The sequence below is a fragment of the Panthera tigris genome, chromosome B1 (assembly GCF_018350195.1).
Source record: "Panthera tigris isolate Pti1 chromosome B1, P.tigris_Pti1_mat1.1, whole genome shotgun sequence".
Classification (NCBI taxonomy): domain Eukaryota; kingdom Metazoa; phylum Chordata; class Mammalia; order Carnivora; family Felidae; genus Panthera; species Panthera tigris.
The window spans coordinates 178572427-179149142 of NC_056663.1; the positions used below are offsets into that span (position 1 = coordinate 178572427).

Below are 576716 nucleotides of genomic sequence, written 5' to 3' on the forward strand. Positions count from 1 at the left end.
ATCTGAAATTAAAAAGTCTGACCATACCGAATGCTGGCAGGATGTGGAGCAAATGGAAAACTCCTATATTAGTGCCAGGGCCGTAGAGTGGCACACTTTGGAGCCCAGTTCTGATAATGTTATCAATTCCTGAAAAAGGTAAATAAATATCTCCCCTAACTGGGCAACAGAGAAAGGATATACGGTTTTGTCTTATAATCATGAGATACCATTAGTAATAAACATTTTGTTGACTGGAAGAACTCAAAAATCGCTTCTTGGAGAATGGGAATTGACTCTAGATGCACAAAAAGCTTTGGAAATGATGATGAAAAGGTTTTGTATCTTGCTCTGCATGGTGGTTGCATTGCCATATAAATTTCACGAACTCAGTCAAATGAACACTTAAAACAGGTGCATTTTGTTTTTATGTAAAGCATACTTCAATGGACAAAACAAAGTAAAAGTAAAATTGCAACCAATCTAATCAACAAGCATGACTATCACATAGTGTAGTACAGAACTTTTGGGAAAGTGTGCTAGAGATTCTACTGTGAAACAAATTCCCACAGGCAGTGAGCGAAAAACTTCCATGACCAGCAAAGAGTTTGAAATGAGTATTAAAAAATACTTTGATTCCATCTTTAAAAATTATGCTTACGTTTGCCTTGGCGAAGGAGAGTAAGTATGCGGAAGACTTCATGAAAAATAGAATATTGTTGACATGTAAAGCATGTAAATATTTAAAATAGATCTAAACTGTAGAAAACATTTGCTTCCTGGCTAGTATATAAGAGTCTGAACCAGCATTTATCAACTCTATGTTTATGGGATTAATCTTAGAAAAATGAGCACAGTTTCTAAAGAGTCATTGCAACACAGTTTCCAACACTGCATTGTTAGCATGGGAAGTTAGCCAATATTTAAAAAATCCCCTTGGCTCTAAATTTATCATTATGTAATCGTAACTGAAAAGAAAGTAAGAGGTCATCTAACCTTTTTTTCTAAGCAGGACCGGTGGGGTAGTATTCAAAATAAGTAGATAATTCTTTGGATTTTTGTTCCAAATCCTCCTTTTGCTGGGAGTAACAGTCACCTGTTGTGATACCCTCCAGGCTAATGTCCTTGTATTGTAATAAGTACATTTATTTAGCTTTTGCAAACATTAAGTAAAAACAGGTGATGCATAGCATTGGCAAGCAGAACATGGTTGTTTAATTAAAGAAAAATTCTTTGCTTTGCTTCATCTAAAGGCTTATGATCTGATTGTAGCAATGTTCCTTTTCAGAGAAAATAAAAATAATATGGGACAACTGTTGGCATCAGTCAGAAGGTATAAACCTCATAATCCCTGGGTACTCATTCAACAAATATGCACACAGTGCCTATTTTTCCTAATATGGTGCTTGGCACTATGGAGGAAGCCTACAAAATAATACAGTGTCTGTAATCTCAAGGAACTCAATGTGAAGGATCCCGATGCCTGTTGGAGTTTGGAGATGTCCGTTAGTTACTCTCTTTCTCTGCAGGTTCTCCAAAGCAGATCCTGGGCAAAAGGGAGTTAGAAGAGAATAAAAATATCAAGTTTATTTATACTACTCAAAATGCAGATGCCCCAGTAAAGGTGGACGAAAGGACAGCACTGTGATGTATAAACAAAGAAAGGTGGACACTATTTACTACTCTTCTAGCTTTTCCTGTGTCCCCTATCCCTCCCCCAATAATTCACCACTGATTTCTCTCCACTTGCCCACATTTAGGCTGACTCTGACAAAACAGATCCTTATCCAATACAACAGGAAAGACGGTTTTATCCTTAGGGATTAATATGCATTTTATCTCCGTGTCTGAATGTCTCAAGATAAACCTAGTGTTACACAGCAGCTTCTCCCACTGTGACAGGCTCTTAGTGGCCCTAAATAGTCCTGGAATCCATCAGCAATCTGACACCTACAATCTCTTTCATTAACATGTCGAAGCCCTTGGGTCCTGCTAGTGGCATCTATTGTGTTATTTTGCAGTCACTGAAATTTACAGCCAAATTCTCAATCAAATGAGTAGAAAGATTTTAGGGGGTGCCCAACACCTCATTTGGTATGACTTTCTTAATTTGTATCTAGTTAGAAAAAGAACAGAAATTATGACACAGAGCTCCAGAGAAACCTTTAAAGTGTGAATTAAAAAGTTTCTTTGAAACCCTGGACACATGAAATGGAAATGAATTAAACTGATATCATTTTATTTCATTAATGAACAAATATTTAAAGAGCTTGGTTTGTCATCTGAAAGGCTGACGATTTGAGAGCTCCTTCAATAAAGAGTTGTGATCCACCTGCTTATGGAATTATATTTTAAGCATATCGGTTCTTTTGCAGGATCCTGGTGAAAATCACAAGTACATTAAAATAAGGTCAGAGGTCAAACAACTTTAAAATATTTTAGGTTACCTTACGGGCATATGGATTAATTAGATTAACATAAATATTGAAGCCCACGTTAATATGTGGAGGGAAGATGACCTAGGAAAAAGGAAGCTGAAATTTTCTAAATACTTCACAGACATGATTATGCAATCACACAGGTTCTAGTAAGTGAGAGAACCAACAGACCTAGATAATAATTCCCTCACTTGTAGCAAGATGCCCTTTGCTTCTAGTATTATCATTGCCAACTCTTAACCAAAACACAGAATTTGATGGTAAATGTATAAACTTTCGTAGACACACCAACACAAACACACACACGCGCAATAGGAATTACTGTTTTTGGCAATCATTCATCTTGCATTTTATATTCTGTGATTAATGTCTATGGAAAGAAGAGATACTTGTAAACCGTGTATACTTAGGACTTCCAAAAAAGAAGAAGAAAGGGTATCAAAGGTTAAGAAACAAGTGTTAAAATGAAGTCACGCTTTTCGATTCCAGGGGTTAAGCTATTTTGGTCAAATAGAGTAGTTACTACAAAGAGCAGACACATCGTGGCTTCCCTGTTAGCAATGGCTAAATATTATTACTTTGCTATTTCAATAGCAAACTGCAGGACTTTGGAGCCAGCAGGCTCTCCTCAAGGACTTGCTGATGTGTAGCAAAAATATTTTAGTGTGAAAAAAAAAAAAACTACTCCCTAGTGCTCTTGTTTGCAAACTGCTGAATTTCTAGATAACTCTGTGTTCGAGGACTATTTTTGATAGTGCAGATCTGGTGCTGAAATGCCTCTTAAGAATCAATGTTTCTTTTATTTTCTTTCTTTTTCTTTTTCTTTCTTTTTTACTCACAGCATGACAGACCCAGTGGAAACCCAAAGCTGCTTGAGTAGCAATTTTTTATTTTGTACAGTAATTTGTTGTGTTGAACCCAGACCTCTCTGTTTCATGCTTACACAACAGTAAAAAGCAGTCAAGTGAAATGCAAATTATTATGAAACTCAAATACTCTGCTTAACAGCTTTCAACTTAGTAGACCCAATTGCCAAAAGAATGTAAAGCAAAGCTTTAACACTGCTGTTAATTACGCTTCCTTGCCAGAAACACTTTTGCCATTACCTAGAAACTGTAAAGAATTGTTTTATTTCATCCAGAAATTTCTGTGTGATTTAATTAATGTGTATTTGTGTTTTATCTTCATCCTCTTTAACTTCACATAAAATCTAGCAATGAATCAAATCCTTTTCTTTAATGTTTCTGTTGAGATGTACACAAAACTGAAGTCCATTTAATTTCCATGATAAAGTCTAGTTAAAGTAAAACTGAATTTATTTTTCAATTGTTGTAATTTATATAGATTAAATGAACGTTTATTTTTGTGTTCCCTACTCCTGGGAATATGCTCTTGCATATCTAATTTAATCTATTTATGCTAATAAACTTCTAACACACCAGAATGTAAATACATTTCCGAAAGTAAAATTAATATTATGGATAATTGAGACTGTTATACAATCTTGTGCTTACCCTATGGCCTTACAAAAACTTTCACTATTTATGGATGGGGTGCCATATTTCATCTTATGTTCTAGTATTGAAAAGATGAACAAGACATTTTGTTTCCTTTGTGGAATTCAATATCTACTAAAGGAATACACATTTAAGCAAATAATTACAATACAAATACTAAGTATTATGAGCGGTTTTCATGAAATCAATATATTTTGTTCTACCATCGTGTACATAAGACTCACCCACCATGTGACTGTTTTTATTTCTCTGGGTAACAGGCCCAAGGAAGTCAGGAGTCTGGTGAATGAACTTTTGTTTAGCTATTTTCCTATCCTGTTAAGTGAAGCATTTAATTACTCCATTCACCACCATTCTACCACTCCATTATTGTCACATGGAAAGCCAGAGTATCTCTTTCCTCACCAAAGACATTAAGATTGAGACCTCTGGAGCTGTCCTGCCTTTAGTAAATCACACAGACCCTCATGTTGACCGTATAAACAAAACTCCATTGGAATTCTAGCTGAAATACTCAATTACAATTGGATAACTGAAAAATTTCCACTTCACTTTTCAATATGAGAACACATGTCACCCTTCATACGCTAACGTGACATCACTGACCTGCCATCTGCCTTGAGAATTTTTCCTAGTGGTGAGAGTAGACTTTCTCTGACCCATATACACCTGGTCTCTTTTTGACAAAGAGCACACATTTGGAGACAGCTGGCCAAAGTTAGGGGCATGCTGTGTGCCTATGAAACAGAGCACAGTTAACTGGCCCACATGGGGACTGAACCTTGGCCTCATTAGTAATATACTGTAATCAGTTGAACTCAATAGTCACTAACAACTCTATTGAAAATCAACAATATGGTCAGCTATCCACTATGACCATGGTCTTTCTTAAGTGTGTTGGACCAGACACTCTTTATACAAATATTAAATTTTCTCTTCTGTTCTCTCTCATTTCTTGTGAGAGAAAGTCTTGCTGCTTACCTTTTCCTCTAATAATGTTTTTCTCCTTCAGCTTGCTTTATGATGCCCATACTTCTCTGGGACCTTCTCTATTGCAACCACACATACTGTGTAGGAGCAATCAGTAGTCATGACCTGAAGTACGCTAATGTCACATAGTTTCAAAGAATGGGTCTTAGGCGATATAAATCATTCAAAGAGAGGTAGACTTTGAAACGAAAATTTTCTTACCAAGGAATACTTGGACAATTATTTCACTAAATTAATTTGACCCTTCAGGTATTGTGAGGCTGAGGTGGTTGTGGTGAGAAATACCAATGATTTTCTACAATTGCATAGCCACTTACTTACAACTTTAGATTCATGGACTTCAGAGCTGGACAAAAATCTCCAGAGTACATGTAGCCCACTGAAATGCAAAGAGACTAAATAATTTCTCAATATTACCAAAGCTGGGTAATGACAGAGTTGAGTTTTTAGTTAAAGCATGACCGAAGCTATTGTAACAGAAGACCAATAGAGTTGAGTTTGTTTTTCTCTTCCAAAACAGACTAGGAAAACAATGGATATTATTGGACAAGTAGCAGTTTCTGGTACAGTAGAATTCTAATGGGTTGATTAAAAGTTAGGAATCCGTATAGGATCATAGCCTAACAATTTGGGCAACATGTCGGATTGTTAAAAATACTACATTACTAAAATTTCATATCAGAAAACCACCTTTGTGGTCCCCTTAGATGACCTTTTCTCATATCTTTTGTGATCTCTTCATAATACTCTTTATATGAAAAAAGTGAAAATTTTAATGTATACCTAGTATACTAAAGATAGAGTAAGTATTCAAGAGTCTAATGCCTAATTGAGAAAATTAAATGGTGATAAAGACTCATTGACATGATTCTTAAACCTTTATTGAATCAAAATTACGGTATTATGACATTTAATCCACGGAAAGGAATTTGCATATTTATTTCAAAATTAACTTATACCACTGAATAGCATTCAAAAGGACTTTATATGTTTTATTGGACAAGATCTAGTGCCTTGAATATTTGAAACAATTTACTCAAGTAAATTTTTAAATAAATGGTTGAATAAAAAACAAGTGAATGAATGAACCATTTCCCCAAGAACAATTTTGATTATGTCATAACCATAATGGTCTGTACAGATTAAATATTTTAAAACTGCTTGATGAATTAAATTTGTAAGCTCTTCATGAGATGATTACTGATTGATTTTTGTCTCTTAGATAATTAAAAACATCATTCATCCTCTTTGACTTTAAGGATTAAGAATTTGGCAATCAGAATATGTGTGAACCTACACTAGGTTCAAAGCTTGCCTGGTCTCTTTAAATGCCCCTATTTTTCATATCAGAACATTAGAAGGTGAGTGATATAAATGTCCTTCTAAACATATCAGTGAAATATCCTAAGACACCTGCTATCTTTACATTCAGGAATATCAGAAGGATCCAGTAGCTTTTTTGTCCTCTGGTTCTATACTTACATAACACAATGTCATACATTTGCTGCGTTTTCTCAAGTGTCCCCAAGCCATCTCTTTCCCTTCCCTTCCCTTCCTTTATGTTTCCTTTTGTCCCCCTTGAGTTTCCTGTCATCTGCCTCCCCGGCTTATAAAAACATATCTCAAAGATTTTCCAATAATATGCTCTAAGAGGTCTTTTGAAGGGTTCTCACACTCTTTCTTAGTTCTTGGTTGGGAGTTGAAAAATTAAAAAAGGCCACTAGAAAGAGTGGGATGTACTGTACGGTTGGCCTGACTATAAACTGGAGTACTCTCTGTTTCCTTTTCTCTTTGGAAAGTTCTGGCTTAGAGCCACCACCCATTCTTTTGCTTCATGCTTCCAGACCAGCTGACTAGCTGGTACCACACCCTTAGGGACAAGGAATTCTTCCCTTTGTAGGGGTTAGCTGCCGCTGCTTGGTCATTTCATCCAGTATGATAACTTCTCTGCTTCCCATAAATACAATCTACTTTTAGAAGAACTGTGCTTAGTGTGTTCAAGCTGGTGACAACCATTTGACATCATATGCAGAGGTTTCAAAATACAGAATTGATTTTTGAAAACGCATACCATGTCACATAGTGGCAGAAAATACGAAGATATAGAACAGATGATTTTATTGTAATATTTTGACATCTAATAACTTATTCCCTCTCCTTTACCAATTCAATTTTAAGAGCATTTCCAACGTCTGGTTATAATAAAGTACCTTTTCATTAGTGTTTGTTTCTACTAGCTATAAGCTAATGACATCAGTACTTCTGTCTCTTGAGTTTATATTTTAAAGCAATTTTAGAACTCTAGGGTTATTTTGCTTTCTATTTTGTTAACTGGCTGCAAATTTCAGCATCTAAGTGAATAAACTAGAGAGTGATGGCACTTTTATGGGTCTGTTCTTTGACGTATATTTAAAGCATACGAATTGAAATTCAGTTTATTAGGAAGGCATGCATAATAGCATCAACATTTTTTTCATATTAAGCAATTTTTCAAGGCTCTATGAAATGTCTATATGAGTTTTCTCTGAAGCCAGATTAGCCAAGATAGAACCAATCAAATTCCACAAGTTAAATTTAAGAATATAGAGACTCAGAAATTTGCAAAAAATAGTGAAACTCACTTTTCTGAAATGTAAAGGAACAAGAAAAGGAAAACAGAGGAAAAAAAAGAAGGACAGGATACCAGTTCCTTGAAATATTTGAAAAGCTTTGCTGTGGAGAGATGTCTTATTTTGAAGGCCAAAGAGTAGACCAAGGAGTATTAAACAAAAATCATGGGAAAATTGATTATATTTTATTACATGGGCTTTCAATAAGACTTGCTGAGCAAGGAATCACTGCCTTGTGAGGTTGTGAGAATCCCATCAGGGCCAGTCCTGAGACTAACTGACAGAATGCCATTGCATCGAGGGTTATGGTGAACAAGGTTAACTGTATGCTCCTCCCCCCGCCCCCAAAAAGCAGTGGCCACATAAAGAAGTTTAATTTGACATTCATCCCAAGATTATATCTGCTGTTTATTAAATTCTCTTCCCATCTGGTTTGAAATCCTCCTTTTTAGTAATCTCTTTAAAAAAAAGCTAGAATATAAGGATATTGTGTCCCCCAAACCCTCATCAAAATAAACGTAAATAACCTAGGTATGCCCTTCTAGACCTATCCTGTTATCATATCAGAATATGTTAGGTTATCAGAGCAACTTGTTGACATAGATACAGGCGATTTTCAATGGGGATTCTGCTGAGTACACAGCAGCAAGCACTAGGAATAAGAAATAAACCCCATGGATGAGAACATAGACCTGGAGAGATGTTGTTAACAGAAAGAGGAGAAGATTGACTAAAAAGGAAACAGACATTCTCGTTTGCCTGTTTTCCCCAGGACATCAAAGGGTCCTTGTTTATTAACTCCCACATGAATTCATTCTTTTATCAAGTGTATGTTAAGCCCCTAGAATGTGCCAGATACTCTTCCAGGAAATGTATGAGCATGATAGGAAATGCTTCTGCCCATGAGGTGCTCATAGTCTACTAGGGAATTCCTAAGAATGTAATCTAAAGGGAAACAATGAAGTGTTATCCAGAGAATCCAAAGAAAAAGTGTCTCATCAAACTCTTACAAAAGGACAAAGACAAAAAACAAAACTATAGAAATATAATATATTTACTGAAGTGTGTCTTATCTTGCTTTACCAAAAAACTTGGCAAGACAGATAACAATTTTCAGTATTAAACTATATTGATTGATCTTAGCAAATAGTATCTGAAACAGCATTATCTTTCCATACTATTTGAATAGGTAATTTATTCTGAGTCGATAAATTTTGAAAACTACATAAAATAATTAGTGTAGAATTAAAAGTATCTCTCATCTCTGTCCCATGTTCACTCATTTCCTTGCTACCTCTCCTAAAAGTACAGTGACCATTATTAACAATTCTTGTGTTTATGCAGACTATTAGTATAAAATTCTATATATTTATGCAAAATATAGAGTAATCATGCTATTCTGTATTTAGTTTTTCCCCACATAATGTTTCTAGTAATCCTTCTATATTAGCACATAAAGAGCTTTCTGATTCATTTTTATAGTTGTATAGTATTCCATTCTGTGACTGAACCACATTTATCTAAATAGTCCTAATTTGGTAGACATCTATTTTCTTTTCTTTTTTTTTTAATTTTTTTGTAATGTTTATTTATTTTTGAGAGAGACAGAGATAAAGTGCAAGTAGGGGAGGGCAGAGAGAAAGGAAGACACAGAATCTGAGGCAGGCTCCAGGATCTGAGCTGTTAGCACAGAGCCCGACCCCGACGTGGGGCTGGAACTCACAGACCGTGAGATCATGACCTGAGCCGAAGTCGGGCACTTAACCAACTGAGCCACCCAGGCACCCCCTACATCTATTTTATTTTCCATCATTAGTTATGACAAACATTGTTCAATAAATAACATTTCCATGCATCATTTCTCTGGTGCAATGCTATCTGTAGAATGTATTCTTAAAAATAGAATTGTTTGATTAAAGTGGATATGTAAAGGCAGTTTTGATTAATTTTGCTAATATGACCTCCACAAAATTTGTACCATTTATCCTCCTATATTTAGCATATAAAAATTATCTCTTTATTTAACAGATTATATTGATACACTTTTGGATTTTTGCCAATATAAAAGGGAAAAATGTTATCTAGATGTGATTTAGTTTGGATTCTTACATAGTCAAAACAGTTTTCAGAGTCTTTATTCCAGAAAGGTGTTTTGGTATAAACAAAATCTGGGTTCACAGTTGTCTCCACTATCATGGAGGTTGCTTCTGTCTTCATTGTTTGAAGTTTGCTCTAGGAAAATAAGGCTAACCTCAGCTTTTCCCCTTGAAGAGATTCTGCCTTTAAATTCCTTTATTTTATTCTGATGCATCTTGATGTTGACCATTTCTGGACAATTTTTTGTCACACTTGACCTAAAAACATAGTTTTTATACTCTGACTATATAGTCTTAAATTTTTATTTTATTTTTCTTGAAATGTATTGTTTTACCTTCAAATAGACTTTTATACTTTAAATACTCTTAATGAAACAGTATTTTTTCTGGCTTTCTTCACTGGGTACCACACATGTGTTTGTATGTTGGGCCTCCTGTGTTCATCTCCTATAGTTACTATCTTTTTTAAAAATGTTTAATGTTTATTTATTTTTGAGAGACAGAGATAGAGTGCGAGTGGGGGAAGGGCAGAGAGAGAAGGAGACACAGAACCCCAAGCAGGCTCCAGGCTCTGAGCTGTCAGCACAAAGCCTGCCGTGGTGCCCAAACCCACTGACCACAAGATCATGACCTGAGCTGAAGTCAGACGCTTAACCGACTGAGCCGCCCAGTCACCCCATAAATGTTTGTTTTTTTATTTTGAGAGAGTTGGGGGAAGGGCAGACAGAAAGAGGGAGACAGAGAATCCCAAGTGACACTGGGCTTGATCCCACTACCAAGAGATCATGACCTGAGATGAAATCAAGAGTTGGAGGCTTAACCGACTGAGCCACCCACATACCCCTTCTCTGATGATTTTCTTCTCTCTCTTTCTTACCACTTTTCTTGTTTCTACTCTTTTTACCTATATTGTGATTGTCCTTCCTGCTTCTAAATCCTTCTGCATTTTATTTTGATAATGATGTTGTTTATTTCTTCTCTTCCATTCTGATTTCAGCATTTTTGTTCCATCTCATTACCTCTCATCACTTTCCTGAGGCTTTTCATCTCTGCTGCTTGGTTTTCCTTCAAAGAGATGATCAAGGAGGCTTCATTCTTTTCTTAAAAGTTCCTGGTATAATGTTAGTTTATAATTTCCATCTGCTTTCTCAAAATAAGAAATTCTGGGTGCACTTGTTTTGTCTTTTTAAAAATTCTGCATCTATTTTTCGAACTGCTTATTATATCTTGGCTTTGATGCTGTGCTTGCTACTTTTCTTATCACCCCTCATTGAACAGTTTGCCTTTTCTGTGACTGGCCCCCTTTCAGAAGGATTACATGGGGTTTATGGTAAGTAGGACACCAGGGTCACCTTGCAGGCTTCACAAAACAAAGCTCTTTTCCCTTTGATTTGCGACGGAATCATCTTGCAAATGCAACTTTGTTAAACTCTGTGTAGCTCTCTGCATCCTCTTTTCCTATTATTTAGCGCCCAGAAGCTTCTTCCTGTTGGCCCTCCTCACCCCAATTTCCACTTCTCTTATTGTCTACAAGAGATCCCGTTTTTTCACTTCATGATGATCCCCTTGCTTTCAGGAAATGTGTTTTACTGGTCTTGTCTGAGATCAGTCACCAATTGGCCCTTTCCCTACTCTTTATTTTTTTTAGTTCACTTTACTTCCTCCAGTTCCATTTTTTTTGCCCTATTTTAGATGTTTTTAGTAGGACTGGTTCTTATTTTAAAGCCTGTGAATTGTATCTTTCTTCTAGTTTTTCTTAAAATGATTTTTTTCTTGTTCTTTTGAGTTCCTGGAAGGGAAGGAAATAGATGATAATTTACACAGTTACACTCTTTCTGGTGGTTATTCCGTTTCAAAAAGAAATAACTCTGGAATATTGGGAAGAGGGAAGAAATGGATTTTGTCTACTGGATCTTAAGTCTTCAAAGTGGTAGTAAGCACTGATTCAGATACCAGACTTTTTTTTTCTTTTTTCAACTTTGTTATAACCAAATATAGAGGAACCTAGTTCTTGAGGAGTTACGAGCGTTTTTTGACAGAGACATTAAATGAAAACCCTATAGTTTTCCTCAATAAAGTGTTTGCTTTTCTTTGTCACCATAAAATAGACAGATGCTATTAAAGCCAAATGTTAGCAAGTTTAATTGTTGACACTTTTAACTTGATTGCAATGTATTTTGAAAACTCATACAACTTGAAATTAAGTTTTCAACAAGATTCCACCATCCTTCTTTTTTTCTGTTTCACTAATTGCACCTGCAATCAACCAATTGCTTGCTCAAGAGGTTAATTATTTACACCTGCATTTTTGCACCTGCAATTTTGGTGACCTTTTGAAGTTAATACGCATGCCTTTATTCACATTTCTAACTTGCTAAGCTAAGTAGTAATTTTTTGCTTTAACTGCTCAAAGACATTTTCAGTGCTTCCAAGGTAAATATGGAGGCAAGCAATAGATAAGCTGACAGCGATTTAATAAAAAAGTTTTTTTTTATTGCAATATGAACAAATAATGATATTTTCCAAGGAAACAAGACTTACAAATAAATAAAAGAAACAAAAGAAACTTAGGGATCAAGTTTTAAGTGTTAGATACACTATAATGTGAAAATAAAGCTCTTTTGAAAAACAATAGCATAACTCATAAGTCTTATACATTGTCTGTTTTTTTGTCTTTACATGTGTTGTGGAAGGTTCAAAAGTTACACTGAAAAGATGCTCTTTATGCAGCCTGAATGGTCACCTCCATAAGAGAAATTAATTATTGGGGCTCCTGGACCCTTGAGATTTTTATCTTTTGCCAAATGATGTCTAAGTTCAGGTCCTGGTAATTTGAAATTAAGTCAAACAGACAAACCACTTAACCTGAGATGAAAATTAATGGTTGGAAATGAATTAACTCCTTAAATATTTAATTACTTATAGATATAAAAGTCAGTGGTCAGGATCAAAGGTAAACTTTTGACACACTATTGCTCAGCAGAGTTTTTCATGGCTAAAATCTTTGATTTATCTTTAGGAAATATTTATAAGAAAGTAAATTAAAAAAATAAGTGAAATGGTTTGTACTGAGACTGCTTGAAGCTTTCAGTCTCTGTTCTATATCAAAAATTTTTAATGTGCTGTTTAATAGATGATAAAATCCAACCAACACAAACCCAAGAAAACTATTAGCTTGTTGAGACCTTGAGAACTTTAGAAATAATAAACCTACTCAAACTGACCACAGTTATATTGCCAACTGTGAGGCCGGATAGATTTGTTTGTACATTTCCTGTCCTGTTACTCTCATTTATGAAGATGAATTTGCAAAGGAGAGAGGGGAAGACGGATTTTTTTACACGTTGTTCTATTATCCTTCCTGTTCCAGGATTTGCCAGGTCTATGGCCCCTGACCAAGAATTGTGTTTACTAAATTACACTTAGGTGGTTTGCTATTGTTCAAGTTGAAGGGACTCATAAGAAATTGCGCCTGAGAAATGCAGCCCTGTGTTTGCTGTAAGGATGTTAGTGAAACCACGATTCACTGGGTTATACATTATTCTTTTTATCAGAACCTTGGGGAAATGCCTTTGGATGTTTCCAGAGTATCTGGGTTTCCTGTGAATCAGGAGTTCATGTTTGTCTTCTGGAGAATATGAATGTCTTGACTTGATAGATTTTCCTTTTCCTGTTGGTTGCCAAGAAGCTTAAAGCCAATATCGTGATCAACCTTTAAGAGATTGGTATGCTTGACGTGTATTTTGTATTCATCATCTAGTTCCCTGTGTGTATTTTTCCTTTTTGCTCTTTATTTTCCTTATTTGTTTATGGGAAGTGGAGGGATATAACAATTACCTCAAGAAACCAGGTATGTATTCAAAATTGAATATGCAAAGCCTTCATCTCCAATAGAACCTGTTTTAGAAGAACTTGGATTAAAGAAGTATTAACTGTAATTTATTACCACTCTAATATTTATTAACAATTTCTAACATTTTCAGAGCCAAATGAAAAAATAAGAATTAGGAAGTTAGTGTGAAGGGAGATGATATTTCTTTGTAAACATTATGCTATGTTGTATAGAGTTAAATTGTGTGTTGTGTGTATGTGTGTGTGTGTGTGTGTGTGTGTGTGTGTTGTGTGTGTGTGTAGCCCTATGTGACAGGCATAATATTTGCTCACACACCACTTGCCTGCTAACAGAGACCTGATTTTCTTAAGGCATCTGGAGAAATCCCTTGATCTTGGAGACAGTAGGCCTAAAACCTCTTGTTTAGGGAGTGGTTACCACCCTTTATCAAGAAAGGGATGAAGGAAAATTCTGCTAAGGGTCTTTGTGCAAAAGTAATTTCACCAAGAGGAAAATCGCATGAGAAATTGACTTATTGCACTCTTCTTTAGAACTAGGTCTTGATATCTGGAGCTTCAGCATCCTTCTTGTAACCATGAAGGAATAAATTTAAAACTAAAAGACCAAAAATATGAGAACCATAGAGAGTAGAAAGAAGGAAAAATCCTAGGTTCTGTTTGATATGACTGCAGAGTTGAACCGGCACTATCAACTTTTTACTTCTAAACTTGGGTAGACAAAGGTTAGGAAATGTTTGTAAGTCTAGCCAATTTCTCCTAGTGATAACAGAGAGAAGGATAATCTCATCTACAGTCACGATGCGGAAGCTTAATCAAACTTCCTGTATGGTTAGTAGTCGGACAACTTTCTTTCTATGACTTTATTGTTAATGATCACAGAAGGTATCTGATTATCAGAAAACTTAAGCCAACAGGTAGTTTTACTTTCCTAAATGTGTTTACATTTAAGTTTTTGAATTGAATATATATATATAAAATGAATATACATATAAATTTTAGCTGTCAGTAATGAACTGCATTGGCTATCTTCCCAAAATTGGGGGGTTTTGTTTGTTTTTTTAGAGAGAGCACATGCAAGAGAGAGGGGCAGAGAGGGAGAGAGAGAGAAAGAGAGAGAGAGAGAGAGAGAGAGAGAGACTCAAGCAGGCTCGAGCGCAGAGACTGACATGGGGTTCAATTCCACAGCTCTAGTATCCTGACTGGAGCCAAAATCAAGAGTCAGATGCTCAACCACCTGAGCCACCCAGGCACCCCTCAAAATTGATGTTTTTATTGAAATATGACTGACATACAATATCCTATTACTTTTATGTGAACATCATTGTGCTGTGCACACATTGTATAATGTGTACAATATTTGTACACATTAAAAAATGATCCCCAAGATCAGTCTTGTTATCATGTGTCCCAAATTTAATATTTTGGATGTGGATATCCTTTGTGTTTTGAGGTAGAGTTATCCAATTTAAACTGGTGTGAAATCCAGAAACAGTGCAAACAGCGAAAGCTATTAGTGGAAGGAATATGAAATAAAATGCAGATTTGTGAACACAAATATGACCTTAAGGGATGAAACAGAAAAAGAAGTCAGAGAAGTGATATACCATAGATAATATTTAGGAAACATTTATCATTTGTCTAACATTATGCCAAAAAACTTGCATTTATAATTACATTTAAGACTTGCAACCACCCTACTGAGTAAATTATATTAATATACCATTTTACAAGCAGGAAGACTGAGCCTTGGAGGAAGACAGTAATTTACAATTACTCAGCTACCAATTAAGGCTAGGATTGACTCACGTCTCAGCATAATTATAAAGTCTATAGTACCAATAATATTACAGTCCCTCCCAGTTAAATATATTAGTACAGCAATGTATATTCTGTATAGATCACACCTGTGTTTTTGTCTAGCCTACATTTGTATATTCATCTATGCCCTAAATTCTATTCTCCCACTAATGCTTCAGAGATTTTAGAACTAAAGTCAAATGTTATAATTTGAGTATTCATGCAATACAAAATTTTACCATTGTACATATCATCCAAACTGCTTTCGGCAACCATTTTCATTTCTGTTCCTCAATTAATGTTAATCACAGTGATTATGCTAATCTAGGTTGTATACAGTATACAAGAAATAACAAGGGGAACCATTTTAGACTAAACAGCCAAAACAAGATCCACAGTAGACACAAATACTTGAATTGTAAATAATTTGAATTAGGTCATATGCTGAATAAACAGCAAACTTATTTAAATATTGAAGAACAGACAGAATTTTCTATTTAGAATGGTACCCCATAGTATTTACCTCTTGGTATTTGTGCTTTCCCATTATTTCTGTTCTCGGATACTTTCACATTATTCTGAAACAATATGTCTACCTAAAAAAACCACAATAAACTGCCACTAAACTGGCATTTGAGTTGATTTCTACCAAAATTACTCTGTGGACTCTTCATAATATAACAGGATGATGGTGCACACCATACACATAACCTTTGGGAAGCTAAAATGTTATCCCTCTAGCAGTGCTTGTTAGCAAGAGGCAGCTGTGAAAAAATTTGGAATGTGAGGAAAACATGTTTCCTTGTATACACATATCAAAATATTCTCCTGTGTTTAGAACCAATTGGAAAAAGCTAATGAAACTTCTACAATAATTAAAAAAAAAGATGTTACTATATATCAGAGTTGATATTATCCAATCTGTTCCCACACAGACATGTTAACCTTCATAAAACCATCCAGCTAAAACGTAACATGTACATAGACCAGGAACTTTAGGTTGATTATAAAGGAGTATTTCCTTGTGCAATATGATAGTGTGACAAAACAAATAAATAAGCCAATGTTTATTTAAAGATTTGAAAATGTGTACATTATTGGCTTTTTTCATTAAATTTGATTTAACAATTTGCTTAAAATATTATATGATAAAATTCAAATAGAGATTTATAAATTTATAAGATACAAATACATAATATACACTTATAAAATATAAATGTTGTCATATTTATTTTTATATATTATAGCTATAATGCATAAATATTATTTATCTTGGTTACCAAATGTTTTGAACTCCTTAAATTTTGTGCCCAAAGTAAGTGCCCCACTCACTTAAACTACTCCCAGTCCTACTTTTTATGAAACTGTTCTGATTTTATAGTCCAAGATTCAAAGAAAAATAAGAGCATACCCTGTGTACATTCTCTATAAAGCTGATACATGAGGACATATTGTGGTCTTTCTTTTGGAGAATTGCAGAAGACGAAACCATAATAAGGTGCCTGGGTGGCTCAGTCCGTTAAGTGTTTGACTTTTTGGGTTCAGCTCAGGTCATGATCTCACGGTTTGTGAGTTTGAGCCCCACGTCAGGCTCTGTGCTGACAACTTGGAGCCTCCTTGGGATTCTCTTTCTCTGTCTCTCTCTCTCTCTCTCTCTCTGCCCTTCCCCCATTCATGCTCACTTTCTCTCAAAATAGATAAACTTAAAATATTGAAAAAAATGAAAATCAATCATAAGAAACAATTACCTGCACGAAAGTTTTTCTTAAATGGAATAGGAGTGAGGGGGAAAGTTTTTCTTAGATGGAACAGGATTGAGGTGGGGAGGAAAATTGCCTTAATTTCGTGAGTTTAGAAACATCATGCAGATGAAGGTGTATAGCTATTTCATACTGCTCATTTACAAAAAGCTAAGATATATTTTTTTAAATAAAGTAGAAGGTATTTGGCTACCAGAGAGTGAAGATTTAAGCAAATGTATTAGAACTATTACGTCCAATATGTGTTGTCTTCTTTACAACGGTCGTGATATTTATTGACTAATTCCAGCGAAGGACCCATCAGCACTTTGAAATTTATTCCTGTGACTTGTTCTCAGAACTAGATTATGAGCCATAAGAATGAAGCAAGTCTTGTTAATTTAGAGGCACCACACATTTTGTCTTAAAATAATTTTGTCAATTTTAAGTGCCTAACACTTACATGAGACGAATTTCTACTATTACTAGAAACCAAGCCTACTTGCTAAGAATGGCCGCCTGCCAAGATTAATTGAATTTAAATGATTTGAGCAAGCTTCATAGGATATTCCGAAAAGAGAAATTAGAAAATATCTTAATATATATAGATTTTGAGATAAGAAAACAAGTGCTAATTCACACTTGTTTATCAATAGGTTTGGCCAAAACTAAGTTGAATTATTTTATCATCATACCTTGCATATTATTTATAGCTGATATCCATCAGCGGGCTATAGATTAGTAGTTATGCTGGTTTGCTACAGTAAAATCATAAAGTCAAATACACACACATATTATATATAATATAAATATACAATTATATATACAATTTATATATATACATATATATATATTATATAATGTGTGTGTGAGAAAGAGAGTCAATAATAGCCTTGAAAGCCCCAAACATTTCCTCTCGTTAAGTTCAAATCAGCATGAAGTTGTAGATACATTTTCCATCTTATTCCTTAGAATAAGTTGCAGTTTCTTCAAGTTGAACACTAAAGGAAGTAGTTGGATTATATTCAGGAGCCATATCTTCAAAAATACATATATCTAAATACTAGAAACCCACTCAGTATGGTGATTAGTTCACACTGTGGGACATATGTAGGAACCGAGGCCAAGTAATGGAAAAGCAATTTTCCATTCTAGTTCTTCACAATTCTTAGACATTTATTTATTGAGTCGAATGTTGGGGAATATATCCTACACCATTTAAAAGGATATTTTTCTCTGGGACACATGGGTGGCTCAGTTGGTTGAACATCCAACTCTTGACTTCGGTTCCAGTCATGATCTCACAGTTCCTGGGTTCTAGCCCTGCTATGGGCTCTGCACTGATGTGCAGAGTCTGCTTGGGATTCTCTCTGTCTCCCTCTCTCTGACCCTCCCCTGCTTGCTCTCTCTCTCTCTCTCTCTCAAAATAAATAAATAATCTTTAAAATAAATAAATACATAATGAATAAAATAATTTTTGTCTCTATCTCTTGTGTTTGTTAGTGTGTTCCATTTATAATTTAATTTTGTAAGTAAAAGGCAACTGTGATGCAACTTGACTGTATTTAATTGAAGACAGATGACTTTTTTTAGAGATACCTGATAATTATACTAGAATTTATTCCTTTTTAAAGAAGAAAAATGGTTGTTTTGTTTGAATCGTTATTTTTGTTTAGAAATAGTGTTCTAGGCCCATTCTACTGGGAGAAAAGTTAAGTTGAGCTAGGATTAGTTACATATTTGTATGTTAGAAAACCTGGCTTAAAACAGTTGGTCTACCCACAAGTTTGAAGACCTAGGTGAAATGGGCCAATCCCTAAAAAAAACATAATTTGCCAAAGAAGATACAGATAATTGAAACAGGCACATACCTATTAAAGAAATTGAATCAACAATTAATAACCTTATGAAAATAGAAAGAACAAGGCCAGGTGGGTTCACTGGTGAATACTACCAAGCATTAAAGGATGAAATTTTGCCAATTCTCCACAATTTCTTTCAGAGGATAAAAGCAGAAGACATGCCTCCTAACTCCTTCTGAGGCCAACATTACCCTGCTGCAAAAACCGTGCAATCAGAAAAAAACTACAGCTCTCTCATGAACATAGATGCAGAATCTTTAGTGAAATATTAAACAATTGAAACCCACCATGTATAAAAATAATTACATACTAAGACCAAGTGGAATGTCCACCAGGCACACAAAGCTTGTTCGGCATTCAAAATCAGTTAATGTTATTTGTCACATCAACAGCTAGAAGAGAAAAATTGCATGGTCAAAGCACTAGATGCAAAAAAAAAAAAAAAAAAAAAAAGGATTTGATGAAATCTAGTACCCATTCATGATAAATATTCTCAGTAAGCTAGAAAAAGGGGGGATTTCCCTGAACTTGGTAAAGAATATCTAGTGCTCGCTTCTGCAGCGCATATACTAAAATTGGAATGATTCACATGGCCCCTGCACAAAGGTGATACGCAAATTTGTGAAGAGTTTCATATTTTTTTTGGCTAACAGACCCATGAAAAAATGCTCAGCATCACTCATTATCAGGGAAATACAACTCAAAACCCCAGTGAGATACCATCTCACACCTGTCAGAATGGCTAAAAGGATCAACTCAGGAAACAATAGATGTCAGTGACAATGCAGAGAAAGGGGAACACTTTTGCACTGTTGGTGGGAATGCAAATTGATGCAGTCACTCTGAAAAACAGTATGGAGGGTCTTCAAAACATCCAAAAGAGAGCTACCCTATGACCCAGCACTTGCACTACTAGATATTTATCCAAAGGATGTAAAAATGCTGATTCAAAAGGGTACATGCACCTCAATGTTTATAGCAATGCTATCAATAACAGCCAAATTATGGAAAGAGCCCAAATGCCCATAGACTGATGAATGTATAAAGAAGTGGTACGTGTGTGTGTGTATATATATATATATATATATATATATATATATGTATCAGCCATCAAGCAAAATGAAATTGTGCCATTTGCAATAATGTGGATGGAACTAGAGTATATTATGCTAAGTGAAATAAGTCAGTCAGAGAAAGACATATGCCATATGATTTCTCTCATATACAGAGTTTAAGAAACAAAATAGATGAACATAGGGGAAGGGAAGGAAAACTAAAATAAGATAAAAACAGAGGGGGGCACACCATAAGAGACTCTTAACTATAGAGAACAAACTGAGGGCTACTGGAGGTAGGTGGGGGGATGGGCTACATAGGGGATGGGCATTAAGGAGGGCACTTGTTGTGATGAGCACTGGGTGTTATAGGTAAGTGATAAATCACTAAATTCTACTCCTGAAACCAGTACTACACTCTAATTTAAGTAAAATATTGTGGGGGGGAAAAACCCCAAAAACAAAGAATATCTAAAGATACTTACAGCTACCATAATACTTAATGATGAAAACCTTAAAGTTTTCCCACAAGATGAGGTAGAAGACAAAGATGTGCCCTCTCATCACTCCTTGTAAATATCATACTAGATATTCTAGTCAATGCAATAAAACAAGAAAAAGAAATAAAAGGTGTCTTGAATAGGAAGGAAAAATATAAACTGGCTTAGTGTGAAGATGATATGTGATCATCTATGTAGAAAATCTGAGAAACACACAAAACTCCTGAAACTAGTAAGCAATTATTAGCAAGTTTACAGAAGAAAAATTCATATACTAAAGTCAATCACATTTCTAGATACCAGCAAGAAATGAGTAGAATTTAAAATAAAAGCATAATAGCATTTAAATTAGATTTGAAAATATGAAATACTGAGGTGTAAATCTAACAAAACGGGTACAAGACCTTTATGAACAAAAGTACAAAAATCAATGATAAATGAAGCCAAAGAAAACCTAACTAAATGGAGAGATATTCCACGTTTATAGATGGGAAAACTCAATAGTTTCAAGATGTCACTTCCTCCCTAATTGGTCTATACATTCAATGCAATCCCAATCAAATCCTGGAAGGTTATTTTGTGGATATTGACAAACTGATTCTAACGTTTACATGAAGAGGCTAAAGACCCAAATTAGACAACACAATACTGAAGGAGAAGAACGAAATTGAAAGATTGACATTACCCACCTGCGAGGCTTGTAAAGCTATAGAAATCAAAACAGTGAGGTACTGGTGAAAGATTAGGCAAATGGTTCAATGCAAAAGAATAGCAGCTCAGAAATAGACCATCGTTAATATAGTCAAATAATCACTGACAAAGGAGAAAGGGCAATGACATTGAACAAACACTGGAACAAATGGACATCTATACACAAAAATTAATCTACACACGGACCTTATACCTTTCACAAAAGGTAACTCAAAGTGGATCACAGACCTAAATGTAAAACATAAAACTATGCAACTTCTAGAAAATAACATAGGAGTAAACCTAGATGACCTTGAGTAATGCAATGACTTTTTAGATACAGCACTGAAGATACAAACCATGAAAGAAATAATGGGTAAGCGGAACGTCATTAAAATTAAAAGCAGTTCTGAGAAAGACAAAGTCAAGAGGGCTGTGAACCTAAAACTGCTCTATTTTTTTTTAATCAAAGGCTCAGGAAGCAGAATGAAAATTCTTAATAAAAAATGAAAAAAATATGAATGCACAATAAATAAAAGAAGAAAAGAAACCCTTGTTCTACCACTTTTTAGTTGAGACACTCAGTAATTAGATAACATTCTAAATTTTTGCATACTCGTCTGGTAAATAAAACAGTGTAAAATTAAAATGAAATTAGTATGTATTTGTTAGAGTGCATTTTTGAACCATTAAAGTCACTATTTTCATTTAAAATCAATAATGGATAAAGAAATTGTGGTTTATATACACAATGGAATACTATGTGGCAATGAGAAAGAACGAAATATGGCCCTTTGTAGCAACGTGGATGGAACTGGAGAGTGTGATGCTAAGTGAAATAAGCCATACAGAGAAAGACAGATACCATATGGTTTCACTCTTATGTGGATCCTGAGAAACGTAACAGAAACCCATGGGGGAGGGGAAGAAAAAAAAAAAAAAAAAGAGGTTAGAGTGGGAGAGAGCCAAAGCATAAGAGACTGTTAAAAACTGAGAACAAACTGAGGGTTGATGGGGGGTGGGAGGGAGGGGAGGGTGGGTGATGGGTATTGAGGAGGGCACCTTTTGGGATGAGCACTGGGTGTTGTATGGAAACCAATTTGACAATAAAATTCATATATTGAAAAAAAAATCAATATACATACAATATGTTGTATATATATATATATATATATATATATTTAAAAAGTCTTTAAACGTTCTTTGTAAATAATTTGTTGTAATATAAGAAAAACACATATATGTGTAATTTTTAAAGTTTATTTTTAAGTTTGGGCGCCTGGGTGCCTCAGTCGGTTAAGCGTCTGACATCAGCTCGGGTCATGATCTCACCCTTTGTGAGTTTGAGCCCTGCGTTGCGCTCTATGCTGACAGCTCGGAGCCTGGAGCCTGCTTCAGATTCCATGTCTCCCTCTCTCTCTGTCTCTCCCCTGCTCCCGCTCTGTGTCTCTATCTCAAGAAAATAAATAAACATTAAAAAAAAGTTTAAAGTTTTTTTTTTTAAGTTTATTTATTTATTTATTTATTTAGAGAGACAGTGTGTGTCAGAGTATGCATGTGTGGAAAAGGGACAGAGAGAGGGACAGAGAGAATCCCAAGCAGGCTCTACAATGACAGCATGGAGCCCCATGCAGGCTCAATCCCACAAACCATGAGATCATGACCTGAGCTAAAATCCAAAGCCAGACACTTAATTGGCTGAACTGCCCACGTGTCCCTTATATGTGTAATTTTTCATCCTTCAAAAATTTCACTGGATACGTGGAATGTATCTGCATTGTAGGTAGCATATAATCCGAGGTACATGAACACCAACACACAAAAATGAAGTCAGGAAATCTAGCATGCATTTCGCCTTACAAATTACTTTCTCCCTGATATTTTTATTTTTATTTTTCTTCCTCTCTTCCTTTCCACATATATTCTGTCCTGTGCAATATTTTATGGAGCTGAATCCAGAACTGAAGAGCTACAATTTATTAGTAATTATTGATTGTTTTAATGGTAGACAAAAGCCTACGTCTGCCACAAGTTCCAGTTCTGACTACTCACTTTGGCAATTTGGGCATTGTTTACCAGTTGTATTTACAAGTAAAGGATATAATACAATTATTCAACGTTCAAGGGCTCTGCCAGCTTATCAGTCAATTAAGCACTAGTAAGTTCCATACTCACCACACACTCACGTGGACGCTGTGAGGAAAGATAAAGTCTCTGTTGATGATAGTCTCTATTTTCAGGTGCTTTTAATATTTCTTGCGTAAAAGGGTCCTTTCTGACCTACAGTTTTCCCGTATTTAATACCTGTAAATGCTTTTAATTCCCACTCCAAATACCTAGAATTGTTTCTATGATCTGGTGAAATTCTGACTCTCCAGATTGGTCCCTAGAAGTCAAGTCTGTACTTGAGGACTTGACCTCTGGGGTAGCAGGCACATGACGCAAGTGGAGCCCATCAGAAGCCCTTTCTCTGGGATTTAGAATTGAGAATAGGAGACCCCAGTCTCAGCGGGAGTTAGTCTCTTAAACAGAAGACATGTTAAGACACACTATGAGCCACATGGCTCCCTACGGACTAAGCAGCAGAAAAGCTAATGTACCTTGACTGCAAGGAAAGAAGGAAACATGTGTCTAGGAAGGAAAGAAAGAGGGGTTATGGGGGAGAGACAGGGAGGGACAGAGGGAATTTCCCAATTTCAGAAGGCTCCAATTTTCTTTTGCAGTACCTACCCTGCCTTCCCTTGAGTTCTAAAATACATACCTATGACCTTGGAACAAATCCTCCTTTGTGGTTGAATCTAGCTCAAGTACATTTTTACTATTTGCAACAAAAATATTCTAACTTATGTGAATAGCTATCTTTGAGTTTATCATTTTTATCAAGTAAGTGAATGTGTCCAAAATATGGAAGACACTTAAGTAAATGATTAAAAACATGTGTCTACTCATATATCAGCTCTCATCAATATCCAGATATGTCTGGGATTAAGGGGCACATTCCAGTCCATAACCCTTGGGGAGCATGGCACATTCTCCAAACTGATTCTGGGTTAGAGATATCAGGGTCAGGAGGCTTCTTGGGGCTATAGATATGCTGGGTGATTTTTATAAAACTCAAGATTATTGGTCTGTTTATAAGCATTTCTTGAACTTTCTTGCCCCTTCAGGGTATGTCTAATATAATAAATCAAAAACAATCCCTTGTTCCATGAACAGAGTTGGGGGAATGTCTTTTTATTAAATTCCAATCCTGGGTGAGCTAAGAAAAAACTTCAGATCAAAATTAAAAGCTGAATAAGTTTCATAAGCTTTGTTATTAGCTATTTTATCAATTGGAAATCTAAAAAATGCTGCATTCCTGACATACCCCATGCACATCTGGTCTCTAATAATCAGAGAGATCGACAGTAGTGTTAAGATATTTTGAAGGATGCCTGACAAAAAGGCAAAGTTAAATTGACGTCTGGTTGCTCAACCTAAGTAGCTAAATCTAGAGAGGAAAATAAATTCCTCTAGGAAATGCCACGTATTTGAAGGCAGAGCACTTCAAAAGTCCTGAGGAAAGGATAGGGGTTTTTAATATAGAGGTTGATTGAAAATGTAAGAACTCATAAGTGTTTCTCAGAGGGGTAAGAATGAATAAATTTACACAGAAATCATTTGTAATCAGGGTAGAGGCCTCGTGAATGGAGTGCTGGCTCACCCAGAAGCCTTGGAGATTCTAGCCATTAGTTTGAAACTAGGGATCACCTGTCCGGCCTTTATGGTGACTTCATCTCAAACATGTCAGTATCAAGAGAGGAAAGAACAAAGTGGCTTCACCAAAGTGATGATAGAGGAAGGAGATTGGATTCTGAACCTTCATTATGGCTTCCATTCACCCTTTCTGGAAGAATCAGGAGCAGGAAGCAAAGAATCGGTATTCTATGAACTTGTAAACCTCTTTGTTAATTTTGTTATTACCTTTATTTTTCTCATGTGAAGAATATTTGTGGCTTCTTCAGAGAAAAAGGTCTCCATGGTTGTGTTCAAGCATGGGTGCTGTGGCTCGGGAGGTTGAATTCTTCAATGAGGGAATTCAGCTAAAATTCAAAGGACGACATATCTAGATGGGAGGAGAGAAGAACAAGGTGAATCCCTACAACTGAAAGATAAGAGTTTGGAGACTGTACTAATCAAAGAGCAACCATAATTAAGAGAAACCCATGTGTACTGAAGGAAAGTGGATATTAAGACCAGAAAACTGTAATATGTGCCCTTCTATTCCTTTAAATCAACACCTAGCATAGTCTCTGAAACTTACTGGCATCTGGCCAATTTGGTTGAACAAATGCAGGAAGATATGTACTAATTATCAAGGTAATACCAATCTGAAGTGACAAATTATGCTTGGAAATTCAGGAAAGATTTTATAAAATCATAACGAGTAATTTACCAGAGGAATTGTTATGAGTAACGTATACTCCAGAAAGAGTAGAGAACATAATAAAACCATGCATATTCTTTATCTCTTCCCATTTTAAAATGGCATCATGGCACGTTAACAGTTAACTCTCTCACTTTGTCTCAAACTTAACCATTTGCTATTACTATGGTCCAGACATAATGGTCCTCAACAAAATGTGTTTCTTTTCTTAATTTTTTTTTTTTTACCATTTATTTATTTTTAAGAGGGCGAGGGGCAGAGAGAGGGAGACACAGAATTTGAAGCAGGCTCCAGGCTCTGAGCTGTCAGCACAGAGCCCAATGCGGGGCTCGAACTCAGGAGCCATGAGATCATGACCCGAGCCGAAGACGGACGCTTAATCGAATGAGCCACCCAGGAGCCCCCTAAATTTGTTAAATTTAACAAATGGACCAATTCCTTTCTTGCTTCAAGATCTCAAGCCATTATATCCCCCATTTCCTTCCTTTTCCCCTCTCACCCTTACCTGATCAGATTAATCTCTGATTGACTGCCATTGTGTTTCCCTGCCTTCTTAAAGCAGGCTAGGTTTTTACTGTTGTTGTTTGACTGTTGTACATCACCCTCTATTTTCTTTCTCGCTCTATCTCTTAACATTATTGCAAAAACACCCCCACCTACACACACACATTTGATGGCTGCATATTTTACAAAAACAGGGATTACATTAGCTTTGTTCACCTTTGTATCTCCTGTGCATCTAGCATGACACATGGGACACGGGAGGACGCAATATACACGTGTTATATGAGTTAATGAATGAAAAATGTTATTAACTGAACACAAATTGAAAGTTTTAAAATTTTTGGAGAAATGGCAGACAAATGAGTATCAACTCAGCTCCTGTACAACCCCCAAAAGCATCACATTCCTCATCAATAGTCCTTTCCTTAACTCTTTTCCTGCCTTTTTACTGTAACTTCAGATCTTCCTGTCATTCAGTGTACTCCAAATTAACGTACCCTTGCAATAGCTTCCTGGTCATACCTTTCTCTATATAATGTGCTATCGGTCCTTAAGTTGTTTAATATAAGAAAGTTATTACAGGGTACATGTGATAATCCTTTATGTGAACTAGAAATCACATACACAAAGAAGGAAATACAAAGGAAATATTCTCTACTCACCTTGCAGACTACTTCAAATTTATTTCGATTTAAGGGACTCCATGAAACATAAAAGCTGTGTTTTTCAGCTCTATGTGGATAGACTGCAGTGTATGAAATATTTGGCTTAGTTCAGTGTCTGAATCCAAAAATATCTCCTTATGTTATGGCTGCTGCCATCTCTTACAAAATTAGCCGAGCCATGGAGATAAGAATGTTCTCATGTTTCACACAAGACGTGCACGCCATATATACATACACATGGGGGAATCAGGGGAGAGAGGAGCAGACAAAAACAGAGGCTTTCCTAACATGGAGCACAAAAGTAATTCTACTCGTAAATATTCCACTGTTGATCTTCAGAGCAGTGGGACCCAGTCACAGGATCCTATAGAAATTTACCCAGTGTGGGCCACCTGGGTGGCTCAGTCAAGCGATCAACTCTAGGTTTCGCCTCAGGTCATGATCTCCTGGTTTGTGAGTTGATGTCCTGCATCGGGTTCTGCAATGACAGTGTGGAGCCTGTTTAGGATTCTCTCTCTCTCCCTCTCTCTCTGCCCCTCCTCACCTCTCTTCCCCCCCCCCCCCAAAATAAATAAATAAACCTCAAACACTTGTTTTCAAAAAGAAATCTACCCAGTGCTAATTAAATTGATTTATCCTTAGGAAAAGTATTTTTAAAAAAGTGCCTCTATCAAATATCCAAGTTGAGACTATGTATTAACATTTTTGGCTTTTTTAATCATTAAAATATCAAACATTTCACTTTGCATACTATCTTTATTTCTGTGAGAAAATAGGGTTTGGGAAATTCAGTTTTTGAAGGCATCAAGAGAGGAGATATATATATATATATATATATATATATATATATACACCATGTAGTTAGAGACCCCCTTCAATTTAATCTAATTGCCTCAGCTATTAAGAAGGGCTTGTGTACTCTTAGGAGTAATCCTATAGAACATTAAAAAGCCCCTAAAATCAGATATGTTTAGTTTATTTACAACTCAAGGGCTGCTAGAAAAATGCCAACAACCTGTGGTTTTACCTGGAAAAGTAACTCAGGGAAGAGACCAGAGGACATCTGGGAAACTGTCTTCTCTGTTTCCCAGATATTAATAAATACTCATTCTGCAACTAAGAGAGAAATTAAGACAACAGACTTTAGTTCAGGAATTTGAATTAAATAGCTCTATTTGCATGCATAATATATTGGACTATTTAAGGTGGCAAAAGATTAGAGAACAGGAAGATATGTAAATACAATGAGCTTACAATTTCATCCTAGTAAAATAATTCTTAAATCCCTAATTCATGCCAATCTATGAAATCCTGGATAAATTTTCACTTGTTGCAAAATGTTCCACAAAGGTTGCTTATAGAATTGTATTCTGAGAACAGGTTACATATCAATTTTTAAGAGAAACAAGACATCTATTTCTATAATGTCAACGAGACAAATATTCTAGGCTGGATATCCTCCTGGGACAGGAAAAGAAAAAAAAAAAAAACACCTACCTATAGGAAATTAAATCTTATAAGGCAGACACGTGTATCCAATCACCAAAATGTAATGCAATTTCAGTATTTTAACAAAAAATATGTATACTGTAATATAGGAACTCAGATAAAAGAGCAATTAATTCTTCACCACCAAGGCTAGTTTCAGAGAGATGCCTCTTGAATTGGGCCGTGAGAAAAAGGAAAGATACTTTTAAAAAGTAGTTTGTAAAATACATAATGTTTATTCCCAGAAGATGTCCAGAGTTTATTTAGGCCCTTCAAATCATATTCTTGTCAATTCCTTGTATACAAGGGAATTCATTCATTCATTCATTCATTCATTCGTTTACTTATTTATTTATTGGATATAAGTGACATATAACAGAGATTAGAGGTTGAGCCAATTGAAATACATACAACAGAAAGAAGACAAAGAGAAATAAATGGTTGTAGAGCCACGGTGATAAAATGATAGTGACTACAATTTAATCGGTACTCATCTGATGCCAGATGCCTCTACATTCTCTACAACCTGCAATGCATCCGCAAAGTAGATACAATCTGCATTTTGTGGAGGAGAAAAGTGACTTTTCAGTGGGTTGAATAACTTGTCTCAGGTCCCCCTGCCGGTGAGTAGAAGAGCTGAAGAGCTGGACTTCACACCGGTGTTTGTCACCTCCTGTCGTTACCCTCAGGTAGAAGACGGCGTCTGCTGTGTGTACTGCCATGTTGTCAGGGCTTTAACGTCCATGGAAAGAAACCAAGGGTTATGAGCAGTATCACAGAAAATTTTAGTAGGTTGAGTCCAATGAGAAATATGTGACAGCTCCACAATTAGGATATGTTCAAGACATTCTGAAAACTGCAGTGTCTAGAAGGTCCAATTTCTGATGGTTAAAGATATTTCTCCTAGCCCCATGTCCTAATTTTATAGTTAAATGCATACATAGTGACAGAGAAGAGAGGATCAGATGTATTCCAGTGGCATGACATGATACTGTTCCTCATTTCATCTCATATAAAACACACACACACACACACACACATTCACACACAGAGTTAGACTTTCATATTAAATTTAAGAAGCGAGATAGCAAAGTAGGCTCTAATTCAAGGCTTCGGTATTAACTCTTCCTTTGTCGTGTTAGAAAACTGCACTACACTTAACAAGTTGTGGCTTGACTTCATTACTTCATACACTTCATTAGCTTAGAGAAATTTAAGAGGAAATAATCTGTGCATGTATTATAGTTCGACGGAAAAGATCTCAATCTCTTGAGCTGAAAATCTATTCATAAGATTTTACTGCCCTTATATTTAATGAGGAAGAAATCAAATTACTTTTATTTCTGAGAGGAAAAATCTCAGATGATGTATTTGGATATCTAATTAAAATGCTTATGTACCTTGCCTAATTAAAACTAGATACTTATTCAAAATAACAGGACATCTAATGTGTCTATTTATAAATTACTCAAATGAAATGCCTGGAAACGAGGAGAAGCAGAGTAACTGAACTCTGTTCATGTATTAACCTTCTAGCCTCTCCACCCACTGCCTTTTCACAGGAAAACACTGTGTGAAACAAGCCCTGTTCTGAGCAAGCCTTTAAAAGGATCTGCAATGGTGGTATAGCATAAAGCAAAAATATCTAAAACTAAGAATTTGATTTTCCCCCCAATGTTGTGACCACAACACAGAAATACATCGGTCATGCTGGGATTAGAAGATGGCTTTTTTTTTCTTTCCTTTCTTTCTTTCTTTCTTTCTTTCTTTCTTTCTTTTTTTTTTTTTTGTAAGGACTTGAAGGATCTCATGAATGCAAAATGGACCCAAAGAGCCTGTTTATTCTCTATTTGCTTAAATGTCTTTAATCATAGAAAGAGCCTCTATCTTAGGAGACAGAAACTATTTGTAAAAACCCTGAACAAATCTTGGATGAGCATCTGGGGCATGCTATAACATTTCTGAATAGTTAAATGAATGGGTTAGGATAATGGAATTTTGCCTGGAATATATAAGAACTCAAACTTGGTTTTATGACTGTTAACAAGAACTTTCCCAGAGCTTAGATCAAAATCCATTAAGTTGCAATCTGCTGTATTCATTGTCTTTACAAACTCTCAGAGATGATTCATGTTTATCTCCTCTTTTTTTTTAAATATTAAAAGTTACACTTTTAGAGCCAATCAAAAAAGAGAGAAGGTATTGTACTTAACTGCAATAATTTTGTATGTCTCCCACAGATATTATAGATGTCTATAGATGTTTGTGAGAAAATTGTATTCTCTACAAAATAATAGGACAAAGTTTAAAATAGAGAAGTTATTTTGTGAATTTGCTCTTCTAAAACAAGCTAAAATTTCTGAACATATTCACAGGGAAAATTTGAAGACCATTCCTTAGGATGAAGATTTCATTAGAGAATAGACTATTAAGAATATTTCCAATAATGTTTTCTGTAAGTTACTTAAAAGGCTGTCTTCCTCCATTTCTCCTTTACTCCCTCCCATTCTCCCTCCTTCCCTCTCTGTCTACCTTTCTTCCTTTATTTGTTACATATGATTGGGCATCAACTATGTTCCATGAACTGGGTTAGTTTCCAGTGACATTTTCCTAAATAGTATAGACAAGTTATCTATCCTCTGGGAACTTGAACTCAAGGTGAGAAGTCTGTCCATTTTGTTGGTCTGAATGGCCAACTGAATCCATCTTGGAGACTACAGAAATAAAAATTACACCTCCCTCTTCAAATTAGTGAACATTTTGGTTAGTAAGTGAACATCACCCATGACCAAATTCCATTTATAAATCATGACATCATTTCTATTTCACCTCAAAGATCGTTTATCCACAAGTAGGCCAATACCAGATTCCCTCCCGGGTTTTCTTTAGGAGTCAGAAAAAAGAAGAAGAAGAAGAAGAAGAAGAAGAAGAAGAAGAAGAAGAAGAAGAAGAAGAAGAAGAAAGAAGAAGAAGAAGAAGAAGAAGAAGAAGAAGAAGAGCCTTTGAAAGAACATAACAACAATTTAATTAGCTTAAATTTGCTTCAGATTTTCTTATGTTTAAGTGGGATCCTTATAATTCCAAAGTTGACCATCTGACATACATATCTAACATCTGAACATTCATATTGATTGACTTGGGCTTATTTTCTTGCAAACCCTATATCTTGAATCCTTTTTAATCTCAGCTCTGAAGTTTGAGCTATGTCAATTATAAACAAACAGACATAGAAATTATAGTTCACAGAAATTCAATGGTCTTAAGTAGGCCAAGAACTGTGCTTACAGAATCTCCAGAATTATTTAAGTCTCCTTGCAAAGATTCCATGAAGCTGTGCACTCTATTCACCTGGGACACCTTCTGAAGTTACTTTCTCTCTAGCCCTCGAAGTGTTACTAGATTATTCAAGATACTGAGATGTCTCAGATTTATAGAAGACATTTTCTGAAGGAGACATTCATCCAGAACATTAGAAAGCCTCTACTCCACTTTCTGAGAGGGTATGTACAAATAGCCAACTATTCTATATCTGAAGGACTAGAATAAATGTGACTTCATTTGTCAATGAGGTGATTGAGCATAGTGGTGATGGGCATAGACTCTAAATCCCATGGCCTTATTTTGAATTTGTAATTCACTGTTGGGTGACCTTGGGTAACTTGCTGAAACTTTCTTTGTCTTGGTTTCTCTACCTGAAAAGATGATGATCATTACTTTTCTCATAGAGTTGTTGTCAAGGTGAAATAACTTAAAGTTAGTAAAGCTCTTGAAACAGAGTCAGACATACAGTAAGTTGTGTGTATGTGCATGTGTGTGTATACCTGTATGTGTATGTATGTATACACTCAATTACTTTATGCTAATTTTAAAATTAGCAATCATTGAATCGAACGGAAAGATCCATGAATAATCAAATGATCACATGTCTAAACCTCGGCTTTCTTTTATTACAGACAGATATACCTTCTGAATAAATGGAAACTTTAAGAAAAACAGCCTAAATATAATGATGAAAGCAATGTGCCAGTGGCACAAAAATAGATACAAAGATCAATGGAACAGAATAGAGAGCCCAGAAATAAACCAATGTTTACATAGTCGATTAATCGACAAAAAAGGAGGTAAGAATATAAATGGGGAAGAGAGAGTTTCTTCTGGTGCTGGAAGCCGAGCTATCCCAGGCTGATGGCAAGGCCCAGGCTGTGGATGGATTGGTGACTATAAGGCGGCCTACCGACAGGGAAGCTTCTTGTACTCCTGCTTTTAGGTAATTTGGCGTTAATAAAACTACCTGGGGTATTGGCTGTTGGGGAATGGCCCTCGACAGGCCCCCTGGGAAAAGAACCATTAGGGAAGAAAATAAGTTTCCGCAAGAAATTGTGCAGCCCTACATTTAGCCCTTGGCATCCCCTATGGAGACTCCTTTACTTGCAGGAAGGATAGTCTCATACGTTTGCCAGCAAAGGAGGCCAACTAAGGAGAGGCATGGATTTGAGAGCCCCGCTCCGGCAACTAAGGAGTGTATCTCTGGGCACAGGTGACTTCAACCCCTAGGCCCACTTGGCCCCCCGGAGGCATTCCAGATAATGACTGAACCTAGTCGGTTTCAGTACAGAATGGTTCATTAATTCCTAGGTGCATTGTCTCTCTGAGAATGTGTGAGGCATGTGTTTCTAAGGTCCTTTCGGCCCCTTCCTGGCACCTTGGAATGAGGCAAACACATTGTTCTTCTGGCCTCATGTGGTTAGGAGGTCATGTCCCTGTAACTGTTCCACTTGAGGTGTTGAGAAATGGAGGGCCTTTCATGAGAACAGCAAAGCAAATGCTTTATAGACTATAGATAATTATAGATAAAGGCAGGTGCATAATGGAATAATGTAAGAAATTAATCAATAATCAAAGGGTATGCAGGAACATTACGAGAAAATCGCCATGTTACTTCTTAAAGGTTGATTACACATAGGAACATTTTCAAAATTAGGTAATGTTATGGGGTGCCTGGGTGGCTCAGTCGGTTGAGCGCCCGACTTCGGCTCAGGTCATGATCTCACAGTTCGTGAGTTCGAGCTCCGCGCCGGGCTCTATGCTGACAGCTAAAACCTGGAGCCTGCTTCGGATTCTGCATCTCCCTCTCTCTCTGCCCCTTCCCCGCTCATGCTCTGCCTCTCTCTGTCTCTCAAAAATGAATAAACATTAAAAAAATTATAAAAAAAATTAAGTAATGTTAGAAAAACTTAGATGACATATGCTACTAGGAAATCATTAGCATATGTAATGCTACGTTTGCTACAATAAAGCGGCCAGATCAACGCACTCCTGTTGTCTGTGTCCATTTTTTGTTTGTTTCAGTTTTTTTTAGTTTTTTATTTTAGATTTTTTTTATCATAGTTTTGTATGTTAGTTGTTTTATTTTAATTTTGTTTCATTTTCACTTTTTCGCCGACACCAATCATCCTTCGGGAACCCCTGGACCTGCTGGAGCTGGACTCCAGCATTCTGGTACAGAATTCTGGTACAGAATTTCCGGCATTCTGTCAAGAAAACTGGACAGCTATATGCAAAAGAATAAAACTGGGACACTTCCTTATACCGTATACAAAGAATAAATTCAAAATGGACTAAAGACCTAAATGTGAGAAATGAGGGGCACTAGGGTGGCTCAGTCATTTAAGTGTCTGACTTGAGCTCAGATCATGATCTTGTGGTCCTTGAGTTCGAGCCCCACATCCAGCTTTGTGCTGACAGTTCAGAGCCTGGAGCCTGCTTCAAATTCTGTGTCTACCTCTCTCTCTACCCCTTCCCTGCTCATGCTCTGTCTCTCTCTCAAAAATAAATAAACATTTTAAAAAATTTTAAATGTGAGAACCGAATCATAAAACTCCTAGAAGAAACCATAGGCGGTAGTCTTCTGCACATTGGCCTTTGCAACATTTTCTAGATATGTCTTCCGAGGCAAGGAAAAGAAAAGAAAAATATACATTATCAGGACTACATCAAAGTACAAAGCTTTTGCACAGTGAACAAAGCCATCAACAAAATGAAAAGACAACCTATTGAATGGGAGGAAATATTTGTAAATCCGATAAGGGATTCATATACAAAATATGTAAAGAACTGACACAACTTAACACCAAACCAAACCAAGAAAATAGTCTGATTAAAAATGGGCAGATGAAAAGAAAATGGACAGAGGACCTGAATAAACAGATTTCCCAAAGAAGACATACAAATGGCCAACAGATATATGAGAAGATGCCCACTATCCCCAACTAATTATCAAGGAAATTCAAATCAAAACCACAATGACATGTCACCTTACACCTGTCAGAATGACTAGACTGAAAAAGACAAGAAATATAACAAGTATCAATGAGGATATGGAGAAAAAGGAACCCTCATGAACGGTTGGTGGGTATGTAAATTGGTGCACCCACCTTGAAAAACTGTATGGAGTTTCCTCAAAATATTAAAAGTAGAAATACCATATGATGCAATAATTTTGACTACCGAATATTTACCAAAGAAAACAAAACACTATTTCAAAAAGATATATGTTTCCTTATATTTACCACAGCATTCTTTACAATACCTCAGATAGGAAAGCAACACGTGTCCATTAATAAACGAATAGAAAACCATGTGGTATCTATGCAGTGGAATATTACTCAGGCATAAAAAAGAACAAAATGTTGTCATTTGCAACAACACGGATAAGCCTAGAGGGTATTAGCACATGCTAAGTGAAAAAAGTCAGACAGAGGGTGACAAACACCATGGGATTTCACTTATAGGTGGAATCTAAAAACTAAAACAAATGAACAAACAAAAAATCAGAAACAGACCCATCAATACAGACAACGGACTGATGTTTACCAGAGCAGAGGAGGGTGAGGAGATGAAAAAAAATGGGTGAAGGGAAGTGGGAGATACAGGCTTCCAGTTATCCAATGAATAAGACACAGGAATAAAAGCTACAGCATAGGAAATATCATTGGTATTGGGATAGTGTTTGTATGGTGAAATTTGGTAGCTACACTTGGGTGAACATAGTGCAATGTATAGCGTTGTCTGATCACTATGTTGTGCACCTGAAACCAATGTAAAATTGTGTGTCATCTATACTTCAATAATAAAAAATAATAATAAAATAAGTTGAAGACGTTTAGCACTAAGTGCAAATAGCCAAGAACAACAGATAAGCCGTATGAGAACTCCAGTGGAAAAGTAATGAAAAACTCTCCTTTGCAGATCACTTATTGTATTGGCAATAATTGACAGTTCCCACCATGTATCTCTTCCTGGAAAAACATTTTGAGGATAAAAATTGCTTCTGTTTTATTTTTTTTCCAAATGCAGATCAGAGGTGTATTATTCGCTTAGCTATTATCCTAGTTAGCTCTATGTGGAGAAAATCTTTACAAATGTCATCTCTTTACTGGACACTTTTATGACATAGAAGCAGCTAAGCAAAATTCACACACAAAAAATGGGGGCTTCTGGGTGGTTGGTTGGGTGTCTGACTCTTGATTTCGGCTCAGATCATGATCTCATGGTTTCATGAGTTCAAGACCCACGTCGGGCTCTGCACTGACAATGTGGAGCTTGGTTGGGATTCTCTCTCACCCTCTCTCTGCCCTTCCCCTTCTCTCTCTTTCAAAATAAATAAATAAACTTAAAAAAAAAAAACTTAAAAAAGTTCAAGAGGAGACTACTAGAATAAGGATTTATCTCTGCTTCTCCCCCAGCTCTGAGATGTAAGTAAAATTACCTCTAAACCTAACTTCATTAAAAGATGTAAGAAAGGTAGATTCAAAAAGAATAGAGCTATGTGGTCTTTTTACATGTTTATAAGCAATGTTGGCTTTTTTCCCTTTCAATAACTTGCTAAGAGTTCAAATTATTTCAGGGGATAGAATTGTTTACTAGAATCTATTCATGGATTTTATTACCAGATAGTCACATCTATAGGATTTTTAATAGACTAGGTAAGTAGCTAATGTGATCAAAGTGAACAAAATATCCTCTGACTTTAAATTCTGTCATGTTTGTTGCCTAGGCAGTGTAGTTTGTTGCTCTTTGATTTACTTGTATTTCTTGTGCATGGATTTACCATTTAAAATGATAAATCATTTAAAATTCTTCAGTTTGGGGGCACCTGGGTGCTCAGTTGGTTAAGTATCTGACTCTCAATTTCTACTCAGGTCAGGATCTCACGGTTGTGAGATCAAGCTCAGAGTAGGGCTCTGTGCTGAGTGTGGAGCCTGCTTGGGATTCTCTCCCCCCGCTCTCTTTGCCCCACCCCAGGTCTCACGTGTGCTCTTTCTCTCTCTGTATCAAAACAAAAAAAAAAATGAAACAAAACAAAACAAAACAAAATCTTAGTTTCTTCATCAAATAAGAAAAGATAGCAAAATGTGAAAGAAAGTAACATTTCCTCTCATCATAACTATCTGATGCTCCCATTGACTCAAAGGAATACAGAAAGAAGAGAATGACTTTTTAAAACAGGTAGTAAATGGTTCCAAATGTCCTTGATTTATTGTGTTTAATAAGTGTCATTTAAATTGTTGGACCTAGCACTCTCTGTTGAATTAAAAAAAAAACAGTAAAATATTATCTATACAAAATTATCAGCAGTACAGATAGTGTTTTTAAATACAAGCATCATTTGTAGCAACTAGCATTTTTACCTCAATGGCTGTATGTCATTTCCTCTTAAAATAAAATATATTTCCAAACTATTTGTAGAAAATGTAATATAAGTAATTCTGGAGTCTAAAGTTTCACACAAACTCACAACTTCTCAAATATTTTGCTTTTTGTTAATTACCAAAATTGACTAGAACATTCAAGACTAAATTAAAAGCATGTACTGATACAAAGTGTTTTTTTTTTTTTAACCTGCCTCAGCAAGGGAAGGATAAAGGAAGGAATGAGAGAGGGAACACAGGGAGAGGAGCAAGAGTAAGAGTGGAAGGAGGAAAGAAGAAATAAAATGATGAAAGAAAGAAGGAAAGAGGGAGAGAGAGATCACAATGGAGGGAAGGACGAAAGTAGGAAGGCAGGAAGGAAAAAAAGAAGGGTGTGGAGGGCTCAGAGAGGGGGGATCCAGGGAAGAAGAAAACAGAAAGAAAGGGAGATGGGGAGAGAGAGAAGTTCTAAGAATTCTCTTAAATGTATGCATATAAAATTGACTCTGGATAAATTGACTCTGGATCAGAACACAAATAACCTCCTGCATTATTTTTGTTCTTAAATGGCATACTGGATTAGGAAAAAGGTCTCTATATTTTCACACAAAAATTCTACATTGTTGTATACCATGCCAGATGCCACAAAACATGTGTTTCTCAATATCAACACTCCAGCCTAGAATTTTTTCATATTAAAAAGCAAATGAACCTCTAGAGAAGTAGTCTTCAATGAGGGGCAACTTTGACCCCCCTACTCTGCAGGGTGGACATGGGGGCATTTTGCTATGTCTGGAGACATTTATTTTTTTTTATTAAATGACTGAGGAGGAGGTGCCCCTGGCATTTAGTGAGTAGAAGCCAAGGATGGACCCAAACACCCTAAAATGCTGAGGGCAGCCCCTCACAACACAAATTTATCTAGGCCAAAGTGTTAATAGTGTCACTGTTGAGAAATTTTGCTGAGAAACTCTTGTCCTGTCCTCGATGTGTATGCTAGCTTAATTAAGGAAAATGCTCTCTGCACAAGACACAATTATTGAAACAGATTTGAAAGTCTGCATTGGAAAATGATGCAGGATGATGGTTAAGCATATAAAATATGGACTTGGAAGTCATTCTGATATGGTTTAGGAGTCCTAGATCTTCCACTTAATAGCCAATTTAACGTGCCTGAGACTCAGTTTCCCCATCTGAAAATGGAGGCTCATAAAAGCTAATTTTTATATTTACTTAGATGTAATTACTGGATGATATGATATTCAGGGCCTGGAATATGGATAGTTGATATATTATCATGGCCTGTATTGTTGTTGTTCTTATTGTTACCAATGTGAAAGCATGAAATTAAGCACACATTAAGAAATTTCTAGGCTTCCCACCAGTTTCCCTCCCATCCACCAAGTTAACTAAAATTAAGATCACTTACATCACAGCTAATGAAATGGAAAGCTAAACAGATTTATTTTTCATCACAAGCACAAGGACCTGCCATCATCTCACTCCTTCCGAGTTCTTCACATATTTATAGACTTCTATTGTTTGACTAACACAGGTTCTTCTTTACTATAAACTTCTTAGTCATTGCCTAGGTTTTAAAAAATAGTATAGCTAAGCATGCAGGTGGCTATTTATCTTGAGCAACTCACAACACTGTTAATGTCATCTTATATATGTAGAAACTGAGATGCATAGAAACAGTAAAAAGAGCAGGCAGAGGGTGTGTGTGTTTGTGTGTTACGAATTGTTATATATAAAACTCAGAACATAGAATTCAGTAATGGTTCTAAAGAAAGGTATTATGATCCCCCCCCCTTTTTTTTCTGGCTCTTTGCATTACTACAAATCGTAGTACCTTTTCAGAAACAATGAATAAAGAGCTCTATTAATCAGCAACCAGTCACTCAAAACTAGTTCATTAGGGAATGTTGAGACTGTTGAAATAAGCTGAATGATTTGGCAAAAAATGTGTTGTTACTTCCAAGAATATTATTCCATAATGACATGTAATGTCACTCTTGAAAACCTTTATATTATTGGAACATAATTTTCCCTATTAAAAGAAGACTTCAAAAACAAAGACCAGACATTAAGATAAGTGTTTTCCAAATATGGGGAGTGTTGGGATTTTATCAGTCTTGGGAATCTTAAGTGGCACCATTCTCTCAGCATTTGTGTGACAAGAAATCTCGAGAATTTGCCTAAAAACCTTTAAATTCTCTATCTCTATCTCTATCTCTATCATCTCTATCTCTATCTCTATCTCTGTGTAACAAGATCTTTGGGATGGGATGTAAATAAATGCAAGAAGTAAATATTCCAGCAAGGTAGTGAAACAGAAAGATAATCCCTGTGGTCAAATAATTCCTTGTGGGCTTTTATTTCTTTATAAAGAAGAAAGAAGAAGAAGAAGAAGAAGAAGAAGAAGAAGAAGAAGAAGAAGAAGAAATCGTCTCTGGATTCAAGAAAGAAAATGGGCAAATGGGCAAATATATCTCATCCACAAATCAGTTCATTCTGCTGTGATGAAGAGTGGGATGTGGGGCAAGAAGCCAGGAGTATTTTTGTGAAACTCTCTTCTGTAGGAAATGACAAATGAAGAAATGCTATTTATCTTTCAGGTTAAAGTTTCAAGGAACAGAGAGATGATTCTGAGATGGATAATCGGAGAAAGTGGTCAGGAATCTAAGCTTAATCTACATATGGTACCATGGGCAGGATTCGGACAGGGTTTGGGGAAACACACTTTTGGGGATGGGGGAAAATGACCTAGATGCTGAAATATACAAGGCAAGTTTGGAAATATTGAATACACCTAACTAGGGCACAAAGTAGATGTGAAGAGATCAGGGTTGATACAACTGGAGCGGTAGAAAGATAAAACAGTCTGAAGAGAACATTGAGAATATGCATCTGTTTTCTGTGTTTTCAAGTATTTGATTTTTTTTTTTTTTCAATCGATGTCATTAGGCACATAGTACAGGTGTTAGGATTAAAGTGTTCAATAAAAGGCAGGTGGTAAGTAAACTCTTATAGGGCTCTTTGGAAACAACTCTGGTATTCTAGAATGCAGACATGGAATAAACTTTAGGGCACCATAATCAGAATCAATAAGTCGAAACCATTTTCTGACCTTGGGTCCTCCTCTCACTTGGAAAGAGAATCAAATTGGCCCAACATGAGTCATCTGCCCAACATGTGACCACAAGAAAATGAAGACCTTTAGCTGTAGGCAACTGGCAAAGAAATATTGAAGTTATTTTAGTAAAATAAGATAGAAGGGATGCTTGATTGATGAGAAGAGCAGATATCCACCATTGTTGACGTATCAAAACAATGTTAAAAAAGACTAAATCATATACAATGTGGATGTTAAAAAAAAAAAAAAAAGGAAGACGTAGGGAACTTACAAGACTGCCCCTCCTCATTGTACCCTGGGAATACTGAATGGTGGTAGGAACAGCCCCTGATTTCTGTTTTCTACCGTTAGCCTTTAGTATTGCTATTTCCTATGCTTGGAATATTTATTTTCCTCTTATTGTCTGTGTAACTACTCTTCATCCTTCCATGTTAACCTTTATAAACCTTCTTTATAAGTCTCACCATTTGCCCCAGCCAGAGAAATTTATTATTATTTTTTTATATCCTAAGAACCATATGCATTTTTCTACTGTGGTATTTATAATCGCATTTAGTGTTACCAATGTTCCCAGTAACAGTCTTCTTGAATTCATGGGGTATATCTTATTCAACTCTGTATTCAGCATTAAGCGTAGTTGAAAATATTTCTTGGAATATATGATATATGACATGATGTCTGTAGCCTCCTTCTGCCACTAAAAGCAGCAGATTTAGAGATTCCCTCATGGTTAGGTTATCACGTTTTGTTTCATCTCTTACTGGACTCAACAGACTGCGGCAAGATGACCTGAAAGCAGCCAATAAGATGACCATCACCCTATGAACTTAATCATTTTGTCTAACTGAGTCAGACCATAAAAGAACTGAGACCAAAGAATGTTAATTGAATTAAATTCATGTTTAAACATGCACGTGTGGGCACACCTGGGTGGCTCAGTCAGCTGAGCATCAGACTCCAGGATCGTGGGATCGAGTCCCACATCGGGCTCCATGCTGAGCGTGGGACCTACTTGAGATTCTCTCTCTTCCTCTGCCCATCTCCCTGGCTTGCTGTCTCTCTGTCTCTAAAATAAATTTTAAGAAAAGAAAAGGAAAGAAAAGGAAAGAAAAGGAAAGAAAAGGAAAGGAAAGGAAAGGAAAGAAAAGAAAAGAAAAGAAAAGAAAAGAAAAGAAAAGAAAAGAAAAAAGAAAATACCCACATGTGGCTAGTGGCTACCATATTGGGAAAAGCCTGTCTAATAACAGCTAACTATTGATCACAACAGCAGGAATGACAGTGGAGGCAGAGATGGGCCAAGTCACAGCTGTAGCTAGGAAGAGATGAAGAGATTCATGGAAGTCAGGATATGAACAGACTGTTGAAACTAGATGATATAGTGAATAACCTTTCAGTTCCTTGAGGGGCAGTGTTTCAGCTGCTGAGAAAGACCCCGAACATTTTTCTCACAACTACTGAAACAATGTTCAAATGCCTCATTCTTTGAAACATAAAAACAATACAAAATGCAATTAATTAATAATAAAATACTCTGGGGGGTGCCTGGGTGGCTCAGTCAGTTAAGCATCCAACTCCTGGTTTCAACTCAAGTCATGATCTCATGGTTCTTTGGATAGAGGCCCTCACTGCGCTCTGTGCTAACAGCACAGAGCCTGCTTAGGATTTTCTCTCTCCCTCTCCCTCTGTCCCTCCCCTGTTCGTTCTATGTCCCTCTCTTTCAATATAAATAAACATTTAAAAAATAATGAACATAAAATACTCAGGGTTGTGTGTGTGTGTGTGTGTGTGTGTGTGTGTGTTGTTTTCTTTTGTTGTGTGGTGGTTTTGTTGTTTTTAAGGAAGGGAGACAGAGAGCAACATTTTGGGGATTCATCCCCTTCTTACCACCATCCCCATTACACTTGCCTCTTACCCTTTCACTAGCCACTCCAAAAGCCTGCATATCTATTCCTTTCTATTTCCCCATCTTGATCCTCTTTGAATTATTCAAATCTTCCTGCTGTCTCAGACCCCCTGGTCTTCAGACACAGTTAACTTTGCCTAAAACCTCCGTCCTCATTCCTAATCTTGGATGCCTTTTTAACTGGCTATTCCTACCACTTAAAGTCCATAATTATCTAAACACTTCTATTTTCCCATCATTAAATACACCAAGCACCCAGTACTGTGTGGTTCTTTCTGTCACAATGTGTTTTTCCTCTGGGTGCCTCCCACCTATATTATATAACTCTATAAGAGAAGGAACCAGCCATATCTTGCCAATCACTATTCCCCAGATATCTAGCATATCTCTGTTTGATATATGCTATGTTTGATATATCTCATATACCTCTGTTAAGTAATTATATCCACATTTCCTGGAGGAAATGCACAGTGTTAAAAAGGTTAGAGGGGAAAAGAATGTGTGAGCAACTTTTCTCAAGAACATGATACATTTTAAGAAATTTCACTCCGAATTAAAGTATCTTTATGCATTTGAAAAAAAGGAGAAACACCTTTGAAAGCCAGAATGGCAATGACCATTTTAACAGGCAACTTTTTCAGAAGTTGTTTACCTGCCCGACTGGAGAAGACTGAGAAGTGGCATCACATCTTTGAGAAGATGTGATTGAGATACACTTTCTGATTTGAATCTTAGCCTAGAAATTACCACTGTGCCAGATATGATTATGACCACGACTTGCATACTGGTTAAAATTGAATCAGGTTACAGCTTAAAAAAAAAAAAAAAAAAAAAAAAAAAAAAAAAAGAGAGAGAGACCTAATGGGAACATCTAGACATCCCTGGATTGAAGTTGACCATGGTGTGAGTGAAATAAGTATGTTCCATCTGATTTCTCTATGCTGGTTATTTTAAATCTTTTTTTTTTAAATGTTTATTTATTTATTTTGAGAGAGACAGACAGCGTGCAAGCAGGGAAGTGGCAGAGAGAGAGGGAGAGAGAGAGTCCCAAGCAGGCTCCAAGCTGTCAATGCAGATCCCAACATGGGTCTTGATCTGAGGAACTGCAAGATCATGACCTGAGCCAAAATCAAAAGTGGGATGCTTAACCAACTGAGCCACCTGTGTCCCCTATGCTGGTTATTTTAAATCTTTGTGAAAGGAGTGATACTCTGGGAGTTCTTTGTCATGGAACTGTGGGAGAGTCAGTAGGCAGAGATCAAGGCCTTCTATTCATGAGTCCAATGAAAACATGGAATGCAAATGCCATTTCCAATTTACTTCTAATAATTTGGCTCCAGCCCACTACACTGAATCATTTTTTTAAATATCTGTGACACAGGTTGAAACTAAACCCCAGTATATCCTTCTGTTGACATCTCTTCCTGCCCTTCTCGAAAAGTTAAAATATAAACTGGTGCCTTCATCTCCAATGAAACACCAAAGCGATGTACGATTCTTTGTCAGTGTTGGATCTGATTACAATAGAGTGAAGGTTATTTTTCTACCTGTGACACTGTCATTATAATCGTCTGACTTACATTTATAGTCAAGTGGGAGTGTTTCTCTGATGACTTAGAGCCTTTAAACCCGAGGATAACAAAATGCTGGCTGTGAAGTACATATAAATCCTAAACAGAGAGAAAAAATCAAATCATCTGTTACACTATTTGTTTTCATCCAATAAAAGATGGAGAAAAATAGAAAAAAAAAAATGAGCCTGGAGTATGCCAGGCAATTTAAGGAAAGATGTCAACAGGCAGGATACTAAACATCTCTCTGAATCCCGGTAATTGACATGGCAGGAGCATAGCTCAAGTATTACAAAACAAGATGACTCAGTGAAGGATGAGTTTCTTTGGTAAGAGCTATAATACTGGTCCTGTTCATCCTCTTTGCCAATAACATCTATAGCCTTGAAGCAAGTGTTCCAATATCGTAGCATTCTCAATTGCCCTTTGTATTTCTTAAGCCATCTATGGACTGATAGCCCCTGTCCATGTGGCTGAGAATTTATCACTTCTCTTCTTTAGTTATGTTCCCAAATTATTTTTTAGTCAATGAGAATGTCCAGTATTTCTTAGATTGGCAACTATTTTTATAGCAGTTTTTTCAATAGCTTCATTTCAAGAGGTTTAACAAAATCAACTACCCTTGACGACCGTAGTCAAAATTTACCGTAATTCCCAGATGGATGGTCACAGACAGTCATATTGGAGAACTCACATTGAAATAATCTAATTTGCACACTGAAGCATCCATCCATGTTTTCTCTGGTGATGAAATACTGAATAATAGGTTCACTGTAGTTGTCAGTTTTTTTTTTTTTTTTCTGTGTGGTTATATATTATTCTCTTCAAAATCTAAACTTCACATTTAATTTACAGGCTTAGCAGAGTTAATATTTAGACTTTACATGAAGATTATTTCCTTTGCATTGTAACAATAATCTCTGAAGTTATGTAGCATATCATATTTACTTTACTGTCATAAGAAATACCTAATGTCAAATATCACACTGGACCGATTATATACATTTTTTACATACAATTTTCTTTGAGAGCATTATCAGGTGAAAAGTGTCCAATGTTTTACTGTTAAATTGTTTCATTTATTACTTTTAAGTTTCTTCACTCAACTGCCCGTAATTTTAGAATATTTCAAAATATTCTCTTTTTTTATATTGTTAAATTGTAAAAAGAAGTCACCCATTTCATGAATTCTATGACATTCATCACAGTATTTCTTCTTTTTATTTCATGTATATTTGGCTCTAAATGTGACATTTTATACTACTTTTTACTGAACGTAATATAATGAGCTCTTATTTGCGGCATTTAAGTGGAAGTATGTTTAAAGTTTTTGATCCAAAGAAAAAAACAAATCTCCTAAATTTAAACCAAACTGGGACCTTCCAGAAAAAGACACACTGTAAAATTTTTTTTAATGAAGTGGATGATGATGATTCCTGCATCGAGAAGATTATGAGCTCTTTTCAAGTTGCCTGAGGACTTTATGCGCATTGACCTGCATCTCTTACAAAGTCCACCTTTTGTGATCTAGGGGTGAGATTTTTACATTGCTGGTCAGGAATATCCCTGATAACTAGGGTAACCACATAATCTAATATTGAGGGTAATTGTTAGTGACTTTACTGGACAAAGACGTAAACCAGCACTGTCCTGGTCAAACAGGGACATACTGAAGTAAGGTATAAGAAGAAGAATTTTAGTAATGGACTCTCAAATTGGTATCAATTGAGGTAGTTTTTGATATATAACAAGGTCAGCAAACTATAACTCACTGGTCATGTCCAGCCTACTGTTTGCTTCTGTATGTCTGCTCGGCTAATTAACAATGGTATTTACGCATTTAAATAACTGAAAAAAGTCTGGGATGCCTGGCTCAGTTGGCTGAGCATTCAACTTTGACTCAGGTCATGATCTCCCTGTTTGTGGGTTTGAGTGCCATGTCGGGCTCTGGGCTCACAGCCCAGAGCCTGGAGCCTGCTTTCCATTCTGTGTCTCCCTCTCTCTGCTCCTCCCCCATTCATGCTCTCTCTGTCTCTCAAAAATAAATAAACATGAAAAAAATTTTAATAAATAAATACTTGAAAAAATCCGGAAATGTGTTTTCTTTTTCATCATATAAATACCTACACAATATCTTTGATTTTGCTTCTTGAATTGCAAAACCTAAAATAGTTGCCATCTAGCCCTCTACAGAAAAAGTTTGCCAACCTTTGTATATGCTTATATCTTTTAGTCTAATCATTTATATTGTTTAATACGTTGCTTCTTATCCAAATCTGTTTTGATGTTTCTCCCAACTGAATAAAATATAGTCTCCCGTAAAGAAAAAAGACAAAAAGATCCCTCTGAACTCCAGAGAATGCAATTGTCCCCACAAACATGGATAAATATTGATTTACATGGTAAATATTTTATTCTATTAAATTCCTCTTAAACTAAGAATTATCACTGAAAACTATACTGAAAGATAACTTTGATCCTCATTTGGTAATACTCAAATCTGTAAAAATTATCATAGAATACTTGGATCTCTAAAACTCTATAGTCTCTCAGTGAATCATAAACTCCAGCTTAAGAAATACTAATCTAGTATATTCCAGTTGTACTGTAGCTTCTGGACATGTATTCGAATAGTTGTTTCTATCTTAAAGTTGGGTTTAAAACAAAGCAAATGACCTGGCCATCTTATAATCTTATTTCTTTATTTTTTCCAGTTATTATTTTTTTTGCCCTCCTTTCCTTTCCATAAAGGTATTATAAATGGTTTAAATACACAGTCAAATTTTTATAACAATCCATAAAAACTGTAATAAAAACGGTCTGTGTAATATTCTATAAAACACACTTAGAAGAAAACCTGACATTATCTAATCAAGTTACTACTAATTTACCAAGTCTGAGATATGGTAATGTAATTTCAATTAAATTACCAAAATAAAACATCTTGTTTTTGTCTTTTCCTTTAGATTGTTTATTCAGGTGTTTCTTTAGTGAACTCTTTTTTTTTCCTTTTTTTTAATTAGGCATATTGATTAACATTTTTATTTTTCAAAGCCCATATTAATTTCTAAGATCATATCTGACATTTATTTGTTGACCTCATACATCTTTCTTATGACCTTTCTGGTAATGGATTACTTGAATCATAACTTTTAATGGAAAAAATAAAACTGAACATCACAAGTGAACTATAATTTTTGTTCAGCATCACCTGAGAGGGTTGGGGGCAAATTTTACATTTATGAATGATTAAGCATCTTCTACATCCTCCCACAGGAGTTTCATTAAATAGGCAAAATTATTTCTGTGCAGGTCACACTTATTAAATTCAACCAATGAATAAAATTTCCATTTAGCAGCCGCACAACAGGAAAAAATAAAGTTAGTGTTAAAGGAGAGCATAAATGTTTAGCATTCCACATTTTACATTCATATCTTTTCCTCACTCCCTGCAGCTTGGAAAATTTATATTATCTTTGTTAATCACCTTCCTCCATGCAGTTTATAAACAAGTATTAGAGTAGGGATGAAGATAAGAGAAAGTAAACAAATGGAAGTTCAGTCTCTATTCACTCTACCTTCTAAGAGCTCAAGTAGTGATATTGTAAATTTCCATTAAAATAAAGCCGATTGGGTTGCAAATCCTCTAGTCCTTTGTGAGCAACCTGCCACCCTACCACCTCCAGGGAAAATTAGGTTTACTTTTGAGAGGAGAAAAACACAAAGCAAATAACTTAAAGTATGGCAAAGAGCTTTAAGGTGGGGACACACACACACACACACCCCAAGGTAACGTATAAAAAGAGAAAAGGGAGAAGACAAAAACTAATAAATAAATTTCTTTGTGAAATCAGCCTGTTTATTTTTAAAAAAAAATTTTTTTTAACATTTATTTATTTTTGAGACAGAGAGAGGACAGAGTATTCATGGGGGAGGGTCAGAGAGAGGGAGACACAGAATCGGAAGCAGGCTCCAGGCTCTGAGCTGTCAGCACAGAGCCCGACGCGGGGCTCGAACTCACGGACCGCGAGATCATGACCTGAGCCGAAGTGGCCGCTTAACCGACTGAGCCACCCAGGCGCCCCAGGAATCAGCCTGTTTAAAACCAAAGTAAATCTGAGAATTCTACAATTCTCTGATTGCTTTTGATAAGGCTGACTGTCGGTTGTGATCATTCATATCCTCACACCTAGGCTATTTATCCAGCCAGTGTCCATCAAAACCTCTTGGCCTGATACATTAGGCCAGGGGTATTCAGCAGGAAGAAATTAGGCTATGCTGTTTTTAAGATTTACAATTTGCTGTCAGAAATCCCATACAAATTACAGTTACTGCTGGGTATGTTGTGCAATGTCAAGTGAAGATAATTACCTGCCAATCTACATAATTAGCGCCCCCATCCCCCAAATTCCCACTTTACAAATGCCTATTTTATTCAGGTAAATGAGGAGAATTCTTTTCTTTGTCATCCTTCTAACTCATGCAAAATGTTTTGATTGGTACCTAAGCAAGCAGGGGGAAAATGTTAGTCTCCGCAGAACTTTACGTTGAAACTTTTTTCAACCTGAGAACAATTGTTAAAGAGTAAAATCCTTCATATATGGCTCATCTAATAGCTTTCTTTCACCTTATATTGCAGGTGTTACGGGAATTTTGAGATGAATCCTATAAAGCATTTGTAAACCATAATGTGTTCTATAAATGCAAGATAATGTTGTGCTAAGTCAAGCTTCTAGGTAACCAGATGAAACTCTTCCAAAGAGCCAGAGATAGTAGAATAATGAGAATTAAGCCTTGGAAGCAATGCACATAACTTTCGTTGGCCTGCTTCTCGGGTCTACCTTCTTTCTAGATGTATCACTGTATTTTTACATTTTTGAGATTTTAAAAAGAATATATTTTTAACCTAAGAATGCAGTTTTAGGGCAAAGAGAAATACATATTGGTCAAATCTAAATAGAAAATGTTAAGCAGGAAAACACGGTGATTTCATTTTATTACTGTTCCACTGACTTCTGCACTGATGTTTGGTTCTCACCATTAGGAATGCAGAAAGCCCAATGAATGCATATATCATCGGGTCACCTCATTACAACTCGCAGCAGACTTTCTCAACATGCTTCACTCTCAATTCCTTCTTCAGAGAAGGAAGGCTGCCAGCCACAATCAATTTACAAAGATATCTTTGACTAAAGAAAGAATATGCCATTCTATATAAAGTATGTTGGATTTTCATCCAAGCAAGGGGGAAAAAAAATGGTAGAGAAACTTCCATGCAAGGATCTTGAGAATGACTATTTTCCCACACAGGTAGGTGTTGGCAGTGCGGTGGTGAGATGGGACAAAAATACCATGGAATCTATTAGCATACGTAGAAAGTATTTTCTTTCCCTTTTAAGTCTCTGAGCTGGATTAGAGAAGAGAATTTGCCTGTTTGAATAGACACCAACTAAATCAAGAAGATAACCATTATAGTTAGGGGTATAATCTGATCGCAAAAAGTAAACATAAGAGTTAGATAGATAGATAGATAGATAGATAGATATAGTAGTTGATTGAAAAAAATATACAAAGCTGAGGAAGCTTAACTAAAGAAAAAAATGAGTAAGATAAAAATTCTATTTTTTGCTTCCAGTTTTTTCTCTACATATCACATAAGGTAAGACTCTTTAAGTCTCTCATGTATTTGTACTCACCACTGTTTTAGATTAAAACCAAACATTTCCTGAACGGATACATTTGACTTAGAATGTTTTACCTTAAATGTGAAATTTCTCTAGATAACGCCTGAAAAGATCAATCTTCATATTAATGATGAGTTCTTCTACTGTCCACTTAACGTGTAAAAAGCTAGCTAGGTAACTGTCTTAGGGATTATTTTGATGAAACTGAAGAATCCAAGTTCTATTCCGTTATAAAGTGAAGTGATATGACAGCTACGCATGGTGTCCTCTAAATCAACAATTACTGCAGCATTATCTTCTTTACTCCATCTTAATTTAGCAGAACTCAAACCATTTTAAATCAACCTGGTACACGCATCCATTCACTTCTCGTCCAATCAAACTGGAATTACCTGTCAACAGAGAAGTACACTTACGAGTGTGAAACCATTTGACCATGTTATATTTTAATTTGCAGAGACAAAAATGACAAGCAATTTATTTACATAAAACTGTACAAAAGCAAATTAAATTATGTAAAGTATTTCATAAATAGTTGGACGAGTGTTTAATACATTTCGTCATGTTTAGCATAGTTGCGTGCATAGTGACTTATAATAAACGATGATAAATTGTTCTCTGCTTCACTATCAACATCCAAGTAGCAGAACAATAGTCAATGATTAACATTACAAACAGATCGTACCACACTGAATGCAAGTGCTTTAAAATGTAGGAAAAGTTGTCTGAAAGTAAACCCTAGGTAGCTGAAAAAAACGATGCCTCCCTCCAGATGTTACTTATACCTCTGCCTGGGTCCCAACTAACCAGCTTTAGAATATTCAGGATCATCCTCACTTTTTTTTCCCTCCTAAGGACACATTGTATATTCATCATTGATACAATATACCTAAAATTACTTGGTCTTTGGATTTCTCGGTCCTGTTTTTAGGATAGCTTGACTCTTGGCGGCTTCTTTGGGTCTCTGTGTTATTTTATTTTCTTATAAGACAGCTTCCTAGGGTAGCCTTTCAGCCAGACCTCTTCAGTACCTTCTTAGTTTTTCTTTCCATAAAAATAATGCCTCCCTTGTTTTCTGAAACTCAGGCAGCAGGCCAGTCAGAAACCATACGGAAATGATATCTGGAGGTTCAGAATGAGCATTAGATTTGAGACTGAAGCTATGGACATACACTTAAATTTTAATATACATAAATCTATAGAGTTACTCATTAATTTATAAATGTGTCCTAATGTATAATGCATGCAAAGTTCACTTGAGATTCTTGTGTACAGAAAACAAGTATGGTTGATATACTGTCCAACCGAAATGAAACAGCAGCTAAAAGAAAAATAACAACGAAAAGGAAATAAAGAACAGAAATTCGAAATCAATATTTGACCTTGCAGAATGGACTGATTTCACCCCTGATAATATCTCTCTGTGTTACTATTACAACAAATGCTTTAGCCTTCTAGTCAGAATTAAGCAGCCCATATTAATTAATGCCTTAGTTTTGTTTTATGAATGAACGGTATTTAAGACTGGTCCATTATCTGAGTTTGTCAGAAGGCAAATTTTTAATATATTATTTATTATGTTCAGAAAATAAACATGGATAAATATACAAGATCAAAAAAGTCGGGAATAGCCCATTTTCCCTCATTGTCCAAACCCAACAACCGTTTTTTTACCATAACGACAGGTATAAAAGGCACAGTTGCTTATTTTGCATTCACTCATTTATTTTTTTTTGTGTCTTTTTATTGATTTTTTTCAAAAGCACTCTATATATGGAGTGGCACCAGATTTAACCTATTCAAAATAAAAGTCATACAAACACAAAATATATTTCTGTGTCATGCCAGCTCATTATATAATAAACATGTTATGAGAGCTAATTCTACTAGAATTACTGCGAATACTTACAGTACACGGAATTTTATTCTTTCACACCCATTTTAGTTCTAAAGAGAGGATCACGAGTTAAATGACAGTGACATGGCTGTCTTGAGCATGGTGCAAATGTCATTGGGGGATGTGGATCCAATTAATCCGAAGGTCCAGTATGACCCGTATTAGCTTTATAGACAACAGAAGGGTTTCAAAATAGAGTGAAATGAGCTATCTAATGGTTTCAAGTGTCTCATGAAAGAAAGAAAAAAATGCATTAAAAAAAGTTTGTTGAACACCTGTGTTATGCAATTGAGTATTTGCTTTGTAACGTGCAAGAAAAAATATGTATACATTTCATAAGTATCTTTAGAAGTATTTTGTCTTAATAGGTACTTACAGATTATACAAGGCAGAACTGCTTTAATGCAGTTTCCTAACAAAGTACTAGAATTGCATCTTTCCATCATGTAAATAATAATCAAACATAAACATGTTCAATTATTGATATTTTAGTCCAACGTTTTTGTTTCAATTACATATCTTCTTTCATCCTAACTATTATACATAAACTAACATCCAAATGAAAACTCCATTTAAGAAAGAGCAGAAGGAAATGACCCCCCAAAAGTAGCCCACCAAACAGAGAAGTGGTTTTTAAAGATAAACGTTTTGATGACTTAATAGTGAGTTCACAACCTCTAGTCCAGGCTGCTTCACCTTATAGTCTAAGAAATTCTGTAAAGAATAAAACTATCCAAAGCTACACTATTTCTACAGTTTGCTAGAGAGCCATCAGCCTATGTCTTAACCAGGTTGCAAACATTCAGTTTTGGGAACATTTGCTCTCTTCACCTGTTATCCCCTATTCCGTCCCTGGATTGTCACTTTTGTCTGAATGTCCCAGCTCAGTCTCCAATTATGTTAAATCATCTTCTATAGAACAAATGACTCAAAATCTATATATTCTGGTTTGGATTTTTTTTTTTTTACACTGAAAAAAACTGCATATTTTCCCACATTGAGATGTACGTACAAGGAAACATATCATTGCCCAGAACTCCTTTCTTTCGTGTTCAGTCTGGATTTGTTTTAACTCATATTAAATAATGTCCAAAATCACACCTGTGACAAATCAATTAGGGTGTCACCTTGTTTCAATGTTGTGAGTCTTAAAAGAGTGCCATATTGCACAGGATCCAGAATTAATGCACTTGTGTTGTCTGAAAGAGTGTGTTAAACACATGAAAAACTACAATTGGTATTTTGAAATGTAAAGAATAAGACCAGGAAGCACAACCTGGATTCTAAAATGGTTAACAGTGAGTTTAACTTAAAAGACTGTATGCCCACATATCCTTCTTTCTCTACCTTCCCACAAATATGATTTTTAAAAGTGGACTCTTCCCTGCTAATATTCTTTTTTGAAACTAAACTTGAACCTAAACTAATCACCTACTCTAATACCAAAAATACATCACTTTAGTTTTTCATTTTCTGAGCTTTCAAAGAAAATCCATTTTACAAGAGAATGCCTGTTTCTCGGGTATGGAGACAACATAAAATAAGCTAGTGTTGGAGTATTTCTGTGGGCGCATGGGTTCGGTTGCTTTTGTTTCTTAATGAATTTCCATGTTGAGACCAAATCTACCTCATGATTTCCCTGATTTGCCGTGTGATCTTTGGCCTTTTAATGACAATTAATGACAATTGTTCCAGTTCGTTGGTAATAGTGGTGCCGTTCGGGAAAAAAAAAAAAATATATATATATATATATAATTTTTACAAGTTATAATTAGTGTAATTGACTTGTAATTGGCCAAGATTGTGTCCATACAAAAAATATTCAATGGACGTATGGGGTTGAAGTTGATACTCCTGACTTGAAAAGAACAACCTATGCCAATTTGGGACTGCAATCTCCAGCGGGGTATTGTCTAGTTGTCAGTCTCTGTTATTAGAATATGACACCTGTGAGATTCTCAATATGCCTCTTACGGAGTCCCCCTTTATAAGAACTGTACCTCTACAGGGACTCTATCATTTTGGGGGGATTGCCTTTCATGGTGATTAATCATATCCTGATGGTATGTCTGAAATACATCTTACCTGATCTGTTTTTGGTTTTGGTGGTGTTGTTGTCGTCCTTGTCGTTATTATTAGTATTATTTTATTTTCATGTTTATTTTTTTGACCAGCCGGATGGCATTCGAACTAAATCAAAGTGACAAAATCATGCTTCAGCTTAGGGATAATGAGAGTGTGTTGTGTTCTGCTAATCAGGCTTGTTACCATGAAAGAAAACTTGCAACCATCTTTTTTTTTTTTTTTTTTTTCCTCCTTGGAGGGGGATGGGGAAGAGGGATAGCAGGTGTTGGGAATAATCGGTGAAGGGGTTAGACATGCAAGTAACAAGGATGGTTTCTACATTGTACATTACAATCAGGCTAACAGTATCACTAAAGGCCTGATCTGGAGGCAGAAGTGGCAGGCAAAGCTTTGTCTCTTTGGTAGCCCCCTCTTTTTGATTAAACGGTTTTTCTTTGTAAGGTTTTTTTTTGCCCCTTATTCTCCTTCTCATACATGAAAAGAACTTTGTCATTCTCCTTTCGAGCCTACAGGTAAACTTCTCTTCTAGTGAGAGTATTGACAGGAGATGGCTTGTATTCCCCTGTTTTTGTAAGGGGAATATCCTCGGGGTTGGCTTCCTCATTTTTGCTGAAACTAGCTGCACTGAAGGTCTCATAGGACGAGGTCAACTTTTTGTTCAGGAGGTTTCTGTTGCGGTCACCCATGATGGCGGCCTCGCCATTGGCCAGCTTTTCCTGGCTTCCTCGTTCATCAACAGGCATGAAAGTGGAGAGTTTGGGCTGGCTCTTCTTCCTCTCTGGAGAAGTACGGACTGGCATCCAGCAGGAGTCTGAGTGGCCATATTCGTCACACTCACGGGTACACTTCCCAGTCAGGGCTACATCTGGAAGAGGTCTTGAATCTGAAATTCAAGGAGAAGAAAATGTTAAAGTTGGCCACCCTGCAACTGGCTTTCCTGATATGTATGAAATTGGAAGGGGGGGACATATATATATATATATATATATATATGTATATATAGATGTATATATATAATGTATATATATACATCTATATATACACACATATATATATAATATATATAATTTTTCATATTATTTTCCTTTTTTCAACACCCCGTACTTCATCATTACCATAGAGCCGTTTTGATTTCATATCCATTAAAGATAAGGTTTTGCGAAAAGAACAAATACTATGGAAAGAAAGGCATGAACAAACTAATACATTTAAGTCTGTAGGATAGATAGGTACACATGCATTTGTTACAGAACAGGGACATGTGTATATTCTCAAGTAGAAATAAAGTGCATATGTGTATTTGTATGGGTATAAATGTTTCCACACGCATAAGAAACGTTATTAAACCTAAATAGATAATTTGCTCTATTTATAAATTATCCCAGAAATCGTGTACTTTTGCCAATTGGATATTATCCTGCTAATACATTATTCATGGAATGCAAATAGGCAAAACCTTATATTTAAAATACATTCTAAAACATCAGGGTGACTCAGAAAGCAGAAGCTAAATTGACAGCACATTATTTGGTAAAAAGTAAAAAAAAAAAAAAAAAAAAAAAAGCAAAGTACAAGTAGGTTATGGATGTGAACATATTAGCAACATCATCACCTACCCCGCCCTAGCCCACACCCACCTCCCACCCACCATGTTACATGACCTAATATGTGCTGTAGGATAATCCCGTAAGTGTTCACAGAAGAAAACATTTGCCAGTGTGTTTGCTGAATAGAAATATTAGGTGAAATGCAGCGTATTGGGTAAATGCAGTCAAGCTCCTAAAGTTTTGATGAAATAGCATGTATACCTAATGAATGTTAATGCCTCGTAGAACTGGAAATGTCTTCTAGTACTGTAAAGCAAAGTCATATCTAGAGAGTTCTTAGGGATCAGGATTAGAGATGGAAATTGAGAATTATCTGAATATGTAAGCAAAATCATTAATATGTGTCTGTCTTTGGAGAATAGGTATGCATTTTCTTACTCTTGACATTTTTTAACAGACTATTTTTCTTTGAAAAAGAGAGAGAGAGAGAGAAACTGCTCTACCTCAACAGATTCTAAATGAATTGCTTCTAGGGTATTATTTAGTATAAATTTTAGTTTATTTTATTGTCAAACAAAAGAACATAATATGACTGTGCTCCAATTTATATCATACGGCATCATGTTTTCTTTCTTTCTTTCCTTCTTTCTGTCTTTCAACAAGGCTTTGCACTTAAAAGACTGACAAATCTCAACCTCTGCAAATACATTCACATCAATGGAATCAGTGAAATTTGCTTCTACATAACCTTGCGTAGATTTGGTTTAAAATAGACAAAGGGGTTATTTACACTATCCCCGATATATTTATACTGTCTGCTTCTGTCTCCACACACCATCCTCTATAATTTAACATTACATTCCTATCTGGGCTATCATTTGTATAGGCTATTTCAGAAGTTTTACCCTGCCAAATCTCCTAAATCAAAGCAGTCCAATGCATGCCATTTTTTTCCCCTGCAGTGATGGATAACTGAAATATTGACATTTGTCAGCCCATTGATTTTTGAGCCACTATGGCCTGAGATTTTTATGCTGTGTGCTGAGAGTTCAATGAGGAAATGCCAGTGCTTTTCCCAGAAAATCTACAGTGACTTTAATCTTTCCAAAAGGTAAAATGCAAAGATAATTATTTATTGTAGTTGCACATGCTGTGCTATTTGACTTCTAAGGGGGAAGACCCTACTAATTGTATCATCAAAAGATAAAGCACTTTCTTATTCATTTTCTTATGCCAAAAATTCCCTTTGTGTCTCTCAAACACATATTTTAGATGCATTTAGAAAATCAAACTATTGGCAATTTTAGGAATGATTTTTGTAATGTAGTTAGTTTAAATGAACAAAATGTGAGGTCTTTGGGAATATTTTCCATCTTGGGATGTTTTGTTTATTTGAAGCTGACTTAAATGCCTTAAGCAGTAAAAATCCTTATAAAAACGACAAGATAAGATCAGACCTATTTTATTCTAAATATTCCTTTTTTTTTTTTTTTGTCATCGCTTTAACAAGTTTAAATTTTTCTTTTTCTTGTATGATAGTGCCTCTCAAAAAAACAAGAAAGTGATCAGGAATAAAGCTACTAAAATAGGAAAAATCTCTTTGAATGTGGTCATCATTCCCTGTAAAAATGACCCAGAATGCTCTCCAAACATCTAAGTTTACTTAAGTCTCACACAACGTGTCAGTTTACTTGCACAGTGACTTAGACGTCCTCTGCTTTTGGGGGATTAATTCGTGTTTTCAGTTTTAAATTTGTGGCACTTTTTCTTTTGCTTGAGATACATTTAGAGACAGCTCGGAGTGCTGTGTAATATGCAAACAATTCTTCTTACCTGTTGTTTTACACATGTACCTGAATGCCCTGTAGTTGATAAGAAATTATATTTATTTAGATTGACTCAATTTCTCATCAAGTAGAAACGAGATACTCTTCAATTTCTTCCCTCAGCCTTTACTTCATAGTCTGGATTATTTCCTGTGAAAATCGATTTCCTCTTATTGCTTTTACCAAAGGCAACTTGTCTTCTCTGCCATCAGCCGCCTGTGGGCTGTCACGTCTCTATCCAAGAGGCATGACTTTTAATAAGGATCTCCCGTCACTTCCAAAGTCAGACACTTGATTGGGGACCACAGTGGAAGTTGACAAGCCTAATTGGCTGAGACATGTTGCAGTGTTTGTCATCACATTCAGAAAATAATCGAGAGAGGCTATAAGAGATTCATCACAAGCAATCAAAACTTCCAATCTTGATGAGTCAAATGAATCCTCAAAAGCAATGCCAATGGTTAACAAATGCAATTTGTCTTATGATGCTATTTATTAAGGGAAGGCATGAGTGGAATCGTGTTTTCCTGTGTCTCTATATTTTCTTATTTTCATTATGCAAGTCTACTTTTTTTTTTAACACAAAAGTTATATAGGGTCTTCAAGAATCATTGAAGGTACTTCTTCTCCCTTTCATAAAACGTACACTCTTAAAATGTCCTGCTTTGTGGAGTTACAGAGGCACACCTTACACAGCCAGTAACCATCTTTCAGTCTTTCATCGAAGGATGTGGTTTTGATATCTAAGAACATTATTTCACTCTTTGGTTTAGTACTACGTCTTTTAATTTGAACCTGAGTGAAGACGGGAAGTAGTTTATCACAACTCTTGTCAGTTGGCATTGAGTAAATCAATAAAAAGTAAAATATTCTGTATCAAATTAAATGGTATTCACTATCAGCATTTTCCACCACAAAATCGGTTCCTTAGAGCCCCCCTCCACACCCCTGCTTAATCATATCAAATCTTGCAAAGAGTGGATGTAGGAATGATATTCATCAGATCCTATGGCTGCTTTAGCATTGCCTGTGGCATTCCAGTTATGCTATTTACTAGAACCATCACATCGGCTTGGAGAGTTAACGGCCTTTCTTAGGCATTACGTTCATTTGCTTCTTGCAAGTCCAGCTTTAAGCCATCCTAATAGCTGACAATTTATAGCATAGAAAGTACTTTCCCACGCCCACTCTTTTTACTTATCACCTCAGCCCAAGAGCAAGGAGGGTGGCAGCAGTGAGGGGCCCAGTCTCGGGAACAGCGAAGGCCAAAGAATAAGTGTTTTGACTTTCACTTTAGTGTCGCTCATAACACCATAATGCTCCTTCTTAAAATGTAACAGCTGGGTCGTTAGAGGTCAACTGCGGCTACCCATGGCCATAAGGAAAAGCTAGAGTCTCCAAAGGAAGAGGAAAAAAAAAAAAAGTGTCTGGGCAGCTCAGGACATAGGTTCCACAAAGTCCCCAATCTTACTACTTCATGACAAAAATGGTGAGACCTCCCTAAAACCATACATCTCTTAAAGTAGAGGAAATCATAATGAATTTAAGGACTCGAGCTGTTTCTCAGAAAAGAAGTGCAGGCGTCCTTACTGGGCTCGGTAGATGAGCCGGCATGGGAAAATGCTGGTACAGTGATCTCAACGATAAGTGACCGACAGACGGTATGTGGAATCATCAGAAAGAGCAAGGAAACCCCAGATTTATGCAGGCATTTCATGTTTTCTGACGCTGTCCTATACAGTTCAGAAACCATTACAGGCATCTTTATTACTGAAGAGAACTGTGTTGTTCAGACTTCTTGAAGACAGATCTGCACCAGTAGGGATTTTCGTATGCTGAGTTATACATTCTGTCAGAATCCTGGGCACCCCCTTTACTTCAGGCCCTTGGCTTGGGGCTGAAGATACAAGGATATTTTCTGCTCCTAAGAGAAGGCATGAACATGTTGCATTTATAGTTTTAAAATATTTCCAATGAGGTTTTCTTTTAAGCTCAGTTATTTAAAGCTATCTGCATCGTTTGCTTATTTGTTCGATACACAAATTACTTAACTCTCTGATCCTGTGATAAATGAGCTGTTAGTCAAGGTGTTGATGTTCATACCATTCCTACAATTTTTTTTAACTCAAATACTAGAATATTATTAAAATTACTTGAGAAAATTCTGCAAATGAAAAATTGTGTCATTCTCTCCTTTTGGGGAGGGGAAAAACACATAGAGGCACATTTTGCTTTTCTTTCTTCTTAAAGTGTTTTCTTTTTATACTTCCTGATTTCCTGTTATACAAAGACTTCTTTTTCTAGAGTCACATCTAAATTCTGGTGGAGTTTACTGGACAATGAAAAGGTTTTACCAAAGGATGAACAACAAAAAGTAAGACAATTGGTAATGGTTTTCCAACAAATATTTTAACATTACCTTTATTTTTGTAATCCAAAAGAAAGTGTCTCTTTTACTCAAATGATTGAACAAAGGGCTTTATTTTAAAATAGTTGTAAGAAAATGATTCACTTTTGTTTTATATAATACAACTGAGTACATAATTAAATAAACCCTTTACTGGAAAATTATTACTGCAGTCAACCAAGAATACGTGTCAAGGGATGAAATCCACAAAGCTCACATGGACTTTGACTTGGCTTTTTAATGTAAATAAACTAAAGATCCCTACCTTTTATCTGTTTGGGGAATTTGGGAAAACTGAAAAGGTAAGCACATAAATAGATAATGGAGAGGGTAGGAACCATTGATGCGGGCAAGCAGTTTGTAATCCTTTAAATGTCTGAATGCTGTCTGGAAGAAGGGGAGATTTACAGTTACCTAAGTGTCACCTAGGGGTACAAAAAAGGGCTTAAGACTTTTAAATAGTGTTCCAATTTGTCACAAAATCACTTGATCCAAGCAAATTAGAAGAGGATATAAGGATGGCCCATCCACCCAACCTTAACTTCAGTCTTACCTATGGACTCCTAAGCATATCCCGATTGGGACAACGAGTTTGTGAAAAGAACAAATTTTTTTTGTCTCAGCATTGTTGAGTGCGATTCTGGGTACAGCAGGCAGAAGCTGTATGACTTTGGATGTAATTTCTCTGAGCCTCAAGATCCTTGTATTTGAGTTAATAATACCTACTCCCTTACCTATTGCAGGGATAAAAGAATTAATGTAGAGAATGCCTATGGTCTCTGGTGCAGTGTAGATGTTCAGTAAACAGTGGGTCATAGCCCCTTTAGATAATTAAGGAGGTGTATATATATATATATATATATACACATAAGGAGGTATATATATATATATATATACACACACACACACACACATACATAAGAATATATATATATATATATATATATATATATATATATAATCTCTCTAGTCTTCCATAAGTGAAAAGTATATTATTTAGGGAAATAGGAGCTAGGCTCCTTGGATTCAAAATCTTAATTTTGTCACTTTAAGGAGTATGTAATCGTGAACAAGTCACTTGATTTTTTTCTCAAGTTATTTACTTTGAGAGAGACAGAGAGAATGAGTAGGGGAGGGACGGAGAGAGTGGGGGAGAGAATCCCAAGCAGGCTCCATGCTGCCGGCACAGAGCCCGATATGGTGCTCTATCCCACAAACTGTGAGATCGTGACCTGATCCAAAAATCAAGAATAGAATGCTTAACTGACTGAGGCATCCCGACGCCCTACAAGTAACTTGATTTATTTAAATTACCTCATCTATATAACAAGTATAAGAATAAATTAACTTCTTAGGATTATGGTGAGCATTAAGTGTGTTAATATAGGTAAAATATTTGTAATAATTCTCGAACACACAATAAACCCTCAATAAATATTAGCTACTTCAGGCACACCATCCCTCATGCACAATTCTGTCCTCAAAAGAGCTTTGAAAACCAAAGTTTTGTTTTGTTTTGTTTTCCCATAAATTTACACCCCGGACATTCAATCTAAGGCTATTCTTCATCTTTATCTTATGTGGTATAAATATTTATGTTTTGCTCTAGAAATAGTGTGTTTCATTAAGAGCACTGTCTAGGTCTTAGATTTTTTTAAGTAATATATGATGCATGCATGATAATACCTTTTTTAGCATATGAAGGACTGAATTTTCAGATGTATTTGGTTAAAAGGTTTTCAGAAAACATTTTGTGGAATTAATACCAGCCATCAATCAAAAGGGCATGCATTTTGAGTTACTTTTCCTGTTGTTCTAATGTCTTTATGCTTATAGAGTCTGCAGTATACTAGACCTACCATCTGTTTAGGAAAATACACAGGTTGCCATATCCTGGATACTCTACGTCAGGTGCTTATTTATTAAGACTTTTCCAGAGAAGACGTATTCCATACGTGTCATGATGTTTGCTCCAAACGAAAAGGGAAATGCTCTATTATTTGCAGTTACCTTTCCAACCTACCCAGAACAATCTCACAATTAATACTTTTTATCTGAAAGAGATTTGCCCCTTAAGTACTGGGTTGTTACTTGCTACATTGCTTTGCCTGTATGAGTTGTAACATAAGAAGGTGCTCTGAAGAGAGGCCAAAAATTGGCAATAAACTAACCTAAGACTAAGAGGTTGAAATTTAGGAAGGACAATAAATGTAGCAGGGCAAACACCTCAGATTCAGTGCACCCTTCATACACCGGAAATAACGCAACAAAAAGCCATTCAGCAAATAAGCTCTGTAGATCTCATGATGCCTGTACATGACGGTTGTGAATTGTGGCACAAGGCCAGGAATTAATCTCCTATACACATTACTTTGGAATGTGACATCACTGATCTTATGTCAAGATCTGTACCTCTTGAAGACAGGCCAGTTTAGATGATTGGAATGTGGCAGAAGTGAAACCGTGTTATTTCCACACTAAGTTTCAAGAAGTCTAGCAACAACATCTATTGCATTTGCCCGTGGAACCCTGCCATCCCTACCCCAAGAGAACACACAATCTAGCTTCTTTGAAAATGAAACACTGTTAGAGAAAGAGACTCCCTCATAACTGAGCCATGCACAAGTAGCAGGGGAGCCACAGAAATGTGAGAAGTAATATACCTTTGTCGTTTGAAGCCCCTACATTATGCTTGTTTGTTTTTGCTTTTCTGGGAGGGGGAAGAGTTTATCAATACAGTGATGGATCACGGAGATAATGATCATGGGTGTATTTTTATAGGATCTGCTATATATAAACAACAGCGAGATCTGGAAATAACATATGCTACTTATTTTATGTCTTCTTATCATGAGTCACAAACTGACCAATATTACTGAAAGTACAACTCTTGCAAAGAACATTTTCAAAGACGTATGCACATTTTAATTAACAAGTTCAAGCTGAGGGCTACTAGAGAAAGCTCTGGAAATTCTGGGTATGCAATTATAGGATTCCACTGCACTTTCTACCTAGGAGTGTTCTAGTTCAAGCTGACATGCCAAGACAATATTAAAATGTTTAAACATGTTTGAAAGCATCAGCAACTTTTCTCTGTACCTTAGGCTAAACTCAGTTAAACAGCAATTGAATGTATCTCAAGAAGCATTTACTGCCCTGAGGCTTAGACCACTGTCATTCTGAATGTGGCATTATCATATACAGAGGAGACAGCACACACCATGTCTCAAGCAGTCTTGCTGAATCAACTCAAACAAGAATCTGCTGGTTGACACATGAAAACTGCACTACAGCAGAAAAATCTACGGTGACTGCTTGGGAGTGATCAATTTATGCGCATCAGAGATGTGATTTCACTTTGATTTCTCTCTTTATACATGAAAATTACAGGAGGTGCAGGTTACACTGAGTGGAAGGAGAAGAAGGAAAGAACTGGAAATGAGAAGATGCTCCGATATTGATCAAAAGAGTTCATAAAACTGGGGGCATTTATTTCACAAGTTAGCAATTCATTATTCCACTAAAGGCCAATTCTGGTTTTTCAACCACTCGTGCTTATTTTCTACCGCAAAAGTCCTATCTGTCATAAGTTTTTTTCTTATGTTAGAAGTTATTTGTTTTGGGTGTCAAAGTCTTTAATAATCTGATAAAAACTACAAGTATTGCCCCCCCCAGATGGAGATATATATACCACACAAAATTGCATAAGGTTTCCGTGGGGTTCAAGGTAACCAAGTTAGGATCACAATATACTTGCAGCCTCCTGGTGGATGGGAGAAAGATGGAATATTTTTTATACTTGACATTTTTTCCCCTTTGAGTTTGATTCAAAAGTTAAGAAATATTTCACAATCTGACATGCATCTTCAAAAAATAGAAATTATATGCAGTAAATAAATTATCATTCAAATACTGATGGAAAGATTTAAAACAAACAAAAACAAATTATGAAACAGATTTTGAAGAAAAAAATAACTTAGGTTTGACCATATTATTATTTGAGTTTGGTCACATAAACGTTCCAATCCGAAAGCCCCAATAATCTATAAGGCTTTATGTAAATAGGAAATTAAAGTTTGGGGATAGATTTAACAGATTGCTCATCACCAGTTGGAAAATGCATTCTTTCCTAAATGTGATATCCAACATTTGCTTCAAATCGGGGTCTTGGATTGCCAGCGACCAGATCTCCATTCACTTACTAGAAGATGGGAGGTGGATTGTTGTTATTGTGAAAACTTACACAAAAATAATGATAATCCAGATGAAGTTTTCTTTTTTTTAAAGTTAATGAAAGGTATTAGCCACTTTATAGTGGTTTTCCCGTTGCTAACACTAAAAGTGTTGCAAACATCAACTTTGAGTCACTTCCAGTAAGTCTCAAATCTTCAGTTTTCTTGTTGACCATAAAGTTGTAGAATATATACCCTACAATAAATATTAATATTACCTTTAGGAATGTATGTTTACTCTAAAACTAGTACATGAAGTCTCGATTAACCGTTAGAATATTATCTTTGGATTGTGTTCTTAAAGGCAGTGTTCAGTTTATCTTTGCCTCCCCACATAACATAATTCTGTACAAATAAAGAGGATAAAAAAATTGAAAAAAAAATCAATTAATATATATTATTTTCTCCAACTTTCTTTCCTCCAACATAAGCCACAATAAAGCATTTAAAAAAATAAGCAAGAAGTTTACGAACAGTTCCTGTACTAAGGATCTGGTATTAAATACCTATATACTGAATGCAAATGTGTTCAATAGTAAAACAATTAATTCAATATGTGGGGACGTCTTAAGTAAGAAGAACATCACTACAGTGGCTATGATGAGATAGAAGATATTTCTAAATATTGTTTTCTATGCATTATTTTGTGTGAAGTCCAGAGTAAAATAAACTATATTAAAGCTCAAATCATGTAGGAAGGAGAACTGTAATGTAATTGTGATTACTCTTTGCACGAGGGCAAATTGCAGCAATTTAGATTTATGGAAGCAATATAATTATTTTTTTTTTAATGTGGCAAAAATCACAATGTCCATGCATTTTCTTCTTCAACGTAGTGATCTTCAGAAACTATGCAATTATTCTAATGATATGGCCATTTTCAAATATACTCTCAAACTCTTTGTTTGAGATTACCTATTGAAATATTTCACAAGTTGTACAGAAAAGCTTATCTGATTGGAAGTACTTCTGTAATAACAGCTGCGTTGTAACAGAATCCCATTAGTTATTGTGATTTGGGACAAAGACGAGAAGTTCCCCCTTTGTGTTTCTTACTCTCAGGAAGTTTTCATGAAAACTTTGTTTTGCAGTGCTGTTGAGAGATGAGGTCTGGGAAGCTTTTAGTGAGTGGGAGCTGAGAAACCATTTATGGGGAGAGTTTTAAAACTGCTGGAATTCTGGCTCCTTACTCTGGTCAATAAGTTGATCAGTTGAAACTAGGCAATCACAATTAGGACTGAAAGCGTGAAGAGCGTGGGAGTGCAGGGCAGGTAAATAAAAGGAAAAGGAAGGAAAGAAATGTTCTCTGATGATTAGCAAACAGGACTCAAAGAGCAGCTAAAGTGGGGGAAATCGATGAAGTAACACTGGATCAGTCTGCTTGATTGATTTTTGCTGCTCATTGAAATGTTTTCCTTTATTTACTTCCTATTTCTTCAGAGAGTGGCAAAGTCTCACTATTGAACCTCCCTTGGAGCCTCTGATTGGCAGAGAAGCGAGCTCTGGGTATCCTCTCTTGCTTACATTACATCTTCTCATGCTGCATGGATCCAGAGGTACTTCTAATGTTCCATGTGACTCTGCAGAAGCCATCTTGCATATCCTCTCCCTTTTGGTGGTGGGCAGAACAATGGCTCCCTGCAAGGACGCTACCTCATAACCCCCAGAACCTGTGAACATGTTAGGTTACCTGGGATAGGGGGATTAAGGTTTCAGATGGTGTTGAGGTTGCCAACATACTGACCTCAAAATAGGGAGATTTTTAGGGGGTTAGGCTACAAACCAAGGAACGAGGGAAGGCTCTGGAAAAGGCAAGGCAACAGATTCTCTTCAGCCTCCATAAAGGAAAGTAGCCCTTGTGAGACTAATTTTAGCCCAGGAAGACCCATGCCAGACTTCTGACCTACAGAACTTTAAGATAATATATTTTTGTTTTTCTAAGACACTAAATTTGTAGCACTTTGTTACCATTTCGAGAGGAACTAAATACACACTCCCATCAATTTTCTGGTTAGAGTAGGGACAGCATAGACTTGATGAATTTGATCCTTTCTACCCATATTCCATCCATGAAAGGAAATAGAGTAGAACACTTTTGATTTGCAATGTTTTCATTGAGTCATGTTTATCTAATTTTTGAGCATCTGCTCAAGAATTTTTATGTTGCACTTTTGAAAATTTCACTGTATCATAGTATATCATTGTCTAAGTGATTTGTATATGACAAATCAACAAAGTGCAATTTCTTTTTTGTCCAGTAAAGTACTAACAACTCACTTTTCTGAACAATCACCTCCTCCTGCTCCCTCCCATCCCTCCAGTGATAACCCTCTCTGAGATCCTTACCAGAGAAATCACTTTAAGCCATTCTATATTTGGGAGGTGTGATTCCCAAAAATAGAAAGAGAGAAGGGCGGGGTGGGGGGGGAAGGGGGGGGAAAGAGAGAGAGATAAAGAGACAGAGAGAAGAAGAGAGAGAGAGGGAGAGAGAAAACTGGGCATTACACAACATCTAAGAAGTAGGGCCAGGAACTGGAACATGGCCCTAAAGAGAGCTTTGTCAGATATATGGGGATTTTGTGACTTCCTGGTATCTATTACTTGAGTATCATTTTTGTGTTGGTGTTTGTTTTGTTTTGTTTTAAAATGCTTTTTGTTTATTTATTTATTTATTTATTTATTTATTTTGAGAGACTGAGAGAGTGCACGCAGGAGAGGGGCAGGGGCAGAGACAGGGAGAAAGAGAGAATCCCAAGCAGGCTCTGAACTGTCGGTGTGGAGCCCGATGCTGGGCTTGAACTCACAAACCGTGAGATCATGATCTGAGCCAGAATCAAGAGTCAGTCACTTAACCAACCGAGCCACCCAGGCACCTCTGTTTTTGTTTTTATTTAGCCTGTTTTGCTCCTAGGAGTTAGCAGTAGCATGTCTACTAAGAAAACACCTGTGTCATTATTTGAAGGACATTAAGTAGAGTAGCAATTCTCTCTCTAGAAGAAAACCCCCTTCTGTAAATTTCAGTATAAATTTCAAATTCCAAGTGTTTGCACAGAAGCCCCTTCAGCTTCTCTATCCTGTCTACCTGTCATCCTTAATCTCTTTCCATTCTTACTTGCTTTCTTTGGCCACTTCAACAGACCTAATGCAGTCGTCATTTCCAGAAAGCCCGTTGCTCTTCTATTTGCTCATGATCTCAACGTGTTGCCTCTTATACTAGTCCTTGCCTTGTCCCACCAAACCCTTCAAAATCCAGTTCCAAAATATCTCCTTTGAGATTTCTTCTAACCAAACTAGTAGTGATTTCTCTTGATTTCTTCTTCATGTAATTGGCCAACCAGAAAAGGTGGTGATTTTTGTTTGTTTGGTATTTGCAGATCTGAGTAAATTTCTCAACTATTCATTTTCCTTATCCCCTTTTAGGACCTGTTTCTCCCATTGGGATTTATTTTCTAACAGAACGATGTAGTTGACTGAAATAATCCATGAATATATGTTATAGAACAAAATGCAGCCTTCACGCTCAGCTTAGGGCAGGGTGGTGGGTTTAGTGGAGACAGTAGTGGGTGCTAAGAATAAGTCTAATTGGAAAATCCTGTATTTAGTGGTCACAAGGTTATACCTATGAACAAATGTGTTAAGCTTCTTTGCTTATGGATAGTGGCTCTTTTAGAGTTGTTTAGTTTTGTTCATGACCTCTGGTTGGCAGTTATACAAATCTTCCAATAATAAACTTGGGAAATAAAATTTATTTTTGGCTTAGACACAGCTGACATCATAAATGAATATATTCAGAACAAGTCATCATGAAGGAAAGGTATTCTATGTGATAACAAAAGTGACGAGCAGAAAGTTCTCTTCTCCCATTTTTGTAACGTGGGTGTATTTTAACAGGAGCTATTGTGGGCAGTGTACCAGTTCATTTCAACTTAATAAATTTTATTTGCCTTTTCGTAGCAATGTGATGGGCACAAGTTAAAATCATGGTAATTTCGATTTTAGGTAAGTGCTCTTCAAACTGAAGACCGTAACTTACGAGTTGGTGGTTGAACTCATTTAGGGAATCATCGTCAGTGCATACCGTGTTCACTTTATTTTGTGAAGATTTTGTCGTAGTTTGTAACATGAGCACATGTATTTATATGTGTGTACTTGGTTCCTCTACAAAATGGAGTTTTTATTTTAGATCACACTGAAAAAGATTGAAAGTTTCTAATTTAAATCATATCACATGGGAATCTGTGCATTCTCACCTACTTCTGAGTCAGCTATATATTATACGATATCTAACACAAAATATAATGTTAGCATGCACACAATGTCATATGAATTTTAAATTGTACTTTTAACTGTCATTTCAGGTGATACTTCAGAGACTAAAGTTTTATCCTTATTAAAAAAGAATTCAGATAATTCAAAAAATAAGAGTTACGTCTTCAATAATCACTTCAAAAAAGTCTAATGTAAATAGTTTTTTTTTTTTTTACCTTGAGACATTCTGAATTTACAGTTAATTCCCTAGATTCCAATTTTCTAGAATTGTGTGTAATTGTGATGAGCTTTCTCGTAATCCACTTAAATCCTCTGATAGACTTTGATTTATTTCAGTCAGCAAAATGGCAACAGACCCTTTGGAAGAGGAGGACTTACTATGACTTCTTAAAGTCATATAGACATTAAGATGTAGGACACATTTAAGCTGTCTAATTGTGCGGCTGGTCTCATGCCTAAGTATTAATCTGTCACAATGTCAAATTACATACATTTAGGATTTTTTTTTAGTAAAATGTGTCTGCACTTAACAAACTCATAGTGTAAAAAATTCAAGAATGCAATTAGAATGTCATGTCTTCTGCAGATGACTTAAGAAAGGCATGAATCAGAGCTTAATAGTCCATCATAATTTCATAATTTCAGCCACTTATCCCCACCATCTGCTATGTATGCTCTTGATTTAAGTCTCTCTCTCTCTCTCTCCCTCTCTCTCTTTTTTCCCCCCAGTGTCTTCAGTGTTGCTTTGCCAGCAGTGGGCATCACTTAGGAAAGCAGGTTTCATGGTGCAAACAGATTTTCCCATGTGTTCAATGAGTTAGCTTCAGTGGCTATTCGGTAGATCTCAGGCAGAGAAGACTGGCTGGAGGGAATTAATTTTAGAAAGTCTTTGTGTACTGGCCAGTGTCTTGTACAAATGAATCTTTTTCCATAGCAAACAAAAAAGATAAAACTACAAGTATTAGAACAATAAAAATAATTACTAAAACATATGCTTTGGGAGTTTCCTTTAAATGAATCACTTAAAAATTATGTGTGCTGTTGAGAACCATGTGACTGTATTCTGTAAGTACTTAAGTGAATCATTTGATGGGAACCTTGCTAATTCATCAGCCTTCAGTGTTCTGCAAAAAGCCAAGAACTGGTGGAATTAGGACTTGTTATGGCAGGACACGGGAACTCAGTGGAAATTCCACAATGGAGAGAAAGTAAAGACGGGGTTTACTGCACAAAACTGGCGTAAAGGTTATGGGTTCATGAAGATGCTAGGTCCCACTACTGGGATAACATACCCTGCAGAAGTGTATTCATTCATTCAAAAACTATTGACACATCACACACTATTCTGAAACTTTACATATATTATTACCTCATTCAGTTCTCACAGCAACCCTGTGGAAAAGGTTGTGTATTACCCCCATGTTGCAGGTGAGGAAACTAAGGTACAGAGAAGTTAAATGCGTTACCCGAGAGTCTGCATCTAGTGAGTAATACCAGTATGATTGCAATGTGGTTGCAAACCCAGGCCGTCTGACCTCAGAGCTGTGCGCTTACCCACTGTACCATATTACCGCTCAGTAATTACACACCAATGTACTAGAAACTCATGTCATGAGTTAGAAAAAAAAATCAGCTTTGTCCAAGCTGAATTAAAACAGAAAAGCACTCTCTGTGTAGAAGAAAAGAGCGAGAAAAAGCAGTGTCCCTGGATGTCCAATTTAGCAGTAATCTCAAGAGTCTTAACTTGAATTAAGGGGAACAGTTAGTTTGGACAGGTAGAAGGGTAAAAATTTGAGAAGTGTGGGTGGGCGTAGGCTCCAGGGCCAGAATGACATTGGGACAGACTGTTTTCCTTTGGGCTTTTCTCTCACAGCTGTCCCTCAGTGGTCTTTAAGATGAAGAGTTTTATATCCAAGTCGAAACACAGAGACTAAATGACTGTGTTGGAAAAAGCCTCAAACTTCTATTATTAAAACCATATTCAGCTAAGAAAAAGTTCCATCTTCACAATATAGGTCTATTTTGAATTCTGCACCGTAGAAAGACACCTCAATTATGAGGTTTTCGATCACTGTCATTCCAGAGACAGAAAAGCCATGTTTGGAAACCACACTGTGCTGGGCTGAACTTCTGAAAACAGGAGATGGCAAACCACTCCTTGGTGAATTGAATGTGAGAGGTGGAAATAAATGCTTTCAGAATAGAAAAAAAAAAAAAAAGAAAAAAGAAGAAGAAGTGTGGACAGTTATTTCTGGCAAACAAGGCATCAAAGAGATTATATAGGCCATATTAATCACAATTGGATGGGTTAAATTGGGAAAGAGATACTGGCTGTACCAATTTCTCAAGAGAAAGTGAATACAAGGCAATACTTGAGCCATACGTATCCAACTGGATTCCTTGTACTAATCGGGGAATTGATTAATATCCACATTTTTAGTTTGCTTACGAATATATAACTGCAACTCATGAAGCTGAGATTTGATCCGTTGAAATGGGGAAAAGCCGTGTATATTAGAAAAGAATGTGGTAAAAAAGAAATGGGGACTTTAAGGACACTTCTATACCTTGTACTTTTTCTTAATTGTATGCTGAAACTGAAAAACCAAGCAATCATGCAGCGTGTAAACCTTTATTTTCATTCGGTGAAGACCTTTACTTTCACTTTTCTTCATTGAATAGAACCAATGAATCAGAGTGATTAACACATGGGATGTGAGTGAAGCAAGTCTATGCTCTGTCACTTGCCGGCAATGTGACCTTGAGCAAGTTGCTTAATTCTGAGTTTACCCATTGGGTTGTTTTGATAATTAAATTTTCTAATGCATACTGAATGCCTGGTGTAATGATCTCTATATAAAAGGACTTAATACATTTTTCTACCGTTATCGCTACTATTGGTCTAACTACTTATTCCAGTTTCTTTTCCACACATACATTTAAATGACAGAATACTCATTCTAAATTATTGAAAATTATTATTTTTCCTCAGTATCCTCTCTTCTGGGCAGAAACTAAAAATTCAAAACCTTAAATTTTTAGAATATTTACCAATTAAGTACAGGAAAACAATGGTGTTCACCCTTGAATGCTGATAGATTCATGTCTTTGTATTACAAATTATAGTGCCAAATACATGTCTTTTAAATGGAGCCCCGATAATTTTAAAAATTATTTAAGTTAATAAGTATTAAAATGTATATTATAAGAAGCTTAGAAGAAGAAATGCAAAGTAATTTAATTTCAAAGATTAGGTGTACATAAGTTAATGATTTTTTTGACAGCATTGTATTTTATAATTACTAGCTTTTCAAAGTTAACTGAAACTTAATCTATTGTGACTTGCAGATATATAATAATAAAGGCCATAAATAATAATTAGTACTCTGTCATTTACCTAACTAGCTATAATCTCTCATTTCCCCTAAAGAAACAATTTTCACGTAATTACTATTTTGTACAAAATAACATTTTTTTTAATGGCTTAAATCCTTGTTTTCATAAGGGTACATGAGAAAATGGTAAAATTGAGGAATTTAAAAAGAACATGTACCTTCCACACAATATAATATCTAGCCTATTACTTGGGTGGACTTGAAAAGCATTACAAATAATTTAATCTCAAGACTCTTTAAACAGATTAGAAAGTGTAAAAGGTGTAGAATCCCAGTTAATGTGCATTAAATTATCTTCAAAAAGAGGGGGAAAAAGTTAAGAAACAGCTTCCTGCTTTGCATGTTAACTAGCCTAAATAATGCAGAGCTTAAGTGCAAAAGCAAGAGAGTTTAAAAGGGAAAACAAATATCTTGAGACAACTTGTCTTTTAAAGTAACTGTCAAGGAGAACTTGCTTCTCTGAATAAAAGAGAGCAATGACTTAAGGGATTCATTTATCCTTTAGGGTGTATTAAGGAGTGTCATTTAACTCTTAAAAATGTTGTCCAGTCAAAATAAGGACTAATTATCAGCTCATGATATGCCTATATGGCTTCCAAAGGACACACAGGGATTTGTCATGATTAAATGCATTTCAAATTGCAGTCAGGTTGAGGATTCAGAATAAGTTGATCTGAGAAGTATGACCAGTCATACATTATTCATGAATATGGGAAACCAGTAAAATAGAAAATGCTGCTTACGGTGTGTCCAGATAGTTAGGGCTAAATATTCCAAAATAGTCAACATCAGACTGGAGTTTGCTTCCTTAAAAACAAAATAAAACAAAACAAAATAAAACAAAACAAAATGCCTTTCAGACAACTAGTGAATCAGATGTAATAATGATCATATTGATTATTTACCAACCCAGGGTTACCAACCAAGAAGGAGAAGCCCTATACACTCTTTTTTTTTTCTTCTGGGAAAGATATAATTAAATCTGCTATCATTTTGTTTTCCCTTTTTTTCTTCTACCAATGGAAGTTTTTATAGATGAATCACCAAGCTACGATCATTATGCTAGATTAGATTATTTTAAACTAAGTTGGAGTAATTTTTATGAAAGGTATGTTTTCCCCTCCCCTGACACTTGTTATAAAATATTCAATGTGTGGGGGCGCTTGGGTGGCTCAGTCGGTTGAGCGTCCGACTTCGGCTCAGGTCATGATCTCACAGCTCGTGAGTTCAAGCCCCGCGTCGGGCTCTGTGCTGACAGCTCAGAGCCTGGAGCCTGCTTCTGCTTCTGTGTCTCCCTCTCTCTCCGCCCCTAACCCACTCACATTCTGTCTCTGTCTCTCTCAAAAATAAATAAACATTAAAAAAATAAAAATAAATTAAAAAAATATTCAATGTCATTTCTATTTGGAGTTTGGAAGTGTTTTTCTCTCTATATGGAAAGCTAACAACAAACACAAATTCTCAAGTACTAATTACATGTTCTTGATTGTATTGAAAAAGATAGAGGGACACAATAAGACCAGGAGATAAAATATCTCAAATGGCTAAGCATCCACATTGCTGTTTGCTACAAACCGAGATGTCAGTATTAAATAAACTATTCCTAAATGAATTATTCTTAAATTTTTAAGCAATTGTTAAGACGACAGCCCTTCTAATTTGTTCCTTTACATTTAAGGAAGCAAGTCATAGCCACTGATATGATAGTTCCATCCCACTCTTCCTTCCTTCCTAGTGCCATTCTGGTATGTTAAAAAAATAATCTGCTAATTCATATATGCTGCCTTCTCTCCTCAAAATTTGTCTTGAATGAACATTTTATTCAACCTGAATTGAGCTTGGTTGAAAGGTGTTTTTTTAGGACACCTGCGTGGCTCAGTCGGTTCACTCGGGTCATGATCTCACGGCTTGTGAGTTCCAACCCCACGTGGTTCTCTGTGCGGACAACAGCTCAGAGCCTGGAACCTGCTTTAGATTCTGTGTTTCTTTCTTGCTCTGCCCCTCCCCCGCTCGTGCTCTGTCTTTCTCTCTCTCTCAAGAATAAATAAACAATAATTTTTTTAAAGGTCCTTTTTTCTTCTTATAGCACCTGGACATGAAAATAAAGCCAAAATGTACAAAGGACATGGCAGTCCAAAGACATCTCTTTGCTTTAACATGGTCTTGTGAGTAGTGACCATTTGTGGATTAGACTTAGCACACCAACATTCATTAAGGTAAATAGCTAATAGTAATAATAACATTATGAATGGTAGGTATTTATACATGCAGAGTAGAAGGAGAGCTGTGGGTGCGCGAAGGCCATATAAGTGTAAGCTATCGTCCTCACCATAATCATCATCATAGGAACTGATTATTTAGTTTCTGGCATATTTTAGGGCATCCTTCCTACTGAATGAGAAAAGAAAGATGTGTCCATTTCCCAGATGGTTAAAAGTAAAAACAGCTGCTAAGTGATTTGTCTGGAAAAAAAATATCTAGAAAGTGAAAGAGGTATAAAGAAATTGGTTAAACTAGGGATCATGGAATAAACATACCTGCTTCCTTGTCTTATCACTTATTCTATGAGCTTATACAAGCTAATTTACCTTGCTTAGCCATCTGCCTTCCTACTTACTTGTAGAGGCACTGAAAAATAAACAGGATTCTGTGCCTCAAATTCTTAGGTGGCTGCACATAAGAAGTTGTCAATAAATGCATGTTTAAGAAAGGAAAAATGAGGAAATAAGGGAAGAAACACTGAATCCTCATTTTGTCTTGTCATCTTTCTGTTATTCCTAACTAGTTTTCAGTGAACACATGGTAAATATAACACAGAGATTGAAAAAACACAAAGAAAGAAAAAAAATAGAATAAAAAGGAGACTGAATAAAGGAAAATCAAAGAAAAGTTAGGAAAGAAAAGACAGAAGCAATTAGAAAAGGAAAAAAAAATGACGGTACACATGGAAGGAGGGAAGAAGGGAGAAAGGAAGAAGAATAAGGGGACGGGAAGAAAGGATGAGAAAAGGAAAAAAGGAAAAGAGCAGTGTATGAGATAAGGAAGAAGGAAATGGAAGGCAGATAACAGGAAAAATAAAGATAATGAGTCTCAACCTGATGTGTGACTTGTGGAAGAATTTATATTTATCATTAACTTTATATAGATTTCCAGCTCTGTTTTAAAGTATACTGTGAATATTCATCATCAACATTGACTCATAATGGTCACCAATCTATGACAAATTAATCTAGGTTAGATACATTAGAAGCTGTGTTAGAGCCGGAACCCCCCTTCCTTCCTACGTGTATGGGCAGGCTGTAGCATAAGGCTGAAACAGAATTTTAAAAATGACTCCACAGGATATTAGTACATTGGCATGAAAAATAACAGAGAGCGAGTGAGTTGATCAATCATTTTCCATTATGAGGCAAGAAAATATACAAAAGCCTCTGAGATGAATCTAAAGCTGGAACCTGGTAGACAAGTTAATGAAAAACTATGGGCCCGGCAAGAAACCAAACAAACTAACTAAAAACAAAAAAACAAACAAACAAAACTGTTCTAGGGGGAAAAAAGTGTAGCTCAATGACGCAGAACACTTGAACATTTTGGAATTCCTACCTTCAAAAAGCTTTTAGTAGCCCTTTCACCATTCAAAACGAAGCATAAGCTAACAGGAACTGTCTGTTAAATAAGTATTGAGATTTATATATGTTTTCTTTTATTTCTCTTAGCTTGATTCTTGAGTATCCAGTCTAATGTAGTTTTTTAGATGTCTTAATTAGGTATTTTGTTTTGTTTTTTACTGTGTTAAAGAACATATACTTTAAGGTCTTTCTAATTTTAGTGTTTTAAGTATTTTACGTACATATCACTGTTGGTCAGAAGGTCTTCATGTGGTCCTTCTTTATCTTTAGTTCTTGTTCATTTGCACAATCAGTTCCAAATTATGGCTTTCAGTTGAGGGCAGAACATCCCCAAACAGATTTTAAATTAGATACTACTCAGGTTGATGATATCCTGTTGTTGTTTTTTTTTTTTTTTCTTGTCTTTTCGTTTTTAGGGGTTACTAACCATTAAACCTGTTTCAGTATAAAATCCTTTTTAAACTAGAAATATGATGGATTAGCTTCCCAGGAAGGAAAAACTTCCAAATGACTTGGCTAGGCAGAGGCATATATTTTAGAACAACATTAAAAAATGTTATTTGAGAATTGTTTAATGTTCCAAAAGAAGTACAACTAATGACCTAAAATTAGTAGAGGATTTAGAATGTTCCCAGTGGCTGATTTCAATTCCCTTTCAAAGCAAATCTGAGTGCTATAATGACAGCAGAGCTCTTATCATAATTTACACAAGCTTTGCTACTTTCTTGCAATGCTAGACATGGATTTAAAACAGAATGATGAGTTTTATAAGTTTTGAGGGGTCATCTGATGTAAATGCAGAACTTTGCAGTAATTTTTTCAACAAATAGTTACTTGGTGTTCCCTACCAATGGATTGTGGGGTTATTTTAAACATGGATCCTGTCTTCCCGGTACAGAGAATCTAGGAAAGTAAGGCAAGCGTATAAGTAACTTTCATCCTTTTAGAAAGCCATGACTTTCAAAAAGAAGTACAATAAGTGATGTGAAATGTAAAGGAAGAATAAAATTTAGCTTTTGTCGTGGAGCCTATTAGAAATGGCAATGCTGGTCCACAAAGTCCCGACCCACCCTTCCCAACGGAGGCTGACCTCCACTTCAACATCCTTCCAAACATCATTACCCAGCATTGGATGAAAGATGAAACCTTTTTTTCCATCCCTGAATATGGTTAAAGGGAATTTATTTCTTGTAAATTTCAGCCAATTATCTCCATCTGTCATTCTATTCTATAGAGAGACAGATATAGCCTCATCCAAACTGGAAAATTTGTGTTTTTAGCAATATCATAATGATGCTAATATACTAGCAGGAAAAAAAAAACATATTGGCTTGATAAATGTCCTTCCTAGAAAATCACTTGGCACATTTTAGATACACGGTGAATAATTGTGGAATAAATGAATTACTGAATGCTAAAATATTAACTATGTCTCAGCATCATAATACGTATCGCTCTGTCAAATGCTTCAAATATGTACAAGAATCTTGAATGTTATGCAATGCAAAGTTCAGTGCCTTTAATGGAACCAGAGGAAATGGGACTGGAGCTCACATCCAGCACCCATTGGTGAATTGAGTCAGAACCTGGCAGCATGTGAGTGTTCAACCCCAGTAAATTCATTTACTGAATTTTATTCAAGACAGATTCCAAAGTACCTTTAACTTTTTCCTAGTTTCTTAAGATTTTAAAACACAATTTAGTAAACATTAGGTACAAGTTAGGGATTTTTAACCAGAATGCTCTATGACTTATGGTTATCAATGGTACTCACACTTACCTTGGTTTACGTATTTTACAACTGTGTTAACGCTCATTTTCCCCCCTTTTATCCTACATAGCCTTCTCTATTCAATTTGCATTTGAAATTTATTGAGAGAAAAGAGTAACAGGCAAGGTTTTTCGAGGGATGACAAAGTCATCAAGACATGTTTGGAGTTCCTAAACCAGTCTCATAAATTGCTTCAGCAAACCATGGCGCCAATGCTGTTGAAATGCCACATAAGGGCTTAAGATGCAAACTTTGTCCCCCTCAGTCCTCTCACATGTATAGTAATGACATCAATGCAGCCTTGCTAAAGCTTTTGATATGTTAGTAGGCTTTCATGATGTTATAAATTTCTATGAAACACGAAATGCTCATAAAGTAATGTTTTGGTTATTACCTATAACAGCCACAAAAGTTTGTGGACAGTGTTTATGGAGCTTTTTATAACAAAACCCACTTTGGATAAACTAAATATGTCTCATGCTTTTCCAGAGAATTACTGTGTCAGATACAACAATGCCTGCAGGGACTCAACACAGATGGAAAGATGCAAGAGATTTTGAGCACAAGGCAGATTTTTCTAGTGTCAGAGGCCCTTACTTACAAAGAGGGTTTAGACCTCGTAAGATCATTCCTCTTTCCTCCACTGACCAGGCCTAGTCTTATACAAACCTTTTAAACTGCATTTAGAGAGGGATTTTTATATCTTCTGTAGCTCCCAGGAACAAGAAAATGAAGAGTTGTCACATCATTATTTTTTCCAGGTTCTTTATAAATAATATTATTTTGGGGAAGAGAAAGAGAGAGAAGCCATTATACCATACCTAAGGCATCTGGATACAATGGAGGTTTTTCTTATGAATTTTGCAAGAAAAGAATAAATGTGAATTCAATGGTGATAACAGACCGAATTCTCTGAGCTGGCAAAATGTATATTTTAAACTGATTTTCTGTTGTGTGAGATCCAATTACTTTTGTTAAACTGCTTTAAAATTCAATATCACTTCCTCCTATCCATGGTTATTAGAAGGAAAGAAAGCATAGAATATGTATTTCTCAAGGATTCTTTTCCTAGTTATGCAAGTCATAATAAAGAATCCATTATTTTATAGTGACGTAATCATTTATCGTAAAATTTAAGAAAACAAGAATCCTACAGTTTTCGATGCAGTGAATGAATATACCTTATATGACATGAGAAACATTTAAAAACAAAATCCATCAGATAATCGTGCTAGTCCTAGAAAACTAACAAATGAGCTGAAAATAAAGAATTAATATTAAATAGCTGCACATATTTCGCAACAAAACTGTGAAGCTATCATGTCAATCATCTTACCAAACTACTTTTTCTTTCTCAACTGAATATCTTAAAGGGAATAATAAATTAGCCATAACAATAACATAGTAAAATTTCAGAGGATTGATAATAATACTCAGCACGCTTTAAAAAATCATTAGCTACTAGAAAAGCCATCAAATTATACTGTTTGTTCATAAGCTTCTGTGTGTCCTTTGTTCAATACGATCCATTCTGTTAAATTCAAGCTAAACATGACAACTTAATTTGTGATGTGCTCTTTATTTTGTAGTGTATCATACCGTGTATGGTGTTTCTCCTATTTGTAGATTTTTCAGTAAGTGAAAGTGGGGGAGGGAAAGAAAGGGGTCAGAACTGACAGGAAAACTGAATCAGCGCATCCCCTGCCAATGAAGTCATGAAAAACCGCACTGTTCTTACAGTGGCAATAATGAATATAAATAGACAAAGGCGTTGAATAGCTACTGGGAGTAAAAGAATGAAGCCTCCATTTCAAGAAAGAACCTTTTTCTGCCATCACAGATAGCTTTGTGGACTGGCTACATTAGGATGCCATATAACAATTTCATGCTTTAAGAGAAGTCTTTGAAAGACAGCTCTCACATATTTTTATTTAAAGAATCTGATGAATAATAGGAACATTGCTTGTTGTAATAGTTGTACACGTTCAAGTCTCTCTCTCTCTCTCTCCTCCCTCTTTTTCTCCCTATTTCTTCCTCTCTCATTTTAGCCAGGGGTGAGTGTGTGTGTGTGTGTGTGTGTGTGTGTGTGTATGTGTGTGTGCATGTTGGAGGTGGTTGAATTTGAGATGAACGCTGATAAAGTCGATCCAATACTTTTATGCTTTAATTGTGAAATTTCACGGAAGGCCTAAAAACAAGCCTGATTTTGTACTATCAGAAATGGAGTGCATGTTGAATACAGATTTTGGATGATTTATAAGCCAATATCTGTATTATGATAATTTTACCTAGAAGGCAGTATCTCAGTAGATTCTGGATATTTTAAATGATAGCAATATACTGATTTACCATTTATCCACGGACGCCACACAAATATGTAATAACTCATCAATTACATGTCAGAAGTAGTAGTGTATCTGTAATTATATCAGGTAATTTCTGTTGACTAGAAACATTTTTAGTTGATAAATGAAGACAGAATAATATGAAAATGGTAGGCGTATGTCGTAAAAATTGCTTAACTTGAAAATTTCTAAAATTGTCTATAAACTAACTGACAACATATTAAGAGTATGGCATATTGTTACTAAGAGTTACTTTGTGCTGTTGCAAAATTTCTCATAGCCATGTAGTCAAACTCAACAGGTAAAATGTCCTGTTTTATTTCCCGAAACATATTAAAGATAATTCTAGAAACTACACAGATTAAACTAAACACATTATAAAATTACTTTATTAAAGTAAACCTATTATAAGCTTATTATAAATGTATTAATATGTAATATATTATATGATACCATATGCAGTATGATGCCATATGTGGATAATTTACAGGATTGGCAATATGAAATGCTTACTTTTTAGCTCCCACATGTCACAAAAAATTAAAAAGTTAATTTATGTAGAAGAGGAAGAATCAATATATAACATGTTCCTTGGGATGAGGATTTATCCTGGTGAAGTAAATTTCTAAGATATAATATGCAAGCATCACTACAGTTAAAATACAACAAAATATATTTAACCTTAATAATACAAATATTCTGATTGCCTCTTAATAGAAACTCAAATGGAAAGATTCCTTCAATTTGCCACTTGACTTTGCCGAAGTAGAGTTGATTTATTCTGAAAAATGAATATGTATTATATATATACATATTATATATATACATATATACATATTATATATATTATTATATATTATATTATATATATAATATATACATCTGTATATATAATATGTGTATGTTATACATATTATATATAAGATGTATATATGCATGTATATATATAGTTGTCAAATAGTCTATATAAAATTAGAGCTTATAGAAGTTATATCATACATTTTAGACAACAACAGACATGCTAATGAAATACCGGACCAAAAAAAGACAGTCATAATTTGAAAAAAAAATTTGATCTAAGAGAATCCAAAAATTTTCCGAAAAACCATTTTTAAATAAGGACAAAAGAAGGTTAATTTTAATATTAAATACCATTTTGCTTGCAATGCTAGACCTATTTGCTTAAAAAATAAATAAGAAGAATAAAAAGAGAGCATAAAGGAAAACCTGAACAAAATAAATCCGCTTTCATCTAAACAGGATCTGAGCAATTATACTGAAATTCATGTAGTGTAAAGAATAGCAGTCCTAGACAGTAAATCTGACTATTATCCCAAATAGCATAATTATCTTCTCTCTACTAAATACTCTATGATCTTTTCAAAAGGATGGGCAGAGGGACTAATTCTCTGTAGTTATGCAAATCCCGCCTAGAAAGAACACTATCCATAATAGCCATAGGTCAGTTTATTTCAAGATAATATACCAGGTGCCCACATTGTCAAAATACCTGCATTATAATTCCATTCCAGTTGCTGTTTTTAATTATGAGGCTCTTCTCAACAGGAAACAGTCCCACAGAGAACTGAAACAATTTATTTTAAATACTGTAAACAACAGAGAGTCTCTGCTTCATGGATTTGAGATTCCTGTTCATCCTGAGAGCTCACAGCATGGTATGCCGACTGAACATACAATATTGATAAAGATAGATTCTCATTTGAAAATGTGTTGCCTCATGAAAGACCTTAAGCAGAGATTCAGATGGCTTTTATTCTCAGTCGTAATTACTAAATATGTTTTCTTTGCTCTCCTAATAATAGTTTTTATGGAAATGCAGACCATTGTACCAATCCGATACACCAGTTCTACCTCTGTGGCACATAAAGTCCAAGGAAAATCTCTGGACATGGAAGATTTCTGGACGCAAGCCTTCAAAACCATGAGTAACTAATTTTGACAATAATGAAATGTCTAAGTTTCCCATTATCACATATTAGCACCGAAACCTATCTGCTTAGGTAAAGATATATATAAAGTCACCAAACCTAATCAGTTTAGTCAACTGGGGGTAATTTTCCATTACTGCTTGAAGGATTTAAAGAAACTTAAAACAACAACAACAACAACAACAACAACAACAACAACAAAAAACAACAACAAAAAAAACAGGGGTGCCTGTGTGACTCAGTCGGTTGAGCATCTGACTTCGCTCAGGTCATGATCTCGCGGTTCGTGGGTTTGGGCCCCGCATGGGGCTCTGTGCGGACAGCTTAGAGCGTGGAGCCTGCTTCTGATTCTGTATTTCCCTCTCTCTCTGCCCCTCCCCCACATGCGCTCTGTCTCTTTCTGCCTCTCAGAAATAAAAAAAAAAAAAAAACTAAAAAAATCAAACAAAACAAAACAAACCACCACCAACAACAAAAAAAAAAACCCAAAACTCAGTTAATTAGCATCTGTCCCCATTGTGGACTTACAGAATTTATAATCATAGTATTTACCCAATGCTTATTACGTGCCAGTCATCGTTTTAAATGTTTAATTATTAACCCCATTTAATTTTGCATCCTCATTTTAGAGATGAGTCGCTAAAAGGTTAAGTCACTCGCCCAAATCACTCGCCTAGTAAGAGCCCTACCCTGGACTTGAACTCAGTCTATCTCCTGAGACCACAGCACACAAAAACTACAGTTGAAGCCAATAGTCACAGCATAAGAGAAAAGCATAAAAACTATAACTCTTTGAGGGAATGTTGACAAGGATACAGAGAGAGGGGAACACTTTTGCCCTACTGGTGGGACAGAAAACTGGTGTAGCCACTCTGGAGAAGAGTATGGAGGTTTCTCAAAAAATTAAAAATAGAAATGCCCTATTCCCCAGCAATTGCACTGCTAGGTATTTATCCAAAGGATACAAAAGTGCTGATTTGAAAGGGCACATGCACCCCCAATGTTTATAGCAGTACTATCAACAATAGCATATATATATATATATATATATATATATATATATATGTAATTCAGTGATCAAACAAAATGAAATCTTGCCATTTGTAACAGAACTAGAATGTATTATGCTAAGTGAAATAAGTCGGTCAGAGAAAGACAAATATATGATGTAACTCTTCTGTGGAATTTAAGAAACAAAAGAGATGAACATAGGGGAAGGGAAGGAAAAATAAGATTAAAACAGAAAGGGAGGCAAACCATAAGAGACTCTTAACTACAGAGAAGAAACTGAGGGTTGCTGGAGGGGTGTTGGCTGAGGGGACGGGCTAAATGAGCATTGGACATTAGGAGGGCACTTGCTGAGATGAGCACTGGGGGTATGTCAGTGATGAATCACTAAATTCTACTCCTGAAACCATTATTACACTATATGTTAGCTAACTTCGATTTAAATAAAATTTTAAAAGTAAATAAAGAAAATAGTAAATTGCTAAAAAATATACTGCAAATTACAAATTATGCTTTAGTCCACACATAAGGTACATTGAGAATATTTGTAACCTCTAAGAATAATTTAATTTTCTAGAATAAATATAAACCATATGTTTTAGGACTGCCTTTTTATGAAATCACAAATATACTAAAACTAAACCTCAACCACAGTAGAGTAGACTTTATAGAAATTCTATGATATCTGTAATGCAAGTCTCAATATCAAATTCTGTTGATAAATGCAGACTTAAATTTAACAATGACTTTAAACATATCATGGTAACATTTCCTACGTCAATGTAAACTTGACCCTTGGATGTTATAAATTGCTTTTGGTGTTCTAAGCTTTAAGATTTGTTCTCTCATATCCAGAACTCAGAACAACAAATTTCCCTACACAATATCTGTTGTGGTATTCACTTTGTTTATACAAAGTATAGCAAGCTAGTTATACTAGCTAGTATGACAAGCTAGTTTTATATCTTTTGGCTTACTCAGTAAAACCCATTTTATATCTAACCAAGCTTTACATCTTTTAGTTTTCATAATTGAACAAATAAAAGCTTTGCAACTGCTTTTCAGGAAAAGATGAGAAAGCGTAAGGGTTTCTAGCAAGTCATTAACACAATCCAAAACTTGTAAGATACCTATCAGACATATGATTAGCCTTTTCTTCTCTTTCCACTAAATAGCTTAACTGAATAAATACCTTCTATACTCCGTATTTCTTGTTCAATTTTCCAACATGAAGCATGGTAAACTTCAGAGGCAGTAGAGAGTCACTAATTGAACTTAATCTTGGTCACACATAAATATCTGGCATCAGTTTTCTTGGCAGGGAAATACTAAGTAATTAACAGCAAACGATGGGTTTCATAAGTGGTTATTTGCATGGGGAGGCAGTATATTGTGGATTGTAGAAGTGTTTTCACTTTTGAGCCAGAGAGTCTGTGTTGGAATCATAGTTCCACCAATAGGATATGTGGCCTTGGAATATTTTTAATACTTTTGTCTCAGTTTCCTCAGCTGCAAACTGTGCTAAAAATGGTATATAGCTCCCATGGTTGCTGTAAATATTAAACAAAGTAAACAATACACAGCACAAATTTAGAACAGACCCAGGCAGCTAGGCATGTTTTGTACATTCAGTAAATAATGCTACTCTTATAGTGATTGTTCTATACATACTTTCCATTTCTAATTAATAATATTGAGACTTTGACTGGACATACCTTTTTGGCACTGGTCAGATTATCCTGAGACTAAAAATTTGAGAACGGTTATCAATGAACACAAGGTAAGAATGTAATGGAATCTGCCTGATTTATAGAGAAATGGGTTTATGGGTATCAGGTAAAACACTGAATAGACAAATGGCAGTATCTGTGTGAAATGGCAGAGTGCTCATATTTGTATTTAGTAACACATATGTAAGCAAAACAACAACCACACACTTCTTCCTTAGTTTAAACTAAGGAACTATCAATTTGGTTAGGATTGCCAGAGATAAGCCCCTGAAATTGTTATGCTGTGAAAAGCACACAAGAGTAAACCTACATTTTCCCTGTCTTCTGCATACAAAAATAAATAAATAAATAAATAAATATATATAACATCTGTTCATGATAAAAACTGTCTACAAAGTGGGAGGGAGCATTCTTCAATATAATGAAGGTCACTCGTGACCTACCCAAGCTAATATCATACTGAAGGACAAATACTAAAAACTTTTCCTTTAACATCAGTAACAAAGAAGGATATCCACTCTCACTACTTTAATTCAACAAAGTACTGGTGGTTATAGCCATAGCAATAAGACAAGAAGGAAAATAAATAAAAGACATCCAAACTGGTACAGAAGAAGTAAAACTCTCTATTTGCAGAAAACATAAAATTATATACTGAAAACACTTAAAACTCTACCAAAATACCATTAAAACCAATACATGAATTCAGTAAGGTTGGAGGATACAAAGTCAATATACAGAAACCTGTCACATTTGTATACACCAATAGCAAAGTAGCAGAAAGAGAAATTAAGAAAACAGTCCCATTTATAATTGTACCAAAAAGGATAAAATACCTAGGAATAAATTTAACAAAGAAGGTGAAAGACCTATACTCAGTAAACTATAAAACACTGATGAAAGAATTAAAGAATGCCACAAATGAAAAGATATTCCATGCTCATGAATTGGACAATTAATTACTATGCTTATAATGTCCAATTATTCAAAGCAATTTACAGATTTAATGCAATCCTTATCGAAATACCAATGGCATTTGTCAATGGCATAGAACCAATAATCCTAAAATTTGTATGGAACGACAAAAGGCACTGAATAGCCAAAGAAATACAGGAAAGAATGACAGAGCTGGAGGTATCACAATCCCAGATTTAAGTTATAGTACAAAGCTATAGTAATCAAAAGGGTATGATACTGACACAAAGATAGACACACAGATCAATGGAACATGATAGCTCAAAATTAAATACACACTCATATAGTCAAATTAGAAGAACCATGACAAAAAGAGGCAAGAATATACAGTGGGAAATAGAGTCTCTTCAATAAATGTTGGGAAAACTAGACAGTCATATGCAAAGGAATGAAACCGGACCATTTTCTTACATCATACACAAAAATAAACTCAAAATAAAGACCTTAATGTGAGCCCTGAAACCATAAAATTCCTAAAAGAAAACAGAGGCAGTAATCTCGTGGGCATTGACCTGAGCAACATAGTTATGGAAAAGTCTCCTTAGGCACAGGAAATGAAAGAAAAAATAAGCTTTTGACAATATGACAAAATAAAAAGCTGTTGCACAGCAAAGAAAATCAGCAAAACAAAAAGGCAATCCAGTGAGAGGAAGAAAATATGTGCAAATAATAGATCCAATAAAGGGTTAATATCCCAACTGGATAAAGAACATATAAAAGCCAACACCAAGAAAACAAATTATGTGATTAGAAAATGGACAGAGGAACTGAAGAAACATTTTTCCAAGGAGACATACAGATGGCCAACAGACATATATAAAAAAAAATATCTGCATTGTTAATTATTAAGGAAACGCATATCAAAACCACAGGGAGATGTCACCTTACACTTGTCAGAATGGCTAGTAACAAAAAAGACAAGAAACAAGTATGGGTGAGGATGTGGATGAAAGGGAGCCACCTGTACATTTCTGGTGGGAATGTAAATTGGTGCAAACATTGTGGGCAACAGTATGGAGGTTCCTCAAAATATTAAAAATAGAAATGTCATTCTATCCAGTAATTCCACTACTGGGTATTATCCAACGAAAACAAAACACTGATCCAAAAAGATATAGACACCCTTATGTTTATCGCGGCGTTATTTACAACAGCCAAGATGTGGAAGCAACCTGAGCTTCTACTCATAGATGAATGGATAAAGAAGAAGTGGTGTATAATGCAATGGAATATTGCTCAGCCATAAGACAGAATGAGACATCTTGCCATCTGTGACAACATGGATGGACCCAAAGGGTATTTAAGTGAAATAGTTCAAAGAAAGACAAATACCATGGGATTTCATTTATATGTGGAATGTAAAAAACAAAACAAAACAAAACAGTAGCAAAACAAAAGCACAACAGCAACAAATCAGGAAACAAAACACAGGAATGCAGAGAACAAAATGGTGATTGGCAAAGAAGAGGAGAGTAGGGAACGGGCAAAATGGGTGAAGGGGATCGGGAGGCACAGGCTTCCAGTTATGGGATGAACAAGTCCCACAATAAAAGATAGAGCCTAGGGAATATACTCAATGGGGTTATAATAGCACTGCATGGTGACAGATGGTAGCTGCACTACCATATAATGTATAGAGTTATGGAATCACTATGTTTTACACCTAAAGCTAATGTAACATTGTGTGTTAACCATACTTCGATTAACAAAAAAGATAAGGGAGGGATGCCTGGCTGGTTCAGTTGGTTGAGCATCTGAGCATCCAACTCTTGATTTCCTCTCAGGTCATGATTTCACAGTTCATGTGTTCGAGCCCCACATCAGGCTCCTTGCTGGCAGTGAGAAGCCGGCTTGAGATTCTCTCTCCCTTTCTCTCTGACCCTCCCCTGCATGTGCTCTCTCTCTCCTAAACTAAACAAACTTAAAAACAAATGCTCATAAGCATGTGAAGAAACGACAACTCTGTACCCTGTTGGTGGGAATATAAGTTGGTAGAGCAACCGAAAAACGGAATGGATGTTCACATTAAAATTATGGTCCAACAATTCCATTTCCAATATATCCAAAGGAAATGAAATCACCGTCTCAAAGAGAGATCTGCATGCCTGTGTTCATTGCAGCATTATTTACAATAGGCATACATGGAAATCACTTAAGTTCTAATTGACAGATGAATGAATAAATAAATATTTATTTCTAATATTTCAAATATTCTAATTGACAGATGAATGAATAAATAAATAATGTTATATATACACATAGAACATTATTCAGCCATTTCCAAAGAAGGAAATACTGTTATTTGCAACAACATAGATGAAACTTGAAGGCATTGTGCTATGTGAAATAAGTCTGATGGAGAAAGACAAATATTGTACGATCTCATGTGTATAAATGGAGCCTAAAAAATGAACTTATATAAATGATCCTAAAAAAAAAACAACAGAGAACAAATTGGTGGGTGCCAGAGAAGAGGGTGTTGGGGTTGGAGGAAATGGGTGAATGTGGTCAAAAGGTACAAATTTCCAGTCATAAGGTTAATAAGTTATGCGGATGTACTGTACTGTTTGGTGACTATCGTTTATAATACATTTGAAATTTGCTTAAAGAAAGATGCTAAAAGAAAAAATATATATAACTCTGCAAGGTGATGGATATTAGGTAAGCTTATTACAGTAAAAATTTCACATCATACATATATCAGTTGATTATGTTGTACACCTTGAACATATGCAACATTAATATAGCAATTATATCTCAGTAAAATTGGAAAAGAATAAATGCCAATTATGGAAATGAGAAAATTTATTTTTTTAATTTATTCATTCATTCATACATTAATTCATTCATTTAAATCTAGAGGTAGAAATCAGTTGGTATTCATTGCAGTATTTCTACCTTTAAAAAAATAAATTTCCATCAGGTAACACTTTAACAAATTTGACTTATCCTGTCATATGCTTGAACAATTTGTCTGTTTTGTGGCTCATTGTTTTTTGCATTGTTTTGTTTTATGCGGAAAAAGATTGAGACTGACAAACTTACGTCAATAAAAGTGGTTAAAGATACTTCCAAAGTAGATTTACCAATGATTCCCTTAGTATGGTCTTCATGTTAAATTACTACAGTAGCCATGATTCTCTGACCTCATCTGTTTCCATCCCTATTTTGCAACATGACTTTGCAACTTCTCCCATCACATGGTGGTCTATTTTCCCACACTTTAAATCAGGTCTGACTTTGGAACTTGCTTTGGCCAATGAACAGGGTGAGAGCAATACTCTTCTGGTGTTCCTGGATGTTCCTGCTCTTGATTTATTTTTGCATTGCCACAAAAGGAAGCCTGAGCTAGCCTGTTGGGACAGAGTTGCCCTGTTGTCCTAGCAGAAAAAAAATGAGAGTCCAGCCAAGGTCGGAAAGCAACCCCCAGACAACCCACAGTGGACCACAGGAGCAGACCAGGTCCCACCAAGAATAGATCATCATGACCCAGATGAGGAGAACCACCCAAATGCTAATCAATGCTGATTATCTTAAGCCACCGAATCTTGGGTTGGTTTGTTGTACAGCAATGGAAAATACCGACTGAGTCTTCTCCGCAGTTTATTCTTTCCCATGAAGTGACTGATGCATACAATGCCCAACATGCAATTGTGAGAAAAGTGAATGAATCAATCGGTATTTACTAATACATTATATCTACAATGTATTGCAATTATTTTGTGCCAGGAATGTTTCAAACATTTTGCATAAGCTATCTCAGTTAATTTCCTCCCCAATAAATATAGCAATTGTGAGCCCTTTCTGGCTATGAGGCAGGGGTCTATGGAATCACAAAAAAATAGGGTTTGTCTCTTCTTGTGTAATTTTCATTGTGGATGGTGGAGACACATGTGGCACAAACACTGAATCACCGAATTAGCAGTTAACCTAGTTAAGAGGATTATTCAATTACTTGGCACCCTTTCCTGCTCCTCTCTCTCATATAATTAGTGTATTTTTTTACTGGATGCCTTATGTTACAGTCTACTGTGGTTGTAGCTCCATATTTAGAACATCTGTATATATCAACTTAATTCTCTATTTTCCTCATTATTAACTTTTCTCAGAAGTCTCTATTACCCCAAATTCAATATGTAAAAAATGAAAGCATAGTTTTTAACAGTATAGGACATAGGAGTGCAGTGAATATTTACTGATTTTGTATTATAAACATGGCCATGGTCTATTTCAGCCTTTCAGATTAAGATAATTTTAAGAAATGTTTTCCTTTAGCTGTCATCAGTAATACAGAAAGTTCCTTTTTTTATAGTTTTATTTGGAAATAGACTAAAAAATGAAATAATATATATATATACTTTTTTTATGTTAGACCTTTACCTAAAGTGCTGGTTCATTTTGCTAGCATAAAAATTTGTGATTTTTTTGGTTATCCCTTAAGTGAATTTAATAGCAGCTACTAATATAAATTCTTTGTTAAGCTCTTCCATGCAAAGGCATTTTACATATATTTAATTATAAATACATATAAAATTCCTATGAGAAAGGCAATTGCATGCCCATTTTAAGGAATATAAATTCCCTATTCAAGTTAACATAGAAAAAAAAAACCTAGAAAGCCTTTAATTTTACTGACTTCAAAGACTATATTTTTCCCACTAGATTATAAACTGCTTTTATTTCTCCCAACTAAGAACTGTGAACTTTTAAAAATATATATTGATATGGAATCTATTACCCCAAAGCCCAAAGTAAAACTGAAGCAAAGAAAAAGATTAAAAACTCTAGTCCCAGACGCCTAGCTCAGTGGTACCTGACTCAGAGGAATATTATGCTGACATCTCTTATCATTTTGACTGATGTCCTGTTTCTGTCTCAGAAGAAAAGAACATTTTCCTTCCCCTGTCATCGGTGCAAGCTAAAGCAGGCAGGAGATTGCTTTTGACTCATTCTAATTATCAAAACTGCTTCCTCACTCTCATTACATGGCTTTGGTCTCTCTGCTGAACTACATTGGTTCAGCGATTTTGTACACCAGTTAGTGGGTCTCCTATCATATATATTTGTATTGCTCTTCCCCGATTCATTGTGAACTATGAAAAAAAATGCAAATGAAAAATGCATCTCTATTGCCACTTAGCCTCCAATTTACATTCTATCCCCCATGTATTCACATCATTACCTGTAGACTTTAGGGCTTCTCTATAAAACAAAAAATTGGGTTATTTTATCAGATATACAAAAACTGCTCTGAGAATATATGGAGATTTTTGGTGCAGTTAACTTTTTCAGTGAGGAATATGATAGAAGCACAGTTTGCGAACCAAAAAGAAAAAGGAACTATAGACAATAAGCACATGGTATTAGCTTTGTGTGCTATAACTAGCTATCTTAAGAAAATAATTACCCAAAAGTCCTGAGAAATTATAAGTCCAAGTAGGATGAAGAAGTTGAAGCAGCAATGGTTAGAAAACCCTAATAGATTACTAGGAAAAGGATGGAATGGACATCCTTAGCTGAACGCCTTAATCCAGTGACTGATGTCAAGGCTGAAACCCATGCTCTTTCATAAATGACACTGTGTGCCACTTCTGAAAAGGGAATACTATTCTAAGTGGAGCGTATTTCTGAATCAGTAGGATACACCTACATAAGGTCCCTTAAACACGAGGGGGCCATTTCAACCACTATTTCTCTCTCTCTCTCTCTCTCTCTCTCTCTCTCTTTCTTGTTACAAATAATTTCATGATAATGGATGTGAAACAAATAGTCAAACTCTGGCTTTCTGGGGCCAGGAAGTTTGATTAACAATGTTAAATCGGAAGGATCACAGCATTCATGTTTTAGCCCAAAGGCAGATCCACTTTTAGCACAGAACCCAATCAGGAAGTGGCTCTTCTGTCCAAAGCAGCAGAGTATAAAACCTCCTTTTCATCACCCGAGGACACAGGGAAGTCTCACTTCATCAAACTCAGAAGGCGCCATGCATACCACAAGAGCAGCTCTCTATTCTTTGTGTGACATGTACCTGGTGGCTAGGACACTGCAGAGAGTAAAGGAAGACCAGCGGATCCTTCACAGAAGCACTATAAAGGTTCTGCATTTTCCGGGAATTTTTTGCACACTCACTGACAAAAGTTCTGAACATTTCTGCAAATAATGTTAAGGGTTCAACTCCAAAAAGCCACTTGCCAGCACAGAACAAGACGGGGGAAGGTGGAACAAGAGGGGAATCGAAAGAACCTCAGGAAGAAAAGGATTCAAAAGCGGACTGGCACACGGATGAGTGCCTTAAACGTGGGCGCTCAAGTTTTTTGTTTGTTTGCTTGGAATAGTTTCTGCCTTAACATAACATTCTATACTCATATGGCTATGTATCATTTAAAGTTTTATTTTTTTAATTTTTTTTAATTTAATGTTTATTTATTTTTGAGAGAGAGAGCACAAGTGGTGGAGGGCCAGAGAGAGGGGGAGACACAGAATCTGAAGCAGGCTCCAGGCTCTGAGCTGTCGGCACACAGTCCGACGTCCGGCTCGAACCCTGAGCTGTGAGATCAGACCTGAACCAAAGTCTGGCGCTTAACCGACTGAGCCACCCAGGCACCCCAACATATCATTAAGTTTTAAAAACAGACAGCCCAGTCTTGTGCTTAAATCCATAGAATGAGCTCTATAATTCTCTGTTAATACTCTTTATAGCCCTGGGTTTAACACAAACACTCGCACGCACCTCCAGGTAGTGTTAGCAAAAGAATTCTGGAATAGTGAACCCCCCTTTGTTTTCATTGCAGTTAAGGTTGCTCTTCTACAGAATGACCAGGACTCTAAGACCAGCTCCTCCAGAGAAGAAAGTCCTAACGGGAATATTCCAGTCAGTCAGTTTCGCATTCTTCTGCCCAATTGCTCTCCTTCCTATTTGAGTGGTTTCTAGGAAATTCTGCTGGCATATCTCTGACTTACATCCAGGCAGAATTTAACATAGGCATCCTCGATTTTGTGAATCATCCACATACACTATTTTAAATACAGTATTTTTATTACAGCCATTCATACAAACCAGATCTAAGATATAACTTTGTTGTGGCAAACCTCATAATGTAATCGTTATAAAACTGGGTTGTCAGCTTTATATTAAAAGTGTCCTTTATACACAAAGCCATACATGAATTATCACAAATTACTCCGCTAGAGCACACAGTTCCATGCAAAGCTAGGTTTCGACTGGACTTCTTTTCACAAAAACTTCACTTGCCTTCTCACTTTATATTTGAAAGTAGGCACCACCCTTTGGGCCAAAGTAAGCCTCTTTTCCATTTTACTAAGTACATATAAACTGCTATCTTTGAAATATTATATACAAATTTCCATGTATCTCTCAAGGAACTCTGGTGTCTTTTTATGAAAGAGCTTGTCTCACCTTCTCACCACCTACCCCGGCCAAGTTTTACCAACCCAGCTCTGCATACAACTCTGACTTCCCTTTAAGTTGGCTCCCTTCTTGTTTGAGCTGGCACTCATCGATCAATACGCTCATACTTCAGCTGTTCGAGCAGCAGCTAACCAAGCAGCCACAACAAACACAATTCTGGCAGGCTCCTAATGTGTGTCTCTGCCTGTAATTCAGATGCTGTTTGCAAAGAGTTTACATGTAGACCACGTCGCTCTTAGAAAGCGCAGTGCTAGGATTTAAACAGAAAGCTTATTAGGCACAGTCCTGCGAATTAAATCATTATAAGCAGTTGCTCAAAATAGTTTGGGAAGGCAGAGTGCATGGTGATGTATTTTTACACATAAAGACTAACATTTTCTTGGACAAGATCACCGCCATAGCAAATGATAACGTTCTGGCGAGAAGCACTGAGTATTGATTCAATTAAATGCTGTATCCTTTACTTATAAGAACAAACTGATTTCTTCCCAACTTCGATCACGGAAGTCGAGGACATAAGATGTGTGTATGAGACAAGTAGATTTTTTTTTCACTTGCTATAAATGTATTTGGTGGAAAGTAAAATTTGGTGCGATTAGGGGTGAATGCATCTTCTGTAAACTTCATGTACAGTTCACCTTGGAGAAAACTCTCTGAGAATGTTCAGTATAGAGTCACTATTCTGGGTCTGCTGAAGGGGGTAGAAAAATACACAGAATTTGATGTTTGCATCGTAAGAGCTTACAATATACCAGATAACACAAATATTGTGAAACTATAAATGCCCAAAGCACTATGCTAGAGTAGCCCATATCTGAGAAGAATTCCACCTGAAGAGTTGACATTTAATCTGGATTTTGAAATAATTGGCTTTGCCTACTAAGGAGTGGATGAGGGATGAGGAAAGCACTCCAGTGAACGGAACAGCCAGAGTCAATGCATGCAGGCATGAAATGATATCATGCATTTGAGGTCCTTAAACCAGTCCAGAATGGATGGTCCAGATTATAGGAGGGGATAGGTTTAGCAAAGAGTAAAGGTTCTTTACTTCTATGCTAGTGTTATCACAAATGCTGCAATCAAAATGGTAAACCGTTAATGTTTCTAAATATGTGGTCTGTGGTATGATAGAATATATTTGGGAAGAACGTTCTCACTTCATAGAGAAGAGGTTGGAACCGCTAAGAGGAAACTCTAGTAACTCAGGTAAGAGAGTGTTGGCAGCACAGCTGGAAAGGAACGGGAGATTGGAAAAAAAAAAAAAAAAAAACATTTTAAAGATAGAAATTGGGAACAGAAAGAGTAAAGTAGAATAAAGAGTCAAAGAAGACTTTCAGTCAGTTTAAAAACATTTAATGTTTATTTATTTTTGAGAGAGAGAGAGACAGAGACAGAGACAGAGGCTTGAGCGGGAGAGGGGCAGAGAGAGAAAGGGAGACACAGAATCCGAAGCAGGCTCCAGGCTCTGAGCTGTCAGCACAGAGCCCAACGCGAGACTCGAACCCACAAGCTGTGAGATCTTCACCCGAGCTGAAGTCAGAGGCTTAACCGACTGAGCCACCCATGCACCCCAAACAGTGTTTTTCTTTTTAAAGTGAAGGAATGGTAACATGTTAATGGTATTTAACTGGCACAGAATTGGAAGGACTATACAAAGTTTTCTCCAAAATAAAAAGGAAAATATCCTTTCACGTTATCTAAACTTTCTAATTATAGGAGCATCATAAAATATATGAGAAAACAGATGTGTAAATAACATGATATCTTTCAAGCAGTGTAACTATCGAAATGTAAAGGACACTGATCTAGCAATTAGTCAGATGCCTACGGAGGACACCTTTATTACAGCTAATGTTAAATGTTTCGCCGTGAAGATAGTACTGTGGACCTTATATATATTTTCCCGTCTGTCACATGATGACACTAATGTAAACATCAAATTAAAAAAACAAACACAGTTCCGCAAACATTAACAACCCTTCAGTGATTATACATTATACAAATTAAATCATATTTATATCAGATAATTCTATGTAATACAGAATGGACACATAGTGTGTATTATTGAATGTGACTAATCTAGATCTCATGACGACTAAATTATGTCTCCAAAGGTAGACTGTTATTATTCCTCCTAATATATAAAATCCCCCCCCACAAAAGCACAGGAAATGGAAATCATATCTTCAAATTATGTATAAAGATACACATGTATCTTTGTGCATGATACTTGACTGTCATTCTAATATCCCTTTCACAAGCTCTTTTCAGTTTTCTTTTGATTACAAAACCTTTTCCTCAGCGTTCCACTTTTAGAATAAATCTTCAACATCATGAACACTGATGCTCCCAGGAATGCTGCCTTTTTCTGTTAATCTCAATAGCTCCAGAGAGGCTAGCAAAATAAAGCATTTCATTTCTACATTTTGCACTTGACTTGGCTTAGACTGATACCAGGTGACATTATTACTCTGGGTTTCAGATGTTGTTTAGGGAAGAGGAGAGTAAAATAAAGGATAAAATTATCATTTCAAAAGTGGCTACATTTGGGGGCTACGATACCTACCAGTTTTCATTTAAAGCAGCAACTCTTAAGAATGAGGTCTATTGCTAGAATTCTCAATGTCTTGTTCCATTTTTAAATAACTCTCTGTGACTGGCAGATATGAAAACATTAATAGGGCTTGAGAAATGCTCCACAGGGGGTAATATTTAAGTTATTAGGGTCAGAGCCAAGAGAAGTTTTTCATGCATAAAAAGATGAGTTTGTTACCACAAAGTATTCCTACCATGTCCTTTCATTTGTAATATAGAATTATGGCTGGTCCGTCCATATTTTACTGGGAGAGTGCACAGATGCGATGTGCACACACAGGGACCATCTCATATATCTTTGAATCGTTCAATATGCTTTGCAGTGCCTTGCATTTATAAAAAAGGATGCTCAATGCATTTATGTAGTATGCTCAGTTTTTTAAATATTTCACGTGAAGGTGAGATTTAAAGGTCAATGCTTACTTCTGCTAAGATTAGACTTTTCATACTTAGGAATAATAGCCCAACATGCAGAAATTCAACACTCACATATTGCTAGGAATCTAAATGATAATAAAGAGTAGTAGGCTTTCTAGAACCTCTAAATATATAAGGTCTAAGGAACCTGCACTTAAACTAACTTGACAGTTGTTAATTGCTTTTCCCAGGTATACTGACTACAAAGGGAAAGAAAAAAAATGGTTTTAGTTGTGTCACACACACACACACACACACAAACACACACACTCCCTCCAAATCTTCTTACTAAAATGCATGAATACCTAAATTATACTTACAAGTATAATTTAAAGTGATGCCTAGAATAAGTTCTCTAAAAAATCTTTTTTTAAAAAAAATACCGTGTTTTAGATATAGCAGTTCAAAACCCAGTACATAATTAAATACATATGATGGATTTTACTGAGTGCTTAATGCATGTAAAATTTCCTTTGACAATTCAAATTTAAACTCACTTTAGTTCTTATAAATCTTGCAAGAGTATAATTGACTTAACATTTTTTTTTTCCCAAACAGCTAACACATTACTTTCATTTCTATCTGGATTTTCATACAAATGAGAATAAGAAATAGAAAAAAAAAAGCTACCTGGTAATAATCAACAGAGAAGCAGCTTGGGAAAACCAAATGCATTTTTTTCGTCTCCTGTGCAGTCTTTTGTATAAGGTTTTGGTGATTTTGAATATGATTCATTACAACCAACCCAGTAAATAGGATAAAATTAATTTTAGAGTTGCAAATATTCTGATAGGAATCTGTAGAGAATGCTCCAGGCAAAAATTAACAATTTTTCTCCGGAGATTATAAAACCAATTTTCCACATGCCAAAGATATAAGTAAATGCATGCGCAGGACTATCTAGATAAAAGACCATTTTTTCTGTAACTTTACGTATAAACAATTTATATTAGGCCACGTTCTATTTCCTTGACTCATCCACTCACGACTTGTCCAGAAAATTGGAACTGAAATGAAAAGAGCAGGGTAGAGGGAACCAGGAATCTGGGATTCAGTTCTGTTACTTCTCATAAACTTGAATTAGCCCATGTTAATTTCTCTAAAACTCAGTTTCTGTCAGATGCGTGGATAAACTGAAGTATTCCTGAAGTATCCAGGAACTCTAAAATTCTGCTTCTGGCTCCCAATACCAACCATGTGAGAAAGGACCAACGTCTTGTCTAATTATAACCTGTTTTCTATCAGCATTTCCCCAGTAGTTATATTTCAGAAATAAAGAGTGAACGTATCGTATACTCAAGTAATAAGAATCATATGAGAGCACATTTCATCTGGGATTGATTATCCCATTTCAGTCTAACCGAAGTTCTTTGCCCACAGAAATCCTTAGCCTTTTATTTACATTTTTGTTTGACACTCACTTAACTCACCTTCCACTCCTTCTGTCCAAACCTGTTTCAGCCCACTGATCTCCTTATTGCACTCTATATCAGCCACACTCTTCTTCTTTGACAAATCTACCTATCCAAAACTACTTTGAACCCTCAGCTACAATTTTTATGTTCTCCTTGGGGCCTTTTTTGAACTAAAGAAATCTGAGCTATTATTTGATTAAGCTTCAAACTATGATATGTATGAATTTGTGTGGCAGTTGTGGTGGTGTTATGATACATCCACAGCAAAATGGTGAGAATCATAGGCACACATGTTTTCCTTCCTTCCTTCCTTCCTTCCTTCCTTCCTTCCTTCCTTCCTTCCTTCCTTCCTTCCTTTTACCATTGACCTTGACCTCACCATGGCATAGGCACAGCATTAAACACTGTTAGTGTAAAGAAGAATACATCGCATTCCCTTCCCATAAAAAAGACACACAAATGTACCTAAATTATCACAACACATTACTACAAATGCTAACAGAGACATGTGCCTGACCTTTTCATATTTGGGGTTATCGGTCAGTTTTGTGAGAAAAAGCATGGACTTAGGAATGTAAAAGACCCATCTACCCTACTCACTAGCTATTTAGTCTTGAAGAAGTTTCTTAGCTTCTTTTTTTTTAATTATTATTTTTAACATTTATTTTTAAGAGACGGAGAGAGACAGAGCATGAGCAAGGGAGGGGCAGAGAGAGAGGGAGACACAGAATCTGAAGCAGGCTCCAGGCTCTGAGCTCCGAGTTGTCAGCACAGAACCTGATGCGGGGCTTGAACTCACAAACCGTGCGAGTTCATGTGAGTTCATGACCTGAGCTGAAATCAGACGCTTAACCGACTGAGCCACCCCAGCATCCCAAAGTTTCTTAGCTTCTTAGGTGCTCAACCTCCCCACACATGAAATAAGGAAAATAATATACTCCTTCTCAGATTTTCATAGGAGTCAAACAGATCTTGAGGGCAAAGCCTTTCATCCATTATCAATCACTTTCCCTAACATGTACCTTGCATGTAGTAGACACCTAATAAATAATTTAAAATTTACTACTTAGGATGAGTATATGTCTGCCCAAGTTTCCTTCTGAGTGTCTGATCTGCCTATCGGACCAGGGCAAACCGCGTTAGGCAGATTCCCTCTGCAGACACGTGCTGCTTGTGAAAAAGAAATCCACTTTACCCAGAGAGCAGATTGAGTTAAACTCAGACCCAGAGTACAGGGTAATAGTAACCTCACCGTTGCCTCTTTAGGCTGCATGCCTAATGCGGTATCCTTGCCTGTAATGGAGTAGACCAGCGTTACCAAGGCTGTATCTATGGCAAATGAAATAATTACCTTTCCCTCTGTGTTACAGACTGAACTGTGTTCTCCCCCAATTCATATACTGCAGCTCTAACTCCCAATGTGACTGTACCTGGAGGTGTTTCCTTTAAAGAGATCATTAAGAGTTAAATGAGTCAAAAAGATTGGGTCTAGGGTGCCTGAGTGGCTTAGTTGGTTAAGCATCCGACTTCAGCTCAGGTCATGATCTTACAGTTCATGAGTTTGAGCCCCGCGTCGGGCTCTGTGCTGTCAGCTAGGAGCCTGGAGCCTGCTTCAAATTCTCTCTCTCTCTGCCCCTCCCCCACTCATGCCCTCTCCCTCTCAAAATTAAATAAACATTAAAAAAAAAGAATAAAAGAAAATATTTATTAAAAAAGGGTCTAATCAATAGGGCTGATATTCTTCTAAGAAGGGAAAGAGATGCCTGGAGTGTAGTGTACATGCACCAAGAAAGGTCATGTGAGGACATGGGAGAAGGCGGCCATCTGCAAGCGAAAGAAAGAGGCCTCAGGAGAAACCAAATCTTCCAATGGCTTGGTCTGGGACTTCGGGCCTCCAGAACCGTGAGAAAATAAATTTCTGTTGTTTAAGCCACTCGGTCTGCGGTATTTTGTACTGGCAGCCCCAGCAAACTAATACACTCCATTAAAATGCTAGCCAAATATGGGTCAAGTATTTTTGAGGTAGGACAGACGGCTAGAAGCGAGGTTAACTGTCAAAATAACTAAGGCAGGAGACAGAACCAATATTTATTTATTTAAAAAAAAATTTTTTAACGTTTATTTATTTTTGGGACAGAGAGAGACAGAGCATGAACGGGGGAGGGGCAGAGAGAGAGGGAGACCCAGAATCGGAAGCAGGCTCTAGGCTCTGAGCCATCAGCCCAGAGCCTGACGCGGGGCTCGAACTCACGGACCGCGAGATCGTGACCTGAGCTGAAGTCGGACGCTTAACCAACTGAGCCACCCAGGCGCCCCCAGAACCAATATTTATATTCTGTGTTTACCATCTACCTGTGCAATAACTTGGCCACAGTCGTCAAGTTAAAGGGACCAAACTGATGTGAACCTGAGTAGTCTGGTATCAGACCCCAGGCTAAGGCTACAACACCACTCCACGTACCATTTCTTGCAACGTGAGCTTTGGGGGTCTGTAAAAATTGGTTAACCGCTCTGATTCCTTGCAAACTGAGTGAAATAACATTTACACTGCACGGTTATTAGGACGATTAGAAATAATGTATATAAACTGGTAAACACGAGATGCTCCATATAGGATAATTATTATGTTGTGGTGTTTTCTATTTAAATGTTTATTTTTGAGAGAGACAGAGAGACAGAGCACGATCAGTGGAGGGGCAGAGAGAGAGACAGACAGACAGACAGAATCCGAAGCAGGCTCCAGGCTCTGAGCTGTCAGCACAGAGCTTGACGCGGGGCTTGAACTCACAAACTGTGAGATCATGACCTGAGCTGAGGTCGGACACTTAGCCAACTGAGACACCCAGGCGCCCCTGTTGTGGTGTTTTCTAAACGCTGAGGCAAGTTGTACTACAAATACATTTCACAAGCATCACCTATGATTAAGCCTGACTTTTGCCAGTGGTCAGCTATGAGAACTAGAAACTAAAACAGGGATGATAATGGAGCTTAACTATGGGAACAGGAACGCTAACTGGGATCTCTGGTCTGCCTAGGTGGGCACTGACCAAACTGTGTAGGGGAATTGGCAGCTGCTGTAAGATAAATCCAAGATCTTGATTCCATTTTTATTCACTCTGGGTGAATGGATAAAGAAAAAGCTTAGGGTTGCCTTGATAGAAGTATAGGAAGGGGTTCCTGGGTGGCTTTGTCCATTAAATGTCCAAGTCTTGATTTCAGCTCAGGTCATGATCTCATGATTTGTGGGACTGAGCCCTGCATCAGGCTCTGTGCTGACAGCATAGAGCCTGCTTGGGATTTTATCTCTCCCTCTCTCTCGCTGGCCCTCCCCTGCGTGGACTCTCTCTCTCAAAAAAGCTTTGAAAAAAAAGTATATGAAGAATTTGGGGTTACGGTGCTACTCTCACTATAGCACTGTGAGATTCTATTAGGACAATCCATGGTCTAGAAGACATTTTCCAGACAATCATTCATTTGGATTAAAAATTGTATTATCTTGAAACATAAATTTCCCTAGTAAGAAAAAAAAAATTATGGTGCCCCCCCACCTTCAGTGGAAAATTTTGTCTCCGTTTAAATGAAATCTCCTATTTCATAATTAAGAAAAGATCAGGTACTTATAGTGAGCATTTGAAAGGGAAAAAATATAAAGGTCACAGAACCTAGCCTGCATTTGAACTAGGCCAGCACTTTTTTTGGTGATACTTTTATTATATTTGTTAGATATAGTAGATAACAACTTGAATTAAAATTCGTTAAGCCTCACTAGGGAAATTATACAAAAAAGACTGCTTATATATTATTTGGGGGGGGGGGGGGAAGCCATATCCACACAATCAGCTCATAGGCATTACTTGAGAAAACAAGCTTGTTTTTTTTTGTGTTTAGTTTTTTGAAGATAGAAATATTTCACTGTGTGGTAGTCTAAAAATTTGGCAGGCACATGCCATCTATTGGTTACAATTTAGTGGATGTCAGAATAAGAGACTTAGGGAAAATTTGCTTTATCTAAAACCAAAGTTATATAATGGTGGTCTAAAATTCTCTCTCTCTCTCTCTCTCCCTCTCTCTCTCTCTCTCTCTCTTTCTCTCTTTCCCTCTGTAATGGAAAAGCACATTCATAGACACATCGACAGAAAAACCTATTGACAGAAAAAAAGATAAAGGAATGTACTTAGTGTTTTATTAATATTCTCACAGTGATTGATTGTAGACCTTTAGAGGAAATATATGAATATAATTTTTAGCAGGGAGGGCTTGCACAATAAACTCACTAACAAATTTTATGGCCCAACAGACAGCAAGGATCACAGAATCTACTTAGCTGGATTGCTCTTTTCCTCACATTGACAAATATCTGTTTGAAACAAACAACATGTCTCTGCTTATGTTTTACATTGAGAAAAGGTTTTCCTTGTCTATATGTCATTTTATGCTTGAAAGCATGAGATCTGATTACTCCCCCACCATCACCTAAACTTTTGCAGGCATGAAATGATCTGTTTTTAAGCTCTAGATAGAGATTTAGCTCACCCTCCCGAGGCTATAAATCCCACAGGTTGTTTATATGCTACAAAAAGAAATTCTAAATCTGCTACCCTTTCATTTAACTGAGAATGTCTACTGTTACCCTGCATTATGGGACAAGGTGAAAAGGAGGTTCTCCTCTAGGTCTTTTTTATATCTCTCAATTACTTCCTATTTATTTTCCTACAGAGGAAGTGACCCAACTTGCTATTTTCATTTAAGCTTGATCACATCCCTTTCTATATTTGAAAGGTGACTCAAATCTTGGAAAAAGGTAAATATAAAATGGATTTTCTTGAGTATGTAAGCTAGATATATTCTAAATACCAGAAATATTTCCATGTGCCTGCCCCAAACTTCTCATGGCAGCAGCCCAATTTTATATAATGCAAATAATTGAGAATATTTTGGGGCCTAGAAAGCATCTTTTGCATGCATGATTGGCCTGTGTTGCATGCTATGTATGTATTCTTAGAGAAGTTACATAATGTTATATTTGAGTACTTATTTGGGGTCTGAAAAGTTAGGCAGGTTATTTCCATACAATAGTCTTCTATTTACCCTAGGTCACCAGCACCACGTACAATGCAACATCCGAAAATGGGAGGCAACATGGCAAGACTGCTTCTAACTTAATGAAGTGAAGATTTAAAATATCTTGCTTAAATCTCACAGGGGTGCCTGGGTGGCTCAATAGGTTAAGCATCCAACTTTGGCTCAGGTCATGACCTTTCGGTTCGTGGGTATGGGCCCCACGTCAGGATCTGTGCTGACAGCTCAGAGCCTGGAGCCTGTTTCAGATTCTGTGTCTCCCTCTCTCTCTGACCCTCCCCCGTTCATGCTGTCTCTCCCTGTCTTAAAAATAAATAAACGTTAAAAAAAAAACGTTTAAAGCTAAGAAAGCAACGATATATTGGTAAATGATCAAGTATGAAGCAATCATTCTATAATAATCATCAGGAGAAACACCATACAGAGCAAGATTACAAACTAACAGCAAAGTTCCTAAACACTATAATAGTGTACAGACTTTCTTAATTTTTTTCTGTTTGAAACACATTATTTCTCTTGCAAAAAATCTCAGTTGACTGGTTCACTCCCAAGCCTCAATCCACCAGTACTTGGCTCTTTGTCAAGACTAGGCTTTTTTCACCTTTAGAAGAGTGAGGCATGTTTTTGTTTGTTTTTTTTTTTATATTAAAAAATAAGTGTGTTTATTTATTTGGGGGTGGGGAGCAAAGAGAGAGAGGCAGAGAGAGAATCCCAAGCAGAGTCCACATTGTCAGTGCAAGAGCCTGATGTGAGGCTTGAACCCACGAACCATGAGATCATGACCTGAGCTGAAACCAAGAGTCAGACAATCTAGTGAGTCCCCCAGGTGTCCCCTTTTTTGATATTTTTAATAAATGCGTATAGTGAAATCACTTTTAGAAATTCAGAATGAGTGACTTCTTCTAATGCTCTGTCACCTTACAGAAGCCTAGACAAAAGATACCAACAGAAGTCATTTGGAAGACAGAACAAGTATAGAACAAGGGGAGCTATTCTCATTCCCTTTGGCTCATATCCTTAATCATCCTCAGATTCAATACTCTTGGGTAAAGGTGAGGGTAGCAGGTAGGGACTCACTAGACCAAAGAAATGTAATTTAAACTGGGGACAAAATCTACCATGGGACTAATCCTTATAACCATAATTAATAGCCGAAGATAAAAGGAAAGAAAATGGCATCCAGGGATATTTAAAGCTAAGGTTTCAACCATAAAAATACCCTGCCTATTAGATCTATAATTCAGTTCTCTCATATCTTTGGCTTTCATACAGGTGAAGGTCTTTCTTGTGTCTGAAAATATGGAACCACTAGATTTGACTCTTCACCTCATAGCTACAGGTTCACTAAAAAGATCACTCGTTTGGCTGTCAATATTTAAGCCCAAGGATCTTGTTTTTCAAGTCATGGAAGAATTATACGGCACATTGATGCTTGATTCTAACCCTGAAGAACTTGTCCCTAAGGCATAATGTTTTTGGTAAAATTGATCACGAAGCTGAGCTTGACTTTTTGGAGGATTTAAAGGAAAATGTGCATTGGCTGCAGACTGTTTTGGAGGACCAGCCTTCAGCTGAACCCTACATCGGTAGTTGTTGTTGTTTACGTGTTCCCTGTAGGTGGTATTTGGATGAAGGGCCCGAATTTCGCTAATGCTCTCGGCACAGTTCCGTTTGCCTCCAACAGACTCTGTGAAACCTCCCCCAGTCCCACTGCTGGATGGGACTGGCTGATTGGCTTCTGTTTATCAGAAATGCTTTCTGTTCTCTCAGTATGCCCTGTTTGTGATTCTGCGGTAGAAAGTAAAACATTCTTACCGAGGAAAATACACGTTCCTCCTCATAATCCGGGGTGAAGATTTTTCAGTCTTTAACGCATGTTTTGCCAATTTTGTAGCCTTTCATTGATTTGTTTCAACGTGTACCTACATAATAGCTGGCGAACCGACGGTCCTGCAGCTATCTTTGTTTTCAATGCAAAATCTAAATGGACTGGTTCTTTATATCAGGATGCCTGGAAGGCTTCTATGCTAGCGATCACTGTAGCTATCTGCACAGATTCAAATATTTGGTTCTGCAGATCAGATTCGTTTTGATGACTTTATTTACCGAGAATGTTCTACGAAGTGGAACTATCGTCTCCTTTTCGCTTCAGCAACGGTAGTTTACAAATGGTTTTCACATCCAGTATTTCACGCAATCTTTTTGAGAGCATTAAAGAGGCAGGTATTATGATCACTATTTTGAGGATGTGGAAATTGTGCAGGGGGAAGTTACGAATGTCCCCCCCAAGTAGGGCAAATATAAGCCTTGAATTCATACCTTCTAAAACCATGACCACTATAAATGAGAAAAAGAGGGAAATGGGAAAATCATTTAAACTTCTAGCTATTAGGTGAAGATAGACTCAAATGACAACTAACGGAAATTTATAAACAGCTTCCCTATAATCTGATGATCTTTTGTTCACAATGGGATCTCCCATATATTGTCTCATTTAATCCTCCCAACGTTGGAAGGAAGAAGGGACTCTTTGGTTTACACTGTTGCCCTTCAAAGACTTAGAAGTGTAATTTACTCAAGACCACACAGTTATTAAGGATTACAGGAGGAGCCAAAGATGAATCACAATGGAGTGGACGTATCTGTTGCGATGCTTTTAAGAAAAGCCTATGTTTGACGTTTAGAGTAAATGATTTCTCTTCCAACTATTATATACACAGAAATGTCACTATACCTGGCAATTTCATTTCTATAACTTGCAAACAAATCTGGATAAGACAAAAATGTTTGCCATGTTGCTCAGGAAAATCCCAGCTAACATTCTACCACTTCAAGAGAGGAGCTCAGAGATGAATGATTTTAAGGAGCAGAAAGAACTGGAATGAAGCCTGTAATCATTTTCTTCACACAACATTTCACCGAGCATCTTTAAAAAAAATGAAAGTGATACAAAAAAATAGAACACACCTTTTGACTGTTACTCCCAGTAAGAGGGAAGCAAGTATTGCCATCGTGGACATGCTCATAAATTGTAATGAAATGAATATAATGAAAATGGAGCTTCCTGATATTTTTTAGTTGTCACAAAGTCCCTACTCTAGGGGGTTGAAACTAATCCCTTGTTGTTTATAACAAAAGCCCATTCCACCCTGTTTGAAAATCAGGTAATGTCTGTGGGAAATAAGAATACCGCATCCAAATGCCCATCACTGAGCAACAAATCCCCACTGTACTCTATTCTTTGGCAGAAAGATAGAGAAGCAAGCATTTAAAAGAGAAGTGGGACAGTCTGGTTCAGACAAAGCTTTGAGATGGACACGTGCATGCATGTATATGCACACACGCACACACATACACACATTTGTACAAAAGGAGGACAAGATACTTTTCCCCCTATAAAGGCAAAATTGGGTAGGGCAATTGAACTAGTCTCTGATGGAAAGAGGAAGTTGCTTCCACCCATTCCCATTTCCATTAGGTCACAGAAATAGAAAAAAAAATAGCTCGAGTGGGAATCTGGAACATTATCTGTGTAGATGGTTGGACACTTGCAGAGGTATGGAAAGATCAGCGGAATTGGAATTAAACAGTCGGGTTCCTCTCTGGGTCTCTAGTTTACTCAACTCATTTATAAAATGAAGTGTGCATAATCAGAGGCTCTTAAATTGTGTCTGTGGGCTGGCTGGATTAGCTGGAGTTCCTGGAAATGTATGCAGAATTATGTGCAAAACTGTGACTCTAGATAAACATGTACTTTTCTAGTGAGAAGGTCTTTAGCTCTCATAATATTCACAAAATGTCTCATAACTCAAATCAGTGAAGAACTATTAAACTACATGATGTGTAAGGGCCCCTTAAGTAGTGATGTTCTATGATTTTAATGTTTTAATGTTTTTTTTAATTATTTTAATGATTTAATGTTTTATGTTTTGAAGAAATAGAACCGAATCTCTCTGGAGAACAGAGATGTTACCACTGCTGACAGATTAGAATCTGATCCAAAGCATATTTTGTTGGCAGTTTTTCTAATTAATTTCTTCTGTCTTCAATGTCTATCCCTACAAAATTCTTTTAATTTCATTTATTATTACATCCTTATATCCAGCAAAGATAAAGATCTGATGTTTGCCTTCTTATATTTATTTGGAAAAGGATAATCTCATTTCTTAGAGATATAAAAATATGTATATTTTAGAATACGTGTCTATGGAAAATATTTGTACATTACTTTTTTTTTATTCATAAAGAAACCTTATTGCACATCAACATTGTACCAAGCACTTCTGAGAACATGGAATTAGGCAGTTTCTCATAATGTGAAGTATGCAGAAAATCTGAACACGTGCATGAGGAAAGAATAGTAACTCCATCAGGCAAGAGATTACTGAAACGACCACCGGAATGGAAATCATAGTACTTCAGATTGAGCCTGATTATAATTTCACAATTCAACCATTATAAATACTTCTAATTTTTCATTTCCTTTAATCATGCGAGCATTTAGCTACACTCTTTAATTATATACATCCAGAATCTCACTCTCTGTGTTGCTAAATTGTGAAATTCTTCTTGAGTTAAGTGGAAACTTTATTCACGAATGTGTAAGTGGAATTATATATATATATATATATACACATAATATAAACGTGTATGCTGTAAGTATTAGATATAATATAAATATATTATATATTATAACCTGGTTGAGTAAACTTCCCTTCAATAACTGTGAGAATAAATGGGAGTTTAACTGGGATATAAAGTTATCTTTTTCATCAAGCCCATTTTTACCTTTTCATTTTAGCAATATTTAATACTAGGATTCATGCAAAACAGACCATCAACCAATTACTGATTAATAAACGTTTGAAAAATCACTGTGAATCCACATATTAAATCACGTAACAAAAATAAACTTTTCTACATATCTTTTATCTGTTTTCAAATCTTTAATCTCATAAAGTTGAATTCAAGTTACTTTTTAATTAAAAAAATATTTTTTTGTGTTTCTTTTTCTCTGTGCTTTTCTGTATAATCCATAAATAGTTGAAATCTATGAGCATATATATGAAAGCCAGTTAGAGACTTGACTTTTTTTTTTTTTAGGTAGGTAATAAGTAAATTATGCTAAATATGCACACCTTCAATATACTTTAAGTTATGCATTTGATATTCTTTATTGATATACTTAATATGTTCAAATGCATCTATCAGTGAATGTGGCATTTCGTTATTTCCCATGGGTGGGTCATAACCCATCAGGAAGCTCAGGAAGTTGCCTTTAGACTTTAGTGACAGGATGTAACAATGGCATGTCCAGAATTTTTTTTCTAGAAAATAAAAGTTTAAAAAATGATTGACGCTAGAAATGAAAAGTTGAAAATCACTACTCATAATCTCACTGAAAATATTCATTATATTATGAGATAGACTCTAATAATGCTACTTGTCAAGTGTATTTTAAAAGATGTTTTTAACTGAACAAGCTTTGTATTCTTAAATATATTGATATGCCACAAACTTTGTGGAGGCATAAAAATGGATCTAGACAACACTTTTCATAGATACTCTGAAAAGGAGACAAAAGCTTTAAATTTTCATTTAAGCATTAATCAATGGATATGGAACAGAAAATTGCAAAGAATGAAATGTAAAAAAAAAAAAGTAGGCTTCTCATCTATTTGTCAACCTCGAAGACTACAAAACAGTCTTCTCATATTTGTATACGTTCTAGAAGAAACAAAACAAAGCTTCTTTCTTTGCATCCTGAGAGTATATATCCACTTTAGTGTGACTGTAAGTATTCTTCCTGTTTGAATTACTTATTTAACTATTTCTTAGCATTTACATTAAAGACACCTTTCAGGAATTCCTTCTTCCCCTTCCCTCATAAAGTTTTTCAGAACAATGCATACATTAAATGCTTGCACGCATCAAGGACCCTCCTCTCATTAGGCACATTTGGCATAAGTGCAATGACCTGAATCAACTGTGAACTGGCAGTTTCCTCCTCCGGGCCAGTTCTCAGCCTGCCCTTGGCGTTTAGCCACTAAAATCAAAGGAGAGAAAGGGTGATGACTCATGGTTTGCATATGTACATGACATCTGAGTCAGGTGTTTCTTAATCACATCTTTAGGGGTAATTATTAGGTCAAATGTAATTTGACAAGCAGCTCTAAAATCTCACTAAGTTATCTTGCGCCTGCAAAAGAAAATTAGCTCACTTTACTCAACAAAAAATGTATGAAAGCTAAAATGCTGAGCTCATTAACATAGCCGATTTTAGGATCTTTCCTTATTGTAAGACCCTGATAGTTCGTTGATGGTTCTCTGAATATAATGTTACTTCTCCATTAGCTAAAATTACTATTCAAAGAGCATCATTAAGTAGAATTATGGGGAAAAATGAAAATTGTTATAGGGAGCTTCTGTAAATTGCTTTAAAGAGATTCTCAAGTAAGAAAACATCTCCAAATATGTCACTATTCTAAATTTAACCTTAATATTTCCATACTGGGAGTTGAAAAATGTGAAAACACAGTTGTGATCTAAGCCGTTTTTTGCTATTTCATACACAACATTCAATAAGCACCTACCAGTACAGAGATTAATTTATAATCTTACTCAACTTCACATGCAAGTAATGCCAAGAAAAGGGAAAATTAAGAAAAAAAACTTTTCTTGGCATTTCATGTTTTGGTAAAGTAGCCAAAAAAATCCTTAAATTGTTAAAATAGCAGGGTGGCCTTTAAAAGACATGTATGTTTTTTCTGTATTTATTACAAATTCTTGTTCTGTTCCTAAAAGGCATTATAATATGTTCCAAATAAAGTATAACATTTTTACAATTTAAATTATAAACATAGCGTTTTGAGAACATAGTCCAACCATAATTACTAGCATAATTTTGCCAACTTTTGCCAACAACATGAGGTCACTATAGTGTGGTCATTTTCAGTGCAAGAGGTGATGAATGACCAGGAACTCATTTATCTAAAGCAAACAAGTGGTGCTCTTAGCGGTTTTCGGGCTGAGTCAGAATTACAAGATAACATGCCTGAAATAGTTCAAAAAATGCACCATATTAGGAAGTAAAGTTAGAACACTTAAAGTGTAAGGTATTTGGGGGTGTTCCAGGTGATAGGGTATCGTGTCACTAAAATACGTATTGGAGCATAAAACCATATTTTCATATTCTAATTGCAAACATTTAAGGCACTTGAAGCTTTCATTACACTCTACTAAGTAGGTGAAAAGAATTATGATTAATTATTTTCAAAAGTTGACTTTGTCATAAGTAGATCACATTGAAAAGATGACAGACGTGGGTACCAAGGTTCTAAGGGAGCAGATGCGCTTTTTTCTTTAACTCTCTTTCTCAAATGTGCATTTAAAGGATTCAGCGGTGGGGGCGCCTGGGTGGCTCAGTCGGTTAAGCGGCCGACTTCGGCTCAGGTCATGATCTCACGGTCTGTGAGTTCGAGCCCCGCGTCACGCTCTGTGCTGAGAGCTCAGAGCCTGGAGCCTGTTTCAGATTCTGTGTCTCCCTCTCTCTCTGCCCCTCCCCTGTTCACACTCTGTCTCTCTCTGTCTCAAAAATAAATAAACGTTAAAAAAAAATTAAAAAAAAAAAAGGATTCAGCGGTGATGTTTTATGCCAAATTGCAACGTTAAAATATTCTTTATATTGCTAATTTTGGAAATTACCCCTGATATCCTTGACTCATGTATTTTTTAAACTAGCAACAGGTGACATTATAAAGACCATTAACTAATGACTCTTGACCTCAAGACACCTAGAGAGAAAAGGTATAAACATGAAACCCAACAAAATTATGTCAAGTATGAGATAGAGAGAAAGTCTCAGGGAAAATCAAGAGAAAGCCCCTCAGCTTTCTTGAAGTGGCTGTTTTATAAATATGAACTCACCTAAATAACTACACTGCTTTTTCTGTTGCTTGTGATCTGTTGATAGAAAGGTATTAACAGAAATTCTTAAAGTCATATTCATCTCTCAAAATTACAAAGAATATGTGCTTTTCTGTTAAATCTCTTTACGTGGATAATAATAGGCCATTGCTCCAATGGATGTTCTGTCCAAGCTTGAATACAAACAACCTCATTATGAGTACATAGGAATGGCCTGCTATGGACCTAAAAGCATGTACATTATAAGGATGCCATGATTCTTTTCATGTACAATATAGCGAAGTGATTATGAACACAGGATCTGAAGAAAGAGGGATGAGTTCAAATCAATTTACTAACTGAATGACTTTGGCATTTTGCCTAAAACTTCTGCCTCAATTTCCTTAGCAGAAACAACTGGGATCCCAATGGCATCCACTCCTTAGAATTGTTATAAAAATTACATGAGTTAATAAATAAAGCGAGCTTAAAACAGTGCGTTTATTAGACCATCATTCCAGTCCCTCTATTAATTAATTATTGAGCACCTACTGTATGTTAATAATAATTGTGTCTTGGGGAGCCTGGGTGGCTCAGTTGGTTAAGCATCTGACTTCAGCTCCGGTCATGATCTCACAGTTCATGAGTTCGAGCCCCTGTCAGGCTCTGTGCTGCCAACTCAGAGCCTGGAGCCTGCTTCGGATTCTGTGTCTCCCTCTCTCTTTTCCCCTCCCCCCTCATTCTCTCTCTCTCTGTTTCAAAAATAAATAAAATATTAAATATACAATAATAATAATAATAATAATTGTGTCTTAATAGCAATTTATGATGCTCCAGGAATCTGAAGAGAAATACAGAAATTTCCAGGGTAAAAAAAAATTCATGTAATAGTTTGAATGAAAAAGAATGATAAGGAATTCTGAATTCATCAACTTTTTAGTCTCTTTCACATTGACTTTCAACTTTTCTCAATGGGTATGGTTAAGGGAATCAGGGTCCTCTCGTTAACATCTGTACATCTACAATTATTTCTCCCGCTGTGTTTGTCGCGGTTTCTATCTGCCATTCTATGATGCTACTTCTCACTACTCTAGGTCATTCGACATCAATAATTATCTATCCCTGGATGCCAGGACACTTCCCTAAAAACAGATGTAGGCTCATCCTAGAAAGGGAAACTCTTTCTATATAGAAAAATATGTGTTTTTTCTAAGAATACCATATCCAAATAAAAAGTGCAGAATTGTGTCTGAATTTTACCTTAAGGACAACTATCATTCATCGATCTTTTTTTATATAAATATTCCCATTAAATACCACACACCCATCATTCTATTGTCCTTCCAAAACATAATGACTGACAGGGAGCATGATGAATTCGGAGACAGAATAAAGGTGCAGCCACCACACGTGGTAAAAAGATTTTGATCCAGCCATGGCTAAGAGTTGACCTACTGATTTAGAAATTATCTGAACAGGGCGACTACCTACCGCACATTTATTTACAACCAGCATCGCAAACCATGCCGTGTAATTAATCACACTCTGCACTAGCAGTAAGGAAGTCTGCTCCCCACAATGCAGTGAACAGTTATTTGCTTCCCTCACGCTTGGCGTTTCTGCAACCCTATTGTGATTTTGTTTCCAGAAAGACTTCTGTCCCTGCTGTTTGGGGGAATGTATCTGTAATGTCTTGATCCAAGAATTTCATATTCAACAGATGGTATTCTTGGCTATATATTCATTGTGCTTTCTCTGAGCAGAGCTGAGTGCTTAATATTGCTTGTTTCTGCCAATCATCTCTTAGCCTACAAATAAATCTTGATCAAATATGCATTATTCCTTGTGCTTTTGCTCTGACCCTTCTGGAATTCTGATCTCTAGCATAAACTGGGAAGATAGCAAGCATATTATTGTATGGTCCTGTTAAAAGATGTGCCCAAGATTATATGTTTACATGCGCAGATAACTAAAAATATATGCATACTTACAGAGACAGAAACATGTACCTATGAATATTCCTACAAAGATTATTCTTTTTCTGAAAGTTAAATGTTCTCTACGCTATTTCTCTAGATGCACACAATACAATATACACACATACCCGTTTTCAAATCTTGAAAACCAAAGATGTTTATTTTGCATGATGATGTACTTAGGATTAAGGATCTCTTCTTAGCCTACAAATCCCTGTGTGTATACACAATATGTCCATGTATATAATGGGCTGAAGTAATGGTGCACAAAAATGCAAAGATATACACATATACATTGTAAGAGAAAAACGAACTTCTTAAAAGTACCTGTGTGAGATCACCATCTGAAAAGTCTTTTGAAATGCTCCAGGTCAAGAATGAGTGTTTTGTAGCAATTTTAGTTTTCTTACTTAAAACCAATAAAAGCGATTCTCCTCTGTATTCTTCCTACATAAGTCTGGATGTTAAGAGACAAATGGAAGGAAAAGTGATGGGGACAGTATGGGCTTCACAGAAAGCAGGAACTCAAATCTCATTCATTTTTCTGCCTCATCTAACAAACTTCCACAAGGCTACAAGAGGAAGATTCTATTTTTCCAAACAAAGCAAAACCAAGAGTGAACTAGATGAACTGATTCAAAGCCTTCAGTTTCCTGGTGCTTTCCTCTCTGCCAAAATCCACGATTTCATTTTTTTTTTCCTTTACAACTTATTTTTTTTATTTATTTTATTTTATTTTTTTACTTTCTGGCATTCTTCAAAGAGTGACTTCCTGTTAGGCATTAAATCTGCCATCAACAGATTTGACACGGTCATTTGTAGACAAACGCTTGTGATTTCTTAGGGAAGAGGAAAAGAAGGAAAAACAGAATCAGATATGTAGACTTGTCACAATACGTTTTTGATTTTATAATCAATTTTAGCAGTAGCCAAATCAAGACACTAGCTTAATACCTGTGGCCATCAATTGCATAATTAGAAAAGTTGGTGAAAACACCCTACACTTGTTGACATGAATCCCAGTGATTATACTCAACCACAGTGTTAACTGCTCTATAACAAAGCACGATGACAATATATTTAACTAATTTCACATCCCCAGCTCTTGATGCAGGGAAATTAAATCCCTGTCCCTAAATTAAATGGATCTACTATATTATTTCTCAATTTTTAAATATTTCCCAACAATCTGCCTGTTTATTCATTATTGGAAACCAAATGCAGGCTTCTTTTGTATTTAATGTTTTATGTATCCACGATATAGGCAGCTCGGCCACAGTCTTGATATATTCATGTCAGAAAGTGTAGTATTAGGTATTTCCTAATAATCTGAATCAAAACGATATATCAAATCTTTACATAGAATTCCTGGATAATTTTATTCTTTGAATATAACAAATACAATGAATAGAGTAAACGGCCAAACTATTGGCTCAGCACAGTATATGTAATAAACGATAATAGGTGTTTTGCATTTACTGTTTTTTAGTTTCCACTTAAAATTTTTATTTACAAAAATTTTAATGATTACTTACTTTTGAGAGAGAGAGAGACAGGACAGAGCGCGAGGGAGGAGCAGAGAGAGAGGGACACACAATTGGAAACAGACTCTGAGGTGTCAGCACAGACCCCGCTGGGGGCTCCAACTCAGGAACAAAAGTCGTGACCTGAGCTGAAGTCAGATGCTTAACTAACTGACCCACCCAGGCACCCCCACTTAAAATTTTTAAAGAAAAATATTTACGACATGAGACATTTCCTATTTATTATTTCAGCATCTCTGAATAAGGCTGGGGAAGACAATGTTACCAGCAAAAGATGCATGAATTCCTTCTGTCCTACTTAATAAATTAAAGGTAGTCACAGTTTGACACAGCCGACTTCCTGGATCAGGTCAAGGGCTTAGAGATTCTGCCCCGCCCTGCCCCACTGCTGAGAAATGAGCATATTGAAGACAGGTTGGAGTGCTCTTAGAGACACTGCAGTCTCTCTCCTTAATCCTGCTGGAACATTTACAGCATCGCGGGATGTCTCCTTTGAATGTCAAGATTAAGAACGTAATCCTTTAAAATTTGGCTCAGACACACACAAAAGGGAAGTTAGGTTTCTCACTTTTTAAAAAGGATGTCAAAAGGACATGCTATAGGTAAGTTTCAAGGAAAAGATAATTTTGAAAGCAAAACAATCCAGGTAGTACGTAGTAAGGATACAAATAACAACTGAAAACATCTTTCTGAATATTGATTATAACAAGTTATATAGATCATACCTATCTTGTACAAAAGATATCACAAGGTAAAGAATAATTTCTAAATACCAACAATATATTCCGATTATAATGTTCTACTGAAACTTCCCCTTAAGCTAGTGTTCATTGTTTTTACAACTCTATGATTGTTGACAATATTAATTTTTTAGCACAGGAAATTTGTTGCAAGATTGGACCATGTTCAGTCTAGAAATAATGTGGACTCATTTAAGACGGCATCTCTAGTCCAAGACTTTCAAAGGCAGTTCAGTTAGTTTTACCTACCACTCTATGTCTGTTCTCCCAGTTTCCATAAATTCATTTTCAATTAGAAATAAGAGGAAAGAAAAAAAGTAAGTTCTTAATTTTTTTTTATATAAATAAGAAGTTGGGGAATGGGAAAAATTAACCTTGGTAACATTCTTGAGATAAGCTCACATAATCTCAGCTATCTTGGCCAAAAATCATATAAGGAAACTCAAAATAATAATGTTGCAATATTGAAAGAGACAGCAATATGAGTCATGGTAGAGATGTGTCACTGGGACTTTTGGTGAGGTGTTAAGCAAAACTTAAGGGCCATAGTAAGAAAATGTTGTATAATGCTTCCAATTCTATCACATTTCCACTTATAACATAGTATACAAAAATATCAAAATGCAAATATGCATATCAATCTTTTCAGTATTAATTGGGTAGAAAATCTAAGAAAATAATATCGAGGAAAACCTAAGAAAGTCTAAAAGATAATCTAAAAAAATCTAAGAAAATAATAATTTATAAGATATAAATGCTTAATAGATTAGCTCTTTTGATATGTCGTTGATTAGAGTTTAATAATTTTATAAAGAATGTTACCTATTATGAAGTCTGTTTACTATTTAGAAACATACCAAAATGGAATTTGAAAGCTGCTTTTTCCTCTGGAAATCTGTAGTATGAATGGCTAGTTTAATATCAGAATTCCTCTTCAGGTTCTTCTTTTTTATTCCCAAATACTGCATATTATGCATCATTGTATTTCAGATTGGTACTATTGCTAAGGTCTGTGGCAAGTTTACTCTATTTTATAGCTTTCTCCACCTCTGCCAATAAACTTTGTTAAAGATGAATTTCTTTTATCTTTTATTCTTTTTTTTTTTTATTGAGATATAACTGACATACCACAGTATTAGTTTTAGGTGTACAGTATAATGAGTTGATATATGTATTCCTTGAGAAATGATCACCATAATAAGTTTAGTTAACATCCATCAGCCTGCATAGTTCCAAAGAGGTAACTTTTTAAGACAGGCATAAAAGAGGAGAGCCTGGGTGGCTCAGTTGGTTAAAGGTCAGACTTTGTCTTAGTCATGAAATCCCGGTTCACGGGTTTGAGCCCTGCGTCTGACTCTCGGCTAACAGCTCAGAGCCTGGAGCCTGCTTCAGATTTTGTGTCTCTTTCTCACTCTGCCCATCCCCCGCTCTCTCTCTCTCTCTCTCTCTCTCTCTCTCTCTCTCTCAAAAATAAACCAAAAAATTTAAAATATATATATAGGGATAAATGAAATGGAAGAAGAATTTTGCTTGTTTTCTAAAGAACAGTCTTGTTTCGATTATCAACAGCTAGCCATTTAACTCATACTGAGTCCCAGTGTCTTTAATTTAATAAAATGATTAAATAATATGACTTTTAGTAGTACATTCTGAACTCACACTGTCTTCTCACACTGTTTTTTGTAAATTACTGTAAAGATATAATGATGTCTTCATCATACAAATTGCACATACCAGTGTTTTTAAAAATCAAATTAACTAATCAAGGGTGGACCAAAGACGAAGTATTCTAGTGAGATACAACTTTCTAAGCAAGGTAAAAAATATCAGCAGATTTGTGGGAAAAAAAATGTAAAACCAGATGATACTTTACAACTCAAACATTGAATAGTATTTTTTAAAGTAGATGAGGATTGGGGCGCCTGGGTGGCTCAGTCGGTTAAGCGTCCGACTTCGGCTCAGGTCATGATCTCGCGGTCTGTGAGTTCGAGCCCCGCGTCAGGCTCTGTGCTGACAGCTCAGATCCTGGAGACTGTTTCAGATTCTGTGTCTCCCTCTCTTTCTGGCCCTCCCCCGTTCATGCTCTGTCTCTCTCTGTCTCAAAAATAAATAAACGTTAAAAAAATTAAAAAAAAATAAAGTAGACGAGGATTTATCCATTTATAAGTAAATGTTTCCACATAATTATAGGATTTTTGGAAGGTACTATGAAGGATTTAGTAGCTAAGTTAGGCCTATGTGGAAGGATGCAGCCTCTACACTATAAAGCATTGACTTACGTGGCAAGACGCAATCAGGAGGTTGATTATCTGTAGGGCAAGAAAGCACATGGCACTTCTTTTTTTCTAAATGTTTTGTTTTACTTTTGAGAAAGAGAGACACCATGCATGCGCACGAGCAGGAGAGGGGCAGAGAGAGAGGGAGACACAGGATCTGAAGCAGGCTCCACACTGTCAGCACAAATCCCTACGTGGGCCTTGAACTCAGGAACCATGATATCATGACCTGAGCTGAAGTCTGACGCTTAACTGATTGAGCCACCCAGGCGCCCCAAGGACATGGCCCTTCCTACAGTGTTTACTCTTGTAACTGATATTTTCTTTGTACCAGATTATTTCTCCCCATCATTTTGTATACTTTTTATAATTATTCTTCCAGTGTGTACCATACTCTCCTCTGTTTCTGAGTTCACTCATTTTAGCCGTAGTAGAATATCACATCGCATGAATCCACCCAAGTGCACTGATCTAAATTTCTGATGATGGACATTCATTCGGGTTGTTTCCAAAGCCGCGTTGCACCATGTCTCAATGCATTTAATGCTTAGGAGATTTGCCAGGGTCTATCTAGGATAAGAGTTAGTGTATTTTAGGTATGCATATCTTCAGTTTTACTAGCTATTGTCAAGTTTTTCTCCAATGTGAGTCTATAAACTTGTACCTCAAACTGTTGTTTGCCAGACAAATAGTACATGAGAATTTCTACTTCTCCACATCTTACTGTGCTCTTGGTATTTCCTAGATAGTAGTCTTCTTTAGAACGTGATGGTTGTGAAACGGCATTTAAATACAGTTTCAGTCAACCTTTACTTGATCGCTAGTGACACTGAGCATCTTTTCATGTTTATTGGCCATTTAGATATCTTCTCACACCAACTGCTGTTTTTTTTTTATGTTTCAAAACTTAAACATCCCAAGTTTGAACATCTCTTTTCATATTCGGTGGCATTTTTTTTTCACTTAGTTTATGGAGAAATTCAGTTGCATTGAAATTTCTAATATTAATGAAGTCAAATTTATTAAAAACTCTCTGTAGTTTGTGCTTTTAGTATCTTCCGTAGAAATATATTCTCATTCTGGGGTCATAATGTTTTCCTGTGTGATCCAGAAGTTCACGTGTTCATCTTTAAATGGTAAATCTTTAATCTACTAACAATCTATTTTGTGCATTCTATGAGGAAGAGTTCTAATTTTTTTTTCCAATTTCCCCAGGATCAATATTAATTAGAGTCAGTAGATCATTGTTTTCCACTGATATCGAATATAGACATACATCAAAAATACTGAAGTTTCGGTTCCAGACCACCGCAATAAAGTGAGTCAAATGGATTTTTTTGGTTTCTCAGTGCACACAAAAGTTATATTTATACTATACTGCAGTTTATTAAGTGTGAAATAGCATTATGTCTACAAAAACTCCAACATGCATACCTTCATTACAAAATACTTTATTGCTAAAAAATGCTAACCCTCATCTGAGCTTTCAGAGTCATAATCTCCCCCTTGGTGGAGGGTCTTGCCTTGATGTTGATGGCTGCTGACTGTTCAGGGTGATGGCTGCTGAAGGTTGGGGTTACTGTGGCAGTTTCTTAGAGCAACACAACTATGAAATCTGTCACATCAATTGGCTCTTCCTTTCATGAAAAATTTCTCTGTAGCATACTGTTTGGTAGCATTTTACCCATGGTAGAATTTTGTTCATAATTGGACTCAGTCCTCTCAAATCCTGTCCCTGATTTATCAACTAAGTTTATATAATATTCTAAATATTTTTTTTTTGGTCATTCTCACAGTCTTTACAACATCTTCATCAGGTGTAGATTCATTTCAAGAAACTACTTTCTTGGCTCATCCATAGGAAGCAACTCCTCATCCTTTCAATTTCATAATGAGATGGCAACAATTCAGTCACTTCAGCAGGCTCCACTTCTAATTCTAATTCTTTACAGATTTTTATGACATCTGCAGTTACTTCCTCCACTGAAGTCTTGAATTCCTCAAAGTCATCCGTGAGGGTTGGAATCACCTTCTTCCAAAGTCGTGTTTGATAATTTGATCTCTTTCCATGAATCATGAATGTTTTTAATGGCATCTAAAATAGTGAATTCTTTCCAGAGGGTTTTCAATTTACTTTGCCCAGATCTATCAGACACATAACTATCTATAGCAGCTAGAGCTATGACATTTGTTTCTTAAATTAGAACACTTGAAAGTTAAAATGACTCCTTGATCCATGGGTGGCAGAATGGATACCGTGTTAGTATATGAGCATGAAAACAATAATCCTATTGTACATTTCCATCAGAGTAGATGGCCAGATTCATTGTCAATGAGCAATCATATTTTGAAAGGAATCTATTTTTCCTGAGGAGTAGGTTTCAACAGTGGGCTTAAAATATGCAGTAAACTGTGATGTAACAATGTGCTGTCCTCTAGGTTGTCGTCCATTTAAAGAGCACAGGCAGGCTAGATTTAGCATCATTCTTAAGGGCCCTAGGATTTTCATAATGGTAGATGAACTTTGGCTTCAACCTAAAGTCACCAACTTAGCCCCAAAGAAGAGAGCCAGTCCGTCTTTTGAAGTTTTGAAGCCAGGCACTGACTTCTTTCTAGCTAGGAAAGTCCTAGATGGCATCTTCTAATGTATGACTGGTTTGTCCACAGCCAGTTTTTTACAGCCACTTTCCTGAATGATCTTAGCTACATCTTGTGCAGCTTCTACATAAGCACTTGCTACTTCATCTTGCACTTTTATATTATGGAAGATGGCTTCTTTCTTCAAACCTCATGAACAAATTTCTGCCAGCTTCAAACTTTTCTTCTGCAGCTTTCTCATCTTTCTCAGCTTTCATGGAATTGAAGAGAGTTAGGGCCTTGCTCTGGATTAGGCTTCGGCTTAAGAGAATGTTGGGACTGGTTTGATCTTCTATCCACTCTCTTAAAGCTTTCTCTGTATCAGTAAAAGGGCTGCTTTGCTTTGTTATCAATTGTGTGTTCACTGGGGTAGCACTTTCAATTTCCTTCAAGAACTTTTCTTTTGCATTCACAATTTGATTAACTGTTTGGTATAGAGGGCCTAGCTTTCAACTTATCTTGGTTTTTGACAGCCCTTTCTTACTAAGCTTAATCATTTCTAACTTTTGATTTAAAGCAAGAGACCTGCGACACTTTCTTTCACTTGAACACCTAGAGACCACTGTAGAGTTATTAATTGGCCTAATTTCAAAATTGTTGCATCTCAGGGAATAGGGAGGTCTAATGAGAGGGACAGAGATTGAGGAATGTCCAGTTGGTGGAAGTCAGAATACACACATAATAGATTAAGTTTGCTATCTTATATAGGTGTGGTTCCTCCTATCACTAAATTTGTCTTTAAAATTTGTCTTGGCAACTCTTGGACCTTTTAATACCAACTAAATTGTGGATTGGCTTGTTAAATTGTCTGAAAAATACATACAAGTTTTTTTTTTTATTTCTTTAAATAAAAAAAAAAATTCTCCAAGAAGAATTGGCTTGTGCATGGCAGATACTCAAAGCTGACTGTATTGTAGAATCTTTCATTAGTTCCACATAAGGTCTCTTGCTGGATCCTGTCCTTCTACAGCTACCATGACATGGGTGACACATCATTTCCCTTCTGCTTCTGTATGTGGCCTTATCCCTTAGTTTTCCAGGGTGGTACAGACTCTTACTGTAACATTCCAACATTACGAGCCTTGTTGAACAGAAGTAAAAACAGGTACAAGTCAGTTCTCTCCCCTTTATGGACCACATCTAATTCTTGGGAAATATTTACTGATAAACTCTGGGAAGCAGGAAGTTCCTACATCAGCCCCCTCATTTTCATTTTTCCATCAAAGCAGCTTTTCAGCTCTTCTCTCTTGTTCTGTAAATTTCTGTCTAGGACTCAGCCAGTGGACCAAGTGCCTTCTACCTATCAGAGTCATATATCAAATTATCCAAAGAGGATCATTAAAGGCTTTCTTTAGAGGCATCTTGGCATATAGAATATGCTTTCCTTATCAATTCCACCTTACAGGGCAGATGAGGAGCACATATGTTATCAGGTCTCACCAGAGCAAGCTTGTAACCAAGTCTTTACCACTCCACAATTCCCCTTCAACCCTTTTTCATAAACATGTCATGGCGAGGGATATTCATAGACAAGCAGTAAATCATTTGGAGTGTTTCCTTTCAAAATTTACAATTGATTTGGCTGGGGCTCTCTTTGGTATCTGATACCTGTTGTCTCTTCAACTCATTCTAAAGTTCCAATTTAACAGTCTTTGCAAAAGTTTTGTGTACTTGTCATTAGATTTATTTATATATACATGCATATATACCCAGACTATATGTTACCAGATTAATCTGTATATAGATATAGATAAACATATAGTATTTCCAATCTTTATATTTTTTCTTCTCTTTTTTTTTCTTTTTGCACTAAAGACCTCTAATAAGATTTGTTGAAGCAGTGATAATGAATAATTTTCAAGTTTTAAAAGAATTATTCTAATGTTTCATCACTAAATATAGCATTTCATAAGGATTACAGAAATTCTTTTTTATTCCAAGTTTGCTAAAACTTTGTTTGACACAAATGAGAGTTGTCTCACCATCTCTTGATATGATCATTATGTTTTTTCCTTCTCTAATCTCTTAACATGGTGAATTACATTAATAGATAATCTGTGTAATAATGTTGCATACTAGATCACCCTTAATGTTTTAGATCATCATAGAATAATAGCTCTAATATTATTAAATGTGTTGAAATGCTGATAAAGTGAAATTGAGGCTTTGTCCTTTGGCACATGACTAGTTTGAGAATATAAGAATAAAATGTACCTTTACTCAGTATTCATCTGTTTGCATAAAATGTAGGTATCTTTATAAACATAAAGATATATAAACCAATTTAGGTATAAAAATGTCAATGACAGCAATATATTTTAGATAGAGCTATTGCTTCAAATTAATGTCTTATTTATGTTTTAAGAAAGCAGAAAGAAATACGTTTCTGTCCTTAGAACATCTCTGCAAGGAAGAAGTGCATTTTTAAAAGTGTTTGTTTTAAAAAGTAATAGGCCACAAGAGGCAATTAGATAAAATATGAATTAAAAGAATCTTTTTTGATAAAGGATGCACCACAGAAGGTTAACATGTTGTACCCTGGATGTAGAATCAATTGACATAATTTAATACATATTGAGAGAGTTTGACATACACTTGTTGATGAGTGCGCCGTAGCTGGTCCCTTGGACATCCTGTGTCACAACCGATACATTCTATTCCATTCTAGGAGCTTCCCGAAGAGCATGGCTTTCAGACTTCAGCTTACACAGAAGCAAGCAAAATAACTGCCTCACTAGCATAAAATACACCTGCCAAGTATTATTTTCATGCCACTTAACCTTATGGAGATTTTGAGAGATACAAATATTCCCATGAAGTCAAAACACACACTGGAACCTGCACACCTGATTTCACACTTACACGTCGACGTCAGGACTTGCTGGAGTATGTTATACCCCTTTACGTTTAAAGCTATTTGAACTTTGCTCCTGGGATATATGGGAGTGAATTGGAAAAACAAAACAAAACAAAACAACAACAACAACAGCATCAACCAAAACTTCATAGAGAAAGTAGAATTCTGAAGCTGTAGCTAATTAAAGGAATGATTAAAGGAAGGAAGGAATGGAAGGAGGAAGGAAGAAACGAAGGGAGGAAGGAAGGATGGCAGGAAGGGAGGAAGGAAACTTTGGATTTCAAAAGCTATTGACAAGTCATATTCCTCATTGAATTTAATTTAGTTACAGACGCCACCACCCATGAGACACAATGGGGCACGTATCTGCACAGCCCAAGGCTGACCTTTGCTCACTGTTGTGAAAGACCTACCATTACCTGAAGAGGACCAGAGTTGGCCACCTGCCCTGAGATTCTCCAGGCATAATCCTGATCTCTGGTTCACAACCTTGGTGCCTAACTAAGTTGCCTTGTGAATCTTTAAAAGGGTACACATAACTCATACAAAAGGACTCAGGATCTTCATTTAGGTTATACATGTTTTTCTTTAATTTGTGAGGGAAGAATCTATCCAGGCAGAAACAAAGACTGTAAGAAACGAGAGTAAGAAACATACATGCCCAAAGTCCAAGCTGACCAGTAGCAGAAGCAGCTGTGGGATCTCAGCCACTTTCTCCTTTTATTTACTCTTAATCTCTAGCTGTTTCTATCCCAGCACATTGCTAATCTATAAACAGCACTATAGCATCACTATAATTAGTATCATACCATGTAAAAGGAGCACTTCCAGGCAAATGCAAAGGTCTTACTCATGATTATAGAACAGAACTGAGTAAATCAAACGAAGGGAACAAGAATAAAAAAAAGCTTGTTGATGGCAACGTATTGTTATAAAGGGATGTACCTAACAAATACGATGCCTTCACTTTTATCCACATCTGTCTCTGTTTGTAAGAAAGGGTGAGGTCCAAACAGTCATATAATTTCTTTTACACAGGCTCCCTTTCAAAGTCTTTTTTGGTCGAGCCTTAATAAGTACTCTGCAGATGAGAAGGACGCGGTTGATTACACGCTAGAGTAGGAGGAGAAGACGAAAGGCTACTAATGTTTCCTCCTGATTCCTGTTAATTTTCCTGGTACAAATGATGAGCAATGCATCAGTAGGAATAAATCTCATATGTAACATGGCATGGTTTAGGCTCCCCAAATAGATGAAACTTTTAACCAAACCATTTTTGCATAGTGTAGTAAGGCATAAGAATTATACGTTGGTCTTTTCAGCCACACCAAAAAGCAGTTTGCACTCATTGCCATTAATACCATTTTTAAAAATAGTGATCTAAATATATGAGGATGCTATATTTTCATTCATTCAACTCATCACCTACTGTCCTAGGCCCTCAGAAAACAATCATGGGCTAAATGGACAAGTTACTGGCTCCATATTTTGCAATCAAGTGTGGATATTGGGGAGGCAACATGGCAGAGGGTGGAATAAATGCTGAAGTAAGGAGATAAATAGAAATATTTATATAATAGGGGTGGTATGTTTGAGGATGGCTGTGACTTTGGGATTGGAGACTGGAGCTAATTTAAAATAGATAGTCTGGGTGGTGATCTTTGGGCTAGGATCTTAAAGACAAAACAGCCTTGTGCATCTTGGGGGAAAAGAATGCGGGCAGTAGGAAAAAGAAGTGCAAAGGGCCTGGGGTGTTGAGCTTAATGTGTGTGAGGAATAGATGGAAAGGCAGGTTGGATGGAATACACACAGCCCAGGCCAGGGTAAGAGAAGGTGCTCTCAGGAGTATTCAGGTAGTTGAATATTTATAAAACCTGGCTAGGAATTTAGATTTTTTTAAAATTTTTTTAGTGTTTATTTATTTTTGAAAGAGAGAGAGAGAGAGAGAGAGAGAAAGAGAGAGATAGTATGAGTGAGGGGAAAGCAGAGAGAGGAGACACAGAATCCAAAGCAGGCCCCAGGCTCCGAGCTGTCAACACAGAGCCCAGTGCGGGGCTCAAACTCACAAACCGCGAGATCATGACCTGAGCGGAAGTTGGACGCTCAACAGACTCAGCCACCCAGGCGCCCCAGGAATTCAGATTTTATTCTCAAAGAGATGGATTGGAAAATTTTATACAAAGAATTTAATACAGATGCTAAAAAAGATTACAATTTACATATAGTTACCTAAAACGAATACTATATTTTGTTTTATAAATTTATATATGCAAACGGTGACACCATCCCTTCCATGTAACTGTTGTATATCATTGGTAAGTATTGACTTTGATATGAGATGGGACAGAGGTCAGAGAAAGTATTATTTTACTATGTATAGCAGATGTGCTTTTTCTTAGGTTATCATATTCAGAGGCATCATGTAGAGCCAGCCATAATCTTGCTCTATAATCTTTCACTTGGCCATTGAGTTGCTTATCACTTATCTCTTCAAATGCTCTGTTCTCCTTGAAATTAAGAGGTTCGCTTCAGACTGAGTAAACAGTGATGAAGCTATTGGGCTAACAGTATATCGGATGAATTCTTCAGTTCTTTTTAATGATTGACACATTATATCTTTCCTTGATCCACAATATCTGTACAACGTAGAAGGTACTAGATGTCAGTGGGTCGACTATGTTACAACCCGTTTGGTTTGTCTGTGCTATAAATCAGCGCCCACCGATGGTGTTAAAATTCAACTAAGATCTTGCACTTCTCTACTCAAATATTCGCAAAGGGTGTAGGACTATCGAATAAAGCACAATCCCTTAACCACAGCACTCAGACCTTCCATCCGGACCAATTACACGCTTCTATACTTGCTTTCATTTACAAATATTTACTCTATCTGCTTTGTCAATTTTTCTTACATTCTCCCTATCCACCCTAATATTTACCTTCCTTTCAGGATCCAACCCAAATGTCGGTTTTTCTTAATTCTCTGAAGTAGATTTAGTTGATACATGCATTTTACTCCGAGTACATTCTGTGAACACTCCACCTGAACAATTTATGACATCATCTTGTAATTATCTGTTTTCACTTCCATACCCCACAGTAAAGAATTATTCCCTCCTGGACAGCTATTACATTTTCTTCACTTTTTTTTCCATTTTTTAAAGTTTATATTTAAATTATAACATACAGTATATTAGTTTCAGGTGTGCAATTTAATGAGCCAATACTTGGAACACCCAGTGCTCATCACAAGTGCACTCCTTAATCCCTATCACCTTATTAACTCATCCTCCACCCACCTCTCTTCTGGAAACCATCAGTTTGTTCTCCATAGTTAAGAGTCTGTTTCTCGCTTTGCCTCTCTCTTTCTTTCCCCCATGATCAAAATAAAAAGCTTCTGCGCAGTGACAGAAACAGTAAACAAAACTCAAAGACAACTTACAGAATGGGAGAAGATATCTGCAAATGACATATCTCCTAGCTGGTGGTATCAAAAATCAATACGTTATAAAACTCAACACCCCCCAAAAAACAAATAATCCAGATAAAAATGGGCAGAAGACATGAACAAACGTTTTTCCAAAGAAGACATTCAATTGGCCAATAGGCACATGAAAAGATGCTCAACATCACTCATCACTCATCACTCATTTCCCACTCACAGGGAAATACAAATGAAAACTACAATCAGTTACCACCCCACACTAGTCAGAATGGCTGAAATTAACAACCCAAAAAACAATAGATGTTGATGAGAATGTGAAGAAAGGGGAAACCGGTTACACTGTTGGTGGGAATGTAAACTGGTGCAGCCACTCTGGAGAATAGCATGGAGGTTCCTCAAAAAGTTAAAAATAGAACTACCCTGTGATCCAGCGATTGCATTACTGGGTATTTGCTCAAAGAATACCAAGATAGTAACTCGAAGTGATACATGGAACCCATTGTACATAGCAGCATTATCAATAGTAGCCAAATTATGGAAAGAGCCCAAATGGAAAGAGCCCAAATGTCCACCGACTGATGAATGAATAAAAAAGTTTTGGTATATCACACACACACACACACACACACACACACACATATATATATATATATATATATATATATATAATGGAGTATTACTCAACTATAAAAAAGAATGAATCTTGCCATTTGCAACGACATAGATGAAACAAGAAAGTTTCGTGCTACGTGAAATCAGTCAGAGAAATATGATTTCACTCATACATGGAATTTAAGAAACAAAACAAACATTTACTTTTTTTCTGAATGTATTGTTAGTGCTATACCAGTGAGTAACCCATTGCAGGAACGTAATGTGCTGAAAGGATGACCGAATGAACAGATGAATGCTCGCCAGCTATTATCCCCTTCTTATATTTGATTCATTCTCCTAATGTGATCCGTGTAATGCAATGAAGATAAAATGACTTGGGAAATGGCTTCAGATTTTAGGCCTTTCTGGTCTTCACTCATGCCGTTCCCTGTGTGGCCTCCTTCCACTAACAACACTACCTGTTAAATCTTACACCTCGTCCAAAACCCTTCGGCAATGATCACGCCTCCATCAAGCCTTTCCTGGCTCCCAGTTCCAGGGCCATCCCTCTCTCTTCTGTACTCCTTCACACATTGTCAGCGCTTCCTTTGTGTTTTCTTATCTTTTCCTACATTGCGTCTGTTTACGTTGAATTTTCGTTATTTGTGCACGAGTATGTATGCTTGCGTGCAATTCCAAGCTTTTTAATGAGATCATATGTAATTTTCTTTACACCGCTCTCTTCCATGCACAGAAGCACATATTTTGGGGCGGTGCAGTCGCAAAGTTCAGCAAAGAATAATCGATGTCATTACAAATTTTATCCTGTTTGCACTTTTTTCCAAATAGATTTCACATATTATTTCTGCCAGCAAAAGCCTTCACCGAATAGGGATTGTATTTGTCCAAAGGGCATTCTTTGAATTTTATACCAGTTTGTTTTTTTTTTTAATTTTTTTTCAACGTTTTTTATTTATTTTTGGGACAGAGAGAGACAGAGCATGAACGGGGGAGGGGGAGGGGCAGAGAGAGAGGGAGACACAGAATCGGAAACAGGCTCCAGGCTCCGAGCCATCAGCCCAGAGCCCGACGCGGGGCTCGAACTCACGGACCGCGAGATCGCGACCTGGCTGAAGTCAGACGCTTAACCGACTGCGCCACCCAGGCGCCCCCCAGTTTTGTTTTTAATCCAGAGGTGTGCTAATGTGCATCCATAGGCATGTCTTCCAAAGAAAAGAAGCTTTGTTACATTTCCAAACTTAGACAAACCGAGATAGTAAAAGTGAGTCACCGCTCTGACACTAGTTTAGAATGAAAAGTAGTTATTTATATGAGCTAATCTAAAAGTAATAACAACTAAAGAAAGTGTTCTTCCTCTTTTCAGAATAGACAGGACTACAGATATCCTGTTATTGGCATCCACTATTTAATTACAGAATCTGCTTAACACTGTAGGGAAAAAAAAACCTTCCTAAACTCTGCATTATTGTGTATTTTTAAAAGAACAAAGGGAAAAAAAGAACAGCTCACTTAATATTACAATCTTAAGTGAGAGGTGAGGGATTCATGCCTGGGAGGGTGATGGAAAAATGTTCTTACAAAATCGGAGCAAAGACTCTGCAGATGAACTGAAGTGGGTGAGATAAATGCAATGAATTGAGCCCTGTCTGCAGACTTACCCCATTATTTTCTCACTAATGAATTGATTTGTCAGACGTCAAAAGCCGAAAGAATAGAACTAAAATTTACCTGCATTTGCTAAAACTTCCACTCTTTTCTGTAATTCTAAACTGTCATACGGATAGTGTGCCCTAGTAAAAAGATGTGTTCAACACTCACTCACTGCTCAGTGTCTGGAAGTTTGCCTCTGAGAAAAACACAAAACACTTTCTACCATTTTGTTTTCCTGGTGAATAATTGACTTTCTCTCATATGTATACAAACGATCTTGTTTGTAAATAAACAGACACATACGTACACAGTAGGCATGGTAGAATGTAAAACGTAGCTTCAGAGAGATGATGAATTTCCAGCTTTGGGGAGGATAGCAGCCTCATCGTGAATTAATACTATGCAATTTCTCTCTATATTTTTCCTCCACCGGAGACATTTAAAAAGGAATCTATTAAAGACTATTCTACCTGTGAATGAGCTTTGAATTACCTTTGCTTCTGTCAAAGCCCATTTATCAACCTGACAGTGTGAGTCTCTAAAAGCAAATAAGGGCAAGAAGGGGCCCTGCACTCTTGCCTTGGCAGAATTAAGCTTCTTTTCCACAAGGGAAAGGCATCCTAGAGACAGCTTTAGTATTTTACACAAACTCAGCAAAATACTACATAACGTCTTCTTTTAGAGAGCTCTATATAAATTGTGTCTGATAGGATTCTGAATCGTCCTACCTTGCAAGAGTGCTTTCACAATACATATATTTGCTCATCTCTGTGAATCTAACATACTCAGTTTTAAAATGCAAAGGTCAGAAGAAAAATAAGTAAAACTTACTCTGTTTTCTACATGGTAACTTCTGATTATGATCATCAAAATATCTTTTGATATTTTTATGCATGTTCTTCTAACCTTTGTAGGGAAACTCAAAATGACATGATTTGATATCGTTCGAGAAGTATTTTCTACAGGCTATAGTGATTTTAAGTATCTGACTGGGCCAATGGAAGCCTAAGTTTAACACAGTGATCGTTTTGTTAATAAAAAATGGTTTGCTCGAGGAAATGCTTACATATAAACATTCAATATCCACACACAGATGTCTGTGTTTTATTAGCCAATGTCCTTGAGAACATATCTATGTAACTCGAGCAACTCCCTTTTCACTAATGGAGTGGAACATTGTAGAGAGAATTCTATTAAACAAAAAGTCAGTCTTATTATTGGATCTTGCTGGATCAATGATGCTAAAAACATTACCCAACCAGTTTGAAAAGTATTCGTTGTCAGATGTCTGCCTAAATAATTATGACCATGTTGTTTAAATGAAATAACTCAAAAATTATACTGTTAAATGATTTTGTGAGTTGGCCCACGGATAAATCATACTACAGGTCAAATGAACTCTTGAGAACACCCAGAGGGGAAATTGGTGGCAGATAAAAAGCATTCATTCTTACACATGTGTTCATATTTCACACTTTTCCTAGAAGTCTCTTTGTATCATTTTTGTCTTCGATGAAAAGAAAATTCACTGCAGGCTTGGGCCACCTTTGCCTTTTAAATTAAAGTCTGACTAGAGCAGCTCAGTTTCAGACTGAAAACCAGATCAGTTATGTTAAACATTTCAATAATATAGTCTGGTGTTGGGGCTGTGAAAGACTATTGTATAATGTTTCAGTTTTTAAGATGGCCAAACCTCAGAAATTCAGCTAAGGGCCGATTTGTTGAGACCACTCTCAAGGAAAATACACAAAATGGGGTACCTGGGTGGTTTAGTCAGTTAAGCTTCTGACTCTTGATTTCAGTTCAAGTCATGATCTCACGGTGTTGTGAGATCGAGCCCAACATGGGGCTCTGAGCTGTCAGCACAACTTGGGATTCTCTGTCTCTTCCTCTCTTTCTGCCCCTCCCCCAGTTGCACAAGTGCTCACACTCTCTCTTGAAATAAACAAACTTAAAAAAAAAAAGAAAATACACAAAATGGTTGAGGGAGGTCAAAAGTTGCACACTTCTAATTATAAATTAAATAACTTATGGGGGTGTAATGTACTGTATGATGACTATATTAATAATACTGTATTGCATATTTGAAAGATGTTAAGTGAGTAATCTTAAAAGTCCTCATCACAAGGAAAAAAATCTGTAACTGTGTTTGGTGATGGATGTTAATTAGCCGTATTGTGGTGATCATTTTACGATATATCCAAATATCTAATCACTGTGTTGCACACCTGAAACTCATAGGTCATTTATACATCAAAAAAGAGAAAAAAAAAATGACAGAAAAACAAATATCCAACCCCGCCAAATAACTAAGCTATCTCATTGATGAATATAAAGAGTTAACATAAATATAACCATGATAAAAATAATAGAAACAAAATTATGCTTATTTGACAGGCGGCCCAATGAGAATAATTTCCTTGCCTTTTATTCGTATAATGTTTTCAATTTTTAAGAAAACTTTGTATAATTACAACTAAATTTTATTATCATTTGCTCAGCAAACTATGCCAAAACTAAAGGTTCTTCTAAAAGAATTCAAATCTTTAAAGTATCTTCTTAAAGGATATATTTTGCAATATATATATATATATATATATATATATATATATATATATATATTTTGTTTTGTTTTGTTTTCCTTATACATTTTTAATGATATGTAAGGTGATGTACATTTCTTCTGAGATTTCTCTGCCACTTTTTGGTTTAAAAATTCTTCCAATTATCCATGAGAATACCCTAAATTCCAAGAGAAGGAAAGATGTTTTCACCAAGGAACTTGCGGCCTGAGGTACCATGGAGACTTTACTCATTTCACCACATTTAATGAATAGGGGGAAGTTTTGAAGGTCAGGTTGGACAAAAGGAAGCAAGTCCTGCATTGATAAGTGTTTCTGAGTCAGAAGGGCTCCTTTTGCAACAATTGGCAGTTGGTTGCCTTATGGTTAAAGTAAACACCTTTTTAAAAAAACTTCCATTTATCCCTAACAATTAAGACACAGAGGAGGAAACAGTAGAATATTCTAAAAAGCATTTCTATTGTCTATCAGTTCAGCATTCATCACAGCCATAACAGCTATTTCAATATGTGACAACACACTATATTAAGAAGTTACACGTATTTAACAAAGAAGTCATCTTTTCTGTTGCCCCAACATTTCTAGGACTAAGTCAAGGGAGTATCTGGCACCATATTTTAAAACAAATGTTATGCTCTGAATTATAGGCCTTATGTCTGTTCTGGAAATAGTTGCATGGCCAGTGTAATTATGGCTTATATGAGTCATGGAGGCTGCTCTAGGCACTGTTCATCCTATTTATACTCTAGCCTTGGGACATATATTCAAAAGTTAAGGAAACAATGACAAAGAACTATGTCAGGTCGAGTTCAATGGCCACAGCCTGCTTTCTTATAACTACAACTAAACTTAAGGATCCCAACAGACAGGTTAGGGAGAACTCTTGCCTCCCTGGAAGTCCTCAGTAGTTATGAAGGGACATGCAGGTAGGTCACAGATTCGTCTGAGGTATGACCTTGCTGGGCTATTATAGAGAATTGGATCCTACTGAAAAATTTGGCCATAGCAATTTTCTCTACAGCAGAATAATTCACTTCACAAGAGAAGTGTCAGATTATTGAATTCTTTGTGCTGAAATGTGCTTTGTGCCAGGCTGTATATATTGGACCCTACAAGCCAAACACAGTTTCTATACATTCTGTCTGCCTTCAGCTTATAAGTCATCTTGCTCTGTGAAAATTTTATACAGCAACAATGTGTTAGTAGAATGTCACTTAGTATTTTTTAAATTTTTTCTTCAGTTAGCAAAGGAAAGCAAGAAAGCCAAAATTATGAGAATTGTAGTTTCAAAAATAGAAAAAAAAAAATAAGTTCCATTTGCCCATAAGACAAAACTACCAATACATTTGACATGTCCTGTCTCCATATTTAACCTTTCTATAAGTAAGTGTACGTGGCCTGTACCAAACTGTAAGCTCATGGACAGAAAAGACTATTATATTTTTAACTTTTTAACTTTTTATTTTTTATAAGGTTTATTTATTCCTAAGCAGACTCAGTGCTGTCAGCAGAGAGCCCAATGCAAGCCTGCATTTCACAAATCCTGAGCTCATGACCTGAGCTGAAATCAAGAGTCAGACATTTAACCAACTGAGCCACCCAGGTGCCCAGAAGAGACTATTATTAAAACTGTCATGAACAGTTAGATCATTAAAGAGTTTATAACACATACTGAAGAGCTTTTTGGGGGCATAAGAGAGACTGTGAGCCTTAAAATATTGTTTCTTCCAGAATGGAAGAGTATTTTTGCTGTTCTTATTATTTCATTGTATGTATTATTTATTTCCAACAACTTAATATCTCTTGCTGTGGACAATCTTCTATTCTATCTTAGAATGGACTTATCAAGATTCCCTACAGATCTTAAAAGGAAGAAGCTTGTTTGTTCTATTGAATTTTTTTAAAAAAGGCATTGTAAGCTCATCAAAGAATGAATTAACCTGGTGAGGTAATGAAAGCTTAGCAAACAATATTTTACTCCACGCTCATTTCATATGCTTATATACCTTTCTGGTCCCCTGATAATGTTTCATTTGTGGTCTGGTCACTATCTTTCTGTCACTGCCCATGTCCCTCCAGCTAGTATTTGCTAACACTATGGAAAGTACTATACACCTTCAACAAGCTCATGGTGACCCTACTAACACCATCCTCATTTTTCAGAGAAAGAAATGGAGTCTCAACAATCAAAAAGTCCTGCCTCACAAGGCAGGTATACGGCAGAGCCCAGACTCAAATCCTGGTTCTTTTCATCCCAATTATGCACATTTGTATCCCAGTGATGCCCTTTCTCTGAATCAGACCCCCAGAGTCCTGTCTGTCGAACTGAAGTCGATCTTAGACATTACTGGAAAAGTGATTCTCAAACCTTGTTGTGCATCTCAATCACTGTGGAGTAAGTCAAAACCACAGATTCTTGGGCACTGGTCCTGAATTCAGATTCCTCTGGACTGCGGTGGACCTATGGTGTTTGACTCAATGCACAGTGGATTTGGAAAGCATGAATCTCCTCCAGGTCTTTATTTATAGATAATGTAACTGATACTAGTGTCTGTGATGATAAGAAAAGAGCCCAGGCTTCTATTCCTCGTATCAATCCTCTGTTCCACTGTGAGCGGCAATAGTCCCTATGCTTATTGACTGTTCTGGGGATTGCGTAGTTACTATTTTATTTCTAGTCATTTTTCTTTAGGAGATTGTGAATGAAATTAATGCATTTATTGGGAGATGCCTGCCTAAAATTTTCATACAACGCTGTGCTTTTTTTACTCTTACTTTTTAAAAAAAGAAACAGAGGGAGCGATTGAACCTTGGTGAAAAAGTGAATCCCACAGATGGTGCCCTCCATATGGGAAAGCATATTTGGGATGTTAAGTCTGGTGTCAGCGGCCTGACCAGAACATATTAAACTCCATCTTAAATCTAATTTTATGTCAAAGCACCTTGAAAGAGCAACACCATAGTCAAATTCCAAAGGGGGAGTGTACAGAACAGGTTAATAGAGGCCATTAGAAGGTGTTTGAGATGCTGTTAGATTTTGAGAGCTCAGCTTTAGTGAGTGGAAATGGCTAATAATGATACCCAAACTAGTTTCCCGCTACAATTCTCCTTCTGTTTATATTCCTATATTAAATATGAAGAGAAAAGTTAAAGGAATGTGAATTTTCTGAAGGCTCTTTAGTGTTTGGGCAAAGGAAACCAGACTGTAGGTCTTTTTCTTTGGGGGGGGGCATATATGAATACATTTTCCTTATGGAAAACATCATTAATATTACATTGTAGGACTCATCATATTAAACGACATTCAAGACAGACTGGTTCTAAGCCCTTCCTTTAACATGGAAGAAAGGGAACATGTCCTTCTAATTATTTGCAGGTGTTATCTCCTAAGTTGGATGGTGAATCTTAAGAAAAAATAGGCTTCTTTCACATTGCACTGTCGTATCACAACCCCATCAGTGGTACCTTACCTGCATTAGATGTAAATGTTCTTCGAATGAATGATGTGGCTGATGTAGAACTCGATAGTGGCCACTGGGTAGCATGATTTTTCTGGGGACAGGAGGAACACTAACATATGAGATACAGCTTCCAAAAATGCCTAAAGAAAACTGTGGCGCTGCTAACTACCTCTAAGTCTTAATTACCTTCTATCACGAATCTCCCACGTTCACCTCGATTATCAGCAGAACGCTGTTTTTAACCCTGCAATTGTGTTGCACAATTAAAAGTGTCCTGAGATAAAGTAATTTTTGTGTTCCCCGTTTCAATAGATTTAAGAGCCATAGGAGATTTCTGTTAATATTAGGATGAATCCTAGTGGGGAATAATAACTGTTAATTATACCTCGATAGAACACTTTTCAATGTTCTTAACCGTTAAAAAGCCAAAGAAACAGAAACAGAGAAGGTAAGGTAAATTGTGTGTGGTTACAATGACAGACCTTCAAAGGCCTGCTACGCTGTATCCATGGATTCATTTAATAATCATTTATTACATCCCTATTGTAGGCATGACTTTGTTTCTAATGCCGCATGCTGTCTAACGTCCTAAGCCACACATTATGTGTCACACTGTCTCTCCCACTGCTAGGCTGCTTGCTCTGTGATTGGAGATGCATGCATTTTACCTTGAATGTGATCTCTTAGCAACAGGTAAGCGAAGGGAAAGAAAGTTGGAAATTGCAGCCCTGATTCGAAACTACAAAGTGAAGACAATTTTCCGTAAAGTCCATTTAATTTAAAATCTCTTTTCTGCCTCTCAGACAGCCTTACCACTAAGCACTGCTGTTAAAGTACTGCTCATTCCACCTCACCAAGAATTGCTCTCCTGGTTGTTATAATGACTCAAAGCCAAGTACACTAGACTGAAGCTGCCACATGGATCTTATATTTATTGCCACTATGCAGGGGAAAGGATAAGAATAAGTCAGATGTCTAGCATTCATGCATCACCGGAGGAAAATAACATACCAGGTTTACACAACATCCTTCCGAGGGGTGTCCTACTTCCTCACGAAAGCACCACGGGGTGATAAAATACATGCCCGCACTATTTAACAAATGAAATTCTAAATTAAAAAATCTTTGACGACCGTATTCAAAATCAGAGTTAAGTCACCTTGAGAACTGTAATCAAAAGGTAATGATCTTAATGAATGACAATGTGAGTTCACAATATACTGGTTGGGGAAAGCTATGAAATAATATGGAAACTGACTCTAATTGTGTTAGTATCAGTGTCTGTGTGGGTTTTTTTTTTTTATGGATTTAATTGTATCCCCAAAAAACATATGGAGAAACCCTAACCACTCCTCCCCTTACAGGATGTGAATTTATTTGGAAATTAGGTCTTTGTGGATGCCCTTAAGAGGAGGTCCTACTGGAGGAGGATGGGCCTTTTGTTCTTTCAATCATTTTTTTAAGCTTATTTATTTATTTTGAGAAAGACAGAGAGAACAAGTAGCAGAAGGACAGAGAGAGGGATAGAGAGAGAATCCCAAGCAGGCTGTGCACTGTCAGTGTGGAGCCCAACATGGGGCTTGAACCCACAAACCATGAGCTCATGACCTGAACTGAAACCAAGAGTTGGACGCTTAATGGACTGAGCCACCCAGGTACCCCAGGATGAGACCTTAATCTAATATGACTGGTGTCCTTATAAGAAAAGGGAAAACAAGGCAAAGACTGGCACACAGGAGAAACATGGGAGATGTGGCTGGTGTCAGAGGCAGAGTTAAGCAGTGCATCTGTAAGCCAAAGAGGGCCAAGGATCGCCACCTTCAGTAGAAGCTACCAAGACACAAGGAAGTCTTCTACTTAGAGGATTTGGAGGTATTGGGGCCCTGCTAACACCTTGATTTTGGACTTCTAGCACCCAGAATGTGAAAGAATAAATTTCTGTTGTTTGAAGCCACCCAGTTTGTGGTACTTTATGGCAACCCTTAGAAACTAACACAGTCTTTATATGTATACACCAAGACATGTATCCTCACCACCCCCCCACCCCAGATCATCCTTAACACCCTCATACCTACAGAACAAAGGAAGACTACAAGGATATGTGTCAACATTTGAAAAGTTGGTATTTCTGTGTGGAAAGGTGACTTTTTAAACACATATTGTTTCCAAATTGTCTATACGAAATATATAATTCTGTTGTGATAAAGTAAGAAGTAACAAATAACCATAGAAGGGCTTCTCTTCTACATGGACAAGTGGATAGAAGCATGACTTCATGTGATTTTCTTCTATTGATAATTGACATTTCTTTGTTCCTAAAATTACAATTTTTCATTTTGAAAACAGTACCAATACTTACTACATGGCCTAAACTATACTGTTGGGTCTTTTTACCTGCTGTTTGATACACAGTGTACTAGAGTAGTCATGTAAAACCAAACCAAAAAAAACCACATAAATTGGTTTTATCTTTCAATACACTTTTATAGACTTTGTGTCAGTGCAGTATCAATCTTGAAAGTCATACATACTGTTCAGTTGGAACTGGGTTGAATCTTCTCCCCAATTACTACCAGCTCTTTGATTTGAGGCCAATTTCTAAGTCTTTCTGAATCTCAATTTCTTCATCTATAAAATGTAGACATTTATAAAAAATCAGACAAACAAACAAACAAACAAACAACCTTGCATTCCCTGAGATGTTATGATATATAAGAGAGATAGCATATGGGAACTACTTAGTTCAGTGTCTCACACATACATGCTCACTCAATAGTAGATATCATTATACTCTACAGACTGGGACAGACAAGTTAAATAATGAACATATTACTTTAAATAGCTATCCCCTTGTCATGAAGGAGATAGCATCATTCTTTAAAATCAGTTACCCGTCACTTGGAATGGAAGCACGGCCACGTAATTTGTCCTTTCCCTTTTAGCAGTTACTTAACCTGAGAATAAATCTGCTCTACTCTGAAATGAAAAACAAACAAACAAACAAACAAACATACCTATCTCATTTGAATAGTTTTGGAATAATATTAATAATGTTAATAGCTACTATTATATTTTGAGTCTTTATGGTGTGTTAGGCCCTAGATTAAACACGGTACGCGTAGTAGCATATTCAATTCTTGCAAAATCTTTGTGAATTGCTTTGAAGAATCGATCCTAAGGGGTTAAGTGTAGGAGAGCCACATAAATCTGGTGGAGTAATTAGTTAGTATTAGAAAACAGATAATTGTCTTCCTGCTTGTATTATACTACCTTTTAAGTGTCTAAATAAACTTTTTGAAAGAAAAGGTAAATATATATTTTTTTCCTGCCATTACAGTAATCTAAATCTATCACAGCTGTGATAGATGCTTTGAATAAGTGAATACATGAATGAGTGAGAAAACTAATAAGTGAATAATAACCTGTTTGGTGGTATTCTGAATTTTCAGTTATGTTTAAGATTTGTAGACTTAACACAGCTTTCTTTTCAAAATGCATTTTAATCTTTATTCTCTCAGTGTCGTTTTAGACATTCATTAAGGATTAATTCAACAAATATGCACATATATAATTATACACAAATATATATTCTGTATATGAACATGCTACACACAGTAGTGTGTTATAACTAACATATAAGTTATACGCACAATATATGCAGTTATGTTATTTTCTACAAAATAACAACAACAAAGCTTGATGGTTCCCTCGATGTTTTCAAAACTATGAAAACATGATTTAAAAAAAATTGTTTAAAAGCCTCTCCTGCCCTTCATACCAATCGAAAGTGCACCCACAATAAATCAGTTTTCATGGGACATACACACAGAAACACAAAATTACATTTTGTATGGGCCTGTGGCATTTTGACAAAATAGTCCTGAAAAGGATATAAAGAAAGAGTATGAGAAGAGAATCATGAATGTAGAAAGAAATTGTTTTTATTGATTTTCATTGGCAGTACAGTTCATAACATGAGGACTAAATTTATGAAATCACTTGATTTGGCAGTGAGAAGCAGGATACCTTTACACCTCTGAAGGTTGGTTCTCATATCCTTGTGATTATTAATTTCTGATATTCAGGCCTGTGTCTGATGTCCAAATGATAAGATCCAGGATAAAATAAAGGAAAATAGATATTTTAAATGAATAAGAAACTATTATTTTTAGAAACATCCTGTACCAAGATCTTAGAATCTATAGTGGGTCTTTTATATATTATGTAATTTTTTTGCACACAATGCTACCCTGTTACAAAAATAAAAATTTGACTTGGGAACACAGAGATAAAATGCAATATCCTTAGTGCATTCAGATTTATCCTATTGCTCTAGGATACACTCCATTGAAAAAAATGTTAGAAATCATACAGTTATAATAGATGGTTATCATACTGCCAATGGCTTTTGGTTTTCTGATAACTTTACAAAAGCCAAATTTCAGATACCATCTTTAATAAGGCAAATAAAACTTACACAAACTATATGAGAGTCTGAAACAATTTGTAAGGATTGTTTCTTTGGATGTTAAACAGTTGCAGAATCCACTGTTACTCTCCCTTGTGTATGGTTCTATTTCCATTTGCTTTCTGACACATTATTAAATGCAATCATAAAGCAGAGCATTTCCTGGAGCAGAAGAGAAGCAGAGGGAAATTATGTTACTCAGAATATCCTAAATTCAATAAACAAACTCTCTGTGTATATGCACAACCAATTTAACTATGTTGACTCAATTGGTCAATCAATTCTGATTTAAAGCAAAGGTCAGCTCAGTCAAACCAGCAATCAATTCAAAGATAATCAGTAAAAACTTTCACTTTCAATCTGTGTGCTTTGAATATTACAGGTGAAGCAATTACTGCAGGAAAGATGAAAAAAAAACATCAATTATGTAATGCTGAGTTTAATATTAGTGAGTTTTAGGTTTGTTTAATAAAATTTTCTTTTTACTTTCTTTCCTCAGGGTATATATATATATATATATATAATATTTATTTTTACTGTGATATTATATATATTTTACTGCAAAAGAAATAAATTAATTCAAGTGCAAGGGGATATATTTTTCCTTGAGAAAAATCTAGATAAATTTTATAATGAAAGAAAACAAGTATGATTTTATACTCTTTTTTTAAATGTTTATTTACTTTTGAGAGAGAAAAACAGAGTATGAGTGGAGGAAGGGCAGAGAGAGAGAGGAGACACAGAATCCAAAGAAGGCTCCAGGCTTTGAGCTGTCTGCACAGAGCCCACTGCGGGGCTCCAACCCATGAGCCGTGAGATCATGACCGGAGCCAAAGTCGGATGCTTAACTGACTGAGTCACCTAGGTACCCCAGGATTTTATATTTTCTAATAGTTACTATCTTGGACAAAGAAAGATAGGATCTTTTAGAGAAAAAAAAAGTAACCCACTGGAATAAAATTAAAAAAAAACTAGAATCTTTGGATTTTGCTTCATCATATCACTATCTGAACATTGTTATACATTATGATTTTAAAAATAATCAAACAAGGAAGTGAAAAAGATTTCATAGACCATGCACTGGTCAGAGACAAACCTAACGCACCTGTTCTCACCAGACAGCTTCTGCTAAAATAGATTTTAACATGAAATCACAGATATTCAATCTAGAGGACACCACAAATGTACAAAACACAAACTTGTAAGAAAACACAAAAACTGTAATTTAAAGCTTTCTTGTAAACTATGCATGTCTTAGAATTTTATATTCCATAGAAACCAACCTGACAATAAACGGATGTCAGTGGAGAGCAAACACCTGCTCTTTCAAAGAGAAGTTTGCATTGTGACATGGTTACAGCCCAGGTTCAGAAAGGTCTGGACAGAAACCAAGATTTCCTCTTATAAGTGTCATAAACTTGAGGGACATACTTAACAACCTGCTTTGTGTTTTTGAGAATCATGAAAACTTTCCCTAAATTTGTAGTGATCTTTAAGCAGAGTAATGTGCTTATTTCAGAGAAGGTTGAAAAATAAGCATTCATTGAAGGATGACTATTATTGTTATGGAGACATTATGTAAGTTAGATAAAGCAACGATCCATCAACATGATGGAGGGTCCTTGTTCTTCTATGAAAACCATAATGAAAAATTACTAATTTAAAAATATTGTAATCAGATTGCAGGAAGAAATTACACATTAACCTTCAGATACACTGAGATTGAATATTTTTAGGTTTTGGAGATGATATGACCTGCTTGGCCCTTGGGGAGTATTTAAAACTTAAGGCATATGGACAGTATTAAAAATATGCACAGAATTAGCCTAAGTAGATGGCAAGGACCTGGTAAAACGAGCTTTGGCAGATATCCAATAGCAAATCATAAAAACTGCCCTCTCAAGGGACTTTAATTAAATGTTTGGCCACTAAGGGCCACCCAAACAATATGGCATTACACAAGACAAAACCATTTAAGAGCCTAATAGTACTGGGAGCTCTTTGGAGATTCGAGAAGTACGGGTTTCTTTGAAAATTAAATGTTAGCAAAAGTATAATTAAGTGACCTTAAATAAATTAACTCTCTGTGGGTGGGCTCTTGGTTATTTACATATTAAGGGAAATCATTTGTTATCATAGGAAGATATCTAGTCCCATAACCAAGATCGGTGATTATGCATCCGCAAAAAGTCTGCATTTTATCTGTATATATGAACAAAGGTAAATTGAACTTACTACCAGATGCAGCTGACTTATTCTGGATACAATTTAGCCAAACTAGTATGAACCTTAGTGTAAAGATAAAAACTCCTCTTAATGGAAATTAATGCAATCCCTACATTGTTTTTTCCAATATGCCTGACCAAGCACATACACGGTTATGACCACAGAAAGGCAGGCTGTTTCTAGCTTTCATTGTGCCTGAAGCTTTCTTCAGGCTTTCTCACTTTCTAATTTATTTTGCCTTACTATTGTTCAATCACTTCAATTTGTAGAAGAAACCTAGTGTAGATGATCTCGAAGGTTTTATCCAGCTTGATATGTTATATATGTAAGAAAATAAGAGTTTCAAAAATGCAGAACATTTCACTTATGTGTCTATAAATCCATGAGGATTGTATTATTTTATGATATATTCAAAACTGTGTAATTTGTATTATTTGGGGGGCAAAGAAAACAGCATTAAAATGGCATGGAGCTTGATCATTAGAAGAAAAACATTTACATAAATAATAATGGAGATTATAAATAAATATGACAAGTATTCTCATTTTATACAATTCTGTCATGTTCTTAATGGGTGTCGAAATAAGGCTGAGGACAACATCCAAAATGAGTTTTGGGTAAAATGTTATTGGGTAAAAAAAGTAATTTGACTTATATTCTTTTAAGAACATGCTGCTTAAGAAGTTTTGAAAATCATACAGATGCTCATTGTCGTCAGTGAGTCATGGAACACTTGTTCTCAGAAAGAGGATTTCTATCAGAACTGACTGTCATTTCAAGTCAATTCCAATATAAATGACCATAGACTTCTAAAATAAAAACAAATGCAAGCAAATGCAAAAATGATCTGAAGGAATAATGGTATGATATATAAAATCAAGACAAATATCACAGTTTTGGAGAGTAAATTCCAAGAGAGAAATTTGAATTGTTCTTATTTTCTGTAGAAGGGGAGAAGAAGCTGCTTCCCTTTCAATCAGCTCTTGTACTAGGGCCTACGTTTTTTGCCCAGTAAAAATGGAACAAAAGTTTTCAGTCTGCAGCCAGTTATATACACATGGCAGTGACTGTAGACCGTCGGTGGTTTCACAATTCTGTGCATCACTGCCTCTGTGGATTCTTCTGCTTGGCTTTGCTTCTTCTATTGTTCCCCTTTGAAATGACTGCCTCTAGAGCCCTCTACTCAAAGACTCTATCATTATCTGAAGCACATTTGTCTATATGAGAGAGTATTTATTAGGCTTGCTGCTAGATTGCCAGCACAGTTGGTGTCAAAGCCTGCCAGGCAATTAACTTCATTCAGTAATTTTCAAAAATATGACCTAGATTATAAGAAGGTCTTTTACCTCCTTAATTAAATCACTTGTCAGATTATATTTATTGTCCTCAGGAAGGTCATTAAAATAAAAGCAATAAAAATTTAGAAAATCATCTTTGTCACTAAATGTCATATATATATCATTCACTTCTCAAGTAAATGCATCCTGCCTAACTAGATGATTATTATCCACTTATAAGTTGGATCTGTAAGTTTTTGGTTACGCTGATGGACTGGCATAGATAAATAAATGCTTGACCAAATAAAATGATATGACTTATGCAACCATCAACAATATTTAAGATGGATTCCAAAGAGCCTTACTGTTGGGAATACTCTATTCAATAGAATAGATTAGAAGAAAGAATATAGTAGTAACTCTAAGCAAGAATGTGTATTATGTAATTTCTTAGTGCAGAAAAATGTCTGTCTGGAATTAATGAGTAGAAATGTTTTATGTTTGTTTTTGTTTCCTGTATGTGTGTCAGAGGGGAGGGGGTTGCTGGCTGTCATAGCAAGTCAAAATTCCCCCTCGTGCTCCTATACCAGAATGTTCAATGCTGCAAATTCTTGTTTGCTAACAGATTCTTGTTCATAATCTTATTGCTTTCAGTTGTCAAAGGCCATTTCAACTTAATTAGGTATTTAAATCCTGAGAATCTCCTGTGAGTATCTACTAGAAGATTTCTGTCTTCTTCTTTGACTCCTATCATGCTTTCTATGATTCTTAGGACATTTAGAAAATGTAATTTTGTGGGGGCGGAGGCATATCTCCCTTTTGAGAGTGTAAACACCCTTCTGACTGTGTTCATAGAGTTCACCATTCTGATTGTGTTTTGTGTATTCAGTACGTGCTAAATAGATGCTTCCTGAATGCCTGGAGAAAGGATTGGTAGCAGTGATGGGTATATATAGAAATGAACTTACAAATGTGACTTTTTCATAAAATAATTCTTCTACACCAAGCAAAATGTTTACTTGATGGATTTTTTTTTCTGATTGTCTTAGTTCTTTCAGAGTATGTAGTGATACTTTGGTAGTTGAATTCAGTGACAGAATCCAATTCCTACAGTACTAAACGGCATGGGACCTTCGCATCAGAGGTGAAGGTGTATCATCGCCTTTGGAGCTGAACTCACAGACACATCAGCCGTTTTATTTTCTTCTCTAATCGCGAATACGGAAAAGTTAATATATGTTTATGAGTAGAAAGTCATGCAATTAACCCCTGAATGCCTGGGTTGAATCGGTACTGTAAAAAATAACAATGTTGATTAACATTTGGGTGTGTTTTTATGAATGGACTTCACTGGAGGCCAAACATTTTTTTTTTCTTTTGGAAACACGAAATTTTCTAAAGATAAGCAAATTCTTAATATATAAATAGGGAAATTGAGATTGTATTTGATAAACACATACATATCTATAAGGTTATTTAGTTAGTGGACAGAAACTTAAGAAAATGTCATAGACATTGAATAGAAAGCACCGAATGATTGTAAAAATACAGGTGACATCTGGATTCTGTGCATAAAATGCACATCTCCTCTTTATACTGGAGCTCAGCTATGTTCCAAGTGGGTAGAGCATCTCCAGAAAGAGTCCTAAATGATCAATGATATTAACAGTTAAGTGGCAATCTAATTTTCCTTTATAAACAAGATCTATAAACAGCAAAGACACTAGATGCCTGGCTTCTACTCCTGAAACAAATACTACACTGCACGTTAACTAACTTGAATTTAAATAAATAAATGTTATTTAAAATTTTTTTATGTTTATTTATGAGAGAGAGAGAGAGAGAGAGCGCACGAGCAGGGGAGGGTCAGAGAGAGAGGGAGGTACAGAATCTGAAGTAGGCTCCAGGCTCTGAGCTGTCAACACAGAGCCTGATGCGGGGCTTGAACTCACTAACCCTGATATCATGACCTGAGCCAAAGTCGGACACTTAACTGACTGAGCCACCCAGGTACCCCTAAATAAATATTTTTTTAAAAAAAATTGGATGTTCTCTCTATCTCAGATTCATATACCTTAAAAATAATGTGAAATTTGCAATTAACTGATTAAACACATCCTTTTGATTATGATTTCATTAGTTCATTTCTAAGATGCATTCTTATCTTCAAAGGAAAAACATTTTAACTACAACTGACTTAGTTCTAAATGTGAGAATTATATTACAATGCTGTGCCAGTAATTTTTATAGTGTTTCCTCTTTGACAAAGATGAGGAGGTGTCTCCTGTGAGAGTCCTTAAAGAAGATTATATTTATGTCATAAAGGCTCAACTCTAGAACCTAGTTATGGAGACTTTTGTGTACTGAGGCGAATGAAATAGTTGTCATTTGAGATTTTTTTAAAATGTGCTACTGTTCAAAGCGATTACAGCTCATAATTAGATCTTTAAAAACCTATTATCACCCAGAGATTTTTTAGGCCTCAAAATATATTACTGTACATGGGAGATCTTAAAAACTAGTATTGTAAATTTTGAATTTATTATGACCATTAGGATACATTTAATTTCTCTGAAATTCAAAAACTTTGACAAAGAAAATGCTTTATAAACCTGAAAATATTGTGATTAAAAACAAAAATAACACTTCTTTTTCAGTGGGAGGAACGTATAAAAACAATATTTTACTTGAAGATGAATCACATATAAGAAATAAAAATATCAGTTAAAGAGAGTAGCATCAAAGGTGTTTGTGATATTAAAACTAGGGGGTTTCCATGTCAAACCCAGATCTGCTACTGTGAAACATAAATGTTTTGTTATTCATAAATTCCTATGATACCTGAGGGCAAACCATGTAGAGACAATGCCACACGATAATAGTAAGAAACAAAGCCAAAATAAGACATTGACAGCAGTCAGAAAATAACATAAAATGGGTTCGACAGAACTAAAATTATGGCAGGTTGATACAAACATTTGATAAATACCCTATACTCCACATTTTAAAAAAAGAATAGAAAATTGTTAAATAATAAACCTAACAGAGAAAATATTCAAACAAATTGCCGATGTAAAGAGAAATCTGCAGTTAAATTAGCTTTATTGGAATCAACAAAAAGCACTGAGGATGTATCAGACCAGATGCACCCATCTGGTACCTTTAACCATTCTGCTTTGCCCATATAATGGCAACATGAAGAGGAAACAGAATCTTTAGTCCTGTTGATCTAATGGCATTCAGATTACTTCCTTTTTGTCAATCAAGCTTCATTTTTCAGTTACTTTCTTATCTCCTTACACAGAACAGAGGTGCTGAACACTTTCAAACTATGTTAGAAGCATTGGACCTCAGTATTTATAAAGCAGGACACTCCTTACAAAGTTGATGTAGTTTAAACTAGGGGTATCTCTCACTCTTGCAATTTTCTACCCATTTTCACCTTGCTTCTGGTAACCCTAAGATGTTAAATTTTCTGTGGCTATTTTCATTTTACATGTTGCTCCCAAGAAATTCTGTTTTGATTGTTGGATCAAAGATTGTTCTAGGGTCCAGGTGTTCTACCTGTTCCAAGTGAATACTTTGTTATTACTACTGAGAGTCATTCCAAATAACCAGGAAATTTTAGTTGAATAACTTATTATTTTTTTAAATTATAGTTTGCTTAATGGTGGTGGGGAGGAAATCAACAAAATTATAAAATGTATCTACCAACGCCTAGGAAATGGAATTTAGCTAAAGGGACAGAAATTTACCTATGGGGACACCTACACATGATAAGGTATGGAACAATAATAGTTGGTAGGTGACAAATGGCAAGTGAGTTAAAATACAGAGTGTTATAAAATTACACTAAAAAAGAGAGTGCAGTGGCATGAAAAAAAAAAACTAGGAAAATCTCACCAGAAGATGAAGAAGTCAAACTGGGTTTTGGGGTATACAAAGGATCCAAGAAGGATGATGTAGGATGGAGACACATCAGGAAGAAATGCATGGAAGCATAAGAAAAGTTACCTTTGGAGAACAGGAAAGAGTTTAGAAAGATAGGCTGGGAAAATCTGAATGACTATGTTGCGAGATGGGAATTGTACAGGACCAATGATCGAAGGTCTTTAGTAGGGTTCATGCTAGCAAAATGGCGATTGGTAAGCTGAGTTGTGGAAGAAGGAAGTGGGGAGCTAGGGAGGCTGGCTGGGGGGACTCTGAAGTAATGTGGCATTGAGGAGCATGAGGATACAATGGAACGTGTCACTTCCTTTTGGCTCTTGCAAACCATATCTAATTTTTAGCATCGATAAAGCAAACCATAAATTGCCCACAGAAAACATATCCTAGCTCTTGCCAAGAGAGAGGTTTGGAAAATGATTTCTCAAAAAAGAAAAAAAAAAGCCGTGAGAGCTCTGGTAAAAGTGCAACTCGATTCCTGAACAGTAGCAATCAAAACTAGTATTTGACTACTTAAAAGGAAAGAAAAAAAGTTGAGAAGAGGAAAAAAAGTCATTACATAAAAAAAAAAAAATTATGAAAAATAGATCTTTATTCTGAAGGGACATGGCTTCCTTATATTATTTTCATCTTGTCTTTTCTTTAGAAGAGTCTGAAATCCAATCTAACATGAGGGATTAGCCCTCATGTTAAGCCGAAGAGTCAGATGCTAGCATCAGCAGCAGCTCAGCCTGCTCGACAATGCTTAGAGTGTGTCAGAAACAAAGGTGCTATTGTAATTGCGCTGCACACGGATTGTTCAGAATCGCTCACGCTTGTGATTTTCTGGTTCCTGGTCACTTATATATTTTTGTTTCTTGAAGAGCCTTTTATATTTGAGAGAGTGATTTGAGGCAAAAAGTGGACAGTCGGGACCCTACAGCCTTCAGGAAAAAGAATATGTATATTTTAAGTGTTTCAATAACAAAATGTTTTTTAGATTGAATGCATTGCGTTGTTATCGACCATCTCTCAATGAAGGTAAAAACCAACCAACCAACCAACAAACAAGAAACCCTGCTGCGTTGTAAACCCCAAGTCAAGAGTCTGTAAGTTCTTGATGTTCAGGAGTACAGTGATAAATTCCTTTGTGTAGTCCTGAAATGTTTAGTGGTGAGGACGATATTATTACTGAAAGCCTGATGTTACCAAGAGTAGAAGGAATTCTCTATCAGTTTGACAAAAGCTCAAAACATTGGTCCTGGGGTCACGGTGAGGAAAAGACACTACTGGTAAGCCAACGTTGATAAGTGACTGGCCTGAGAGCCCTTTCCCTCCTAGACCGATTCAACATTTCTCCAATGTCTTAAACACAAAAAATGGCAGTTATATTCAATGCTAAGACACACCATTCCATTAACCTCCTATTAGGATATAAAGCAATAACCTTCACACTTAGTTTAGATACTTGCTGAATTAACAATCGTCTCTTTATAGGGAACCATAGAAAATAGTTTATTAGAATGCCACTGATAACCAAATTAATGTCATCATATTCAAATACAAGCTTCACAAAACTAGGGGTCATCTATTTTCTGTTGAAGATATATTAAACAGATGAAATTTCATGAACTAAATCCAAGCACCCCCCCCCCACACACACACCAATACTATAGTTTTAAAATGATCAAATCTGCTCCTATTTAAGACAGTGTGTAAGACTCTCCTTCAGAAGATTGTATTCCTAATGAGGTGTCAACAAAAGACTGCCGTTTTTATGCGGTGAAGGTCTATGTCCTGCAGCTGAGCAGGAAAAACATGTGATTTAGTGCTGTTTCATTGTACTTGTTGGGAATGAAATTTAAAACAAAGGGCATTATTTAAGAGCTTTAATGCCTAGATTAAGAAATGGAATCACACTCTAATGTAATTCTAGGATGGCATCTTAACAATATGAGAAAAAAATTGGGAAGAGACCACATATGTAATCCAAGGATTATTACACTATGGCTTAGAAATTAGATTACTTATCTCTAACTTCAATACGCTCCAGCAAGGCACTCTATTCATATAGCTTTGGGGCTCTGTTTTCGGTATCTATGGTTCATTCACTACCTCATCAAAGAATGATTATTTAATTCTTAGGTGCCAAACTCCTGGAGTACTAGTAACTGGGGATGCATAGACTCATGAGACGCAATCCTCAAGAAGCCCATAGTTCAGTGGGAGGGGCAGTCATGTAAACAAATCATTATAATAGAGTCAGACATGCTAACAAACAAACAAGAAACCCTGCTGCGTTGTGAACTCCAAGTCAAGAGTCTGTAAGTTCTTGATGTTCAAGAGTACAGTGATAAATTCCTTTGTGTTCACACAAAGGTGCTTGTACAATGGGGCTCTGATGATAGACAAGGCATATTTGCTTGGAGATTCAAGAAGGCCTTAAATAGAAAGTGGCGTGGGAGCCATATTTTGAAGAAAGAATTGGAGTTTCCAAGGGAGGTTCAATAAAAATCAAGGAAAGACAATGGTAAAGAGTTATGTGAACTAAGTGACGGAGATTCAGGTGCTAGTCACAAAAAAAAAATACCCAGCTTGAAATGCAATAATATGGTGGAGGAAGATGATGTGAAGGCAGAAGACTTAGCTATAAATGCAAGACAGTGAAATGGCTCTGGAAAATTCGTGTAGACCCATTTCATTCTTCATAAAATACAGGTTAAAAACACAGATTCACAGCATTCTTGAGAAAAGTGTATGAATCTGTTCCGTGTGTTCTGAAGCACCTCACAATAGTTACTTGTCTAATTATACTTAATTTTGTCTTGGGAGTGTAGATAGAAGCAGTGGTCACTTAATTATGAAGATGGGCTTCTCAGAAACAGCAAGGCCAAGAGGCAAGTTTCACAATTCCCTTTAATATAAATATTATTTCAGTAAAACACGAGGGTCACAAAGTAATGTCTCTTCATATTACATTATTGTCATTAATGTCCGTGAAGCTAATTAAATCTCGAACAAGGGCATTCATGATAAAGCATGGATCATATTTAGAAGACATCATTTACAGCCAAGTAGCACTTGAGCAGATTATGTCTCTGCAATCTCATTTGGTGCAGATATTTTCATTTCCCCAAACTTTTCTTTGATTTATGACCTCATATCATGGCAAGTACAATTATTATTATATCATATGAAAATTATTTTTCATACTTACCCCTATCCCGTGTATGACGATACAGTCAGTATAACGAATAATAATATTGTAGTCTATCTAGCAGAGAGCAAGAGTGACAGAATCAACATCGAATTCCAAAATAGAATTCTATTCCAAAATACAATTTCTATAAGGTGTATCTTGAAATTGATGTGCAACGAATCTGACACCAACCCAGCATTTGGCAAGCCTGCCCGAGGGTGCTTTTCTCTGTGTCTATGTTGCTGAAACATATTCTTGAAGCCAAACAAGAGATAGAACAAGAGAACTTCAAAAGGAAGTATTGAGTACCTACTGTCACACCAGAGGTGGTCCATAACTGTAAGTATAGACTTATTGACCTATGTAGTAGTCATTTGCTTTTCATTTTTGTTTTTATTTTTGTTTTTGCCGCCAGCAACCATTTCTCCTATTTTTGAAGGCAAATACACTGTCTTGTTTTGGAAACTATCCCCTTTCAGGGCTTAGCTCATGCTGTTTCTGTGGGGCTAGTTCCATCCCTAGTTCTAAAGCGGACACATGATTCAGGCCTAAACCACTCAGAATATCCCTTTCTGCCGTTCACGTGATTGGTAACTGTATATCCATCTGACCCTATTGGAGAGAGTGAGACTGTGGTGGGATGGCTGACAGTGACTGTATTTTAATTACAGAAGGAAAGATCTGTCTGAGGATGGAAACAGATCAAAAGATGGAGAGAGTCAAGCAGGACCCTGCTGACCGTATCTGACTTTGTGTCCAGCTGAGAGAAGTCAAATTCCAAACTTTTCAGCTACCTAAGGTGACCAAGTTCCCCGTGATTGAAGCTAATTTACGTCAAGTTTTCTGTCACTTACAATGCAATTAACAGATATAATCAATATTGACCCTTTAGGGTTTTTTCCCTGTTAGGGAGCAAGAACAAAATGCAAGCTTGTTTTTTTTTGTTTTTTTGTTTTGTTTTGTTTTGTTTTGTTTTGTTTTTGTTTTTTTGTTTTTCCTTGACTGTGGCTTCCCTGGCTACCCTTCATTATCGGAGTTCCTCTCGCATATCCACACCGGGTCCCTCCTCGCTAGAAGCCTGTTTACCACCATCTCCCAACTGCTCTGTCACATGCTGTCAGCGACCATGTAGGGAACGAGTTATGCTTATCCATAAGTAAATGGTTTTTCTTGTGACCTGACACTCATAGTTACTCCATTCTCATTTTAGCTGGCTTCTCTTGAAGCCCCTTTCAAGTGACAATAGAAAACTCGGCTTGTAAATTATACCCACGGCATGCTTTTCTATTTCTAGTTTACGGACGAATGACACCAGGTCATCATAATTGTCTTTTTTCCTCACTAGTACCTTTATTTTCAAAGGGTATTTTGTCCTTTTATATCACGGAGCTCTGTTAGGACAACATTCTGATATGACGTTTTTACTAGATCCTTTGGAAGAAAAGCTTCCACTGCACTGGGTTAAGTGCATTTCCTTTGTTGGATGTCAACAGAAGTCTTACATAAGGAAGTAAAGCTTATCCCTTTTTTCTCAACAGCACCGGTGGGATGCTTTCTTCTGAAAAACTGAGTGTCTGGCATATGAAAAAATCAACTTTGTGTAGTAAAAGCTTGAGGCCTCTGACAATTTTTGTGGGCATCCCATACAAGTTCACTGGGTTGGAATTAACAGGTCTTTTCCTTGCATAAATGAACAGAAACTCTACAAAGTAATTCTCTGCTAATCAGAGAAAATTAGTCTTAGATTCTACTGACATGGAAAGATTCTAACTGGCATCAAGCCTAAGGACTAGTAATAATTATATTACTATGGATTAAAAAGTGTCATATGTCTATCCCTTCAGAAGATGTAATCTTTATTAAAAAAAGAATAACTGTGTTTTACCCAATATTGAGACACTTTGATTATCAGTATGCTTTTGGACTTAATAAACATACACCTTCCTGTCTGGATACTGCTGACAGCCATAGTTAAAAAATCTAGAAACATCTTCCATTAATCTCCCTATTTTCAAAATTCCTGAGATATTCTTTTACCTGACACTAAATAGTGTTTAGTAATTAACAACAGTTTTTTTTATACATCTATTTTTAAAAACTATTTATGAATACCCATTACTGCACCAATATTGAACTGAATAGTACAAATACAATTATGTGAAAGGAAAAAATGGGGTCGCTTTCCTTACGGAAGGTATATTCTAACAAATGCTCACACAGATAATTGCCTGAAGTTTAGAGGCATTTAAATACTATGCAACTATATTTTTTATTGTAAAAATACACAGCCAAACCCCAAGCCACCTATTCAGGTGAACCTTGAAAATGTTAACCGGAATAGTGAAAGTCTCTTACAGGTGTGTTAATCGTATCTCAAAACACCTTAGTGGGAGGAGTTCATCTGAATGCTTTTTTAGTGAGATAAAATAAATCATGCTTCCCATCACATTAGGCATAATGGAATAGTGCTATTCAAGCATCAGAGTAAATCATCAGAGAGATGGGTAGAAGCAGAAAAAAAAAAAAAAGCCTTATTTTCCTTTCTTTCAAAGTGTTGAAGATCCCTGAGACTTTAGAAACCCTGGAAGAAAATGCAAAACAAATGTGCATTTGTGGTGTCATTTCTTTACAAGATTCTTCTAAAATATACAGACTGCTGAAATGTAAAACATGGAACAGATTCAAACACTGAAATATTCAAAATATTAAAATTAAATAAAATAATTAAAATGTTAATTGAAGAAGTCACCACACATTGAAGAAGTCAAACAGAGTTTCTATCAAATGAGAACCAACCATTTTTCTCAATCTCTCAGGCTGGCTGTGAATGCAGAAATAAATACCAGCCTCAAGGAGAGAAATAATCAAAATGGATGAAGTGTGGGAAAAGACATCTGACATACTTGCCTTTGCAAATATGAGACATTCAATTAAATAAGGCTGTTTAGAACTCGATAAAGCAACATTGTTTTCAAAATGTAGAAATGATGAACTCATAAAAGAAGGTCTGAAATCAATCAGCCATCCAATCAATCAATACATGAACTGAGCAGTCTCTCTCCTCACTTGTACGGTATTTCTCTTTCGATATGGATGAGTGCATTTTGAGAAGTAAATTTTGAGCAGGGAGAAATGACAACTGTTTGACTCGTTTGGAGCGATAGTAATTAGATAATCGGGGAAAGGCAGAGACAGTGGCTCCTATTACAGTGAGCATTGTCCGAAAGATGCAGCTGTATATGCCCTACTGTTTGTAATCCCGGGGGTGGGGGGCAGGGGGAAAGTAAGCAATGACCAAGTTTTGAGAGCACTGGCTTAAATTTCTAAGCTTATAAGTTGGCAATCATGCTAAAGGGTAGTGCACAAATGCAGGGGAAATTGGCTTTTGAACATTTGTCCTCCACAACAGCTGAGGAGAAATCCATGTGAAGTTATTCATTAGTTTAATCTTCAAGAACACTTCAAGTCCAAGTCATCTGATTTTGAAAACTACTGTGATGTAATATTTGTATAATAGAGAAAAAAAGAAAGTTTCGATGCTTTAAAAACTAAACCCATCTTTTTAATTGTACGTATTTTAGTTAACTTTAGACCATTACAATTTAACTGCCCACATACTTTCAAAATCTAGTATAGATCAGCATTGTTGTGGACAGAAAGTTACAGCAGCAGCTGTGATCCTTTCATTCCTTTTTTTATCTCTTTGTAAGAATTATTAAATAAACAATCTAGGTCTGTGCTTATAAATTTGTTGGATTTATAATGTATAAATTTATAGCTATTTCTGTGCAAAGCTAAAAGTTATGTAAGAACTTTCCCCTCTTATATACCATTTGCAGAGGAAATATTTTATTGTTTAATTAAAAAAAAATGTTATTATTTATTTATTTATTTTGAGAGAGAGCGGGGGGAGGGGCAGAGAGAAACAGAGAGAGAGAATCCCAAACAGGTTCCGTGCTGTCAGCCTAGAGCCCAATGAAGGCCTGATCCCACGAACTGCAAGATCATGACCTGAGCTGACATTCAAGACTCAGACACTGAACCGAGCCACCCAGGTGCCCCTAAAAGGAAATACTTTGATGTGATGGATACAAGTACCATCTAAACAAAAATAATTACAAAATGATTAACTTGTTTTGCCTTGGATTACTTAATTCAAAAGGGTTTGCCTCTTGAATAATTAAATCTTAGTCACTTTAGAAGATTGCCACATAAACATATGTGTGTGTGTACATATATGCGCGATTATATAGCTATAGTATATAGCGATATGTACTTCCGGAAATGTCTTCAGAACTTGAGGATGTTTAAGTGTATGCCTAACCAATTAAAAGCATTGTGTAATAGCTTGAAAAAATTAATTAAACATTTTTAATCATCAGAGACCAATTGCACTTTACACAAACTATAAGCTTGATGATCTGAGCATAGCAGGTGCAGTGGAGAACGTTTTGAAATATATAGCACTAATGAAATGAGCTTAATATTATACATATATAACTCATATAATCCTCATAACACCCAAGGATGAGGCGTCATGTGTCTATATTCATATTCTCTCAACAAGGGTGCTACTATTTAAACCCAAGAAGTCTGACTCCAGATTCTAGCATGGTATGCACACACATTATGAAAAAGTAAGTCATTTACAAGCTGTATCTTACTGGAAAAGTGAAAAAAAATCAATGTTAAGTGGGAATGGTCCAAAAGTACCTGACGAAGCAAGCCTGCTTACACTGGACTGTTTATTCTAGCAAACCCTCAAATTTCCTAACCGAAACTTAACTACTGACCTATATCAATTTTACAAATAAAATATATAAAAAAGGTGCTCAGAAACACTTTTTTGATTAGCTGACAGCTAACATTTAAATAGTCTTAGCTATCTTGATAAGTAGAACAATTTACAAAGTGTTGCTGATATAAACCAGTCAAAAGGGTGTAACTTACCAAAATACATGTCAACCTATGATATGTAATAATGGATAGATGACTGGGGTGGCTCTAGATGACAGGATTGTGTCTGGTGTAGAGACTACAACATTGCATTTCGGATAGAAATAGATTAAAATCAGTCATCAGGTATTGCAAGGGGTCCTATCAATAAAAGATACAAATTATAAACTATATAAAACAGGTGACAGTGCCCTCTTGAGGACGCTATTGAAATCTGACACCAGCTACCTATCCAAGAATTGTCCAAATAAATTGATATTCTTTTCTATATCGTGGAATCACTGCCTTTCATTTTTACAATTTTAAGATTACACAGTGCAAGGAAAGAAGTGTTCACACTGATTGTTCAAACTCTTCCCCAAAAGGCAGACTTTGTAATACTCACTATCAAATTTAATGCCAGGATACAGATGGTGAGGTTTGGTTTCCATAACTGTAGGAACCCATATTGCAATAATTGAACATATAGAGAGCATCATGCATTGGTACTGAGGATGAGGATTTCAAGCCAAACTGTTTCACTAAACATCCACACTAAACTATAGCATCAGGAATTGTACTCAACCAAAGATTCTAAACATGGCGTCATTTGCACCTGCTTGCCATTCGGCCTATCGTGCCGTGATTCCGAACAGAAAGAACGTGATAGCCAGCCGGAATGTTTTATGAAACTCTGATTTAGTTCTTTGGTCTAGATCCTCTATGTTTCCTACAGAAGTGAGGGTGCCCTCTGCTCTTCATATTATCACCTGGACCACACATACACACACACACACACACACACACACACACACACACACATACACACTCACACTACAGTTCCTCTTTAAATCTGTCAACATAAAAGATTTCCAATCAAAAATCGGAGTAATCTAAAAGAAAACTGCAAAGAAAAAAAAGAAGATAAAAGATAAAAATCAGTCTCCGTTGTATGAGAAGGACAGAGATTCAGAGATTCCACTTGGGAAAAAGTGTCGGAAATTAAGAAAGCAAGAAAACAGACTCTAGAGTTCAAATGATTTTCTTCCTTAAAATCACCGGGATTCCACTGGGTCACTTGTGCCAGAACAAATTCATAAAGTGCCTGGAAATTACAAGTCAGTCATTTGTAGGCTGGCTTACTTCCTGAAAAATCTAGATCTTTATCCAGATTTCTTCTATGGAAGATATATGAAAGAGGTGAAAGCTAAAATAATATGCTTAGGAGGGAGTCTCCAAACCTTGGTAGCTGGATATCAAACCTGAGGCAAAGAAGCAAGAGGCCAAAAAGCCACTGCATTTTCTTTGTTCATTTGAATTTCAGCTCTGGAAAACTGCTCTAAGCTCATTTAAAAAAAAAAAAGCCAATAAATTATCTTGGAGATTCTTTTATCATCACTTGTTAAAACAGCAAAATTATATTAGTAAGAACACTAACATATTTTTATTTTCACCATTTAGTGTTAGGAATTACTCAGTAGTTTACAAACATGGTAATAACTTATCATCTTGAGCACAATAATTGATTATTATCTTTTAAAATCCAAATAAAGGCATAACATTGAGAGTCTGTGGGCCCCCAGCATGAAGAAACATAGAAATATCAATCTGCGGAATAGGAAACCAGTATCTTGTTAGTTTTTGGTTTTTTTTTTTCCAGTTTGTTAAATATGTTTGGGCTGCTGCTAATTAAATTAAGAAAGAAAATGAGAAAGGAGGAAGCATGATAGATATTTCTCACAGTATTCCTATTTTTTGCGGAAATATGAGGTGTGAAATTACAGCACATTGATGTAAAAAAAAGTGCAGTTCTCAAATATTTCTCAGTAGAGTTATACCTTTTGGCTTTTCTCTGCACAACCTTGAACAAAAACTCTGGAATCCACTTTGTTAATGCTGAGAACACCTGGCCTTCTGTACAACATGCTCATTTCTTGCCACCCCTAAAATGTGGAATCTGCCATATTCCATGAAACTTCTCATTGTTTTGTCTCAATGACAGGCCCACTATTATTATTTACTTATTTATTTCTTTAAGTAGGCAGAAATTGTCGATTAACAAAACTGCTACTTTCAGGTATGGGGTTCATTTGAAACTGCCTCTTCTTTCCTTTCTAATCAGTAGATATCTGTAAAAACTGTGAACTCCATCCCACAATCGCCATTTTCCCGTGTTCCGTACACTATTTAGCCCCTTACACTTTGACCTTTGCCTTATCGTGCCAAAAATGTTCCTTTGGAATTTTACAAGGTGTACTTTACAAATTCAGTAGCCTTCTCAGGTCTCATCCACTCTTAATCTCCTGAAAACTTTGAGAGAGGTGAAAAATCCTTGGCCTTCAGGACATCGTGTTGTGTCAGGTCTTACCTCCACCCCTCCCCCATATACACTCGAAGCGTCATCCTTCTCTGTAATATTTCTTCTGCTCTCCTCTAGAAGAGTTGTTCCACGGCTTAAAACATCACTTCCATAAGGAGGGTTTGCGTACCTGTATTTCTAAAGGTATCTGTCTTAGATTTTAATTTTTTTATTCCCCATCCTCTCTCTATTCTCCTGATCATCTGCATATACTTAAAATATGCTTAAATACCTCCAATATTATAGCAAAAGTAAAATACATCAAATGCCTCCATAAATCATTCCTCTATTTTCTGTTCTTTAAATGTTTTAACGGCCATCAAATCACCAAGAATTTTCTTGGGAACTTCCCTTTAATTTGTCTTTCTTAAATTAGCTATCGTATTTCATACATTTTATTTCTTTACTACCTTTCTCATATGTAAGTTCCTCTTACATTGTTACTGCTACCTGTTTCATACTCTTCATATCTTTCTTATAGAAATATTGTGATACCTTCTACAGAGCCTTCCTCCTGTCTTTCCTCACTCCACTTTATTCTGTGTATGGCTGTCAGATTAGTCTTTCTAAAGCTGAGAAATGTACAACAACCTGCCACTGCATATAAGTTAAAGTCCAGTTGTCTTAAGCTGACATATGAGACCTTGTATAATCTGGCCCCATTTTACCTTTCCAATAGTTTGTGTGTCCTGTGATCACTCAATTGTAATATTCCTTGACAGAAGTTTGGCTGGCTTTTTTTCCCACCTTTGTCCACCTTTCCAAGCTATTCCTGCCAATTGCAATGCCCTTCTCAATGTTCATGTATCCCAATTCTGTTTTTCTTTTCCTGCATGTGAATCGCATTTACTCGATGAAAACGTGTTTAACCCTCAGCCATAAAAGACAATGCAAGTTATACTACTCTAAGCTTTGTGTGCTGTTTTCTCTCTGCATTATTTTATTGAAAGCAATCTCTTTTTATCTATTGTCCACAACTGAATGTTATCTGTGCTCTTCTTATGGTAGTTATTATACTTTGCTGAACATCACATTTATTTTTGTGTCATTTTCTCCCCCCAAAGAGTAAAATCCTTAAACTTAACAGCCATATATTTGCCTTCTGCAATGCTTAGTTTAGTGCTCCGAAGAAAATAGACTTGGGTTAATTTACAAGTGTCTGTTTACTTGAAACAAACTGCATAAACTATTCATAACTAGGATACATACATACATATATGTGTGTATATATATACATACATATACATATATATACATATATATACATACATATACACATATATATACATATATATATATGCACACCTATATATACATATATGTGATGGTTTTGATGATTTACTGAAACACTATTCACCAAAAAAAGTCAAGTACCCTCCACGTTAATGTAATTAACAATCATCAATGCAACATGCAAAGATCCAAAGGAAATTAGACACTTCTGCTGGGAAAAGTCTCTGGAATGAGAATATCTGACTTATTGCTGTTACTGTAATAATTTGATGACTACCAGGGAAAACATTACTAGGCTTTGCTATCTTCTGTTCTTACCTAACAACAGAGAAGAAAGAAATGGCAATTGCTCAAATATATGAGTATAAATGGAGACTTGAAACACTTACGTATATTCAATGATAGGAATAACTGAGTGCTCTACATTTCTACATTATTGAGAGAGGTTGCACACTCAGCTGATGGAAACCTCGGAGCCCTAACTCACTAAACACTCTGTCGGTCAGCAACACTAGTATCTAGTTGCAGCGAGAATGCTGCCTGGATGCACATGGTCACCTTTTTGATTAACTTTCCTATATTCCCATTGCTACCATTTGTCCTCTGTTGCACATAACTCTCTTGAAGGAAAAAACAAATAGTTCCGTGAAAAGAAAGCTCATTTTATTCTTGGTTTGGTTTTAGGCCCTTTAGCTAGCTTTTATTTATTTCTTAGAAATATTTAAAAAGTGCTTTCATAAAGCAGAATTACCTGTTAAAAATAGCTCAGATCTCTCCATGGCATTTCTACATCTTCAACATGAGGAACCATATTGATTGGGCTAAAAAGCCACAGAAGCAAACTGGAAGTGCTTGTTGAGGGGAAATTTTCCTGCCCTAATGAAAATGCAAGTAACTAACAAAGTAATGCCAACTGAAGCAATGGTCCGCTTGGGGGCAATTCCCTTCTTTGTAGGACTGCTCAATGCAAGACTTTAGTTGGAGAGCAATGCTACGCTTCTTCAGGGCTCTTCCTAGAATTGCATGGCTTTGCCAGCACTCAAGACTCCGTGCTTTGATTTTCATTAGTGAGGTTAAAATTTGTAGCTGTGATAATTAACGGTGACTGGATTTCAACGTGTTAAACAAGGAGCTTCCTCTTAAAATGGACTGAGCAGAAGAAAGGGTGGTGAAGAAAAATAAAGTACCAGCATCTGGATATTAAGTCAATGTTCTGCTAGAACATTTTCATCCCTCCTGGAGCATACCCAGAGGAATAACCAAACAAACCATTACAATAGTAGGTAGAGAGTACCACACACTAGATAATCCCCTTGTAAAGAAGCAAATTTCAGAAGAAAATGTATATTTCATCTTATTTCAATAGGATTTGGTTGTAGCGTTTCATCCTAACAGTCATATAAATGGATGAACAAACACAAAACAAAATCCCTATGGAGTTACTGTTCTAAACTTGTTTAGCATTACGGAATTTTAAAGTTTAATCATGAATCTTATAATGCAAGCCCTGATAAATGGAAGCTTATACTACCAAAAATCTCTTGAACTGTTCCTTTATCAGAATGTCATGAAATTTTTCCTGGCCTCTCTCCTCAACTCTATCCCAGTGTGCTTTTCTGGTCTAGGGATGTTCTTATCCCATATGTTATTTGAATGATGCCTCAGGAAAAATACTTTTTAATTTTTTTTTAACGTTTATTTATTTTTGACACAGAGAGAGACAGAGCATGAACCGGGGAGGGTCAGAGAGAGGGAGACACAGAATTGAAACAGGCTCCAGGCTCTGAGCTGTTAGCACAGAGCCCGACACGGGGCTCGAACTCACAGATCACGAGATCATGACCTGAGCCGAAGTCGGCCGCTTAACCAACTGAGCCACCCAGGCGCCCCGAAAAATACTTTTTAAAACTAAGTGACATATGATGTAGTTTTTCTTAATTTGACTTTTTGTTTCCAAACTGAAAAGTATACAAGAAGCGATTTACCTGGGCAATTTCGGTCTTTAATGACAGTATTTTAGCTTAAATGATCCAGAATATGAGAACATTACTAAATTTTGAGGATGATTGATCCTGCAGTGGTGAAACCTACCTGATGAATTGATAAAGGACTACACTTTTGCCTTGTTTTGATTTAGCCAACCTAACCTAAACTCAAGAAGCATTTCCATTTTCTGACTGATAGTGGATATGCTCTATGCACTCAAGTCCATTCTTTCAATTAATTCAATATGCCAAAGTGATTTAAGTCATGGTATATGTACAAATTTTAAGTGAATCTATTTTTATAGCAAAAAAAATTAAATGCATTCTTTCTTTTTTATGAATGTCATACACAATTACTTCAGTGAAAAAAAGAGACAAAAGTTTGCCTCCGTTTACATGAAGTTCTACAACACAATAGGTAGGTACAACTCAGGAGACAGTAATATAACTCACAACAGTGATCGCTGAGATGAGTCAGGGACCGGTGGGGTGGGAGGAAGGCTGGAGGAGAGACTGCAAAAAGGCAGTGGGAGATTTCCTGAGATGATGGAAATATTCTATAACTTGATTCGCATGGAGGTTGTAAGGGTATATGTTTATAAGAACTCACCAAAATATACAACGAAAAAAAACCTTCACTGTATGTTAGTTATACCAATTATATCTTAAAAAGGCTGATTTATTTTAAAAACAGACACCCAGCTCTGGCCATTTGTTCTCCTGACACTGAAGGCAGAACCACATAACACCAGAACACTTTGGAAGCTCTGCTTATATCAAGCCAATGATTTTTAAACTGAGTGCAGATTCTAGGTTAGGGGAGCATGACCTCAGTCTCAGCCCCTCGCAGTTCTGTCTGTTGGTTAGGCATTAATGTATGTACTTATCTTGCTTTGACAATAATCATTGGACTGTCACTTCTAATTTACTCTCCCTGCTTAAAAGGAAATGTGGCTGATTTTTTTTTTTTTTTTTTTAGCTATGAAGTGTGCTTATATACACACACACTCTGTTCCAGAGATTAGAATAAGGGTCAGAAAATGGGAGGCATTAGGAGGTAAATTTGGGTCTGTAGCGAAGACGCATCAGAGCTATAAACTGTGGACAACAGATTGTCCTCCTTTAAGACTTGTTCCTTCTTCTGGAGGAGGAAGAGTCTTCAAGAGGCCTTCAGCCTTTTGAATGGTCTTAGGTTCACATCCCCATGACAGAGGAAGTAGTCATGAAGAACACTCAAAGAGCCTCATACTTTCACAAAATATAGTGACCTCTAAAATATTAAAGGCAAATGCCAAATTGACTCTATGACTTTGCTGTTTCAAATCACAGAGTACAATAGCAAGTATCTTGTGATTTTTAGGGTCAAGGATGCACAGGGAAATGGAATCACAACTCTGAGGTGTTACTACTCATGATAGTTAACATTTCCTTTGCACTTATGAATAGGTGCTGTTCTAAGTACTCGGTGTACATTATCTTTACAAAAGCTGTATGTAGTGATTTACTATGGTCATTCCTGTGTAACACACAAGAAGTCTGTAACTCAAAAAAATTACGTAGCTTATCCTGGCTTTAGCAGTAGATCTGAGGCTGAGCTGGAATTTTAAAATGCATAGGCCCTAGAATCCTGAATAAGAGTACACACAGGGACACTGTTAGTTATAGCAAAGAAGTGGGAATAATTGTAATCTCCATCAGTAGAAGACCTGATAAGTAAACTCTCATATAGACCTTTAATGATATACTAGATACAACTGAAAATCAATTAACCACAGCTATCCATGATAACATGGATTAATCTCATAAGCAAAATTTCTGGTAAGGAAATCAAGTCACAGAAGAATATATAAAGCACATAACATCTATATGCAATTCATTAATGGAAAATGTAAAATAGTATGTTTTTTTGAGATATGTATTTGTTAAAATTATAATGAAAATAAGATGTCAACAAACTCTATTTATTTTCCATGTTATTTCTTATTGCATCTCAAATAGAGTTTCAGCTACCTTTGCGTTCATTTTGCTTATACTGATGCTTTTCATCACTAAGGAAGAAATAATATTATTTTCATCTCATATTTTGTAATTCAAATAGTATATTTTAATGAATGTTTAGGTTTATAATGAGTAATGTAAGTAGTAATTACACTAAAGTTTTAACAAACTATCAAAAATTAAGCATATAGGACCATGGTTTAAAAAGGTATGTTTCAAGTTCCTTTGCTAGTAATAAATATCTATAAAGCCCGATATAGAATGATTTACTAGACCTCAGTTTGCTCTAAATTTGTCCCCAGGGTCAAGTAGTTTGGCTAAATCCTTGAGAACACCCTTCTTTTCCATATCTTATAATTTAGTCTCGACAACTAGATCTCTGCTTCGACCAGATTTCTATAATTGCAGGCCAGGCTTGCTCTCAGAAGTCTTGGCCTGGGCCCCAACCATCTGCTCCCAGACACGATTGAATCCATTTACTTGCTTGCCTGAGTTCTGAATATAACTTGTTGCTATCTTCCTTTGTGAATGGAATCAGATCATCAGCTAGGAAACCCATGTACTCATCATCTACCTGTCTGATTGGGCCATTGTCTCCTTCCATCAATATACCACCATGATATTACCGTTCATCTGAATTTCCACCATTGAAAGTAAAATCCACACTGCACATGCTGGCCACATGGCCCAGAAGTGGTAGGAAAAGTAACGACTACCTACATATTCTCTGGAGAGCACTATTTAGCATTTCTTCCAGAAACAAAGCAATAGGTAAGAGAGAATGATTGCATTCAGTATGAGAAAGCAGAAATATTCCCAAATAATGTCAGCTATAGCTTTTTATTAAAAAAAGCATTTCTTCAGTCATTTCATTGAGCAGCATTTAGAGACTCTTGGATGTTTTAATCATTAAAAAATACAGAGATGAATAACACATGGCCCATCATGGAACTTGGCTAGAAATGCCATAGAAATATGGAACCAAAGCAGTAGGACCAGGGGAACCCAGTTCTAGGAGATCTCATGATATCTAACTTGAATCATGAATAATATCAACAGTGTCAATAAAACTAGCAAATAATTGCTGTCCCATTACTATTTGCCAATAATTCAGTGAAATTATTTCTAACTATTATTTAATTTAATTCCCAAAAGATTGTTAGGTTACCCTGTTATTCCCAATATACAGGCAAAGAAACTGAGTTTCAGAGAGATCAGGTAAGAGGTTTCAAGGATAGAGAACAGGGCATAGAATGGGGCTGAGTTGGGGTTGCGAAATGCAGAAAATGACACAAGATAATTAAGGACTAACTAAAGTTAATTCAAAATGAAAGAGATCAAAAGTAAAGATGGCCATAAATATGGAATTTTATTTTTTTAATGTTTATTTTTGAGAGAGAGAGAGAGAGAGAGAGAGAATCTGAAAGAGGTTCCAGGCTCTGAGCTTTCCTCTGAGCTGTAAGCACAGAGCCAGACGCGGGGCTTGAACCTCCAAGCACAAGATCATGATCTGAGCCAAAGCCGGACGTGTAACAAACAGAATGAGCCACGCAGGCGCCCCGAGATGGAATTTTAAAGGTTTAATTTAGAGTTGTTACTGCAGTAGAGTGTTTTGCATGTGATTCATTATGGAGAAATATTTTTAATGAAAGAATGAGTATTACAGGGTTTGCTCCCTAACTCAATTTTCTTCTTTGTAATTTAACAAATTTAATATATATTAAAATATTAGTTTCAAAGTCTTTTGGAGATGGAATCTACTATTATTGCACATTTTAAGTACTATTATTTCTCAGCTTCCATATTAAGTGAAAAAACCAAATAGTATGGAGGAAAATTCTGATTAAGCAACTGTTTTAATTAAAACTATATGATGCAAAAGGCATTTGTAATACCTTATAAATTGTCTTATCTTAGTGCTTCCTAAGGTTTTGTTCAACTTCAAGGAATGAAAAGCATATGAATCCAGAGAGCATTTTCCCTAACAGGAAAAAAAATCAAAGATGAAAGTCCACTTACAATTTTTATGCATGTATGCCAAAGAGACACTTCCCATTATCATAAACATTTTACTAAATATGTCCCAAATAGTTACACATAAACATTTTAAGATCATTCATATGCCAAAAAGAAAAACCCTTCCACATCCTGAAGGAACTTTAAAGAAAATATATTTTAAAATAATAAACTGCCTCCCATTTTCCTCTATTACATGATTATCTGATGTCAGATACTTGTCACTTAGTTGTAGACTAATTACATGGCAGCACCATCATCTGGAGAATTATATTCTAACGCCATGCTTACCTACAAGTAATTTGCATGCCACCTGCTCTTTGGCTCTGTGGATGACATCAGCCACTGCAGAAAGGGAGAGGGAAGGTGTTATTAAGAAGCGTAGATGTTCTCTGAGGTCATATTGAATTGATGCTACAGAATAAGCTAAGGACAAGCACATCTCTTACTGGAAGGGATGCCATCACCATGTTTTCTGCCACAAGAGACACGGATTCCTAAAGAACCTCATCGATCACTTAAGGAAAAGTGACTTGAATTCTAATTTTCTTCTCCAAGTATCTGCTTTGAAATATCAGAAAAGCTGCTGATTCTCTATGCCCCAGTCTCCCTGTCTGAGTTGAGGATGTGATCTCCCACACTGGAAGGGTGTAATTAATTAAGGTATAAGCATTTTTCAACCTGTGGATGAAGGTAACAGGTGCAAATTACCATTTGAAAGAGTGATTCATGTCACTAAGACTAAATGCTGACTAGGGAGGCTTAAATCAACCTTATTTGAAGTTCTATTATTTTTTAAATGCTGACAGAGAATTCACACTTACATACAGCACTGCACAGATAAGATAGGCTCTCTGCCCTCTGGGTCTGCCATTTCAGTGAAACAGATGGCGAGATTACAGAATGAATGTGGAAGCAATGGGCAGGGAAATGACGATAGATTTTTACAACCCTAAAAAAGTTCCCGAATAGCATTACCAGTAGGTAAATGAGACTTAGATAACGGCAATTTCTAAATTCAGATGTTTCTCTGAATTTCTGAAAAGGCATTGAGCAGCAAGGCTCTGGTGGTCCTCAGTCTAAAAATGTGTTTTTAAAATAAGCATCACACTCATGCTGATATTTAGAATCCAAGGTGAAAGTCAAATGTTGAAATGTTTTAATGCACACAATTGTTGTTTACATCATAATTACTGTTAACATATATTACTAATGGTGAGCAATTATTTCCCTTTTTAATTAAGCAACTTTGCTGTGTCCCTGAAGTTGATTATGAGGGGAGGTAATTTTCTGTGAAGAGAAGCATTTTAATGCAGTGCCTTTGAAGCCCAGGTCCAGTTCAGTGTGGAGTGGGGGAACAGATGGATAGGAGGGAAGGGAAGGTGATGGAACATTATGGGAAATTGGGCTAATGGGAATGTGGGGCAACTGATGAAAAAGAATGGAATATTCTCTTAAACTGTAAAGATGTCATGGACAAAAAAGGAAAGTACATGCAATAGGCTTCTAAGAGGAAGACTTGAAAACCCAACTGAAGTCAGACTTTGAAGAGAGAAAAATTGATCACGATGAATATGATCAGGGCAAGACAGTTGAGTTGAGTTTTGGCTGAATGGGATCAATCTAGATAGGTTTGGAAATAAAAGAACCAGAACTACAGAAAAGCTGACAACTGAAGAGGAGAGGGAATGTAAAAAAGGAGGTGAGAGCTTTAGGAAGCATAGGCAGTGGGAACAAAGGATTGGGTAAAAAAAAAATGTAAAAACAAACGGCAGACATTAATGCCTGCAACTGTTACACTGGCTAGGCACATAAGGGGCAATGTGTGAGTCAAAAGAATTGTAGACAGCTTAATATCTTGTACTGAGTTTTTGAAGCCGATGTGGATTCCAGCTGTGTAACCTCACGAAATTGGAGTTAGCACACAGAAGCAAATTCTACAGCAAAAATAATCCTCTCTGCCACGTCTCCCCATCCCTTGTTCCTTTTTTACTATATAGTTCTTTTCTTTTAAGTTTATTTATTTTGAGGGGGGGGAAGTACACGTGCATATGGGGGAGGAGCAGAGAGAAGGAGAGACAGATTCTCAAGAAGGGTCCATGCTGTCAGCACAGAGCCCGATGTGGGGCTTGAACTCACAAACGATGAGATCATGACCAGAGCGGAGATCAAGAGTCAGCTGCTTAAAAGACTGAACCACCCAGGTGCCCCATATATTTTTATTTTTAAACAAAATATACTGAAATACTCCTTTTATTATCAAGGTAAAGATATTTCTTTCTCAGCACTGTTGTAAAAGACATTTTATAACTGTAAGCAGTATATTATTAGGTTGCTGCAGACGGTCTGATAATGTCTGCTCAAATGCCTGCTATTTGAGTTATCGCTTGTGAGGCCCATCACCAATGGACTCATACAAACACCTTTCTATTGGCTTTACATAGCATCAAATTAAAAAAATAAATAAATAAGAGGAACTTCAAACTTAAATATCATTATTATTTCGCATTTAATGTTTACACTGCATTTTTGGGAACCCACCTTTTGAAAAAAAAAGATAATATCACTTTAAAATCATTTGTTCTGTAAACATTTTCTGAATGCCTACACACACACTAAGTATTGAATTAACCATGTTTCCTATCCAAAGGTAGCCTTCAAGAGAAGACAAGAGAGAGGAATTTCAAAGGAAAATAATAAACATTATTAACCTAAAATCTATTTGCTATTTGTTACTGTCTATTAAATAGACTCTAACATAAAACGCTATTTTACAGCAAAACTCAGATCTTTCGATCTCATATAAAAAGCAGGTTCAACATTTAAATTTTAGTTTTAAAATAATTCATGTTGACTTGACAACATGTGTAAAGATTGAATGTTCAAAATGAGAGATGTATTATTTCCTAAATCCAATCGCATTCATATGTTGCTCAAGGTTCATTTGCTTTTTGAAAGAGAATATGGGCCATTTGAGAACTCGCCAGATACATGGTATTATATATAATATACACATGCATAATTCTATAATTAGAAGCCAAGCCTTTTAAGAGGAGTGTACATCTGATAAAAAGTTTCTCTGATCTTCAGAAGTTGTTTATATTAAGTTGACACATACAGATAATCACAGAAAAATAATTTTACTGAGGCAGATACAGTACAACTTTTTTAAAACTTAATTGAGAATGAAACAAGTAACTACATTTTATCTTGACTCTTTCTGAGGTTGAGCAACAAAACTAGTTAGCCCTATACAGATACTATACTCTGCTTATGTGTAATTAAAATAATCATGAAAATGTCATAAAAATAATTAAATACTTAGTAGAAGAAAGTCATGCCACAATCATGAAAGTCTTCTAGTACGTATCTGAGGAAACAATCTCTTCTTCTTTGTAAATAATTTTGAAGGAAGCTGGAACATAATATTATGTTTCCAAGGAGATATATGACCATGTTTTCAAATGCCTTGTTAATTTCTTTACACTAAGAAAGGAAGAAATATTTCAGAAGAATGAAGCCTCTTGAATATTTGAAATAATATTTTTTAAATAATTACAGATATATTTTGTATTCTATCAGATGTGAAACGTTTTTATTAGTGGAATTGGAAGGCCAACAAGTAAGAGATTGAAATGTTGTAATCTGGCTTCAAGTTTGTTCACATCTGGTAGTAACTTATCTTTCCAGACTTCACTTACCTTACACTTATAGGCACAGTCTATACCTCAGGCAAACTAGACCTTTTGTGATATCCCAAAGATCCCAGTCCTACCATTTGGAATGTTCTTTTTTCTAGGGTTCTCAAACTTTGGATACTGAGAATTTGGGCCTGGCATTTCTTTGTTGTCGAGGGGGCTGTCTTGTGAATTACGGGAAGTTTAGTAACATTCTTGACCTGGACTCATTAAATGCCAGTTGCATTTCCCCCCAGTTGTCACAAACAAACATATCTCCAGACACTGCCAAATATCCCTTGGGGAAAGGGAGAATATGGATCAAAATTGGGCTCTAATAGGAATTACTGTTTAATCCCTTGGTACCTAACTTGGTTAAATCTTAACTATTCGCCTTCTAGATCAAGATCGAATATGATCTTCACATCCTCTTATACTAACCTTTTTCTAACAATCCCAGTCTTCCTTATATTAGAAGTACTTATGTACAAATCTTATCTATATCATTAGAACAAAACCTGGCTAAATGTTGGGATCATGCATTTTCTTCCTTGGTACCTCTAAGAAAGCTTTCTTGGAACAATGCCCTATACCTTTTAACTGCTCAGAATTTGTTGAGCATTTATTCTATAGCAGTCAATAGTACTATCACTAACATATTCTGAGCCTTTACGTCACTGTCTGTACTACAGAGTTTTGAAAAAGCAAAACATGGTTGGGGCACCCAGGTGGCTCATTAGGTTAAAATGTCTGACTTTGGCTCAGGTCATATCTCACAGTTTGTGAGATAGAGCCCCACATAGGGCTCGTTGCTGTCAGCCCGGAGCCTGCTTTGGATCCTCTGTCCCCCTTGCTCTCAGCCTCTCTCTCTCTCTCTCTCTCTCTCTCTCTCTCAAAAATAAATAAATGAAACTTTAAAAAAAGAAAAAAGAAAAACGTGATTAATATTAACCAATTTGAAGAATGGTACAAATTTTATTCCTATTTATTTATTTATTTATTTTTCCTTAAAACTGGTAAGTCATTGCTGCTGAATTCAGTAATGGTAATGCTGTCTTTTTTTCTCTGCAGATAAAGTTCATTACTAAACAAATTAGCTTTTCAATTACTGCTGCTAAGCCATAAGTAATTGGAATTCACTGAAAATTTCATAGTCTTTTTTTTCCAGTTGTTCTTTTCTAAGCACCAACAATTTAAAATAAGATGAAGTTAGGCTGCTCATGATTAAAAATACATATATGAATAAAAAAATGAAACGTGACTCTCAGCCTGAAGACAAACAATTTAGATAACAAATTTCAACTTTTTTTTCCTATTTTTCTCCCTTTTTTCTTTCTAAGTCTATGGCTAAGCCTTGTTAGTGTTTGCGTAAGATTCTTTTTTTTTAAATTTTTTAAATGTTATTTATTTTTGAGAGAGACAGAGACAGAATGCGAGTGGGTTGGGGCAGAGAGAGAGGGAGGCACAGAATCTGAAGCAGGCTCCAGGCTCTGAGCTGTCAGCACAGAGCCTGATGCAGGGCTCGAACTCACTAGCTGTGAGGTCATGACCTGAGCCAAAGTCAGATGCTCAACCGACTGAGCCACCCAGGAACCCCTTGGGTAAGATTCTTAAAGCAGAACTTTGGTTTGTTACATGTAGTAGAGCAAATAACTAAATGTCTGGCTCTATCATATGAGAGAAAGCATAATGTTTTAGGACTAAGCACTAACTAATTGCTGAAATAAGGTCTGAAAGGGAAGACAAACAGAATGAATGAGGTTTTGAATCACATGTAAAATTAATGGCTAGGGAAGTCTTTAAAAAACAAAGTGAGTGAACTGGTAGAGGGATGTCATCAGCCCCCTCCCTCTACTAACATTGACGGGTGTGAAGGATGAGTCCTCCTGGGTTCTGTAGTCCAGGTGGGGGCCCCAAGGAAGACAAAGCAATTTGAAGATACAGCGAAGAATTTCTGAGATAATGGGACAAATCTGGGGTTTAACAGAACAAGTGAGTGCGGTCAGGAGTCTTGCCCCAAAACACCCCACCACAACCACGCCCAAGGCAGACTCAGTTCATCTTCACAGTCCTAGCCTTGGGTACTAAATTCACAGTGTGCAGCCCAGTTTGGCTTCTTTGGGAGAGTTGATTCATTCATGATTAGACAGCTAGGCATTTTGTCAAGAGCTAGTAGAACCTACCTCCAATAATAGTACTTTTGTTTGCACTGTTTGGTTTGATTTGGTTTGGGAACTACTTTTGCATTAGCCTTTGTTTCTTTTTCTTTATTCTCTTAAACAAACCTGGATACCAAAGTCTGACCTACACCAAGATGTGTCCCTGAAGGACTAAGTTCTTGTGCTTGAATCCCAGCCCAGTCGTTATTTGATATCAGACCTATCTGTCTTCGTGGGGTTTCCAAATTTTGCCCAGGTTCCCCATCCCAGCACTATCTTGACTTGTTGGAATTCTGGACCACTTCATCTGGAATATAATATAAATTGAGAGTGGCATATCTGAATTCAAATTTCTCCGTAAACGTCCTTGCTAGAGCTAGGAGCCAAGGCCCACGCTACACCAAGATGCTACTCTGTTCTCCCAGGAATGCTGGAGTAGTGCGCCTGCAAGAGCCCCAGTTATGCCTGCAGATATCATGTTCGCACACACCGCTCAGCTCCGGATCCACCCTAATCAAAGGACCTTGCTATAGATTTCGTCGGCTCCTGTCTGTGGAGACTTCTCTAGATGTCTGGATACCTAGGACATTTCTGACCCTGTTTTCATATTTGAGACACGCTGTCTTCAGAAGCCTACCATTTGTACTTTATGATTAGTTAATAGCATGTTAATTAAAATAGGCATAGCATTTCCACCACCACCGCCCCCCCCCAAAAAAAAAATAGACTCACAGGCTTTTACTGTGGGTAGAGTTGTTTTTTCCTGGTCACAAAAACACCAGTGATTAAAAGCAAAATGAATTAGCCAGGCCTTCAAAATCAAAGATATATTTAATATTTGCTACATTTCAGAGGGTAGAAGATAAAATTTTGTAATCATCTATGAAAATTACTGCCACCTGTACCAAATTACAACATTTCTGCAGACTTGCTTAATTAGCTGTTCTGGGCATAGTCAATTATCAAAATAAATCAAAGCCACACAGCCAGTTTGGGGTTGCTTCTGATCACTGGGGTAGTTATGTTTTGTGACATAAGGATTTTTTCTATTTTTTCCACACCCATTACACTTCCCAAATCTTCAGATTATTCTAGAATAAGCTGCCTTAGCTTCTTTTTTGCAAGATTAGCACATTTCTCAATGTTATTCATCTCATGTCTTATTTATTACAAAGAACTATGGTTTAAATAAGGCTGACATTTAAACATGCTAGTTAATAACTCTGTTATTAATCCTAAATTTGGGGTAATTTTGAAATGAAATATTTATTTTCCTCTCTTCTGTTTTAAAGGAGATTTTCACATTTAAATAATGAAATTTGAATGCGATGTACTGCATGAGCATCGAAACAAAGAAATAAACAGGGCCTTTAAAGACTAAAACTCTTACTCTAAGAATACTCCTATGCATAACACTACATATCATATCAAGTTTTATATATTCTAATATACTCACCATGTTAGTGGACATTAGGTTAAGCTACTCCAAGTTAGTATCACGCGAAAATAATTTGGCTGGACTAAGGATATTTTCTAGAGTACTTCTCTTATACTTTTAAAGAAAAAATATTAAGACTAGAAGTTATAAAACGCATAAAGTAACCATGGCCATTAATAAATCATCTAAATATAAAAAGAGTTGCCATACCTAAAATTCAATTGGGTAATATAATTTCCACAGGAAATTCAAGCATTTCTACAGTTAAATTGAATCAAGTTGATGAAATACCAATAAAGAATAATCAGGATTGATGAAAAGCAGATTTGGTCACAATGTGAAATGTTACATACAGTAATGGAGCTTGCAGTCAGAGCTATGCTTACCTTAATAACACATTTTAATGAATGAATGAATGAATGAATATATACATATATATATATATGAATATTACCATTTATAAATGAACACATATATACATTCATACATGTAAATGTAAACCTAGGGAATTTTGGGTAGAATTTTTAAAAAGAATAATGTAGAATACAATAAAGAATGGTGTAGAATACCATTTCAACACTCAAACTACCAAGGTGTTTGATCAAGTGCAAAGCAAAATTTACTTCACACAGAATATAATGCCTATTTGTGAGACGGCTCCAAGGAAACTCAGCTGGCAATTTAAAGAGTCCTTGGGGGGATTAATTTAGTTACTTCAAGACTTAGCAAAGAGGTACTGAGAGCTGAATCTAGAAAAGATAGATGTTTCTTAATGGTCTGCAAAGCTGGGGCTGGGCGTCCATAAGGCAAATCATGCAAGTCTGTGTGACTTGAATAGAGGATTTTCCTGCAATCCTTACATTAGATCAGCCTTTTCAAAAAGCTTAGAAATAGATGTTAGCTGCTTACTCTCACTTTTATTTAATATTCAGTAATTTGAAGCTCCTGTGAGAAAGCGATCAAGCAGATTACTTTTATGAGTTAACCAAATGACAGATCAACCTAACCCAATCAGCTCTGGGGCATCACTGAATGTATTTCTTTCAGCGTTGTGGGCAAGTGATGGCGAGCCAGGAAGCGAGATCACAGATCCACAGGTGTGTGTGGATGTGTGTGTGTGTGTGTGTGTGTGTGTGTGTGTGTGCGTGCGCGTGTGTGTTCTACTTTTTATTCCCCCCAAAAAAGCCAACTAATGCAGCATATTTTTATGGTGAAAATAAGAAGGTGTTACAAGTATCAGTAATGTGTAGAAACGTTTTAATTCTGTGGGATGCCAAGGTGGCAGAATGTTGTGTCCCAAAGAAAGAAAACGAGGCAGGCAGAACGGCACGTATGCTAATACATATTTGCTCACAGACAACATACACTTACAGCTTTAAAGGGAATACATAAAAATTATGCTGCAGACAATGTCTTTATACAAATTTATCATAGCATCTGTCAGCTCCATAATATGTTCATAAAACGAGGAACACGTGTCTTAACAGCATGCTCACTTTGGTATGCCCACTGCTGTTATCTCAACTTCTCTGGCTGCTGATCTGGCTGTTGTCTCTCGGATCATAGCCTCAGGAATTCTTGGGACTGCACTTCCACATCAACATGAGAAGTTTAAATTTAAACATATCAGAGGTACAATTTGGATAAAAGTAGAGGGGAAGAAAACTGTGATGGGCAAGAGAATTCAAATAAAATGTCTACCATTGGGGGAAACTCAGGAATAATCCCCTCCCTGGCTAGACATAAAGGGAAAAGAATACGGAAGGCTAATGAGATATGAATACAAGTCTAATCCTAGCAAATATTTGGGTACGGCAAAGTCAATGCTATTTGGAGTTTCAGTAATGGCAGCGGACGGCATGTCACGGAACAGAGCTTGAGAAATTCATGTCTACTGGTTACTATACTTGTATGAAATCCTAGAAACATGTATGCCTCATAAGTGGTTGTCGAAGACTATCTGTAGCTTACCTGTTAAACACCATTACTTTTTTTTTGGTCTGTATGGCCTGGAAACTTTTAGCGTTTTTCCCAAAGATTTTAGCATATAAAAGATTTTTGGGGCCGCCTGGGCGGTTCAGTCAGTTAAGCGTCTGACTTCAGCTCAGGTCCTGATCTCGGGGCTCATGAGTTCAAGCCCCGTGTTGGGCTCTGTGCTGACAGCTCAGAGCCTAGAGCCTGCTTCAGATTCTGTGTCTCCCTCTCTCTGCCTTCCCCCACTCGTGCTCTGTTTCTCTCTGACTCTTAAAAATGAATAAATGTTAAAAAATTTTAAAAAATATTTTTGCAATATTCATATTTTCAGTGGACACCATGAAATGTGTATTGTTTTACTTTACAAAGACTGACTTTCCAGAGGCCCTTGGGTGGCTCAGTCAGTTAAGCATCCGACTTTGGCTCAGGGTTCCTGAGTCCGAGTCCTGCATCGGGCTCTTTGCTCCCAGCACAGAGCCTGCTTTGGTTCGTCTGTCTCCCTCTCTCTTTGCCCTTCCCTTGCTCGCATGCCCTCTCTCTCTCTCCCAAATAAATAAACATTAAGAAATAAAAATTAAATAAAGACAGAGCTTCCCAAAATCGAACTGTAATTAAAATTCATTGGGCTTACAATCTATGATATAATGGGGAAACTGTATCTAGGTTTACTTAGGAAAGAATGAGTTAAAAAATACAGAGAAACAAGTCACTCTCCTAATGTTGTTTATACACTGATAGTAAATTTCATTTAGCAGCTCACAGCTGAAAACTAAGGGCAGATGCTATGCAAGATGTTAAACACAATGTGTCCTGTATGTGAGGCATTTTCTCTGAAAATTCCTGTGATATTTATGTTATTCTTTTCCTTTCCTTGGTTACCTCTTGAGAGAAAAATGAGGTGGAATTGTGTATTCCATTAAGCTGCCCTCCCGAAAGGAACAAGATATTATCAGCATTATAAATAACTTTTTAGCAAAATTGTTTATTATATAGCTTGAGATTTAAAATCACAGAACGCTAAAGTAACTACTAGAATTTTCTTCTCTTTTCTTTTTTTTTTTCTTTTTTTCATTTATTTGAGAGAAACAGAGCCGGCACAAGGGAGGAAGGGGCAGAGAGAGAGGGAGAGAGAATCCCAAGTAGGCTCGAGTTCACAAAACCATGAGATTGTGACCTGAGCCGAAACCAAAAGTCAGGCCCTCATCCAACTGAGCCACCCAGGTGTCCCCTTATCAGAATTTTCTTAATAATTATTAAGTAAGGAAGAATAAATGTTCTTTCTCTGAGTAGTACTGCTATAGTGTATAGTCTCAGGACTTAAATGCTTTTAAGAGAGTCAAGAAAGTAAGAAATAAGTGCGGTAAGATGGAAAGGGTACCGATATTTTACTCAGACAGGTTTGGATTCTGGTACTGACTCTGACGTTTATTGATGTCATGATCTTGGACGATACAATTCTCCTGAGCCTCAGATTTTGTTTCTTAAATAATAAGAATAATTTAAAAAGCTACAATTTATTGAGGAGCACCTAATATGTTTCAGGCACTCTATTAGATCCTGTGTATAAAAGACTCTGAGGTTTTTTTCAATAATCCTGTTAAATAGGTATTATTATCCTATTTTTTTTTAACAGAGTTAGAAACGGAAGCTATGGCATAAAAGAAAACTATAAGATAAACTATCTACCTTTCAGGGCTTTTTTTCAAACATTAAAGGAAATTATGTTTTATTCAACGAGTAGTAGTGTTGCTCTCCCCGCAAAAAATGCATGCTCTGCCAATATTACTTTCCACAATTCTCCAACCCATTTCAATTTGCTGCAGTTTATCTTCCCTAAACCATAGAACTCTCTTCACCCATCCACATTGCAGAAATTATCATTTCAAAGTTTTAATGCTCTTCTTACTGACAAGCATCAATCCAGGCTTCTGTCCAAATGGACATCAAGGTCCACAAAGCCACCGACAGGGCTTCTCTTAAGCCATGCCTCATTACATTCTGTGACCTTGGTTTCTATGACATTATCCTTGCCGGGTTTAGAACTCTCTTTCATATGTCTCTGAGCAGTGCTTCTGTCTCTAACTCCTACTAAATCCCATATGTGATTCCTAGAGCTTTGCTCTGGATTCAGTCTTTTGTTCCTGTAATCTAAGCCAGAGAAATCCTGTAGCATGTATTTTACACATAATAATTCTTCTGTAATTCAAAAAAAAAGGAGAAGAAAAGAAGAAGAAGAAGAAGAAGAAGAAGAAGAAGAAGAAGAAGAAGAAAGAAGGAGAGAAGGATGGAAGGAAGGAGGGAAGGGAGGGAGGGAGGAAAAAATTGACCCTTATGTGAAAGCAGTCAAGCAAGAGAATGCATAATTATGCCAGAACTCCTTTGTGCTTATATTGTTTTAGTTTCTTTCTGGCACACACACATATTTCACTTACTCCAAACAATAGGTCTATAAATTAGGAATTCTCCCCAGTTTTATTTAATAGTAATCTTAGGCTGAGAAAAAGAAATGTCAAAATATATTGTTAATTTACGAGAGAGCTGGAATTTGATCCCGGTCTGACTGTCGAAGCATTATTCTTTTTGCCGGTTCCCTCACAAGTGGGAAGGTTAGACGTTAGGATAAGAATAGGGACAATGAAACATATAATACATGCAAAAGCCTCATCTGAGTACCATGGTCTGTTTTCACAACCTTCAGAGCATTTTTTTTAAACCATTTTTACTGTTTATTTATTTTTGACAGAGAGAGAGAGAGAGAGAGAGAGAGAGAGAGAGAGAGAGAATGAGCAGGGGAGGGGCAGAGAGAGAGGGAGACACAGAATCCGAAGCAGGCTCCAGGCTTTGAGGCATCAGCACAGAGCCCGATGTGGGGCTTGAACTCACAGATCTCAGGATCATGACCTGAGCTGAAGTCAGACGCTCAACTCGCTGAGCCATCCAGGCGCCCCCACAACCTTCAGAGCATTTTGAACCATGGCCAGCTTCCATGCAAACAGTGATTCTGGCCTTGGCGATAATCAAGTCTAAATATGAGAGTCAGACTCTGCTGCTTCCAGCCACATCAGCCTGTTCAGTTCATTCTCTCCTGTTAGACCTAGATCTCATCACCAAGGCCACAGTTTCCTGAAATTCAGAAGAGTCATACTAATATTTCCTAAATCTTGTGACAACATCCATTGCCAACAGTCTCCAGTTTCCTGTTTCTCGTTTGCTTCGCCTCACTAATTGCAGCTACTTGTTCTAAGCGAAGATGTTTGACATTATTTCCTTGATTATTTTACTTCCATTTCCCTGTGACCTCAGACTTACATTTTCTCTTGAATGTTTTTCCTGTCTCTTCCCAATCCCTTTCTTCTTAAATCCTGATTGAGTATCTTCTTTTTCCTTAACACATTCATCATATCTACTGTGCACTACCCCTTCCTTGTATATTATTTCTATTACGACATGTAAGCTTTTTGAAAGGCAGGGTCCAAGTTTGATTCCACACTGTATTTCTCTCACGGCGTAACATGATCGCTTATGCCTAACAGCTCGTAATCAATTCTCATCAAAAGAGATAAATTAAATATTTACAAGTGACATTCTATGGAAAAATTAAGCCTACAAACAGAGGCTTACTTACTTCCCAAGCTGATAAGCTGTAGATCAGTCTCCAGCTGAAATAACTGGGTTGAAATCACTTTAAACGGCTAGGTGGTCTACCTTTGATCAAAGACTGTGTTGTTATGAAATAAACATACAAGAAACATACAAAATATTCACTCATGCATGATTCTTAATGTATTCTTCTACTTTCCCACCATGTTTCAGAAAATGTTTTGCTTCATTACCTAAATAGATTTAATTATACAGTAAGCAAAATTATGTACAATAAAACTAAACACTAGGAATTTTAGAGCTTATAGGGTGAATTTTCAAAGTCATTACGTACTCTACCATTAGAAATAATCAGACATCAACTGTGCAAAATCACAAAATCTCTGCAGTGCCAAGAATACCTTTAACAGTAAACCTAGGAGTTATTTTCCACGTGGAATACATGAGATTTGTAAAAATTATTGTTAATATCCAAAGGGCACCTGACACAATCAGCTCTAAGAAGAGTCCGTTGCTACAGACAAGCAAAGACTCATTACTGTGAATAAGAAGCCTTCCCAATTTAAATGCGGGTTTCATAAAAGGCAACTCAAAGGGAATGTTGTGTATTTCACATCTATACACGAATAATTCCCCCCAGAACATCAATTACACAAAATAATTTGTTTCCCAATCCAAGGCACATGAACTTTAAATTTTTAAAACAACTAAAGATATATTTCACTGAAAGTTAAAGTTGTTTTGCTATTTAAATGTTGTGGGTTTTTTTGTTTTTTTTATGTTTCTTTATCTATTTTGAGAAGGGGAGGGACAGAGGAAGAAGGCACAGCGCACAGCCTGATAAGGGAGCTCAAAACCACACATCCTGAGATCATGGCCTGAGCCGACATCAAGAGCCTGAGGCTTAACCCACTGAGCCACTCAGGCGCCCCCGAAGTTGTTTCGTTTTTATTTTGTGTTTCTTTATTTCCTAAAGAAAGTGAATACCTCTCTCAGAGAATTTTCTTCTGTGATAGCAACTAGTTAGATGCTGATCCAACCTTTTTTTTTTTTTTTTTGTCTTTTTTTTTGCCCCCTCTTCCAAGGCTCCAGACTAGATGATATATCTCCGCCTCCCTTGAAATTAGTTAGACAGGGCGCATGGCTCACTGGCTAAAGCGATGCGAGGCCTAGGGATGCGTGCCATTTCTGGAACCGACCCATTCAAAACATAAGCGTAGGGGCTGCTTCTCTTCGCTTTTCTTAGCTCCTTGAAGAATAAAAAAGACTCTGAGTTCTCTGAGGAGGTGGGGACTACATGACGGAAAGAACCTTGGTCTCTAAACCCAAAGGAAAACCACTCCCAGAACATCAGCAATTATTATGTAAACAGCAACAAAAAAAATCAATCTGCATTGGGTTAAATCCTTAAATTCTGGGGCTGTTTCATCCAACAGTTAACCTATGATGACTAACAAAACATCGGAAATGCTTTTCCAAAGCATTTCCTTTTATTTGATTAGGATTTTTTTTTTTCTGAGTCCATTTTGATTAGAGATCATTCCCCTGAAGAATGTCTGGAAGGGGGTTGGGGAAATTACAGGTTTTTGGTGGAGCTGTAATGGATCTAGTGTATGTTAGTCATGCATTTCCCTGGAGGGTGCATCGGTCCACTTAGGAAAACAATTGAAAGTGTCTTAATGAATTAGAAGCTATGACAGCTAATTCTCTGGGCCTTATGCCATTGGAGACCCCTTGTTCATGCCCATCACTTGTCAGACAAAACTGGCAAATTTGCATTGAGTTTTTTTGTTTGTTTGTTTTTGTTTTAGTTTTTGTTTTCTTCAGCTTTCCCAAGCATGGTGTCGTCAGTACACCTTGATTAAATACGTTTGAAATATTTGTTGTTCCCTACATTTCTCAGAATCCTTTTCCAATGAGTGATTTTCTTTTCCCACGGAGCAAAGACAAAGCACGCTTCCAAGGAACGCAAATATCATCCTTGAATTCTATCATTCAGAACGCAAAGGGAAGGAGGGGGAGGAAAATAAAACCATTTGGATGAGAATATTTGCACCCTATCAGTGGGTGAAAACCAATACGAATCCTAGTCGAACATGGATTGCACAGTGGGAGTATATACAGCCGTGCATCACCCAAACAAATGGTTCGCGCGGCCGTGAGCGATCGTAAGGACACCTGGATTACATTTGTATGAAGGCTGACAGAATCCCACTGTTCATTTACTAAACCAAGACTGCTGGGGTCTCCTAGCTTGTGCCACTTCATAGCAAAACACTTAGCTTCTGATTCCCCACGTCTCCTGCCATCTTGAAGTATTTCTCCGCGCAATGATTGTTTTCTTTGTTCTGAAAGGTAGCACTCGATGCTGGAGAGAGCCTTAGGTGTTTTAACAACTGCAGGGCCTCCCGGGTTGACTGGGAAACTATGAAAGGGAGTTTGATTTGCCCATAAGTTTTTAGAGGCTACCTTAACATCCATAGACTTTGTGGTCCCTGAGCGGCAGGATCTGCAACAAGAGATTCCATTCATTCTGATATGTGTGTGGACCTTCTGAGGAATGTCTCTGTTTACGTTGATATGCGGTCAGCTTTTACAATGTTGAAATAAAAACGTCGATTAGAAATGAACTTGCTTCTCGTTTTCTGTCCACGGGATGCACGGTATTAAGGGGGCTTTGGGGCCATTTATAGAGTTTCTACATGTAGATAACATTTGCCTTTCTTCTTCGTAAATGAACACCAAGCTACAGTTATCTCTGATTGTAATAACAGGTTATGCCAGATTGTTCACCAAATTGTTTTCAAGATGAACAATTTCCTTCTGGTTATAAATGCGATCTGTTCTCACTATTGAAACATCAAACACCACTGGAAGTATTTTCAAAAGTGACAATTACCAGAAATCCAGCTCCCCAAAGCGAGCTACTAGTAAAATTTAGTACATAGCCTTCCAGAATTCCTCCTGAGACTCCTCTAATTTGCCTTCCCTCTTGCTGCACATCCAGCTTCTTCTTTCCTTCTCTCCCCAGAACCTCAAGCTCCCTGTTCCTAGAACATCACGCCAGGTGCTTTTCTTGCAGGCACTTATCAAAGCTTTACTCTTAACTTATGTTGTGGTATGTGTGTGTGTGTCTGTAAAATTCATGTTCCATTCAGATAACTACGCCCTCTACAAGAGCAGAAGCCCTCATTTTATCCTCTGGCACAGAACACATTGTCTTATACAAAGCAGAATTCAATAAACAGCTTTATGGACTAAATCACTGAAATGAAATTAGTCATGCTTTTAAAATATTACTTTAGGGGCTCCTGGATGGCTCAGTCGGTTAAGCGTCCGACATCAGCTCAGGTCATGAGCTCACAGTCCGTGAGTTCCAGCCTCGCATTAGGCGCTGTGCTGACAGCTCAGAGCCTGGAGCCTGTTTCAGATTCTGTGTCTCCCTCTCTCTCTGCCCCTCCTCTGCTCATGCTCTGTCTAGAGAGCATAGACATATGTGGGTTCTCACATATATAAGTAAACCTACAGTAAGCCATTTACCACAGGCTTTATTGTTCTTTTCCAGGCTTTCACCAAGTTACTGTCTGAAAAATAAATTTAAAAAGTTTTTAAAATTAAAATATTATTTTAGAGAACAAGAGAGAGCCCTAGTGGGGGAGAGGGACAGAGGGAGAGAGAGAGAGAGCCCCAAGTCATGATTTTTGAATTGTTTTAAAACTTATGTCGGGGCACCTGGGTGGCTCTGGAGGTTATGTGCTGGGCTCTTGATTTCGTCTCAGGTCATGATCTCACAGTTCTTGGGATCAAGCCCTGCATGGGACTCTGTGCTGACCGAGTGGAGCCTGCTTGGGATTCTCTCTCTCTCTCTCTCTCTCTCTCTCTCTGCCCCTACCCTAGTTGCATTCTCTCTCTTTCTCAAAATAAATAAAGTTTTAAAAAAAACCTTCTTCTTATGTCAATAAATACAATTCCATAAAATTTTATGATTGTATATTTCATTTATGGATATATTGTGATTTATTTAATAATGCTCTCCCATATATACGTATTTTTTTTTTCAGTTGCTAACACCTGGAAACCAATATCTATGCTCTTGAATACTTATCTTCTTCTTAGGATACGTGACTCAAACTGGAGTGTTGTGTTAATAGTCATATATATCTACTTGTGATACATATTTTTGAATTCACTCATTAAAGGTTGTACAGACTTAATACATTTTTACCAACTATAAATGAAAGTGCCTATTTCTCTTCAGTTTGGCCATAACTGGGTACTATATCTATATTTGTACCTTTGTTAGATAGGAAAAAAAATCAAGACTGAAGATATTCAAGTATTTTCCTACACTTTGGGGCATTTTCTGAGGCGTGTGTGTATGTATGTGTTATGGAATATATTAGCCTCAAAATATATCCTTGTCTTTTTATAAATTGGATAGGAGATATAAGAAAACCATGGAGAGACAAGTTGAGAAAACAAATCCACAAGGAAACAAGTGCCTCAACTCATGTCAGGTAATATACATGAGACACTAAGTTCTCAGTGGATCTGGAACCTTCTTGTAAGAGTACTGAGTGGTTGCACATATTGGCTCAAATTTCTAATTCTACCAAAACATACTTAACTTTTAAAACCTCTAGCTCAAATCTTATGGCCATGCAGAATACAATGGGCACAGTTTCAAGACTTTGCCTTTATATTTGTGAGACTGCAAAGCAACAGAAGAGAAAACTAGATATCATCTCTAGGTCCTAGATTGAAAGCTGCTAGGTCGAGTCATGATATGGAGACGGGTGGACAGTGAGACTGTCACTGAAAGATACGAGGTAAAATGTTGGTCGTAAGGGGGAAAAAATGTCGAGCAGAATCAAAAACGTTACCTTGAACAAACTTAGTTCACCTATACTTGTGATTTGATCTAGGTTCAGTGATCTTTGTTTTCTAAACAGAATCTTTTTTTTTTTTTTCACAAATTACATTGGCAAGTATTTTTCCTTTTATCGATTCAGCTGAACTAAAAATAAACTGAAATGACTGATGATACAGGAAGAAACCAAGTCAGGCTAAATATATCAGCATTTTGCAGAAGAAAATTTTCATTATTCTGTCAATCACCACATGCTGATAATCTTCTTTTCCAGGCTTTCACCAAGTTAATTAAGATTTCCAAATATTCACAAATGCCAAAGGTTTAAAAAACAAAGTTTCATGCTTTGATGTTACAAATCTGGGAATTATTACAACTGTCTAATTTCTAATTAAAACAAGGCTAAACTGGCTTTAAGTTACTCAGGTAAATGAAAAGTTCTATCGCTGTAACATTATTGGGGAGAAACTTCATTGTAGTTATTGTGGGTGAAAGATAAAGTCTCTAGTATTAGGAATTAAACTTTTTTACTGCCATGATTACAAGCTTCTTCTGTAGAGATGAACATTGAACCTATATTCAAGGACAAAAGGAAAGTAAATTCAACTCTAGAAGAGTTCTTATTTGTTCCCTCTTTGATCTAGGTATTACTTTAATTTTTTCTGTTCTATATTGTTTTTACCACAGCAATGAATGCAACAGATTACACTACATTTGTTGTATAATTGTTGCTTGATGGTGATGGTGGATGATGAAGATGTATGTGCATAGTGTTGTGTTTTGATGAATCCATGTGTGTGTGTGTGTGTGTGTGTGTGTGTGTACATGAGTTCACACTAGGGTGTCTGGTGACATTCATTACATAGACATCCTTCCCCACATCTAATAGAGTCAATCAATCAATCAATCAATCAATCCATGTGTGTCCATATACATAGGTATTACATGTACGTATTTGTTAAGTGAATCCTTGTACCATAAGCTTCAGAAAATCAAAGATGTTCTCCTTAATTTCTTCCATTCTGGACAACTTCATTCAGTCAATAAGTGATTCTTCATGCCTGCTATGCAGTAGGTCCTGGGAACTGTTTATATGTCCCTGTATATATGGGACCTGTGAATATATGAATGAGCACAGCTAATAAGGTCCCTACCCTCATTGAGCTTACATCATAGCCTTTACAATCCCATGTACACAATGTATTTAAATAATTTAAAAATAATAACTGTCACAATTAAAATTTTCATTAGCCACATAAATAATTTCTCATGGTAAATATAATTCAAAAGGTAGAATGAAAAGTAGAATTTTGGAGGATAGCAAGATCTAAATTATCCCTAGAAGGAGCAGGGGCACAATAACTTTTTTCTTGGTAGCTTTTACAGTTTGTTCTCCAGCTGGCCCTGCTCACTTATACTTTATGTCCACATTTCTAACCACTTTTATTAGATGGGTTCTCATATATATAAGTAAACTTACAAGCCATGTATGGTATAGAAGAGCTCCATGTTGTAAACCAAAGGAATATAAAACACACACACACACACACACACACACAGTCCCCATACACCACAAAACAAACCTTATACTCAACTATCTGCATTGAGACACTGCATTGGGATAGTTCATGTAAGAGTTTTTTCATCTAAATTATCCCATATATTGATTCCAATAATTTCTTAACATTTATTTGTATTTTTGAGAGAGACAAAGCATCAGTGGGGGAGTGGCAGAGACAGAGAGAGAGAGAGAGAGAGAGAGAGAGAGAGACTGAATCTGAAGCAGGCTCCAGGCTCTGAGCCGTCAGCACAGAGCCCAATGTGGGGCTCGAACCCACAAACCGCGAGATCATGACTTGAACCAAAGTCAGACTCTTAACTGACTGGGCCACCCAAGTGAGCCTTGATTCTAAGATTTTTTAAATTTGATTTTATAAAGAGACCACAAAGTAATAATTTCCTCTACAAATTCTCCCACCTTATACACTTCATGATAGTTGCTCACTTCCTACCCAAGCCGCTGCACTGTATGGATCGAAGGGGACCTGTAGCCTACATAAGTGGCACCCCCTGGAGTTGTTCAATGCACAACCTATAGCTGAAACCTAGGTTCAAGTGATGGCCACTGCTCTTGGGCCCCAATTCAGTAATGGTGTTCTATCCGCAAAATCTGTCTTTTCAGTTATTTGTTTCGCAAGCTCCTATAGTAAATCATATGCGTATAAAAATACCAGGGGTCAGTTTTTAGAAAGAATTATTTAAAAACACCCAAAAGAATGTTTCAAAACCCACTTCTTATTTCAAGCACTCTCACTATAAAGTGGCTTTAAAGATCCATATTACCTTTGCAACATAATATTCATGAATGTGTAGATATTGCATTACCAATTATAGATGTACAAGTATATATTTTCACTGGGTCATTTGGGAATTTAAACACGTTTTGAATATTAACTTGAAACTATAAGAAGATCTTGAACATTAGGCTCTACTAGGTGTTGCTTTAATATCCTTGGACATTTGAAAACCACTTCATTACATTTTTGTAATAATTGGTTGGAATGGGCACATGGAATGCTGGCCTGGAGTAGTTTAATTGCACAAAATATAGTGGATTGTATTACACCCACCATCCCAGATCCATTCTTTCTATTGCCATAAACTATGTATCTTGGTAACCAGAACCACACCACAGAATTAATCTAGGAAAATTAATGAATGCACATATGAACAAAATTAATATATTTTATTATACAACGCATTTAAATTAAATTTTGATGTTTTATGTAGTAACTGAAGCCTATTCCTACACATGTGATCCATAATTCTATTGACTATTTCTAAAGATCCTCCTATGGGTAAGGAATTATGCTGGGTAGCTTTAGAAGGGCAAAGATAAAACACTTTTAAGTCACTACTTTTAAGGATTTATAATATGGGGGGAGGGCTAGTTTTACAAAAATCCCATGTATTAATAGTTTTACCTTACCAGAAAAGAATGTGGTAAGTGATATAATACAGACATAGAGGAAGGTTTATGTGGGAGCTGAGAGACAGATTCTGGGCAGTGTGAGGTTTTAGAAGAATTAATGGAAGAGGGTGAAATTTATACCAGGTCTTTATGGATGCACAAGGATTTTCTACGTCAAGCTTGAAATATGTGTTGTCCTATATGCATTTCCATGACAATTCTTTTTTTTAACATTTATTTATTTTTGAGAGACAGAGGGAGACAGAACACAAGCAGGGGAGGGGTATAAAGAGAGGGAGACACAGAATCCAATGCAGGCTCTAGACTCTGAGCTGTCAGAACAGAGCCCAAGGTGGCACTCGAGTCCATGAACTTTGAGATCACGACCTGAACCAAAGTTGGATGCTTAATGGACTGAGCCACCTAGGTGCCTCCATGTCAATTCTTCATCGATAGGGACAAAGTATTGCATGGTTTGTGTTATGTGTTTCTGTTTGATAGGCAGATCACTTATTATGTCAATAAAATCTATAAAACACTTTGAACAGCATCACCTGGGTATTCACAGTACACTTCTCTAAGATTGTATCACACAACTGTCATGGATTTGGCATTTCATCATAAAGGGAAGATGTGAGTCCAGAAGAGCCAGATTGTATTTGTTTGCACAAGAAAGCAACTGGTAGTTTGCTGAGTTTATGCATTCTGATTTTCTGGCATTAGAAGACAGGGCATGAAGCAGAGCTGTTGCCGTTATGAGAAAGAACAGACAAGACACCTAAAAGAACTTTCTCCATGCACATCGGGAGAGTCAGCCATCAGTGTGTATTCAGGCACACAAAGGACCTAATGATGCCAAGGTACTGTCATCAATGACATGGCAAAATATGTCTTCATTAGAAAGGAAGTGGGTCAAATTTCAAAATATGTATTTTTTTTATTCATTCAATAAATATCAATTGCCTTAAATGGGCCATACAATACAATTTATCTCCTCTCATTTGCCTACCTGTTAGCACTGGGCACATAAAGAAACACACACAAGGGGCGCCTGGGTGGCTCAGTCTGTTGAGTGTCTGACTTCAACTCAGATCATGAGGTCATGATTTGTGGGTTCGAGCGTCACATCAGATTTTGTGCTGACAACGTGGAACCTGTTTGGGATTCTTTGTCTCCCTCTCTCTCTTCCCCTCCCCTGATCGTGGTCTCATCTTCTCTCTCTCTCTCTCTCTCTCTCTGTCTCTCTCAAAAATAGATAAATGTTAAACACACACACACACACACACACACACATACACACACACACACACACAAATAAGCAACTATTAATCACGTAGGGATAAATCCTGTGTTGGAAGTTAAAATAGGGTAACAGGATGGAAAATGAACCAGGGCCAGAGAAGCTTCTTTATAGTGGCATTTACTCACCAACTAAACCATATATCAGTTTTGTCTAATAGGACATTTTCCTGTGAGATCATTCAAGGAAAGTATATGACTGTCTTTTTAAGGAATGTGTTACATATCTCAAATTTTACAAACTTTCTGTGCATCATGGGGAAGGGATAGAAAAAAATGTATTCTCACTTAATATTTTGGCTCTAAATTTTTAAAGACAAATTGAATGTGGGATTGCAAAATAAATGTGTGATTCTTCACCTGGGTTATATGCTATTATAGCTTCCTTTCCCTTCCCTTCCCCTTCTGTCAGCTAGCGCCTCCCTACCTCTCTCCCACCCCATTTCTATTCTTTTATCTTTGGGTATATTTTTCTTTTTTTCCCATTATTTTCCTCTCTAAAACTTCACTAGGTGTAATTCAAGCGGCTTAAAATAGATTTGATATAGAAATACGAAAATTCAAAGTACATTCGTATGAAGTCTTTTTGGGAATTGGTACAGAAATGATTTCAGGTAGCTTCTGAATAAAAGTCAAGTATATACTACTAATTTTTTGAAGTTTATTTATTTATTTTGAGAGAGAGAGAGAGAGGGAGGGAGAGAATCCCAAGCAGGCTCTGCGCTGTCATCTAGGAGCCCAAGAGGGGCTCGATCTCACCAACTGTGAGATCATGACTTGAGCTAAAATCAAGCGTTGAGCTTTCCTGATTGAGCCACCCAGGCGCCTCAAGAGTCAAGTATATATCACTACTAAATGTCCCTGTTTTATGATTCACAAATTCAATTTACCTAGATGTATTTTACTCTTTAATAGTAAATCCAAACAATTTTGTAATTATGCTTTATTATTCTTTTATTTTCTTGCTGTTTCTCCCCTCGCTCCCCCACTAGATGTTTGTTCTAAAATTTAAATAGGCCACTTCCTCTTTTCTACAACAATACACGTTTCTGTGTCAAAGAGGATTTCAAATGGATTTAAACTCTATTATATATTTTAGCCCTGAAAACAAACTTACCATCCCCCAAATCATAATTTAAAGGATCCATTTTTTTTAGAATTTCTTATAAGTTTTCTTTGCTCTATTACTCCTTTACAAGTCTTGGTTTAGAGTCCTGCAATAATTTGTTGCAAATCATAGCCTAAACTGGAAAAACTCAGAAAAGAAGTTGTTCCACTTAAAAGAGTTCATAACGACATGAAAGCCGATGTAACAGAATGAAATTTTATGTGACAGGAACGTTTTTTTATTTAAATTTTATTAAAAAATATTTTTTTGTTTGTTTATTGTGAGAGAGACAGAGTGAGAGTGGGGGAGGGGCAGAGCGAGGTGAAGAATCTCAAGCTGTGAGCCCAGACCCTGATGTAGGGCTCAAAGCCATGGAACTGTGATATCATGACCTGAGCTGAAATCAAGAGTCAGACAATCAACCGACCAAGCCACACAGGTGCCCCAGGAACATTTTTCAAATCTCATTTATTCTATATGTAAATTTTTAAATTCCAAAATTATTTGATCTTTTTTCTGCAGGACAGGGTCTTCCCTTACCATATACCCATGGTAGTTATAAAAAACAAATAATCTACATGTGAAATTTATGTGCCAAATAAGCCATAATACCTTTCTGTGTATATTTTAGTGTCTTTCCCCAGTGAAAGACCATGCACAAATTAAGAGAAAGAAGAGAATTAAGAGAAAGAAGAAAGCCTGACAAAAGACTATGTTTTCCAGCTTTTAATCCACTTTTTGAAACTCCAAATAAAAACTTTGAGGTTAAAGTGTAAACTACATTTCCCACCAAGATGGTTGGGTGATGGTTGAAATTTTGCTACTTCACTTCATGCACAAATAAATTATAGGCTATTTTCAGTAAGTGTCTATATAATTAAAATATTTAACTAAAGGCCAAGGATGTCACAATAAAAATAATACTTCCTTTGTATGAATTTAAATGACAGTATCGTTGGAGAAGTGGACCTCAAGAAATAATTACATAGTAGGGATATTACCTTCAAACATTTAGAAAACATGTTCCATTTTTTCCACATATTCTTTATAAATTTCCTTCACTAGAATATTTTCAATTATTGATTTTAGGTAAACGAATCATGCTTATAATTTGAAATGTAGTTATTTGATAGCTAATTGCTTTCAAGTTGAGAGTTGACTAAACTGTACCTGATTATTCATTTTTTTTAAAGTTTCAAACAATCCATTTATGCCCTAGTCTTCTCTGTGGTTATCATTTCATGGTTCCCACCTCCATCTGCTATAGAGTTACTGATTGAAAATGTAACCCAACATTAGAAAATGTCTTTGTTGAGCAGAAGGGAGAGGAGAGGAAAGAAGAAGAGGAGGGAAAGGGTCCTAAAGCTTAGGACTCTATTAAAAGTATCAGTTATTAGCTTGTAATTCAAGACACTTCACCATACACTTTCATTTTTGGAAAGGAGCCAAATATTAGGAATAAAGGATCCCTGTTGAATTTTACAAACAGACCAAGTTCCAAGAATAGTGTCCATATTTCAACTGACATACTGAATGAAAAAGCAATTTGATACAATTTCTCATAACACAGGGTTCTTTAATACTTTCTTACAAAATGGATTAATACATTTTTATCTTCCTATTTTATTTCCTCGATGAAGAATCCATCAATATCTTCCACACTTGCTTCAAAACTGTGACCTTATGGTTGCCCTTGTCTACAGAACCTGCCATCTGCTATTTACCTTGACTTATCTTGACCCCAATGGTTAAGAGAAAGATATGATATATTTTGTAAGAACCTACAAAAAAGATAATGGGCTCAATATTCGTGTAGCCCAGGAGAGGAAAGATGTCAGCTAGATAGATATAGAGAAAAAAAAATTTTTCCATATATTTATCAGGGAAAGAGAAGGAGATCAGCATTTATTTTCTCTTGTGTCCATAATTTATTTATTTACAAATTACTCTAAAAGTTGGAATTATCATCCTAATCTTTTCATTTTTTAAATACAATGAGAAAAATGAGGCTCAGAAGTATCAAATTATTTTTGCCCCCATTTTCATTATTTTTCCTATAGATGAAAGTGTCATTAAATATGCTTCCAAGCTGCTTTGTTTTGAAACTGTTACGTCTGTTTAAAGCATGTGACAAGAGTGAAAATTAGACAAGTTCTGATATGGTCAAATTTTCTTCCAGAGTGCTTAGGAATATTGCTTTACACTTAGTGAAATACAAATATGTTTTTAATATGAAACCACAAGTTCTTAGAGCACTTCTAAAAATGTACTTTGACTTCTAACTCACTGTATCAAACAGTAGGGATAATCAAGTGAAGTTCAAATTGATTCTTATTGATAAACCTTCCATAGCCTTAAATATTCCAAATTATTTAGAGCTGTTGCAATCATTAATTGCAATATTGATTTAATTTACTTAGTTTAACTTTAAAAAATAGAGAAGAAAAGGGTAAAGATTTACAGAAAGCACAACACAAACAAATAAATTTAAAAAAAAAAAAGAAAAGAAAAACATTAGGTTGGGACAAAAGAGGGTTTGCACAAATGTTCCTTACATTTGAACCTGTGATTTTCCTGAAGTTTCTAACTCTTAATACAGTCCCATTGTAGAAATATCGGTTTGAGAAGTCAGGAAAAAATGCTTATATGGTGTTCATCCAGGCATGAATTTCAAACCCCTCACAGCTTTATAAATGTGAATGTGGATGGCTTTTGCTTTCAATACATTTTTCTCAATACAATAAGGAGGACAATATTCCAAGTTTGAGGTTTATACCACAAGGCGTTTTTGAATTTTGCAGGCAAAAGAGTCTTATGGTTCAGTAGGGAACACATTTCCCCCCTCCTCCTTTCTAGCATATAATTCAAAAATGGCAAAGCTAGCTTTATCTAAGCTCCTAAAAATATTCACCTGTGGCCTTATGTCAATAAAAAAGTTTTACCTCCTAAGAATTGCTCTCTGGAGTTTTACTGGGAAATTCATCTTTACCTCAAAAGTCAATGAATATCAACTATTCAGCTCTGCCTTTGCCATTTGCAGCAATATACTTCAGGCAAAACTAAAGGTGGGCTTTGTTTGAGCTCAGAGAACATCTTTATGGCTAGTTGTTAGGGAAGTCAGTCCAAAACAAATTTTCTGCTAATATCCTAACACATATTTGCTATGTAGACCAGGGATGGAGTTGGTGACTATACAGGAAAGCACTTCCCAATAATAATATAATTTATAACAATTAGTGACAAATCTCAAATCCTCAAAATATATCTAATGTTAGTGATGGAATTTTGCTCAATTACAAGTTGTCAAAACTCGCTACCACGTTGACAGTGGTTTTCTGCGATGTCTCCGGCCAGGGCTTTGTGCAGAATTTGTGTTTTCTTTATACTTACAAAAATATAGCGCGTGTGTGTGTGTGTGTGTGTGCGCGCACGTGTGTGTGAGTGTGCACGCACACGCGCGTGCCTGTGCGCCTTTAAACTTCATTTGAATCAGTTACTTGATTTCAACAAAAATAAAAATATTTCTCTATTGACATTGCACACAGCTGCTTCACAGTTTCTACTAATTGGAGTGAGGTTTCCAACATCAAAATTGGAAACAAGTGGAATCAATGGCCTAAAAGAAATGTTGTCTTGTTAAAGTATGGTATGTTTGACCATTTACCGCTTAAGTAAAGCTGATCTGCTATTTTATTATTTTATTTTATTTTATTTTATTTTATTTTATTTTATTTTATTTTATTTTATTTTATTTTATTTTATTTTATTTTATTATTTTATTTTATTAATTTTTAAAATGATTTTTTTAACGTTTCTTTATTTTTGAGACAGGGAGAGACAGAGCATGAACGGGGGAGGGTCAGAGAGAGGGAGACACAGAATCTGAAACAGGCTCCAGGCTCTGAGCTGTCAGCACAGAGCCCGACGCGGGGCTCGAACTCACGGACCGTGAGATCATGACCTGAGCCAAAGTCGGCCACTTAACTGACTGAGCCACCCAGGCGCCCCATTTTATTAGTTTTTAAATTTGAGAGGGTGAAAGCAAGCAGGGTAGAGGCAGACAGAGAGGGGAGAGAAAGAATCCCAAGCAAGCTCTACCGTATTAGTGCAGAGCCTGATGAGGGACTCAAACACAAACCATAAGATCATGACTTGAGCTGAAATCAAGACCTGGACGCTTAACTGAGTCACCCACGTGTCCCATGATCTGCCATTTTAAATCTATACGATATGAGACATGGCACAACATTTCAATGTAAATGCTATTTATATTTGAATTACAAGAAGGAATGTCATAGAAAACCGATTCCTTTACAATGCCTCTCACTTATATGTCAATGATTTTCTAAAATACCTCTTTATTTTGATCATTAAAGCACTAAGATGGAACTGTGTCATAAATGGAAAATAATTTCGTGTATTGCTTGATGCAATGTAAAATGTGGCACAGGAGGTAATGGCCAATAGACTTATCTAAAATTATATAACTCTCCAAACTTGAGAATGTGGTGGAAAGAAGTTAACAGCTGTCGTTGAAAATAGAAGAAATAAGAACCATGTTAGCGGAAGGGAATCTTTTTCCTTAAAATTACTTTGTGAAAGGATTTCCCTTAATAGAAACTTTACTGAACTGCAGAAAATAAAGAGAAGGATGGGCCAAATAACATGACAATCCATGGGTGTAGGAGTTACAGTAATAAAACGTCGTCCATGCGGTTGTAGGAAAGAGGACAAGTAGGTTAAATTGGAGCTTCAAAGGATATTTTACAGCTGTTATTCTTTAAGAGGAAACCCTGTAAATTAACAAGGGAAAGTCCGGAAGGAAAAGAATTTTCACATATTGCCCTGGAAATCTAGCTTACACCGTAAGAAAACCCACCCTGAGGTTTAATTTATGGATTTATAAAACAAACACTTGGACATGATTTGTGAGAATGTGACTTTTAAAAGTAAGTCATCTGGGTTAACCAAGTTAAAATCAGTCTGTGTTTTATGAAACATGAGGTCATTTCCTAAATTCATCACTTGAGTTCTACATTCTTCCCCAAAAGCTAAAATTCCAATCGCCTTCTTTGTTTAAGTAACACACTGACCCAAACAAAACAGAAGAACCCACGAATGAATATATCTCAACGTCTGAAAAAAACCTAATAGTGTGAAGAAGATGTTGGCACCTCTCTGGAATTCGATTTCATTTTTTTTTTCTTTATAATGCATTTGACTAATGCACCTTTTCTGCTCTCCAGCTGCTGTGCGGAGTGCCTGCCTTCTGTCTTAATATCTCCTTACCTGCCGTCTCCCACAGGTCATTTTCTGGCTGTTTCTGTTTATTGTCAACTTTTCATGACATTCCTCTTCCCCCGCCCCATAACGCCCCCCCTGTCACACCGCAGACGAAGTAGTGTGCCAAAGTTGCAACAGGACAAGTTTCTTTTACAATGAGGTTTCAAGGTAAAGCATGTTCAGGCAGTAAAAGAGAAGAAAGCTGATTCTGTAATTCACTTTTCAGAGAAGCTTCAAGGGTAATCATGATGAGGTTGCCTTTGAATCCTGAGGTCATATACTAAAGCTATTACAAATGATTTAATAAATACATATTTAATTATTGAATCACTTTAAGTGCACTATTTAATTTCCTTACCACAGATGGCATGCAATTACTAGATTTACTCAGGTTTCTCTAAGTAATTTCCATTAGCATATATTTTTGCTCTTTTCCTTATTCCCTGAAGTTGAAAAACTCGTTAGACAATTATGTTAAAGTGTGCCCACATATTAAAACATAGAAACAAGACAACAGCGAAAGCACATAAAAGTGTACCCTCCAGAAACCGCATCAAAACACCTGAAACACTTTATCACATTTTTAGGAAAATGCAAAAATTAAATCTGAACTTAAGTGTCTAAATTTTATATTCGAATTTCATCACGTATTCATGCGTACGGTGATCATTTTTGCAAGGCAGGCAACTGGCAAGACTGCTTCTACATCAAATTTTCAGGAGGAAAATGAAAGAAGAGAGGAATTAAGAGGTATCACCAAAATGACAAGTCAGTTGTGCAACGCTTTCGTTAATACCCAGTAATGCATGTATTGTTTTTGTACCAGCAGGTCGTCTGTTTGATAGGCACCAGATAACTTACTCTCCACAAAAGCGCATGACAGTGTTACAGTGACTATCTCCATTCCACACACACAGGAAACTGAGGCACCGAGAGAGGAAGCAGTTTTCTAAATCTCTCAGCTAGGAATGGAGGAGAGTAGAAGGACAGGAATGGGGTCCAAGCAGACTCTACTTCCAATGCTGTGACCACTCTGTTCTCCTAGTGCCCCACCTCTAAGCTAATATTTCAGACCTTCCCAAACTATGTTCTGGTAGCTTTCCCTACACGATGAGCAGGGCCTATTTATTATATCTGCTTTCAAAAGAAATCTGCAAACAATACTAGGCTACTAAAAAGCTATGTGTACTTGGGCATTTCGTACCCATTCCGTAAGGTTTTGTTACTGACGAATAAGTCAGATTCACCTTGTACACGAATGCAACTTTGAAACTATTCTTATATCTACCTGGATCTCATCTCAATTAAAAGAATAAATTAGGGGCACCTGGAAGGCTCAGTCCATTAAGCGTCCGACTTCAGCGCAGGTCATGATTTCATGGTTTGTGGGTTCCAGCCCCACATGGGACTCTGTGCTGACAGAGCTGAGCCTGCTTGGGATTCTCTCTCTCTCCCTTTCTCTCTGCCCCTCCCCTCCACTTGTTCTCTCTCAAAATAAATAAATAAACTTGTAAGAATAAAAAAAATTAAAAATTAAAAAAAAAATTAAACTAAGACCGTGCCTAAACAGCTGTCTCTCTTTTGCCCCCGCCCCCACCCCCCAGACTCAGCTAAGGTTTGTTGTTGTTCAATTACAATAGCTGCCATTAACCCCGGTCTTTCATATGATCCCGCCCTCATCACTGACACTTTTTTCTTGCTAAAATTAGGTTATTCATTTCTGTTGTATTTGTCCTTCAAAAATTTGTTAGCCTCAAGTATCTTTTGAAAATGGGCAAAAAATTCTACGAATAAATGGAGTGACATGTGTTACCACTAAACTTTACAGGGGTCTGCTATCTTATTGATCTTGATCCTAAATAAATACCAATTAATGATATTTAATGTAATGACTCTAAGCACATGACTGGTCCCTAACAATAATAACCTAACATTTATTAGGCCTTTTTTTGTGCCAGACATTGATACCTGCATACTGTACATGTCATCTAATTTAATTCTCATGACAACTATATGAGATGGGTGTCACCATTTTGCAGATTAAGAATGAGGCTCCAGATGAACTTGACCATGAAGCTTCACTAGAGCCTAGGAAATTAGATTCCAACTTGACCTGTTCACCTTTACGCTATACCAGAGCCATCCACTAGAACATTCTGCAGTGATGAATGTGTGCTACAAAATTACTGGCTAGTGGGGCTGAGGAAATGAATTTTTAATTGGATTTAATTCATTTAAAAATAATAGCAGCATGGGGGCTCGTGTTTACCATACTGAACAGTGCTGCCACACTGTTTGTTGTTTTATTTTATACAAATATATACACTGGGCCTGTTTCTGCATCTACTAGTAAACTGGTTAAAGTTCTTCATCTGATTCGCAACAAAACAATGTTAAAAAACATAGTGAGGAAAAACTTATGTCTTTGAAATCATGCTATGCTGATAACCCAACAGACTGTGTTACTAGTGAGGAAATCCTTAAAAATCATTGCTTCCCTAACTTAACTTTTTTTACATATAAAACTTATTTTGACCCTGATGTTTCCCTTCCTTTTCAAAGCGGATCCCTTCTTGAAGAAAAGGCGGAGATATAATCGTGGAGGAAGTTTCCTTATGGATTTATGGAAAGGTGGCAATCACTCTCCCGCAAAAGTGTCTTTGCTTATGACGCCTTCCTTCCTGTGCATTTTCTCTGTTCCTTCCACATCACTTTCACTGTTAAACCCTGTGACTGGGGAGAGGTTCAGAGCAAATAAACGCAAAAGAGTGTGGCTTCCAGCTTCCCCAATCTTCTCGTTATAAATAGCCCAAGCAACACTTAGTTCCTCATTAAGAAAAATTTCAACAACAGATAAAACAACTAACATCTGCAGAGCAGTTTTACTGAGTACTTTAACAAGATAAATCATCTCAGAGTCAAGAAACCCTGCAATCTGTAGGCCAAATATGAAATGGGAGTCAAACTCAGAAATCTGAGTTGCCCAATCTTCACAAAAATACCATTTCACACAGCACACCGCGAAGTTACCAGTGACGATTTCAGGGATTTTTGTTTTGTTTTGCTTTTTTGTGTTTCAGTTTGACCCCTTCTTACACTAAGTCATCCTGTGTGCTCCGAAGCTAGACTGTCTGATCTTAATTGTTTCAGCCATTTAAGGGCATGACCTTGGCCAATTAATCACTTGGAGCTTCTGTTTTTTAATCTTAAAAAAAAAAATGATACAGGCCTTAACTCAGAAAACTGCTAAAAATATTGAGTAGAAAGTATAGTAGAAAGTATATCCAACAGAGCCTTATTATAGTAAATGCTCCACAAATATTGGATATCGCTATTACTGTTATTATTCTTATTAGTTAATTTCACTCCTTGTTAACTGCCTATACCTCATAGTCTAGTTAAAAAAAAAAAAGAATATTTTGCCTTGCACTGGGAATTAGTTATCACATGCATGTATGACTTCTGTTTATTTTAGGCCAGAGTTCTGTCATTGATTATTTATTTATATACTACAAAACTTAGTATAATGCAGCACATAGGCTGTGACCAATTGCACACAGAATGAGATTAAATGTGTACAATGTGCCATTTTTTTAATTGATGGAAGAAATTTTCCCCAGCCATTAGATAATAGGAAATGTGATCTCAGTAATTCTGAAATAAATCGTTAAGGTTAAAAAAGAAGCTCTCCTTATTCAAACCATAGTAGGATTTATATATTCACCCTTCTGGGTCTTGAACGATTTTGAGGAGAATGATATTATTTTGCCTATACAACCCAAAATGCTAGTGCTGAACAAAAAAGGAGGAAAAAAAGAAAGAGATAGGGGGGTAGGGAGAGGGAGGGAGGGAGGGAGGAAGGAAGGAAGGAAGGAAGGAGAAAGAAGGAAGAGAAGGGAAGGAAAGGAAACCTACTTCATTTAATGTTAATTAAAGTGAAAAAATTGGCTTAACATAGTTTATGGCAGTAAAAAATGAAGGTGAGAATGAACAAAAAAACAATTGCAATTTCTAAAGAAAAAAATTAGCATTTTTGGTGGTGAAATGTTTATAAGTGTGGAAGCTTCTTTCAGGTACTGTTATCCCTTTAGACAAAAACGTTTCTCAGTGAGGCAGATACTACTATTTAAGATTCACTTTGCACATGTTCATTGTCCTTATAAGTAAAATCTTTCAGCTGGAAAGTTTTCCAAGAAGAAAAAGAATCTAAAAGTAACACATTTAAATGAAAGTATGCTTCTGGTGGGGAGGTCGGGAGGTGATGCAGAGGCTTAACACACGTAAATACTGGGTATGTATTGTAAAAGACATTTTAAACAAGCATGATTTATTTCTTCTAGAACCACTATGACTTTCCAAAATGTTACACGTGAATGAATAATATGAAAATAGTTATTACTTCTAAAAGGGTGCATTTATCTATGGAAGTGTTATCGTTTAAGATAAAGTCATCTACTCAGAACAAAAGTTTAGACTAATTAAAATATATAAATTACTTTTCTTGTGACCTCAAGGAGAGAGACACGGGCTGGCATCAGCACAACCTGTGGTCTCAGCAGGAGAATTATGATTATAAATGGAACAGAGCTTCAGATATTACAGGAATACTCATGTCAAAATATTTGGGGCTACAACTATAGACAGAATCAATATAACAGACACAAGCATCATTCACCCCCTTGATTTTTCTATTAAGCTGAGCTCAGAATACCTCAAGGAGTAATTATTTCATGCCAAAATTGCAATAAAATTTGCATTAATTAGCAGAACATAGTGTCATTTAAAGAAATATTCTACTTCAATAAAATTTTGTTATTGGCTTAAGTAGTGTATATTCTAGTTTTCTTGGATTGTATCTCTGTTTCTATTCCAGTCATGCATCAGAAACTATTTTTTTTTAGCATCATTGCAAACCTTGGCCTCTATCCTCAAGACCTATCTAAATAAAGCTTATTACTGGAGCAAGCTTATTTATGCCAATTTACTTAAAAAAAAACAGGTCTACATTAAATATTGGAGCATTTTCAAAGAGGCAGTGAAATTGGGTGGCTTTTAATGATATTAAACCATGCGCATTGTTTCTAGTAGGAATAATGTGTCTGATTTGGAACTGTGTGAGTATGTTTTACTGGTGAAATGCACCTGGTGCCTGGGTGCTTATCACCTTTCTTTCCTGCGACGTGAAGAAACCCCCTGCATTAAATTTAGACCCAAATTATGTCTGTTCTCTGTGCCTGTATAGATTAAATAAAGACCACCCTATTTATTTTTTCAGTTAATATATATATATTTTTAATTTAATTTAATTTTTTAAAATTTACATCCAAATTAGTGAGCATATAGTGAAACAGTGATTTCAGGAGTAGATTCTTTAATGCCCCTTGCCCATTGAGCCCATCCCCCCTCCCACACCCCCTCCAGTAACCCTCTGTTTATTCTCCATATTTAAAAATCTCTTCTGTTTTGTCCCATTCCCTGTTTTTATATTATTTTTGCTTCCCTTCCCTTGTGTTCATCTGTTCTGTGTCTTAAAGTCCTCATATGAGTGAAGTCATATGATATTTGTCTTTCTCCGACTAATTTTCAGTTAATATTTTAAAAAGTATGTGTATTTTTCAGTATGTTGGTTATTTTCTGTCAGGTGACAAAAAGTCAGATGAACAAAAGTTTCAGGAGTGGGGGAGGAGTGATTTGCTATGGTTGTTGATAATAGCAAAGCAGCGTGCTCTAAATATTACAGGAAGCTTTACTCTATCACATTGGATCAGCATACTTGATTTTTATTTTTGAAATTTATAATTACTTTAAGTAGTACAATCTAAATGATGCTTTTGTTGTTTTATTGTTGTGTACAACTGGTTAATTATACTTCAATATTACACTTGCTAAGAAAATAATTACTGTGTTGATCATAGAAGCAGGGGGAAATATTTCTGTTCCCAACATCAAATATGAACGTATTACTGGATTTTCCCCTTCACTTATGTAACTGTTCTCCACAATAAAAATACTAACAAAAAGTACTATTCTAAACAGATTTTCTACAATCAAAAGACTCACTCTTTCTTCACTTCATGATGTAGGACTGCTTTTTAACTTCCTTTAAAAATGTAAATCCAGGGGTGCCTGGGTGGCTCAGTAGTTAAGGGTCCCACTTCGGCTCAGGTCATGGTCATGATCTTGCAGTTCATGAGTTCGAGCCCCGCATCCGGCTCTGTGCTGACAACTGGAAGCCTGGAGCCTGTTTTGGATTCTGTGTCTCCCTCTCTCTCTGTCCCTCCCCCACTCGTGCTGTGTCTCCCTCTGTCTCAGGAATGAATAAACATTAAAAAATTTTTTTTTGTAAAGCTAAACTGATAAATACTGTGTTTGAATAGAAATGTGAGTACATAATATATTTGAGATATATATATATATGATGATCATCAAACACATTAGGTTGGTATCTGTATACATAAAAGCATCATACAATTTGAGGTATACATATATATATATATATATATATGTATATACATATATATATATATATATATATATGTAGGGTGCTTTCAATGAATCAGACCTAAAATAATTATATATTGACTATATGTATACATTGACTATATGTTTATGTATATATATATACATATAAGTAAAACCTTGGATTGGAAGTAACTTATTCTGTGACTGTTTTGCAAGATGAGCAAGCATTTCTAATAAACTGCAATTGACAAATGGGTGAGGTCTTGCAATGTGAGTAGGATGTGACACCAAATGTCACATGATCACAACTAAGCCAATGGCTCTTGAAATTCACTTTGATGGGGCGCCTGGGTGGCTCAGTCAGTTAAGCATCCGACTTCGGCTCAGTCATGATCTCTCAGTTCATGAGTTCAAGCCCCGCGTCGGGGTCTGTGCTGACAGCTCAGAGCCTGGAGCCTGTTTCAGATTCTGTGTCTCCCTCTCTCTCTCTGACCCTCCCCCATTCATGCTCTGTCTCTCTCTGTCTCAAAAATAAATAAACGTTTAAAAAAATTAAAAAAAAGAAATTCACTTTGATATACAAGTGCTTTGGAATACAACCATGTTTCTGGAATGAATTGTGTTTGCAAACCAAAGTTTTACTGTATATATATATATATAAAATATGTTCTTGTTAATCTTAATATGTACATACAAGTATATGTTAAATGTTTTGGTATGAAAAATTAAACTAACATTTAAACCAACTTTAAAATATATTCTAAAGAAAAGATCTATAAATATATAATATTTATCTTATTATTTCATTTTTTTAATAAAAATATATTCCTTGATGTTACTTAATTTAATATTTTTTAATGCTTATCTATTCATTTTGAGAAAGAGACAGTGAGAGACAGAGAGCATGCAAGAGCAGGAGAGAGGCAGAGAGGGGGAGAGAGAGAGAGAGAGAGAGAGAGAGAGAGAGAGAGAGAGAGAATGCCAAGCCAGTTCCATGCTGTTAGCATGAAGGCCTATATAGGACTCGAACCTATGAACGGTGACATCATGACCTGATCTGATACCAAAGTTGGATGCTCAACCAACAGAGCCACCCAGGTGTCCATTAATATTTTTCAATGAGGGCATATGAATCAAGCTGTGGGATATTTCATGGACTTTTTTTTCTACCCACAGGCTTTTTTTATAAGTGGTTTTATATCTAGTCAGCTTGTCTTTACTGTAATCCTTGCTATGGTTGTTGATAATAGTAGCTTATATTGGGTTTAACGTCATTATTAGACACACATTTTTACCATCAAAGTGCTTGTGTCCACACTACCACCGCTCACACCCCTAGCTTTACCATCAGATTACTTTCTGAAGTTTCGCCCTCTTCATAAAAGTGTGTATACGTGTGTGTACATGGGTCCCAAAATACCTAAAATCCACCATCACAGTATAAACACTAGTTAAGACCGAAGACAGTAACAGTGCTTCCATTTTGTTACCATTTTGCTGGATATAATGAAGAATCATCTTTTTATGATACACTCTTCTTACGCCAAATTCTGTTTTATGGATTTTATGTAGATGGTCCTTGTGCTGTTCCTTTTATTTTGTGTCACATGTTTTAAAAATTTTTTTAATGTTTATTTTTGAGAGAGAGACACAGAGCGTGAGCGGCGAGGGGCAGAGAAATAGGGAGACACAGAAGCCCAAGGAGGCTCCAGGCTCTGAGCTGTCAGCACAGAGCCCGACGCAGGGCTCGAACCCAGAAACCATGAGATCATGTCCTGAGTCATAGTTGAACACTTAACCAACGGAGCCACCCAGGTACCCCTCACATGTTTTATCTGGGAGGATGGGAAGAGGGAGGCGAGGGGAGTGGGAAGACAGAAAAGAATAAACATAAGGTGAAAAGTATTAGAAGAAAGCAATGAATGGCTGTATATTGCCATTTTATCTACCGCATACTTATTTTAGCCTTTTCCTCTTTTTCCCTGCAGAAACCAAAGTGAAGAATTAAGTCGTAGATGACGCTGGCCAAGTTGAAGTCTTCAGTAAATAATTTTCCAGGAGCATAGATGTTTTAACTTCCTATTTTGGTGAAATACAAACATCAACTGGTTGGTTTGATACTATCGTGTTTACGATACAAGATGTTAGGGGCATTGTAAGTGAAGGCCAGTGCAGTCAGATATGAACTAGATATCTGTCTATATTTGAGGACCCTCATAGAAAGTACCCTTGTTCCATATCGAGACTCCCCTTTCAGTATGAAAAATGCATTCCTCCAGCTTGAACACCCACGAAGCTTTATTTTCTAAGTGTTAACATTGACAGCAGAAATCTACTGCTGTCTTCTGGAATTCCATAAACTCTGTGCCCACTTCAGCCTTCTCCATTGCAAAGTGAGTCCAGATGGGACCATGAAGTTTTTGCAGCAAGCTGTACAGCACATAATTTTGTTCAATAAAGTTATTATGCCACACACAGCTGTATGCTGCCATATAAATGAGCACATGTGCAATCGAATTCTTGTATTATAAGTTTTATAAGACTAAAATTGAGATTATACAGCCAGACACAATAATTTATTTGAAACATCAACATGTGCGTTGCTCTAGGGTTACACAAATGGGGCCATTCCTTTTCCGAGAGAAAACGTTTGTCTTTTAATATTCAGTATTAACGCAAATGTTTTCCTCAGAATTATAATCTAAATTAGGTGCTTTAAAATGCATCAATATATCATTAACTTCTTACTTTAACATATTAGATCTATAGAAGAATCAATTCTCCCTAACAATGGTGAGAGAACCTAATCACTCTCTAAATTTACTTTTAATTAGCATCATCTGCATTAATTGGTGTAGCTGAGAGCAAAACATTACAGTGCTTTGCTATTTCATATTTGAAATGTAATACATCTTTTGGTCTCATGTCTCTCCAAAAGAACCTTAGCCATTTTTTCTGCAGCCCCTTAGTAAATATTTTCAGATGTATTGCTCGAGAATTTTTTTTTAGGAAACTAACTACGTGAGGCTATATTAAGGATGTACTATTCAAATAAATTACTGAGTAACGATTTGGTCTTGATTTCCTGTGCATGTTTGAGAATATCCTTAAAAACATGTTTGTCTCTCTCGTCCATCCTTTCCTCCAAATTCACGAACTCTTGGCTACATTTTGGGGTGATGCAAAGGAAATGGTATGTAATCACCAAGCAGCCAAGAAAGAAGAAAGGAACCTACCATTTAAATGTCTGCTATTGCCAGCCACTGTGCTGTTTTTGTACACATTATATTTTTACAATAATTGTGAAAGACAGGCACTATTTCCATTGTCCTGATCGGAAGAAAAATGAAAACAAAAACGAAAAACACACAAACAAAAAACAAATAAAAACTTAGAGCCCTGAGAAATTGACTTCCCAAAGGTAACAGAACTAGTGTTCACAACCAGGAAGGGTTATAGATGTTCTAGGTCACAGCCATGGTTCCGGTCCTCTGACCCCTGGTCCAAGGCTCTTTCCTCTATATCACACATTCCGTTGGTGTTCCAGCCCCCCCCCACCCCCCCATCGAGGCTCATCCTTTGTAGAGAAAAACTACAAAAAAATTAAGAACAAACTTTTTGATCCAATGAAAGACCACAAATTGGTCTAATCAAGATCAGTTATGACATTTGACCAGAGACATATATATATAATATATATATGTGTGTGTGTGTGTGTGTGTGTGTGTGTGTAGTAACAACAGCTTCCTTACCAATTAAATATTTTCAAAAGTACCCTTTTTGGTCTAGCCTAATTCTCCTCTCATATATCTGATCTCATTTAATGATACCAATTTCCACTTGGTTGCCTATAATAGAAATGTTAGCTGTTCCTAAATCCTCTATCTTCCTTATCCCCAAATCCAATCAATTCCTCGATGGGGGTTCAACTCTGGAAATACATCTTTCAGGCAGTTTTCTTCAAATATTAGGAATCCTCAGATTCCCTGGGGAACTTGTTAAAACACAAATTGCTGGATGTAATGGAGATGTTTAGTACCTTGTTTTTGGTGCTGATATCACAGGTATGTATGCATATGTCTAAGCTTAATAAGATGGATATATTGAATGTGTACAATTTTTGTGTATATCAATTATAGCTAAAAAGATAGGTTGCTGGACCCCACATCAGAAATTAGATTCAATAGATATAGGATGGGGCGCCAGAAAATTGGCATTTTTGGTAAGTTGCCAGGCAATGTCCATTCTTCTGATCTGAGCACCACATTTTGAGAAGCACTGTTCTAGAACATCCTTTCACACCCTGTCCATGGCTATCACATCATACTCTCGTCATGTCTTGGGCAGACAACCATGAAAAACCATCATCATCTTTCCCGTCCCCATCTCCTGTCTAGCCTGTACAATTTCATTTCTTTTTACCCTGTACAGTTTTAATAAGCAAAAACACGATCTGATAGTTGGCCAACTAATTTACATCTCTTTAATCTTTCCAATGGTGTGCCACTTCCCAGAAAGCAAGATTATCCCCTCATTTTATAGTTTTCATCTATCATGCTCTTCTGTTTGTCCAGGCTGTTTCCCTTGCATAAATTGCTTACCTTATTTTCAATCTGTCCAACTCCTACTTAACTTTCAAAGTCTATTTGAAAGGTCATATTTCTTGAGAAATATATCCATGCTCCCCTATAAAGTTCATAATGCTTTATTCTGATTTCCTATCGTGCTTAGTACTAGCTCAACTTAATTGCTCATTTTATTGTGTTTGATGACTACTTTTGGTCCCTGTAGTTTTTGTTTTGTTTTGTTTTGTTTTGTTTTGTTTTGTTTTTTTTAATGTGCCTAATTTTCCACTAAAAAAATAAATTTTAAATACCTTTGAGTACTTTATGATTACTTCTGTCTCTCATCACTCAATAAAAGTAAGAAGAAAATGCAGAGCATTTGTTTGGCCTGCTGACTCTCCTTATTAAGTGTTCTTTAAAAATGTCTTGATTACAAATATATCATTTAGCATATATTATCACCTCCAACACTCTGTGTTAATGCAGAACTGTACTGAGGAAAGAGTTCAACATTATCTGCGTGATTTTAGAAAAACAACTTGTGTAGGCATGTGTCTCTGTGACACAAATATCTAAATCAATAGATGGTTATTTTTGTGTAATTTAAGTCACTGTTTAAATATATACAAATTTTATCTTGATCAGTGCCTCAAGATTTGGCCTGTCTTCACCCTCAGTTTCAAGATTCTTACCTGATACATGAATATTTTGAATATACAACCGTCCACATTTATACTTTGGATAATATAGACATAGTCTGAACTCTAAATCTATTAAAATCTCTCCCACATCTCCTCTACTAAACACATTTTATTTTTTTAAACTTTTTTTAACGTTTATTTATTTTTGAGACAGAGAGAGACAGAGCATGAACAGGGGAGGAGCAGAGAGAGAGAGAGAGTCACAGAATCTGAAACAGGCTCCAGGCTCTGAGCTGTCAGCACAGAGCCCGACGTGGGGCTCGAACTCACGGACTGTGAGATCATGACCTGAGCCAAAGTCGGACGCATAACTGACCAAGCCACCCAGGCGCCCCTACTAAACGCATTTTAAAACCTAATTAAAGCTTCATCTAACCAGGGATTTAAATTATTAGGGACTAAATGTATAGGAAAAAGCATTTCTTTCTATATCACGACTTATTAATATCACTTTTATAATTTTAAAAAATATTTATAAAATGATAAAAATAATGAAATGTTACAAAGAATTACAAAATAAATTTATTTGCCTTTCTCAATCATTTAATTTTATTATATCTATCTTTAGCTGGTACGTTTTCCAATAAAAATTATCTACATGGAAATAATATATATATAAAGCTTTCAAAAATAAAGTTTCTGAAAAATTACTCCTTTAATTGCTTTGGTTTGAAGAAAAATAAAAAAAAAAGGAAGAAAGAAAATGCCCAGCATGCGTTTATATCATCATGTTTAAGGTTCACTAATTTTATTGTTATACATCTGTGGCAATTAGCAGCCATTTTAGCTATGTCCAATAGATAGGGTAAATTAAAGTTTTTAAATCCAGTTTCATTACTGAAATGATTCATTAAATCATTTTCATTACTGAAAGAAAAGAAGAAAACGATTTAAATATTGCAAGTCAGAGTATATCTTCAGAGATGGGTTTACATTAAAATAATGAATTTAAAATCTTTGAAAAAGTCTTTGTTTTGTTTAAAACTACAACCAGCCAGGGGCACCTGGGTGGCTCAGGTGGTTAAGCATCTGACTCCGACTCAGGTCATGACCTCACGGTTTGTGGGTTCATTCCCCGCGTCAGGCTCTGTGCTGACAGCTCGGAGCCTGGAGCCTGCTTGGGATTCTGTGCCTCCCTCTCTCTCTGCCCCTTCCCTGCTCATGCTCTGTCTCTCTGTGTCTCTCTGTCTCTCAAAAATAAAATAAAATAAAATAAAATAAAATTAAATTAAATTAAATTAAATTAAATTAAAATACAATACAATACAATAAAATAAAAATAAAACCGCAATCAGCCAAATTCTAACCCCTAATCACTATACTCATCACTTAGAATTAAGCTTTGTTATCCCCCAGGATTACAAAAGCAATGGTGAAAATAATCCCTTATCAACTATACTTGAAGATTGAATTTTTCCAGTATTTGACAAGGTGAAAAGACGTTACCCAATCTCTGCTGTGTTTCTGGAGGTATTCTTCAACTAACAGCAGCATGTCCCAAGATATGTCAAAAGGCCCGAGCAGGTGTGGTAAGCTAACAAAGTCTCTTGGAGAGGCAGAGAATTGCTTTTCCTCTTTCCTTTACTTGGTTTTGTTTCAAAGCCTTTTCTTTTTCATGAGAGTTCTACTCTTTCTTTCGATGCTGAAAACAATGCGGTCGCCCACTGGAATCCCATTCCTTTCTTTTTTGTATGGCTGCTGTGTCAGTTATTAATTTACAAGAAGAACAAACATAGCAGACGATTCCAAATTCTGAGGGGTTTTCTAAAACCACCAAGTTTAAATGAAAAACATTGTTTTTTCTGTGTTATCATGCATTGGCCTTTGACTATGACTATTTGGGTGAGGCAAAAACTATCTGAAGTTTTTAAAAGACTTAAGTGATAAGAAAGTGTAGGACCAAAAGGGAAACAGAGGGAAAAATCTAAAGAAATACATTGATTTTGAGTGTGTGTGTTTGTGTGACATGGAGAGGACAAAGATAGATAGGTAGATAGATTTTTATATGTTTAGATGTTACATTAAATACAAACATATGCATACACATTGTGGTAGGCAAAATAATTATTGCACCAAGACATCCAGGTCTAATTCTAGGAATCTGTGAACATTCCGGGTTAATGGCAAGAGAAGGATTAAAGTGGCAGATCATTTGCCTTTAAGATGGGGAGATTATCCTGGATTATCCAGATGAACTCAATGTAATAATAAGGTCTTAGAAGTGGAAGAAAGAGGCAGAGAGAGAATTGGAGGATGGCAGACTTAGACGTATTCGAAAACGGAGACAGGGACCATTGGCAAAGGAATGTGGGAAGTGGCCGCTAGCAGCTGCAAAAGACAAGAAAAAGGACTCTTCCTTAGGGTTTAAAGGAAGACAACTTTGTTGATACTTGAATTTTAGCCCAGTGAGATCCGCTTTGGGCTTCTGAACCCCAGGAAGTATAAAATAATACATTTTTGTTGTTTTAAGCCATTAAGTTTGTAGTAAAATTTGTTAAAGTTAACAGTGAGAAGTTGAACATACACATGCCTACCCTTGCCTCATTGTTTATCTGTAAGTCACCCATTCTTTTGCGCTTACACACTTTCTCAATGTTGACCAATGGAAATATAACGCAGATTGCATATAAAAGCCACAAACATAATTTAAAACTTCCTTGTAGCAAATTTTAAAAAGTAAAACAAGCAACGTTCATTCTAATGTTTTATTCAACCCAATATATACAATATATTATATCAACATGTAATCGTGATGGGATTATTAATGAGACATTCTACATTCTTTTTATCTGTATTAAGTTTTGAATCTGAAGTGTATGTGGTACTCACATCGCATCTAAGTTTGAACTAGCCACATTATCAATTGCTTAACTGTCAAAATTAGCTAATTGCTGCTCTATCGGACAGCACAGATATATATATTGAGATGTTTTAGCTTTCTGAACCCAATTTTGCTGATGGTTTTGAATATATCAGTATAATTAAAAACTATGATTTTAATAATGTATCCACTTTTAATGAAGAATAGTGATTTTTTTATACACTTCAAAGTATATGCACTTTGACTTTTGTCAAGATATTGACAAAATGCTAACAGGACCATCTCCAGCTATGAATTATTTTAAAATAACTAAGTAGAAATTTATGGTATTTACCTAGCTTCCATGAATTTAGGTGAGCATTTTGGAAAGCTGATCTTTGGGTTCCATACAAATTTGTTTTTCATCACTTATCTTTTCCTATTTGAATTTCTGTTTACCTACTCTATTTTTATTCTGAAATGCTAGAAATCATATTTTTGTGGCACAAAACAAACTAAAATAAGATGAACTGGCTTCTTCACATCTATTCCTGAATGAGCTGCTTACTCATGCCACAGCATAGCTGCCACAAAGCCATCATGGGTCATTGTATCTGTTCAGCTATATGACGATGAAGTGGCCAGAGTGTCACAGGTGAAAACAAAGGTACTTCAGAGCATCCTGTCCTGTGGCCAGCGAAATTCTACAGGTGCCAATTCTTACAACCTGGGATACTTTATATCAAGACTAAATGCATAGTTTATTCTTAGTGAGATTTTAAACGGATGTTTTACAAAAAGATAGTAATTACAGATTATGAGACTCGATAATCCTTCTGAAGGTTTTTATTTCAACCTATACAGGTGGTAGGACTTCATTAGGCTTGTTTTTCGAAATAGAGCCGATACTCCTCTAGCATTTGATTTTACTATTTATTTATTTATTTATATTTTGGAGAGAGAAAGAGAGAGAGTGTGAGTGGGGGAGAGGGGGAGAGGGCAGAGGGAGAGAGACAGAATCATAAGCAGGCTCCACGCTCAGGGCACTATGGGACTCTGTGAGATCATGACCTGAGCTGAAATCAAGAGTCTGGCACTTAATCGACAGAACCACCCGGATACCCCCTACCGGGATCTTAAATAACTCTACTGATATTTGAAAATATCATATAAGCCATGCAATGTTTTTCACTGACTATGTCTACATTCTGTCCCAGTATCTAACAACCTAGCATTTTCTTTGTCTAGTTTCCATACTTAAACATTTTGGGGATGTTATAAACTGTGAACATACACCCACACAGGAGCACCGTCTTCTACACATTTGGTGGGCATAGAAGCTGTTTGTTTGTTTGTTTTTGGTGTTGTTTTGTTTCAAGTTTATCTCAATCTTCTATTTAATTTACAATGAAGTAAATATGTCAACCTCAGATTTGTTTTAAGAATCCTCACTATTTGACAAAAATCTTAAAATGAGGGTATTCTTTAGAACTCTTTTTTTTTTTAAATGTTTATCTATTTTTGAGAGTGACAGACAGGCAGAATATGAGCAGGGGAGGGGCAGAGAGAGAGAGGGAGACACAGAATTGGGAACAGGCTCCAGGCTCCGAGCTGTCAGCACAGAGCCCGACGTGGGGCTCAAACCCACGAACCGTGAGATCATGAGCTGAGCCAAAGTCGGACGTTTAACCGACTGAGCCACCCAGGCGCCGCATCTTTAAAACTCTTAACATATTTTCTTCCCTCTAAAAATATTAAAATAAATACCTACATATGTTGGTTTATTTTTCCCCCTGACCTGGCTTTAATCTGTTTCTATTGTAGAGCTGTAACAGAATCTTAAGACAGTGGATCTGATCCCCAGATATGGACATTTTTTTTTTTTTGACAATTGTCTAATGAGTGTGTTAGGAGCAGGTTTTCCCTACAGTTAGCAATGTATTATACTTTATGAATGATGTCCTTCATCATCATTACCGGTCTCCATAGTATCTTGCCAATTTGATGGTTCCTTCTCTACGTATTTTAATTCGGTCTAGGTTATAGATTCATTGAACCCACTGAGCACCATGACTCACTTTGGAAAGGCAAAAACATCACAACCTGATGTCAAAGCAGATGAACACCTTATTTCTTACATTTACATACAAGCATGTCAAGTATAATTTTCCAACCATGGGAAATGTAGAAAATAGGATCAGAAGAAGCATAGGCTGGTGCACACCTCACTTCTTCCATCTTTAAGTACAGCTGAAGTGAGCTGAAGAGAACATCTTAGGAGGGTCTGAATAGCAGTTTGATGTCTGGAAATTGTTCAAAAAGAGTGGGACAACTGCCCTCATTGGCCATTGACATTAATGATAGTAGTTGGAAGACTGGGAATGGAGCACATAGTATATGTATTTTAGCGTCATTTTTTTTTCCTTTTTTCTGTTGCAGTTAGTAACATCACATCCTTCTCTTTCAACTGATGTGATTTATAAGAGTACAGACTGAAGTCCTCTCACATTACAAGGACCATTCCCTACGTTTGGCTATAATAAAGAAATTGATCCTATCTGAAAGCCAACAGGTACATGGCTCAACAATTTTACTGTTAAAAGTTAACACCAGAAGCTCAAGAGGAAGCATCATTGTATTACATTTATTTCTCTTTCTTTGGGACAGTTCTTTAAACCCTTGGAAATAGTATCATTTTCCCCAAACTGTAGAAGATTGTTATTACACTGAGGCATCCTTCAAGATCACCCCATATCTTTGTGTAGCCAGTGGAGAAGGAAATGCTAAAACCTACTGGCACTGTTTTCAGCTGGGTTAGGAATTATCCATTTTTAGCCACCTAAAAAAAAAAAATGCTCTCTTTGAGGATATGCTGTACTCATATGACCCTTTTTGTAGCATTTAGAATGAGACCAGCTAGAATTTCCAAAATAAACACTATGCTCCATGCTTTCTGTCATTAGCTCATTTAATCTCCACCACCATTCTACAATGTATAAAACATTATTATTTCTAGTAATATAAAAAATGGAGGACTTAAGAAGCTTAATTATTTGGCCAGGCTCACTCAGCTGGTCAGGAACCTAGAACTTGGTCCCATGTCTATTGGACTCCAAAGCCATGGCCTTACCCATCACACCAGAGAAATGTTAAGGACAGCTTCATGGCTAATATCACATAAAATCTTTATATATTTTTTTATCAAAATTCCCTAATAAAGAAAAAAAACTATATATATATATATATATATACATATATATATATATGTCCCCCTATATCTTTATTCCCTAATAAAGAAATATATATATATACACACACATATATATATATATACATTTATATACATATACACATTGATATATATATAAATAATTACACACATATACATGGATATAATCCTAATTTGCAAAATATATTTTAATTATGTTCTCTCAGGGAGGAGATTAAAAATACAAGAGCCAAGATAAGTCATCCGGAATCATCAGAAGGGACACTGAATCTCCAAAGGAATGATGACCAGTTTTATTCTTTGGGGGCGATTTCAAACTGACTAAATTTAAACTATTTAATCTTTGCCTTTTACAATTAAATAAGAACGTGAGTTATCTGAATCCGCACTAATATGGCATCCACTGGCCAAATGTGGCTATTTCAACTTAAATTAAGACAGAGTAAAATTTTTAAGCGTTACTTCCTCAGTCACCGAGCCCCGATCTAACTGGAACGAAGGACGAAGTAAATAATGCTTTTATCAAGGATATTCCACCCTAACCCTCTCCCCCATGTACAATCTCCGTCCTATTTCCACCTCTCACAACTATGCACTTTGGATGAAGAGAAACTGTTTGTTATTTTCACATTATGTTTAACAGGATCCAGTCACCAAGTTGCCTGTTCAAATGAAGAGGAAGGCTGAAAGAAATAGGAACTGACCTGGGGGTGGGGCCTGGGGGTGGGGCCTGGGGGTGGGGACTGGGGCTCTTGTGACATCTGCCCACAGCATATTTCAGGAGACCTCACTGAGGACATACATTTCATTGGTGACTTGAGTGCTTCCAGATTACATGGGAAGAGGAAGAGTTTCAAACCAGAATTTGAAAAGCATGACATCTGAACTGAAAGAAATAGCGTGAGGTGAGAACAAGGTGGAAAGATGAACAAAGCCCTGAGCAATCACATCTATAAAATCTCTCTTTGTAAAGTGAGATAAATAAGATGCCTTCTTTCCTTACTCCACCCAGCCCAAATTTCCATTATATATGTAAAGAATTTTAGATAATTATTTTATACCCATTATGAGACAAGTGGGTGGGGGTATTATACTTAACAATTTCTATAAATGACTTATAAAAGAATTTGCATTTCTAAAATGGGAGGTTGAAAGAGATGGTAATTTAGATTGTGAACCCATTAAGCAGAAATAGGCTCATGTTATGCTTTGTCCCATTTCTAGCTGTTGAAAATGGTTTCAGTGATAAAGACAAGTATCTGTGGCATCATTATGTTGAATAGCATTAAAGATTTTGATAATAACAATAACATTTGTCAATTCTAATAAGGCTTTTGGAATTTACAAGTGGTTTGCTCAAGTCTATGTAATACCTATTTAATAAGGCTTTTACACAAGGTGTTTGACTTAAATTCTTTAAAAACGTTGTATAGTATATAGAAAACACATTTGTAAAATAAATTTCAAAAAAAGAATTTGTGTCTATTTCAAAAAGAGAAAATTGTTTTTTTTAGAGACACTGGTTAGAATGAGTGAGAATCTTTCTTTTTCTTTTACACATGGAGGTTAAGAATATTTATATCAAAACCATAGTATTCTGGAAGAGATTCTCTGTTATTATGTTTGTTATGTTGAGAACATTTCTATAGTGTGTGTGTGTGTGTGTGTGTGTGTGTGTGTGCATGTATGTGTGTATAAACATCGCGCTGCTACTTTGAGGTTATCACTGTATACATTTTTCTTCCCTGGGTAGACAAATTGTGAATTTCCACAAGTGTAGAATAATGCCTAATGCTGGCACTTATTTAATTGACTGTGTTACATAAAAATTCTATTAAAATTATAAGCAGAACGAGCCAAATAACATTCAATATTTAATCCTTAATGTAATTAATTTTATTTATGATCTGTTAGCTTATTAATCTCTATCCATCAATATTATAGTACAATTAATCCCTGCATTACATTTTCATATACTACTGACACTTTTGAGAATCTTTTTAAAAAGTCACATAGCATTTGCATACATTCTATACTTTTTCTCTAGCCACACCTTGAGGAAACATTTTTGATGATTAGTTAAAGTAATGATTGATCGGTATCTCTCAATCTCTCTCCTCTCTTTTCACATCGAATCGTTTTTTGCAAGTCGATTGGTAATACGGTGGAAGTATGTAACATAGGCCTCATTCAAATATCAGATACTCCTCTGTTTTGCTTCCTTAACTGGGTCACGGACGTCTAACTCATTAACATTGTCAGAGGCCAGGCCTGAGGAGAGTTTGGAGCTGATGCATGAGCTGTGCCTGGCCTGTGTAAGTATTGCCCATTTTAGTACCTGCAGTTCCTTGGAATGGTGCGGCACCTGTAAAAGGTTAATGAGCATAGAGACTTTTCAGCCATAATGCGCGTTACAGACAGACACTTTACAGACACGGATAAACAGACAAGCAACATGCACGCTGCAGGCACACTACAGGTAGCAATTATTACTGCAGCTCCAGCGCTCGGCTATCTTGCAGAAAACGTATATATATTTTTTCTGACTTGAGACACCATTTCTAAGTTCTATTTTAAAAAGCGGGAGAAAATTGTTTCTCAACAGTTTTTAGGTATACATATATATATATATACTTGGCTTGAGTTGCAACCAGATATTTATATCATCCTTTTCATTACAAGTCATTAGCAATCCCCTAAACTTTATTAGATAAATAGATCAATCAATCAATCAATCTCAGTTGATTCTTTCCTTTTCAAAAAGCTTGATTTGCTTCCACCCCAAAAGCACTGATTTCACATTTCAGGCACCTTGCCTTCACTGTATTAGATAACATCTTTACTGCTAAAAATAAATCATGGTCCAAATCATCTGCAATAAATATTTTAAATAGATGCAAACTCTCTGAGCTGTTAAAAGGTAAAGTGAAGACTTTTTGATGAACTCAAGTTTAAAAAAAAAAGAAATCGGGCTGTCAGGTTTTCTAAAAATCCTAAATTATTTGCCTTCAAGATCGCATTCATTGCTCTATGAGACTCATCAAGCATTAATGTACATGCATTAATACTACCAAAATTGCAGAGGGCCTGCAGATAAAGAGTTCTTCCATTCCCAGTTTCATTTTTTAAACAACATCTTGCTATTTTTGCAGCACTCAACACTAATACAGAAGTAATCAAATTAGCATTAGTGGTTCATGTTGCAAACTTCAATTTGTATTGCTACAACATCAAAGTAAAAATATTTGCATATCATAAGTAAAAGAGGTGGGGTTTAAATTAATTTAGGGTCTCAAACAAAATTAAGTAGGCCTGGATAGTAAATTAAATGATAAATTGTTCACAAATATCAAAATTAAATATATTCATACTTTCAAAAAAATCCCAAGGCCTGTGTACTAAATGCTAATGAAATATGAATATTAGAAAAAGAATGGAATATGACAGTGCATATGGAAAATGTTGGGTTTCTCATATTCTGAGAATTCTGTTTTAATTGAATTCAGACTATTGTGTTTACAGTTATTTATAAATCAGAGTATGTAGGTGATAACTCAGAGTGTGTAGGTGATCATTTTCTTTCTATCTATCTGTCTATCTATTATCTTTTTATCTAGCATGATATTCTGAGTCTAATTATTCTCAATATTTCACCATGTAGGGAAATACAGTGACTTTGATATACTTGTCGGCATAAACATGCCAAATTAATGTGATTTCCAAAAATATACATTCCTCCTTTTATCACATGGTATTTTCATGAAGTTTCCATCTGCCTATCACAATGACTGATGTTTTAATACTCCCTTCTTATGTGGTAATTCATTATGGCCAAATTAGTAGAAACACAAAATTTTTATGTATGGGTATTTTTGTGCAACCCACATCTATATGCTTTCCAAGGAAGTAACATGTTTTCAAAGCTGCAAATCTGTCCTTTAAAAATAATTCACATTCCTGTTTTAGCTCAGTCTCACCCTGACAATGACTTAGTGAATGACCAACACTCTCAATATAATGCCTTCCCTAGAAATTAAATATTCCCTAATGTTTCCAGGAGGCATTATGTTCTTTCTTCCCTGGCACACACTCCTAAATTGCCTTAATATGAGAAGTATTCTCTAGGTCATCAATATATAACTATGCACTGATTATTTATTTTGTTGTTTCATGTTCTAACATTTAAAGCAAAACATGTTCCTGTGGTACTACTTTGCTTTGAAATATTTCTAAAAAATAAAATAATTAAATGTACTCAAATCTATTTTATCTTTTAATCTGATGTGTGTATTGGAAAAGAAAGAAAATGCTATTTTATGAGCCATTGTCATGATTTTAAACAATGTAACATAATTTGAGAAATGCTAATGACAAAAATTTCCCAGAGATACTATAAATAGTATCCACCACATTTTATAGCTACTAAATAAGGTTCATGAAGATAATTTGACATCTATACTTGGAAACATTTGAGGTGTTAGCCGGGTGTCCTTACAGAAAGGACATATAAATAAGTAAACAAGGAAAAGAAAGGATTTTCAAGTGGAAACTTGGAACAAAATATAGTTTATCATCTTCTTCTAACTTTTAACTTTCAAGCAGTCTGTAAGTTAATTGTATAATATTCCGGTGGGTAAACAAGCAAAATAATGAGTATTACGTTCAGTTATCGATGGAAGAATTTTTATCCTTGGATTGAGTTTTGTTATTGTTGCTATTGTTTTTTGTTTGTTTGTTTGCTTTTCCCTGTGAGTTGGGATAGAGGAAGATTTTGGAGTATAGTCAACAACATTGATTAGCGTTTTCCATGACAAAATCAGAAAGAAATGGACTGAAGAGTCAGTCTCTCTAATCTACAACCTATGAAACTGTATTTTCTATGTAGGTGTAAAGTATCATAATGTAGGAGTGTAGAATATTATGCCCAAAGACAAAGATATTTTCAAGGGCATTCTAATAATTTTACATTTTAGATAATAGAAATTGAATTGTTCAAAGATCACCTTTGTCATTGTTCAACCATTTCTTCATAATGACATTATAAAGTTATTTATTTGTTTGTTTATTGGCAGGGGGCAAGCGAAATAAGGATTGTCTATACACTTCTCAAAGGTTTTGATTTGCTACAATATCAATATAACAATGAATCATTTGATGATCTGAGTAGAAATAGCTTTTGTTTGTTTGTATGCTTTACCTGAGACCCTCGTAGCTACCAACCATTTTTGTGAGATAATAATAATTCTATTCTCAGAAATATGAAGACAATTAAAAAAAAGACTAAATTGACCTTTTGAGAAGACAGGATGGAGATCTGAATATTAATGTAATCAGTAGCTGTCATTTAGAAGACAAGGAGAAATCCACTGCAGGCCAAACAAAACTGAAACTTAGATGTCTACAACTCAATAGAAATTATTAATAATAGAAGGGAGAATTCAACTTTAAAGAACTCAATATGGGAATTAAATCTTCTTTGTTTTTAGAAAGATTAAAAATACCCATCTCATATCTCTTAATTATTCCAGGTGGAAATTATGAAATTTTCCAAGATGATTCTCACATAGGACTAAGCTCTTGTTTAAGCAGGTCACAATAATTAGCACATCCTTGGATGATGACATTTTGCATTGAAAACCATTGTAGTTTGTTGCAGGATAGGAAGATGGTAGTACATCGATTTGTTGTAGTTTTAAAACTACACAGGCTAGAAGAAATAAAGTGAGATGAAATGTAGTGGGCTGTTCAAGATTCGATAGCTCAAACTTTCCTTCTGCAAATGAGAACACTGCAGACAAAAGGGTTAATGCTTTGCTCAGGGTCACACATCCTGCAGCAGCGCTGGGATTCGATCTCAGGTGTACTAATTCCAAGAATTGGGAATTATGTTTATTTCAATGTGAGAACTGAGTAAGCCAAAGGATATTCAACTGAGATGGATGAAGGTCTAGTCTCTGATAGGCACTGTGTATCATACTTTATAGGCATTTGCAAGAAATGGAAGATTCAAGACCAAATCTAGAATTCCTAATCCAGCACTCCTTTTGTATGTATTCACAGTGGCAATGGCAGACAAACACTCCACTTGCAAAGATTCCTGGATGTTTGAAAGAGAGAATCCAGGAACCCAAGAATGACATTTTGAAGATTTTGTTTCGGTGTAGTCTCTAGTGATAACGCATGACTTTGTGTTAAAACTAACCTTTGCATATCGATCCCTCAAAGAATGGTCATGCAATTATTTTTTGTATTTTCTATACTTTTATTAACTGATATATTTGAACTTTTTAAAAAACAATTAACGTCTATTTATTTGAGAGAGAGAGAGAAAGTAGGGGAGGGGCAGAGAAAGAGGCAGACACAGAATCCAAAGCAGGCTCCAAGCCTACAGCACAGAGCCCAATGCGGGGCTCCACAAACTGTGAGATCATGACTTGAGTCAAAGTCGGATGTTTAACTGAGCCACTCAGGCACCCCAATGTATTTCAACTTCAAGTGTGTTTTACCGATTCCCTTAACCCTCAGCTCTGTAAACAACGAACATAATTGTTTTCTCGAGTGCGTCAATCTTAGCACAATAGATACTACTGTGAGATCACTACTTCCTACTGCAAGAACCCCCAGTCTAGGCAGTCTCATGAATTTACCATAGAGCCAGTGGAATGCTCTGTAAACCTACACAAAGACTTTCTTCGACTCAGTGGCGTGGGGCACTCCGACAGCACTGAATATCAACAGACAAACGGAAATATACTGTTACAATGCTATTATTAGCATTTATAACAGCTCCAGTGCTCTTGATAAATGAAGCCACATTAATTAGTTTCAAGATCTTATTCTCACTTTGGCATATCCAGTAGCACTTCTGAACATGCAATTAAAATATTTCAAAATGTCACTTATGTTTCCATTCTACAAGAAATGCATACTGATGATGGCCCCTTGATTTGGACTAGGTCACATAGATACATACATTTAGAAACAAAAATCTGTCAACATTCTAAGGGTTAAGAAATCTCACCTGCGTTGCTTGCGATACAAACTGATGAGACATAAAACCATCAGTGATCGTGCAAATGTACAACAGCAGTCGTTTTCTGAGTCAGAAATGTTTGCTGTTACATAATCTGGTTACAGGTTTAATCCTGGTAAGTTTGCTTTCCTGTTATTTTGGAAAATGTAAATTCAGTGAGGAGTTTTGATGGCAATCAGTGAAAACAGACCTTTTTTGACATTCCATAAGTTAGCTCTTTATGAAACAAATAGCATAGTTGATTTCTAGGTTAGATGGTAGTCCATGCAGTGACTTTAAGACAAATTATCACTGTCGCTTAAATATTTGGAGATTATTTTTCATCTTTGTCCAATGAATATGTAACATACTTTGGTTCATACTAAACATAGCTTAATTCTTTTAATGTTTATTTATTTTTGGGGGGGGGAGGGGCAGAGAGAGGGAGATACAGAATCTGAAGCAGGCTCCAGGCTCTGAGCTGTCAGCACAGAGCCCGATGTGGGGCTTGAACCTATGAACCTTGAGATTATGACCTGAGCCAAAGTTGGATGCTTAACGGACTAAGCCACCCAGATGTCCCATACTAAGCATAGTTGAAAATAAAATAGTGACTTTTTTTTTCCTTTTCCATTGAAAAGAAAGCTAAATTACAGATTAGAGGGGATGAATCTAGAGATTAGTAAACACATGCATACATATAGATATGTGTGCATATAAAATAAATGGTATAATCTTTTTTTTCCAAGTTGTCTGGCCAGTGTAGGTCCACCTTGACTTCTTGTGTAGAAGTAGTCAGGGGCCAAAGTAAAGCTACAAAAGAAGCCCCCGCAGCTACCCTCGTGATCCTAGCAAGAGCCTACAGATGGATAGCCGTAAAGGCAGGAATGTTCCAGGTGCTATGAGAACTAGACCCAAGGGTTCGTCCTATCCTGGAGATGCGAAAGACAGGAGAAGAGGTGGCGGAAGGAGAAGAACAGATGGAAACATTACTGTCAAATGTGCGTGAGGTCAGTAAAGTAGCTGGAAAAAAAGAAAAAAACAAACAGAAATTCTGACATCCTCGATGGCGTCTTAACACATAACGTAGAACAGGTCATAAAAATTACGCAAAGGGTTAGGAGTGATTTTGCTAATTAATTTGACGAGGGATTTCAGAAGTGGAAGTCTGGGTGGCAATGATAGCTTTGGTCAGAAAATCAGTCCTCGGTGTCAGGCTTTAATGGCACCAGGGTTCTGTCTCCTCTCGGCGAGAACGTACTGTGGGCTCTCCTGAGAGAAAACTCCAGAATGTAAGCAGATCTGCCAGGAAAAGGCAGGTGAAGGCGTGATGTGAGCAGAAACTGAGAGGGAAGTTGTAGGTGGGAGAATGTGCTGGAAAGGCTTGTGAAGTTCTTCTAAGGAGACATGTTCAGGAAAGCGAGAACAAACTAGAGCATGACTCAACCTTCCTCCCCCTTCTTCCTCTGCACACTGCCCTTTGCTCTGCTGCCCCTGCAGCCCTCCGTCCATGCACCACCAATAGAAACAGAACTGAGCCTGGCCCACAAAGGTGAATGGTACTCAAAAGTGTAAGAGAGATGAATTCTGACTGCCTCTATGCTGGGAAAAAAAAAAAAAAAAAAGAAGAAGAAGAAGAAGAGAGCTAACATTTGAAAGAAAGAAAACCTCGGTGACATAGAGCGCAAAGCATTTTCCGTATCAGATCGGCATTGGCATCAGAAGTCTTCATATACAGGATCAAGGTTAAGAAGGGTGAAGACCGAATCTTTTATTATTCTTGGATGCTGTATTATAATACATAAACTGATATATTCTATTAATTTAAAAGAGGATCTTCGAGGAGCCTGTACTTTATTCAGCGATAGAAGAGGGGCTTTTTATTGTCTAAAATTGATTTGATTTCTAATAAAATATTTGCTTCAACCTTGGGCAACAAGGCAGCAGATAGTTCAATGTGAGACAGTAATATTATGAAAAATTGTGATTTTTTTTCATGCAGCTCAAAGCCTCCTGTGTTATCCATCAAATTCATTCCCCTTGTAACTAAATCTGTCATAAATCTAGGCATCCAAAAATGAAATATGTTTCCTAACAATAATCTACTGTCAATAAACTTAATAAAGCCTTTAAATGATACAACACTTTCTGGTGGTTTTAAAATGCTTCACAAATAAATTATTGATCCTGGTACTTAATGGTGATATTAATAGTAATTATATTAATAGCAAATACGAAAATTAGGTATGGGCGAGGGTTAATTTGTTCCAGCCATTGGAGCTCTATTTTTCTTTTAATCTTTCATGGTTATAAGCAAACAAAATAATAGGTAAATGCATATTCTGCTAGAAATTATATTTAGTCTATGTGAAATAAACTAAAATTGATTCCATTTTTAAAAATTTAAGAATTGCTGAAAAATTTGAGGTAGCTTTTAGGAATTAAAAGAATAAACAGTTTTCAGGGGCGCCTGTGTGGCTCAGTCGGTTGAGCGTCCGACTTCAGCTCAGGCCATGATCTCACAGCTCGTGGGTTCAAGCCCCGTGCCTGCCTCGGTGCTGACAGCTCCGAGCCTGGAGCCTGCTTCGGATTCTGTGTCTCCCTCCCTCTCTGACCCTAACCCACTTACATTCTGTCTCTGTCTCTCTCAAAAATAAATAAACGTTTTTAATTTTTTTTTAAAAAGAATAAACAGTTTTAATTACAATTGCTAGAATTCCCTTATTCAACAATGAATCGATCACTTGTATCTGGGTGAGTAGGATACCCTACATTCACTTTTTCTCTATAAGCCTTGTGTTTTCTTCTTTTCAGAAAAGAGAAAACATAATATGAATATTGAAATTAGAAATAGTTCTTACTGTTCATGTTTGGCTTCATCTTATATCTTACATTATCTATTGCTTAGATAAATTGCGTTAAGCATGTAAAGAGAACCCATGTTTGTCCCTAGTAGCTGAATACACTCTCTCCAAAAAAAACAAAAAACAAACAAACAAACAAAAAACCCTACACTACTTATAACATCTCAGTTTTAATATTGATCTTGTAAGTTTCAGATTAGTGCGTTTGAATTATTGGTCTGATATTTAGGAAAATGTGTATTTTGTTACCAGAAAGCTCTCATGTAAATAGTCATGTTGAATACTTTTATGCCTAATGTTATTTTACTTGAGACTCATTAGGTGTTAAGTGAATATTAACACCCTACGTTATCTTAAAGAAAGAAGCATATTTAGCCTTTATATGAGGAAACAAAGAAATCAGAAGGTTACTTATTCCTGAAAACTATTAACACTGCTGGTCTAATAGTCCAAACAAAGGAGGTAAAGTTGTTGAAACTGTTCCTATCACTGTGGCAACAATTCTCTGTTATAGCAGTGTCTCAACCTATTCTCAGGGTGGGGGCTATGACGCCATACCTGTGTATAGGAAAATAAACATCATCAGACTGAGGGTTGTGAATAAAAACTCACTGTAAGGTAACAGATGAAACAGTCTGTGTGGAATGAACATTCACTATTGAAAACTCTGGTCCAATAAGCACTAAAGAACTAATTCATTTTATGCATGCTTGTGATCAGATACTGGAAGAGAAACAAAGGTAACAAAATAGTGCCTGGCTTCAAGGGCCCTTGCATCTAATTGGACATCAAAACATATGGAAGTGAGAAGTAACAATATTAGGCAAGGAGAATAAAATAAAGACTGGAATTACAGATCAGATGGTATTGCCTGCCTTATGTGCATGCCAGAAGAGTATTGTTTCAGAGTGAGAGAAGATTCTGGTGTGGTTTGGAAGGGAACATACTTTCTGTTTTCGTATCACCGTATATTACAAATGTCAAACCACGTTTGACCTATGAGTGAGAGTCAATCGGTACTGAAGCTTGTAACATTGATCATCTCATTGTTTATTATCAACTCTAACATTTTCTTATTTAGCAAAAGGATTAAACAAATTATCAGTCAAAGGTTAAGCTTTAATTTCGGGTCGTGCCAAAATACTTTTTAAGGGAGCATTCCTTCAAAGTATTTGATGATGCACTAATCTTTCCTCACCCATAAAAATTGTTATTAGCTAGAAGTGTCCCAAATATGATTTGTTTTGTGGTTTTGTTTAATAATGACATTATTTGGATTAATGTCCAGAGATAATAATTTCTCTTGCCATATTTAAGATGCCTGTCTATTCCTTTATTTAATTTCAGTGAAAACTGAGTATTATTTACCAAAGAGTGAAAAAAAAATCTTTAATTTTTGACAAACATTCATAGGTAGTATATTAATTATGGATGTATTTTATGATAGATATTACTAAAGCAACAAAGCATATGGACTCTTATTTAGTGCCAGATATTACTGCATAATGTAATTCGTACTTTTAACCCTCACAAAAACTTTGAACATACTATTATTCCAATTTTTATTGCAAATAATGAAATCAAAGCTCACAAAGTTTAACTTGCCTGAGATCACATAGCTAAGTAAAGATTTGTTGGGGCGCCTGGGTGGCGCAGTCGGTTAAGCGTCCGACTTCAGCCAGGTCACGATCTCGCGGTCCGTGAGTTCGAGCCCGGCGTCAGGCTCTGGGCTGATGGCTCGGAGCCTGGAGCCTGTTTCCGGTTCTGTGTCTCCCTCTCTCTCTGCCCCTCCCCCGTTCATGCTCTGTCTCTCTCTGTCCCAAAAATAAATTAAAAACGCTGAAAAAAAATTAAAAAAAAAAAAAAAAAAAAAAAAAGATTTGAACATAGGTGAATTTGAACCAAATCATAATTTCCCACTAAATCACAGCACTTTTCAATACAAAAATATTTTCATCAATGAAAGTGTTTATATCCTGCTGACGGCAGCGTTGTGTGGATTATCAAACTAATGCTAAGATTCTACTGTTGGAGGTTTGAAGTAATTCTTACCTGGAATGTAGCACAGAAACAGTATTTGGAAAATAATCAGTGATCTATAATCATTTCATTTTATAGATGAGAAAATTAAGGCTCAAAAAAGAAAAGTCTATTGCCCAAGTTCACAGGCATTCTGAAGATTGAGCCAGAATTGAAAAAACAGTTCTCCTGAGTAGTAACAGCTGCCGATAAATTTAAACGATGTTTTCTTGGGGCGTCTGGGTGTCTCAGTCAGTTAAGCGTTGGACTTTGGCTCAGGTCATGATTTCACAGTTCGTGGGTTCGAGCCCCTCATTGGACTCTGGCTGACAGTTCAGAGCCTGGAGCCTGCTTCAGATTCTCTCTCTTTCTCTCTCAAAAATAAATAAACATTAGATTTTTTTTTTAAAGATTTTTTTCTTATGTATTCGTAAGATAAGAAAGTCCGGACCTGTGAACTCAGGTTTTTAAACAAATGTCCCTAATGTAAATTGGGCCCTACATATAATGACCTTTTGGATGATGCTCATAAAATATGGCCAAGCAGCAAAGAAAATTCAGAGTACGCAAGAAAAATAAAGAGCTAGAACATTTCCGATTTATATGAAGACGTGGCACCGTGCTGACCACCATATTATTTAACTACCAAATAATATTCATTTCAAAATGGCCTACAGGGGTCTTTAAGAGGCAAAAGACAATTGTTCAAAGTTCTTCACTCATTAAAAGCACCTGATTAGGTGACTTGCCAGAGTTACCCAGGGAGCAGGGAAGGAAGAAAGGCCCAGAATTTAGGCTGTGTGATAAAGAGCCACAGGCCTCCATGGAACCTCCCGGCCTCTCACTGTCATGAGGAAAAGACAGAATGAGTAACTGGAATCCTGAAGTGGAATTTAGATAGATAACTTCTGAGAACAACACGGGGCCAGGAGATTTACCCTTGGTGATATCGCTTAATACACCACCATATTCCAAAGCTGGCTGAGATAGAAGTCATATTCTCCACAGGCATGCACCCCACCCAGATATGGGAGGCAAGGGGAGAGGGGAAAAAAAAAAAATCTTATCTTGTCTCCAGAAGTCTTCCATTGATAGATAAGGCAGGTCCTACCCTGACTTCAAAACGCCTAATTGAGGACTCCGCAGACAGAAGTGGGCCCAATTCTCTGGGGAATGAGGTAAGGGGACAGAAGAAAATGGGGAGAGGGGCTGAGAAGATTTAGGACATATGCAGAGGTGACAAAACTAAAATAATCTAGTGTTGGAAGAATCTGGATGTTAGTTCTAACTTTTACAAATATGAAAACGGACCTAAATATCGCTAGGACATTTTGTCGTATCTGTGTATACAGGAGGCTTTTAAGGAAAAATATAAGTGCCTGCTTATGTACCAATATTGTGTATTTACTACAGATAGAAGTATTTAAAATAAAAATTTATCTAGACAAGTAAAATAATCAACCACACATTTTCATTGGCAATGGCTATTTACAAATAAGCACAGCATGGATTTAAATAATTTGCTATTACTTATGAAACTAAATTTAGTAAATTAGTTTGGTTTAGTTTAGTAATTATACAGTTTCCAGATGAGCTACTGATGATTTTTAATGAAATAAAACAATTCTCACTTCCTGCCCTTGAAAATCAAGACGTATAATTGTTTTCTCTTATTAAACAGTGACTTTTGTTCTAATTCTTGGCAAGAACGAGATTAGAAATAGGCAATAAGATCTTGTCAATGGCAACCAAACATTTTCCCATAGAGTTGCATTTTCTGGCTTTTCTTTAAGCATTTTATATCGAAAGTAGAAATAAATCCTCCTGAAGGTGCTAAAAATCAGTTTGAGATTTAAGAGATTAATTTTTGGAAACTTTAGCAATGAAACCCACTGATACTGTGATTTGTAGTTGTTAACCAGAGAAATCCTAACAGTGAAGAGATGAGCATTTACGAATGACCACACTATGAGGATTGTATATTCTTTCAATGTAAGACAAATGTTCACCTGCAAAGGTAGGGATTTATCAGGGCCAAAAGGCATTGAAAGACATAATGGAAAAGCTGCAGGGGGTCTGTGGCCAGAGACCAAAGGAAGGCCTGGGAAACACTGAAATTTCTATCTGGTTTAAAAACACTCAGTGAGGTGTAGGGTGGGGCAGCTTTAACATTCACAGACCATGAGTGTCGATAAATTTTAAAATCACTGCAGTTTCTGAAAAGTCAAAAGGTGTTTTCACTATTGTAATATGAAAAAGCAAATCAACATGGATGGAACTGGAGAGTGTGATGCTAAGTGAAATAAGTCATACAGAGAAAGACAGATACCATATGTTTTCACTCTTATGTGGATCCTGAGAAACTTAACAGAAGAACATGGTGGAAGGGGAGGGAGAAAATAAAAAAAATTAGAGAGGGAGGGAGCCAAACCATAAGAGACTCTTAAAAACTAAGAATAAACTGAGGGTTGATGGGGGGTGGGAGGGCAGGGAGGGTGGGTGATGGGCATTGAGGAGGGCACCTGTTGGGATGAGCACTCGGTGTTGTATGGAAACCAATTTGACAATAAATTTCATATTAAAAAAAAAAGCAAATCAAGGCTAAGCTGCTATCAGAATATCAAAAGTGTTCAGTAGTTAAAAATGAATGAATGGATGAATGAATGAATGAAACAAATTGGGAAAACTAACATCTTGTTTTGTAAAATGCACGTACCTTAAAAACATAAGAAAACTGGGCACAGGTAATATCTCTGAAGAACGTCTGCTGATGATCATTTGAACATTTAGTGTTAGTCTTCCTGGGATACAGAAGACCATGGAGGATATCCGGTGGTTTTCATATGACTAGAAGTAGTTTAGGATGACAATGATCTTCTCTTTGTAAAGGAGGGGCATATATTTGCGGAGAAAAATGATTCTGATGATTCTGAATAGGTAGTATTACTCAATTTTTAGGACATTCCAAAGTGATATGTTCTCTCTGGGAATCTTTTTCATGGCTGTTTGGTAGGCCAACCTATGAGTGGTTTGAGGCAGTCAGCATTGAATAAAATTTAAGACTTCCCCAGTTCTCCCTTCCCATACAGGGGAGGGGAGACAGCAAGAGGGAGAGAGAGAGACAGAGACAGAGACAGAGACAGAGAGAATGAAAGGCAAAGAGCAGAAAGAATTTGAAAAGTACTGCTGGTCTCTATTTCTCTGAGGATTGTCTGAACTCGAATTAGAATTAGAACTAGAACTAGTTAGAACGAGAACAAGAACTAGAATTAGAGGTGGCGCCTGAAGACAGAACTGAATGGTTCCATCTCGTCCCAAAACTTGAACGGATGAAACTTGAGCTGCCTCGTGGGGATGAACAAAGAGAGTTGTTGAGACAGAAACTACTCTTGGTGAAGAAGATGCTGTAAAGATTACTGAAATGACAGCAAAATATTTAGAATATTACATAAACTTAGTTGATAAAGCAGGGATAGGTTTGGAGAGGACTGATTTCTCTGAGGATTGTCTGCCCCTCGAAATCTCTCTGCTGACAGAGGGCTAACGGCACCAAAGTCAGCCAGTCACAGGCTACCCAAGTGCAGTGTGGCTGCCTTCTTGAGCTGATGGTTCTTTCCAGAGACATATAATCTATGTACTGAACTTAAGTTATTTATTTATTTATTTTAAAGAGATAGTGAGCACAAACAGGGGAGGGGCAGAGGAAGAGGGAGAGAGAAAATCCCAGGCAGGCTCCACTCTCAGCGCAGAGCCTGATGCACGGCTCCATCCCACGACCCTGGGATCATGACCTGAACTGAAATCAAGAGTAGGACGGTCAACCTCGACCGACTGAGCCACCCAGGCGCCCCTGAACTTAAGCTATTAAGAGTGAGCAAGACTGTGAGAGAAATATAAGCCAACTAAATAAGGAGGCTCTTTCTTTTGTAGTTGTTACTAATTCCTCTCAGCTTACGGCCTGCCTCCCTCAACAGCTCTGCCTCCAAAGCAGCCACCATAAGATAGCTTCAAAAAAGGAGTGATACTCTAGCATTTTTGAAATATTTGCTTACCTTAAATATGGCCCAACTTTAGAGACTTCTGAGTGGGGCTATCCTTTCCAAAGGAGATTGTAAAATAGTAACTCACATTCTTAATTTGTCTTGGCACTCCTGGATATTTTGGTTAATTATCAGAAATTAGCTTGAGGGAAAGATTAATCTTTGTACCTAGCCAACACACAACTGGTAGTTTCTAGTTAGTGAAGCCCCATGACAGCTTCCACCACGTCTTATCTTTATCAAGAAAAATGGGATGCTTATGTGGTGAAAGCACCTGTAAGCCAATTTAGTTCATTAAATATCTAACTTTGGTTATGAAGTGAAGAAGTCTTGAATTAAAAAAAAAAAAATCTTTCATATTTAGTGAGAAAGGATTAAGTTTTTATGGAAAATTTCTGTGTTGTTTTCCTCCCCAGATGACCAGAAGTATTATTTCTAGTAATCAAAGAGAGAAATTCATATTTAAATAACAAAGAAAAGGGCACCTGGGTGACTCAGCCTGTTAAGCATTGGACTTGGGCTCAGGTCATGAGCTCACGGTTCATGGGTTCCAGCCCTCATCGGGCTCTGTGCTGCCAGCTCAGAGCCTGGAGCCTGCTTCCGATTCTGTGTCTCCCTCTCTGCCCCTCTCATGTTCATTCTCTGTCTTTCTCTCAAAGATACATAATAAATATTTAAAAAATAAGAAGGAAAAAGAAAGAAAGAAAGAAAGAAAGAAAGAAAGAAAGAAAGAAAGAAAAGAAGTAAGGAAGAAAGAAAGAGAGAAAGAAAGAAAGAAAAAGGAAAAGTGCAATCATCAGATTTCACCTACTGACACCAGAATTTAGGACTTGGCAAGAGAAACAGGAAGGTATCTAGGAGCACTTTTCCTTCAATGCAATTCTAGAGCACAGCTGGGCTAAGTGACAGGGGTACCCGCCCCAAGTCTGCACCTTCCACCCCCACGAACACCCCGTGCCATTGCTGTTGTGCTAGAGATTGAACGAGCCTTGCTTTTTCTAGAAGTCAGAAGGTGAATTCACATAAATGCAAGAGGCAACATTTTCCAGCAAATTTCGGGTTGTATTTTTTTTTTTTTCTTAGAAGGAAAGCAACTCAATCCATTTGGGTAATTTTTCCAAGGCAAAATTGAGAGGTATTATAATAGAAACTACTAAAATTTCTACCCTCAAGTACACTCTGGATAAAAAAGGGATCTGAACTAAGTTTAAAAAAAAAAAAAAAAAGGGAAGAGGAGGAAGAATTAGAATCTGTCCTCTAGTACCACAGTGGTGCTGGTACATCTTCTCCAGGGCCGTTTTGCTCCATACTTTCCTCCTTTCACCCACTACCCTCCTGCCCACTACCCGCCATTACCACCATCATTCTCTCTTCCTTTAGCGCGTTCAATTTTTTTGTCTCCTGCCTCAAGTCTCAATTGCTATTTTCTTTTTCTTTTGGCATGCTACTAAACCAATCCGCCTAAAAATTCCAATAAGGTATTTTTCTATCCAAGAACTGCGGGCAATCCTTCGTCATACTCAAAGTTAAACCTCAAGGGGTCTGTGTTTTAATCCTAACACATTTATCCAAATTCATCTCCCCAAATAATGCTGTCTCCAAACTAATCTCCCCTCTGATTCCAAGCATGTCGCAGAATTTCTCAAACTGTTCCTATGCTCACTCTTTGAGTGCCTACCATTTCCCCCTTTACCCATCCAAAATCCATTGAGTTTGGAGTTCCAGGCTGCTTGTGGTGTTTCCCATAATCTCTCCCTACTCTTCCCATTATTTTTAATTTTGATTTTTATCTGTACCATACCCTTGGCCACTTAAAAGCAAATTTACTATGAGTTTAATTAGAGTCCAAAAATATACTCCCGTATATCTTAGGGAATTTGTTTCTGGATGTCTTATTTCTTCAATCGTGTTATCTTTTGAGAGGTCAGCAAAGACATCTACCATTTGCTCAAATCTCTTAGTAACTCTGAGTATTCATCTCTTATCTAGTAAGTGTTCGAGAGATTTTTTTAAATTTTATTTATATATATATATATTTTAATGTTTGTTTGAGAGAAAGAGAGCGAGCGAGCGGGTGAGGGCAGAGAGGGAGACGCAGAATCCGAGGCAGACTCTAGGCTGTGAGCTGTCTGCACAGAGCCCAATGCGGGGCTCGAACACGAACCACCATGACCTGAGCCCAAGTCGGATGTTTAACTTTCTGAGTCACCCGGGAGCCCCTCAAGAAACACTTGTAAGAGTGAAACTGTCTATGCTAGTAGGAAATAAACATGATGGCAAAGAAGTTGGCGAGAGATATATTTTAGAATTTGTTCAATTTGAAGACGAGTGTGAGTTTGTGCTGACAAGTGAGTTCAAGTCTGCGGGGTGGGGTGGGTGGAGCACAGATGAGATGGACCAGGCTTGATTGTGCCTAAGTAATTATATATCATGCTGGTAGGTAGAAAGCTTTGGGCGTGGGATGATGTGGGTGAGACCAGCGATTTTACGAGCAAAATAAGATCTGTGAGGTGTAACTGAGTTTGAAAGATTATTTGTGCCGCGGAGGACAACAGCCTTAAAAATAGGTTGGGCGTTATAATAGTTTTAATGACCTCAATCTTCCTAAGAGTGATATGCTCCTTGGAAGCCCTGTGACACATACCTACATCATAAACTGAGTCCCTGAATTTTACTGTAGTAAGGGACTTTGATGGGTCACACGAAACTTCTTTATTTTCTAGATGACAGTGGCCTCCTGATGTTTCCCTCTTAGAGTCACTGCCTTCACTGTAGGAAAGACTTAGGATAGCGATAGTGTCTGTGGGAGTGGGAAACTACACACAAAGCATAAAACAACAAAACAAAACAAACAAAACGAAAAAAAAAAAACAGGCATACCTTGCTTTGTTGTGCTTTGCTTTATTGCACTTCACAGGTACTGCTTTTTTTTTTTTTTACAAATTGAGGGTTTTTAGCAACCCTGCACTAAGCTAGTTTATGGGCACCATATTTCCAAGATCGGTTGCTCCCTTTGTGTCTCTGTGCCATATTTTGGTAATTCTTGCAATATTTCAAAGTTTTTCATTATGACCAAACTTGGCATGCTGATTTTGATGTTACTACTGTAATTGTTTTGGGGGGCCATGAACCATGCCCGTATAAGATGGTGAACAGAATCCACAGATGTGTGTGGCGGGACACTTGGGTGGCTCAGTCGGTTGGGCGTCCGACTTCAGCTCTGGCCATGACCTCACGGTCCGTGAGTTCGAGCCTCGCGTCAGGCTCTGTGTGGACAGCTCAGAGCCTGGAGCCTGTTTCAGGTTGTGTGTCTCCCTCTCTTGCTGCCCCACCCCCTCTCACACTCTGTCTCTATCTCCTCAAAAATAAATAAACATTAAAAATTTTTTAAAAAATAGATGTGTGTGTTCTGACTGCTCCATCAATCAGCCGTTTCCCTCTCTCTCTCCCTCTCCTCAGGACTCCCTATTCCCTGAGAGGCAATGATATTGAAAATGGGCCATTTAAGAACCCTACAATGGCCTCTAAGTGTTCATGTGAAAGGAAGAGTCACAGGTTTCTAACTTTAAGTCAAAAGCTAGAAATGATTAAGCTTAGTGAGGAAGACACATTGAGAGCCACGACACGTCAAAACTAGGCCTCTTGTACCAGTTAGCCAAGCTGTGGAGGCAAAGGAAGAGTTCTTGAGGGAAATTAAATGTGCCACTCCAGGGAACACACAAATGATAAGAAAGGGCAACAGCCTTGTTGTTGATTTGGAGAAAGTCTGAGTGGTCTGGATAGAAGATTAAAGCAGCCATAACATTCCCTTCAGCCAAAGCCCGATCCAGAACAAGACCCTGACTCTCTTCAATTCTGTGAAGGCTGAGAAAGGTGAAGAAGCTGCAGAAGAAAAGTCTGAAGCTAACAGAGGTTGGTTCGTGAGGTTTAAGTAAAGGAGCCGTCTCTATAATACAAAAGTGCACGGTAAAGTGAGGGAACGCCAATGTAAAAACTGCAGCAAGTTATACAGAAAATCTCACTAAGATCATTAATGAAGGTGACTAAACAACAGATTTTCAATGTCGATGAAACAACCTTCTTTTAGAAGAAGGTGTCGGGGCGCCTGGGTGGCTCAGTCGGTTAAGCGGCCGACTTCGGCTCGGGTCATGATCTCGTGGTCCGTGTGTTCGAGCCCCGTGTCGGGCTCTGTGCTGACAGCTCAGAGCCTGGAGCCTGTTTCGGATTCTGTGTCTCCCTCTCTCTGACCCTCCCCTGTTCATGCTCTGTCTCTCCCTGTCTCAAAAATAAATAAAAACGTTAAAAATTAAAAAAAAAAAAAAGAAGAAGGTGTCATGTAAGACTCACATAGCTAAGGAAGAGGAATCAATGCTTGGCTTCAAAAGACAGGCTGACTCTCTTTTAGGGGCTAATGTCGCTGAGGACTTTCCGTTGAAGGCAATGTTCATTTACCATTCCAAAAATCTTAAAGCCCTTAAGAATGATGCTAAATCTACCCTGCCTGTGCTCTATAAACAGAACAACAAAGCCTGCCTGACAGCACATTTGTTTACAACATGGTTTACTGAATATTTTAAACCCACTGTTGAAATGTACTGCTCAGGAAAAAAAAAAAAAAAGATTCTTTTCTAAATATTGCTGCTCATTGACAATGCATCTGGTCACCTAAGCGCTCTGATGGAAATGGATGAGATTAACATAGTTTTCATGCCTGATAACATAAAATCCATCCTGTATCCCATGGATTGAGGAATAATTTTGAGTTTCAAGTCTTATTGTTTAAGAAATACCTTTTTTTGTAGCTACAGCTGCTGCAGATAGTGATTCGCCTGATGGATCTGGGCAAAGTAAATTGCAAACCTTCTGGAAAGAATTCATCATTTTAGATGCCATGAAGAACATTCATGATTCATGGGAAGAGATCAAAATATCAACATTCACAGGAGTTTGGAGGGAGTTGATTCCAACCCTCATGGATGCCTCTGAGGGGTTCAAGACTCCAGTGGAGGAAGTAACTGCAGATGTGGTAGAAACAGCAAGAACTAGAATGAGCAGTGGAGCCTGAAGATGGAACCGAATGGTTCCATCTCGTGATAAGACCTGAACGGATCAAACCTGAGCTGCCTCTTAGGGAGGAACAAAGAGAGTTGTTGAGACGGAAGCTACTCTCAGTGGAGACACTGTAAAGATTATTGCAATGACAACAAAATATTTAGGACACCACATAAACTGAGTTGATAAAGAAGGCAGGGACGGGGTTGGAGACGACTGATTTCAATTATGACAAAAAGTTCTACCGCGGGCAAAATGCTATCAGAAGCATCGCGTGCTACAGAGACATTTTTCATGAAAGGAAGAGTCAACGGATGTGCCAGGTTTCACAATTGTCCTCCTTTCAGAAGTTGCCACAGCCACCCCAACCTTCAGCAACTACCACCCTGATCGGTCAGTGGCCATCAACACCCATGACCCTCCAAGAGCCTCCACCAGCAAAAAGACTGACTCGCTGAAAGCTCACATAATGCTTAGCATTTATAACAGTATTTTTAAGTTAAGGTATTTACAGGGTATTTTTCTTTTTTAGTCATCGTGCTACTACACATTTAAAAGACTACAGTATGGTGTAAACATATGTACTCGGAAACCTAAAATATCCATTTAATTCACTTGACTTGCTTTATTGCAGTGGTCTGGAAAGCAAACCACACTATCTCTGAAGTCTGCCTGTAAAATTAAAAGTTAACTGTACCAAACCAGCTGACTGACTCACATCAAAAGAAACACTGTGTTAAATTACCATCATAGCCCACAGATTTTAGCCACTGCAAACGTAACATTGGTATTCAGATAAAGAAAAGTTGGCACACTTTTCATTTCCATAATAAGATTTCTGACAAAGAAAGAATGATTTTAGTTATAGAGAGATTTTTTTCTTTTGTCTTAAAATGAGTCATATGACTAACATGTATTATCACCGAGGCCGGGACTTCTTAGATTTTCCGTAAATGTTAGGCAAATGATAAATAAAGCCTCTTCAGTATTTTACTATTCAGATGAACTTTGTAGCTTACCATTTTAATCAGCATTGACTTTTTTAGGGAGAACTAATCGTTTACATGGCGGCCACCAGCCCCTCGCTGAAAGGAGATATTGACATAAAGTTTACCAGTGATTGTGCATCTTGGTCAAAAATGTTTGAAAACCACTGACAAGGATGCTGGTTTCAACAAAGAAAGGCAGAGAGAGAGAAAGAGAGACAGAGACAGAGACAGAGACAGAGACAGAGACAGAGAGATAGGGAAAGTGAGACAGAGAGAGACAAAAACAGAGATTGATTCTGATTCAAAATTGGGAGGTGGAGGGGGCAGGGATCTACAATTTTAATAAGGTGATTCTGATGCAGATGGCCTGAGGACTACATTTTAAGAAACACTGGTCAATGGGGCGCCTGGGTGGCTCAGTCGGTTGAGCGGCTGACTTCGGCTCAGGTCACGATCTCACAGTCCGTGAGTTCGAGCCCCACGTTGGGCTCTGTGCTGACAGCTCAGAGCCTGAAGCCTGTTTCGGATTCTGTGTCTCCCTCTCTCTCTGACCCTCCCCCGTTCATGCTCTGTCTCTCTCTGTCTCAAAAATAAATAAACATTAAAAAAAAAAAAAGAAAAGAAACACTGGTCAAGTTGACAGTCACCAATAAAGCTGGAATTACCGAGTCACAATTACCTGGGATTTTTTAGAGAAATAATCCTGCTTAAACTTGATTTACATAAACACACAGCAGGTGTTTAGGTTTATTTTCTTATTGCTTTGCTGCCAGAATTTGCAGTGTAATTGGAGCCTTGGTTTCAGTCTACTTGGGGATGTTGTTTTGTTTCGTTTCGATTTGTTTCCCCAGATTGAGAAACCCGAATATAACCTCTGTTAGTTCTTTCTTAAGGCTTCTCTGACTATATAGGCATTTGGTTTATACAAGAAAGTTAAGAAACTCAGAAGCAAACTTTCCTTAAGAGCTATGATGGTTTACCTTTCAACTCAACACAGCTCTACCTTCTAAATCAGCTCTCGCAGGGAATTCTTTTGAGTATTTCTAATAATGTAGATCTGATAACTTCAAAAAGTAGACGATTCTATATTTGGATTACCTGAATTTTGCTAATGAGGTGCACATAATATTCCTTCCCAGGACTTTACCCACCAAACCACGGGACCACTGACCTTAGAGGCGGAAGTGTCATTTGTGTTTGAAACTACCTTACACGTTGCAAATAAGGAGCCTGAAGCTTAGCAACATGAAGCGACTTTCACTACTTCACAAAAAAAAGCATCTGAAAACCTGGACTCTTAATACTTTATACTACAACGACGCCTTTTTATCTATTGTTCTGTAGCTGCAGAAAATATTCGAAACCCGTCTTCCACCCGACAAATCTAGTTAACAGTTGGCAATATGTTTTGTAAACCAGTATTGATTGTCTGGGGTACTTAGAATTAGTAAAGAAAACAGTGCTTTCTCTTCATCTTCTGAGAAGTAAGAGGAGAAAAAAAAAAGTGTCTGGTACTTAAAATGCATCATTCAACTCCTATAAAGTATTATTTGTGCCAGGAAGAAAGTGGAGCTACCGTTTCGTCACACTTCTGTGCTGTGTAATTTACAACAAAATGCCTGGAGCATAAGTCTATTTCAAAATTGTTATTAATAAAAGCCCATTGGTATAGCACTTACTATGTGCCTAAGTCACTTCGTGAAGGAAAGGTGTGCAACACAATGCACGGGGTTCCGACTGTGTGGTCTGACCACCTGGGTGAAAATATTTGGATGAATTTTGGAAATTTTGAAGCCATGTGGCTGAATTTTGGAAAATTCGGGGGAAGTAATGATCCTGAACCTCGATTTCCTCAGGTGTAAAATGAGGACAATATCATTGTGGTGATGATTAAGTTAACATAATTCAGAGAGCAGAGTCTAGCACACGGGAGGTGATTGATGATCAGCAGTTAGTTTTTTAATTCAGGCAAAAGCTCTGTGAAAAGAGATGCTCAGTGAGGTCACTTAAGCGTCTAATGACGCTCAGCTCGGAAGCATAATAGATGAGGTCTGAGCAGGAGTCTGTTTGAGTCTAATGTCTATAATTTTATTCCCTATGGATATTTATTTGTTTGTTTCTTTTACTTATTTAATAAAGTTTATTTTTGAGAGAGATAGAGATAGCGTGAGTGGGGAAGGGCAGAGAGAGAGAGGGAGAGAGAGAATCCCAAGCAGCCTCTGCACTGTCCGAGCAGAGCCTGATGTAGGGCTCGAACACACAGAACCATGAGATCACGACCTGAGCTGAAAAACAAGAGTCAGACGCTTAACTGACTCAGCCACCCAGGCGCCCCTTCACTATTGGTATTTAAAACCAAAGAATAAAAGACTTCGAATTTTGTTCTACACACATTGGTGAGAGATAGGATACATTAAAATCATGTATTTCAGGGCTTTTAGCTATAATATTTCCTCTCTCTCTCTCTGTCCTCCTCCCCTCCCTTACTATAACTTTCTCTCTTCTCTTTTCTTCCCAAGCAGTCTTGGATCTATGAGACTCAAAAATCACAAGTGCTCTTAAAGACAAGGCTTAGGAAATGGCTTGCAAATCTGGATGAGATTCTCCATCACTCCATTTTTCAATTTGTCGGTCTTCCCTGAATAGGTAGAGGCATCCCTCGGCTTCCTTTGGGTTTCTCCGTGTATTTCCTGAATTGCTTTTTCAAAGTGTCCTTCAGGTCCTGAAGGATTCACAGAATGGGCATTGACACTCCTCTGGGAAATCTTTGAGGGGAAAAAAAAAAAAAGACAAGAAACAAAACCAAACTTCTTTCTTCTCTAGGAATTTGCCAGGTAAGTGCTTCGGTATAGCTTCAAGGGAAGAAGCAGGAACGGTGTGTCTGAAAGTGTTCAGGTACTATTCATGCATTCCATAGCGGCGACATTCAAAATAGTTAACAAACTGGTAAAGCGAGGGCATGGGGCATTCAGAGTGGACACCGGCCGTAAATAACCAGCAAGTCTAGGCTCTGCATTCTGACCTAAAACAGCCCTGTCTGTAGAGCTGAAATGACTCTTTGTTCCTGGCACAGTGCTTTAAACAAAAGAGGCTCTCAGTAAATATTCTCTGACCGAGATGCATACCAAATGCTATAAAGAGACGGAGAGATTATCATTTTATGCAGGATCCTGGAGCTGTTACATAAGTTCATGAGAAGAGATAATATTTGTGGACATTAATGTATGACTAGGAATTGTCCAAAAGGGAAAAAAGGAGAGAGAGAGAGAGAGAGAGAGAGAAACACTGTCACAGGGCAAAGAAAACACAGAAGTATGCAGGCACATGCAGGCTTGAGAAATTTGGAGTTGTCTTGTGTCTCTGTGGACTCTTACATGCCATTTTTGGTTTTACAACATTTAAGGAAAATTATTTTAACCCAGGTGATATTCCTGTTCGCACAGAGACATAAACATGAATAATTGTTAAGCAGCTCTGTATTAAAGCTTGAACTCAAAATGACTAGTGTACAAACTTAACTATCCTTTCAAAATCCCTGATTAAAAAAAAATAAATGATTCTTTGTGGAAAAAAAAAAGTATGCACAATTCTGTGAATAGAATATTCATGGTGAGAAGCTTGGAGTTTAGGGTTATTTTAGGAGATTAAAGTAGGAAAAAAGCTAAAGGCTTCTGCTCATGTGTTCCTCCCATCAAAAAGTCTCCAGGGTGCCTGGCCAGCTCAGTCGGTTAAGCATCCGACTCTTGATTTCTGCTCAGGTCATGATCGCAGAGTTCTTGGGACCGAGCCCCGCACAGGGCTTTCTGCTGACAAGTGCGGAGCATGCTTGGGATTCTCTCTCTCCTCTCTCTGCCCTTCCCCCACTTACACTCTTTCTTCTCTCTTCTCTTCTCTCTCAAAATAAATTTAAAACAGATTAAAAAATAGTCTCCAACCCCATTGCTTTTTCACTCTGCCATAATATCCTTTCTTTACATTTATGGTCACATTTTAATTCCTATTAACAGTGTTTCTGTTCTTTCCACTGAATCCTGGGAATTTACACAAGGCAAAGGCTCTGCATAATTAATCCTTTTTTTTTTTTCCTGGAAGCTAAAAGATACTTGGAACACAGTGTCCCCTCAACAAATATTTGCAAAATAAATAAAGCCAAAGAGAAACAGTGAAGACTGTATACAGAATAGTGTTCTTTGTGTCTTACGTTTGATTTTTAAAGGCATGTTTTTAATAAAATCCAAGAAATGCGTTTATTCCTCAAAAGTATATTGAAAACTTTCGGGGCCCGCTAAGTATGAGACTGAGTTGTTTATGAAGGAGACAGGATCTCTTTACTCACAAGATTCTCATTCTAGTGCAAAAGTCAGACACACAGACCAAGGCTTTTCTGAGCTGTTCTCTGGGTTTCACGAGAACTATGTATAAAATGTAACTGTGTGGTTCAGTTTACTAGATTCCAGGACAAAAGTCTGCAATAATAGGCTTTCAGTGGTAAAGGTCCTACAGATTGGACGCTAGAGGTTTGAACTCAGAGAGTACTGATGCTTCATTTGTTGTATTCTTCGATTCTTGGGTTTAGGGAAATGCTACTCAAAACAGTTTGTTCTGAAGGCTAACATTTATTAGTATGTTTATTTTCAATGTCATTGTTAAATAGTTCAGTCTGAATACACACACACACACACACACACACACATATATATATATGAATGTTTCTAAGATCTTATGGGCTTCTATAAGACAAACTGTCGGGGCGCCTGGGTGGCGCAGTCGGTTAAGCGTCCGACTTCAGCCAGGTCACGATCTCGCGGTCCGTGAGTTCGAGCCCCGCGTCGGGCTCTGGGCTGATGGCTCAGAGCCTGGAGCCTGTTTCCGATTCTGTGTCTCCCTCTCTCTCTGCCCCTCCCCCGTTCATGCTCTGTCTCTCTCTGTCCCAAAAATAAATAAAAAAAAAAAAAAAAAAAAAAAAAAAAAAGACAAACTGTTTTCTACAGTTGAAAGTATACTTTGGTTTATACAATTGTCTGTATTTTCTGCCAGTCACAGTCGGTATATTTTTTTTTACAAAAGCATAAACTATAATTTTAAACACAGAGAGAGCAAAGTCAAAAAGACATCATATGCAGACTGTCCACTGAAAAGCATAATATAAACTATAAGAATTGTTTGATTGTAAATGTGCAGGAAATTGTATTTGGCCCAATTTTAGAAAATATCTATTGCCAGCTATTAGGCTCTTTTATGATTAGTTTTGAAAGCACAGTCTGAAATTACAATTCAAACAAAACCAAAAAAAATGCAAGACGGTAAAAACCAATTGTGTTTATGACTTAGATTTTTTTTTCTTTTTGTTATGTCAGTCATTGCTTTTTCGCAGTTCAACATCCTTCTTAGCCACAATTCTTGTATGGATTTATGACAGCTTTAAAACTATTATAATTTTATGACAAGTTGTTTCTACTTTAAATAACCACACTTTATTTAATTGGTTAATTTAAAAATATCCAGCACATAGAAAAATATCAAATTTAAAACTAGATGGCTTTTACAAGTCTTTAGCCCAATTCCATAATTTCACAATACGGAAATTGAGGCATAGAAAGGATGATAGATTGCCTGGTTTATTTCTTAAGAAGGATTAAAATCAGGTTCTTAGTTCCCATTTTGGTGCTCTTCTTACTAAATTATGTTCTCTCACAAGAATAATAGGATTTTGTCCTTGAAAGCAATTTTGATAACCTGGACTTTTATTTCAGCTTTCACAGTCATCTGATGCATGATCTCAGAAGACCTTTCGCTCCCTATTTGCAACACGGTCAAGTCCCAACGGAGGGAACTGCCCCTTCTTTTTCAGCTACTAATAATATGGAGCCTTTGGGAGAAAGTGGATGAGGATTCTATATGTGATGTCTTACTTCTAGCTTCTTTTGAAAAGTTGGAGGCAAAAAACAAAACAAAAACAAAAACAAACAAAAAACAACAAACGAAGCCTTCTTACTCAATCCACATCCAACTCTCCTCAAAAAAATAAAAACAAACAATGGACCAGACCAAACCAAAATGCGAAGTGTGTTTCTCTTCTTTTACTCTCATAGCCAAAGAGGCATCCAAGTTCCCCTGTCCTTTAAGAGTTACTGCCCTGCATTTGAGGGCTAACATTACAACAGTCATAGAACACTTTATGGATATGAAATCCTGTCACAAAAGCAATGGCAGCTATCCCCATTGAGTAACTAACCAACCCAAAAGAGTGCATTTTTTGTCCTAAACACCTTTATAAAAGGGGAAGGATGTAACATGCTTTTAATCCGGTAAAGGATGTAGGAGTCAAAGTTCAAATGACCAAGGTATAACTTCAATAGAAATTCTGACGGTGCCACTGTAGCTCTGCAATAATATATGCTGATTGAGAACAGTGCTTTACAATTACTCAGAGAGTATCTTCCAAGCTCTGACATCTAGCCAGCAGCAGTCAGGGATCTGCAATGAAAACCCTTTGATTAAAATAGCTCTTGCTTTGGAGAGTCTGATGAGTTATACTGTTGATGGTCAGAAACAGGGTACACGTTTAACACAGCCAGGTTCTCCACCTAAATCATCTGTGTGCACTGAAAATTAATTGTCTTGAAAGATTCCAAGAGAAAAAAATGCACTTCACTCCACGGAAATACTTTTGGATGAAAGCGGCCATCTTGTCGGGATATGGCTTGACGATTATTTGTAATAATTTGGCTGCGGCTGCTGCTCAACTTAGGGTAGGATCGCTTTTGTCTCTTTTAAAAATGATCTTCTGGAAGTTCCACAAAACTTCAAGGATCGTTTTGCTTCTGACGGAAGGATACAGATGAAAGAGCACAAAAGGGCAAAATATTTAACATGACTATCTCCAGCTGGCAAGTTCTGCATTTTCTTTTCTGTAATTTCCTTCAGTGCTGGTGTGACATAAGGAAGGATACCTAATCTGCATAGGAAGATTCAACAGCGTGAGGTAACATCTCTTGCGAGGGATAAATGCTTAGAATTTTAAAGATCTTGTTTTGCGGGAGTGGTGAAAGGTGACTTGATATCTTACCATGTGATCTATAGAGGTAATAGCTTCAGGAAAAAGGAGGGGATTGATAAAACCCTCAAACATACTTTAAACAAGATTGTTTTCATGGCAGCAATTCATTACCCTTTAAAAAGGCTAAAAAAATTAACTTCCATGTTTTTCCCCAAAATCAGCCCTTAATGTTAAAGATGTCATCTTATATCATTAGAATTATGGAAATGCCGATTATTGAATGTATCCATACCTCTGTGTGCTTTGGTTGATCCAAATTATTTACTTCATCTCCCAGTGTAAGTCAGGATCATCAAACATAAATTTATATTGCAGAAAATATCTATCATATTTTATTATTCTACATGTACTCATATATAATTAAAATATACATGGCTATACCTTAAAGACCACCCTACTAAATATACGACAGAAGTAAGTTGTACGAGAATACAAACCAAGAGAAACTAAGAGTGGCTGAATTTAAAATAACTGAATATAAGCTAATTAACATATACTCATTTCTTATGGATTCTAAAGAATGCCTCAAGTGCTTTGTGTGGAAAAAAAAAACATGGCATAAATATGAATTAGAAAATAAGCACTCGAGCAAAACTTAAAGCAATAACTCTATCTCCCACTTTCCCTGAAAGGGAATTTTAGGCAATGGGATGGAAAGTGCCCCTTTATGCTCCATAACTGGGAATAGCATTAAGAAACGCAAGAAACCAAAACAAACCCTCAGCAGTTCATTTAAAATGTGGAAAAGGGAAGGCTTCCCTAGTTTCTGCCTGAATTGCCTTAGTAAGTAGAAATGCAGGTGAAAGAATGCCACTTGAGTCTATTCTAGCTTGGAGTTCCCTTGTAAGGCCCCTTCCGTTGTCCAGAGCTCTCAAATGACGCTTCTTCCGCTGTTTTTTCTGCCTACCCCAGGGAGGTAAGAAAAAAAGTGCATTTGAGGTTCTCATATGCAAAGACATGAAAAGTGAAATGCAGTAAGTCCCCGAATAAATATAACGATTGCCACTGAAGGCGCTTAATACACCCTGTCATTTCCCCTATGGCAAACTAAAGCAGTGAATGAGACGTTCCCCCAAGAAAATGAACTCCGAAGTACAGAATAGACCCTGTTTTATACCATTATCGGGATCAGATAATGTGCAGACAATTTAATGTTAGTTGAAAATGGAATACTTCTTACAAAGCCAAAATACACGCATTTACTGAAGATACAACAAGGGAGCATCTAAGGCATATGTGTCTGAGATGCAAAGGTAATATGTTTGTGCCTCATATATTTCAGGAATTGTCCTGGAGTGCTTCATCCATGTAAAAACATGGCCCCTCTGATACTGTCACAATCCATAAGACTCAGAGTGATCTTCTGAATTAAGTCTGGTTTGCAGAGTTGAGAAAGGTTTTCCCTCATGTCAAAATTTCCCTAGACCTAAAAAATGACTTGGAAACGAGAAAAAGGGGTAACTTGCTTGGTTGTGCCGTTTCCTCTTTTTTCTCATTTCTGACATTCCACTCAGATTTGGCAAGTATCATACATTCTAAAATGCACTGTATATACCATTTTACCATCTATGGTCTCTGAAAAATGTCCAACCACTCCATTTGCAAGAAAGAGGAAAAAAAAAAAAAAAGGAAGGAAGGAAACAACATAAGAAATAGAGTGAATTCCAGGAATTCAGTCTAGCACCTTGCACAGATTGGACACGAAGGAGATACCTTGTACTATTATTAATTGTTTGATGAAATTAATTGCCACTGTTTTTGTAAAGGCTTATTATATTGTAACAGTGCAAATGTGGTAGTTGGTGTTAAATGATCAAGAACTGGGAAAACAGCTTCACCATTTAGGGATTTCAAATACTGATAGGTAGTTTATGTACAAAAACTGACAAAAGAAAGTAATCTTATTCAGGAAAAGAAACTCCGCAAAGTTAGAAAGGAATAGGATATCGCCGATGACTTTTAAGCCTCAAAACGTATGCTTAGTTAACATATGGCATGATATTTTATACTTGGAAGTCTTATTTTTGATTGACTAGATTTAGATCGAAAGCCAGAGGAATCTGTGAGTCAGCCCCTATCAGATTTTCTTGATTATAGCTACCATTAGCCACAGTTTGAGTTTCATATGATGGTTTCAATAGTGGACCAATGGCTGACGTCTTTTGTGTTTCTCACCCTGACAGCAGCAGTAATATATCCTACTTCCCCACTTCCCATGATTGGTAAATACCTGACATGTGGGCGGTCAGAGTACCTTTGCTGATTAGAACACTGACGATAATACAACTTGGTCTGCAGGCTTATTACCTTCAAGGTGGAAGCCCAACTAAGCTATTGTCACTTCAGCAGAAATAATGAACAGGTGGGACAGCCACTGAGAAAAATACTGATATCAAGCCAAGAGTCTCAATGCAATCTCAAGACTCTTACTCCCTCTTACAGAGAATGACTTAACCACTTTTCTACCTCAGCTGGAAACATGTACATGCATGAGTGCACAAACATGTGCATACACACACACACACACACACACACACACACACACACATCCTGTAGGTTTTTCAGTAACCTGAAGACTAATAATTTAAGAAAATGATGACTTGGGCTGTATAACCTGAACAAGTCTAGCTGATGTGCCTTGGCACACATCTTTGGTGCTATAATTAATCCAGTGTCAGAAATCTCCCCTTCATTTTGTCATACTTCTTCCATTTCTACCAATTGGAGAGACATGTGTTTACTAAACATTTATTTAAACTGCAGATATCCCTGTTTTAGAGTCCCAATAGCCTTTCATATGTAAGAAGGAACTCAAATAATTTGTTTCCTCTAAGACCAACTTGATTTGTTCATAAACCAATGTGCATTTGTTCAACTGAATTCTGTTTTCCCTGGCACTGAATAAATGAGAGTGTTGACTGAGGAAAGGAAGAAGCAGATTACCAACCCTGAAAAACAGATTACTTTGTGGGTAGAGAGGTGAGTGAGGGAGATTAGTTAGGTCAGAGGAAATGCTTTAAAGCCACTGAGACAAATTTTGCAACAGCACCCTCCAGGCATGTTCTGTTTGGCCAAAGTAGCAGCAGACATCTTACATATATCCACTACGACAGGTGAGTTGGTTTGAACCTTTCTGCAATAGAAAGATGGCAGTAAAACCAATGAGATAGTATCTTAGTATCTGCTAAGGAGACCAACAGATAAGTTTTATTTTATTTTTTTATTTTTTAATATGAAATTTATTGTCAAATTGGTTTCCATACAACACCCAGTGCTCATCCCAAAAGGTGCCCTCCTCAATACCCATCGCCCACCCTCCCCTCCCTCCTACCCCCCATCAACCCTCAGTCTGTTCTGTTTTTAAGAGTCTCTTATGCTTTGGCTCTCTCCCTCACTAACCTCTTTTTTTTTCTTCCCCTCCCCCATGGACTTCTGTTAACAGATAAGTTTTATAGACGTGCAGCACATATCAGTGGCCACACTCTTTGGCGGGGAGCAAATACCACGATGACATTTTCAAATAAGAAATATACATTGGGGGCAAAGAGGGCTGTGCTTTTGGTAGACTTAGATATGTTTAAATCATAATGAAACTATGACTAGTTGTTAAGATTGTGCAATTCTATAAGGCCCTTTAAATCATTTTTGAGTAAGAGAGAGTATGAATGAAAGCACATTAATTTAAAAGTGCTATTAAGATTATAGTAAATATTTTATAAATAGTCCCATAAAAGAAATAAGTGACTATTCAGTTGGCAAGAGAAGATCTGTTGAAAGATAAAATAGTCCACCTAGAAGACCTATAAACCCATATATTTTCATTTCAATGTCAAATCACAACTTGCCTTCTTTTTTCTTAATTCCTATATTTGAATCGCCTCTTTAATGGAATCAACTCTAGCTTTAAAAAATTTATACCTAAGGGGCGCCTGGGTGGCGCAGTCGGTTAAGCGTCCGACTTCAGCCAGGTCACGATCTCGCGGTCCGTGAGTTCGAGCCCCGCGTCAGGCTCTGGGCTGATGGCTCGGAGCCTGGAGCCTGTTTCCGATTCTGTGTCTCCCTCTCTCTCTGCCCCTCCCCCGTTCATGCTCTGTCTCTCTCTGTCCCAAAAATAAATTAAAAAAAACGTTGAAAAAAAAAATTTATACCTAAAAAGAGAGCGAACTCAGTTTACTCAGATTAATATATTTTAAACATATTTTTCCTCTTTTCCTCCACTCAGAAGAGATATTTTCAGTTTTATTTATGGTCCGACTGTGATTTTCTCATTTTATATTGTGTAAAATCACGTGAATATAACTGAGACCCCCTTAGCCGCCAAAGTTGGTTTGCGTCAAAAACATCAACAAATCCAAGGACAGAAAACGAGATGAAAGAAAGATAAATGCCATTTTGATTAATGGCTATTTGAGAATTAACTGTTCTCATCTAATTTTCTGTCTCATGCTTGCATTTTTTTCTGTTTATCTATATTTGCAAATTATTTGCAGCCCACCACTTTCTACACATGATTCATTTTCTTTTACCCAGAAATAAGCGATCATGTGTGTAAGGATTGTTCTTGTAACATTTACAATGAAATTCGTCCTCTGATTTTTTCATCTAGAGAACTCTAGATGTTCTCTAGAAGATCATCCAAAAGAGGTGGCCATGCCAAAGAAGGTCCACCTACAGTTAGCAATAGGAAGTAATGCTACAGGGCAGCAGTTTGCTTATTCATGAACTGCCTGGCTTAGAATTGTGCACAGGGCCTTGTCACGTGACCTAGCCACAGTCAATTCTCACTCTTCACGTCATTCTTAAAAGCATGTCTTCAAGCCCACCTATATAGAGATTCATTTGTTAACTGAAAAATATTCCATTATATGCATTTTCTATGCCCTTTCTACTTGATGCAGCATCTCCAAATTGCCTTGGGGGATTGACCCTTTTTGGGTCAATTTCACTAGGAAATTTTTCCCCCTTCCCCCTTCTCTTTCCTTCCCTCCCCCACCTTCCCTTTCCTTCCTTCCTTCCTTCCTTCCTTCCTTCCTCCTTCCCTTCCTTCCTCTCTTTCCCCTTCTTATCTATCCCCTCCCTCCCTCTCTTCCTTTCTATCTCAAGCCATCTGTATGATGCCCACATGAACTATTGGGAGCTTAATGTATGTTGCTAGGTTATCACTTTACAAGCAGGGAAATAGAACATGGAGAGTGACTGTCCACCAAAATTCAGTAGACGACAATTCAGTGCAAGGGTTTTGCTCTGCCCGCCACATACTCATTGATTACGTCTATGTCTCCTTTCACTGAAAACTTGCACTAAATAAAATGGAAGCTCTCAAGTATGAATTCAAAGTAAATGAGATAAATAAACACTTACTAAAATAGATGCAGGCACACACTTTTAGCACCATAAGCTATTTCAGATAAAACAAAAACAAAAACAAAAAATAAACTTTCATTTGGAGCTCAAGTGTCTAAGAGTTTCATTGTCAACAAAGTAAACCCTCAGGTGCCAGGGTCATAGGCACTAAAGTAACCCACAAACACTTGAAAATTTATTTAACGCCATCAGACTTCTGGAAGAATAAATATATACATTTTCCTTATAAATACAATATTCATACAACTACAGGACACGTGCTTTCATATAAACTATATCAATGGCATAACATAAACTCCATAACACTTAACAGTAATAAACGTATGTTTTTTTTTCTTTTCCCCAAACTTTCAGGCAGTGATCAGTTATAATATCTAGTTCAACTTTCTTTTAAAGATGTAACTCGTGCAATAAAACAAAATAATTTATATCTGTGACATTTGGACTGTATGAGAGCCCTGAAAATAGTTCATCATTTTAATTACTAATGGTGCTGTATATATCACATATTTCCTTAGAGAAAACCACTTTGAAACCTCACAGTTATTTATAATAAACCCTTTGCATAAAAAAATAACTTCATGTTACTGAATTTCTCCTCCTAGTGCCCTTCAATTTACAAGTAAAATTCAAAAACATAGCCCTTCTTATTATCAAATCTCATAAATAAACTGCAATTGGAGGTAAAAGCGAAATGTATATTAAAGCATCACTGCAATGCCTGAATAATGGCCTCTTTGGAAAATGTCAGTGATATTTATACCATATTGTGGATGACTTCTTACTTTCCCAAACTTACTGAACCATCTAACCTTCGTAATCTAGTGCTCACACTAGAGCCCTACACTCTTGAAATAATAAGCAGGCTTTTTTTTACCTCCTAAAAAGCCCTACTCAGCATTTAAATCATTGAAATCTTTTGGAAGCAGTGTTCACTCTTAAGGGTTACATTAAAATAAAATGGCCAGCAAATATAGCTATGTTTGGAAAAGTACATTGTTATATATTTAGTAAAATATTTGCATGGTTTATCTGTTCATTGTCCTTTTTTCTTTCTTAAAAATCCATTCTTAAATTGGTAGTAAGATAATTGATTATTACCTTTTGCCAGTCACTTAGTTAATGATAGCAACCATTTGTTATATAAAATTATTGTTAAACTTTCTCTTGATTAAATTAGATAAATGTAAAATTCGGGTTTAAAAAACATACAAAAATGCTATATTCTTTAAAAGTCCTATGAAATCCCGTAATCATTTATTCAGTTGTAAACGATTTCACTTCCGGATTGAACTAATTTATTGTGTTAAAATAATATTAGAACTTTAAAGTGCTTGGCCAAAAATACATGAAAATATTTTGCCTCACAGCTTATAACCAATTCTTCTGAAAACGCAAAGAAGCTTATTAAATGGAATATTACTCAGCCCTAAAAAAGAATGGCATCTTGCCATTTGCAGGGACATGAATGGAGCTAGAAACTCCTATGTGAAGCGAAGTCAGTCAGTCGGGGAAGGACAAATACCATATGATTTCACTCATATGTAGTATTTAAGAAGCAAAACAAATGAGCAAAGGAAATAAAAGAGAGAGAGGGGGACAAACAAGAAATAAACTCTTAACTAGAGAGAACAAACCGATGGTTATAAGAGAGGAGAGGGGAGAAAGGTGGGTAAAATAGGCAATGGAGATTGAGGAGTACCCTTGTGATGAGCACTGTGTGTTTTAAGAAAGCATCCAACCACTATGTTGTACATTGGAAACCACTATTACACTGTATGTTAACTAATTGGAGTTTAAATACAAATATATAAAATAAAAGAAGTTTGTTAAAAAAAGACTTTTGTTACATAAAATACATTTCCTTTTCTAAATTTTCATTACTCTTTAAATCTAAAATAATGAACTGTAGTTTTAAATATCCATGGATGTATTTCTTTTGTGATGTATACTATCCTGATACCCCTATTAAGGCGACCTGGATTGTCATAAAGATTCTATATTATATAGATATAGATGATATAGATATAGATATAGATATAGATATAGATATAGATATAGATATAGATAAAGATATAGATTGATATGATGTTATGTTCACATAACACTCACATATTCTGGAAATGTAAAAATGAGCCTATCTGCCCAGTTAACCAGGGAGCCATCAAAGAAGGCTGGCAGGTTACCAGGAGTTTCCTTCCTCCTTCACTTACGATTCTTTCCACGCACATGTAGCTTGTTCTGCTGAATTTTAATCTATTTCCTTCTCTCTTTACTTTCTATTGAAATACCTTCTACCTATCACAGCGCAGCATATGATTTCAGTATCTGAGGCATAATCACAATTTTTTTTAAGTTCTTCAAGTGTTGCAAAACACAACCAAATTATTTGATTCCTGCTTCTCTTCTCACTCCCGCTGAAGCCAAAAATATTTGGATATTCTCCCCTAACCTATTGCAACCCAGCAGACTTTGCAGAAAAGCAAATTAGTGAGCTGAAAGTTACGATTCTGATGATTTCCATGATACAATTAGAACGTGAGTCTCCTGGAAAAAAATGTCTTATGGATATCCTAAAATATACTTACTAAGCAGGACCTGTTTAATTCACAAATTTGAAGCCTTTTTGATAGCCAGTTCGGAAATAAGAAAAAAAGCCACTGATAATATGATCCTTATTGTAAATAAACATTGAATTAAATAATCCAAAACACGTCTGTAAAACCATTAGCCCTCCCAATCTCATTTTTTGCTTTCATTATAAACACAGAAATCTGTAAAACTTTAGCATAACGATTAAGGTTTCTATGACCTCACAAAATTGGCACAATTTCAAAATTAGATCTACATGGTTTTTGTTGTTTTGAAAATATTTGTCTGCATTTTCTTCATTACTCAAACACTTTTGCTTATCATGTTGCTATGCTCAACAAAGTTCGCAAAGAATTAAAATCCCGAGTAGTAGGCACTATGGCGTCTAAGGACATCCCCCTGCCCCTGCCCCTGCCAATTAGCTAATATCCTATTACGACCAGCTAATGTGCTTGTGTTAACAATTCTCTTTATAATCAGATGTTCTATTTATTTAATTGATGCCTGTTGTCCTGATTAGAGTGGACAGGCAAGCTTAAATAATGATGGTTGAGTCATTAATGCTTATGATTGGAAATCTTTGGTTAACTCGATCTGCTTTATTGACTATAAACTCTGGTGATGTTGCATACTGTGGTGTCTCCAGCCACAAAATAGTGGTGATAAGATCATATTATGCCGCTCCTGACTTTAAGCTGGAATATAGTTTTGACTGGTTTCACTTCTGGCCAAAGTTGTTAGTCGATTACAAAGAATGTTTGTAATGTCAAGCTTTACAAAAGGATGCCAACTTCCATGTCCCTCCAGGAACACAGCAGGCTACACTACCTAGTGTTTTTCTGTATCTTATAAATAAAATTGTGTGTTTGCTTTCCTATTTCATCCTGCTGATTCGAGATAAGTAGTGCATCTAAGGACACAAAAGAAAGTGTCAACTCACCAATATCTATACTTTTAAGCAAGCTACTGCAATAAATTTTGTTGCCTCCATACTGGGATTCGGGGAAATCTGGATCATAGCTCGCTCACTAACCGTATGACCTTGAGAAGTTACGCATTTTTTTTTTCTTAACCGGATTTCGAAATGAGGAATTTTCATAATCTCTTGCAGATAAAATAATTCAGGTTTCTATATGAATGCTTTATGTTCCATGCCTTAATAAAATTGAAGACAATCAATCATGAAGTTACTTTTTCTATTCGTCTTTATCACAATGGCTCTCATAGTCAGTTACATTGCAATAGAGAAAGAGCATTTGCAGTGAGGATAGAAGGTAAAGTCTCCAGATACAAAAGAAGCGATGGCTCCACAAATAAAAAATTAGTGACTTTTTCTCCAGAACAATAGCATCGGTAGGATAAAAGCACTTTAGAGCACTACAGCATTGTCTCAAAATTACAATGACTTGTATTAAAAATTCTCAATCACAAATTCCAATGAAATCTTTGAGACTTATGTTACCAAATTCCAGTCAGAATTATCACTATTATTATGTCTGACAATTACCACGTAATCACAGACCATTAGCATTGGAATTCATTTTGTCTAACTTGCTGTCTTATGAATGAGTTCCTTTAATAATGCTTTGAGAAGTTAACCATGCAACCTGAGTTTCAACATCTTTAGTGATACAGATTTCAGAACACAGACTATTCTATGAAGCAGATTTTATTAACATTTCATAAGGCAATAAATTTCACCTTTATGGAAGCAATTTTCTCCTAGTTAAGTCTACTGGCATTCTTTCTGCCCTCAATAATCACAAGATTGAGTTCAACCTTTTGTGTCTCTTTTGCATTAAAGTCCTCCAAATATCTCAGATGGCGGTCCTTTTCCTCAACCTATCTTCCTTAGAGCACCAAGCATTTTCTTGGATTCACCTTTTTTTTTTTTTTAATTTTATACAGAAAGGGAATGCGAGCAAGAGAGAGGGCAGAGGGAGATAGAGAGAGAGAGAGAGGAAGAGAATTTAAGTAGGCTCCACTCTCAGTGAGGAGCCTCACGCAGGGCTCCCCCCTATGACCCTGAGATCATGACTTGAGCCGAAATCAAGAGTTGGACGCTCAACTGACTGAGGCACCCAGGCACCTCGGATTCATCAATTTTTAAAAGCACAATTCTCAGAATCATTTTCAAGACAAAGCTCCAGAAAGAAAAGTAAGTCAACACATATTATCTCTAAAGATTATATCCCTGATATCACTGGCTGTTGTATTTTAAAGATGAGGACACTGTGTCTTGGGGAAATGAAATATAGCTTACTGGCAAATCTAGAACAAAACTCTAATTTCTAAAGTTCCCAGTCTTCCATGTTCTGTAAAAAGTTGGAAGTTACTTTTAAAATGAGCTAGTCAAATTCCACATTTTAGTGAAATACATGAGGTCTTGAGATGTTAAGTGATTAATCCAAGTATCCTGCATTTTACTCTCCTCTTTCTAAGATACTAAAAGACAGAGTGAAAGATATTAAATTGGGTATGTTGCAAATAGAACACATCTTCAATAGCAGTGAGAAACAAAGCAGATAGAGGTCATCTGTTCTTGAGAATATTGCTTAAGAACCTTACATATAATCAAATAACTGAAGGATATTGCCTTCAGAATTGAATCTAAGAAAAGCAGAATGAGGGACATATATTCACACAATTGACAAAGCAACATTTAGTATTAAAGAGAAAGAATTTATGTAGGCATTGGAGCTTTCAAGAATATAAAGTCAAACATTACAATTACCATATGGAAAATGTTCATTAAGATTATATAGGTTCATAATATATGAAGCACATTTGAAAATGGAAATCTTGGGTAGGGTCAGGGAAAAGCCATGTGGCATAAAAAAGCATTCCCTGCCAGCAAATTAATTAAATTTCCAGGTTCTAGAAAAGGCCATATATTCTATGTAGGCACTCATTGAAAGTCAGATGTGCAGGGCCTCTGAGAGAGTGCCATAATCTATTCATAAATAGAACTCACCAAGGGACATTGACAGCAATTTGGCATTAAGGAACGCTTCACATAAATGAAATTTTACTTTGCTGTAACTTTTATTAGGGAAAGTCCATATCTGACAGAGAATCCTTTAAATAACTTTCAATCTTATTTTTTTCTTTGACCTCTGTGTAACATATTATTACATGTTAGCACATATTATTAGTCATTAAAGTCAGTAATTTCATCGAGAAAAATGGGTTTTGTTTTGTCTTGATTTTGTTTTGTTTGTCTTTTACTTCCACTGATCCGCTGATATCATTATCCACTTAAGGATATTCTTTTTTAGTGCCAAATTTGTTAGAATGGTGAATGGGCTTTTAGGGAAAGATCCATCTCAGGCATCAACCAAACCAAAATAGGTATTCAATTAAAAATAAAACGTTAAGACTGAAAATTCTTTTACCTTCATCAAATGTTATTTTTTTACGTATTAATTCATTTCTTTATCTTTTTGCAGCCCTTTTATACATGGTGATATTTATGTTATTTTTTACTGTACAATATAGTATCCAAACCGCACCTTTATTAATGTAAAAATTCAGATCAAAGCCCTATGCAGTTTTAAACCTCCTGTTTTTCTCCTGAAGGTATTCAAATGGATTTTCTAAATTCTTCCAATCGACCAAATATGAGAATATAAGCTGTGGGAACCCATCCTGCATTCCTTCTTTTATAAAAGAGCATTTGTGCAGTAAATGAATGCTAAAAGGATTTACAACCAAACGGCACAAGGCAATTACAAAACTTGGGCTGTAACCTAGCAAATAATATATACAGACACACTATACATGTGGACATTATGATGGAGGGTCTGTCTGAATTTACGTCTTGGAAGTACTTTCATTTGGAAAAGGAACCGAACTTATTATGTGTTTTCCCAAGGAGAAAACCCAGGATAAATGGATTCAAGTTACAGGAAGACAGATTTTGGCTCAATATAAGAAGAAAGTCAAGAATTAAAGATGTACCAAAACAGAGTGAGTTACCTCTGGATTTTGTGTCGCCGAAATTATTCAAGCAGAAATGAGTCTTTCTTGTAATGGTGTTATGGGAGGCATGCATGATTTAAGTCTAGATTGGTTGACCATAATCTCTCTCAAAATTCCATGACTAATTCAACAAACACTGATTGTGTGTTGGGCACTCCACGAAAGAAAGAAGGAAGGAAGGAAGGAAGGAAGGAAGGAAGGAAGAACAAAAGAAAGAGAAAAAAAGAAAGTGGGAGGGAGAAAGAATGAAGGAACAAAGGAAGGAAGGAAATTATGCCTATATTCAAAGAGCTAATATATTGATTAATTCTAGAGTTATCTTGACAGATAGTATGGTGAGGAGGGATATTTTGATTTGTATTCTAATTTTTCCTTCAAGCCTTGGCTCAAGTGTATTCTCCAGGCACAATCTTTTTAGTTCTAAATACTCCAAGTTAATGCTTAAACCCTTATCTTGCTCTCAAAACACTATTCCCACAGAAAAAGTCCTAGAAATATACAGTGTTCACAAATCAACATGTCTTAACTTGTTCTTTTTCTTTCCAGCACTTTTACCTCAAAGGATTTTCTAAGAATAAAGGAAACACAAATTCATAAATAAAGTTCTTTTTTCTTCCTGCATTGATTTTGTTTTCCCTCCAAGTTTTATTTCATATATATTTTTTAAAGTCCTCTCAATGTCTGTGGTTTTCAATGATATGTTTCCTTCAATTTTTTTATTGCTTTTCCATTTTTTTCATTTTTCCAGAATCTTTTGGTTTCTTTTTTCTCAAAAAGGTTGTTGTTTTTTTGTTTTTTGTTTTTTTTTCCCTTTTTGGTTAATCCTGTTAATCTCATCTATATTTTAATCTCCACTTTTTCTTTTCTTTTCTTTTCTTTTCTTTTCTTTTCTTTTCTTTTCCTTTCTTTTCTTATAAACTGATAAGACTCTTTCCTATATGGTGTACATTTCCTTTATTTCCTATAATGTAAAAAAGAATTTCTCTGGTTAGTTTTCCTCAAAACCTTAGAATATGTTACTTGAATGTTCTTCTTTCTATATGAGATACAAGTATACCTGCACTTCTTTTCTTAACATTAGAATTGGGAAATTTTATAAAATTTAAATTAGCCTTTTTCTGCATTTGTAATTGTTTTACAATTATTTAGTTTTTAATTATAGGTCCCATATTTAGAAGAAAACAATGAATTATTTTGTATGCTGTATTACTCGTATATTGACTAATCTGTGAAGTTAGTAATGGTCAAGAAGCAAACACTAAGGGGAACAAAAAAAAAAAGTGGAGGGAAGTATGGATGTGGGGAAGGGTCCATATGCAGGTTAAAAAAAAATAGATGACTGTTTTGTAAACATTCACTCATTTGCCCGATACATTTTGGGTATCAAACACTGGGACATAGAAGAATTCTTGAAACATAAGATGAAATCATTGTCCTCCAGTAACTCAGAGGTGAGCCTAACTCAGAGTCCCAACTTTGCTTAGGAAGAATCAGGAGAAATTACAGAAGGCAAATCCCTCTTTAGCCAATTCTGAGTGACCAGTGACCCTGCCACCTTAGATTTCTCCAAGTCTCATTTTTTTTCCCCCACTGAATTTGGATGATGATAATAATGTCTAAATCTATGCTCGTTTGTATTAAGAAAATGGAGATTAAGCTCATTAATGTGGTTCCTGACACCTATTAAACTCTCATTACGTGTCTGCTATTATTGTTGGAGCTTTCCAAACAAAGCTGGGCTTGAAGGGCCCGCCAGATGGAGAGACCCAGTTATGTGAAGGCTGGTGGACATGAGAGATAACATCCATGTGCAGAAATAAGATCACAAAAGACAACCAATGATTTCAGAGTTTTGTCAGATAAGAGGCCGTATGTTCCTGAATGAAGATTAATGGTTCAGCCTTCAATGACTAATGGTTGCATCGGCGAAAATGCATGTAAATCAAAATGGTTTACTCTGTTTACTGACACAAACAAGTCTTAACTATGCTACCACTTTAAAGAATATCACAAATAAGGCTGCCACCCACATGCACACCTATAGACACACTTACTGTTTTAAAGCATCTGCCAATAATTTTCCTACCCTCGGGGTAGTGTTCTAGTCACATCCCCATAGAGTCAGGGTGTAATGCAGCACCTGACACATCCTCAAAACAAGCCCCTGCAGGAGCTAGAAGGACCAGTTCTTCCAGTGAAAAAGGAAATCAAGAAGGTGGGCGTTTTCCTGTGATGACTAAGGGTTTATGTTTTATAGGTTATGACTCTGCTGGAGTTTGAGCCCTAAGGGACCTAGCTCCTTTCAAAATGTAGCAGCCTGAACAGAGGCGATCTTGGGACTGGTGAAGGAAACAGTCCCCTTCAGCTCCCTCAAATGCCACCAGCTGAGTTGACAAAAAAAAAAAAAAAAAAAAAAAAAAGTTCTGCGGAAAGCAATGAGAATACATTTGGCTCTCACATCTGAATACCAAAGCTTGGTGGGTCATTTAGATTTGTTTCAACTAGTTTATACCTAATTTTCTAGAACCAAGTGAGTAAGCATAATCAATGTGCATACAATTTGTGCCATGCTTTTGAAAATCCAAATGTGAAAATAATTGAATTATGAGTAAAAATTCACCAAAGCATTCTCATTGTATAGTATAGTTTTCAGAGGTATGCTATATATATGTGCGTGTGTATATATATATATGTGTGTGTGTGTGTGTGTGTGTGTGTGTATATATATATATGTGTGTGTGTGTGTGTGTGTGTGTGTGTGTATATATATATATATATATATTGTTCGTGTAAGGCTGAAAGTGGCATAAACATACAAGTTCCATTTCTTTCCTACATAACGAGCTGAGGAACCCGCATCACACGTTTTTCCAACAATTGTATCATTAATTCTTCCATAGTCTTTTCATTAAAAAACGAAACAAAACAAAACCTCTAACTGCGCAGGGAATTCTGAAATGCATAGCATGCCGAAATGTGTAAATACAGAGTTAGGTCGAACAACTCTCCCACATCAGTAGACTCGGTGTGGTGTATACTTGCGTCTTCTAAATGTAAGAGAGACACTATGAATGGAGAACGCAGAGAGGGGCAGCTTCACTGCTTCATGAGAACCGCCATACCTGTTGCTTAATGGAGAGGCCTTAACAGCACTCTTCTTCCATGCGTCTTGCCATGAGGAAAGGGGAGGAAGGGAAAGGTAGTGATGGCAGCAACACCTGGGGAAGGGAGATGGGGAAATATGTAAAGGGAAAATCAGCAGTCCCTACACAATGGTGTCCATCCATAGACCTGGCCAATAAAACAATTTCCAAAAACTCTGATTTCGTTTCCTTTCTTTACTTTCTTAAAATCTAGACGAATTTCAAGAATCACTTGTGCAAATTAGGTATATTGAACGTTGTCAGTGGGCACATTCTTACGACCAAAATCTTCCAAGTCTAGGGACACGGGGAGCTACTACACATAATAGTACTATCTTATTCTCACTTTGATATTTGGGTATAGATTTTCTTTACACCAGGTTTAAGAAAAAAAAACTATATAAGATAAACAATATCAAACATATACGTATTTTTCCAACACACAGTAGGGTCATTATCATCTCCTCATTCTGCCTCTACCCAATTGGTACATAACTGGCTCCCAACCAACTTTCTTTCTTACATTCTCCTAAGGGGATGTAGTTCTGATATCAAAACAACTTCAATTTGTTAAGTTAATAAAAAAGAATTTAATAAAAAAGAATTAAACTTAGAATTCCTATGCACTGCAAGAGGTGTAACTAATAAAACTTATTAAAAAAAGGCTTACGTTCTAATTATATGTTGTAGACATGATTTAATCTTGATCATATGTACATTTTGAAAAGTAAATATATAAGTTATATAAAAAGAAGCAAAATGGAAGTGTTTAAAAACAGTTGATAATGGTAAACAAGTTGGGTTTTAATAGTGATTGTTTTCATATACCAATATATGACATCATACCACACCTGAAAACCAAACACTGCTACTCGATTTTGTTCTTCGTATTTGTTTTTAATCTTTAGTTTTGTAGGTTTGTAATTAGATACACGCTACCTATGAAAAGTAATTGTTTTATGCTATTTAGAGACATTTTTGTACAAAGTGGAAATCAACTTGTAAAAAGATATGCACAGTTTTATGAAGAAAATAAGGGGTATTCCACTGTGGTGGGGTTGTTGATAACAGAGGAAGCTGTGCATGTGTGGAGGGGGGGTGGTATCTGGGAAATCTCTGTACCTTTTTCTCAGTTTTGTGGCGAATCAAGGCTCCTCTAAAGTTTGAATTCCAAATTAAAAAAAAATAGTAAAACAGAAAAGAAAAATATTGTAGAAAATGAAAAATAGGAGGGAATTAATTTTTCGTTGTGAAAAAAAACAATTGACTCCTCACCCCAATACGTTTCTTAGTGTATTATGGACGGGTTGGGACATTCTTGAATTTTTGTTTAAAGACAGGGATTTTCATGAATACATGTCTGCACTCTGAATGTGATTCTATCCTTTAATCCTGACATTTAGGAATGCTGCTATCACAAAGATCTGAGGGGTTAGAAGCATGATAATCCTTTTGGTTTTATCTTAATCTTGTTTAGACAGGGTGTCTCCAAATTTTCCAATTTCTCAATTCCTCTGATTCTTGACACACTGCTTACTGTTAGCCATCATCTCTTTTTAAAGTAACATGACCCACCTAATGATTAGGCAACAGTATTAGTCAGCCCTTGAATTGAGAAATTTAGAAACTAATTGGTTATCATGAGAGATTAGCATCAAAGAATTCTGAAGGCATATGCAGTCTAGGCCTGTTGAAATAAAAAAAAAAAAAAGAAGAAAAGAAAACCTCAAAGTAGGCAATTTAATTTGTATCTGATAGGTTTACACATATTTTATAGCTTTGTTTTTTCTCATAATCTTCAAATTTTGTATTTAATTTTTAAAATATTGTTATTTCACATAATATTTTAAACCTTAAATTCCCTCTTAAAATTAAAACCTACATATTCCAGTAATATCAAAGTAAGGAAAAAAAAATAAACGTAATTATTCCTCTATTTAAATATTCCTGAAAGAGTATTTTGGACTCATCATTTTGTCTTTGGAAGAACCAAATGTGGGAATTTCGCAAGCCAGAAGAAAAAGGATCCACATGCTCTTAATTTGTTATAAGGTTCTCGCATGCAGCATAAAGTACAGTATTTTTTTTTTTTGTGGCTTCCTAATACCGTAAGGATTTTGTATATAGTAAATTCTTCCTTAGACCTTGGGAAGGATATGTTATTATGATGTAATAGATTTGAAAATTAGCACTATACTGTGGAAGATACAAAAATAACCAAAGATATACTTATGAGAAATTTTGGAAAATAAATACACACACATAAAATACAAAATAACACTAATAGTACAACTTTTCAAGATGTAACAAGCAATATAAAATGATTTTATAAATAGCTGAGTTTATAAATAACTGTAACCACACAGAATAGTGACTACAAAGATTAAACTGGAATTTTAAAGAGTCATGAATTCGTGGACTGGAGAAGGGAACATTATGGATTAAATAATGCAAAATTAAGAGCTATTTTTTCGTTATATGTAAGAGGTAGAAGCCAGGGGAATAAAATGATCTCTGGCACTAAAAGGGTATTTGGTAGGAATCTGCTTATGGACAACGATACAAGCTAGATTTTCACCTGAATAAAAAATGAAAATAAAAAGTGGACAGAGAGATGGTGTGTAATTATTACTGAGCAGAATTGACATTAGAGGGTTTTAATGAGACCGCTCTTCCTAAAGGACAGGGATTCTCTGTCACATACATGGAACAACAATGACATCAGAGAGAATACCATGGGTCGGCCCATTGTAAAGTCGGCCTCTCCTAATTTCTATTTTTGGAAAAATATATAATCAAGGTAGAAATACGGATATTAAGATACAAACACTCATGGGCGTGTGACTGAGTGAAGTAAGCACAGAGAGCACAATGTTGAACTGTCACACGGAAGAATAAGGCACGAGGCTTGGTTCATACACATAAGGATTCCAGTCTTCAGGTGGGGATCAAAACTAAGGGTCAAACTTTGTAGCGCTTGGAAGTTACAAGAGAAGAGGTAAGGGGAGCAAACTTTGACAAGACAGATGCTGAGCTTCTTCTCAAAGACTGAGTAGGATAAGGGTAAAGGATAGAAGAAAGAAGCAGCTTGCAGGAAGGAAAGCTGATGCAACCAAAGGCATTATGTGGAAAGGAGGGTGTTGAGTGCTGGCAGGTCTGAAGTGACTCCAACCAGAATAGACAGTGCAATGGAAGGACGCGCAGATCGCACCTTGATGGGGGCACCTGGGTGGCTCAGTTGGTTAAGTGTCTGACCCTTGAATTCAGATCAGGTCATAATCTCATGGTTAGTGACTTTGAGCCCCAAGTTGGGCTCTTCACTGGCAGTGCGGAGTCTGCTTGGAATTCTCTCTCTCCCTCTCTTTCTGCCCCTCCTGTCTCTCTCTCTCTCTCAAAATAAACAAATAAACTTAAAAAGAAGAAGAAGAAGAAGAAGACACCTTGATATGTTGAAGAGACGCATCTATCAATATAAGATTAATTTGGCCCGTGAGACTGCTGTTCTCTATTTAATGTCTTAAGCTTTTCTCAAAACCCCTGTGTGTCTGGTACAAGGACATATGAGAAAACACTATTTACCACACTGCGTAAACATTCCTGATAACACTATTGCTTTCCTTATCCTCTTTGTAAGGTCCATCTTAAAAACAATTTTTTTTTTCTAACAATTAGAAAACATATTTCAGCTCTGGGTCTAACTCTAAAACTTCCCCATAGTCTCGCACATTCCTACCCAAAGTCTCTACTGAAGATGAGCAGTCTAGTGTATTACACTGTGGAAACCATGCTCTGGGCAACGAGATGGTTCTGATTTTCTTTCATCCTCCTTCTTGCTAATAGAGGCTAAATAATGATCAAAAAGGGTATTTTAATAAATATAATGTTAGTGTCCGTAGTGTATATGGGCAGGGCTGGCGTGTGGACAGGCCAGCCCGGTTGTCTGTGCTCACTTTGGCATGACAGGATTAAGATCTCCCATGCGGGCAATGGAGAGAGGCGGAATCTGAAAACTTTTGCAGAAGGAACACTATCTGTTCTTGTAGCATTCGTAATATGGTGCTATTGCAGGGGTGTCTGGGTGGCTCCGTCGGTTAAGTATCCAACTCTTGATAATGGATCTCAGGGTTTGTGGGTTTGAGCCCCACGTACAGCTCTGCTCTGACATCATGGAGCATGCTTGGGATTCTCTCTCTCTCTCTCTCTCTCTCTCTTCCCCTCCTCCGTTCACTCACTCTCTCTCTTTCAAAATAAATACATTAAAAAAAAAAAAGCATGCTTTGCAAACATGACATCATCCAATGAACTCCTTGCAAAATGCATCTTATTTTGTACTTATTTTATAAATCCATTACTTATTATGTATATCTTATACATATAAACCTTGAATAAGGTTATTAGTCAAACTTAACTACTGAGAGCACAAGGAAGGAAAAGCCAGAAAATGCAAAGGGAGAAATAGTATTGTGTAGGCAGCACCTGATGTTTTATTTTAATCAGTAAAAATCATAACGATTTAAGATAAAAGAATAGCTGTTAATCTTTTATTCAGCTCTTATTAGTAAGTGTTAAGAATGGGTTTCTAGATTCCTGTATTATATTTTGTACTCCTAAGATTTAAAAGCATAGCCTGCATAGCTTAAGGGCAATATAAATCAGCTAAGTAAAAATGTTTGCTATTACCAGAATCCAGCTTTGGTAAATGACTGTACAATGAAGAAATTAGGAAATAGTATAAACAGCATTTAAGTGTAAACCTCAGCTACTAATACTGAATTGCATTTTAAATGAGTTTGATATATATGCATTCAAAATAGGGTGTATTAATGCTAGCATATGATGTTTAAGTTTCTTTAACTCTAAAGCAAAAACATGAAATATCCTTTTGCTCTTTTCTCTTTAACTGAAGATGCTCATTAATTTTATTTTACATTACACACCCTTTCCTAAAAATTTACTCTCATAGTGACAATGGGAGTTTTGCCATATACAGATCTGGAGTTATGATACATTTTTTGACAATTTTATTAAAATTTCAAAATTTAGTTGCATTAAAATATTATATAAAGCTTCTAGCAAATCTATGATATTTTGCTTATTTTCAAATTCCTAATGTTTTACAAATCTGCTCTCCCTATAAATTTCACCATTTATAGCTATAATAGTATTACTCACTTGGGTGCTTGGGTGGCTTAGTCATTTGGGAGTCCGATTCTTGGTTTTGGCTCGGATCATGAAATCTCATGGTCATGGGATCGAACACCACATTGGGCTCTGTGGTGAGAGTGGAGTCAACTTGGGATTCTCTCTCCCTTTCTCTCCGCTCCTCTCCCCTACCCATGCGCTCTCTCGTTCTCTCTCAAAATAACAAAATATACATAAAAAAATAGTATGGGCCTCTCTGTCCATTATGCAAACCAGCAGTCTAACTGTTAGTTGTTGATTAATGCACTGAATAATGTTCATTTACAATTTTAAATTTAATTAATGCATGATTTCACTCAATTGATATAATTAATATTTGAAGTTTACTTTAAAATGTAAAAGTATTTTAAGTCATTCAGAGAAGGACAGATATCCTATGTTTTCACTCATATGTGGCTCTTAAGAAACTTAACAGAAGACCATGGGGGAACAGAAGGGAAAAAAAATTTACAGAGAGGGAGGGAGGCAAACCACAAGAGGCTCTTAAATACAGAGAACAAACTGAGAGTGGATGGGGGTGTGGGGGGAGAGGGGAAAGTGGGTGATGGGCATTGAGGAGGGCACTTGTTGGGATGAGCACTGGGTGTTGCATGTAAGCCAGTTTGACAACAAATTATATTAAAAAGAAATAAAGAAATCAAAATAAAATGTGAAAATACATTTTAATTTTTAATTATTTTTAATGTTTATTTACTTTTAGGAGAGAGGGAAAGACAGAGAGAGGTTGACAGAGCATGAGTGGGGGAGGGGCAGAAAGAGAGAGGGCGACCCAGAATCCTAACAGGCTCCAGGCTCTGAGCTGTCAGCACAGAGCCTGATGCTAGACTCCAACTCACAAACCACGAGATCATGACCTGAGATGAAGCTGGATGCTTAAAGGACTGAGCCACCCAGGAGCCCCTGTAAAATTGCATTATAATGTGAATTTTGCTCATTCTTTTCCTAACTTATAATTGTTTGGTTCAGCTTGTAAAATTATAGAAAGCCTAAGTCCTCAGGTAAGACATTAATCATTTCTGCAAATGAATGTTGTTATATCAATTTGATAATTCAATTTTGCTCATCAAATATTTAATGAGTGTTCAATCTGTGCTAGTTACTGATTCAGTCAGAGGAACTTAAACATTTGGGTTTCAGGACTTCTCTAAACTCTTGAAAGCTGTAGAGGACCCAAAATGCTTTTGTTTTTATGTGGAATATATCATCATTGATTTTCATCATATTCAAAACTTAGACTAAGACACTTGAAAAATAATCAATTGTAAACATCTCTGAAAATAGCCACAATAGGTTCATTTCATGGTGACATAAATAAAATATTTTTATGACAAATTATTACCATATTTTTTTCAAACCAAAAAAATCACCCATGATGATTTTGTTATGGGATATATGTTTGGGATATATGTTCATATGGATATGTGACACACAAAATGCTAAGGACAAGAGCATCAACAAGGCCTCACAGAAGAGGTCATAACTGCAGTGGGCTTTGGTCAGCAGGGGAGGGATGCAGAAGAAAGAGGTTAAGACCATTTCAGTAAAAAAAAAGGGGGGGTGGGCACGATGAGACACAGCAGGTTGTAATAATTAGAAAGAACATGGTGCTTTTGTTTGACAGATTGTCTTCAAACTCCATCTCAGCCACTCATGACTCAGCCAGTCATGGCTGCATGACTTTGAGCAAATCACCTAAGATCTGTGAGCCACAATTTGCTCTCCTGTGAACAAATAAAATCTACAAATTAAGAATTTATAGCTATAATAGTATGACCCACTTGGGGCATCAGAGTGACTCAGTCAGTTGGGTGCCCAACTCTTGATATCGGCTCAGGTCATTATCTCACAATTTGTGGGTTCGAGCACCATGTCAGCTTGTGCTGCCAGTGTGGAGCCTGCTTGGGATTCTCTCTCTCCCTCTCTCTCTGCCCCTCCCCTGTTTGCTCTCTCTCTGTCTCTCAAAATAAAGAAACAGTAAAAAAAAAAAAAATGTCCCAAGGATTAAGTGAAATGAAATATGTAAAGTATATTCACGTGTGACAGTTAATTATCACATTCAGTAACATACCATTTTTGGTCACAAATGGAAGGATAATGAACTGGTTACCACGCTAAGACTATAGAGTGAGGTGAGGGAGAGAGGATAGAAGTTATAAACAAGAGTCGAAGGGGCAGTAATGAAGTAGAATTGTTACACAAGCTCAAGGTGAATATGAGTGATTAAAAAAACAGAAATACAGGGGCATCTGGGTGGCTCAGTCCATTAAGTGTCCAACGTTGGCTAGGTTATGATCTCAAAGTTCGTGAGTTTGAGCCCCACGAAAGGCTCACTGCTGTCAGCATGGAGGTTACTTCGGATATTCTGTCCCCCTCTCTCTCTACCTCTCTACCTCTTTCTCTCTCAAAAATGAATATTTAAAAAACGTAAAAAATAAAAAAATGCAATAGTATAAGTAGAACTACCTTGGAAAATTCAGAGAATCACTTCTCATGCAGACCTTAGTTAGCAAACCCATCGATCTTGATTTCCACCCAGTGTCGTTCTATCTTCTCTCAGGGGGTGGAAAGTAAATCAAACTGCCATTTTAGAAAAAAAAAAACACAACAACAACAACAACATATTCCAGGATCTTCATAAATATAGAATGAAATGTGTCAAGAATAACATAGATGGTGGAAAATTTACTTAAGACAGAAATTTAACCAGTCTCTTCCGTGGCATATAGGGGCCTCCTTGATCTGAACCTTATAATTAGTTGTCTTTGAAGTCAGATTTCAATTATATTTTAGTAGTAAATGAATGAATGAATATATAAATAAATATATAGTCAATCCCATATGGGAAATGTATGAATAATTTGAACTAGCAATTGTGATGTTCTTAACCTGTAGCTGATAATTAGTAGATTCATAAAGTCCAGTAGTCAATGCCAATTTATCTAGAAAATACTTTTATTGAGAGCATGGCATACTAAGAATATTATAATTTTTCCCTATGTTAGGTGTGTACCATCCAGATGCTATCTTTGATGTTCAAGGTCCTTGAAATAGACTGCTAAAAAGAATAATATCTCAACTACAAAAGTAAATATTTCTGTTGATACGTCTTAGTTCTATCAACTAGGACACAGGAGAAAAATATACATTGAAATACAGCATTTACTCTTCACCATGTCCCAGGTTTAGACCTTTATGAAACATGATAAATATCTCATTTCATGTATAATCATTAACTGTAGTACACACTATTGATCACCAATGTGGATTTTAAGTAAGAATGTTTGCAAGACTCTACAAAGACTTTATGATTAGCCTGTCCCTCTTCTGATGTGGTATGTTTTACACCAATCATTTTGACTAATCTCTCCACCACCGTAGTTCAACACAGACTGTTATCAGAAGAACAAGCAAAGAAAATAAAGCAAAAGAACCAAGGTAACAATGGAAATCATGGGTGGAGCTTGGCTGAGAGAAGACTGATTTACTCTTTAATTAATTCAGCATATATTTACTGAACCTCTACTCTATGCCAGGCACTGCCTTAGTAGCTGGAGATATAATAAACATGAAAACATGGTCTTTGTCTTCATGTAGCATGAAGTCTAGCAGGTAAGATATTAAATAAATAAATGAATGAATGAATAAATGCTTCTACTTTGTACACATACACATAATTCTAGAGTTTATTTTCAAGAGAATTTTCTCGTGAAAAATTACATATCATAAAAATCAAACCATGCTCTTTATAACCTCTCAAATCCTGACTGTAAATATAGACATAGCAAAACTCCATGTCTGAATGGACAGGTAACTAACTCCACCTAGCTCTAATCATCTCGGGCTTACAAATGACCGTCCTAACAGCTGAAATTAAATATTAGATGATAATTTTTACTTCCATTTTTCCTGTCACCATTTGCATGCCTGTATGGGAGGGGTTGATGTAACCAACCTTCAGTGATTACTGGGGGATAAAATCTCCTTACTCAACCATCCTTCCCTACAGCATGATTTGCTTATAGTTTCCTCATTGAAATATTTCTTTTTTTTTTACAACTTTTTTTGCTACTTCTCTCCTTTTAGTACCAACTACCATATTCTAACTTTGCCAAGTCAAACAACAGTTGTCAATTCTGAGTGAATTTAGCCACATAAATGTAATAATCTACTAACAATTGGCAACATGTTTTTGGTCAAAAATGCTTCCGTCTTGAATAAAATTAGCAGAAGCTATGCAAAGCCATTTTGAGTTTACTAATATGAAAAAGAAAAAAAATGGATGGTTTACTTTGTAAAGTTGAAATAACTCCACTCTGTACTGTTATTTATAATTTTAAACCTCAAGGAACGATTATTCATAGATATGGAAGGAAAATGGAAGGAAAATAAAACAGTCTGTTCACCCTATCCTTTATTTGAAATACTTGCACACTGCTCTTAATGTATTTTAATTTATTTTTAAAACATAAGTTGTTCTTTGACTATAAAACATTTCAGATGCTTAGAAAAAAAATTGGGTATTATTTTCTTCTCAACACATTCATGTACAACCAAAAAGATAAGACGCATGCTCTAAGTTAGTATTCAGTTAATACACAAAACCCCTTTTTTAATACTGTCATTTAAATTACATGAACAAAAATGTCAACTTTGGGCAATGCTATTCCCTCAAAGCATATATTTTATTTCATTATATATGTATGAATTCATAATGTTTTATTTCAAGCCTACAAAAATATGGTATACTCCTGAGGAATCTGACAGATGATAAAACTGCGTGAGTAGTACACGTGCACATGTTTTCATACTTCTGCAAATTTGCTGATTTCCTTTTATTTCAATCAGCTCTCTGAATTGGTTGACTAGCATCGAATTTAATAAACAGCATATGGGTCTGCTAATATATGTGAAAAAGCTGTTCTTTCACTACCACCCCCAACATATATGTTCTTTTATATTTCAGTTAAGTAATACATTTCCTGGATGGGAAGGGGACTTGAAAATAAACCATACGCCACATGGATTTTATTGTAAAAACGATAACTATATCTATTTTAAGAATATTGCATAAGGAGAAACTAAATATTTGTCTCGGTATATTCTATTTGTATAAAAAGCACAAAATATTCTTTTGTATTTAGCTGTTGTTGTTTTTTTTCTATTTATAAAAAGATAATTTCATAAACTCTTCTACTGTGTGGCTAAACCTTTTTGAGTCTTTCAAATATTCTGCTAACATTTCCGTTAATGGGGGTTTATTATAAAAAGAATCCTGAAATCCCCTTTTTCAAAGTAAAAATTTTATGGGCCAAATACACTAAATTTCTCAAGAGAGTTTCAATCAAAATCAATTCAGAAAATGTGATGATAAAAACTTTTTTTTAAGTTTATGACAAATATATATATATATATATATATATATATATATGCATATATATAAATGTTTTGGTCCACTTTTCAAAGAGGAGATATATATATCTCCTCTTTGAAAAGTGGACCAAAACATTTAAAGTAATTCCTAGGAAATGAAGAAAGTTAAAGATATTTCACTATGACAAACGTACTTCCAGGACATTCGTTATGGCCCTGAGTTCCTCTGCCTACAGGCCAATATTCCTCATTCTGGGGTGACCACTGGTCTCAAATTCTAGGCTTGTGTTCATCAACCTTGGTCTGTTTTCCCTCTAACATAAATCCAATTAACTTCCTACTCTTAACTGACCCTCCTATTCCTTGCCAATAAACGAAACAGGTAAGGGAATAGCGTACATCAAAAGAGATAAACACATGAATGCATTCCAAACTAAATGCACATCCTAAATTTCCTACATCAAATTTAGATTTGCAACGTCAGGTCGCGCAAACTTAGAAATGCTGAAGGCATACCTCTACAGCGGTTCCTGCTTTTGAGATTTCAAATTACAACGGCGTCCCATTTTTACAAGGCATTGCTAGAATATTCTCCAATGTGTATCTTCGATGTCTTTATAGAGACAGTCATGTTCCAACAAGTCATAAATTTAATAAATCACCAGATATATAACTTTCATTCTCACATTTACATTACCAAGTATTTTATGGAGCAATTTTCTTAGCCATAGCAGTGAGACTGTTCAATAATATAAATAAATAAATACTATTTCAACATAAAACCCTTAACTCTGAAAGAAAATCACTCTGCTGAGTCTCACAAGAATACAATTCACTATTAAAGAGAATTCGGTTATCGGTCGGGTCTATCTTGCATTGCCTCCATGAGGGTACATTACGAGTGGTATCAGAAGGACTTTCTTTTTTTTTTTTTTTTTTAATTTTTTTTTTCAACATTTTTTATTTATTTTTGGGACAGAGAGAGACAGAGCATGAACGGGGGAGGGGCAGAGAGAGAGGGAGACACAGAATCGGAAACAGGCTCCAGGCTCCGAGCCATCAGCCCAGAGCCTGACGCGGGGCTCGAACTCACGGACCGCGAGATCGTGACCTGGCCGAAGTCGGACGCTTAACCGACTGCGCCACCCAGGCGCCCCAGAAGGACTTTCTTATAACAAGCATTACAGAAGCAGGGGACAGTTATGGCCGTGTGCTACTGCAGAGAGAAAGAGCACGAAGGGTTTCACAGGCCACCATGCTGAAGCTGCTATTGTAAATAACTGGTACATTTACATCAGATTATCCTACATTTCCAACAGAAACTCGAAATACCAACTCCGGCAGTTTTGGTCTCAGGCACGGTTTCTTGTTGAGACCTGTTGCTGTATATTAGTAGTTCCAGGCCTAAGTGCTCCCGAGGATTTTTAGGCTGATATTAAAAAACAAAACCTCTTGTAAGGAGAACCGAGCCTTTAGGCGTCAAGGATATTTTGAAATGAGGAAACATTGGAGCAATCCTGTGAAATAACCTTGAGGCGATATTTGAGAATGCTCTAAATTAACATACAGCTGTTTTAACTTAATCACTACCGTCCAAAAATCTGTATAGTGAAAAGATAGAAATACACCTTATTCTCGAGGGAGGAAAAGCAGTAGAAGGCATTAGAAAACTCTAGGCATAAGTTAGCCTTATGGTCTTTTGGTTGCTGTTTTATTTAAAGAATTATATTGAATTCCAGGTTGGCGTGATAAAGAATGAGAGAAGATTATCCAAAGTTACAGAAACATGTGCAACCAGTTTTCTATTTGCAATTTAATAAAATTTACTTTACTAAAGAACATATTACTCATTTTAAAATATAAAGTCTCAATACTGTAGGAGGCTTTCATGTTTACAGCTGATGAAACTACTGACTGTAATCTAATAGAACATTTCCAAAAGAAAATCTTTCTGAAGACCTAATTTATTACTCAAACTTTTTCCAAGATAGGCTTCAGTCTTCTCAACCCAGCTTGTCAGGGATGGTGCGTGTATACGCACGAGTGTGTTTCTGCGTGTTTCCCAAGTGAACAAGCAGAGATTCCTTCGCTTGCTTATAAGTTTCAAAATGAAAATCTAAAATTCGCAGCAACTGCGAAGTCAAATTTTCCTCATGGTGAGCCATAAAATAAATTATTTGTCCTCAAAATTGTTTAGGAAGGTGCATCAAGTAGAAGGTAGTTCATGAAGTCCAATCAATCAGGAGACTAGCTAAATGAAGTGCGAAAAATATTATGATGGATCCTCTTGCTCTTTGAAATCAATGGCAGTAACCTTCGTTTAGAAAGAATATGTGTCTGAGCCATAATATGCAGCGATATTTCTCGACCTGCTAAAATGAAAAGAGCTCAGAGGCAGGCATCTCTCCATGTAGCTATATTACATTTCTGTTCTTGTTTTCCCCTTTCAAGGCGAGAGAACTGCCTTAATCATTTCAGAAATGCCCTGCCTTCTTCCCATAGAAGGAAATAAAGACCATGGCACTAATGTTAAAACATATATGATAATTAAAAATAAACAGCAGGGGCAGATGGGGTTTTTCACTTGCTTAAGGACTAGGTCAATCATCAGCGAATTAAATATGCCAGCTTCTACAGGTATTTTTACTTAATCTCACACTGAAATATGCACCATCTTTTGTGTCTGTATATTTCTAAATACATGAAGCGATTCCATATGTCAAATTAAAAATATATATTCTTATTTTAGCATGAAAAACAAACTACAATATTGTAAATGCTGCCACCAATCGAATCATCGATCTACCTTTGTAAGCCATTTCCTCTCGCTACTACTGAAAGATTTAGCAAGATATAATACTTGAGTGAAAGGGATTTGGAAATTCCTTTTTGTGGATGATATATATGCCCTTTAACTTGTTATGCCAGTGAATCCAAAATTCTTTTCCAATTTACCTTAATTTGTCACGTATCTAAGTAAGCTTCTTATTCTAAAGCAAGTTTAAGCAAGTTCAATAATTGAGATCAAAAGATAGGCATATTTAAGATAAATATTTCCTAGGGGGTCAGGGGCCTTGTGCTGCCGTTAAAAATATGTGTTCCCAAGTCTTTAAATAGCGAAGATATTTTCTAGTTTCATTATAAATTATAAAAATCATATTATTTAACACAATTTAATAGTTCTGAAGCTAGCAAAATGGGTATGAAAGTATTTTCCTATATTTGTCTTACAAAGAGTACATTCACAAAAACTAATAAGAGTTTATACACTTAGCCTGTTTTGAGCTTATTTTGAAATTTTCAACATTATTGAGGCAATATTAACAGTATGAAGCAAACTGTTGAAGCATCTTTTTAGTGCTTACTTTACTGAATGGTTTGCATAATTAAAAAGTTAATTGCTTTGTTTCTACAGTCTTTGGGAGTCATGGGACCAACCCCAGAAGCAGGCTTCCAATGCTGTATTTTACGACACATTTTCATTATCCCAACGAGCGAAGCACCTTCCCTACCTTGGCAGAGGGTGCAGTGAAGGGGTGTGTGTGTGTGTGTGTGTGTGTGTGTGTGTGTGTAGAATGCACTACCAATGAGATACAGGCATAAGGAATATAACTATCAAGTTTAACCAGTGAATAAAGCACCTGGTATTAATCCTTACCCTATCTTGAGTACTGTATTTCTTTAAGCAGGTCATGACATTGAGTCTATTATTCTGTTATTCTAAAGAGAAAAAAACACTCTATTAGCCTCTTCCTGATTTTTATGATATAAACACTTGACTGTGTTACTTAGGATCCCAGGTCTCAACAATTATGTCAAACCACAATTTAGAGTGATTTTTAATGATGAAATACAATATTGCTTTTACAAAATTACAAAAAAAATGCATTGTGTTTTATAAATCGCACAAATAAAAAGAAAGATTCTTTTAATGTCCCTGAAAAAATAGGTAAGGAATGGATTTACTGCCTTCCTTAAACAATGACCCAAGAAGATCAATGATTTGTTCAAAACTACATAAAAAAAAAATGAGTGCTTCTACTAAATATAAAAGAAAACGAATTTTCTACTTACAGATGTTTTTAAAATAGAAATAATTGTACTAGCTGCAATAAGTTTCATGAACTTTGAATGCAGTAATGCAAAAATAGACCTGTGGAGCTAATAGCAAAAAGCAAGAAAGATAAATAATAACAGCTACTATCTATTGAACACCTAGTGTTATCAGTTATTAACCATAATTTTACATATCTTCTGCCCAGTTTCATCATCTATAAAATGCAGATAATATTACCTTCCTCAGTGATTCTACAAAGCAAATGAATATGCAGAACAGTCAGGTTAGCACTAATGTACCATAAAAGTAGTAGTTTATTATTTCAATTTACCTTACCCTTTTTTATCATTTATTTTTAGATACTTAATAAGAATACTACTTCAGCATTCCAATAAACCTTAAAATAAGTAGATTACCCACTTTATGGCATATTGTTCTTTTCTGGTGTTTCTCTCCTTGGGTGTTAAATTGTGACAAGGAGTGAATAAGTCTATAATTCATTTGTCTCTGACATGGGAGATACTTCATGAGGACCTCCCTTTAAAATATTTTCAGCCCTGGGCACCTGGGTGTCTCAGTCAGCTGAGCGTCTGACTTTGACTCAGGTCATGATATCACAGTTCGTGCGCTCGAGCCCAGCATCAGGCTCTGTGCTGACAGCTCCGAGCGGGGAGCCTGCTTCGTATTCTGTGTCTCCCTCCCTCTCTGCCCCTCTCCTGCTCCTGCTCTGTCTCTCTCGGCCTCTCAAAAATAAAGAAACGTAATAAAATCTTTTCAGCCCTTTATGCTTGACTTGTATTGTGATTGGGATGTTTGGCATTATATTCTGAAAATAATCTCAAATACCCCATAAAAGTTGATTCCTACATTTATAAATATATTTGCCTTAATTAGCAGTTTAAGTGGAGAAGTGAATAAGCGTTACGAGTCAGTGCCTAATTAGCAGAGTCTATCCCTACTCTGTGATTGGCGATCCTCTTTACAAGGCTTTTCTTACTGCCATGAATATTTGAGAGTCGTCTGTAATCTCAGCGCTTTAAGAACTGTTCTGCTGCTGGGCACTGAATGATCTTTAATAATTATTTGATGAATATCTTTGTGAGTTACTGGTTTCTGTCATTTACTACTCTTTCACAATAAATCCAGGAAAATATATGCAGGCTTCTTAAAGAGAGAAGCCATCTAGCTGTAGAAAATAAATTTGAAACTATTAATATTTTTTTGTCTATGTTTTTTGCAGAATCATATTATAAATACTGGCACTTATTCACAGTACATAGAGAGCCATGTGCTTCTAACCTTGAAAACCAATACTGATTTCCAAAGGAACCAAGAAACAACTGATCTTTATGCCAAAATGTAAGTGAGGCCAGTGAACATTTTCTGTAGGCAAGAAAACAATCATGTACTTACTGAATATTATGAACATTACAAGTTTGATTTCATGTGAAAAAAAAGCTGTAGAAGCAGAAAAAAACTGCAAAGGTAAACTAGTGAAGATAGTAAAGTAGTAATTTGATATAATTTTATTAAATGCTAACTACCTAAAAATATGTATTCAGAACAACGACCTTTGAGGAAGACTGGACAGTAATTATTATAATTATTGTCCACATTTTATAAGTGAATGAGATATTATGTGAATTGATCCAGGTTCCTTCCCTGCAGATGTAATGGAGCTTGAACAAAGACTCAAACTCTCGAACTTCTACTCTCAAAATATACGGTAGAACATTGACGTGTTGAATTATTACACAGAAGAATTAAGTTACATTTAAGAAGGAAATTTTCAATTTGAAAATTTATAAGACAGACAGACTCTTCTAAAAACCATCCCAAAAGGAATATAGAAACTTGATAGTCTGAAAGGACTCAAAATATAATGACTTTTGGTATAGAAAATGAATTATTTGATCCTCAAAATGTTATAGATGAGGTATTGCAAGAGAGAAAATGTGCATGGAATGGTGAAGTTGGGAGAGGCAAAGAAGTAAGGTTATTAGAATGCATAAAATAATTAAAAAAATGAAACCTCAGAGTCAATCTGTAGGAAAGTCCTCTAATCCTCCTTCAGGAATGAAATGTCAGAGAAATTCAGAACTTTTCATTTGGGTAAAGAAGAGTAATGTATTTCCTTTAGTATTTTCAAAAACTTAAAAAAAAAAAAAAAGAAAAAGCAAAGGCTAAGTAATCAAGTCAAAAGTCCTATACTTTGTGCTCTGAAATAAAATGTGGTTACTTAAGAAAAACACACATGGGGACCTCTAAACCCATGGACAATTGATAGAACTAATTTAATAGCTACTTGATCCTGAGGACATAGGTAATCCTCAGACATGGGCTACAAAAGAAAAGGATATGGGTCTGATTTCACGAAAGAGGATGAAAACAGTCTGGGGCTGAAATAGGCAGGAATTAGATTTTAGATCTTCATTATTCTGGAAGAAAGAGATGAACCAATGTTGTCCGGGAAACTAGAAGTGCCTCTCAAAATTGAATTCTCAAAGAACTAGTGAAGGCTGAACACAATTGATCACACCGAATAAAGGGGAGGAAGTTTAAGGCAAAGAACTCTGATAAAACACAGTTCTGTGTGAACATGTTGCTTCCAATCACCTATTTAAAGATGATGATGTATGGTTAACATTGCCCTGACCAAAGTAAAGGGAAAAAATAAGGATTGGGTCTTAAAACTTAATTTCCTCAAGTATTTATATATTTGAAGGTTGAATTTTTTTAGGTGGAGTCATCCAAGAAATTATGACTATAGAAACAACAATTTAAAAAATTACGTATATGTCTAGAAGATATTTTTGATATACCGTTGTGAGTGTTAGATATCACACGCTCAAGAGGAACTGTTAGTAACTATGCAGGTAAACAATAGCTCTGATGAATAATTGGTTAAATGTTAATGCAAACATTAGGTAATGCAAAGACACCTTACAGAATAGACCAGAAGCAAGGAATGAAAAGAAGTCTGGTTATATAAGCATGCTTAAAGCTGATATTGAAAAAATCATTTACATATTTTAAGAAAGAATATGCAAAATCCTTAAGAGATGACCTTAAAGAGAACAGAAAGCAAGAAAACAACAAAAGCAACAAACACAAGTTAGGACACAGCATCTTGCTTGGCACCTAGTACTAAAAGATGCCCTGAATCTAGGGAGCCAATGCAATCTATTTTTCAGGAGATGATCCATTCAATGGTGGATGTGTTTCAGTAAACGTCATCTAGCCTCAGTGGGTCTGGATGACAAAGTCCCTCTTTGTCACCAGGCAATCTTTCAAGAGATAATGCTGCTGATTTTCCTTGGGTCTCTTTAGAGATAAAGGGTACTGTCTTGAAGAGGAAGCAGGGATTTTCCAATTTCTTGAATAGGATACGCTCCTCAAAATTTAATAAACTAATGCTCAAGTTCAACATCAGGATCTTGTGATATTGTTGAGAACTGGCCTTGACTTTGTACAATTCTGCGCACTGGTAAAATGTGCACTGATAAAAATTGGATTTTTAGATTAAGAAAAAAATTCCAGGTACCACCTAGAGGCCACCTGGTAATCAGACAGATAGCCTTCTCTTGGCACACCTTACATTTTCATACGATCTGTTGAAAGTTTCAGGACAACGGCGAATGCATATACCAGGCTACAAATTGATATTTCTAGAGATTTCTGATGAGCCAAGTAGACATATGTGTCATTAAATAGAGGTGGCATTTTTATTTAGAAATTATTATGCAGCAATTGGTTAGATTACCTTGGGCTGGAAGACAAGTTTTATCAATAAAGTCCCTATTCACAATTCCTACTAAGCAACAATGAACACAGAGAAAGGAGAATAAATTTATGTGACATTGATGGCTGACCTTCCTTAGATAAAAACAACATCAAAAGTGACATCTGCCCGGAAAATTGTTATTAGTAAGTCTTTGCACATAATATATTTGGAGGCATTTCTTCCTTTGCATGGTGTACTAGCTATGGTAAGCATCTTTAACATGCATTTCTGTAGTGTTGTTTACATATAAAATAGACTGAATTTGGACAGTCCTTGTACTATGTTGCTTGAATTTATTTCTCAACCAAATTCTATTTTCATTATTTTCTGTGTTGAAGCATATCTATTTGCACAGTATTACCAACAATTAATGGCACTTTTATAGTGTCAGGAATCCCATAATCACAAAATAAAATTTTTGATGATGACCAGGAAAATGTTATCAATTATTAGATCTCACAAACAATGCAATTAGTCAGGCACTATTTGAATTTCAAGCCAGTGAGATGGAAAAATGATGGCCCAGGATAAAGCAAAATATAAAAGTAAGAGGCCAAAACTCATTTAAAAGAGTAGCTAATATATTACTCAAGGAAATATAATGGAAGCTACTATACGGAAATTTCAGACTCTGTAGTACTTTCAGTAAATTTCATAAAAATTAAATAACAATTCTGAACAATGGGAGCATAAGATGATAAGAAATTAATTGAGATTACTGTCAAGGGATGCAACCCTGCCCCCACCTTTGATAATGACATTATAATTGTCTAGTTTGACCTAAAAAGAAATTCTCAAGTGTATTTTTATACTACATTTCCTGGTCTTCAGTTCTCTTAGTTGTTTCACTTCTGCTGAATCTCCATCAGAAACATTGGGCCCTTAGTCCATACAACTAAGTTCAACAATTTTTTTGGATAACTGTGTGTAGGGATTATTCCAGTTATATCTAGGCCAAGGTGAAGGTCCTGTCCTCAAACAGCTTACAGCACAGCGGAAGAGAAGAATGTAGAGAACAGTATGTCTCTCAGTTGGGTTTACTAGTTCCTTTCATTATCAAGGTCCGCATGATCACGTGTCTACTTCTTCATCTCTGCAACACTGGACATTTGATAACCACTACTTTCCTAATTCTAAATATCCCCTCAGCCTGCCATATTTTGTTTTTGCTTTTAAAAAATATCATTCTCAGGAACCTTCACTGAAACCTACTTCTCCATTACTTTTTTATATTTCATCATTTTTTTCAGATTCCATGTTGGGTATCATCTCTTCCCAGTGTCAAATGTTTAAGAGATGGTCTCGTTATTCCCAAGATTTCATAATCACCAGGGTGATACTAACTCCTAAGGCTATATTTCTATCTGTGTATACTCCCTAATTTCAGATGTACATTTCCAATGGTCTGCTAGGTATTGTCTGAATTTTGCAAAGGTACTTTAAAGTTCACATGTCTTAATCAGATGAATTCTCCTGGAAATGGGCTATTCTTCGCATTTTTGCCCGTTTGGCAAAGTAGCACCCCAGTTTTGCCACCCTCTCAGATTGGTCTCCTTGGCATCACTCACTATTCTTTATAACTTTGCCCATATTTCTACTTATCAAATCTCTACTTACCTATCCTTCAAAGCTTGGCTGTGGGTTTTCATATCCTTAACTCATATCATCCTATGGTTTGGGTAGCATGCATTTTAAAATCTGCATAGAGCCTCTCATGACTTTATTTTTAATCATCTAAGTTGGTACATGCCATTCTCCATCACAATATGCAAATGATTAGAAGTTAGAGAGCATGTCTCATTCACCTTTGGATCCCTCATGGGAATGGGCACGGAGTAAATGCTCAAGAAATGGTTATTGAAGTCGATGAATTCTCCTAATATCCTAAATTCCCTGTTTATTGTATAAAATTTTCAGCTATGACTGCTATGACCTTTTGCTACAATTGCTGAGTTGGTGAAATGCAGCCTCATACTGAATAAAAACAATGGGCATAATTCAGTCTAGGCACTATGGCTGATAGGAATGGAACCTCGGAGAAGCATACCACTTCTCAGACCACATGTGGGTCCCCTAGTGACTTCATCAATGTAGATGATGAGCATTTCAGAGTGGAAATAAAATTGTAAAACATTTATTTTGCAACAAAAATGAATGAGTCGACAGTTTTTAAGCAGCAGGACACTGCTCTACTATCTTTTATTACCAAAACACTATATAACACCCATCATAGTTTCATTTGAGCATACAGTTTCAAAAATTAGTGGGTTTTGAGATTATCATATTTTGGCGGTTGAAAATCTATTTAAAGGAAGCATTTAAATTTGCATGTGTTTAAAACATATCCTCATTTTGTAATAAACTTATAATTCTCCTTTTTGGACAGTAATGAGAAGGCATGCAAAATGATGAGACTCATGTCAAAAAAAAAATCAACCTGCATTTAAGTAAAAATGTATCCGAAATAAGATTTAGAAACAAGGCAACATTTTGTCCATATTTCAGATTGAAAGGGAATATGACATAAAGACTAACCTCCATGAACTTAGCTTGAAACTTAAGATAGCAATCACAAAAACAATATGCAACCACAGCACAAGGAATGCATTAGTTTTTAAAAAATAAAACAAATCTAATCCAATCTTTAATCTAATCATCTACTTGAGTAATATAATTGGTCTTCTGAAAAGACAATAACTTCAAAAAATTATTTACAGGCCATTATTAAGATTGAAAGAACTTTATATAAAGCACACATTTTATTATTAATTATCCATATTTATAAGTGGAGCGAGAACAGACATAAATTTAATCTGTTTTGTAGTTTAGACCTGGATTTAGTGTTCTGCCAATTTCATCCCAGATAAATTCTAGAGTTTTCTAAGTAATTACGTTTAGCAACAAGAACAAAAGGAAGATAAAGAAAGGGAAAAAAAACCAATAATTTGATTAGAAAAATTAAACAAATAATTTGACTTTTTTGGCTTCACATGAAGCCTCCAGGCCAATTTAATAATTATTTTTAAGTGATGTAGAAATGGGTAGGGAGAAAGAGAGGGTACAATGCAGATAACATTTTAAGGCCTTCTCCCAGCCCAAGAAGTTATTTATAATGTAAACATTCCAATAAGTGCATTTGAAATCATTCCATCTGTATATTTTTCCTCTCCCTTCTCTGTACTTCCCTGCTCTGAACTCCTCTAATGAGTTTCCTCCTCTCACATTATAGTGAAGTTATTGAAATCGAGGTTGTATCGCCCCAACATAAGGACTTGTACCATGAAGTCAGAGATTCTTTCTCATTCATTTCAACTTCCTCAGAGAACCTTGGTCATATTTTATTTTCAACACATTTGTTGAATCAAACGAATAACCACAGATTTGTCGGTATATAATTACCTCATTAAACAAGAGACAGGGATAATATTCCACTTTGCTTTACTTAAAAAGATAATGCTTTTCATAAATTAAAAAAAAATAGGGGCGCCTGGGTGGCTCAGTTGGTTGAGCATCCGACTTCGGCTCAGGTCATATCTCTCGATCTGTGAGTTCGAGCCCCGCGCCGGGCTCTGTGCTGACAGCTCGGAGCCTGGAGCCTGCTTCAGATTCTGTGTCTCCCTCTCTCTCTGACCCTCCCCTGATCATACTCTGTCTCTTTCTCTGTCAAAAATAAATAAACATTATTTTTTTTTAATAGCTGCAATAGAAGAGATAACAACAGAGTGTGTTTTATCCTCAAAGAAGAATACTCAAGTGAAGCAGTTTCTCAATAAGTGGACTAACTTCTGAGGTTGAGGGTTAACTACACTTTACAGACAAATTCTACCATTTCTTTGACACATAAAAGATGCTTAAGAGTGTTGTCATATGTCAGCAACATCAAATTTTTTATACATAACTCTAGAGAAAAATCAGAAAAGTCTATCTGCAAAAAAAAAGGATGCAAAAAATATGGAGATAATACCCTGACTAAATAAGGAGCTACGCGTCGAATGCATTATCTAACAAGTGTGCTGGAATTCAGATAAGCAAATTGATTTGAGAGTCTGAAGGCAACAAAGACACTAACTGACCCCTAAAGTCACTTTGAGATTTGATGAGAGCTCATTCTGTCCTCAAATGTCATAAGGGCTCAATAGAGTGATCCAGTTTTAAAGGACCAAATTAGAATAAAAAGGGTAATATGGCCACACATTTTATCAGTGTTAATTATTAATACTGAGATTAAAAAAGAAAGGGCTGAGAGTTCGGTAAGCATACTAATTGGTCACTTTTTTCAGCTTGTTTTCCCTGTCAGTGTGAATATTTTAGAGCAGTTCAAAGGGAAATACACACCTGAAGAATACGCATTCAACAGGAACCCTGAGCATAAATGTAAAAAGATTTTAAAAGTGAGAAAGGAATATAGGAAGTAATGATGACTTATCCCCACCTTGAAAGGTGAAGAGCACAGAGAGTGGGGTTGATTTGATGCCAGAGGATAGAATCCTCCCTTCCTTTCATTTCAGATCTTTGATATACTTAAACATATCTGATGCTTTCATGATTAAGCTATTGTGTTATGTAAAATCTGCCTAAAGTCAATAATCAAAATTACTTCCCGTTACTATTTGAATCATAGTAAATAATTCTATCATCAGTTCATATGGTGAAACTATTGCTACCCATTATTTAAGTATAAATTATTAGGTGCTATTACTTCATTTAGTTTCTCCCACAATAGTATGATTTACTATTGAAGGAAGCAGGGCTAAGAGAGGTCAGAAAACTGCACTGTTACTAAGAGGACAAACCAGAATTCAAACCGATGTCATCTGGTTGCAAAGCCTATTTTTTAAACCACTATATTCTACAGACAACGTTGCTTCTTGTCTAGGACAGTATCTTCTTTGGATTCTTTTGGATTGTGCTGCTCATTTACTGGAAAGCTTCCGCAGCCCACATCTTGATTGGAGACAACGTCTGTAATTACTTGCTGTCTCTAATCACCACGAAAAAGCACAACTGAGTAAAGCCCTACAAAAGTGGGGGCATGGTGGACTTGGGGATACTTGAGAGGCGCAAAGCCATTTCACAGATGACTAGAAAAGGAGAAAATGCAATCCAACTCTGGCAACAAGAGTGCCACACTGAAAAACAGAACCATGGAAATGCATCCTTTCCAGGGTATGTGAGTGTCTTCCTGAAGGGAAAAAAAAAAATAGGGGGGGCATTTGTTTTCAGAGATTACGCTCCTGCCATTAACAAGTATTTGGGCATCTTTGGAAAGATGGGAGACTGACTTGTTATTTAATTTAGTCTAAATGAAAACAGTACAAACCAACAGTGACTAGATGGGGGTACCCGAAAAGTGACCCCCATTGGGTAGGTGAATTGGAAATTGGGTAGATGGGAGAAAAGCAGAGAAGTTAGGAGGTTAGTCTCCATCCTCATTATCCTTGTTCATATAAAAATGGTACTTCATTTCCAATTGGTATTTCACATATACTGTCATTTATTTCTGAAATCAAAGGACAAGCACATAGCATATACAAAATGGCTTTGTGATGGACTGTACCATGTTCTAATCATCAAAAACAATGTATTCTAAACCCTATTGAACACATGTGGAGTGAGGGGAATGACTAAAACAATGATTAAGCCTAACATATAATTCTGAAAATGTAAGAGAGCTTGGAAGTGGGGGTACGCTCAAAAATATTAGCGTATAAATATCAAAATGATCTTTTAAAAATCTGAGAACATAAAGTGGCAGAAAATTAATTAGGCATTTAGCGTGGTCAATTTTTTTTTTTTACTTTATTTAAGTTTGTGAAATCTGCCTTACAGACCAACTGCTATTTTCCAGTTTTAATTTATGTCTATGTTATACTATTCGGAGGTCTACCTAGAAGAAAATAAATACTATTTTCTACCTTTTGTTCATTCTTACTCTGATCAAAGTACGTTGTCAAGCAAGAAAGTAAACGTGTTCATTCTATTGTGAGATCACTTAATTACAATTAATGTTTTGAAGGGCATTACACCCAGGGCCAGATCAAATCTACAGATGGCTCTTGCATGGTGTGATTTGAGGGAGGCTCTAAAATTGTCTCCCACATTGACCTGCTAGGTACCAACGTTTCTACTCACCTAGTCAGAAATCACACGATTTCATTCACTTGACTTCTTTATCTCATACATGCATTACTACTATTAAAATGCACGTTTTGTAGGTTGCAAGGAAGGCCCTAGAATTCTTCCCTGCTCACATTAGCACAAATTTTCAAATTCATTTGCCATCTCACTAAGAGACCCAAAGTACTTTTTCTGACTTGGAAAGTAAAACATAGAAGAAAAATGGGATGTAAGAAAAAATCACAGATTGTTGGATCTGACTAAGATTTTAGAGTTAATTCTGTTAACTGCCTTACAAATGATTAGTAGCAGATCCAGAAGGAGTTTGTGACCTACCCATTCATAATGGCAAAATTGGGATTGGAGGTCAAATATTTCTTATATTTGAATTGTTGAACACTATATATGGTTGCATGATATATAACAAAGCCAAATTAACTTGCAAAGGTAATTCTGGGGGCGACTGGGAAGAAAAAGATGACTATGGCATTAATTCAAAAGTCAAGATAAAGAGTGACAATAGAGCTAAAGCGAAGGTTAAATACCACTCTGTGAGAAAGTCTGACGACAACTGCCTAATGTAGAAAACGGCAAGTTCTTGCATAGTCAACGTATGCTCCTAATGTGATGATGGTTTTAAGCTTACTATTTGGGTTTCACTTGAATTATGAATTTATTGCAGTAGGTTTCCAATTGTTTTAACATGTCATTATCAAGTATTTTATCATTACTAAACTTCCTATCATGAGCTCCCTATTCTAAAATACCTTATCCCGTTAGGAATATTTTATTGAAATAATAAATAACCCATTTCCCCAATCTTACTGAAAGATCAACCTGAAATAATCATACTATTGATAATAATAAAGAGAAAAGAAAATATATTAGTGATCTTTTTCATAAATTAATGTATAATTCATAAACAATCCTTAAAATACTTTTTAATGATACCATTTTCATTACCGCTTTCCAGAGACCCATGGATATAAGTACCCTGGGTCTGAAATTATTAAAATGGTGGGACTCATTCTAATTATTAGATTCAGGTTTCACAAAATTATGTTTATTCTTACAGTGTATTCTTTTTCCTAAGCTAATAAGAGAATAAAACCTCATTCATCATTTGACAGTAAGGTGGGTTGGAATGTAGGCTAAAGCTTATTATAAAAGTTATTAATCCACAAGCCCTCTTTATAAAATTGTGTTTATTACGCTAAAGTATAGGAAGCAAATAAAAGCTTTTGTAAAACATAAGTGCATTTCACTACTTATCTACTTAAATTTTCCTTTTAGTTATTTCAGTTACTTTTAGTTATTTCCTTACTAAATCATCTGTGACAACTTATTTTTATCATTAGCTTTTCTAGCGTATACCCAGGTCACTTCGTGACATTGGAATGTTGTTTTTGCACTGGAAAATTATCTTCTAAACTTTACAATGAAAGTTAATCCAAAAATCAGTTATAACTACATTATTTCACATGGGTTAAAATTCAAGGAAAACATTTGAGGTAATAATAATTAGGAACTAGGACAGCATCCAAAATGGTATTTTCATAGAAAATCCAATACAAATCCTGATTAAAACCTAACCAAGCAAAACGTTGCAGATTACCTGGATTCCAATTAAAGGTGACAAATGAATACTTGACAGGTTTCAATTCCAATTCTATTTATGTCAGAATGATCCATTAATATTGAAGATGAAATTACCAGAATTCAAGCAATACAATTGTACTTTATGACTAGATAGTAGACTGAAAACTTGGTCCCAACAAAACTTATTCAAATGCCAACTGCTACATTTGGATCACCCAAAGTGAATCACATCTCCTTCTGTCATTACCTATAGATCAAGACTAACATGAATCACGGCTGGCAGATGACAAATGATTACATAAAACTGAATTTCAACTGTCAGTTACATACAAAATCAGAAAAATCAGTTCTATTGTGATGGTCTTTGCTGATGACAAGACTAAAAACATGGTTACAAAAAATAACTAAACACCTTATGTGGGAAATGTTTGTCAGTAAACTTTCTAGTTTCTTAACAAGCTCACCTGTTAAGTTTTCCATGACATGTATGTTTCCTAAAAAGTAACTGATAATGTGTTTGTCATATATAATTATGTTTCTTACTCATCATTTCTTTCTTATTTTAAAGGTCAAATCCCCTTAAACTCAAAAAAACAGAAAAATAACATTAAAATGTGATTATAATGCCAATGATGCAAAATCCTTTCTGTTAATATAGCTGACATCCAAAAATAAAGACTTCCTTATACATATGGTTGCTGAGAGTGAGATAAATACTTTTTTAAACACAAATAAAACGATAACATCAAAACGTAATCACAGATATAGGAATGTCCTTAAAATAAATCAATCCTTCCTTCCTTCTTAGGTGTGTGTATGTGTAATATTATTATAGTATCTTAGCTTAATTTTTACTTTTGTGCAAAGCATTTCAAACATATTTGCCTTAGAAATATATTCATCAGCAATGTAATTTATACCAAAATTTGGTAGTCATTTAAAATGATACTGAAAATAGTTAATTCTTAAAAAGCACATCAAACTCCCATCCACATAAGCATACACCCCCATACACACAGATAAGCATGCCTTTATAGCCATAAGGCAAATGCCATATAACTCTGGATTGTTCATCAAGAGGGATATCCATCAACAGATCCTGATATCATATCTTCTCACCCAGATAACAATGTAGAAAACTAATTATTTAACATGATTTAGTTTAGCCATAATTTCACTTGGGCTCACTTGTCATCTATTACGCTCTCAGGTTGGATTTTAATATTCATAGGTAAACTTCCAGAAAAAAAATCAGATCCCCCTGAATTAATATGCTCTATTTGCATACCATCACTAAAGAAACCAGTGTATAACAAAAGTTAGAATGTCTTATTTCACTTGGGGGATGGGATGGTGAAAGGCAAATCCATTTCAAGTGTTCACCAGAGATATAATGTGTGTGATCCCCCTTCCTTCACTTACATATAACCAAATCTCTTTTTACATTTGAAATAATCATAAAATTAGTATGAACTTTCCTGTTCCATCATTTGACACAAAGCTATTCCTAAGACATGTACTTATAACCTGAAATCCAAAAAATAAATCACCCGTTTGGGGGAAACATAAACAGATGTGAAAAGTTTATAAGAACTAACTGCAGTCTAACTTTATAACATAAAGAAAGTGTAGAGAAGGCCAATTGTGGTAGTTATGAGAATCATCTCACAAAAGGGTAAGAATATGGAGTCCTAAAATTTGCTTTCTTCTCTTTCCCTTGCACAAAAATGAGAAGAAAAAAAAAAAACCTTATAATTAAATGACAAGGAGTTCTAATAGTATTTACAATCTATTTTTTGAGAATAAGATATCATCGTTCTTGTTTGACTCCATTTCAGCTATCACTCAAAAGGAGAGGTTCCAAAACGCTTTACTGAATACGTCAGAAAAGAAAGAATTGAGCCAAGTGTGTTTATTGTCATTTCCTTTCACTGAGGCTGGACAATTGCAGTTGAAGAAATAGTTGCATGACAAAAATGAATAGAAGAAAACAATAACACAAGACCTTTCTCAGTTTCTATCGTTTAGGTATTATGAGTTAATTTAGTTTAGTTTTTTGTTTTTTTTTTTTCATAGAAGGTAGTAGTCTGATTTATTTGTAAATGTGTTTACTTCTGACAGGTTTTTTGAAAATGATGGTGCAAGTTTGGTGAATTTTATCTATACAGTTATGTTCCTTTATTTGGTATTTCTGGACTTTAGCAAATATTTATTTTTTTTAGGTACAATAGTTTTAGTGTCAGCTATTTTGTTTTGGATTTAGACTGAGCCTCATGAGTCTACTTCTTATGGCTCACTAGCGTGATTATGTGTGTGGATGCTGTGTTTGCCCCTACCATTTTCCATATGCTCTGCCTCACCAACACTGCCATCCGGCGTGGTCCTTTCGTAGCTGTCCTCTGGGAGTGGAAGGGCACCCAGCCTTGGCCCTGATGAACTCTTACTGCTTGGTGTCTCTGACTCCTCCAGCCCGCTGTCATAGCAACTCTGCAGTGACCCCTGATGTGGGTCCTGAGGCTGACTCACAACAGAAAACGTCACTCTACGAAATGGCTGCAAAAGAAAAGATTCTGAATGTCACTAAAGTGTAAGATTGTAAACGATCTTATTACAAAACACATAAACGACATACATCAAGGACTACTGGCGACTCATTCAATACAAAATGGTTAGAGATGTTCAAATCTATTTGGTTAACTGTGTTATCTGAGGCAGTGCCTAGAATTTCATTTTCATTGTGGAAAAAAAAAAACCCTGAAAATTCCCTTTCTGCAACAGAGATAAGAAAACAGCAATTTCACTAAAATACACATTGAACTCTATGTTAGTACCATGTATTCAACCTTCTTCTATTCTGTAGTCTTCACTTCAAATAGACTTTTCACAAATAGACTCTATCACAAGTGTCACTGATTTGGGAAGGCAATACACATTGAAATAATCATTGTAGGCATTCATTTTTAAAAACTCTGTCTGTATGATACAATGGTTTTAAAATGAGTGTTCTGGCAGTTGACTCAAACTATTAAAGGGATAACTAATAAATAGGAATTTAGGTACACTGTTAGGAGATAGGAATACATTCCTGTTTTTCTTCTTATTAAAAATATTACCTATTGACCCTGAGATTGTAAGGGTAGCATTGAACTAATAGATAAAAGTTCCTTTAACCAGGGAACAGAAAATAAACCCCCAAGCTTAATTGTATGTGCTTACAATGACCGTTTATAGTTTGTTCAAAAGTAGTTACTGCACGCACAGCCTTTACATTGTAATTTTAAAGTGTTGTAAATTTTTATCCAGTTGGATCCCACAAGTTACTATGACACCAAAGTTGGCTGCACTGAAGATTTACTATGTACAGAATTTACAGATTATTGTAACTACAAAACAAAACAAAAAAATTAGGCTCATTAAGGGAACAAACTAATGCCATGCATTGATAGTATTCTGCACATAACAGTTGAGGGAAAAAAGAAAAACAATATAAAAAGGTTCTGTGATATCTCTCTGAGATTATTCTTGGCAATAGCTGTAGCCATTGAAAACTTGTGTGTGACTCGAAAACGGCATAAATGTATTTTTTAAACTTACAGCTCAGACTGGTGCTTTTTAATATAAGGTATAAAAATAATAACGTTGCCAGAAAATAGTGAGAAAGGTCAAAAGCCTTTTTTTTTTTGCACTCTTATAACTTGAATACGAATGGTTCAAATCATGAGTCATGATTGGACCAATCTACACATGTAGGTTATTCAAGGGAAAGCTAAGAAGAATTACAGTATTTCCCCCAAATTTATAAAGTGGTTTCACTAGAGACAAATGCATGCTTCCACAAATCTTCCCTTCACTTTATCTCAGAACACTGGCCAGGAATATTGTCCATTATTAGCTTTTCTAACCCAGTACCTTGCCCTTCATATACTTATTTGGAGAGGACAGTCTTTATAAAATCCTATCTTTCATTCTAATTCAAAATCAAACGTTTAGAACTGCTGAATCCTATTATGAAGGGAAAACATTTCTCTTCTTTATAATGTTTCACCGAATTGGAACTACAGTATTTTTAAAACAATTATGAAATACTTCTAGTACAAATAGCATATATATATATATATATATATATATATATATAATGACCCAAAATTTACTGGCAATAAACTCTAAAATCATTACTCTTATTTCATTAATAATACTTCTATTTCTTCACAATAATACAATTGTGATGTTTTAACTTACATTTTAAATAAATATAGAAGTCGATATGCATTTACCAGGCTTTATCTTATGTGCACAAAGTTTTTTACTTTTTTTTTCTACTTATCACTCCCAGATGACTGCTAATTATCTGAATTTCCTCAGTCTCACCTCAGAAATAAGGCCACTTACCGTTTCCTAAAACCACACTGTTCTGCACAAAGAAAATATTCAGTAAATACTATTGAACAATAAGCTTTAAATGGCAATGTTGAATTTAGAAAAGGACAGTAATGGTCATTCAGACATATCACTTCAAGACATAGCAATGGGTCACACACACACACACACACACACACACACAGAAAGGACTGTCCAATGCTATTCTTGATTCTCAAATCTTTAAAAAAAATTTTTTATGTTTATTTATTTTTGACAGAGAAAGAGAGACAAAGCATGAGTGGAGGAGGGGCAGAGAGAGAGAGGGAGACACAGAATCTGAAACAGGCTTCAGGTTCTGAGCTGTCAGCACAGAGCCCGACGTGGGACTGGAACTCACAGATGGCAAGATCATGACCTGAGCCGAAGTCGGAAGCTCAACCGACTGAGCCACCCAGGTACCCCTCAAACCTTTTAGAAACAGTCTTCATTAACCCAAGAAGAAAGACCAAAATGAATACAGAAACACTAATACATACTAATAAATTGACAAAGGAAAGTATATCATAAATTATGAGAAATGTTATTTCATCTCTATATAAAAATAGAAAAAATGGTGATGTTTACGTGATGGGAGTAACTCAGAATCTGTAATTAAATGCTGGTTCCACCAAAGTAGTAGTAGGACAGCACAGGGGTGATAGGTTATGTTTGTAACAAAAAATGTCAAAAATAAGATAATTATTTTTCTATCATGTACCATTTAACAGGTTCTATGAATCTGTGTATTTTCTGTGACTATTTTAATTTCCATGAATTATTTTAGGTTACATATTAAATTTAATGATGAAAAGAAAGCTGTTTTAAATTTAAAATACTAAGATCTATTTATATAATAAAAAATGTCTAGATTCATGAATGCTTTTTGTATGTGTAGAAAACTAAAATAAATAAATAAATAAATAAATAACACCTAATGGTTGAAACAAAAATAGCTGACAATAAAAATCCAAAATAGAGAGTATCATACAATGAATCATGAAAAATCCCATCCATGATTTTTTCAATGCTTATTTATTTTTGAGAGAGAGAGACAGAGCACGAGCGGAGGAGGGGCAGAGGCAGAGGGAGTCACAGAATCCGAAGCTCCGAGCTGTCAGCACAGAGCCTGATGCAGGGTTCGAAATCACAGACCATGAGATTATGACCTGAGCCAAAGTTGGACGCTTAACGACTGAGCCACCCAGGCGCGCCCCGCCCCTCCATCCGTCATTTTTAACCACATTTTAAAATATTCCATTACAATTCAGCAATACCAACAATATCAGTATTACATTACTATTTCAAGGTCTATTTTGATGTTTTTTGAAAACAAAATTCTTCTGGCAAAGTATTTAAGTTGGCTATGTGAACAAATTAGTGCAGAATCCTAAATTCTGAAGGAAAACCCATTAATGCAAGGGTTAAGGTTTTGTTCCAATGGTAAATCAGACACACAGATTAGATGGATAGACAGATGATAGATAAATAGTAGATAGATACATAGATAGATAGATACAAGATAGAGATAGAGAGACAAATAAATGGGCAGATAGACAAGTATTTACATACCATCATTCATCACCAGTTTGGGTCTATTGAGAAGATAGGTTTTACAGCAGAAGCTAAGATAAAGAAATCACATTTTTTATAGATTCTCGAAATACCAACTCAATAAAAAATGGAAAGCACTGTGTTGACTGTGTGGCATGACACAGAGAATGAATTTGCATTATATATGTATGTACATATATATACATACATATACATATATGTATATATATATATATATATATATATATATATATATAACTATCACTTAGTTAATTATTGATACTCTGGAGTAGCGTGGTTTACATGGGGATTCTTGAACCTAGACATGCCTTAGAATGGCCCAGAGAACTTGTCAAAAAGCACCAAGCCAGTACAGGACTTCGACTTAAACCCAATGAATCAGTGTTCAGAGTGTGAATGGATATCAGTAGTTTATAAAGTCCCTCTGGGTAATGAAGAGGCACAGAGAGGAAGGAGAAACCCTGCAACTGAAAGCAGTCAAAAAGACAAACTGCCCAGGAAGCCAGGTGGTCCTTTAAGTATTCCTTGATAAAGTTTCTCTGGAGATTGAGTAGAACCATGGCTTCATCTTGGGGTGCAAAAGTATGGACATGAAGACATCTGGTGACCTGAAGTGTCTGAGCTTTGTATTATTCTGTCCAGAGTGGTAAATGATTTCTTGTCTTGCAAAGACAAGCTGGTCTTTCTAAAACAGGAAAAAGCACAAGAAGAGGAGAAAAAACTGTCAGCCTTCTAGCATTTTGAAATTGTGAAGATGTGTTCAAAAATTAAATAAGTAATGCAAGAAAAAGGTCTTCAAGAAAAGCATTCCAAAAATTTTGAGTGGAAAATGCGTGACAATTACACACAAGAGGGAGTGGTAATCGGAGATTTTATGGAAGCAAATGAATGCTCTAATTGAATAAGTGAGATTGAAGATGTGTTTAGACCATTTCATGCAAAGGAGTAGGAAGGAGAAATGTTGGCGGCAGAGAATTATGCCAAGAAAAAGTGAACTATGAAAAAAACATCAATGGCAATGGGCAGCAAGGCGTTAGAATGTCTGGATGCTTGGACTTACTCATTATTTCACTATACGTACATTTGCTTTATATTCATTATCTCTCAGGGTTTTAAGGATGTCCCAATATTGCTTTTACAAATTAAAAAAACTCAAAATCGTATAGGTGTGTATATAAAAACAGATCAAGTATAATATAATTAGGTTTCCAATGAAATGGAGATACAAAAAATATGCCATGAAACTTGCTTAGGATTTAGGGCAGGCATTGCAAAGGAACGGTTTGTAGGTTGAGCCTTCTAAGGAGAAATTGAGAAAGTGGGGATAGGCTATTAATTTTCAAAATAGGACATAAGAGGATTACAGTTAGAAGAAAAAGGTTTGTGCAAAGAGTTTTGTTTATTTATGCACAGTTCTATCTTTCTTCATTTTTTTCTGAAAACATTTGCTTTAAGGTCAATGTTTGAAGGCACAGCTAAAAGCCCCGTAATATAAGGTACAATAGGAATGAATGAAATCAGAGAAATAAAAAACTAAGAATTAAAAAAAGAAATTAAAAATAAAATTACAAAGGCAAGGTAAACAGTAAAACATGTTGAGTAACAGGATGTATGGTATGCGTGTGTGTAATGAGAAAAAAAAATGTTATATTGGAAATAACAGAAAAAGGAAAGGATTTTATTCCAAACACCTCTATAGTTTCACTATTGACCTCAATCAAGTTAGCTGACCTTTTGGTTCTTTTGCCTTAGGCTCAGGGTCTAAAATGGAGATAACGATACCTGTCCCTTACTAACTTAAATTCTCTGAGAAATAATCAGATGGTTTACAAAATAAAAACCTTAAGCTCCCTCAAAGAGGGAACTATAAACGGTATCATAGCTGAGGCCAAAGCTGTATAACTAGAGTGATATCTTTTCTTACGTTTTAGGTTTTTGCTTTTTTCTTTTCTTGTCTGTTTGGTTTTTTGTATTGTTTTGTTGTTGTTGTTGTTGTTGTTGTTGTTGTTGTTGTTGTTTTAATATAGAACTTGTTCAGTAATCCACAAAGTTTCTAAATAGAATTTTAAAAATTCATATGAAATTTCAAATCTAATTCTCCTGTTAATGTGGTGCTTTTATTGTTCAAACGCAAGCTGCTTATAAAATAAATATGTGCATACAAGGGTGCCATTTTTTCAAAAGGTGTTTGAATCTAATCATCTATTGGGCATGAATGTCTCTGCAGTCACTTCTTTTGGAATGTCATTTATCAACTAATTGTTCCTCCAATTATGACACAGAGGAGAGTTTCACTGGAAGACACATCCTACTACAGGGACTTTTCAGATATTTTAGAGGTCGTTGCAAATATATTCAAAGGTAACTCCAGATAACATGCAATCCCTAAGGCATTAGATGTATCTTCCTCCTCATCCCAGGCCCCAGTTGATGGAAATGCATCAGAGTTGGCATTGATTTAAAGTCCTAAAGACTTAGAAGAAGCATTCTCCATTCTTTATATAATTTTATTCACTTCATTTTCTGAAAATCTAGAGGTCCAATGGGAAATGGGCAGAAATGTAATGGAGAGGTCTTCTACCTTCTATACGCAGGCTGTGGGGAGCCCAAGGTGGTTGCCTTTTTCTTCCCTCCCCTATTTTTTGGAAATGCTCATGAGTCCTGGGGTTAGAGGTGTGTGAATGCAGTAAACATTTCCCTATAAGATTAATCTCACAGACTGGAAAGGACAAACACAGAAAATAAGGATTTAAACTCGGTGCTGTGGGGTACACAATGTAACGTATTCAATAAATGCATTTGCTCTTTAATATTTTTGATACTCTTTTTTTCCTGGAAAATGTGAACAGATGTTAGAACTGATATATCAGTAAACTTGGGATTAGGAGAAATATAACCTGCTTGATGAGGAAGGGAGTTAGACTATATTTTTATCTTTATCTTTATCTTTTTTCCTTTTTTTTTTTTTTTTTTTTTTTTTTTTTTTTTTTTTTTGAGAGGAAGGAAATTTAAGAAGGGTAGGGGCAGAAAGAGAGAGAGAATCCCAAGCAGGATCCACACCCAGTACAGAACCCAATGCAGGGCTCGATCTCACAGCCATGAGAGCATGATCTGAGCCCCAATCAGGAGTCAGAAGTTCAACCATGAGCCACCCAGGAGCCCCTAGACTGTATCTTGATTACAGAAATAAAGCTTGCATTCTAATGACATTATGGCAATGGGCATAAAGCATTCATGAAGGGAAAATGTGATGAACATTAGATTCATTATTTTTCTCTAAAATTGCATCTCTATAGCTGATAACGCAAATTGCCAAACAGTAAACCTAAATCTAGGCAATATAACAGGTTTACAGGTCACACGAGATGTTACCAGAATTTCTACTTCAAATATGAGCTGGGACCAGATATCACCCTACTCTTCTTCAGAAGGTTCAAAGGAGGTCAGGTCAATACATTTCACATTCATAAGATGATTGAAGGAATTTTCTTAAAAAAAGTTTTGTTTTGGGACACCTGGGTGGCTCAGTCAGTTAAGTGTCCGACTTCGGCTCAGGTTGTGGTCTCACAGCTCCTGAGTTCGAGCCCCACGTTGGGCTCTGTGCTGACAGCTCAGAGCCCGGAGCCTGCTTCAGATTCTGTGTCTCCTTCTCTCTGTGTCCCTCCTCTGCTCATGTTCTATCTCCTCTCTCTTTCTTAAAAATAAATAAACATTAAAAAAATTTTTTTAAGTTTTGTTTTGTTTTGTTTTTACTATCTAGAAAGCTGATGTCAAGTTTTACTAAAGGTATAACTACCACAATTTCTATTTCATCTTGCAGATTCATTAATTTTTTTTAAATTTTAGAGACTCATAAAACCACTCCCTTTTTGAAAGCACTGGCATAATAACATGTAGCATTTATAACTTGAAACATTGAGAAAATTAACTTTGAAACGAATATGCTATTTTGTTTTCAGAATTCAATAATTGCCAAATATATGTGACATTACGAGGTGCTACCCATTAAAAAAATCATGAAGTCCACTGACAGTTCCCAAGAAAAGCAATAGAGACCACATTCACAAGTAGATGGATATTTATTATTCATTCTTAATTGTTAATTGATTTAAAAAGTGACTATCATAGAATCAAAGCACATTTTATGGCCCATAATCAGACATTCTCAAAGGTATTTGCCTTCTACCTGCATTAGCAAAATCTTCTGAGTTACAGCCTGCACAGTAAAAACTTGTTTTCTTTGATAGGACAGTGGCCAATTTAGAAAATGGTAAACAACTGAGGTGAACTTCAGAAATATCCTGCTGTACACACTACTTGCAGTAAAGAGAAAACATAACCTCGGGGAAGAGTGCAGGAACGGTCCCCCTCGAAGGCCACTTCTGATAACCTAGTGACTCCATGTTTATGGGGATTTCGTTTGCAAGAGGATAAGACCCTAAGGATGCCGCGGAAAGAACTTCAGGGTAAATCTCTTTCCTTATTGAATACTGCTCTGCGTCTTACAGACAACTTTATTGAGAACTTTAAATCTGCACCTTCCTTTTTAGCTTCAATAGTTTTTCATAAATTGTCTCCTTATCTGGAACTCACATACAGCTGTCTTAGTCATATCAATTATTTCTGAATGGGCTGAAAAGGCTTTTTTATTTTTTCCAATTCACTTAGTTACGTCCATCAAACAGACTTCTAATGACTCTCTTTGTCAGTCGTAAAGCATTGAAACAGGCATGGAGCAGAACATCGCAGCATTCATAAGGAACACTACATTTTATTTTTAAAGAGGATCTAGCTAAGTCTGTGAGATCTTTCTTGCAACGGCACAGGTACTTGATTAATCTGCAAACATTTTCAACTGACGTCAATGGTCACCGCACAAACATATCTAGGATTCCATAGTGCCTTAAATGGAATACGTCTGGCAGGACCTTCAAACGAACTTTAACCAGGTCTTTTAAACTTTTTAGGGGCATCTTCTCTGGCTCACATCTCAGTATTCTTCCATACTTCAAACAGTTTTTCTTTCTTTCAAGTCAATAGCAGGTGAAAGGATATTAAAAAGTAATATGTTGAAACATTTGGACTAGTTAATTAAAATGCTCATTGGGGAAGAAATAAAATAACTGTATTTATTTCTTTTGACTTGCATGTAATTACATATTTGACATTATTGTTTATGTTTGTCCTACACAGGTTGAGGATGCAGATGATACTTTATAATTCTTAATCCAGTAGATAATAAACTACCTAATATTGCAAAGGAACAGTGATATCAATATTAAAATAGTGGCCGCTACGTACTGTAAAGGTACTATTTATTTTACTCCTGCTATCACTTCTCCTCGTTTCATCCCTACATGGGTCATATTATATTCTGATTTTGCAAATGAGAAAAAAAAGTTAGTGACTTTCAGTATTTACTCAAGAACTACTCTAATCTAAAAATACAAATGGATCTCCTATTTCCCACCCCCTCATGAAAAATGGCAGGAAACAGAATAGCCAAAGCCTAAAATTCTTAGCAAATGAATGCAAACTTTTTTTTCTAAAACTTTTAAAATAGGTATTATGCTCTCAAACACAAATTGTGGGTCCTGTACACTGTGGACACGATTGTTTGATCTATCTTTTGCTCTATTTACTGTCTATAGACACCTGGTCCAGGATTAGCAAACTTTTTCTGTTAAGAGACAGAAAGTAAATATTTTAGGCTTTGCAGGTCACAGGTCTCTGCCCCCACCACTCAATGCTGCTGTTGTTGTGCAAAAAGAGCCACTGAACATACATAAATGAATGCGTATGGCCATGTTCCAATGATACTTTATTTATGGAAATAGAAATTTGAATTTCATATAATTTCCACATTCTGTGAAGTGTTATTTTTAAATTTTTTTCAACCATATAAAAATGTAAAAACTTAAATGTAAAAAGTACAACTTTTCTGTTGTATTGACATTTTTAAATATTATCGTGAACTTTTCAAGTAGTGTGTAAAATCCTCATAAGCAATGTTTATCCATTATACCTCCGTTTCAACGATAGTGCCTTGAAAATAGTTTATATTTAATTGTCATTTATTGACATGTTTCAATATTTCTTGTCCTTTTTGGAAATAACTCTTTTTTAAAAAAATTTTTAATGTTTACTTATTTTTGAGAGATACAGAGAGACAGAGAGCAGGGGAGAGGCAGAGACAGAGAGCGAGACACAGAATCTGAAGCAGGCTCCAGGCTCTGAGCGGTCAGTACAGAGCCCGATGCAGGGCTTGAACCCACAGACCATGAGATCATGACCTGAGCCAAAGTCAGACGTTTAACCGACTAAGCCACCCAGGCGCCCCTGGAAATAACTCGTACCTGGGGAATCAGAACTGGATTAAAGTACTGGCTCTGGTATTAAGTGTGAAATATGGGGAAAAGACTAATCTTTCAACTTTAGTATGCTTGACTTTAAAATGAAGAAGTTATAGCAGAAGATATTTAATATCTTTTCCCGTTTCTTAATTCTCTGAAACTGTAGAAGCTGGGTGTGTTGGATTAGGGAATCAATGGCTGAAATCAGCGATTGTAAAGTAGACTTTGCTCACCCATTAAGAAATTCCTTAGAACACTGCCTGCAAATACGAATGCATCTTGGAACGCATTTCCTCACCAAATCAAGATCATGAACAAATATATGCATAAGAATCCAACATCTTAGTCAATTACCTTACTGAAAAGTTACAAAAATGGGAAGGTTCCTTCAGGCTTACCACTTTTCATGAAAAGGTAAAGACATTCATCTGAAATGTCAGCTCCTTGGAATATGTTTGCCTAAAATCTCACCTATCCTCTGAAACCGCCTCTTTTGTGATTCCCGTTTCACTGAACCACATGAAAATGCTGAGTCCCTACTGTGTGCTGAAAACTGTGACATCTCATTCATTTCTCAAAGGTGTGAGTCAAATAGCAGGGGTTGGCAAGGTTGGTATGGAACAGAATGGCGAAAGCATCCTGGGCCACGCTTGGGTTGCACCTCCTACTTCCTACTTTATTTGAAACTCGGCACAGTCCCTTGTAAGTTTCTATGTTTACACTCACAGAGAAGCAGGAAGGCAGGAGGGGGGAAGTCCTACTTAGAAAAAGAGAATATTGACAAGCAACTAATGAGAAAAATACTGTCTTCACAAAGACATTCAATGCAACAAAGACTTACTAAGCACTTGCTTTGTGCCCACCACTGTGCTGAAAAATCTACATACTGCAAATCCAGCCATTAGGCTCAGTTGGGCACGCGTAGATTAATCACGCAAAAGCACTCAGAATGCAAGCAGAGGTTTCTTTTCCTTTTTCGTTTTCCTTTCTTTTGCTATTGTGATAAGCATCAAAAGCTCAGTTCACATGCCGCTCGGTTGCTTTGCATGACTACTCTACACAACCCATGGGGTTCCAGAAGCAGCTGAATGAAGTCGATAAACCTATGTCTTATGCTACGCAGTTGGAGTTAGTCTGTAGCAGTTCAAGGGAGCAATGCTGAAGAACCAAGTGGAACCGCAGGAAAACTGCTCAGGTTTCCAGCTACTAAAACATAAATGAACAAATAGACAATAATAACAAAGATGAAAAATAGCCTTTCAGAAGCTACCTCCTAAAATACATAGAAGCTTAGGCGCACAGACAGAAGCCTGCCTCACGAGCGCCCGACTCAGTTCTCCCGTACTGAAGTGAATGAAAATGAAATGTTCATTTTAAGATGCACTCAAACAGATGCTCCGGAATTTTCGTCTCCTTTTTCCTTTTCCATCTTAGACACTTCATCCAAACTGCACCTGGTCAATCTGTTTAGGAGACTATATACGTTTAAAAACATTTACTTTTCCCATCCTATGGAATGAAGTTTTGTGCCCTTAAATAGCATCCCTTGGTCTGGATGGATTACAATGTCTAACAGGAATCAAGAGAGACACACGGAGTAAGGCTCTGAAGTGTTACTTAAACGTTTAATTATTAAACTCAGTTGAAACCTCATTCTTGAGCCAGAACAGTCTCTACACAGGTGAACCTTCTGCTACCCTGGTGAACTCATTTTCTCTGCCATTCCTGCCAGCTTACTTGTTTTATCTCACTTACCTGCACTTCGTTCAAAAGACAGGCTACCAGTGTCCATAAAACGTCCAAGGAAAAAATGTATTCAAAGCCCGTATGCTAATTTTGATCTCTCAGTGCAAGTCATATGACTGCAAAAAAATCAGTGGATATGGGTGTTGGTAGACAGAAAAATGGACCCTGATGATGTCCACATTCTCATCCCTGGAAACTGTGAAGAGGCAACCTGACGTGCAAAGGGGGATTTAAGATTTTAGATAGAATTAAGGTTGCTAATCAACTGACCTTAAGACAGGGAGACTATATTGAACTACCTGGGTGGGTCTGATGTAATCTCAAGGATTTTTTCAAAATAGGAAAGGCAGAAAAAGAGATCAGAACGATGCCATGTGAGAACTGTCCTCACCCTTGATAGCTTGGAACAGAGAAGAAAGGGGCACAGGCCAGGTCACACAGGTGGCCTCTAGAAGCTATTAAAGGCTGAGAAGGGAACAGATTTTCTTCTAGGGCCTCCAGAATAAACACTACCCACCAACACCCTTATTTTTGGCCCAGAGGGACCTATTTTCGATTTCTGACCTCAAAAAGTATATGACAAATTAGCATAGTTTTAAGCCACTAAATTTTAGGTAATTTGTCATAGCCCACAATAGGAAACTTAGTGGGTGAACCATGAACCTGAGGTGTAGTGGGGAGGAAATAGAAGTGAAGCATTTGGGCTTTGGTTTCACATTTATGAAAGGGGTTAGAATCATCAGTCAAATGCACATTAGTGTTGCATTCCTAGATCACCCCACCTATAGGATATTGAGAATTAGCATGCCATTCTATTTTCTTTTTTTGAATGTTTATTTACTTTCGAAGGAGAGAGAGAGAGAGGGCGTGAGCAGGGGAGGAGCAGAGAGAAAGGGAGACACAGAATCCAAAGTGGGCTCTCGGCTCTGAGCTGCCAGCACAGAGCCCGAAGCAGGGCTCGAACTCACAAACTGCGACATCATGACCAGAGCCAAAGTCGGAGGCTTAACCGACGGAGCCACCCAGGAGCTCCTCCATTCTATTTTTTTTTAAGTTTATTTATTTAGAATCAGTGAGAAAGAGGTGGGGGTGGGATGCAAGTGGGAGATGGGGAGAGAGAGAGAAAAGGAGAGGAAGAGAATCCCAAGCAGGCTCTGCATTGTCTGTGCAGAACCCAGTGCAGGGCTCAAACTCACGAACTGGGAGATCATGAGCTGAGCCGAAATCAGACATTTAACCAACTGAGCCACCCAAATGCGCCAGCATGTCATTCCAATAATTATACTTATTTTCTAAAACAGTCAAATACACTATGTTACATATATTATGTTGAAAGTGTTCAGCAAGCGTAAAAATGTTAAAATCATCTTTATAACCCTATTTTCACATTTATTATTCTTTTAATACAGTGAAAACACCAATACACAGGAAAAAAAAGGAAGCAGACTACGTCTCTGTCCACTTATACAATTGAGGAAAAAACACTTCAAATTTATATTTTGGTCCTCTCTTATTGGATAGCTAATTGGATATCATATTTGGGGAAGCCCACAGACTTTTAAAGCAGAATATCACAATTTCTTTTCCTGATTTCAACTGCAAGTTGAACAACTTTGGGCCACTGACTTAATTCTTCTGAGCCGCCATTCGTGTTTTATAAATTTATTTTTTTAACGTTTATTTATTTTTGAGACAGAGAGAGACAGAGCATGAACAGGGGAGGGGCAGAGAGAGAGGGAGACACAGAATCTGAAACAGGCTCCAGGCTCTGAGCTGTCAGCACAGAGCCTGACGCGGGGCTCGAACTCACGGACCGTGAGATCATGACCTGAGCCCAAGTCGGACGCTTAACCGACCAAGCCACCCAGGCGCCCCTAAATTTAAATGATAATCTCTCCATTTTAAAGATGCAAGCAAGATCCAAGTCCATCTCAGATATGTAATAGATAAAATCTATAAAATAGATTTTACATTGTAGAGTGTTCTATGGATGACAATTGTGACTTGAGTCCAAAATTGTGTCCATGGGCCAAAGATTTAGGGAGCTGATAAAAGTACAAAAGAAATCCATGAACTTGGAAGAAATAAATGTCTCCCACCACGCTAGCATGAAAAAACAAACAAACAAACAAACCTGATAACAAGTGTCTTGATTTTCAAGAATAGTCTAATCTACACTGGGAGAGTTAATAAATCCTAATTGGTACCAAACTGTAGTTACCATATTTGTAGACATTGCCTCTTGTCTGCTACCTTCTTTCTTGTTTCCTCTTTGGTTTATATAGGTGCACTAAAGAAACTTTTTAGGAAGATGAATTATTTGTGTAATAACTTGAGCTTTTCAAAGGAAAAAAAGAGAAATAAATTCACCAATAAATAATAAGTAAGCTTGTTGGCATTTCATGATTCCTTAGGGAAATGAGAAGCCTCACAACTTGACCCTAATGTAAAGCCTCAAAAGTAATTCATATACAGTATGACAGGTAGTCGGAAACACTGACGAGAGTTTAATTTTCGGTCATAATTTTAAAATGCAACCTAGATGTCCAATATTTGTCATATATAATTTCAATATTAAATGCCATAAGAACAACTTACTTCATTTACCACTTCCTTGAGAGAAATGATTAAATTCTTAAACTTACAGATAAGGAGCATTTTTAAGCAAGACAGAAAAACAAGCCAGGTCCATGAGAAATAATGTCGTAAGACGATCATATTTTATTACTACTACTAATTTGGCTTTCTCAGTATTTTTACATTTCACCTTTAGAAGACACTTAGTGAGTATAAAAATATTTTTATTGCTTTTTTTTTTAACTTTATGGCTTCCTCAGGGCTCTGACTTTTTTCTTCCCCCACAAGTTCATAGACATTGCCACTTGTACACATTATTTCAGTGATTTCTTAATTTTCACTTTAGAAGTGCCAAAACGATAACACTTTGGGCACTCATAGTTTGTAAAATTCATTATAGCATATTAAACCGTTCAACGTAGCGATGCTCCTGCCCCTTGGATCTCATTATATGCATCCGATGTGTTAAGAAATAACATTAATAATAAGCTATGTAATTAAGTTAACTCCTATTCTGGGGGAAGCAACATAGTTTTGACATCTCTCTCTCTTTCTCTCTCTCTCACTCTCAGTCTCTCTTTAGTGTTTAACTTCTGTTTTTTTAATGACCACTATTTATCTGCAAAGATTATGAATTACCTAGGGATGGCATATGTCATCATTGACCAGTCTGACAGAGAACCCTGAAGTAAAACACAGCTAAGCAAGAGACTAACACACTCCAACAACTGATCAATAGAAAGAGAAACACTTTAGGGGGTAATCAGTAATTGGTAGCAGACATCACCTGGAACATATTGAAAGAAGACAAAGCCTCCTTAATGATAAAGTTGACAAAGAGTCTGCACTTAAAATGCATAGTGATATTCCCTAACACTCATTGATTGCTTACTATGTGTCCATTGAAGCTTATTTAATTGTCACAATAGCACTACGGAGTAAATGAGGAAACCAATGCCCATGGAGGTAAGTGGCCCACAGTCACACAGTTGCTAAGTGATCCACAATCTGGTTCTTACTCACCAAGCAGTAGCTTGGCTTTCATTGAACCCTGAGAAATTGATAAACAGAGAATTAGACTTCCACATATATTGATAAGAGCACTGGTATAACTAAACCATAATCTAACACAGATGAGCTAAAAGAAAAGTAAACCTGGGGTGCCTGGGTGGCTCAGTCGGTTAGACTTCCGACTTCGGCTCAGGTCATGATCTCACGGTTTATTAGTTCGAGCCCCGCATCGGGCTCTGCGCTGACAACTCAGAGCCTAGAGGCTGCTTCAGATTCTGTGTCGCTGTCTCTCTCTGCCCCTCCTCCACTCATATTCTGTCTCTCTCTCTTTCAAAAATAAATACACATTAAGAAAAAAAAATTAAAAAAAGAAAGAAAAGTAAAGCTGGATTACAAAAAGCAAAAACAAAAAAAAACAAACAAAAAACAAAAAAAACCAAGTCCTTAGCAGAAAAAAGTCAATTATTTTAGCCGCTTCTGATAAGTGTATTTCATGGGTTCCTTGGGCTTAATAATTAGACATTCAGATTTGAACTCCATTGGAAATCATCTGTAGTTTATGGTTACGTTTAAGCCACTTGTAAAGAAAAAGATATGTACTTTCACCATAGGAGGTTAAGTAATTTTTAATTTTTTTTTAGAGAGACAGAGATAGCATGAGTGAGGGAGAGGCAGAGAGGCAAGGGAGAGACAGCGAATCCTGAGCAGGCTCCATGCTGCCAGGGCAGAGCCCAACATGGGGCTTGAACTCAGGAAACCGGGAGATAGTGACTTGAGCTGAAACCAAGAGTAGGCCACTTAACCGAATGAGCCACTCAGGCACCTCCCTTAAGTAATTTTTTACAAGTCCAATAAACCTTCCTGCCTTGTCCTACACAAGTCAGCTATTCTCTATTCTTGCTGCATATTTGAATTACCTGGGAAACTTAAAGAATAGTTATGCTTGGACTACATCCCACACTACTTTGTAATAGGGCTCAGTATCTATGTCAGCAAGGTTGACAATTCACTTTGATCTTAAAATAAAATGGGAAATCAACCTAATTTCAATCTACCTTGGCTACCAAGAATCTCAGCACTCAATTACCATATATTTGTAGGCCCAAGTAGGGTAGGTGTATTTTCTTATTCTCTCTATGTGGTTTTTGAGGCACTATTTCTATTTTAATAGTCTCATTATGTATTTTGTCATAAAATATCTCAAATCCTTTTGGAAGCAGATAACCTACATTTTGAAAATGATTATAGAAAAACTTAAAATGAGTGCTTCTTATCATTCACTTTATCTACTTTGGGAAAAATTGGCTTGGGTGTTATTTTTGTAAAGCCATAATATATTCTAGAGAAAGTAATTTGTAATTAAAATCAGCCATACTTGGGGTTTTATTCAGAAACAAGATGACTAATGGAGTTTATTTATTAGTTAGTATGGGAATGACCAATGTGTCATTAGAGATACAAGAAAATTCATCTTTAAGAAGTTCTCTAATATGTACCATGAGATATGTAAGACCTATTTTGCTCCTCAATTAGCAATTAGTCTTGTATGGCTGATGATAGCTCTATTTTTCATGTTTCAAATGCATATTGCTATCTCTGACTTTATTTCCATATGATTATATTTTAGTTCTTCCTTTAGGACTAGGAAATCCCCATACATAATGCCATCACATTATGAAGCATTCCTAAAACCATGGCTTTACCACCTTTTCCTTCTTTGAACATTTCTTGTACCATTTTTTTCACATTCTTTTTCTCCCATATAATCTCGAATCATTCCGCTGATATACTGCATCAGCCATCTAGAACAAATCACCCTTCCTCTGTTCTGTGATTTCCATGCACTGATTTGTGAATACCTATGTCAATGGTAACCAGACTATTTATGTGTTGCTTTATAAATGGTATGTTGCTCCCTTCAGATAACACAGTGTCTTAACCTACTTAAAATCCTTTGTGCCTTAAGAAGATCTTTTGTAAGCGGTGTAAATTTCAAGAATGGTGTATCTGAGGATTGAGAGAATTTGAGGAAGGAGATTGAATTCCTCAAATCATAATTATTTCACCTATTCTCTTAGTGGGAAAATAACCCTGGACTGGTAGTTGATACCTAAACATTCTCAATCCAATAGCAATTCAGAAACGTTTCTTGGATCTCTTCTTTGTTCACACTGGCTTTACTATTCACAAGCTTTATGATACAAGGCAAGATTCTTAATTCCTCTAAGTCTAAACTACTAATCTCTAGTGTGGGAGAAAACTGGGAACACTTACATCCTAGAACATAGCCAAGAGACTTAAGTTAGACAATCCAGTAAATCCTAATATTTGTGTGTATGTGTGACCTAACTCAATCCCATGCCTGGCACCATATTTAACAGATGAATAAACTGAGCCCCTGAGAGGGTAAGTGCCAGGCATAAATTTACAACTACCTTCAGATTCCACTGATTTTTAAATTCCCTCGCAGGTCTCAATAAAAAACCCAAACAAAACAAAACCAAAACCAAAAACCTTCTCAAATGCAATTTATGGTTCACTTCATGTAGAGTTTCTCCCATGAGGCTACTTTTATGGTTAGAAAATAGAAACATGTTAAGCCAATTTGACCGAACTCTACTTTTAATGTATATTTATCTCACCACAAATTGGGACACTTAACTTCTCAATTTTCTTATTAAGGTTGAACTACAAATGTACCTTTGGGGGGAAAGAGAGAACATTTCCAATATACTCTGGAGTTGGATCAGTAAAGGCGACCATTACAGGACTGAGGGCTGATTGTACCAAGCTGAAAAGATATTTCCCATTACGGCCTAACCAGCACATATAGTGAACTAATTGGCTAAACTTTGAAGTGATTTCTCAAATAAAAACACTTCAGGGCAGATATAGAAAATACTAGAAGTTACTGAATGACTGTTTTGATTTAGTAGGCTGTAACACAAAGTATTGGTGACTAAATGAAGCAACAAATGAGAAAAATGATTTTTCAATCACACGTTTTCCCGCCATTTAAATATTTGCAGTATCCATTAAAAAGGAGTTTAAAAGGCAAGTTAGTAGGGCAAACAAAAGGACTGGTGGAGAGCAGAAGTGGGAAGTGTTTGCGTTAACTGTTCAAAAGCATGCCGCTGTCCATGTGTGTTCAAAGAGAAGTGTGAGCTGCAAATAATTCACTTTTTTGTTTTAAAAAGTAGGATATGAACTCAGTATTGTGACACCTACTTAACTATGACTATAAGATATAGTAACTATTTTGAAGAACTAAAACTTTATTTAAAAGTTCTCTATCAAATTTTTCACATTTTCATTAAAATTATCCACACAATTAGTCTGAATTAGTGTGCTTTTACTATACGTAATTTGTTAAATTACTGTCTAAATCATTCATCTGTAAGACTAAAAAGGAAAAAAAAAATCATTCCTTGCTCCAGCGATAAGGTTTGCATGACATTCAAAGTACAAGATAGTTCATAACACTTATAAAAATAGATTTTGGGGGTGTCTGGGTGGCTCAGTCGGTGTAGCAGCTGATTTAGGCTTGGGTCATGATCTGATCATAGTCCGTGAGTTCCAGTCCCTCGTAGGGCTCTGTGCTGACAGCTCAGAACCTGAAGCCTGCTTCAGATTCTGTGTCCCTCTCTCTCTCTGCCCTTCCCTCACTCATGCTCTGTCTCAGTCTCTCTCTCTCAAGAATAAACATTTAAATTTTAAAAAAATAGAATCTTGTTATTTTTATCATTATGGTGGTTAGAGCCCAGGAGAAAAAAAAAAAAAAAAAAGAACAATTACAGAAACAAACACATTGAGAGTCAGTTCAGCATTGGAATAGCTGTCCAAATCAACAAAAGCAATTAAGTTGCGTTGGAAAAAATAAAAATTTCAACAAATAACATTGCATATTTTGTTTAGTTTCCAATTTCACAGTAGGGACTCAGTTCTTGTTTAAACCCATATAACTAAATTGTAAATTAAATGCTCTCTAGACATATCAAATTTACAGTCCAAAATGCAGATATAACTGGATATAGCCAGAAGTTGTTTATGATGTAGTGAAGGGGAAAAATGCCACTAGAATACTTAGAATTATGTCATGGAGTTCAGAAAGAAATGATAACCCTTGCAGCTCATTATCGCTTATGTAGTGAAAATTATTCTTGCTTACAAGATTGGATGGAACCCTATGAATACCTCTCACATTGAGCCAGAGATTTATGTAAGGTGCATTAGATGAAATGGGAAAAAAAAAATAAAGCATCAATAGGGTTTTTAATTATTGATATGTTCATTGCACAAAGCAGATATCTTCATTGCCCACACCCCTTTATGTGCACAGTTTGACTTTGAATGGGTTTACTGTATTTGTTCCCCATATAAAGTCAATCTGAGTGAAGTGACATCTCAATAGGTGCCAGAGCCTGTCCTTAGGGTGACTGGCATCAGTGGTCTTACATCTTTTTGTTGTTGGTGAGGGGGTTGTGTGTTCCACACCCTGGGATGGTCTACAAGGTAGCAGGATAGAAAATGACCTCCTCAAAACTTGACCACTGGTTATGTACCAAAAAAAAAAAAGTGTTGTTCTTCCTCCTCTTGGGAGCAAAATTATTAGGGAAAAATAGCATTTTGTGATGGGAAAGCAGGTGGGAGATTGGTGAGATTGACACTATTGTGAACCACAGCTATACTCTACCGTTCGTTAGAAATGCATCACATGTTCCTATAGCCAAACGGTTTCAGAGCACTATACTAAGCTTATGTTTAAAACATCACTTGCATTTTCTGATTATTTTCCCTATGACGCAGAAGTACTTCTGTTGTTGTTTACAGCTAAGATCATGTTATGGACACTATCGATCCCTGCAAAAGAAGGTATAGGAAAAAACATACACGTGGTAATGTAGTGTATGTCTTCCTGAATAGACTAAAAGAGTCTCCAGAACACAAAATTCTGTCTTCCTTCGCATCCTCCACCGCCACTGGCACAAAGTTGACATACTCATTGTTTTTGCTGAAAGTTTCATGTTCCTGTTGAAAATCTGCTCAAATGTAAAAATATACAAAGATTTAAAATTCTGTAAAGCGAATATATATCACCCTTAGTATAAGAAGATAAAATCGATGCATGACATAATACAATGATAAAAATAAAATAACAATATAATAAAAATAAGTATAATTTATTTAGCACCTGCAAACTTGCTAAGTAGAATGTTAGAGGTTTTACATATGTTGTTCATTTATTTCTCACAAGAACCATATGGCATATGAATTACTACCTCCATTTTAGAAAACGAATCTGTCTCAGAGAGGTTGAATAGTCTCCCAACACTAACACAGAAAGGGCAGAGTCAAAATGTAAAGCCAGGTTCTGGATCATTCCACTCTTGGAGTTACTCTCTAATCTAGTAGTAGTTGTGTGGTCCATACTAAGACATCTGTGTTTTTTCATCAAGTATTTCTAGTTGAGCAATGCTTACATCAGCAAGATCCTATACCTGGACTAAGCGATGATGGCCCCAAAACACAGACTATTCTTTTCCCAAGGCAACTGGTCTCTGTGTCATGGACTTGACCTCACTGATACCACACTCCAATCAATGAGGTTTCTCCGGAAGCTGAAACTTCAGGGAGACTGGTAAATATAATTCACTAGTGCATGCTTTGCCACATCGCAAGTGTTTTCTCCTGACAACTTCTCACTTGGTAGGACTTTAGCGGAGTTGCTCTTCAAGGTCAGAGTTCACTCTCCTGTGCTGTTTTCTGCTTTGATGTCACGCCAAAGCCTGGCTCAACTGGTTTGCAAAGTAAACTTCAAATATCCCACCCTTTCATTGGAGACAATGCTTTAGAATATGAGGCTCATTTTCCTGGAGGAATGATTTCTTTTACACAAAATAAAATAGTCCAGGCAGTTAATAAGTCATTATCAAGATTGAGAGACTCCAGATCTCATTCTCCCAGGGAGCATACAGACACCTAGTTGGTACCCTGCACTGTCACACAGAGAAATATGACTGGCGTTAGCCATCAGTGGCCCTCTTCTACCAGTACATTTATTACACAAATCCTTAGTTGCTGTGACCTAAAATTGACCACTCCCTGGATCCTTAATCTAGCACATTCAACCAAGGTGACTCATGCAGGTATGTGTAAGCACTGGAGTCCAGTTTTCATATGGAAGCCAATTTTTCCTATTTCTCTGCAATGAGAAATAAAATATTGAGGACCAGTTAGTGGAATAAATAGCACATTTTCTTGCTAATGAAATTCACCTCAGGTTTAATCCCCAAATGGGATTATAGTTTCTGGAAACATGGCAACAGATATCTTTGCTAGATATTCGTAATCAGCTAAATGAGCCTTATCGCCAGGAGATGAACCTTCCAGATTACACATATAGCAAGGCACATTTCTTCAGGCTATTAGCTCACATCTCTGCAAGACCAAGTATATGCTAAATTGCTAACTTTAAATTGAAAACTAGAAATAGCCATACGTGATCAAGAAATCAGAAGGCAGACATTGTTACCTCCATTGTAGCATTGTAGTCTCCTGAGTACTGATATTTGGTGGTACTCTGAAATGTAGTAGTAAATAAAGTAACTCAAATATATATATATATATATATATATATATATATATGTGTGTGTGTGTGTGTGTGTGTGTGTATGTATATATATTCCTCAGGACAGATGAATGCCAATTCATGCACATTTAACTTAGGTCATATCTTTTTTGGAAAGTAAAGATAACCCTACTTATTAAGTTACCACATACTTTGGGGAAAAAAATAACACTAGCAGCTTGGAAAATTTTAAATTAATTTTTAGACAAGTGTATTGTCTGATCCTTGTGTAATGGACAGCAATCTAGTTGAAGTTTCCAATTTTAAGATTATATAAGATGTGGCAATGAACATATAAAATGTAACAGAAAGTAATTTCTTATGAAGAACATATAAAATGTATTCAGAAATTTCTAATACTTTTTATTTGTTCAGATTCTCTAATGCTCATATTACATTTTAAACAGTGATAACCACACTTCAATAGACTAGTCAGATTTGATGAGTAGGCAGCTACCATATGGGTCAGAGTGATTACTTGTGGGAAGAAGAGTGTGTTTGTGTGTGTGTGTGTGTGTGTGTGTGTGTGTGTGTGTGTGTGCGTTTTAACTGTGGCAAGAAGAAATGGCTGAGGTAAACAAGAAATGATAAATTGGTGGGATTTATCCATGACCATACTACAGTACGGTCAGCACATACTATTTAATTGCTAACTGTCCACAGTCTTAATCTATGAAAGGGCCCATCAGATATATTTCCTTCATTTTGGGAAACAGAATACAAACAATCAATCAATTCTTTGTTATGTAATTTCCTCTATGCATTATATTCAATAGGAAGAGAGAAAACATATGAATAACATTCTAGGATGTGATTATTCATTTCACAAAATAGATTCTTCATTTAGCAATGATTCATTATTTAAATTCATGAGAGAAAAGTAGTAGTGCACTTAAAATATATAATTTCTCACAAACCAATGCGGTATAATTTATTGCATAAAAAAGTCTCCACTTCAGAGTTCTGCCTGGAGTGACTATTTTTCCCTGTTAGCATTATTTGATTTGGTTTCTAATTCACTGTGAAACATTCCAATAAGTTTTAATACCTTCTCAATTAATTTGGGAATAGTTGGGTGTGGGATCAGTCTTCTGAATTTCCTTCCCTTTTCATGCATACCACATCAATATGCAGTTCAGGGAGCCTGTCTCTCCACATAGCCTATTTTACAACCAACAGATAATACTTTCTATATTTTATCTAATAAGATGTTTAGGGTAATGTCATGTAAAAAGCCATTAACTTATTCAATATTCACACTCATTTGACAGACTCTCTCTCTTTTCCCTGTGTATTCTATGTTAAATGCATGTCAGTTCACGTAAATTCTTGAGAAAATTCTCCCAGAACGAATCAGTTGAAGGTCTGACACTGCACATAGTGCAAAAAAAAAAAAAAATTACCCGCAGTGTTTTTCTGAAGTAATTTATGTGCTGGAAACTCTAGAAAGTGTAGTTTAATTCTTAATAAAAAATGTCAATGATAAACTGGGTTGGGGGGGCAAGCGATCAACTAACTGGTTACAACACTGTAATTAAGTTAAGAGTTTCATGTTAATCGGTAAGTGACCTTTGGTCATCTTTCCCCCTTCCCTTTGTAAAGTTTGTTGCTGCTGTTGTTTTATTTGGTTAAAGTTTCAAACTCCATGGATTTGGATCACGACACTATGGTAGTTTCACTCACAGGGAGTAATCATTTCTTCATTACGGGGGAGAGGAAGTCTTCAGATGCCAAGATCCTAACCAATCATCCACTTGATCCACATGTAACTTGCTGTTTTTAATTATATAAATTATTCCACATGTTTATCTGCAGGAAATGGCTCTCCGGCTTAGGTCAAAAGCAGGCTTAATATTTCTACACCACAATGCATATTAAAAAATGAAAGACTGAAATTACAGCACCAGAATTCAGATCCTTTCACAGAGAAGCAACACTTTCAGTCCATTTAGTAAAGAGCCTGCTTCCATTTCCTGAGTGGCTCAAAGTGGTCAGTGCACCCCCCAAATGTAATCAATGTGTTCTCCTATCCCTGGTAGGATAGAGATAATTGTTTACTATAGCATGAGATTAAACTAAGTTAGAAACCCAATTAACTATTTTAATGACTGGAGAGGGGTTAATAGATGATTCAAAATGACAGTAGGTAATTGCGGGCTTCTCCCTCATTTAAATAGAGCTAGTGAAAGCAGTTTTAAAAATGCAGGCAGATAACATACCAAGTATGCCTTAGTATGGCCACCAAGCGAGCTTTCATTTTTCATCAGGCATTTGTAGAGCAACTACTGTGAGCCTATGCCCACCCGTGGGGAACTTTCCCCCCATGTTGCTTCAGCATGACTAATACCAAAAAGAGACTTCCACTTTACTGGGTTTCTACAATGATTGCAAAGAAAATAGTCCCTATTTTAGTGGTGTTGGTTACTTCACTTGGATAGGGCTAACACATTATCGTTATCATTTATTTTACTAGGTAAATATAAGGTTTTAAATCTACCTTTAGAAATGAATGACATGATTTCTTTTCAAAAAAGGTTTGGTACCATGCACTGCTACGTAAATATCTTGTGCATGCCATTTTTCCAAGAAACCTATCAGACTGTTGAGTCTTTTTTTTCTCTCTGACCTTGAAAAGCATTAAGATAAACTAGTGACTTGAACTCCATTAATGTGCATCAGAAGAGATTATCTCTTTTAGAAGATTCTCAGTGTACAGGAACAGAGTTGATCGTATATTTAGGTTTAAGTATTCAAAACGTTTGATTTTCAGCAGTCGATATTGACTACACAATGATTAAGAAAAATAACAAATGATGAAATCTAATGCAATTCCATCTTTTAGCAGACAAATAAAACAAAATGCATTATAAATCATGTAGTAGTCTAAAGTATCTATGTTAAGCATGCAATTAAAATGAAAGTATATTAAGTGTGTAGAACATTTTTTTTCTATCACCTCGGCTTCAGAATCCTTCAAATTAAATGAGTATGAATTGCATTAAATGAAAATCAGACACACTTGGCATGCAAATTATAGCTCTCTTTGACAGTGATTTTTATTTTGTATGTTTTAAAGGATATCTCTATCAATACTGGTCAATAGCAAATTTTACTCTAAAGTTTTTATTTCTGAAAGGCTGCTTGAAACGTCTCCTTAGTTTATGGCTTAAATCACCACAAAGAACTGCTGCATATATGACATAGCAAAAACAGACAACATTTTCTTTGACGTCTATACTGATGCCCAAACTGAACTGATCTTGATTCTTCTATGTTCAATACACAGCTCTATTGCTCACCTCGTCCCTTTGTCTTGCAATTATTTATTCATAATTTATTCTGCCTACCCCAACTTCTTATTTAATAAAATCAGGGCTGATTTTTTATCTGCTGCTGAATGAGAACAAAGCAGCTTTTCCACATTTTTTGTACTATAACTTTGTGAAGTTTATTAAGATACTATCTTTTAAGTTTCTGGCTATTGAGGATCATTCTGAAAGTTCTCTTAGTATTTTTGTTTTGTTTCCTTTTATTTTTAGAGAAAGAGAGGGAATGCACACATGAGCAAGAGAGGGGCAGAGGGAGAGGGACAGAAAGAATCATTTTTCTTTTTGTTTTTGCAGTTCATTTATTTTGAGAGAGAGAGGGCATGCATATTCATGCAAGACGGGGAGGGGCAGAGAGAGAGAGAGAGAAAGAGAGCATCCCAAGCAAGCAGCCTAACTGACTGTGCCACCCATGTGCCCCGTTTTTTTTATTTTAGATTCCCAAATCTTTGTAACGTGGTCTAAGATCAATTTACCATAGTTTGTACACTGTCTTTAAGTTTTTAAAATATATTTGTCTTTAAATATGTTGTCTTTATTGAACGTTAATCTATGATATTCTCAAACTCGCTTCACTATGGATAGTTTCAAACACACACAAAAATTCAGGAACACTGTAAGATATGTCCCCATGCACACATTGGCCAGTCCCTACACTGTAATCGCGAGAGGACACCTGCCTTAGCCTCTCTTCTGTGCACCTCCCTTCCTCTCAAACCACTGGAAGCAAATCTCAGATATCACTTCATTTCATCCATATTGTACTCCTAATATCTATAAAATATGCACTATTTTAACCTAACCACAACAGCATTATCACTTTTAAATAATTAATTCCTTAATACCATCAAACTTCTAGTGTTTGTATGTCCAATTGTTTAATATATATAATTATTTGCCCTATGTTTTTGAAACAGAATCTAAAAAATTCCATATGTGATAACATGGTAATTGATTGCTATGTCTCTTTTAATAATAGGAATTCTATCTCACTCTATTTTTTACCTTGCCACTTATTTTTTTAAGAGAAACAGAGATCTGTCTATCTGTCTACCTATATGTTGGTTGCTGTATTATTTCACAATCCAGATTTTGCTGATTGCATTATCACGGTCAAGTTCAACATTCACCTCCATCCTATGGATATATAGCCATATCAGATCCTGTGTGTGTTTTATAAGACTACCTCAGAGAAAGTATCTACAATATTCTCAATGTCTGATTTTTTAAATTGTGGCAGATCCATTACATAAATTCATTTAGAAAGCTTCATTGTTACTTCTATTATTAAAATTGAATGAGTGCCACATGAATGCAGACATCAATTTTATTGAATGCAAGTTAATGTTTCTACACATTCTAGCAAACAAATTTTCACGTGCAAGATGGAATTTGCACAAAAAGTGTTGAATATAAAATTAATAAAATTATTTAGGCCAAATTATAATAGCATTTTTCAATTTTTTTGTGATCAAAATGTTCCCCAAAATGGAAGAAAGGCCTCTTCTTATGTCTTTCACGAAGAACTATGGCAAAACATGTTATACTTTGGATAATGAATATGTGTCTACCTTCTGACGTAGCCGTCAGTTGCATTTAGCACTCGACAATGTTGTCCATTGTGTTAGAGACAGCACAATAACCATTCATTGATAGCCTATTAGATATTCTACTGTTCTGGGCTCTTAGGATATAAAGATGAATTAAAGAAGTATTCAGTAGAATATGAAGAGAGACACATACACTTGAATGATTGCTGCAGACTTACTATGGTATAAATGTGCCTACAACAACCTCAGCTTTGACAATTCAAGTTGAAGAGAAACAATGGTTATTTCAAGAAATCTGATATTCTTACTATCTACAGAGGATTATTATTTAATCATAACGACCTTAGCATACCACTGCTTTATTTGCCAAGAATAAGATTTTAACCATATTCACAGCTCTTAAATCTCTCTCTCCCTCTCTCTCTCTCTCTCATACACACACACACACACACACACACACACACCTCAAAAGAGGATTAAAGTTCCTTGAAAAAGACTGAGGAAATAATAACACAGTTTCATATTGCTTGTTATGGTCCATGTGCTATTTTGTTTGGCCCCTATTAACTCATCTAATTGACTCAACACAATACATAGAATAATACAAATTACTGTATATGAGAAAACAGTTTCAACAACTTGCCTAATGTCTCACACTAATAAGGGACAGAGCCAAGAGTCACATTTCAGCAATGTGACTGCAGAGTCTGTGATTTAACCACTGTGGCGCACTGCTCCTTAATCAAACCATGAAAGGGAGAAAACACAAGGGAAACGACTAATTGCATCATCTAGACCGGAATCAAATTGGTTGGCCTTGGATTGTGCCTTGTGACGTTGTGCAGTGTACGTCATGCTTCCTTCTGTCCATAAAATGTAAATGCTGACAGTGCTTGCCTCACATGAATTCTGTAAGGATTTATGAAAATGATGTGTGTAGTATTTGGCAGGTAGTGAGGTGTTCAAAAACGTTAGCTATTATATTTATCACTATATGCCCCAAACATAGGTCATGGTATTTAGAATTTGTTCTGAAAGAAGGAGGCCCCCGTATGTACTATATAATATTAAAATAAATAGAAAATGAGGTACTCATGGAGAAATATTTCTTCACCTGCCTTCCACAGAAATAAAAAGTTATAAAAGGAGAGCAAAAACGGTAAAGAAAAACAACTTGCCAAGAAAGAGTAAAGAATACTGGCACCTTTCACAGGTACCTCACTTGCTATTCAGTTCAAACTTACCACAAAACTGTTCTTATTCCCATATTACAGTCAGGGAAACTGAGTCTTGTTGGTTATTCCAAATCACACAGCCAGGAAATGGCAACACCAGGCAGATTTGAAATCGCATCACCCTGACATCACAGATTTTATTTCCTCACTACCCCCGTGCTTTTCACGACAATGTAGAGGGTCATAGAATCATTTTAACGGATTGCAACCGGGATTTAAAAAAGAATAGAAGACAGGAAAAAACATTAGTGCACATCACATGAAGTGCAAGCAATTACTGGTTGATGGAAGTGTTAATCTTATGTGCATGGGTATATCCATGGGTCTACTGAGTTGCCATGGAAATTGTATTTCTTAATGTCTGCAGCGTTCAAAAAACTTAGAAACACATAGTCCTGTGTCACATTCCTCATGTTGGTGTAACAGTCAGACAAATATTTCCTGATGCCCAGATAGTGAGGCAATCCTGTAATTGCTTAAACCTATACATTTCTGAAAGTATCTCAAGAACAAGACACATAAAAGAAAAATACATACAGATGCACACGTAGACACACACTTGCATGCCTATAGGTAGTGTGAAGCTTTCTGCCCTGTCTCACACTCCCGTGAAATACGAGGAAAATTTGGCTTGATGGTTATAACGTCACCAACAAGCTGAGTGAGTTGATACATCTATTAAATTTTATGCTCCTTGGGTTTTTCCTCTATAAAAAAGAAGATAACAATTCCTTCTCTCTAATTACCTCCGTGGGACTCTGAGCTATTTAGGCAAAAGTCGGTGCAGTGATTTAGAGAAATAGTCAAGGGAAAGGTATGAGCGTGGGCGTGTGTGTGTGCGTGTGTGTGTGCGCGTGCGTGCGCGCGTGCGCGTGTCTATGTGCGTGCTTAATAGGAAGACACCAAGGCTGACCAAAAGAATGGCAAAGTGTAAGGTAACAAGGCAAGTGTCTGTCACAGTGAAAGAGTAATCACAGCTTTGTGAGATCATAGGACATCCCTATCGTCTGGCTGGGCTTGTGGACAAGAAGAGTCACTGGTGATAAAATGGAAAATACGAAGTGCTTGAGAAATGGGGTGGTCTCCACAGATAAGGAAAATATCGGTGTGCCAGCTAAGAGCAGTGCCTAGTAACCTCTGGCATGGCTTTACTTCCCAGTAACTGCAGCTATTGCTAAGGCATTGACTTCCATAAGCAAAAGTCTTACTTTTGCCTTATTTCAGCTCTTCAAAGACTAAGATGTGCAACGAAAGATTGATTTCCCCACATGACCGAAGCTCGGAGATGGGACAGTCACCAAGTGCAATATTTTATTTATTTTACCGACTGGTACAAAGAAAAATGATTTCTTGCTAACATCTTCCGAAGCAATGGAGAATATAGGCATTCTCGATATTCTGACCTCCCATTGTGGCCTCCAGAATAAGACTTCTGTTCCCACTTGGTGGCCTGTAAGTCTGTCCTTCTTTTTGTGTGTTTTAGCGTTAAAAAGTTTTTGTCAGTTACTTTATACATGACTCGTATTTATATCTCGGGCCTGTTAAAATAAAAATAAGTAAATAAATGAGGGAAACCACCATAACTTTCGCTTCAAGACAATGCATAAAAACCCAATCCTATCAATTAAGGACTATTTCGAAGGAGCTTCAAACAACACTGCTAAAAAAAATGTGAAGGTGAAAAGTACAAGTCACATAAATGAAGATTCAATTTTAGCCAGTTTTAACTTAATATGAGAACAGCAGATGGTGTGACTTATTGAAAGCACTTTTCAATTTTCTGGGCAAAGCAATTTCTTAAATGAAAGGGCTCCTTTAGGCACACAAAAACCTCCTTCCAAAGCTGTTAAGAGACCTAACTGCAGTCACAAAGCTAAAAATGGTGGCAGAAGACAGCTAGAACTCAGAGAAATTGCCTCCTAATTTGTGCAAGAGTTCACACAAATTCTTCAATGATCTCTAGTTGTTGTAAATGCGGATGTTTATTTCTACCCAAGTGCGGATAGTTGTTCTTTTGACTTGTAACACGGCCATCCTTCTTCTTCTGTTACTAGAACTATACCACTCCTTCCCTACTCCCCGGATCTGCGGTGATGTGCTGAGCCCCCAAACAACTCCAGGGTGTATAACAGCACCTGGTCATTTTTTTTTCCCCATCCACCTTGCCACAATGATCGGTCTAGTCTGAGAAGATATTCTGTTAATCCATACTGATCCTATTCAAATACATTGATTCAGAAAAGGTATGTGATCTGAGTTGGTTCAATGAAAGCTAATCTGGTGGTCTGGGAGTTGAGAAGGTATAAGTCTGCACTTATGGAGACTACAATGGAAGAGAGACAGTGAGGCCAACACAGAAGAGAGCAAGGAGAACCAAGAAGCTGTCAAGACTTAATGGCATTGTTTGAGTCCCTCGATCTAACCATCCTTGTGGCAAGATGGCCTCCAGACGTTCACTTAAATTTGTCAATCAATTCACTTTGGTCTCCTATGTTCGTTTTAAACTGTTTCACTTCTAGGGTGCCCGGGTGGCTCAGTTGATTAAGTGTCCGACTTTGGCTCAGGTCATGATCTTGTGGTTTGTGAGTTCAAGCCCTGCATCAGGCTCTGTGCTGACAGCTTGGAGCCTGGAGCCTTCCTCAGATTCTGTATCTCTCTCTCTCTCTCTGAACCTCCCCTGCTCACATTCTGTCTCTCTTTCCCTCAACATAAATAAACATTAAAAACAAATTATATTGTTTCACTTCTCCCTGTTCTGACTGTTGTTACTCTGTAGTACCCTTTGTACTCAAAGAGGAAACTATTTGCTCCCATCTTTGCTAGAAAAGATTGGTTGGCCTATGAGGCTTCAGGGAACTTAAAGAAATAAGTAGGACAATAAGGAAAAAATACAAAACAAACTTCTCAAGAGAGAAAAGAACTCCTGTTCTTATGTTTGTTTTGTTTTGTTTGCTTCAAGTTGTATGACAAAAAGCAAATGATACCTCAGTGGATACAGAACTTTATTAGGAATTCAATGCAGAGGTGTTTATATTGAGCAATGATAATACTGATTTCACTGGTTTTCCATGAATCATAACTATGATGCCTCTGTGTCCTATAACCGTTACACAAATTCCACATATTGCTTTAAAACTGTACACGAAGATTTGGTTATTCAGACTATTTTAATTAAGCTGTTGGTATGAAAAGTCCTTTGCAATATCAACTTTCTATAGAGCAATTAAAAGCTCTTTTTTTTCTTACACAGTTGTATTTTTCTCTACTACGGAAGATAACAATTTACACATCAGAGACCCTTACAGTAAACAACATATATACCATCTGTTTTCACTACTTTACCATAGTCAGTTAAGATCTCAGCTTTCTTTAACTATGCCTAGGTATTATCTGTTGCCAAGAATTTAAAATTCATCCTCAATTGTCCTTTACCTAAAAGGCATTCAAATATTCCATGAGTCAACCTAATATACTAATGAAGAGTGAAGATTGAAAACTTTAGGTTGTGAAATAGAAATTATGAATGGAGTTTAAGCACTGAGGTTTAATGCAAAATATTTCAGAACTGTATGTCTGGTCCCCCTCCCCCCACCCCACCCTGCCAGCAAAAGCATCCCAGCTTGTTTTTATATTTTTTTTAATTTTTTTTAATGTTTATTTATTTTTGAGAGAGAGACAGAACGTGAGTGGGTTAGGGGCAGAGAGAGAGGGAGACACAGAATCTGAAGCAGGCTCCAGGCTCTGAGCTGTCAGCACACAGCCCGACATGGGGCTCGAACTCACAGACTGTGAGATCATGACCTGAGCTGAAGTTGGACACCCAACCGACTGAGCCACCCAGGCACCCCTCAGCTTGTTTTTAAACTCTCAAGGAGGTCTATAATCCCCCCAAAAAGTTATTAAATAGGAGTAAGCAGAGGAATTTTGATCTTCAAAGAGAAAATCAAGGGAAAAGGGATGATACTGTTGCAGAATTGCCATTTTCTACTTATCTTATTGAAAACCAGCTTCAGTATAATGTCAGTATCTGCAGGTGGCAGGGTTATGAATACGTAAAAATAACCATGACATAATCTGCTCAATATTGCATATCATCATGGTAATAATTGCTTTATTGTTCAGTGGTCAGGGTCCCTGCCAGGAAGCATAATCCAAATGAGAATTAAATGCAAGAAGCCTATCTCCATGATATCACAATTAAGCTCAGTATAGATAGACTCGAACTTTTAGGGCCAATTTATAAACTTTCAAGGATATCGTCACATAAATGGTAAGGATTCAGGGTTCAGGGATGAAATTTTGCAAAATACAATAGTATGACTTAGGTGATTATGGTGCCCAACTTTAAAATTACCTCATATAAAGATTTTCTTCTTTGTTAACATTCAGTTATATTAATCCTGGAAAATAATCCCTCTTGGTGTTTTTATGTCCGGAAATCAGGGTCAGATCATTTACTGAAGAACAAAAGGGAGGAACCATATAGGAAGGAAGGAAGGAAGGAAGGGAGTAAGGAAGGAAGGAAGGAAGAAGGAAGGAGAGGAAAAAGGAGGAGGAGAGGGAAGGAGGAAAAATGGAAGAGAGTATGTTTTATATTAACTGGAAATTTGCAGAAAAACCCCCATCAGCCTTTAAGTTTAGCTGTTTTAATGTTGCCCCATTCCCTAATTGTCTTATAATATTTAATATACATTTTCTCTGAATATTGTTAAGGGACATACTTCTGATGTTTCCACATCTAGCTATAGGTAGTTAGGACACTGGTGGCCAGGACACTGAAACAAAGACCAAAACAAAAACGAAAAAAACGAGCAACTTGAAATATCAAAAATCTCTTTGTTTTATATCACCTTCTGGAGGTAAGTGATCCAAGCTGGTAGGTCAGCTCTAGTTCAGCTGGTCACTGGGGTGCCCAGATTCCTTCCATCTTGTTCTACTATACTGTCTAAAAGTTTGATTTGGGCCAGGGCCACTGGCTGTCCTTCAAAATCCATTCTATCCTCTTCCTCTACACATCTACCCAGTGGAAGGTCAGAAAGACCACATTTCCTTACCTCCCTTGAAGGCAGGTATGATCATGATTAATTTGTGGGCAATAGCACATGCACAGAAGAGATACGTGAAAATCGGATCACGGCTTCTAAAGGATCCTTTGCTTTTTACGCTCTTACCACTGGTTGAAATACAGACATCAGGAAGAGCCATGAATACCGCAGCAAGCCAGTATGGGGGATGAAACATGAAAACAGGAGCCCACTACCCAACATCATAGAACCAAGCAACTGTACCAGTATGTGGCGTGCGAAAGACAAACGGCATTCTGCTTTTGTTTAAGCTGACATTATTTAGGCGTGTGTCACAACAAATGAGCCTATATCTTATCGTATCGATATAGTATTTGTGGCTCTTCCTCCAACTTTTTTCCTCCTAATGCAAACATACTTATCAGCTCCTGCCATACCTTCTTTTCGTGGTAGATTATCTTTGCTATCAGCAAAATAAAGTAAAGCATCCTAGAGATCTGAATTTCCATTTTAAAATAAGTAATCGTCTTCCAAACATGTCACATATCTAACCAACTGAATTTTCTTATCCAGGAAAGAAAGCGGTGACGCATTACCATTCCCATCTATTGATTCCTATATAAATTGTCCAGGAATGGAAAATTTCTGCCTAAGGTGGGACACATTGAGTTTTCCAATGATTTCTGTAGGACAACCAATATAAAAATAGGAAGAATTCAATCTTAAAAAAAATAGACTACGAGAAAGGTAAGAGGATAGAATTTAAAGTAATATTCCTGAGCACTGGTGTCCGAGATTTACTTTATGCGTGTGCAGCTACCGTAGAGGAGAGGGTGGGCCCTGAAGAGGCAGCGAGATCACTGATCTGTCTTCATCATTGGCTGGCTGCCTCGTTTCTTTCAGGTCAAGACTTATTTTATTTTATTTTATTTTTATTAAGCACAAGCATTGTTGCCTAAGGCATATTTTTCTTTGATGCCTACAACTTCCTCTTCTTACCACTGGTTTCTCACTAATCAATACACAATGAGGGTGCCAGAATAATTTCCTTTTTATAAGACTCTTACCTCTTCCTGACACTTTTCACATTTCTTCCCTAATTATTTTCTGATTCTGACACCAGATAGAGAGTTCTTATCCTCGCTAACAGGCATTTGCTCTCCACACATCGGTCCAACTTCTTCTGCTCAGCCTTGGCCTGTCAAGCTTTTCTTCTCCTTTCTTTACTTTTTTTTTTTTTCTTTTTTCCCCTTTTGCCTCTATTCCTGTCACCCTCCCCAAACTACATGCTCTAGTCTGTGTCCTCACAAAAAAAAATTTCTTAGACCTTTCAAATACCCATCAGTCATTACTAAGGAGATTTTATGAAGGCCATAAATTGAAAACAAGAAAACATTTATATCCATCAAGGGGGTGCAGAAACCTGTTATGAAATATGCCTCACAGGAAAATGACTTACATCTCTACCTTATGTTTTGCAAGTAAATACCTGTTCTCTGGGGTCTAAACCATTTTCAAAGTAAAGCTCTTAACAAATGTAGCTTAAAATTTACATGCGATATTATAACGCAAATGTACTGTATTATCATAAATTATCCTTCTGATTGTGTTAAGCCTAATGGGTACATCTACACTATTATCATCTACACAATCTCTAATACACGTTTGGATCTTAAATACAAAAAGGTAATAATGAGAACAGTTGTTTTGACGTCTCACATCCTATGTACATTAAGCCTGAGATAAATATACATTTAATATATCACACACCTGACATATGTTTACTGCAACTTTGCCTATAAGTGATTTCCATTCTGATGTGATTCCCTCTTATTCCCTAGATGATAAAAGATGAGCATATTAATACTACCGGTCGATGTTAATGCACATTGCAATCTGTTACCTTCTCTGACTGATAAACATGTGAATGACCAAGGATGAGGTGAAGGGAAGGTGATTTGAATTTCATATGGCAGACACTCTTCACGGACAGCACAGAAACACCTTCAGTACTTAGTAATGTTACAGACATTGTTGGTTAGAAGTCGCAAATGCCCTTTGGAGAACAATACAACCTCAGAAACTACTTACATAACTGTTCAACAGCACACTACTTAAAACCAGTGAAACTAATTTTCACCCTACCTCATATGACAGAAGAGAACATTCACAGTCCCTGTTGAAATTAACAGCCTAAAGTCTAGCCAGCACCAAGACCACTGCTTTCTTAATAAATCTCTGCCGAATGAAGACATGGTAACTATATATAGAAGGTACACAGAAAATTGGATTAATGAATTCTTCAAGTAAGAATCTTAAGCTGAGAGCCAACAAAGCAAGTATAGACTCAACGGACCCTCAATCACTTTCGCGTAAATTCAGAGTCACCTGAGTGAGTTCAATGCTGAGAAGCTTTCAGTCTATTTGGGGTAGAATAGACTGATGCATTAAGCTGTGAGAAGGCTAATAGGATACTCTGGAAAATGTGGAAAAAAATAGAAATGAAGATTCTTATTCTGACTGCCACAAACAGAATGTCTAAGTTTAGACTAGTAAATTAATTTCCCTCATCTCATCTTTAACATGAAAAAGGTAGTTCTTGAGAGAGTCTTGTTTAGGAATTGAACTATGTCTCCCTTAAATATATGTGTTCAAGTCCTAACGCCCCGCACCTCAGAACGTGACCTTACTTGGAGATAGGGTCTTTACAGGGGTAATCGAGTTGAAATGAGCTCATGAGGGTGAACTGTAATTAAATATGACTGGCATTCTTATAAAAGAGAGAAATGTGGGCACGGAGAAATAGGTATCCAGGAAGAACACAGCATGGACATGAAGATGGCCACACAAGCGAAGGAAAGAACGCTGAAATAGCCCTTCCCTCACAGCCTTCAGAAAAGAACGAACCCTTCATTTCAGACGTCCAGCCTCCAGAACTGTGAGAGAATAAATGTCTGTTGTTGAAAACACCCATTCTGGGGGCACCTGACTGGCTCAGTCAGTGGAATATGCGATTTTGGATCTTGGCATGTGGATTTGAGCCACAGGTTGGATGTAGCCATTACTTAAAAATAAAATCTTTAAAAAAAGTAGAATGTCCTGTCTATAGCACTTTGCTATAGCGGCCCTAGAAAATGAATACGCTCTCCAACTCTAAAATACTCTGGTTTAGGAGGAGCTGAGAGTTCAACAAACTCTGGGGAAAAAAAATGAATGCAGACTGGGAATAAAAAAAGAATGGATGAAGATGGGGGTATTTGTATGATATACTAAGTCTGAGAGTTAATACAAGCAATAATATATATTCAGGAGCCACAGTCAACAAGCAAGCAAATAAGCAAATGATATAAATTAATTAATATAAAGCTCCAATAACCATAACTGAAGAATAAATGTTAAGTGGCCTAATGAGGCCAAAGTACTCTCTGCTGTGATAGAAAGTGGGGAGCAGACGAAAAAATCAACGTGAGAAGATAAAGAGTCACAAAGTCTCCAAATAAGGTAAACAATAGACCTTTAGTCCAAGTTCAATATTTTAAAATTTATGTAGTACAACTGGAACAACTAGGCACTTTCTGAGCCATTAATTTACAGAAAGCTTTCAAGTATTATTAAAGCTCTTCAAACTTTTATTCCTTAAAATTAAACAAAAAAAAAGTCTGCAAATATAAACAAGTAACAAAAACACAAGACTTATTTCCATGGATATGAATTTATCCAAACCAGTGCCAGGTGGTATTTACATTATGAGCATGGGTCATATTACGTGTCATTTTCAACAAATAAAACTAGAAACACTTAATTTTAAACTGAACCTCATGACCCTATGAATACACTGTGAGATCACCAATTGAACAACAGAGAATACATCTAACAATTCCTTTCACTTTAAGGAAAGCGGGAACCTAGCTGAATGATGATCACAATTAGTTCTCTGCAGGTACTTGTCATTATTTAGAAATGCACTTAGAAAATAGTACAGAGGTAGCTCAAAAATTAAAAATAGAAATACCACACTATCCAGTAATTCCACTACTGATTACTTACCCAAAGAACACAACGTGAATATATATATATAATATATATTATATTATATTATATTATATTATATTATATTATATTATATATTATTATATAATTATATATATATAATTATATATTACATTATATATCTATATAATTACATTACACATTATATTATATTAGAGAGAGAAAAACAAATAGCAAATGATTTCACTTATCTGTGGAATTTAAAAACAAAACAAAACAAAACAAAACAAATGACCAAAGAAAGAAAAACAGAAGCAGGCCCATAAATACAGAGAACAAACTGGTGGCTACTGGAGGGGAAGGGGGTGAGGGATGGGTAAAATAGGTAAAGAGAATTAAGAAGCATATGATTTCAGTTATAAAATAGGGGCACATGGGTGGCTTAGTCGGTTAAGCGGCCAACTTTGGTTCAGATCATGATTTCATGGTTTGTGAGTTCAAGCCCCGCATTGGGCTCTGTGCTGACAGCTCAGAGCCTGGAACCCGCTTCAGATTCTGGGTCTCCCTCTCTCTCTGCACTCTGCTGCTCACGCTGTCTCTCTCTGCCTCTCAAAACTGAATAAATGTTAAATATATATACATATATATATATATATATATATATAAAATAAATCACAGGAGTGAAAATTACAGCATAGAGAATATAGTCAATCATACGGAGATAATGGTATATGGTGAACTACACTTGGCTTGATAAGCACTGTGTAATGTATAGAATTATCAAATCACTGTGCTGCACACCCGAAAACAAAGTACTATTGCATGTCAACTGTATTTCAGTACTAAAATGTTAATTAAATTAAATACAATTAAAAATATACATATCTCTATATCACATTTGTATTTTTAAGTTACTAACACCAAAAGTTTACATTTTTTATTAGCAATTTTCTGATTTACTACTCTAATTCCAATTCTAGGTTACACTCTAATTCTTCTGATAAGTCTTCATCCTTATTTGTTTCCAATAGAATGAGGCAAGTTTCTAAAGATCATTAAGTCAATGTAACCAAGGAAAGCATAGCGCCCAAGAACTTTATCTCTGCCATATATTCCTGAAAAGTTCTCAAGTATACATTAGCAAAATTTTACCTAATTTTATACATTTGTTTTGCTTGAAAGGATTTTAAAATGGCATCAAAATTCTCAGATATAATAGATAAATATTATTTTAAAAAATTTACTTAGAGCAAACTTCAATTCATTGAAGTCCATTTTCCTTTAAATCCTTATTGTAACATGAGTGAAACACTTTAGGCATAATGTAGCTGGAACACGAAGTGGTTTCCTGAACAATCGAATGCCTTTATCCTCCTTCCTTGTGCAGAAGTAGGATACAGAATAAAAGAGAAACTATTCTTTTATCCTAATATAACTGATAAATCAGAAAAAGAAATTACTTAGGCCCAAACAATCATCATGTATTCATTGAGTTCGCTCTTTGACATAAATTCAGCAAAAATAAAATTCAATAATGCATCCTATTGCTGAGTAACAAGGGAAACCAATTATAACAATGATGGCCAATATGAGTAGGTAACATTTACTGAGTGCTTATTAACTGCCAGGCACTGGTCTAATTGCTTTACATGTATTAACGAACTGAATTCTCATAAGCAAGATAAAAGATAGGCTCTATCATTATCTCCATTTTAATAATGAGAAAAATGAAGCACAGTGATATAAAAGAACCCACCCAAGATCAAACACTGAAAAGGGTCATTCTGGCTTCATCGTTCTTGCTTGCATTCATTTTGTTATGCTGCCTTTACAGCTACATATATAGACAGCTACATGTGAATGCCTCCAAAGAGCTGAGCATTATGTAGATGATTTATGTGAATTGTCCACATTTTGTTGATGAGGGATTACTATTTACCAAGGTTAAGCCATTCAAGGTCACAGCTACTCGAGGACGGCTAGAATTTGAATGTACGTGTGTCTGAATTCAAAGCTGGAATTCATATCACAGTGTTCACAACCAGGTTATAATGGACCCGAGTCTGGCAGAGGAGTCCAAACACTACTTCCCACATGCCAAATCCAGCCTATCACCATTTTTTTTTAATAAATAAAGTCTTATTGGAGCTTATATAGGCCATGCTCACTTAGCAATCTATGGCTTTCATGCTATAATGACAGAATGGAGTAATTGTGAGAGAGACACACAGAGGGAATGTCATGTAATGATGGAGGGACAGATTGGAGTAATATAGCTACAAGTCAAGGAACTCCAAGGACTTAACCACTGGAAGTTAGGAAACATCCTATCCAGAGTCTCAGAGTCACAGACTCTGAGTCGCACACACCCTGATTTCAGACTTTTGTCCCCCAGAACTGTATGATAATAAATTTCTGTTGCTTTAAGTGACCATTTTGTGGTGATTCATTATGATAGCCCTAAGAAACTAATATAAATTCCTTTCTTGATATGTAGAGACAGAGGGTAGCGCTACGTTACTTAAACAGTGCATCAGAGGATTGCCAGCTAACCATCAACAATTTGTATTTTTTAGGAGACTTATAATCAGGAGGTGACTGCCCAGCCAGAGACTACATTTGCCTACCCCAATGGTTTCATTTGGGGCCATATAACTTGTACCCGTCAATAGAGTATTAACGGGAACAATATGGCCAAAGTGGCAGGAAAGAAAGCAATCTGCTTTCTTCAGACTGCGTCCAGAAGATCTAGCCAATGGCTCAGCAGCCCGGTTGCGGGGCGGGGAGGCGGGTCACAAGATGGAAAGAGCCTGGGCCCTGAAAATGTGCCTGGACAAAACCTTACTCTCTGCCACCTGGTCTCTATGTGAGAGAAAAGCTACTTCCATTAGTTTAAGCCCCTGAAATGGTTTGTTGTTGTTGTTGTTGTTGTTGTTGTTGTTATATCAGCTAGCCTTACATCAACCACACGAGCTGTCAAACACAAAATCAAGTTTCTCACCATTTCTAGAACTCGAACACCCTATAGGTATGATATTATGATTGCCCTATAAATATTTGTAAAACAAATGAGGAAAAACATCGCCAATGTAAGTTCAGGAGCATAGCAGCCCAAATTCAAGCAACACCTGCCATCAGTATAAACTCCAAAACGAAGCCAAGTAAAATATATGGCAGGAGAATATCCAAACTGCTGCTCTGTGGTGAACAAAAAATGAGAACTCTCAGACTTTTGGCCATCGGAGAAGTTTCCCAGTAACATGAAGTACAAAATCTAGTGATAAGACTCAGTTCTGGACAACTGGGAAAGAAAAGCACCCCAAAGACTAAAGTGATGCACCACCAAGACTGCCTGAAACCATTCCCAGACAAGAGGTTAGGACAAATGAGTCACGGACAGCTTTCCCTTCTGCAAGCGATGGCCTCCAAACGATGCCACCGAAATGCGATCTTTCCACGTGCGCCACAGGGAAATGGATGGGTGCTATTTTTGTACTTCCTAGATGGAACATCACACTTAGACAGCAGTGTTTGTCAAAGATGGGTCTTTAGTCCTGCAACTCCACAGAAGCTATCCAGGATCAGAAGGAACAGTCACCCGCCTTGAATAAAGGAAGATGAGATGCCAAATGAGAACATTTCCAAATGAGATATTCTAAGTTTTGTTCTTTTTTTTGAGTAAGTCAACTTGATTCTTTCCTGAATTTGCATAGGCTAAATTACACTTTACCTACTGATTTTTGATAATATTTCCCTTGCCCTTTTTTATAAGAAGTCCTAACGAGATGGCAGATCTGTTCCTGGGGAGGTTGCTGCTACAGAATCAGTGGTTCTATCACCCTGGAACTGGCGATATATCTTTTAATATTTCTGTGCTATCTGACAGAAGGAATCCGAGATGATAATGTTTTCCGTGACTAGCTGGAGAAAAAAAAAAAGTTGGTAACATCTTCGGCTTTCGTTTGATTTGGTATATTTTTAATCCACTCTTTTTCATTTTACTAATTCTTTTTCATATGGGTGAACTATTTCTGCAGATAAAACCGAAAAAAGTAAAGAAAAACATCTTAGAGCGGAAGTCACACTATACGTGAGAGAAGCTAGAGTCACGGACAAAAACATCTGTCCACATATGGCTATGCAGATGCATTGCAACACTTTGGGGTTTGACAGCTTTACATTGGATGTGCTCATAAGTAAAAGAACAAATTGCTTTTGTCTTCCTGATTCTAAGACAACAGGCTTATGCTAGGGATCAAGAATTTTCAATATGAGATCCTGGCTTTCATCAGTCTCGCTTACATAAGCATAGAGTTTTCTTTTTTTTTTTTTTCCATCAGAGGGTTTATCATTCAGTTTTATGGTTTAAATGCACATAGGACATAAAAGAATAGGGGAAAAATTAACCACAAGGAATTCTCATTACACAAACAGAAATATTTGAATAAGCATCATAAAATGGAAGGCACTGACGGTAACTCGTCGAAGTGGCTAAATCAGAAAATCTACAGTGCCTGTTCCTAAGTGCTTAGGAAAAAGGTGGACAATTCAGCAAGAAATGTAAGTCAACAGGGCAATGGTTAAAATTGGGGTTTTGCAAACTGTAACGGTCTGTGTGATCCTAACATGCAAATGAACCTAAATCACCATTTCTTCATCTTAAAATAGCATTATAATAGATATTAAATGAGGTGATGTATGTAAAAACACTTAGCACCATGCCTGGCATATAGAATTTCCCCAGAAATGATAGTTTGAAAAAGTGAATATTCATAACAGTTGGTATCATTAACTGAAGTCTTAGTTAGTAGTGCGTGAATTTTTATTTCTGTCAGAATACATTTCTGACAGCACTACTGAAAAGTAGTGAAAATGATGGATTTTACAAGACACGTAATGATGGATAATAACTATTAATAATAACTAATGTGGCTTCAAATTTGAGCCTCTTTTAGGGAAAGATTTTGTGACATCCTCTTATAGAAACACCAGCCTGACTGACAGCCCTAAATTTTAACATATATTAAAAATACCATGCAATTTTTAAACTGTGTCCTAATCTGGGACTATACGTTACTTCCTCAAAATGAGAACTCCATCCCCGATAAAATTCAAATGGCTTTTTTCAGTAGCCCTACAATCAGACTGAAAAATGAATGTTATTTTCCCCTCAGGTGATCCATATGGGTGACAGGGAAAAATAGGCATATTCGACATCACTCGTGCATTCTGTCTTCTCCTTTCCCACAAGGAAAGTGGCAATACCAGTGAATCACCAACCCTTCTGCGTGCTCCCACCAAGTGAAAGGCATTGTGCCAGTCTCTCAGATGGATACACGGATGTATAAAACATGCCTTCCTTCCCCCACGGAGCTTAGGTGACGAGACCCAGAGAAAAACATGAAAAGTATGAATGCAAAAGTTATTGTACCATATCCACAGAGACCATTCCATTGCTCTTGATAAACAACTATTTTATTGTTAGATGCCCTAGATTGTATGACAGATGTTCCAGATAATCACAAAGCATACCACAAACCTTATATATTTTCTCCCTGCTTGGACTGTATTCTTAAAAATTGAAATGATTTACTGGGGAGGGGGGGGCGCGTTTGGGGAAAAATTAAATTGGCCCCTCACCTCCAGCCCCACCTTTTTGTACCTTAACACAAAGAGGCTAATAATACATGGGATAAGTGAATCAAATCAGAACTGAAAGTTCAAACCAGCAATAATTCTCACTCTATGGCCGTGTTTCTGGAAAGCTGCGGAGCTCTGATCTGGGACCTGCATAGATAGCCTGGGCTGACATATCAATTTGATCTCATCACCCTAGGCAAACAGAAGCTTCAACTCCATCTGAATAGTAGCAAGGGAAGGTGTTGAAAAGAAATTTCCTGTTTCTACCCCATGGATTTTAGTGTTAACTCATACTTAAGGGCAAAGCTGTATTTCATTTCTTTCTTGTTCCTCTTTTTTGTCTAGCTCTATATTCGATGGTGGGGTGGGGTGCGGTGGGGGCAGGCAAGGAACAACAGCAAGTTTGCTGCCCTATCAAATGAAGGTCGCATGCAGAAACTTCTTCACTGGCCACGGGAGGGCTTTATCTGTCTTTTTTCAAGCCCTATTTTTCTGGAAATTATTGTCTTATTCCAGTTTACCATGTAAGGATTTCAGAGAAAGGAGTTAAAACACATCAAAAGGAACAATACTTTTTTGCTCAAGATACTATTTGTGGAAAGTGTTTTCCTTTTATGGTCATGGCTAGAAAGCAAATTATTGCTTAGCAAAGCTGTGTAAGCAAAATATTCATTCGCTTCATTTCACAAAAATGCAACCTGAAAAATTGAGCAGAAATGGTAGAAACTGCAGTAAATTTGCTCTAAAGTTATAGCAATCAGCCTAAAAATGCCTCTATTAAAAATCCCTAAGTCAAATAAGGAAGGCAGGAGTTTGTAATGGAAAGCACATGGACTTTGGGATCAAACAAATCTCAGTTTTTCTTTCAATCTTAGATACACAAACTAGATAAGCATCTATTACTTTAAATTTGCAATGTTAATAATAATTGTACTTCTTTCTTGGGGAGGTTCAAAGAATTTAATGAAATTATTTAGGTTTGTTAGGTAGTAAGTAAACCTGTTATGTAATAAGTGAAATTAAATTTCTCAAACCACCCCTCATTACCAACATATAAATAGAGTTAAGCTTCCTAATATAGCCCTTTAGGTTGGAAATAGCAGCATCATTCATTTTGCCCAGTGAAGCAATGAGGCAAATGGTAGGCAAATGGTGAGGCAAACTGGAAGGAGACATGTGGTACCAAGCAGAAATAGCTCAAGAATAAGAACTAATAAGAGAACTTTTAAAAGACAAAAATGGAGGCATATCATGTTCACTTAACAAATGGGAATTTAGCTATATGAGATCAGAAAAAAAAAAGAGAGAGAGAAGAGACTGTGTCAAAGATTTTGTCCAATTTTCCACTATGTGACTATATAACCCGACACGTGAGTGAGATGATAGGAATGACTCTGCTTTTCCCTTGGTCACCTTGGTGCCAACCTTCTCCCAGCACATGAGACTCTTTCCATGACAACTGTAATTCAAGGGTCCAATAACACATAGTTTTCATGCAATGTATTCTACATGTGTGACAATTACTTCGGCTGGTACCTAACCCGAGAGTCAGTTACTCATCACCACAGAAAATAGTGACTATATTGGAAAGATAGAAGGCATATGCATTTCTATCAGTTCTTTTCTAAGGTAATTTTCCTCAAAATATAATGTCTTATAAATCATTAAGAATATTTATAAATGATGACTTGTCTTCAATTGCTGTCTCATGGCCTAAATTTCATGAGCTCTTAGAACTCTATAAGATTCCTAGTTGATGTTTAATATCATTAAAGGAATCGTTGCTTAGACGCTCAAGTCCTCTTTATGAAATTCATTGAGCCATCTACCAAATGATAGTCCAGTCTCTGATTAAAATCCCTAAGAGATAGGCACTCAGTATTTGACAGTATTCCTATTTTATTTTGGATATGTCCCATTTAAAGGTTCTAATACTGATCGGAAGGCAGTTGTCTTCTAACTTCTGTTACTATCCTAGGTACTACAAGCTAATGACTCCTGAATATGACAGATCTTCAAATATTTGAATCTAAATAAATGACACCTTATAAATATCCCAAGTCTTATATTCTCCAAGTCCAACATTATTAATATCTTCAACCTTTCTTTGCATGGCCCTTTTACCACCCTGATTTCCTACCTCTTAAAAATAATTCCAATTTTTGAGTGTATTATATAATTTGTGACATGAGATGGATAAAATTAAGCACAGTTGTTAGTCTGAAACCTTGATAACTTTCCAGCTGAAATTTGCAACTGGCCCCCATACATAAGGGCAGGAAGAGATGGAAGAAATGGAAGAAAGAGGCAGATCCCTCCCCCACCCCAAAATGGTAAGTGGTGGGTTTAATAAGCAGGGGGACTTACATATGAGTCTTGTCTTGGGCAGATGCAAGACAAGTAGACTTCTGCCCGAGACATCACAATCTTAACAGTGTATACAGAGGCCCTACTTGGGTTCAGTCCCATGTATCACCCAGATGGTCTCAAACACACATGGCTCTTGCAAGGCTACGTCCTTGAAGATGGCTTTTACTATGGGCACAGTGGGCAGAACTTGCATTCCAAGGACAGGAGAAGGGGTTATAAGCCTCATTTCCAGGGTCCAGCTTGCGGGTCAACCAGTGGTCATGCCTTCACGATGACCTCCTCTAATAACAATACAACTACTGGGGTGTGACCAGTGTGAGACCATCTATCAGCTCCTTTTTCTCATACGCTATAATCTTAATCAGGCAGACAAAAATCACATGAACTCATTTTGTTGTGAAAGCTACACTCAGTGCTAACTTATGTTAAACTTATAATCACACAAAATTCTGAAGATTTTTTTTTTATCCATGTTGCTTTCAAAGTTTATCTCCCTTAATCTGCATTTGAACATGGCCTTCTTAAACATTTCCTCTTATCTCTATCAAGTAGCATCTTGTCGGACTCCATCCCGGATCCGGCCTGCAAGGACTTTGGCACGTATTCGCTTTGGGATGTTCTGGACCAGGTCACAGGATTCAGGCAATATGGAATATGGAAAAGCATCAGGAGTTTCCTCAGCTGAACTTTGAAAATGCAAACTTTTTCATTAACAGTGTAAGACAACTTGTTTAAAGAGAATAACACAAAGGCATCTAATTTTTGTGGACTGATTGTCTTGTACAATAGATAGCCTGTCATCTGTTTTAAATTTCGTATATGTAGTCACAGATTCAGGAATAAAACAAATAAATAAATCTCACTATTTTCTCTAGTAAACTAAGCTGGTATCCTTGACAACTAAGTGATGTGATGAGTGTGTGTGTGTGTGTGTGTGTGTGTGTGTTTTCCAATAATTTGTTTTTCTAATACAGAATTAAAGGACTGCCTCAGCATAGCTGTTTATTAATTTTGAGCCTACCACTTCTTTTTTTCAAGGAAGGAAGAAAGGGAAGTAATATTGTACGTATGGGTTTGCTTACATGTCTGTCTCTCATTACGAGCCTGAAAATACTGTGAAGTGAGGGGACATGTTATATTGGTTTTTGTGTCTAGTGTAATTAATATGCTCCTAATGTAATTAACACATTCCACTGAATGAATAAGTATATAAATAAATGAATGGAAAGGTCATATAATTCAAAATCAATGTGAAAACAAAGAAATGGTCTTGGAATAATTAACCAACTTCCTCTCTGGTTGCAGAATTCCTCTGCCAGTCTTTTGTGCACTGCGTTGAGCCGATTACAGATTAAAGTAATTACAGTGAATTCTTGATTACTGGCATGCGGTCTAGCTATTTTGTGGATTACCTATCACAACTAATTCCAAACTTATCTGCTGCCACCCAGCATATGTCTGAGTTACACTCAGCCTCAGTGATAGCAGCTGCACGCTTCAGGAAAGCACATTTTATGTTGATATTTCTGTACGGAGTATATAATTATGAAATTCATTCTGGTGGGGGTTGAAGAGAACCAACAAGCATTCCAAAATAAACTGCAGAGTTTGTTTGGTTTTTTAATTCCAAAAGAATATGGGATGACTTGGATAGAAAGTTTCAAACATTTCAACTGGATCTCTCCATAATAGCTTGGAGCCGAATAAGTATCCAGTCTATTCCCACCCTAAGACTTGTGACCTACCTCTGGAATCATTGATAACCAATAATAATTGGACTATAGTAATTCTTTCTTTCACCCAACAAATATTTTTGAAGTGTTACACCGTACTGGGCAACGTGCAAAGGTCAAAACTACAGCCTCCAGAAAGAAACACGGTGCTGCCGACATCTTGATTTCAGCCCTGTGAGGCATACTTAGGATTTCTGACCTGCAGAGCGCTACAAAACAGTAAGTCTGTGTTGTTTTAAGCCACTACATTTGTAGTAATTTGATACGGCAGCTATAGGAGACTAACACAAATCTTAAATAAATAATCAATCAGATTAGACTTTAATCGAAATTGTGTCAAATAAAGACTGCAAGAAAATGATATGTGTGTGTACTGGAGAAAACTCACCTAAGTTGGGGTGTCAGGAAAAGTTTCCCTGACGTTGAAGCTGCGAGTTCAAAGAGAAGGAAGAGATTTCGAACTAAATGACATAAACGTGGAAGAGATTTGCAGAGAGGGAGGGAGAGAGGCATGTATGAATGATCTGAGGAGAAAAGAAAGCTGGTATATCTCAAAAGCTGGTATATCTCAAAAGCTGAACAAGCCAGTGGGGATGATGCCAAGTGATGATGCCCAGTGAAGAGGCCTAAGGCAATTCTAGGGAAATAGCTGGAGATCAGACTAAATATGGCATTATAGACCATTTCACACATTTTCACCTTTATCCTCTGGCAAGTGGTGCACTTGTGAGGGCTTTATATAGGACAGAGATGGAGCTAGATTTGTATTTTAAGATCATCTAGGTTCATTTTTGGTGTATGAATCGAATTGGGAAACAGCAGGTGAATATAGGAAGATCACAATGGACACTCTCAGAGCAATACAGATAAGACGTACTGGAGACTGGTACTGGGGTGGATATAGAAAAATGTAGAGAAAGGGATTCAGTCAGGATCTTTGGAGAGACGGACTGTATAGGAGTTGGTGATTATTTAACGGTAAGATGACAAGAGCCGACAGCCGTGACTCCTAGTTACTGGTGTGGACAACGACAGGGACAGTTGTCTCACACACATACTGAGATAAAAATATATATAAACATATATATTTATGTTTACATTATGTTTACATGTGTGTGTGTGTGTGTGTGTGTTGGTGAAGCAGCCTAGGGAAAAAGACCAAAGGTTCCTTTTTGGATCTGCTCTGATTGAGATGTCTATGAGAATGTCATACAGACGTGGTCAGAACGAAACAGAGACACTGGGCTTTTAGTATCCAGCGAGAAGGCACCTACGTAACATGTTTGCCTCCACTCCCTAACAAATCTGCAGCTGGCCTCAGAAATCTTTTCAACGTAGTGTTCCCCGTAACAATCACAAAGTGAGAGAAGTTGGCAATGGAAAAGAAACCTACTTTCTATGTTCTAGACTATGAGCAGTGGCAAATATTAAGCTGTTAGCGGAACTGCTAGTCAAAGGAAACATGCGAGTAGTACTCACATTACGGGAAATTTTAAAGGGCTTTTTGTGCTGCTTCCCACTTTTTTACTTGAATTTGATTTTTCTGGTTCTCATCAAAGACTCCCTCACAATGGGGAACCGATTTGTTTAAACAGACATGTGCCAACATCGCTCATTTAAAAAACAAAACAAAACAAAACAACCTCTCAGTATGTAATTCTGGGTTATTTTACCATCACCACTACCCACCCCCTACATACAGGTACACACACACACACACACACACACACACATACACACACGCTAAAACAGAAAAAATCAGTTCTGTTTCTCTTTTAGAATTTATTCTTCTGGTAACAATAAATTGTGTGTGTGTGTGTGTGTGTGTGTGTGTGTGTGTGTGTGTGTGTTTTAAACCTGAAGATGTTTCATACCTAGAATTGTGCAAGGCAGTTAAGAATGTCTGCTTATGGGGCGCCTGGGTGGTGCAGTCGGTTAAGCGTCCGACTTCAGCCAGGTCACGATCTCACGGTCCGTGAGTTCGAGCCCCGCGTCAGGCTCTGGGCTGATGGCTCGGAGGCTGGAGCCTGTTTCCGATTTGTGTCTCCCTCTCTCTCTGCCCCTCCCCCATTCATGCTCTGTCTCTCTCTGTCCCAAAAATAAATAAAAAACGTTGAAAAAAAATTAAAAAAAAAAAAAAAGAATGTCTGCTTATATGCTTCTATGTGGAAGAAAAGCATATTTCCTTTGTGGGTTTTTTCTGGCTACTGGAGATTATGGTCCCGTACATACTCTAAAAAATTTCACAATTCAATCCCTTTAATGTCATGTCCATCTTTATTTATTCATCATGTGATTCACTATTGGAAGAGCTTGTGATGGTAAGCCCAGATCCCAGAGCTCTGGTCTCAGCCCCACTACTAAGTAAGTAGCCATTTCCTTTATGGCAAACCACTTTTAATTGTCCCATGGATTTCCCGAATAAAATTAGAGTATTGTACTAATTTATTCGTAAATTTTTATGAAGCCTTAAAATTCTATAATGTTATTATAAGATTATAATGTTTTAGGTAGTCATTATGAAATTACACACTACATAGTAAACAAGACTCCCCTCCCCATGCACACATGGCTATCACATGTTATTACTATATGACTGTAGAAGCACAATGTTCAACTGGAAAAGAAAATTAACTACCATCTGAGGTGAAATAAAGATGATCTGAATAAGGAAAATAAAGAAAAAAGCAATAGTCTACACATATGGTTGACAGGCTCAAAATAAAAGGTCAGTAGGTAAATTGAGCATAGAGGCGCTGTGTGTGCTGGGGGTGGGGAGAAGTAGTTGATGTAAATCAAGCCCCTATTTAACATTAGCTGTTGTGAAATTAAGTCACAGTGACTAACTAACGTTATCAGAGCAGAATCAGAAAGGTTTAAAACAAGGGGAGCCTATGAAGATAATAAAATAAAACACAAGTCCCTTTTGCCATTAAAATTTTACCTAAGTCACTGACATTAGCGTTTTTCGGATTTCTTTTAAAATCACAAATAGCAGCAGATTTCTTGTAGACTATATCTACGCTGGAGTAGGAAAAAGGACTATTTTGCACATCTTTGACTATGATCACGTCTCCTATAGTTCAAGTTTAAGGCAATGGATAGACAACTCACAGCTAAGCTACATACAAGTAGGATGAGTCTCATAGACACGCTGTGATTTTGAACCAGAAAACAATTTTAATTTTTTCATTTTTTTAACATTTATTCATTTTTGAGAGACAGAGGGTAAGCAGGGGAGGGGCAGAGAGAGAGGGAGACATAGAATCCGAAGCAGGCTGCAGGCTCTGAGCTGTCAGCACAGCTCGAACCCACGAATTGTGCGATCATGGCCTGAGGCAAAGTCGGACACTCAACCGACTGAGCCACCCAGGCACCCTGGAAACAATTTTAAAACAGGAACACCGGCGGTGGAAATCAAGATGGCAATTACCAGTGGAGCGGAGGTAAGAAGTGGTATTTGGGAAATGTTATTTATGGGAGGATGGCCTCATTTATATGTTGGTCTGTGAAGTAGTTAGATCGATGTGCTCCTTTTCTAATGACTTATTGACCTGTACACTTAAGGCTTGTGCAATTTTTTTGCGTGCAAATGTCAATATAAAAGTATCGCAAACATCTCCAATAAGTATATGGAGAAAAAGTATTAATACATAACAATGAGTCAGACTCACCTTTGAGAGTCTCTCAGTGTTCAATATTCATGGAACGTCTATCACGCTGAGGATATCTCCAGACGCAGCCGACTACCCCTCACGCACTAAAACTCTTACAAGCCAATAGAAGTGAGACACCATATAAACAAATGGTTACAATGCAGTGCGGTAAACATTAGATGGAGGTTCTCAACCTCCACACTGCTGACATGTTGGCCTGGATAATTCTTTATTGTGGGAGTTTGGCTTGTGCATCGTAGGAGGCTGAACAGCATTCCCCTCGCTCGATGCAAATAGCACCGCCCCTGGTGGTGCCAGCTAAAAATGACTCCAGAGATTGCCCCATGTTCCCGTGTGGGTACCATAACCAGCAGTTGAGAATCATTGAATTAAAGCCACATATGACAATCTGGGGTTACCAAATAGGGAATAGCGAACTGCATAATCGGAGAATGAGGCATCATGTTCTGGGCAGAAGACCAATACAATCCCTTCTTCATTCCATAATATTTTGGAGCAAAAGGAAGTTATTCCATAACCACCAGGCAAAAGTCCAATTTCTCTTAGTGGCACTGTGATCCCAGAAAACAGAGAAACTAGAAAAAAAAAAAAGCTTTGAAACTGCAAAAGGGAGATATGTATCGATAATGCTACAGCTTTCAAGCCAAAAAAAAAAAAAATCTCCCTTAATTGGTTTTAATAAATATGGAATAATTTATTTTACTTTAGTATTTGTCTTTTGCATAAGGCCAGAAAACCATTTTTTTTTTATTTTCCTTCATTCCCTTAACTCACTTTGGACAGTAAATTCTTATGATGAGAATTATGTTTCCACAATCATGTGGTTCAGAGCTATACTAAATCAGCTTCATGGTACTATATTAAACCTTTAAAAATGTAGTGTTGCAGACACCAGGATGTCCGGGAAAACAAGTGTTTTCATTTCAAATAGGAAAGACTAAATCATGCGACGCTCCACTTGATGTCACTTATGACCCTTTTGTTGTTTAGCTGAGAAAAACAAACTACTGAGGAAAGACAGCGAAAGGCAAGATTTTTCTCAGTGATTTTGTTTAAAACCTGCAGCAACTAAAGAGTCAGCACAGGCAGCACACCCTAAAAGGATATTTGCAATTGGCATAAGTTGTTATCTTGGTAAAAACATGAGACAAAATACACTCTCAATTCGGAACTATAATTCTGTGATATCTCAATACACACACACTTGAGAACAGGCCTATTTCAGAGACAAATGTTCACAATTCACAATGGCCAAGCCATCGGGATGTAAATCTCTGCCTATATAAAAAGGAGGCCCTCGGCATGATTTTATACATTGTGATGGATAGGTTGCTAATGGCAAGGGAGTTTTCGGTGGGGGGACCAACATGATTCTGAGGGAAGTATGTTAAGCTACAGAGAATTTCACACTGTTGGCATTTCTCTCTGAAATTCTTGGAGAGCACAGAACAGCTTCTGGCTTACATCACTGCTAGGCATTTCCACAGGGTTTGTACACTAATCATAAGGAACACCTAATTATGAATTATTTTCCAATTTAAAGAAATGTATCATGGGTAAGCTGAAAAACTAAAGATTAGAATTCAGAGGACCCAGGAAGCTAACTAGCAGTACAATATTAATGCTGAAACCTCAGTTTCTCTGATCATAAAGTGAAGGGTTAAAGGCTATCTATCAATTCCATGAAACTTTTCCGTCCTACTAGCAGATAGAAGAGAGAAGACTCTACTTTTTCATGTATGCTTAATACAATTATATATTTCCATGCTTAGAATTTATACATAGTTTATCATTTAAACTAACAAGAGCAAAAGTGAATCTGAAGTTTAACTTTGAAAAAAAAAAAGAAAGATTCAAATAGAAATGAAAAAAAAAACCACACTGTATTTTCATGCTACTTACACATAACCTCTGGCTAAGCAAAATATGGTTATGTTCTACCACTTAAAATGTACCAACTGCCAATAATTGAGGAAATATTATTTTGACAAGTACATCCAAAGGTATTTATAGCATCATTTTCTAAGCAAGAACAAAATTGAAAAGTTTCTAAAAATATCAAATAATATAGTATGATACGAGAAATTGATGAGTGGAAATTAATCCATTAATTTAACTCCACTGGATTTATGAATCATAATTTTTTTTAGACCTTTAGTATAGCTGAAAATCATCTTACTTAAATCCCTCAACTGATAGGTAATTATATAAGAGCTACCCAACAGAAAATAAGGATTTGGGGGTCTTTGACATGTTACCGCTCTTTCAACATCACATGTGTATACAGCTACTTTCCTCAGTGGTTATTATAACATAATAACATACACACGTTAATTGCACAGATGCGCTGTTAGGAGAATCTAACAATCACCTGGCCAGTGATGTTATACAGCTTGCAGTGTATCACTAGGGAATCAGAACCAAGAGAGTGGTGATGAATCAGAGAACAGTAATTACCTCTACCGGAAAAACAACTCAAGATCGTGTAATGCTGATGTTGAATCATTAGAAGCATCATCCTCACATTCAAAGAACAGCACTTTAAGTATATAAGGTGAAGCTGTGGTGTAATACAACTGATTCAGTAGACAGCCCATGAATCTCTATGTCTCTCTCTTTTGCCGCTCCGCAATCACCTTTTCTTGATATCAGGAAGTCAGATCTTTTGGCCACAAACCCCAAAGGTCTATCCAAACCCAGTGTATGTAATATACTGTAAAATATGTAGATCACAAGAGATTTTATTGTAATGATTTTGATACAGAAAAGTGTTCGATTTAAACAGCATCAAAACAATTCAATTCAAAAGCAGAGGGCCACAGGCTGGATGCTAGAGAATCAAACAAGTATAAAATGTTTGCTTTCTTCCATGAGCCTAATACCTACTAATCAAAAGTGCAATTAGCCTGCATACTCTACTGTGAGTCACATGTAAAAATTTGAAAGATGAAAAGAAAAGCTAATACATCCGTATTTATTTTTACATGCAAATTTTTAATACAGTTTTAGCACCTCAAAATTTGAACATTATAAAATAGAGCGGATAATGCTGGTCTAGGGCCTGGGGTAGATTGAGCAAGAGGGCATGTACTTGGGAAGAGAAGTTTCTGAGCAGATAAGCAGAACATCCTAGCAGTTGGTGTTTGTTCACATAGACGCCAAAATATGTAAAGGATGAGGCATGATCTGAAAGTTACAATGAACAGACAAGCCGTATTTGGGGAATTTAGCCTGACACCTTCCAATTTGAAGTGCAGGTGATATTTTACAAGTAAATGCTAGGTAACCATTTGTTTATACCTATCAGTGTCCCCTCTGCTCTATTTCCTGGGAGTATCCTGAAGAGATTTTTTTTTCCTGTTCAATAGTATGTGCTTTAACAATCAGAGAATTCACCAACCATTTTTCCCCTGGGAAATTTTGTTCTTTCCAAGACCCTCACTGGAGACAGAAAGGTCATGCTTTTGAAACCAGAGAAGCCTGGTGTTCCACTATTAACTAAACACATTGCAAAGTATTTGACCTCCTTGACCTCAGATTTGACCTCAGATTTCCCCATCTGCAAAATGGAGTTAGTGAGAGCCACCTTTTAAAACTCTGAGAATCTAATCCCTGATTTATGTTTGTGCTTGAAAAGAACCTAATACATGTTAGATGCTACAACCAATGCTACTTCTCATGTTGTTTACTAATTTTCGTCTTTACCATCCCAGAAAACATCAAAGATTCCCAGCTTCAAGCATATCTTCATAAAAAGGTCACTTTTAGTCTTTCTTCTGAACTAACGTCCAAAGTACCAACGCATGGAGAAGACTTCTTTCTCTTTTCCATGAGCTTTACGCAATCTTTACACTTTTCTGTATCAGGTAGAAACAAAATCTGGCTGGCTTTTACTTTCCTTTCCATCAACTACACTCTTTGCTTCCCTCACCAGAAATGATTTTGCCCTCTAACGAACCCTCTCCCCTGCATATACAGGGGAACAAAATTAACAGTTATTGTTTTTGAAATACGGTGCACTGAAAGGGCAGTTGACAAGTACTAAAACACATTTACTGGCTTAGTCAGATGTCACTGCGATCTACTCATTGTAACCAAAAGGTTGATGAAATCTTTAAATGCTGAATCGTTATTACACATTGACCCTTCGTGTCTTTGTTACCTAGCATTCAACTTTATATCACTGGTATTGGAAGGAGCCCAGGATGAAAACAACGTTTTGGATAGGCAAATAGAACGTTCTTAAAAAAAAAAAAAAAAAAAAAAGAATTCACTGTAATAAAAACAAAATGAACAGCTTCATTACAACAAGAGTAGCAATAATAAAGAACAAAAGAGGGGCGCCTGGGTGGCTCAGTCGGTTGAGCCCAGATCCTGCTTCGGATTCTGTGTCTCCCTCGCTCTCTGCCCCTCCCCCGCTCATGCTCTGTCTCTCTCACTCTCAGAAATGAATCAATGTTGAAAAAAATTGTTTTAAAAGAACAAAAGAGAAAAGGAGAAAAACGATTTGTAGGAAGCAACATGGCTGTAAGATGTAGGGTTTAGTGTGAAAGGTACAGAGCGTTAACACTGTTGATCAAACACATTTGCGTAACCATCCTTCAGACCAGGCAAAATTCCTCTGGGCGAATGATGTTTCTTCCAGTCTTCAATGATAAAATTGCACATAGTAAGTTGAAAGAATTCAAGACAGGAATTTAATATATTCAGCTCAGAAATTACTCTCACATAGGACAGCTTAAAGTAAAAAACAAAACAAAACAAAAGCTTTATGTGGCGTAGCAGCACAATAACAAGATAAAGAACTAAATGCCCAAGGGATCCAAACCCAGTGGTAAGAAATCAGTAAACAGCTAATTAGCGTGGTTACAGATACTAGGGCATTTGCCACTCTTGCCTAATAAAAGACCCTCTCCTTCTTACACGGATATTAGCAATATTACTTACTTATGCAGATATTTTAAAAATAATTTATGGTATCATTTACTATTAACCTATTTATCCATAGGCCTACCTTTGAATATAATTCCAGGAATTAGTTACTTGCATGGTTTAGAACACTAAGTGTCTTCTCACTGGAAAGGAAAACTTACAACAGCAGCAAAACGACAAAAATAGAAGACCAAAAAAAAAAAAAAAAAAAAAAAAGCAGAAGATGTAACTGGTTGGAGTGTTTCATAAAAAAAAATAAGAAAAATATCTGCAAAATATCACATATGGAAAGTAAATAGCCTAACAAATGAGAGATCTGGCAAATCAATAATGACTAAAATCAGGACAGGTTTGTGCCAATAAAAATAAGAACAAACGACATGAAGAGGGGATTTAAAGGCTTCTGCTGAGGTAGAATTCAAAAATACATTCATATGTATGTTATATGTATATATATATATATATATATATATTATGTGGATCAGAATGGTTAAATTTTTAAATATTGACAAAAATCTATATTAGCCACGTTAAAGGGAAAGGCTACCTCAGGCATTATTGGCACTATATTATGGTATGAACCAATGCAGGGAAAATTTCATATGTACAGGCATAAATAAACCTCTGCTCAGAGATGTGACTGACAGTATGTTTGCCAAAATACTAACCGTGGGTTGGGGTGGCTGGTGTAAATTTCTACTTCTTTTTTAGAATTTTCTTCATTTAATTTTGTAACATTTAAAACCTATCCCCAAGTATGCATCATTTTCACAAAAGCAATAATGCTACTTTGTGGTGAAATGCAATTGCTCTTGTTAAGAGTTCAGCCCAAAGGAATCAGGGCACAAAGCAGAAGGCGGAGATCTCTGCTGTGATTCAACATAAACAAAGGAACAATGGTCCAAGGACAAAAGGGCTAACGTGTGACCTGGTTTTCCGGGGTCTCAAAATATAGTTCTAACGAAGCTAAGGCTGGTGCAAAGGGGCAGGTTGTGGGAGAGGCGAAGCACCACATGAAGTGTCAAGATATTCATAACAGACCTTGTTATGTTGATGGTCCTCAGCAGGACCCGTGTGAATTTCAGTTCCTGCATCTCTAAAGCGAGGAGTCTGGGCTCCAGTTCTGATGTGCTAAGGAGCTAAGGTCCCAAGAACAGCTATTCATACCCCAGCCATGCTTTACTGATGCGAAAAAAGCCTTGTAAGTTTTGCAGGAAGCACTGCAGACAGAAATAAACTGAAATTATGGTGGAAAACAGTTAGCTCCGCATAAAAAGTTAACTTGGTGAAACCACATCCTTCATAAAGGTTAAGAGGTTGTGGTCTTTAACAAATAAGACGTTCTGAGTGAGGGGAGATAACTTCCCTGTGTCACCCTCAATAATAACGTTAATGACTTGATGAAAACAGCATCCAGACGGTCTAAAATGGTTAGGTTGCCACAGCATCGCAGCACTGAAGCAGACAGCGAAATTAGATTTCTAAAATATGCCTATTAAATGAAAGGCATTCAGAAAACACACCCCAGAAGGGAAGTCACTGTGAAAGGTAACAAGGTTGCCAGGAGATTCAAACAAAAGGGGAAAAGAAGTTGTGTTTTGACAGTGGGTTTGAAAAGGTTTCATTCAAACATCACCATTAAACTTGTTTTCTAATTTCAGAAAGTATTTCATTACCTCTCCATTTCAACCTTCACGTTGACTCACCTCCACCACCGCTGTTCTTTGGTATTTGGAATATCTGACATCAGGGAGGCATTTGAAAATTAAAAAAAAAAAAGCTTCCAAAATTATTCTAAGAGTTAGATATACAATTCCACCGTCAAATCTTGCAGGATTTTGTGTTTAGAATTTAAATCGAATTACCTTTCTTCTTAGCGGCAAAAATATGGGTTTTGAGGGTCATTAAGCTCGTATTTTCAGTAATTCACATATATATCAGCCTCTGTTTATTCTTATTATGTGAACAAATCATAGTCCTGGTTTACACTGATTTAAAACATACAAGTCAGAATATAGTAAGGAGTCGTAAAATGACCTAAAATTCATTTCAGTTACTTTCTTAAGCATTAACAGAATTCATATACATATATGTCAAGTTGTGATTTTATATTTTATAAATATAAAAATGTGTTATCTACTTTCTACTGGTCTATGGCAACTGCAGAATATGGTTTCTGTTTTTAATATCTGACTTCCAAGCTTTAGTAACATCTTGTAATCTTGAATTATTTACGAAGCTCAAAGTTTAATCTATATCTCTTCTTTTACCTGCCTAAATTCTCAGCCTAAAAAGAAAAGAGAACATATTCTATTATGAAGAGTTGCTCCAAGCAATACCCAGGATTAATACAACTGCTCTCCATCCATGGAAGGGGAAGATCTCTGCTCTGTTCAAAAACAAAATGTAAAGACTCCAGAGGATTACTCTAAAATAGTGACTTACCAAAAAACAGAAAAATAGAGTGCTTTAAATCTCGTAAAATTACTTTCTTCTTTTTTTTCTTTTTGCAATCTATTAATTTTTCTTGGCATAACTTCTTAGATGAACTAAATTTAGGTGTTAAGAGTGAGGAACACTTTGTTCAGAACTAACAAAGAAGTCACTGTATTTCCTAAAAATGTCCTCATTCCATCAAAAGTAAGAAAATGGGTTCAAGCAAAAAAAAAAAAAATCAAGAGGGTTAAGTTTGTACCTGGTCCTTCCATAAAATTACTGTCACCGCATTCAGCTGATGATTACCCAGAGAGTGCCCCTTGCATTAACAATGCCGACAGATCCGACATTTTACTGATGGCAATGGCCATCCGGCAGATTAAAGCACAATGTAGATTTAATCTCCCCAATGACTTGATAGCCTCAAATGAAGGATTCTCAAATTTCATGGTTCTGACCTATTCAGGGTGAATAAGTGAATAATAAATTACCTGTCCCTAGCTCTGTAACAAGACAAAGAGCCGGATTAGGCCAGCCCTGTGCTAACTCTCATGTATTACTAAGTTTACCAACATAATCTGCATGCCACCGAGCAAAAGATCATCCTACTTAACAGATTTCAAGAAATTAACTTGCACTGATATATGACCCTATCTGATGCCAATCCAGTAAGGTGGTAGCAGCAGGTTACAGAGAAGCCAGATTTCAAGAGAGGCTCATTTGACTGGTGATTAAGGATAACTTCCAGCGAAAGTGATTTCTCATCAGGGAGGCAGGATGTGTTTGCTGCAAAGAGCAAAAGTGCCCACCGGCCAGCCAGACCGTTAGTCACAGCCACACCAAATGTGCGGGTCATGGCCATGCTGGAGAGTCTGGCTAAACAGACAATAGACAAGTGATGTCTTGGGAAAAAGACAAAAGCCGAGAAACACATACACAAAGCACAACCGTAAAAGAAAAAGCAGCAGGTGTAGCCACCTTGATGTTGTGTTCCGAGTATGACAAACTAAGTGTCTTTAGAAAGCTTTAAGGTATGTTGTGCTTTCCCTAACTCACTCCAACCACAGTGCTGCCGACACATAGGCACCTGACCAACGTGCAGCTTCCGGTCTGTGTGGGCAGACCCACAAGTCACCCAGCAGCAGATCTGGTGGACACTGAAAATTAGCAATGAGCCTTCTGGCTGCTTGAAGAGAAGAAAAGAAGCCCGAAACACGGTAATGGCTAGATCGTGATGGTAGGTGAGTCACTTACCTCAGAACCACAAAGCTCCTAATCAGAAAGGCATAGATAATAGCGCTTGCTTTGCCTGAAAATAGGTATAAACATTATAAACACTACATAAAAGGTAATTCTTGTTTTTCTTGAATGCTCCTAGAAGTTTATTATTGCCCTCCCCCTCCGAAACCTCCCACCCTCCCCTTGTACTTTTTCAGAGGCCTTCAAACAGAGTTTCATGGTAAATAAGAACTATAAAAATTCAGACTTCTGGGGTGCCTGGGTGGCTCAGTCAGTTAAGCGTCCAACTTTGGCTCGGGTCATGACATTGCAGTTCGTGGGTTTGAATCTCGTGTCCGGCTCTGTGCTGGCAGTTCAGAGCCTGGAGCCTGCTTCAGATTCTGTGCCGCTCTCTCTCTCTCTGCCCCTCCCCGGTTTGCTCCCTCTCTCAAAAATAAATACAGATTTAGAACACAATTCAGACTCCTGGGTGACACCATAAAAACCCTGCATGGCTCCAGTCGTTTTGCTGTTCCTTACCAAAGTTGCTTCATAATCTTTTCTGCGTAACCCCCAAGGACTTTCTGCCTCTGGAACATTGTCCTTTTCACGTAAGAAAGTGGCAGGAGGTTCGAACTAGTGAATTTTAGAACTGGATAAGAAATTCAAAACCCTCACTTATTTCAGTTGAAATCTGGCCCAGAGAGAATAGGTAACCACAAAAAAATTATACAGTTAGTAGGTGTTAAAGCTACTGAGTGGTAACAGTTCTCTTAATTTCTAACAGTGCTCGGTATCCGGAGACATTTTTGGGAAGAGAGAGCAAGTTCTTCCCGGCATCTAGTGCACAGAGTCCAGGAATGCTGTTAAACATCCTATATGCCCCACAAGAAAGAAATACACAGTCAAAAATGTCAAGATTGAGAAACTTTTATCTAGAGCATGAGGTGGGGAAATTGAGATTTTTTTTTTAAATAGAAATTGTAATCAAGTTTAAATTGTATCTTGAAATGTCAAAGCTGGTGTGTTAATAATGGTTTTCCTTTCAAATTTCCATTCTCTGCCCAAATACACCATGAAACAGAATATGTTTCCAATTCTGCATAGAACTGGTATTTACTATCATCACATTTCATTTACCTTGAAATGTTAATTGCAGTACAGCAGGGCTCCATGGTTGATTTAAATTTACATTTGCTTTTAAATTTGATTAATCTAGTCTCTTAGGAGTCCATTCTTCCATAGCTACTCAGAGGGAAAATAGGCTTTTGAGTACACAACAATGTAAAAAAAAAAAAAAAAAAAAAAAAATCCTGGCTGATTTGGTGGTTACATTTCACATCTAAAGTGACTTTAAGTAGAAAAAAAAAATAAGGGTTTCTTGCTAACAGAAGAATAAAATGTATCATCATTTATACTGGATATCTGTCCTGAATATCTTGGGCATGCCTTGACACAGTAGTAAATATCAGAGAAAATATAGCTTCAACTTACTTTCCATATTTCAGAAAATGTGCCACCTCTTATGAGTATCCATGTTTGATTAAAAAACAAATGTAAATATATGAAACTTGAGCTAGTCCTCTTAGGAGCCAATATGGCGGCTTACATAGCACCAGTTCCTATGTCTAGCCTCTGGCTCAATTTTCGACTATGCCTTCTGAGACTCACAGCTTGGACACTGCTGAATATGGGTCAGCTGCCTGCCGTGAGAAGGTTCTCATGGCTATGCCCACAAGAGGTGGTCAATGATAAATGGAAGAGATGTTTTAAATATGTTTTAAATATCTAATACGTACAAAGTATTCTCTGAGACGTTGTATTCCTAACCCAGAAATGGCAAATACCAGAAGGACCTTTCCCCTCCCAAGTTTCTCTAATCAATAATGTCAATTTCCCAATAATATGGGTCCATCATAAAGTTTTTCCCAATTTAGTACTCCAAGAAGCCATGATGAATCAATCCTTATGAAGGAAGAGTGTGAATGAATCCCATTTGCCATCCCTGATAAACATTAAGAGCATAAGTAAGAAACACTTTGCTGTTAAGGGAGGCTGAATCCACATTTTTAAACAGATTTTTTTTTTTTTCCTGAGACTGGTAGACCTGAGTTTAAACCCTGGTTCTGTTGTTTCCATGTTAATTTCTATGAATTACTCCACCTTAGCCTCCCACCCCAGGCAGAACAACTGGAAGCTTGTGAGGAAGGTTTTGGAATTTGGAGCGTGTAGTATTAAATAAGTGTTTCATGCGCAAAGCTTTAAAGTCCTTCTTCCTTTGGGGATTTTTCAGAAGAATTATTATGATTCAGTAAAGATCATCAAGTAGTGCTGTTCGATTTGATCACCAAGAGGTTTTCTACTCTACCACTGTTTGGGCTAACATATTAATAACTTGAGACTCCTCTAAGGAGTCTCACGAGATTAGGATTCTGGCTGATTAGAGAAAGCAGTATTACTGAAGCACAGATTCTCCCCTGACATATTTGAAGCTCTTAGTAGCCTGAGCTACAGCCTGGGGTCTCAAATAATTATTTTCCCCATCTCCTATCCAGCACCCGCCCCCCCAACACACCCCCATGCCTTTCACTCCCCTGACTTGGACACAATTGTTAAACTGCATAGTATATGGAACTGCAGGTATCTACATACAAGCGAATAGCCTTAATCGAATCTGATATGACTCTACGACTTGGTAAGTCTTGCCTTCTCATGCATTTTGTCATAGCCTCTTAAATATAAAACATGAAAGTGGCACAAAGTCACTCATCTCTCGCCAGAAATAGAGATGCTTACATCACGATCCTTTTTCAATAGGCAAACACTATTCTTAGGTGTTCTGTTGAAGTAAACAAATTAAAATAGCAGAGCCTAAGTGGCAGTTTCCACCTATTTTCTCTACTTTCCTTATTTCATTTACTTTCCATCAACAAATTTCTTTTCCTAGGTTATAACTTAGTTTTTTTTTTTTATTTTTTTTCCTGAGGGAAAAACACCAAGTTTCATTACTTCTATGTAGCCATAGAATGCAAGCTGATTTTTATGTGTATATGGGTGTTAGTTTTCAGGAGTAAAGTATTGTAATTTACTATCCCTCTCTAAATATATCTCAGGAGTGATGTATTTGATGTCAGTGGCTATCAAATTTATCACCTCAACAATACACTCTGAAGACAAATGAATGATAGCCAGCTATGATCTGAATGTTTGTGTCTCCCTCAAAATTCACACGTTGGAATCCTAACGCCCACAGTGATGGTGTTAGGAAGTGGGGCCTTTGAGAAGCGAATGGGTCATATGGGTGGCACCTTCATGAATGGAATTAGTGGCCTTGTAAAAGAGACCCCATGGAGCTTCCTCACCTCTTCTACCATTGGAGGATACAAGGAGAAATCTGTTGTATACAACCAGGAGAAGATCCCCATCAAACCATGAACTCAGACTTCCAGCCTTCTAGAACTGGGAGAAATAAATCTCCACTGTTTGTAAGCTGCCCATTCTGTGGCATTTTGTTATATAGCAGCCTTCATAGACTAAGACATCATCATGACTTAACAGAAACCATACCCTACTCAGTTTGCAAAGGTGGAGAAAAGGCAGAATGATAGTTCTAGTGCTATTTCGAAATCAAAGCTTTCACATACATGATCTTACAGATAGCCAAACAACTATCTTTATCTCAATGTTACAGTGAGGCAACTGGAGCTTAGAGATGTTGAATAATTTGACCACTCATTTCGTCTTCAATCATTTACCTTCAGGTAAGATGAATTCCATTTGCCCTTCCTGCTACAGGCAGAAAACTGTGAACATTCTTCTAGTCAATAATGTTAAATGAGCATTCTCAAGCAGAAGCATCTTGTGTATGGTGTGTAAAACACACACATGTTTAGAGCTAGGTAAATTTGTGTTTTAATTCTGGGATTTAACCTATAATTGTTCCCAAGGTCAGATATATCTAGTAATTATAGGAACTGATTTCCAAATGAGGTGAATCTGATTCCTAGGGCCAGATGTATTCCATTATACCATAATTCAGCCTTTAGAGGAATCTCGCCAATGGAATAATTTCTTCTTTAAATCAGATGTGCCATACTTCGACATCAACACACACACACACACACACACACACACACACACAGTTACTTACTCAGTCTCATAAGAACTGAAGGAACCTTGCAAGGTTTTGAAAAATATGTTCTTCACCCTAAATAAAACTACACATTCCAAAAACAATCTTGGAGTCACTTTACAAAACAAATTTCCAGAGAATTCTTTTGGTTTCCTTCAGTTCTTCCATCAGTTAGAGTAAGAAATAAGTCAAAAGTGGAGGCCAAACATACACAATATTTCTCTTGGGTAGCAGAATGTCAAGGAAAAGAAGCATGGTATCTGAAGTCCATTGGCTGGTGATACTTGGAGAAAACCAAGAGGGTTTCATGGAGCCCACATAGAATTACCAGGTGGCCAGTCAATCAGGAAGGCAAAGTCTATATACTAGAGGTAAGGAGGCAGTAGGCATGAGGTTAGTGTGATGTCTGGTGGTGAGTATTCAACCACCGGGTAGAGCCCTGCCATAGACTCTCAGTCCCTTTGAAGTTTAGAAAGAGAAAAGCCATTCAGTAAACACATATACCAAATATAGCAACCTAGTTAAATAACTGGATACAGAGAATGCAGAGTGAGAAAGGGTCAAGTATAGAAATGCTAGCAATTGAAAACAAAAGAAAACAAAACCAAAAAAAAAAAAAAACAAAAACAAAAAAAAACACCCTGATTTCTTGACCTGACTCTGAATGGATTCAGGACAGATCACTTAGGCTCGCTGAAGTCTGTTTTCTCATATATAATATGAGATGAAGGTAAATTATCCCAAAAGCTATTTCTAGCACAAATAGTCAATGGCTTGGTCAGGGAAATGAGGAGAAGAACAGTTATTAAAATTGAAGGTAGAGTGTAGGAAAAATCAATATCAAAGTAGACTCAGTGCTTAGCCATCAAGTTGAAATTTAAAAGGCCAATCCTATTTCTTCCATGAAGACTGAGCACACGGTAAAGCTGTGCCCCCAACCACAAATAGTACATTGCGAATATCCTCTCTGTTGAAGTCTCCCCCCCGCAAAAGTTTAACTCAATTGTACTTGTAATGATATGGGATTATGTAAGAGGAAATAATAGCTGGTGTCTATAAAGAAAGACTGTTTGAAACTGTATGAAGGCACAGAAAGGAAGCCGAGGAGGAAGAGGAAGAAAGAAAGGAGAAGAGACTGGTCCTTTCGCACAAAAACAGATTATGCTACAGGTAGAGTAATATTGTAGACAAGACTAGGAACCTCACAAAATTTTAGCTTTCAAGACAATTTTGACTGGAGCTACAGGGTACAGACTAGGTCCCAGACTAACACAGACACATCTGTACCCACAGAGAATGGAGAACCTATTCTGCCTTGGATTCAGGGAGTAGAAGTTAAAGGAGAAATAGCCGGAAAGAACAGTGACCTCAAGTGGTTTGGGGCTTGAGGAGGAGGAGGCCAATGTTGGGGGGGGGGTTATGGTTAGTGGAAGAAAATGATCAACGCTTTGAATTTAGTAAATTCTATCTCTCAGAACAAGCAGCAGGGATACATTTTGCACACAAAGGAAATGTAACCAAAAAGGTAAAATAAGGTAACAAAAGTATGTCACCAGTTAATTTTGAGTAAGCAGAAGTTATGCATCTGGAACTAATCTAATTCGCATTCATGCACCCACACGAGCACATATTAATTAGTCTAAGTCTATCCCTACCATTAATAAAACAGAGTTCTTTAGATGCTGAAAATCTGTCCTATGATACCTTCAGCAGTCAGGGGGAAGAAGGCTGAAAGTAACATGAAAGGGAAAAAAGCCCTGTAGCATCGGACTCTACTTGTATTGAGGGTCAGGAAACCCACGTTGTGATCTGACAGACACCATTATCTGTGTGACATGTAGCAAATTGCCTCAACTTTAAAATAAGAAACTTGAACTAATGTGATTTTTTCATATAAGCACCTATGATTTCCCCAAGCAGGGTCTTCAGAAGGTGAGTCCTCTCTGGTACACGAGCAAATGACGGCCAAAAGGCCAAGTCCCGTCTAGTGGAAAACTCTCCTGGATGGCAGTTTTTCATGTGTCCACTTGAGTTATAAAAACATAGACATCCCCATGCCATTTTTCTCCACCCACAAACTACAAATAAACGAGTGGTTTTAGTTTAAAAGGAATGTTAAAGGCCAATAAGTGCCATTAACAATGCAAAAGAATGTTAAAACAGCTTCATTTTTGAATCGGTAAAGAACCTAATGTGATTTCTCAAGAGGATTCAACCTCTGTGGTGTGCTTTTCCATTTTATAATGAGTAATAAGAAGAGGGCTTGGAAAAAAGATAGTATTTCCAAAGCCCAAGAGTGAGGGCCAGTTTATCACCTAGCTAGGCTCCTACAATTTTAATTGCATATTTAGGTCATTGGCTGTAACGGCCGATGAGCTGTTACCATGAAACATCCTACAATCATTAAAGAAAATGTTAGAAGGAGAGGGAAGTTGTAAATGGAAATGTTAAGAGATTCTTAACTATGCTGTCTTAAATGCTACTGTTGAAATACAAACTGAACTTTGAGCATGATTTAACAGAACTATGAAAAGAAAGACCTCTGAGCCCCCACGCTTACTTTCAATTGTACTGAAAGCTATCAGTGTTGTGTTTATGCCAGACTAATTTAGTCAAGAGTAAAAGTATTCATTTAGACACACAGCCCTCACTGCATCTGTCCTCATCTGAAAAGAAGAAAAACTATGTAAAAAAGGAAGGAATGCTCTTTGTTATAGAAATGTTTAAAATGCTCAAAAATCACCAGTTAGTATGCTAGCACTGTGATAAATTCACATTAGAAACATAATTATGCAGAGAATTACCTGATAATATATTACTTTTACCATTTATATTTTCCAGTTGGGTCACATACTTGTTTATACAGAACACTTAAAATTTTTAAATGCCTTTAAAGTTGCTATCCAAAGGTTAGTTCCCTCCAAAGTTTTTATGTTCTACGAAAGATTTCGGATCGCCACTGTTACACCCACTGAAACTATTTTAGAAGGTAACTGACGTGAAGAAGGTAATATGAATACACAAGTTTGTATGTGTAGTGTAGGTAAAGAATCCACTTATATACAATCGATTGGATGTATATTTTATGGGACTGAAATTAGTATTGCTCATTAAAGACAGAGCAAGGTAATTCATTAAATATATATTAATAGGAGCAAAATGGAAACAGATCTGCATTTTTCTCTTGAAAATTACTTTAAATAATACACTACCTTTATTGATGTCAGTGCTGAATTTCGACTTTATATTGATATATTACTAGATTTAAGTGCAATGGTAGAAATATGAGTAAAGTAATACAGAAAAGGTGGGAGACAGGAAAGAATAAGAAGATGGGATAAAAATTCAAGAACTCTGTAAAACACGTAATGCAATTCTCCAACAGAAAATAAAAATCATACTGTAGTTTATTTATAAAACTCCTTCCCATTATTAAAATTCACTCTAAGATTAACTTAGAATTATGATTTGTAGCAAATGTTAGCTAATAATTTCCATCATTCTCTTTAAAAAAGGGGGGGGCGCCTGGGTGGCTCATGGGGCGCCTGGGTGGATCAGTCAGTTAAGCGGCCGACTTCGGCTCAGATCATGATCTCGTGGTCCGTGAGTTCGAGCCCCGCGTCAGGCTCTGTGCTGACAGCCCAGAGCCTGGAGCCTGTTTCAGATTCTGTGTCTCCCTCTCTCTGACCCTCCCCCGTTCGTGCTCTGTCTCTCTCTGTCTCAAAAATAAATAAACGTTAAAAAAAAATTAATAAAAGTGGGGGTAGCCAGCCATCTATCTTATATAGGAAAAATTCCAAGTTCACTTGGTTGGCTAAAGAAGTGATCATTTCATAGTGTACTCTTCACATTTGCCTGCTGCCTTTGTCTACGTGAAGGCAAACAAGCATTTTGGCAAGTCAGACATTAATGCGTGTGAGTGTGGGCAACAATTCTTTCACAGGACAGCTGGATGAGTCCTACAAAGACTTTTCAGCCAAATGTTGATTCTAAAGCCTTCTGGTGTGAAACACACGGAGAGGCCTGCAGCACAACCAGCTTGAAGCAGCCCCTGATACAGGAAGCGAAAACTATCAACAAGGAATTCTCAGCGGTACACCCATACTTTGTGAATTTACCACATGGAAAAGAGAGGTAAAAAGCATAAAATCTGAACAGTAGCATTACAAGCAGTTGTTTTGTTTTGTTTTGTGTTTTGCTTTGCTTTGCTTTGCTTCGTTTTGTTTTGGTTTTGATTTGTTTTGTTTTAAGTAAGTTCAGGGCGCCTGGGTGGCTCAGCCGGTTGAGCCTCGGACTTCAGCTCAGGTCATGATCTCAAGGTTCATGAGTTCGAGCCCCACATGGGGCTCTGTGCTGACAGCTCAGAGCCTGGAGCCTACTCTGGATTCTGTGTGTCCCTCTCTCTCTGCCCTCCCCACCCCCTTGCACTCTGTCTCTCTCTCTCTCTCTATCTCTGTCTCTGTCTCTCAAAAAGAAATAACTGGTAAAAAAAAAAAAAAGTAAGCTCTATGCCCAATGTGGGACTTGAACTCGTGACTTCGTGATCAAGAAATCATATGTTCTACCACTTAGCCAGTCAGGCGCCATTGAACTGTAGCATTATGAACCATGAACAAAGTTGAAGAATTTTCTTTGCATCTCTACACTCTTGGTTTTTCAAAACCTGATTTCTACACTCAGACTGAGAGTCCAAATACACGCACACACATACATACCTACACACCACATATTTGGCACAGTAATAAATACAGTTGTGCACATTTACCTCATGAACAAGGGTTCTTAACAGAAGGCACTTTGCCCTCAGGTGACATGGGGTAATGTCTGGAGGCATTTTTGATTTTCACAACTTGGGTGGCGCTATTCGCATCTCATAAATAGATACCAAGGACGCTGTTAAACATCCTACAACACGCAGGTCAGCCACTTACAAAGAAAAGAATCATCCGGCCCAAAATGTCAACAGTGCCCAGGTTGAGAAACTGCAGTCAATATATTCAGATGTGTAAGTGTCACTACGTACATTTTTGTCTTGATAAATGTTAACTATCACTTAAGAGATAACTTCAAGATGAAAGTAAAAATCTAAAAACACAGCATTTTTAAAGCAGCGTTGAGTCAATCAATTTCCATGTTGAGTCAGTTTCTAGTTTTATAGTATTCAAATAAGAAGAGATGATAAATCACTCCTTCCATCTTAACTTTACATAGACCTGGTTTTTTTTTCTTTTTAAAAAAATAGATATTTTTAGAGGAGCATCAGTTTCACTGAAAAACTGAGCAGAAAGTACGAGATGTCCATGTACCCCCTGCCCCCCACCACACAACTTCCCCCATTATCGACATCCTCCCCCATTATCGACATCCTCCACTTATATTTGTTATAATCAATGAGCCTACACCCACACATCGTTATCACCTAAAGTCCATGGTTTACCTTAGAGTTCCCCTTGAGGCTGTGCATTCATTCTATGGATTCTGGCAAATGTGTAATGCCATGTATCCACCATTAAAGTATCACACATATTAGTTAACCAGCCCTAAAAATCCCCTCGGCTCTGTTGACACAGAATTATTTCCTTTTGAGTGCACAGACCTGTGTTTTCAAGTTTTAAACACACCACAACCTAAGCAGTATAATTCCACAATGAATTAATATATTAATCAGAGGAATCTGGAGGTTGGATTAGTTTTGCCAAAACAACTATAATTTCGACTCCACAAATGATAAACAAATTAATAAATATTAAACACGGATCCCACAAATTTTCCAAGTTACATTTCTGTGTCAAAATAAACATCTTACACTAACATTCACAGTAAATGTGAGAGACGGTATTTCCATCAAATACAGCATCTGAAAAGGCTTAACCTCCTATTAAAAGAACCAATATGCTTTTAATGTGTTTCACCTTTTGAGACCAATGTGTAATAAAACCCTCAAATTAAGTAGATTGCATTTTAGCTTAGATAAACTAATAGCACAATTAGAGCACCACATAATTCACCATTACTGCTCCAAGGGAAATCACTTAAGTATTTAAGCTCTTTAGAAGGACTTCTCTGATAAAGTAATGACTATCTACAAAACTCTCCTGAAGATTAGTAGTATTGGTGTCCATGGTAGGTGAAAAGAAGGAGAGGGGAGCACTTAACACTCTAAGATGCACTTTTAGTGGCCAAAAGCACACAGATTATTTTTTCTTGGGGACATTTGTGGCGCTTCTCGCCTCCATCAAGACGTGGTTAGGATTGTTCTATCTGATTTTAACCATGTGGAGCACAGCTGGAATGACTGAATCTGAGTTGTTTTATGTGTTAACTTTCACTTTTTAAATACTTTCCACCATTATGAACAAGTTGGCTTGTTTCATGATATGCAAATTGAACCATGCCCAAATTCTTTTTGAAACAAGGGATATTTTGCACAGCTATAGAGATAGAGAGAGAGACAGAGAGAGAGAGAGAGAGAGAGAGATACACATATGTAAGTAATGTGAATTATATCAATACTTGATTTGGGGAAAGAAATTTATAATTATGTTTCCAGAACTGCTTTCCAGTTAGGCTTAAAAATTTTTAGGAAAGGTTGAGTATGAAATAAAAATATATATGTTTATGTATCTGCAAAGTTCACAGAGTTCATAGATGATAGATTAAAATGCAACTATTTTAAAGCTTATTTTTCTTATGTAGTGGGCTAACTATATAAGTAAGTATATAAGAAAAAACTAATTTGCTTATTAAACTTTTCAATTACTCCTACAGTAGCAATTTTGCAATGATAAGTTGAAGGGTTTTGTTTTTTTTTTTCCTTCATTTTTTGGTAACACCGCAAGACTCAGGAAAACTCTACACAAATTATTAGTTTTTGGGGGTGCTTTGCTGGTTCAGTGGGCGGTAACTCTTGATCCCAGCATCGTGAGTTCAAGCCCCACGTTGGGCATGGAGCCTACTTAGAAAAATATATTAGTATTTCAGATCGTATTGTCCATGCTTAATGCAGATATATTTCTTTGGAAAGACCTAATAAACATGACTATGCACTACACAGAAGAATCTAGTGCTTGGGAACCACCCACAATGTGGACTCAAAATGCGCTACAAGTGAAAATAAACTGGAGGTGCCTGGGGGCTCAGTTGGTTAAGCATACAATTTCGGCATGGATCATGAGCTTGGGGTTTGGGTGCCCCGTGTGGGGCTCTGTGCTGACAACACAGAGACTGAAGCCCGCTTAGGATTCTGTGTCTCCCCCTCTCTCTGCCCCTCCCCTGTTCGTGCTCTCTTTCTTAAAGATAAATGAACATTAAATCGTTTGAAAAAATAAAGAAAAGAAACTGATTTTCCCAACTTTCCAGCTAAGGAGATGCCTAGACATTGAACACAAGAGAACCATACAGTGCATTAATTTTTAATAGGAAATAGAATTTGGTCGTCAAGATCATTTATTTCCTTCTGGACACCATGACTCCTTTCACCACAGCGAGCTGCCAGAAAATCATTACTGAATTTCTGCGTGAGGTTTAAAAACACTTAATTTTTTTAAATGCTTATTTATTATTTTTGAGAGAAAGGCAGAATGTGAGCGGGGAAGGCGCAGAGAATCTGCGCACACACAGAATCTGAAACAGGCTGGAGGCTCTGAGCTGTCAGCACAGAGCCCCACGCGGGGCTTGAAGCCAGAACCAGGAGCTCATGACCTGAGGGAAGTCGGACACCCAACCGACTGAGCCACCCAGGCGCCCCTTAAAAGCAATTTAAATGCCTAAGCACAGAGAAGTATTTTTGTTTTCCACTAGAAGAGTATACGGTTCATGTAAACTTGTTTAAAGAGATTTTTGTACTGGCAAGAAGAAGCTATTCTAATCTTGATGAACAGGTAAATTGCAATCTCAGCCCAAATGTACCACAAATCTCGAAAGAACGAACTCCAGGAGGCTACAGGGGCAAGTTTGTTCTTTATGTTACATGTTAAAATTAGCTCAGGGAGCTAATTTGTTTGTTTGCCTCGTGTTTAACAGAACACAGGCTAAGAAAGGTGAAGACAGAAATAAAAAAAAAAGTGACAGTCTTTGAAAATAATGGCTATATCCTCAACAGAAAAAAAAAAAATGTCTATTTTATGTAAAGTGCCAGACCCTCCCCTCAAAAACAAAAACAAAAACAAAAAAAAATTGGGAGGTAGATTAAAAAGGTGAATGTCCAGGAAAAGGATAGGTAGAAATAAGATAGGATCTACAGCTTCGCTGGCATTTACGAACTGCTCCCTAGCTATGCTCAAGTTCTCAAAAATGTATTCACTTATCAAGAAACATTAATTGGCACTATGTAATGCCAGTAGCTGCCACTGCTGAGGCTACAGCCTTGAATGAGACAGACACTATCTCTTCTCTCTTGGATGGATAAATAGGGGTGGGTGGATTCACAATGTGTAAGTAAGCAAGTATCAGGAAGCAGTAAGTACTAGGGAAAAAAGTAAACCGGTAATTACGGTAATTACTGCAGGTACCCTATTCAGAGTGTTTCATGCTGCTAGGGTTCTCTCAAGTCTTCCTCCATGTAACCTTCGGGGCGGCCCGCTATATCATCGATCTCATTGTGTCCCATTCCTGCATCGTCTCCTACAGACCATAAACTGATACCTGGGGTATTCCGGATCCTCCATAAACTGCTTTCCCTCCAACCATGTCTTCCAACCATATCTTCCATACAAAGTGTACCATGTCCCATCATGCGTTCATTCACTCACTCATTCATTCACCTCTTCGAAAAGGTATTGATGGGGACGCCTACCTGTGCTGCAGACACAACGTTGAATATAAATATTCACGGTCCCTTCCATTACAAAAATGTACAATCTGTTAGAGAACACTCACCTGAATCAAACCCCAGAAAGAAACGACCAATTGCAAATGTTGAAAAGTGCTTCAGAAGTAAAAAACGGTATCACCAGAAGGAAGAAAAAGGGATATGACCCTGGAAGAAATGACAGTTGGGTCCCTGTTTGCATGTACAGTATTTTAAAATGTTTTAATGTTGAGTTTTAAGTTTATTTACTTATTCTGAAAGAAAGAGAGAGCGCACGCGAGTGCGGGAGGGACAGCGAGAGAGGAGAGGAAGAATTCCAAGCCAACTCCACGCTGCCATTGCAAAGAGCCCGATGTGGGGCTCGAACCCATGAAGCGTGACATCATGACCTGAGCTGAGATCAAGAGTCGGACACTTAACCAACTGAGCCACCCAGGCGCCCTTCTATGTTTTAATTATGTGTTTCTATGTGTTCAACGTTCAATAAATTTTGGCACCCAAGGGCAGATTATTTCTGGTTTCCCACGCTAGTATATACAGCTGTATATAAAATATTACAAGTGATAAAGAAATCATTTCCAATAGATTTCTATTATCCCTAACATATTATGGATACCTGAGATTACTGCTAAAAGCAGAGGCAAAAAAGAAAAGAAAAAAAAAAAAAGCAAAAACCAGTGTTGTGTTTTGTTTTGTTTGTTTTTGAGAGGTTTTTTGGTTTTTTTTTTTTTTGTCTTTTTGTTTTGTTTTGTTTTGTTTTGTTTTTAACTATTGCCATGTTTGTTTTCCACAGGAAGCTCTCCCTTGATTCTCACAGCAACTCATGTGCCCAGTGGTCTTTATGTTCTCCTTCCAATACTCTGTGAAATTCTTTCTCAGACTCTGCATTCCTAAAGGATATATATCTACCTGCTGACACCTCTTCTAAGGTTAGGAAAATTTTCTGTCTGGCAAAAGAAAACTCTGGAGAATATTAAACTCACTGCACCCTTTTTTCTGTGGGCAGTAACATCTTTGCATATATATTACTCATCCTTAGATATTAACTAAGATCCACCGGAAATTATAAGGAGACAAGGAGAATTTGGTTTCAGATTAGGAGTTAGATAATCCTGACCTGGCTTAGTATGACATTTGTTTATATTCTTATATTCCTGGGTATATGTATCATTGTACACTTTTGCATATTCAGAGGGGTAATGCCAAACCCACGTTTAGAGGTCAAATGATCAAGCTATCCCCTATTTCCATCTATTTGTGTTTAATGCTTACGGCTGAGAATGTTTCAAAGAGATCATAAAATCACATCATGTCAGAAAACTTTCTTAGAATGTCTGGAGGGTAATGTTTTGGATAGATTAAACTAAAACATCATATCGGGGAAGTTGCTGGCCTGCAAAACATAATGTTCTTTTTAACTGGAAAGATAGAGCACAGGACTGCAAGAACAAGAATGGCAGATACATTTAATTTTTTAAGGTATAAACAATTTAGGTCCTTGAACTCATTATATCATGATGAAATCTGAGAAACCATTTTTCCCTATAAAAACGTCTGGAAATATCTCACTGGGAAGCAAATTGTGAAGTCTTAAGGTAAAATATATAGCTTCTTTCACTGTCTTCTTTGTGCCTGTCTTAATCGAAGATTGTTATCTTGAAAAGAACCAAATTATAGCAGAAAATTAATGTTTCTATCTTCAATTTAATTCTGTTTCTTTTCAGGAGTACATTAGAGCTATTCTGAAGTATTCTTGGCAGGTGCAGTATTTCACTGTGTACATATCCAGATCAGTTGCATTAATTTAAATTCTATCCTCATGTTTTCAGTATTTTTTATTTGTCTTTTTAAAATGTTTTAACAAAGAAATTCGAATTCCCCCAAACGGGTCCTTATGCATAGCAGCGCTTTCCTGCATATGAGAAAGCAAACTCTTGATTTTGCAGAAAAAAAAGGGGGGCCAAAGAAATTATATGAGAGCAACTGTATGTCCTTTTACAGCTAGAAGTTGGCTTTACACATTCCACGACTCATAAATAAACAGAAGAGTTCTGTGAACTATATGCAGATGGCTGGGTCTACACTGGGAGCCTTTTGTGATGACTTTGGTTTGCTTCCCTGTTTTGCCATCTCTTAAAATATCTGCAAAAAAAATTTTTTTTTGTTTTTTGCTTTGCTCCCCCCGAAATAGGACAAGCAGAATCCTGTAACTTGAGAATGTATCCTCTGCCTCCTTGGGGCTTTATCAACCTTGGAGAAATTCGGGTTTTTTTCTCCTCATTTTCTGTTCACATAAAAATATCTGCCCCCACAACTGAAGCTAAAAAAAGGCTTTATGTTTTAAATATTTAGTGTTTTATTTTTAAAAGAAAACACAATAATGGAAACACAAGGAGAGAGGTGAATCTGCAAGGTGGTAGAAAGAAGTCATAAGCCTACGCGGGGAAAAAATCCCACAAACCACATAAAGGAAGAGATGAGATCAGCCACTTAAGCAAGCGAGTTTAAGGTTACCACACTGGCACCGAGCAAAAGTGTTCCTGCCAAGCCCAAATGAGGAAAGGAGTGGGAGGAATAAGGGCATCTGACAGAGCAAGGCAGGGAGACAGACACCAAAGTCAAGTGGAAATGCTAAGACAGCAGTTTTTGTGTGTGTGTGTTTTTTTTTTCACCTGATTATGGCACAGAAATTTTAGCACACTGGTAAGAACATTGGATATAAAAAAAGAACTGAAATAATATGCATACCAGTATTTATAATCATTTCAATGTTGCAAACCCTTTTATTCAACTACCTCTGCTACTCCACATACACAGGCAAAACCAGGCACACTCACACACACACACACACACACACACACACACACACAAATACACACACACACCCTCGTGACCATTTACCACTACATCAACAATCATTTGCTTAGCTAATCATAAAGCATCTTTCTCAACAGCAAAAGCCTAAGGGATTTGGCAATGTAAAAAGTATTGATGTTTCTCTGATGTATATTCAAAAATCCATATTACAATTCGTTATTCCTCATGCATGAGTCAGCAAAGATATACTGTATCGTTAAAAAGGCATGAAGGTTTCCAGTCAAGCCTTTTAAGATTTTACAAATAACATTTCAAGAGGGTTGAGAATGTGGACCAAGATAGCAGATGGCTTTTAGTACACTACTGCTCCAGGATCCTTTGATTTTATTACTTTTGCTTTGTGATGGTGCTCTTTTCTGGTTTGTTTTGATGACTTTGTGGCCTAATGGACTGAAATTAGACAGCGGAGCTGAAAACCCTTAAGTCCTAATGACAGAGAGTGACTTATTGGGTGACCTTGAGGAAGTGTTACATTTCTCTTATCGCCATTTCTATGGCAAAAAATAAAAGTTACCCTGACCCGTACCCCTAAAGATGGTCTGAGGAGACTAGTAATTATCACTCAATTTGCATAATATTAAATAATAATATTATCTGCCATTTATTAGGTATTCCCATGAGTCACACACTATGTCAGGTACTTAGCCTATTTTGTGGCTTTGTAAAAATTATTTTCATTTATTTATTTTTTAATGTATACTTATTTTTGAGAGGGAGAGAGGGAGCATGAGTGGGGGAAGGGCAGAGAGAGAGGGAGACAGAATCTGAAGCAGGCTCCAGGCTCTGAACTGTCAGCACAGAGCCCCATGCGGGGCTCAAACCCACAATCCACGCGACCATGACGTGAGCTGAGGTCAGACGCTTAACCAGCTGAGCCACCCAGGGACTTTTTTTGTGGCTTTTATTCCTCACAATAGCCATACAAACGATGAACAGTTAACTTCATTTTACGGATGAAGAAATGAGGCTCGGGAAGTTTGAGGACTTGAACTTGAGTTGGCCTGACCACAAGTCTCCCTCTTTTTCCTCTAGGCGACCTGATCTCTGCTAATGAATAGTAATAATTAAGATCAAGATGCTTATTAATTCATTTGTTATATTATATATAGTAACTATATATACCACATAACATACAGCAGGTACTGCATGTAAAGTGATTATATCATCTTATTGTAATACATATATATATATATGTGCACTAGCATTCCATCGTTTTTTTCCCTTTTTTCAATCTATGTCTCTTACTGTTTTACTTGAAAACAAATACCAAGAAGAAGGATGCTTTGCTCCTACAGTCTGTAAATTACTATTAGATTTCTAAAGGTATGATATGGTAACTGATTTGCAAGAAGAGTTGGCCCCTGATTTGAGAGTGAACTTCTGGATGCCAGAGCTTTATTTGGTGGTCCTTCGTTGAATTATTTTCCCTGTAACTCACTGTTCTGCAACAGAAGATAAGATCCACCATGCTTTACAGTTTCGGGGAGCATATAAAGTGAAGGAATCTGAATCTTCACTAAAGATAAAAAAGAATGAGGGAAGGGGGAGAGGGTGGCACTTCTTGGGTTGCCCTACAAAAGCCAGGAACTGATTTGTTAAATAAATGCTTCTTTTTCCAAATGAGTCTTCTAATGGATCATTTCCATGTAGCTAAATGCATTTTTTTTATTTAAAACTACAAAGAAAAAATACCTTTCAAATGTGTTTGAAAAACAGTGATAAGGACAAGGCAAAGAGTTTGACAAGAATGAAAGTGAAAGTAGCAAGAACCTGTCTCCTTTCTGTACATCTCCCAAGAATTAATTCCAGAAAAGGAAGGATCTAGTTCTTGAGTCTCTTCAAACTCCTAATTCACATGCCTATGGTTTCTTCAAAAAAAAAAAAAGGAAAGAAAGAAAGAAAAACGTTTTTCTTTTTCTTTTTCCTTTTGCCTTCCATTCACCTACCAAGAGCTTCAAAGCACATTAGAACATTAATTTATAATAGTTATGCTTATGTAGTGGGATCCCCTAAGATTTTAAGGACTAACTTGCCAATGGAAAATAGGCCATATGGAGCGCCCAGGCATTCAGAACACAAGTGAAGTCGATGATCTCCCCTAGCCCCCAGCCCCAGCATGACAAAGAGGATACTTGGCTACGATATTTTGGAACCTACGATGCTCTTGTGGATTGTGGATGCCAAATTGGAACAGAATTGGTCTCATATAAGACAGTAATAGATTTAAACACTACAATGCTTTACATATTTCTAATCAATTATTTGTATTAAAGTATGCGCTTTGTCTCGTGCCTTACATTACAGTTTCATTTACAGAGACATTGACAATAGAGCGAGACTTCACTTGTGGAAATTAGAGAAAATAAGTTGTCTGCTGGCAAGTATATTAGATTCAACTTATAAAGCAGTACTTTTTCAGAGAACTCATGCAAGTTTGCCAGAATGTGAAGGAGAAACTGCCTAAAACTTTTGAGTTTATCAATCTGAAAAACTGACATACGTTGGTAAAGTGAACTCCACCCACCCTCAAAGACTCTACAGAATCACATACATTCTTTTATACCCTCCATTTTCCATCTTGTTTCTGATTTCCTTTCTTGTGTAAGACCAAGCTCTTTTGTGTCACAGTTTGCCATATTTCTTTCTTTCTTTTTTTTTTAATGTCTTAACACTTTCCTAGATAAAATGGTGGGCAATTATCTCTGGAATGCTGTAGAAAAGAATTCCTTAAGCCTCTGGCTAGTTGCAGAAGGGCTTACATTAATCACTCTCTCTGCATGCTTGTCTCCTCGTAGTAGTGTCCAATGTCAAGTCAGACAGTCCATGCAGGGCCCTTGATAGAACGTTAAAAGGGCATTACCACACACCGCAGGTAGCCAGTAAGAACAAAGCCCTTGGCCCTGAGTAATTTCAATAATTTCTGCACAGGTCTAATCCACTGCTTTGGGGACTATTTGTTCCTGAAATCTTTGTTCCACTACTTGCCATACTGTTGCTGATTCAACATTAAAAAAAAAAGGTGTAGTTCGTATATTCCAGACGATTCTACACTTGATGTGTCTGCCACTGGGTACTTTCTTTTTGAAAATACTGACAACCAAAAGCTAGCTTCTCCTTGTTAAATGTTTTGTGTCTCAAAGAGGAGCCTAGAATGCCCTACTGTGGTAGTCAGTGTGGTTTAAAGTGAGTCAGCTCTATGAACCCTAAGGCACTCAACGCAGCTAACGCAGTTAAACCGTGAGTAATTTTGACAGGCATTCAAGGCCACAATAAGGTAAATGGGTGTATTCTTTATGGGATTTTATTGCTGGTGTTTGAAATCTGCAGGTATTGTAATACCATCTTGAAATGATCTGAATCAGCTAGAGACAGACATTCCTCACTCCCCCCCCCCATTATCATAACCTCCAGTCCACACATTTTTATCATAATATTATTTTATTCCTGGATCTACTGATCACATTTTCAAAACTATTACTCTTCACAATAAAACTTTCAGGAGAGAAATTCAGCTTTTTATAAATCCCTGTAAAGGTTGCTATGAAAAACTTCACCCATACATGCAATCTCCTGGGCAGCATTGGTTCTTCCATATAAAATAACAGGACTTTTCAATCCAGTGATAATACAGTCACCTACACTTTCTACTTCTTCCATACTGCTTGATTTTAAACTGTGCTTTTTCTTGCCATAAATACATACGTGTGTGTGTGTATATATATATATACACACACACACACATACACACACATATATGTAATATACAAATATATATATGTGTGTGTATGTGTGTGTATACACACACACACATATATGTGTGTATATATATATATATATATATATATATATATATATTCCAGATATATACTTTCCTTTATTCAGATGTTCACTTCCTCCTGTGAATCTTTTTACCACTTAATACTTCTGCTGTTGCGTGCATGCATTTTGTCTCTGTTATCACTAGTAAACTGTGCTCTCTGTCAAAGCATAGACCACATCTTATTCATTTCTGCCTTACCTGCATTACCTTATAAAAAAAAAAAAAAGATACCCAATAAAGTGATAAAATGAATCAAATAAGTTGGCTTCATGTTCTGGCTTCTCTATTAACTATATGAGTCAACCAAATATGGGTTACATAAAATAGTAAATGAAGGATTAAAATAAATTGCACTGCTAACATCTTCAATCTTTCTGTTTTGGTCCAATAGCTATCTGAGTCAACTAAATATAGAGTATATAAAGCAGCAAAGTATGCAGTAAAATAATGTGGCTATGCGTAATGTGAAATAAGGTGCTTTTTTTTTTCATATTTTGTGATTTTATTGCCCGTGTCTTGTTTGGAACTATACCTAGTACAAGAAAAACACCTTAGTTTAATACCTACCTCCTCCTCCCTTTAAAAACAAAAATTCAAGATGCCTTCATATGCTTCATATTCTGAAGGTGATATCCTGACATCACCTTGTGAAGTAGGTAGAACAGATATCATGAGCCCCACTTTACAGAGGGTGAAACAGAGATACAGAATAGCTGTGCACTGCCCAAGTTTACATGTGTTCTCAGTTGGTAGAATAAACCCTAAGACGTCCAAGTCCTGGTCTATGAGTCTTACTACATCCTTTCTTCCAGCCCTAGTGTAGACTCTGCGATGAGACCTCTCTAGAATGGAGTTTCTCAGCCCATGGGAGTCCATGTTCCCTGAGGATGAATTTTTATTGTTATTACTAACAAAATTATTACTAAATTTCCCTCATGCAGCCTAGCGCGTGGCACATAACAGACCCCAGAAGATGAATATTAAATACACTGGAAGCCTAACAAGCAACCAACTCTCTCAGCTGCACCTCCCACCTACTGGTTTATTATTATATATGTCTTTCCTTTGTTTCACTCTATTGAATGTACATGTAATTACACTTCTTAAAGTAATTTGATTGGTAGATTTATATAAAACCACTGTTTCTAACATCTAAATGAATATTTTTACCAAAGCCCATCAACTATAATTCAATTCAACAGGCACTTGGTGAAAGGGAACCACGTAGCAGACAATGGGTCACAGTTGAGAAGAAGACACATGGAAGAAGATGTTATCTCCGCTTTCAAAAAAGCAGGAGACTGGAGTGGTTGAGAACTCATTTCCCTTGGGTTCCAATCCTGGCTCTCTTACAGACCAGCAGTCAAACCTTGGCAAGGTAAACCTGTGCCTCAATGTCTCTTCTACAAAATGTTGGTAATAATTTCATCTAGCACACTGCTTTGGTGCAAATGAGCAGGACCGGTTACATAATTTATGGGACCTAGTACCAAATGCAAATGAAGGACGCCTTGTTCAAAACTGATAAAGAATTTTAGGATGGTGGGACACCTGGGTGGTTCAGGGGGTCAAGGGTCAGACTCTTGATTTTGGCTCAGGTCAGGATCTTATGTTTCTTGAGATCGAGACCAAGTTGGGCTGTGAATTAACAGCCTGGTGCCTGCTTAGGATCCTCTCTCTCTTACTTTCTGCCCTTCCCCCGCTCTCTTTCTCTCTCAAAATACGTAAATAAATAAATATTTTTTAAAAAAAAGAATTTCAAGATGGTGACAAGAGAGAATTAAACCAAGCGGGGACCCTTTTCAGTGTGGGGCCCTGTGTCACTACATAGATCAATGCCTAAGAAGCCAACCCTGGTGATATATGATTAATACACATAAAACAGTTAGAAGAGTGGCACATGGTAAATGTAACGTAGTGTTAGTTTATTAATATTGAAGAGCTTATAACTCCACTGAACATGTAAAACATATAAAGAAAAGTGGTAATTTTTAAGATGCTGTATAGATCTCAGTTTTTTCATATTTTAATTTTTTTTTTTTAATTTTAGAGAGAGAGAGAGAGTGCAAGTGGGGGAGAGATGCAGAGGGAGAGAGAGAGAAAGAGGGAGCGAGTCTTAAGCAGGGTCCACGCTCAGTGTGGAACCCAATGCAGGGGTCGATCCCAGGAGCCCCAGATCATGATCTGACCTGAAATCAAAAATCATGCTCAGGGCGCCTGGGTGGCTCAGTCGGTTAAGCGTCCGGCTTCGGTTCAGATCATGATCTCACGGTCCATGAGTTCTAGCCCCGCGTCGGGCTCTGTGCTGACAACTGGAGCCTGCTTCGGATTCTGTGTCTCCCTTTCTCTCTGCCCCTCCCCCGCTCACTCTCTCTCTCTCTCTCTCTCTCTCTCTCTCTCTCTGTCAAAAATAAATAAACATTAAAAAACTTAAAAAAAAAAAAAAGAATCGTGCTCAACTGACTGAGCCACCCCTGGATAGATGTCAGTTTTAAATGAACTCTAAAGTCTGTAACAATGTTTTCATTCGCCCTGGATTTGGGGTCCCGTCACCAAAATGCACGACCACCTCTTATTTATTTCACAGAGACCATTCGTGTGCCTGTCTTTCACATAACATGTGCACGATGTGAGTTCCACCCTTTTATATGACATTTACACGACACTTTCCATTTGTTTACCTGTATAAATTTTGTCCAAATATAACACAGTATATGTAACAGGGAAGTTTCTTAACAAGAGATTCAAGTCCTGGCCTCTCTTGTGTCGATGGTAAGTATTATCAGCTTATTGTTTATGTTTTACATTCCCTCCCTAATATCCAATCCTTAACTGTAAAATACTTTACACTTCTGTGGTATCAAAATACCACATGGTTTTAGGATGTCCACATCCTACTCCCTGGAATCCACAAATATGTCATATAATCTGGCGGTTGGGGGTGAGTTAACATTTAGAATGCAGGCAGAATTATGGATGCCACGCAGCCGACTATAAGATAGGAGATTATCCTGGATTACTCAGGTGGACTAATGTAACCACACAGTCTCTTCAGCGTGGAAAAGGGAGGCAGAATACTTCAGTGCCGCTGTTGTGCATTGTCCATTGCTGATTTTGAAAATGGAGGAAGAGGCTCTGAGCCAAGAAATGTGGCCAGGCGCCAGAAGGTGTTAGAAGCTGGAAAAGCAAGAACAGATCCTCCCCTAGAGCCTTCAGCAAGGAATGCAATGCTTCTGGTGCCTTGATTTTAGCCCTTGAGACCCATTTCAGACTTCGGACTTCCAGAATTGTAAAATAATAAATTTAGGATTTTTTTTAATGTAAGTTATTGTCAAATTGATTTACATACAAGACGCAGTGCTCACCCCAACAAGTGCCCTCCTCAATGCCCATCACCCATTTTCCCCTCTCCCCCACCAGCCCCCATCCACCCTCAGTTTGTTCTCTGTATTTAAGAATCTCTTGTGGTTTGCCTCCCTCCCTCTCTGTTTGCAGCTATTTTTTCCCCTTCCTTTCCCCCATGGTCTTCTGTGAAGTTTCTCAAGATCCACGTATGAGTGAAACCATATGATATCTGTCCTTCTCTGACGGACTTATTTCACTCAGCATAATACCTTCCAGTTCCATCTACGTTGCTGCTAGGATGTTTTAAGACACTCAATTTGTGATAATTGTTACAGCAGCAACAGGAGAGCAATATAACATCTATCTCCGTACACGTGTGCGCGCACACACACACACACACACGCACACGTACTCCAGATACACTTTTGAGCATTGGGCATTGCTGTCCTTAAGGTCCAGTAAATACCCTCACATAACTGGGCTGCTCCTGCTTGAAACAGTGAGAGATCGCCTTCCATATTGGAAGCCAAACAAACTTCTACCTTTTTGCCGCAGATACATTGTCATAGAAAACGCAGAGTCTGCTTTTCTTGACTGAGACTGAGAATGTTGACCCTCTACACCGGTCCTACCGCACTGAAACATCTCCGCCATTACTGTGCTGATCACATTAGCTGATGGTGAATATTCTTATCTGTCTTACTCATTAGACAGAGACAGCCTCCAGGGCAGGGGCTGCACCCTTATTCATATCTTCATAGCCACAGCATGACAGTGCCTGGTGCATGGCAGACTCATCGATATTTCTTGATTCGCATTAACGAATGGATGGCTAGAAATTTCTTTAAGCCTGCACACGTGTGCACATGTGCACATGGGGTAAATTTATATTTTGATTTTATTTACTGCTAACAACAGCATTACGAGATAAGCACTACATTAGTTAATGATGGGAGGGATGGGTAGTAAGGTCAGATTCAAGAATATAGGCTTGGGACCAGAATTCATCAAAGCCTTCTAATCATGGTTTGAACACCGATCAATAAAAGAGAAACAGGCTTCATTACTATCAGTTAATATGACTTCACATTAACCAAGAATCAGCCGATACTCACAAGATATCTGATGGCAGGATACACAGACATATCCAGTAGTGTAAACAAAAGAAAGAAAGAAAGAAAGAAAGAAAGAAAGAAAGAAAGAAAGAAAGAAAGACACTTTCAGGGGCCTAAAAGTTAGACACTTGCTCCTGCTGCATGTGGATGGACAAGGGAGATAAAATTCTTCAATAGTGGAGTTGCAGAATCTATTTTTATGTTATTATATGTTGTATCATTTTTAGCCAAAACCCAGTTTCATCCAGCCACAGCAAAAACAAAAGCTCACAATTCTGCCACAACTTGTGAGGCAAGAGGGGGGCAAGAGGGGATGCAGAGCTCCCCTCTAGGTGTGAACAATTTTTTTTTCAAAAGACATTTAACAAATCCCATTTGTCAAAAGACATTTAACAAATCTCAAGTGTGAGTTACTGTGCTTTTTTGAAGTGCCACTTTTGTGTGTTTACTAAAATGATAAATCACTTAGGTACGGATTCATATGCGGCCAGATCTCAATGAAGGAGCACACATTAAATTTGTTTTTAATTTTCCTAATGTTTATTTTTGCAAGAGAGCATGAGCGGGGAAGAAGAGAGAGGAGGGGATAGAGGATCTGAAGCCATCTCTGCGCTGATAGCAGCAAGCCCCAGGTGGGGCTCGAACTCACAAACTCTGAGATCATGACCTGAGCCAAAGTCAGATGCTCAACCAACCGAGCCACCCAGGTGCCCCATTAATTTTTTTTTGAAGTATGACAATTATAAGGCATCTGAAATATGAACCATCTGTACAACTTTAATTTTAGGGACAGAATTCATTATAGGAAAGAACACTGCCTAGTAAAGTAGGACAAACATGTTTTGTTGATGGTTGTATACACATCAGTAATAACCCTATGGATAGGGGTTTCACATCTATTTTACACAGATGACACTTGTCCCCATAGGTAGAAAGGAAAAATAAGCCTTCCATCAGCCTACTATTTACTGGATAAACTGCAGGTGAGCTTAACTCTAATTCATCTCTTCTTGGTTCAGAGTCAGCTGGAGGGGGGGAAGGTATTCAGAATGAGTAGAGGCCCTTCTGTCTTTTGTGTTTGTTTTTCTTTTGTTTCAATTTTAATCAATCAATTAAGAATAATCAAACGTTGAAATAATGGGTGAAACTTTAAAAAAAAATATTTTGGCATACTCATATCCATGACCTTATTGTATGCCAGGAACTTGTGCCCAGAATTTTACAAAAGTTATTTAGCTTCCTCAGTGTAAAACTGACATTACTCTTTGCAAAACTGTTATGCCCATTTTACAGAGGAGATGTTTATCCCATAGTTGCTAAACGCTACGATCAAAATTTGAACTGAGTTCTTTTTTTTTTTTGTAATTTCTTTTAATGTTATTCATTTTTGAGAGAGAGAGAGCCAGAGCATGAGCAGGGGAGGGGCAGAGAGAGAGGGAGACACAGAATGTGAAGCAGGCTCCAGGCTCTGAGCTGTCAGCACAGAGCCCGACGCGGGGCTCGAACTCGCAAACCGCGAGATCATAACCCAAGCCGAAGTTGGACGCTCAACCGACTGAGCCACCCAGGTGCCCTCAAACTCAGTTCTTTATATTAATCAAGTCCATGCAGCTTTTCCTTTCTGGATTAGTTTTAAGATGGCAGCGTAGAGCAGAAACATATCTCCCATGAATAAATTCTGATTATGATTCTCTTTGTCTTTTTAGCTGTCCAGGCATGAATGGAGGAAGCTTATGAGGGTTAAAATCTGGTCAGCCAGACAGGAAGTTGAAACATCGCAGGTAGCAGGATGCAGGCTATCTAGCCATGCAAATGAGAGCAAAAAAAAAAAAAAAAAAGAAAGAAAGAAAGAAAGAAAAAAAAGTGTAGTTTAACATAAGGCCACTTGTAGGAAAATGCTAGAGTGGGATGCCTGAACAAGTATAATTTCAGAAAGGAGATTTTGATGAAATGCTCTCATTTTACTAGAAGTGATTAGACTTTTCCTACATCCAACAAAATCCAACAATCTAGTAAAGAGAGACAGAGTGAAACGAGTTGAAGCAGAAGCAAGGAGTGAAAATTTAGAGGCATTATGAGGAAATAAGAATGAGAAAGGAATGTTTTAGCTGGAGAAATTTATGCCAGAATACATACAACATTTAGAAAAAATAAGGACAAACACGATTTGAGAACTACAAGAAATTCATAGGGATGTTGAGAACAGCATAAATAATTCTCATTCTGGGATGTCTAGCAAGCTAATGAAAAGCAGAGAAATAACCTCAATGACCTGTGAAATCTCCCCAGATTCAGGCCCAAGATTTCTGTTGTTATTATTTAGTATTAGGGCTGCAGCCTAGGAAATAGCAAAGAGAAATGAAGAAAAACAAATCCTACTCAAACTGGGGACATGAGAGCCAGACATGGAAGGAAAGCAAAAAAAGCATGAAGGATGATTAAAAAAGGAACTAAAATAAAGAAAACATGTTATTTTATTTTTATCTTTTTTTAGCCCAAAATAATGAAATAGAAAATGTGCAAAATGTGGTACCTAAATCCATCAACAGCAGGATGTGCAAAATTATGTCTCTATTACATCACCATATGTAGTACTTTTGATTGCTAATTACACTATCAGATGTATAGACGTATGTGATATGAATAATTTATTTCCTGGGTTTTTTTAAACCTAACTTTGGGTCTTGAATACATTGACAAGATTCAAGTCTACAACATACATAATGTGGAAATGTAGTTTTAAGCAATTATGGTATAAGTATACACTTTTCAAAGCATTCATGTTTAATTTAAATAACATGCATTTAGGTATCTTAGTTGAATTGGATTTGACATGTGGTGCATTTTAAAATATCTCAAGATGAGAGTCTATTAAAGAAAAGATTGCTATAAAATAGAGACTGATAAAGAACAAAAGGAAGCAGAATAAATAAGTAAAAAAAAAAAAAAATTTAGCACGCTACAAAACCAGGGCAGATTCTGATTGGCTAGACATGCAACCATGATTTACTAGCCTATTTGCTCTGCTATCCAATAAATAACATGTGTCAATAGAGCAAGTGTCATATCATAAAGAATGCAGGCCATAAAGTGGCCCATGTGACAATATATCATCAAGGTGTTTCCATCCCCCTTCTATTTTAGACCAAACTGTGTGCAATAAGATGATAAAGTTTCCTACATTTTAGTAGCCATGTTTCTAAAAACTGTGGATCATGCAAAATTTTGGGTTCCTTTTTTTCTCCCAGTTTATTAAAAGCTAAGATTGGTGGTATTGTAATATGCTTATTTAAAAGTATGACACGTGGTAAGATTTCAATCTAGACACCTGATTGTTAGAAGAATTACCATTTATCGCTGTTAAGAGAGTTCTGAGCATATTTCGGAACAGGTGGCATTTGTAGAAGTACTTTGCGGATATCAATTAGTTACTGCTGACAATTGCTTCATGAAATAAAGCTGGATCTGTGGGTTCAGGTTGTTCCTTCTAAATACAGATACACTGATACTCGATCCACCAACCACTTAAAGAGCAAAATCTGATTTAATAATAGAAATTTTACCCTCCAGATTTGCTTACCATTTGGAAAATTTTAAAACCACCCCTGAACTTCCTTTCTGCCATCCCATCCCATTTGCTTTCTCAATCTATTGTATACATCTGGATTTTACTTGTTTGGGAGCTAGGAGAACAAAGGGACAATTTTCCATAGCCGTATATATTTATATGTATTTAATTTACATCACACATTTAATTAATGCTTGTGGGATGAAGTGTTGAATTAAACATCCATTCTTCCTGCCTATAATTTGGTTCCCTGGGTAGAGTCCTCTGTGTTTCATCACATACAAACCCCAATATCACTACCTCAAAACCCCCTTTCCCTCCAGAACTAAACAAAACAAAATGGCAGCTGGAGAGATCACTCCAGTTTGAAAGATGAAGTAACAAAGAAAGAGAAGATACACGCACACCTGAACATATGTGAGGAAGGTCTGAATGAAACTCAAGCATCAACCTTTGTGTCCAAGTTAGTAAACTCAAACAAACAAACAAACGAAAACCCCACAAACCATAGCAGCAACATTCACAAAGCTCTCATAAGGCTTAGAGACCATTAGTAACTTACATAAAATATAGTCAAATGACTATTACAAATGAATAAGAAACGTATTGATTAAATGTTGCTATTAATATCTGTGGTATTTAAAGCAATTACCTCAAAGTTAAGGTAAAGGTGCACTGTATACAGAACCTTGCAAATCCTAGGCAAACCAGAAAATATCTTGGGTACGCCTCGTTTGATACATGCATGATATTGTGGGTAGAGTAGAACGAAAAGCCGCTTGAAAAGAATCACTCTAAACCAGACAATCTTGTTCTTGGAACTTTGGTTACTGGTTGTTGTTTTTTTTTTTTTTTCCACTAGTCAATTCAGAAAAATACACACATTTATGAGCCATATCCTTTTTTATTAAGTTATTTTCTGCACATAACTATAAAACTCCATGATGAATACACATGTTTTCAAAACGTAGATTAGCTACTAAACTGAAAAGAAAAATGTACATGAGATCATTGGTACTGCTTACAAGCCACTAAAATGTAAATAACTAGGCCTGTCTCAAATATCGACAATGGAAATTAAGAAAGTCGTTGGGCCACATTTCACTTGAAAGTTTCTCTTGATTGGTCACCAGGACCATACCCACGATTGTGGCTTCAGCAAGGACAGATTATGTATTTACTCTTGTCTCTGTCACTTAGGCACATGGCATTTCCTCTGCTTCCAATACCTTTTCCTGCTTCTTTGCTTCAGATAATATTTACTGAGCTGCTGTTTACTGAGTACTTACTATGGGCCAGCCATTGCTCTAAATACTTTATACAGATCAACTCCTTTTATTGCCTTGATACTAACAATAATAATACCTACCCGGTTCTTTTGAGAACTCATTAACTTAATATTTGGAGAGTGCTTAGGACACTGCACGGCACATAGAAATTGTTATGTAAGTGTTTATCAAGCAATCGTATGAAATAGGTTGTATTTGTGATTCTCATTTTACAGATAAAGCAATGAAAGCAAAATTTGATTAAGGAACTCCCAGGGATTGTGAGCTAATACGTGATAGGACTAGACCTTAAACACCAGCAGTATAACTCCAAAACCTATATTTATTTAATGTTTATTTTTTAGACAGACAGAGAGAGAGAGAGAGAGAGAGCAGGGAAGGGGAGAGAGAGAGAGAGGAAGACAGAGAATATGAAGCAGGCTCCATGTTGCCAGTACAATGTCCAACGTGGGACTCGAACCCACGCACCGTGAGATCATGACCCGAGGCAAAGTGAAAAGCTCAACCAACTGAGCCACCCAGGCCCCCCCCAAAACCTTCATTCTTGACCATGCTTAACAACTAGGCTTTGCCACATCACAAAGGTGTATAGGCTTTACTCCTTCAACAACTTGATCCTAAACACCTCCTCCAAGACCTTTCCAGAATTTATACCTATACACACACCGGACTGTAGTCCTCTTGAGCATATAAACCTTAAACTGTCACATAGTCTTCTCTCCAGGGTACTGACCGGCATTGAACTGCACACAACAGAGGTACAGGAGACGCAACAAGGCCCACACAGATTGATGTTCTTGGGGGTACAATGTAAAGATAGAAATATCCACTCAGTTTCATGATCCTTTTATCTCCTTATTTTTATTTCGGAGCAGATAACACCTACATACCAATGACCCCTCTTTCCGCACTGATTATTCCCAAAACTATCCTTTAAAAACATGCACTGACAGCCCTACATTCATATATTTTTTGGTACTTTTTGAAAAATAAATACTGCCATCTTTATGGACTCGGGTTTGTGCTCCAGTTCTATCCACGTCAGTGGTCCTAGCTGAGGGTCCTGGAAAAGTGATTTCACCTCCAAGAGCTTCAATAACCTTAGCTTTCAGATGTGAATTCCAGTACCCGCTTATTAAGTAGTGGGGAGGAGTAAATAAAGCAAGATAATCATGGGCACAAGGTAAACATTGTATACTAAGCATGTAAACTCCTTTACCGGCTTTTACAAAGAAGTGAGATATAAATTTAAAACCAATAAACACAAAAAAAACGAAGTTTAGCTCTAATGGTATTTGGGCTGCATACGTGAATTTTCTTTGTAGTTTTATCTTCCTAATACTAAAGTGGAAATGTATTTGCATTGCTTATATGTACGTTGACAGTTAGAGGTGGGACATATAAGAGAAAAGTCTTGAGTAGCACAAGGCAGTCACGTTGAAAATGAATATTTCTGGAGAATGATCCATAGTCAGATAACAGTGCTTCTAAGTTTTCACTAACGACTGCCTCTTCTAAGTGGCATGGTCTGCAGTGTTTGGTGATTTGGAAATCTCTAGATGTTCTTGGATGGGATGTATCCACTTCTGGGTACAGGTCCAAAAAAAGAAACTTTCCGGTTCTTACTTCCAAGAGTGATGCTACAGGTCAATATCGTCTAAAGTGGAGCATGCCGGGAATGAGCTCCGGAGTGGCTTTTAATATACTAGAGATGCTGGAGGCTCAATTGCACTAATGATGGATTATTGACAAACTGTATTACTGTGATGCATTTTTTAAAAGCATATGTTTGCTCCTATAAGGTGCTGTTCCAGTTTGTCTTGGTAGTCAGTGCATTTGTTTTATCTGCGTCTATTATCCTCATCCCAGAGAATCCTAACCCCACTATGACACGATACACTGACTTCCTAGGAGTCCTGCTTTCCTTCCCAAAAATCCACAATCAATATTTATGATTCTCATCTCAATAGAGGTCCTCGAAATAAATAAACAAATACCTAATAGTGCCCCCACGGCTTTAATGAGGTGATCAAATGGAGTAGAACTTAAGATTTGCCATTAGGTTTTAAAGAATGGCCAGGTCAGACTGAAGCCTTCTGCGGGACATGAACAATGAGAAGGATATAGCAATAATGCTCGAAGGGAAAGAAGGAAGAAAGAGGGGAGAGAGAGACACACACACAGAAAAAGAAAATGATGGAAGACAGAAGAAAATAATAGCTTTTCTAGCCAGATACACACCAGAAGTCAAATTTGAGGAAAAGTCTACATTTGCCCAAGTCATGTTCCCTATTATTTTAAGGTACTGGCAGTCCCTTCATCTTATTAAACATTAACTCAAAAAGCCCGTCAATGCTTGGCTTAGTCTGACCTGACATTTTAGAATTTTTAAAAAAGGAAAAAAAAAAGAGCCACACAAAAGCACATTAATATTGTTTGATATGTTTGAAATGATCCAAGGGCTTAAGTACTTAAACCACTGTAGTTCATTCTCAAAACCCCCAAAGAAGTTTTAATATTTTCCCTGTTGCCACACGTGTTCTTTGGGCATCTACAGAAGAGCAGCTACTCAGAACCATCATAATGGCAAAACAGCAGTTCAGAAAGAAGCACCAATTGGGGTGCCTGGATGGCTCCGTCAGTTAGGCGTCCGACTTTGGCTCAGGTCATGATCTCACGGTTCATGGGTTCGAGTCCCGCATTGGGCTCTGTGCTGACAGTTCGGAACCTGGAGCCGGCTTCTAATTCTGGGTCTCCCTCTTTCTCTCTGCCCCTCCCCTGCTCGTGCTCTGTGTCTCTCTGTCTCTATCTCTCAAAAATAAATAAACATTTAAAAAATTTTTAAAAAAAGAAAGAAGCACCAATAACAGCAATACAGATCTGACATGTTATCTTTTCCCTGGCTTCCTGCCAATCCTCAGGAAATGAAAAATGTGGTTCTGAGGAAGTAGTCCCTTAAATCTTAATGTGACATTGGTCTGTCTTAGAGTTCCTCAATATTCACGGGCAACGCACTAAAAAGAAACTGATAGCTGAAAAGGAGAAACAGATTGAAAGTTTAGTTATATACAAACAGTCAGTAAGTGCAAATGAGAAATGGTTCCACAGTACACGGAGATATAATACCCTTGGTAGTCTTTGGGCTCATATCACAGATTCCCCAAGATGCACCAATGAATTGCCAGATTCATTGAACATGAATCACATAAATAATATGCTTGGTCCATAAACCAAGACATGACTCAACAATGTTGAATCTATAGAGGGAGAAAGCAATACATTGGTAATATTGCCAGAATCTAATGCGGTACTTTTCATCTTGGTTATTGGCATCACCGTCCACTTCATTGTCCACGATAGGAACAACACAATAATCTTTAGGCTTTCACCTTCGTGAACACAACATATCCCCATCTGTTCACCAAACTCTATCAATTCACCTGTACTTAGGCCTTATTGCGTCTCCCTTCACTTGTCCCTCCTTAAATTACTGCTACTTGGCTTGTTAGGTTACTCGTCATCTGTCTCCTGTCTTACTCCAATCTCTTTGCCACCAATTTCGGTCCTCCTAATTCATCTGCTGCCAGAATTATCTTCCTATAACACACATTTCAAATAATTACTCTTTCTCAGCTCTGATGGCTTCTTGTTTCCTACAGGATAAAGTCAAAACAACTTTTCATGGTATTCAGATGGCTCCAACCTACCTGTCATGCCAACATCAGCCCTCAATATTCTTCCTTATGTTTCAGCTTCCTTAACCACAAATGAACAGAGTTTGAAGCCGTTTCCATGCTCCTAAACTGTTTCTATTTCTTCTTCTTCCTCTGCCTGATAAAATTTTTCTCATGGTCATGGTCAAATATCTCCCCTCTGGAGCAGATCCCTCCCCCAAAGCAAGGCAATATCTCAAACTTCGTCCTTGAGTAACTTGTTGCATATCTCTATCAACAGGTTGTGCTAGATTTGGGGAGCTTCATCTCTGAATTGCAAAGTCAAGGTACACCATACTTACACAGAACAAAATGCAACAATTTTGTTTATTCATTTTTTTCAAGGAAAAAACATGTCTTTGAATTGCCTTCATTGTATCTCTGCAAAATACCAGAACCACAAAGCTGAAGTTTCCTGGGAGATCGTTAAGTCATATTTCAAAGCATGTGGTGTCATTTTGTCCCCCCCTTTGGAGTGGACAGAGTGCACACACAGGCTTAGTGGGAAAAGATTCTGTTGCCCGGAGAACACTTGGTGGGCAATGACCCAGAGAAAAGATAACGAGGGCGTCTAATGCTATCACCAAGAAGAGCTAAATGAGAAAGATTTCGCAGATGGTGAAGGAGGAAACATGTATATGAGGGAAGAAAAAAGAAACCTCATTTTAATCACACACTACCAGACAGACAGCCATCAAGAGGAGTTCTGCCTTTGCTATGATTGATATTTCTCAAAAATTCTCCTCACTTATGGGCCTCTCCAGATTCTGGGTTCTTTACTCCAAATTTGCCGGAGAATAAAAGGAAACTGCTTTTGCTGAGCAAAACAAGAAAAAAGCACTTTTGGAGTGAGATGTAAATGATAACCCTAAAATTAGAGAAATTAGAAATTCTCATTTTTAGTTGGGTGCTTTTCATTCTGCAGAGGCAGCACTCTCAGACCTGTTCTGAGTTCGCCTATCCCGTTCTAGGATCATTTGAGTATGTTAGGTTTTCAACTACTCTAAACTCCAAGATTCTAGCTCCTGATAGTCTCAATCTCATAGGAACCAGGAGTTTCCACAGTATGATTTCATGGAGTGTCTATCATATTCTATTCTCTGGAAGTCGTTTCTTCAAATGGTTCCCGTTATCAAAGACCCCCGTACACCTACGTGGCATCATATTTAAATTTTGCAGGGACTTCATTGTAATCTCAGCAGTATCTGGCTGTCAGCAAGAAGGTGGTATAAGGGACTATAATCATTTTGCACAGAGTAAGGACAGGTCTAGCAGAAAATGTCTAATTCTAGGTGATGGCTCCTGCAGAGTCGGTAAAGGGCACGTACTAATAAGGAACTGCAAAAAAGTACCAGTGACGACATACTCGTTGGAAAAAGCAAGCTCAGCAGATTCGCTGCAGCTAATAGACCCATTACTGCCGCATGTCAAGCTATGAAAAATACCAAAGGACAGGAGCATCACAGTGAAAAGGATAAGAAGATGGCGACCACCATAAAAAAAAAAAAGAGATACATTGGAATACCTGAATCATGCCTCCATATTTTTATTGGCTGAAAGTTAAGGTAACCGTGTCATCAAATCTAACATGGAGAACTAGGTGAACCGTCTATCAAATCTATCACACAGAAAAGTGTGCCAAAAAGCTTGTCCAGGACAATCGCTGCATTTTAATTTGCTACAGATATCACACTCTGCCACCAAATGCTTCACTCTGTTACTATCAGTCCAAAGCTCATTTCTAGTCATGCCTGTATTGTTATCACTGTCATCTGCTACTACATTCAGCCTCTAGGGCTTGGATCTTTGTTATTTAATGCTTATGCGTCTTTTCTCTTCTTACTTAGAAAATGTAAAGCCAGGCAAATGAAGAGAATGATAATGCGTGAAAATATTCTATTGCTTTTAAAGGGGAATTAATTCTCCACGTTCTTTCTAAAGCCTTCTGCTACCACCGGAAGACTGAGGGTCACGGTTTCTCTAGAAAACTGTGAGCTAGACCAGGAGTAATGCCAGGGCCCGGAAGCCTCTGGTAAGTTACCTTCGAGCAGGTGCTCACCAGCGTGCCCCAGGGCTGCGCTCAGGAATAAAGCACCGTCCCTGTGCAATGACCACAAGAAGCACCGAAGCTTAAAAGCCACGTACTTGAAATGTCTCACTGAAAATATAAATTTTTAATATAAAGAGGTGGAGGCACCACATAAGTAAACCAAGATGGATTCATAAAAATGCACACAGTATCCCCATAGGAATGCAAAATAGCTATTTAAGGCTTACAGTACCATTTATCAGCCAGGAAAATAATAACACAAACAAAAGATGAAAACACAACACCTGACCTTTTACACAGCTCGCTGTTAGTCTGGGCCAGGCTGTGGCTGTTCGATGCAACAATGAGAAAATGTTTCTGGATGTGGCAGGTGACATTCCAAACTTAGCATTCACCGGCCTATGCCGTAAAACATTTATAGCACCCAGCCCTCCGTTAGGCATGGCTTCAAATTTACTGATTATTTTGAGTAAAAACGGAATTAAATAATAGAAGATTCCTGCAAATAAATGTAAAAGCAGGTGCTCTTTGAAAACGGATTTGCTTAGGTTGGGAGTGAGGGTGAGGGGGACGCACTCCCATGACCTCACTACCAAGGAGTTTAATTAATCATGCATGGAAGAGAGAAGATACTCTCGGGTTACTGGCTTGCCCCTTAAGAACTTACTCTACGTTATCACCCAGTATCTAAGATACTGACCCTTTGCTATCATCAGTTTCTATGCTGTTCTGTGATGGGGCTTAACTCGATTTATCTAACTCTTAATTTCACCGTTAATAAAAACTGAGCATCAAGGAACATAGCTCACAAGGTTCTGAATAGTGCCTCTGGGATACACATTTTATCCTTCCCACTGTTTCTATTCTGGTGACATCAGTATGCAGAAGCCATTTCAACTGAATATTCCTAGACACAATAAAACTGTACATAGAAGGACAGGTTTGAGTTTAAATTCTGGCAATTCATACATGCGGATAGCACCAGCACAGGGGAAATCCTGGGCATTCGGGAACATAGGCCATTTGTCACTGGAGATTATGAAGGAAATCCTGGAAGAAGCACAGGTGTCTCTTCGCTGAAGTCTGTGAAGACAAGTGGGTCGGCAAGCAGAGGACTGTTCCCTCGCATCTATTTCAGGCTAACCCAAGTGGTGAGAAACCTTGCATAGACAGGGCTATCTATGCCCAGCATCTGACTTAGACCTTGAGAAGGCCACAGTCCTTTGCTTTATCTCAAAACCAGTTTAGCCACATTCGTATGTTCGGGATTTTGGGTCAAGCTGGAGACTCACTAAACACTATGACACAAATGTCCATGTGGAACTGAACATCGCCTTTTCCCCTGATACCTAAATTAGGCTGATCTCTTTCCTCTGCATGACATCCGTCCTTCCGGAAGCCCAGAACTGCAAGGAAAGGGATGACCGTCATTTTGTACCGGTGCTTGGCTGGGAATCAGAGAACTCACTTTTGGTGATTCCCCAGTATCTGCAGAGGGAATGATAAAAACCTGGTCTTTGGAATCAGACAGACCTGAGTTTGAACCCAGGGCAGTCATTTACCAGTTCCAAGGCTGCAGGGCAAGTTATTTAACCGCATCTGTGAAATGGGTCAAACAGCGCCTGTCTTCCGTTGTGACAATTCATGGAGCCTCAGCTCAAATGCCTGCTCGAGAAATGTGGGTGGTCATGAGGATGTTATAATATCAAAACTTAAGCATTGGTCCATGTTTTTTTTTTTAAATGAGGCACAGAAAAATATTAATGAGAGTAGAGGTGGGACCATGCGCTAAAAATACCCTGCACAAGTCTGTAACGACCTCCCAAGTTTTCTCCACGGGTGTTCCTTTTTATAAATATTGTATTTTCTTCATGTGTCATCCCCTGTAAAACCCTGTAGTCTGCTGTGTTTTTGCCAATGTGCCAGATAATCAGCAGATCACATTTAAAACAAAATGTTCACATTTGTATTAAAATGTGTCACTCTCCCAACCTCATTTGCTCCTAAATGAACTGTATATTTGGTATTTTGGCAGTCATTTTACATAAGATGTGTTGGTGTGTTGGCTATTACTAACATAACCTCAAAACTTCTTCATTCCTTAAAAAAAAAAGTTAGTGTTGTTTACTTAGCATAAGCTTTATTTTCCCACAGTAATGTGCTCAGTTCCTCATTAGAATAATATATTACTATTTTTAAGTCAATTTGAATATGATTTACCATATTTTCCGTGTTGCTGTACATATGGTTCTTCATAGGCAAGTGCTGGTCAAATATACTACTCCTTGTAGAACAGACTTTTTTTTTTAACGTTTATTGATTTTTGAGACAGAGACAGAGCATGAACAGGGGAGGGCCAGAGAGAGAGAGGGAGACACAGAATCTGAAACAGGCTCCAGGCTCTGAGCTGTCAGCACAGAGCCTGATGCGGGGCTCGAACCCACAAACCGCGAGATCATGACCTGAGCTGAAGTCGGACGCTTAACCGACTGAGCCACCCAGGCGCCCCAACAGACTCTTTTCTCAAGGGTCAAACATAAACAATATGAGGAATCATTCAAATTAATATGTCACTTTTTAGATATTCCTCAAGGATCCAAAAAAAAAAAATGCCCGAGTCAGAAGTATGAAAACAAAGATAAACTAGGGACTCATGGTCCTTCTGGGGCTTTTTATCTATGAAGACATTTCTTTCAACAAAAAATGTACTCTATTTTATTATTTCTTTTGCCATCTTGGGCCTGTTTGGAAAGTGTCCATATCATTTTTTTCTCTTGTTCTCCATTCTGTGTGATTTTATTTGCTGGTATGCCATTGTTGTTTTAATAGCAGATGTTCCCATTATCAAGCGACCCAAAATTGTTAGTTGAAAAAAATTCAAGAGCGCCATTTTAAATGTTAACTTTTCACCTGTTAGAACTCTTACCATCTTAATTGTTCTGGTGAATGCTTTTGGGAGAAGTCAAGATGCAGTTAACATATTTGGAGCACCTTTAAAACATGGGGCATGCTTCGTATCTATTCTGTGCCTCCATCCAGGCTTTATTCAGAACTTGTTTACAATAAACTATCTATGGTAAGTCATCTTCAAGACAGAAAAGGCCCCATTTTCCATATTCAACCCCAACCCCTTCAAAAATCTTTAAAATAATTTTCTGGAGGATTTACTTTCCAAAAAGAGATGAGCTCTTTGGTCAACCCCGGTTATAGGAATTTATTCATCGTATCTTAGTAGAGAAAAGTTTTATTTGAGCAAATTAATTTGAGCAAATTCACCAAATAAATGATTTCATAAGCAACTTTAACTTCATTATTCAAGCAACTATCACAACATAACACCCCCATCAAATTAATGGCAGGGATAGACAATCTGAAGATGAATCATTTAACATGTCCTTCGCAAAACAGCAATGGAGTCTATTTTTACTTTATCTATTCAATTTCCCCCTAACAATGTGAAATTCCTGTACAAGCACAAAGCCATCTGTACTTAATTAATCACACAATCCACCCAAACATCATCAGATCCCAAGAGAATGAAAAAGTGTGTGTGTGTGTGTGTGTGTGTGTGTGTGTGTGTATAGTTAAATAGAATCTTTATGTAATACATTTAAATCTGGGCATATCTAAATGATCTAGAAAAAGAAGCATGGCCCTGCCAATCAATTAAATCTCTAACTTTAGAAACAGCCAGCCAGCTATAGGGTCCCCATCACTACCTTTTACCTTCCTGATACTGATTCTGCTCCCTAGAAAACATTATATTTAAGGTCTTGGTATGTATGACGGGAAATTTCTAAAAGAGCTCATACATTAGGAGGCATGCCTTCTCTATCTTCCTAAAGATCAAGAAATGCATCACCTTCAGAAAAAAACCACTCATTAGTGTTCTGTGTTCTGTGGGCCATAGTTCATCCAGCTCTGTCCCATCCTCTGACAACAGGAATGATGTACTCTGAAAAGTGCCCTTCCTTTTCCAGTCAGCAGATAAAAACCCAACATGGTTAGGAATAGAAATAATTACAGTAAAAATCAATAAGATTAAGTTTTACAACTATAGGTGTAGGGGAAAAAGGAGAGGCTATAAATCTTGCTGTTGCACTCTATTTTGCAATCTTTCCTGCCAGTAATTCTTTGGTTTCCAGGTGTTGTCATGTTTATTTGTTAGTCATGCTATTCCTTCAGGGTTGGTTGGTTCCCTGGGATCTCTAAGCCACGAATACTGAAAAGAACATTACCCGGGAACCTGGTGTTCTAGATTCTAATTTCAACTCTCCCAGGATGAGCGGGCATATCTGAAACAGAGGCTTTAGATACATGCCCCCTTAAATATTTATCAGTAAAGAAGTCCTGACTAGCCAGTTCTGTGGAGCAAACTGAAGCTTACTATGGTTATCTGCTGATATATACATATATATGAAATTAATTATGGCAACTGGAATTGTTGGGTTCTTCTCAAAGGGAAAGAACTGCTCTCTCATTGCAGAAAGAAATCATCTGGTGTTGGAGAATTAACAACAGCCAATCTCATACTATGGAGAAAAAAAAAAAAAAGAAGCACACGTTGTGAGTCCTAGAGCCTTCCTTCGAGTTAATCTGAAAAGTGGTGATATGGAGACCTCAAAACATTAACTAATTTTCATTTTCAGCATGACACATATTAATGAGTACCTATTCTTGCCTGGGCACTGCGAGGTATATGAAGGCTACCGCACTGAAAAAAAAAAAAAACACACAAAAATTCTTAAACTCCTTGAACTTACATTCTAATGAGCGAGAGAGAAATAAGTCAAATATATTTTGTAAGCACTCTACACACACACACACACACACACACATACACACACACACACACACATACTACATATATACATACTTGTGTACATGCATACATGCATTGCACACATGCATAAATATCTTTTTAACAAAGTTAAAAAGAAGAGGAGAAAAGCGGGGTGTGGGGGATCCAGTAGGAAAGTGCTACTTGGAATAGGGTGGTCAGGAGGTTCTCACTGCTCACCTGACCAGAAGGAGGAAAAATGCTGAGCTAAGTGGGAATTTGGAAGAAACACCCCAAAAGCAGAGCAAATTTAAGGCTTTGGAGCGGGGAATGAAGCTGGCCTTGTCGCCAGAACAGGGAAGATGTAAGTGTGGCTGAAGCTGAGTGAGAAGAATGTGGACAGAGATGTCTTACGTGGTCTTGTAGCTTTTGGTTTTAACTTGAAGTGGGATGTGTAACCACTGGAGGGCTTTAAACAGGAGGAATCTGAATCATATTTTGCAAGAATTACTCTGACTACAGTTTTAAAAATAGATTTCAGTAGGGGTCAGGGTTAGAAGCAGAGAGACTAATTAAGAGTCTTTAGACACTCTTTGCCACGCAGAAGAGATAGCAGGAAATTAAACAAAACAATGCAATAGCATGCATGCCCCTGTATGAAAACAAAACAAAACAAAACAAAAGCTTTTTAACAAAAATCCACAGCATCCTGAAAAAAATTGTAATCACCAAACAGTTAATTGAAAGGAAAAGCCAACGGGATTTTAAAAATGCAAGTTCTGGGGCGCCTGGGTGGCGCAGTCGGTTAAGCGTCCGACTTCAGCCAGGTCACGATCTCGCGGTCCGTGGGTTCGAGCCCCGCGTCAGGCTCTGGGCTGATGGCTCGGAGCCTGGAGCCTGTTTCCGATTCTGTGTCTCCCTCTCTCTCTGTCCCTCCCCCGTTCATGCTCTGTCTCTCTCTGTTCCAAAAAAAAAAAAAAAAAAAAAAAAGTTGAAAAGAAAAAAAAAAAATTAAAAAAAAATAAATAAATAAAAAAAATAAAAAAATAAAAAAAATAAATAAAAATGCAAGTTCTTTGGGGCGCCTGGGTGGGTCAGTTGGTTAAGTGTCCGATTTGGGCTCAGGACATGATCTCATGGTTCGTGGGTTCGAGCCCCGCATCGGGCTCTGTGCTGAAAGCTCTGAGCCTAGAGCCTGCTTTGGATTCTGTATCTCCCTCTCTCTCTGCCCCTTCCTCATTCATTCCCCCCCACTTTCTGTCTCTCAAAACTAAATAAGACATTAATTTTTTTAAATGCAAGTTCTTTAACAAATTATATAAGTCCCTAATCCTTTATTTGTCTTATATTATTCTTTTATGTATTTTTCTATACCTACTTAGTGAAATTTATAAAACAGATATATGCAGACAAAAGGAAAAATTGAAATCCAAATATTTTTTTGTGTATATTGCAGTCTCCTTTATGTTAGAACACACTGATAATTAAGGCCTAAAAACTAAATTTTAAATATGAAAATAATATAACAACTCAGTATGCTGAAACATAAAGAAAGGATGTCAAATTATGAGCACTGTGATAAAAGTCTCAGACACTATTTTGCTTTGAGCCCTCACAAAATCCCATAAAACAAATGGAAATGAAAAATCCAAAGCTTTGAGATGTTAGATAACCTATCCAAGGTCCCAGAGCAAGTAAATATCAGGCGTCAGTTCAGATCCAAGTGTCTAATTCTAGATCTTGTTTTCTTCTCTTATACCACAGCTGCCATGGTCTTACTTGAGGAATTTTTTTTTTTCTACAAAGTTTCTCAAAATACAGATTGCACAGCCAAATAACCTAATATCTAAAAATGGTCCGTACTGTCAATAACTTGCCTTGATTTGGCCAATCTGTACTCTGTTGGTCTGTACATCGCATTTCTGGCAAAGGGATGCAGGAATCTAGAGCTCTGGTAAGTCAGGATGAAGAGGACTCATGAGGTTCTTCTGTGTTTGGATGCAAGTAAAAAGCCTTTAAAGAAAACACTGAAGAGAAACTCCAAAAATGTCCGCTTCCCCATTTTGGTAGGGGGTTGGGGGGTGGATGAATGCCTATCCATTAGTATCTTTTTTCTCTTCTCTTTACAGTAAAATCCTGATTTAAATTCACTTAATAAATCTTATCTTGAAAGGCAGGTACACATTTTTGTAAATTTTCACAGTTTGGAGAATGTTTTGTTTTCCACTACCTAAATGAAGAGATGAAAAACTGTTTCACAAATAAAGCTGAATTCCATGGTAAAAAATATGCACTTCCCACTCTCAAAATCTAAGAGAGGTAAAATAAATCTCATTCTAAAATTTTACTTCATTTTGTAAAGAATTGCAGCATAGATTTAATTTAAAATAAGCAACGTAATTAAAGTGGAAAGTCCCTGCTTACACATTTTAAAAGGTCAGTGTCAAAACTTGACACAAGAAAATGTGTTTCAAATTGCACCTTTTAAATTTAAATTCCTCTTTAACTATTCTCTACAAAGTCAGTCACTGCAGGAGAGGAGTACTTCAGGGAATTTTAGAAATTTAAAGCAAAATATGCCACTAGCAACATTATACAAAAACCCAAGAGAGATCCTGACATCATGTGAATTTCTTTAAATGTGTACAATATATCTTAAAATGCATTTTAAGCCTATTTGGCAACATTTAACTGGAAGTATTTTTGAGTTTACTCTAAAGAAAGACAATAATTAAGAGGATAAACAAAACAACTGATTGTCTACAGAACATTGCAAATGAATAAGTAATAATTAATCAGGACACTCATTGGATGAGTGTCCCTATGTAATTGAGAGATTGTTTAGTAATATATTAAATGAATTCATTTACATTGTTTTAATAGTTTTGCTCAAAATTCTACCTGTAGTGAGATCCTGCATACATTTCCTTGATCTTTTCATTATATTTTATATACACATGCACAGGCACATATATATACACACACACACTCTATTCCTATGTGTTTCCTATATATGTGTACGAATATATACATATACATGTATATGTGTATATATATATATATATTATGTATATAGGAAATATATAGGAATATAGAGAGTGTGTGTGTGTATATATGTATATAAATATACATGTATATGTATATATACATATATATACATACATATATATATATACACACACACATAATCTGTACTAACAAATAAAAATGCACACATATATTTATAGTTCTCATATAAGTTACAAGTTAGATTTATTCTCTTTATTACACTTGTGCTATTTATTTCATGCTTGAATTCTCTAAGCCCACCTAGTACAGGGATAGAGTCTTATCATATCTTTTACATTCCCATCACGCCAAACACAATACAGGAAAACAGATGCTAAATTCATGAGCCTTAATTAACACATTTGTTTTAATGAAAATTATGGAAAAAAATAGACGCCAATCTACTCTTTTACCCTTACATTGGGAATTAAATGTGAGGAGCTAGTGACTTATTCCAAAAGCTAAAGAATATATTTAGTTAATAAATTTACATAAAGTTTATGTCATTTTTCTAGCCTTACACATCTCTCACAAGGAGATAGGGCCCACGTGATTTGTTTCCATATGTCTTTGTACCAGCTATTAATTACAGTGCAATGAATCCTGAACAAGAGTCAAAGGAGATCTTTAATACAAAGAGGCTTCCTCATATAAAAAGAAAATCAAGTAGGTAAAGGAAATAATTTTTGTAGGCCAGAACAAGGTAAAAGTACAACAATATATATATATATATACAACAATATATATATATATATGTATATAAAAGTAATAATGATGTGCAGAGAAGAAAGGATAAATAAAACAGAGTGAATACTGTATTTCATACAGTTTCAAAGCAATTCATCGAAGAGTCCAATAAACTAAAGGAAATCATAACTAAGTGAGTCAACTATTGATATGATGAATGAAATTTTTACTGTGAATTTTGTATGAAATTAAATCTTACAGAAAAATTTGGAAAAGCCTAGTGAAAAAACTTTTCAAAGTATATTTCAAATGGCATCTGCTGTCCTCTTTTATATATAAATGTGTATGTGTTACATATTTAATATATGTAAATATAATATAAATGTTATATATGTAATATGTGTAGTAATAAATAATAAATATATTATAGATATATATGTAAATATAGGTATAGGAGTTTGAAAAATTTACCCAATTCATTAAAACGAAATGTAAGCAAGGTGAAATTGACTTCATGACGGTACCCGTGAGTTCAGTGTCTCTTCTCTACACTCTAGGATTGATACTAGTCATATCGTACTTTTCCACTGTGTTCCTAGTTCCTCTATAAACTCCCTGAAGACGGGGACTGCACCTCATACAGCCCTCCACTAGCTGTCCTTAGCATACTTTCTTTTAAAGATTTTTTAACGTTTATTATTTTTGTGAGAGAGACACAGGGTGAGTGGGGGAGGGGAAGAGAGGGAGACACAGAATCCGAAGCAGGCTCCAGGCTCTGAGCTGTCAGCACAGAGCCCGATGCAGGGCTTGAACCCAGGAACTGTGAGATCATGACCTGAGCCGAAGTCTGATGCTTAACCGACTGAGCCACCCAGCGCCCCTAGCATATTTCCTTGAGTGACCAAGTGACATTTATTTGGAGAGATCCAAAGACTGATGGAATTCTTGCAAACTTACTCAGTAAGTAACATTCCAAAACGAATAGTTCACTTTTTACTCATGCCTCGGTCTGCCTCCCTTTTAAAAATTTCAGAGTTGCAAATAAATATGCAACAACTGCAAAAAAATTGTTTTAAGAACTGGATTTTTCTCCATATTTAAAAACATCATTTCAATAGCTGACAGTCCAACTAATTTTTCACAGGAGAGGTTAGTATCCCTTATGTTTGAAGATGATGCCATCACCTACCAGAAAGATGGCACAGCCTTTTTTTTTGCCTCTCCTACATGCTCAGGGTGACAGATCAGTAAAAGTGTTAATCAGGATAGAGCTAGACTATGGTATTCTGATTGAGTTACCTCCTCTTAGATGCGTTAACCACCAGAAACCCAATATATCTTCATAATGCTTAGAATTATATTTCCTTCATTTTCTAATTAAAGGCCTGATTATATTTATGACAGTTAGAGAATTTAATATGTGCATGTTTACTTAGTTGAAAAATTAAATTCAGCAGCTCACCTACTATTCACTACCGCTTTTATAATAAGAAGAAAGATGTAAGTAGCCTTAATGTTATTGTCTCAAAATAAATTAGATGAATAATGTTTTCCCTTCATTATATGAGAGGGGAAAGAAAAAAGAGTACTGAGAAACAGTTTTAGAAAATAAAGGGAGGGGTGCCTGGGTGTTAAGTCGGTTAAGCGGCCAATTCTTGCTTTCGGCTCGGGTAATAATCTCACCGATTCACGAGTTCAAGCCCTGTGTCGGGCTCTGGGCTGAGATTCTCTCTCTGCCCCTCCCTGCCTTCTCAAAATAAATAAATAAAACTTAAAAAAGGCGGGGGGGGGGGTATACCCTTCAAGGAAGTGATTAAAGCTAGAACAGAATAAAAATGATACCATATGCTAGACTGAAATTTTACTTTATGCTCTAAAATTTTGAAAATAGTTTAACAGAATTCACCAGTATGAACTATAATACGACTCACTTATCAAGTTTGGATTTTGAATTTGTCCTAAAAAAAAATTTATTGACTTATTAGCAAACATTTGTATACAACGTACAGAATTAATATTTTGACTAGAGTATTCAAGTAATCGTAAGTGAATTTCTGAGGGAAAAATGATTCCATTATTTTAAATGTAATTTTGAGATGCTATATTGTTGGCAATATTTCCAAAATGTATAGAAAGAATAATAAAACAAAAGGGCTTGAGGACAGTCTCCAAACCATACTGTCACCCACCCTACTCCCAAAGAGATGTCACATACCAGAAAATGGAGAATTTTACAATGCTAGATATTTAAAACAGTTGTATTTGTTAAACCGTCTAGTTGTAAAGCTTTAATGCTTAGGAATCTTAGATTCAAGAGCAGGTGTCTCATTCTCCGTTCTTGAAATAAGCATATATGTCCTCGTATGTCACTTGTCCTTTGCATATACTTACCTCTGTCCCCTGAACTGAAAACTTTAAATTTGGGGACCATGATTTGTGCACCTCTGAATTCTCTCACTCCACTTGCACTAGTCTGGGCCTTGGCTTTGTCTAATAATTCTCCTCTCCTCTACCTAGTGAAATGGTGCTGTTATTTCAAGGCCCATTTCAGGTGCTCTGGATCATCTCCTGACCCCCTTCTGACTTCCACTTGCCTCCACAGAGAGCCACAGTGTGACTTTCATGGACCCTATGTTCTTTTGCCTTTGTGTAGCACTTTCATTATTAGAAAATCTTACAAATTCTATGTTATGACCCTTGGAAAAAGATGAAGACATTAATATTACACACTAAAACATTTTATTTGACCTAAAAGGTCCTTGTTGCATCTGATTTTAAAAGAAGTTAAGACTTTGTCATTGGTTCCTAAGAGTATTTTGGGGCCAAAGTATTGTGCCTACCATGCCCAAGGAAAGACAAATCTACCTTAGTGCCCCCCATACCGCTCCAATGCCAGAGTTAAAGATTTTATACCTACTTATTCCCCAAAGCACTTTATTAATACTCAGCTCAGTGCAAAGAGCAGCCCCGAAGAAATGTTTGTTGAATGTCACTGATCGAGATTTCGCCTTTCCTTAGTAGGCAATTGATTATGTTTTACCTCTCTAAAACTTGTGATTTCTTTCAAAGAATGAGGCAAGGTCTTATGCACTTTTGTATATCCACGGACTCATAAATTCCTTGGTATATAGTAAATATCTGTTGATTCAAACTGAATGAAATTGGTGCTTATCTTTGCCAACGCGTACCAGATGCTACTGACGGCCAGTGTGAAACGTTTTTTCAAGGAGAGGGGACAGCATCCTGCCCAAGGAGAGAAATGCGTGAAACTTCATTCAAATATTTGTCATTCAAATATATTCAGCTGTCCCAACCTCAGGTTTGATGCTCGGAATGGCCAAATCACTGGAAATTAACCCTAGTTGTAATCCATTACCAAGAATCACCATTGGATTTTATGAGTCGTGTCCTTATATTATCACAGTGCCTTTACCTTGACTGCTAAGGGTTGGCCACAAGTCTCAGAATGAAAATCAAAAAATAAATGAGAAAATGAGCAGTTGTCTTAAAAATTATAATTTACAAGGGCTTGCACCAATTATTTATTACACATTTATTTATTCATTATACCAATACAATTCCTTGTTATATTTTATTTCTAATGAGTATAAAAGTACAAAAATAAGAACTTGTATGTAAGATATTATAGTAAAAACAGATCCAGTTAATTATTAGCTATTTAATATTGTCCTATCTCTACTTACTACATTAAAATAAACTACCTACATAAACTATTTGTATACTCATCCACTCAACTGACATGTAAGAAATGTCTCTTACAGATATTGTACCAGATACGAAGAACTATATGTTACCAAAGATCTCAGTCTAGTGAGACAAACAGTCCATTATATTACATTTAGATAAGTATTAAGAGAAGTAAACATTTGTGCCAGAAAAACACATGAGGGCTCCTAACTCTGGTTCAGGTTGCAAGTGAGGAACTTGAGATTTCTGTTAATAAAATCATGAAAAGAGAACTAAAAAAGCCACGTATAAAATAGAAAAAAAAAAATTACGTCACCTATAATCCTACCACACACGCTTGAGCTACGTGTTGAAAAACAGTGACAATGTAGCTGGAAGAAAAAGAGAATTTGCATTTGAGGCAGGCAAAAGGCAAACAGGGGTGAGATAGCATCACAAAATCAGAAAAGGTGCTAGAACGCTGGGGCCGGGGGAAAGGGATGTGTCATATATGATGTGAGTCCAGCCCTCCTCTCTGCCTCTATGGAGGGGGCAGGGGTGGAGGGGGGATCAAAGGCAGACGGCAAAAGAAGGAGAACACCCCATACAACAGGAGGGGTGAAGTTAGCGAATACTCACACACCTCCAAGGGGCCAAAGGCCAGAATGAAGCCGAGCTGAAGAAATTCTACTAGTCTCCCTCCTCAGTGATAAGATGTTTCAGTCTAGGTGGACGATGACGATTGTCCTATTTCAGAAGCCTGCGTGTACTATCCTGCAAGGGACCGACTTTGACTAAACATGTTCACAGTTTTCATTTCTTCAGTTCCTCGTACCAGCACTAAAGACCAGCAGGGAGGTCATTTCCGGGCGGCGCCTGGAACCAAGTGGCCAACAGCCTGCAGAGCAGACTGCCTGAGTGTCATCGCGACTCCTGCGACACATACCTCACCCGTGACTCTCCCTCTGTGAGAAAGACACATCGCGATGGTAGGAAACACAAAGAAACGGATAGAAGTAACAACCACCACTGCATTTCAACGAGGAAGGATACCTCCTACTCCATTCTCCGCCCCTCCTCCTGCAGGGGCAACGATCCTGCCTCCCCCCAGTCTCCAGGTCCTCCTGGAGGAGGTATGATGCCAGCACCCCATAAGGGTGCCATGATGCCATGATGCCAATGATGGGCCCTCTTCTTCCTGGGATGATGCCAGTGAGACCTGCTGTTGGAATGAGGCTGCCTATGGGAGGCCACATGCCAATGAGGCCTGGGCCCCCATTGATGAGACTTCCTGCTTGTTCCCATTATGGTTCCCACTTGGCCAGGAAGGACTCAACCAATAGATAAGGAGACACAAGAATCTCTTTATACCCATTTTATCTTACTTGGTCTACTTCAACAAGAGATCATGGTGCTGTGACTTCGGTTGTTTTGTAACAGCATGACAAGGAAGACTGGCTCCCCCTTCCTATCAAATAGGGAATCATTTCTGCAGAGGACATAGTAGGACACACACACACACACACACACACACGCACACACACAAAAGCAATTCTCATTTTTATTGAGAAATGTGAAAATAAAATTGTCAATTGTTTTAGTTAAAAAATAAAAATAAATGAAGACGAGCAGAGAAATGGCTCCCACTTGACCACCACAAAAACGAAGTCTCAGAGAAGTACAGAGTTTCCCTCCAGGTCAGAGTTACAAATTAACAGGATCAGAACTAGCATTTCTGTCCCCCTCTTTTCAGTGGAGTTTTCAAGGCCTATGAGTTCTACAGTGGAAAACACAGAGAATTAGGGGCTGGAAGGTAGCTGATACTGCTACCCAAATCATTAATTCTGAACTTTTTAATCTTAATTTATTTAGATAATTCCTTTAATTTTCCGTTTTGTTGAGTCTATGTAGTCATATCATTAATACGACCTAATTTCTTAAAAGATTAGAGGCTTAACAGAGAAAGAGAAAAGAAATGATAAACTCTGTTTTTGCAGATCCATTTGTAAGCTTTTCAATAGTGAGTCAACTATGAATATTTCATAATTGCATATTTTCTTTTTGGGGACCAATAGCCATTTTAATATAGAAACCATTAATAGAATTACCAGATGGGCGCTTTATTTGCTTTTAAAGTGGTTACAAATAGTAGCAATTAGTCATTGATGAGACCTCTAAGTCAAGAGGTTTTGCAGAATTCAGCACCATGGTAATTTTTTGGTATCATCTGCAAAACAATAAATACAAAAACGTTTGTAAAAAACAACATATGTCTTGACAATTTTCTAATTATCTGTGTGTAAAACAGTCAATTCTTCTGCACAGACGGAACTTTTCACATGACACATTTGGACTCCACAGCCTACAAAAGAGGACTAGAAATTAGTGAGCCCATATTTCTATAATTTGTTTGTAGCTGATTCTACCCCAAGTCCAGAGTTATGTTTATTTTTCCCACAAAAAGAGGTAACTAATTGCTTTTATGAGAAACAGGGTGGGGGGGGGAATGGGTGTTGAACTGAAAGCCTGAATTTATTCAGAAATAGCATTAAAAACCAGTCTCCACACTTTTCAGTGAAAATAAGAGGGGAAGGATGCCAGATGGAAATCGGCCAAATGGTGTTCTTTTAGGAATTGCACCTAAGTTATCCTGAAGGCGGAAAAAAAAAGAAGAAGAATGAGAGGGAGATTCCAACAGGATGCCCTGAAAAAGTTGCCTGCTTTACTTGTCACAAAAGGAGCACAAAACAGTCATTATTCAAACATCATAACAAATCTGTAAAAACAAAACAAAACAAAACAAAAAACCTACTGAATATTTTAGACCAGGAAATACCAATTTATAGTGACTTTTTGTGACATTTGGAATCGATCTATTACACTCTGTCTATATAATCAATGCTTGATGATTGCATTTAACTCCTTCCCAATGTATTTGTTTATGTAGTCGGTATTGGCATCTCATATCCATCCCACAGCCTTTGTACATGTTTGGAACTCACTCATCGTCTGCAGATCCCAACACAGAGACGTGCCTACATGCCTGCCCACCTCTCCCTCCTACACCAGCTGAGAAAAGCAACCGCCCATGTCACTGTATGCTCCCCAGAGAGTCTACTGTCACTGCACCTGTTTTTGTCCCTTCAGGAAAAAAAAAAAAAAAAAAAAAGAACCAGGGTTGAGACTTCTCTTGCTTGAAAGTCTCCAAAAATTTAGGCTCGAATTAAGGGTCTCGCTTTGGAATTTACAAAATATTTAAGATCAGAAAGCCTCTCACAGATTGGGATTTTGAAAGTGTTCCAAGAATCACCAAGTTGCCTTTTTTACAAATAGATAAAGACTGTGACGATATGCGCTGGGTTAGGTCTAGGAACGTAGTACATATTTAGTCAGAACACTTCGCTTCATCAAATTTTTAAATAAGCAACCGGAATCCAGATATATAGCATGTGTGGTTTCAGATTACATTTCAAAAGGCTAACTTCGCATTCACAGGCTTTGAAAAGGGGAATCCTTGAAAGGGGTATTTGAGTGACAAAAAAGGGGGGGGGTGTCCTAGTGGTTTTGGTTTAGTGAATAAAGCTGAGAACGGAAGTGTTGAGCTCCCAGAGGCACAGAAGCTCACTGGAACTTCATTTTGCAACTTGGAAGAATCCTCATTATTTTATCCATTTGACCTTTTGATTCCACTCCTTCCTGCCTCTGACAAGATCTTATTTCATCGATGTCCTTTCCCGTTTCTGTTCAACCTCTTTCTTTCACCCTATGAACCTACCTGAATTTCCTTATATTGTAAAAAAAGATCTTTCCTCATTTCTTCCATCACCAAATTGCTGTTTCCTTTCCCCTCCTGCAAAATTCATGGCAGAGTGCATGGCATTCAATGGTTCCGCTTACTTAAAACTCTCTCCATGAAACCTGTTGTACTCTTACCCGGCCACCATGCTGATGAATCTATTAGAAATGTGACGTAAAGCAGTCTTTCGTCACTCTTTAATTTTGTTGATCTGAGTTCTGGGAATTGGGCTTTAATATCAACTCGTGCACCTATGAACTGCTTAAACTGGGGCAGCTATTTAACTTCTCTAAGACTTAGCTCTCTTACATTTAAATTGGGGGTGCATGGGTCTTATTTATTTATTTATTTATGGCCTGGGTCACTTTTAAGGACAGCCAAGTTTCCTTTGAGCAAATTACTTTTCATCCACTGAATTCAGTCTGGTAAGTCTGTTATTCAAAGTGTGTTGCCTTTCCTTAACCAAAAGGTTGACAAGCCGCCCCCAAAGGACATTTTGGCATTCCAATGGAGTTTGACCAGTGAGCACAGTGATGAAATACATTTTAACATAAGTGGATTTAAGACATTTCAGGAGTCGTACCTGAAAGAGAGTTGACCAATTCCTACTAACCCCTGAATTTACCCCTACCGTCTGGAGCTGGAATAGACTTTTCTTTTTCCTGACCATGTTCCTTCTTTCACCACTAGCTTCTCTCAAGCCCTACCTCATGGCTCCCAAAGCTATCTTTGGTTTAAAATATTAAGTTATAAATTTGGTTTATATAGCTTGAAAACAAATTGTGTTATTAGTATTAAATGAGCTAAGCTGTGTAATATTTTAATTAAAATGTTCAAAATTAAATTCCGAAATTAGCTTCTTTTCCAAGTCTATTGGTCTTCTCCTTTCTCCTCCAGCCTCCAATCATGTATATTTTACATCGTTTTCTCCATACACGTTGTTATCTGTCTCCACATCATGCGTCAGAATCACACGATAAGGCTTTATCAGACTGTACTTGTGGCCTGACAAGTCTCTTTTTCTCCAGCACTTTTACTGCCAACTGCCCTCCATTTCACCAGTAGAGCCATCATTTTAAACACTTACTGACTTATACCCTTGCTTCAAAGCTTTCAGTGACTTTCAAATACTTACAGAATAAACCCAAGTTGCTAGACATAAAATTCAAGGCTCTTCTGGAGCTGAATTTACTTGCTCTTTCCAGTTCATATTGAGTCGCTCATCCCATATTTCCTACACTCTAACCACACTGGATTATGCAACTTTTACCAAGTATGCAACGAAATTTGAGACTTTCATTACTTTGCTCATGATTTCTTCTCCAGCTGAAATGTCTTTCTTCCTTCCTAAGTGTAAGTGGACTTAATTTGTTACAAGGGCCAACTAAAAAGTTTCTTGTTTCATTAAGCATTTCCCAAATGTCTTCACTTTCTTTCTTTATCTCTGTCTTCCTATAGCATTTATAACACATCTGGCTGTCTTGGTTTGTTGAGAGCAAAATTGGTTTCTTTCCCATATTTACATCCCTTGTCTTAAGCACAGTTTCTGGGCTAACGCATGTATTCCATAGTCATTACCAAGTAATTGGTTCCCTCTGATGATCTTCAGAATACAAAAATATATTCTGAATTATATATTTTATATAATTATATGTATATGTATATGTATATATATTGGAATATATGGAAGGTATATGAGAAGAAAATATATATTTCAAAATACTTTATATGGATAGATAGATAGATAGATAGAGTGTGCATCCAAAATAATCTAGCACTTTTATACCTTTATACTCCTTTGGTTAATGCGTCAGCATGTCAGTACACGACTCAATGCAGACATCAGTATTCTTGATATATGTTACTTATCGGTATCAATAAAAGTTATATTCTGAATTTGCAAACCAAACATTGAGAAAATCCTAAATTATATCCAATGATGTGATATTCTGACAATATGTTATATCTGAGGCTGTACCCTTTCATAATAATATTAGCTGGAAAATTTTAAATTGTCACACCATAGGTAACAGCAGCATTAAAGGCATGATGGCATTCCTTCTGAAACCTATCGAAAACAATAAAAATTTCAAACAAAAATACAATCTCTTATAAAAATTAGACGATAACACATACTGAATATGATTTATACAGGATTTTACAGACATTTCATGGTAAAGCATAAAGCAGGTATTTTGAAAATTGTGCATTATGAGTGTGGATATTTATATATAGAATCGTGGGTTAAACGCTTTGCATAGATACGGGATATGCAACCTCCGCATTATGTGGAGAATATGAGTGGCTTCAGCACCAGAGAATAACTTTGCAAGACATTTTTCTTGAAAGATTTAACAATATAAGCACCACACATTGATCATTATTCATAGACCAGGGGTTCTAAATGCTTGAAACACTAGACAGCCCCTGGCATGCTATAAGCCCTTTCAGCTCTAACAGACGGAAGCTGAATTTCCTTGATTGCCAGCCAAAGATCAGACAGAAAACACCCAGGCAGAAAGCATCTAGTCTAATAGAATATTGTTTAATTGGAATTAAAGGTGAAAAAAGAAAGAGAGAGAGAAAAAAAAAAGGAGCAACTCCACAGCCTGTGCCCTTCAATATTGATGATCCTTAAAATTTCACTGTCACGGAACTGTCAGAACTGTCTCACTACAAATGAAATCTTATGAGTTATTTTACTTTATTTTTTTTTCCAAAGAAAACAGCAAATCCTAGAAACTACAGGGCAGTGAAAATCATATCTGTACTATTCGTGGTATTAATTCTCTTTTTTTTTTTAAACCATAAAACACAAAGAGGAAACAGAAATCATTGAAAATACTTTAATAATATGTGGCAAAATAAAAAAAAATAAGTACAAATACTTCTGGATAAGGTCTGAGATACAAATCAGCTTACAGCTGGAACATGAGTTCAGGCAATGATAGAGGTAAAAATGGGATTCCATAGATTTGATGAGTGAAGATGCTTTAAGCGTTCAGCCTCAAGATAGCCTCCAAGGCATGACTTCATTTGAGATCAGAGCTTAACATCAAGGAAAGCCTCTTTTGACAGCATTAGAGCAAAGGAAGTTTATGTTAAAATCATGTTTGTATTTCTCCCCAAACATCATACAGAGTTGCAATATTATCACACAGAAATAGTTCCAGTTGACCTGACTCCATCTTCAAAGAATGGTTTTGTGTCTATTGATTTTAGAAACCATGCATTAAATTGTATTCCTTTTGGTATTAATTATACTAATTCCTCTACTAAAGAATTAGGGCTCTGGGGCAGAACACTCTTTCGGTGCCAAGAAATGACCAAAGAGATCAGTTGTCTCTACGACTTTGTATTCTACATAAAGTATGGCAGCTGATAGCTCCGAATTCCAAGTCCAAGAAAGATATATTTTCAGTTAAAGCGCAACTCCTATCCTGTGAGGGTTGCTTCTTCCTCTCTGGTGCTCCCTCCACCCTGCTTTGAAAGTTATTCCCCTCACAAATTGGGGTCACCACTCCTCTGTCTTTGAAGACCTCTGCTGTATCACTCCCATCTCTCCCAGCGTCAAGTTGTACCTCCATAACATGAATCTAATGCCTTCTACATTTTGAGCTACTTTCCAGACTTTGTTCACAGCTTCCTGCCTTGGCACCCACTTGTTGTCCACCAGAGCTCTCCCTCGTGGCAACATGTAGTTCTCACATCTGGGAAACACATATTTGTCTTGCTAACAACAGAGCGCCCGGAGTAGAGTAGATCCTGAGTGACACAGGGGAATGAGAGCGCTAACAGGGCTCATATGATTTGTGACGTATGTGTACATAAATATGTGTAAATCCCCTCACCTGTGTCACCCAGCATTTCATATTTTACAAGAATGCAAAATCTCCAGTACCTAATCTAGGGGAGAAACTCAACAAATACTTATCGAATGACTAATATCTATACACTTTATTGCACGTCTTCGAATCACCCAAGACTTCCATTTATAGCATCAAATGAATTCAGTCAAGCAATTGCTAATCTACTGTAAGCAAAGTACTTGGCTAAAAACAAGAAGGAGATGGTAAATATGAGTCAGGCTTGGATGTTCCCAGTGAAGAGATTCTAGGGTAGAAATAATACGCATATACACTTTCAAACTATTCCATCAAAATATTCCATCATTAAAGACTGGAAGATTCAGGTAGCATAAAACCACACAGATAAAATGCCTTAAAATTAGCACGAATGACTTGATAACCAGAAAAAGAGGGAAGGCAGGATTCCCTCATGTAAAGTTAGGAAGACAAAGGATTGTTGGAGGACGTAGCACTATAGCTTACGATAAACTAGTAGCAAAGTGTAAAGCAGGTAAAGTCACCTGAAAGTCACCAGGCTGAGCTGGAACACTGAGCTCACAAAAAGGAAGAATGGAAAGGACAAATACGAGAGGAGCATTAGAGGTAGAGGAATAGAATTCTAAAGTAAGGAATCTGAAGTCTACTTATGAGAAATGACTAGGACTACGTGTTCCTGAACACAGTAGTATGTTGACAACACTAAGACGCAGTACGTCGTCCTGTCCTCGCAACACTCTGGGCAGCAAGGTACGCAATCCTGCAGCCTTCAGTGTAATATCTCAATCCACTACATGTAATTTGTACACAAATATTAATAGCAGCTCGACTATACTTTCCATGCCTGATCATGTTCTATGTTATAAGTCTTGAACAGTCACCAGCAGCACAAAGAGAAAGAGAGAGAGAAAGCTTTTCTTTTTAAAGCACATATTGTTACGATCCAATATTACTAGATGGCACAGTGAGTGGAACCTTGTAATAACAGTCATTAAGGCCTATCAGTTTCAAATTCGACTAAACAATAGGTAATGGCAACTTCTGCAGGACAGGGGTGGACCATACAACCAGCTCCATGAAAAGAAGTCAATTTAAAGATCCAACGGTAGCCTATCTTTTAAAACAAGCTAATAGGAAACAATTACAGCAAAATATTTGAGGAAAACGGAAATAAAAACATTCCCAAATCTCAGAGTTAAACAAACTGAATGGCAGCACAAAGGATATGGCAATGACTGAAAAGCTCACTGCACAGAAGATGCTCCCTAAAACAGCCAGAAACCTCCAATTAATAGAATTCCAAATATTCAAAGAAAGGGGAAGGGGAGGTGGGCTTATGAGCTTACCTAAACAGCCGGCTGAAGTCCACTAAAAAAAATAAATACACCTGTTACATATTTCTCAGTGTTTGTTTGAAGAAATAATGTCTAAATCCAGAGATAGACTCCTAGAAACAGCTCAAAGTATGCATTGAAAGTTGACCATTTTTTATTTGATTCTCATGTTTGCATTTTCTAAATTATTCCAAAAACATCTTTCATTTCTAAATAATTCTGAAAACAGAAAGCTTATTCATAAAGGTGGTGAAGTCTCTACCAATAAACAAGTTTAGATTCCTACCATCAAGTTTAGATTCCTGTCAAGGTTTGAGGAAATCAGGGTTTAAATTCAGATACACCTGCGGTTTGGATCCTAGTCTACTTGTGACTAGTATAAGACTTTTGGAAAACCTATTGGTCTGTTTTGGGGAGCGGATTACACTTAGACACACCCACCATGCTGCATTGCATTAAGACTGCTTCTGGAATCTTAGCTCAACTGGTGAATAGCTATGTGACCTGTGTCAGTCACATTTTTGAGCCTTTCTTTAATAATACTGTTATTTATACTTGCTCACTTTATGCTAGACAGTTGCAATCAATGTATATATTAATTTCTTTCTGACCTTACTTACATAGCTTAGTAATTCATCCTCATTGCCTAACAATGCTATGAGACTATTACCCCCATTTAAATACAGCACGAAAGGTTAAGTAGGTTGTCCCAAGCCTCCAACACTAGTCCATAATTGGTGTTCATTTAATTCATGATTATAGGGGCACCTGGGTCGCTCAATTGGTTGGGCATCTGACTTCGATTCAGGTCATGATCTCACGGTTCGTGGTTTCGAGCCCCATGTCGGGCTTTGCACGGACAGCTCAAAGCCTAGAGCCTGCTTCAGATTCTGTGTGTGTGTGTGTGTGTGTGTGTGTGTGTGTCTTCCCTGCTTATGTTCTCCTTCCCTCCCTCTCTCTCTCAAAAATAAATAAACATTTAATTTATGAATTATATACAGTTAAACTATATATTTTTATAGGAAATCCAAGAGAGGACAAATATAGTAATTCAAATTCCTACTAAATACATTTAAACTGAAAGATCACTTAAATCAGATCATTATCAGTTAACTATCAGAGCAAAACTAAATTGCAATTTTCTGATAGTCTGAAGACAGAATACCATGCAACTAAAAAGAAAAGAAGCTTAGGAACATCTTAGAAACATTTTGGCACAAATGTTTACTGAATTATTTTGTATCACAATTTCAAATTTGTCCTTATTTTATTTATTTTTTTTTAATTTTTTTTAACGTTTTATTTATTTTTGAGACAGAGAGAGACAGAGCATGAACGGGGGAGGGGCAGAGAGAGAGGGAGACACAGAATCAGAAGCAGGCTCCAGGCTCTGAGCCATCAGCCCAGAGCCCGACGCGGGGCTCGAACTCACGGACTCACAGACCGTGAGATCGTGACCTGAGCTGAAGTCGGACGCTTAACCGACTGAGCCACCCAGGCTCCCCTCAAATTTGTCCTTATTTTAGAAAATAGAAGTTACAATTAATTACAGATTACTAATTACAACTTCATAATGTGTATATGCTTTCTCTTCCATATGCTAAAAATTTCTACTAAATGAAAAAGAAGCAATTCAAGTTGACGTGTTAGACGAGGGAAAGAGAGGGAGAAAAAAAAAGTGAAAGTTTAACAGCGTTCTCTTTATAAGATTTTGCATAACAGAGACTTTAGACTTCCATAAATACTCACTTCTGTGTACAATAAAATATCTGTGAGTAACATAATAACCAGCAATGTTCCAAATGCCATCCATACATTAACTGCCAAAATTGGTTATGGAACAGTTTCTGAAAAGAAAAAAGGAGCCCTCTGGACCTACTGTAGTACGCAAACTCACAGGAAATGAACAGCCTAATTATGTGGCCATGAAATAAGTCCAGCAGATATCAGTGATTGGGAATGAAGGCTTGACAAAATCTGGGGATATTTGTCAGCTCCTTAAATCATTATTATATTTCTTCTCATGTTCCGAATTGTCCGCGGTGTAAAATGAAGAGAAAAGCACTTCCACACGGTTTGTTGTATTTTATAGCTCAATATTCATAACAACTGTGCCCATTCTTTATGCTGTTGTGAAAAGGCAGAACCAATCTTTTGGCAGATGACTGTCTTTGGCTCAGCAGAAGCTTCCATTTTATGCAATAAAGACTAACACATACAATCTCAATATGTTCTCACTGGGGAGGGAAGAAAAGGACGAGAGACCCCTTTCATGTCACACACTTGATAAATTATTTCTAAGATGCATAGTTTTTTTCCTAGGGCCTGTCCAAAGGCAGAGTTCCATTGTGGCTTTCCAAAATGCAACCCTTTGTAAGTCATTTCAATGGCTCTTAATAGAATCCTATGAATCACATTACATATTCAAAAATATGATCACCCTAATACATATCTTTTATGTTTGCTCTCAAAATTATGAGAAGTACTTCTGTTTTATCTGAGGGAAGCCTTGAAGCATTTATTTGTGGTCACTTGCTGCTTAAAATGTACTTCATTTAATATGATCGCACATTTAGATATTTAATATGCTTTTAATTCATGGGAGTATTTCATATCATAAAACTGCCTTTTAAAAAAAATCTGTTCTGAGTTCAGGGAAAAAAAGCATATGCAAGTTCTTTTATTTTTAAATGAAGAATTATTTTTTAAAGCATTAAAAAATGTTTTGGGGGTGGCCCAGCCAGTTAAGCATCAGACTCTTGATTTCCGCTCAGGTCATGATCTCATGGGTTGGTGAGTTCAGGCTCCTTTCACTGGCAGTGTAAAGTCGGCCTGGGATTCTCTCTCCATCCTTCTCTCTCTGCCCTTCCCATGCACACTTTCTCTCTCTCAAAATAAATAAATAAACTTAAAAAAAAATTATTGAGTAAACCCTACCCCCATGGTGGGACTTGATCTCATGACACCAAGATCAAGGGTTGCATGCTCTACTGACTGAGCCAACCAGGCAACCCTAAATGAAATATTATTTTTAATTCTGGTGCCATGTGACACAACCATCAACAATTCTGAAGCTTTCTTTTCCTTTTTTTCATTGTCTCCATTAGACCCCTTGGGAGTCCAATGGCTTAGGTCACAACATGAAACATCATGCTAATTAAACTGCTAATTAATTGGTATAAGAAATATATTGCATGAAATAGATTGCTGTATTGTACTGTCTCAATGTTTGCACTATTTCAACTTGGTAACCACTAATTTAGAACCCTTTAATCATATTCTTTAATCCAAATGTTAATCTCACATGACAAGAGCACATGAATTACTAGAGAAGCTTGGTACAAAATATGTGTTTCATTTCTTCCTAATATTGAAAATATTGAAAAGATAAAAAGATCCTGTGTTTACAGATTCTTAATATTCATTTGAATGTAACCTTTCCTCATAAACATTTTCACAAACTTCTCCATGTGAATATTGAGTCATTTATGTGACTAGCCATCATAGAATTTTTATTAAAAAGGCCCATGGGATAACTTAATTGTTTCCTTAACATTATCAGGGTCTTTCTGAACACAGATTTTTTTCAATTGCATGACTTTTAACAATCAAGTGTCAATTTGGGGTTCAGAAAAGGACAGATTTTTATGTAATAAATATGCAAGGGTCTTAAAAAGTCAACCAGCAGAAAGTTAGAAGGCACTATATCCACTTGAAATGTATTATCAGGAGGTAGCCGTTTCTGATCTTTCTAGAATGCATCTACCAAATGTCTGCTTCTTTCATGAGCCTGACATATAGGGGAGAAAAAAAAAATCATCCTGACCTGCCTTTTAACAGCTAGACACAGAGAAAAGAAAAAAAATGAGAGACCTAGGTCCCCCTCACCTGCTACTGAGACAGAATTTCCACGGAAGGCAATTGGGCAGTTACAAAACAGGCTGAGCTGTACCTGGTCTCAAAATTCCAATCTCTTAAAACAGGACATGTTCATTTCCCCCCTAACATCTAAGGATACAATCTAGGAAGATACTCATTTTTAATTACATCAATCTTAACTCCTCCTTAGAAATTCACAAAAAGAAGCATAAGATAGTTATTATGGTGGTATTAACATCCATAAAAATATAGAGTAGCCAGCTCTTTCGTGAAAACAAAGTAAAAATTATTGAAATGGATAGCCTAATAAAAATCTGTAATTGGCCCTGTTTCTTTTCAGATGCTTAGTTGCTAAACTGTGAAATGAAGTTAGAATATTATAACTTCTTCATGTTTTCACAAGCAATACTATGGGCTCCCAAGAACACAGGGGCATTTCTGAAGTCTAGATTTTCTAGCCACAATTAATATTCACTATATATTATCCAAAACATGGTTTCAAATAGGAAAGACAACATTTTCAATGATAGTTTATTTGTTTTATCCCCTCCAATATAATTAGCCAATTGCAATGTTTAAAATGAAAGCCACTGACTTTCCAGGCATTAAATATCACCCACTTCAATCCAGCCAGTATTTATTTTGTTTGTATTTCACACATTCAAATCTCATAGTTATTATAGATTACAAAGCACATTTTCTGCTTAATAAAGGACTTTGAAAATGAAGCCCTATCATATATCATAGAAAATTACTAAATATCTGCAAAGCATAGTAGCTACTTATTCATGGATGGGTTATCATAATCAACATTATCCTTAGTTTTTATGATAATCTGACAAATAATTTATCATTCTTACATTTCACAATGCTTAAGTCACTACTAATTGGGGAAAATTATACTCCCTTATAATTACAGATAAAGTGATCTTTCAAAAATTATTCTTTGACCGTTTAAAAACTTTCATCATTGGATGGTGACAGGTCTGATTTCAGCTTTCACAGTTTCCGTTCACTTGTCAATGTTTGAAGAAATGATGGCTCACAGAGCTCTAAGATTTGAGTTGTAGCAGACCAGAAACTCATGAATTCCCCCGGAGAACCTGTACCCACACTCTTTTGCTCAGTTTCACGCCATAGTATATGAAGTATATCCAGGCTTGGAGTTATCTGTTCTGTGAGGTGCATTTTGTGTCACTTCTGACAGTGGCATTGAGTTTATTTTAGCCCGTGAACATCTCAATCAGCAACAACTACACTCTATTCATATGTTGATTATAAAACAACAATAAGGAAATCAAGAGTTGCCGGCATTTACGGAGGTCTTGTCATGCCATACTCCCATCACCCGGCTAAATCTCACTTAATAATCACAACTAACTTACAATGTAGATGCTGTTACTAACTTTCAGTCACATCTGAAGAAGTGGAGGCAGAGAGATGCTTGTTCAAAGGCCATTCAATTTGTAAAGTGTGCGATCCACGTTTCGAACCCAGGCAACCTGGATTCCAGATGCTGCACTCTTAAGGCACTCTGAGCACCCTTCACTTAGTACATGACATTGTAATAATTAGCCTGTGTGTCTGGAATTCCCATTAGCCTGAGCGCGAGCTCTCCTTGTTCAAAGAATGCAGTTGTCTTTTGCCTCCGTCCACAGGGAAGTCTCCATTTTCCAATGATGTTTGATGCAAATATTACCTAGTAACATATTTTAAGCCTGCAAAGCAAAGTAAGTTAGAAAAGAATTCCTTCTTCCCTGTCTCCAATATGTGAAGCAGACGTCCTATCACAGATTCTACCGTTGTCCAACACTCTGCGAGAACGTCTGGACGCCTTTCACATTGAAGCCATGCATGCTGAATCTGCTTCACTCATGTTAACAGATGTGTGATCCGAAGAACCAAAAACTCCACCCCTGTCCCCCTGAGCAGTTCCAGAGCCTAACCTGGACCCTCAAGTTTTGGCACGAAGGATCTGTGACCTGCTGAGTGTATGTAGCCTCTGAAACCAGGCTGGCGAGACTCAGAGCCCCGCTCTATCTCCTGGTGGTCTGTACTTTTGCAAATTTGCCCAAATTCTCTGTGCCTACTCTTCCTTATCTGTGAAATGGGTGATATGACAATAATGGCATCTGCTTCATGAGGCTGGCATAAATATTAAATTGAGCAATTAACATACCTTTATAGAGTTGACTGTTGGTAACTCAACTAATTTATATTTATCAAAACCAGGAAATGGAATAATAGCATCCAAATAAATAAATAAGCAGAATTAACACCCAAAGCAACTACTTCAATCCTCAATAATATTTTCAAGCCTTTTTTTTTGTATTTTAGTGAAATTTTTACTTCTGTGCATCCCATTGGCTGATGCATTCTGAACATAACATTTCAGTTGGCAATTTCATTCACAGTTGCCCCACTGCTGCTCTTTATAATCATTTTCTTTCTTTGAACCACGTCCACCCTCCACCGCCCCTCCCCCCCCTTTTTTTTCAGACGTTAAGAATCAAAAGCTAGTGGTAAACATTTTACTTGGAGATAATGGGTCATGGGAGAGGCTTGGTAGGTGGTCTCCCATCTTTATTCTAATCTTGTAGAATAAAGAATAGACTGACAGAATTAAATTTTATTACCTAAATCAGTCCCATAAATGACCAGAAGTTCACTGAAACAAACAAACAAACAAAAAAAATGTTCAGTGTAATAAATTCTCTAAGGATCCCTGAAGATTACCCATACCACCTTTGTGATTTTGAAAGTGACACCACTTTGCAAGTTAGTATGAGCCCTCCGCCCCAAAATTGACATGTATATGCTTTCATTTTGCCTCACACTGCTTCTCTGACCTTTCCCAGTTGGAGTAGTAGCAGGAAACTAAAATAAAAGCACTGCTTTTCTGTGTGAGGCACTTTGTGACTAAACATTAATCCTGAAATTATAACAGTTGCAAGACTCCTCTGCTCCTTGCTTCTCCTAAGCAGAGAACGGCTGTGAGATGAAACAGCCCTACCGCCGTAAACATCAGGGGCTAGTGTTTCCTTCTCCTCTGAACCCAACCAGGCTGATCTGAGTCCAGAAATGCCTTTGAAGTCACAGAGACCTTCATGTGCTGATCAATCCTTGGGGGGTAAAGAGCAAGAAAAACTGGTTCTGGCACTTTAATATTCGGCCAGGGAAGGCATTCAACTCAGTGCAGAACAAACAGGTTTCCTCTGTTACAAATTGAGTGATTTTGTACTTGGGTGCCTCTTGGATCAATTAACTTAGGGAGACCTATTGATCCCAGAACATGATTATTTATACTTCAGTACATATTTCCATTAAAGTCAGACTAAGGATGGAACAGAAACAAGTGTGAATTCGCATTTCTCCTTACTCTTAAGGCATGCGGTCGGCTTTGGGTCAATTTAAGTGGAAAACAGCATGTGATTCTCTTAATACCAATGATCACTACTGAGTATTAATAGAATCAGTATTAAGTGTCGTGCTGTACTGTTTCCAAGTTATCAAAACCTTAGAAGTTAAGAACTAAAATGATCTTAAAATTGTGCAATCTGAACCCATCCTTTATAGTTTAGAAACCTGAGCACCTAAAAGCTAATATATATATATATATATATATATATATATATATATATATATAGCTGTTTAGTGGCAAAGCAAAATTTGACATCAAAACTCCTGAATCTGTTTCAGGGTATTTTTCTCCTTACACCCTCGAAATTATCTCTGTCAAACTTTTTCTCTTTATCTAAAGTTGCTAAGCTCTTCACTATTTTAGGTCCCTTTATGTTTTAAGAGATTACTAAAATAGGAAATATTGTCATTTTATAAAGCAGTTACATTTTATTATTTTGGTCACAGAAAAATATTCGATACAATAGAATTATAGAGTTTGTAGACTTATAATTTATTATAATAGCATAAATAAAGACAAAAATCCCTGTAATAGTATAGATAGGATACCAACTTCAGTTGATTGTCACATAGAAAGAAGAGGTAAAAATTTCTACTATAAAGTTAATCAGCAAGATAAAGAGACATGAATACAAATACCAGAGAACAAGAGTTTCAAAATTATTATGGCACATGGTGACTACAAAAAATATGTCTATCTGTTTTAAATATTTACTATCTTATCTATGTTAATATATGATTATTTGTAATTAACTTAGACCGAAGAAAATGGAAAAAAAAAACTATAACTTATAGGCATATTAAAAAGTTATAGTTAAAACAGAAATATTTCCCGAGTCTCTTCTATAAAAACAGCCATGATTCACATCCTCTGTCACTGAGTAAAAGTAACCTGAAGGAGTATAATAGGACTTTCCAACTGTCCTCAAACTGATTTCACAGGAGCCTACTCTCATTATTTTGAGACATTGGTACTATTTTAATTTAAATGGCTCAATGGCAATAAATATTATACTTAATTGGAGAGCCTTTGCAGTCAGTCTATATTCGAATTGCTTCATTTGTGAATAATTATCTTTAGTAATGACAACACGTATGAAATGGCTTAAGACAGTTTCCGCTACCTCTTTACATTCTAGGTAACAAACTAAAGTGCAAACGTTAACCATTGAATTTTACCTGCCTCCATTTATATACGCATACACACAAATGCATCCAAATACACCCATACTCATACAAAAAAGAGACTTTATACAGTATCTTCAACTGAGCAAATAACTATAATGCAAAGAGGTTCTTCCTGCATGCAATTCATTCTTAACAAAATAAAAAAGCCCTCCTCTGCATACACGAATGCATAAGAACACAAATTTTAAAGGCCAGTTTGCTATTGATGTAATGGCCACACATTCCTTGAACATTTACGTGGTTTACCCTAAATTCAATCAGAAATTGTGTGAAATGTCTGTGAGATACATTGCAAACTATCCTCTGCTTTTACGCCATAATGAATTATATTTCATCAAGTATCAGAATGACCTAAATTTTATTTTCTTTCCTGTCCACTCCTTTTCTCACTTTACCTGACTGGCAGTAGTATTTCTTCTTAACGCCTTATTAAATAGTACTGAACAGTCTAATTTTCCCAGAATTCAGTCCTGAGGTATACATTTCCATTTTCTTTGTTGATCTAGCACAGGCTCAGGTGATTTCTACATAATGCATCCAATTAGTTCAAGCAAGGCAAATGAAATCACATCTATACTAATCTCCACATTATTAACTATAAACAGGAACAGGATGTGTCTCCACTCTTTGCTTCAGTCCATTCAAGTGCAAACCAAAAGAAAAAGGATTTCCTGTTCTTCTTTTCACACTCCTGAGTATGACGATATTTGATTCTGTTTCTCCACAGTAGTTGATAAGAGTGCAAAACCTCTCTCACATCCCTCCTTTATTCCATATTGAGAGCTTGATTTTTTTTTTCAGTTTGTTTGCTAAGTATAGTTTGATTCCTTTTTGCAGAGATTTTATTTTAAGTCCATTTTGCGTTTTCTTCACAATCAGAGCTTCATTTTAATCAGATAGTGGTCCTGCCCCTTGGGAATCGATTTCTTTTTGCACAAGACAATTCAGGTCTATTAAGATCCAACACACTGAGTTGGAACGTTACATGTATTTCACTTACGAGCACATACATTCATTTTACACGATTCCTCAATGTGGCCAGGGGGGTTCGTGGTCTGCACTGTATCCACCTACAAAAAATACAAAAATATATGTCTGCTTTACAGCAATGTGAGTAGGGTTTTGCCAGCCTAGTTCCAAAGCTTGGGTGCACATCTTGGCTGATAGTATTCTCTTCTTCCTTAAGATGTATTTGCAGTGGCCATAACCTCTTTCAGAAGTCATAGAGATATAACAGTTCCCTACAATTAACAACCCTGGGGCATCTAAATCAATACTGCTGGTTAATCTCAAGGATGCTATCTCTGACAAGAGATATTTGCATGGTAAAAGAAACATTGAATTAATTGTGTTTCAGGCTTCAAGCTTTTCAAGGCTATGAAATGTCACCAGAAGAGGGGTGGGGGGGGGGGATGCTGGCTTTGTTTATACTACAAATACAAAGAATGAAATGGTAATTTTGTTGTCACAGTTTTTACAATTTACAAGTCCCTAAGATCTCAGAGATGTGCTCTTGATCTGAGTGTTCACACCATTCAAAGTAGCTCTCTTGTCTTTAAAAACAATCCTTAGATAGCTGTCTCTTTACAGAAATCTGAGCAATTTACATGCTATCAACAAATGGCCTGCTGATCTCAGGTCAGGGATGGATAACTCTCCCCTTCAAAGTCATGACCCTAAAAGGACAATGTTTTCCAACTTTGTATCTACTTTGCACAAATAAAGTGATGGTAATATCCCTTCAAAATATTTTGCTAATGTCAGTTTTAAATAGTGTTAATTTTTTCTCTGAACTTGCTACTGACCAAGTGGCTGATTTCTGCTCTCAGTGCCAGAAGGTACACAGAGTATCGTCTTCTAGTTTGATAGCACAATTGATGTTAGTAAAACATTTAGTAAGTTTGAACATTGCCAATAAATCACCTCCATAGAATAGAATGCTACAGTTCACTACCAGAAGTATTTATCTTTAAGAATTAGAATCAGAAAAGAGAAACAAATATTCCACTCAATTTCCGAAGTAACGATGCATCAGCACACGAGAATCGAAGTTAGAAAAGAAGTAAATGATTTATACCACTGAATAATTGACCAATTCATTTTTGAAAGTAATTGGTGTAAAAAAAAAAAAACAAGTAATGTCTAATGTTGAAATTAATTATTCATATTCAAGGACAGAAAATGTTTAAGCATTGCTCTAATCACAGATTATCGATATTAGCTGTATAAATTTAAGCAGCTTTAAAATGTCTTAATTTTTGAATCAGTTGTTATCTTTTCCTAGAAATAAAAAGAATATTTTTTTTTTCCTTTCTGAAGCAGCTCTAACCATTACCATAACTTGGGAAATTCTGTCCAATTACACAAGCAGCTTGCATCTATGAAGGCATCAGTGATAAGTGCATCTTCCTAATTTAAATTATACGTTTAAGATGAACATAGTTTGTCTTATTTTACACAAACTATATGACTGCACATTTCATTTCAAAACTGCCTGGACACAAGTGAAAGCTCAACATTTGCAAGTTTCAGATATTGTTTTTCTATTCCCAAATCAACTGCAACAATATAGCTGTAATGCATGCCAAGACATTAGACCTTCCTGTTATGGGCTCTTACTGTATGTGATACGTTGCCATAGACTTTATCAAATATTTAACTACTCTTGTGAAGTTACTCATTTAAGCCTTACATCCCGTACGAGGCTACAATGAGCTCCCTGAAGGCAAATGTCATGTCCATTCTGTTTATTGCTACAGTCTCCGTGTTGGCACCTGGTCGGCCTTCAGTGAAAATTGATTTAATGAATGAACGCATGTTTGAGAATAACCAATGAAGGAAATCATATTATTTGTCATAGCACAGTATTACTATTGCCTAATCCAGATATTTTGAAGACATATGGCTATCTTTGACTTTCGATTATTTGTCGTATGATAGATTATGGCACAGATCTTTCTTGAATTGCAGTAAATGCTTTTTTATTTTAATAGCATATTATTTCTCCCCCTTTTCTCCCCTCTGTAATTCTGTCTTAAATTATGTGTCTAAAATTTCTAAAATTTCACTACCATCTCTTTTTAATCTATCCCATATAATAGTCATTCTTTTCTCTAAGGAAATACACTATGCAAAATTGCCCACAAGGTTTTTAATAAATGAGTAAACAATTAAAATAATCACAACAAATATAGGAAATCAGAGGTGTCAAATGTTTCATTTTCTATTTACAAGACCTGACATACTTTTAACTTAAAAGCACACCCAAGAAATAAAATGCATCGAAGTAATAAATTCACCATACTGCCATGGAGCCCAATGAAATCTCCATATTAAAATGATATTGAAGAATGACACTCCATTTCTAAATTTCATTTCATAAATTAACTATGGATGAGCAGGTTTCGTGTTTTTGTGGTTTTAAGTTTTGAGCCCCTGCACAAATGCATCTGTGCACTAACATTCACCTGTCACTGAAGCCAAGAAAAATGGATTCTTCCCTTAGCATTAAAGATTAATGTTTAAAAGCAAAAGTGCATACCTCAGATAGCTTATTGAGTTCATGGAGAACTACTTAGGAATCACCGTTTTGAAAACTGTCATTGGCGAGGGCCAGGGTAAAAATGGAGGTCACCAGGAAGTGTTTGTTTTGATTTGAATCAGCTAATTAAAATGGCCCTGGAAGCAATTTTGAGATCACTGCCACTGAGGAGATAGGCTCTGGTAAATCCAACCAAACCAATCTTTCAGTCAGGTCCAATTCAGTTGAAGTTGTATAGACAAGCCTTTGTCTCTGCCTCTCAGCCTTGCTCCTCAATTTGTTCTAAATCTCAGTCAATATGTCTCTCTCTGGCTCTCTGTATCTTTCTCTCTGTCTCTCTCTCTGCCTCTCTGTCTCTCTGTCTGTCTCTCTCTCTCTCACTCTCACACACACACACACACACACACAGAACGAGATGAAACCAAGTCATTCTGGAACACGTTCTACAAGACCATCTCTATATCTCACTCAGTTTCCATTTCCTGACCAAAGAGACTGAAATAGGCTGGGAATTTAATTAATGAAATTTATCCATAAAAAGTTAACTTCTAAAACCTAAGTTCTTCTTTTCCAGACTTCCCAATAGCTGGTGAGTCGTGCTAAGAGAAGGAAAGTGAATGATGGAGACAGTAAGAATAGGATTCAGATTCAGGTACAAGAATATGCTGAACATTCACACATAGGAACAGAGATGTCCTTATACTGGTTGGGGCACCTGGGTGACTCAGTCAGTTAAGCATCCAACTTCAGCTCAGGTCATGATCTCCTGGTCCTCGAGTTTGAGCCCCGTGTCAGCCTCTGTGCTGACAGCTCGGAGCCTGGACCCTGCTTTGGATTCTGTGTCTCCCTCTCTCTTTCTGCCCTTTCCCCGCTCATACTCTGTCTTTCTTTCTCTCTCAAAAATAAATGTTAAAGAATTTTTTTTTTTAAGAAATGTCCTTATTAAGTCTAAAAACAACAACAAACACCTTAAAACCATAAATAAAGAAATGTATATCTGGGGGGCACCTGGGTGGCTCAGTCAGTTAAGCGTCCGACTCTTGGTTTCAGCTCAGGTCATGATCTCATGGTTCCTGGGATCGAGTCCCACATCAGGCTCTGTGCTGACAGTGTGGAGCCTGCTTGAGATTCTCTCTCTCCCTCTCTCTGCACTCCACCCCCACTCTATCTCTCTCTCTTGAAATAAATAAAACTAAATTTTTTTTAAAAAGAAATATTTATTTTGAAAGGAATATGTGTCTATTTTTCTACTTATTTTTATTAGGTATGTTTCAAACCTAAATCATGCACCTATGTAATTGGTGTAGATTAGGTACAAGTATCTGTTGAATGTGTTTTCATATAATTGGCAATATGTAAAAGATCTATGAATATTCATTATTTTGTCCTTCACTGACACTCCAATCTAGAGAAAAGGAAAAGGTGTCATATGAAAAGCACATATTTTTCCATAGCATAGAAAATTAAATTGATGGCAATTTCTACAATCCAGGAACAGGAAATTGATGTTCATATTTTAGAGCATACACGTATAATACAGAAGCTAAACCAGGGCAGAGTCACCTATCAATACTGAAAGTTTATCTGTTACTTTTTTAAAAGTATTGGAAAATCATCTGAAGTGTAAAATGAGACATCAGGCAAACATGGGGTTTGGTGAATGCAAGACTATAAGGAGGGCAATTCTGGGTGGTATTTTCATCTTTTACTTCTTTTTTATTTTTATTTTTTTTATTTACTTTTTAAAAATGCTTATTTATTTTTAAGAGAAAGAGACAGAAAGAGCCTGCAAGCAGGGGAGGGACAGAGAGAGAGAGAGAGAGAGAGGAGAGAGAGAATCCCAAGCAGATTCTGCACTGTCAGCACAGAGCCCGTCATGGGGCTCGAACTCACAAACTGTGAGATCACGACCTGAGCCAAAATCAAGAGTCAGATGCTCCACGAACTGAGCCACCCTACTTCCTTTTTTTAAGTGATGCATCCCAAACCATAAATTATAATAATTATTAGTTACTGCCACACCTGTATAGGTGTTTATTACAAAATAACACTTTAATGATTTTACCTCACAAATCCCTTGTGAAGTGGAAACTACAATTTTGTTCATTTTACATATGAAAGAGCTGAAGCTCAGAGAGCTTAATCTTCTTACAGAACATCACACAAAAAAGAATCAGGGTCCCAAAACAAGACTTTTGGCTTCTAGCCAAATGTTTTTCCCTGCATTATCTTTTTTTCATGATTATTTTTTATCTGACTTTGAGTCTTTTAAAAATAAACAGAGAAGTTATAACTGCAAATGTTTCCATTTCTGCCATGTTTTAAGGCATAATAAACAAACTTAGGCAAGTTTCCTAAAGTATGTATTTATCATACTCAGGATTCTATCATAATTGTTTAAATTTCTGAACACATAACAAAGTTCAACATACACAAAAGTTGTCTACGTTGCCAACGACAGAAAAAGACAAATAAGGCAAATTCTATCCAATCAAAGACAGGGAGGCCTCATTTACATGTGAAAGTGCACACTCACACACACACAGACCATTTGCTAGCACTGTTTGAACTAGGTGCTTAAGAAAAGAAGCCTTTTAGATCGTAAGTCAACCACTGAACTGGCCATGGAAGGAAAGGAAATAGATAATATCATACCAACTCCTCATCATAAGTACTGTGCCCTGACTTCAAAAAAAAAAAAAAAAATGAATGATTTAGGCCCTAACAAAAGAATGCCTTAGATTGGACAGCCAAGCAATCAATATTTATTGACAGACTGACTGTTACAGTCATGGAATCTCAGAGTTAGGAAGAATGACAAAGGTGATAGAGCCCCATCGTGTAAGAAGCATTGCAGAAGACATGGAGAGAAATACAAAGCAACATCAACCAGTCTTGGTTCTGGGGAAGTTTTTATTTATCTTTTGAGGAGATATACAAACACACACATATAAAAGACTACTAACAGTGGGGAGGAAAGGAGAAGAACCAAGTACGTGAAACTATGAGAGCTCCAAAGAGTGAGAAGAGACTATGGTGAGGGTAGTAGGCTGTGTGCTTGCTGATCCCATTGGATCTAAGTTGAGTCTTAGAGGAAGGATAAGCTTAAGATCTATGGAAATGAGGGGAAACTGCACAAGAAGAGGCAAAACCATGAGGCAGATACAAGGTGAGGTCGGGAGACGGTGAGCTGATTCCCCTACCTAAACCAGACATTTCTATAATTCCCCTCAACTCAATCATGACGTACTTTCTGTACTTTCTCTCCTTAGAGCAAGTCTTCATGTAGAAAGAACCAATGGAATAATTACAAAAACCATAACAAAACCCTTTGGCCCATCCTAAATTAGAAATACACAGACAAAAGAAAATTGTAAGGAAGAGAAAATACATTTATCCTGCTGTCCTGCAAAACTCGCCTGTAAGTGAATCCACACAGTTTAAACCCATGTTGTTCACGGGTCGATTGTATTAACATTGTCTAAAACCAATATAGCAATATACTTATTTTTTAAAACACTGATTGTCTTTTGGGGGTGGAGTTTATAGCAGACTTCTACATTCTAAGACACCCATTTCTATACTTAAATTGCTATAACAATGGGGCACTACTTCAGTAATCAAAAAAGAAAAAACGTAATTAAAAAATATATAAACAGGGGTGCCTGGGTGATTCAGTCAATTAAACGTCCAACTCTTGATTTCAGCTCGGGTCGTAATCTCACAGTTTGTGGGTTTGAGCCCCAAACTGGGCTCCGTGCTGGCAGTGCTGAGCCTGCTTGGAATTCTCTCTCTCTGCCCCTCCCCAACTTGCACTTGCTCTCACTCTCTCAAAATAAAATAAATTTTAAATGAATAAATAAATAAATAGAAATTAGGGTGAATTGTGAGTGGCAAAAGGTCTCAGGGAGGAAAAGCCAATGTATATTGCCTGCAAAGATGTCTTCTTTATAAAAGCCTCATGCTAGCATTTTAGAAATAGTTATACCATCTGATAAAAGAATGAAGACTATGCTTGACTTTACCCACTAAAGAAAATGACAATTCAGGTAATTTTTAACTCAATAACTAAACCTCTGACTGTAAATGCAAATTAACTGCATTAAAATAAATATAATTTATGTATTCCAAACTTTAGATGAAAGGTTCATTCATAGGATCAAATGTAAAAAAGGAAATAAAATCCCTTAGTTCATTGAAAAGAAAAAAAAAACAAAGAAATACACAAATTAAGTTACCTGTCAAAAGCCAGAGTATGAAATGAAAACAACTGTTTGTTAAAACTCATTAAGTATTTGTGGATTCTTGTTCTAGAACAGCGTATTCTTAAATGTTAAATCACACGTGCCTTAATTCATAATTTTATTTTTTCTTGTTTTTCTTCCAGATAAATATTTTATTTATTTTTTTTTTAATTTTTTTTCCAACGTTTTTTATTTATTTTTGGGACAGAGAGAGACAGAGCATGAATGGGGGAGGGGCAGAGAGAGAGGGAGACACAGAAGTGGAAACAGGCTCCAGGCTCCGAGCCATCAGCCCAGAGCCTGACGCGGGGCTCGAACTCACGGACCGCGAGATCGTGACCTGGCTGAAGTCGGAGGCTTAACCGACTGCACCACCCAGGCGCCCCCAGATAAATATTTTAAAGAAACATTTTTTTTTTCTAAATCAGGGAGTGACAGAACTCAATATACAAGCAAAAGCACTAAAATGGGTCCCAGCTCTACAGTTCCAGCTACACCTGGCCAAAGCTGAGCACTAATGCATTTCCATTCTTAAAGCTCAATAAAAATATAAACTGATGCAAACTTAACTATCCTCATTATTGTCTTCAGACGGCAATTGGCCGCCTTGGGAAACAAAAGCGGTAGTGGCTACTATTCATGTGCCAAAGCACGAAGCTGCCCGGACAGGGACTAGATGTTAAAGAGAAGATGAAGTGAATAATAGCAAGCTTGGCTGTTGTTTAATGCCACTGAAATTGCAATCGTGTGCCTGAAAAATTGAGAGCTACTTGGGAGATCTTTAAACACCCATAGAAAGGGGTAGAAAGGAGTCAAAATGTTTCCAGGTGATGTATAAACTCACTAAGAGTTTGATCCTCTAACAAGGGAATGAAGCAAAATGTCCAGGGAGTTAATTGAGTCTTGAAACAAGTAAATGTGAGATAGGACAAACTTACAAAGTCCAGCCATCCAGTTTCCTGCTTATGAAAGGGATGTTGGAAGTGTTAAGAATTGGTACAGTGATTGTGTGGTCCTTTCGTTAATAACAGATGAATTTCTAAGTTGCATATAATTATCTTTCAATGTTACTTCTGGTTGACCAGCTTCAAAAATGTATGCTTTCCGATAGTGAGGAATTTCCAGAAATGTTTTCATAAATACTTTTGTAACTACTGTGGCACCAATGTAAGGATTGCCATGATCATGATCAAACACTGACTTTGAGTACACAGAAAGACATTGCATTAATAATTATTGACGAAATGTAATTGCAGAGATAAGGAAGTCACCTAGAATCACCTCCTACCAAACTGCATTTTGCCAGTGATCATACGGATGCCCTGAGGGGTGACAACACATATTCAGTATCACGCTGCAGGCCTAGGATTAAACTAAATGCCCCCACTCCCAATTCAGTGGTTTATTTCTATTTAAATTATGGAAATTACAACTCAAAAAAAAGTCAAAGATTTTGGGATGAGATTATTTAACGAAGACACAGTAGCTCTAATTCCACTACACACGCCAGTTGTGAAATGCAGAGAATATCCATCAACTACAAAAGACAACCTTTTTAATTTACGGTACACTTCACATTCGTAACGACAGTGGGTTCATCAAAGAAAGAATGGACGGCAATGCAAAACATACAACAAAATATTTTCAATACCAAAACAAAATTCTTTGTAATATAAACATGTCTCCGTGCGCTAAATTTGCAGAATATCTTTTTATTTTGAAGAATTTGGAAAATCCTCCGAAATTAATAAAAATCAAGCCAAGCTGGTTTTATAGCTACCTTTCAGAATTTTTTTTTTGGAGGGGAGGGTGGTCCCAATTCATATCATATAGAACTTTTCTAATATGCCTTGTATGAAAAGGACAGTAAATCTTACTCTTTAAAATAGGTCACAAGTCTTAGAGCACTTAATCAAAAACCAATATGGTGTTTCTTAACAGAATAAAAAAAAAAAAAAAGATTATTTGCTTCTCTTTTGCTCCTTTGTCTTATAAGTGCAGTGTGATGTATTAGTTTAATTAAAGTCTACCAAATTATCATAAGGATTTTATGTGCTGCAAATAATTGGCTTTTTGTTCTCTGCTCACTTTTTGTTAATGGAAGCAGAACATTTTTTTTATGATACTTAGTGTAAGATACCAGAAAACTACAGGGAAGAAAGGCAAATGGAGTGCCTAATGAAGTGACCTTTGTCATCTTGGACGTGAAATAAAATGAAGCCTGCACTAATGCAATGAAAATAAGTCAACGTTTCCAAAGAGTTAAGAGGATAGGTAATATTCTGGCTCAGAGCCAAACCTTACCAAGAATCCTACCATATATAAAAATGACAATCCCATTAACATGAAAAACTGATAGGCCCTAAAATGAAGTAAAATGTATAAATAGATCATGTTGTAAGATTTTTTTTTTCTTTTTTTAGTGTAAAGCATAATGAATCAATCTTTTTTATGGGACAGATTTAGGTGAAATAATCCAGACAAAGTACACTACCAGTTATCTCCTTGATAAGGGACAAATTAAGCACACAGTGAACAGGAATTAATGAATATGTCATATTAAGTGAAAGTGGTTTCAGGACATAACAGTCCTAACATAACCCCTTTTGCCAAAAGTGAGTTGAAACAAATTATAACTGAAATATACATTCATTTACATAGCAGAACAAAAACAGAACAACCTGTGAACATTCAATCAGTTCACTGAGTAGTTGTGGAATGTGAAAGACAGAAATTACCAGCGATTTTCTTATTATATAAACCCCAAAGCATATTACAGACTGTGCATAGGACATATGAGAAAAGGAACAGTGCTTCTTTGGTTAAATAAGAATTTAAAATGTGATCGCTATTCATTTAAGACTGTCCTAAAAGAAACATGATCTATATAGTGTAGACTTCTGGAAAATTTGAGCTTAACTATCTGAATCACTTTTTTTTAAGTTTATTTATCTTGGAAGGGGAGAGGAGGGGCAGAGAGAGAGAGAGAGAGAGAGAGAGAGGGAGAATCCTGAGCATACTCTGAATTGTCAGCTCAGAGCCTGATGCAGGGCTTGAACTCACGAACTGCGAGATCATGACCTGACCCAAAACCAAGAGCCGGACACCTAAAGGGACTGAGCCACCCAGGCGCCCCAGTGATAATACTGTTCTCAAAAATAGGCCTTGTCAAACTTGCTATACCTTTTCAAATATCCCCACCATTTTTTAGGTAGAGAACATTATCACATTTTTTATATATCCATAAAAAGTTAAGCATCTAATCTTAGGTTTATTGAAACCCTTCCTCTGTTTTACTTGCTTGCTCTCTATTACACACATGCGCATGCACACACACACACACACACACACATCCCAAAATAATAATTATATCATTACATTTCTGAAGAACCTCCAATAGTGTAAGTAACGCTATACTCAGATAGTGTTAAGCCTGTAAATTTTCCTCTCTTCTTAAAGGCAGTCCTTGTGAAATCTCATTGATTGCAAAACATGCCAAACTCATCATTAGGCCAAGAAAATGAGTCTTCCCAACTCATGATACATTTTTTGAAGATACTTCTCTCATTGGTTCTCTCTAAAGAAATAACTCCTAGGAAGGGCTTCCTCCGTGAGTGCACATGTATGTTTCGAACAGATACACTTGATTTACTCCATTTGTTTTAAGCCAAAGAGTGAAAGGGAATCTTTGACAAAACTGTCATCTTTAAACCACGGTGATATTTCATTTTCCCCTCTGCACTATTTAGATTGCCTGGAACTGAAATGTTTCCAGCCGCTCCTATGTCCAATTTTTCAAAGCTGTCACTTCCTAGCAAATCTGCTTAAGCAAAATACTTATGTTGTTAGAAAACAGAACAAACATGCATCATAAAATGCATTTCATTCTTTTTTTGCAGGTCAAAGTCTTCCTCAAGAATGGGAACTTGGAAGAACATGTGGAAATAAATTAAAAAATGACTGTGATGGATTGGCTTAAGTCAATGAATCTGGTGCACTTCTGATTAGTTTCCACAGATACACTTGGACTTAACTCAGTAGAGTTTTCCACACAATAATCTTATAATCAAAATGTTATTTTCAATGCACTCACTAAAGGTCATTAAATTGAAAAAGAAAAAAAAAATCCAGAGGAAAATGAGACATTGAAAGATGACCATGGTTACTCTTCCTCAGTCCATGTCTGTAGCACCTATTATAATGTATTTGTCAACATTCTCTGTCCGGAGGGTAACAAAAAATCACCAAGTGTTACACTTATAGACCTCTAGCTTTTCTGAATTATGAGCGTCATATCCCACAGTACCTGACTAAATAAAAGCATAGCGGAAACAAAATGCCAAATAATGATTAAGCAGCTTCCAAAATGTGAGAAGAAATATGTTTTTGAAAGATTCAGCCATACTGACTTGAAGTATTCCTCAATATTCTCAACAGAGAGCAGACTTTCTGGATATACACATATACACATCCTCTTAATTGTGTATATGTAGATATGCAGCGTATATATGTATCACACGTGAAACTTATTTTTTTTCCCATGTGTGCATGATTACACAATTCTGGCTTAAATCTCTCCAAGTTTCTGCAATAAAAATTACCTAAGAGTTACAATTCCTTCCATTACTTTAAGAAGCTAGTCGTGTCTCAGCAAAAGCCAAGACTGCTTATGGTCTACAATCTGAAACCCAGTTCTCTCTTGTCACCTTAACACTATATCTGACACCCTTTAACACCACAAAATCAATACCCTGGAATGTCATGGTTCTCTGATGGCCCACAAAGTCAAGGCATAATCAATTTCAACTTCCTTACTGGACAGAAATAGACTTAGACAAATAAAAAAAAAGATTTCATTCAAGTTAAATTCAATAAAACAAAGGACTAAAGGTAGAGAGAGTCAAAGTTGTTAGAATTCAGTCCGATGCATTTAAACTGAGATCTAGATCCAGTTTTAAATCCAACTAAATTTCACATTCAGCCAAAAGGTATCTATCAAAAATTCGAACAAGCCTAGAATCTGCTCCAATCCCCGGATTAAGATACTGTCAATTAATTATCTGTGCGTATGTGTGTGCCTTTACTTTATTGCATTAATAAGCCGTAGCGAGAGGATGATATCTGAGTTCTTTATTGTGTTTCCCTACAAAAGAGGATAATTTTTGGCTTCACTGTTCAGGAAGAGCAAGAATCTTGTCTTTCTTACCATAAGCTATGTATCATGTCCCTAGAACAGACCATTTAGGGTTTTCAAAGAGTACGCCCTTAATATATATTGAATTAGTGTATGGAAATCAATGCATGCATTAAATATAATCTGGTACCTAAACTCTACTGAGGGCAAAACGTTCTTCTTTCTTGTTCACAGCTGAAGCCATGGCTTCTATATTGCCCAGCACATAGCAGGGACTCAGTAAACATCTGCTGATTTGAATGAATAAAAAGAATGCCTCCTCTTTTATTAGTCACTTTCTAGTACTCTGGGGAATTGCAAGTATAGAGTGGGGACTTCAAAAGTTTTTTTCCTATAATGCATGAATGAATGAATGAATAAATAAATAAATAAATAATTGTAATTTAAATATATATTTAAATAATTTATTAAATAAATATTTAATTAAAAAATATATATATGGTTTCATTTTGTTCCCAAATTTTGATTTAAATACAAACATTTATTATTTAGTCATGCTTAGGAAAGCCAGGCCTGAGAGTCAGGAGACATGGAGTGCAGTTCAGGTTCGCTAAGTTCCTATGGAACTTTGCCTCTCCAGACCTCTCTAGTCACATCTATAAAATGTAAAGGAGGGATATGGAGAGAACACGGTGGTCCTCAGGTGTCCTCTTGGGAATATGTAGGTATATACCCTCTTGGGTATGTGCAGAGATACGAGTTCAAAAGAAATCAATGAAAGAGGCTCTACAGGTCAGAGAAAAGCTGGAAAGCAATCTTATTAAGAGAGTTAAAAGAAACTGGAGTTATTCAATTGAGCAAAGAAAATGCTGAAATGCCTAAGTGAAGTAAACCTTTGTCGGAGGTCTTACAGGCATGTGGTCCCAAGGCCTGAATTACTCCTTCCAGTCCCACTAAGGCAGACAGCAGACCTTAGCTCACTCCCTTGTCTTCCTAGGCTATTGCTACCAAAAGTAAAAAGAAAAACACGCCCCCATCTGGCTTTCTCCTAAGGGAAGGGGTGTGACAAAATTCTGGCCAATAAGATACAGCGAAAAGTCTTTGTGGAGGGAAACGCTCAGGATAAAAAAGAAAGGTGGTCACGGAAAGTTTCTCCTTTTTCTTTTTGTTCCTCTTCCTTCTCCCTGCCTGAAACAGGGACAGAGGGGCTTAGAGGGGCAGCATCCAATTTGGGAATAGGAGAAGGAATATCCAAACCTGAGGACAGTGGAGCAGGAGGGAAGCTCACTAAAACTTGCTGCCTAATGACTTCCTGAATCTTATTATAAGGAAAAAGTAAGCCCCTCGTTTAACTACGGGTAATGTTTTACCAATTACTTGCAGCTAAATGCATTAATACGTGACATATCTGCTAAGGGAGAAAACGGAGAGAAGGATTAGAAAAAACGAATAAAGGTGTGCCTGGGTGGCTCAGTTGGGTAAGTGTCTGACTTCAGCTCAGGTCATGATCTCAGGGTTTGTGAGCTCGAGCCCCACATCGGGCTCTATGCTGACAGCTCGGAGCCCGGAGCCTGCTTCTGATTCTGTGTCTCCCTCTCTCTCTGTCCCTTCCCCGCTCATGCTCTGTCTCTCTCTCTCTCTCAAAACTAATAAAAAGTAAACATGAAAGAATTGAAAAAAAAAAACAGAATAAAAATAAGAAAAAAAGTATGATTGCAAGGTTCCTTGTACTTGTAAGTTCCTTGATACTATTAGGTATCTAATACAGGGCTGTGGGTATCCTTGGTCTGATCACCCACCATGGTTCACAAAATTTTATATCACTGACACCATGCAGAAGAGAGGCAGTTTTTCAGTGTAAGAAGCTCTAAATCAAGAATCAGAAGACATGAATCTTAATTCTGGCTCTGTCACTTAATAACGCACTTAACTTTCAACAACAGTTTCTTCAATATGAAATCAAAATCATAACATTTAGTGATAGGGAGGTTGTTAGGATTAACAATATAATGTGTACAGAAACAGTCTTTAAGTGTCCAGTGCTTTACCAGTAGCTATTTATACGAAATAACGTTGGTAAAACACTTAGGTTTAGGTTCTGGAACACAGTAAATGCTTATTTATTATTATCACTGTTGTTATTATTTGACAGCGTCTGCCCATATTATCTTCTTTTCTAGAATATCATGCGACAGAGGTCGACCCTAAGCATACTCCTTTTGCCTCATGACCCATGTCTCGGGATCATGGCTGATTAAAATAATTTCAAATCTTAACCCTGATGGAGTTAGATTTTTCTCTCTCTGGCATTTGAAACTGGTACCCAGAAAAAGTACCAGTCTTGCAGGCAGATGGAAATGCAGTTAGGTGCACTCAGGAAGTATGGAGTTATCCGCCATAATTGACCTTGGAGAGCAGAAAAAGTAAAAAGATCATCTCCAAAGCAGAAAGAACAAGCGGATGCACAGATATAAGAGATGCAGGGTCAGTGAGAGAAAGCAGGTGCTGGTGAAGTTTAATGTCCAATCCAGCTCTGAAGACTGAGTTCCATGCTAACATAATACATCTTGAGCTAATTTCTTCTGCAGGCAAAGAGTTGCTAACTAAATAAATATATTTGTTTTGGTTTTAGCGTTGAAATGTGTTACTTAGTTATAAAAAATCTGAACCTGTGAAAGTTTTATCAGGTCATAGATAATTCCTTTCTGTTTTATGTTACCTCTATGATTTTGACTTAACACGACATAGAGAATCCAAAACAAAGAGTACTTCCCGATTTGTTTATGATTCCTAATGGCTGCAACCATTAAAGAAAATATGAGATTAGTTAAAGTCCTGAAGCTGCAAAATATTTTTAAGCCGTGTGTCTTCTTGCAAGGTAAATCAAATGAAAATCATAGTTATATATACAACTTTCCACTTTTCTCTCCTGTGAATAGCAAAGAGCCTGAGGAAGAAAATACAGATTTCAGGCACCAGGAAATGGAACTGACCCATTTCTAAACCTCCCTGATTATTTAGTGAATGCTGAGATCCTCCGAGTACATCATGGTACCCAAACTCTAGAATCGAAGTATGGGTTTTCTGAAGGTGGGTACAGCCAAATTGCCAAAAGCTTCTGGATGGAGTCCCAGAATGCGAGGGTTTACGTGAACGGTCTTGTTTTGTTTCGTTGACAATGAAGAGAAACTCTTGAGTTTCACTCTAATCCTGGTTTCGCAATCACCCTTTTTCAGACGTAAGACTGTTCCAATATGGTCAGTTTTATGTAGGACAAAATTATAAATTGGTTCAAAATGAGATTTACAGATTAATATAAGAAATGTAGGGGAATATTTCTATCTGGTGAGAATAAACAGATCAAATAACGCATGTGTCCTGTTTAAGACGTTTGGGTAACTTATTTTGCCAATGAAACATAAGCTTCCAGTGGAAAGAAGATTTATGACATGACCTTCCAGAACAGAGAAGACCCATATTTAGAATGTTTACACCCAGTTTAAATTGTCACAGCTTAGATCTAAGCCACCTGATCATTTTTGGGATTCAGTGGCAAAAAAAAAAAAAAAAAAAAAAAAAAAAAAAAAAAAAAAAAATAGTGATATAGGGGTGCCTGGGTGGCTCAGTTGGTTAGGTGTCTGACTTCAACTCAGGTCATGATTTCACAGTCTGTGGGTTCGAGCCCGGTGTCAGCCTCTGTGCTGACAGCTCAGAGCCTGGAGCCCGCTTTGAATTCTGTGTCTCCCTGTCTCTTTGCCCCTCCCTTGCTTGTGCTCTATGTCTCTGTCTCAAAAATAAATAAACATTAAAAAAATTTAAAAGTGGTGATATAAAGTAAGTTTATAAGCTTATATCTTGCATAGCTTCTTTAACAATCAGTCTTGAAGTGTACACGGATTGTTTTTTAAAGACGAATGATAAATTATGTTTGTTTGTTTTTTTCCCCTCAAAATTGGCTTCATTGTATCATTTCAGCAATAACCGATGGAATCTTGTCATAATTATTAAATAAATTGTCTTCAATTTTCCATTTTCATTCTCAAGCATTTAATTTTGACAGGCTTCTAATTTCCAATGATCTGAAGCACAGATTATAACTGTAATTATAACTTCTATGCTAGAAAGGTAGTTAACATGATGCAGACAATTAGTATTCGTGTGGAGGATGCATCTATAAAGAAAGAAAAGTGGTATATGTGATCACTTAGCCCTATATTCCCACCTGAGTTTCATATTTTCCCTCCGATTTCACTTTATCCCAGTTTCCCTAACAAAACATGGGTAACAAGGCTAAGACGGTCAGTGCTATTTCTAATCGTTAAGAAGCAGAAGTCATAAACCAGTCTCAAATCATAATCCCATAACGAAAGAAATCTGCCAAAATACATGAAAACAAGAATGATTTATTTCTTGAAAGAAAAGAAAACCCAATGGGCTATTTCAAGCAAGACCAGGTGGAATTTCGTGTATTAGCAGTATCTGTGGGATCTACTTTTAGAACAGAGACTCCTCGTTTGAAAACAGCGTGAAAAGATACTCATCCGCAAGAGGAGGAAGCCGTGCATGGTCCTCTAATCAGAACATCGTGCCCTTGTATCATCTGCCCTTTCATCTTTCAACTCAGAATATCTCCCAAGCCTACTCCAGTGACCGACCACTATCTGTGCAGCACTCTTCATAAATTCAATGGGTGTTTTGCAGAAACGAAGCCTGCAGGATTGGGCCTTTCGGACTAAATTTTACCTGCGTAATCAAGAGTATAGCTGAAAATGCCCATTAATGGTACAAAGCACAAATGATAAAACATCAGCTGTAGAAAAGCCCTTTATGGACTAAAAATATCCCCTATGTAATCTATTCCTGACTTTGCAGGATAGCTTACCAGAATATTAACAATCAAAGCCATCCAAATAAATTCTTGCCGAAAAGTAAATGCTGCGTGAAAAGTGACCTCTTGGCTAAAGAGGAGTAGGGAAGAAGAAAGCAAAGAAAAAAAAAAGTCATTAGATATTTAAGTAATCTCATTTTATAGTTATTAAACTTTAAAGCACACGAAACCCGCAACATGGTAGATGGCAATGCGTTAAGATCCTCAAAATGGGACAGACAGCAGATAAAAGGGCCCTAATGAGCATGATGGAGTATATCTCAAAACAGAAACGTCTCAAAATTAAGAATTAAGAAATAACAGCAAGCACAACTAATGGGAAAACACACCCAGGGAGAAATTTCATTGTGAGTCGAGACCTGGGAAGGCAAGTCTTAAAGCCAAACGGAGGTTTATGAGGCAAATACACGCATGCCAGGCAGGCAGTGAAAAAAAAAAAAAAAAAAACCTTGAAAGAAGATCAACACAGATGGGAACGAGCTAGCTGACTTGCAGGAAGCCATGCGGAGTGACAGCTCCGCAGTGTCTCCACACCTGATCTGGCAGCGGGGGCCTAAGGGGCAATGCTGCAGCCAAGTCAGCGGGGGTCCTCGGGCAGATGTGGCTCCGCGCTGGAGGCTGTGGGCGGGGGCGGGGGGTGGGGGCCCGGTGCCCAGGAGCCCGCAACCCTGCACGTGGGGTCTCAAAACTACATAAAAATTAAAACTCGCTACTGGACTCACAGTTACTTAACTGGATGCAAATTCTACTTCAATTTCGGGGGAAATTTATCAGGAAGGAAATGTCTGCCAATAATCGCCGTGAAAACATTTACTTGCCCCCCATTCCATGTCGCTCACGAGATTCAATTACTTTAAATAATATATGAGCGTGGAAATAAAATCATTGCCCATATTAGATTCATTCGGTCATAAAAAAAATCTACCTTTTTAAAGCTACCTGAAACTATCGTCACCTGCTAAATTTGCTCCCCAATATTTGATTGAAGAAATTTGGTTTAAAGTGATGCTTTATATCAATTTGTGGTCACAGCACATATCATCACCTGTTGGTCCAAAACTTGTCGAGTTGTTAAACACAAGTCCCTCTAGGAGAGGTTTCTAGGTGCTTCTGAAGACACATGAGAAAGAGCAGAATAACAGAAATTGAAAATCAAGTCATGGATAGGATGGTATATATAACCCACCAGCATCTGGTTAAATAAATTCATTGACATCGTAAAAAGCAAAAGAGTGTCTGTAAAACACTTTTCTCTTACTTGAAAACTTCCCACTCGGAATCTTTCACTTAGTTGCAATATTTATTGAGCCCAATTTCCTGCTTTAGTGTGACTGAATTGCAGGGAGTTAATCTCAGATTCAGACTGACTGAGGTCTTTTCCTATCTCCTTTGCAAACGGAGCTTCCTGGGGAAGCTGAAAAAGAACCAAATGTTTCACAGCTGAGGCTCTGCACCTGACCTTCTTTTGGTGACAAAATTTTACTCACTTTTTTAAAGGTCTGGCCTTTCCAGTATTAAGCAAATAGGAGATTAAGATGTAAAGCCTACAACTTGTAACAGCCGGTGAATTTAGTAAATGTATATTCATTCACGGAATTAAACAACACATCCGGAAATCAAATAAAACAGAATTGCCAGGTCTTTAAACCTCATCAATGGATGCATAGCGGTAGACTTATGGTGCTGGCAGTCACATATCCATAGCTACTAAGAATAATCTATCCAAAAATAAGATAAAAACTTGCTGTTCTTTAAAATTGTTCTGTCTAGTCTTTCTGATTCTGAGTATCCTATTGCCACCGTACTGTTATTAAACAGCCATCTCCAACAAAGCGGAAATAAAGATCGGTTTCAATTGATGAAACTAGTAAGAATAAAGGATGAGAGGGGAGTTGCCCACATTGGAATTTTGCCAGCTCTTCTAATGGTTTTAGTGTATTATGGCTTGAATTTTCCTTTCTGTTGATGTTTCTTTCAGTAAATTGTCAATAAGAAGATATTTCTGAGAAGCTTAATTTTCTCAAGTTTCCAGTTCAATGTTCTACGTTGCACAACAAATAATGAATTCTGTCTTACTAGTAAGATCTGATTTTGCTGTTTTACTTAAATTCACAAACCCTTTTTTCCCTCAGTACCTCTGGGAGACTAAGGGTCTCCTGACTGTTGGCAGAGCGACTAAAGATCTGTGGTTTCAATGAAAGGAAGATTTTCATCGGGGGCTGACTTTTTAAGAGCAAACCTTCACAGTTCTTGTTACCAGCTCTTTCCTTTTTAAACATGTACCTTGGACTTCTGTAGCAAAAGGTTTCAGATTGGCTGGAATATCCAACAGACACTACCCTGTGCTGTGAAGTTCCCGGCTCAGTATTTTCTCAGAGGCAAGTCTGACACTTGATAAATCATTAGCATCACTTCCTGTAGCACTGAAGTTTTCCCCTAGGGGCTCCGACTAACTAAAGGCTAATCACCCGTGTTTTTATTTAGCTCTTGAGTTCCGATTAGATCATAGTTTAAAGTGGATAACTGTAGTTGGCTAATTCTTACCTGCCAACCTAGTGAACAAAGACTACCTACTCAGGAAATATGTTTTATCTTCCTTTTTAACAAATCTATACCTTGCTATTGGTATCATTAAATGTGAAACCATGCTGAGTTTAGCTGTTCAGGGGAAAGATACTAAAAAGATTTCAGTGGCCATATACTATCACTATGGGAATTCATACTGGCTAAGTTATTAGCGGCCCATTACTAATTTTAAAACTTGATGTGACAGTATAAAAATGCATCAGAAGCAGGTTATGTCAATAACAATGTAGTATAGGTCAAACACACCCAACAAACATTTAAAAACAATTTGTTGAATATTTGAGATTACTAAACATTGTCACAGGCGTTTCTTTCCTACTTGTAAACCCATCCTTTAAAATCTTTTTGGTCGACAGTACATTTTTACGCATCTTTGTGAACTGAAATAGAACTGCATTGCTTAATTCCAAACTATTGCAACTGGAAGAGAATGTGACAAATATGGCAAAAACTATAATACAAACAAAATCAGACAACGCTCTAGAAAATGCCCTTTTTGGTATTTTTGTATAGAAAATATTACTAAAATATGGAAGACATTGTCTGCCTGCTTTTTCTTATATAAATGGGTCCTTGTTTTACTAGTTTACATATAGATGCATATATATATACATATATATATATAATTTTCATCTGTATATATAAAATTTGTCCCCTGAGATCTTATATAATACTTCTACAAATTTCACATTATTATGATATTTATAAATACAGACGTATCTCGGTTGAGTGGATTTAAAAAACGTGTTTGCCCTCCACACACTCATGCAGTTATATAATTAAAATTCCAAATCATGTATTGTTGTCATTTAGCACATCACAGCTCTTGTTAGATCAAATCGTTTTGCAAGTGAATTCTTACAAAGGAAAACAAAATAGCGACCAAAGTTTGAATTTTAGTTGCCTATTTTTAAATTGTATGTATACTCTCCCAAATTTCTGACAGTTGTAACATTAGGGCAAACATCATACAGTCACATTTTACAATTAAGCTGAGGTTCATGGAAACTCCTTTCTTTCTTTTTGTTTTTTCTACATGTAAAGGAAAAGATCCCACTGGTATGGAGTCCCCAGCTACTCTTTCTGGTGACGTCTTTTCCAAGCCCACTAGTGTCTTTTAACAGGCGTCATTCGGTTCTCTTCTCTGTCTCAAAGGAGTTTGGCTCCTCCCCACTCCCTCCCAATTATAAATATGCAGGTTAGATAATTGACCCACGGCATTGACTGACACAGGGACTAAATGGAACAGGCTATCTTCCAGTAAACCACTAACAACAGGTGAGAAAGGAAGTGCTAATTAATCAACCTTAATATCTGAAGTCATTATTGACTCAAATCCTCTGATACCTTCTTCAACTCTCTCATCTATTAAAACACCCTCACCTTCTTACCCACGCGCACACCTCACACTCTCATCAGAGAACGCAGTGAAAGGTTTAAAAATTGCATAGAATTTTCAAATAAAACACATGGGCACACATGCATATATAACCTACTTTTTTTTTTTTTTCTCCTTGGCATGCTAGATTTTACAATTGGGTCCTCAATTTTAAACAACTGTAAAGTCTAGAAAATACAACTGTGAACACAAATTGATGAAGAGTGTATTCCCTTGGTCCATAGAGTATCTGCTCACTCCCAAAGGCAAAATCAGAAAAAACAAAAACAAAAACAAAAAACAGAACCAGGTATGGGAAGTTCTTTAGGGTCCCTAAAGTTATCAGAGGTTACCAAGACCTAAAGATAACTTTCAGAATATAAACAAATGCATACACACATGCATGCATATTTCAGAATATTAATAATGATAGAGAAAAATCTGTCAGACAACTGCTAGTCTCTATTCCAGACCAGAAGGCTGTGATGGTTATATATCAAGCCATCGGCTGCCATTGGTAATAGGCCATTTACTCTTTAATTTAAGGTGGCAAAATGGGATTTGGATATCAAGGTAGGAGGGTTTCTCAAGTTGTCATTCCAGACAGTCTGCAGGAACAATGGGCAAGAAAGGAGAAACCTTAATATGTAAATACTACTTTCCTACGTTTCTCACTGGACTTTGGTACCTGAGTCTAGCGTAAGCGCCTGCAGGCCACTCTTCTTTCCCTTATGTGACCTCTTCTTGAATACAAAAGAAATCCCTCGAGCTGATCATCTATGAAAGTGTATAGATGAGCTACAAGACCAAACATTCAATCAGGTCAACTGTATGCATTTAAGTATAATTAGGATTATAGCCTTCACCTCACATAACAATAAACATGTGGCGATACCTCACCTAAGGCCAGTAGCTCAAGGTTAACACATTTCATCTACACGCTTCATTTCTTTCAGTGCCATGTACACATTTAATGGCAACATTTACTTTTACATCTTTGAAAAATCTTCAGTCCCCAATTGATTGGGCACTGTTGCGCAGATAAACATGTTAGGGTAAATTATAAAATACAAACACTTTGTGATACTAAATTCTTGAGTCATTACTTAAAATTAGACACCAGGATGGCTCATTGAGCCTCATGAAAATTAAATCTATATAGTAACATAGCCGTTGAACACATATCTAATTATTTTGGGTGAAAATTTTCTAAAACGTGTTCCCTACTGACCTGAATTCTTAAAGGATACCTGAAGACTCCATGATCATCATAAATCCTAACTAAACTACCTGAGTTAGTGTCACTGGGTGTCAATGACATATGTGTAACTTTCCTTTCTGGACCCAGGTAAAGATTCCCTCTTAAATACCATATATTTTCTTTACATTTGAGTATCATTTACTACTGATATCACAGTACATGTACGTATTACTAACGCCTCTTCATTTGGGTTCAAACTGGCTGCTTTAACCAAGTTAGGAGTAGGAAAGTAAATAAGCATGTGAGGTACAAGTATGGATTAAATACGTAGTTTCTGAGTGAGGACTTGGCAGTGAATTATGTGAGGTTTCCCAAATACACTTGGTAGTACCTATTTCTAGTTACTCCGTGCTCCTTCTTGCTTTTTTCCTAACTTTTATGTTTATTCCGAATAGAAAGGTTATACAGGGAGTTAATGTTTAAAATGTGTAAATTTACCAAAAGGCAAGTGTGTGTTTATAGTAAAGTAAGAAGAAACTTAGATACCAAACAACTGGGATGTAAGCAGCATAATCTTCCTTTTTCTCTTTCCAAATGGCAGCCTAGGATATTGAGACTCTATTTCATCATTAATGAGAAGGGATTTGAGAAATACTGGGATCAAAACCACAACTGATCCTGCAATCCCAGGCTAACAGAGCACTCTGGGATTATATTTCCTACTGACTAGACAGCTATACCCAGGAGGTAACAGCTGCACTTGATGTAACACTGTGGTTTACTGACTTGGTAATGAACGTAGCCTCAACAGTAAGAAGTTTCTAGACCTCCACATCCATATCAGATAATGGGTAGATTGTTTTATATGAACAATTTAAGCAAGCCATTGGTATTCACTGAATTGTCTACATGTGAGAGATCTCCATGGTGAATCATCTGAAAAAATGTTTAACTCGAGTTTGACTTTCTTTATATTAGTATGTTCCTAAGAAATCTTACTCATTTGGCCAATGATTATACTGTCAGGATTAAAAAAGTTAACATTTTAATGGGGCACCTGGATGGCTCAGTCGGTTGGTTAAGCGTCTGACTTAGGCTCGGGTCATGATCTCACAGCTCGTGGGTTCGAGCCCCGTGTTGGGTTCGAGCTCTGTGCTGACAGCTCAGGGCCTGGAGTCTGCTTCAGATTCTGTGTCTTCCTCACTCTCTGCCCCACCCCGCTTGCTCTCTGCCTCTCAAAAATGAATAAATGTAAAAAGAAAAAAAAAACTAACAAAAAAGAAAAGAAATATTTTAAGAGAATACACCCATTTTAGGCCAAATATAATATATTTAAATTGCAGTTTGTATGTATGTAAATTCATTAATGATAACAAAAATAAACGGAGCTACTAAGTTGATTCGTATTGAAATGACTAAGAAAAATAATATATTTGTTTGATTTTGTATTTGCTTTAATTTCACATTTTGTAAGTGGTTTTAAATTTTCAAAGTACTTGCTGCCTTAATCTGAAGATCTAATGCAATCCAGTCCAAGGCAATAATAATAGAAGACTAATGTTTTCCATTTAAGATAATATTTTCTTTGGTCTTTGAAACTCCTCGAGGGGTAAACTATTTTAATTTAATAGCTTCAACTGATCTTCAAATATTCAGCAGTATTAAAAGCAAAGAGAGCCTTTTTTTTTCAATCAACCAAGTTAGAACTAAAATAAATGAAGATGTTCGTAACATGAGTTCAAGAAGCAAGGGAAAAGAAGAGTAAATAACTTTTGACAAATAAACTTCTTTGAACAAATGATGATAGGATGTTGCCCTTTAAAAGCTGCAGCTCTTACAGTTTTATTACACATTGGCCCAGTCTAGCTATTTATTTGTTCTTTCACATATTTAAGATAATGAATAATTGTCGGCAAATGGCCTTTGACTATAACATTTCTTGACTATGATGTCTCTTATTACCCCGGAAGAAAAACACGCTAATCTTAAAAAATGTGAAATTCGTTTTTTTAAATTTTTTTAACGCTTATTTATTTTTGAGACAGAGAGAGACAAAGCATGAACGGGGGAGGGTCAGAGAGAGGGAGACACAGAATCCAAAACAGGCTCCAGGCTCTGAGCTGTCGGCACAGAGCCCGACGCGGGGCTCGAACTCACGAACCGTGAGATCGTGACCTGAGCTGAAGTCGGACGCTCAACCGACTGAGCCACCCAGGCGCCCCAAAAATGTGAAATTCTTAAGAAAAAGCCACTCACGTCAAGTTTTGGCATTTTCATAATGCTTAGTTTTTGTGTCCAGTCCTCCTTACCATCCCACGCCAAGAATGTTTATTGCAATTCTGGGAAGTTAAGTGACATAAAAGATTAACATATAAATATACTCTAGTAACCTCTGAAATCAATTTTATGATGTATGTATACCACACAACATCTTGAACATGTATATCTAAGACTTTAATGTTAGGAAAAAAAGCCTGCATTTCATTTAATTGTGTAAGAAATCAGCACATGCTCAAAGGCGATTGGCAGGTGTGCTGAGAACACGTCAGACTGGTTCTGTCTCCCACTAGATTCACGATTTTGGACGCACCAGCCTCTGAAGCCCGAGTGCGTTCTAGCAAATAGGTAAAACAGCATACCTAGCTCACATTCCTGATGCATGGATTTTATAATGTGATGCATTTTAAGAACTTAGCTTAGTGCCAACTATCTGATAAGCACAAAATTAAAGCATATGCTTATTTAGCATCACAAGCTTATTTACTGATTTGAAAGCAATTCTCTAAAGCTGTGTTGTCCGATGTGGCAGTCATTAGCTCCACGTGCTTACTGAGCATTTGCCGTGAGGCTGGTCTGAAAAGCGATGATGCATTGTCACTGTAAAATACACACCAGATTTCAAAGACTTCATTTTTTACAAAAAGAATTAATAATTTTGTATTTATTAAATATTGAATGCTAAGATTTGACGTAGGGGATTCAGTTAAATATATAATTAAAATTAACTTCATCTGCTTCCTTTTTACTGTATTAACCTGACTAGTAGAAAACATAACATTGCGTGTTTGGTTTGCATTCTATTTATATTGGACGATGCCGCTGTAAAGTATTTTCCATAAAAATGATGCAGGGTTTGTTTTCTTTGGTTTTGTTTTGTTTTGTTTTTATTGTAGGCACATGGCCTATTCTTGAGGTGAACAAAAATGGAATTGCACTTCCTAAAAGCTCCCCAGGGAATCTTTCGCAGTCAAAAATTTGAAAACCATTTCCCTAGGTTTTTGCACATGAGATGTTACCAAGAATCCAGCCTCATCTAAACCCTTCTATCTAAAAGTCCTGAAAGATTTGACCATCCCTACTTACTGTCTAATGAGTTTACAGTAAGATGTGAATAAGCGGTGTCCATTAAATAAATAGCGGTTCTTTTAGGCAAGCACCCAATCAAATGGTCAGCCTCAGGGTTAAGAGAACTTGGAGACATCCCCTTTCACAAGTAGAGTTGAAGTATGTGGGTCGTTCTTAATTTAGGGCACAAAGAGAACTACAAAGAGCATGACAGGGAAGAAAGCACTCTGTATGATCCGATATGTTTCCGAATAAGACGCACAGTTGAGCTATAAAAGGATAGGTAAGAAGTGTCAAAACAAAAAGATGCTTTAATGAGTTGTGGTTCTTACATGTGCTGGGTTGGGAGGGCTCATTGCTGTTGTTGCCCCTTGAGGAATATCCTGCTATAGTGAAGTCTTTTAAAAGTTAATCTGATTAAGAATAAAACACAGTTTTACGTGTAAAAAATTAACATATTAAACTTGTGCAGTATAAAATCATATGACAAGCATATGTGACTACCAAGAAAAAAGGCTTCAATTATTCCATTAATATTATAATAAAAGTTCACTGGTTGTTTATTCAATTTGTGTGCTCTAGTCTCTCATGACAGAAACAGCAAAGAAGTGATAACAGGCAGCATAAGCATAAGCAAAATGTAGAGAAGAAAAATAAAAGTTTTAGAAAAAAATACACGCATTAATTATTTTTCCTGTAAATGGGAAGAAAATACTATTAATATTTTATTTTAGATACACAACAGCTCAGTCTAGTTCCACCTACTATCAGAACCACGAGCCATCAGCAAAAAGAGACACAATCACTGACCAAGAGAGAAACCAGGACATTCGCTCTGATACAGTCTAACGGTAGCCAACAACTTCTTACATCCCTGGAAAGTGGAAAGAAGACTGGGGACAGGGAGATAAGAATTCTGGGAGAAGGAAAGATATAGCCAAGGGAAGGAGGATAGACAGGGCGATGTTAACATTGACATGTGTCTTGATCAGTAGAAGATCCCCTTCGTCCATCTGTCTCTCCGTCCTCTTTAACGTCTCACCCTTTCAGTAAGAGCGGTAAGACAGACTTTGTGAGAGGAATTTTGGCAAAGGAAGAGCCACAAATATGTATAAATCCTGGGGAATACTGACCCTGAGAAGGGAACAATGGATCCTGACGCCTAACTACCATACTTGAGGGGTTTTTTTTTTTCAGACATTATAATGCATATACTCTGACCATCTATTTCTCCTGTAGAGATGTGATGTCAACGTTTTGAAGGAAGAACTTAATTAACTAGGTTTCATTATGTAGGATTTAGAGAGTGGGATCAAACCAAGAGAAATATAACGTTAGCCTTTCTGGCCACATTAGTCTATGACCGGCGCGACTGAGTGGCTCAGTCAGTTAAGCGTCCAACTTAAGCTTAGGTCATGATCTCATGGTTTGTGAGGTCAAGCCTGGCATCGGGCTCCGGTTGTCAGTGCAGAGCTGGCTTCAGAGCCTTGGTCTCCCTCCTTCTCTCTCTCTGCCCCTCCTCCACTCATGCTCTCTCTCTTTCTCTCTCTCTCTCTGCCTCAAAAATAAATAAACATAAATGATTACTTATAGTCTATGACCAAAAAGTAATATGTAGGATAGATCTGTTCTTAGAATGCAGATTCAGGAGGGCCTGCCTGGCTCAGTCAGTAGAGTGTGTGACTCTTGATCATGGGGTTGTAGGTTCAAGTCCCACATTAGGTGTAGAGATGACCTAAAAATAAAATCTTGAAAAAAATGCAGTTATGTATAACATACACAATGATGGTACTTTCTTTTTTTAAATTTTTAAATGTTTATTATTTATTTTAGTGAGAGAGATACAGAGTGTGAGCAGGGGAGAGAGAGAGAGAGAGAGAGAGAGAGAGGGAAATGCAGAATCAGAAGCAGCTCCAGGCTCCGAGCTGCAAGCACAGAGCCCGATGCGGGGCTTGAACACATGAACCGCAAGATCATGACCTGAGCCGAAGTTGGAAGCTTAACCGACTGAGCCACCCAGACACCTCAATGATGGTACTTTCTTAAATAATCTAGCATTTACTTATTAACTCATGTAAAAACATATCATTTAAGTTAGATCATACCATTTTAGAAAATTGTTTCAAATGTGCTCTTTCTATATATATGTATGTATATATATGTACCTATGACTATATTTTATATATTTTAACACATTTATTTATATTTCCATAAAGTTATACTTAAGATAACAAAAAATTTTAGTTTATATTTTTTTTCTCTTCACATAAAGATAAACCTCTGGTACTCAATAATTTCCCATTCAAGTTCCATCTTTTGACTCTTCCCAGGAAACAGAAGCTTTATCTTTCTCTATAGAACACATATTAGCATAAGTTGCCTGTTTGATTGGGTATCTTTTGTCTTTCAAAGAACCTTTACTTTCAGAATTTCCTAAAAGCTGATCCATCCAATTCTAGGAAACTCAATACCGTCTGCTTTATCATAAAAATGTATGACCTCAAAGTAACTATAAAATTGCAACAAGGAATCAGGATAGAGAATAAATGGAATGATTTCTATCCATAAAGAAGAATGCTGACATCCTTGATCTGATCACCTCAAAAGCTTCCGCCAAAGAAATAAAACAAAAGGAAAGCGACACAGGTACAAAAACTTTATCTGAATGTGCTAGACTAAAGTTTCTAAGATCGACATCTACTAAACTAATTAGAATAACTGCATCAGTAACTTCTCAGATAACATACTCTCTTCGCTGCAAGTTAAACAGCATATGAAAGAGCAATAACCAATCCACGGTTGCTAAGTTACCCCAGTGCAGTGTCACACATTCCCAGCCATGTTTTTCTCCCTTCCTGTCCATAGAAGCAGACAGGTGCGTTTATCCTATCTGCCCTTTACCGCTCACACAACTGTCATGCTATTGTAGATGGAGATGTGCTTTTCATCTTTGTGAATATCGGCTTTCTTCAAATATGTACGTGTGGGATAATAACTGCAATATCAAGAGCCTTCCAGGCAATTTTCACAACCAACGTCACAAATTTACTAGCAGTAACAGCTCACAATGGCACTGTAAGATAAATGTTTTACATTCTTATAAGGTATCCCACTTGTTTGCCCGTCTTCCAGTGGCTTCCTATGTATTCAGAGTAAAACCATCTAACCTCTGGTTCTCTCTCCACGTATCTCTAATACTGTTCCCCACCTCACCCCGCCACTCCCCTTCTCCTACTATTCTGGTCTCTAGTACTCTGCTTCAGTATCCAGTGCATGTTTCTAAACTACCCTCGATGTTCCCTCCGCCTGGAGAGATCTTCAGTTCCCAAATGGTTTCCTTTCTTTTCTGCGTTATGCCTTTCTCAAACACAGCCTTCTTTAAGGCTTTCATTGACAGTCATATTTAAAATGGCAGCCCTTCTTCGCTGTCCCCTGGCATTTCCTATCTCTTGCCTCTGCATTTTTTTCATAGTACTTGCCACCATCTAGTCTTATACTTTGTTTATTTGCATCTTATTAATTGTCTACATCCCTCCAGTAGGCTGTAAGTTCCACGTGAATGCTTTGTATCAGCCATGTTGTTCGCCATAGCTCAGTGCCTTGAGTACTGCCCGGCACAGAGCACGTTAAATATGCATTAAATAAAAAAGTGTCGTTTGCATTAATTTTTTTGATCAGCCAAACTATTCTACAAGCTTTCATTCAGAGCCTACTATATATTGGACATTGTATAGTCAATAATAAATTGGATATAATCCTTTTTCCCACAAAGCTCACATTAGTGTGGGAAAAGGTATTAAAAATAATTTGCAAGGCGAAATGATTAGTTATGTTGAACACAGACCAAAGAAGAACAACTCATGAAGTGTGGGAGGTAGGGAAAGCATTGCATAGGAAGTGACATTTGAGCTGAGTCATTGAGTCATGAAATACAAGTGTTTCTGAGGAGTGGAGAAGGATCAAAGGACGTTGTGGATGGAGAAAAAGGAATGTATCAAGGCACAGAGCTGATAAAAGGAAAATAGGGACAAGTGGCAAAGAGCAAATAGTTTGCTGTGGCTAGAGCAGAGAGTGCTTGGGAAATAAGCACTGTTCTTAATAAGCAGAGAGTGCTTGGGGAATAAGATGGATTAATTCATTTGCTAAAAATCTTTTTCTTGCTCAGCTCATTGGAAGCCAGAAGGAGGAACAGAGGTGATGTCCTGGCAAAGGGAGATAGTGAGTTCAATTTTGCCCATTTTACATCGCGACCTGAGACACAGAAACACAGAAACCAACTGTCATTTGAAATCAGCTCTTCTGGTAGGTAGTGACTCTTAAAATAAAGAATATAACCCTTGATAGAGGCTTTGGGGATAACACAAGACAAGAGCAAGAAATTTGGGGAAACGTTCAGAGATATAGGGGTGCACCTTGTATGTAGTGACAGCTGTTTTTGTAAGCCCTAGGGGTAGAACTTCATAAAAATTGTGGTCCAGCAAAGCCGAAAGGTACAAACTTCTCAGGCAGAGGTGGCTTAGCAAGAACAGTTGTAGGAAGGGCTTGGGGCACAAACCAGAGAGTAGGGAGCTGACAGCTAAAAGGAAAAAGATGAAAAGAATATAGTGTGTTAAAGATTCTATCTTATGATTAGAAGGATGTGAAGAAGTTGATACTTTTTAAGATGTTAGACATCTGATCAAATTTATAAGTAGAAGAAAAAGAACTAATGGGGAGAGAAAGTGAATATAACTCAGGTAGGGAATGATTTATGAAGCATTATTGGAGGGAAAATATAGGGGATGGAATGACATATGGATAAAGACGTTAGCCTCAGCAAAAATAAATAAATAAATAAATAAATAAATAAATAAATAAATAAATAAATGTGTGACTTGATATACGGACTTTATATCCATAGGTAGGAAGTGGCTGTAATATCATTTGGGATTTCTGCACAACGGAATGGTTAAGATCAAGGTCTTTAGCCTCAGATGCTCTAGGTTCGAGTTCCATTTTTACCACTTGCTGGCTATGACATTGGCAAGTGACCTACCTCCATGTGCCTGAGTCTCCTCCTTTGCTCAGTGGGGATGCTAATGATTCCTGACTGACTGGGCTGTTACAGAGAATCTACAAATCAATCTCTCCTTGTTAAGGTCTTAAGATAGCCTCTGGCACTGCTTGTTCACTATATAAGCCCTTCTTGAGAATATAACTCAGGAGGGCAAAGGTGTTTCAAGGGTTCAGATCCAGAGGTTTCTTTCTTTCTTTCTTTCTTTCTTTCTTTCTTTCTTTCTTTCTTTCTTTCTTTCTGTAAGGAGCAGTGAGGCAGGAGTGTGGGGAGGTGAAAGCACCATTCAGGGTCTAACAAGAAGCTTATTTATAACACCCTTTCATGTGTAAATTCCTCTAGATATAAACAATTATAGAGAGAAGCAAAAAATGGTACCATCACCTCCAGCCCCCAGCAACAGATAGGGAGAAAGAACAGTAGCTAGTTATAAAATTAATGAAAATAAATTTTACTTTACACACACACACACAGGGCTTTCAGAATTTTACCAGCTTAAAAATAAGAGATACATCTGCAATTTCAAAGACTTGGGTCATTTAAACTTCGGAGACCACCTACATTTGAGTTTCACTGCCCCATTGGTATTATAGAAGAATACAAATACCGTGAAATGCTATGTGAGGCCAGTGAGAAGCTGTGAAGTCAGAGCCCTGGGCTCCCACTGAGTTCTATTCCTTAGATGGTAAGCTAGTTATTAAGCATTGAGTCTCAGTTTTTCACCCAAGAAAATGGCACACAAATAATATTCATCAGCACCCAAAAAATGAGATGACCCACTCAGCCTAAATATACTTGGCGTAATGTCTGGTATATAATAGATGCTTCCTCAGTGTGGATTTCCTTAAGCCTTCATTGTAAATAAAATTATTGAAGCCATCTGAACACTGCCAGACAATTATGGACACTCATCAGAAATCCTGACCACCCATCTACTTGTTAAACCAGGCAATTAGATCATGTAAAAAATAATAATAATACATATGGGTTTCTAAAGGGTTGACTTAAAATATTTAAATACCAAATCAAATCAGAGATAAAATACTGAAATCCTTTAAAAGGGTATCTGTATGTCATATGAAAAATGATGAATCTCCTTAAATGTCTTACATACTTCCCTGAATAGTATTATCTTGTGACCTTCATTTTTTTTACAGTAATAAAAGTACCTTGATCCTGACAAGATTTATTGTTTCCAACTAATATCTCCTGCATTGTGTGTGAATTTCATTCCCATTAACACCTTACCATTTAGGACCTTTTAATTCATAACTTTTGCAAGCATAAAACACCTTAGACCCTAAACAATCTAAAATAAATCAATATATCATATTTTCTGCAAAAGAAAGGGAAAATAATAAAGCGATATATTTCTGCTCACATTGCTGGGGCTGCTTGAATATGACAACCTCCTTCCTTTTCACCTGATAAACCACTAAGGAATGCTTAGTCCTTGTCTGATATGGAGTTAAACATATTTCAGGACGTGTCCTAATGAGTCGTGGTAAAGGCTAATAGTAACCCCTTCTGCTACTACCTGCTTTCTCTTCCCAGTCTTTACAGCAAATCTTGATGGTTTTAAGGAATTCCGAAGGGCTGACAGCTTGAAGAGATTTAAGCTTAAGTTACCACTGACTGCCCAACCTGAGTCTGATTTAACAAGCCTGTGTATAGAATGTGTATGGGAATGTATTTCAGAAACACAGAGGGCTGTTATGTTTATGTGTCTCTTATCAGAAACACGTTTAGGTGAAATCAAGGTTTTAATCAGTAAATTTCATAGTCGTCAAATTTAATTCATACTTTATTATAAATTATAGATACAGTGATTTAGCTTTTCCAAAAAAAAAAAAAATTACTGATTTACATGTTCAATCAAGTCAGAATCGGTAATTACTCCTTTGTGAAGGGTATTTGAAAGAGGCTACCTCGCAATTTTTTTTTAATTTATCCCATATGTAATTTTTTTATGTCTTCATTCTAAATTAGAATATAAGGAACGAGCCCCAAAGAGTGCAGGTGTTTAATAAATACTTGCTGAATGTTGGAAGAATCCATTTGTCCTCTAACAGGGACAAAAAGGTCATTGCTGTGGAAGCCCAGCTCAAACTTGGCCTGAGCCCTGTGTCAAAAATCCACAGGTCACATAAGAAATGTCTGTTTGCCTCCAGTGCACTTTCACCCATTAAGGTAGCAAAATTTGTAATTTATGTGCAAACATACCTCTTACGGGACTCCCCATCACTTAACCATATGACCGCTCAGAAAAATATGCTGTTCATAGATTACATCAACTATGTATAAACTGAGGGACTTTCATTCTGTGTCCTTACCAATAAGAGAGAGAGTTATAAAGGTTATCTCCCTCCTTACAGTTAAAGATACTTGAAAGGAAATGAGATATGTACCAGAAATAAAACGAATGTGTATGGAAGAGTTAAGAGAAATGTTCTGACCTTGTCTTTTGTAGCGCCCATTATTGTTTATAATGACTTACAGAGTTGCCCAGGCATGATGCTGACATTTATGGTATTTTATCTTCCATACCAGCCAGCTGAGAACTCTCCCACTTTCATTAATATATTTTAATCAAAGATTCCTGGAATCTAAACGCTTCTCATTCCTTTCAGAACTTCCCAAAATCCATGACACCAAGTTCAAACGCTCCCATCCTGAAGCCCCGATATTTTTAACTGACTTAGAGTAATAATAACATCACTTGTTTACCCCTTGGAGAATTAATTACCATTTACTTAAATATCAACCATCTATGTGGGGCCAAACATCTTTTTCACAAAATGTGTCCCATTTATTTCCAGGTATTTTCACCCCTAAACAAGAAAGCTAAAGTCTCCGGTTTCAGAAGCATCTGGGTTGAAGTTCTGCAGTCACCAAGAATCCAAAGATTCTGACCGTCAGCAACCAAGGAACGTCTGCAAAAAGTGTTAACCGCAAAGGACGAGTCCACATCTAGTATTTATTTGTATGTTAAACATTCCTCGCTTTCAGATCACAAGGTCGTTTTGAACATGTATTATTCTGAAAAGTGGACATATTGAAGCTAATTACTCAATTCAAATGATTTTTGTTTTTCAAGTTGCAGGTTTAAAACTAAAGAGGAGAAAGCAGATGGCTGCTGCTACCCCCTCACTCGTGGCATCAACCCTTGGTTTGGCGATGTGTTGAAAAACCTGATGGCCCTGCTCTATCAGGCCAAGGAAGCCAACCAATGCCACACACAAGATGGCAGCTGGAGAAGAGTGGAAGGGTAGGAACTATCTAAACATACTCTTTGTCTTCGAAGACAATCATGTTACTTCAGTTTCCTCTCTAACATGAACTACAGAACAAACCGTATTCTACCCTCTAAAACCCTGAGAGCCACAGGTTTACGATTATCAAACAGCGAAAAATTGCATTTTAAAGACAGTAGTGGGTAGGAAGAAAACCACGTGACCAAAATATTTTCCTCGGGGTGCCTGGGTGGCTGAGTCGGTTGGGTGATCAACTTCCGCTCGGTCATGATCTCACTGTTCATGGGTTTGAGCCCTGCATTGGGCTCTGCGTTGATGGCTCAGAGCCTGGAGCCTGCTTTGGATTCTGTGTCTCCCTCTCCCTCTCTGCCCCTCTCGGGCTCGCATTCCATTTTTTAAAAGTAAATAAACATTAAAAAGGTTTTTAAAAAATTCCTCAATTTGACTCCCCAGATGTTTGCCAGGGCAAATGGGACATACATAAGTAAATGTCCTGGGGGGTGGAGGGGGTGGGGGGGAGAATGTGTAGTGGTACCTAAAGAGACTTTCTAAATGGAAGACTCTTCAAAATCTGATTGTCTAGTTGAAAGTGAAGTCTATAATGCCAACTCAAAAATATTATTTAGCACCAACATAGCATGGCGCTTAGTTCTGTCAGGGGACACAATGATTAATGAATTTAATACGGACCAAACAAAATACTCACATGTAAACAGCATCAAATTTAGAAGCATCCACATAATATAAAACTAGGGTTCCAATTCTATAGTTTACAAACTTTCTTTAAATCTATCCCCCCCCCACTGTGATTATTTCACAACTTCCTAAAAGACAATGATAAAAGAAATATTTCCCAGTGTGTGTGTGAGGACTGAAGGGATGTGAATAGTTGAAAAACAGGAGAGGGACTCTCATTCTCAACATATTTCTGAGATCTTTGATCCTCTAACACTCTAATCAGAATCGTCCAGCAAAGGACATTTGTTAAGTGCTATCGCTTTTGAACATCAAAATGCCTCAGTAAAATCTCCACTAAATTAAGCTTCCTCAAAAGTAATTGAATCTGTACAGCATCAATTTTCGGATATTATTTTAAAAAGATTTTAATTTAAGGACAAAATTCTGAATGGCTTATATCACACAAGGGTATAGAAGTTGGATTTTTTTTTTTTTAATTAAGCCAGTTTGCACTAGCATTACCCATATATCCAGTGACTCTTGACTCCTTTGAAGCTACGGCTCCAATATCTTAGCACGACACATGAAGTCCTTAGAAACAGAAACGCCACCTTATTTAATCACCCGCGGTTTCTACTCTATCACAAAGAACAGCTCTAGGTCTTGTACTGACTCTTCTTGTTTCCCTGTCCAGAAACCACCTTCTTACCCTTGAAGACTCTGTCAAGGTCACTCATTCTGCGAGGCTTTTCCACATCCCAGGGGGTAAAAAAAAAAATAGTACCTCCCTTCTCTCCCATGCTAATTTATACATAAACGTCCCAAGTGCTTCAGCAGTTTGTTTATATGGCTGTCTCTTCCGCTGCATCCAAAGTTGCTTCCAGAGTGGGCACCATTTCATACCTACTTTTTGTATCTTTTGTACTTGAACCAATACTTGGCCTGCAGCACACTCTCAGTAACCTGGTCAGTTAATGAATGGACATAAATACAGAGAGGCACATAGTAGAAAAAGACGAAAGGAGATGCTTACTATGTTTTTAGTATGGTGACCAAACACGAACTATCTCTGGGGAAGAACTTGATTGCAGATGTATTTTTGAGTTCTCCTTCTCTCCAAATTTGTACCCAGGGTTGCTATGCCCCTCTGCATACAGATGAACTTATTCACAGACATCATTTTCTCACGGACTCACAGATGTGTATACTAATTTGAGACAGCAATTTATGGTTGGGGTTAGACATTTTCTATGTTTTGCCCCTCCCCCCAGCACCTGTTCTGTCCACTCTTGTCTTTATTCACTATGATCATGTTCTATACCCAGGAGGTTGAGCGATACACAATACATTCACAGGATACCTTTTGCTTTGGCTTATAGCAGGTTTGGCCAATGGGTATCCCTGGCCCAGACTTAAGAAGAGGAGAAAGAGGTCAGAGTATTTATTCTCCCAGCCTACAGAGCCACTTTAGGCAGCACTCTCCAAATCCTTCCCCTTCCTTATTCTACTCATTTCACTTTCTCCTGTCCCTTTCAGGAACTCTGTTGCACCTATTACCCACCATAGGGCAGGGTCTCTCTACCGTGGCATTATCGACATTTCGGGCACCATATTTCAATGTTGTGTGAAGCAAGCCTGTGCCCTGTAGGACCTGCAGCATCCATGGTATCAACTCAATAGATATAAAGAAACTTCATATAGCAATTTACAATTTATAAATTACTTTCACCTAATTAATGCCACTTGAGCTCTGTAATTCAATAAATAAAATATTATCAGAATATTTATTTTTATGAATGAGAGAATGAAACGCATTGATACAGTAACTTCTAAACCTGCACCTAAAAACCCTATAGAGCAATAATAATAATATATACAGAATTTCTTATATCCAAGTCATAATCTCATTTCATCTGGCTTTGAGCTAAACTTCCTTATATTACTATTCACCTAAATTCCAGGCATACCAAGGCCACTGAGTTTCTTATGAAATGCAAAAGTCATAATGGAGTTCTCTGGGCATTATGTTAAATATGAGCGATATAGTTAGTCATCTATTATCTCTTTCTCTTCCCCTCAGAAGAATAATGTTGCAGTCACGTTGTATTGACAATTGGAATCTTCTTCAAAGATAATGTATTCTGAAACTCTTCTACAAATATGCCCACCAGGATTGTAATAGAAAAATAGAATAACTCCAGGCATGCTCACGTATTTGATCATTTTGTGTTAAATCAACAAAGATGCTTAATGCATTTCAGAGTTTCAGAGACTGCTTCTATCTTTCCTCTCCTCTGCCTGCTACCACAGTTATTGTAGAAAACTTGGGCCCATTGAAATTTGCTCACTTGGACAAAGACACAAAAACTGCTATTGGACTTTAAGAAACTTAAGTGATTTTAGCATATTTGTGCTGTGAGAGGTTCAGATGTCAACGAAGCAACAGGTAGTATCTCCATTAGGATCTGCAGGAGCATCGATTGATGAGAATTGGTGATACCAAATCTTTTCTCCAGAGTCAATGTTTCTTTTCTTCTCTTTTTCTTTCTTTCTTTTTTCCTTTAGAGGGGACACTATCTTGGATTCACTGTCTCCAAAGAAAATACATACAGAGTAAACTGAATGCATTTCAGTAAGCTATGACTGAGTGGTCTTTTCTCAATCGAAACATATCATTTCCTCTGTTGACAACTACTCGTTCAATCATAGTTGGTATGGGTTCTGCAATCAAAAAGATCATAAGCCAGAGAGAGAAAGGAATTGTGACGAATGCCAGATATAATTACATCCTCCTGCCCTCAAGATAGCCCTGTCGTCATGTGTCATGTTGTCCCTCTAGCAGCCTCACTGTCAGGCCAAATCCCAGGGAGTGAATTCGCTAGCCTTTGTTGAGTTCCTATACGTCCCGGGATCTGCATGCCCATCGTCTCATTCAACCCTCACAACACCTTTACGAGGCAGACATTGGGACCCTCCAATCTCAGGTTAAGATATTGAAGTCCAAAGAGGCATCAGATCTACTGTCCCTCAAGGCTAGTCTCACCTCTTCACTGCCTCTGGCTGAGCAAGTCAGACCCTATCTGTCAACAATCATAACATTTGTCCATAACAGACACTTCATATGTTAAATAAATAGTTTGAAAAGTGGCTCCAGTCTTGTGATCCTTTTAAAATAAAGAATGAAAACATAAACTGGCAATCAAATTTCTGGCCACGTCTCAAATATTTGATGGCTTTACTCATGAAAGTAAACTTTTAATCTTACAGACAAAAAAGAAAACTGGTCACTTCAGCTTTTGCTGTTGTTATTTTTTTTTTCAAATCCAAATAAGTTGGAGGGAAATTTAAGATAGAGTAGGGGAAATAATAAAATATCTCTCTGGTAAAAAATTAAAATGTGGAGGTTACACAAGAAAAAAAAAAGTCAAACTAGAGACTGACCAAAGAATATTTTGTGGTTTATAAAATGTGGTCATCAAGTTTTTGGAATGCTTGCCTAGCAGACCTTCAGTGAGCAGAATAAGGCCTCCCCACCTCCTGCCAAAATGTCTCCATCTTAATCTTGTGAATGTATGAATATGTTACCTTATGTGGCAAAGGGGAATTAAAATTGTAAATGGCATTAATGTTTTAATCAACTGACCTTAAAATAAGGAGATTTTCCGGGATTATCCAAGTGGCCCAATGTCATCACAGTGTCCTTAAATATATAAGAGAGGCAGCAGAGAGGCAGAATGGTATGGACATGAAAGGGACTACTAGCTATTGTTGGCTGTGAAGACAGAAGGTGGTCAAGAGCCAAAGAGTGCAGGCAGCCTCTGAAAGCTGGAAAGAAATCAAGAAAACAGATTCTCCCCTCCAACCTCCAGAAAAGAAACAGAGCCCTGCCAACACATTGATTATAACCTAGTGAGACCCATTTCAGACTTCTGACCTTCAGAGCTGCAAGAAATAAATGTTTGTTGTTTAAGCCACTATGTTCACCATAATTTGTTACAAGGGCAGTAGGAAACTAATATAACACTAAAGTAAGGTCTAGAAGACACCTGGAAAGTTATGGGCAGATGCATCAGCCAACATTCCGTAGGACATAAAGTTTCTTGGTTAAACGGTACCGGGGTGTCTCTGTTTTCTTACACATAGTTCAACATTAACTATATAAAGTATATTAAAACATTTTATCTTTACTTGGATGGTTTTAGCCAATACCTTTTGAAAAACCATAATATCGATTGCCATAATGGAGAAACATAATGCACTCAAAAATGCATTGAAATACTTAAAGTATTAAGACACATCATATATCTTATTCCAATGATTAATTATACTGCTCTATTATGATTCAGGAAAGAATCCACCATGATACCAGTGGTATAAATGATCCAGGGATAAAAATAACCTGGATTATTAAATACTCAAAAGCCAACTGTAACTAACATCTACGTATGGTTTACTAGACTCTACTCAATTAAAAACTGGAAAAAGAAAGGAGAGGAGGGGAAAAAAGAAAATGAAGGGGAAAAAAGAAAGGAAGGAAAAAAAAAGCTTCTCTTCCATCAGCCAGACTTAGTTAAAATGGCCATCAGTAACTGGAATGTTTTTACAAGTCAATTTCCAATTCCTACAAAGACTTGCTAGTGATATTAACATCTTAAACCACAAATATCCACCAATGTAAATGTACTCTTAATAGAATATTTCAACCATTACCTTGAGAGAATTACAGAGATGCAGCAAGGTTTTATAGAAAGTAAATGAGGTAGATTTTAGTAACAGTTACTGAAAATAAGGCCTCAGGAGACTGGAAGAGTGAGTGGTATAAAATTATAAAACACAAGGGAACCGAGATGCCAAAATGTTAAAGGAAGGATTACAGCCAAGGCCAGCTGTACTGTGTCGCCCTTTCCAGAACATCTACTCCTCTGTTCTCCCTTCATGCTGCAGGCCTTAGAACTGGAGCTATTCCCTCAAATCAATCTTGTTGTCCTTCCAATAAGTAGCCTCCTCTTAGGGTCTTTTACCATGAGGTTGGACAAGGACATTTTACAAATGTGGCCCTTCTGCTGCTTCTTCCTAAGACTTTTTAGAAATGATAGAAATATAATTGGGAATTTCTTTATTATCATCGAGGTTAGGGTTATCAGCCTCTGTTATCTCCTGGGGGTGAAGTGCTTCCAGACCAAAGTGTACCCTAGGATTTTAGAGAAGACTAATATCTTTTTAGAGGAAGAAATTTTATGTATGTATACATGTGTGTTTATATGTATATGACCTAAGTAAATATGTACATATGTGTGTGTTGTGTATCGTATGTATGTATGCGTGTCTGTATGTGTATACAGTAACTGGCCCTGAGTAGCTGAGTGGCAACAAAACTAAACAAGAGATACCTTACTGCCACATGGACACAAAAACAGATGCAAAAGTCTGTCGTGAAGTGACATCTTTCAGAGATCAAGGGACCAAGAATGATAGGAGAAAATTCAACCAGGGTCATTTTGTCTCCAAATGCCTTCTTCTGTATTCGGGATAGTGTCTCATAAATTTTTTCACTGAAAGCCTACCATCAGGCTTTTTGTTCATCCAGAGCTCACCATGAATAGAAATATAACTTGGAGAGGAAATATCTTAAAAGCTGTCATCAACCAGTCACTTAAACAGGACTATCTGAAAGCCAGTTGGTAACAAGTACCAGTGTTAATAGAAGACGTGATAGGTGTTTGGATGAAAAGGAGAGCACTAGAAGAAACAAAAAGCACCTAATGATAATTAAAAACTGAAAAAAAAATCCTTAAGATTTTTCTTGGGAAATCTCAAGGCTATAACATCTTCAATATCAGTACATAAAATAAATACAAGGTATAAAAATCTAAGCTTACATGACTATTTTTAGCAAAATATAACTTATGACTCAGATGCATTGCTGTATTTTTCAAAGTTGCCTGGAGAGGGTGTAAATATTCCAGCAATGTGGCCATGATTAAAAGCATCTATATAACTCCTATTTTGGAAATCGCTTAGCGGCATGCGTCTCTTTTCTTTCGATCTCCTCAATGATAGTAATAGTTCCCATTTGAAGGTGATTTGACATGAGCAAATTACTAAAAGTCATTCAGAGCCAAGTGTGAAGATTTCAGAGTGAACAGTTACAGTGAATAAATTCAGTTGTTGGTCCAAATCACAGAATGACTAAAAAGCAGTGAGGCTAACTGAATTGCTCATTAAGTGGTTCTAATTTTAACAATCAAAGAAAAAATCCATTAGAAATGCATAAAAAGCAAAAACTTGTTGAAATGTAAAGGAGGATGGGGTGTGGAGAAAATACATTCCAATTTAGCTTCAATGAGAATAGTTAATGCCCTATGACCAAGGTTGCAAGACTAATGCAGGAGAAATAAATTCAAGCCATATTTTAAGTTCCTTGTGAGGTAATTGTCAATTGCCAACCCCCCTGGGAATCAGTCAGTCCTTCCCTGTGTCCATATAGCTCCTCTTAAGACCCGTAGCTATACTACAGTATTATTATTTCTTTGCAACTCTGTCTCCTCCACAAGACTCTGAGCCCCTGCCTATAGCCCCCATACCATGGGACGTCCATAATCGGGCATTAAATAAATGAATGAATAGGACTCATCTGGACATGTAACTTCAGTTGTCTTACTTAAGGCCCCTCCTTCTTTAGGACATACAGGTGGGAACACATCTTAGGCAGACTTCAAGTTCAAACTTTGCTTTTCATAATTTTAGTTACGCCATCAAAAACTATTGGGAATCACAAACTTGTCAGTCCTTTATACCTTTCACAACGCAGCTGAGATACAAAAACTTAAAAAAAATATTCAGTGTTTAAAATATTCTTATCACTCCTTGGTACTTACTGACATCTGACTTCCTCTGAGACTGTGAGAAAACTCAGCCTGCTTGGCGGGAAAAATGAAGATAGAGCAAGTGTAAAAGCTTACAGCATGCCCCTAGGGAAAGGAAACCGCAACACCTCACATATCACAAACTGACTCCACTGCAGCGGGTGTTGAAGGGTCGGGGGGGGGGGGCACGGATTTCGTACAGTCCAGTGTCTTTCAGGAAGACGGCCAAGTGCACAATATCCACTCTGTTAGTCATTAGTCTAGCAATCTCCCTCCACAACTTGAAACCTAGTGAGATGGTTAATAATTTTTCTAAAGGCAGCTTTCGAAAATGCCATTACACCCCCAAAATTTCAATGTTCAATGAGCTCATTCTTTTTTTTTTTTTAGTTTGCAAACATATACACGTGACTAATTTAAAACAAACTAGTTTGAAAACTTACTGAGGGTATGAACGTTTGCACTCCTCTGTGTGTGTGTGTGTGAGAGAGAGAGAGAGAGAGAGAGAGAGGGAGAAGGAGGGAGGGGGATTGAAAGAGAAATAGAGACAGTAGGGGACTGAAGAAGCACAGAATGCTATCTTTTAGTCTCTAGCACTTTTCTCAAAGCTTGATATTTTTTTCAGAGCTTTTCAAGTACAAGCTTAGGGGGGCAATGTAGACAATCATGAAAGTACAGAAAGATACAACTTCCTATCTATAGTCCCTTAGTACTTTTATTTTTTACTCTCTTTGGCCTTTGATGAAAAACTTCCTCCCCACCCATTTTTTTTTTCAATTATTCAATAAAAAGGCCCAGGAAGAAACCGGCCTAAATGAGGAAGAAGAAAAAAAGCCAAATATGTTTTTGGACCCGTGAACAAAAACCCTCCTTCTATTTTTCCTTTTGTAACTTGAGATTTTCCTCTCCAGTTCTGAAGTATATTTTTTTTCCTGCCGTTAATACGAAATTTCTGCTTTTACTAAAAGTGATAAAATAGTACGTCTTCAAGTCTCCTACACAGATGAGGGCTAGGAATAAAATGACAACATAACACTTACTTTTGATAGCAAGATATTCTTTTTTTTTAAAAAACGAATTCAGCTAAAAAGATGACTTGGTTTCAGCTTTTAGTATTATCATTACTTTCTTTTTGCTAAATCTCCCTCCATCCTTCCCAAAGACCAACGATCTTTGTTTCCTGTCGTATGGAATAAAAATTACATTCATCCAATACCCAATGATTCACTGTTTGATTTTCACAGTTTTTTAATTTTCCGTGGAGTGATAAATAAGTTGGAAACACGAGATAAAAGTTGAGTGATCTGCTCAACATCAGAGATCGAGACCAAAATAAATCTTATAAAATCTGCATCTGCCTCTCAGCCGGATTGTATCCACTAACGCAGAGGCATATTATATGGTAAGTCATGCTTTTAGATGTGAGGATCTTTCTGCATTTCAATGTCTTTTTATAGGAAGCAGAATGTGATGAATGCTTTCTTTCTTTCCGACCCTTGACAAAAGCAAGACTAAATTCACAGCTCAAATGGCAGTACTCTTACTAATGCTGCAAACCCAAAAAGTACCACACAGGTCAACTCTGAACACAAGGTGACTTGTACAAGCATGCAGGACACCAACAACTGAGGATTAGAAAGGTTGCTGGCCTTCCTTTGTTTAGGTTTCACACAAATCATTCTCATTTTCTTTGCACGGCATCTCTGTGGCCCGAAATGCAGAGCTGAGCATCTCTGGTGTAGAGAAGAAAAAGGTATACAGGCATATTTATGTAGATGATAAAAGTACTATCTATGAGTTAATTTATTTAATAAGCCATATGTGTTCTTCCTTCACATTGTGCATCCACTATAGACTGTGACGTGACACAGTGGGGACATAGAACACTTTACAATATCATCTAATGATTAGCAAACAATATTGCACATAATACTTGAAAGCAAAAACATACAGGAAAACAAAGTTCTGCATTAAACCATTCCTTAGGCTTAAACACAGCAGTTACATGATTATAAATGCTTATTTGCCATTAGGATTCCCTGCCTTGTGCTATAACAACTGTTCTTGTATTACAAAAAAATAATCAAAAGTTCAAAATTAATAGCGGTGAATTCTCAGACACATACGCATGCATTATTATTACTTGCTTACTATTTAAAGTAGGTATTCACACTATTTCATTACTGGAGACTCAAAACAAACCCCACTTGTCTACGTGAATAGAAAACAAAACAAAACGAAACTCACAAGATGTATCCAGGAAGCATTTTTTTTTAGAATGATAATAATATATACAGTATTTCACCCAGTTCTCATAACGTGGTTACGCAAAACACAGAGTTGTGTTTTCTTCTCTCATTCCCTCTCTGAAAGTGTACCCAGATCTACACTGATGTTTCTAGATGCATAACTGATTGTTCAATTCCAGAAACCAAATTTGAAACAGCTTTCCAACTCAAACTAAACTGCACCTACTTTACTTACACTACTGATGTAGCCATTTTAGAATGTATTAATGATGCCTGCATTTAGTAACCCAATAATAAATGGTGACTAATTTCCAGGGTAGTTTGTCTTTAAGTCGGTTGTTTCTAAATGGGAGTAGAACTTTTAAGAGAAGGTTGAAGAGGCGGTCTCTTGGGTTCCATAAGAATTCAAGTAAGTCTAGGGGAGATGAGGTGGATTCCTTACCATTTTATCCTACTTTCTTTCCATTATTCAGAAAGAACAACGATGCTGGCAATATTTTTAATACCTATTGTGAACGAAACAAAATTCTACAAATTTTTTAATGGACTGTGGAAACAACACCTCAAACGATTTGATTCAGTAGTTTTGAAGCTTAAAAAGTTTAAATCATTGTGGGGCACCTGGGTGGCTCAGTCGGTTGAGCGTCCAATTTTGGCTCAGGTCATGATCTCACATTTCGGTTCTTGAGTTCCAATCTGCATGGGGCTCACCGCTGTCAGCGCAGAGCCTGATTCGGTTCCTCTGGCTCCCTCCCTCTCTCCCTCTGACCCTCCCAGTCCCTTCCCCACTCACGCTCTCTCTCTTAAAAATAAATAAAACATTTGAAAATAAAGTTTAAATCATTCTAATAGTATACAAAGATCAATTCAGATCATAAGATACAGAGTTACTATATACCTGAACCCAGAGTTATATTATAAAGATACATATTCAGAGACATCTGTTCAGTTGAATAAATGACCTATAATAAAAAGTGTCATCAACACATTACGAAAACACTGTCATAGCAAACATGAGTAAATCATTATTTTCATAAAGAATGTATCAAATAGGCTTTGGTTGGGCTCATTTGCATTTTACAGGAATGAAAACATGTCTCAGAAAGAAATAGAATAACAGTATGTTTTAAGAGGAAAACTATGACTTGATATAAGTCACATTGTAATTGAACGTTTAATAATGAACAGCTCTTAGGAAAACCAGAATAAATTGCAAAACATATTTTATAAGGAATTCCCCTCTACTCTGCTTTCTTTAAAATATTGTGAATGTTCAGAAAACAAAAAACAACCCCCCCCCCAAAAAATATATATATTTTATTTCTGGTATAGGGTAAATAAAATGTATATTTAAAATTTTTTCCAGGTAAAATTTTATTACCTATAAAAAGGCATTTCCAGTCCTAAATAAAATGGCAACTTATAAAAATAATGAATTTATGTTTCCTGGTTGTATTAATAATATACGTAACAGACTACGTGAATAGTGAACAAAATAAAGAATACTAAAGTAAATAACAAAAAAGGAAAACATGTATTTATGAAGCGTTGGCCAAAACAGAAAGTGGCGAGAAGGAAGAAGTGCCTACTGGTCTAAAATCTACCTTCTCATCTTTTGATTTTACCTTTGATTAAGGTCTAAGATGGTACTATTAAAAAAAATTGGTCAAGAACGTAGTATAAAAAGCATTAAAATAGGAAGGCTGAAATATCACTGAGGCCTTGAGGAGCAGCATGTGAATCCAATTTCATTCTCCTAGGATTTGTTGACTAGAAACTAGACGTGTTCTCTCTACTCCACACATACACAGTGGTTGAGGGTGTGGCCTTCGTAGCCAGACTGCCTGTATTTGACCCTCAGCTCAGTCACCTGACAAACTGTTGTTCCTGAGCAATTACTCAACCCTGCTGGGCATCACTTTCCACGCCTACAGAATAAAAAGATAACTCACTCTATTTCACAGGGTAGTTGCACTTATTTAATGAGTCAAAATACACGACGCATGTTGCCCCGTGCATGGGATATGGCACGCAATGTAAGTTGAGTATTATCATTTATGTATTATCCCACTGAAACTGAATCTCAATGGGGAAAGACTTTGTTCCTTTTCGTGACTGTTGCTTCTCCAGGGTCTAGAACAATGCTTTGCAAATAATCACATCATTGGCGTACAATAATCACTCACTAAGCATTTGCTCTGAACCGTTAACTGCATTATCTCTGTGTATGCACATGTATAAATGCATAAACATATGATACGTACATGTACATGTACACAGAAAGTAGTTTCTTGTTAAAGGTAAAACATTAGAGAAAAAGGCAAGAAGTTTTAGTAATAGAGTAAATTCAATGTCCCTGACCTAACATTATGTGCACTGGTTTGGAAAAAAATTAGGTATTACTGTCTCCTATTCCTAATGCCCTATAGAAATGACATCTCTATCTAGAATTGACCCTTGCGTTCAACAGTTAAATACAATCAGAAGCAGATTTAGATGCAATAAAAAATAAAAAAAATAAAAAAAATAAACCCTTTCAGTTCATGCCATAATTATTGCCATTTCCCTGAAAAAAAAAAAAAAAAAAAGAAGAACTGATTAATCTGCCATTTTGAATACAGGAGGTCAAATGTAAAATTAGCTCTAGAAGCTTAGAAAGGTAATTCTTTGAAAAAGTCTCTTCAGCTGTTATGGTCCACTGCCTAGAAATTCTGGCCAAAGGGGAGGAAAGAAGGAGTTCCTCTTCCTGACTTTGATGAGTTTACCCTGTACTCTCCTAACAAAATCGCCACTTCCTACATCCCGTTGGACACATGTATAGTTCCCAGGCAGCTCATTATATATTCTATCATGTGAATTTTTAACTTGCATAGGAAAATAAAAAGGCACCATAAAAAATATCCTCAATGCGTCCATGGATTAATGTTATGAAGCACAGTGTATCGCATATATACTATACTTATCAATAGGTGGTCAAGAGTCAGAGCGTGGTAGCAGCCTCAGTACATGCTTGGCAGTCTCCATATGCCAACAGAAATCAGACTCACTGGAACTTTGTCAGACCAATTATGCCACTGTGCATGAAAATCCACTGAGACTGTCCTTAGAAAAGAGGGATTACTAAACCTACGTTATTATAGTTTCAACTGACTCCCTCGCCACTTAAGTCCTACTGCTTTTCATTTGGATCTTAATACTGAAAATATACTGGAAATTTAAGGCTAAATATTACTATTATCGCTTAAAAAGACCTCCTACATTTGTGGAACAATTCTTGACTATTTCACATAAATATTGATTTTACATTAATTAATACACCTAGATGCACTGATCGGTCGGCAAAATTAAAATAACTAAGATGCTATTTTATATCACAAATCCCTGTGAAGCTGAAAGTTGCAGAAAGCACTCAGTGACGTGCATAAAAAGCTGGAGGTAATAAGCTAAAAAAATGAACTTTGTGTCCCCTCAAAATTCATATGCAGAAGCCCCACACCCCAATGTGACTGACTTAGTTATGGCCTTTATGGAGGTAATTATGGTTGAATGAAGTCAGAAGGTGAGGGCCTAATCTCATAGAACTGATGTCTTTGGAAAAAGAGGAAGGGACAGAAAGAAGGCCATCTGAGGACACAGTGAGCAAGTAGCTGCCCACAGCCAGGAAGAGAATCTTCATCAGAAACTGAATTTACCGTCACCTTGATCTGGTAATTCTCGTGTTCAGAATTGTGAGAAAATACATTTCAGTTATTTAAGCCACCCATCTATGGTAGTTTGCTATGGTGGCCCTAGGGAACTGATCCTGAATCTCTCTTTTAAATCTGCTAAGCATACATAGCAGGTATTGTGGACTAGAATAAAATGCATACCACAGTCTAAATATGTAAATATGTAAATTAAAATCTACCATAGATACTATGCTAATAAAAATTCTCAAGTTTGGAGAGAGAGGTATGTTGGAGGCGAGTTGGCCATAGGCAGCTACTGGACCCTGTTGTATATAGAAAGGGATGGGATCTAGGAGAGATTCTGTTTTGTTTTTCCCCAGTTAGATATGTCACATGGAGATACTAATAGGACCTGCCTCTTGAAATTATTAGAAATGAGTAAATGATACATAGTATACCCTTTGGCAGAGTGATTACCAAAGAATAAAAGCGCAGGGCACCTGAGCGGCCCGGTAGGTTAAGCCTCCAACTTCTACTCAGGTCATGATCTCGCGGTTCGTGGGTTCGAGCCCCACGTCCGGTTCTGTGCTGACAGCTCAGAGCCTGGAGCCTGCTTCAGATTCTGTGTTTCCCACTCTCTCTGTCCTCCCTGGCTCACGCTCTGTCTCTCTTTCTCAAAGTAAACATTAAACAATTAAAAAAAAAAGAATAAAAGCTCAATAACTGACAGCTCTTCATGTTAGAGATTGGCCATGATGTATGAAACAAAAATTCCCAGGAAAGCTTGCATAGAAGAAGAAATAACTGTTAAAAAGTGATGGAATGTTTTTTTAAGTGTCAAAATGGATAATATCAAAGTGTTACAAGCCTTTGCTAAACTATTTGTTTTACAGCAATAAGGCTATTTCTTCTCCTCCTTCACCATCGAGACGTCAACAGGTACTGAAATTCTGATAACCAGGACCTATTCAACTATGCAAAGGCACACACACTTCTTGCACTTTGATCAGGGATCAGTGGAGATTTGATGGAATTCATCAGGGTAAGAGAATATCAGATGCTTCCGACAAGCAGCAGGACAAATTAAAGCAACCAACCCACCGACCAAACAAAGAAAACCAAAATCAAAACCAAACAACCTTTTAACATAAGGGACGGTAAAAATATTCCAATAGTGTACATGCATCCCACGAAGGCTTAGAGAGATTCACGGATCATTAGAAACATTATCTTGAGGGGCGCCTGGGTGGCTCAGTCGGTTGGGCGGCCGACTTTGGCTCAGGTCATGGTCTCGCGGTCCGTGAGTTCAAGCCCCGCGTCGGGCTCTGTGCTGACAGCTCGGAGCCTGGAGCCTGTTTCCGATTCTGTGTCTCCCTCTCTCTGACCCTCCCCCGTTCATGCTCTGTCTCTCTCTGTCTCAAAAATAAATAAACATTAAAAAAAAAATTAAAAAAAGAAACATTATCTTGAGTTGTGGTAATTCTTTTCAAAGCCCCAAACGTTTTATGTGACCCCCCCCCCCTAAACCCTATCGTGTAATCAGAGCAGGGTTGTTATGTAAAATGACAGAGGACAGTTTCAACAGGCTTCCAGACTTGAAAGGACTTACATAAGGTCACACTGGCCAGCCAGTGACAGAACCAGGACAAGGAGGCAGATGTTCAGATTGCCTTACCCAGATAGGAACTCATTTTCCATTTTGCCGGAGACCTTCGAGAAGTGAGCTACCAAATGGAAGTTAGAAATTTCAGGGACTCTAACCCAGAGTTCTTGTAACCTGACCTACCATCTGCAATCAGAATTCAGAAGGGGGAAGGGCTAAAAATGCAGGTTTCTGGGCTAGAGTACAGGCTTGCTAGAATTCAGTTTCTGAGAATTGAATGAAACTGGGACAAGAATCCACGACAATAATATGGCCACTATGTTTATGACAATAGTCTGGTAATAATATTAAGGAGAAGGTGAGTATGTTGCTATGCATTGGTTGTGTCCCCCCCACCCCCCCCCCCCTTTTTACTTCTTGGTTCTATCTTTCTCTCAACAATATGGGAGCAGAAAACGAATGGAAACAGCGCAGCGGGACATAATATTTTAGACTGAAAAGGAAAACGAAACCACACCAAAACATCGGGTCTAAATGGGAGCAAGTGAAGGTTTACTACTTCTTGACGCTAATCTCGCAACCCAATCAAGCCCTGATGTTTAACACCATTCTTACGATTACCAGCGTCCTGGGCCAAAATTCACGACCACAAATATTTGTCCTCGTCAGGCCTGGAATTCCCTTTCTGACATAGACTTCTTACTTCCCAGATGTCTAGCAGGTGTTGGAGACGCTCGGTGCCTTAACACAGTCCTGGTCTTCGAAGCTGCTGAAGCTTGCTCATCCTCCTTCCTCAAGGCCCTAAGCAGAAGCCTCACTTCCCCAGGACTGTAGATCTTGGTGAGGTACTGAGCTGCTTAAAGTTGTCTGCATAAAGCAAGTTACACCAGAGCGTGCCAAAGACGAAACTCAACTCCTTCAGCGGTCATTTGCAATTTAAGAGTGCTCTTTCATATGTGAGCTAGTAAGGAGTATTTTTATTTTTTTGAGTAGAGCTGACACACAATGTTATATCAGTTTCCTGTGTCCAACATAGTGATTTCACGCTATGGAGTGCTTTCGAGTTGCAAGGCATTTCTAAGCAACCGCCTCACTGGCCGTCACTCCCAAGACCATATTCTTCTCTCTTCCGGACCTCTCTCCTTATTGAACTAAGTGCATGTTTCTCTTTAGAGAATTCCAGGCTCTCACCTTTAAAAATAACTGTTCACTACAGGCTTTCAAAATAAAAATGGAAACTTATTCTTTATCAGTGAGCATGGGCTGGTACCGTGAATGGATAATATCTGCTAGAACATGCAAACTGAGGAATACAAGACACTCATGCCTATGTTTGGGCATAAAGGTACCTATTTTTTTTTTCCACCAAGAAAGGGATAAGGATAAAGATGAGAATCCGTATCGGGTAAGAATAAGGATCCCAAGAAAAGTACTGAAAACCAGCATGCTTGCATGCTTCTTCATGCTTCTTCAAAATACGTGGGAACTCTACTGGGTGGCCAGTGCCTCCCTTACTTGCCTCGCATACCTCTAGTTTAATTTTTATCTGTTTTTAAGGGTTTGGTGTTGACACCACCACCAAGGAGAAGGAAGGAGAGGACAGGAGGGAATTGCTCATTTGCTACTGAAATGAGAGTTACACCCACACAGAGAGGACAGGGACTCTAGCCAACATGGCAGGTAGCCTTTTATCATGGAGACATCCTCCCAGCAGGGAAAGAAAATAGCAATTAGGACACTTACAGTCTGATATAAAAGTGGACCTACCATAGCCCAGCTATTCCATATGAAGGGATTTTCAGGATACCTAGCACCAAAGCCCAGGCCCTTTGTTGTTCAACAAATATAATGAGTGTCTTCTATGGGCTCGGCACTCGACTAGGCACCGGGAATCAATGATGGATGAGACAGACTTGGAGGTGGTTCCTCTGAGTTTCCCATATATACCTGGCCTATGGATATTATTTTTGTGCTGGTTTTGTGTCCTATCTCTGAATAGACTTGGTCTAGCCATCGTTTCAATTACACCCCAAAACCTCACACTGTGTATTAAAGATATAGCAAATCAATACAATCTCTATAAAATGAATGGGGGAAAAAATCACACACATTCAAGAAAACGGTTTTGCAAACCTGTAGACTGAAAATTATTCCCAGAGACATATTTCAAACTGTGGAATTACTTCGTAAGTTCCTTGAGTTTTTCTAGAGATAGCCTCAAAAAATATAGGGTTAAAGGGACTTACTCAGTTCTTAAGGTGATTGTTTCTTTGCTTAAAAGCACACATGGGGTTGTTTACAAATCTGGTTAATTAATTAGATCTCTACTTTCTAGCCACAGCCTTTTTGTTTGTTTGTTTTTGTTTTGTTGTTAGTAGTAGCAACTGTAGTTTGTGACTACAAAAAGTTTGAAAACCTGGGTCATGTTCTAAGAGGTTCCTTTGAAACGATTTCACCCAGATCAGTCAGAAAATAGATTATATTCAAAAGCACAAATTTTACAAATTTCCCCAAATGCTTTCAGTACACATGAATTCTGACCTGGTATTTCTTCAAAGACTTCATAAAGTTTTTAAGCTAGTTCCATCAGAGTCATGAATAGGTTGTTCATTATTTCAGCTTCCTCACCTCAGATATAATAATGGTGATTTTCCTCACAGATTGCTCTGAGGAGTAAATAAGCAAACATGCATTCGACACATTGAAACTTAAGGGACATGATGCAAATATAATCTATCCTTCTCTGCTCCATAATCTTTTTTTTTTTTTATAAGATGTTAGTTCCATGAGGACAAAGACTCTATCTTACTATTTTTTGGCATATCCAGTGCCATTGCTGATATTGGATGTATTAGAAGGTATTAAACCGGACTCCAACATTTCCATATGCCTCTTTAGATGTTGTAATGGGGAATAAATTATTATCTTGTCATTTAAAACAAAATGTCCCAGTGCTAAAATTTATAGGGTAATGGGTAGTTTGTCCTGAGTCTCTCTCCCATCTGTCCACAGGCATCTCCCTAAATGGTAAATTCCAGTAATCACATAGGAGACTGGCCAAGAGTCCTGAGGTGGATGGCAATGGGCAGGAAGGGCGGTAGAGAAAGAGGGGGAGTCTGTGCAAGATAGGAACCAACTGGTGACATGTTCGAAGATTAAAACACACACACACACACACACACACACACACAGGAATGATAATAGACTTCTCCAAGCTTTTTGCTGTTGATGATTGCTATTGTAATAGTATGCTGTTGATCATTCTGATTCAGCGGAATAGTACGTTAAAATCTTTGGAAGTGTTATTTTTTTTGCTTCCATTTATTATGTTTTTCCACTAATAGCCATAGTTTCCCACCTGAAACAAACTACAGTCGTGGTCCTGAACCCTTTTCAACCGCTTACACAATAAAACACTTTTTTTCCCACGGCGGCCAAGAACAGAAACACACACACCACGGCTGAAACAAGGCTCGCACGCAGCACACTTGGAATGGTTCTGTTTCGCTTCAGGTCTTTCCAACTGTGGTAGAGGTGCGCTAAATTGATTCTTGCCTCGATAAGGTATTCCAACACAAGTTTTCAAAATGCTGCCTTCGAATGTTCTTCTTTGTGAAAGTATGTATGTATTTCCCCTCTGTGTGGCTGTAATTAGATTATCCCAAAATTCTGGACCTTTTTTGGTCTATAATTTGTTTTTGAATTGATATGATTTATTACAGGACTCACACATTACACATCTAGGGAAGTTAAGTATGATGAGGGAACATGACATTTTCAAGAAGCAGAAAGTGGCAAGGGTCTTTCGCCAGCCTCTTACGCCGGTCTTTGTGCTCAAAACAAATTGAGAAGTTGAGGATAATTAGGTTTTATTCGGGAATTTCCCTACAGTTTCATTAATACTTCTGAAAATGTCATTTTTGCAAAATTAAATAAACAGCTAATAGAATAAAAAGCCTGAAATATATACACTAGAGATTTTCATAGGTCAGGGTACATTTCTTACCACTCTACATTTTAGTCTTCTTCCAATATTCATTTATTTTTATTAAAAGGCTGTCATATTGAAAATAACTCACCAAAAATATCCCAAGAATCTGGGATTCTTAGTCTTCCAAAACTTGGACAAAAATTAGGGGGGCAAATAATGTGGTAAATATATTATAAAATTATGAAACTTCACACTTGAACACTTATTTTTAGGCACATAAACACATACAACAACAGATACATAAATATATAACCATAAAGAATTGGAGGGACTATCCAGAGGATTCCCTGACTTATCTAGAATATTACTTACGCAACTAAAATTCAGCCACTTTCTCAACTATATCTAAATGTTGCATTCTCAGAAGCAGCTTGGATTTATGTTATCAGACATCAAATAGAATAGCCTTCAGATAAATGTACCACGAAAATAGGAAGCCACAAATTCCTTCTGAATGTGACTACAGTGACTTCAGTAAATCTAACGGAAAGATTCCAAATTTTCTTAAGAATTTAACAACAACAAACATACTTAAAAATTCCATAGATAATTCAGATTCCGTGGTCAATATTTCAAGATTAAGGAAGAAACAATCTATTGGCAGTAACTGCTCAACACAAAATTTGACTCTCAAATTTATTTTATATACCAATATTTTTATAAGTGTTGTTCAAAGTCCTTGAGATAGATGTGTAGACATTATATTTTGTTCTAACACAACTATCTCACTGGCCTGGAAAAGGCTGTAATTCCATAACCCTTTAAAAATGTTGATCGACTTAGGATTTTACCAAAAGTCAGTGTTTAATGTATTATAGACAAAGACTAAGTAGACTTAATTTTCCTTGGTTCACACAAAGCTAGAATCTTAAAATTATTGTTGAAATGTGCCTTGGGATTTTTTTTACAGCCTTCGCTATTCATTTCTTCTGCTAACCACCTCTTTGAGAATGGAATTCTCAGTGACTCAGATGTCCATTTGTAGCACATTTCTTTATTAATACTGTTTCTTTTCTAAGTTTATTTATTTCAACACTCTTTTTCCTTAAACGAGGGGAAAAACTTGAAAATCAAATGCACAACAAGCAAAACAAGCAGTGATTGGCTGACACCCCACGGCCAAGGGCAGGCTCCAGCAGGTTTCGGAGTAGCAAGGACATCAGAGTATGGAGCATAATGGAGCATCATATTAGAGTGGAATTCAGCCAAACACAGTAATGTATGGATGTAGACGCATCTGAAAGAAGGAAAACAAAGATTTATGCAGGTAAAAAAAAAAAAAAGTGCGATGAAGGATTTTTCCCCAATACCTTATACCCAATTAGAATGCTGTGGCAGAGGTTTTGGTCACAGAGAATTTTTATTTACAAATTATGTGTCTGTAAATAATAAATACGCTCGGGGGAAAAACAGTTAACTTGTCAGATGAATCCTACTCAGAAGGTTTAATAGTTTTTTGGTTTGTTTGTTTGTTTGTTTGTACACAGCATTAGAGTTCAATACAAACATCATCACATTCCTGAACATAAACCTTTATTCCGCCTTTAAAACATTAATTCACCAGACGTGATAATTAAGATTAGTTTTAGTGGTTTCAGCTCCATTCTTCTTGGAATGTGATTTCTCCCACAACACTAATGCTAAATAAAGCACTGTGTAATGTTCCGAAACAGAGTCCCTGCTTTAGAAAAGATTCTACGGGTTTTTAAAATAAATAAGAGAGAAAACTAAAGCTGACTCAAGATCTATGTGAACAGCTCCTACTATTTCTATAGAGTCATGGTAAATAAATGGATGAGGAACCTTGCTCTAGCCTAGAAATTGGTTATATACAACTTAAACATAAAGCTCTAAACAAGTATTGTACTAAGTTTCCATTATAACCTTCACCACCATTGTCTCCCAGGAGTAGAAATGACAGTAAAATTTCTAATAGCACTGGCAGCTATGGCGAAGCAAGGATTTTGTCACACTACATTTAGTTTGAAAAACAGTTCAAATTTCATTTTTGAAATTGACAAACTCAATCATTAGCATTTTATCACTAGGTAAATTTAAAATATGATACACTAGATTGGTTAATTGCTTAACAAAGGAGAAAATCTAACTGAACATTTTTAAAATGTCACCTTGCTTTAAAAATTTGCTACAAAACCAATTTAGATGAAAAATTCATTTACAATTGTGTGTTAAGGTCAATATGAAGGTTGTGTTCCCCACAAAGCTGGCAAAATGCAAAGGAGCATAGAAACCAAAAAAGGATCATCGATATAAATGAAAACAGGCAAAAGATTATTCCAATTAGGGTGCATATAAACTTTTATACACAATGTATAGAAAGCTTGTATTAATTTCCACAAAAATTATGTTCTCACTGAGAATATATTAATCCCACCTGTTGTCAGGCTTCTGCTGAAATTAAAAATTCTGTCAATTAACCTGCTGAATATATGCTGTAAACAATGTTACTTCAGTGTATGTCATCAATTGCTATTTTACAGAGAGGGAAAAAGCCATTAATTTCTTTTGAAAGTCTAGAAAATGTGAATTGTAACTCCCCCGATAATTTACAGATAAAAACTGGAGCCTAAAGCAGCATTATATTCTATTGTAAAAAAGTCAGTTTTCATAGCTCAATATGTAGTTATACATAGACAGGTAAATCTCAACAGATTTCTGTTGCTATTGAAATGTATACAGAAGAAGGGATGTAAATTCAATTTTATTCCTCGGGGGAGTACGATAAAAAACAGAAACACTGGTCTCTGCATTCCATGACTTGTATCCACACTGTATCCTTGATAATCTTGTGATCTCAATCAAATTACTTTCTTCTAAAGGCCTCAACTTAAGTTGCATTGCCCCGTTCAAGGTACCAACAGGAAACAGAACTCGCACCCCAATGGTACAGATAAAGACCTTAGTCTCTTCATAGAAAATGAAGGAACTGGTTTGGTTGATATTTCTTAATTCTAAACTGTGATGACTCTAGTAATTTTAGATCCAGACACTAAATGATTGACTATGATATATTTTATTTCAATGTTGTAGGTGTTTAAAGTTCAAATATGCTCCACATGTTAATGTATGAATATCACAATGAAATAAAAGTCTAATGGCACCATCGTTGGTTTATGTGAATATATCCGCACGAGTTTGTGTGTTAGAAAGAAAGAGAGATACCGTGTGTACGCTTTTCCACATATAAGATACGTAATTACTCAAAGATAGAAAAAAAAATAACAAGAAAGAAGGATTTTGCTGTATTCATCCAGCTGCATGATTTACTTACAACCTATAAACGGACTCTGTGGCATTGCGTCTAAGTTACTAATTGACTTGGGGTAAGTTTGAGAGAAGTTTCAAATTGCCATACTTGGACTTCCATAAAAACGTACATATTCGATGCAGATCAGATCAGCGGATGACCTTTTCCTTATTCAGAGACATCCAGAGGCCTAAGGTAATGTTGCTTTAGTAGATATCTCCTGACTAAAAACATCACCTAACTTTGATCAGTTATTAGCCTGCGCTCTGCTCTATCAGGCCAAATGTAACAGAAACTCTACCATATGCACAATTCATGGTACTTCTTGAAAGTGCTTTTGGCTATAGACAGACACATCATATTGTAGAAACATGCTTATCAAATTGAAACTAGAAGCCGTGGTTGGCATCACTCTACAGATGCTTCTATAGTAAGTATGGTGTCATATCCATACACCAACAAATTAATATTTAGTTTTCTCAGGGCCGAAAACCCTAATAGGCCATGGCAAGTTATCCATTCGCTTCCAGACCGGAAGTAATTTAAAAAAATAATTTCTGCCACATTTTTTTACTAAGCATACAACGAATATATTGAACACAGCTCGATAATTAAAGAGAACATTATTTAGACAACATTCAGCAGTTCCTTAGGCAAGGGAAACCATCATTGGACTTATTAAGAATTTTTCTTGAGTATTTCTGAAGCAGCTGTAAATGGATTTTTAAATTAATGTTTATTCAAGCTGTATCTACTCTACTCTTGCCAAAAATACTTTATTTTTCATTTACTAGATACGATAAAATTTTTCCTTGCCAGTGCATTAGGTAATTAATGGCATGACATGTATAAACACAACCGGACTTAAAAATAACTTAAAAAATAGTCACTATGCTTTCATATTGTGTATTAATCTCTTTCGGAATTATATTATTCTTTAAGAGAATTGAAAAATATTTAACACATAGTAAAACTCTGAAGATTTAAAAATTAATAGAAAACATAGAATGTCTCTGCCTTTATTTCACAAAGCAAAAAAAGCACAATTGTCCTTCCAGGTCACAAAATTTGAAGAAGCCCTAAAACCAGGTTTACCAAGCAAAGGAATAATGAAATGGAGAGGTAGAGGCTTAAGCTCAATAATGCTGTCAATGATCCACATTCTGCTCGGCTAGACACATTATTTAGTTGAGAGCAAAGGCTTTTGTTTTGACTGCAAAGGTCTGAACTATGAATACCTGGGCTTCGTCATCAGTTTTGCTAAGGTATGAGTTTCAGGAATATATACATACATAGATAGATAGATAGATAGATAGATAGATAGATAGATAGATACATACATAGATACATAGATAGACAGATAGACAGATAGATAGATAGATAGCAACTCTGCAACACACATCTCATAGATGCTGCCAGAGAGTAACTATAGAAGACTGATTTGAAAGTTTCCAGACCCTGTGAAAACACACCAAAAAAGGGGGAGGGGCATTATTTTCAAAGTTTGATTTCCACAAAGCTGCTTAATTTATTGCAATATAACCATTAACAGGATTTAGGAGCAGCACTTGGAAACGTCTAATTCTCATGAGGATAAGAACACTGTAAACAGATCTCACTTCCATTCTACCACAAGTTAAGAACTATGATAAGGCAATTCGGGAAATTTATAAATAAAGTGAAGCCTTTATGTCAGATGAAATCTCAGATTTTTAATTAATCCCTACCATAAGGAATTAAAAGACGGCATCCCTCAGGGTTTTCCTTAGATAGATTTAGTATCAACGGAGAAAATTATAACAAAACCTCGTGCTCTTTATTTTATTTTATCTTACATCACATTTAATTACAGAAAATACGTTTTGGCAGTTGTATAAAAAATTAAAGGTAATATCTTTTTGGGAAAAAAAATAGAAAATCATCTACTATGGTACAAAAATCAGAACAAAAAAGATCTTGTTTATTATGTCAGATGTCTTAATAGAATGTAACTTTGTAAATGGATCCCTTGTCCCCTGACAGCAATATTGAAGAGATGAAGAGTATCAATTACTATTACTAATTACATTAAGAGGAATGTGTTTCATTCTCCCTTATTTCATTTTAGTTCAGCTATTTATTGTGGTCAAAACTTTACACATCTTTTGAATACCTAACAACATATAAGTTTTCCAGTCACTTCTGGCAAACTGCATGATTGAGACCAATGGCTTTGTAGGCTTTCTATTTTGGTATATGGACGTCTTTGCTCTGTTAAGAGCCTAGCACCATACATTAGTTTATTTATAAGCATATCACTTTGCCTTTTAAACAGGATGCCACAACAGTCTTGATATTGGCTGTCTTAAATATTCAAGAATCCAGAGCCAACCTCATTTGATGAGCCAAATAAAGCTTAAGTGACAGCACAGAACATATGAGGCGGTTGTATAAAATATCTATAAATCTGCCACTTGATATGTCCCCTCCAAAGTTTCAGATTACACAATTTAGAATGCAAATGCCATTCAGCCACAAGATAAAAAGTCCTATTAGGATGACAGCGAAGAAGTAAACATTCTGCAGAAAAGACCTCTTCACACACTTCTGCACTACAAGTTATCATTTTCCAAGGGAATTTCTATAGATCTAAGTTTATTTGTGGGCTTTTTATAAGTCACCTTTGTACTATTATTTTAACTAGAATTGTCCGATAAAAGTACCCCAAACAAAACAAAAATCTCCTTCTAACTCCAGGTGAAGCAATAACACAACAGATATAAACTCTCCAGTTATCAAATTTCAGGTTAAAAGAAAGAAAGGCTTTCACATGCATCACATATTTTCGAAAGCAATTTAACGTAATGTGGTTCGGACCTGTATTTTCGTGGATTGCTTTGATTATTGGATATAAAAGCTATGTTCTCCTTATCCAAATAGCTACAGTAGAGTACTATGAGTAGAAGATATCTCTTTAGGAAACTAATTTTTAAGATTGTGAAAGCAATAAGGAATTAATATCTCTTTTCTATAGTATCTTTGATGACCCCATCAATAACATCTTTAATGAGGCCATAAAACAAGTTCTTGTGCCTTCATTCTTCTCCGACTGTACATTGCACATGCAAAGCATATTTAATAGAGAAGCTATTATTCGATGTTATTTGACAGTCATAAATGTGTTTTCTGAAATGAGTTCTGATGATAAGAAATATAGGATATTTTATTAATGGGGTTGCTACAGCCCTAGACACGGCAGTTTCCAAAAGGTTTACCTTGCTGAGTGTCAGACCTTGGCAGGTGTGAAAAGTAAACTTTGTGAGTGTTACATATATCACACAAGCAAAACTTTCAAAAACAGATTTTCTATTTTCTGAAGTCCATCTCAAAATATGTTTTTAAGATCTGTTTCCACATTTCACTGGGAAACAACCGTATTCTATACCACCTTAATAGTCTCAGATATCATCATGCATACCAAAATTTTCTTGCACACAGTGCATCCGACATGAACATTTCTGTTGCTTGGCTTAAATAAAAAGTGGGTCATGCAATTTTACTTTTGCTTGTAAACCCTTACACCAAACATGAAGAATACAAATGCTCCCTGCATATCCTCACGGAAGTTTAACTGTTACAGATATCGAGGTATTAAAAAGGCAGTTTCGCATGACATTTGTGTATCCTTAGATATTTTTAAACCAACATTTTTGTCAAAGCAGCCAGTTTTTAAGTATCTCAGACTTGGTACCACATTGGCACGAATCGGCCTCCGTTACCTGTAAAAGCTTGCATAATACATAGCATGGCTAAAACTTTTATACTGTGCAATTTGCATAGGCACCAGTAGTAACTTCAGAAATTTTCTCTCTGGATGTAATTATCCACTTCATAGTCACAAAACAAAACAATTTCAGGTCTAAGCTAACCAGCCAACCAATATTTACCTATTTATCCTGAAAACAGAAAATGTAGGATGAATTAGTGCCCTCAAGTTCAAAGAGATGGGCAAAACGCTGCCTACTTCCATGTCTGTTAGTAACTTTGTAAACACTGGGTGGGTAACTTGCAAAATACAGTGGTCCACCTCGTGTAGATGGCCCATGCTCACTCAACCGATGACATATGAATTAACATTAAATTACTGCTGTTAAATTTTCAAATCATAGCTTTAAAAGGGAGAAAGCAAAACTTCACAGAAGGTGCTCTCTGCCTCAGAGTTATTTCACCTCTTCTGGGATATTTAAATATACTTGGAATACATCTTACCTGTTTGCTGTACTTGTTATTGGTTTGACAGCTGTATTCAGAGCAGTGATCTGATCCAATTGAAATGTTGTCTCCTGCTCCCACAAATGTGTTGGCTGGTGGTAGATCTTGTACGGCCTGGTGTTTTTTTCCTGCAGTTGGTGACTGGGGATGAAGCTGGACAGTAGGTAATGGAGAACTAGATTTGTAATGCCTGGCCAGGTCAGGACTGCCAGGCCCACCGTTAACGGATCGGTATCGCCCCATGTTTGGGCTGTCTGACAGCTTCTCATTGACACTATCATACCTCTGTCCATTTGGTTTAGAAGCTTCTACAGTGACAATGCTGCTGTAGAGAGGCTGCTTAGATTTTTTGTTTTTCTTGTCTTTTTTAGGCTTTTTAGATTTGTCATGCTGCTGGGGTGTAAAAAAGTCTTCATGATCTTTTTTGCCAGCTTCATAGCCATTTTTGCTTTTGGACCGGCAGTACCTTGCCATCACTACAATTAAGATGATTAGAATCACGGTCATAATCCCGGCCACCACCCCAATGACAATACTGAGTCTCTGCTTGCTAATTTCGTAACTTGGGTCACCAGCTATATCCTGCGTGAGTGGGGTGTGCAAACTTCTGGCTATCTGTGAGTCAATCACAGTTGCATTAGAAACACTTTCATTGACAAACACATGCACCAGGGTCGTGGTGGACTGGGAAGGCTGTCCACTGTCATTCACTTGCACCACCAACCTGTGCAAGCCATAATGCTTTTGGGTGAGTTTCCCCACTAAGGAAACCACACCGCTGGTGGAATCAATTTCAAACAGCTTGAAGGGATTCCCTCCCACAATGCTGTAGTTAAGGTCTGCATTGATGCCATCGTCACTGTCTGTTGCCAACACTGTAGCTACTACTGTCCTGACATTACTTGAAGGTGGCAGTAAAGTGTAGGAAATGTTTCTGGGAAGGGTAACTGTGGGAGCGTTGTCATTCTCATCCATGACAAAGAGAGAGACCGTGGCTGTGGCTGATCTGGGAGGATCTCCCCCATCCACAGCCTTGACTCTGAACGTGTATGTGGTCTGATGTTCCCGGTCAAAAGACATTGTGGAATAAATGGTCCCCGTGTCATTTTCAATAGAGAAAATGTTACTGTTTTCCTCTATGTAGAGGCTCATCTCTGCATTGCGTCCCTTGTCAGCATCCATCACCGTGACCATCCCCACAGGGCTGTTGGGCTGCAAGTTTTCTTTCACATAAAACGTAAAAACGTCCTGCATAAACTTAGGGTCATTGTCATTCTTGTCAGCCACCTGCACAATCACCGTGGTGCTGCCCTGTAACACTGGGATGCCTTTGTCTTTGGCGTTAACTTTAAACTCATACCTGTCAGTCTGCTCGCGGTCCAGTACCGTATTGACGAGGATGTCCCCGGAATCAGGATCGATGGCAAAGATCCCCATCACAGAGGAATCCAGCGAGTAGGCGATCTCTGCATTTTTCCCGCTGTCGGCGTCTGTCGCCAGCACCGTGGCCACCCTCTCTCCAGGGATGTTGTTCTCGGGAAAGTAAACCTCCACTACTGACTGGCCGAAGACAGGCGGGTTGTCATTAGTGTCTCCTACCTTGACAACCAGGGAGTTGTTGCTGGAGAGGCTGGGGCTGCCCGAGTCCACCGCCACGATGACCACGTTGAACTCCCGGGTGGTCTCATAGTCCAAAGGGGCCGAGGTGTGCAGAAAGTACTTTTTCTTGTTCTGGTCGCCCTCTGTGTCGCTGGCCGGCTTGAGCTGGAAGGGCACGTCGCCCACCACGGTGCAGGTGACCACGCCGTTCTCGCCTTGGTCTCGGTCGGACACCTGCACCAGAGCAATGGGGGTGTCGACAAGAACATCCTCCGCCACGTTGGCCACCCCGTCCTTGAGCGGGATACGCCCGATCTTGCGGATTTCAATGGACGGCACATTGTCGTTCTCGTCCTTGATGTTGAGGACCACCGTGGCCTTGTCGGTCTTGGGGGGCTGCCCGCGGTCCCGGGCCATGACCGTGAAGCGCAGCTGGTTCACCTCCTCCCGGTCGATACGGTGCAGGACACTGAGCCAGCCGGACGTCTCGTCGAGGCGCAGCAGCCGCCGCACGGACTCGGTAGCGGCTCCGAACACGTACTCGATCTGCCCGTTGACCCCCACGTCCAGGTCGGCGGCGCGCAACTGCAGGATGGGAGTCCCCGGGGCGCTGTTCTCGGCGAGGTCCGCCTCGTACACGCTCTTCTCGAAGCGGGGGCTGTTGTCGTTCACGTCGGTGATGAGCACCCGCAAGATGGCCTGAGAGGAGCGCGGCGGGTCGCCACCGTCGCGCACCCGCAGGGTCAGCTCATAGGAGTCGCGTTGTTCCCGGTCCAGCGCCCCCTTCACGATCAGCTGTGGCTGCTTCTCGCCATCCGGGGTGTCGGCTACCTGCAGTTCGAACACGCTGCTGCGGCCGCCGGGGTTGGTCCCGCCGCCGCCCTCCGGCGCGTCCGGCCGCCTCTTGGAGCCGCCTGGGCCGCCGCCGCTCGCGCCGTTCCCGCCGCCCCCGGGGTAGGGGGCGCTGTCGGCAGGCCCGGCGCGCCGGCCCTCGCCGCCGCCGCCGCCGCCGCCCCCGGGCTCCTGAAGCAGCTCGTAGCGCTCGATGCCGTTGCGGCCGAAGTCACGGTCCGTGGCGGTGGGCAGCAGGTAGAGAGTGCCCACCGGCCGGTTCTCCTCCACCGTGAGCGTGAGCACGGGTGACGGGAAGGTGGGCGTATTGTCGTTGATGTCGAGCACGATGACCCGGCCCTCGAACAGGTCCACCCAGCTCTGCGAGGGCCCGATCACCGACACCTCGAAGTCCAGAAAGCACTCGTTCTCGTCGAAGATCATCTGACACTGGGGCAGCTTCTCGCGGTCGATGCGCCGCTCGCTGGTGCTCAGCTCGCCGGTGAGGTTGTCGATCTTCAGGTACTCCGAGCCCGACTCGAGGCTGAAAGTCACCTCACCCGAGCCGGTCACGATGCCCAGGTCCGAGGCGACGTTGCCGATGCGGACGTCCGCCGGGCCCTCCTCGGCCAGTCGATACCGGAGGAGTTGCTTGGCGGCCGCCAGGCTGAGCGAGAGCGGCAAGAGGAGGCAGCAGCCCAGGCACCAGCCGCGCGCCCATCCCGCGGTCCGCATCCTCAGCATCTTCTCCTGCTGCTGCTGCTACTGCTCGTTCTAGTCACAGCCCCCTCGGCGCCCCCCTCCTCCGGGGCCGGCCGCCGGCCCTCCTCCCAGTCCTCTTCTCTCTCCGGGAAAGGAGGAAGGGAGAGGAGGGAGGGGGCGAGAAGAGGAGCGTGCGGAGTCGGCCAGGGGGACCAGCGAGGTGTCCTTCTTTTTCTTTTTTCTTTTCCTTCTGCTTCTTCCGAAAGTTATTGTTTCATAATTCATGCAATGGGTGCTAATCGCCCGCTCGCCGGCCGCCGTTCAGTCGCAGTACTCACAGTTCACGGGACACTGCGCGCCGCGGGCTCGGCGCCCCCCCAGAGTCATCCCCGCAGCGGGCGGAGAATCCCGGGCTCCCGTCCCCGCTCTGTCGGATGGGGCCGGAACCGCTCCGGCGGGCGGGCGGTGGAGCCGGGAAGCGGCGGGGAACACGCCTGCAGCTTCCCCCGCCTGCCAACCCCGTTGGTCTTTGCTGCTACTCGAGTTGAGTCCAATTCACGTTCCAGCCACACACTCCAGACCCAGCTTCTGCTCCGGCTGCCCAGGCAAACGTGAGTTGCTTCCTGCACGAGGCGCTGGGGCCAGCAACAAGCCAGTCTGAACTCTGACTCTGCTCTGGCAGCGGGGGAGCCAGTCAACAGATCGAGAATGAAAAAGCCCTGGCAGGTCGCTTCGGGCACCGTGCAGTGGAGACCACTCGCGTCACACGGCGGTCCGCGTCCGGGTCCCCCCCGCGCGCCGAAGAGCAGCCCGAGCCATCTTCACAGACACCCAGAGAGTCAGTCCCTTTTCACCCCCAAGAGCTCGGGTTTCTCTTTTTTTCTTAACAACTCTGCGCAAGGTCATTAGTCACGAAGCCGCCGCCTGAAACCGCAGCAGCCGTTCGCCCGCGGGGGCGAAGGCTGAACCGTGCGCACCGCGCGGTGCCCAAGTTTGGGTTCGCAGCCGCAGAGTCCGTGCCTTCCCTCACCTGCATTCGGCCCGCATGTCGGAGCACTGGGATCTGCAGCGCTGTGCGCGATTCAGGGAGGAGATTGCAGCCTCTCTCTCTCCCCGCTCTCTCTCGATCCCTCCCCTCCCTCCCTCTCTCTCCTCCCTCCTCCTCCTCTCTCCTCCCTCCTCTCCTTTCCCCTTTCCCCTTCTCCCACTCTCTCTACTGCACGCTCCCTCGCCTTCCTCCCAGTCCCAATGCTGGCAACTCGAGCTGAACTTGATCCCTTTGCAGTTCAAAGGTGAGCAAACCAAGCTCGGTGCTCAGGCGACGCTGGCCTGGCGAGAGCCCCCGGCCGGGCTCCCCCAGTGGCAATTAACAAAGATGCCCAATTCTGTCCGGATTTCCGAAGAAAAGCCAAAGGCACTGGGGAGGGGGTTGGGGGGGGGAGGTGGAGTCAGAGACAGCTGCCAAGTAGCTTAAAAAAAAAAATATCCAGTTTGCCAAGGGGAGAAAAAGTGCCAGTCGGTTGTTTCCTCGGAAGTGCCCTGGCACGGCGGGTGAATTCCGCAGTTGTCTCGTACCCTTTCGCGTCTGGGAGAGTCTGGTGCGGGCGCGCTCGCTGCCCCTAGGGCTGCCAAGGCTCAAAGACACTGAATGGCAAGTAGGAAGCTCCCTCTCGCTAGCCGAGAGCCGGAAACCCGCAAGTTTGCCCAAAGTGGTGGTTGCTGCTGGGAGCTCGCTTGCTCGCTTGCGGCTCAAGCTTGTCCCTGACGCGACTGCCGCTGCGGCGGCGGCGGCGGCGGCAGCGGCGGCGGCGGCGGTGGCGGAGGTGGCAGCCGAGCCGCCGAAACTACACATTCGCAGAGAGGGAGGGTGAAGAGCTGAAGGGAGGAAGGCAGGAGGGAGTACTAACCAGCCACCCGGCTCCGGAAAGCCCAGCTTCAGCGCCGGGGGCCACTCCTTACGTGCACAATCCCAGTCAGTCCCGTCCCCTTTAAGCCAAAGCCTCTCCCCCTCTTCCCAACGAGCGCAGCCACTGTCTTCTCGGGGGACTTGCTTTCCCTCCCCGGGGCTGGTAAATTTCCTCCTCTCTGACTAATGCCGTGTGCGAGTGTGAGAGCGCTGGAGCGGGTGTCAGGAAAGGTTTCTTCTTCTCCCCCTTCTCAGACGTTGTTCCCCACCCCCTCAAGTGTCTCCGTTTCGCGATTTCGCATCTTGGTTTGGGCATTGGCTTAACAGTGGCTTGGGGGATCCCGCGTGCGCGCCCAGGGAGCCACGTTGGTGTTCTGAGAAACCATGATGGGCTGCAGTGGTTAAGCGAGAACATCAAACTCCAGAGAGAGCTAGAGAGGGATCCTTTTTTGGGAGTGCAGACTTCGGTGGGCTGGCGTTGGGGGGGGGTGGGGTGGTGCCTGTCTTTGTTTAAATGCTTGGCATTCCTGTCGTCGTGCTTGCTTACGGGGGTAGACCGTGTGTGTGCGCGCGCCTGGGGAATAAACACATGTTGGAAGCCTCGATGTTATTTTCTGAGCTGAAACCTGCAGCCTTTAGTAACTGTCAAAGTGTAGCGTCACCTATCTGGATAAAAGGGAAATAAACTTTAATGGCAACTTTGTGTACCGAAGTGTCCCTAGTTCCGTTTCTCTCCTTCTTTTGACTTTGTGCCACTTGATCGTACATGGTATTCCCCCACGCGAGGCTTCCCCAGTTTTCAATCACAGCCACCGCAGCCTGCCTCATCAGATCCTCAGCTCCGGTTGTGTTTTAAAAACTGTAGCCATTCGCTCTTCATTTATTTCAGGGGCTAAGGGGGAGGGGGCGCCAGGATTAAGGGGGTTCAGGCTGGCAGGAGATGTTTGGAGAGAATCTTATCATCTCAAAAGGGAAAAGAAGCTGCTGGTGGGATTTGGTTGGTCCTCAGCTAGTCTGCCCAATCTATAGGCATCGAAGGGCCTCCCCTTACAGGAAAATTTAAGTCGAAAAGAAGAAAACAGAAAGAAATCCGTCCAGAGTGGGTACTCAGCCTTTACGAGACCCGTGTGAGGAGGCAAGATGATTTAAACAAGACAAACACCAATAAAGTCTACGAGCAGATGTAGCGCGCCGTTGTTTGGGCGGGCGCAGGCAGCAGGAATGGGGGGAGAGGCGGCAGAGATCTCCAAGGTCTCCCTATGGGAGACCGTGGAGGCGCGGAGGTTGAAAGTGCCAGGGAGCTGGCGAGTATTTTCCAGTCTGCTAAAGCATTAGCACTCAGGGTGTAGTGGCTTCTCCTCCGGGGCCAGGCCGGGAACCCGGCCACCCCCACATTCCCCAAGCCCGCCGCCTCCCGAGCCACTCCGCTCTATATCTGCAGCATCAGCGAGAAAAACCCGCGCGCAGACTCAGTGTGCACCGCCGCAGTCTGGAGCCGGGGGGGGGGCGGGGGCGGGCGTCGCAGCGTTTCCGAGGCCCGCTAAGTGGCTGTAATGCCAAATCCCCTCATATGTGGAAAACTCTGGTTTATCAGAATTCTTGTCTCCCACGACTGCCGGTCGCTTTTTTCCTAGGATCCTAGGCGAAACAGGAAAGCTTGTTCTCTTCCGCGGCCTTGCACCGGTGCATTCCGATGCGCGGCAATATGGTGCAGTGCACGCACTCCCCTAACCGCTTTACTAAGATTTTGCAAACTTCAGGCAGCCGCGTGGGCAGAGACGTTGTACACTCCCGCTTCCCTCGCCAGACCATAAACTTGAACAAGCCCGTGAGCATCTTGAAACATTCGCCCACCGCTCCGGCGCGCAATCTCCAGGCGCACACTAGTGAGGGGCGAAGGAGTGGGAGGCTTTTCCCCAGAGCGCTGCATTTTTTTCCCCCCAAATGATGGTGTGTGTGTGTGTGGGGGGGGGGGGTTGTGCAGCGCGTCCTTCACAGTGGAGTGGTTTTCTCATTGCGAGCTGGAGGTGGTCTCCAGTCCGCCCTCCCTACGCATCCCTACCAACTCCACCGCCGAGCCAAGCCAGCGTGGGAAATGGGTCCGACGTGTGCGGCATGGAGAACAGCGCGCCAGACTGCCCTGGCCACGAAGCCTCCCGGCTTTCCTCCCTCCCCCATCGGTCCCCGCCTCCGACCTTCCAGCCGGAGCGGCCGAGGAGCGGCTGCTTTGCCCCGCGGCGCGGTTCTTGGGAAAGGGAACCGAATGGGCGGGGCGCGGGTGTGGGCGAGGTGAGAGGAGCCCTCGGGGCGCCCTTGCCGCGGTCGGAGCTCCCAATCCTCTTCCGCCCCCTGTCTGGGGACTGACACTCCAACTCCAGCCTCCCGCCGGCGCGGAGGATGAATGGAGGCGAGAAGCCGTTTCCCCCACCCCCGCCCCATTTCCGCAGTCTTAGAGCCAGTGTCACAAGTGCTCAGCAGTTTCATTAAATGGAACTGGGGGACTTAATCCCCCCCGGTACCAGACCTCACCACGGGAATATGATATCCGGATTCGCTCCCACCCACAAACCCCGCCCGGCTTTTCAGACTCGAGGCTGCATTTATCTTCTCAACCTGAGAGGAAAGGGTTCAGAAGGAAATGGGATCGAAAGTGTAACCGGCTGCAATAAATTAAAGAGCCCGTTGCTGCCGTGCTGCTGCTGCTGCTGCTTTGGCGGCCAGAACTGAAGAGAGAAAACGAGATCAGTTTCCCAAAGCCTGAGTTGCTCAGAGGGCGAGGACGTCATCGCTTGCAGGAGGCAAAATATTTGAGAGCATGTTGAAATGTTGGGGATTTGTGGTTCGTCTGGTTTTATTTTTAAAGGCATATTTTTTTTTAAATGACCACTTGAAACCAAGATATGAAAAAAAAATGAAATTCACTAAAATAGAAATGTTGTCCCCTTTTCATAGACATTTAATCAAAGCTTGGCCAACGATTGCTTTTTTTCTTTGCCAAATATCCTACCCTATGCTTATCATATTCGGTAGTTTTGTTGTTATTGTTGTTTTAAATTTACCTGCTAACCCTGCCATCTTAAAGCTGCGTTGCCGTTAAGAAATTTCAGTGACTGAGCTGAAAAATAGCATTCAGGGTCCGTGATGTAGTTTCAGCCTCAAAAAGACAGGAAGGGAAGTCACAATGACAGCAAAAGTTTATGGGTAAGAATACAAAGAAGTAGGTGCCGAAGATATGATCTCAGGGGGGCTTTCATTTATTATAGACGCTGTATTCACAATAGTACAAGAAAAAGGTTAAATACAGTAAACATGATAGCCAGTTCTGGAAAGAAATATAAAGCAGTTTGACGGGAAGGGAGAAAGTGACTCAAGAACTCCACCAAGGGACAAACAGAGGAAATGACACTCCTACATCTCCAAATCCATTGACCTTTTAGTCTTTTTAGAAAGGGTCCTCTATATCCACTTATGTGTGTATATACAGGTTTTTGAGGCCTTTATGATCAATCCTTTCTCCAGCTACTTTTGATAAATCTGAAACTGCAGCCTTCCTTTCCCAAGTAATTATTATGAATTATTGTTCTTTAAACATATATCATTTTGATATCATTTCGAACGGTGAATAGAACTACGTAACTATTGTCTTATAGCAAGTATGATTCTGATTCTTGGGACTGGGAGAAACTTTGGGCAGATTTTGTATCCTTAAACCCATGCTTGTAGTATGAAAATGAGTAGCAGACTGAAAAAGCTAAATTATTCATTGCAATAACAGACTTTTTGATGGACATTAAAACTCAGCAGTTTAAATAAGGAAACCACAGATTTCCTTTTAAGCAGCTAATAACTGCTTGCCTCAGTGCTTATTTAACTGGTCTCAGGCCAAGAAATAGAGTCAGTTTTGCTGTTTAAATCATGAAGTCATCTTATGAAAAGCGATGTACAATGTATTGATAAAAAAAACAACACAAGATAAGAAGTAAACTTACTTGATTTATACTTATCTATTGGATAACTATAACACATTTCTACAAGGCCAGTATAAAAATTCAGTTCACTGAGAAAAAGAAACTGAAAAAAGTAATTTTAAGTGTTTATCCAAGTATTAATTCATAAGCTATATGATTTGCCTATTAAATAGAATGTTTTAGTTTGTTTGTTTATTTGTTTGTTTATTTATTTATTTATTTATTTTGAGAGAGAGAGAAAGCGCAAGCAAGGGAGGGTCAGAGAGAGAGGGAAAGAGAATCCCAAGCAGGCTGTCAGCACAGAGCCCCACGTGGGGCTCGATCCCACCAACCTGGAGATGATTATCTAAGCCGAAATCAAGAGTCCATGGCTTAACCAACTGAACCACCTGGGCGCCCCTAGAATCTTTTAATTTTTAAAATGCCATTTAACAGAAATGGTTTTCACTTTTCAAGCACAGATTAATGGTTGATTTTTTCAGTTTCTTAAGTTTTACATGCCAAAACATATGCAAGATAGCATAGAGGTATAGTTGGTTATATATAAATAAAGATCTAGTCAATTACTATAACTGACAAACACATTGTCTTTTACAAGACAATTTATGACTTTTTCAAAATTTACATTAATTTTTATACATTCACAAAAATCTAAGCTTGGGAAGAAAATACAGTGTTTTGCAAACTCTGGGTGAGTTTTTGGGGAAAAAAGAAACGTTGGTAGGTCAGAACAGTACACCCTCTTATTTGTGGTCATCTGAAGCTGTTCTCTGTCACTATCAAAGGTAAAATTGAACATGTCAATGCCCTTTACAGCATAAACTTGAGACATTTGGCATTTCTTTACTGCCGTGGCAGGGTGTGTCAAATGCTGCTGTGAATAATGACCTCTTAGCTAGATAGTATATTGAGGATTTTGGGGGGTGGGGGGGAACTCATTATAATGGCTTGTATGAATATAATACTCAAATAAATGACCTTGCTTGTACTAAGAACGGTTGAAAATTATGAATTATCTTTATAAGTTTTAGCCCCTGACTATATTCACCCAGGCTAACTAAATCATTTCTCATGTTAATTACCAATAGCAGGTGGTACAAAATGTTGTTTGATCAAATTTAACCCGTTGCACTTAAAATTCAAAATATGGAATGTATCTAGAGTAGGTAATTTAGTAAATTTGACTACTTTAACAGCAATGAATTTTCCAATGATAGATACTGATCCTTACATGGCAATCACTGGAACTTTCCCCAATATTTCTGACTTCTGGACCTAGAGTAGAATTACGCTCTTGGCCCCCTTGTGGCTCGATGAGGCCACTGACTAAATCTGGGCAATTGTGAATAGAAGTTAAGTTCCAAAGGGAAAATGGATGCCTGAGATGAAATTATTGTTTAGCTTTATCAAACTGATTATTAACATGAGCTAGGACCAATACCTAGAAACTGTTAATAAACTTCGGACTAACATTGCCTTTAGGTAGTAGTGGTGTTTTCAATGCCGTTTGAGTACTTATTTGATGAATTATTTAAGTAAATCTGATTTAAAAAGTCTTACAAAGCAAACACTATGTTTTTCAACTGTAAACCCTATAATCAGCAGTTGTGCTATTTAGCCACAAGTGGAAATGTCATTTCATCAGCATGGCAAGTTCTTCATAAAGCTGTATAAATTTGTATCTGGTGATTTTTAACATTACCAAACATATTTTTACAGTTTATTTTCTTTGTAGTAACTGGTGTAGAGTTTAACACCTTGAACGGGACTTTTGACAAAGTACTGTTGATTTTCAGTGAGATGGAGAGATAATAACTATCATGTATTTATGGTTATTATATCCTGTTTCGCTGCATAACTGATTATCATTACTGTCTCCAAAATGACTGGATAAAAACCCACCATAAGGATGTGAATAGAAGCTTTAAATTCAGTTAACGTATGTATAAAATATTAAATGTTTTGGTGCATTATTAAGCTAACAGCCATGATTAGTAACCAACAGTATATGTCATCAATAGTATATATCTGAAGTGGGCACTGAAAGGTTTACTAGATCATTCTGTTTCTGAGTGTTTTCTTGTTTCTCTCTCCAGGTGTTAGCTGCAGGCTGATCGTGTCTGCCTATTTGGAGAGAAGAGATAGTACCTACCCCTGCCTTTTTGGTGACATCTGATATGAAACTTGCTTTTGCGACCAACAAAGGGGAATCTTTGCTTCTAGCTTCCTCGTCAAACAGATTTGCTTAAAACATAGGAGAGAGGGTGAGCGAAAAACATGGTAAACTTAAAAAGGTATGACTGAAACTAAGGCAGTGCCCCAGTTTGTTTTATGTTGTCCTATAAACTAGGACTTTCCAAAGGTCTCTAAGCCAGTATCACCTTCAACTACCAGAAGTTACTCTCTTTAGGTGTCCTGGTCAGTGATCTTCAGTTTCTGAATTACTTTCATGGGCAGATTTAATGTGATGCTAATGAAGCTTAAGCTTTCAGGGTCTCTCGCTTGACCTTGGGGGGTGAGGGGAAAGCAGCAATGTGTTTGCATAATCACATGGCTTCGAAATTTGCAACAGTAAGAATTTTAAGGGCAAAAGGTTAAGAGCACTGCTCCCCTCCACTCCAATTTCCTCCATCACACGTTTTGTTTCAATAGTGTTACAGAGTCCAGGGCATGTTGGGGATCTAGTTAAGGGAAGATTCAGGTGGGGATACATACTAGTTGAGGGAAAGTTAAGTTGGGGATACGTTTAATTTGGGTGTGTTCAGATGTACTTTTGTGGATTCAGTCTCTCTCATTCGTAGTGAAGTTATTGCTGACAACCAAGGCTTCCAGAAATTTGCTCAGCATCCACTGTATTGGCACAAAGGTGTAGTGCCAGAGGCTCTCGGGTGATGGACTATCCCACAGCGCGGGATGCAGGAAGCCTCCGGGTTGTGGACCGGAATCCAGCCTCCAGTGTGTGGAACCGGAAGCAAGTCTGTAGGAAGTTCTGCCAATTGCAGTTATCCCTGCTTTTCGAAAGTTCCAGCCAGTCGCACCACTAGGCTTTTAGGAAAAACCTACCTTAGCACTCGTTTTCGATAACCGAAAGAAATCCGAAGAGGATCTTTGCCTTGACAAAAGAAGGCGAAAAGAGAAAATAGAGTTCGGTGTTTGTTTTGCCGCAAGCTGTTGTAGAGGCAGCATGTGAGAGTGGCCCTGCCATACTCCTTCCCCGGGAACTACACTCAGCACCTCAGCATGAGGCTGCCACAGCTTTGAACGGTGTCGGTGAGCATCTGCGCTTTATCTCAATGTATTTTGTGCACCCATTAGCAGGATAGGTCCTAAAGTATCAGAAAAACCCAAGAGAGTTTATTTTTTGAGGCTAGGACCGCTCAAAAACATTTCCATATAAATTAATGGTAATTCTTTCTTTGCTTTCTGCCATTCCAGCTTGGGAAGAATTTCATAGGATCACGCTGCTCCCAGACAGCAGGGGTAGCTTGTGTTAGTCATGTAAACTTCTGCGTGCAGAATATGCTTCTCACTCCCGTCTCATCAGAACAAAAATACTCTCTATCAGGAATTAGTCGATAAACCAGGGGCCACACGTGAAAACACAGTATTCTTCGGAGTTGTGTGTGTACAATTTCTGAACAGATTGTGTAAATACAGAATTTATCAGCATACCTGTGTTTGAGGGGACATACATAGTATCGCAGAGCCCCTGTGTGTGTGTGTGTGTGTGTGTGTGTGTGTGTGTGTCTGTGTGTGTAGTTGGGTGACTTTTGTAACCCTGTGTATTGGTGTTAGCACATTTAACACATCTTTTTCTGACAGTCTGGCACTTCGACATAAAGTGACACCCTGTATCCACCAATACAGTAAAGATATCAAAAAAAAAAAAAAAGAGAGAGAAGAAAAGAAAACCTAGTGTTTCAGTCACAGACTTACTATTCGTTAATAAATCGAAGTATGTTGTATTTACTCAATGATGGAGCTTGATATGGTGCAATGCTTTAAAAAATTAATCTAATTGCTTTTCTGTCTTAATTTCAGATTGATTCTATATATCTTTATTTTCAGACGTATTTTTCATGCTAAAGTTCAAAAAACAAGAATTATAGAGATGTGTCAGTATATTAATTAGTTAATTGGGAACTGGGAGACACATTGTGATACTTGGGTATTTTTTTAATCAGATTTTTAAAATATGAAGTTGCTTATAATTTATTTTATGATTAAGTATTTTGTAGCTGTTTTTCTATCATATTTTATATTTTTTTTCTTATAAAAGGCTGCCAAAATTATATACACTTTAGGCCATATAAAACCTGATTCTGTCCTTGTGTGTAATAATGAAGAACATAGAAAGTAGTTATAATGAGCAAAACATGGACATCAAAGATACCCCAAAATCACAAAATAAATTCTGCAGAATATAATAAATATTAAGACTCTATGTGACATACTTTATAAACAAATAACTGCTGAACATCACAGTTGACATCATATGGAGCCAATGACTCACTCACCTAAGCCCTGCCCAAATTCCTGACCCACTAAATATAGGTTAGACATAATAATATATCGTTATTTTAAGCCACTATATTTCTGGGTGGTTTGTTACACAGCAGTAGCTGGAGTAGCTGGAGCATGAGCTTCCGTTTGCAAATTTAATAGATGCTGAACGTCAGTTCTAGATTTAATAGTAATAATTGTTATTTATTGTGGCTCGTCTATGTGCCAGATAACCATTCTCAATGCATTTCATAAGGTTATCATTTAATCTTTGAAGATGATCATTTAATAACCCATGAAGTTTTTTCATTATGGAGATTATTTTGTATTACAGAGATTACAGAGGAGGAGACGGAGGCTTAAGGAGGTTAAGTTTCCTAATAGCCCTATGAAGTTATTAGATTATGAGGCTTATTTTTATCTGTAGTCCGATGAGGACAGTGAGATGTAAGGAGGTTGAAAAGGTCAAGGAATAAAGAGAGATCACAGCTACCACGTATCTGAGGCTGGAGGATACAGTTTAATTCATTTGTAATGAAAGCCTTGGGTCTGATTTATTATAAATAAAACCTGACATTATAATGGGGAACTGATCTAATTAGTTTATGCAGTTTTACCCATAAGCAGACACACCAAACATCTTTCTCGTTTATATTACTTTATTTAATTAATCTTATGTGTTTCTCCCTTATAATCTTCTGTCTTTAGTGTAGCTGACTTAAACTGACAATCTGCTCAGAGTTCTCTGGAAAGAAACACAGAGTAGGGCTGTATTTAAATGTACCTATCTCCTTTATGTCAGATCAAAGAAAACGTGCCATTTGTCCCTAACTTTTAAGGGCACTATATTTAATTCAAAATGTTTTAAAGGAAATATTTAATCCAAGGAGTTTCATTTCCAAAGGAGACACACAATCAATTTTTAGGGAAAAATCCCATTCATTGGTATATTTCATTTCTGCTTTACTACAGTGTTTTCTTTATCTTTGTGATCCATGCTACATAAATAGTGTTATAGTGACTTCTTTTGGTATTTTCAGAAAAGAGCCTCCCTTTAAGAAGGTTATTGATAACCTCACTTTTGTCTCTAGAGCACCATTTTGTGACAAGGATAAGAGCAACTGATAATATTGATGGGACACGTATGATATACCAGGGAAGATTCTAAGTTCTTTACATATATTAAAATATTTAATAAAGAGCCCAGGAAATTAATATTCATAAGACCTCAAATTTGTATGCACCTTTCTACTTTTTGGCCTCCTCGTGATTCCATATCCTCTGTTCCGGCTTTGACCTTCATTATATGCCTGATAGACAAGTAATGTGACAGGAACAGTTGTCTACTTCAAACTCGGAGTATCTTATTCATAAGTGGCCTAAATTTCTGTGCTAGTCATTATTCATTATTCAACAAAGTGCATTCCTGACTATATTCAAGCGTAAGAAGAAATATAGTTGCATGATATCTACAAGTCAGTGACCATGTGAATTGCTCTAGTCAAAGCTAATCTGAGCGGAAGAGATGTGGGTCTCTTCCTGATGCAGGTACTTAAGAGCCAGCATGCAGTCCCCCTTTCCTTACCACCCCAGCAGCTGAAGCAGGGCGAATTACCTACATGCCCACCCTGACCCCTCCTCTGTGGAATCTGAATTACTAAAATGTGGGGCCTGGGGCACTTGGGGGCTCAGTCGGTTGAGCGTCGGACTTCGGCTCAGGTCATGATCTAGCGGCCCGTGAGTTCGAGCCCCATGTCGGGCTCTGTGCTGACAGCTCAGAGCCTGGAGCCTGTTTCAGATTCTGTGTCTCCTTCTCTCTCTGACCCTCCCGTATTCATGCTGTGTCTCTCTCTGTCTCAAAAACAAATAAACGTTAATTTTTTTTTTTTTTTTTAATGTGGGGCCTGCCCCAGGGCCATTGATGTACATGTTGAAGCAGAACAAAGGAACTCTTAGGGAGGCAGAAACAGAGAAGGATATTCTCACACAAGGTGATAAGTCTGGCAGGGCTGTGTGGGCTCTTTATCTCTCTTTGTAAGAAGTGTTCCAGGCCCAAGGCCCGTTATTATGTTGCAGAGCAGATATAGGTACCCTGCACGCATGAAATTGCCTTTCCAAATAGGTACCATGAGAAGACCGATGAATTGCTTGAGCATATACTAGTTACTGTACTTCATTTGCTGTGAAGTGAGTTCCTGGATAAAAAACATTGCTGAGTGGAATCCTATGATGATGGATAAACACCTTTAAGTTGATGGGCCATAGTTTTGGCAGAGGCACTGTATGCAGGGAAAGCAAATATGTATCCAGAGTAATTGTTTATTCAGGTAAGAACAAAACATTGCCCTTTCCGTGATGGAAGCAGTCCGAGGTAATCCACCTGCCACAAGGTAGTTGGCTGATCACCGTGGGGAATATTGTTATATTGGGTACTCAGTGTTGTTCTTTGCTGCTGTCACTTTGGGCACTCAGCAGTGACTGTGACCATATTAACCTTAGTGAGTTGAAGTCCATGTTGCTAAACCCACGCATAATCTCTGCCACCGGGGCCGCTTTGGTTACAAATCCATTGGGCAGTAACAGTGGTGATTGGCAAAAGAGGCCAACTGGTATCCAGAGAACAGGTCTTCTTACCTACTTGACTATTAAAATCATCCTCTGCTGAGATCACTCTTCGGCAAGGATTCGTATGAGACACAAATATCTTCTTCCACTTCCCCCTCGTCGTCGTCGTCCTCCTCCTCCTCTACCTCTTCTTTTTCCTCTTCTTATTCCCCTTGTTCTTCTTCCCCATTCCCATCCTCCCACCTCACTCTTCCTTCTTCCCTCCTCCCTCCTCCTCCTCTTTCTTCTTCTTCTTCTTCTTCTTCTTCTTCTTCTTCTTCTTCTCCGTCTCCTTCTCCTTCCTCCTCCTCCTCCTCCTTCTTCTTTTTCTTCTTCACTGTCTTTTCTTATTCAGAGCTATCTATCAACATGTGTCTCCCCCAGATTTTCTTATTACGGTTTTCAGTCATATTTCAGTCAGTTTACAGTCAAATTTCATCTAAGTCTTTGACGATCCAGCCAAACCTTTGGCCATAGCTCATGAATCATTATAATCATACACCTGGCTATTTCTTCTTCTATGCCACAAGAACAACAGGTGCATTTTTTGACATTCTGACCACAGGAAGGATTTCTTTCCACCACTGTCCTTCAGGAATGTCCCATAAGGGGCTGTATGTAGTGCTGTAACCACCCACTCTCAGGTGGTGCCTGCATATTGTGCAGAACAATCTATAAAAGTCCAAGTGTTGTCTTCCTCCGTCATCTGACTGTAGGGAGTCCCTTATGAGGCTAGAGATGTAGACTGGAAGAGAGAAGGCAAGTGTGTAGCAGGCGGGAGTGCGGACCACGGGCATTTGGGCTACTGCCTTCTGTAACTTATCTATGCCATCAGGGCTGTTTGGGCTTGATTACATATATACCACTTCATGTGATGATGGAGTGTTCGTGTACACACCCAGCTTTATGGCTTAGCAGGTCAGATAACACCTGGTCCATTTTGGGCAGGTTACAGGGTAACATGGTAGCCCCAGGTCGATTCTTCGGTCTCTACTAAAGCCCAATATCAGGCCCAATAAAAGGACTGCAGCTACCTTCAAAGAATGGCAGAGCTTTGCTCCAACAGCCTGAGGGTCTGTGCTGTTGTTCCTCTATAGGGCTCTGCTACGGACTCCAAACAGCATCCTTATCTGCCCCTGCCACTTTAATTACCACTGGAGCTGCTAGATCACGTGGCCTAAGTGGCAAAGCAGCTTGCACAGCAGTCTGGCTCTGTTGCAGAGCCTTCTTTTACTCTGGGCTCCACTTAGAACTAGCAGCATATTGGGTCAGGCAGTAAGCGAGCAGGAGTAACGCACTGAAATTAGGAACACATTGCCTCAGAAGTCCTAAGAGGCCCACGAGGCCTTTCTTGGCTGCAGTAGGAGCAGGTGGAAAGGTCAGGGAAGCCATGTGGGGGTTCTGCCAATTGTTGAGTACTTTATCGTATCCTTAGCCTTCACCTTAAGAGGGATGTCGTAACATGCTCCAAACCGCGAGATGCCTAGAAATCTCACTGAGGTAGAAGACATGATCTTTGTCGGGCTTCTTTCCCACTCTCTGACGCACAAGTGTCTTAATGATAAGTCCAGAGGACTCGCTACCTCTTAGTCACTAGGTCCAATCAGCATAACAGTATCCATGTAATGTACCAGTGTAACATCACTGATCGAGAGATCAGTGGTCTCTGTGAACTAACTTACAGCATAGGCCTGGAGAGTGGTTATACCTCTGAGGTAGGAGAGTAAAGGTGTAATTCAGCCTCGCCAGCTGAAAGCAACCTGCTTAGGGTCCTCCTTATTGACAGAGATGGAGCAAAAGGTATTTACTAAATCGGTGGCCGATAGTAAGTACCAGGGGATGTGTGAATTCGCTTGAACAACGAAGGAACACCTGAACATCATTTGCAATTGGATTCACCGCCTGGTTAAGCTAACAATAATCCGCTGTCAGTCTCCAAGATCCATCCGTCTTCTGCACCACCCAAACAGGTAAGTTGAAGGGAGACATGATGGAAATCATTGCACTTGTATCTTTGAAGTCATTGATAATGATGCTTATCTTTGCAATCTTTCCAGGAATGAGACATGGCTTTTTGTTTACTATTTTCCTAAGCAGAGGAACTTCTTTTTTGTGTGTGTGTGTGTGTTTTTCATTTTATTTTTTTTTTATTTTTTTATTTTTATTTTTTTATTTTTTAATATATAAAATTTACTGTCAAATTGGTTTCCATACAACATCCAGTGCTCATCCCAAAAGGTGCCCTCCTCAATACCCATCACCCACCCTGCCCTCCCTCCCACCCCCCATCAACCCTCAGTTTGTTCTCAGTTTTTAACAGTCTCTTATGCTTTGGCTCTCTCCCACTCTAACCTCTTTTTTTTTTTCTTTCCTTCCTTCCCCTCCCCCATGGGTTTCTGTTATGTTTCTCAGGATCCACATAAGAGTGAAACCATATGGTATCTGTCTTTCTCTGTATGGCTTATTTCACTTAGCATCACACTCTCCAGTTCCATCCACGTTGCTACAAAAGGCCATATTTCATTTTTTCTCATTGCCACGTAGTATTCCATTGTGTATATAAACCACAATTTCTTTATCCATTCATCAGTTGATGGACATTTAGGCTCTTTCCATAATTTGGCTATTGTTGAGAGTGCCGCTATAAACATTGGGGTACAGGTGCCCCTATGCATCAGTACTCCTGTATCCCTTGGATAAATTCCTAGCAGTGCTATTGCTGGGTCATAGGGTAGGTCTATTTTTAATTTTCTGAGGAACCTCCACACTGCTTTCCAGAGCGGCTGCACCAATTTGCATTCCCACCAACAGTGCAAGAGGGTTCCTGTTTCTCCACATCCTCTCCAGCATCTATAGTCTCCTGATTTCTTCATTTTGGCCACTCTGACTGGCGTGAGGTGGTATCTGAGTGTGGTTTTGATTTGTATTTCCCTGATAAGGAGCGACGTTGAGCATCTTTTCATGTGCCTGTTGGCCATCCGGATGTCTTCTTTAGAGAAGTGTCTATTCATGTTTTCTGCCCATTTCTTCACTGGGTTATTTGTTTTTCGGGTGTGGAGTTTGATGAGCTCTTTATAGATTTTGGATACTAGCCCTTTGTCCGATATGTCATTTGCAAATATCTTTTCCCATTCCGTTGGCTGCCTTTTAGTTTTGTTGGTTGTTTCCTTTGCTGTGCAGAAGCTTTTTATCTTCATAAGGTCCCAGTAATTCACTTTTGCTTTTAATTCCCTTGCCTTTGGGGATGTGCCGAGTAAGAGATTGCTACGGCTGAGGTCAGAGAGGTCTTTTCCTGCTTTCTCCTCTAAGGTTTTGATGGTTTCCTGTCTCACATTCAGGTCCTTTATCCATTTTGAGTTTATTTTTGTGAATGGTGTGAGAAAGTGGTCTAGTTTCAGCCTTCTGCATGTTGCTGTCCAGTTCTCCCAGCACCATTTGTTAAAGAGACTGTCTTTTTTCCATTGGATGTTCTTTCCTGCTTTGTCAAAGATGAGTTGGCCATACGTTTGTGGGTCTAGTTCTGGGGTTTCTATTCTATTCCATTGGTCTATGTGTCTGTTTTTATGCCAATACCATGCTGTCTTGATGATGACAGCTTTGTAGTAGAGGCTAAATTATGGGATTGTGATGCCTCCTGCTTTGGTCTTCTTCTTCAAAATTACTTTGGCTATTCGGGGCCTTTTGTGGTTCCATATGAATTTTAGGATTGCTTGTTCTAGTTTCGAGAAGAATGCTGGTGCAATTTTGATTGGGATTGCATTGAATGTGTAGATGGCTTTGGGTAGTATTGACATTTTGACAATATTTATTCTTCCAATCCACGAGCATGGAATGTCTTTCCATTTCTTTATATCTTCTTCAATTACCTGCATAAGCTTTCTATAGTTTTCAGCATACAGATCTTTTACATCTTTGGTTAGATTTATTCCTAGGTATTTTATGCTTCTTAGTGCAATTGTGAATGGGATCAGTTTCTTCATTTGTCTTTCTGTTGCTTCATTGTTAGTGTATAAGAATGCAACTGATTTCTGCACATTGATTTTGTATCCTGCAACTTTGCTGAATTCATGTATCAGTTCTAGCAGACTTTTGGTGGAGTCTATCGGATTTTCCATGTATAATATCATGTCATCTGCAAAAAGCGAAAGCTTGACTTCATCTTTGCCAATTTTGATGCCTTTGATTTCCTTTTGTTGTCTGATTGCTGATGCTAGAACTTCCAGCACTATATTGAACAACAGCGGTGAGAGTGGGCATCCCTGTCGTGTTCCTGATCTCAGGGAAAAAGCTCTCAGTTTTTCCCCGTTGAGGATGATGTTAGCTGTGGGCTTTTCATAAATGGCCTTTATGATCTTTAAGTATGTTCCTTCTAGCCCGACTTTCTCAAGGGTTTTTATTAAGAAAGGGTGCTGGATTTTGTCAAAGGCCTTTTCTGCATCGATTGACAGGATCATATGGTTCTTCTCTTTTTTTTTGTTAATGTGATGTATCACGTTGATCGATTTGCGAATGTTGAACCAGCCCTGCATCCCAGGAATGAATCCCACTTGATCATGGTGAATAATTCTTTTTATATGCTGTTGAATTCGATTTGCTAGTATCTTATTAAGAATTTTTGCATCCATATTCATCAGGGATATTGGCCTGTAGTTCTCTTTTTTTACTGGGTCTCTGTCTGGTTTAGGAATCAAAGTAATACTGGCTTCATAGAATGAGTCTGGAAGTTTTCCTTCCCTTTCTATTTCTTGGAATAGCTTGAGAAGGATAGGTATTATCTCTGCTTTAAATGTCTGGTAGAACTCCCCTGGGAAGCCATCTGGTCCTGGACTCTTATTTGTTGGGAGATTTTTGATAACCGATTCAATTTCTTCGCTGGTTATGGGTCTGTTCAAGCTTTCTATTTCCTTCTGATTGAGTTTTGGAAGAGTGTGGGTGTTTAGAAATTTGTCCATTTCTTCCAGGTTGTCCAATTTGCTGGCATATAATTTTTCATAGTATTCCCTGATAATTGTTTGTATCTCTGAGGGATTGGTTGTAATCATTCCATTTTCATTCATGATTTTATCTATTTGGGTCATCTCCCTTTTCTTTTTGAGAAGCCTGGCTAGAGGTTTGTCAATTTTGTTTATTTTTTCAAAAAACCAACTCTTGGTTTCGTTGATCTGCTCTACAGTTTTTTTAGATTCTATATTGTTTATTTCTGCTCTGATCTTTATTATTTCTCTTCTTCTGCTGGGTTTAGGCTGCCTTTGCTGTTCTGCTTCTATTTCCTTTAGGTGTGCTGTTAGGTTTTGTATTTGGGATTTTTCTTGTTTCTTGAGATAGGCCTGGAATGCAATGTATTTTCCTCTCAGGACTGCCTTCGCTGCATCCCAAAGCGTTTGGATTGTTGTATTTTCATTTTCGTTTGTTTCCATATATTTTTTAATTTCTTCTCTAATTGCCTGGTTGACCCACTCATTCGTTAGTAGGGTGTTCTTTAACCTTCATGCTTTTGGAGGTTTTCCAGACTTTTTCCTGTGGTTGATTTCAAGCTTCCTAGCATTGTGGTCTGAAAGTATGCATGGTATAATTTCAATTCTTGTAAACTTATGAAGGGCTGTTTTGTGACCCAGTATATGATCTATCTTGGAGAATGTTCCATGTGCACTCGAGAAGAAAGTATATTCTGTTGCTTTGGGATGCAGAGTTCTAAATATATCTGTCAAGTCCATCTGATCCAATGTATCATTCAGGGCCCTTGTTTCTTTATTGACTGTGTGTCTAGATGATCTATCCATTTCTGTAAGTGGGGTGTTAAAGTCCCCTGCAATGACCACATTCTTATCAATAAGGTTGCTTATGTTTATGAGTAATTGTTTTATATATCTGGGGCCTCGGGTATTTGGCGCATAGACATTTATAATAGTTAGCTCTTCCTGGTGGATAGACCCTGTGATTATTATATAATGCCCTTCTTCATCTCTTGTTACAGCCTTTAATTTAAAGTCTAGTTTGTCTGATATAAGTATGGCTACTCCAGCTTTCTTTTGGCTTCCAGGAGCATGATAAATAGTTCTCCATCCCCTCACTCTCAATCTAAAGGTGTCCTCAGATCTAAAATGAGTCTCTTGTAGACAGCAAATAGATGGGTCTTGTTTTTTTATCCATTCTGATACCCTATGTCTTTTAGTTGGCGCATTTAATCCATTTACATTCAGTGTTATTATAGAAAGATATGGGTTTAGAGTCATTGTGATGTCTGTATGTTTTATGCTTGTAGTGATGTCTCTGGTACTTTGTCTCACAGGATCCCCCTTAGGATCTCTTGTAGGGCTGGTTTCGTGGTGACAAATTCCTTCAGTTTTTGTTTGTTTGGGAAGACCTTTATCTCTCCTTCTATTCTAAATGACAGACTTGCTGGATAAAGGATTCTCGGCTGCATATTTTTTCTGTTTAGCACACTGTAGATCTCGTGCCAAGCCTTTCTGGCCTGCCAAGTTTCAAAGGAGAGATCAGTCACGAGTCTTATAGGTCTCCCTTTATATGTGAGGGCACGTTTATCCCTTGCTGCTTTCAGAATTTTCTCTTTATCCTTGTATTTTGCCAGTTTCACTATGATATGTCGTGCAGAAGATCGATTCAAGTTACGTCTGAAGGGAGTTCTCTGTGCCTCTTGGATTTCAATGCCTTTTTCCTTCCCCAGTTCAGGGAAGTTCTCAGCTATAATTTCTTCAAGTACCCCTTCAGCACCTTTCCCTCTCTCTTCCTCCTCTGGGATACCAATTATGCGTATATTATTTTTTTTTAGTGTATCACTTAGTTCTCTAATTTTCCCCTCATACTCCTGGATTTTTTTATCTCTCTTTCTTTCAGCTTCCTCTTTCTCCATAACTTTATCTTCTAGTTCACCTATTCTCTCCTCTGCCTCTTCAAGCCGAGCCATTGTGGTTTCCATTTTGTTTTGCATTTCGTTTAAAGCGTTTTTCAACTCCTCGTGACTGTTCCTTAGTCCCTCGATCTTTATGGCAAGAGATTCTCTGCTGTCCTGTATACTGTTTTCAAGCCCAGCGATTAATTTTATGACTATTATTCTAAATTCACTTTCTGTTATATTATTTAAATCCTTTTTGATCAGTTCATTAGCTGTTGTTATTTCCTGGAGATTCTTCTGAGGGGAATTCTTCCGTTTGGTCATTTTGGAGAGTCCCTGGCGTGGTGAGGACCTGCAGTGCACTTCCCCTGTGCTGTGGTGTATAACTGGAGTTAGTGGGCGGGGCCGCAGTCTGACCCGATGTCTGCCCCCAGCCCACCACTGGGGCCACAGTCAGACTGGTGTGTGCCTTCTCTTCCCCTCTCCTAGGGGCGGGATTCACTGTGGGGTGGCGTGGCCCGTCTGGGCTACTTGCACACTGCCAGGCTTGTGGTGCTGGGGATCTGGCGTATTAGCTGGGGTGGGTAGGCAAGGTGCACGGGGGCTGGAGGGGCAGGCTTAGCTCGCTTCTCCTTAGGTGATCCACTTCAGGAGGGGCCCTGTGGCAGCGGGAGGGAGTCAGATCCGCTGCCGGAGGTTTGGCTCCGCAGAAGCACAGAGTTGGGTGTTTGCGCGGAGCGAGCAATTTCCCTGGCAGGAACTGGTTCCCTTTGGGATTGTGGCTGGGGGATGGGCGGGGGAGATGGCGCTGGCGCCTTTGTTCCCCGCCAAGCTGAGCTCTGCCGTCCGGGGGCTCAGCAGCTCTCCCTCCCTTTGTCCTCCAGCCTTCCCGCTTTCCGCGCAGAGCTGTTAACTTCTGACCTCCCAGACGCTAAGTCGCGCTTGCTGTCGGAACACAGTCCGTCCGGCCCCTCCGCTTTTGCCAGCCCGACTCGGGGGCTCTGCTTGGCCGGCGAGCCGCCCCTCCGCCCCGGCTCCCTCCCACCAGTCCGTGGAGCACGCACCGCCTCGCCGCCCTTCCTCCCCTCTTCCGTGGGCCTCTCGTCTGCGCTTGACTCCGGAGACTCCCTTCTGCTAATCCTCTGGCGGTTTTCTGGGTTCTTTAGGCAGGTGTAGGTGGAATCTAAGTGATCGGCCGGACGCGCTGTGAGCCCCGCGTCCTCCTACGCCGCCATCTTCCGGAACCCCCCTAAGCAGAGGAACTTCTAGTGGCTTTCACTTGGCCTTTGCCAGCATAAGAGCCCCCACTGCAAGGGTCAGGGAACCAATGTGGGGATTCTGCCAATTGTTGAGTACTTTATCTGTTCCAATGGTGCATTCTGGAACTGTAGAAATAACCACAGGGTGGGTTGGCAGACACACTGGGCTCACTGTAAGAGAGAACTGAGCTAAAACTCCGTGGATCACCTGACCTCTAAAATCCCCAGTTCTGACTGTGAACTGCAAGGATGTTTTGGGTTTCTTGGAAATAGTGTCATTTCAGAGCCAGTGCCCAGTAATCCCCCAAAGTTCCAATTATTTCCTTTTCCCCAATACAGAGATGCCCTGGTAAAGGCCATAGATCCCTTTGGGAAAGGCTGGAGGAAAAATTAACAGTTATACATTGTTGGTGATGTACCGGGTCCTTCCTCAAAGGGACCAGGCTGCCTGCCCTATAATTCAAAGGCTTCTGGATTTATAAACTAGTTGATGTCTGGGAAGTGATTGAGGGGCTGCTACTCTCTGTTTTATGATTCAGGTTAGGCTTTTTTTTTTGCTCACTTGACTTAGAACTTTTCTGTTTATACAAAACAAGTAAGACTTTAGTAGGTTTCCTGTTTCATTTCTAGGAATGTCAAAATCAATTAGTATCCTAGGTCCGGGTGAGTCAAACTATTCTGATTGCTGTTTGTTTGTTAGCTTGTTTGTTATTGAGAGAGAATGAGCACCTGAGAGAGTGTGATCGGGGGGAGGGGCAGAGGGGCAGGGAGAGAGAGAGAGAGTGGGGGGCGGGAATCTCAAGCAGGTTCCATGCTCAGCACGGAGCCAGACACTGGGCTCGATCCCATAACCCTGGGATCGTGACCTGAGCCAAAACCAAAAGTTGAATTTTCAACTGACTGAGCCACCCAGGTGCCCCCCATTGCTATTTTGAGTCTGCTGTCCATTACCATCAATACTCACCTTGCTTTTGAGAGTTGAGTGTCACCACTAAGCCCCTGTCACTGGAAGATCCAATTCTTCTATTTGAATTTAGGATTCCCAATCCAGTGACCACAGGCCCAATTGTAAGGTCTGGTCTACAGAAAAGAGTGATCCCAGAGCCCCACAATGATACTCCCCTCCCCTAACTCAAAATGTATTTTCCCTTACTCACAACATTAATGAAAAATATGTTCTTCGGGTCTTTCCAGGGTGGTTGAATAGGTCTTAAATGACAAATCCACTCTAATATTCTAATTTCCCTAAACTTTTCAGTTTCTTTTTTTTTTTTCCTTTATATCAACTGATCATGGGAGTTAGAGATGAAAGACAAAAAAAAAAAAAAAAATCCTACATGAATGGGGTTTTAGTAGTACCTAGTTAATTAGGACCTTAAGTTATTTAATATGGGCCTTGGATAGTCACCCAAACCTTGAATACTCTTTGTGGAAATGAAAAATAAACCCTTGCTGCTTTATGTTCCTGAGATTTAGGAAGTATTCGTTTCATGGCATGATTTAACCTGTTCTTAAGGCTACAGTCTCTTGATCTGTAAGATGTGGGATTTTAACTACATGTTTCTAAGATCACTTACAGAATTCACATTCTATGATTTTCAGTTTCCCAATTTCAAATACAGAAACTCAACCATGTGAAAATAAATCAACTATATCCAAGGCCACTCAGTTCAGTAGATGAAATTCTGGGGCTAGAATTGTGGTTTTCTAATTATCTACCCACTACTTTTTCCATTAGACTGACTCATGCTCTTCTAAATTCAGTCATTCTTCAAAATACACATTAACATGTAAAGCTTATTTGGGAGTGATTTTGAATTTTGGAAGTAATTGTTATGGCAATGTTTAGGATGTGTCATTTGAAAATGCCAGAGTAGCTTATCAATACTCAAGTTTCACACATAAAATTCAGTCTAATTCATGTTATTTACCTGCTTTGCACTTAGAAATTAGCAATAAACTATGGGGAATATGGAAGCATATGATGTGATTTAGGTATTTTTATGAATTTTAACTTAACTAGCATGGGATATAATCGCACAGAAATTGCACATTTTATTTGGTTTTCTCAATGGAGAACAGCGCTCCTCTAGGGTAGGATTAACCACGATGTAAATTATTAAAGACTGATTCCTAAAAACTAGCAAATCAGAGTCCATTATCTATTAAGTCAACCATTCAAATTTGTCATTTGAGAAGCTGTCCAATTACTCCTATGACGCTGCGAGTGCTCTGAGCATTCTTGGATTTCTTCTTCAGAGTACGTGAAGCTTTTTGGTGACTATTCCTTTTATCTTTGAAGGTGCTATTGATTACTAGAAATTGTCATTCAGAGTCTTTTGATGTGAATTAAAAATGTTATAGAACTAGACAATATTGCATTTATTCAAGTAATAAGTTGAAATATCTTGTTTTGAGTCTTTTGCGTTTTGTAAAAGTGACTTTGAAGTTAATTATTGAAACGGTATCCCTTAGAGGTATGCCTGGGTGGCTCAGTCAGTTGAGCATCTGACTCTTGATCTCAGCTCAGGTCTTGATCGCAGGGACATGAGTTCAGACCCTGCATTGGACTCCATGCTGGATGGGAAGCCAACTTAAAAAAAAAAAATGGTATCCCTTAAGAATGTCAGTTTATATCAGAATCATTGGAATTAGCCATAGTATCCAAACAGACCAAATTAAGGTTAATCATCTAAAGATTGATTTAACTCTATGCATCTGAGTGTATATGGCATGTATGTTGTGTGCAAGTATGCGTGCATATGAGAAAAAGCAACAGATTCATTATTTCATATTTTATGAAAGGTGTTGTATCTATTTTTGAAGCATTTTGATTTAACTTGAAGAGCCAAGACATAAATATATACAAAGCAAAATATAAGGAAGATACTGCAGGCACTGAACCAATGTGGTATGACATGTCAAACAAGCAGGTTTCTTTCTCTAGAGATTTTAAAGAGAACAATAGATGGATATTTGTGGGATTTTTTTTGGCTATAGAATGGCCTGAAGGTAAAAAAAATGAACAAGATTAATACGAGGTAATTTCTACAATCTCTAAAACGTTCTGAGTGGGGCAAAATGAAAGACAGTATTATGGACTTGCTTTGGAGGACTAGTGAAGGAGAAAAATAGACTCTGTGTGATCAGTAACTGTACTCCTTCCTTAAGAGCCAGCGTGCTGGAGAAGGAATAGAGGGGCTGCCCCCTAAGAGTATAATTACAAGGATTTAATGAGATCGTGTGTAGAAAATGTCCAGCGCAGAAATCAACGTATGACTTATGCTCCATAAATATTAGTTTTATTTCCACCGGCCATTTCACATGTTTGCTGATTATTTGCATAGCTATGGATATAAGATGAAAATGAATAATTTAGCATTGATGTGCAGTATAATGAGGAAAGAAATAGAGAAGAGATATGATCTAATCAAAATGAGTTAGTCATAATCCCTTGTCTTTGAAAAATAATAATATAGTAAAGTCATATTTATATCAAGCTCTTAACTTTTCATATCTGTGATTTTCCTTTTATCCCTTGAATAGCCCCAAGACTTTGGTCAGGCAGGTTATTATCATCATGTACTTGATGAGAAAATTAGCGGCTGTGACTTGCTGAAGTCATAAAACTATTAGGAACCAGAGTCTGAATCAAAATGGAGATCCCACCATTGGTGGACTGCCTCTAAGGTAATACCCAATTATCCTTGCCTCTTGGTATTTACGCCCTTCTGCAGTGTCTTCTTGTGTGAGCTGAACCTAGTGACTCACGTTTAATAATCAGATTATGGCGAAAGTAGTTGGGGTCCCTTGCAAAAATTGGTTAAAAAGAGACTGTGGCTTCGATCGTGGACCCTCCCTTGGTCTCTCCCTTGCTTTCTCTGAGGAAACCTGCCGCATTGTGAGTAAAGCTCTGGAGAGGCCCAAATGAACAGGAACTATTATGTCTGGCCAATATCCAGCAAGAGCCTTCAGTCTGCCAACAGTCACATGGGTGAGCTTGGATCTCCTGAGCCCAGCAGTTGCCGTGTGAGTGAGCTTAGAAGAAGATTAAAAAAAAAAAAAAAAAAAAAGAAGATTCTCTCCCAGCCACACCTCCAACCTGAGACCACAAGACTCAGTAGAAACCTTGATTACATTGTTATGATAGATCTACAGCCAGAGGCATCAGAGCAAGCCACTCCAATATTCCTGACTCGGAGAAACTTAAAAAAAAAAAAAATGTTGATCTTAGCCATTAAGTTTTCGGGTATCATGTGATACAGAATGATATATTTGATACACATAAATTCCAAACTCTTGACATTTCAAATGTCTAGTCTATGTAGTAGATCTTAGTTATTATCCAATTGTTGAAACTTTGGTGTTAGAGTCTTTTGACACTTAACTCTGACTTTGGCCAATTTGCTCAACCTCTCTATGCCTCAGATTTCTTGTCAACGAAATGGAAATAATAAAAACAGAAACTGCCTACGGGAAGAACAGAAAATAATATTTCCATGAAGTGCATAGAATTGTGCTGGTCCATAGACAGTGCCCATACCTTTTAGTATTATCATTCCATCATTAATGTAGGAAGCATATCTGATATCAGAAATAAACGAAGAGAGAAAACTAATCAAGTATTCAAAACTGCAGTTGTAAATATGAATCAGCGATATTAACAATATACACCAACAGAAGAATAAATACACAGGATAATGTGGCAAGTAAAAAGACTGTGAACGAGAAGTTATAAACCACTGAGGTTCTGGCATATTTTAGTGTGTTTTAATTTCTCTTTTAGAAGACAGTATTATTCTATTGACTTGTATTATTTGCCAGGTATCTTAAATTAGAAATCTCTTTTTGTGCCAGATTATAGGCAATATGTCTTCTGATTGTGTAAATGTTGATATTTTTATAACGGCATTTGTTAAATTTGTTGTCTTTAGATATACCTGAATATATATACACATGTTTACTCATGAATATATTTCAGTGTAAGTGAAAACATGTTAAAAGTATTAAATACATATATTTGGAGGAAATTATGTCTAGAAGCAGCTGTGCTGTATGCTATCCCAAACAAGGAACAGAGTAAAAACAGTTGATGAGGCTCCATAACATCATCTAAGAGATATTACCCAAAACAGAAAGAGCCCTTAGTCATAATAGCAACGCTCTGAGAAGGACAGACAGGGAGTATTGGGAGTAAAATATTGAGATACAAGATAAGACTTAAAATATATTAGAAGGATGATTTGATTTAGAAACTAAATCACACACGAAAAATAGTACAACAGTAAATACTACTACCGCCATTTTCATTTCTTAGAGCATTTTTAAAAGTGAATATGAGTCACAAGCATTTTTATGCAAATATACGATGTGAAAATCTGAAGAGTTATAATACAGTGAACAAATGGCATTTACTAGAATTGTTTTTCAATGTTTTCTAGCCTGCATCAGACCTCTCGATTCCAAAACAATCTATAAGATTTATAAGAACAATATTTTTTTTTCATTAAGGGGAAAGCTCCTAAGGACTTTTTATGGAAAGGATGAAAATAAAAATCACTATTATCAAACTTATGAAAGAACACTGTATGTTAATATCTGTAAAAAATGGTATTTCTATTTATGACAAAGATAAGGTATTCTTTTTGTGCACATAGTATCTAAAATCACTTTCCAGATATAGACTCTTTTAAACATTAACACTAAAATGACACACTATGGTTAATCCTCCAAATCTACAAAGGCATATTCTCTAGCTTGTTTTTTTGTAAATATTATTTGTGTGCATGCGTGTGTGTGTGTGTTGATTTGATAAATAATAAGTCAATTGTTAGTGTAGGGATGCTTCATAGAAAATGAAAGCATATCAAACCTATCCATTGTTACTTTCCTTTACTGCCTTTGCCATTTTTAAGTGCAAGAGACAGAATAATATTTCATGATTTTTAAATATCTTCTAGGGATGAACATATCTAATGGGATTGAGATTTATGACCAGCTACCAAATTAACTTCCATGATGGTCCCCTCTTATGGAAACCTATTGATTGATTTTAAAACCAAATGCTCATGTGCTTAATTTCCAGGAGAAAGCTTGATTGAAATTTGATGTCTCTGATGCCATGAGTGTCTTTCTTCAAGGGCAGTGTAAATTCAGAATGGCGGTTGCCACAGAAAACGGAAGTACCTTTTGACAGGTAAGAGCAGAGTAAAAATGCAATATCACAGATATGGAAAGGTATCCACAGTTGCTGAAGCAATTCTTTCCAAAGCGAAGACATGAGACTGGCCAGTTGCTCCTCTCTTCTCCTTTGACAAGTGACTCAAAGTATGTGATCCAGTGCTGAGTTTTTTGGATTTCACACCTATTCTGTTTCAGACGTATCCTGTGATATTTATCCTATCATCTTCTCTTGCTGTTCTTTATCCCTTTGCCTTCATCTTTTTTTCTCCTCTTCTCTTGTTTCTTTAACAATATATTGGATTTTTTTAATTATAATACCTGTTTCTTGTCAAAGTCAAAGAATACAAAAGTATAATATAAAAAAATAAAGAATGTTGTCTTCTTTTTCTAGTGTCATTCCTTGAGGTAGCAAATGCTAACACATTGAAGGTGTAGCTTTCCTCATTTTATTCTAATTTCATACAAATATACAACTTATATGCATATAGACATGTGTATATATTGTGTGTATATATACATATATAATGTATTAAATTTTTGTTCTTTAAAAATTACATTATACAGAACACAGTGCTCTATAAATCCCCTTTTCACTTACAAATGAAACTCCCTCCTAGTCAATATGAGCAGGTATAACTTAGGGTTTGTTTTTTGTTTTTTTTTTATAGCTCTATAATATTCTATAGTCTGAATGTATGACATTTTATTTAGTCATTCTCCATACAAAAAGAATTCAATACATTGGTAGGATTTCAACACCAGAAAAATGTTTACTGCCATACCAACTTATAGCTGGTGCTTTTATTTGTATAGAAACGGTTTCAAAAGTGAGAGTGGCTAAAATATATTAGCAATTTAAATTTTAATAGATATGCCAGATTACTTTTCAAAAAGCTTTAAACAATACATGTTTCCTCCATAAAAGTCTAAGAATTCCCATTTCTCTACATTCTGTATTGTATAGTCTACATATCTTTAATTGTTTGCTAGTCTATTATATGAATATGATATTTCATTTTAAAAAACTAGAATATTTCCTTCATGACGTTGAATATTTCCTTCTGTGAAACCCCTGCTTATACTTTCCTCCAGTTTTTATTTTTAGTAGTTTGAATTTTGGTTTGGATTCTAGGATTTTTGAGGAAATACACTGAAAACCATATTTTCCCCAGAAATTCTTTGCCTTTTAATTTTACTTATTCTATTCTTTTCACAAGTCAATATGTATCTGATCAAATCTCCGTGTATTCTTCAATTGATTTTTCTATCTTGCCTATATCACTTTCCTTTTTTTTTCTTAACTTGAAGTAAATTTTTAAAAATTAGAATTATTAACCCAGATAAGAAAAACATGTCAAGGACACTAATAGTTTATAAATTATGACATTCAAATTACTTTGATAAATTATGTATCTTACATACATTATTTCATAGAGCTTTCATAAGAACTTTAAGAAGGAAAATTTTTTCTTCTGTGTTATACATGAGGGAATGAAGAGATCACTAAATTGAGAAATGGAATGGGCATCCAAGCCTGTATGATTCTAAAGCGCCTACATTTCAACTGCAACCAGTTTCTTCCCAAGAGCCTTACATTGATGTCAGATATTTAGGCTCTCACCAAATGACCTGGGGTCAGAAACAAAGTGGGAGCAATATAAATAATTAGCCCAATCGTAAGTACTGATTTTCTTTTCTAAGTGCTAAACACTAGGCAAGCAACTTAGCTTCTATGAAAAATATTAAATTGGAGTGTTAAAATGAAACTTACCAATGCACCATGTGTCAGAATGTAGCTTTAGGCCAGGAGTACATTTTCGAAGGAGATATTCAAAGATGAACATTGCAGAATTTATAGATGGGTCAATCCATCCAGAAGATTAATACGTAAAAACGCACAGGAACATAGCAAAGTTCCCAAACACACAGTGTGAAATGACAGAATTAAAAAAAAGAGAGAGACAAGTCAATAATAATTGTTGGAGATGTCAATACCTCATTTTCAATAAGGAATTTAACTACTATGGAGATAGTATAAATAAACCAATAGAATAAACCAACAGAAGACTCCAACAAGACTAGAAACCAACTATACCTAACAGATATATGTAGAATGTCTATAGAATACTATATCTCAAAACAGCAAAACACTTTTCCTTCTAAGTACACATGGAACATTCTCCAGGATAGACCCTGGAGAATATTTTTATGGCTAGGCCATAGAAAAGAGCCTTAATAAATTTAAATTTTTTTAACATTTATTTATTTTTGAGACAGAGAGAGACAGAGCATGAACGGGGGAGGGGCGGAGAGAGAGGGAGACACAGAATCTGAAACAGGCTCCAGGCTCTGAGCTGTCAGCACAGAGCCCAATGTGGGGCTCGAACTCACAGGCCGCGAGATCATGACCTGAGCCAAAGTCGGACACTTAACCAACTGAGCCACCCAGGTGCCCAGAAAAAAGCCTTAATAAATTTAAAAGGAATAGAATCATATAAAATATGTTAGAAAAATTGAGAAAATCACAAATCTACGAAAATTATATAACACAACTTTAAATGAATCAACAAAGAAATAAGAAAATACTTTGAGACAAGTGAAAATGAAAACACAACCTAATAGAACTTAGGAAATTCAGTGAAAGGAATTCTTTGAGAGAAATTTGTATCTACAAATATCTGTATTAAAAAAAAGTATCTCAAATAATAATTCTACCATAAGACACTGGAAAAAAAGAAGAAAAATAAAATCCAAAGCAAATGGAAGAAAGAAAATAATATAGCTTTGAGTGAAAATGAAGAGAACAGAGTACAGAAAAGTAACAGAAAAAATCAATCAAAATAAAACTTGTTTCTTTGGAAAGATCAAAAAAACTGACAAAACTCTAGGTACACTAAGAAAGAAGAGAACACTTCAAATTACTAAAATCAGAAGTTAAAGAGCGACATCACTACCCACCTTACAGGAATAAAAATCAGTATTAGGGAATATTATAAGGAATTGTATGCCAAAAAATGAGATAACCTAGATGTAATGGATAAATTCTTAGAGGGGCATAAACTACCAAAATCAATGTATGAAGAAGGAGAAAATATGAATAGACTTGTAACAAGTAAGGAAATTGAAAATTTTTAAACTTTTCATAAAATATTCTAGGTCCAGATGGTTTCATTGGTGAGTTTTTAAAGAAAAAGTTTAAAGAGCAATTAATATGATCTCAACAAACTTTCAAAAAATATAGAAGAGGAGGAAACACTGCTAAAATCATTTTGTAAGATCAGTATTATTCTGCTCCCAAAACCAGACCAAAAAAAAAAAAAAACCCGCAAAAAAACTTACTAATATCCTTATTAACATATATGCAGAAATCCTGAGAAAAACACTAGCAAATCAAATTTAGCAAAATATAAAAAACTTACACTCTGTAAGAAACTAGGATTTATCCCAAGAATATAAGGTTATTTATCTTCTGAAAATCAATTAATGTAATATATTAACAGAATAAAGGAAAAAGAACACATGATTATTTCCATAGAAACAAAAAAATGCTTGGCAAAATCTGACACTGTTTATGAATAAAAGGAAGCATTCTCAACTAGATAAAAGTCATATATTTAAAAAAAAAAGAACAAAGAATATAGTGCATTATATTATATATATAATATATATATATCATATATATATATTATAACAAAGAATATAGTGCAATATAGAGCATTACTACATACTGAGGAAAGTCTGTATGCTTTCCCCCAAGATCAGTAACAAGGCAAAGTAGTCTGCTCTTGAAACTTCTATTTAACATTATGCTAAGGTTCCAGCAAGTACAATTCAGCTGAATGAATGAATGAATGAATGAATCTATCCATCTACCCATCCATCCATCCATCCATCCATCCATCTATCCATCCATTCATCCACAGGTATGAAAGGAGGAAGGAAAACTATTCTATTTGTAAATGACATGATCTTGGATATAGAAAAATTTTAAGTGGGAGCACCTGGGTGGCTTAGTCAGTTAAGCATCTGACTCTGAACTTCGGCTCAGGACATCATCTCATGGTTGTGAGATCAAGCCTGCCAGAGGGCTCTGCGCTGTCCATGGAGCCTGCCTGAGATTCTCTACCTCCTCCCTCTGCCCCTTCCCTCCTTGCACTCTCTCTCTCTCTCTAAAAGAAAGAAAAAGAAAAAGAAAAAGAAAATCCTTAAGAATGTACAAAAAAAACATTTAAATAATCAAGGAGTTCTGAAAAGTTGAAGAATGCAAAAACTATTTGGTTTTTTTTTTTTTTTTTGGTACACTAGAAAAAAACAACCAGAATATGAAGTTAAAAAATAATTTCTTATATTAGAAAATAACATCAAAAAATAAAATGCTTAGGAAAAAAATTAGCAAAAAATAAACATATGTACTCTGAAAACTGTAAAACATTGTGAAGATAAATAAAAGAAGACCTGAATAAATGGAAAGACTTTGCATATCCCTGGAGCAGAAGAATTAATATTATTAAGAGGGCAGTATTCTTCCAAATGATCTACAGAACCAATGCATCCCTATCAAAATTCCAGTTTCCTTTTCTGTAGAAATTGACAAGCCCTTCCTAAAATTCACATGGAAATGAATAGTCAATGTCATCTTTAAAAAGAAGAACAAAGTAGGAGGACTCACACTTCCTGATTTCAAAACTTCTTACAGAGTTACAGCAATTAAGACAGTATGGTACTGGCATACGTACAGACATATAGATCAATGAAACAGGATTGAGGGTCCAGAAATAAACTTTTATATTTATGGTCAAATGATTTTCAACAAGGGTGCTATGACAATTCAATATGGTAAAAAAAATAGTCTTTTTGACACATGGTAGTGGGACAACTGGATATCCATATGCAGGAGAATGAAGTTGGACCCCTTCTCTAAATCATATACAAAAATACCTCAAGATGGATCAAGACCTAAATATAAGGGCTGAAAATACCAAATTCTTACAAAAATTATGAGTTTCCCCTTGTGGCCCGGGGTTAAGCAAACCTTGGGTGTGACACCAAAAGCATATGCAACAGAAGAAAAAAAAAAAAAAAGATAAATCGGCCTTGTCAAAACCCAAAGCTTTGTGCTACAAACAATATCATCAAAAAAGTAAAATGACAACACACACCATGGAATAAAATATTGGCGAATCATATATCTGATAAAGGGTTGATATCCAGAATGTATAAGTAAAACTATAATTCATTTTAAGAAGATAGATAACGGAATTAAAAAAAAATGGCTAAGGGATCTGAATAGACATTGCTTCAAAGAAGATATGCAAATGTTCAATAAGCAAATGAAAAGACACTCAACATCACTAGCTAACAGGGAAATGCAAATCAAAACCACATGGGGTACTACTTCACATTCACTAGGGTGACTATAATAAAGACAGATAATAAGTGCTGACAAGAATATAGAGAAATAAAAATTTTCATACACAGCTGATCAGAATGTGAAATGATATAGATCCTTTAGAAAACACTTTGGCAATTCCTCAAAATATTAAGCATAGAGTTACTATGTGACCCAGCAACTCAACGTCTCTCTATATTCACCGGAGAAGTGAAAACCTATGTCCACACAAAAATCTTTATACCAATGTTCATAGCAGCATTATTCATTATAGGCAAAATGTGGAAACAACCTAAATGTCCATTAACTGATGAAGGGGTAAACAAAATGTGATATGTCCATACAATGCAGTATTATTTGACGATGAAAAAGAATAGACTATTTAAACACCTTAACACATGGATAAATCTGGAAAACAGTTTAAAAGAAAGAAGCCAGTTACCAATGACAACATATTGTATAATTTTATTTAAATGAAATATCCAGAATAAGCGTATCTATATAGACAAAAAGTAGATTAGTTGTTGCCTGGGGCTGAAGTGATTAGGAGTGATGGGGAATGACTGCCAATGTATACAGTATTTCTGTGTGTGTGTGTGTGTGTGTGTGTGTGTGTGTGTGGTTGGGGGGGGATGAAATGTCTTAGAATTTAATACGGTGATGGCTGCACAATTCTATGACTATACTAAAAATTATTGACGTGTATTCTTTGAAAAATGGAGGAAATACTAAAAAATTCTGTTAAGTGGCTTATAAACTATTCAGCCACATTGGGAGTATGAAAAAAAAATTCTAGAGCTAGAGATTGGGGAAATATCTTTTGTGAGAATTACACCGTGAGTCCCAGCCCTCTCAATTACAAAGTAGTAGCTTGAAGGTGACTATCCTGAAGGCTTATTAACAAGTATCTCCAGGACTTTGGAGGACACAGTGGGCTTGGTAGCTGCAACATTTGTGTAATCTAAAGGATGAAAAACTGGCTGGCTAAACACTCTGATGGTGGAAATAGGAGAGTTTGCTGCTCTATCTATTAATTGAAATCTCCAGAGTTTATTCAGGAAAGAGGATGTGTGAATGTTTCCCATGGATCAGAGGTTATTTCACAAGCATGGAGAAGATGTGATATAGAATACTCACTGGCCTTTTCCCAGTGATCTGGAAAGGCAAACAGACCTCCACGGAAGAAATGGAAGCCTAGTCAGGTTCCTGGGACTGAAAATGAAGGAAGTTCTATCCCATCCCCTCAACCCACAGCATAGATACGTTTTGGACCTTGCTTGACAAAGGAAGTGTAGAAATGTCCTGAGCAATGGCGAAACCACTGGAACACCTATAGAAATGCCAATGAAAGTACTCTTAGTTCAGTCTGTAATAACAAAAATATCATAAACTGGGTGGCTTATAAACAACAAACATTTATTTCTCAGTTTTGGAGGCTGGGAAGTCTGAGACCATGGCAGCATCCAATGAGAGGCCTCTTCTTGGTTCATCACCGTGCTTCTAGCTGTAAGCTCACATAGTGGATGGGTGGCAGGGATGAGGGAGATTCCCTGGGCTTCTTTTATAAGGGCACTAATCCCATTCATGAGGGCTCCACCCTCACAACCTGCCTAATCACTTCCCAAAGTTTCCTCCTTCTAATGCAATAACACTGAGTATTAGCTTGCAGTGTATGAATTTCAGGGGACACAAACATTCAGACCATAATAAACGTGTTATCTTAAAACCAGCTGTGCTTTTCAAGCTGAAAGAGGAGGAAAAGTTGTGCTAAGCAGAGAAACGAAAGAAGCCAGGCAAACTTCCCTTATCACATGACGTCTTTCTGCCAACTATGGGCTCAGACGGCAAAAGGGGAGAAGCCTCAGTTTTAAGTCAGCTCCAGACCTTTGATAATTACTTGGGACCAGAAATTCTAATTATTGAAATGATACTGTGTTTTCTGACTTAAAGTCATTGTAGAATTTCCTTAGAGTGACCAGAAAAAAATGAGTCTAAGTTTTCACATAGGAGTAGGGAAGAATAAAAACAGCCCCATCCCATTGAGTGAATCTACAAGAAAGTGGGAGACACAATTTAAATTGTTTATAATTATACCCCACTAGTCATGCTTGCTCAAATTCTAAAATGAGGATAATAATAGTATCTAATCCACAGAATTGCTTGATAAATTTCTCAACTGCCTAACAAATGAGTACTTTTAATTAATGCTATTACTATCACTTTGCTTTTGCAATTGTTCACATGTCTTCTAGAACAATGTTGTTGAACGTATTTTCTCCTGTAGATAGGAATGTTCTCTGTATTGTCCAATTAAGTTAGCCACTAGCCTCATTCAGCTGTTGAGCACGTGAAATGTGGTTGGTGCAACTGAGGCACTTACTTTTAATTTCGTTTTAATTAATCTAAATCAAAACATAAATAGCTACGTGTGGCTGTGGCTCCTGTATTGGACAGCTCAGATCTAGACGTGTAACAAAGAAAAAAGATATGGGTCAGAAAAGTTGATTGTAAATCCAAGCCTAAGTCCAGCCAACGAGGGAGATTGTTCCAAACCAAATTATTGTTTCATTAGTGTAAGTGGCGTTGCCAGAAAAACCTCAGAATGAATCGGATACAAGTAGAGCTGTAATTTATACACAGATTACGGGGGTGGGCAACAAGAATAGCAAATATATATACACTGAAATTTGCCAGTGCTAAACTATATTCAGACTAACTTCTGACATCTAGTCTGGTACATTAGTATTGATCACAAATTGCAGGTGGAATTTGAACTAGCTATTTTCTAATGATGCAAATCACTAAATAAAGCATCTTACTAAGAGAAGCCCTACCATCTTATTCTTTGGTTTTTGTAAATTTTTTAATGTTTATTTATTTTAGAGACAGAGAGACAAGCGGGGGAAGGGCAGAGAGAGCCAGAGACAAATTCTGAAATAGGCTGCAGGCTCTGAGCTGTCAGCACAGAGCCTGACGCGGGGCTGGAACCCACGAACCGTGAGATCATGACCTGAGCTGAAGTTGGACACTTAACTGACTGAGCCACCCAGGCGCCCCCCATCTTATTCTTTATGAATAAGATGTGTGTCCATCTGACCAGAACGTGCCAGCACAGACCTCTGAAAGAAAGGTTCAGTGATGTTCGTCTGTACTGTTAGAGGAGGTTACAGCCTGGTGAAGGGAAGGACATTCACTCCCCTTTAGTAACCTTCCTGACCTACTCTAACCTACTCTTTTCTAAAGCCAAGAGGAAAGTTCACTTTGGAAAGGAAAGTAAAAAGCTCTGGAGTAAGAAGGCAGAGTCAGCAGGGCTCCACATTGAAGTCTGCAGACTGGAAGAAAAGACTAGAGCACATTAAACATTATATTCAAGCCATGTCAGATGTGGAGGGAAGTCTTACCTAAATTCGGCAATTACAGCCTTATTCTAACTCAATATAGAGCCAAGCAGCTGCGTGCAGGGGTGTTTACTGCTGCTGTCACATTAAAGATTTATGCCCGACGGTGGCATCTTCGGTGTAATGGATCGAAGAACTTAAACTTATTTTTTGTGAGTAATGTTTGAAATTGCTGTTGCCCTCCCCTCTCCCCCTCCCGCCCCCCTGCACCCACTGTGTACCCGCTGTTTCTCTGTACAGAGCTGGCAATGTGACCTCTGCTTGGGAATAGGACGGCAGTAGAGGATTTATACGATCCTAGATATATCCTAAGCTAGAGACCACCGACTCTATGTAGCCTGAACTTGACCAGATGCTGTGGCAGCAGATCATAGAATCAGGAGCCTTCTAAAAACATCAGGAGATTAGAACTGCTTAAGAAGGTAAATGGCTGTTATAAATATATATTTGTGCAGCACATCTAGCATTGGTCAAGTGCTTACTCTCTATGTGGCACTGTATATGAAGTGCTTCTTATAAATATCTTTATGAGATAAGTGATATTTTAGCCCCAATTTACAAGGAAAGAAACCAAGGCTTGCAGAAGACTAGGTAATAACATACTCAAGGGGACATAATTAATTATTGATAGAGGTCCTGAACCATTTGTTACGCACGATGCAATGTGTTCTCTCGGATATAGAATAGAATTCTCCCTATCAATCAAGGTGAAAGGTGGTGCCATCATGTCCCTGGGGTTGTAGTGACCTACTGATATATGAAAACAGTGTGCTGCTCTCTATAAATATAGCTTATATCTAACCTGAATGCTCTTCTCATCTCCTCATTTTATTATAATGAATATAAAGGCAACTGAAGGAGAAGGGATGAAGTTGCTAATGTTGCAATTTCGTGAAGTCCTTATTGGACCCTGATCAAGGGAGCAGGAAACAACATCCATGAGCATTAATCATACACTCTGACTTCTGTACCACTGGGCGAGTGGACCTCAGGACTGGGATATTCCACAGTTGGGCTAGCAGAGACATGTTTATTTCCTTTTCCCTGTTACATAGGATGGTTTGTGGCACCCAACACCTGGATGCCAGCATCTAGGGAATATCTCCTCTCCAATGTCCCAGCCGGTAGGAGCTGTCATGGACCTTTAGATACAACTACACACATTCGTACGAAGGACGATCAATAAGGATCAACAAGATGACACATCCAAACATCTTGAATGTGTGTAGAATTGAATCTAAATAAACTAGAACGCAGAAATTTACCTTTTACTATAAGAAAAAAAAAATCCCTAGTTTCCTCATTGCCCACATTTTTTTGTCTTCCCATTCTTTTTCACCCATTTTTTTTTTTCAATCACAGAAAGCCATCAGGTAATTTGGGATCAATAGGAGAAATCAGACAGTTTCCCCTGGCGCCCAGTTTGCTCCAGATTGAGTTTACCTCAATGAAGGAACTTGGAGACATGCTTCTTACCCAGCCTTGGACCTGAACAAGGCCAGAGCGAACCTGTGTCCAAGAGAACCTGTGGGGAGCCAAACGAACACACTGAACACAAGTCACAGAACTGCTTTTCGTTCCTGCTTAGTGTTTAATCAGTAGAGGTGCCTCTGGCCAAGTCATTTAATCTCTTTGACTTGCAGTCCTTTTAGTCCATAAAACAAGGGTATAAAAACTAAGACAAGCACTTAAATCTTTTAAAACCCCAACTTCCTATGAGTTCAAAATCTTAAGATAAAACGTTCTCTCAATATATGTCCAGAAGTCGTATTTTCACTAAACCAGTGTCCTTCTTCAAGATACCAGCGCTTCAAAAGCTAGTTCAGCAGCACCTCTTTTATGAGGCTGTGTTTGAATGCATGTCAGGGTTCTTTGCTGTAAACAACAGACTGTATGCTGGCTAGATCAGGCAGACGAGTGTATTAGGTTTAAGCAGACAAGTGTATCAGGTTAGAATTTCCTGGAGGGCTACAGCCAGACTAGGAAGTTATTCCTCCATGACTGTTGACAAACTACGAAAGGAGAGGGCATTGGTGACAATGGGTCGAAGCAAGGCAAGTGGAGGTGGAGACATCCTTAGTCAGGAATCTGCTGCCACGGCTTCTAGAAACCTAGGATATGGACACTGGTCCCCGGGGCCCTGAGAGCTCCATGCCTGCCCCTGCCGTTGCGGAACATGGGGTCTGCACGCAATGCGTGGCACTTTTCTTGTGTTGCTCTCCTCCAAATCCACGTCTCCATGGGTCCTTCTAATCGTTAGTGGCTTGGTCATGTGCCTGCACCCAGCTGCAGAGGAGACTGAAAATGTGAGTGTTCTGACTTGTGCCTTGGAAAGGCAAGGAATTGTATTGTGAGCAAATGGACCAAAAGTAAGGAGGTATAAGATAACAGCCACAGTTAAGGACTGTGGGAAAAAAAAAAAAATGTATTGCCCTTGATTTCCTCCTCCAGACTGAAGCTTGCTTTGAAAAGGGTCAATATTGGGGTGCCTGGGTGGCTCAGTCAGTTAAGCGTCCGACTTCGGCTCAGGTCATGATCTCACAGTTCATGGGTTCCAGCCCCACATCGGGCTCCGCGCGGATGGCTCAGAGCCTGGGGCCTGTTTCAGATTCTGTATGTGTGTGTGTCTCTCTCTCTTCAGTTCCCTGTTCGTGCTCTCTCTCTCTCTGTCTCTCTCTCAATAAATAAATAAACATTAAAAAATAAACAATTAAAAGTATCAGTATTAAGTAAATATAAATAAACACATAAACCTTTCTTAGATACATTAGATGAACCTCTGCCTTTTGAAAGAGAAGATGGCTAAACAAAGTGCAAGCTTTTCTTTGTGACACAAGATTTTTAATATAAATTCAAATATTATGAACATGATTACGTAGTATGAGGAAACTGATTCCTCATTATCTGTATCCTTAAAGGTACCAGTCATAGAAGAACTTATCATTTCTAAATCTGATTTCATTTAGTGGACCTTCTCCCATTTCTAATTATCGTGGGGGTTATGAAATATCCTGGAATCAGATATATCTAAGTTCAGATCCTAGCAGAGGAATCTTGGACATTCTCATAACATTTCTGATGGTTATAGGAGATGATGAAAGGTAAGTATGGTTCATGGAGCCTAATGAATTGTAAGTACTCGTTGAATGAAAGCCGGTGGTGTCACACCTGCTTTATTTTCCCTGACTTTTCCCTTTGTCTGTTACCGTGTTTGATCATGCCTGCCTCTTACTCTGTTGGTTCAAACTCTTCCTCTTTGCTGCTTCCTCCCATTATGAGCTTTCTTTTTTAAGAACATTAGGTTAATAGCTCTTTAGTTGATTGATTACTCAGTCGCAAGCTCTGCATCGGTCCTGTATGTCTTTATGCCGTGAAGGAACCTCACACCCTACCAATCAGCGCTCATCGTGTTTGACTTCTTGATTTCAAACCTTAGTTGCTCATCACTTCTGTTTGGGGTTTCGGGAAAAGCTAGCCTGCCTTTTAATGCATCAGAGGTAGATTCCAATATATAAGTAAACATCTTACTAGGCAAAGGTTAAAGTGAAGACAGCGACAACAGCAAATAATCTTCTCTCCTCATTGGCATGTAAGGAAGGGTTTGGAGCCAGAGAAATTTTTGATTCCTAGCCAATCCACTTATTATTCAAGTTCCTTGCACAAGACAGTTAACTTCTTTGAGAGACTTTCCTGATCTGTAAAACGGGAGTTCAGTTGTTGACTTGCCTGGTTGCTGTGAGAGTTAGAAATGCACCGCTTTCCTAGGGCGATGCCTCGCATATAGTTGATGTCCCATGAATGCTGGCTGTCCCGGTCATTGCAGCTAGGAGCAAACCAGCAGATTGCAGTGGCCTCCTGAGAAGTGGGTACTGATTAGAATTAAGGGGGGGGGAAAGACACCCCAGAGAAAATACTGTCTGCTTCTGCTCAAGGTCAGCCCTGTCAGGCTGCCAAGAGGCGAAGACCTTTAATTTCATGGTGTCATTTTCTCTTCCTAAAAGTACAGTCTGACATATATTTGCTTTTTAAATTGAAGTGAACTAAAATTAATCTCATTATGGGAATCTGATAGTCCTCAAGGTACTTGGAGACTCCTGAGTGTCACAAAACTAGGATCAAAAACGCTGGTAAACTGCCAACGGAAAAAGCAAAGGCGGCTAAGTGGACGGAAGCCCGTGGGGCTGGGGGTGAGGGGGCAGGGGATGCTTATGTATAATTTGACTCCTTTGACACTTTGTCAAAATAGTGTGGCTCAAACAGACACTTCAAGCCTGAATATCTTTGAGAAATCCTTAAAGACCTTCCTTGCTGTTTCTTAGTGGACAGCTTATATTTTTGAGAGTCATTTGAATATTATTTAAATTGTATTTGAATATTCAGTAGAGGGCCATTATTAAGCATTGATTTGCACACATACTTTTGGGCAACCATGGATTCTGGAGCTGTTCGTGGAGCTTGATGTGTACGAGAACAGCTTTAAAGAGGAGGAGATATGCCTAAAGTATAACCTGGGTTTGCTGTGCTCTCCAGATAAAAAAGTCTATATTTTCCATAGGAGCAGGAGTTGAGGTCTAGCCCCCTGTCATGATGAATCCTGGAAATCTATTTTTTCTGATGAGGTCTTCAAGTCGCTGCTGGAAGGTCTTCCAGCAGATAAGGCCCTCTATCTTCCCCTGGGTTTCCTGGCTTTTTGATTTTCAGTTGATGGTCTGCTGTCAGCTCTGATATCCTGAATCTCTGTACCTTAAGTCCGTGAATACCAGACACTATCTTCCTCGTATCTTGAGGGTTCTAGAGCATCCTGGAGAGAAAGCCTTTAAGAATGACAGTTATCACATACTTTAAAATATTTATGAAGCGATTTTGCTTAAAAATGTCTGTAACTGTTGCTCTAAACTTAAGCTTTTAAGTTTTGTCATTTTCAGTTTTTTGATTTTGAGAGCCATTATAACATCGTGACACTATATATATATATATATATATATACATATATATATATATATATATATATATATATATACACACACACACACACACGGAGAGAGAGAGAGAGAGAGAGGGAGAGAGTTCTTCCCCAAAATGAGTTAGGTTCTTCTTTTCTGTACTGACCCTAAAAATTCTTTGTGGATCTTGCCTCTCTTGTCCATGACATTTTGTGGTACCAGTTTTCCAGATGTCGCTTCCTCTTTCGAAACAGTAGAATTCACCACCCATGTCTATTCCTTCTATTAGAAGACAAAAGAGCATAATCTTTAAGAACATGGCTCCTTAGGGAAGATTCCCTAACTTTGTTCACTTTTTATTAGTGGTGTGGTCTTTGACAAGCCACTCTGACTGAGCCTTAATATCGTCATCTATAAAAATTACTATCTAAATAGCACCCACCCTACAGATCGTGGTGATTAAATGGCCATCATCCATAAGAAGCAGATGCAGCCAAGAGAGAACCTAATCTGGCCTGAGTATATGGAGAAGAGGGTGGAAGCGTCAGCAGATAAAGCTCTACACTGATTCTTCCGTATTTGAGGAGTTTCCCCCTTTAACATGACTACTTAGGGTTCAGCGTATGCTGCCCACCAGGAAAAGTACTTTCTTTAGAGACTTGCATGACTTTCTTTAAAGGTCCGCCTGACTTCACACATTCTTAACTTCTATGTTAATCACCTGTGTCTGGGGTAGATATATAGGTGGAAATTTAGAGGTACGTTTACCGATGTCTATTCACTCTACTTCCTGTTGGGTGTTCTGACAGGCTGTCTGTGCCCTGCCCCATCGCCTAGAGCTCTTTAATTACACAGGGACTGCCAACCACCAGAGAGCTTTCATTGACTTGAGATCGTTCTGCTTGTCCAGGGCAAGCTCGAATTGCTGCAGAATTGATAAATGACCTGCCACTTCCCTGGAGCCTTCGATTCGAGGCTGACAAGAGTTGGTGTGCACATTCCCTCGTTCTCTTCCACTTGTCGGAGTTATGCGGGATAGCCCTGAAGCAGGATCCTCGCTAACCCAGAATTCCTCAGTGGGGTCATACTCCAGTTACCCATCGTGGTAACCGAACTGGTAACACACGCTTCGTTTCTTGTATTCCCTTGCCTGTCTCACCAACCCACTCCACTGTGGGTTTTTCCTGAGGCCACTTTCCGAATGAACTACTTGCCCTCAAATCCTTGTTTCAGGGTCTGCCTCTGGGGAAAGCTGAACTAACAACGATCCCATGAGACCACGACTCATTGTGAAAAGGTCGTAGAGTGTCAGATCCTGGCACATGGTATACATTTGTGCATTTCTTGGTTTTCCTCATTCACCGATTCATTTTTTTAATTTCTTATTTTATTGAAAAATTAATGTGTATTTATTTTGAGAGAGAGAGAGAGGGAGAGAGAGAGAATCCCAAGCAGGCTCTGCACTCAGTGCAGAGCCCAACTTGAGGCTCGAGCTCACAAGCTGTGAGATCATGACCCGAGCCAAAATCAAGAGTCGAAGGCTTACCCGACTGTGCCACCCAGGCGCCCCTCATTTTTGAGGAGGCTCTATGCCCAGGGTGGAATCTAATGTGGGGCTCGAACTCATGACCCTGAGATCAAGACCTGAGCTGAAATTAAGAGTCGCAGCCTTAACCGGCTGAGCCACCCAGGCGCTCCTCACGGAGTCGTTTTTTTGAAGTTAGTGTATTACTTCAGAGATCCACAGGGTTGCAAACAGCAGCCAAGCAGGCTGGCTGAGAGAAGCAGAGCCCCAAAAGCCGCAACATTTGATGAGAAAGGAAGCTTTCTGGCGGCCTTACACGCTCTGGCTATTCACTGCCACAGAATAGGAAATACAAGGTTTTTTTTTTTTTTTTTTTTACGATTTTTTTTTTTTATTCTAATAATGGCCTATCTTTTCATAGTTTGCTGAACTTGCTTTCTCCTTCATACCTTCGTATGAATGACATCATGACGTGGATCTCAAGTAGGAATGACTTTGGTCCCCAGAGGATACCTGGCAATTTCTGGGGGAATTCAGTTGATTTGCAGCACCGATCCAGGGGACTTGACGCAAAGAGAGAAATCTATATCTGCGTCTTCCAATATGGCAGCCGCTAAACCCACGTGGCTCTTGAGCATTTCAAACCGAAGAACTGAAGTTTTCATTTTATGAAGCTTTCGTTAGTTTAAATGTAAAGAGTCACACACGGCTAGTGAGTACCACGTTTGACAGTGCAGGAGTCAGAGAGACCTAAATGCAGATTGCGACTCTGTCATTTATTTAGTAGCTCTATGACCCTGAGCAAGGTCTGTTTCATCATCCGTACAATGGGGATAAAATCAGTGCATCCCTCACGATACTATTGTTAAGGATTAAGGAAAACATAGCATAGTATTTGCATTGATACACGTTCGATGAACTATTATTAATTTTATGTGAACTGTAAATATTCACCTAGTGAAGCTTCTTTCCACAACTCAGCCTGCCTTAGCAACAGGAATTGGAAACCGGTTTGCAAGAGCACACTCCCTTCCCAGAGTCCTGAAGTCTCAATCCTATTTATGTCTGTCATTGGATTTAATTGGGTCCATTTCTCCATGTTTATATGAATGTATCTATTTACCTATTCACCTATCTATCTAATCTTTCATATTTAAATTATAAATTGTCTATCCCTAACCCATCCACACACAAACCTCCCTTCTATTTTATTTTGACTTCATGTTTGAACCACATTGCCAATCTGCACTCCACTTTAATTAGGATTCTGCCTCCTCCAACACTGTGAACCTGGCATGCATTTTGAGACCTTGGGTAAAGCTCTCCCCTTTCCCTCCTCCTGATGCCTGCCTCCCATGGAACAAAGCCATTTGTAAATGTTTTCACGCAACTGACCATGGCATTTATAGATAGGGCTTTAGAAAGGCTGTTGGAGAGTTGCATTTATAAAGAAGAATTCAAATAAAACTTTGTCCAGAGTTTCTCAACAATGCCTGATGCTTGCTACTTGAGAAGAAAAAGGTCACCCTAGTTAATTTGAAATATACCTACTTTGTGTGGGTTTTATGTAGCTCATATAGTGTTCCCATTATTCAGAAAGCAAAGGGAACAAATGATCATTCAGAAGACACCATAAAAAAGTATTTAAACGTATGTAATAGTTTAACTTTATGTGCACATTTATTAGCTTGTCCGTGAATGAGTATGCGAGAGAGAAAGAAATCAAGATGAAGAGAATGTTTTTTTGCTTTTGGGGGGTTGGGGGAGAGTATAAACCAATGGAGTAACAGTACATCAGTTCATTTAATTCAACAATCATCAATAACACCATGACTTCCCCAGAATAAGGCATCTTGTAAGAATGATGCCTTGAACACTGGAGTCATAATAAAAGAGGATGCCTCCATGGTGCACACTCACACACTTAAACACACACAGATATACACAAACACATACACATACACTGACACACAGACACATACATGTATATTTGAATAAACAATAAAAGAGAAGAAAGAATATAGGATTGAAAGAAGCATAGATGTTTTTAAAAGTCAGCACTAGATAGGTTTCCACCACCTTTTCTCACAAATTTCCAAAAGGTTTGTTTTAGTTTTAATATTTGTGATAAGTTAGATATTGTCTTTTAAAAAGTGAACACTTAAAAATTATGTTCTTGTCACTGAAGACATGCCAGGGGCCTCCTGGTCATGCTGGGACATTGTGGGTGTCAGTATGCTCGATAGTTGCTGCAAGAAAAGGAAAATGTTTAGCATGTAATGCACAAAATCAAAGCTATTGAGTAAAAGGCAGCATTTGCTATTCTTTAGGAAAATTGGCAACATCAAAAGTACATACTGTGCGTAATTAAAACCAAGGAAGTAGGTTATTGGTTCCATTAAGTTTATTCAAGAACCAAAAGAACAAGTATGGAATTAACTGCATTTGTAAATACCATTTCATAATGAATACGGCAATTTAGAAAGATGGCCCTTTAGCCAATTTTTACTTTTGAATCATTGCCATTGTTAACCAATTACCCAAATTGTGATAAAAAACAAAACATTTTTATTATTTATATAACAATGTGGGCATACTACTGAATATATATTCTTTAAGTTTGGATGTTCCTGTTTTTACTTTCTAACTTCCCTTTCTTATAGTAATACTTTAATAAGAAATATTTATTGGGTACTTATGGTCTACCAGTACTCTCCGAGGCACTAGGAAGTGTTGATTTGAAAGAAAAACAAAAATATATATGCTAAACATATGTGTGCGTGTGTGTGTTGAGTAGATTTTGAGGACATTGAATTGAGTAAGTTTTTATTCAAACATCTCAAGCAGTCACATGGGATATGGTTTCTTTGGAGACGATTGTTCATGTTTTATAGATTTCTATTTACTTTTCCTTATCTGTTGAATGACCAACCATATTTTGATTGCAATGAAATTTCACTACTATAAAAAGTTCCTGAATTAGAGTGCAAGCATAAGTGAATAAATAAATAAAATAAATAAATAACATAATACTATATATTATTTAAGAAATATAAATCAAAATGTGATTGCAGATAAACTTTCATTTGGTATAATGACTAGGAACAGAGACATTGGCATTTTAAATATAAATTAAAGTAGTATCTATTTAAAATTTTTTTATCAATACTTAACAAATCTTTACTGTCACATCAAATATTTTTAGTAGAATTTCTATTGATGAATTTAGTAGAATTTCTATCGATGGCTCTTTAAATGACATGACTGGTGAAAAATGTAAAGTATCTCGTTTCGTTAAATTTTCATGGGAAATAAGTATTTTCACATTTATGTAAGGAAACTGTCTAGACCAAGGGTGTTGCATGGTGATTGTTAAGATGTGTGCCTTTGAACTCTTTCATACATGTGAAGGTATCTTGATTTTTCGTCGTTATAAACCTATCATCTTCTACGACATAAACTCTTTAAACAGTATCGTACACTTCCATTAATAGTCATGATGATGTTTTAACAAGGACTGGACTTAAGTTCGTATTAAATAAACTAGAAGCTAGGGCAAAATACATGTAACTGCTATTTTCAGGGCTGTCCTTGAATGAAGGGAACAGATAAGGTGTGTCCTATTATACATTGGCTTTCTACTTAATAGCTTTTTGAAATGCAGGATGAGGGGGAGGAATCTGAAAGGCCAGTGGATTTATGGAATTGAGGAGATGAGGATCAGAGCACAGGGAGGCTGCTATCACTCTGCAAGCTGTAAGCCAGAGTTCTGGAAGGGAGGGGGCTGTACGGCACATTGGTGGACACTTAGGTCAAGGCACGTCGGTATTGATCACTTGCTTGGGAAGGAGCACAAGGGAATATTGTAGGAGTGATGATATTTTTCTAATCTTGATAGTGATTACATGGGTGTACACATTTTCAAAACCCATCAAAACACACAATCAAAGATGATACAGTTCACTGTATATACATTATACCTTGATAAATTTGGTTCTTAAAAAACACTCATAAAATTGACAAGAAACAATTGGAGGAGGAAAAACATGCCATATTAGACTCTAGAAAGATGTCATTCAATTTTTAAAAAATAATTGATATCCAAATTGTATAGGATAATCATTTTAATTAAAAAAATCTACATTTACTGACTTCTTACCATTTTAGACGCTTTGATTTAAATATTTGGTATGCATGAACTCATTTAATCTTCAGAAGAAACCTATGAGGCAAGGAATAGTATGATCCCCATTCTATAAGTGAGGAAACAAAGCATAGGAAGTAAGCCTAGGAAGTAACTCAAGATTTCACTGCCATTAGGTGATGGAATCAGCAGTCATTCCTACGTGTTTTGACTGTTCTAACCACTGTATGAGCGCATAAAATGTGTTGCCTTATTGGTGCTGAGAAGACAATACTGGGCAGACACAGATGTAATATGGTGAAGAAGTCAGAGATTAACTGAAGAGTGAAAAAATATACAGGGAAATGTCATCTAGGTGGTGAAAAATTCACTTTAAAGCAAATTTAAGATACAATTTTGTAAATACGGAAACATAATGACAGCAATGCAATTTGGGCCAAAATAACTGTGTTAATCACTGCCAGTGACATTACTAATTAGCAGACCTGTTTTTCAGAAAGCATTTTTGGCAATGCATATTAAAATCTTAATTTTTAAATCAATTTATACCCAGTTATTCCACTGTAGGGAACTCAGCCTAAGAAAATATCAACTGGGGTGGGGGGGGAAAGACTCCTAGGAGGAAGTGCTAATTGTGGTTTTCCTATGACAGTGAACAATACATATTGTTTTACTCTGCCCAGAAGTAGAATACATTGCAAATCCATTAGAATCATAGTTACAGGGGCGCCTGGGTGGCGCAGTCGGTTAAGCGCCCGACTTCAGCCAGGTCACGATCTCGCGGTCTGTGAGTTCGATCCCCGTGTCAGGCTCTGGGCTGATGGCTCAGAGCCTGGAGCCTGTTTCCGATTCTGTGTCTCCCTCTCTCTCTGCCCCTCCTCCGTTCATGCTCTGTCTCTCTCTGTCCCAAAAATAAAATAAAAAACGTTGAAAAAAAAATTTAAAAAAGAATCACAGTTATAAAGATTACATTGAGAAATGAGAACAGACATGATTTAGTCACCAATCCAAGAAAGATATTACATGTGCCAGAGACATTATTTTACATACTGTGATGGATTGAATTGTGCCCACCTCCAAATTTATATGGTGAAGCCCTAACCCCCAAGGCCTCAGAATGTGCCTTTACTTGGAGATAGGATCTTTACAGAGGTAATAGAGGTAAAATGAGATTAAAATGGATTAGTATAGGCTCTAATCCAATAGGACTGGTGTACTTCTAAAAAGGACAATAAAGTTCAGTTTAAACCACTAGTCTGTGGTACTCTGTTGTGGCTGTCTTAGCAAATTAATACACATGCTTGGTTGATCGTCATTAGTGCTATTCACCCAATATACATAGCCCTCTCCTTCTGGCACAGGTAGGATTTGACTTCCTTTCCTTCTGAGACTGGGGTCGACCATGCACTTTCTGTGGCAACGAAAGATGAAAAGACAGAACATGTGTGTCACTTCGGGGAGATATTTTATGAGTCCCATACTTTGCAATGGTCTTTCTTTTCCTCCGCCATGACAACTGGTAACCTTAAAGACAATGGTGACTTTGTCAGTAAAAAGTGCAGGAAACAGAGCCTCTAGCTGACCTACGATGCACGTGTAGTGTGAAGATGAGATAAACCGATGTTGTCCTAATTCACTGATATTTGGAAATTAGTTAATTGCAGCCAAGCCTAACTCATCCCAAGTAAAACGACTAGGAAGGCACAGGCTTTATTCACAAGAATTTTAGTCTGGGTGAGAGTTGTAGAAGTAATCAGATGTTTAAAATTGAATGTTTTGGGGCGTCTGGGTGGCTCCGTCGGTTGAGTGTCTGACTTCGGCTCAGGTCATGATCTCACGGTTCGTGAGTTCGAGCCCTGCGCTGGGCTCTGTGCTGACATCTCGGAGCCTGGAGGCCGCTTTGGATTCTGTGTCTCCCTCTCTCTCTGCCCCTCCCCTGCTCATGCTCTGTCTCTCTCTGTCTCAAAAATAAATAAAAACATTAAAAAAATAAAAAAAAATAAATAAAATTGGATATTTAAAAATGCCCTGATGAAAGTATGCAACGAATTTTAAGGATGCACAGAAGAGAGGCACTTAACCTGGACTAGGAATATTTCCTGAAGGGAAGTGACACGTTAGCTTGGTCTTGAAAGGCAAATAGGAGCTAGTCAGCAGAAGAAAATGAAGCCAGAGAGATGACGTGTGTACAAAGGTGAGAATTGCAAATTTCTCATTATGCCGGAATGTAATATGTGAGGGTCAAATGAGTAGACGTGATGTTTGGGGAGGATAAGTTGACAGGACCCGGGTCCAGGGGCTGTCTTTACCCATATTTTGAAGGTTATAAATTCCTTTCTCAGGTACTTTCCCTGTCAATGGCAAGTTCCCAAAGGAGTGAAATAATCAGTTTCAAATTACAGTTTGAAGTTGAAAAAAAAAGAAGGTATTGTATACATTTGGTTGCAGGTATGTAAAATATAAACATGGAGAATGGCAAGTAATATGCAAAAGTCGTTATGTGAGAAAGGCATGAACATAGGTAAAGAATGTTGTCAGTTTAAAATGTTACCATATACAGGGCACCTGGGTGGGTAGGTTGGTTGAGCACCCAGCATCAGGCTCTGTGCTAAGAGCTCCGAGCCTGGAGCCTGCTTCACATTCTGTGTCTCCCCCTCTCTCTGCCCCTTCCCTGCTCATGCTCAGTGTCTCTCTGTCGCTCAATAATAAATAAATGTTTAAAAAATTAAAAAAAAAAAGATGTTACTATACAGTTTGTTCAATTAAAAGGAAATTTAATGTGAGGGTCTGACTAGGTAAGCAAAATAAGCTAAAAATATTTTTCTCTAAATCTTTAAAACCTATGGGAAATGAAAATATATGTTTACAAAAATACAGGTAAAATCAGGTGGGAAAGGACTTGTTAAGATAAGCAGCACAAATGGGGATGAAATGAGTTTTCTGTAGCTCTCTTGCTAGGAAAATTAACTTATACCAAAGGCAGAATTAATATTTTAAAAGGCTGTATTTCCAGATTGGAAACCTAGAGAGGGAAAGTAAAGAGAAACAAAAAAGAAAGACCAGTAAACAGAATTCTAAGAGGTATCTTCAAGTTTCCTGTTTTCTAGTTATCTGATCCAACATTAATTCAGATTCTTCTATTGGAAAGGAGTTTTCCAATAGAATTAAGGTCCCTAATCAACTGATTAAAATATGGAGATTGTCCAGGTGGATCCAATGTAGTCACTCAAGCTCTTAAAAGTAGAGAGGAACCAGAAAAGAGAGAGATGGAGTGAAAGGGATGTGGGGATCAGATCTGAAGCATGAGGAAGATTCAACTCTTTACTCCTAGCCCTTGAAGATGCATGGGGGAGATCAAAAATTGTGGGCAGTCGCTAGACGTTGAGCATAATGACCAGCCAACAGCTCACTAGGAAAAGGGCACGTTAGTCCCACATCTACACAAAATTCTGCCAACCACCTGAATGAACTTAGAAGTAGATTTATCCTAGAGCCTCCAGGAAGCTATACAGTGTTGTCATATTTTGATATCAGCTTTGCAAGACCCGAAGAAAATAGCCCCATTGAACTCACCGGATTTCTCAACCAAAGAAATGCGAGGTCGTAAATTTGTGTTGTTTAAAGCCACTAAGATTGTGGCACTTCACTACATTAGCAATATAAAACTAATCACTTATTTAACAAAATGTGAAATAAGATGGTAGGGTGATGGTGAAACACATGCTTTGGTTGGTAATCAATTAGCAGTCATATACTTAATCAATTAGTAGTAATAGACTGTAGTGATCAAAGCTGAAGATTCTGGAACCGGAGGGCTTGGGATCAAGTCACAGCCTCATCTCTGGTTGTGTGAGACCTTGAGCAAGCCTCTGTCCTTCAGTTTCCTCAACTGTATAAGGGGAATCATGATAGTCCTTAACCATTAATTACTAATGAATTGTATGCAAGTCACTTAGAGCAGTGTTTAGCATATGGAAAGTTCTGTAAAGTGTTGGCTACAATTGTTTCATTTGAGTGGGTTACACTGTAACCCATGTGTGGGCAAGTCCATAGGCTGTTTTTTGTGGGTTAAGACGAAGGAATGGTTTTAAAAAAGAAAGGGTTTCAGACTCACGGATTAAGTTCACCTATTAATAGAAAGACTTTCAGAGTGTGTACACAAAAACAAAACTTTAACTTTAAAAAACATCTAAAACAAAATGACAGGATTGTTGTCAAAGGATGAAAGAATTAGCAGAGGTGCCTGACTGGCTCCATCAGAAGAACTTGGTCTTGTTGTGTGCTCCAGGCCCACATTGGGTATAGCGATTACTAAAAAAAATAAATAAATAATAAATAAATAAGTAAATAAATAGCTTAAAAAAAAGAGGAGACAAGTGAAACAAGAAAGCACATGAAGCAATAATATTAGAAATAGAAGATAACGTTAACGGTATTGAAATGGGTAAAGAATGACTTAAAATACAACTTGTTTTAAATATGATTTTGTTTATTGAATAAAATTTCATTGGCGGCATTGCTATAATTTACTTATGTTTCTATTGTTGAACATGTAGTGTCTTTTTCATGTTTTTAGGGTTTTTTGGTTGTTGTTTTTGTTTCTGTTTTGTTTTTTGGTTTTTTTTTTTTGGTTTCGTTTTGTTTTTTTGCTATTTTAGACACAGCTATTTTCGAACATCTTTGTACATAAAGCTTTTTCCATTTCATTGGATTCTTTCTTCAGGAAACATTTCCAGAAGTGTAGTTATTTGGTATGAGAGCAACTGTTTTAAGATTCCTGATACTATTACCAAGTCAAAGGGATTGGACCAATTAGCAGTTCAACCTCATAAATTAAACGTTAACTTTTTTTTTTTTCTGAAATGATTGTTACTGGAAGATTCTTTATGAGAAGTGGAATATATTTTAACTTCCTCTTAACGTTTTATAAAAGTGCTGCTAAGTATGTATAAAAACTACCCTGGACCTTGTTAAAATGTAGAGCCTGATGGCACTATTTTGGGGTGGAGCCTAAAAGCCTGTGTTCTAACAAGCTCCCAAGTCCTTCTCCTGCTGCTTATCTGCTCCCATTGTGAATACTGAGGCTTGAGGTTTAAGAAGCCTTGAGTAGGATGTAGGAAAGCCTTTGCTGAGTTTTAAAAAAATGAAGCGTTTGGAAAAAAAAATCTCACTTGATTTATTAAAAAATATTTTTTTAATTTTTATTTATTTTTGAGATAGAGACAGAACTTGAGCAGGGGATGGGCAGAAAGAGAGGGAGACACAGGATCGGAAACAGGCTCCATGCTCTGAGCTGTCAGCACAGAGCCCGACTAGGGGCTGAAACTCACAGATGGTGAGATCATGACCTGAGCCGAAGTTGGACGCCCAACCAACTGAGCCATCCAGGCGCCCCCCAAAAAATCTCACTTTAAACAAATGTTTCAAACCAAGTCATCTCTCAATATTGTCTGATCATTAAAAGGGTCGAGCAATCAGGAAAACAAAGGCTTGTTTAGCCTTACAACAAAGTTGTATTTGCCTGAGGTCTTACACTGGCTCCAGTCCTACCATGCACCCAGTCCAACGCTGGCCAGTTTCTAGATCCATTCTGGATAAAGAAATGCTCAAAGTCTGAAAGTCGTCATGAAAGCACCATGGAACTAGGATCTGAGAGGGACTCACCCACCACTTCCAGAGGCAGTGAGAAAGCAGAGAACTCCAGGGGTGATCAGACACCTATACCTGGTCACTCATGTCTCCTGGGGGTCACCAGGATCTCCTATGTTACTTCTGATACCAGAACTGGTGAAATAAACTGAGGCACATTAAAATTTCTGAAAGTTTATTTGTGCAAAAATTGCCTCTCCTCAGGCAATGCCGAAGCAGAGGTGGTTAGGAGTGCTCCCAGTTGTGACTTTATTTTGTCCTTCATTTACTTTTGGTAAGTTTGTATATTATCAGTACTGATGAGTCATTTATAACACTAATTAATTAATCAGTCATCTATCTTGCTTTGGAATATTTTCCTCTCAAGCTATGTGCTTTTTCTTATTGATTAATGAGAATTTACTTCATAGTAATAACATTAGGTCTCTGTCCAGAATGTTGCAAGTATCTTTTTATGGATTAGGATTGTCTTTTCTTACTTTGTTTCTGGTAGTATTTGACCTAGAATGTTTCACATTTCCTAGAGATTAAAAATCTATTCATCTTTTATACTATAGCTTCTCCCTTTGCCTTTATGTGTAGACACACCTTCCTTTTCATCCAAGCAAACAAGTATAGTATCTATTCTTTCAGGGAGGTGATGACTTTACTTCTTAGTATTTCACATTTTCTATAAAGAAGGTGATGTTTTGGGGCACCTGGGTGGCTCAGTTGGTTGAGCGTCTGACTTCGGCTCAGGTCATGATCTCGCGGTCTGTGAGTTCGAGCCCTGCATCGGGCGCTGTGCAGACAGCTCGGAGACTGCAGCCCGATTCACATTCTGTGTCTCCCTCTCTCTCTGCCCCTTCCCCACTCATGCTCGGTCTCTCTCTCTCTCTGTCAAAAATAAATAAAACATTAAAAAAATGTTTTTTAAAAAGGGGATGTTTTTACCTTTCAGAAGTTAACCAGTTTTCTAAGCACCTTTTGTATTTGAAAATTCGTCCAATTCCTATTGATTTCAAAATTTTGTATTCTCTTCAGATAAAACACTGAACTTTGAAATATTTTCTCTAATTCAACAAAATATATGTATAGTATTTAATTTTTAGTTAAAGGGTAGAAACTGAGGTTTCTTAATCTCTCCAAAATAGGACTTTTTAGTTAAAAATAGCTTCTCCATCAGCTTAAGAAATTGAATAGGATCTTGAATACTGAATCATTTTGCAACTGGTTATAAAAATAATCTCACTATTTGAGTTATATTTCATATCCTAGCTCCTGTCCTTACATGAATTTCTGTGGTCTTAAGACAAATGTACAGTCTTAGTTTCCAGACATACTATTTTTATTAAGGACAAATTATATGAAGTTCACATGCAAGGTCAAGAGAAATTTTTTTGTTTTGTTTCCTATAATAAAATTCACTATTTTTCTTCCCAAAACAAAGGATTTAAATATAGCAAAGTTTTGGAGCACCTGGGTGGCTCAGTTGGTTGAGTGTTGATGTCAGGTCAAGTCATGATCTCACAGTTTGTGGGCTCGAGCCCTGGGTTGGGCTCTGTGCTGACAGCTTGGAGCCTGAAGCCTGCTTCAGATTCTGTGTCTCTTTCTCTCTTCCCCTTCCCTGCTTGTGCTCTCTCGCTCTCAAAAATAAATAAAGAAACATTAAAAAAATTAAATAAATAAATAGATAGATAGATAAATAAATAAATAATAAATATAGCAAAGTTTTCTCCCAAGGCCAAAATGTCTACTTAATTTGTACAGGAAAAGATGTTTCAATTAAAATACAATGAGATGTGTAGCAAATATTGCAGTGTAGAGAAAAATTGAATTTTTTGTTATATAAAAAATGATTCTTCTATTAATATCAAGTGTTATAGATTAAGATAGATATATACTTAAAATCCATTTTCTAATAAAAACAAATCAGGTTTCCTTTTCTACTGGTACCCTTTTCATCCCAAAGAAATACATCTGAATTTGATACATTGATTGGTTCATTGAAATTGAGCTCTTCAGGAGATGATGTTTAAATATCAATCACCTTATGAATATTTAAATTCAAGAAATGTCAAATTAAAGGTTTGCTCATCTTATTTACTTTTAAGAGTTCTTCAGAAATATCAGATAAAATGAGATCATGGTTGGTAACAGTTTAAAACTTTTAAAGGGCTGATCTTTGCAGAGTAATACTCCCAAATGTTCAGAAGGAAAATACCCAAATATAATATAAACTTTAGATTTTTTAAAAAGCTTCTTGGATCTCAGCAAAACTTATTATATTTAACTTCAACGCTTTCCACTTAACTCTTGATTTAATGCAGCGGTCTTACCTGTAAACTGATACATTGGAATGAAACATCAATTACATTAAGCAATTTTATTGTGTTATTAAAGTAAGTACCAATATAGTGGGTAGTTTTATTGCATTGTTTCTCACTGATTGCATTTAATTTTCTAAAGAAAACCAAAGGCATATATATATATATATATATATATATATATATATATTACATATATATACTTTTTCTAGATAAATATTTAATACTTGAAATTTTGAGCTACATTAAATCTGCAAATTAAATAATACCCACATGCACACTCTAACTTAATGGGTAAAATTTTATTTCATAGATGTATACTCTCCTAAGAAGGGATTCAACAGAGTTCTCAGAAAAGCAACTTCTCCTTTTGTATTTAAATATAATATAATTCACCAAGATGTTATGTACATGCCTAAAGTCATTTGTTTACAAAGTTCATCCATTAACTATACAAGCTACACAAACATCATACACTGAATAGTGTATACTGAACACCTTGTACTTTTTGAACTTAGATTAAGAGGGGTAATCTAAGCGATTACTTAATCTGAGTAATGACTTCAAAGGAGCTTATTGAAAATCCATGTTTGTAACTTGTTCTTTATAGATAAAGAAACTTACTTAAAAATTACCAGAAGCAGTCTGACTAAATTCAGAGAAATACTTAGGGTCATTGGCCTAAGTATGCATGGTCATACTTGCAAGTATGCATGGTCAGATGCAATTGGCTTTGTGTTGGAAGTGTGGGTGGAGGGTTAACTTGTTCAGGGTCATGTTAGTTGTCAAGGAGAGTTTATCTGTCCAATATTAACATCTCCTACATCTTCTCTACCTGCTACTCCCCCCTCCTTCTTCCATACAGTCTGGAATTACCTTCAACTTTTGACTGTTAATCTATTTGACTCTCCTTTTGATTTCTAACATTATATCTCCTGACACTCCCAGGTAATTTATTTCATCACAGGTCTTCAACCCCAGACTTCATAAAGGATATGCATATCATCTATCTTGCTTGGCTTCTTTCTACCTCTCATCTTTAAAAATCTCAATCCATCCTTCAACTTTGTCCCAGGACTTGGGTTCCCCCCATAGCTATACTTAGTTTGTACAGATTTTTGACGAAGGAAGAGATCATCATCATAAGTCAGTCTTTGCCAACTTAAAATAGTTTCCCTCTCTTTATATGGTTTTCGAAGCAGTCATCGGATTCCTAAAGTTTGAATTTAAGTCTTTTATGAAGGACTCATTGTCATTGTTTTACCTTTTTTTCTTTCAAATAAAAAGTATCAAGCTTACTGCAAACCACCTAGGTGTCATTTCGCTGAAACTAACAAATGTTAGAATATTGTTCTCAATGTTTATGAAAGAGTAAAGCATTTTGTATGAAGTTGAAATCTGCTATGAAACTTTTCTCAGGCCCATTCCATTCTCTCCCAGACATATTATCTATATTTGATGTTCCCATTCTTTTGTTCTTCCTTAAACTGCTCCTGTTAGGTTTCAGCCCCAGATCATACACACAGCTCCTTTTCAAGGTCACCCTAACTTCTAAATCACTAAGACCAGTGAACAAATCTTATTTTTTTCCTAAAGGAATCCAGTAGCATCATTTGATACATTTGATCACACCTGCCACCTTGAACACATTAATTACTTGGCTCTCAGCACATCACACATTATTCGCTTTCCTCCTGTAAACTAAATCTTGCTTCCTTATTCATTTTCTTCTCCCAAATCTCTAAAAATTGGCATGACTTTATCATCTTTTCTAATTAATCTCACCAAGTTAGTGATTTCATTCAGTCCTATGTTTTAAATAAAATTACAGGCTATTAAGCTCCTACGTTGGAACATTTTCCTTCTTTCCCCCAAACTTCTACATGTGGGTATCTAATTGTCATCACAAAGTTGTATGTGAGTGGAACTCCTAATCTTCTCCCTAAACCTCTTGTGCCCACCATCTCCCCATCTCAGTTAATGACAGCTTCTTTCCATTTGCAAGTTAGAAGCTAGATCTTGAATCTAACTTTGACTTTTCTTTCTCTCACATCCCATATCAAGCTCACTTGGAGACCTTGTGACTCATCTTCCAAACATCTGACCATATCTCAGTACCTGCCTCTCTATTACTATGGTCTGAGGCATCACTTTATCACTCTGATAGAATATCCTTGTACTTTGTCTCCTCCTACTCCCTTTGTCCATTTCCATCTAGTCATAACAACCATACTGATTCTTTCAAAAGGAAAGGTGATGTAACTTCTTTGCTCAAAACTCTCCCTTCACTCTAAAAGCCAAAGTCATTACAGAGCCTACAAAACCCTACAAAATTTTGCTCCTTCTTTCCCCTTTGAGTTTTACTGCTTTTCAGCTGGCCCACTCTTTGCCATTCATGCTGTCCTCCTTTGGTCTTCCTTGGATATGGCAGGCACAGTCACACGTTTGGTACCGGCTGCTCATTTTGCCTGAAATTCTCTTGCCCCAGATGTCTGGATTGCTCTCTCTCCCTGTGGCAGACTGTTATAGTTGCCAAGCATTTCCTGCTTTAATAAGAAGGTATTTTGCTACTGCACTTGGATACATGACTTGCTTTGGTTAATGAAATGAACAGAGTGCTATATGCCTCTCCCAAACACAAGCTTGAAGAGCTGTTGTATAATTTATCTTGGATCTTTTCCGTCTGCTCTGAGATCTGCATGATCCAGACAGGGGCTGCTCCTTCAGCCTGAGGCCTGGTATTAAACAACAGAGAGCAGAAAAACAGTTGACACATGAGGTACTTGTAACACAAGAGAGAAGAATTTGTTGTTTGTTGTTGGAAGCCCTTGAAATTGGGACTTTTGTTACTGTATTACACTTAATGAAAGTTAGGATAGAAAGTATTACCAAGAATTGGGGCACTGATTAAACAAACACAGTAACCCTTCAGATTGACTTTTCCTGTTGCTAGTGGGCACCCAGGAGACTATTATTGGAGTCTCAACAAGTAATTACGGTGTTATATAGTGGTAAAGCATTTGGTAAGAAACAGGGCGTTGCCTTGGTTGATACTGGATGCTTTTATCTGGCACTATAAGAAAAAAAAGATGAAATCAGAAAATAATTGGCTACCTTGCAAGTACAACTGAAAGGGAATATAGGAAACTCAGAAATTCCCAAAGCTTCTCGGTATAGAAGCTTGCACTGTTCCTCATTTCCATCAGATAAAAAATAAAACTGAGATAGCCTTTGAAAACAAAGGTTAATGTAAACTCCATCTCTTCTGCAAGAACTAAATTAGAATCCTAGCCCTCAAACACTTTGTTAAAATCTCCAAAATGATTAAGGTAGTGCCTAATAAAAAGTTTAAGTTAGACAAAATGGCTCAAGGGAAAAAAAAAAAAAAAAGATTAAGGCATGGCTTTCCCAACAAATCTTGGTAAGTTCAAGTAACCTACAGTTAAGTCTGGAAAAGAATAATTGCTGCTAAGCTACTAACATATAAAGCTGAGTAATAGAAGAAAAGCTAACTAAACTTTTGGAAGAGTTGTGCTGCCAAAGAAGTCATTAGTTTGGATTTAAAATACATTGGGGCGCCTGGGTGCCTCAGTCGGTTGAGCGTCCGACTTCGGCTCAGGTCATGATCTCGCGGTCCGTGAGTTCGAGCCCTGCGTCGGGCTCTGTGCTGGCAGCTCAGAGCCTGGAGCCTGTTTCAGATCCTGTGTCTCCCTCTCTCTCTGACCCTCCCCTGTTCATGCTCTGTCTCTCTCTCAAAAATAAATAAACGTTAAAAAAAATAAAAAAAAATACATTATGGGGTACCTGGGTGGCTCCGTCAGTTAAGCATCTGACTTCAGCTCAGGTCATGATTTCGCCGTCTGTGAGTTCGAGCCCCGCGTTATGCTCTGTGCTGACACCTTGGAGCCTGGAGCCTGCTTCGGATTCCGTGTCTCCTTCCCTCTGCCCCTCCCCCTTGCTCACGCTGTCTCTCTCTCTCTGTCTCTCTCTCAAAAATAAATAAACATTAAAAAAAAAAAGTTTTAACATACGTTGTGACTCCTTGAGACTTAAAATAAACTTTGGGCTTCTAATCTTCACAGACAGAAAGAGAAAGCTGTGTGGTCCTTAGGGAGAACATCCTCTCCAATATCCTCCTCAGATAAGCCTGAGAAGGAAAATAGAAAAGGAAAAAATTCTCCCAGAGGGAGACAGACTTTCAATAGAACAATGGACTGAGGATCTACTTCAAAGCAACAGAAACAGGGTCTAATTGATGAACATTCTCTTTCTTCAGGGTGAAGGTCATTTGCCGTTTCTCCCTGGGGAGATTTCTATGTTACTACAGGTCAGTGAGGACTGTGTGTTTCTCCTCCTCACCCTGTTCCAGTGGGAATATTTACTGTGGTTAGCCTGTCTACATTGAACCATTGCAATATAGTGTCATGGACAGCGAACTTGACTTTTCGGTTCTTAGATCTCTGCATCAAGAAAGCCGTGTATGGCCCCGATCTGAAGACTATTCATCATTAGGTTGTTTTCCTTTGTGTGGGTGAGGGAAGTATATTTTATGTGAGGAAGGGAGGGAAACAAGATGATATTATTGTTCTCAAGCACACTCTGATATTCCTCTTGAGATAGATACTCTTAGCCCACTGCTGTTGGGTTTGATCAGATCATATGCTTTGGCCAATGACAAGTGAATGGAAATGACACATGTCAGTCCAAGAAGGAGGATATATAAGGGCATTTTGTGATTCCACTTTTTCCCCCCCTCTGGGACATGGGAATGACATGCTCCAGATAGAGGTGGCTGCTTCAATCTGTTTCCTGGATTTAGAACGACTTAAAGCAGTGCCACAGCTGATCCACAAAGGTCTTGAGGAACACACAGTCGTTTTTCTAAATGGTGACTTGGGGGTTAACACAACATCACTCAGTGAAAGCTGAATAATGAACCACAATATTCCTTGAAGCCTTTGCTCAAATGTCACCTCAGGGATGTCTATTGTGTCTATGTAAGACCATTTCAAGCACAATTCCACCACTTTCAGTCTCCCTTATCTTGCTCTATTTTTTTCCGTATCACCTATCCTCTACAACACTAACAAATTATTTTTTTATGGTCTGCCTCCAACCATAGACTCCCCTAGGGCCAGGAATTTTTGTCTGTTTGATCAGTGATGTTCCTGGCCCACAGCAGCCCCTCAAAATATGTTTTTTTTTGGATAAGTGAATGATGAGTTGTTTTGTATCCAATATTATGCATGTAGATGTTATGGTATTATTCTAAGTGATGGTGAATTTTATATGTCGACTTGGCTAGGCTATGGTGTTCAGTTGTCGGTTGAACACCGGTCTAGGTGTTTCTGTGAAGGTATTTTGTAGATATAATTAACACTTACAATCAGTTGGCTTTAAACGGAAAGTACCCTCAATAATGTGGGTAGGTCTCTAATCAGTTGTAGGCCTTAAGAGCAAAAACAAGTTTCCTAGAGATGAAGAAATTCTTCCTCAAGACTATAAAATAAAAATACAGTCTGCCAGCCAGGTCTACAAATTCTAGCCTCGGGACTATAACGTCAACTTGCCTGAGTTTCTAACTTGCCAATGTTTCCCTGCAGATTTTGGATTTGCCAGCTCCCATGATCACATGGACTAATTCATTAAAATAAATCTATCTATATCTATCTAGATCTATAGTTATAGCTATACCTATCTCTATAACTCCTATTGGTTCTGTTTCTTGAAGAACTCTGTATATAACTACATAATTGTGTGTAATTTCTATATATAACTATAAATTATGTTTATTATTTTCAGCATTTATTCAAAGTATAGATCTGTATACATTCACTGTATTTCCTGTTTGCTCCAGAATATAGGAATATATCATAATTTATATTCATATAGGAATATATTATAATTTATATTCATTCTCCTCTTGATAGATATTTGTGTTATTTCCAGTTTTACTGGGATGATGATGTAATGATCAGTTTTACACGTTTTCTTTTATACATGTAAATGCTTTAGCGTATTTCTCTCGAAATCGAATTTCTCATATAGTGTCTATTCTTTGTTAACACAAATGAGAGCTATAACATTTTACTATTTATAATTTCACAAACCTATTTTTGAAAAATGTTTTATCAATAAACATTTTTATATATAATAAACCTAATACATGTTATTAAAAATATTAAAATATAAAAAATTAGGAAAATAAAAAGAATTCCTAATTCCTCATTACCTAATTGAACCATAACAAGCATCTGGTGCATTTTTTTCCATTAAATTTTAATGGGGTTTTAAAAATTTATTTTTGGTTACATAGATGATAACATATTATCAACTATGGGTAACTTTTCAGCCAATTTTCAATTGATAGAAATATTTACCATGTAATGAACTTTTTCTAAACTTAATTTTTTGTAGCCTGGTTTTTGATGAATTAGATGAACTAAAATTCACCCACTGATTTCCATATTTTTACATGCTTTTTATCTCTTTTTTTCAATTTCAGTAAGAATGCTCTAAAAGCACCTGCTTAGAATACTTTTTCTGTATTTAGAATTTTTTTGGGGGGGGGCTAAAATGTATGAATGTTTTAATGTTCTTCAATATAGTCAGTCTGGTTGCTTTCCAAAGGTATTCTACAAATTCACCCTCCAACCAACAATATACTTTATACACTTGGAATTGCTATGTCTCTTTAGATATAGTTTGGTTCGAGTAGGTACTTTTTATATTAGGTCTTGCTATATTATATATATTAGGTCTTGCTATGAGTTGAATTGTGTCTCTCCTAAAAAATGATATATTTAAGTTCTCATCCTCTGGACCTTAGAAAAGGAACTTATTGGTAAATAGGGTCTTTGTAGAAATAACGAGTTAAGGTGAAGTATACTCGGGTAGAGTGGACCATAAAGCAACATGATTGCTCTTATAAGATGGCCTTATGAAGACAGAAACGGAGAATGCCACATGGTGACAACGACAGAGATCAGTTAAGCGAGAACAGCAAACCAAGAAATGCCAAGAGTTGCTGGCAGACAAGCAGAAGGTAAGAAGAGGAAGGTAGGATTCTCCACGAGCTTCAGAGGACCTGGGGGAAAGTAGCTTAGGCTCTACCTTTACCTGAAATTTCCTCCCCTTTCTCTTTCTACTCGTCTGAATGAAACGGTTTTGATTCTCCACATAGATATGATCAGGCGTCCTTCTCGCCCCTACTGGTTCACAATTATATCAGTCATTCCCCTTCCTTTACCATATCATCTCCTGATATCACGAGGGTTTTATTTATTTCTTAATTAATTTACTTATTCATGTATTTAGTCACAGTGCCATTGTTTTTGCTAGTTTGCAGACCTTGGGAAGGCAGAGACCATTTTGCTTTGTATTCTTAAATGGTGTAACAAAGTGTAATGTGCATGGGAATAGCTTATTACATTTGTTGCATTACATAGGTCAAATACTTTCAAAGGAGTAGAAGCGGTATTAATGTCAGCTAGTATTTGCTGTAATAGTGAAATGATCTGACATCCTTGTGTGGGTCTTATATGGACCCTGTAGTCAAGTAATAGCAGGGCTCTGTCAGATTCTCAGCTATACTCTCAATACCCGTCGTAGTGGCTGCTGCTTAATTGGTACCCTGAGAATATAGGTTGAATAAAAGAAGTATCAAAGTAAGGGTAAAGCATTCTCATAAACCATGTTATATTTTTTCGCAGCTCACTTATATACTTTATTTCCATACTTTAAAGGAAGTCACTTAACTAAATTTGCCTATTTAAGTAAAAAAAAAAAAAAACTGACTCAGAACAAACAAAAAAAATGCATTACCTTTATTTCGGGAAGGAGAACATATCACATTATCCTTGTCGTAATTAACCCTCATTAATACAGGTTCCATCACCATGGAGTCTGTAATAAATTTCGTAAGTTAGTTTGCTATTGTTTATGTAACTCTTTTTCCCTTTCCTATGTATTTGTGTAATGTTAAGACTCTACCATTTAAAAAAATAATAAAGTTTTATGTATTTTGAAAGAGAGAGACAGCAGGAGTGGGGAAGGGGCAGAGAGATAGAAGGAGACACAGAATCCTAAGCAGACTCCGTGCTACCAGCACAGAACCCCACATGGGTGGAACTTACAAAACCTGCAAGTCATGACCTGAGCTAAAATCAGGAGTTAGATGCCTAACTGACTAAGTCACCCAGGTGCCCCAATACTCCACAGTTTTGTAGAGAATCTCTATTTAAATATATATATATTATATATATAAATATAAATATAAATATAAATATATATAATATATATAAATATAAATATATATAATATATATAATATATATTTATATGTATAAATATATATAATATATATTATATATATTTATAAATATAAATATATTTATATAATATATATTATATAAATATATATTATATATTTTTTATATTTTTATATTTATATATGTTTATATTTATATTTATATTTATATTTATATTTATATTTATATTTATATATAATATATATATTTATATTTATATTTATATTTTTTATATTTATATATATATTTATTTTATTTATATATATTTAAATATATTTATATAAATATAAAAAATAAATATAAATAATATATATATAAATATATATATATATAATAATGTTTATTTATTTTTAAGAGAGAGAGACAGAGACAGAGACAGAGAGACAGAGTGAGTCGGGGAGGGGCAGAGAGAGAGAGACACAGAATCTGAAGCAGCCTCCAGTCTCTGAGCTGTCAGCACAGAGCACGATGCGTGGCTGGAACTTACAACTGCAAGATCATAACTAGAGCTGAAGTCAGATGCTTAGCTGACTGAGCCCCCCAGCTTCCCGGAGAATCTCTATTTTATAATCTCTAAAACAAGAAGTTGTTGAATATCCCCCTTCATGATGACAGAAATAATTCATCCATCCATAAGATGAACAACTAATAGTTGATTCCTAATAATTTTATCTATGCCAAAGTTTTAGTATTTGTAAACATTAAAGTACTTAATAATTGTTACTGAATAATACGTAGGTAGCATTGCTTCTCATTTTAAAAGGGGGTAACTGTTACATTTTTAAAAACAAGGTTATAATTCAGATTTTGTAAATTTAGGTTAATCTGTGCCAATTGACATGAGTGAGATAATATAGCTCTAACGGGGTTTCTTAGAATCAGATCAGAATCTTAGGATGAAACGAGATGTTGGAATTAGGAATAATGAATTTCTGTCTCTGTCTCTGAGTACACATGTGCTTGTTACACAAAACATGCACATATGTGTGCATATAGCGATGTGCATGGATATGTATGCATTTCCTTGGAAAGTGAAAATCTAACAAAACATGAGTAAGTCACGTAGGGTTTTTATATAAGCTGTGTGTGTCTAATAAGTATATATCTGCAAAATGTATACAAAATATATCGAAATGTGTTAGCCTAAAGGCAATATCTACTACAGCTGTATCAAATACTACTGCAAGTACTAGCTAATAGTTAGTGGGCATTTTTCTATGTATCTGGCACTGTGCTAAGTGCACCACATATATCATCACATTTAATCCTTACAACATGGTGAGGTAGCTCTCGTTATATTCCCCAGTATACAGATGAAAAAACTGAGACACTGAGTATTCCATTGACCAGTTGATTCAACTTCTTTTTTTTTTTTTTTTTTAACGTTTATTTATTTTGAGACAGAGAGAGACAGAGCATGAACGGGGGAGGGGCAGAGAGAGAGGGAGACACAGAATCGGAAGCAGGCTCCAGGCTCTGAGCCGTCAGCCCAGAGTCCGACGTGGGGCTCCAACTCACCGACCTTGAGATCCTGACCCGAGTTGAAGTCGGGCGCTTAACAGACTGAGCCACCCAGGCGCCCCTGATGCAACGTCTTAGTAGCTACGTTTATATTTGGATTCTTTCTATCGGGTGTCACTGTTCCTTGTCTTTCCTTCTGGAGACATAGGATGTCCAAATGTCTTAGAAGTCCACTTGATCTCCAGGGTAATTAGCATATATCATGCCTTCCTTGAAAGAGTGAATCAAAAGCTCTTGAAAATCCAAAGACAGCCTGGCATATGGTAGCCTTTCTATTTTTATTTAGTTAAGTGAACAAATGAACAAATAGGGTTATGAACCACTGTATTAGTTTGAGAAAGGCAGAATTTAATAATTTTGAAAGTGAAACTTGATTAGAAAACTGGATCTTAATGTCTTAAGAAATAATTTAATTCAAAATGTTTACTATTCACGCCCTTCAACTTACTGTTGTCAGTTCCTATGTTCCAACTACTAAGTATTTTAGCAGTCTGTGAGTTTGGCTTCCAGTAGCTTCCTTAAGGAAGTGGAGATTACATTAAAAATAACCCTTTGGAAAGTGCAACAGGGTGCAGGAAAAATGTTCATTTTATGGAGAACAACCTGACAAGTTAGAGGTCTCTTTCTCTAGACACTGGGCTTCATTAAATCAAGGGTAATAGCAGAGTCTAATGCTTGACAATTTGCATCTTTCATATTTAATTTGAATTTTTCTGCACCAACTATTCCTACTGGTGTAGAGTTACCCGATTTTCTATTAAATGAAAAGGGTGAGCTTTTAGTCGCAAGTTCCAAAGATCAGGCATTATGTTCTTTTCTAACACAAATCTTGAGGTGTCAACATTTTGCAGGCTGATTAGACTCCTTGTCACACAACTAAGGAGTAAAACGTAGCCTGGTCGTATGACTTGCATTACTGGATAGCATGTGTGCAGTGAAGTACCTCTGAGGAAGGGAAAAAAATGTACATTTTTACATGGTACAGCCTTACTTTGTATTCCTCCAGACTACATTTAAAGTTAAAAGTTTATGAAAATTTAAAGTTTTACAGGCATTGCTTCCTACGGGCTTAAAAGCCCAGCTGACATTTATGAACAAATACATTTATTATACGGCAAATATATTTTTTAAACACTTAAGGGTATTCTCCAACCTCACAACATCTGCCGAGCATGAATGACAAGAACATTTTTAGTTTTAAAGAAAATACATAGTTTAGTATACTAAAAAAAGGTGGACAAACTGGAATGTGAGGACCACATAAAGGTTTACATTTATTTCATCGATAAGTGCGGCTTTAGCTTAGGTACTCAATGAAAGAATAGGAGCATATTGTAGCTTTCTACAATTCAAGAAGTGCTCAAGGGGCACCTGGGTGGCTCAGTTGGTTAAGCGTCCGACTCTTGATTTCGGCTCCGGTCGTTATCTCACGGTTTGTGAGTTCCAGCCCTGCGTCAGGCTCTGCACGGACAGCGCAGAGCCTGCTTGGGATTCTCTCTCTCTCTCTCTCTCTCTCTCTGCCTCTCCTCTGCTCGAGTTCTTTCTCTCACTCTCTCTCTCTCAAAATAAATAAACATTAAACATTTTTTTAAAGAAGTGCTCAAATATGTAAGTAGGGCTAAGGCCATACCATAAAAATATTTTTTTTTCTGAATTTGATAACTTGCTGCACAATCATTCGGATGCTGAATATCTAGGCAGGCAACTCCTTTGCCTCTGGGTTCTATGAAGAAAACACCAACTTAAACCAAAAGGGAAATTCTATAGACCAAATATTTGGAAGGTTCGAGGCCCATAGGGCTTGACAAGAAGATTGGTTTGTCACCAAATCCATGACCAGGCTTCGCCTTCTCTTCTATTCTGCCACGTCTCCTCTTTTCATTGGTCAATACTTGTAATAAATATTTGCTTTTGTCATTTCTTCAAATCTATAAACTCCTAGAATCTTGGGTTTGAATGGAGATTTTTAGTTTTTATTTTGAATCTCGCTGGGATGCTAAGAAATGGACATTTTGTGAGCACACAGAGAAGAAGGTAATAAGCTTGTTCAGGAATCTGGAATGGGAAGGGACTTTGAGAAAACCAGTGAAAGCACAAAGACATAAATGGGACTCCAGTGGCTGAAAGAGTTAATGCTTTCAGCCACACACAGGCAGATTTACTACAGGGGAGAGGAGGGAGGAATGGAGATTAACATTCAAGAGGAAAAACACTTCTTTTCCCCTTACCTGATACATCATGTGTTTAACATGTTGTGTTTCTCCAATAACAGTTGGTATCATTTGCATACATTGAAGAGAATACAGATGGTTTTTCTGCTGAGAGTGCAGTAAACGCAGAGGTCACACTGGGAATAACTAAAGTCTTAAACTACACCTTCGTGAATGCCATATATATATATATATATATATGCCTTAAATATATATATGTGTGTGTGTGTGTATACACACACACACACACACACACACATGCATATATATATATATATATATATATTTAAATCAAGGCCTTATTACTTAGGACCCCACATATTTTTTTTTCCTGTGTTTAAAACATATGTGCTCTTGACCCACTTAGGAAAAAATGGAAAAGAAAAAAAAAAAGACTCATCACTCACTAGTAAAGCAAAGGCTAGTAGCATAAATGATTGAAGTGTCTTTAAAAACACCTTCCCAGGAGAACAGCCTGCTACTGAAGTTCAGATCAGCAAATATACTTGCCTCATTATTCTTGCATGCCTTACATACCTGCTGCTTTTCCAAACTTCCACATGTTACTGTCTCTCTTTGCAAGTGCTGTGCTCTCATCTAGCATTTTAAGAAATGAAAGAGACCACACATCCTTGAAGAGATGGAATATTTTGAAATGTATTACTGGGCTAAATATTGAACCACATTATAAACACTTGCAAAAATTGGCCCCATTCATATTCAAGTGAAATATTCACCTTCTTTTGAAAACAGTGGTATCAACTAACAAGAATGGATGTCGTCGTAGAGCAGCATTTTGCTTAATAGTCACTTGATTGAACTTGAACTGGAGAAAAGTAATTAAGGACACTAAGAATTAGAGAAGGTGGGGCACCTGGTTGGCTTAGTTGGTTAAGCTTTCGACTTTCGGCTTGGTCATGATCTCACAGGTCCTGAGTCATGAGTTCAATCCCTGCACCCCCCAGGCTCTGAGCTGTTTTCCCCACCTGGCTCGCTGCTGTCAGCATGGAGCCCACAGTAGATCCTCTGTTCCTCTCTCTCTCTGTGCTCCTTCTTTGCTGGTTCTCTCTCTCTCTCTGTCTCTGTCTCTGTCTCTCAAAATAAATAAATAAACTTAAAAAAAATAGAGAAGACAATTACTTCTAATTTATATTAACTCTTGCTCTTCCTGAAATAACTTATTATTATCAAGGATAGGTGGGTAATCTGAATTTGTCAGACCAGAGAGAGAAAGTTGATCCCAAATGAAAATCATTCATTTGATATTTTAAAAATGCATTTAAAAACATTCTTTTGTGTTTTCATTTATTAAGTATATCTTTTTTTTTTCAAATATCTATGATAACAATTGTACTATGTGGACATTTTGCATAGATATAAGGATAGCTGGATATAATTTTTCTTGTAGGTTGGCCTCTTCCAAGATTGTATTAATGAACAGTTGTGATATGCACAATATACTCTTACTAACTACTATTATGGTTGTTTTAATTTCGCTTTTTTTTTTTTTGGATGTTTGATAGTCAATTAAATCTACAAGCCTTGTCATGTCTTTGACCTCCACCATTTTACATAATTGTCTCCAGCTCCAATTCCAGCTGTCTCCACTCCTTCACTCTCTATGCCTTCATACTGTGGCATAACCCTCATCCCTGTCTGGAATTATTAACATATATTTGTTTAGTGTTTTACCACGTAAAATCAACATGTCAGTATGATCTTGATGTCTATATTTTGAAATAACTTTACACCTATTTGGGCATAGAGAGTGAAGGAGTGGAGAGAGGAAAAACCTGGGAGGGAAGGTTGTTTTAGACAGGTTTACTAGGGTCAGTTGAGCAGAGACCTAAAAAATTGAGGGAATGAGCCATAGAAATACCTGGAAGACTAAGAGGAAACCACAGTGTCCCAGAGCAAAAAGCCCAAAGATGGAGATCAGCTTGGTGGTGTTTGAACAACCATAAAGTTTGAGGGGAGAGTGGTAGCAATGAGCTGGAGACAGAGGCAATTATGTAGAATGGTGGGCACAAAAGTCATCATAAGGAGTGTAGATTTTAATCTACTGTCAAAAATCAAAACAAAAAAGAAAAAAAGGAAAATTACAACAACCAGATCAGTCAAATTGTAGTTAGTAAGAGTATATTGCGCATAAGAACTGTTCATGAACTGAGAGCTTTAAATACAAAACTGATATGAAGCTGAGAGGCATGGTGTTATAAGATGGCTTACAAAGTGAAAATAAAGTTGTTTAACCTTTATAGTGATTGGTTATTACAACGGGGTTTCTAGACGGCAGGATGGCATAAAAGTAATTACCTTACACCATTTTTAAGAGGAAGTCTTAAGTTTCTTTTGATTATCCGGTGCATTTATAAGAAATAACCTAAGTTTTGCTTATGTTTATGAAATAAACTAGAGTTAGCTTTCCTTGCATGGCTTAAGTTGTTTTGCCTGTTCAGGGAATTTTCAAGTCTAGTCTCCATTTTGCATTTTACTTTACTACTATGAGTCGTGAAAAGCCACATAGTTGTGAGTGTGTAACACTGTGAGTTAAGAAAGTAAGTTGTGTCAGGGTACCTGGGTGGTTCATTGGTTAAGCATCTGACTTCAGCTCAGGTCATGATCTCACAGTTTGTGGGTTCAAGTCCCACATCGGGCTCTGCAGCTGGCAGCATGGAGCCTGCTTGAGATTCTTTCTCTCTCCCTCTCTCTCTGCCCCATCTGACTCTGTCTCTCTCTCTCTCTCTCTCTCTCTCACTTCCTCTCTCAAAATAGATAAGTACACTTAAAAAAATAGCAAGGTGCCTTATTTTCAATCTCAGTCTCTCAATAATGAGCCATGATCTGGGACAGCTTACTCATTTTCTTCATCTGTGAAATGAGAAAGTAAATGTAACTCTCTGATTGGGGTGTTGTGGGAAATAAAGGACCAAATATATGTAAAGGACTAATTGTTCATATTTAACAGTGATCCCTCTTGTTGCTTGTTGCAAATAGACCATTGGAAGCCAGACAGGAAACAAGGCATTTAGGAGGCTACAGCATCTGGAAGTCCATGCCAGAGATACAGGAGCTCCTGGTCAGTGATTACTGTTTCAAGTAGTGAGATGTGATTAGACTTTTTTTTTTCAAGTTTATTTATTTATTTTGAGAGAGACAGAGACAGTGTGAGCAGAGGAAGGGCAGGGAGAGGAAGAGAGAAAATCCCAAGCAGGCTCCATGCTACCAGCTGCAGAGCCTGATGTGGGGGCTCAAACCCACAAACTGTGAGTTCATGACCTGAGCCAAAACCAAGAGTCAGTTGCTTAACTGGCTGTACCACCCAGGTGTCCCGGGACATGATCAGATTTAACATATATTATGACAGAGAACCTGCCTCTGCGTCTCCAGACAGAGGACGGCCAATAGATTAGATGTGAATTCTAAGAGAGAGAGGAAGCAGAAATCACAACGGAATAAGTGTCTCAATAGTTGTAACAACTGCTGAGATAGGGAAGATTATTGGAGGAGGTGAGTTGGGTGGGATGGGGAAGAATCAGTAGCCTGGTTTGGGATTGTTAGGGTCCTGATATCTATAAGACATTTATATGGATATATTGGGCAGAAAGCTATCCAAATCTAGCAGAACTGTTGATGACTGGAGGTGTAAATTTCAGTCACAGGTTACAGGTAGCATTTAAAAGCTTGGGAACGAACAAGTGTGTACAGGCAGAGAACTGGCAACGATGAAGACTGATGCTGTAACACTCAGGAGGAGAAAAAAAAATGAGTTGCCGGAGAATTTAAGAGAACCAAGGAGACTCCAGTATTATAGGAAAGCAGTGAAGAAAATACTTGAAGGTGTGGGATAAGAAATGACACATAAATGCTCAGTTTGGCATGATGAAAATCAACGGCCACTCGACAACCACAGTAACCATGACCGAAGCAGTTAGAGAAGAGTTAAGGTGTAAGTCCCAGAGTGGGTCAAGGAGGGCTGGGAGGTCAAGATGTGGAAATGCCTTAATGAATTAAAACAACTATCAGAGGAGCTAGAAGAAAATAAAACTCAATATTTAAATCGGTGGTGACTTCTAAAACTTTGAAATGTTAATAGGAAATACAATGAAAACATTTAAATATTTGAGTATATACATAATAAAAGCTCTGTAAAAATTAAGGAAATTACAAAAATAACAAATGAAAACATTGAAACATGACAAACCAAACATCTATAATAAAGACAATTATTTACAAGTAAAAACATAAGCTAACAGTGCATAAATAACTAATGTACGGGAAGAGATCTTCATATAAGACAAAGTACAATTGAGCTTGACAAATAAATTTTAAGTTAAACATATTATTAGCCGTTTTTAAAGATAATGCCAAATGATAAATAATACATTTAATACTGGTACATTATGCATTAGTTAAATCATTGTATTGTGAATATGTTTTAAAAATGTGTATTTAAAACCATACAAGTGTTCCATTAATTTTACCTATTCTACTCAAAGAAATATATTTCTAAGAACTAATTTAATAGATTAAAAACAACCTATAATAATAGGAACAACTACCATTGATAAACACTCAATGTGGTCTATCTATGATTAATAATCTATAAATATTTGAAACTTACTTCATAAAAGTACTTCAAACATTATCTTGCCCATAACAGTAGTTATAAATATGGACAACGAATGGAAAGGAAGCTGTCAAAATGGATGACTGTACTTGTTATATTACATTTTCTTTAATATTGCTGTGTGTGTAAATCACGTGTGTGCCTGTCTATGTGTATCCCAATTAGAGATGAGTCTCTAATTCAGAGGTCTACATTTTATTTTTTTTTTTATTTATTTTTTTTTTCAACGTTTATTTATTTTTGGGACAGAGAGAGACAGAGCATGAACGGGGGAGGGGCAGAGAGAGAGGGAGACACAGAGTCGGAAACAGGCTCCAGGCTCTGAGCCATCAGCCCAGAGCCCGACGCGGGGCTCGAACTCACGGACCGCGAGATCGTGACCTGGCTGAAGTCGGACGCTTAACCGACTGCGCCACCCAGGCGCCCCCAGAGGTCTACATTTTAATGTCAACAAAAATTTTACCCGACCAGACTCTAAACTCCATGAATACAGTTGCCTTTGCTTTCTCATCATTGTATGTTCAGTGTCAAGCCTAAAATGTTTAATTAAATGTTGTTGAATAAATAGGAAGGAAAGGAGGGGGAAAAAAGAAAGGAAGGAAGAAAAGGAATCAATGACTCCATTTTTTCCTCAGTTTTACTTCCAGATTCTCACCAATACCTCTCTTCACCTCAAATCAATTTAAATCATGTTTTCCTTAAAAAAAAAAAAAAAAAACCTCTCTCTGGATATCTAAAAATCTAATGATGGCTTCACCAGCTTTCTAGCTAATAAGTTTTGAGCCATTGTGGTCACCCTTGATTTATTCTTCAAAGTCTATATACAATAAGACTTTAAATCCTAGAGACACCCCATGCATTCATTCATTTGTTCACACATTCAATGAGTACCATTGCGAGTCACTGGGGGTAGAATGAATACAGGGTCTACTGTTGGGGAAATCATGATCTAGTGAGGGAGACATAAATATATAGACAATATAAAGAGTGATTAAATGCTCAGATTGAGTTATGTATACTTTTGAAACATAAGAGGTTTCATGGGCATTCAGATCAGGACACGTTTCCAGAGGAGATAGCTGCTTTGGGTCCAATAGGAATAAGAAGTTTAATATTTTTTTTTTTTTTCAACGTTTTTTATTTATTTTTGGGACAGAGAGAGACATAGCATGAACGGGGAAGGGGCAGAGAGAGAGGGAGACACAGAATCGGAAACAGGCTCCAGGCTCTGAGCCATCAGCCCAGAGCCCGACGCGGGGCTCGAACTCACGGACCGCGAGATCGTGACCTGGCTGAAGTCGGACGCTTAACCGACTGCGCCACCCAGGCGCCCCAGGAATAAGAAGTTTATATAGGTGATTAAGAACAGTTAATTCCGGTGCAAAGGCACAAGTCCTTGGCAGCAAATATGCTTGGTAACTTTTAGTAATTTGGTATAACTAGACTTAGGGTATCTGTCTATTAGTCTCGTAGGGCTGTCGTAACAAAGTGCCATAAATTGGGTGGCTTAAAACAACAGAACGGCATTGTTTCTCAGTTCTGGAGGCTAGAAGTCCAGAATCAAGGTATCAGCAGCATGGGTCCTTCTGAGTGAGAATCTGTTCTATGACTCTTTCCTAGTTTCTGGATGCCCAGGCATTCCTTCGTTTGTAGGTACATATTCCAATATTCCATCTTTACATGCCATTCTCCATGTGAAATCTCTGTCTACACATGGGTGTCTTCTTATAACATCAGTCATACTGGATTAAGGGCTCATGCTACTGTAACGTGACCTCATTTTAACTCATTATAGCCACAACACACCTGTTTCCAAAATGGTCACAATATGGTATCGGGGGTAAGACTTCAATATATCTTTCTTGGCACAATATTAAACCTGTAACAATGAGTTAGGATAAGGCATAGAGAGACAGATCCTGAAAAGTCTTATATAGAATGCTAAGTAATTTGGGTTTTATTCTAAACACTATGGAAAGGGAATGGAAAGATTTTAAATAACATGAGTGCAATTAGTATTTTTTATAAACATAATTAATTTAATTTTAGTAGCTCCAGTAAATAGATTTTAAGAGAGAAGAAAAAATAGGGTGAGTATTAGAGAATAAACTTGAAGACAGGACATAAGTTAGTTACAGTCATTTAGGAAAGAAAGAAAAGAGGAGCGACTGAATTTGAGTATTAACAAAGGAGTTAGGAAACAAAACAAAACAAAACAAAACAAAACAAAACAAAACATAATTTTCTCCATTACCACTGTCACTTTCTTGAGAATCTTGTCATCTTCTTAGGCTCAAACATCTTTACATCTCGTTAGGATAATAGCCTCTTAAAGGGTTTTCCAATTTCATGACATTTTCCACTCTGGTCTTACCTACATTATTTCTTAAACAATTAAATATAATTCTTTAATGACTAACCTTTGACTATAGAACATCTCACTCAACTCAGCCTAGTATCTGTTTCAGTTGCTTTTGGCTACAATTTGTCCCAAGCAATGAGAAAATGTACTATGCTAATAGAAAGTCAGAGATAGAACAGACACCAGGGGTGGTTGATTCAGTGGGTCAGTTACATCATCATCATCTTGCTGTTCTATGCCAGTAATTCTTTCATCCTCAGGCTGGTAATAAAATGTCTTTTGTGGTTATCAGACAAGACAACAAGGGAAGAAAGAAGTAACTATCTCTGCCTCTTTTCTATCTTATCTGTAGGGAAACTTTACCCGGAAGCATTCCTACTACATCATGTCTCGGTAGCCAAAAATGGCTTAGGATTACCCATCTATGAATTCATCACTGGCAAGCAAGAGACATCTAATTGCTATGATTGATTAAGATTAATCATATGAAAAAAATTAAAAAAAAATTAATCATACGAAGTAGAATGTAGGTTGAGTGGTCAAGACACCGTCCTGCGTTTTATATGCATTATTTCAGTGAACCCATTTATATTATTATCTCCGACATATATGTCCAGCTCTGTCTTTCACTACTTAGTATATGTGATGCATCATTGAATAAGGTATCTGTATTAGATTTTAGGGCCGCCATAAGAAGATACTGGGTGGTTTAAATAATAGGAATTTGTTTTCTCACAGTTCTGGAACCTGGGAGTCCAAGATCAAGAAGTTGGCAGACTCGATTTCTTTAGAACCCTTTCTTACTGGTTTGTAAATGGTCCCAATCTCACTGTGTCCTCATGCAGCTTTTTTCTCTGTGGGTATGCACCCTCAGTGTCTCCCTGTGTGTGCAAATTTCCTCTTGTTATACGACACCAGGCAGATTGGATTAGGACCATTTCACCAGCCTCACTTTAACTTAATCACTTGATCTTTTAAAGGTGCCATCTCCAAACACAGTCACATTTTAAGCGCTGGAAGTTAGGCCTGCAGCATATAAATTTGGAGGGGAAAGGGTCTAGCCTGTAACAATAAACTATGAATATACTGTGAGCATTTTCATCTCCATACCTTAGTTCATAGTTATTTAGCTGGAAATATTCTCTACCTTATCGCTGACTGCCAACATTATTTCATTTTGTTCAGAATCTACCTCCGTTGTCATCACAACTAAACCTTTCTTCAGCAGCAGCTTTTAATATCCTCCCAGATTTTTTCATGTACTTTTCTTAGGGAAACTTCTTGACTTTCTTTGAAATTACAGTCATTTGTACCATTACCATCTATCCTCCTCATTAGATTGTAATATTCTTGAGAGCAGGGACTATATCTTTTTTTTTTCTTTTTTAACCATAGTATCCCTTGTATTGTCTAACAGTGTCTCGGCCATAGTTGGCATGCAGTATAAATGTGTTAAGAAAATGTCTACAGAAATATAATTCATTTATAGCCTCATAATAGGAATTGAGCGGAAGAAGAAACTATGATTTCTTAAGTGACAGAGAGAAGATTGGTCAATGAGTTGAAATTTGAAACAGGGCCTGAAGTATGGGTAGGATTTTGATAGATGGAGATATGACAAAAAGGAAATTAGAAATAAGGTGAAATCTCCTTTCAAACCAGAGGTAAAGGAACAGCACAAGCTGAACTCAGACTCTAAAAAGTGTATTTCTATGCAATAGCATGTAGTCAGTTTGATTACGCCACAGAGTTTTGTTATATAGTTGTAAGAGCTAAATCCAGAAAGACAGTTTGAGACTAAGTTATAAATGATGCAAATGGCATTTTTAAAACTAGTTGGAATTTCTTTGATAAGCGATGGTGAGTCACTGAAGGATGTCACTGATGGGCATCACATTTACCAAAGCATTGGTTGAGGAAAAAAATGTAAGCTCTAGAAGTATCAAATTTTCTTAATAAAGGTAAAATGAAAAATGAAAGAAGATTTGAGAGTGCGAGAGGGTGATGAATTTGAAAACATGGAAAGATATCAAGTGAAAATGTCCAGAGGCCAGTGTGAAAATAACATTTACAGAAACAATTCTTGCTTTCCCGCATGCCATAAATACTAGAAAGTAAAAGGTATTTCAGTTATTTGAATATATCTACTCGCTTATGTAATAGAACTAGTCTATGGCTATACATCAATGCTCATATTTAGAACCTGCGCTAATTGTGTCTTCTACATCAGAGTAATGCAAATTATTAATCTTTAAGTTTTTTTAAAGCCATTTTAGTTTGCTTTGCCAGATATTTAAGAACATATTCATGTGAACAAAATTACATGATATATGATGCATATATATCTTCTTAAATATCTACCTTTTTAGCCACTTAATTTTTAAAAAAAATTTTTTTAATGCTTATTTATTTTTGAGACAGAGAGAGAGCATGAACGGGGGAGGGTCAGAGAGAGAGGGAGACGCAGAATCTGAAACAGGCTCCAGGCTCTGAGCTGTCAGCACAGAGCCCAACGCGGGCCTCGAACTCATGGGCCGCGAAATCATGACCTGAGCCGAAGTCGGCCGCTTAACCGACTGAGCCACCCAGGCGCCCCAATTTTTAATTAATTTACAGAGTGTACATCAAACATAATGCTCCAGATAGCTCTTCATTAATAAATATAAATATTACACCAGCTTAACTATATTTTATTGTGTTCTGTTTTTCTAGCTAGTGAAATTAGGTAACGGTTATACTAGGTTTTAAATTTTTCATTAAAATCGAGCCCAAATCATTGCTCCAATTACTTTTCCTTTGGAAGATACTATTTTTCTTTGACACAGTATTTTTAATGAGGTACTATACATTAGTTCACATTTACCTTTTGGCTATTTGTTTTCTATTACTAATTATAATGACCAGCAACAAACTGGGGTGTCTATTAATTTACATAATTAACTTATTGGCAATATTTGCCCTAAGTTTGTTAAACTATCAGTATATCCATCTTATAATGATTTTAAAAATAAAAATTCATCTTTATCAAAATTATTGTTATAGCCAAAGTCCTATTATTTATTAACATGAAAATATGTTTCGCACTTATAAAAATAACAATACATATGTATGTATACAAATATATATATTTATACTTTTAAAGCAGGCTATATATGTGTAGACATAAAATGTAGAAAAGATGCAATAAATCAGACAACCTAAATTAAAATAATGTAAATAAAACAATGTTTTAAAATTGTGGTGAGGAGACACTTCAAATAATCTGGAGAAAAAAATTAAAATTGTACTCTTCTTGACCACCCATATTTATAGTCCAAAGTCTGATTTTGTTTCTTATTTCCCTCAGTGACCTATCTTAATTATTAGTTTATTGATTTTCTTCAGCTGTCTCTTTTGTGATATAGTGAGTATAGCGTTTGAGTAGAATAGACATGATGTATTTTCTCCATACTTTTGTTTCCCCATTTTCCAAAGAAGTCATTTCTCTCTATCTAAAATTAAAAAGTTTGCTCATATTGTTTGCATTATTTGGACTTAGGGACTATAGTAGTGTGACCCCTTCCCTACCTTATCCTACCACAGGAATTTGGAAATAGATATAAGACTACTTTCATAGCATTACTCTGAAAATTTAATCACAACACACAGAAAGAAATATAAGTTCTCTCAAATAAACTATTCTGGGCTATAAACAGAGAATGTGTGAATACGATAATAAGTGGAAGATGAACAATCATGGAATTATAGAAATAGAGTCTCAGGGCGAATAATTCAATGCCCATTTGAGATGTTGGGGAGACAAATATGAGCGAGATCTGATTCCTGTTCTATTGTCTGTTTCATAGTGAGAGAGAAAGAAAAATCAACTGAAAATAAGAATTTAAAGCATTAACTATATGCGGTAGAGAAGTGCCCAAAGTACAAAAGAAACATGAAAGTTGTAACATTGTACCAGCATAGGGTAGGTCCAATAATGCTTAAATGAGAATGAGTTCTTTAGTGAAGAGGGAAAGGATATTTGTGGCCAAAAAGAAATCATGAACAACGATATAGGAGTGACAAACAGCACAGTATATTCTAGAAAAAAGAAGTCATTTGGTGTGAAATGTTAAAAGCTAGGGGTGAAGTTAAAAGGCAGGTAGGAATTAGGAAACAGCCTATTTGGTGTTTTGTGAGTGCTGCTTTACCCTACCATGTGTTTCCTATCCCCCTCTCCCTGATTCTCTTTTGTTCTATAGCACTTACCATCTTCTAATATACTCAGTTATTTTGTTTATTGTTTGTCTCTTCTATTAGTTTCAAGAGGGCAGATTTGAGGAGCTCAAGCCCAGAAACAAATGAAGACTCTAGTGGCCTTCTGAGAGAGAAGCAAGAATCCAGATCAAGAATGCTGTGATTGGATTGGAGAAAAGAAGGGTGAGGGACAGGTGGGTAGGGGGAACAAGGGCAGGCCATTCTTTAAGATATTAAAAGCAAGAGGACTTGGTGATTGGTGTGATTCGAGGGTGAGCGATAAGGTCAATGGAGAGTTGACATCTTGAATTAGTTCGTTTAGTAGGCAGTTGGATATGTGATTTTTGACCCATAACAAGTTTTGTGGCAGAAGTGTACATCTAGGAATGGTTACCATGTTTTGTACTGGAGACCTTAAGATGGATGAGGTCTTCTAGGAGGCGCTTGTAGAGTAAGAACAAAATGGTTCTAAGAACAAAATCCTGAAATGGATCGAGGGTGAGGAGGCTATATAGGAATGGGAAAAGGTAAGGTATGATATCCATGAAGGGATTATGCGGATGAGTTAAGAAGAAAGCAAATGTCAACAATAATGAAATTATTACCAAACTTAAAAGCAGGAGAAATTTTCGGTATGCTAAGCAATGAAATGTACTCTTTTAATCTGGCAACACATTCTGTACCTAAGATCTTTTCTGTGTCCTGGTTTGCTGGTCATTGATAAATCTGGTCATCTCTCATTTTACTCCTTTGTGCTCTGATTTTAAAGAGAAAGTTTCCAAAGGGTCAATAACTTGAAATGCAAAGCATCTCATAATAGGAAATGCAGCTCATATACAGTATAATACCTGTGAATGTAAGCTCTAATATCACTACTACATATCAACCATGGCTCCCTGACCTTTCTGGCCCCTTCTCCAGCAGCACCCTACCTCCTCCTTGAGATCCTCCTCACCACTTTCCTCAAAGCAGCCTAATTCACAAAGACAGCAGTGATTTAGCAAGTAGTCAATAGGTACTCAGCCAAGCTTAGCAAGGGATTTTGCTTCTCAGCTTTTAGGCCATGTCTCTATAGCAGGACTAAGTTGGTTCTGGATTGCTTGATTTATTCTTCATTTTGCCTCAGATGTATTAATAGAACAATCAATCAGATCTTGGCAGGGATCAGAATAGGGCATTAGAAAGTCTAGTACAATGAATCGTGCATAGATTTGCTTCTTCTTCTTCTTCTTCTTCTTCCTTTTTTTTTTTTTTTTTGGTAAACAAATAGACTTGACCTTGTTTGTGCAAATGTTAACAGATAAATGCACTATGTGGCTTTTTATTACACTTACACTATCTACTTTTCAAAAGCATTAAGTGAGAATTTTTCTGCTTTATAATCCTTTTAAAAATACAAAAGTTATTAAATATTCAGTATAAAATATACTTAAGCAGGTGGCTCCATACTCTGGATGTTTCAGACATGTATTTGGGTTGACAATCATTTAGTCAGCAGCTGGAAAAAGAGATGATCAAGAATGTTACGTTTGTTGCAATTTTGTAAGATTATGTTTGTTTTTGAACACACACTTCTGACTTTTTAAAATGAAAATTATATTGTTTTACCATTGGAAAAGGTGAGGCATGCCTTATATAGACTAAGAAAAGAGAATGATTTACAAGGAAAAAACACGTTTTAAGTAAGAATTATTTCTTATTTTACTTGGGAACTTAAGAACTGAAATGTTTTACAAATATACCTATGCATCTGCAAAAAGGAATGAGGTAGTTTAAGGCCATGCAGAAGATAAATGAAATAGGCTTTCATTTCTACATGATCCCAATTTTCAGATTACTATTGGATCACAATTGTGAGAAAAATTATGTGTATGCTCTAAGATCAAAAAGGACTGAAAAAAAATTGTCCAGTCCTATGCTTATTACCATATAATCATTACGAACCGTAGACAAATACATCCCTAAGGAATCAATGAATGTGGTTGATTATCTTGGTACTTTCACTTTGGGACTATCCTGTACTCTTGTCCACTGGATGATGGCTTTGAAAGGCATGAAGTTTTGAGGGGATTTTCCAAGAAGAGAAGTTCTTTAGCTACCAATAACATAAATCTGGAATAATCAATCAATTTCCTCTTCAAGAATAAGCTTAATGATCACATTTAACCAAATTTTCTTATATTTCACCAGTTCTTCATAGTACAAAAAAAATACTGCTGGTGTGAATGAGATATGCCCTATATGTTTTTCTGATCTCTTTTACGAAGACATTATTGCTTATTGGGGCTTCTAAGGACTTTAATCTAGTTGAAAAAAATGTCAGTCTCTTCTGCCACCATTCTTACAACCAGAGCATCTGCCAAAATCTTTTGGAATCTGCTCAAAATTCAAGTTACCTTAATTTCTTTGGATCTGTAATTGGATATAACAAGAAAGAAGTGTGGTCTAGAAAGAAAACTGGTGAAGGGTAGGGAGAATATTATTAAAAATATTCTTTATCCAAGGGATTTGTGAAATGTTACTTAGTCCTTAAAATTATTGAAGTTTTGTATGTATAACTGTGTATAAGAGACATACATGAGTGACTTGGAAATTAGAATATATTAATTAAAGGTAGTTTTCATGATGTGTTGGCCAGACAAAAAAGTTTGTTAACAATTTTTAGCGTTATTTTACTTGCATTTATTTTTTTTCCCTTTTCCAATCCTTTTGGTTATTTCATATTCACCAAAATGTTCTCCTTTTCACCATTTGTTTCTCATGCAAATTTATTAGCAGATTTCCCATTATAAATGTCAAAAAGGACTCTGGTGAGTTTAGAACTTGTGACCCCAAGGTGTTAAGAGCATTAAACACTGAGAGAAGATCAACTCCAATATCAGAATGGGTAAATGGCCTGGGAACTTTTTGTTTGTTGGTTTCTTGAAACAGGTGAACTAATAACCCATTCTTCAAAATTACCCTGAGGTATAAAGCTTTACATATATAAGATGCTTTACAAATGTTAATTAATGTTAATACCAGCCATATGGCAGAACAAAATCATGTTTGGGTTCAGATTTGTAAAGTCTCCTATAGTTATTTCTAAAATATGACCATCTACTTTGGGAATCTTCTCTGGGATATGTAGCCAGCTCAGAGGATGTAGGTGAGACAAGGGTGTGCAAAGGTGATTCTGGTACTACCTAAAAATATTAACTGTGTGGACTTAAGCAAGTTACTTGGCTTCTCCATGTCATAGTTTATTTGCTTATTTGTTTTGTTTTGTTTTTCATTTGTAAAAGTTACCTACTTCATAGGGTTGCATGAGGATTAAAATAATTCCTTTCTTTAAAGCCCTTAGTCTACTGCCTGGAACGTAGTAAGAGCTCATTGACTGTTAGCTAATGTCTCACAATTAAGCATTTTTAAATTCAAACTGTATTTATTGGCTACTTTGTAAGTTTAAGAACCTGTAGCAATATCATAGGAATCTTTTAATTAAGGATTTCTATTTAATACCTGGATATTACAATTCAGCCATTGTTTAAAGCACATAATTGTTGCTTTGTCTTCTGGCAATTACACGTTGTCCTCATTCAATTAAATCTAAAGTTCAGGGTGTTCAGTCGTTGGGTTGGCTAATTTAATCTTAAGATTTAGTGCCAAGACAATTATTCCTTTCCGCAATTCTGATTAGCTGTAGTTTAAATCCACCTATTTTGAAATATAATAACAATTATTTGAAGGAAAAACAACATGAATCCTCCATCAAAGAAGGAGGGACTGACAGATAACTTGTTTTTAGCTGAGGAATAAATAAAGTTACCTGTTGACATAGAATCTTCCAGCACCTACATTGATCCAAACATTCTAAAAACCATACTTAGAGTACATGGATCTCTACTTAATTTCAGAATTGCAGAAAGTTAGTATTGAGAGGGGCTTTATGCAGTGGCTAATGCAGCTGCCCACACTTAGAAGTTTCTGGGTTTTCTAAGATCACACAGTTGGTAATGGAAGTGAAACCAGAAAGAAGTTCTCTTGATTGTCTGGACAAAAGGATATATTGCCCTGAGTCTCATGTGTTTTTCAAGCAAGACACAGAGAGGTTTAATAAGAATTTTTGGACTTAAATTCATGGCTCTTCATTATTTCTTGAGGTCTATAACTTTAATAGTAATCCAGGCTCTGATACCAATATGTTAATATCCAGGCCTAAAAAATATAGATTATCTTTGGTTAGTGATCCCCAGAGGAAAATTAAACAAATATTATTGTATCCTGGCTTGGATTCTGAGGTCCTTTGTCCCAATCACTTGGGTCCTGTTTCCATGTGATATGTTCTTCTGTGGGGTAACTCAGGTGAGTAGCCACTTGGTAACTACCCTGTGCCCGTCTTTCCCAGTAGCTGAAAATCTGTCTTGTTCCTTTCTCCCTTCCTGTGACCTGACAGCTGCCAAATCTCTTCAGTAAGGCAATTTTTCTGGTCACTTTCTTTTCCAGTGACCGGATTCACTATGGATAGTTTTGTTGGGTGCACCTTTATTCTGGTCCTTTTCCACTCTCCTATTTCTTGGCTCTCCTCTGATCACCTGCCTCCCCTTTTGCAATGAAAGATAATCTGCATTTTTTACTCAATTGGGAACATTTGCTGACTGTCCTCTGCCTATACCTTCACGAGATTCTTTTTTTTTTTTAATTTTTTTAGATGTTTTATTTATTTTTGAGACAGAGAGAGACAGAGCATGAACAGGGGAAGGTCAGAGAGAGAGGGAGACACAGAATCCGAAGCAGGCTCCAGACTCTGAGCTGTCAGCACAGAGCCCAACGCGGGGCTCGAACTCACGGACGGTGAGATCATGACCTGAGCTGAAGTCAGACGCTCAACTGACTGAGCCACCCAGGCGCCCCATTCACGAGATTCTTTAGTTGTCCTGTAAGTCCTCACTAGTTTAGAACACTGTAATCTCAAAACCTGTTTTCACAGAGATAATTCCATTTATTTATTTATTTATTTATTTATTTATTTATTTTTAATTTAATTTTATTTTTTTAAAGTTTATTTATTTATTTTGAAAGAGAAAGTACAAGCTGGGAAAGGGCAGAGAGAGCACAGAGAGAATCCCAAACAGGCTCCACACCACCAGGACAGAACTTGACGTGTGGCTCGAACCCACGAGCCGTGAGACCATGACCTGAGCTGAAGTTGGACGCTTAACCGACTGAGCCACCCAGGCGCCCCTTGCAGGAATAATTTTAAAATAATTACCTATGAACTGAAGCAAAAAAAGAAAAATGAGGCTAAAGAATCATCCAAAGAAATGGAGATTGTGTTTGAGTAAATCTGTGGAAAGTACAGTTTACACTGTGAGGGGAAAATTTCACCCTTTCTGGAGTCGAGGAACACTAACTGCATGTGGGTAAGGCGCTGCGAGGTGGTAGTTACCCTTCTCATCCTGGTTGCTATAGCTAGTATTATCTATACTGTGTCCGCTATCTCTCCAGCTCTGAAAAACAGGAGCCTCGACTTGGGCCGGCTACACTGGTCAACGAGTTCACCTCTAAGCATTACTGTGGCTGAGACATGTTCTCTGTCCATCACATCCCACTTGATTCAGAGAGTCGGCTGCAAATCACAGCATTGACTGGGAACCCTACGTGACTTAGTGCCTGTTCTAGAATCTGAGCTGATGCACTGTCCAGTTTGTAAGGTTATTGTGATGATTCATTGAATTAATACATGAAAAGCCTTTAGATCGAGGCCTGGCACATGATACGTCCTCAAAAATATTCATTACAATAAATATTAATTTGTGGGACAAAAATGCCTACTGGAAGTTAATTTTTTTAAAAATTTTTTTAACGTTTTTATTTTTCTTATTTTTGAGACAGCGAGAGACAGAGCATGAGCGGGGGAGGGTCAGAGAGAGAGGGAGACACAGAATCTGAAACAGCCTCCAGGCTCTGAGCAGTCAGCACAGAGCCCGATGTGGGGCTCGAACTCACGGACCGTGAGATGGTGACCTGAGCCGAAGTCGGACGCTTAACCGACTGAGCCACCCAAGTGCCCCTGAAATTAATTTTTTAAATACTTACTGGTTTAAGAAGCAATTTTTTTTCCCACTGAATCAACTTTAACAGTCAATAGAGAACGTGTATACACTACAGTTTTTTTTTTTTTTCTCCCTACACCCAAGTATTTGCTGGTCCCATTTCATAAACAGAACAAAGTAATCATGTGCCTGGGAATGTGTGGGGAGACAGGGCCCAGGGTACTATGACTTTAGATGTTTCCCATTCAAGTAGTAATGTTGGCAGAAGTCACTGATGCCGAGGTGAATCGTTCCTATCCAGTCTATAATGAAGAAGTCTTAACAATTGGAGGATTCAAAGGAAAAATTATTAGTTCTCAAACCAGTAAAATCTCTTAGATGTCTGTAGAAAAGGTAAGTTATTATTGCACTCATTGATTCTGCCCTTTTGGAAAGTAGTCAAGGTAGCATCAGCCAGCAATGGATCTTTCTCCTTATATCCTTACGGCCTGAAAGATTTTCCTTTAAGGCCATGATGGTTACTTTTATGTGTTAACTTGGCTGGACTAAGGGATGCTCAGAGAGCTGGTAAAATATTATTTCTGGGCGTGTCTGTGAGGGTGTCTCTGGAAGAGATTAACTAGCAATTGATTCAGTAGACTAAAGATCAACCTCACCAAAGCAAGTAGGCGTTGTCCAATCAGTTGAGGGCCTATATATGTTAAAAAAAAAATAAAAATAAAAAAAATGAAGGCAAAGAAAGGGCCAATTAAGTCTCTCTGCTTGTGCTAGACTTCCATATTTTTCTACCTTTGGATATCAGGCTTTCAGTTTCAAACTGGGACGCATACCAATGGTCCCAAGATGTTTAGTCCTTTGGACTCAGGCTGAATTACTCCACCAGCTTTCCTGGTTCTCCATCTTTTAGGTGGCAGATCGTGGGACTTCTTGGCCTCCAGAGCTGTGTGAGACAATTCCGTTAATAAATCTCCTCTCATATCTGTATATATCCTTTTGGTTCTGTTTTCTCTGGAGCGCCCTGGTCAAGGCCATGGCATCTCACGGTTATGTGTGAGACGGATTGCAACTGGAAAGATATTCCAAGCAGCTTTTACAGTTGTCCAATGGTCACTATAGCAAGAATAGAGAGAAGGCAGTGCTTAAATTTTTGGAAGAAGAATCAAATAGATTTGGAGATTGACGATGTTTGTGAATGAAGGAAAGGAAAATATTAGTTATTACATGAAAAGTGGGGCTAACGCAAATCATAAGTGATGTGAAAGGATTGGATGGATTCAAAGTGTGGAGAAATGCAACCTGACTCACAAAGATTCCTCCTTCAAGATAGCTGCAACTTTTTTTTACCACGAGCAGCCCTACAGAGGAGAATAAGCCAAGGCCATGCAAAATTTATAAAGCATCATGTTTGTACAGGGGAGATAACATCTAATGGAAAGTTCTCCTTCAAGTGCATTTCATTGATGAATTTTTTTTTTCATGGCAATGAACTCATTTTTCTGTATTTAGTTCACAACATATATAAGCAAATGCGGATCTTTGGACAGAAGTCTTTAAGATACATGTCTTCTCCCATCACATCTTCCATTATAAGCAAATTGTTATTAAATTTCAGGAAGCATACATGCATGTGTGGGGATTAACAACTTTGGGAGGATTCAGCAAGTGAGTGAGTTATACTGGAAGTCTGTTTAAAGTAACTAGAATGATGGAACAAGAACATTACCCATATTTGCCATACAATAAGAAACCATAAAATAATACTTCCCATTTATTCAGGTTAATATTTTGTTCGGGCTTATTTTATAATTTCAAAAAAAGTATTAAAATCTTTGTATGGGTAAGTGGAATCCTTGTATAATCAAACAAGAAGAATTTATTGAGTGTCCGTAATATGCTCACCACTAGGCACTAGATGTGGCAAAGATTGTTGCTTGCCCTATATTTCCTTTTCCTTGTTTTTATTTATTAATTTTTTTTTTCTAAACAGAGGCCTGGTATGAACCAGACTGACCCTTTTAAGACATCTATAATTCATTTGTCAAAAATAGGCAATGCCTCCCACACTTTTATTCAGAGGAAAAGGCGAAGTTCTTACACACGCCTCTAAATAGCCCTACATGGTCTCAGCCCTTTTTACATCTCTGGCTTTGTCTCCTACCCTTCTTCCACCTCAATATGCTCTGATACCTCCGTTGGCCTCCTTGTTTATCTAATATGCCTCTCATTATTCAAATCAAGAGCTTTTGTACTGACTGTTCCCTCCCTCTGAACATATCTGAAATGCACTTTGCACAGATATTGATAAGGTTAATTTCTTCCCCTTTGATAAGTCTTTGCTTAAATGTCATCTTTTCAATGAGAGCCACCCTGACCACCCTAGTTCTCTTTCTCTCTGTCTCTTTCCTTAAACAACTATATTGATGTATGATTATCATACAAAAAGGTATCCATATTTAATGTATACAATTTGATGAGATTGGAGACAAGTATATATCCATGAAACCATGAGCAAAAACTATGACATTAACATATCCATCACTTACAAAACTTTCTCCCTAGCCTCTTTATCATTCTTATTCTTTTTATTTATTATCATTATCATTAGTATTATTAAAAATACTTAAGATCTACCTTCTTGGCAAATTTTTAGGTATATGACACCATGTTGTTAACTATGGATGATACATGCTATGTAGTAAATCTCTAGGACTTACTCAATTTGTGCAACTAAGATTTTGTACCATTTCTCTCTCTCAACAGCCCCCCTCCAACCATAATTCTATTCTGTGCTTCTATGAGTTTGACTATTTTAGAATCTTTATATAAACGGTATTATGTATCTGTCCTGTGACTGGCTCACTTTACTTGCATAATGTCCTCCACTTCCCTCTATTTTGTTGCAAATGGAGAATTCCCTTCTTCTTTTTTAAGGCTGAGTGGTATTCCATCACATGTATATACCGCATTTTCTATATTCATTTTTCTGGTGATGGAAACTTAGGTTGTTTCCATCTATTGGCTACTGTCAAAATAACTGCAATAAGCATTGTTTTTATTTCCTTTGGAGGTATACCCCGAAGTAGAATTGCTAGATCTTACAGTATTTCTATTTTTCATATTTTGAGGACTGCCATGAGGTTTTTCATCGTCATCGTGCCAGTTTACATTCCCGCAAACAGTGCCCAAATGTTCCCTTTCCAACACTTCTTTATCTTTTGTTTTCTTCATAATAGCTATTCTAACAGGTGTGAGAAAACTTTATCTTTTGTTTTCTTCATAATAGCTATTCTAACAGGTGTGAGGTGATATCGCAGTTGGTTTTGATTTGAATTTTCCTTATGACTAGTGATGTTGAGTGTCTGTTTATACATCTGCATATCTTTTTGGAGAAATCTTTACTTGGGTCCTTTTGCCATTTTTTTAGGCAGGTTATTTATTTTTTGAATTTTGAGTTCCTTGTATAATTTGAATATTAACCCTTTCTCTGACATAGGTTTTGCACATGTTTTCTCCTGTTCCATAGATTGGCTTTTCATTTCATCAGTTGCTTCCTTTGCTAAGCAAACATGTTTTTTGTTTGTTTGTTTCTTTCCTTTTTTTTTTTTGATGTAGTTCCATTTGTGTGTTTTTGCTTTAGTTGTTTCATTTTTGCTTTTGATATTATATTCAAGAAATCATTGCCAAGGCTAATACCAAGAAACCATCTCCCTGTGATTTCTTCTAGTAGGTTTATGGTTTCAACTCTTATGTTTAAGTATTTAATCTATTTTTGGGTTTGTGTGTGTGTGTATTCTGTAAGATAAGGGTCCAGTATCATTCTTTTGCGTATGAAAAAATAGTTTTCACAACACTTTATTTGGAAGAGACTATCCTTTCCTCCTTGTGTATTATTGGCATCCTTGTCAAAGATTAGTTGACTATATATGAGTCAGCTTATTTCTGGGCTCTCTATTCTGTTCCATCATCTATGTATCTGCTTTTACGCCAGCACCACACTATTTTGATTACCATCACTTTATAATACAGCTTGAAATCAAGACGTGTGATATCTCCAGCTTTGTTCTTCTTGCCCCAAATAGCTTTGGCTATTCAGGATCTTTTGTGGTTCTATATAAATTTGAGAACGTTTTTGGTCCTACTTGTGTGAAAAATGCCATTGTGAATTTTTATTTTATTTTATTTTATTTTTTTACATTTATTTATTTTTGAGAAACAGAGTGAGACAAAGTGAGAGTGGGGGAGGGGCAGAGAGAGACAGAGACACAGAATCCAAAACAGGCTCCAGGATCTGAGCTGTCAGCACAGAGCCCGATGTGGGGCTCGAACCCTCAGACTGTGAGATCATGACCCCAGCCGAAGTGGGACGCTCAACCGACTGAGCCACCCAGGTGCCCCACCATTGTGAATTTTGATAGGGATTGCATTACATCTAGAGATGGCTTTGAGTAGTGGGGCCATTTTAACAATACAACTTTTTCAAACTCATGAGCGTGGACTGTATTTTCATTTATTGTGTCTCCTTTAATTATTTCTTTGGTGCTTTATAATTCTCAGTGTACAAATCATTTACCTCCTTTGTTAAGTTTATTCCAAAGTATTTTGTTCTTTTTGATGATACTGTAGACAGAATCGTTTTCTTAATTTCTTTTTTAGATATCAGTTTGTTGTTGGCATATAAAAACAAACTTTTTTGTACGTTAATTTTTGTAGCCTGCAACCTCATTAAATTCATTATTACTGCTTTCTTGATGGTTTCCTATTAGAAGGTGGAGGAGGGGAGGTAATGTATCCTAACAGATAGGGCATTTTGAGACCAAAAAGTAAAGCAAGCCACTCCATACTGTTTACACAGAGTTTTATTCGGGGTAACTTACTGGTGCCACCCACTGGTTTGGGTGGATGATGATCCAGCCACTGGTCACCTATTCTCTGCCAAGTCTGGACCTTAATCCACAGATTTTGGAAGGAGGGGAAGTGCAGAGTTCATTGTGATGAGGTCAAAGGGTTTAACATTTAACAGACATCACGGGTCCATCTGTTCACCAGACAGGAAGGAGGGGAAGAAAGTGTGTTATCTTTGCTAGTTATCTAAAAAAAAACTTTAGGGAGGATGAGAACCAACCCTCCCGCAAACTGATGTTGATTTCAGTTTGCTAAAATGTTGTTCAGAATTTTTGTATCGGTGTTCATCAGGGATATGTGCCTGTAGTTTTCTTGCGTTGTCTTTGCCTTTGGTATAGGATAATGTTGGTCTTAAGAAATGAGTTTGGGAGTGTTTCCTCTTCTATTTTTTTTAAGAGTATAAGAAAGATTGGTATTAAATCTTTTAAAAAAGTGTTTGGTATAATTTACCTATGAAGTTGTATGATCCTGCACTTTGTTAGATTTTTGGTTGCTGATTCAATTTCCTTATTTATTATTGCTCTATCCAGACTTTCTATTTCTTCTTGATTCAGTCTTGGTATGTTGCATATTTCTAGGACTTTATAAATTTCATAGGTTTTTCAACATTTTTGTATTTAATTGTTAATAAAATTTCTTATCTTTTTTTATTTCTGTAGCATCTATTGTAATATGTGTTCTTTTAATTTTAATTTTATTTATTTAAGTCTGCTCTCTCTCTCTCTCTCTCTCTCTCTCTCTATTTTCTTGGTTATTCTGGTTAAGAGTTTGTTGATTTGGGGGAGCCTGGGTGGCTCAGTTGGTTGAGCATCTGACTTAGGTTCAAGTCATGATCTCACGGTTCATGAGTTTGAGCCCCACGTTGGGATCTGTGCTGACAGCTCAGAGCCTGGAGCCTGCTTCAGATTCTGTGTCTCCCTCCCTCTCTGCCCCTACCCTGCTCTGTCTCTCTCTCTCTCTCGCAAAAATAAATAAAACATTAAAAAATTAAAAAAAAAGAGTGTTGATTTTGTTTATTGAAAAAAAACACGTGTTAGTTTTTTTCAAATTTTTCTAACATTTTTATATATTCAAATTTGTGTATTTCTGCTCTAATCTATTTTTTTGTGTTTACTTTGGGTTTAGACCTTTTCAATTATTCTTTGAGTTATAAAGTTAGGTTGTATATTTGAGATTTTTACTTTTAATGTAGGTGCTTGTTACTATAAACTTTCCCTTTAATACTGATTTTGCTATATTCCGTAAGTTTTGGCATGTCGTGTTTTCATTTGCCATAAGTATTCTAATTTTCCTTTTGATTTCCTTTTTGAACCACTGGTTGTCCAATATTGTGTTGTTTAATTTCCATGTATTTTTGAAGTTGTTCGTAGTTTTGTCATTGCTTTTTATTTTTAATACGTCTGGGTAAAAAAGATGCTGAGAATAATTTCAAATATTTTTAATGGTTTAAGATTTTTTTTGTCAATTAACATGAGTTATCCTGGAGAATGTTCCATTTGTGATAGAGAAGAATGTATTTTCTGCTGCTTTGGGGTAAAATATTCTATATATGTCTTTTAAGTTCAGTACTGTTCAAGTCTGCTATTTTTTTAAATTGATTTTCTGTCTGGATGATCTATTCATTATGGACAGTAAGTTATTGAAGTCTGCTACTATTATTGTATTGTTGCCTATTTCTCCCTTTAGACTCATCAATAATTTGTTTATATATTTATGTGCTCTGGTTTGGGATATATATATATATATATGATTTTGTAGTGATGTTCTTTGTCATTTATGACAGGTGTTGACTTATGGCTTATTTTGTTTCATATAAATATAGGAACCCTTGTTCTTTTTTTATTACTATTTCCAAGGATGAACTTTTCCCCAACCCTTCCCTTGCAGCCTATGAGTGTGTGTTCTAAAAATGTTTTCTTTATTTAGTTTGAGAAGAGAGAGAGTCTGAGTGGGGGAGGGGCAGAGAAGAGGGCAAGAGAATCCCAAGCAGGCTCCCTGCTTATCATGGAGCCTGACGTGGAGCTTGATCTCACAACTCTGAAGTCATGACCAGAGCCAAAATCAAGAGATGGATGGTTAAGCCACTGAGCCACCAGCTACCCCGGCTTATGTGTGTTCTTAAATCTAAAGTGACTTTCTTAGAGACAACACATAGTTGGATATTGTTTGTTTTTTTTTAACCCATTCAATCATGCCATTTTCTATTTATTTATTTATTTGTTTGTTCATTTGTTTATTTATTTATTTTTAATTATTTATTTTAAATTCAAGTTAGTTAACATACCATGTAGTATTGGTTTCAGGAGTAGAAACTTGTGATTCATCTATTGCATAAAACATGCAGTGCTCATACCAAAAAGTGCTCTCCTTAATGCCCATCAACCATTTGGCCCATACCCCTCTCACCTCCCCTCCAGCACTAATCAGTTTGTTCTCTGTATTTAAGAGTTTCTTATGGATTACCTCCTTCTCTGTATTTATTTTATTTTTCCTTCTCTTCCCTTATGTCCATCTGTTTTTTTCTTAAATTCATATATGAGTGAAATCACATAATACTCGTCTTCTTCTGACTGACTTATTTCGCTTAGCATAATACACCCTAGTTCCATCCATGTTGTTGCAAATAGCAAGTTTTCATTCTTTTTGATTGTCAAGTAATATTACATTGTATAAATATTCCACACCTTCTTTTTTTTAAATTTTTAAAATTTATTTATTTTTGAGAGAGAGACAAAGCACAAGCAGGGAGGAGCATAGAGAGAGGGAAACATGAAATCTGAAACAGTTTCCAGGTTCTAAGCTGTCAGCAGAAAGTCTGATGCAGGGTTCGAACTCACACACTGTGAGATCATGGCCTGAGCTGAATTTTGACACTTAACCGACTGAGCCACCCAGGCATCTATATACCACATCTTCTTTATCCATTTATCAGTTGTTGGACATTTGGGCTCTTTCCGTATTTTAGCTATTGTTGATAGTGCTGCTATAAACATTAGGATGTATGTGCCTATTCAAATCAGCACTTTTGTGTTCTTTATATAATTACCTAACAGTGCAACAGCTGAGTTATAGGGTAGTTCTATTTTTAATTTTTTTGAGGAGCCCCCATGCTGTTTTCTAGAGTGGCTGCACCAGTTTGCATTCCCACCAAGAGTGTAAGAGGGTTCCTCTTTCTCTGCATCCTCAGCAACATCTGTTGTTTCCTGAGTCTATTCTTAGACATCTTATGATTTTTGGTGCAATTATAAATGGGATCAATTCCTTGTTTTCTCTTTCTGCTGCTTCATTATTGGTGTATAGAAATGCAACCTATTTCTGTCCACTGATTTTATATCCTGCAGCTTTGCTGAATTCCTGTATCAGCTCTAGTAGTTTTTGGGTGGAGTCCTTTGGGTTTTCCATATAGAGTATCATGTCATCTGTGAAGAGTGAAAGTTTGACTTCTTCCTTTCCCATCTGGATTCATTTTATTTATTTTGCCTCCTGATTGTGAGGGTAGGACTTCCAGTACCATGTTGAACAATAGTGGTAAGAGTTGACATCTCTGTCGTGTTCCTGACCTCAGGGGGGAAGCTCTCAATTCTTCCCCATTGAGGATGAAATTAGCTGCGGGTCTTCCATAGATGGCCTTTATGATGTTGAAGTATGTTCCTTCCATCCCTACTTTCTTGAAGGTTTTTGTCAAGAAAGGGTGCTGTATTTTGTTAAATGCTTTTTCTGTATCTATTGAGAGAATCATATGGTACTTATCCTTTCTTCTATTAATGTGATGTATCACATTGATTGATTTGTGAATATTGAACCAGCCCTGCAGCCCAGGAATGAATCCCACTTGATTATGGTGAATAATTCTTCTAATGTACTGTTCAATTCTATCTGCTAGTATCTTGTTGAGAATGTTTGCACCCAGATTCATCCTGAACTGAGCCGAAGTCAGACACTTAACCAAAGTTTAATTCTTCTTTTTCCTGGGGTGTTTGTCTGGTTTTGGAACCAAGGTAATGCTGGCCTCACAGAATGAATTTGGAAACTTTCCTTCCATTTATATTTTTTGGAACATTTTGGAAAGTATAGGTACAGATTCTCTTTTAAATGTCTGATAGAATTCCCCTGGGAAGTCATCTGGCCCAGGACTCTTGTTTTTGGCACATTTTTGATAATTGATTAAATTTCTTTGCTGGTTATGAATATGTTCAAAGTTTCTATTTCTTTCTGTTTCAGTTTGGTAGTTTGTGAGTTTCTAGGAATTTGTCCATTTCTTCCAGATTGCCCAGTTATTTGGCATATAATTTTTCATAGTATTCTCTTATAATTGTTTGTATTTCTGTGGTATTGGTTGTGATAGCTCCTCTTTCATTTGTGATTTTATCTATTTGGGTCCTTTCTTTTTTCTTTTTCATAAGTCTGGCTAGGGAGTTATCAATTTTGTTCATTCTTTCAAAGAACCAGTTCTTAGATTCACTGATCTGTTCTACTATTTTTTTGTTTATTTGTTTCCATATCATTTATTTCTGCTCTAATCTTTATTATTTTGCGTCTTCTGCTGGCTTTAGGTTTTATTTGCTGTTCCTTTTCTACTTCCTTTAGGTGGAAGGCTAGATTATATATTTGAGAACTATCTTGCTTCTTGAGATAGGACTAAATTGCAATATACTTCCCTCTTAAGATTGCCTATGCTGCATCCCAAAGGGTTTGGACTGTCATGTTTTCATTTTTTATTTGCTTCCATATATATATATATATATATATATATATATATATATATATATAATTTCCTAGATAATCCATTCATTTGTTAGGAGGATATTTTTTAACTTCCATGCATGTGAGGGCTGTCCAAATTTTTCTTGTGGTTGACTTCAAGTTTCATAGTGTTATGATCTAAAAATATGCATGGTATGATCTTGATCTTTTTATACCTGTTGAAGGCTGCTTTGTGACCTAGTATGTGATCTATTCTGGAGAATGTTCCATGTGCACTTGAGAAGAATGCATATTCTTCTACCTTACGATGAAATGTTCTGTACATACCTATTAAGTCCATCTGATCCAGTGTGTCATTCAAAGCCATTGTTTCCTTGTTGATTTTCTGCTTAGATGATCTGTAAGTGTGGTGTTAAAGTCCCCTACTATTATTGTATTATTATCAATGAGTTTCTTTATATTTGTTATTAATAGGTTTATATATTTGGGTGTTTTAAGTTGGGGACATAAATATTTACAATTGTTAGATGGATAATTAATTATGATATAATTCCCTTCTTCATCTCTTGTTATAGTCTTTGGTTTAAAACTTAGTTTGTTTAATATAAGTATGGCTACTCTCCAGATTTCTTTTGACGTTCATTACCATGATAGATCTCCATACCCTCACTTTCAATCTTCAGGTGTCTTTAGATCTACAATGACTCTCTTGTAGGCAGCATATAGATCTTGTTTTTTTATCTATTCAGTTACCCTATGTCTTTTGATTGGAGCATTTAGTGCATTTACATTCAAAGTGATTATTGAAAGATATGAATTTAGTACCCTTGTATTACCTCTAGAATCAGTGTTTCTGATGATATTCTCCATTTTGTTTGTTTGTTTGTTTGTTTGTTTTTGTTTTTTTTTTTTTGTTTTTTTTGTTTTTTTTTTCTAGTCTTTGCTGCTTTGGTCTTTTTGGTTTTTGTTTTTGTTTTTTTCTTCTCCACTCAAAGAGTCCTCCTTAAAATTTCTCCCAGGGCTGGTTTAGTGGTCACACACTCCTTTAATTTTTATTTGTCTGGGAAACTCTTTATCTCTCCTTCTATTTTGAATGACTGTCTTGCTGTATAAAGGATTCTTGGCTGCTTATTTTTCTCATTCACCACACTGAATATTTCTTGCCACTCCCTTCTGGACTGCCAAGTTTCAGGGGACAGGTCTGCTGTTAACCTTTTTGTCTACCCTTGTAGGTTAAGGATCTTTTGTCCCTAGTTGCATTCAGAATTCTCTCTTTATCTTTGTATTTTGCAAGTTTCACTATGATATGTTGTGGGGTTGACCTGTTTTTGTTGATTTTGAGGGGAGTTCACTGTGCCTCTTAGACTTGAATGTCTGTTTCCTTCCACAGATTAGGGAAATTCTCAGCTATAATTTGTTCAAATAAACCTTGTGCTTTTTCCTGCTCTTCTTCTGGGAATCCTATTAAAGGATATTGTTTCATTTTATGGAATAATTAAGTTCTCTAAGTATCTCCTCATGATCTAATAGTTGTCTTTCCCACTTCTTTTCTGCTTTATTATTTTCCATAATTTTACTTTCTATATCACCTATTCTCTCCTCTGTTTCTTCAATCCTCATTGTGACTATCTCCAGTTGGTTTTGCATCTCAATTATAGCATTTTTTATTTCAGCCTGACTAGTTTTTAGGTCTTTGATCTCAGCAGCAACGGTTTCTCTCATGTCTTCCAGGCTTTTTCAAGCCCAGCTAGTAGTGGTATGACTATTGCTCTAAATTCTTGTTCAGATATATTGTTTATATCTGTTTTGAGTGGAAATATGCATGAAGAACTTTGAGTTGTGAGCTGAATTAGGACTTTTTATGGAGCACCATTTTTTTACTTGAGTGAATTACTGACAGAAAAAAAATTATTCTTGTTTAAAATTGGGTATTAGTCAGACATTTTCTAAAATAAATTAATGAAGTGAGACTGTTATTTCATTGGAAAAAACCTGACAGCATTGTGACCAGTGATATAATTCAAGGCTTCAAATAGAAGAATTTTGGAAATCATCTCTTCAATAGTGAGCATGAAAGCCTCCAATACCGAAAGATTTTGCAGCTGAGATTAGTGGTGTTATTAACAATTGTCATTTTAAGTTTCTTTATTTATTTTGAGAGAGAGCTTGAGCACAAGTGGGGAAGGCATAGAGAAATAAGGAGAGAGAGAATCCCAAGCAGTCCTCGCACTGTCAGCACGGAGCCCGATGCAGGGCTGGAACCCACAAACCATGAGATCATGACCTGAGCTAAAATCAAGAGTCACTCAACTGTCTGAGCCACCCAGGCTCCCCAAGAATTGTTATTTTAATATATTGTGTAAAAAAATGTCAAAAGCTGAAAGATCTACATAACTCAGTAAACCCATTTTTTTTTTCAGATGACCAATGCATAATATTACAAAATTATGCTTCAATAAATGATCCATTCAAAATGCAAGACAAATAAAAGATTTTAACATAACAGTATAAAAAAGTTAGTTACAAAAAATTTAGATTCCTTTACTGCAACTAACCTTTGAGAAGCTATGACTTGTTGGGTATTTTGGTCTAGTATCAAATAGGATTCATAATTACCCGAAGAACCTTAGAACACTCCTCTTTTCCAACTACATGTTCAAGACCAGATATCCTTTATATACCTCCATTAAAATAACATATCTGGTGTGCCTAGGTGCCTCAGTCAATAATCTGATTCTTGACTTTGTTTCAGGTCATGATCTTGTGGTTTGTGAGATCGAGCCCTGTGTCAGGCTCTGTACTGGCAGCATAGAGCCTGCTTGGGATTCTCTCCTCCTCTACCTTTCTCTGCCCCTCCCCTGGTTGCATGCACCTCTTCTCTCTTGCTCTCTCTCAAAATAAATAAACTGAAAAAAATATATATCTGAACAGCCTGAATCCAGAAATAGATAAGAAAATTCAGTTTTGTTCTACTGAGGCAGCTATAAAGAAGTCGTAAAAATGTAAATAGATGCAACACTTCTCACTAATTTTGTTTTCTTTGCATATACATTTATTTTACATAAAATATGTTATTTTACATGTATTGCAAATTAAACATTGAAAAATTTAATACATTTCTGTTTTAACTTGACATACAAGAATTATTGAAAGGTAAAACACACATAAAAGCTCCTTAAAGTTCTCCATAGTTTTATTTTTTTTAATTTATTTTTTTAAAGTTTATTTATTTTGAGAGAGAGAGAGTAGAGGCAGATGAGGGGAGAGAAAGAGAGAGAGAGAGAGAGAATCCCAAGAAGGCTCTGTGCTCTCAAGGCAGTGTCTGATGTGGGACTCAATCCCATGAACCGTGGGATCAGGACCTGAAATCAAGAGTTGGCCGCTTGACTAAGCCACCCAGGTGCCCCTCTTCTCCATAGTTTTTAAGAGAGTAAATGAGTTCTGACAGCAACATGCTTGAGAACTGCTATCATAGATGCTTCTTTCTCATTCATATTACATATCTGATGCAAGAAGATAAAAGACTGTATTCCAAATTGATGTTCAGTGACCCAGGATGACAGAGACTCTACTCTCTTATATTTGTACATCTGTTACTTATGAATCCTATTAACAATAGAAAGAAAGCAGACGTATGACACACATAGAAACATGTTAAATTCTGTGCAGTGGCTTAAAAATACCCAGAGATAGGGGAAACTAGTGAGGGAGGATGCCATTAAGGAGTTTTAAGCAAGAAGTGGCACTTGAATTGGATACCCAGTGAGTGGCTGCATATGAACAGGTGGATGGTACACGAGGAGCATTCACAGTGAGATAAATAACATTAAATAGGTTCTGCTAGATTTGTCACAAGTTGCCCTTATGATCAGGAGGAATTGATCCCAACTTTAAAGGAGAGTCTACACTGTCTTATAGAAAGAGAACTGTATTTGGAAATCAACATAAGATTTGATTGTAGTGGCTTTTAAAAATGAAGCCAAACAGTTTAGATTTGATTTACTAAATGCAAGAGGCTTGGTTTGACGGAGAGGTATGGTGATTGTAGCCTTTGAAGAAATATAGATTGGTGTTAAATAGTTCATAGGATGGTTAATTGGATGTAGCTGAGACTAAAATCAGAAAATCCAGCTAAGGATTTTTGAACTGATTTTAAGCATTAGCACTGTGGATTTGTAATTGGGCGACAAGGGAGGGAGGATAGAAAAGGTTAGGAGAGGACACATATAAGATACAATTGGAAGGAAAAATAAATCACTTTTATTGACTGACTGAATATTGGGAATGAGATATCTGCCTGTTACTAGATATCATTTAATATATATTCTTCTGTAGGGCTTTCCTTGACTCTTAAGCCATTCCTCTACTGAGAAAGCATTCCTCCAGGCACTATGTGCCCATAGGAAGTATCACTTCTAATTTGTATCATAATTTTTCCTCATGTGCATATTCTGGTGGGTGAATTTCAAAAGTCATTAAGATGATTTCCATGTACCACTGTAGCTTAACACAATGGTTGGCGCATAACTAGTGTTCAATAATTATTTGTTGAGTCCATGGCAGTATTGTGTAATTAACATTTCAACTCAAGATAAATGATTTATTCATTTATCAAATGTTCAGAAATATGTAGGTGATTGATATTACATGAGAATAGAAAAGTATGTTGGTCAAATTTTTTACTTTCAACTTGGACCTACTAAATTTTAAAGGCAGAGCTGGAGTACAATAGCATACGATGCATAGTAAAACATTCTTCTTCCCTTTCTATATTATTTAATAGCATGGCATATGTTCCTAGCAAATATCATTATATAAGTCAATGCGAGAAACTCTATCAGACAAAATGATGATGACAAAAATTAAAGCAAGACAGAAGCCTACACTTAGCACCAGACATTTGCTAGATACTTTACTAACTGCTTTCTACATATTCATCAATTTAATCCTCAAAATAACCCTATTATCTCTGCTTTCTACACAAAGAAACTGAAACAGAGGATAGCTAAGTAACTCACTCAATGTCACATATATGTGACACATACAGATGTGACAGAGGCAGTATTTGAGGCAGTCTGTGCTCCTAACTTCTGTCTTTGGAACTGAGATTTTTCCCAGTAGGACATTATAGAGTTATAGAAATCTCATAAAAATGTCATTAAAATCTATGGGATAGTGTTTTGCAGTTGTAAAGGGTGTTTTTTTTTCCTCTTTCGACAATGAGGAGATTGGCTTTGCCAAATGGAGTTTACCTGAATAATTCACAATTGCTTAGAAAACCTGATGTATTTGTGATATAAAATAGTCAAATGCTTCTTTTACAAAAAAAATCTTAAAGATAAGAATTTAAAATAGAGGAATAATAATGAGAAACTCTACTATATAGATTTAGAAACTGGAGTTTGGAATACAAATGCAAAATTGGATATGTAGATGATTCAAAGCCTATGTGAATCTTGCAAATAGCAAAAGACTTTTACTAAAAGAAAAAGCAACACATTATATGCTAAAAATTTCTCAAAAAATGTGCATGCAGGAGCTACCAAAGCCATGAACACATCATAATTATTATCATTATCATCATCATTTTCATCAGTTGCAATTTTTTTTAAATATACAGGGTTCACGATACTGAATTAAATGCTGCAAATCCATAAAATTATTTTTTTAATTGCAAAAGAGCTCAAATAATAAAACCACTGTGGTGTTACTAAAAACATTAAAACAGTGGCTCATTTGTTGATCAAAGGTTAACACTTTGTAACAACCAAAAATGTTAACGTTTCTTATTTTTCAAATAATTTATGTAAGAAGGAAATCCTACATGACAGATTTAACGTAGACTTAAAATTATCTGCAATCAGACTCTACTGAATGTTGGAGAATCTGACTCAATATTTGCAACCAATTAAGTTTTCCTATATATAGAGCTGACATTTTTTGCTAAAAAAATCAAAGTGCCTTTTCTCTTTATTGTTTAGCTGTGGGTAGATATGATTTTTAGATGGAAACTTCTTTTTTTTCCACAAAAGAGTTCAGATTTAAGATGAAGACTTGAAGTAAAAATGACAGCCTTAACATACATAAGTATATAATCAAATTCAGTGACATATTTGTTTATTTCAAAATAGAATGAAAATGTGCTTAAATTTTTTTTTTAAATTTACTTATTTTTGAGAGAGAGAGAGAGAGAGACAGAGAGAGAGAGACAGAGAGACAGAGCATGAGCAGGGGAGGGGGAGAGAGAGAGGGAGACACAGAATCTGAAACAGGCTCCAGGCTCTGAGCCGTCAGCACAGACCCTGATGCAGAGTTCAAACCCATGAACTGCGAGGTCATGACCCGAGCCAAAGTTGCTTAACTGACTGAGCCACCCAGGTGCTCTGAAAATGTGCTTTTTTAAAATTAAAAGTATTCAGTTCACATTTTACAAATTAAAATTAAAACTAACAAAGGAAATCAAAACACAGTTGTTCTAACCTTAGGTGGTATGTAGGGCAATAAGTAGGAATTAAAATAATCATTCTGATTGTTTCCTTACGAATCAATAGAAGATAATGGGTCAGTCCTCAATATACCTCAGAAAAATACAATGCACAAGTATTCTTGTTCTTATATATACAAAGGGTATGCTTGAAAAGTTGGCAGATACTTAAAATTTTTGAAATTGAATTAAATTTGAATTGGCTAGATGAGGTTACAATTAAAATGGCCCCGATATAGCAGCACCTAGGTGGCTCAGTTGGTTAAGCATCCGGCTTTGGCTCAGGTCATGATCTCGCAGTTGGTGAGTTCGAGCCCCATGTCAGGCTCTGTGCTGACAGCTCGGAGCCTGGAGCCAGCTCAGATTCTGTGTCTCCCTCTCTCTCCCACCCTCCCCAGCTCATACTCTGTCTCTCTTACTCTGTCTCTGTCTCTCTCTCTCTTAATTGCTCTCAAAAATAAATAAACATTAAAAAAACAATAAATTAAGTGACTCTGTTATAAACAAATGTTTGTTGAATACTGAGAATAATAACTTCATAGATCTGTTTAACATAGTGTAGCTTTATGTCTCTGTGTGTGTGTGTGTGTGTGTGTGTGTGTGCATGTGAGTATATTGGGTAAAATTAGACTTGAACATATACTGCTCATTTAATTTTAGTATGGTTTTGAATTATCTTCTTTTAAGAAATAAAAATATCATTTAACATTTGAAACAAATTGGCATCTTTTGGGAAGGTGCCCCTTTCTTTAAAAAATAGAGATAAAAATCTGTTCTCTTCAAACATTTAAGGGGTAAGGATTTACATGTGAAAACCATTTTGAGTGTATTTCAAGTTGGGATTTCCCCTGATGAATGCCAGCATCACCTAGTTCAGTTATGTGGGACGTAACCAAGATCTACAAGGGACGCTTTTGCATATCGTCACCAAAAATTTATTATTCCATTTCAAATAACACTGATTTACCAAAAAAATTATAATATATTGTATGGACTTTTTGATTTTCCCTGGCATTGCCTCTAGAACATATATAGGGTTAGCCTACTGTCAGGAAAAATTTGACCAATGGAAATAGGCAGCAGGAAGGCACTAGGTAGATATACCCTTCTCCTTTATCTTTATCAAAGGCTACTTTGAGACATGGTCTCCCCATTTAGCATATCTGAATGTGTATCGCTTAGCTAAATAGATACATCTGCCATTGATTTTCTGTGTTGCTTTAATGCTGTACTGATACAGCAGTACTTTAATAATGTACTGAAGACAGTACAATCCTTCCTATCCTTCCCTGTTGCACTAATTTCTATATTCATTTATTTTATCTTGTATATTTTAGGAACTCAGGATGGAGTATTCTATGTGTATAGAATTAGAAGGACACTATTATATTAAGTCAAATACACGTTTACTTAGAAGATATCTCTAGTTCAAGTCTACTACAATGGAATGAGTCACAGAAAAAAAGAAATCTAGTCTTTATTATAAGAACTAATAATGCAGAAACCAAGAGTTGCATACAGAACCGAAATTAGCTAATGATGGCGTATGATCCTTTTCATGCGGTGTTGAATTTGATTTGCTAGTATTTTGTTGAGAATTTTTGCGTCTACGTTCATCAGAAAATATGAGCCTGTGGTTTTCTTTTCTTGTAGTGTCATTACCTGGCTTTGTTGTCAGGGTAGTTCTGGCCTCGTAAAATGAGTTGCGGTGTGTTCTAAGAAGGATTGATACTAATTCTTTAAATATTTTGTAAAATTCACCAGTGAAACTATCTGGTCCTAGCCCTTTTTTTGATTATTGATTCAATCTCCTTACTTCTTATTGGTCTATTCAGGTTTTCCATTTCTTCTTGATTAAGTTCTGTTAGATTGTATGTTAATAGAATTTTATCTATTTATCTATTATCTATCTGCTTAAGATTCTCTCTCCTTCTATCCCTCTCCCACTTGCACTCGCTCTCTCTTTCTCTCAAAAAAAAAAAACCAATAATAAACTAAGATGATGTGATATGCCAATTCTATCTTAATAAAACTGGAAAATTTAGCTGATATTTTCTTTTTATTTTTGAGTAGCACTTCCTAAATTGTTCAGTTCACAGTGTACTCTATGGAAGTAAACAGAAACAAAAACACAAATTCTTAAGCTTCTTCTCTCATCTCATGTGCCAATAAGTCCCTACCAATCATCCGAAAAAAAAACATCACTCAGCTATCAAATTTCTTTAGCTGCCAATGTGAACTTCAAGAAACCAGGCAGAAGTGAGTAATAGTGTCTTACCAAATCCACACCCAGTAGGGGTGATGGAGGGCAACGATGGACATGTTTGTTAAAGTTTGATTAGTATGTTTCTAGCATGAGTTTTTACTCAAGGAAAATTTATCTTGGAAATCAGAATCACAGCTATTTTGTCATGTGTTATATCTAGAATAATTCTCTGGATTAAGCATGGGTAAATATTTACATCAGAATTTACATTCTTAAAAATACTACACTGACTATATCAAGTGTTGATTGAAATACGGAAAAACAGAAACTCTCATGCGCTGGTGTTTGTAATATAAAATCATAAAACTAATATGGAAATAAATGTGTCAGTTTCTTTAAAAACTTAAACATAAACCTACCATATAAATCAGCCATTGCACGCCTAAGGTGTTGTTGTTGTTGTTTGTTTGTTTGTTTTTCTTAACGAGGCATTTCCTTTTATTAAACATTTCCTTTTTTTATCATTTTATTTTATTTTTCATCACGAGAAGTACTCTTTACTCCCCATCCCCTAATTCACCCATCCTGCCACTCACTTCCCCTTTGGTAACCATCAGTTTGTTCTCCATAGTTAAGAATCTCTTTCTTGGTTTCTCCTCTCTGGTTTTCTTTGTTCATTTGTTTTGTTTCTTAAATTCCACACATCAGTGAGACTATATTTGTCAGTCTCTGACTAATTTTGCATAGCATTATACTCTCTAGCTCTAACCATGTTTTTGCAAATGGCAAGATTTCAGTCTTTTTTTACAACTGAGTAATATTTCATTGTATATATAAACCACTTGTTTATGCATTCATCTGCCAATGGACAGTAGGGCTACTTCCATAGTTTGGCTGTTGTAAATAATGCTGCAGTAAACATAGGAGTGCATGTATCCCTTTGAATTAATGTTTTTTGTGTTCTTTGGATAAATTCCCAGCAGTGTAATTATTGGGTTGTAGGTTAGTACTGGTTTTTAATTTTTTGAGGAATCTCCACACCACTTTCCACAGTAGCTGCAAGAGTTTGCATTCCCACCAATAGTGAAAGAAGGTTCCATTTTCTCCACATTCTTACCAACATGTGTCTCTTATGTTTTCATTTTAGTCATTCTGACATATGTGAGGTGATATCTCATTGAAGTTTTGATTTGTACTTCTCTGATGATGAGTGATGTTGAGCACATTTTAATGTGTCTGTTAGCCATTTGAAAGTCTTCTGTGGAAAATGTTTATGTCTTCTGCCCATGATTATTTTTTAAATTGGATTATTGCTTTTTGGGTATTGAGTTGTATCAGTTCTTTATATATTTTGAATACTAACCCTTTATTAGCTAAGTCATTTGCAAATATCTTCTCCCATTCTGTAGGTTGCCTTTTAGTTTTGTTGGTTGTTTCCTTTGCTGTGCAGAGCGTTTTATTTTGATGTAGTCCTAATAATTTAGTTTTGCTTTTATTTTCCTTGCTTCCAGAGACCTCTCTAGAAAAAAAATGTTGCTACAACCAATGTCAGAGACATTACTGCCTGTGCTATCTTCTAGGATTTTTATGGATTATTCTTATAGGATTTTCATATTTCATACTTAGATCTTTAGTCTATTTTGGGTTTTATTTTTGTGTATGGTGAAATGAAGTGCTCAAGTTTCACTTCTTTGCACATAGCTATCCAGTTTTTCCCACACCATTTGTTGAAGAGACTGTCTTTTGTAGAATATTAACTCACCATATAATTGTGGGTTTATTTCTGGGTTTTCTGTTCTATTCCATGGATCTGTGTCTGTTTTTATGCCAGTACTATATTATTTTAATTACTATCACTTTGTAATATAACATGAAGTTTGTATTTGTGATACCTCCAGTTTTATCTTTCTTTTTCAAATGGCTTTGGTTCATCTCAGTCTTTTGTGGTTCCATAAAAATTTTAGGATTGTTTGTGAAAAATACTGTTGGTATTTTGATAGAGATTGCATTAAATCTATAGATTGCTTTGAGTAGCATAGAAATGTTAACAATATTTGTTTTTTCAACCCATGAAAATGGAATATCTTTCTATTTCTTTACATCATTTTCAATTTATTGCATCAGTGTTTTATAGTTTTCAGAGTACAGGTCTTTCATCTCTTTGGTTAAGTTTATTGCTAGATATTTTACCGTTTTTAGTGCAATTGTAAATGATACTGTTTTCTTAATTTCACGTCCTGATGCTTCATTATTAGTGTAAAGGAATGCAATGAATTTCTGTGCATTGTTTTTGTATCTGTGACTTTACTGCATTCATTTATCAGTTCTAGTAATTTTTTGGTGGAGTCTTTATGGGATTTTCTATATACGGTATCATATCTTTTGCAAGTGGTGAATTTTACTTCTTCCTTACCAATTTTGATGGCTTTTATATCTTTTTTGTTGTGTAGTTGCTGTGGTTAGGATTTCCAGCACTATGTTGAATAAGAAGAGTAGTGAGAGTGGACATCCTTGTTTTTTGTTTGTTTGTTTGTTTTGTTTTGTTTTGTTTTGTTTTGTTTTGTTTTTTTCCTGACCTCACAGAAAAGCTCTCATTTTTTCCCCATTGATGATGATGTTAGCTATGGTTTTTTCATATGTGTCCTTTATTATGTTGGCTTACTTAGCTGAGGATTTTTATCATAAAAGGATGTTGGACTTTGTCAAATGCTTTTTCTGCACCTATTGAAATGATCATAGAGCATTTATCCTTTCTCTTATAGATGTGACATATCATGTTGATTGGTTTGCCTATATTGAACTAGCCTAGCCTAGTGGAAATAAACCCCACTTGATTGTATGTGAATGGATTCAATTTGTTAATATTTTGTTGAGTATTTTTGCATCTATGTTCATCAGAGATGTTGGCCTGCAGTTCTCTTTTTCTATGGTGTCCTTATTTGGTTTTGGTATCATGGTGATACCGGCCTTATAGAATGAGTTTAGAAGTTTCCCTTACTCTTGCACTTTTCTGAATAGTTTAAGAATAATAGATATAAACTCTTCTTTAAATCCTTGGTAGAATTCACCTGTGAAATCTGGTTTATTTTTTTCCTTTTTGGGCGGGTAGTTTTTTTGATTGCTGATTCAATTTCGTGGCTGACAATTGGTCTGTTCAAATTTTCTATTTCCTCCTGCTTTTGTTTTGGTAGGTTATATGTTTGTAGGAACACTCCTAGTTTTTATACAAGGAAAATGACCATGTACATCAATACAGGCAATTGTGTAAATCTGTTCTAGCATATTTATTTGTGGTATCTGGACATTGGCAACAACTCATCAACTTCTGAATAGAGAAATAAATTCTGCTATATCTATGCAATGTCATACTACTTCTCAATAAAATAAAAAGTAATGATATCTTAATGCAGGCAATAATTCAAAACTCTGAATAATTATGCCAAGTGAAGAAGCAAGATCAAAAAAGAGTACATACTGTGTGATTCCATTTATATAAAATTCTAAAAAATGAAAACCAATCTGTAGTGAAAAAAATCAACAAGTGGTTGCTTGTCAACAGTCAGAGGAATGGCAGGATAGGATGTAAGGATCACAAAAGGACACAGGAAACTTTTGAAGGTGATTATTATGTTCAGTTACTTTTATTATGTGAGGACTTTACAGGAATATACAAGTACAAAATTTGTCAAATTGAATACTTTTTGTATTCAGTTTACTATATCCAATTATACCTCAATAAAGCTATAAAATATTGGAAATAGATCAAAATCTGTTATTTTTTTCCACTAATTATCTATTGCTATGCAACAAATTACCAGAAACTTTCACTTTGGTTAAGTTTATTGCTAGATATTTTACTGTTTTTGGTGGCATTGTAAATGGGATTTTTTTTTTAATTTCACTTTTTGCTGCTTCATTGTTAGTGGATAGGAATGCAATGGATTTCTATACATTGATTTTATAAAATGATATTGAATATATCACAGTTTCTTTGGCTCCTTTGATCAGGGGAACCTGGGTTCACTGCTTTAAAGTACCTCACAGACTTTAATCAAAGAGTTGGCTGAGCAGTAGTCATCTCAAAGCTTGTCTAAAAAATATACACTTCCCCCCATTCTGTCAGTTGCCTTTTAATTTTGCTGACTGTTTCCTTCACTGTGCAGAAGCTTTTTATTTTGATGAGGTCCCATGCACCTCACTGTTTATAGCAGCACTATCAACAATAACCAAAGTATGGAAAGAGCCCAAATGTCCATCGATGGATGAATGGATAAAGAAGATGTGGTATATATATATACAATGGAATATCACTCAGCAATCAGAAAGAATGAAATCTTGTCACTTGCAACTACATGGATGGAACTAGAGGGTATCATGCTGAGCGAAATTAGAGAAAGACAAATATCATATGACTTCACTCATAAGAGGGCTTTAAGACACAGAACAGATGAACATAAGGGAAGGGAAGCAAAAATAATATAGAAACAGGGAGGGGGACAAAACAGAAGAGATTCATAAATATGGAGAACCAACTGAGGGTTAGGGGAAGGATTGTGGGAAGGGGGATGGGCTAAATGGGTAAGCGGCATTAGGGATCTATTCCTGAAATCATTGTTGCACTATATGCTAACCAATTTGGATGTAAATTGCAAAAATTAAATTAAAAAAAAGAAAATATACGATCCCACCCTCTACATCTCAGATGGTAGATGCTAGGATTCAGTGCATTGTGAACTGTTGGATGATGGCTTCAATTCTTTGCTGTCTGTTGGTGATAGGCTGCCCTACATTCCTTGTACTTGGGTTTCTCCATAGGGTATCTCAGAAAATGGCAGCTTGTTTCATGGAAGCACGCAAGTGAGAAGAATGCGAGAGTAACACACACACACACACACACACACACACAGAATTCATTAAAGAATATGGGAATAGAATATATATTAATTCATTATATACTTAGTGCCTCACAAGTCATTTGTATACACAGTACTCATTGTAAAGAACTATCTTGAGAAATTGTCCTTAAAGAAGTATTTTGCTTCAACAGTATCGTTTTAAAACAATTTTATTTGCATATTATACCATTGATGTTACGGTTGATAATATTCATTTGAGCCCAGTTTTGATCAGTGTCAATCAGCTTACCATCTGTGTTTGGGAAGTGATGTATGTTGTGAGTGAATATAAAAAAAAATAATACATGTGCTCTATCCTCAAGGAACTAATGATGTTGAAAAGCAAACCTACAAACCGTAAAAGCAAATTATAAAATAGACTTAATACATATAAATGATAAACTGAATGATACTGGCTCAAAGAACCTGAGGTTAGTTGTAAGAGGAAAAATATCATAAAGTTGAAGCACTTAGGGAAGATTTTATTTAGGTGTTGAGGCTTAAGCTGGGTCTTGAAAAATGGTGAGTGCATTTGTCATTCATTTGCGTACAAATACACCACCTTTCTTCTTAATGTTTGGGGAA

The 576716-nt window shown here is 37.1% G+C and overlaps 1 protein-coding gene and 2 pseudogenes across 3 annotated transcripts; 2 read left to right on the top strand and 1 right to left on the bottom strand.

Moving 5' to 3' along the window:
• The first annotated feature begins 19424 nt into the window (after window positions 1-19424).
• Window positions 19425-19520, top strand: LOC122238233 (annotated as a pseudogene).
• A 30111-nt stretch (window positions 19521-49631) lies between these two features.
• On the bottom strand, window positions 49632-470120 carry PCDH7 (protocadherin 7). Of its 3 annotated transcripts, XM_042984807.1 has the most exons (3): window positions 465877-470120; window positions 281220-281436; window positions 49632-54059 (listed from the first exon to the last, which is right to left on the bottom strand). In XM_042984807.1, exons 1-3 carry the CDS (start codon window positions 469051-469053, stop codon window positions 53683-53685), a joined length of 3771 nt encoding a protein of 1256 aa, XP_042840741.1. In that variant the 5' UTR covers window positions 469054-470120; the 3' UTR covers window positions 49632-53682. The 3 variants fall into 3 exon arrangements, with proteins under 3 accessions (XP_042840741.1, XP_042840742.1, XP_042840743.1); XM_042984808.1 differs by lacking the exons at window positions 49632-54059; window positions 281220-281436 and adding an exon at window positions 405589-405751; XM_042984809.1 differs by lacking the exons at window positions 49632-54059; window positions 281220-281436 and adding an exon at window positions 459335-459597.
• Window positions 387955-388639, top strand: LOC122237763 (annotated as a pseudogene).
• Window positions 470121-576716: the final 106596 nt, after the last annotated feature.

Bases quoted from the DNA above. Each gene is read 5' to 3' on its own strand.
- PCDH7 (XM_042984807.1), bottom strand. From the start codon at position 469,053: ATGCTGAGGATGCGGACCGCGGGATGGGCGCGCGGCTGGTGCCTGGGC. The intron at 281,437-465,876 runs GTAAGATGTATT...TTTCTTTTGCAG, and splicing joins ATAACAAGTACAGCAAACAG to CCATTTCGTAGAGTGACGTT. The intron at 54,060-281,219 runs GTAGGGGCAAAC...CTTGAATTTCAG, and splicing joins GGCAGAGCATATGGAAAATG to ATTCAAGACCTCTTCCAGAT.